Here is a 576716-nt window from a genome sequence, read left to right as displayed (position 1 = left end):
ACACAAAAATAAAACAAGCAGGGAAGAGAGGATGAGAGAACCAGAGAGAGAGTGAGAGAGAGAGAGAGAAAGAGAGAGAGAGACCGCCGTCTATGAGTGGAATAGTAGGAACACGTGTGGTTGCTCAAACACTCCTAGTGATTCCCCATAGATCCTGTGGGTTTTTAGGATGGTCTCCCTGATGGTTCCCTTCAAACCCCCCCTCAGACCCTTCCTCTCCTGTCCCACTCCCCTCCTCCCTGTACCCTGTTAGTTGTAGTGAGTTACGGCGTCCTTGAAACAAGGACCGTACCTTGTTAAGCCACGTCCCTCCAGGGGCGTGGCGGAAAGTACTTGTTTCTCGGGCTTTGGTCGACTCTGCAGGCTCCCTGCGGGCCCCGGTATTCTCTCTGCACACGGCCGCGTCGTCTCCTCCGGTTCTCCGTGCCTCGCTCTCCCGTTCGTGGTCGTCTTCTCGCTCTGAGGACGCTGAGGGAAACTCCTCCTCTCTCGCCCGGAGTCCGTCGTCCATTATCATGCCCGGGACCCGGAAATTCGAATCCCAGGCGTCTGTAGGCGTTCCCACGTTGCCGTGGGAAGGCGATACTCCTCCGACTGGGGCGCGGGGAAGACGCCAGTCGGAGTAGCTGATAGGTGAGGTGGAAGACACCCGCCTACACATTCTTTCTGGGATGTTAATGTGGTGTGGAGATTATTGAATAGATGACCTAATAAATGTGATTTATCTACAAACCAACTGCCTGCAAAATTGGCCATGTTAATTTCCTGCAGGAGAGTGGCTGACATTAGTGCAGGTAGAGTATTTTCTCCAACTGGAGTTTTATTTGCGACTACTAAACTAATGAAGACTAATTCGACATATATTTCATATCTGAAGTTTCAAAAGTCTCCTACACCATGTGTGGTTCAATATTTGAAAGTTTATGAATCAGCTAGTAGAAAGCTCAGACTGAATTTTGCAGGACAGTCATTGGCTGTGAAGCAGAAACCACGTAAAGCAGTGTAATTGGTGACTACAGCTAGATGGATTTGTTGGTTGTTGTCTGAAGCAGGGACCTATGTTTCCTCCTTTGGAGCCTACTCAGTGAGAGTGGCTATCATGTTCAATGTCTTTGCTTTGGGTTCTAGGTTGGAAGATATTATGAAAGTGGCTGACTGGTCAGTAAACAACTTTTTAAAAAAAAATCATAAATCAATTGTGAATGCTGCTTCTGTTGTTGTGCATCAGCTCTAAACAAGAATAATTGGAGCCTGAGGTCCTCATATAGAATAAAATGTTATCTAGCTTTTGCGTCACGAATATGCAATTCTATCAAAGACATGGAGGCAAAGACTATCCCGTCCTGCAATATTTTAAGCTGCAGTATTTCCTCATAACATAGGAATTGTTGTTATGACATGTTATTTTCCCTGCCCCTTGACATATATATGATGCTGATTTTTTAATTTTTGTTTTATTGTTTTCAGCATTATGCCATTAAAATGATTACTGTTCCACATTTAAAAACACATGATAAATCACAAATGCCAAGGTACATTAAATAGGGAAACCACTTATCAATATAGCCGGTTGCTCTCTGAAGTAAACAATCAATAAATGTTCCAATTTGGTTCTCAATACGCCTTTGTTCAATGCAGCAGACCTAATACAATTGTCAGCAGATATGGTCAAGACAACTACCAATATACACAGATTCTTTCTTTTCGCTGGGAGTATTATTTGTAGGCTTCTTTTTGCAAGTCATCTAGCTTTTTAAAACGCAATTATAAACAGAATAATAGCTGATCGACTCAATGTTAGCTACGCTTATTTTTTCTACTGTTTGCTGTCTATTTGGATACAAGTTGCAGATACTTTTGTAGACCCAGAGTCTTGGTACACAAAGAGGAGTAAAAAAACAGAGATCTTGGAAATAGCCAAACTAATAATTTCGTCTTTCTAATGCTACTCAACAAAGTGCAAGTGCTTTTGTTCAATGGAAAACTAAAAATGAAGGCTTAAAAAGTTAGAAAAAGAAGCTAATAAGCAGTGGAAAAAACACGTACAAATTAGTGCAAATGCTATCACACAACATAGTACATAAACGAGGGGAGCTATCCGATCTTATGCGAAAGCCCATTTATCTATCTTACCATCTTCGGATATTTACACTTTGAGTATAGCGGAAGTCCATTGTTTCATTTATCTACTGACTGATCAACGATGGCTGTTGAGTCAACATTCCTTACAACTGAGATTTTTATATTTTCAGTAATAGAACAGAAGCAGGAGTGAGTTCCTTAAGTGGACAACGGATTGGACAACCGTCGGTTGTCACAAGAGACTGCTGGAGTTGTAGTAACCCGGGACTTTGGGCATGTTTTTATTACAAGGACTTAAGTTCTTCATGTCTGTTGTTAATCTACGATATATGATTTGTTTAGCTGTATTTTGTCTACGAGATGTTTTGTAAAGAAAAAAGCAGAAACAGCGTGCCTCGTATTTAAGGACGGGAAGTTCCAGCTGTTAAGTGGAACGAGTTGTAGCGTTGTAAAAAGTATTGATTGGAAATGTACTTTGTATTTAAAACATTTGTTTTGGCTACTGTGTTTGCAGTAAAGGTTTGCGAAGCATAATCCTCACCTCCATCTCCTTGATACAATTGACAGTTCTTGATGTGATAGCTATAAAAATGTTTAGTCTTGTAATAAAACTAAAATAACATACTGTGAGGTAAAGAAAAGAAATGCTGGAAATAGTAAACTTTTAATGTGGACATTTGAACATCAAACTGCATTGCCTTTGGCACTCCTAGGAGCATGCAGCCAATCCACCGATGTTTTTTCCCAGTTTTATACATTTCGAACTCGACCCGAAGGCACTGGAGTGCTTTACATGAGCACTTGTTACAATTGTGTCACCTCTTCTTACCAGTTGCATTACAGGTGGTTATGTTCATTTTTTTGGCACAGGATGTTAACCCAAAGCCAAGACCAGATCCCAATTCCAAAATTGGTACCTCTGGCCGTTACGCCACATCACTCATCTTCACCAATGATCCTTTCAGTATGTCCCATGGACGTTGCAACAATGACATGAAACATTTGTCTCAAAATATGGGCTGCTGCGTATAAAAATTGATAGACTTATGTTTAGTTTGGGGGCATGGCTTTCCCTGCGAACACGTTGTAATTGAAATGTTGCCACTCTAGTTCTTTAATGATCATATCTCCAGACGGGCATCTTAATAAGCCAAAAGCTGTCACCTATGCAAGAGCTATTGGCTTTGCCAATGTATTTTAGCCACGCTGTACGTCAGCGTGACTGGTGTTCAGCATGTCTAAAAGTTAATGGCGCAAGGCGAGTGGAGTGGAGTGTCAAAGTGGAATGGCAAAGTGTAGAGTGTTGTAGAGTAGAGTGGCAGAGATGATTAGATTTTGGAGTGGCACAGTGTGGAGTCGCGTAGAGTGGCATACACTGGAGTGAGAGTAGAGTGGACTGGTGTAGAGTTCATTGGCACAGAGTGTTGCAGAGTATAGTTGCACAGAGTGCAGTGGCACTGAGTGGAATGGTGCAGAGTGGAGAAGAGTGGCGTAGAGTGCAGTAGCGTAGAGTAGATTGCTTCAGAGTAGAGTATAGCGGTGTTGTGCAAGATAGAGTGTAGCTGTGTAGAGCTGCATAGAGTGTAATGGCGGACAGTAAAGTGATGTAGAGTGCACTGGCATAGAGTGCAGTGGTGCAGCGTAGATTAGAGTGGCGTACAGTGGATTGGCATAGACCTCAGGGGAAAGTTGAGTGTTACAGAGTAAAGTGCATTGCTACAGAGTATACTGGCATAGAGTGCAGTGGCATAGGGTGCAGTGTTGTAGAGTGTTGTAGAATATAGTGGCGTAGAATAGGGTTGTGAAGACTAGATTGGTGTAGAGAGCAGTGGCAAAAAATGCAGTTGTGTAGAATAGTGGCAAAGAGTGCATTGGCATATAGTAGAGTGGTATAGGGTACAGTAGAGAGGCATAGCGTGAAATGGCATAGAGTGCAGCGGTGTAGAGTGCAGTGGCGTGGAGTGGTGTAAAGTGGAGTAGTACATGGTATTGATTAAAGGTGCAGAATAGAGCGGATTGGCATAGAGTGGAGTATTCATGGTGTGGTACCACACTGCCACTACAGAGAACACATTTTCATTTAAAATTACCATTACATTTGCACAGACATACAGTTTAAATAATAACTCTATACAGTGCATAGACAAAAATATGTGGAAATTGCATCATCAAGGCTAATGATATGTTTTGATCATATTGAAGTATTTGTTTCCAACACAGTGCAGAAATAACAAAAAATGTCTATGTAATGTGTTCCTTGGTGGAGTACCGGTAGTCGTCCGAGCCATCTGGAGTGAGGCCCGCTGGCGCCAGGAGCAGTGACATCTCAGAGTGGTGTGGTGCCCCAAGGACCAGGCGTCATACTCTCAGTCCCCACAACCTAGAGGGACATTGGGGAGGACTCACCTGTTGACAGTGATGTAGGAAGAAAAGGAATACATCACATACAAACAAACATAAGTTCCCAAATGCCAATACAAACATTTTAGGCTAGAGATAGTTGTAAACCAATGTAAGTAGTGAAAGGCTTAATTCATGACATGTTAAAAAAGACAGACTGTGGGTTCAATAGAAAAGGCAGGTCATATTTAGGACAAACAAACACTTATTACTTAGGACACTTATACACATGCTGCATTGTTAAGTTAGCTGTGCTGAAACACACAAGAGGCTGAAGCCACATTAGAATGAGAGTTTTTCTTCAAAGCTGCACCAACTGTTGCTTTCAAAATGTTCACTAAGCACGAACAGGGTGGAACAAAAGGGTGTATCTTGCCTTAGTGCAAGGATCCTAGAAACCAAAAGTCATTCATATCGTGATAAGAGGAACTGTGTAAGGGTCAGATAAGTATTTGCACAAGGCAGGGCTACTATGAGCAGCACGCAACATATAGGGGGTCATTCTGACCCCGGCGGTCTAAGACCGCCGGGGCCAGGGTCGGCGGGAGCACCGCCGACAGGCCGGCGGTGCCCCGCAGGGCATTCTAACCGCGGCGGTTCGGCCGCGGTCAGAAGAGGCAAACCGGCGGTCTCCCGCCGGTTTACCGCTGCCCTTAGAATCCCCCATGGCGGCGCAGCTGCGCCGCCATGGGGGATTCTGACACCCCCTACCGCCATCCTGTTCCTGGCGGTTCGCCCGCCAGGAACAGGATGGCGGTAGGGGGTGCCGCGGGGCCCCTGGGGGCCCCTGCCGTGCCCATGCCACTGGCATGGGCACGGCAGGGGCCCCCGTAAGAGGGCCCCACAAAGTATTTCAGTGTCTGCCTAGCAGACACTGAAATACGCGACGGGTGCAACTGCACCCGTCGCACCTTCCCACTCCGCCGGCTCAATTCTGAGCCGGCATCCTAGTGGGAAGGTTGATTTGCCCTGGGCTGGCGGGCGGCCTTTTGGCGGCCGCCCGCCAGCCCAGGGCAAATCTCAGAATCACCGCCGCGGTCTTTCGACCGCGGTGCGGTGTTCTGACGGCGGAACCTTGGCGGACGGCCTCCGCCGTCCGCCAAGGTTAGAATCAGCCCCATAATCTCTTGTTGTGCAGAAAGATAGATATGGTGAATGACGTCAGTGTAACTTACCCACCCATGAGGCCAACAAGTGCACATGCTTCTTTCCAGAGGCACCTCTCCCTTATTATCTCATCTGTACTGCTTGTAGTTGCTTACGTCAATGCTGAACTTTTGACCACAGTTTTTTGTGTTTTTTACAGTATAAATACTACTAGTGTTTGAACCAGAACTTTGAACTTCAGTCATGGCCTCTATGTTGAGACTGCCTGTTGTTCCCAGCTGGCAATCAATTAAATCTATATTGCTGTGTCAAATTGATTTGTCTTATTTTATTAACAAATTTCCCTCTAAAATATTGGCCAGCTAAGCCTGGAGCTCTACTTTGATCTCACCAACTGCTGGACTGGGGCCCTGCCTGTCTCCACGAGGTGATTTGCGCACTTTTTAAAGAGGTAAGGGAGATGCCAACATTTATGTAAAAATCTCTGCTTTTGTGGGGACAGATGGGACTCAGTTGAAGGTAGAGAGGTGGACAAAGTAAGAGGTCTGTTCCTTTTTTTTTTTATAAAGACATTTACAATTTTGAGACTGTAATGTATATAATTTTGGTGTTTGCATGCAAGATTATGTATGAAATGATTTAAAATTAAGAGATCCCAGTGGTAAGTCCGGAAGATACAGGGAGCTTGACTAAGTAAGTCAAAAGCGGTCAAGAGTTGTGTTGGACTTGAGGCTGAGCAATCAGTGTATGTTCTAAAGAACACTCAAGTCAACCTAAACCAGACCTTAAGTCTGGAAGTCGCAATTTGTGGTTGCAAATAGTGAAAAGTTGTCCCCTCTATGAATCCGGAGGGAAGTGGCCAGTAGTATTTTGTTTGCCCTAGTATGAAATAAAGAATTACTGTGTATGTATATGCATGTATAGATAGAAATGTGGCCACATAATAATGTCAATATATAAGATTATGTTATTTAGTGTATAATTTAGGAATAGGTATCAGACCTCCTATTCTTATGAAGGTTAAATTATAACAGTATACTCAAGTTAAAGTAATGTCCCAAGAAAGTTAACTAATTAATTCCACATCCCTGATTTAATTATTCATTTTTATAACGGTCAGGCTGTCGCCCTCTGCAACAGAACTCACCTTAGTAAATCAGCAATATCAATACCATAGAATCATTTTTTAGGTCAGAAGTTTATGAATGCCTAGGTATTTATAGTATATCACCTCTAGGCCTTAGAACAATCTACATTGACATAAGAGAAATGCCTGTTAGACAATTATAAATAATTATTCAAATAACTAATATAAGGACATTGTCCTCCAAGTTAAATGTAGTGTAGTAGCCTCATGAACCCCATAACAAATATTGACACTACTAACTATTATCCCCATTATGAAACTATAGAGCCTCAAGATTGGAGGCAAGATGAATTATCAAATAGTATAGACTGGGACATACACACATATATTGAAGGTATACAAATAGAAGGAGAATTATCAGCTACTATACATACAAATATATTTAACTACCTTTCAGATAGATGTGAACAGGATCTTCGCATAATTAGAATAAAATAGTTTATTTTGAAATCTACAAAACCTGTTGCAGTTGTCTTTATAAGAGTAAGGCACCCCTTTGAAGGCCTCTAAAAAAAAAAAAAAAAAAAAAAATTGTTTAATTTTTTCATGTGGCACACCTTGTGGCCAGAAAGTGAATATATTGAAGTTACTGCAATTTTTCACTGGAACCATGGGAAACAGTCATGTGAATTCCCTGCAATAATAACAGACTCATATTTAGTATTAGACCTCCTACTCTATGCATTTATTAGGGACCTCACAGTGTGGAATTTAGGATATGAGTAATTTATAAACATGCAAATATATCACAATAACATTATTGTTTGTTGTGTCAGGCAAACAAACCACTTAGGTCACACATAAATGCACCTACCCAATATATATAAATGAATAAAGTCTTTCAGAGATTAGTGATATATATATATATATATATATACATATATATATATATACATATACATATATATATATATACATATACATATATATATATATACATATATATATATATATATATATATATATATATATATATATATATATATATATATATATATATATAAAACACCTTCACAGCCTAATAATAGTTTATGTGAAGTCTGGAAATACTCTAGGAAGTAAATAGAAGTCTATTTAGAGTGTAAAACATATAGTACAAAAGATTAAGTTCACTAAACAGACACGGGGTCTCCTTTAGAACACATGGTTAAAGTGTTCTCTGGAGACAGGGACAGGATAGGAAAATACTGTAAGGAATGGCACAAAACAACATTAAAACTTGCACATGCGTGGCCCAAAGAGGGCACATTTGATAATACAATAATAGAACACAAGGCCACCTTCCTACAGAGTAAATACAAGGGAAATAAACTAGACAAAAGGAAGATCACACTGGACCAATGGAGGGTCTTTTGTGAATCAAATATGAATGAGTCAAATACAAAGTCTCAACCCCTCCCTTCAGCTCCTCCACCCCCCTATCAAGATGTGCAATTAAGGATGGGCAGTGCAAAGGTACAGAGCATGTATACATTGCAACCTGGTGCCCCACACTCACTACCCACCTCTTCACATCCCCCTGCTGTCGGATATACAGACCCAGAGTATAGCCCACCATTAAAATCTTTTTCTAAACATAGAGAATATGTTCACACATCTCCACGTACTCAAATGGCCAGTACACCACGGGAAATGTCAGGTGGGGACAGTACTAAATACATAGGGACAGTAGATGCCACATTTACACTTCATTTGGAGGGTGAGATGCCCCCCACTAGGAAGGATGAAGGTATACCTAATGAGGGATCAAGAGGGGTACGGAGAATGGAGGGGGCTAGAAAAAAGGAAGGTGTTTTGAAAAAAACGAGTACCAATATTAAAAATGAGACAAGAAGGTTAGCTTTCACACCAGAAAGTCCTCCCACAGAGTAGTGGAGGTTCATGCACTCAGGAGCAGAAGAGAACAGTGTAGGCAAGTGGGTCACAGAGCAGGAAGATGGACGGGAAGACCAAAGAGTGACTTGGAAAAAGGAGGAAGGGCCCCTGAGGCAGTCAAGGGCCCTCACTAAGCCACAATGATTGAACAAGAAGGACTAGATAACACAGTCTCCACATAGCAGCTTAGGTGAAGAAGATATGGATTTAGAAAAATCCTACAAAGGATCAGAGGGGGCATTAGATGACATCACTGAACATGTTAAAAGAATGTCCCTTTTTGAGGACCATAACAAGGAACAGTCACAATATGCCTGTGAGGGAGAAGAAAACAATAAAACAGGACAGACTTTACAAAAGAAGCCAAGAGAATTACAGAGATTAGTATTTGATGGGGTGCATGCACGCCCATATGACAGAAAGGGAACATTTGATATGGCAGGAAAAATGACAGTGAGGAAAGACATGGCACATGCATTCCCTGTATGTCCTGGCAATAATTTGACGCCCAATGAAATAGTAGCACAGTATGAAAATAGTTGGTATAATGTTGTCCCTTTTACTGACAACCTAGCAGGTTGGACAGAAGGATTGGCATCACAGATGACACCATGGCCGCAAGAGGGTTCCTTTGAACCCCGAGACATGGCTAATGCAGAAATGTGCATTTTTCAGGGTGCAGGGGATCCTTACTGGGATTATCCCTATATGCAGAAAAGTTTAAGGGTGTGGCAGAGATATGCTTGTAAGTATGACTCTCGTCACCCTACTGGCAATAGGACTACAGTCCTGTCACAACTGCCCTTCATATTCAAGGACCCAGGGGCACCTCAATATATACCATGGTCCCAGATGGACAAAGAAAATCTTTAAAAACAGTTGCCACAACTTGCTGAGGGTGCTGGGAAGTGGATAGCAGCTCTGGAGAAACATACTGCAGGGATTACTCTTGGAATAGGGGACATTAAGAGTTTACTAAGTTCCCTTATAGGAGATGAGACAGACACACTGTTCACAACGGCAGGGGTAAAGGATGTGACATTGACTAACCCAAAATGTGATGGGGCACCCTTTAATAGAGTAAGGGGAATTGTTTGGAAACAACTGAGGAAAATGTATCCAGACCGGCCAGACATTAGGTCCCTTATGGCACAAATAATGCAGCCAAATGAGGACACAGCCTAATTCCTTAGCAGAATGAAGAAAAAATGGACACAGGAAGTGGGGGAGAGTTGGGATGTAACTGGACCGAATGCAATACTATTTTTCAATATAGTGAAAAAAGGGTCTGCCAGTTGAAGTGCAGGATAAATTAGATAATATAGTGGCCTTGGAGGCCAAACCATGGACAGAGATACAAGCACACATAATACATTTTTGTAGGAAGAGACAAGAAAAGGAAAAGAGCGAGAAAGATAAAATAGAGAAAGTAGCATCTAAATTGGTCCAGCAGGAACTAGCCAAGAAAACAGAGGAAGGAATTGCCACTGCCACCACCCAGTTAGCTGCAGTGTCCCTGGGAAGGCCTCCTTCAGGCACCCCAATGCAACCCTACCAGTATGCCAGAGAAGCAATAACAGGAATAATGGAAGAGGAGGGTGAGGAAGGTTTGGGGGAAATAGAGTAAACACATTCCAGAGTGGACAGACATGCCACTATTGCAAAATGACAGGACATTTTATTAGAGACTGTACGTTTAAAAAGGAAGATGAACTTAGCAACCAGACAAGGGCAAATTATGGCCAACAAATGGTACCGTCTGGTGGCATTGTAGCACAACCTGCCACGAGTCCCCAAGTGATATATCTCCCACAGCCCCAAATACAACTGCAGCCTCAACCACAGATACAGCCTCAGCAGTTACAGCAATCAGTGCCCCAAATACAGTATGGGCCAAAGAAGTCAGTGCAGCCCACCTTGCAGCACCAGAACTTACAAGGAGGGGTAACTGTCAGGGGAGGGAACCCATTCCAGCAAAACTACATGGGAGGATATGCCCAATGAAGGTGCCCAAGGAGAAGTCTCATGTGTCCAGTCTTATCGGTAACCCACAGGCCAGATGAGGAACCCACTGTGATGGTAGCCATAAATGACAAGGAGTACACCTTTCTCATCGACACTGGGACCACTAGGTCCTGTATCTGTCAGAAGGGACTGTCATTGTCAAATTTATCAATGGACACACAGGGGTTCTCCGGGGCTGTAATGAGGGTTCCATTCATTAAACCTGTGGAGATGGAAATAGGGGGGAGGTATGTTGATGGATGTTTCTTATTCTCCCCAAATGCACCAGCTAATCTGCTAGGATGTGATCTCATGGCAAAATTAAACATGACTATTCACTTTGAAGTGGATGGAACTATGATCTGTTTAACACCTGGAGTATCTAGTACACACATCATGACAATAGTTACACCCCCCAGATGGTAACCAAGTTAGAGCCAGACCTGTAGACATTTTAGCCTTTACTAGAGCAGTGTACACCATCATAGCAGAAACACCGGAACTGACAGGGAAACTAGTTGAATTACCCAAAAACTTTTTCTTTAGACGAAAGGGACCCTATTTTGAAACATTAGACAAAACCCTCATTCTGGAAATAGAGGCTCTAGAAGTGTCCCCCACCTATGGGACACTGATGGCAAGTGACCACACTGGTGCGATGTGAGCATGTGTCATCTTTTATGATCCCAACATGCAGGTGGGCGACATATCAGATGACCAGTTGTTAGCTGATGACTTTAGAAGGACAGAGATTGTTTTTCAAAACAGTGTACCTTTACGCACAACACTGGAGACAAGGCCTGTGATACCAATAAATCTCTCCAGTCCTATCAAAGATAATGACCTTGTGCAGGTACTCTCTGATGTAGGCCTTGTCCACACAGCAGTACCATTCAGAATAACTTTGAAGGAAGGAGCAATACTGCCAAGAATGAGACAATACCCTCTATCCAAAGAACCAGAGGAGGGCATGGCACCTGTTATAAAGGCATTGGTGGAGCAGGGAGTCATATACCCAGGTGTATCCCCCTGCAACACCCAAATTTACCCTATAAAGAAGGCCAAGGAAAATTTGTGGCGCATGATTCAAGACCTGCGCCCCCTTAATAACATAGTGATACCAGAACTCCCTGTAGTACCTGACCCTTCCATCATCCTAACCAACATACCCCAAGATGCTAGATACTTTACAGTCATAGACTTGAAGAATGCATTTTTCAGCATTCCCCTGCACCAAGACAGTCATTATTTGACTGCATTTTCCTATCGCGGTTCACAGTACATGTATTCCAGATTACCTCAAGGGTACTGTGAGTCCCCTAGTGTCTTTAACAGGACGGTCAAAAATGACCTCACAAATTTTCAATGTGACAGCACAGTGTTGCAGTATGTTGATGACCTACTGATCTGTAGTCCAACAGAAGAGCAGTGTAGAAACAACACTGTGTCCCTGTTGCGTACCCTTGCTCAAAGAGGTTACAAGGTGGTCAGGGACAAATTACAGTACTGCCAGGAAGAAGTTCAATACTTGGGGCAACTACTGTCAGCATCAGGCTGCCGAGTTATGCCGGGAGAGCAGAATCCATTCAGCAGGTGACAGAACCTGAGACTGTGAAAGGAATGCAGAAGTTCCTAGGCTTATGTAATTATGTCAGACAATGGGTTTTTGACTACAGTACTTTAATATCCCCACTGCGTGCATCTATCAAACAGGCAAAAACACAGAAACACAGGATAACATGGACTACGGAGATGAAACAAACCTTCAGTAAGATAAAAACAGAGATAACAAATGCACCAGTGTTAGGAACACGAGGCTATAACAAAGAGTTTTTTCTTTTTTGCAACTGTAATGGCCAGGTGATGACGGCTGTCCTCACCCAAAAGTATCCTTTAGGCCACAAACCAATTGCATATTTTAGTGGCCTACTTGATTCTGTCATGAAAAGTCATTACCCTTGCGAACAAGCACTAGCCACAGCAGCCTTTGCAGTAGAGAAAAGTTCTCCCGTTGTCATGGGTGCACCTTTGACACTGTATGCTAAACATGCTGTGATTGCAATAATTAAAAAGCTAAAACAACACTAACAACACAGAGAGTATCGGGCTACGAGATAATATTATAATTACCATCCTTGAAGGTGGTTAAATGCCACATAGTCAATCCTGCTACCTTCTTTGCACACCCCATTTCAGACACTGACGATGATGCCCATGATTGTGCCACATATACTCCAGATGAGTGTAGCCAAGCAACAGAAGACCCTATTCCAGGTAGTGTTGTATATTTTGTGGATGGATCTTCCACAATAGATCAGGACACAGGGGTAAGACATACAGGTGCTGCAGTGGTCAGAGTGATGCAGCACAACTCTTCAGACACACTGCAGATAACCAAACTGATAACGTTGCCATCTCAATATTCAGCCCAAGCTGCTGAATTAGTAGCTTTAGTGGCAGCCCTCAAACAAGAGGAAGGAGAAACAATAACAGTATACTCTGATTCAGCCTATGTCTTTCGCGCCGCGGCCGCAAGCACGGGCCGCCTCGGCACTCGCTAAACACTGCGGCCCGCAGGCAAGCCGTGGGGTAAGCCGCGGCTTGCAGGCGGGCCGCGGGGGAAGCCGAGACTCAGGTCAGGGGTCGCAGCACTCGCCGCGCTCCCTTCTTTTGTTTATCACCTCAAGGGCAGACGCGGCAGGGGAAGAGACTCCGAGTCGGGTCTCGAACCTGCCGCGTATAGCGCATTTAGTGCGCTTAACATTCTAGCTGCATTTACATAATGTAGAAACCCTCTTGTCCCTTACTTACCGGTCACAAAGGCAAAAGCCGAATGCATACACATGATTTCTTTTTATGCATGCTTCCTCCTTTCCCAGCATGCTGTTCACATCCTCTCTTCCCTGCATGCATTGCTTTCCTTTTCGAGGCACATGTTCCCTATCATTAAACATGACCTTTTCCCCAATCCAAGATGGTGGTATTTCTACTTCCTGTTTTTCACTTCCTGTCTATGGGTATATAAGGGGAATTTAGCTTCTTTCTTATTGCGTTGCAACACTCCTTTGGTGGTAGTCACGCTCCGGCTGGTTTCCTCTTGTGGAGCCAGTTATTCTTGACCTGTCTTTCGTCTCCAGTATTCCTGTACTCTCGGATCTTTAGTTCTAACGTCCTTGTGTCCTCCTTCTGTTCCAGGGAGTTCCTGTTGAAGGTTTTTTACCCTTTTGGGTTTTTTTCCTCTGGGACTCTTTCTGGAGGGTACGGACTGTAGTGGCTTGCTATTGTCAAACAGCACCGTGGCTACCGGAAAGGGTCGCCCCTACCTCGGCCAGAGTAGAACCTGCCGGAACCAGGGTTGTTCCCCAACTCTCATCAACTTCGACGGTAAGCCCAGTGTAAACCGTGACAATGTCACTACAACAGTGCATTCCAGCATTATGCGGTAGAATAGACGTGGATTTCTCAAGTCTGATGGAAGCCCTCTCATGCACCACCCCCTTTTAGAGGACTTGATACAAGCTTTAACACTGCCACATGCAGTTGCAGTAGTGAAATGCGCAGCCCAAACTAATGCTCAGGATTTTGTGTCCCGTGGAAATGCCCTGGCTGATTGGGCAGCCAAAGATGCAGCAACACGCCCTTCTTAGTGATACACATACCACAGTTTTGTTAGTTAGTGAAACATTGACACCTTCAGACCCTTTGAATGCATCCAGACATTACACAGAGACAGCTCACCTGCATATAAGAGAGATACAAGAAAATGCACCAGAGCATGAGAAACAGTTGTGGGAAGCCAGATGATGCACACAAACAGGAACAGATTTAATATACAGACAAAAATCAACAGGGAAGCCTGCCATGCCCCAAGCATTGCTACTGATAGCTCTAAACCAGCTACACCTTCCTTCACATACTGCTAGAGACACTGTGTCCCTCCAAATACGTCAGGATTGGTTTGTCCATAACTTACATGAGATGATTACAATGTACATACACACCTGCACAGTGTGCCAGCAGTATTCACCAAATCCCACCTTTAAGGTAATAGCTTCTACAATACCGCGCCCACTAGGTCCCTTTAAGGAACTGCACATTGACTACATTGATATGATTGACAGATGCAATCATTAGCGCTATCTTATAGTTGTAGTCTGCCCATTCTCAAGGTGGATTGAAGCAGGACCTTGTGTTCACTGTGATGCCAAGTCTGCTGCTAATTTTTTGATCCATGAGGTAATACCACGGTGGGGTGTCCCTGAGGGGATCAGATCCGACAATGGCACCCATTTTGTCAATAATATCTTTTCTCACCTCACCACCTTGTTAGGAATAACACACAAATTGTCCTCAGCTTATCATCCACAAAGCAATGGAATTGTGGAGCGCCTTAATGGCCTCCTCAAGAACAGAATAAGTAAACTATGTATGACATTGAAAAAGAGATGGCTCTACCCTCTCCCACTAGCCCTCTTTGCTTTGAGAAATACCCCAGGATCAGATCATCATTTAACTCCCCATCAAATAGTGATAGGTAGACCAATAAGCACATTTGTGCCATCAACTAGACATAAGTTGGAGACTGAGAGTGCACCTGAAGTTCTACAAATTGAAATGAATGAATACATGTCTGAGCTAACCAAAGTTGCAAAGTTCTTCTCTAAACAGGTTACACGTGCAGCCAAAAAGCGCACCAATGCATCTCCTGTAAAGGATCAACAAACACCATTACCTTTGGGAACTTTAGTATATATTCGCAATTTTGTCAGAAAGTGGAAGGACTGCAAATTCAATGGACCCTTCCCAGTGACAAACAGCACGACTACAGCAGTGAAAGTCCAAGGCCACAAACCATGGTACCACCTCCAGGACGTCTGCCTAGCCCCAACCATGCCATCCATCCCTTTGGAAACCAAGCAGGAAAAAAGATGGGGGAGAACAGGAGAAGCAACCGGAGTAAAGCCTCCCTCTAAAGCTTCAATCTTAGACAATTCTTCTTTTAAGTTATGTATTTTATGTTTGTTTTCCCTCCTTGTTGCACTGATTTTGCTGCTTTTAGCCCTTGGATATTTAAAAATTTTTGATCCTATATAAATTATTACACGCATGCTTAGAACTGTTGATAATGATACTGACCATCACCCTCTCCATACTGCTTTGTTTGACAATGTGTGGTACCAGCACATGCACAGTATAGGCACATCCACGTCCAACACCAGTTGTTATGTATGCTCTCTCATACCTCATGCTGCTGGAGTAGATAAATTGCATCTCCCTAAAGAGGTATCCAATTGTCTCCTGCACCTATTTTTTTGCAGAATGAGAGCACAGCTACAGCCAACTCACGTTAGTCCTGCTACTGCACGAGTTAACACAACTAGATTTGACACCACCCCAGAAGTCCGACAAGTCCTGACAGAAAAACAAGAGATAGTGGAAGAGATGTCAAGAATGAAGGAAGCAGGGCAAACAAGGTTTCACCCAGATTGGGAAAAATGGGTATTACGTTGAGGTATTTTTGGAAGGTCTTACCCATTATCTGAATGTAGTAACTATTTAGCTAAACCCCTGCCCCCTGATTGCGCAGGCAGGCCAGTTCTTAGTGTCACAGGATCAGCATTTGCCCATGATAAATGGCATACCAAGGCCAAGTTCTCATGTAGAGCAATATCATTATGGAATGGTACAGAGACACAAGGTCCACTAAGCTTTAATAAGATAATAGGCCAATGTCAGGAAATATGGGATGCGAACATACAGAGATATACATGGACAGGGACTACCATACACCCTAGAATAGCAATGAAATGAACACAGTTTTCTCTATGTTTCAGAGGGAAAGGGACAGTGAAGGTAGGAATAACCTCAACTGCAACATCACCACCTACAACGCTGATATGCAGGGCGGCACCTCCAGCCTGATGGATCACTACTGGATGTGTAGGGCCCGGCTCCACATGCAACTACCCCTAAACTGGAATGGCCTCTGCTCCCTAGTGACTTTGCAAGCCCCCTCCCTTGTGATACCAGGTGTGGACATCTCTGTTACATGACCATTCCATGAGCCGTCCAACAACCTTGCTTCACCATTACCGGACAAAACGAGCTGCTGAGTTTCTTGGTACTGAAGTGTGGAAAGACGTTCCACAGGAACATAGACTATTTAATGATGCCCAAATCTTTTTTGGTAGCATCCTACCATTTATTCAGGCGAAAGCAACTGCACGCTGGCTGCAGATCACGCACTTTGAATTGATGAAGACCATAAATGCAACCGAAGATGGGTTCAATGCTATCAAGGAAGAACTCCGAGCCCTTAGGCTGATGGTAATGCAACACAGATATGTACTTGATTTAATGACACCCATGGAAGGAGGGGTGTGTAAGAAGATTGGATCGGCCTGTTGTACTTATGTGCCGGCCAATGATGCGGACAATGGGACATTAACTCAGGCCATTCAGACATTGCATGATCTACATAAGAAAATGATCGATGAGGGGGGGTGCCCCTGATGGGTGGTTCGAGGGCTGGTTCGAATGGGTGCCGTCCTGGATGTCGGGGTTGTTCAAGGCCTTGTTGCCTTTGATTGTGTTGTTGCTTTTGATGTGTCTTATTTTTCAGGTAATAATAGCATGTTGCAAAAGGATGACAGCTGAATTGGGAGGGACAGAGTAGTGGGTATGTGGTGATTCCCCTAGTCTCATTAGTAGAAGGGAAGGTAGGAAATGTAGCTGAATAATCAACTAGAGGGGGAAATGATGTAGGAAGAATAGGAATGCATCACATACAAACAAACATAAGTTGCCAAATCCCAATACAAACATTTTAGGCTAGAGATAGTTGTAAACCAATGTAAGTAGTGAAAGGCTTAATACATGACATGTTAAAAAAAAGACAGACTGTGGGTTCAATAGAAAAGGCAGGTCATATTTAGGACAAACAAACACTTATTACTTAGGAAACTTATACACATGCTGCATTGTTAATTTAGCTGTGCTGAAACACACAAGAGGGCTGCATTGTTAATTTAGCTGTGCTGAAACACACAAGAGGCCCAAGCCACATTAGAATGAGAGTTTTTCTTCAAAGCTGCACAAACTGTTGCTTTCAAAATGTTCACTTAGCACAAACAGGGTGGAACAAAAGGGTGTATCTTTCCTTAGTGCAAGGATCCTAAAAACCACAGGTCATTCATATTGTGGTAAGGGGGACTGTGTAAGGGTCAGATAAGTATTTGCACAAGGCAGGGATACCATGAGCAGCACGCAACATATAATCTCTTGTTGTGCAGAAAGACAGATATGGTGAATGACATCAGTGTAACTTACCCACCCATGAGGCCAACAAGTGCACATGCTTCTTTCCAGAGGCACCTCTCCCTTATTATCTTATCTGTACTGCTTGTAGTTGCTTACCTCAATGCTGAACTTTTGACCACAGTTTTTTGTGGTTTTACAGTATAAATGCTACTGGTGTTTGAACCAGAACTTTGAACTTCAGTCATGGCCTCTATGTTGAGACTGCCTGTTGTTCCCAGCTGTAAATCGATTAAACCTATATTGCTGTGTCAAATTGATTTGTCTTATTTTATTAACAGATTTCCCTCTAACAACAGTGGTCCCTGTGAGGCTGCGTTGGAGTCTCCCCGTCCACGGAGGCAGAGGCAGTCACAAGGGAACAGTGCTGTAACTCTGCTGGCGGGAGCACCTGTAGCTTTCTCTATCCCGTGCAACGGATTGAAGCATTGCTGGTGCCCGCTTAAGTGACCCCTCTGTGAGTGAAAATGTGATCATCGTGAACCACAAGGGAAGGTAAAAGCAGACTCTGCCTACTTACTTCGGACCTGAGAGGTCCCGTTGATTTTCCCAGATACTATTCTAAAGCATACCATCTAAATACCATAAATACCCTCGGATAAGTGCACAGGCTTCTGAATTCATCAAAAGCAATACATAATTGAATGTCCTTACATTTGAAAGCACTCTTGTGACAAAATGAATACAACATTTCCGGACGCCGACTAGAAAGAAGCAGCAGGGCCACTCAGTGAAGAAGCAAGGAGCCCGTCAGTGGGTGGAAGCTGGGACGTTCAGCAGGTACCTCTGCCATCAACCAGGATCCCGCTAGGACCCCCAGCCAGAACTGCTGCCTGCACCGGCCCGCAGAAGCCCGGACACCACAAAAGGAGCCGCGGCCATTCTCCGGGAGCCGCCTGGGACTGAGCCGTATTCACCCTAATAAACGCGGCCGAGAATTTGCTTTTCATTTCTTCTACCAGTAGCCTCGCTACACCAGGACACCGCGAGGTCCCCAAAGCGTGACAAAAGGACATTTTACATTTCTGCTTCCCTCGTGCGGAGGAGTTGAAGCGAGTACAATAAGTCTCTAGATCCCAGAATCATTGCCTAATGCCCTAGACCTTCACTCAGCACTTCAACATGGATTACCTTACCAAAGTATTGACATTTAGGCTGCAATGCTTCACAATAAAACTCAGAAATTCTGGTACAACCTCAAATGAGACAAACTCTTAACCGACTCAGCAACCCTTTAATAAACTCATCAACACTCTAGCTGTTGGGGTAGGGGGGGGAGCTGCGCATCACCCAGACTAAAGCTCCCAGGAGCCCTTGCTTCAGAGGCCACACACCAACAGTTCTTGTGGCAGGAGGCACTTTTCCGTGGACTAGTTGGCCCGCTGCGCAGAGATCGGCCGAAGAGTGGGCCCGTCTGCACCCATCCGTGACTAGCTGGGCCTACTCTCTTGGTCTTTTCTCCTGGGCCCCATTAGCACTGTAGGCTATTGTTTGCCCTCATTTTACCAGGTGATGAATCAAGGTGCATGAAGTAAGTGAAGTTGAAGCTTTTCATCACTCATACTAATATCTTCTTCACCTGGTGTGGAGGGTTCTGACGGTTCTTTTTTTTTTTTTTTAAACACATTTTATTGTTTTCATAAACATAAAAAACAGGGGGGAACACATAAGGCATACTTAGTTTTACATGTGCATATTTCACCAATTTATATGCTGTTACATCCTTTGCGTCTTTACATACCAATTATTTTGACCTTGAACTGTGTCGTTCTATATGTCTTATATTATGGACTTTATGCACTATCGTGGTGGTGCTTTCAAATTAGTATGACAACCTGTGTTCCCTACATCGAACGTTATTTTTAACTACCAACTATTGACCACTAATCAGACATCTTGGTGTTGAGGATGGAAATTTTCGACGATTTTATTATGTATTTGGTGATTATTATCCTATGGATATCATTGAGATATGTCCTCGCCATGTTCCTCTTTATCCAGTGATATGAACTTTTCTACTAATTCATCCCATTCCTGGGATATTGGGTATTTCCTACATCCGGCATTTTCTTCTCTTCTAAGGGGAGCTCCTTCTGCTTTACCACATTCTATTACTTCCACCTTCCATTGGCTCACTGTGGGTGCTGTTGTGGCTTTCCATCGCCTAGTCAGTAGGCGTTTAGCCAATAGGAGTGCTAGGTTTATCCATCTAGGGAGAACTTTCTTTTTTTTGGGACGCAGGAGCATTCCCAGTATACATGTCTCCATTTTACAGTATACAGTCTTCCCTGCTAGTGTATTTAGGGAGTTGGTTATATTTTCCCAGTATTCAGCGATGGCAGGGCATTTCCAGAGCATGTGTGTGAGTCCCACCTCCTCCTCCCTGCATCTAGGACACGTTGAGGGCAGTTCTGGGTACAAGATACGTAATCTGTGTGGGGTAAGATATGCTGGGTCCTGGCAGTTCTTTACAAGTATTCTACAGGTGACTACTGTCTTCTGTGTATTTTGTGACTGCACCTAACTGTGGATATGGAGAAGCGCAAGAAAGTTTATCAAAACCCAGCCCCTGAGCGAATATGCTCCACCATTGACTCCTTTCTAGTACGGGTAGTGGGGGTTATTTCTAAGGAGATAGACTTGGTGAAAAGGCATCTGTCACTGGGTAGCTGGGCTCAGTGAAGCCACAGGACCGCCAGCTGGCCCAGAGGATTTAACAACTGACTCTGTCTATGTCTTGGACAAAGGGGGGTGAGCGATGTGGTGAAGAGGCAATAGGCTCTTTGGATTCTGTTGTGATTTCCCCCACTTCAGTCACTCACTCACCTGTCACTAAACGGAAGAAACTCTGCAGAGAGGGGGCTACTAGTGACTCGGACACCCCTGTTTTAGCTAGGTCAAGGGATAACAATATTCACTGGGAAGGGTTTTCAAGAGGGTCATCCTGGAATAATCTTCTAACCGCTATCAGTGATTTGCTGAAACCCCTTAAAGGAAGACTGACACATTAAAAGGGGAGGTTGGGAAGGTTATTGCTTTATGTCAAAAACTCTCCTCCTCAACTCTGGTCTCTAATGGTCTAGCAGGCCTGCAACAAAATGAGCATGGTAATATAATATCTGAGCTGGTACCAGATAATACAGTAGATAACATAGAGGGGTCCTGTTTGAAGGGCCCACATACCAGGGAAACCATTGAGGGGTTCAGAGCACTGCATACCTTGGGAAGGATCATGCTTCCCTGCGGACAACCACGACCCCTGGAAGTGTGTAATTCAAGTTCTAGCCTTATCCCTAATGAGGGCACTCCGTCACAGTCCCACAACAGAGTGACAGATGACCATTTTGCCATTACCCCTGTGTGCAAGCCTACTAACATTGACCTGCCACCAGCCTGTTGCCTGTATGTCGCTGTTATAGTTAATGTCCCACCCCTGCAGCCAGGTCAGAACAAATCTACTGAGTCCCTGAAAAATACATTTATGCACTGGTTGGCTTAAAATTACTTATTTTCCCCTGACAGAGCTCAACAATTACTCCTAAGTAGGAGCATCGGTGGGTTGACCCTTTAGTGAAGAATTTTGGGGGTGATTGCGTTATTGTTAATTTTTAGGAGATCTGGACTTGTAGGGGAAATATTTTCTAGGGCAACCCCATACCCACCATAGGGCACACCCTGTGTACTTCTTCTACTCTTGGGCTTTTTTTACCGCCATCTGAAATCCTTGGTTCATCCACGCATTGAACCAATGTGGCTGTTGCCCAAGAGGAGATTAGTGCAGCATAATCATCCCACCCTCTTGTCTGTGCCTTTAAGCAATGGGTATCAGACTCTGAGCTTGTTATGTGCTAATGATTGACCAAGCCATTGTGACCTGGATGGCAATGACGTAGAGGGCCCTTACTTTGAGAAGCCCAAAAGGGGTATTATGAATTGTAGCACCAGAAGGGACTCTGAAGTTTTTATGGGGGCAGCTGAGGCTGCCAGCATGCAAACCATTAATATTATTGGTATGGAAGTTAAAGAGGGGAACTTGCCCACCCTCAGGTTGACCAGGGTGGAACCTGGGGCCACGAATTGTAAGCAGTGTAGGGACAGGAGATATAAATTTGCCACTTGGAATGTGGGAGGGGTCCGTAAAAAGATAGGGACAGAGCAGTGGATTAACATCATTAACGATCTTGATATCATTTGCACCCAAGAGATGTGGTGTATTACCCCTATACATGGACACAGGTTTTCTTCCCACTTCTTGGGTGCTATACCTTCTCAGGCAGGGAGGGCAAAGGGTGGGCTCCAGGTTCTTATTTTTAACAAGTTTCCTGTAATAGTTAAAAGGTTTTCTTGGGTGGGCCCCCACTGTCAACTGGTGTGGCTAACTTCCAAGGGCAGAAAGGATGTGGTATTAATCAATTTTTATAATAATGTCCTTGATTCCACTCGTAAGGGAGTAGCTCATGCATTGGATCATGGCCTGCAAAAATGTATATGTTCCATCCATTCAACTTACATCATTTTATGGGCCTATGATTTTAATATTCGGCCCTGTCTTGCCCAGGCATCTCAGGTTTGTGGGCTCAACAGTCAGAATGGGGTGGGGTATTATAATTTTTGCCACAATGATTATGGAGAGGTGTTGAATTCTATTGTAACTAAATACAATCTACTACTATTGAGATATAATCATGGCAAAAATGGGGAGGTGATCCCATCTTTCAGGAGTAGAAATTCCTCACGTTATTGACCAAATTATAGTATCCTCTGCCGCTAACAGCCCGTGTGGTACCCCTTGGATTACACAATTTCTATTGAGTGATCATGATCCCATAATTCTCTGATTTATATTTTGGGGCCCAAAGTGTGAGTCTTATACTATAATATAATGAACCAGGTGGATACATATAGGGGTGAGATTAAAATGGAGAGATGTTGACCCTGAAGTTGTATTACAGAATATTGTGCAGGGGAATCTGTATGAGCTTAATTACTGTGTACAAGATGGAGTAGAATCAAACAGGTTGTTAAGTTGTTTTGAACATATTAATTCCTTTATCAAGGCCCTCTTAACACACCAAACTAACTCAATTCAGACTGGGAACAATAGAGGATGATTTGACCATTCATGCACTAAAGCCTTGGGGGAACTTAAGCATGCCCTCCACAATTCTCCTAGAGATCCTGTGGTTATTAGGACTGTGTGCATCACATATAGGGAGGTCTTGCCATCAAGGAAGAAGGCATTGCAGGAGGAAGTGTGGTCAAAACGCGCTCAGAGACAAATTATAATAAGCTGTTTTGGGAAACAGTCAATGCACCTTTCTTGTCCACGGAGAAGCCTCCTGAGATGGATTCTAGTGTTCCCTGCTTGGCATGAGTGGCTCATTTTTCTGAAGTTTTCAAACATAATAGTGGGGCTGGTGACCCAGCTGGGTTTGTGGAGCTGAGGAAAGGGAACCCCACCTAGATAAATATTACTATTTATGAGGTACTTTCAGCACTTAACAATAGTGCAGGGGGTAGGGCCCCCATTCCTGGTTGGGTGCCCATAGATGTCTTCAAATCATCTGTACATTTTTTGGGCCCTATTCTTACTAGGGTGTTCAAAATGGTAGTGGCTGTAGAGAGATGCTAACATCATGGTCCTCTTCTATCACTGTACCAATATATAAATAGGGTGTTAAATCGGGTCCTAAAAGATTTAGGCCAATATCTTTGTTGGACTCATCTATGAAGATGTTATGTAAGATTTTACTGGTAAGACTTGAAGAGCAGGTACTGGATCATGACATTCTATCCCCTGCCCAATTTGGTTTTAGAAAGGGCCTCGAAACCACTGAGCAATGTATAAACCTAGATCTGCGTATCAGGAAGTAATCAAGGGCCAAATCAAAGGGCCCTATAGCTTTGTTTTGTTGATCACAGCAGTGCCTTTGATCTTGTTGCGCACGCTATTTTGGTGCCCCAAGGGAAATCATTGATTTCCTGTCCCATTTGTATGAACATTTATCATGCAAAGTTGCTTTGGCTTAATGGGGAGAATGTACCCCTTTATTTAAGTTTGAGAGAGGTATACAGCAAGGCTCCTAGCCCCGCTGCTATTCTCTTTATTTATTAATGGGGTGGACAGTTTTTTGTAAACACTTGAAGCGGACTCGCCATATGTGGCAGGTCGCCCTATACATGTTTTATTATGCGCAGATGATGCCGTCTTACTTTCTAGGACTCCAGTGGGCCTGCAGAAGCTAATGAATCCTTTCAAGGAATTCATGACTTTAAAGGGTATGGTGATTAACAAATCAACAACTTTTACGATGGTTTGTGGACAAACAGTACGGAAATGTAGAAGTTTCTGTATTCAGAATACACCAATTACCACTGTTAATTCCTTCAGTTATCTGGGGGTCCTATTTACAAGCAAAGGGCCCTGGGAATAGCATATTTCTACAGGCAGAAACAAAATGAGCAGAAACTGGTGTGGCATTTTTAGATTTGCCAGGATACTAGGAAGTCGAACCTATAAGGGAAATGGTGGCTATCTATAGGGCCAGAATTGTGCCTGTGGCTACCTATGAGGCTAGCCTCTGGGGGTACACTAAGAGCCTACCTTTGCAACTGAAGGAAAATAGCATTTTAAAATTGCTGTTATGTCTACCTTCCTCAGCGTCTAACTGGAGTATTCACCAGGATGTGGGCTTACAGTATCTGGTGGATGTGCTACTATTGAGACCCCTGTTATTATGGTACAACATCTGGGCCAAAGATAAAAAATGATTTTACTAAACAGATTATCCTAGACTGTCTAAAATTGGATAACTTCTCTTACATCCCTTGGCTAGTTAATATTGATTCTTCTTTTAATACTCTGTTCAATATTTCCATAAGGTCGGACCCCAATCGAGTGCTTTCTCTGTCTAAAAAAATTATTAAAGAAACCTTCCGGCAGCACAGATTGGACCGCAGGAGAGCTGCTGAAAAGTCAAAGATGACAGTTGGTATTTACATGTCTCTTTCCCTCGAGAAAGACCGCAAAGGTTACTTGACCAGTGTCATCAATTTACAGCATTGCTTTATTTTGATAAGATACAAATTGGGCATAGTGCATCACCTAGTTGCATTTCCTAAAACAAGATCTTGCTCAACAGACATGGGGGGTCATTACGACCTTGGCAGGCGGCTACCCCCGCGGTCCCAATTACGACATCCCCCCTGGGCCGGCGGGCACAAACCAAGTTTGCGCCCGCCGGCCCAGCGGGGATCAGGCCGCAACATAGGAGCCGGCTCCTAATGAAGCCAGCGGTGTTGCGGCCGTGCGACGGGTGCTATGCAGACAGTGAAAAGCTGGCCGGGGCCCTGTTAGGGGGCCCTTGCACTGCCCATGCCAGTGGCATGGGCAGTGCAGGGGTCCCCAGGGGCCCCAGGACACCCCTTACCGCCAGCCTCTTCCTGGTGGTGCAAACCGCCAGAAACAGGCTGGCAGTAGGGGTGTCATAATCCCCAGGGCTACCGCCGCCTGCCAAGCGGTAACCGCCGTGCGGCCGCCAATGCGGCCGCACTCCCGCGGTCCCAATTACGTCATCCCTGCTGGGCCGGCGGGCACAAACCAAGTTTGCGCCCGTCGGCCCAGCGGTGATGAGGCCGCAACATAGGAGCCGGCTCCTAATGGAGCCGGCGGTGTTGCGGCCGTGCGACGGGTGCAGTAGCACCCGTCACGCTTTTCACTGTCTGCTATGCAGACAGTGAAAAGCTGGCCGGGGCCCTGTTAGGGGGCCACTGCACTGCCCATGCCAGTGGCATGGGCAGTGCAGGGGCCCCAGGGGTCCCAGGACACCCCTTACCGCCAGCCTCTTCCTGGCGGTGCAAACCGCCAGAAACAGGCTGACGGTAGGGGTGTCATAATCCCCAAGCGCTGCCCTGGCGGATTATCACCGCCGGGGCTAAAACGGCGGAAAACCGCCGGCCCCGGCGGGGGGACGGCGGCGGTACCGCCGCGGTCGTAATGAGGGGCCTCCGTACCGCCAGCCTGTTGGCGGCACGGACGCTACATTACCCCTGGCGGTCTCCGACCTCCAGGGTCGTAATGCCCCCCTGGTCTGTTATCCTTTGGACGGGTTCAGCAAACATAGTACTTTGCACTTTATGTTGTTCTGTAAATTTTATGCACAATTTAGGATTATATATCTCAAACACTTTTTTATTGTCAAGAATATAAGAACGCACCAGGGGCCAGATGTAGCAAGATACGAATTTGCGAATCGGAAATTGCGAGTCAGTGCGACTCGCAATTTCCGATTCGCAAAATCACATGCAGAATGGTGTCTCAGACACCTTCTGCGAATCGCAATGGGGTCGCAAAGACCCACCTCATTAAAATTAATGATTCCTTAAAGGAAAACGAGTTGCAATACAAAATAAAAAATTAAACCATTTGGTTTCGTTTTTTCAGAGTAGGCAGTGGTCCATTGGACCACTGCCTGCTCTGAAAAAACAATTTGTGCGACATTCACAAAGGGGAAGGGGTCCCATGGGGACCCCTTCCCTTTTGCGAATGAGTTAGCCCCCACTTCAAGTGGCTGCTAACTGCGAATTGCTTTGCGACCGCTTTCGCAATCACAAAGGAATTCTGCATCGCGGAGCGAGTCGCAAATAGGAAGGGAACACCCCTTCCTATTTGTGAGTCGCATTCCCATTTTGCGAGTCGGTACCGACTCGCAAAATGGGAATGTGCATCGCGATGCTCGTTTTGCATGGCCCAAACTGCGAAAATCACAGTTTGCGCCATGCAAATGGTTTGTACATCTGGCCCCAGGCCTCAATTACATTTTTATTTGCTATAACCAATCCTCATTTGTGTTATAATGTGGCGCTTTATATTTTAAATGCTATTCATGTTAGGAAAAGTATTTATTTTTAATTTGCAGAGACTTGCAATTAATATTTGTAAGTGATATTGTGGTAGGCCGAGTGAAAGAATAACACATAGCTCTGAAGTCCGGTAGGTATGTGGTTTATTGACGAATATACTGAATTGTGAATATGGTTTTCTCTCTGTGTTTCTTGTCGTTCTCAGATGGATTGGTACTCAGTTCCCTTGATCTTTTACGTCTTCTTGGTTCTTTTCTTCTCTTAGGGCTCCCGGGAAGCGCATGCGTATATAAGAAGAAGAAAAGTATCGGTGAGTGGTTGGTTTCACTACCTGTTTTTTTTTTTGCTCCTTGTCTATCTGCCTCTAGGTTCCACTCTTCTTACTGACTTTCTGTCTTTCTTTTGTCTCTGTCCTTTCTTAGAATCTGCTCTTTCCTGGTCTGTTGGTCTACTCTTGACTTGCCCTTCCTGCCCGTAGCTTTCCTTAGTTTCTTCCTGTCTTTCTCTTTCTTCTTGCTTTACATATAGTGCTTCTGTGGTCCTTTAGGCTGTTGTTGTTATCGCATTTTCTCTTACTGTCTGAAGGTCTATAAATATGAGTGCCTTCTCCTATGCGAGTGTTTCTACGATGCCCCTTTTCCCAACCAGTGATAAAACAATAAAGAAAAACACATAGGGCCTGATTACAACTTTGGAGGAAGGTGTTAATCCGTCCCAAATGTGACGGATATACCACCAGCCGTATTACGAGTCCATTATATCCTATGGAACTCGTAATAGGGCTGGTGGTATATCCGTCGCATTTGGGACGGATTAACACCTCCTCCAAAGTTGTAATCAGGCCCATAGTGCCATGTTTCTATCCCCATTAGTTTACCTCCCACCGCCCACACACCCTTGTTTTACCGGACCCGCTCCTCCCTTCCTCCCTTCTCTTAATACGGTGTGGTAATGCACCTGGACAGGCCACGATTCTCCAGAAGCGTGGCGGGATTCTCGATTCCGCCTCCCAGGGCCACCTCGGGTTGCAGACCTCCGTCTGCCGCCTCTTTGTCCTCTTCTCCGCGGCTGGGGAGAAACCACTCTCCAAACTCCACGTTGCTCTTGCTCTCGTTCCTCCGTTCGATCCACCTCCTCGTCGCTCTCTTCTCCCGTTCTGCCCGCCGACGCCGACCTTTTCGCTACTCCTCCCTTCCGGGTTCCAGCTGGGAACCCCGACGTCATGACTGAAGATCGTCTCCCATTGGTGCTCGCCCCGTGGTGTTCTTGAACACCACAGGCAGCGTCAGCACAAGTCGGCTGTGTGCACGGGTCGGTTCCAGCCGGCCCGTCACAGATATGTTCTGTGTTTATCTGATTTTAAATATTTAGTATATGAATGCTGATATTATGTCTGGGTTTGTTTTAAAGAGTAATTTATGTATTTTTTTATATATGTACTTTCTTGGATATTTTGTATATGCCGAATAAAGTTTACAAACCGAAACCAAACAAAAATGTGCTTCATTACGTTCCTAATTCTGACATATTCTGGAATGCTTAGACAGTTCAATTAAATGTTGTCCTGTGCTAGAAAGAAAAGCTTTTCTACTCCAAGTATCTAGCAAGACTGTCACATACACCCTCTGACTTTGAAGTCAGAGAAAGAAAAGTAAACAAGCACCCTCAAAAGACAGTGCCTCATGTAGGAAAGTACCATCTTGCCTGGCATGTTACCCCCATTTTCACTGTATGTATGTTTGTTTTTGCCCATGTGTCAATGGGATCCTGCTAGGCAGGACCCCAGTGCACACAATGTATGCCCTGTATGTGTTCCCTGTGTGGTGCCTAACTGTATCACTGAGGCTCTGCTAACCAGAACCTCAGTGTATATGCTCTCTCTGCTTTCTAAAATTGTCACTGCAGGCTGGTGACTAATTTTACCAATTCTCATTGGCACACTGAAACACCCATATAATTCCCTTGGATATGGTACCTAGGTACCCAGGGTATTGGGGTTCCAGGAGATCCCTATGGGCTGCAGCATTTATTTTGCCACCCATAGGGAGCTCAGACAATTCTTACACAGGACTGCCACAGCAGCCTGAGTGAAATAACGTCCACGTTATTTCACAGCCATTTTTCACTGCACATAAGTAACTTATAAGTCACCTATATGTCTAACCCTCACTTGGTGAAGGTTACATGCCAAGTTACTAAGTGTGTGGGCACCCTGACGGGCACTAGCCAAGGTGCCCCCACATCGTTCAGGGCAAATTCCCCAAACTTTGTGAGTGCGGGACACCATTACACGCGAGCACTGCACATAGGTCACTACCTATGTTTAGCGTCACAATGGTAACTCCGAACATGGCCATGTAACATGTCTAAGATCATGGAATTGTCACCCAAATACCATTCTGGTATTGGGGGGATAATTCCATGACCCCCTGGGTCTCTAGCACAGAACCCGGGAACTGCCAAACTGCCTTTCCGGGGTTTCCACTGCAGCTGTTGTTGCTGCCAACCTCTCAGACAGGTTTCTGCCCTCCTGGGGTCTGGGCAGCCCAGTCCCAGGAAAGCAGAACAGAGACTTTCCTCTGAGAGAGGGCGTTACACCCTCTCCCTTTGGAAATAGGTGTGGAGGGCTGGGGGGAGTAGCCTCCCACAGCCTCTGGAAATGCTTTGATGGGCACAGATGGTGCCCATCTCTGCATAAGCCAGTCTACACCGGTTCAGGGATCCCCCAGCCCTGCTCTGGCGCGAAACTGGATAAAGGAAAGGGGAGTGACCACTCCCCTGACCTGCAGCTCCCAGGGGAGGTGCCCAGAGCTCCTCCAGTGTGTCCCAGACCTCTGCTATCTTGGATCCAGAGGTGTTGGGGCACAATGGACTGCTCTGAGTGGCCAGTGCCAGCAGGTGGCGTCAGAGACCCCTTCTGATAGGTGCTTACCTCTCTTGGTAGCCAAATCTCCTTTCTTGGTAGCCAAACCTCCTTTTCTGGCTATTTAGGGTTTCTCCTCTGGGCTATTCCTCAGATAACGAATGCAAGAGCTCACCAGAGTTCCTCTGCACTTCCCTCTTCAACTTCTGCCAAGGATCGACCGATGACTGCTCCAGGACGCCTGCAAAACCGCAACAAAGTAGCAAGACGACTACCAGCAACATTGTAGCGCCTCATCCTGCCGGCTTTCTCAACTGTTTCCTGGTGGTGCATGCTCTGAGGGCCCTCTGCCTTCACCCTGCACTGGAAGCCAAGAACAAATCTCCTGTGGGTTAACTGAATCTTCCCCCTGCCAGCGCAGGCACCAAACTTCTGCATCACCGATCCTCAGTGTCCCCTCTCATCCTGACGAGCATGGTCCCTGGAACACAGGAGCTGGGTCCAAGTGTCTCCCACAGTCCAGTGGCCCTTCTGTCCAAATTTGGTGGAGGTAAGTCCTTGCCTCCCCATGCCAGACAGCAAACCTGTGTACTGCGTGATTTGCAGCTGCTCCAGCTTCTATGCACTTCTCCAAGGATTCCTTTATGCACAGCCTAGCCTGGGTCCCCAGCACTCCGTCCTGCAGAGCTCAACCCTCTCAGTTGGACTCGGACATCATGGGACCCTCCTTTTATGACTCTGAGTTCACAGAACTTCTAAGTGCCTGCTCCGGTACTTCTGAGGGTGCTGCCTGCTTCTGCGGGGGCTCCCGGAGTTGCTGAGTGCCCCCTCTGTCTCCTCCTCCAAGGGGCGACATCCTGGTCCTTCCTGGTCCCCAGCAGCACCCAAACTCCTCAACCACGACTCTTGCAGCTAGCAAGTCTTGTTTGCACGATTTTTGCCTGGAAACACTTCTGCAACATCCAGTACGCCGTGGGACATCTCCAATCCAAAGGAGAAGTTCCTAGCCCTTTTCGCTGTTGCAGAATCTTTGGCTTCTTCCACCCGGAGGCAGCCCTTTTGCACCTTCATCCGGGGTTTAGGGGGCATCTGCCCCCCCTGGACACTTTCGCGACTCTTGGACTTGGTCCCCTTCCTTTACAGGTCCTCAGGTCCAGGAATCCATCTTCAGTGTTTTGCTGGTGCTTGTGGTTCTTGCAGAATCCGCTATCACGACTATTGTGTCTTTCTGGGGTAGTAGGGTAACTTTAGGTCTGGGGTCCATTTGTGATTTGCATTCCACTTTTGGAGTATATGGTTTGTGTTGGCCCTAGACCTATGTCTACCTATTGCATCCTATTGTGATTCTACATTGTTTGCACTACTTTATCTTACTGTTACTTACCTGTTTTGGGTTTGTGTACATATAACTTGTGTATATTACTTACCTCCTAGGTGAGGGTATTCTCTGAGATACTTTTGGCATATTGTCACTAAAATAAAGTACCTTTATTTTTAGTAACTCTGAGTATTGTGTTTTCTTATGATATTGTGCTATATGATATAAGTGGTATAGTAGGAGCTTTGCATGTCTCCTAGTTCAGCCTGAGCTGCTTTGCCATAGCTACCTTCTATCAGCCTAAGCTGCTAGAAACACCTCTATTCTACTAATAAGGGATAACTGGACCTGGCACAGGGTGTAAGTACCACAAGGTACCCACTATAAGCCAGGCCAGCCTCCTACACCTCACATTTGACCCTGGTCTTTGAGTGCACAGCAAATGTGATGAGATAAAAAAAAGATTTACAGACATGTTTACAGAAAGGGAGCAGTCTGAAGTGTACTGTAAATAAGCCTTTGGCAAGGGAAGTACTGAACTCAAGCTAGACAGCATAAAACAAATAAAGCCAGAATACAGAAAGCAAGAAAATATGAATTACAAACCACAAAGTCATTGACAAACAACAGGCAGAATGCATTCTTAAGTCAACCTTCTGAATGTCCTCAAAATGTCTTTAGCAAACCACACTGCATTGTAGGCTGCAACGTAAAAATGAAGTAGACCATAATTGCTACGTTATCACTGCACATGTATGACATTTTCATATTTTTAGTGCATTTATATGAGACATATCAGTGCCTTATGTGTGACATCATGAGTGACATTTTAAAGTGAATAAAGCAGTCAAGTTCATGTAATGAGGTAAATATCTGGAATGCCCCTCCTCTTCGGAATGTAAATAAAAATTCTATTTCTGCAGGAAGTGCTAAAAACTGAGGAGAGTCAACTAGTACTGCATCCGTTTCAGTACAATGACTATGTGAGGGAAATTCCACTGGCGAATTTACCTCCAGATTTAGAACTACTTTTAGAAATCCGAATATTCGGCATAAAAGCCAATTCTGAAATCAGACCCCATAGACAGCTGGCTTGCACGTGATCTGAGAAGGTGCTGCAGTCACAATATCCACACTTTCCTTATTGTTACAGGCCAGAAAGCTTCTGACCCACCCTTTTTCCTCCCTTCTCATACTCTTCTTAGCAGCTTGGTATTCTCTCTCTCTTCTTGGTTGCTTCCCTACACTACATTTTGCTGCCCCACCTGACTTTCTTTTATCTCTCGCTCTTTCTCAATCTTGACCCCTGCTACTACCTTTTCTTTCTTCATTATCTACCTCTCCCCTATACGTCCTCTCCCCCTCCATCTCTTTGATTCTCAGTCTCATTTCCTCCATCTGCTTTCTGTCCTTCTCTTTTTCCTACTACTTCCTCTCCTCTCGTCGTTCTTCTTTTTGTCTTTATTTACCTGTCTCCCCATCTTCATTTATCCCTATCACCTTTTATCTCTCTACACGCCAGTCTCCTCTTTGTCCCCAACTCATACCCAATAAAGGATCATCTTTAATAAACCAGGGGTGCAAAAAATGTTGCTAATCAAACCTGCTACTATATTATTAAACATACAGGCAAGTTTACAGCGTGTCACGAAAACTTTGACATTTCCAAGTGAAACACCAGTTTACTGTTTGTATACCACATTGTTACAAAGAGTATTATTTTTATGACACACCACAGAGGACTGTGTTTGTTTTTTCAGGAAAGGTCATAAATAATTAAACGTGAAAGAAGCTCATGGATTCCTCATGACAAGCATGTGTATGATAGAGACTCTACATTTCACCATCACTGTACCTTCCTGCACTCCCCAACAACAACACAACCTCTGGTCACAGTTGGCTCAAGGTCACCCAGCATCAATGGAAAGACACCCTCAACGTTGCCCAACCAATTGCCACGTCAGATCTAAACCAGGCAGTAGAGCACTTCAACTCCTGGATCTCCAGCGCCGCCACCTAGTCGCACCAACCAAACTGGCCAGAATGCAAAAATTGAACACACGAGTCGGCTGGTTCACCCCAGATCTCAGCAAGGCAAATGCAGATGCAAACAAATGGGAGAAAGCAGTGAACCAGTAGGAACAACACTAACCGGACCACCTTCAAGACAAATCTGAACAACTACCACTGCTAGCTCAAAGCCACAAAGAAGGAGGCCCTGACACACCGGATCGAGGTCAGCGTCAACCAAACCAAGGAACTCTTCACCATTGTTAAAGAGTTCACCTGCTTGTCAGCCACCAAAAAAGTGATCCCCCCTCACAGGAACTCAGCGACGCCCTTGCTGACTCCTTCCATAACAAGAAGACAAACATCTACATAAACTTTGATCCCTTAACCACCGACCCCCTCTGCATCTCTCCCACTCACAAGCCGCTCACTGCATGGGAACTCAGTACAGTGAACACAAAAACACTGATGAACGCCATCCACTGCAGCACACCCACCGACCCTTGCCCTCAAGGACTGTTCAACCTCAGAAGAGACGAGTTCAGCCACCAGCTTACCACCATCCTCAACACCTCCAGCGCCACAGCCATCTGGACGCCTGGAAACACACAGATGTCAGATCCCTTCTCAAGAAACCCTCGGCAGACCACAGTGAACTCCAAAACAGCCGCCCCATCACCCTGCTCTCGTTACCCTCAAAAGTCCTTGAGAAAGCCATCAATCTCCAACTCACCATACACCTGGAGAAAAACAACCTACTGGACCCCTCACAATCAGGCTCAGGGATGTGGAATTACTATTGCATGAAACATATTGTTTGGGGTTAAGGACAACAAGAGTTCATGTTTATATTGTCCTTGGGACAAGTAGGCCTAACCCCATGCAGCACCAACCCTTTGGCTGCCAGTTAACAAAAAAGGCAACCGTCTGCAGTTGAGGTAATGTGTTGAGGTAATATGTTAATGCAGTTCGAACTCGTATTTGTGGTTCATTAATTTAAAGGTTTAACAATATGGGGCTAAGTTTAATGCTCCCAGAATGCTCTCCGATTAAATGCAAATATTTGCAGAAGCTAAGATTGTAAGCAAGAGTGATGATTCTTTGCCTTCAAAATGCAAGCAGGAAAAAAAAATTGCTACTATGAAATTTTTGGTGCTATTTCTGTCATTTAGTAAAATGTGTTAACGCATGCTAGTAGTTCCAAAAAATATTCCTAATAGAAAATCAGTGTAACTATTTTCAACAAGATTATGGGAAGCATGAAGATACACAAGCACTGACAAAGCCAACCACTTCGATATTTTTGGGAGTTTTCTGATTTAGTCAATGTGTGTCTTGTTCTGACAAGGGTTTTGTAACACTTTATTGCTGTGGGAGCTGCCAGGCCTTCATCATTGTAACAAACACTGGCAAAAAAAAATGTTTTTTGTCTCAAAAAGCACACACTGCCGCCAGTGGCATAACAAAGGCCCCGCAGCCCCCCTCCAGGGGGCCTCCTTAGCACGGCATCTGCCCTGAGTGAGTCTAGAGTGGGGCCCTCCATGTTCTTTGCAGGTGCCTCCTCCAGTTTTGTTATGCCACTGATTGCCACAGTGGTTCCTGGCACTGAAAAAAGCTACTTTGTGTGCAACATGCTCTTGTGGAAGAGCAGAATGCAATTACTCACAGTAAAGCCAGCCGATAGATAGAGAAATAGAAGTTTAATAAAAACATGTCTTTGTAAATGCCAGCCCTGATTAGGGACCTACTTCTTAAAGAAAGTCACAAAAGGGCACCCTTTGTATATTTCTGTGAATTATTGGCTTTCATTAATTCACAAGAACTTACAGAAGTAGACCAGGAAATCGTACTTCTAGAAAATATTTGTGAACTGTATTTTAGCACGAGCAAATATGCATGTGTAGATTTGCTCATGTGAAAATCTATTGAGCCTTTCCAAGTTCACTTTCCCTCCAACCACTTTTTTCCCCAAACCTGGAAGAACTTCTACTTCTGCCATTGTCAAAAATATATTTCCAACCTTTCTTGTTATGGGAAAAGATTAGAGAAGAGCTGGTGAAAATCCTTAAAAAATGCAAGTTAGTAGGTTAGCCCTCACATAATCAGAGCGGCTATTATCAGAGCTCTTACACAATGAGATTGCTGCCTTAATTTGTCGCCGCATCACATGGCACCAAAGGGACAAGTAGATTTTTGTACCAGACAAGTAGATTTAAGAAGCAACCCGTCCCATGGACAAGTAGATATTTTATTAAAATTCCACACCCAAGCACGCTTCAGAGCCAACACAGCACCGAGACAGCTCTTATAGTTGCAACCGACAACACTGGTGCCCTACTTGACAGAGAGGAATCAGCCCCCCTAATCTTACTCACCCTCTCCGCAGCTTTCGACACGTCTCTCACTGTATTCTCATCAACTGACTGCAACAGATAACAGTCACCGATGGCGCGCTCAAATGGATCACCTCCTTCCTCTCAGGACGTACCCAGAGAATCCCCCTCCCTCCCTTCAACTCTCAACCCAAGCATACCATCTGTGGCGTCTTTCAAGGCTCCTCCCTCAGTCCCACCCTCTTCAATATCTACATGACACCGCTCGCGGACATCATTAGAAAACACAACCTCAACATAATCTCCACCGTTGACGACATCCAGCTCATCCTCTCACTCTAAGCGGACCCCACCACGACAAAGACCAACATCCACAACTGCATGAAGAATGTCTCAACCTGGATGAACAACTGCCTGAAGCTGAACCTGGGCAAAACGGAAGTACTGATTTTCAGCAGACACACCTTCCTCTGGAATGATTTCTGGTGACCATCAGAAGTAGGACCCACCCCAATTCCTAAAGACACTGCCCACAACCTAGGCATTATCCTGGACAGCAAACTCTCCTTAAAACACCAGGTCAATATGGTCACTTCATCATCTTCCCACACCCTCTGCATTCTCTACAAAATCATCAAGTGCCCCCCTCACCTCCTGGAAAACAGTGACGAAGGCACTCATCACCAGCAGACTGGGCTATGGCAACACACTATACGCTGGCACCACCATTGCACTAATAAAAAAACTCCAGAGGATCCAGAACGCAGCAGCCAGTCTCATACGAAACCTGGCCAGGAGGACCTGCATCATCTCAAAAACCTCCACTGGCTCCCCATCCAGAAAAGATATCACCAGCTTCATCAGGGTAGTATTCTAATTCAGCCTCCTAAGGCTCCCACTGTGCAATTCTTTTAACTAAAATAGCTTTTACAGCGAGATTAAGAGAGAAGAAGGGGGAGAGGGACCCTTGCCAGGCTAACAACTTTGTGCCTCATTGATGGCGTCCCAAAAATCGGCTGACTTTCAGAAAGAGAGCGGGAAAGAGCATCAGTAATGAGGATTTATTACCCAATACTGCAAACCCCTCAGTACTGTTGCTAACAGAAAGCGAGGCACCAATTATGTCTACCTCCCTGTCCTTGGCCCCCACGCCAGGTTCTGTTTTATGTGCAAACAATCCAGACTCCTCTATTGAGCAAGGCATTTTTGGCCTTGTCTAAAGATATTAAAAGGGGGCTTGCGATTTCTGAAAATAATCAAGGAGAAATAGGGGAGGCCTGTGGAGCCTTGGAAAAAAAGCTAGACCTCCTGGTATTAAGGACACAAGCGTTAGAAGAGTTGGTGGAAGTAATGAAGGATGAAATGAAGTAATGAAGTTCACAAAGAAGAAATCAACACATTAAAGGAAAAGGAGCAGACTTTGCTAAATAAGTTGGAACAGTTAGAAAATAATTCTAGGAGGAACAACTTGAGAGTGTTGAATGTTCCGGAAGGGGAAATTCTTAAAATGTTTTTGAGCTCTCTTCTAAAGGTTTTGCTTTCATTGGAGGAAAGTCCGAAAGAAATAGCAAACGATATTCAGAGGATTCATAGGGATCCCTTTAAGAAAAAAACAGATAGTCTCAAACCCCAGAACATTCTGATTAATTTTCAGACATATTTATTGAAAGAAAAAAATCCTGACTATGGTGCTTAGGTAGAAAACTTTAAAGGGAGATCATTTCACATTTGAGGTCAGATCAGATTTGTCTAGTGTGACTATAAATAAGCAGTGGGAGCTTGGGAGGTAGATGGATGGGTTTAAGAAATTGGGTGCATCTGTACAGTTGAGATTCCCAGCTACCCTCAGGATTATGAATAATAATAACACGTATAACATAAGAGAGGTTAAAGCAGCAGATGAGCTATCAAAGAAAGAGATATTGAGAAATAGCTGAGGGTACCTCGCCCGCTGAGGAAGACCCAAAGGTGTTTCAGAATTGGGCCAACATCGGTCGTTATGAAGGGAGGGTTCTCCAAGGGGGGAAGGGGGGCATGGTGGGGTTGGGAGGTTTGGGGAGCACTGGATGGGGAGCAGATGGGAGAAAAATTTGGGGAATAAAAGTCCTGTGCACCTCAGAAATCGTTAAACAAACCGCAAGAGATGGATAGTAAGCGAGTGGCCCATTGGACCAGTGGCAACCAAGGCATTCAAATTCTGTCTTGGAATGTGAACGGTTTGAGGATGAGAGGTAGAAGAGACAGGATATTACAGTATTTGAGGGAATCTCCCACTCAGGTTTTGATATTGCACGAAACTCATTTAACTGGAGAGAAATGTAAAGAGTTGTTTAAAAAACAGAAATGGGTTTGTCACTGTGTATGTACCGAACATGATTTTAATACTAAAGGGGTGGTAATATTGTTTAAATATCAGATTGATGTAGTCATTTTAAAGGTTAATATAGATAATACAGACAGATGGACAATAGTTAAAGTACGGTTATTAGAAAGACTCATTACGTTGGTTGGAAATTATGGCCCCAATTGTGATGATATAGAATCACTCAGGAAGCTGTTTTGCCAGCTTTTGGACGTTCCTAACCCAGTATTAATGGTAGGAGATTTCAATGTAGTTTTAGACAGTAAACTTGATAGATCAACAAAAAGTAGATCTGCAGTTAGCTTGAAACCTCAACAAGTTTTCAGAAGGATGATGAGGGAAAGGGCTTTGTGCGATTGGTGGAGGGACAGTGCTGGTCCGCAGCAGGTCTGTTCATATAATAATAAAAAATACAGCCATTCTTCACGTATTGATTATTTTTTGGTGGACCAGGAATGGTGTGCTGTGGTAGAAGATATAGGCCCTCATTACAACCTTGGCTGAGCAGTCACCAATGCAGCCGCACTCCAGCCGTAGCTATAATAAGATCCCCGCTGGGCCGGCAGGCAGAAACCTGGTTTCCGCCCGCCTGCCCAGCGGGGATCTTGGCCGCAACACAGGAGCCGGCTCCAAATGGAGCCGGCGGTGTTACGGCCGTGCGATGGGTGCAGTTGCACCCGTTGTGCTTTTCACTGTCTGCACAGCAGACAGTGAAAAGCTCCTTGGGGCCGGGGCAGGGGTCCCCTGCTTCCGCTGCAGTCGTAATGCCCCTGGAAGCACCACCAGCCTGTTAGCGGTGCTTCCTCCAAAACAGCCCTGGCGGTCGAAGACCGCCAGGGTTGTAATGAGGGCCATAGTGTACTTTCCTCCCCACCTATCAGGCCACAGAGCTTAGTATTAAAAAGGAATCTACCAAAGGAGAGAGAGGGGAACCGGTGGACGTTAGATCGTACTTTATTATTAGATAAGGAAGTTGTAACCAAGCTGCATGCAGAGACTGAGGATTATTTTAAGGAGAATCTAGGCTCAGTCACACTTAGGGGGTCATTACAACCTTGGCGGTAAAAGCCGCTTACTGCAGTCAGAAGACCGCCAACATCCCGCCGCGGTAAACCGCCACGGTCATTCTGACCCACAACAGGCAAACCGCCAAAATACAGACATCCACAAAAGTCCGCCACACGAAAGGTCAGCGAGAAACTGGCAATGACCAAACCTCCACCGTCACGCCAACAGAAATACGCCCACACTATCACGACACACGAATCCACGCAGGGGTCTTTCAACCGCGGTATTCCATTGGCGGTACACACCGCTGCACTCAAAATACACACACTCTTACTAAACACAGCCACATTGGACAATTCAAAATACACACACCTGAGACACATACACACACCACACCCACACACCCAATTAAATATAAAACACACACCCACATCACCCACAAACCTCCACTCCTAGAGAATCGGTACCACGCACAGAGAAATAGATATCCGAGCACCCAGACGCGCATATTACATTCACCCAGCAATATTACCACGCACTTCACACAACACACCAATACACATCACCACACTTAGCACCACACAATCCACCCCACACATCACCCACACTACCTCATGGCACAGCAAAGACACCCCAGGTTTTCTGAGGATGAACTCAGGGTCATGGTGGAGGAAATCGTACGGGTAGTGCCACAGCTCTTCGGAACACAGGTGCAGCACACCTCCATTGCCAGGAAGATGGAGCTATGGAGCAGAATAGTCGACAGGGTTAATGCTGTGGGACAGCACCCAAGAAATAGGGACGAAATCAGGAAGCGGTGGAACGACCTACGGGGGAAGGTGCGTTCAATGGTATCCAGGCACAACATCGCGGTTCAGCGGACTGGCGGCGGTCCACCACCTCCACCCCCAGAATTTACAACATGGGAGGAGCAGGTCTTGGCGATCCTGCATCCTGAGGGCCTCGCAGGAGTAGGTGGAGGAATGGTCTCTGGTAAGTCTCATCTTCACTACTTCATCCCCCCCCACCCCACCAGCATGCCAACTCATACCCCCACCCACACCCTCACCCCATCACACCTACTCCTTGCAAATGTCTCACCATCACAACCCACCCATCCCAACCCCAAGCCCTGCAGGCGACCACAAAGCATGGACACCCATCACCAAAGCATGCCCACTGCACATCCCCATCCCCCCCAAACCACCGTCACAAAAGCCCCCACACAGGAATGCAAGCACTGGGGTACATGGGCACCCACCCATTGCACGCTATGGCACACACAGATGCAATAACCATCCCTTTATACCCCTGCAGGACCCGAACGCCACGTCACCGCGCAGGAGGGTCCACAAATGTCCACTCCACCCCCAGAAGAGGCCCACAGTGATGACAGCAGCTCTGTCGACCTGGATCTAGATGACCAGCCCGGCCCATCGGGGACCTCGGGACAGTCGGTTCCCCTCAGACAGCCACAGGCCACAGCAGACCTTCCCCCCTCTGGGAACACCAGCACAGCACCCACCCAGCGGGCCCATTCCTCTGTCACCAGGACACGTCAATCAGCGGTGTGTTCATCACTACAGGGCACCCAGGTTAACCCACCACCCCAACAACAACAGGGACCTGGGGCAGTGGTAGTGGGCACACGGTCCAGGGGACAGAGGCCCAGGGAAACAGGGGAACTGGGAGGGCTGCTGTGCGACAGGGGGGGGACAGGCCCAGGGAACCCACTCTCCACAAGGCCCTCTCCTCCATCATGGGAGCCTACCATCATTCCCAGGAGACGATGGCGACGGTACTGGCCAGGTTTCAGGAGATCCAGCTCCTGCAGGAGGAACAGTATTTGGGGTTCAGGGAGGAACTACGAACCATCAGTTCCGCCCTGGGCACCATTGTAAGGGCTCTGAATCTGGTAGTCACCACATTGCGGGACACTGTGGCACCACAAAGGGCCCCTGACACTAGCATGGACCAAGAACTGCCTACCACCTCTGCCGGCGCTAGTGGACAGGAGGCCCCGCCACAGGACCAACAGGCCACCAGCACCCCACCCCCTGCAGAAGGAGAACCACCTCGCAAGCGGGCCCTGAGATCCAGGAAGAAGACAGAGTAAGATGCCAAGACCCCTGCCAGGAAAGGATACCTCCCTGATTGTCATCCCACTGTCCCACATTGTCACCCTGTCCATCCTTAAACTGCCCCTGCTCCACATTCCACAGGCATTTGGACAATGCACCTGTGATACAAATAGTCTGGACTCTGCCATGGACAATCCTCCACCATCACCCCTCACCGATTTGCAACCACCCACCAATATAGAGCACTGTAATAAACACAGTTATTGCACAAAACAATCAGGAGTCTGGCTGTGATTTTGAACAAATGTATTAGACATTAACGTGCCAAAATGCTTATTTACATTGTGATGCCAACATACCAATGTCACACAGCTGTAGTTCATGGGGAAACAAAGCAGATGTCACACAGTGTCTCTGAAATCGGAAGGGAAAGTCACAACTCAGTTACCATACACTGGGGGAAAAGGACAGACAGTAGAGAGGTAGTAGTGTTTAAGTATATGTAATATGCCGGTGTGTATTGCTACCTGTGTGTCATTGGAAATACTGCTGTATTACTGTGTTCCTGTTGTCTATGTCGTCTTCTTCGGCTTCCTCGTCTTCACTCTCCACAGGCTCCACAGCTGCTACAACACCACCATCTGGACCATCCTCCTGCAGAAAAGGCACCTGTCGTCGCAAAGCCAGGTTGTGAAGCATACAGCAGGCCACGATGATCTGACACACCTTCTTTGGTGAGTAGAATAGGGATCCACCTGTCATATGGAGGCACCTGAACCTGGCCTTCAGGAGCCCGAAGGTCCGCTCGATCACCCTCCTAGTTCTCCCATGGGCCTCATTGTAGCGTTCCTCTGCCCTTGTCCTGGGATTCCTCACTGGGGTCAGTAGCCATGACAGGTTTGGGTAACCAGAGTCACCAATTAGCCACACACGTTGCCTCTGGAGTTGACCCATCACCTAAGGGATGCTGCTATTCCGCATGATGTACGCGTCATGCACTGAGCCAGGGAACTTGGCAATAACATGGGAGATGTACTGGTCTGCCAAACATACTATCTGCACATTCATGGAATGATAACTCTTCCTGTTTCTGTACACCTGTTCACTCCTGTGGGGGGGAACCAAAGCCACATGGGTCCCATCAATGGCACCTATGATGTTGAGGATATGTCCAAGGGCATAGAAATCACCCTTCACTGTAGGCAAATCCCCCACCTCAGGGAAAACGATGTAGCTGCGCATGTGTTTCAGCAGGGCAGCAACACTCTGGACAACACCTTGGAAAACATAGGCTGGGACATCCCTGATGATATGGCCACTGTTGTTTGAAATGACCCACTTGCAAGGAAATGGAGCACTGACAGCACCTGCACTAGAGGGGGGATCCCTGTGGGTTGGCGGATTGGTGACATCAGGTCTGGCTCCAGCTGGGCACACAGTTCATGAATAGTGGCTCGGTCAAGCCTGTATGTCAGTATGACATGTCTTTCCTCCATTGTCGACAGGTCCACCAGCGGTCTGTACACAGGAAGATTCCGCCATCTCCTCGCATGTCCCAGCGGACGGTGCCTATGAAGGACAACAGCGAGCACAGAGTCAATCAACCCACAGGTACGTAACCACAGCTTGCACATAACACGATTCTCACTCCATTGAATGCTTTGTATGAGTGTTGATGCAAGGCCTAGGTATGTGTGACGCAGTAAAAAGTAAGCCATGTGGGCCCCTGAAATGGCGGCTGCCTGACCTGTGAAGTGCGACAATGGGATGTGAGGTAAATGCGCTGGCGTGGCACACCGTGGCGGTAGGCGGTCGAAGACCGCGGCGCAAAGCAGCATTGGTTAACATTGAACCCTATGGGTCTCATGAGCCAATGACGATGTGCGCCGGCGGTCGCTGTACGCACAGCCGCGGTACGCACCGCCGTGGGCGTGACTGCCATTTTCGATCTGCTTAATCACTCAATACCTGATCTTCGACAGGAGAGGACCTACACTGCAAGTGCTGCTGTGACCTCGGTCTGGAAGAGACAATGGCTCATGCGACTGGGGAAAGGGCCCCTGCCTTCACAGCTCAGGAGTTGGAGAAACTTGTGGATGGGGTCCTCCCCCAGTATGCGCTACTCTACGGTCCTCCAGACCAACAGGTTAGTACTGAGGGAGCATGCTTTATGGGCAATGCCTGTGTTGAGTGGGGTGGATGAAAGATGGTGGGGAGGGGAGCGATTGAGGCATGCATCAAACGACAGTGAGAGCATGTGCCACATGGCAAGGGTAGGGATGGGGGGCCACTCACATTGAATATGCAGAAGGTGATGACTATTTTTCTCCCCCTGTACATTTCACATAGGTCAGCGCCCACCAGAAGATCGATATTTGGCGTGCCATCACCAAGGACGTCCGGACCCTGGGGGTCCACCACAGACGGGGCACCCACTGCCGGAAGAGATGGGAGGACATCTGCCGGAAGACGGCGGAGGCTCAGCTGGGGATGGCCTCCCAACGTGGGAGGGGTGCCAGTGGGACTTTGACCCCCCTGATGTCCCGGATCCTGGCGGTGGCCTACCCCGATTTGGATGGGCGCGTGAGGACATCACAGTAGACACAAGGGTGTGAGTACACTCTCATTCTGTTGACTTTGCGCGCAGTGGAGGTGTCTGGGTGGGGGAGGAGGGCTGTGGGTATCCCTAGGCCAGGGCGATTTCTGTAGGCTAGGCCCCTCCGTAAGGCATGGCCCTGTGCCCCCGCACCCCACCTCTGTAGGGTGCCTAGTACAGCTATTCATGGCCCTGTGTCATCTATGTGTGCAGATGTCGTCCATAGGCTTGTAGGCCATGTCCCAAGGATTGAATAGTCGACCCCAGGTGCGCGGCGTAGTGCAGGGGGCTTCTGAGTCTGTCCTGTCCGCCAACGGTGTCGCCAATGCATGCACTCAACATGTCTTTATTTTCTCCCCCCCCCTTTTTTGTGGTCTTCCTGTTCATGTGTGCATTAGCATCATCAGGCGGAGGAGAAGTGGCATCGGAGCACGAGGGAGCTGCATCCCACATGGCCATGGAGGGCCATGCAACGGACTCCGAATTCACCAGTGGGACAGAGGGCGAGGGGAGCTCCACAGCGAGGACTCGGGCAGACATCAGTGACACCGACTCGTCCTCTGAAGGGAGCTCCCTTGTGGTGGCAGCAACATCTGTGCCCCCGCAACAACAGGTACAGCCGCCACCCACCGCACCAGCACCGCCCTCCCAGCAGCCCCTCAGCGTTTGCCCCATGCCCGCTCACCCAGGAAGGTGGGCATCTCCTTCGCCCCAGGAACCTCAGGCCCTGCCCCAGTCACCCCTGCTGCCCTCAGTGAGGAGGTCATTGACCTCCTGAGGACGCTCACTGTTGGGCAGTCTACCATTTTGAATGCCATCCAGGGTGTAGAAAGGGAGGTGCACCAGAGCAATGCATACCTGGAGGGCATTCATTCTGGCCAGGCTGCCCTTCAGCGATCGTTCCAGACTCTGGCCTCAGCACTGATGACAGCCATTGTCCCTGTCTCTAGCCTCCCCCCTCCAACTTCCTCCACCCATACCCCATCACCTGTACCTCTGCCTATCCCAGACACACCATCAGACCAGCCTGCACACACCTCAACACCCAAGGGAAGCTCAGGCAAACATAAGCACCACACATCACACAGGCATTCACCCAAGCAACATCCACATACAGACATACCAACACCCACTGCCTCCACTGTGTCCCCCTCCTCCTCGTCTCCCTCCTCCCTCCCTGTCACGTCTCCACTCACACCTGCATGCACAACATCTTCAGCCACTACGTCCCTCAGCAGCACACACACCAAAACACCCCGCACACGTGCAGTCACCACCCCCACTGCCATTTACACGTCCCCTGTGTCCTCTCCCAGTGTGTCTGTGACCCCCTCTTCCAAGATACCCATAGCAGGCAGCCACCCACCCAACAGCCATCCACCTCTTGACAGCCTCCAGCCCAAGCACCTGCACCCAAAGACACCAAACTTACAACTCCTACAACCACAACCTCTTCCTCCACTCCCATACCCACTACACCTACCCGTCCCACTGCTCCTAAAAAGCTTTTCCTGTCCAAACTCAACCTCTTTCCCCCAACTCCCCCACCCCGTCCATGTCGTAGGACTACAGTCAGCACCTCAGCCACGACAAAACCGGCCCCTGTCATCACAGTCTGCCATGGACTGTGGAGTGCCCCACCTTCGAGGGCAGCCAGTTCGGTACGAAGCCAAGGCACGGGCAGCCCACCCCCGGAGAAACATCCCAAGATAGGCAGTGGCCGGCGCGAGAGGGTGAAAACACCAGGGACTAAAACCCCTACCATGGCTCCGGCAGAAAGTGTGGAGACAGCTGGCACACCGCCCAAGGTGGGGAAGGGCCACAGGCGATCAGGGGAGGCTGGGAAGGGCAGCACGCCCGACAACACCGCCATCAGCCCAGCTGGCCAGGAGGGCCCCGCCAGCCCCATCCCAGGTGGGCAGGAGGCCACCAACAGGCCCGGCACAGCTGCCCAGGAGGGCCCCGCCAGCCGTAGGACAGATGGACAGGAGGGCCCCGCCAGCCACATGACAGGTGGCAAATGACCTCCCCGCCATGGCCGGATCCGCTGAACTGGGCCCTTCATCTCAATCACCGCTGAACTGGGCCCTTCATCTCAAGCACTGCTGAACTGGGCACCGCCGTCTCAAGTACCGCTGCACTGGGCACCGCCGTCTCAAGTACCGCTGCACTGGGCCCTTCATCTCAAGCACCGCTGCACTGGGCCCTTCATCTCAAGCACCGCTGAACTGTACACCGCCGTCTCAAGTACCGCTGCACTGGGCACCGCTGTCTCAAGTACCGCTGCACTGGGCCCTTCATCTCAAGCACCGCTGAACTGGGCCCTTCATCTCAAGCACCGCTGAACTGGGCCCTTCATCTCAAGCACCGCTGCACTGGGCCCTTCATCTCAAGCACCGCTGAACTGGGCACCGCCGTCTTAAGTACCGCTGCACTGGGCACCGCCGTCTCAAGCACCGCTGAACTGGGCACCGCCGTCTCAAGTACCGCTGCACTGGGCACCGCCGTCTCAAGTACTGCTGCACTGGGCCCTTCATCTCAAGCACCGCTGCACTGGGCCCTTCATCTCAAGCACCGCTGAACAGGGCACCGCCGTCTCAAGTACCGCTGCACTGGGCCCTTCATCTCAAGCACCGCTGAACTGGGCCCTTCATCTCAAGTACCGCTGGCCCATGAGCGGCAGGGGCAGGCCCGCATCTGTGTCGGGCAGGGCTGCACAAAGCACTCTGGGCACCAGGCCCCCTCCAGAACCAGTGGAGACTGTTATCCACTTGTGAGACTGTGGCTTTGCACTCCCCAGGATGTAACAGTGGGCAGCCCACCCACTGTCTGGACTTGTGAGACTGTGGCTTTGCACTCCCCAGGATGTAACAGTGGGCAGCCCACCCACTGTCTGGACTTGTGAGACTGTGGCTTTGCACTTCCCAGGATTGAACAGTGGGCATGGAGGCCCCTCGTGGATCTGGCGTCGTGCACTCATCTGGCTGAGGTGCCCCCCCTTCCCTTCCACCTGAGGTGCCTGTAGTTTTGCTATCTGATGCCGCTGCAGTGTTCTCTCCGTTGGAGTCAGGTATCCTGTGTGGGCTTTGCCCATGTGATTTGGGCCCAGTGGTCCACGAACAATGCCTGCTACAATGCTTGGACTTGTACATTTATGTATATAAGAGTTTTTGATGTGTATATATATTTTTTGGGCAGTAATACAATATATTCCAATGTTTAGAATCATTTCCTTTTGTCTTTGCATTCTTCCGGGGGGTTTGGGGGGTGTCACTCTGATGTGTTGCTATGCATTGATGTGTGTGTTGTAGTGGGTGAGGGTGAGGGTGGGTGTGTCGCGTATGTGTGTACCCGTAATAAGTTCCCCTCCCCCCTCCCCCTCCCCTGTGTCGTAGGCGCAGTACTCACCGTTGTCTTCTGCGCCGGCGTTCGTGCTCCTGGTAGAGGAGCGGGAACACTATCGCTGGGAGTATGTGGAGTTCGGGTTCCATGCTGTCCTGACTCCTCGTGGGCTGTTGGAGGTGAGCGTTTTCCCTTCGAAAAGGCTGTTTCCGCCGTGTTTTTATCGGCGGGGCTACCGCCCCGGAAAAGTTGGCAGATTGGTAGGTTGTGATACAGTGGGCGGTACATTGTCTCCCGCCTGTCTGTTGGCGGTGACCGCCGCGCTGTTTGTTTGTACCGCCGTGGCGGGCGGTGTGTTGATGTGGCGGTCGCTGTTGGGGGTTTCCGCCAGGGTCGGAATTCCATTTTTTTTCCCGCCAGCCTGTTTGCGGTTTGGCCGCCGCTTTAACACCGACCGCCAGGGTTGTAATGACCCCCTTAATGTTTTTCGGGATGCTTATAAAGCAGTGATACGAGGGGTAATTATGAATATTGCTAGTTACAAGAATAAGCAGTATAGGGCTGAACTAAAGTATTTGGAAACAGAGATGGGGGGATGTAGAGAGTAGTTATTGAACAGCACAGATGAAAGGGAGAAGGTGGTGGGGCAACAAAAGCTGGACACTATAAAACAGCAATTTGAAGGCCTTTTACAATCAAGAGTTGCAAAGCGATGGGAAGTACTCAAGTTGGCCCATTTTGAATATGGGGAAAGTCCAGGGAAGTTATTAGCGTGGAAAGTAAAAAAGGATCAAGTGAGGAATTACATCAAGGAAGTTGAGTCAGATCAAGGAGAAAAGACCACAGAAAGTGAAAAAATAAATAGTGCTTTTTGGCAATTTTTCTCCCAACTTTATACTGAAGAGGCAAGGGTTGGGGAAATTGAGTCTCGAACTTGGCTAGGGAAGGATACACTTCCTACCTTATCACCAGAGGAGCAGCTATGGTTGAATAGACCTATTACATTAGGTAAATTAACAGTGTGGCACAATGGTTAGAGCGGCAGACCCTGATGCAACGATCTGGCCCGGGACCAGGGTTCAATTCCCACCTTGGTGGGTCTTGGGCTGAATTCCCTTGGACCAGATAATTCTCGCCTTGATGCCTAATCTAATTAATGGGTCCCTCTCTGGGCAATAGCTTGCTTAATCTCCACAACAGCCTTCACAGCGCTTGGATGCCTGGCTTCACCCTGGGGCTGTCTAGGAGTGGGTGCCTCACAGGGAAAAGCTAGGAGGGGATCCACAGTGGTATGTGTACAGTGCCTTGAGACCCTAATGGGTGAGTAGTGTGCTGTACAAGTGTGAAGTTTACAGTTAAGGGGTAGTCAGGGAGGGAAAGCCCCAAGCCCAGATGGTCTCCTGGGGGAAATGTAGAAGGTATTGGAGGAAGCACTAACACCATTCTTGTTAAAATTATTCTCTGAGGTTTTTGGGAATGACTCTCTCATTCCAGCTTCCTGGAATGAGGCAATTATTTCACTGATTTTTAAACCCGGTAAAAATCCGGCTAGGTGCGACTCGTATAGACCCATATCATTGCTGAACTGTGATTTTGAGATATTATAATTTAGGCAATAGCTTTTGAAGGGGCATAAGACAGATTTATTATGTTCCTTCAGCTAGAATTTTGATTAACAGGAAACTAACAAAGCCCTTTAAGATATCTAGGGGTACCAGGCAGGGTTGTCCTCCATCTCCACTGCTGTTTGATTTGTACATGGAACCTCTTGCTAGGAAAATAAGACAGGATCCTGAAATAGTTCCTTTCAAGTGGGAGCATCGGGAGAGGAAAGTAGCACTTTATGCGGACGATTTAATGGTGTATACCACAATTCTGTCTACCGCACGTCCAGCTTTATTGAGGTTAGTTGAGGATTTTGGCTCTGTTTCTGGCTACCAGGTGAACTCAGACAAGACTGAAATAATGGCATGGAATCAAGAAGGGGAGGCACGGCAGGGGAAGGCGGGGATGAGGTACTTAGGTTTAGTTACAACACAAGACATTGAGAAACTTGTAGTGAATAATCAGCAAAAGCTTCTAGAGGATTGTACTGATTTAATTAAGGGATGGGCTCATCTTCCACTGAAGATATTGGGGAGGGTAAACTTGGTCAAGATGATTATTTTGCTCAAAATAAATTTTATTCAGAACGCTATTCTGTTACAAATAAAAGGCAGGTATCTCAATAAGCTTCAACAAGTTATTAATTCATGCATTTGGGCATGCAAGGCCACCAGAATTGTATGGAAAAAGCTGTGAAAGAGGAGAGAGAAGGGAAGCCTATAGTTGCCGGATCTACAACTATATGCATGGGCCTTCCTATTGAGGAATTCAAGGATGTTATTTGCTTCACCAGATGATACAGTGACGAGCATTATGTTTAAGGCTATGACACAAAATATTCCTGGAGCTGCAAATTATTTTCTTTTTAAGTTTTCCGACCCAAAATTGGACTAAAAGTATTGAGGGATGCAGCAAAGTGCTAGCACCAGGTTAAAATGATCACTAAGATAGCTTACTACAACCAGTGGACTCTGATTTGGGACTCTCCGGGTACACCAGAATGTTTGAAAGATGTATTGGCCAAACCAATAAGGGAAGCCGGTTTGGAACTTTGGGACAAACTTTTAAGAGAAACAGTGTTACTCTCCTGGGAAGAATTAAGGGATAAAACTGGGGGTGCTTTGACCAGGTTTAAATACATTCAAATGGGAGCTTGGACACAGTCTATTTGATTAAGTCGGCAGGGGAAAAATCCTTTAGCAGAAGATCTTTTTAATGGCTCTTCTAATAGTAAGAAGGTTTCAATTTGGTATTTTTGGTATTGGGAGATTTTGGAGCTAATTGATGGTGACTTCAAATTGCCTGAGCAGCTATGGGAAGGCACCATGACGAGGGAATTGATACAGATAGGATGGCAAGAATCAATGAGAATGTGTTTTGAGGTAGTAAAAGCTGCCCCGCTGAGGAAAAATAATTTGTACTTGATACATAGAGCCTATATCACCCCGGCAAAGCTCATTAAAAAAAAAGAAAGGGGAAGTGGTGAACTGTGCTAAATGTGGGGCCCCAAATGCTACTGACATCCATATGTTTATGGAGTGTTGAATAATTTACTCTTTCTGGACTGAGGTGGTGGGAACACTGTCGGAGATGTTGGGTAGGGAAATAGTTGTAAATATCCCCCATTATTTTTGGGAAACCACAAGATTTGAAGGGTTGGTCAAGAGAAGAGGTTGTTGTTTTATGCTATTCTTTTGGCAAGATGGAAGATTTGCTTGAAATGGGTTACGGTGCCCCCCCCCCATGCATAGGAGTTCGTTTGAAGCTCTTCTGTACACGGCCAAATTAAATATAAAGATGGGTGGCCCGGAGCAGAGTCTGGAAAAGAAGAAGCTATGGGCTCCCCTTTTGGAGTGGGCCCTTCCCTCCTCCTCCCACCCACCCCCCACATTTCCCCCATTCCTTATCTTTCCTTAAACCAGAATGTTATGACACAGTTACTACGATGAGCCGTTAAAGGAAGATAACGGTTGGGGTTACAGTCCAATTATTAAAAACCTTTTTCGTCTGTGCCAGCCACGAGGGGTGATCCCAGAAAGACTAAGTGGGTGGGATGGGTCTCTTTGGGCTGATTATCCACCTTTACTGGAAGTGAGAAACTTGCGAATGAAGGTGTGATTGAAGTTCGGAGGTGTATGAGGACAAAAAAAAAAAATTCCATCTGTTAGGCCAGAGACAGGACTGACTTCTGCGAATTGATTAAAAATCCTAAACTCTGCAAGAGTTGGATGGTCCAAGATAAGTGAGTCCTGTGTCATCGGATCTCGAGTGATCAAAAGGAGATCGTCCAGGTAAACAATTAGATGGATCCCTCGAGCTCTCACGGACTTCACTACTAGTCTCATCAGCTTAGTGAAGCACCAAGGAGCTGATGACAGGCCGAAGGGAAGGGACATGAATTATAGACATTGCCCTCGCCAAAAGGAATTTAAGGAATCGTCTGTGAGGTGGAAAAATTGGTACTGACAGGTATGCATCCTTTAAGTCCAAGCAGACCATCCAGTCGCTTCCTGGAGAATATCTCTTAGCAAATGAATGCCCTCCATTTTTAAATGTCTGTACAAAATCCAGACGTTGAACTCTTTCAGGTTTAAAACCAGTCAGAAGCCTCCCCCTTTCTTTTGAACCAGAAAAATAGGCTTATGAGCACCTTTGGGGTGGAGAGTCAATGTGGTTATTGCTCCTTTGTCCAATAGCGTTTGAATTTCTGAGTCTATAAAAGACTGTACTGTTTGGGAAAAATACATTCGTTTTTGGAGGGGCTGACTGGACTGGTATGTTGTAAAACTCTAGTTTGAATCCCAAGATGGTGTCTAAGACCTGCAATTGTCTGGGAATAAGCCCAGTCTTCCCCCCCAAAGAGTACTTTGGAAAAAGGAATAATGTTTAACAAAATATCCTGGGTCTTGAGTTGTCCCCGTCGACTGCTGCAGAGGTACAGGAATCGACCACCTCTAGCACATGTAGGGCAGAACGTGGGTTCCGATTGTTCTCCATACCAACCCCCTCTACCATGGGGGGGAGTATCCGTGCTGAGAGCCTTAGGGATATCCTCGGCCTGACGCCCACCCTCCATAGCACCCGGCCCTGCCAAAAAGGCCCCCGCTGAATACTTTTTTGAGCGACATTTGGGCCTTTGTTGATAGTAGCATAAGTTGAGTAGAATCTGGAGAGTTCCTTAACAAAGGAACCTACGAAGAGCAGGCCAGGCCTTCTGCCACTGGGCCGGCCTCAGAAGTGGCTAGGTCATTGAGTTAGGGTCTCATAAGAATAGATCTTTGACGTTCCGTTGAAATGGCACAGTTGGTGTTTCCCAACAGATAAATGGCTCTCTGTGCCCAACCAATTATGTCCTCTAGATCTACTGGAGAGTTGGATACTTTACCTTGGAATGCCAGCTCCAGTATCTTTGTTAGTGGTCCAGCCATGTTCAAGAGCTTGTCCTGGCAGTTTCGCCACGCTCTGTCAAGGCCCTTTTTTGGGGTCCTTGGCACAATTTTTCATAAAGGTGACCATGGTCGGTCTACCTCTGGAGTATCTGCAACTTTGCCTGCCACATCTGGTCTGGGGCATTCATTGTACAGCTGCACACGGACCTTGTTATCAAAGCTCTGTCAGAGGTGGGCATGAACATACTCCGCCACCTCCATAGGCGGCATCCATTTGGATGCTCTGTGGTGGCTTATTTCTACCGGGTCAAAAGTCAGTACCCGTGGATTTTGGAATGGATTCTTTCCTTTTTTACTAGGGCCTGGATTGTCATCCTCATCACTGTCCTCAGCATGTGAGGAGTCTGACCCCTGAGTAGCCGCAACTGGCAAAGTGTGAGAATGAGAGGGTCCTCCAGAGTGGGGGGGGCACTAAAATCATGCTCTGAGTATCTTTACACCTCAGGTGCTCAAATGAATGTCTAGCTGGGACTTAGTTTTAGATTTTCCCTTTTTTGAAGGGGCAGCTTCATCTCAATTGGAGGGAGCACAGGTTGCCAGCCCACTTGGTGCACATAATAGCACAAATGCAGTGTAAAAGGGCCTAACGCTCAAACAAGGGCCTTATTCTCTGATTACTGGACACTGCAATCAAGAGCCTCCCCAAAGCCAAGTTAAAACTGGTCACCAACTTCATCAGGGTAGTACTCTACCTTAGCCTCCTAAGGCTCCCACTGTGCCATTCTTTTAACTAAAATAGCTTTCACAGCGAAATTAAGAGAGAAAAAGGGGGAGAGGGACCCTTGCCAGGCTAACAACTTTGTGCCTCAATTAAAGTGTGGCGGGAGCTCCCTGGTTATACTCTAGGCCAAACCTTTGTCAATTATTACAACCCTGCAATCTTCAGGAAGGGCGTCAGGGGAGCAATAAATCAGGCCTGATCACCATGGTAACAGAAAGGGGCTTAGCGGTGTGCAGAGAAACCGGCATGCGCTTTGTCTGTCAATTTCAACGCTTGTCGGCAATTCTGCACATGCGGTGTGGTGCAGACAACTTTCCTAGAAATAAGCCTACGCACGTCTTCAAGGCGTGCCTAATCGGCTCCCTGCTCCCTCTCCACAGAGGCAAGAGCATCAGAGCCCGACTGTTCGAAGCACTGTCATGCGCATAGCCGTGTATTGCACATCACAACGTCGGCCTGTCAAAGTCATTAATAACACCTGATCCTCAGGGAGAAAAAGCATGAGTAATACCCAATGGTATAGCGGATTAATAATAGGAAGTTCTTATCTGGCTGCGAAGCAGCAAAGAAAAAGGGCACAAAGTAGTGGCATCTATATCTATGTGGGGTGATTACATACTATTAGAGTATGTGATATGAGATGTTATGGGGGACATGGGTAATGTAGGTTTTGTTTTGCTTAATTTGATTGGCTGCTGAAATGTAAGTAAAGAAAGAGAAGCATAATAAAAAAAAATCTAGCTTTCGCGTTAAGAATTTTTCAATTCTTTTAAGGACACGGAGGCGAGGATTATGCTTCTCTTTCCATGCTTTATTTTAACAGCAGCCAATGAAAATCATGGAAAACGAAAAACTACATGCCCCAACACTAGCAATATCACGTGATGACCATCGAGGAGGAAGCCTATAAAGTGTTGCACCACACCCAGCCACTCCTCTTTCTTTGTCCAAACTCGCAACAGATAAGTCAAAGTCTTAACATGAAACTTGCAAACGAAATCCTGAAAAAAACAGAAGAACTGGAATCCAACTTGACTGGAAGAAGAGCGAAACTGGAACGAGCCGAACTACTTCTCATCATTTCCTAGGAAAAAGGAAAAAATTCAGGCCATAAAAACTGCATACCATACAGATATACTTATATTACTATTAAGTAGGGTGGGTTAGCACTGAAATACCGTAACTTGTACATGAACTTAAATAAATGATATGTATCACAATAAAACATGTACAACAGTGCGGTGGGATAATCCTCGCCTCCGTGTCCTAGAATTGAAAAATTCTTAACGCGAAAGCTAGAAAAAATGTTATTCTATGTCAGGACCGGAGGCTCAGATTATGCTTGTTCAAAGCTGATTCACAACCACTGATGCAATATCTACAATAGGTTTACAATAAAAGGTTTTAAAAGTCGACGGGGAAGACCAGTCTGCCGCCTTTAAAATGTCCTCTAAACGAGAACCCAAAGCTAAAGTTTTTGAAGGAATAGCGCCTCTGGCAGAATGAGCACCAAAAACAGAAATATCAATGCCTGCTTCACTCAGTAACCAACGCATCCACCTTGCAAGGGTGGCTGAGGAAACAGGATGATACGGCTTAACTAACGAAATGAGTAACTGACCCTCCATATCAGAACGAAATTCTTCTGTACTCACCTCATAAGGTCTAAGGCACTGCACCACACAAAGTTTGGGATTGTCCACAAAACAGGGATAAGAAACAGTCTTCAGATTGCATTTAGTTCTACGTGAAATAGAAAAAGAAACCCCCTCAGGGAAAAAAACTCTCCCAGCCAGATCCAAAGCCCTAACGTCCGAAACTCTCTTACAAGAAATTAAACATAACAACATAGTTAGTTTAGCTGACAGCTGTTTCCTAGACAAAAATCTATTGGAAGGCCAAGCTTCTAAAAAAACGAAGAACAATATTCACATCCCAAAGGGACGAACAACGAGGGCGAGGGGGATTAGACAATCTGATACCCCTCATTAATTGACACACAATTGAAGACTCCCCAATGGGTTTACCCTCCACTGGTAAATGACCTGCCGAAATGGCAGACCGATAATTATTGATAGAGCGATATGCTAGACCTGACGCTGCAAGTGAGGATAAGAAATTTAGGACCAGACAGCAACCTGCTGAAGAAGGATCCGCACTCCTAGAACTACACCAAGAACTCCATCGCTTCCAGGCCGAAGCGTATCTCTTGTGAGTACTGGAGGACCAGGAACTTGCAATGAACTCGGAAGACTCTTGCGAAAGCCCTGGGATGCTCCATCTTTCCCTGAAAGACGCCAAGCCACCAGGGATAGCTGACCCGACAGAATCAAAGGATGTAACCAGTGGCGTAGCGTGGAGGGTGCAGGGGGGGGCCGGCCGCACCGGGCGCAACATCTGGGGGGGGGGAGCGCGCTCGCACTCGCGAGTGCTAAAATCCACGGGTTAGGGGGCGCAAATTACTTGCCTTGCCCCGGGTGCTGACAACCCACGCTACGCCACTGGATGTAACAACCCCAGAGGGTCCTGGAGAAGATTCTCCCGGAAGGGAAGAAGGATCGGATGATCGCAGCTCAATTCCATTGCCAACGGGAACCAAGCCTGAGATCTCCAAAGAGGAGTCACCAGGACGAACTCCGCTTGTTGACGCCTGATCTGAGCCAAGACCCTGGGTATCATCAAGAAAGGAGGAAAGGCGTAACTCCGTTCCTGCGACCAGTCCTGAAGAAAGGCATCCGTCTTTGACGCTTCCGGATCTGGTCTCCAACTGAAAAAACGTTTTATCTGCCGGTTGAGGCGAGACGCAAACAAGTCGATTGAAAAGGGGCCCCACCGTGCAGGCAGATGTAACCTCCAATCGCTGAAGTCTCTCAGATGGCGAGAGTTCCAGTCCGCTACCAAGTTGTTGGTCCCAGGAAGGTACTCCGCCACAACTGAAATCCTGTGCTGAAGGCAAGAGTGCCAAAACTCCTTGGATATCTCCGCTAGAATGCTGGAGCGAGTTCCTCCCAACTTGTTGACATATCTCACCGCCGAGATATTGTCCATGCGAAGGAGGATACAACAGTTCGCTCTGATGGGAGAGAGACTCTTGATTGCAAAAGAGCCGGCTAGGAGTTCCAAACAATTGATGTGGAGGCTCAACTCCGTGCTGAACCATCTGCCTCCCGTGGACACTGATCCGCACCGGGCTCCCCAGCCCCAACGACTGGCGTCGGATTCTATCACTACATCTGGGTAAGAGCTGAAGATGGCTCTGCCGTTCCAGGCTTCCATATGATCTAACCACCAATTCATCTCTGCACGAGACTCCTCTGATAGGGGAACCTGATCCGCATAACGGAGGCCTTTCTGAAGATGAGATATCTTCAAACGTTGAAGGGCTCGGTAATGCAAGGGACCCGGAAATATTGACTGAATCGAAGAAGAAAGTAGGCCCACCATGCGGGCAATCGCCCTCAGTGATACAGTCTGTTTGGATAATAGAGACCTCAACTCTCTCTTGATCGAATGAATCTTCCCGGGGGGAAGAATCAATAGAGACTGCATCGAATCTGTCTGGAAACACAGAAAGTCTATCCGTTGAGATGGGACCAGAATGGATTTTTGGGCATTGATTATGAAACCCAGACTCTGAAGCAGAGACACTGAACATTCCAGATGAGACTAAAGAAGGCCTCGATCCTGGGCCATGATCAGAATGTTGTCTAGATAAATAATTAACCTGACCCCTTGGGACTGAAGGAATTCCACGACTGGACGCAATACCTTTGTGAAACACCAAGGGGCAGAAGACAGACCAAAGGGGAGAACTTTGTACTCGTAATATTTGTTCTCCCAACAGAACTGGAGAAATCTCTGATGCGGAGGAAAAATAGGAATGGTCAGGTAAGCGTCCTTTAGATCTAAGCGGACCAACCAGTCTCCCTCCTGGAGAACGTCTCTCAGAAAATGGATGCCCTCCATCTTGAAATGACGATATAGCAAAAAAACGTTGAAGTCTTTTAAGTTTAACACCAGGCGAGAACCGCCACCTTTCTTGTCTACTAGAAACACTGGGCTGACAAAGCCCGAAGGGTGACGAGGCACCCTGACAACGGCGCCTTTCTTTACCACAGCTGAAATTTCTGCGGAAATGAGACTGAGTTCTTGACAGGAAAAATATACCTGCCTGGGAAGGCACTGTTGATACGGGGATTCGTAAAATTCTAGCTTGAACCCCTGCACGGTCTCTAAGACCCAAGCATCTGAGGAAATCAGGCGCCAAGCCTCCAAGAAATTCTGAGTTCTGCCCCCCAACATTACCCCTGAACTTACAATCAAGCTCACCTGTGGCTCCTGAATCCTGGGAGAAAGATTGCTGGCCTTTGGCTCTCCCCCTGCGGAATCTGCCCCGACCATATCTTGGTCTCGACGGGTAGAAGGTGGAAGAGGAGGAATCGTACTCCTGGAAACCTCCTCTTCCTTGCTGGTAGAAGCCACGTTGAGGGCCTTGTTGATTGAAGCGGCCGAAGGCACGCCCTCTGTAGCGTCCGGCCCCTCTAAAAAGTGGACGTAGCACTCTCCGGATGGATCCTTGTGCCTTGTCCAAACTGGCGTAAGTGGAAACAAACTTGGAAAGTTCTTTCATAAAGGGTGACCCAAACAGCAAACCTTGGGCCACGGGGCCGGATTCAGATGCAGCGAGGTCCGCCAATTTGGGGTCTAGCTTCATCAACACAGATCTGCGACGTTCTGAAGAAATGGCGCAATTGGCATTGCCTAAGAAGCAAAGAGCTCTTTGAGCCCAACCAACTAGAATGTCCGGATTGATAGGATCTCCTGACTCCGTGGCCTGAAAAGCCAATTCTAAAATCTTAGTTAAAGGACCGGAAATATCCAAAAGCTTATCTTGGGTTCCGCGCCAGGCACGATCTATACCCTTCTTAGGGTCTTTTGCGGATTTCTTGAGGAAAGTGACCAGAGTAGGATCTAATTCGGGTGTCTCAGTAACTTTGGAGGGAAAATCTGGCCTGGGGCAGTCAGACCTCAGCCTGGAGCGAATATCCTTATCGAAGCTGTGTCTAATGTGGGCCTCCACATAATCCGCTACCTCAGGGGGTGGTAACCACAGTGAAGATCTGGGGTGCACTATGTCCTCTGGTTCGAAAGTCAGAACCTTAGGGGTAGGAGCCTCCTGATGATGAGCTTTCTTCTTGCGCTTACGAGGGGGGGGCATCACCCTGCTCGGAGGAGTGCTCGGAGGAAGAAGAAGAAGCTGAGTCACTAACAGCTTTCTTTTGCGATCCCGAATTATAGTAATGCTCCCTTGCCATGTTTCTTATAAGGGATTCAAAGTCCGCAGCATGCAGGTTAGTAACCTGTTTAGAAGCCTGAGTGCTTGTTGAAAGGGAAGATTCCCCAATAGGTTGGGCGCTCGCCGGGGCTACCCAGCCTTGCTGCTCCACCAAACCCAATAGATGGTGTTTGATGGGTTGAATGGCTCGAGCTAAAGCCTGATTGACTGAGTGAGGCACTCCTGCATCAAGAGCATACACCAAATCTTGGTAAAACGACCCAGTTGTATCATCCAGATGGTACAATTCTTCGGCCTGGTCATCGTAGCCAGCCATACTGTGTAACAGCAGAATGGGCTCCAAAGGAGCAGTAAATTAGTCTTAAGAAGCAGGGCAGAAAAACAAAATAATCAGATAAGATGTGGAGGGAGCTGCCCTGTGAAGAGGTTTAATAACCCTTGGAAGCAGGCCCAGCCTGAATAATAATTAATTCAACCCCAGTGTCCAGGCACTGGGGTGTAGGTGGGGAGCTGAGCCGGTGGCAAAAAAGGACAAGCAGTTAATAGCGCAGCTGCGCTAGCTCTTGAAGAGGCAGTACCTCCGTAGCAGCGCTCACACGAGCGTGAAGAAAATCGGCCTAAAAGGCTTAATGAAGTGAAACCACGCACTCCGGTACGAGCGCCAGCTGAAAGGGGGACTACCTGGGGGAAAACAAACAAAAACTCTGCTCGGCTGCCAAGCGCGAGTAATTGAAATGCCCCCCGGGGCAGAATAAACAATACGCGGCTGTTCACAGGAGCCCAATGATTAGAATGGGTTCCGGAGACGCGTGCACAAGAACAGCACTGCTCCGGCTAACGCGCTCACGTAGCGCGCATGCAATAAAATTGTCTGGGCAATAAAACTTTTAACACCGGCAAAAAGAGAGGACTGCGCGGGAACGCGCAAGCCCCCGCTCCCACTCCACAGTTACAAAAAGCGATCCAATAGACGCTTTAGAAAGGAGGGAAATGCTGCTCCATACATTTTAACAATCGATAAACAGATAAGAAAACTGGAAAAATCACTTAACTGGCTGCGAAGCAGCAAAGAAAGAGGAGTGGCTGGGTGTGGTGTAACACTTAATAGGCTTCCTCCTCTATGGTCATCACGTGATATTGCTAGTGTTGGGGCATGTAGTTTTTTGTTTTCCATGATTTTCATTGGCTGCTGTTAAAATAAAGCATGGAAAGAGAAACATAATCTGAGCCTCCAGTCCTGACATAGAATCAGATCCTCCATTCCTGAAATAGAATCTCATACTCTCTCCACGCCTGGCACGGGATGGCCTGGGATAGCGGGGAGACCAATATTGTGTGGCACTTGACAGGGCTGGTAGACATCTTAGAAACCGTGTCTCTATTATTACGTTCTAAGATTCTGACTTGATCAACTAGTAGCCCATCTAAGAAAAGTCATTTCACACGTGCGTACAAGAGGCACCACGAAGCTATTTTACAATATTATTTTACAATAATGCGACACAATATGATTTTATTAAGCACAGTTAAGGATGACTCCCTTTACTATGAAGGTGCTTTATAGTTTTGCTTCTTAGTATTGGATGCATGACATAGTCTTAACATTTTACTTATCCCACAAGCCACCCCTTTCTGTCCGAGAGGCTTATGAAGGAACTCCAAGATGGCCGCTAAGCTGTCGCCCAACGAGGCATATCTGGGTGGGGATAGGAGAAGGGTAACTTGGAGTGCGCGATTTTTCGTTTAGTCCTTCTTGTAGTTACAGTTAGTAACTGTACATGATACAATCACGATTTCCCAACTAGCAGGTTAAGACAAGAGTTTTATTTGAGGCAACCAAACCACGTTTCATTGCGGATGTGGCGTCATCGCGTCAAGTCACGTATTGGAGCAGCGCGCTGGAGGTCACCGGAAGGAAGGAAGGAGCCGGTCCTTGGTGCAGCATGGAATGTGAGAGAGAGGAGGTTTGCGGTGCTCGGTGAGCTAGCTACTTTAGAAGGACGAGAATAATGTGGCGGACGAGTCAGGTATACCGAATTGAAAGGGACATGCGTGGCTATAGAGTGCGGTAGGCAGAACGGTGAGATTGAATTGGTAGGACAACGTGGCTCCAATAAATTGGTGAGGGTAATAGGTTTTCGTGGGGGATTAGGGTGTTTAATTAAAGGGGAGGGGAGTGCGTGATCTCCCGTTGCGGGTGGGGACAGAGTAGTCTGGGGTTTGTAGGATGATAGTTGGGTTTCAAGATTCTGACCAAGAGGAGCACATAATCAGATCTTGCAGAGGTCGTTTAATTTTCTCGCAAAATCACAGTGGTTTGATTTAGTGAACGTAAACAGAATGGTCGGGAACTGTTTTGTAGTGAACCAGTTTAATGCCCTTTAATAGGCCTCGTCTACTAAACCAACCAACCACGCACGCACAGCCTGTTGCGAGACACGTTGTTCGCAGTTCTCTTACAGCGGGCTTAGAAGTACCCCCTTGGTTACTATTGGCTGTCTTCGTTGTCGCTCTCGTTTGTTTGCTTCTTAATTAACAGCTGTGTGGGACTTTCTTCCCTTTCTGTTTATCCCACCCGGGAGTTTGGACGGATTACTATAAATCTCCACTGCTCGCATTTTCAGACACTACTTGTTTTCTTTTGCTTAAGCAGTTCATAAGACTTAATGTGTTTTATCTTCTGTCTCCCTTGCGAGCTTCTCTCCCTCTGCCACATTCCGTGTTCCCCACACTCGCTCATGTTTTTCCCACCCCACGTTGCCTTCTTGTCCACGTTCCTCCCTCCCACCAGCTACACGCTTCTGTTTTGCCCATTTGACAACCCAAACTATTGCTTCCGCTAATTGTTTCCCTGTTGCTTCCAACCCGCGCTGCTTCCCATCACTTGCTTTAAAAAAAAAAAAAAAAAAACCTGGTCGCTTTTTTGCTTTGTAGTTACCGATCCTACTCAGGTCTATAATTAAAAAGAAAACTATCAACTGCAAAAAAAATTAGGCGAGTGTATGCATTTTAGATGATGTGCCACAGGCTAAAAGCAAAGTGGCCCCAAGTGTGACTTCTGTTGACTTTGCCTATGCTTGTGTGTTATGACATGGCTAAGAGTAGGAGTAAAAGGGCATTCAGATAAACCCCTAGCAGCTCACTCTTTCACATCTAATAAAAGAATCACAGTGTGTACATTTTTGACGTGATAGATCTGCTACCATCATTTTGGGAAGCATGTATTTAAGTGTGTTTTCCTTTTCAAAAGGGGGTGCGACAATGTTTGACGTGTTAAATATGTTAGTAGGTGTCAAGTGATCTCGTCCTCTTCAGCCAGTCATGTTATTTTATCCAACAGTGTGTTAAGTATTGGAATTTGTAATTTATCTTTAAACATTGTTAGCAAGGGCTCAAATATGGTCATAATGATGAGGTTGAACTGGTACCATATGGTGGGTCTAGTAGATTGGTGAAGCAGGTATATTTTCTTGGTGGGTTATGTCAAGGGGTCAATCATTAGAAAGCTGTGGCCCAGCTAGGTGAGGTGTTGGGCATCGTTTGTTTATGCAGAGGTGTTTTAGCCTCGGATTGTGCTAATGGGGTTGTATGTAGATTGGCCGGCCTTCTGTGTGGTGGACATCTATGGTGTTTGCACCTTATACCAGGAGCAGGCAACCCCTTTTTAGTTAGTGAGACAGTGTCTAGGAACCCAGGGCTCTCTAGGGGTAGCTGTGGTGAGAAGCCAAGACCTATCTAGGAGATATGCAAAGCACTTACATTACCACATTAGTCATGTAGTAAGTTATCTCACAAGATAGGAACCACACAGTGTTGGAAAGATAAAAGTAGTTAATCACAGTACCGCTGACTAGATTGCTATAGGCAGTCCCTCACCTGGAGGTAAGTATACACACAGTAAAAATTAGGAATTAGCACATAGAAACAACAAGCATTGACAGGGAATAGTAAAACAAAAAAATGGTTAGGGCCCTATGGGGGACCAAATCATATACTAAAATTGTGGAATGGCAAGGGCGGTCCCCTACCCAAGGATGTGGAGTGGTTAGAAGGGAGTACTCAGGACCCTAACAGGTGAGTACCTAGGTGACCCCCAGCGACCAGGAGAACATGGGTAAGTTAGCACAATGTGAGCCCCCCCCCCCCTTTATAACTTTTTTACTTCTCAAAGTTTCCAAATCAAGTGAGTCAAAACTCAAGTGAGTAAAATTCAAATGAACGCAACCTTAAATATCACGCCAGTCTATTATAAAGTCCAATCATATCCAGGATTTATTTGAGCACATCTTCAGATTAACAGCATCCTTCATGAACAAACACTTCGAGCCAACACGTGTTTCGTCACGGGAGAGTCCTTTAGTTCCCAACGACTTCTTCGGGGCTCTACATTGTAAATAAATGATTTATATTAGAAACCAAAATGCTCAAACTACATGATACTAAAATATGATGAATATGGGTACCCTTTAACCCAGAGAGAGCAAGCACCCAGTGGTGTGAGAGGAGAAGTGACTAACCAAATTTAATTCATAAAGGGTACCCTTATTCATCATATTTTAGTATCATGTAGTTTGAGCATTTTGGTTTCTAATATTTGATATTTGATCTGCTCGCATGTAGTGCAACGTGCTTCACATTGGATGTGTGCCTCTCAGTGGAATGAATTGAAGATAAAGAGAAGAGTTTGGGAGTCCCTAGTTGACATAATAGTTTGGGATGTGTCGGCGATTGAAGTTAAAAAGGAAAAGATGGATTTTCTTTTTTTAATTGTATGTGTGTATATATAATCATGATAGTTATATTTGGTAAAAGAAAGCAGAATAACCAGGAGCCACTCTGTGCTGGGATGATATAATCTCTTTTGCATGTTGTCTCCTGGCTGAGAGTGGGTGCCATTTTAGTGTGCCGATAGTATGTTGGCAGCCTTGTATTGAAGTTTTTTTATATATATATATATATATATATATGCTGGTAACTGCAATGTTACAAATGATGCATTTGCTAGTAGCTTCATAATGTCCTGTCGGACCTATTGCTATTGGTGGGATTTTGCGTGCTGCAAGTTAAAATGGATAGCTGATGGAGAGAACTGTATGATTTGAATCGTGACTTTCATTGTGCAGTGGAGCCTGGCGGCTTTGGAGAGGAGTTAATTGGGATATTCTTGAGGCTGCATTGTTTGGGACAGGCTCGGTGGGTCCGTATGATGGCTTTTTGGGGTGCCAATGCAGGTTATTATTGCCCCTCATTGCGCAGCCGCTCACAAGAATCTGCATCTTTTGTAGTTTATAACACCGGTCACACATTATGTGATTATGCAACCTAGTCAAATTCAGTTCCGTCTTGCCTGTGGTGGAATCTGGCCAAAAAGGTTGCTACAGCAAATCTGTGTCTCATGGGCCCCACATCTTTGTAGATGCACGCTAGGGGATAGTATGTGCCACAGACAAACATATGCATGATGTCATTAGATGAACTAATCAATGACCAATTAACTGGCATAGATCACACCGTCTATTGCACGTTAATGTACTTTCTATAATTCTGAATAGTATGTTTTTTTCTCCCATCAGCAGCTGTATGGTGCAGAGCTGACTTTAGTTTCCAGTAACTGAAGAATCTCAATGGCTGCCCGACTGGCGCATCGTTGCTCCCGCCTGCTAGGAGCCTCTCTGCAAGTGCAGATAGCTGCACCAACTTGTGCTCTAACCAGCAGACCTAGCCCACTTAAAACACTACCTCTTTCAGCCGTGCACACCTCTAGCTTCTGCCAGCATGCAGACTCTTTCCAGGTCAAGGAGCAGGTGTACACAAAGCTGCCAGACCGGACTGAGGTTGAAGGACTCATTGAGACTGCATCCAGCCTAGATGACTTGCTTCAGATAGGCAGGGCTCAGATTATGACCGGGAACCAGGCAGCTCTTATTCTCATTGCCATCTCTCGAAATGCCACTGAGACGAAGGTGGAGGCTGGCAGCATCCTGCAAGATGATCGATGTCAACATTTGCTGCAGATTATAGAGAAGCAGGTAATTTGGGACTTCAGTTCATCTTGGTTTTGGGCTGTTGCTTGATTCTGATTGAAAGTAATTGCATAATGAGTAGATTTGAAAGTATGGAGTGATTTCTTTAAAGGATTTTAGAATTCTGTGTGTTCGTTTGGCTATAAGATGCAGCCTCGTCAAATTCAGTCCTGTCTCCTTTGTGTCGGGATCTGGCCCAAATGGTTGCTACATTAAATCCCTGTAGCTCATGGGCCCCAATTATCCCATACAGGATATTGGGGATAAAACGTGCTACAGACAAATTCTTTAACTGGTTTATGTAACTTTTCCTCTGGGACGAAATGAGGCCTACTACGAGAAAGGAGTTTTTTTCATTGTTTCATTGGTGTCTTCGGTATTTGAAGATGGTCCTTCTCCACGTTTTCAAGCCAGGGATGTGCAATTTGCCACTGATAATGGAATGTATAATGCAACCTCTGTATTGATGGATCCTGTCGCAAATTGTTTATTTACAGTGAGTTGTAAAATGCTATACTGCATGCAAATCAATTAGGAAAGTCGAACAAAGTTTTGAAAGCTTGTGAAGCAGGGACGGTGGCCTACTAAGAACAGAATACCCCGTCCCTGGATTTGCATTCCCAGTGATAACCCTTTTTTAAATTTATTTTTAAGCAACCGGTGTCCACTAAAGGGACGTGCACTGTTTAAAAAAAAAAAAAAAAAAAAATGGTTCCTGTTTCTGAAGACATCACAGAAAGCCATCTCCCTTCAAGCTGTCAGACATGTTTGCCACGGGGGAAGCTTACTGTTTTTTAATCAGTTACCACCTAACATGGTGGTTGGTAACTGATCATTGGTTTGCAAATACAGTTTTAACAAACATTGATATTGATACTTACATTTTCTTATGGCAAAAATGAGTGTAACTTAACCCGTTTCATTCCCTCTTCTGCTTGCGGGTAATGTTTTATGTCTCCTCTTCTATTTGTAAGACAAATTGTTTTGCAGTGCACAATGCAAGTGACTCCATGCTTCACGTCATGCGACTCTGTATCATTGCTATTTGTTTTAGAGTTTGGGTACTTGCTTGATACTGATTCATCATCGTTTGGCTGTGGGCTGAGTGCAGGACCCCTGCTGTAAGCAGTAACCAAGTTTTTTGTTTTTGCAAAGGCTTGGCTTTTTTGTCTGAAACCTGGTATGAATGTGGCAAGAAGTCACAGTTTGCTGTCCCAGCTTGCCCAAATGCTTGGTTGAGTTCATTGATTCTGAATTATGTTCTTACAAGTGCAGCATAATACAGATTGCAGAGGGTGGTCTATTTTTTTTCTTTGCATATTCCGTATCTTGCTTCCTGTTGTGTAAAGTAAAAACCTGATAAAATAGTATGTAGCATTAAGTAGATTTAACAGCATTCATTCCAGTACATCGCGCAGAAGATTGCAGAGGGGAATATTTTAATATTGGCATTGATTCACTAAGGTTTGCTTTGAGTTTTACAACAGCCCCTGAAAATAGTTTGTGAATTCTAAGACAAAGAAAACGTAGTGCTTAAATTACTGCTGTTGGTGTATGCAGTAGGAACTATATACAGGAAGAAATTTCTTTAGAGTGGATTGGGCATTTCTTCTATAATACCTGCCTCGTAAATTGGAACCTGTTGCATTACACTCTTGTTTTCTCCAAATAACTTTTGATATTCTTAATTGACAAATGTTTCCAAAAACAGATTCTATGGCAATCCTTTTTTTTTTTTTTATATATATATATTTTTTTATGGTTGTTACATACATTACGAAGTTAAGATTAAAATCATTTGTTTTTTCTTCTAGATTTCACACGTCTGGAATGGAAACTTGGTTAATTTGCTGAAAAGCCTGTACCTTCTGGGGCTGGACGATGGCAAGCTCCTGAGATCTGTGGAGAATGAGGTGCGCTGGCGGCTTCGACGGCTGTCCTTTAAGCAGTTAGTGGGTCTAGCTGATTTTTGTGTGCCTTTTGCCCACACCCCAGAACAGAAGAGTCTGGTTAGTGACTTAGTGAAGCATCTTGAGCTGCGCTGGACTGAGATAGACGATCCTAAATCAGTAGTGATTCTTATGACCAAGGTTGGCTACATCTCTCACTCCCTGATGGAGAAGCTAGAAGATAAGGTACTGTGTAACGTTTTCTTGATATTGTGATATATTAGTCTAAATCTTTTAGCAAGTGGGTCAGGTGTGATTTTTATTTTTGTAAATTGTTACAACCTATCATGTTTAGAAAATGTCAGTATACTTTGTAGATTTTATGAAGCCGTTAATGGCCCCATGATAGGAGTGATTGCTTTGACTGCAACCTCTTGCATGTCCAGTTGCCTAGAATGCTCTCTTTTCAGTAATTGTACTTCGTTTGCTTACATACTGCTTCTGCCTGCCATGACTTCCTCGCATCACTTGTTTGAGAAGAAAGAAGAAACCACCTTCTCTCTACTCCACGCGCAAAACAAGGACAGTTTCTCTTAACTCAAAACTTTGAATAGGCTGCTGAACGACTCCTGCAGTTTCTTCGTACTTCAGCAGCTTAATGACAGGAGTATCCAAGCCTTTCCTGATAATGTTTGGCTGTTGCGTTTTGGTGGAGGAATCGCATGTAGGGAATTTGTTGACAGATTTGAAAGATGAGGAGCCTAGTGGTTGTTGGGTGGATAATCTCAATCCATATTGTAGAGCACATGAAAGCGATTTAAAAATATTTGGCAAGCGAGACAATGCCAGCTTTTTTTAACCTTGTTTTTGTTTAGTTTATTTAGCCCCATATTGTTAATAGACCTATTTATAGATTGAACTTGAATATGTAGTGAATGAGTGCTCCGGTTGGCAGGTGACTCACCTGGTGCCATTTTTTGATTGAGAATCTAGTGGGAAAAGTCATTAATCAGTAGAGTGCTGGTCTGTACTACTGGTAGAGTGCTTTCCTGAAGGCAAAGCAGGCCCTTCCTCGTCTATTTTTTTAATTTTTATTAAGCCTCAGAAATGAATAAAGCTTATCCATTTTAAAGGCACCCTGGACTGATGACTAGTCCTTAAATTAGGCCACGTTATTAATATCTGTGCCTTTCCATAGTCCATTCCAAACAATACACGTCTTTTGATCCAAATGTGAGCTGCTCTGAAGTGAAGCAGATACTCTGCAGCTCTGATTCTACAAAGGGCAAGATCAGGATTGATTTATTTTTTTTGTTTAATTTTGTTTCTAATTGGGATCTATCCTCAAATTGTTAAATTTACTTTTATCCCTTCTCTTTATTGGCACTCTGACTTTTCAAAATGACAAATCTGTTTGGTGTGTTTTTAGGTCTCTTGCCAGGCCGTATAAAAAAGCTCTATTGTGGGCTTACCAAGATCTTAAATTGAGCTTGGAGGCCTCCAGTGCTTACCATTGGCTGGCTTGTCCCTCATATACTTTTTATTTCCTCTTCGTGTGTTTTTTTTTTCCCCCTCATTCTGAGCATTGCCTCTTCACTATCCTCTTTTTTGATGAGCGTTGTGGTCTGCACCCCACTCTTGCTTTTATTCCTTCCCACCAAACTCTGGCATAACCCCACGCTGTGCTTTCCATATTGTCAGGCCTACTGGAATTATGCAGCAGGGCAGCACCAAATTATTTGGCAAGAAAGGCAAATGATGCAGCATAATCCAGCACATTTAGGCAGTGTTACTTCCTTATATTGTTACGTTTAGGTCTTGCTGGCAAGCAGCGCACAAATGCAGTTGCTGTGGCGACAGTCTATTGCGTTTTAAAAACAAACACTCTAAAAAGAGGCGTTTAGTCCACCCATTACTTACCATTTGTTGGCATCATCATCTATTTTTTTTTTTTTTCCTTGCTGACTTTAAAAAAAAAAAAAAAAAAAAAAATATATATATATATAATTTTTTGCATTTTATTATGTTATATAGAAGGTGTTTTCTGCTTTTATTACAAGGGCCAGCACCACTTAGCCTGCCACATACAGCTCTCCACCCCAGCTCGTTTTTTGAGTCACCGTAAAGAAGTATATGTATGAGACAGTTCTGTGTACACTTCCAGTGAGCTGTCATAGGCATCAAAGAAGCAAACTACTATTTTTTTTTTTTTACAGCATTTAACACTGAGGCGCTGCCGTCTGTAAGACAGTGTGGAGGCCCACTGAGTTGAATGCTCACCACTGAAACGTGCAGTGATTTGCTACTCGAAAATATTCAGCACTAACTAAAAACAAGTTGTTATTGTACAGATAGCCGATTACTTTGTAACCCAGACTGGTCAAGCCATTTCCATTCTCTGTTCTGGGTGAAAGAACACCCTGTCCTCCGCACATCCATAACTAGCGACTAAACCTACCCATAACACTGTATAAACTTAACACGCTCCGTTTCAGCTTCGTATAGCCTTTTATTCTACATCTTCAATGTCCTCAGACTCGTGCCTTTACAGGCTTCAGTGCTTAAATCATTTTTAGAATGGGGGTGCTGGGCATTAAAAACAGCCGATTTTAAGTGCCTTGATTGTACTTTCCATTTTGCGAACATATATTCTGAGATATTTGCATACAACTTTCTAAAGCAGGCACTTTGTATGGATGTTATAAAACCTCCGGAATCCTGTGGACTACTTCTTCCATCTGAAGCCCAGCAAGAAGATTGTTCACTATTTAAAATTGCAAAATATCCTAACCAAATGTTCAAAGAAAGGGATAGTAAACACAGTTGTCCATGTGGAACAAGCATTGGCAAAGCCAATAGGCCTCACCTGTGGACATTTTTTTTAGTCAGGTTGGACATCAGCAGAGCTGCTAGGCAGCATGGCTAAATGCATAGAGGGAAAAAACTCCAGAAACTCAGTCAAAGAAGGCCATGTCAGCACTTTTTTTTTTCTTCATCATTGTGTATTTTTTTTTTTTTTTACTTTCAGCCGTGCTGCATGACAGCCACACAGTTATATACATGGCTTAAAAACATTGAAAAGCCAAACAGTGTTTCACTTTGTCAATGTTTTCTTTCCCATGTTGTATTGCTGTATGGCTGCTGTGAGGCATGGTTGAAAGTAAAAGAAATAGAGCCAAAAAGCTGGCAGCGTGACCGCGTCATAGCTTTGTTTTTTTCCCAGCCATTCTGCACAACCGCTGTGCTGCTATACAACATTACTTAAATATAAGTCTCGTATAGGTGAGATCTATTGGCTTTGCCAGTGGTTGTTATATTGATGGTTTTACTTTTGCATTGCCGGTGTTACAGATTTTAGTACTCCATTTAATATATTTAGTTTGTATGTTGGCAAGCAGGAAAGGGAGAGAGGCTTCTGGAATGCAGGGTTGTCGATGACGTGACTGTTGGTGATATAGGTTGGTAATGGAGATTCTTCCTCTGCAGGGTTCCTGTTTAAATGTGCTTAGGTTCTCAGGCAGGTCGCTCCCCTCACCGCCTCACAGCCTCCAGTGTGACCGCTCTCGCTCCTGTGCTCCTGTGCCCTGACTGCCTTTTCCCGCCTCCAGTGACCTAGCGCCAGCGCCCTCTTCGTTGTGCCAGAGTGCCTGTGTCCGCTCTTTCTTCTGTACCCTGAGTGCCTGTGCCCCTGGTATTGTTCCACTGTATTGTATTGTTTTTACCTTGTTTGCCCTTACCGTGTTCTTCTCTCTTCCAGCCTCGTCGCGTCACCCCATCGCCGCCCGTTCGTTTCCCGCCGCTACACTCCGGTAGCTCCGCCCCCTTGCTCCCCATTGGCCGCCCCGCTCCCACCTGCTCCTCCCTCCCTCTTCCCCTCATATGGAGGCCGCGCGCAGCTGGCGCGCCGAAGGCAAGCCCGTCTGCGCCCGTCCGCGCCTGGACCGCACCCAGCTCCAGACCCCCTGACCCCCACCGCTGCGAGCCTACACGCCGGACCTACGAAGCCGCCACCCTCATCGCACTCAACACCGGCCGGATCCCCGGGTGCTGCCGTGCCGCCCCAAGACGCACCCACGGACCCTTCACCTGCCCATCCTGCAAGTTCTCCTGCATCCAGACCCGCACCGCGCCCGCCAAACCAAGCACCAACAGCAACCACCTGAAGTGCATCCTGCTTAACACCCGCTCCATCCACAGACACGCCGTGGAACTCTGGAACCTGCTCGACACCACATCTCCAGACGTCGCCTTCCTCACAGAAACCTGGATGAACGCCTCCTCAGCGCCCGCCATCGCCATCCCGGACGGATACAAGATCACCCGGAGGGACCGCATCAACCAGACAGGAGGAGGCATCGCCATTGTCCACAAGAACACCATCCGCATCACGACCAACTCCGACGACACCCTCACAGCTGCCGAACATCTCCACTTCCAGATTCACACCGACCCCAAGACCACACTCAGAGGCACCCTCATCTATAGACCCCCAGGACCCCGCACACAATTCAGCGAAGACATCGCAGACTTCATCAGCCCTCACGCCCTCTCCTCCGCCGACTACATCCTCCTAGGGGACCTCAACTTCCACCTGGAGAACAACAACGACAACAACACCACCACCCTGCTGGACAACCTCGCCAACCTCGGACTCAAGCAACTGGTGAACACCCCCACCCACTACGCCGGACACACGCTTGACCCAGTCTTCTCCTCCAGCAAGTACATCTCCTTCAGCCACTGGGGACTCCACTCCGACGACACCCAGCTGATCCTCTCCCTCACCAACGACCCAGCCACCGCCAGAACCAACCTGCACGAAGGGATGAAAGACTTAGCCGAGTGGATGATGAACAGCCGCCTGAAACTAAACTCAGACAAGACGGAAGTCCTCATCCTTGGATCATCACCATCTGCCTGGGACGACTCCTGGTGGCCCCCTGCCCTGGGCAGCGCACCCAAACCAACGGACCACGCACGCAACCTGGGCTTCATCCTGGACTCCTCCCTCTCGATGACCAGACAAGTCAACGCCGTCTCTTCATCATGCTTCAACATCTTACGCATGCTCCGAAAGATCTTCCGATGGATCCCCACCGAAACCAGGAAGACGGTCACCCAGGCACTCGTCACCAGCCGACTGGACTACGGTAACACCCTCTACACCGGAACCACGGTCAAACTACAGAAAAGACTCCAACGCATCCTGAACGCCTCCGCACGCCTCATCCTTGACATCCCCCGACACAGCCACATCTCCGGACACCTGAGAGACTTGCACTGGCTCCCCGTCAGCAAGAGAATCACGTTCTGCCTCCTCACCCACGCACACAAGGCCCTCCACGACCTGGGCCCCAGGTACCTCAACAACCGCCTGACCTTCTACACTCCCACCCGCCAGCTACGATCGACCAGCCACGCCCTCGCCGCCGTGCCACGCATTAGAAAAACCACCATGGGAGGAAGATCCTTCTCCTACCTGGCAGCCAAGACTTGGAACTCCCTCCCCATCCACCTCCGTCTGACCCACGACCACCTCTCCTTCAGGAAGCAACTCAAGACCTGGCTGTTTGAGCAGTAGCGGTCCCCCCTCCCCCCCAGCGCCTTGAGACCCTCCGGGTGAGTAGCTCGCTATACTAATTTTTTGATTGATTGATATGTCACACATGCAGCCTCGTCAAATTCAGTCCCTCCGCTTCCGTGGTGGGCACTGGCCCAAAGGGCTGCCACAGTAAATGTCTGAAACTCATGGGCCCCACGTGCCTGCAGTGGACAGTGGGGATAAAAATGTGTTTCGGACAACTTTTGCTTTTACTTGCCTGAACTTTGAGTGACACTGCCTTGTTCCAGTATGAATGTCAGATTGACTCAGTTGAATGAATGCGACTTCAGATAGATTATTTAACTCGAGTGCCTGATGGTCCTCTGTCCTTCCTTCCGCTTTTCCACTTTATGAACATAACTTCACAAATATGTGAAGGATAACAGCACCCTCCTGGTGCAACGCCGTTCCCACACTACCTTCTGGATTGTGTCCTGCCCGAGGGTCTTAACCTCAACACACACAGGTTAAGTCAGCCAATCCTTCAGTAGCAGCCTAAAGAGCTGGTTATCTCCCGCTTTCATAACTCACAATATTATAACTAGCTATCCAGCCCCAATTATCTCTTAGCTCTAAAACCTGCTCTGCTGGAAGAATAACTGCCGCACATGAACTGACCCATGACAGCACCCTCAAACTGCAAAAGAATTAAGTGCAGTTAAAGGTTTTGTAAAACAGTTACTGGTTGCTCTTAGATGTTTACCTCCTTCAATTTTTTTTTAAACTTTACTATTACTATCTGGGACATAGCAAACATTCAGTATAGTAGAAATGTACATTCTTAATTTGTCTTTAATTTGGTGCTTTCATCCTAAATTAAGTTCCTGATAAGTGATCGAACTCTGGTGTGAATTAGGGTGTGTGAATTACGTCAAAATTATGCATAAATAGATGAAATGTAAATCTTCCATTTTACGCCATATTTTAGTGCAAAATGGTTCTACATCAATTTTTGGTGCGGGAGGCATTTAAACAAACCCACCACAAGAAACAGTCCCTTGCAGTGTGGTGTGCCTGTGCGTTTTCACAATTTGCTGTGAATTTGTTTGCAGAAATATTGTGTGTAAATTGCAGGAAATTGAGTAATTTCAGGACTTCTGCATAACGCAAAACTACCTGAATTATGCTAGCGTAGTTTCGGTTTTGCTCATGCCTAGTCAGATTTTGTTTAGTGAATGCAGGCTGTTGAAGTTTGTGATACCTGGGGGTGGAGCTTGCCAAGTAAGAAAATGAACTCTTGGGCAGAGAGCTTCGCTGGCCGAGGAAACGTTCCCCATGATCTGGGCATCTTAAGCGATCCAACAAAGGTCAAAAAGCACACAAAGGAGTTGCTAGCCCAAACGCCACCTGCAGCTGTTCTGGATGCCGCTGATATGAACTATGGGAGCTCAGTGTAGGAGACTGGCCCTCTATGTAGTGTGCAAAGCTAGGCACACTGTGCAGTGGGTCCAGACAACAACAAATTGGTTTACAGGAGTAAAACTAAATCACCTAATGTTCTAATTTTTGGAGGTAGCTTGGCTGAGCAGTAAGCACTTGGAGAAGTGCAATGCATTTGTTGTACTTGCAGCATCAATCTTGCAACTTGCACACTCAAACTCAAGACCAATATGTGCGTAATCAGGCACCGTAGGAATCAATGGAGGATCACCTGTAAAAATACATATAAAATCATACAGTTGGTTTACCAAGTTCTTCTTTTGCAGGTTGGTTGAGGTAATCAGTGGGCATGCTGTGCCAGCTGGAGGAGTTCAGGCGGCTTGCCGTTCCAGAGGGAGAAAGTCTCTGGAGCTGGTGCAGGGGCGCAGCTAGGGGCCACTTGGAAAAGTACTGCACAGGTAAGTTTAAAAATGAATGCTTGTGGTCCGCTTGGAGTGTCGAGGAAGCAAGGGGCGGGGGGAAACTTAGGGCACAGCAGGTACTTCAGTACAGGGCAGAGGGCGGCTGGGTGCAGAGTGACTCAGTGAGTCAGAAGCTGTATGCAAAGGTGCCCTCTGGAGCAGGAGGTAGGCTGGTTCAGGGTTGTTTACAGGACAATGGGGGCACTCTGGCGGGAGGTCCGGGTTGCTTCTGAAGTCCCTCGACTGGGGCCTCCTCTTGGTCCTTTTGCAGCCCAGGGCAGGCTGTTTTTCTTAGTGTCCGATGTTAGCTGACCGATGCCCGGGGTATTGGCACGGTTTGACCACTGGAGGGTGCTGTGTCACCAAATTTGGTACACTGGCGGGGGTTGTCCCCACGGTCGTCAGAATGGAGTTTGTCCAGCTGCGGCGTCCGGTTCGGGAGTTAGCGGCTGGTCAGTAAGAGGACCCTCATTGGCTTACTGGTTCTTCTTTGGTTTTGCAGTGGTACGTCCAATCTGAAGGGAGTTCACTGGTGATTTGCAAAGCCTGGAGGTACTCTGGGGCTTTTGTAGAGTTGTCCAGGTGCTCCTCAGCATGATTGTCGGTCCTGGGTGCAGCAGGCAGGGTCTGGCTCCTTTTCTTTGATACAGCATGTCCTCAGTTCTCGTGCTTCGGTTCTTTTTGGTGCTGGTCTTCTTTTGTCCATCTGATCTGATTTACTGGTCTAGGGATGCCCACTAAATACTGTATTTAGTGGGCATTTTATGGGGAGCCTGGTAGTGACCAATTTGTCATCTACCTTAGGGTGGCTACACCCACTAAGTGACTACTTCCTGTGAGCAGAGGTCACTTCCCTAATCCTGACTGGCTATTTTTCCTTCCACCCAAGATGGAGGAAAATTAAATGGAGTGGCCACCTCGCGGACAACGTCTTAGGGGTGGTGCATGCCAGATGGGGCCACCACTCCTATCCTTTGTGTGGTTTCCCACTGTTGCTTCCGCCAGTAGTGGGGGTTTGTTGTGGGGACGGCCATCTGCTGCTAGCAACAGGCTTGGGGGTCGAGTTTCAAGGGCGTTAAACCCTTAGCAGCTCTTAGGCAGGGCTGTGCACATTCCTGGGGCCAAGAGAACAAAGCCCTTCCTCTCTCCCAAGGGGTCCAGATTCCCATCTGGTGGTGACGGGCTGAATGGGACCAGGCAGCAACCATGCCAGGGTAGTTAGCTTTTGCAGGGGGCACCTCTAAGGTGACCCCTGGGTACATTTTATAATAAATCCAACACTGATACCAGTTTGGATTTATCATTCTGAGTTGTTTGTTACAAAACAACCCAGGGTTCAGAGTGGCCATCAGGTCGCTGTGAAACTCGTACTGGCCAGTGTCCAGCACATGCATTTAGAGGTTTGGCAAAGACACATGGGGGCATATTGCTCATGCAGCTATGCCCTCACACACAGTATAGTGCACCCTACGTTAGGGCTGGAAGGCCTGCCCAAAGGGTGACTTATCTAATTGTATGCTGTGTGTAGTGGACAGGGCAGATAGGCAGTATGCCATGTCAAGCTTGCATTTTACGATTGCACCAGGGCACTCAGCCTGCAGTGGCAGTGCTGGGTGCATCTAGATGCATGGCCCTAGAGGGTGGCACAATCAGGGCTGCTGCCCTCAGGGGTCTACCCATAGTAATCCTACCATTTACTAGGAACATATGGTGGCAGTTAACAGAGCTTCCCGCATAGCACGCTTGATAAAATGCAGACTAAGCTTCAGTTTGAACAGTGAAAAAACCCCATAAGCCGGCTGAGAGAGACCAACCGCTCTGGACCTTGCTCCTGAAATGGTTGTCCAGGAAACTAAGGCCGATCTAAATTGGTATCCATGCAGCACAGTTTAATGAAAATTGGTGGGAAAATTGATGCCTTAACCTATCGGGTCGACTGAAAGTCAGAGCGGATTGATACACACTGAGTGCCTTGACCTGGGGGAGCGGTGCGTATCGGAGGCAGAAGATGAGCATACCACACCGGCCTCTTGACAGAAAAAGATGGTTAAACTGTTACAATGCAAGCCAAAACTGGAGATTTAGAAGCTAGATCCTAAAGAAACTATATTCAGATTGTGTGAAAGCATTGTCTACACGTATAGACAATATGGACCGATATGTAGAACAGCTGCTCATTGATCTGCTTGGACGCAAAACATTTTCCACTACTTTTGTACATTGGGGCTGCGGGCAGTACCTGATGCTCCACCACGTCCAATTGTAGAGGCTTCTCAAGGTATGGGGGCAGGGATGCAGCTCTTCGAAAGGCTTGTGAGTTGGGAGTACTATGTCGAGAGGGCGCGGAGATAGCACTCTACCCAGACTTTACTCAGCAGGTAGATAAGGTGAGTTTCTTCAAGGTACGCAGCGGCTAAGAGAGAGCTCCTTATGGACTATAATCTGCTTTACCCTGCAAGACTCCAAATGATGGTGGGTGGGAAGGTACACCTTTTTACAGACCCCAAGAAATTGCAGCAAGTTATTGCACCGAAGGAAGCCACAGCAGAAAGAAGAAAATTGCAGAGAGCTGACATCCGGGACTCCGATGGAGTGATGGGCATTGTGGAATGATCTGAGACGAGGTGAGCGGCGAGGGGAATGAGCAAGATGATGGTGCTCTTCTCCTCTGTGGTTGGTTGGAATAGCTGACCCTGCTGGGCACGAGGCCTAGTGGTTAACTTGTTGTTTTATCTGCTTGCTCTTGGCTCCCTGACTGTTCTGGGAGACAGAAGGGGATAGCTGGGGATGAACTGTGGCAGGAGCCCTTCAGGAAGTACTACGGGAGCTGTATAGATATAAGGTGCGGTACAGACTATTCTTGACCATATTGAAGATCTTGGATATTTTTATAAAATGGTTGCTCATTGTAAAGGACAAAAGTATTTTTGCTTTAGATACATGACATTGTGAAGTAGAACTCTTGGCCTCTATTGTTAAGGTCGGTATTTAGGGTGCCTTGGCACTATCTGTCCCCCCTGTGTGCACCACACAATGGTTGTTTTATTGTTTTGGGGGGAGGGATCCGGTGGTATTTCAGGAATTATGCTTGTGGGGCTGGAATGCAAGTTAAGTGGGTTTTCCTATGTTTGATGGCAGATGTGAGAGCATATTGCACAGAATAGATGCACATTTTTTATGTTGTGATGTTCTACACAAAAAGGGATGATTGATGGGAGTCCTAGATGCAGGGCACGTCCCACTGGGTCCAAAGTGCTGTGGCTGATCACATAGAACATCCATGGACTCAAGGAAAATACATAAGGTAGTGGTCTACTTACAAAGACATAAGGTGGATATTGCTATATTGCAGGAAACACACCTGCTACAGAGAAGTGGTCTCCTTACGCAACGCAGAATGCGTGGGCAGGTCAGCACAGCGGGTTTTACATCGCACTCAAGCAGTGTACTTACCTGAGTTAGGTAGGGAACGGGGTTCAACCTACAGGAGGTCTGTGTTGATACAGAAGGTAGATATGTCATAGTGAAATGTTACATAGAGGATCTGGAGGTACTGTTAGTCAGAGTGTATGGCCAGAATCATGCCTGTCTGAATTTGTATCACATGCTTGCCTCTAGACTGCAGCAATGGGGGTGACCTACTACAGATATGAGGTGGTGACTTCAATTGTGTTGGGATAGATCAGTTGCGGTGTTTCTTGACATCGAGGAAGCTTTTGATTCAGTCAGGTGGGAGGTTATTCAGGCTGTCTTATGTTGTGTCCGGGTGAGGGACGTCTTTCTCCAGTTGATTAAGGTCCTATAAAGGCAGCCAGTAGCACTCTGAGTGAATGGAATTGTGACTGAATCTATTGATAGAGAGGGGGACCAGGCAGGGTTAGCCTGTATTCCCCTTGCTGTATGCCCTGGTGGTGGAGCTGTTGGCCCTCGCACTGTGAAAATACTATTCTCATAGAGAGATGTTTTCTGCATTATACCCTTATAATATCAGCGTACGCAGATGATACCCTACTGTATATTCGAGATCCTGACCATAATCTGATGCCAGTCCTGAGGGAGGTGGCACTATTCGGAAGGCATGCCAGACTGTGTATCAACTGGGGAAAATCTATGATATTCCCGCTCACATCCTTTGTGAAACCAATACCCATAGAATACCCAGTGCATTGGACTGAGGATACAGTACCTGGGTATTCAGATGTATATGAATCCAACTGTAATTCTACAAGAGAACTGTGGTAGGGCAATACGTTTGTCAGACAAAGTGGAAGACTGGATTTGGCTACCAGTTTCGATCGCTGGGCATATGGGCATCCTGAAGATGGTGGTTCTGACACATTTTTTATTTTTATTTGATGAATATACTGATAATACTCACCCTCTCGGTGTTCGATAAGATAAGGGCTCTGCTGACATGTCTGGCATGGGGAGATAAACTTCCCCGGGTGGGGTGGAAGATCCTGAACTACCATATGACATTGGAGGTTTAAATGCCCCGGATTTGGAGGCATACTGTTGGGCAGCGCAGTCATAATTTGCTCATTACTGTATGCATAGCCTGCAAGACTTGCCATATGTCCGGCTAGAACTGGGGGCAGTGACCCAGAGCACATTTCTGTGGCTTCTGTTTGAGCACCCACCTAGAAGTTATGGCGTTTTGGACACCTTGAATGAGACTCTCTACGCACGGCATAAACATTTTGAACAGCAGATGGGTCCGCTGTTGTTTTCATTCCACCCCACCCAATGCCTATAGCATGGTGCAAAGGGCTCCCATGGTCGCAGGAGTAGCGTGCTGTAAAGGTACAGAAGTAATTGGGGGTTATTCAGTAATATGTGTGACTGGGAGGCATTGCGCGAACGTGGGACTCAAGACACCCTGACTAGTGTGTTTTCATTATTCTAGGGCGTGACGCTGATTGCAAAAGCTGTTAGGAGAGGAAATGCCTTACCCACCTGCAGTTCTGACACTGCCTTCACTTTTACAAATACCCGTGCCCCAACATATAATAACTAGACAAAATGCGTATGCCCAGGAAGTGGCCTGACAGCGCGATCTAGGAACGCTCATGGACGATAAACAATGGACGTACTGCTGCTTGATGACAGTCAATATCATTGAGTAACAGGCACAAACTAGTGCATTTCAAATATGTCAACCAAGTATACTACATGCCAGCAGGGTTGTACAGATATGAAATCTGTGATTGGGCCTCATTTTCCAGGTGTTCAGAGATGGACGCAGGGTTTCTACATGAGGCCTGGTGCTGCCAAAAGACATATATAGTTTTTGGCAGGACGTATTAATGGAATTGAGCAATATTGTGGGATAATGGCTAGATCCAGTCATTCGTAGCCCTACAGGGGTACGACAAGGGATTACAAAAAGTAATTTGACTACTGACTGCCATATCTCTCTTATTAGCGAAGCGCAGAGTAGCAATGCGCTGGATGAAGGGGCCCTTACTGACTTTACAGGAGTGGTTGTGAGGTATGGCGTACTGTAATACGCAGTATATGTACAGTGAGCTCCTCCCAAGCTGTAGTCTCCTCCAGGATATTTTGGGGCCGGTCCAGGCATACCTGGCCGGAGCAAGTCAAGGCCCTAGCTTGAAGGGGGGCAGTTCTGATGCAGGCAAAAGTGGGAAGGAAGGAAGGATACTTACCAGATGGTCCTTGCTGGGAGGTGATTCGCTGAGAAGTATGTGGTCTTAATTCCCGGAAGCATAAAATAGTCACCAGTGGTATGATATATCGTGTTATGTAAGCTGACCACATTATATTGTTATGATCACTAAATATGCCTACAGGGAATAGATGGGACATGTCTGTTGTAATGATTGATGCTGTCTGTGTAAGATGATGAGATATGTAGTATATTGCTAAAATATGCAGTTGGTGCCATCACGTGTAATCTGTAATCTGTGATATGTGCTATGTAATGAAATTGGTGTCTAGCCAATCTCTACCAAACAACAAAGAATTGTATGGTTGTAATTTAATACAGTGAAAATAAAGTCCCCGCCCAAAAAAAAAAAAAAAACTGTGCTGCATCAACATTCACTGGGATCTCTTTCCACTTCATTTTTTAGGTTTTGCCTGCATGGCGCGTGCTTGCTTTCTTGTCATTTCAGAATCTTTTTTTTTTGTTTAGAAAAAAAAATAAAAAATCTTAAAAGGGCTTAGAACTTGCCCAATACTTACCTGAACTTTCCATTACTGCATTCCATTGTAGCTCAAATTTACTTTCCCCTCATTGTTCAGCATGTCGTCTTCTGCTTTCACTTCCTGCCTTTCCAGCTTTGCTTTTGCTGTTGCATGGAGCCTGGGCCAAGTACTTCTTCTGGTCACTCAGTTTGGGTGCTCATGGTGTCCTTACACTTAACTACTCACTGGTTCATCCTCATTGTTGTGGGTTTTTTCTAATTGGCGTGGCTTTGCTATGCTGGGAGACAAACTAAAGTTTTATTTTCTTTCAGTTTGAGATGTGTTTGTTGTGAATTAGTAGACCGCCGTGTGAGTTCCTGGATGAATGTGGTGTGTGTTTTTTTTCCGTTTTTTTTTGGGGTGGATGCTAGGGAAGGGCTTTCCTATGTGCCACGTTGAAGGCAACTTGTGGAGGAAAGCTTAGCCTCAGGTGGGTGACCAAGGACATGTTGGCTGTTCTTGCTTCTGTGATAGGTACGCTAATTGCCTAGTATTATTTCTTTGCACCCTCTTTAAGCTTTCACAATACCTTGTGGCACCTTACTGTTACATTTCTATGTGGTCCCAGAAGAGCCCTGAAAATGTGTGACAACAGTTGGGGCGTTTTGTATGTACATGCAATATTTTAGCATATCCTACAATACCTCTTTTGTGCATTCTTGTCCGACTGTTTAATGGTGATTTGATTCTTTGCATCCCCTGTCCCAATCAAATTATTAAAGCAACCAACGTTGTCTGCATTACCCAGGGCAAATGGAGTACACAGTGCGCAACTAAAGTAAACACCGTTGTAATGCAGCTACCTCAAAATACAACTATGCACTTGGAGCCAGACCCTCAACCAGGGCGGCTCTACCCTGTCCTTTGCTCAGTGTTTGCTACTCTGCCTCCCCCTGGAGAGGATCTAAGCCTAGGTTACATCTCAAATGAAATTACAAACATCTGGTTGCATAACGTGAGCTAATTTTCTCCACATTCCTGTTTACTTTTGCGGTGACCTATTTAAAGGTTTATGGATCTCCAAAGAAGAGTGTTTACAACAGCCCAGCAGCCGGGCTACCCAGTTCTTAATTGCTCTGTGTTGTGAAACGGAAGATCCTTGTTTGATTTCTGACTCTGAAGCAGAAAATACTGTCTCTGTGCAGATGGTCAGCGTGACAGTGTTGCAGCAGTGGCTATAACCAAGCTGGCTGTAGGAAAGTGCCCTATTTCTTGGCGTGGTTACCACATTTTCTGCCTGTCAGTATGTTTGACTGTGTTCACTGGGATCCTGCTAACCAGGATTCCACTGATTATGCTCTCTCTCTTCTAGCTGTACCTTTTTCTTCCCACAATTGGCACACTGGTCCCCCAGTGTAAGTCCCTAGTATATGGTACCCAGGGCATTGGTGTTCCAGGGGATCCCTATGGGCTGCACAGTTACTCTGTCACCCATAGGGAGCCCATGCAAAAGGTTCTGCAGGCCTGTCATTGCAGTCTGCATGAAACAGATGCATGCACCTGTTTTCACTACAGGTCACTGCACCAGGTCACCCCTATGGTAGGCCTTATCAGCCCAGAAGGCAGGGTGCAGGTACCTGTGTGTGAGGGCACTCCTGCACTAGCAGAGGTGCCCCCACAAACTCCCAATCCGTTTTTCTGGATTTTGTGAGTGCAAGGATGCCATTTTACGCATGTACTGGACATAGATGGCGACCTATGTCTAGCTACATAATGGTAACTCAGAACCTGGGCATGTTTGGCATCAAATATGTCGGAATCATACCCCAATACTGTTGCAAGTATCGGAAGTATAATTCCATGCACTCTGGGGGCTCTTTAGAGGACCCCCAGCATTGCTACCACCAGTGTTACGGGGTTTTCCAGGCAGCCCAAGCTGCTGCCACTCGTCAGACAGATTTCTGCCCTCCTGCTGCTTGATCTGATCAGGCTCAGGAAGGCAGAACAAAGGATTTCGTTTAGGAAATAGGTGTGAGTGGCTTGGGAAGGGTAGCCTCCCCATGCCACTGGTATGCTTTGAAGTGCACAACTTGCCTTGCTCTGGCGCGAAACTGGACCATGGAAAGGGGAGTGACCACAGGGTACCTGCGTTCTGCCATCTTGTTTCCAACTCTGGGAGCATCTGAGTGGCCAGGCCATGCAGGTGATGTCAGAGCCCCCTCCTGACAGGTGCTTACCTTGCTAGGTTACCAATACCATACCCCTTTCAGGGCTACTTAGGGTTGCTTTCTTGGGTGGGTCCTCCAGATTCAGCTTTCAAGACTCCAGCAGGATTCCTCTGCAACCTCCACTTCGAATTCTGGCCACTGGAATTTCGACTGGACCCTCCAGGAACTGACAACGGTGTAACCCATGAAGAAGACTTATGCAACTTATTTTTCCGGGCTCCTGCCAGCTTTGCAACATTTCACCAGCTGTGCATCCTCAGAAGACAGCAACTCTTCAGCCTGCACAAGAAGAAGGAAGAATCTCCCTTGGAGTGAAGGAGTCAATCCCCTGCATCCGCAGGCACCTGCTGCAACGACAACCAGCTGCATGGATCCCCCTCATCTTGAGCTGCATAAATCCTGCATCGCGGGTGGTGGTCCGGAATAGTCCTCTTGGTCCTCCCTGCCAGCTGGCAAACATTGGTGGAGGTAAGTGTAGGAAGTCGGCTCTGTATGCACTATTTCAAAGTAAAGAATAGTATGCACAGAGTCCAAGGGTTCCCCTTAGAGATAAGATAGTGGCAAAAAGAGATCATTCTAATGCTCTATTTTGGGGTAGTGTGGTCGAGCAGTAGGCTTATCAAAGGAGTAGTGTTAAGCATTTGTTGTACACACACAGGCAATACATGAGGAACACACACTCAGACAATTCCAGGCCAATAGGTTTTTGTATAGAAAAATATATTTTCTTAGTTTATTTTAAGAACCACAGGTTCAAGATTTACATGTAATACTTCAAATGAAAGGTATTGCAGGTAGGTACTTTAGGAACTTTGAATTAGCAAAATAGCATATACAGTTTTCACATAAATCACATATAGCTACTTTAAAACTAGACAGTGCAATTTTCAACAGTTCCTGGGGGGAGTAAGTGTTTGTTAGTTTTTGCAGGTAAGTAAACCACCTACAGGGTTCAAGTTTGGGTCCAAGGTAGCCCACCATTGGGGGTTCAGAGCAACCCCAAAGTTACCACACCAGCAGCTTAGGGCCGGTCAGGTGCAGAGGTCAAAGTGGTGCCCAAAACACATAGGCTTCAATGGAGAAGGGGGTTCTCCGGTTCCAGTCTGCCAGCAGGTAAGTACCCGTGTTTTCAGAGGGCAGACCAGGGGGGTTTTGTAAGGGGGGGGGGTGGTACACCCTCAGCGGCCGGGTGCAGTGTGCAAACAAGCGTCGGGTTTCCAATGGAAATCAATGGGAGACCAAGGGGTCTCTTCAGTGATGCAGGTAGGCTTGGGGGGGGGGGGGGGGGCTCCTCGGGGTAGGCACCACCTGGGTAAGGGAGAGGGCCATCAGGGGGTCGCTCCTGCACTGGAGGTCAGATCCTACAGGTCCTGGGGGCTGCGGGTGCAGTGTCCCTACCAGGTGTCGGGTTCTTAGAAGCAGGCAGTCGCGGTCAGGTGGAGCCTCGGGATTCCCTCTACAGGCGTTGCTGTGGGGGCTCAGGGGGGTCAACTCTGGCTACTCACGGTCTCGTAGTCGCCGGGGAGTCCTCCCTGAAGTGATTGTTCTCCACAAGTCGAGCCGGGGGCGTCTGGTGCAGAGTGCCAAGTCTCACGCTTCCGGCGGGAAACACGAGTTGTTGCAAAGTTGCAGTCTTTGGTGATCAGAGCCACTGTCCTCAGGAGTTCTTGGTCCTTCTAGATGCAGGGCAGTCCTCTGAGGCTTCAGAGGTCGCTGGTCTCTGTGAAAAGCGTCGCTGGAGCAGTGTCTTTAGAAGTGGGGAGACAGGCCGGTAGAGCTGGGGCCAAAGCAGTTGGTGTCTCCGTCTTCTCTGCAGGGTTTTTCAGCTTAGCCGTCCTCTTCTTCTTAGGTTGCAGGAATCTGATTTCCTAGGTTCTGGGAGCCCTTAAATACTGAATTTAGAGGTGTGTTTAGGTCTGGGAGGGCAGTAGCCAATGGCTACTAGCCCTGAGGGTGGCTACACCCTCTTTGTGCCTCCTCCCTGAGGGGAGGGGGGCACATCCCTAATCCTATTGGGGGAATCCTCCATCTGCAAGATGGAGGATTTCTAAAAGTCAGTCACCTCAGCTCAGGACACCTTAGGGGCTGTCCTGACTGGCCAGTGACTCCTCCTTGTTTTTCTCATTATCTCTCCTGGACTTGCCGCCAAAAGTGGGGGCTGTGTCCAGGGGGGGCGGGCATCTCCACTAGCTGGAGTGCCCTGGGGCATTGTAACACGAAGCCTGAGCCTTTGAGGCTCACTGCTAGGTGTTACAGTTCCTGCAGGGGGAGGTGTGAAGCATCCCCACCCAGAGCAGGCTTTTGTTTCTGTCCTCAGAGAGCACAAAGGCCCTCACCACATAGGGTCAGAAACTCGTCTCTCCGCATCAGGCTGGCACATACCAGTCAGTCCTGCACTGAACAATTGGGTAATATACAGGGGGTATCTCTAAGATGCCCTCTGTGTGCATTTTTTTATAAATCCAACACTGGCATCAGTGTGGGTTTATTATTCTGAGAAGTTTGATACCAAACTTCCCAGTATTCAGTGTAGCCATTATGGTGCTGTGGAGCTCGTGCATGACAGACTCCCAGACCATATAATCTTATGGCTACCCTGCTCTTACAATGTCTAAGGTTTCGCTTAGACACTGTCGGGGCATAGTGCTTATGCACCTATGCCCTCACTTGTGGTATAGTGCACCCTGCCTTAGGGCTGTAAGGCCTGTTAGAGGGGTGACTTACCTATGCTATAGGCAGTGTGAGGTTGGCATGGCACCCTGAGGGGAGTGCCATGTCGACTTAGTCATTTTCTCCCCACCAGCACACACCAGCTGGCAAGCAGTGTCTGTGCTGAGAGAGTGGTCCCTAGGGTGGCATAAGACATGCTGCAGCCCTTAGAGACCTTCCCTGGCATCAGGGCCCTTGGTACCAGGGATACCAGTTACAAGGGACTTGCCTGGGTGCCAGGGTTGTGCCAATTGTGGAAACAATAGTACATTTTAGGTGAAAGAACACTCCGGTGTCCTGAGCTGAAGTGACTCTAACTTTTAGAAATCCCCCATCTTGCAGATGGAGGATTCCCCCAATAGGATTAGGGATGTGACCCCCTCCCCTTGGGAGGAGGCACAAAGAGGGTGTACCCACCCTCAGGGCTAGTAGCCATTGGCTACTAACCCCCCAGACCTAAACACGCCCTTAAATTTAGTATTTAAGGGCTTCCCTGAACCTAAGAATTTAGATTCCTGCTACTAACAAGAAGAAGAGGACTGCTGAGCTGAAAAACCCCTACAGAGGAAGAACAGAAGACACCAACTGCTTTGGCCCCAGACTTACCGGCCTGTCTCCTGCCTTCCAAAGAAACCTGCTCCAGCGACGCTTTCCAAGGGACCAGCGACCTCTGAATCCTCTGAGGACTGCCCTGCTTCAAGAAAGACAAGAAACTCCCGAGGACAGCGGCACTGCTCCACAAGAACTGAAACTTTGTTTCAAGGAGCAGATTTAAAGACCCCTGCAACTCCCCGCAAGAAGCGTGAGACTTGCAACACTGCACCCGGCGACCCAGACTCGACTGGTGGAGAACCAACACCTCAGGGAGGACCCTCCGGCGACTCCAAGACTGTGAGTAACCAAAGTTGTCCCCCTTGAGCCCCCACAGCGACGCCTGCAGAGGAAATCCCGAGGCTCCCCCTGACCGCGACTGGAAAAGACCCTGCACCCGCAGCCCCCAGCACCTAAAGGAACGGAACTCCTGTGCAGGAGTGACCCCCAGGAGGCCCTCTCCCTTGCCCAGGTGGTGGCTACCCCGAGGAGCCCCCCCCCCCCTTGCCTGCCTGCAACGCTGAAGAGATCCCTTGATCTCTCATAGGAAACCATTGAAAACCCTACGCGTGTTTGCACACTGCACCCGGCCGCCCCCGCGCTGCTGAGGGTGTGCTTTTTGTGCGGACTTGTGTCTCCCCCCCCCCCCCCCCCCCCCCCCGGTGCCCTACAAAACCCCCCTGGTCTGCCCTCCGAAGACGCGGGTACTTACCTGCTGGCAGACTGGAACCGGGGCACCCCCTTCTCTCCATTGAAGCCTATGTGTTTTGGGCACCTCTTTGACCTCTGCACCTGACCGGCCCTGAGCTGCTGGTGTGGTGACTTTGGGGTTGCTCTGAACCCCCAACGGTGGGCTACCTTGGACCAAGAACTGAAACCTGTAAGTGACTTACTTACCTGTGAAACCTAACAATACTTTACCTCCCCCAGGAACTGTGAAAATTGCACTAAGTGTCCACTTTTAAAACAGCTTATTGTGTTTTATGTAAAAAGTATACATGCTAATGTAATGATTCAAAGTTCCTAAAGTACTTATCTGCAATACCTTTCAAATGAGATATTACATGTAGAATTTGAACCTGTGGTTCTTAAAATAAACTAAGAAAATATATTTTTCTATAACAAAACCTATTGGCTGGATTTGTCTCTGAGTGTGTGTTCCTCATTTATTGCCTGTGTGTATGTACAACAAATGCTTAACACTACTCCTTTGATAAGCCTACTGCTCGACCACACTACCACAAAATAGAGCATTAGTATTATCTCTTTTTGCCACTATCTTACCTCTAAGGGGAACCCTTGGACTCTGTGCATGCTATTCCTTACTTTGAAATAGCACATACAGAGCCAACTTCCTACAACATACAACTCTGCTAATGCACCTACTGCTGTTCTGCAGTGTCCCCTACTGTTCCACACTCTGACTTCTGTTTTAGGACGTAGGGAAGCCCATTAACTCTAATCTTAGCTGCCATCTTTATTGAAGAGGGTCTGTTTCGCCTATCTCACTCCATTCTTTCCTTTCCTGTTTACTCCCAATATTTTCTATCTCCCTCACTTTTCTCTATCCAGCTCTTTAAAATCCACACGTTAACAGTTTTGCTCTTTCTATCAACTTTTTATTTCTACTCCTCACCCTCTTTTATTTATTTCCGTCTTGCTACCTTCTCTTTCAAACTCGCAAAAACGTGGGCGTTTCTTTCCTTGGTTAGTTCCTCTTTGTTTTTTCTTCATCAGGCGTACCTATCTTTCACCATTTTTTCTCTTCCCTTCATTCTTTTTCTTTCTTGATTTGCTCTCTCCTTTCACTCGGTATGCGTCCTCTCCCTTTTTTTTTTTTTTTTGTTTTTTTTTAATACCTTTCTTCCTTTCTTTGATGTTTTTCTTAACTTTCTGTCAATTCACCCCCCCATCTGTATGTGGAAGCCACATGTTACCTGTCAGGACCCAAATTGTCAGTGGTTTTCCTATTCTGTGTCTCTGGGAAATGTCAGTACATACATGCCCTGGTTCTTTCACTGCTTGTTTCTCTCACCATCTTTTTTCCCCTAATGTTCGTTTTTCTCTTTCTTTTCACACTTTCATTATTGTTTGTTCTCTTTCTTTCGCTGGCTTCCTTCCCTTTTTTTTCGTCTTACGTGTTTGCTCTATTTCTTCCTAGTTGTGTTTTCATTTTCCTTCTTTCCCTTCCTTTTTGTTTTTTGCAACGCCTTTTCTTTCTTCATTATGTCTGCTGTATTCCTTTCTTATCTTTTTCTGCCCCATCCGCTTTCTCTCCTGAGGCCTAGTTATCAATGGAGCAACAGGTGCAGTGGCACCGGGGCCCAGAGAGCTATGGACGTCACTCAACTCTAATTACTGCTGTATTTTCCTACCGAAATTGCAGTCAACCATTTTCTTTTCTTACTTCAGGGCCCATGACTCCTTTACTATGCCACTTATCCCCTACATCTTTACTCCCGACTCCCTATTTCCTTTCACCCTTTAATCCATCCATGGAGTTTTGTGGATTAAATTCTGCCAAAAGTTTATTTCTGATAAAGGTTTATATGATAACTGTATATGTTGTAAGGGAGGAGCCAAGATGGCGGCAGGGACGGTCGCTTGACCCGAGCGCTCCGTCCCCGGCCACTCCGAGATATCCTAATAGGCGCCCCCCCAGCGGCCTGGCAGTGACGGCCGGGACGGCGGCATGGCTGGGGGAGACCGGGGCATGCAACTCGCACTGTGAGCGCTCCCCGGACCACGAGCGAGGCGAGTCTGGGACTCGTCGGGTGCGGCGCGGAGCGGGGGGAGCTGCGGCTGCAGCCCCGGTCGTGCTCTCACCGGGCGCGGCCGCCTCCTGCCTGCCTGCGACTGGGAGAGCGGGGGAGGCGCGCCCGGAGGAGGACCGTGCAGTTTGTCCAGCTGGGCGCCCAGAGACGCCGACTCGAGGTGCCGGGGCGCCATTTTAGATCTCGGCGGCCGGCGGGGATGAAGGCGGCGGAGGAGCAGTGAGGAGGCCCGGTGAGGCAGACGCGAGGCGGCGGCGGCCCAGCAGGCAGCGGGGATTCCAGGCTCAGAAATATTTTAATTTAAAAAATAAATAAATAAAAGAAAAATTAAAGAACAAGGTGAGGAGGGCGCCTACGAGGAGGGGAACACCAAAATTACTCGGAGGAGGTAAACCTTGGGAACGGCAAGCGCCCCCCCCCCCCCCCTTCACTCCGCCGCTCCATCCTCGCAACTGGGCAAGACAGATGCGGATTGCGTGCTCCTGGGAGCACAGTTTATTCAACAAATGCAGAATGGATGGCTGGGTTGGACTGTGGATGCGTGGACTGCCCTGGACTTACTAGCAGTGGGTCCCTGCCGCAAATGCTCCTAGCTGCACGAGGTATATTCGCAGCACCCCGCGAGCGCCTCAACCCGTGATCTCTCCCGCGCCTCACCCGACCGTCCAGCAACTCTCCCCTCCAACTGAGGGAAACCTCTGGCACCAAGCCCAGCCGCCACACAAGAAGAAGCAAGTGTTCTCCCCTAATGACTGCACCCTCTACGCATTTCAACGAGCCCGGTGGACAGCTCCGCGGGAACGTGGAGTTAGACCATTGAATTCATCAATGTCTGTAGTATCTGTCACTGAACACACAGGCCATAATAAACCAAATTAGGACTGGATGCTCCTTTGCTTCACTGCCTAACCTCAAGCCCACCAGTGCGAAGTCTCTGCAGATTGGGAGGCAACCTCATAATAGCCAAAATGGCCGGAAGAGCCAAGTCAACCAAGAACCCAGATCGAACTACCCAAGGGATAACGCCTACAGATCAACAATTTGGCCCATCCCTACAATCTCTGGAAAACACACTTCTAGCGCATTCTGCTCAGTTCGAGAAAGTATTGCAGGCAATACTGGACACTAAGTCATCACTGGAGGGTAGAATTGATGCAGTCGCGCAAGACCTGAATCTCCTACGAGTGGATCATCGTAGCCTAGCCGAAAAAGTAAAAACAACTGAAGCTGAAATAGCGGAACTAACTCCAATAGCGCAAGGGAACCAAAAACAAATTCAGCGCATGGATGAAGAGCTGAAGATCCGAGGAAATGGAGAGCAGGGCGCGCCGAAATAATGTGAGATTTCTGGGCTTTCCGGAAAGCATGCGTCAACCGGAATCAGAAATTTCCCTATAGCAGTGGCTAATTAAAGAGGTGTTAAGCGGGGCTCCATCCAAGTTTTTCTCAGTTGAAAGGGCTTATAGAGTCCCGGGCAGGCCTCCAGCCCCCGGCCAGTCCCCCAGACCATTGATTGCCAGGTTCTTAAATTACAGAGATCGAGACGCAATACTGCAACAATTTCGCAATAAGGGCCCGTTCAAGTATGAAGACTCGAACATCAATGCCTACCCAGACTTCACGCAAGAGGTGCAAAATCAGCGTAATTCTTTTGTTAAAATCAAGCAACGCTTACGAGAACAGAACATAAAATATGCCCTGCTCTTTCCAGCCAAGTTAAGAGTAGTGATGGAGGACCGTACCCATATATTCACCAGCACCGAGGACGCCTGGACATGGCTCCACGCCAAGGGCCTTGCATACCCCCAGGAAGACGCAGAGGAGGACGAGAAACGGGGGAGATCCACTGCAGGGAAGCGATTCTATCGGCGCACCAGAGGCCAGCCCAATGTCTGGCAAGCAGCAGAGGCCAGAGCAAAAGTGCTTAAAGAAATGCCGCTACACATGCAAAGCAGCAGTATAACTCCCGACGGGCCTGTGGAGCTGGAACAGGACTCAGACACAGCCAGCTCCGTATCCACGGTAACAGGAGAACTAGGTGGGCCGAAGGTCACCCCGAGATCTGCCGATGACCTATAAATTATTGGCTCAGATCCAGAGTGAACACTAGAGATGGCGATTGCAACTGGAAAACTTAGAGACTCCACGACACTACCAAGCTGTGGGGATAGAGTGCTTCCAACAATATACATCTTTGATATAAACACTAAGCTAAGTGATTTGGGGCACAAACAGGTGGCGGGTGGGTGGGGCCAGAGGGAATGGAAATATGCCAAGGGGGGGCTCCTGAAGATATTGGCAGACTTAGTCTGCGGCATGATGTGAGCCCCTTACAAGAGCCACATCTGTAAGATATGAGAATCCCACTAAGCAAATCCAACTGGATAAAAGTTATGTTACACATTTTTAAGTTCTGTGGTTTCACTGTAGTTGTAAGTAGTATAGGGGGTTTAATTAGGGGGGTGGGGATCAGTAGTTTAGTAGAAATGCAGCGATCGGAATAACTTAATGCACTAAGGATGGACCTGCACACGCTATATCTAAATATTAGCAGCAGAAAGGCAGAGACCAGGTGGCCCAATATTAAAACCCAGGCCCACAACACAGCAACATACCCCCTGCACCCTACAAGATGTCTTCTAGAAGCAACATGGGGAGCCAGTATATCATATTAACATGGAATGTCAGGGGCCTTGGGACGCCGAGCAAACGGGCTAGAGTGCATGCTCGACTTAAGAGACTAGGAGTGCATATCGCTATTTTGCAAGAGACACATATGCTAGAGGGGGATTTACGAGACATGCGCGTGAAGTGGGGGGGCCAGTTGATAGGCACAACATATTCGACCTTTGCGAGAGGGGTGCTGATTTGGATAGCAGCGGGAGTTCCATTCCTCATGTCAACACACAAGATAGACCAGGGGGGGAGGTACGCAGTAATGGAGGGCAGATTGGATGGTAGACAAATGGCAGTGGTTGGGGTATACGCCCCCAACAGTGGCATCACAGGCTTTCTTACCACTCTCACCCCAACGCTGCTGACCCACCCCATGCCCCTTGTCATCTGGGGAGGTGATTTTAACAGCATCCCAGTAGCAGCATTAGACAGAACCAGCGCCCACCAGAGCGCATCAACTGACAGGAAGCTCGTAAGTCCCCTGCAAGAATGGGCAAATGTTATGGGCCTATATGATGTATGGCGGTTAGGCCATCCAGAGCAAAAAGAATATTCATTTTATTCGGTCCCACACAACACCCACACTAGAATTGACATAATATGGGGCACTCGCGAAATAGGGGCGCTGATCACTGAATCCGAATACTTGGAAAAGACAGTCTCGGATCATGCGCCTCTGCGGGTAACCCTGAACTGGGGCAGGGCACGTCAGGTAATTCCCACTTGGAGATTCCAGGCGGAGGCTCTACAGGATCAAGCATTCGCTGCAACATTGGGGAAATCTATAGGCCAATATTGGGAAATAAACGCTATGTCTGCAACAACCCGGGCGATAGAATGGGATGCCCACAAAGTAGTGGCCCGTGGAGTATGTATGTCCACTACGTGGGGAGTGAGACGCTCCTTACAGGCGGAAATTAGCAAACTCGAGAAGGAGCTGAGGATTGCGGAAAAGGCGGTAGCACGGGGGGAAATTACCAGCACTGTCCTTCAAGAAAAGCGCTTAAAATACAATGAGGCAGATAGCAGGCTCCGCTGCCACGACTATAAATATTACTTAACCAGGTTGCAAACAGAAGGAGATAGATCAAGCAGAATGCTAGCGTGGCTACTCCGCGAGGATAGACAGCAGGCTCCGATAGGGGCCATCCGGGTGGGCGCGCAAGAGATGGCTACTACACAAGCAGAAATAAACGAGGTGTTTAGGAATTACTACTCTAACCTATACACTAAACGTACTTCGTGTACAGCTACACAACTAAAGGCCTTTCTAGCGGACTCCTTCCTACCCCAACTACCACAAATAGATAGAGATGGAATTGAAACCCCCATAACAACAGCAGAAATAGAACTAGCCCTTGCACAGCTGCCCAGGAACAAAGCGCCCGGCGCGGATGGCCTCCCTTCGGAGTATTATAAAGCCTATTTACCCAGCCTGAAATCCCATCTGCTGGGAGTGTTCCAGGAGGCGTGGGCTAAAGAAAGCTTACCCACGTCTCAAAGGGAAGCTATGATAGTGGTACTCCCTAAACAGGGTCGAGTCCACACGGATGTGAAATCTTATAGACCACTATCGCTGTTCAATACAGACTGCAAAATATTAGGCAAAATATTGGCCAACAGGTTAGCCCCCCTCATGCACTTATTGATACATGCAGATCAAAGTGGCTTCATCCCCAAGCGTAACACCTTCCTAAATATTCGAAGATTGCTGGGCATAATAGGAGATACCCCCAAGAATGCACAGGAGGAAATGGTGCTCTCATTAGACATAGAAAAGGCCTTTGATACGCTCGAGTGGGACTTTCTGTTGGCCACGATGGCCCGTATGGGAATAGGCCCCAATTACATCCGCTGGGTTCGGACATTGTACTCTAGCCCGAACGCGAGGGTGAAATCAGGCGGGGTGATTTCTGATAGTTTCCCGATTTCTAGGGGGACACGGCAGGGATGCCCCTTATCCCCGCTATTGATTGCCATAGCAATGGAACCGTTAGCGGCAAAAGTTCGCCTCATGGAGCACGAATGGGGAATTATTAGGAATGGGTTATATCACACGATTTCACTATATGCAGATGATGCGTTGATATATATCAGGAACGGTTGTGCAGCTATCCCACCTGTAATATCTTTATTGGCCGAATTCGGAGGCCTGTCTGGCCTTGTGGTAAACTGGGAGAAATCGTGTGTCTTTCCCCTGGTAAAAAGGGCTCCCAGCAATCCTGATTCCCCAGAGGTAGGACACCTTAAATGGTGCCCTACAACATTTAAATACCTAGGGATAAACATATACCATGCCACGGAAGACTTAAGAGATGGGAACCTGGGGAAGGCGCTAACATCTATAAAAGGCTCTCTACAATTCTGGAACAAGCTCCCTCTCTCGCCACCCGGCAAGGTGGCGATCGCTAATATGTTGATTCTACCTAGGCTTTTATATTACTTTGCGGCCCTGCCGATAATCATTCCCAAAAGCTTCTTTAGCAATTTAAACACAGCATTGCTGCAGCTCATCTGGGGAGGTGGCAGAGCGCGAGTGGCGCTATCCACACTACAACGCCCGCTGGATAACGGTGGCCTAGGAACTCCGAATTTTGAAAAATACTACGCAGCCGCACAACTTCAATGGGTCCAATATTGGATCCACAGACCAGAGCAAGCGGAACCTACGAGCCTAGAGCCTCGGCGGAACGGGACTCCCCTTTTAAATTGGCTGTCGACAAAGCCCCCCAAAGTGGCACTGGTCAACCCATTGCTTGCAGCTGCGTACGCGTGCTGGGCCAGATAGGTGCAAAAAAGAGCGGATAAGCTCCCATACTCTCCACACGTACTGCTAAATTACCTATTGGTGGGAAATGCAGCTAGAATGCAAGCTGTAAAGCTGTGGAATGAAGCAGGAATACTGACCGTAGGGGATTGCTATGAAGACGGTAAATTAATGACGTTCGAGGCCCTCCAGGCCCTCACGGAGATAAATCCGGGACAGTTCCTGACATATCATGCCGTATGTCACGAAATCAGAAAAATATGGGGAACGGGCGCCTCGGAACCAGAGATCTCCCCTGTGCTTCACCAGCTTCTACAACATAGTGATCAAACAAAAACAATATCCAATCTATATAGAATCCTCAACAAGACCCCCTGATACACAGACAGGGAAAGCATGGGATAGATGGAATGCAGTACTTCCCACCCCGATCCCACTGGAAGACTGGCTCAGGGCCCTGTCCCACATCAGAGGTGTGTCAAGGAATCCCAAATTTAGATATACCCAATTCAATTACACGCATCAAACATATCTTTCCCCAGCCAGAATAAAGCGCATGTTCCCTGATGCAGTTTCAATATGCCCCAGATGCAGATTGCCGTCAGCACCCTTCTTCCACATGGTATGGGATTGCCCGAATATACAAACTGCCTGGGCGGAGGTGGTAGAGGAGGTATCTGGACTTACAGGACTTGCACTGGTAGCAGACCCCGGGTCCTGCCTGCTGGGACTTAGGAAGAGACCAAAAAAAGACATTTACACAAATTTATAGACCTGGCCTTTTTAATGTATAAAAGGTTAATAGCAATGCATTGGAAAGCCTCTAAGGCTCCCGATCTGAAATCCTGGCACTCTCTAATAATACGCTGGGCTCGCACTGAATATCCGGTACTAAAAAGAATGGTGCGCGAAGGGCGACAACACACAGGATGCTCTACCTGGGAGGATATGGTAACAAAGCTGGAGGCCAAAAACGATGAGAAGCCTCATTGAATTGGGGCGCGCGTATCCGCAACAACCACAGCATAAATTCCCCTGCACCCCCCATCACGGAAACAGAATTCATAGGACATCCAGACAACACAGTGCACACACATCATCTCCTCCCATCTCTCTAGTAATAATCGCCCACTAAATCTGTCACCACAGTGTTAGCGTGGCGCGGGGAGCAGGAAACCAGGGGAGGCACCTGCATACACTAATCTAGTTGATGCCCCCCTCAGACATTTAGGGAATCCATGCACGCAAAGCAAGGTCCGCACTGGCCTCAAACGAATGCCTATATAAAATAAACAATGAAGGATAAACCTATGGAGGGTGCAGCCAGAAAAGATACTGCAAGATTAGAAGTGTTCCGTGAAGTGCATATTGGGGGGGTGTGTAACTGTTTCATGACTTAGATAATTAGCCACTGTTTTGGTTTATCCTGTGGTTGCAAATTGAACAATTTGTATCATATTTTGAAAAATAAAGCAATAAATATATTTAAAAAAAAAAAAAAAACTGTATATGTTGTAAGAGAGGAAGAAGGTAAATGGAAGTACTCTAGTTAAATGCTGGCCCCCTGGAATTATATGGCAGGCAAAGATGAAATTGTGAGGCAGGGTTGACCGATTTATGTGGCAAGAAAAGTCCAGTTATGAACTTACAAAGCCAATCGCTCTAAAGCAAGAAAATGCAAGACCTATTGCATTGCAAATGCTTGTTTTCTGATATAGTGAAAGTAGCATTTATACTTAGACATTGTTTGGAACGTAGTTAAAATACGTAAACAGTTTGTTTTGTATTGTGGTGAGACGCATTAAAGGTTTGCATGATTCTGTATCAAAAGGTTTGCGTAAATCTGTAGCGCCATATTTGTCTATGTAGAAAGTGCATTTCATCCAAATTGGAAAATATATAATCTGAAGCTGTTCACAAACTTGAGTAGTTAATGGATAGCAGTAGCCAATGTTTGTTTCCCTCACACGGGTAATTGTGTTCTGCTGTTCCACGTATTCCTGTTCTGTGTGTAAGGAATCTTACGTTGCCCCATTCACTAAGCCAACAGATTTTGCATAGGCAAAACCTATTGGCTTTGCCAATGTTTTTTGTTGTTTCTCTAGCTCCTCATTTCTATTGGATGGGGCATGATTAAAAGTAAAGTACAAAAACTATTGATTGCTTTAAAGGAAACAGAAGGTTATATATAGTAAACCTGCACTTTTTGGAAGTTAGAAGGGAACTAAACTAAAAATAAAATCAATGTAAGGAACAATTAAATTGAGGTTAATGTTAAAACATTTTTCGTTTTGTGCCTGGAATCATAAAATGGACTTGAGCATGTTCACATTATGATGTGCGATGCTAAAGTCCATAGAGCCATCATGTCTGTGCAAGGAGCAGTTGACCCACATGATATACCGTGGGATTGGGTGATGAGCTTCCCTTGCCAAAATGTTTGAATTTTGAGGTTGTTAGTTTGCAGTTTTATTTACAGATGCTATTGCCAATCTGTTGTTGCATAGTTAAATTGTGATTTGTATTTAATTTGGTGACAATTTGTAATAACCATAGTAATGTGTTCAATGGTTAACATTTTAATTTTATAGCGCTTACTACCTCTGAAGAAGTGTTGAAACGATTTACGGCAAGTAGCACTGTATTCTGGAACCCAAGGTTAGCAGTTAATGTAGTGGTTGAGATTAGTCATGGACTCTTAAAAAAAAAAAAAAAAAAAAATTGCATGTTATTTACTTCTGTTGTCATTAGTGGGGGCTATGCGGTTTCAGGTGAATGGCTAGTAGAGATTAGGTAAAGTTGGGTTACAAGGATATGGTGTTAAGAGTAGAGGTTGTGATCTATGAAATTAGTTATCAGCCAATTGCAGAATTAAGAGACTAAGGCAGACTGACGAGACTATACTCAGAAATAGAAGGGATGCAGATTAAGGAAGTTAAGAAGAGGATCACTCTGGAAAAAGAAAGGAGCAGTCGAGTAGAAGTAAATAAAGGTCAATTTTTTCATGCATGGTTTTAAGAATATAATAGGAGAAGGTTTTCTGAGATATCAAGCAATCAGAGGATGTAAGCTGTAGAAATAATTGTAGAGATTTAATATGTTACTATGATCACACCTCTCCTTTTAGGGTCGAGCCTGCGTTAGCATGCACTAGCGCATGCGTATTGCTTGTGAGGCGCTCTTGTAAACAGAGAAGGGCTTAGAGCCTGCCTTTTCCTTACCATTTGTTGGCTTGCATGGCACTCTGCTTTACTGCCTCGTAATTGGTCACTGCAGGCATATCATCATTTCCTTTCCTATGCGTGGGGCAGGAGCTAAGCACTGATTGGTTCAACGTAATCAGTGTCTACCCGCTGCTCCCGAATTGATTTAGATACTAGGTTTTTCTTTTTAATTTTTTAGTATGCTGCAAACTAAAGGAGTGTGACTGGCAAAAACGTCCCAAGCGGGACAAACACAAATGTAAAGCTTTTTTTTTTTTTTTAATTTTCTAAAATTAACTTTTTTTTTTTCTTTTAATTTGCCAAGTCTTCTTCTTTTCTCGCTTGCCCTCATATTTTATTTTGCCTTTCCTTGTGGGAGTCGTACTCAAGAGGACAGTTGTCTTGTTCTAAATATCACAAAGTGACATTGTTTCTTTCTTATGTGCAATTTCCAAAATTCTGCTTTAGCACAATTGTGAGGTACACTCCAATCTACCCTATCTCACCCTGCTCAATCCAGTCCACTCCAGGCCAATCCAGTGCACGCCAGACCAATCCAATCCACCCCACACAAGTCCAGGCCACTCCATGCAAAACCAATCACTTTAATCTGAGCCACCACATTACAATCTGCCTCGCTCCAATGTAGAACAATCTGCTCCGCCTCCATCTAAAACAATCTGCTCCACTCCAATCCAAAACAATCTGACAAACTCCACTTTGACCCACTCTAATCTGCCCCGCTCCAGTCCAAAACAGGCTGCCCCGCTCCAGTCCACCATACCCCACTCCATCCCAATTAACCCTATTCTGCCTGCTCCATTCTGCCCCACGTATATATCCAAAACAATCTGCCCTACTCACATCCAAAACAGCCTTCCCCGCACCAATTTGCCCCCACCACCCCGCCTCAATCCATTCTCATCCGCTTCAATCCACCCCACCCAACTCCAGTCCATGCCACCACAATCCACCCAATTCAGGTCCAATCCAATACCATCCCAATCCTAATCCACTCCAACCCACCTGACTCCAATCCATTCCACCTCACCCCAATCCACCCCACTCTATCCCACTTCAGTCCGATCTACCCTGCTCCAGTCCACCCCACGCTATCTAATACACCCCACTCCAGTCCACCCAATCTCACCCCCCCACTCACTCAGCACACTCATTCCAATTTACCTTCCTCAATCCCACCTCAGTGCAGTCTACCCCACACCAACCCATCCCAATCAAACCCACACCACTCCAACCAGTCTGTTCAGCCCACTGCACTCCAATCCAGCCCACGTTTACAGTCCACCCCCTCTCCAGTTCGATCCACCTCAGTCTACCCCAATCCAGTCCAACCCACCTCAGTCCAATCCACTCTATCCACCCCAACCCACTCCACTCCAGTCCAACTCACTCCAGTACAGTCCACCCCCTCTCCTGTCCAATCTAACTCACTCCCATACAGTCACCTGTCTCTTGTCCAATCCAACTCACTCCCATACAGTCCACCCCACTACAGGCCAACCTAATCCACCCCACTCCAGTTCACCCATTCCAGTTCGCCCCACCACAAACCAATCCAGTCCACCCCACTCTCCTCCAGTCCACCACACTCCACCCTATTTCACTGCACAAAACTGAACTCTGAAACCCTCTGCCACTGAACTCTACGTCCTCTACTCAACTCTTTGTCCCCTTTCCACTGTACAACACTCTACTCCAAGAAATCCACTCTAGACACTCTACTCTCCCACACTTCACTCTGCGACACTCCACACCACTAACTTTTAGCCTGCTGAACAGCAGCCATTCTGGTGTACAACATGGCAAAAAGACATTGCCAAAGCCAATATCTTTTGTATAGGTGAGACCTATTGGCTTTGGCAATGCTTGTTGTCCTTACCTATGAAGAATGTCTTTAACCGGAGATGCGAACACTGCATTATAAGGGTGATCCCTCATGATAGCCCGTTGGTGGTATTGCAGCTCATACCTCCGTTTTTAAAGTGTCTTCTGTCTTCTGTTTTATTGCAGGCATTGGAATATGCAGAGCACTTCACCCCGGAAGAAACACGAAAAGTGTTGTTGGCTTTAGCTGCCCAGAAACGACGCTCTGTCTCCCTCCTGCGTGCCCTTTCATACCATCTTGTACAGCGACACTTCGGGCTGAGCACTGGTGTTCTTCTGGATGTCGCTTTTGCATTTGGTAATAGCCAATAACCGAAGGCAAGGAATGGCATAAACACCACCATATAGTTCATATTTCTGTTTCAGTAATTGGTTTGTGTTCTTGCTCCGAAACAGACTAATGAGCACTGATCCACCGAGGCACAGTCTGCTAGCTAATGTACTATTTAGGGTATGCAGTCCAGCCTTGAGTGAGCATCAATACAGCCTATGCTGTGTATCAAAAGCCTATGGCTGTACTAAAAATCATGTAGTTAATTTGTGTCTGCATAGAAGCATGTTTGTTGTACACCTTGCTGTGTGGCTGTGCTCCTCCTCATCGCTGGTTAACTTGTAAATTACATCAGCAATGCCTAGTTGGGAATGGGTTGTGAATTTATTTTGATGTAGGCAGATGTGAGGCTCAGGCAGCTCATTTGTCTGATGTGGCATTAGTTCTACATCTAGACGGTGTGAAGTTATTAGCATAATCGGTTAAAATGAATGATTTTAGAACTTTTCTGTGTCTCCCTTATGAATATGTGGGCCTGACAAATTAAAATCATTTAGTGCCCTTCTAAACCCTTAAAGCCATAAACCATAACTTAATAAATGTAATTTTTATTTCAATTTTGAGTGTTCTTGCCTTTCCCGATGGGAGGCTGTGTCTTTTACCTAGCCTGTGCTTTGCTGAAGTTGTAGGGCCTCCCGGTTTAAAAGTTGGCCAGTTAAGTGAAAGAAGTTCCTGATTTCTACCGTTTTAAAGGAAAGCTGAATTTCCATCAGGCCCAGTTGCTCCAGAAAATGGCATCCGATATGTTACCGAAGGTTTCGGAGATGACCCCAAGTGAAGTGACTCGCTGTGTAAAGTCGATGGCTTATCTGAAGTGGCTCAGCCTGCCGCTTTTTGAAGCATTCACAGAGGTGAGCTGTGTGCATCTGATGATGTTGAAGAAACCTGTGATGTGAAGAGAATCGGAGTAATTGTGTTTCCTTTCTTAATTACCCTAAGTAGCCCACTATAGTGCTAACGTGTGTGTAGAGCGCGCAAAAGTCTAAAGCATTTGAACTAAATGTAAGCGTCCTCATGCTCTTCAATTGTAAACATTGCCAGAGGGATGAGAGTAGTACTCCAGTCTTGTGCACAGAACTTGATGAGGTCTGCTCAAACTGAGAGACCAGAGTTATGATGTTAGCTTTGAGATTTTTAAGTCGCTATCCCTTCCTCCCCATAACTTAGCTGAGACCATCCTCTTGGTTTCACATTTACATAATAAATATTTTTGGATAGTGTTCAAACCAAAAACTGCAGCATGAGGCTTGGCTGACTGGTCGTAAACCAATTTTAATCAAATGCAGTTTTAAGGAAATACAAAACCATCAAAAATTAAAGGAAACGTCGTAAAGGAAATATAATTTTAAGGGAAATTCCAAAATTACTTTAAACTTGGGTAGCGTTAAGAACTATTGTGAGGTATTTGGGTTCAAGGAAGGGTAATTGTAGGAAGTTGGCTCTGTATGTGCTATTTCAAAGTAAGGAATAGCATGCACAGAGTCCAAGGGTTCCCCTTAGAGGTAAAATAGTGGTAAAAATAGATAATACTAATGCTCTATTTTGTGGTAGTGTGGTCGAGCAGTAGGCTTATCCAAGGAGTAGTGTTAAGCATCTGTTGTACATACACATAGACAATAAATGAGGTACACACACTCAGAGACAAATCCAGCCAATAGGTTTTGTATAGAAAAATATCTTTTCTTAGTTTATTTTAAGAACCACAGGTTCAAATCTAACATGTAATATCTTGTTTGAAAGGTATTGCAGGTAAGTACATTAGGAACTTTGAATCATTTCAATTGCATGTATACTTTTCAAGTTATTCACAAATAGCTATTTTAAAAGTGGACACAGTGCAATTTTCACAGTTCCTGGGGGAGGTAAGTTTTTGTTAGTTTTATCAGGTAAGTACGACACTTACAGGGTTCAGTTCTTGGTCCAAGGTAGCCCACCGTTGGGGGTTCAGAGCAACCCCAAAGTTACCACACCAGCAGCTCAGGGCCGGTCAGGTGCAGAGTTCAAAGTGGTGCCCAAAACGCATAGGCTTCAATGGAGAGAAGGGGGTGCCCCAGTTCCAGTCTGCCAGCAGGTAAGTACCCGCGTCTTCGGAGGGCAGACCAGGGGGGTTTTGTAGGGCACCGGGGGGGACACAAGCCCACACAGAAATTTCACCCTCAGCGGCGCGGGGCGGCCGGGTGCAGTGTTAGAACAAGCGTCGGGTTCGCAATGGAAGTCAATGAGAGATCAAGGGATCTCTTCAGCGCTGCAGGCAGGCAAGGGGGGGCTTCCTCGGGGAAACCTCCACTTGGGCAAGGGAGAGGGACTCCTGGGGGTCACTTCTGCAGTGAAAGTCTGGTCCTTCAGGTCCTGGGGGCTGCGGGTGCAGGGTCTTTCCCAGGCGTCGGGACTTAGGTTTCAGAGAGTCGCGGTCAGAGGAAGCCTCGGGATTCCCTCTGCAGGCGGCGCTGTGGGGGCTCAGGGGGACAGGTTTTGGTACTCACATTCGTAGAGTAGTCCGGGGGTCCTCCCTGAGGTGTTGGTTCTCCACCAGCCGAGTCGGGGTCGCCGGGTGCAGTGTTGCAAGTCTCACGCTTCTTGCGGGGAGTTGCAGGGTTCTTTAAAGCTGCTTCTTGAAACAAAGTTGCAGTCTTTTTGGAGCAGGTCCGCTGTCCTCGGGAGTTACTTGTCGTCGTCGAAGCAGGGCAGTCCTCAGAGGATTCAGAGGTCGCTGGTCCCTTTGGAAGGCGTCGCTGGAGCAGAGTTCTTTGGAAGGCAGGAGACAGGCCGGTGAGTTTCTGGAGCCAAGGCAGTTGTTGTCTTCTGATCTTCCTCTGCAGGGGTTTTCAGCTGGGCAGTCCTTCTTGTTGTTGTTGCAGGAATCTAATTTTCTAGGGTTCAGGGTAGCCCTTAAATACTAAACTTAAGGGCGTGTTTAGGTCTGGGGGGTTAGTAGCCAATGGCTACTAGCCCTGAGGGTGGGTACACCCTCTTTGTGCCTCCTCCCAAGGGGAGGGGGTCACAATCCTAACCCTATTGGGGGAATCCTCCATCTGCAAGATGGAGGATTTCTAAAAGTTAGTCACCTCAGCTCAGGACACCTTAGGGGCTGTCCTGACTGGCCAGTGACTCCTCCTTGTTGCTTTCTTTGTTCCCTTCAGCCTTGCCGCCAAAAGTGGGGGCCGTGGCCGGAGGGGGCGGGCAACTCCACTAAGCTGGAGTGCCCTGCTGGGCTGTGACAAAGGGGTGAGCCTTTGAGGCTCACCGCCAGGTGTCACAGCTCCTGCCTGGGGGAGGTGTTAGCATCTCCACCCAGTGCAGGCTTTGTTACTGGCCTCAGAGTGACAAAGGCACTCTCCCCATGGGGCCAGCAACATGTCTCTAGTGTGGCAGGCTGCTGGAACTAGTCAGCCTACACAGACAGTCGGTTAAGTTTCAGGGGGCACCTCTAAGGTGCCCTCTGGGGTGTATTTTGCAATAAAATGTACACTGGCATCAGTGTGCATTTATTGTGCTGAGAAGTTTGATACCAAACTTCCCAGTTTTCAGTGTAGCCATTATGGTGCTGTGGAGTTCGTGTTTGACAAACTCCCAGACCATATACTCTTATGGCTACCCTGCACTTACAATGTCTAAGGTTTTGTTTAGACACTGTAGGGGTACCATGCTCATGCACTGGTACCCTCACCTATGGTATAGTGCACCCTGCCTTAGGGCTGTAAGGCCTGCTAGAGGGGTGTCTTACCTATACTGCATAGGCAGTGAGAGGCTGGCATGGCACCCTGAGGGGAGTGCCATGTCGACTTACTTGTTTTGTCCTCACTAGCACACACAAGCTGGCAAGCAGTGTGTCTGTGCTGAGTGAGAGGTCTCCAGGGTGGCATAAGACATGCTGCAGCCCTTAGAGACCTTCCTTGGCATCAGGGCCCTTGGTACTAGAAGTACCAGTTACAAGGGACTTATCTGGATGCCAGGGTCTGCCAATTGTGGATACAAAAGTACAGGTTAGGGAAAGAACACTGGTGCTGGGGCCTGGTTAGCAGGCCTCAGCACACTTTCAATTGTAAACATAGCATCAGCAAAGGCAAAAAGTCAGGGGGCAACCATGCCAAGGAGGCATTTCCTTACAGTAATGTTTAGAGCTAGGAAGGATTTTTAGGGGTCAAGAGTAATTGGGATTCAGGCATAGAAAGGTGTTTTTAGGGTTCGTAGATGGCTGCAGTGTAGGGATGGTGAGGGGCTTCTAAAGTTCATGGATGAGTGGTGTTTAGGTGTGTGAGGTATTCGTTTTCAGGCATGGGTGGAGTGTAAGTCTATTGAGGGGGGTTCGGGTTCATAGATAGGGGAGGTTAGGGCTTGTGAGGGGCTTTTAAGGTTCAAGTATGGTAGTGGCTGAGGTGGTGAAGAGTTTTTGGGTTTCAGGATGTTGGTGAAGGGTTTTAAGGATTAAGAAAGGGTTGAGAGGAGGTTTTAGGGTTCAGGGTTGAGTAGTTTAATGTAATAAGTTCTTATAGGTCATGGATGGCTAGTGTTTAAGGGCGGTAAGGGTTTTTATGGCTCAGGGGAGGGGTGACGTGTGGGTGTGCTGAGGTGTTTTAAGGGTATAGGATGGGTGGGGTTTAGGCATAGAAAAGGGTTTTTATGGTTTAGCACTTTGTGGAGTTTGGGGTAGTGGGTGATATTATGTTTCAGGGTTGGGATGATTTTCAGGGAGGAATGTAGTTTGTGTTGTGAGTGATTTTAGGGGACAGGGATTGATGTGTTTAGGGATTTGGTGGGGTCAGCAATGGCTCTTGTTTGTGTGGTGAGGGGTCAGCAAATTGAAAGTCCTTGTTTGACAGCGTAAAAGATATAAATATGAAATTTTCCCCTGAAGTAAAGCACTGAAATAAACATCTCAGGCAAAACTGTTTACGTAAATGAGCTCTGTAACCATTGCATTCATAATTTAAAAAATAAGCTTGCAAAATGCAATTTCAACCAAAAAGACATTCTATGAATCGCTTTCTACGAGAAGGAAAATGCCATTCATTCTAAAAATGTCCATTAAACAGTTTAGATGAAAAGGTTTCTCATTAATTGTATTCTATGAAATAGCTTTTCTGTAAATCACATAAAACCCCATCTCATTGCACACTGGCTTTCTGTTGTTGGCTTCCACTTGTTTGAGGTGTCTATCGTACACTGAGTTTCAATAGCCTTGTGATGTTACATACATTTTAAAAACAGTAATAATGATTATACATCCAAATTTATTGTCCGGTTCTTGATGAATAGTCCGTACTTGAACCAGAAACTTTTCAGAACAAAGCAGTGCACAGTCCACTGATAAGTAGTAAATATTACAACAATGTTTTATCCAGTTACGAAAGTCTTCTCAGCCCACACCTGTTTTGCAGACCCTCTGCTTTTCCAAGCTAATGAAAACACAAAGCAAAGATATAAAAATTGTCTAAATTAATTCATATGATACTTCAACACAATAACACGTTCTGATCAATTAATTTCTGTCCTGGCATGGGTATTAAATCCAGTTAAATGATACACACCATCCTAGCATTGAATATATAAATATGCATCGGTTAAAATACTCATGTCTGGTTATAGGTCCTTTACTTCCTACCTATGAATTTGGATGTATAATCATTAGTAATAAATCTTCATCTGAATACCCCCGATTTGTTTTAATTGTATTATGTAACTGATCACCCTAGTGGGTAACTAGGGCTCAAGGGAGAGACGCGCTGGGCACTAATCTGTTATTCTTATTGCTATTTTATTACATTTCATGTATTGTTTTCTGTTCCATCTGCTTAGTAACCCCACCCTTGCCAGGCGGTTGTACTACAGAGCAAATGTTCTTTCACCCTGACTTATTGCTCTACCGCTTCAAAAAGGTTTCACAGATTAGTTCATTCTTTGCCCTCCTTAGAGGGCGTTGTTACTCACTGGCTATAGTTATGGGGTGAGAGCAGGTAGCGCCTACAGCACCTCATAGATCAACATGTTAGTGTACATTTATATGAAACAAATTACTGTACTCTCTCTGCTGCACTGGAGTGCATTTCAATGGCAGGACTTTTTTTTAGGGAGAGGGGCTACAGGTGGAGGAAAGATCTAGATTCATCTCGGAAGGACGAAATACAGTTATGGGTTTACAGTAGAAAGGTAGACTGCAATTCCGAGCTCTAGACTTTCAAGCACTGTGTTGTTGTCTCTCGGGCCAGTGCTGATTGATGACCGCATTACTTCTAGCCAGAACAAGTCATACTTATTGTGTTGAGCAGCTGTCTGCTACCATTACAAGATGGCAAGATAGAGGTTTGCATAAAGTGGATGAGTGCACTACCACTTCACCAAATTAACACTTTGTCAAAGGACTGCCTATTTTCTATTGTATAGAAAGCAGTGTTTGGTAGAGCTTGCTACTTCCTGCCCAGTAGGACATTTTATCAGACATGCACTCCAGTAGTCGTAGTGGTATTAAATCACAACTATAACAAAATATACAAAAGATATCCGTTATTACTGGCCGGTCAGTCTCCCTTTGGTCTACTGTTTATACAAGTTTATATTTCTTTACAGTTAGCTAAAGGCAGGCTTAACCATAACCACGTTCACTAGTTGGTGGGTTGTGATGAGTGATCAATTACATTTATGGACATATGACATTTTGAGCAGCCATAAAATTAACCTATTTATTTACACTTCTTTGTACTAAAGTTTCCCTCTTCCTATGTGATTCTGTTAAGGTTTCCTTCAGATCTTTCGTTCTGTTTGTCACTTTTGGGTATTCAACATTTTTTCCCACCCTGAGCCCATTATTATCAGACGTCTGATGTATCTATATGGGCAGGTTTAAAATGTACTTTCTTGTTGCTAGGTGTGAAATTTCACCCAATACAGAATAAGACCCGAAAACTCTCATTACACTCATCACTCGTGCTATCCAAATATTACTAGGTTTTTTGTCAACTTTTCTTAGGAGGGCAGGAAAAGTACTGTAGCTTGCAGTCGATCATGCTTTACATTGAGAAATGATTTGTGAATTCTAATACTTCTCTGCTATGTTTGATTGATAGTTTATATTGGACAATGCTGAGAAGTTCACAGCACTTCAAATATGTAATCTCGTCTTGGCATTTGGTCGACTTAATTACCAGCCCAGCAAAGGAGACCAATTCTTTGACATGGTAAGCGCTTCTTTGCTTGTTCTCCTTGGCCGTTGCACACTTCAGCATTACTTACTTTGTTTTATAGATTTTTTTTTTTAAGTATATCCTTTAAAAGTTGCATTATTCTTTTGTTCTACATGCTTCCTTTTTTAGAGTTAATGGTATTGGGGCAAAATTAAGTTTGCACGGAAGCATACGATTTAGTTAAGTATAGAAGGTGGAGTTAGAACTGTGATCAACTGGTCCCAAGCTGACAATTTAACTCCAGTACCACAGCCTAGCATCCATCTTGCTCTCACGTTACCATCCTCTTTCCATCTGCCTTGCACAACATTTGATTGCAAACTCCTGCAAGCATTCCAGAGACGGATTGGCCTGTTTTTTACTGCATCAGCTGGGAGAAAGCAGTTTTTTCCCAGCTTGTCTATTGCTACTAGCACCTGTCTCCCTCTAATCATTGATGAGCTGATTTTGCTTCTCACCTCCCCCTACAGGAACTGTAACACCTGGTGGTGAGCCTCAAAGGCTCAGTCCTTTTGTTACAGCGCCGCAGGGCATCCCAGCTAGTGAAGATGCCCGCCCCTCTGGCTACTGCCCCCACTTTTGGCGGCAAGGCTGAAGGAGAACAATGAGAAAAACAAGGAGGAGTCACCCACCAGTCAGGACAGACCCTAAGGTGTCCTGAGCTGAGGTGACCCCTGCCTAGCGAAATCCTCCATCTTTAGTTTGGAGGATTCCCCCAATAGGATTAGGGATGTGCCCTCCACCCCACAGGGTTAGCCATTGGCTACTGCCCTCCCAGGCCCAAACACACCCCTATCTAGTATTTAGGGGCACCCCAGAACCTAGGAAACTAGACTTCCTGCAACCTTAACAAGAAGGACTGCTGACCTGAGGCCCTGCAGAGAAGACTGAGACGACAACTGCTTTGGCCCCAGCCCTACCGGCCTGTCTCCCAACTTCGAAGAAAACTGCAACAGCGACGCATCCAACAGGGACCAGCGACATCTGAAGCCTCAGAGGACTGCCCTGCACCCAAGGACCAAGAAACTCCTGTGAACAGCGTCCCTGTTCAAAAACCTGCAACCTGCTTGCAACAAAGAAACAACTTTAAAGACTTCACGTTTCCCGCTGGAAGCGTGAGACTTTCCACTCTGCACCCGACGCCCCTGGCTCGACCTACGAAAAACTAACACTTCAGGGAGGACTCCCCAGTGACTGTGAGCCAGTGAGTAGCCAGAGACAACCCCCTAAGCCCCCACAGCGACGCCTGCAGAGGAAATTCAGAGGCTCCCCCTGACCGCGACTACCTGTAACAAGGAACCCGATGACTGGAACCAACACTGGAGCACCCGCAGCCTCCAGGACCTGAAGGAACCGAACTCCAGTGCAGGAGCAACCCTCTGCCTAGCCCAGGTGGTGGCTACCCCAAGGAGCCCCCCTGTGCCTGCCTGCATCGTTGAAGTGACCCCCGAGTCCCTCCATTACTTCCTATCTAAAATCCGACAACTGTTTGCACACTGCACCCGGCCGCCCCTGTGCCACTGAGGGTGTACTTTCTGTGCCTGCTTGATATTGTGTTCATTCAAAGTTCCTAAAGTATCTAAGTGAAGTACCTTACATTTAAAGTGTTTAATTTAAATCTGGAACCTGTGGTTCTTAAAATAAACTAAGAAAATATATTTTTCAATATAAAAACCTATTGGCCTGGAAGTAAGTCTTTGAGTGTGTGTTCCTCATTTATTGCCTGTGTGTACAACAAATGCTTAACACTACCCTCTGATAAGCCTACTGCTCGACCACACTACCACAAAATAGAGCATTAGAATTATCTTTTTGCCACTATCTTACCTCTAAGGGGAACCCTTGGACTCTGTGCACACTATTTCTTACTTTGAAATAGTATATACAGAGCCAACTTGCTACATATATCAGTGTAATTACTGTCATTTGTTACTTCATCTTGTTTTATGTGAACCTCGTTTTAGGTTACGAATAAAAAAAAAATATTGAATTGATTTTGTACTATGCCTGTTATAACGTATCAGATTTTGTATTCCTAGTTGCCTGGTCACATTGTTCCTTCTAAGATGATTGGATTGTGTGATTTATTGTACTGAAGTTGAATACAAATGTGTCATAAGGTGCTTCACAGCTTTGATTTAGCCTGCCATTTAACTTTGTCCTTTTCAGGTGCACGAGAGACTACCTGCCGAAATGGATGCTTTAGATCCACAGTTCCAGGTGGACTTGGTATGGTCCCTGTGCGTGCTGCAGCAAGCAAAGGACTTGTACTTGCAGAGGGTGCTACGACCAGATTTTTACATGCAAATCCTAGGTAAATACTCAAAATGTGATAATGGTCTTAAGTCCCTTTCTTGCTACACAAGCTGGCAATGCTAGTTATGTTTCCACACGCCGTTATTTAAGATTTGTAAACTGTTGTCAAACATTGTCATTTTCATTCTGTAGTTACTTGGGTAAAATATTATATGCTTGATTCTGTTGTGTCCAACTGATTCTGGTTTCTAATGTCTCCTGATTTTAAATTGTAAAAGTATACGTTGTAGATAACACTTGAATGTTTCAGACTGGCGTAGTGAGCATGATATATTCTGTATCATATTGGTTTATCAGGAAGCCTACAAATGATTTTTTGAAAAGTGGTTGTTTGAAGCTGTTTAGAGGCGGCAAAACATAAAGATCCAGCTGTCTATTTATGGGTTCAAAAGTCAAGTCGAACGAAAACAGAAAATTATTTCCTATGTCATAATTCATTTCAAAGTATCAAGTCCTATCTGCCCGTGGGATGGTTTGGAGAAAAGCGTGGCTTTATATCGGCAGATCTTTGCATGCATAGTCTATCCCAAGACATAATCTAGATCAAGCCCTGTACTTTTGTTTTTGTTTTTTTCATTTTATCGTTTACCTAGTCGAGTGTGCTTTTGAAACACTAATTTAGAGGCAAGTCTGATCAGTCCATTTAACTGTGCCCTCCATTGAAGGAATTTGGTTTTAACAGCTTGCAAAAATGTAAGTATACTTTAGTGCTTTGTTGCTTATCAAGGTAGTACGATTCAGGCTTGTGTAAAATGTGTCCATTTTTGGGCAGCTGGCGATAGCACAGGTAAATGACAGTGTAGCATGGCTTCACAACACTGATGGATTACAGAACATTGCATATGTGCACTTTCCTGTATCTCTGACCTTAATGAGAGGTCTTCATTGATTATGGCATCAAATAATTAATCATAAGTGCGTATTGGTAACGTTTCTAGCATGCACTGGTTGTCCAACTCCGTATGTATGACGGCAGAACCATCTTGCAGCTTCAAAGCATTCCACATTATAAGCACACAGAAATGGCTTGATGATCCCACTGCAGTCTTGTCAAATTCAGTTCTGTCATCTCAGTGGCGGACACTGGCCCAAAAGACTGCTACAGGAAAGCACTGCAGCCCATGGGCCTCGGTTTCCATCAGTGGAAACTGAGAATAAAAGGTTCTGCTGACAGATGAGATCAGTGCGCTTTAAATATCTCCTCGAAGTCGTTTTGTGTACATCTTTAATGTTGTACAAAGTTGTATTTGTTTACATTTAGTGTTCAGTGAAACTGACTATGCTTTTGTCATCCAGGTGACCAATCTGCCAAGACCCGTAACTATAGACTGAAGGTGGTGTGCATCAACTCTAGTGCTAGGTTTGACGGCTCCGATTACCAAGGTCCCTACATTCCCTCCGACGTTCTGCACACCGAAGTGTCTCTGCATGGTCACCGAAAGCCGACCCCCCTGCAGACCGGCCTGGTTGAGGCATTGAAGGCGATTGCTGGAGAGTCTTGCTTTCGTCATGGTGTGATTACTGTACACGGCTGGCAGATAGGTATTGATATTTCCCTAAAACTGCACATTTTGTAAGATGCCCGATGTTTACTTGCCTCCTCACTGATGATATTCTATAGACAACTGCAGACAAGGCATTTCCGTATTCCCTGTTTGGCTTCTGTTTTAACGGTCACAACATTTGTGAATTAATCTTAATCTAGTAAACTGGCATCGTTTTCCCAGTATGGAACAGAGCGCGATTGTTTTGCCAATTGTTTTTTTTTTTTTTTTTGTTTAGGTTGACAAAGTGAATGTATTTGAGTGCTGCAAAGTAATCCTCTGTCTCATGAATGGAAAACGTGCCATTTCGAGTATTGTCCATTTTTGATGACTCCAACCTTAGTAATCACAATTTATGTTGCAGCCTCGTCAAATTCAGATCCGCCTCTGTTGTGGCGAGGTCTGGCCCAAGAAGCTGCCACAGTGAATGCTTGTTGCTCATGGGCCCCATGTCGCTGCCACTAGACACTGGGGATAAGATGTGCAACAGACACCCCAAAGTCATGAGCCGGCTATTCTACGCAGTTCTTCGATGCTAGTGCGTTTTTGCTAGTTTACAAGGACAGCTTTGAAGTGTAGTGCATAAAGCCTGCACTGCAGATGCTTCCAGTGAGAACACCTTGTAATATAATATCTGTTTTTTTTTTGCTCCTTGTGTTAAGTTTGACTTTTAGTGGATTATCAAATTGCTCCTAATTTGCAGCTGTTTTTTTTTTTTAATTATGAATGTAATAATGTTCCCTAAAAGGCTTCCGTATGGAGGCCACGGCATCTGCTTTAAATGGCAGCGCACGGCCTTTTCAGTTGCCTCCTTCCCAGTCCCTGCTGTTCATACTTTGGACTCCTTTGTCTCACCAGACTGCAGAAAAAGAAGGCAATCTTTGTTTGTTTGTTTGTTTATTTATTTTTTTGTGTGTGTAAATCGGTGATTTCTTTTTGTGCTTTGCAGACGGTCTTAAGCTTCATGACAGTTGTTCAAAATTAAATAAACTAGGGCAATTGTACTGACTCGTATGGTTATCTTGCTTGCTGCACGAATTCCACAAAACCATCCGCTCTTAAAAATCCCAACATAGGCAACAAGTGACGTTGCTCAGTTTAAAAAAAAAAAAAAAAAAGCGATGTACTAAAAACATTACCTCCTTGCTATTTATAATGCTCTGATACAACTCTTTCTGAGAGTCCCTCTTTAAACAATATTTTCTCACCTCTGGAAATCTGTGCCGCCACAAACCTGCCCGTAAGTCAGGAAACATAAAGGCTTTCCTGTTCTCTGCAACCCAGCAGCACAAACTCAAAGCCTGCAGGCTGAGAAGCTCTCTGCCACTACCTCCCAGTCTCCAACCGATGTCGGATGTTGCAGTCTGTTCCTGAGTGTAAAGGTATTCACTCTGTCCGTATAAAGTAATAATTATCTTCCTCACACCAAACTGAGTGCTCATAATGACAAGGCTGCGTAAAACAAATAATTGGGTGGTGCAGGTTTTTTTAATTTTTTTTATTTACCTTTTAAAAGTTCAAGATTTCCCAACTCCTCCCTATTGAACTCCTCCAAACACATGCACCACTCCGATATGATGCAAATGCTGTGTTCAGATCCTGGGTTTTAAATTGCCTAAATAAAATGCAGATTCATTTTTTAATTCTGCCCTTTGTTTTGTTGTTGTAAAAAGGAGGTTACGGTACATTGTAGTGATTATGCATGTTGAAGGCTTGCTGCAATCAGTATCAATTACTATTTCAGATGGCGAGGTGGTTCTGGACACAGAGAACAACCCCCTTCCCCTGAATGAACTGGTAGCTCCGCATTTGCCTAAGTCCCCTGGTGCAAACCCTTTGCCCACAGGTGCAAAAAGGTAAGGGAACTTCAAACTTGCATTAAAGCCTATTTGTTGTCAATTAAACGTAACACATAACGAGTTAGCAGACTATCTAGGTGCCAATCTGGGCAGTAAAACTAGGAAATCAGTGATAATTTAGACATTATCACATTGTGTGAGCCTTGGGAAATCTCTTACCTTCCTAAGGCTCATTTGACTCGTTCCAAAATAGAAACCCTGAAGGAAAATAAATGAATAAACATTAATTACTATGAAACATAGGTCTTTACATTTGGGTTTGACGATGAATAGTAACTTTTTTTATTTTTTATTACGAAAAATTTTCTGTATGAATTGTTTCTTGTTGAATGCTTGTATAGTTAAGTTGTCCTTTGTGAACAGACCCCAAACAAAGGAGGACATTTACTCAATAAATATTCTGAAACAGATTTGTCTGTTTGTTATGTTAGGAACTGAAATAGACTGTTGCTGTCACCCTCTTCGCTTCTTGTTCCTTAATCTGTTGGTATTTCCATTCCCCAATTATACGCCAGAAAGGCTATTTAGATGGACATGCCTCCTAGAAATAATCCTAACCTTCTGAGTCCTGCAGCCTTGTCAAATTCAGTCCTACCTTCCATGGTAGGCGCTGGCCCAAATGGCTGCCACAGCAACTGTAGCTCATGGGCCTTACACCCGTCATTGGGTGATGGGGATAAAGAACCTGCTTCAGACAAGTCTTGAATACATTAACTGTAGCTTCTATAATCTTCAATCTGTTGATCTGTTTCAGTTATAGCAGAATGAAGATGGGTGAGGCCTAGTCTTCTGCAGTTGTATAATGTTGGCATGAATGGCACATGCCAGGTGTGTGAAACTCGTAAGTGCTAACTGTTTTATGAAGATTTTACTGACAGCCTACAGATCTTATTGGAAGCGAAACATATTGCCTATTAGTAGTTTTGCAGGCCTACTGTTAGAAGGAATTGAATTGGATAAACTGTTAACACATTTACCTACTTGTTCATAAAGGTCATGTGGTCTTTTGGAAATCCTACGTTCATAAGGTCACTTTAAGTACTGGGCAGGTAATGGTTTACAGCAATTTTGTTTCAGCATGGGATAGCAATGAAATTGTACAAAAGTCTTGCCAGGATGGGTGCACAGCTAAGGAAAATGTCAGCATAAAATTAAAGTGGAAAGGCAAATTTCTAAGGTTCAGTTATAAAATAAATGAGAAGTGCTTCTTAGTGAGAAATAATATGCATTAGCTAACACTTTTTTTTATTTGCACAAGGGCATATTAGATTGTAAAGTTTGTCTGAATTAGTGTACGGCCTAATTTCCTTTTTTTCAGCTGCCATAAATAAAATGGGGATTCCTGGCAGGTGGCTATCTATGCATTTACTAATACAGGTTTCTTCATCACAAGTGCATAGAAATCCGAAGTAGTAAATGTCAGTCGGGGGCGTTTAAGTGAGCATTCCAAAGCGTTGGTTGGCTTGAATTTCAAATAATTCCTCTTTCGAAATGGTATTTGGTATAGGGTGTGTAGGACGTGCTTTCTTCAGTTATGTTTTCATGTCAGGAACAAAAAGTGTGGTTGCATAGAGCCTTCACAAAAAAGTGATGACTGGCCCAGAAGTATGCCTGAAAACCTGCTCTTGGCACAGCTTTCTAGACCCACTTTTGTGAATGTTAGGCAATAGAGGAAAACTACACCCAGGTAAAGACACGAATCGTGGCCTTAATTATTTTTTATTTCTCAAGTACGAACATTTTAGGGTGTTACTATTTTTTTTATTTTTTTTAACACTATGTATGTTCTGGAGGACTTCATCAAACGTGCAAGATTACCACCATTCATTTGGAAGATGTCAACTGTCCTCCCTTCTACAACTGAATACTCCAAGGAAACAATCGCTTTTTAATGTTTGAAACAGAGAAATTTGAAACTAGAGAACATCTGTTCCTACGGGTTTGCAACAAATAGTCAAAGTAAGACTGTTAGTAACTTAAGAATATGTGAAGAGATGTTTTCACACATCTCAGACGTACCCTCAATGTTAGTCCTGGCATCTGAATGTCTCAGGCCTTCATTTGTAACTCAGTTGGTGAAAGAGGCCAAAGACTACCTTAAGCAGGATTGGGTGGGCGTCTTCCAGGTGTTAAAAAGAAATTTAGATTGAGCATCATGGGAAATTTATTTTTAAAACCCAGACATCCATTGGTGAACCTGCCCATGCCATGAAGACCTTACTACTGAATAAAATTTTAGGTTTCTTGCTCAGTTCTGGATTTTAAAACTCTACTCGCAATCCTAATTCTACGGTGAATTTGATAAGCAATAGGTTCTTAATCTTCTCAAAACTCTAGATGTTTCGAGTCTTGGAGGGTGTTCACCAGTTCCTATATGTTTGTGTTAAGCAGGTTCCGATGTTCTGGACCAGCTGCTGGTTTTGAATTTTCTCATATGTCATTTTTTTCATTTTCTGATTTCTGGATATTGACAAGTGAATCGTTCCTCGATTATATTCCATCTATGATAGCTGAAAGTCACTTGAAGGGGGTAATCTAGTTTAAACACTAACCCTTCTAAGATTACCCGTGATAAATGCAGCTCAGTCAATTATTACACATTTTGTTGTAGATTTATTTTCCTTCTCTACCTTAGCCTTTGGCTTACTGTCTTTCCACTGTAAATGTACATTGTCATTTTTCTTAAAGTTCCACACCCCTTTAAATTCAATCTCTGCTAATCTGCACTACAGTGACATTTATGTAAACTTCATAATTCATGAAAAAGTACTTCTGCATATGCCTTTTATTAATTACGCATGTTCTCTCGCCATTTCCCAAGTGCTTACTTAGCAAAACGGTACTGAGTACGTCAAATAACATTTAGAGTTACAAGCAGTTATTGAACTGACCCAAGAATGAAAGATTAGTTGTAATCCGTTGTGTGAGAAACATTTTTCTATACCTTATTAAGACAGTACCAACTTTGTTTACCATTGAAACTGACCTAATGTGGGGAAGAAAATTAGTTGCATTAATCAACCAGTTGGTGCTAGTGACTGCACTAGTTCCTGTCTTTGTGTGATGCTATAAAACTATTACTGATCACCTAAAGAGGTGCCTACAGCAGTCGCACAGTATACTATGGATAGGTAAATCTGACCCTAATTAGTCCCAAACTCTTATGCAGATTCTTTGAATCCTCAATTTTAGTGAATGCTGACATTTACGGTTTTAGCAGATGCCATCAAGGGAAACTAAACTTTAAATCCTGAACACAGTAACGTACTGGTGCATTATCTCATGTCTTGCACTTGGTTTCTACTCAGATTCTCAGTGTGCTGCATTCTAATGCATTTCTCTGAACTTTATAGCTGGTCACTGTAAAATTAGTCAACCTCAAAATAATCTGTCCAGATCCTGGCATCGGCCCCCGTGAACCCACTTCCATTGAAACGCCATGATCCTAACATAAAAACACCAAGTCCTACCTCCTATTCCACATTTTCTAATTGTAGAATTCCATACACGCGTTTTGCCCGTGAGCATTAGTGCTTCACAGATACCTGACATCTATGGTCCCTGCTGAGCATGAACTTGCTTTTAACCTGAAGTTTGCAGCCTTTATTTTACTCTACTGATCAATGTCAAAAGGAACATGGCAGTGTGTGAAAAGGAAGTCAGTCACCCTCATCAGTACAAAAATAGAGACCCTGTAGTTTAATCACAGAAAGAAGCAACAATGTGTGACTTTTATGGAGTATGTTTACTCAAAATTAGGGTGAGTCAGGTTAAGAGCTGGTTATGCTGCATAGAGAAAAGAGGGACACACTATCACAGTGTGGTAGCGGGTTAATATACACTGCTTTCTCAGTCTTCTCTTTCGTGTCTTCTCTCCCTTTACAGGTTATGGGTAAGCAGAAGTAGCTTTGCCCTTAGCTAACTCGCAAGTATTTTCACTCAGTAGTGGAAATCGCGATGCGCCTCTTCAGATTAGTGGAGTTAAAACTGGCTCTTTCCCTGACTTGAGTTTGCAACTTCATTCATAACATATCTTTGACGTCATCTTGACAAACCCAATAAGGACGTACTATATCTGAATAAAAGCCCACTTAAGTTACTTACTCTACCCTGTTTCTGGTGTATGATCAAACACAATTTCCATACTTGCCTCTGTTAGAACGAGTCATTATATTTGTTTTTCTAGGATAACATTCAACAGCTTCCTGTGGTCAAAAAGATGTGATGTTGTATTTGCTTTTGTCACCTAGGAGTCAGTAGGCTGATGGAAATTTTACCCCGAAATATCATCAGAATGGGCCACCATATTGGCTGACAGGCAAAACCTTGCACACCAAGTATTTGAAAATATTCATCATTTTGAAATCAAAACTTTGAAGTATGTCATAGAGAATGGGCAGTTGTCACCGACTGCTTCCTTTTTCAGCAGTAGAGGTGGAATCCATGTTCGACTGATCCTGAGGCCAAGGTATCTTGTCCTTTCAGTAGAGGACAAGGTAGGTAGAATGTGTATTGTTAGCTGCATGCTTACACACAAAGTTGTGCCTGGCCATTTACTGTGAGCTAAATATAATTGCATTTTGTAATTTCAATATATGGCAGTTTATTGCCTGATTTCAAGTAGTTCTTTCTTACCTCACTCCAACCTACTCTTTTCCACATCAAACACAGGTTAGCTTTCCTTTGCTGGGACTTTTCAAGCTTCAGTGGAAAAAGTAAGGATCTTCTGGGAAGGTATGCTGTGTGCCGAAGGCATCTGCAAGCTGCTGGCTTCTTGATTGTGGACGTAAGTGATGGGCATGGATTAATGAGTTGGATGCGTGGATGAATGTTCCTTTTCAGCTGTGGCCTTGGTTTCATGGCTAGCTGTTGGAAAAAAAATAATAATAATCCACCATGGGCCTCTTTCAGAAGCCTTTTTGTAGCATCTAAAAATTAATATTACAGCAGTACTACTCTTGTACAAAAAATGTAATTCACAGATCGAAGATGAGACTGGCCCCTCTCATCTGTCCTGTGCAGAGTTCTCGGCCATGGTGGAAAAGATCTCCCTACACATAGGTTTATGTTTTAATAGCAAATGTTGGAGGGACTAGGAGGAGGGGTTGGAAAATGGAGAATAATTACTAAAAAAAAAAAAAAGGGAAATTTAAGGAGGGACTTGGGTGGGACATGCTAATACAAATCTAACACCCACAACATAGTAAGATAACTGCAAAATACATTTTTAAGGTTACTACAGTAGTTAAGGTGTCAAAACGATAAATTTACTCAGCCCAGCCGCGAAGAAAATTTGAGAACCACACATGGTCAACTACAGATTACTGGAGTACGCTACCATGGAAAATATTGAAGGCAAAGAATTAAAATGAATTTCCATAGGAATTCTTAAATAAATTAAATTAGTTTCGGTATGGTTGGCCGATGGTTCAATTTTAAATATGACAAAAGAAACTCTCTGAAAATTCCAAGGTTAAAATTACATAGTTGAGTGTTGGAATGAGATAGGGGTGAACGTTAAAGTGGGAAAAAACCCTGAAAAAACAGTTATAGCTCAGTTAAAAACACTTTCACCGCAACACATGTAATCCAGTTCATATTACACGTCGTTGCATAATTTGTATGTTGGAATAAATGTCTTTTTGCATTGCTTTGAAATACTCCACCTTGCCCTTTCTGACTTGCCCTGGGCATTTTTTGTTTTTGTCTGGCACTTCTGTTCCTTTCATTGAGACTTCATTTACAAGTAGTTTAGTAAAATTGAGGGGAGACCAAGTTAGTTGAGCGCTCACAAACACTCCCTTATATAATATTTGGGGACAAAGTATGCAAGACCTAGAACATACACACTATGAAATAGTTTTGGTGTTATCTGCTCCTAGATGCTGCTTAAAGCAATGACTCTTCCTAACCAACATCTTGCCAACTTTTTATTGCTTACTTGTGAAATGCACATTCATCTATAAACACATGGCACTGACTGAATATGTAGCGAGTTTGTTTGCGGAGCCCTGTCTTTTCAATGTTCTGCTATATCTAAGTTTCTGCCCTTAACCGCTTACTGCAGTAAACTTTTACTGCTCTTTGAAAGGTTTATGTCCAAAGGGAGTAACTTGGTTATCCAGTTGGAATGTATTGGTGTTCTGGATCTGTGATGTTAGTGGCTGTAGGAAGTTGGCTCTGTATGCACTATTTCAAAGTAAGGAATAGTATGTACAGAGTCCAAGGGTTCCCCTTACAGGTAAGATAGTGGCAAAAAGAGATAATACTAATGCTCTATTTTGTGGTAGTGTGGTCGAGCAGTAGGCTTATCAAAGGAGTAGTGTTAAGCATTTGTTGTACATACACACAGGCAATAAATGAGGAACACACACTCGGAGACAAATCCAGCCAATAGGTTTTGTTATAGAAAAATATATTTTCTTAGTTTATTTTAAGAACCACAGGTTCAAATTCTACATGTAATATCTCATTTGAAAGGTATTGCAGGTAAGTACTTTAGGAACTTTGAATCATTACATTAGCATGTATACTTTTGACATAAAACACAATAAGTTGTTTTAAAAGTGGACACTTAGTGCAATTTTCACAATTTTTCACAGTTCCTGGGGGAGGTACGTTTTTGTTAGTTTTCACAGGTAAGTAAGTCACTTACACGTTTCAGTTTTTGGTCCAAGGTAGCCCACAGTTGGGGGTTCAGAGCAACCCCAGAGTCACCACACCAGCAGCTCAGGGCCGGTCAGGTGCAGAGGTCAAAGAGGTGCCCAAAACGCATAGGCTTCAATGGAGAGAAGGGGGTGCCCCTGTTCCGGTCTGCCAGCAGGTAGGAACCCGCGTCTTCGGAGGGCAGACCAGGGGGGGTTTTGTAGGGCACCGGGGGGGACACAAGTCCACACAAAAAGTACACCCTCAGCGGCACTGGGGCGGCCGGGTGCAGTGTAGAAACAAGCGTCGGGTTTTCAATGGAAATCAAGGAGAGATCAAGGGATCTCTTCAGCGTTGCAGGCAGGCAAGGGGGGGGGCTCCTCGGGGTAGCCACCACCTGGGCAAGGGAGAGGGCTTCCTGGAGGTCACTCCTGCACAGGAGTTCGGTTCCTTTAGGTGCTGGGGGCTGCGGGTGCAGGGTCTTTTCCAGCCGTCGGGAAATGGAGTTCAGGCAGTCGCGGTCAGGGGGAGCCTCGGGATTCCCTCTGCAGGCGTCGCTGTGGGGGTTCAGGGGGGACAACTTTGGTTACTCACGGACTCGGAGTCGCCGGAGGGTCCTCCCTGAGGTGTTGGTTCTCCACCAGTCGAGTCAGGGTCGCCGGGTGCAGTGTTGCAAGTCTCACGCTTCTTGCAGGGAGTTGCAGGGGTCTTTAAATCTGCTCCTTGAAACAAAGTCGCAGTTCTTTTGGAGCAGTGCCGCTGTCCTCAGGAGTTTCTTGGTCTCTTGGAAGTAGGGCAGTCCTATGAGGATTCAGAGGTCGCTGGTCCTGGAGAAAGCGTCGCTGGAGCAGGGTTCTTTAGAAGGCAGGAGACAGGCCGGTAGGACTGGGGCCAAAGCAGTTGGTGTCTTCTTTCTTCTTCTGCAGGGGTTTTCAGCTCGGCAGTCTTCTTCTTCGGTAAGTTGCAGGAATCTAAATTCTTAGGTTCAGGGAAGCCCTTAAATACTAAATTTAAGGGCGTGTTTAGGTCTGTGGGGTTAGTAGCCAATGGCTACTAGCCCTGAGGGTGGGTACACCCTCTTTGTGCCTCCTCCCAAGGGGAGGGGGTCACATCCCTAATCCTATTGGGGAATCCTCCATCTGCAAGATGGAGGATTTCTAAAAGTTAGAGTCACTTCAGCTCAGGACACCTTAGGGGCTGTCCTGACTGGCCAGTGACTCCTCCTTGTTATTCTCATTATTTCTCCTGGACTTGCCGCCAAAAGTGGGGGCTGTGTCCAGGGGGCGGGCATCTCCACTAGCTGGAGTGCCCTGGGGCATTGTAACACGAAGCTTGAGCCTTTGAAGCTCACTGCTAGGTGTTACAGTTCCTGCAGGGGGGAGGTGTGAAGCACCTCCACCCAGAGCAGGCTTTGTTTCTGTCCTCAGAGCCCAAAGGCTCTCACCGCATGAGGTCAGACACTCGTCTCTCAGCAGCAGGCTGGCACGGACCAGTCAGTCCTGCACTGAACAATTGGGTAAAATACAGGGGGTATCTATAAGATGCCCTCTGTGTGCATTTTTTAATAAATCCAACACTGGCATCAGTGTGGGTTTATTATTCTGAGAAGTTTGATACTAAACTTCCCAGTATTCAGTGTAGCCATTATGGAGCTGTTGAGTTCGTTTTTGACAGACTCCCAGCCCATATACTCTTATGGCTACCCTGCACTTACAATGTCTAAGGTTTTGCTTAGACACTGTAGGGGCATAGTGCTCATGCACATATGCCCTCACCTGTGGTATAGTGCACCCTGCCTTAGGGCTGTAAGGCCTACTAGAGGGGTGACTTACCTATGCCACAGGCAGTGGGAGGTTGCCATGTCGACTTAGTCATTTTCTCCCCATCAGCACACACAAGCTGGCAAGCAGTGTGTCTGTGCTGAGTGAGGGGTCCCTAGGGTGGCATAAGACATGCTGCAGCCCTTAGAGACCTTCCCTGGCATCAGGGCCCTTGGTACCAGGGGTACCAGTTACAAGGGACTTACCTAGGTGCCAGGGTTGTGCCAATTGTGGAAACAATGGTACATTTTAGGTGAAAGAACACTGGTGCTGGGGCCTGGTTAGCAGGGTCCCAGCACACTTCTCAGTCAAGTCAGCATCAGTATCAGGCAAAAAGTGGGGGGTAACTGCAACAGGGAGCCATTTCTTTACAGTGGCAAATTAATAAACCCACACAGTACTGTTAAGTAACTACTGACTTCCCAAGAAAAGACGTCAAGCTGCTCCTTTCTGCCTTGCTTAATGAGCATTTGCTCTGTTTTCCTACAGGTGCCCTACTATGAATGGTTCGATCTGAAGTCTGAATGGCAAAAGGTTGCTTACCTGAAAGATAAGATGGGCAAAGCTGTGGCAGAAGACCTGGCTAAATGAGTACATGGAAGTTGAGCCATAGACATTGAGCACTCTTGAGAGAAAGAGATGGAGGATGATGAACTGGAGCAGTTAATATGAGGAACTAAATTTCAGCCACTCCTGGTTGGCTCCAATTTTCTTTTTTTTGTATTAAGACTTACAGATATTTTATGGACACCAGCAAATGCAGAAGGGTTTGCTTAAATGTTGACTTCGACTACAGCGTCTTCATGTCCAAGTGCCAGAAGAAGAGTGGAGCAATTCCCAAAATGGAAGATAATATATAATGAGATGGCACAGTGATTGACAAGACCGCTACACGCTAGGAGAAATAGTTAATGGGTGCAATCTGTATTTTAAGATGAATGTTTATCGTATGAGCAGTAGTTTATTCTGATAAAGTACTTACTCTGGGGGAAAAACCAAAGCTGTTTTTGACTTCTGATTGTTTTTGGTGCGTGTTTTATCTTTTCTGTGCTTAACTAGAACATTAATTCTACCAAAGCATTGTGAAATATTTTGGTTCACTTAATCATTCTTTGGCACAAGTTTGCATGAGGTACTAAATTATGCCTACTACCCCTCCTGTGGCATAGGCTATCAACGACGTCTCTCCACCCATCTCTGTCCTGGACTTTTCTTTCAGTCTGACTCCAGGTGTAACCCAACTCCTTGCACTCAGCCTTGAGGCCTCGATGTCAGTTGTTTCTTGGCCTTCCTCTTTTACTTCTCTCTTGAGAGTTCCAGGTGAGGGCTTGCCTGATGGTGTTTGATGAGGGCTTGCAGAGGGAGTGACCTATCCAACCCTATCGTCTTAATTTCTTCATGAGCAGGGAGTTGAAAAGTCTGCTGCCACAAGTTGTTGCTGATAATGTTTGGCCAGCAGATTTGGAGCATTTTACTTAGACTGGTGTTGATGAAGGTCTGCACTTTTGTGGTGGTGGTCACTGTTTTCCTCCAAATTGCTGCTTCATAAAGAAGGACGGATTTTAAGTTGATGTTAAAAAGCCTGATTCCAGTTTAGGTCCTTGGAGCTCCAGATCTTTTTTTAGCTGAATGACGGCAGCCCTTGCTTTGCTGACTACTACGTTGATGTTGTCGTATGAGTATTCACAAACAAACATTGCCCCTGTTGAAGTGCTGAATCTTTTTACTGCCGCACTTCTTACCCCTCTAGCAGGTGCTGAAGCACATTAGTGGACATGTAGAACTCCTAGACTCTAGGAGATGCTGTGAAGAATGTTGAATTTAGTTTACTCCATGTGGGAAGTGATTTGATGTTGTGTGCACTGTCATCGTCCGCTGCTAGTAAGCATGCAATGGAGTGAAGATTGAGGGATAAAGCGTTGAGACGTATATTGCCTGGTTGAAAAGATGTAGGCTGTGACTATTGCTTGTGTGTGAAATGTTTTGGCGTTCTGTATGTTGAGTAGCCAATTTTACTTCTTTTGTTGCCTTGATCATGTAGCTGTTCTTGGCCTTGATTGGAAAGAATTAGAGTGAGGCATCGTGGCAAGTGCAGTTGTCAACAATCATTTGGAAGTGGGTTTTGTGCAGGGGAGAGCAGGTTCTGGTTTTTGAGTATGCATGGTACAAAGTCATCTGATGTCCATACGTTTCATGTGTGGGCAGTTGGATCTGTTTAATGGGAGCAATCCTCTTATCTTTAAGACTTGGCTAAACAATTCACTCATGAAAAGGTGCTTGCCATCAGCACCATAATCCCACCCAGTCTCTGTGCATTAATCCCCTCTTCCTCCAATAACCAACATCAACAATCATTTTAATGCTTGTCGGTGCCAGCTCCACATTTGGGGGTACACCAGATTTTGCAGGCTCGTTAAAAAAAATAACCTATAGATACCATTCATCACAGAAAACTGGTTCATACTTTCCTCTTTGTCTTTGACCAACTACCTCCTAAGGACTACATGGCAAAGCAAATACTTCAATCTGGTTCAACCATGTCACCATCCATAAAGTTGTTTGGCTATTTACTTGGCTTACTGTCTCATTAAGTAACTCATTTGAAAACCTCAGCGTCACACTTTGTTTCTCAGTCTTTTTCTTTTTCTTTATATCCATTTCCTCATTGCAACAAGGACATGACAGATATTTACTGGGCTTGGGTCAATGGGTCCACTGCATTTTCACCACTAACAAACACCTAACGTTTAGGTTTTGCTTAAACTGCGCATGCGCTTTCTCTTCGAGATATGTTGTTTACACTATGTTGGCTTACAGCCTACCCATTGCGTTTTGTTATTCAGAGCACCATTTGTAAATGCTTGCTTGTATGTTATTCTCGCGTAAATGTCCTTCTTTTTCATGTGGTGTTCCCTTCCACAGAGCTCGGCCCAATTAGTTGTACCCTTACACTTTTTGTGCTTGTAGGTTTGTATTTGGGCACTATTTTGTTTCTTTGATTTCTGCAAGTGTTTTTGGAAGCTACCCTTTGTTGTTATTGTCTCTTTGGTGAAGCTTTAACACCTTTTGTTTTTTATTTTCTTTCTGTCTGCAACTGCAAGGCTTGTTCATGTGCCTCAGTGAAGCTTTAAATAATTGTTATGTTCGATGGCATCTGTCGCTGGAGATACACATGTTGTGCATAGCCCGCCATCTGGTGTTGGGTCGGAGTGTTACAAGTTGTTTTTCTTCAGAGAAGTCTTTCGAGTCACGGGACCGAGTGACTCCTCCTCTTCGTCTCCATTGCGCATGGGCGTCGACTCCATCTTCGATTGTTTTCTTTCCGCCATCGGGTTCGGACGTGTTCCTGTCGCTCAGAGTTTCGGAACGGAAAGTTAGCTAACTATCGGAAGATTACGTCGGTATTGTTGCGTTCGGGATCGGCTTAGATTGAATCGACACCGCATTGAAGAGCTCCGGTGCTCTTCGGGGTAGCTTTCGATCCCCCGTCGGGGCCTGGTCGGCCCGACCGCGTGTACAACAACGCTGATGGAACGGACCCCGTTCCGTTTCTGTCCCAAATGCCACAACAAATACCCGTATACAGACCAACATTTGGTCTGTAACCTGTGCCTGTCGCCTGAGCACAGTGAAGAGACTTGCGAGGCCTGTCGTGCGTTCCGGTCCCGAAAGACACTTCGTGACCGTCGAGCCAGAAGACTTCAGATGGCGTCCACGCCGACAGCGCACCGAGAGTTCGAGGAGGAAGAAGAAGCCTTCTCGATCCACGAATTGGACTCTGAGGAATTTGACGATCCAAGAACTGTGAGTAAAACGTTGAAGAAACAAAAGAAAAGTGACAAGGCCCAGGGGACGCCACTGCCACCAGGCCATGGCTCGACCCATAAATTCGGTGACCGACCATCGGCACCGAAAAAGGCCGACACAGTGCCGAGATCGTCCGACTCCGGTCGAGACACCGGCACGCAGCCTTCTCGGGACCGATAAAGTGCTGCTGAAAAGGATCGACGCCGAGATAGCGGTGCCGAAACGGCTCGACGCCGAGACAGCGGCACCGAGGAAGATCGACGCCGAGAGGTTTCGACTCTAAAAAAGGTCACCTCGGAGCCGAAAAAGCATACAGACAGGGTTTCGGTGCCGAAACGACCCGCAACCGACCCAGTTACTGGTTCCTATTCAGAGGAGCAGTCCTTGTCCTCTCAGATGCGAAAGCATAGATTTGAGGAAGAGTTGCAATCCACCGAAGTGGACCATACGCAGAAACGTATTTTCATACAGGAAGGAACAGGGAAAATAAGCACCCTTCCCCTATTAGGAGAAAAAGGAGACTGGAGTTTCAGACAGACCAAGCACCACAAACAAAAATGGTGAAAAAGGTAACTCCGCCACCCTCTCCTCCACCTGTAACTAACGTTTCGCCAGCACAAACTCCATCACATTCCCCGGCTCACACCACCGTGAGCCAAGGTGACCAGGACCAAGACGCTTGGGACTTATACGACGCCCCAGTGTCGGACAACAGTCCAGAGGCGTATCCCACAAAGCCCTCACCACCAGAAGACAGCACAGCTTATTCACAAGTGGTGGCTAGAGCGGCAGAGTTCCACAACGTAAACCTCCACTCAGAACCAGTCGAGGATGACTTCTTATTCAACACCCTCTCATCCACCCACAGCTCCTACCAAAGCCTGCCTATGCTCCCAGGAATGCTTCGGCACGCAAAGGAAATCTTCAAGGAGCCGGTCAAGAGTAGGGCAATCACACCAAGGGTTGAAAAGAAATACAAAGCGCCTCCCACAGACCCTGTTTTCATCACCACACAGCTGCCACCAGATTCTGTCGTAGTAGGAGCAGCTCGCAAGAGAGCCAACTCCCACACATCTGGGTATGCACCACCCCCAGATAAAGAGAGCCGCAAGTTTGATGCAGCCGGAAAGAGAGTCGCAGTACAAGCTGCAAACCAGTGGCGCATCGCTAACTCTCAAGCACTACTTGTGCGCTATGACAGAGTCCATTGGGACGAGATGCAACACCTCATTGAGCATCTACCCAAGGAACTACAAAAGAGGGCGAAACAGGTGGTTGAGGAAGGACAGAACATATCTAATAATCAGATACGCTCCTCTATGGACGCAGCAGACACAGCTGCAAGGACAATTAACACATCTGTGACTATAAGAAGGCACGCATGGCTACGAACGTCTGGTTTTAAACCAGAAATACAGCAGGCAGTGCTCAATATGCCCTTCAATGAGAAACAACTGTTCGGACCAGAGGTGGACACGGCAATTGAGAAACTGAAAAAGGACACTGACACTGCTAAAGCCATGGGCGCACTCTACTCCCCGCAGAGCAGAGGCACTTACAGCACCTTCCGCAAGACAACCTTTAGAGGGGGGTTTCGGGGTCAGGCCACACAAGCCAGCACCTCACAGGCAACACCGTCCAGCTACCAGGGACAGTACAGGGGAGGTTTTCGGGGCCAATATAGAGGGGGACAATTCCCTAGGAATAGGGGAAAATTTCAAAGCCCCAAAACCCCTACAACCAAGCAGTGACTCACATGTCACTCATCCCCTCCACACAACACCAGTGGTGGGAAGAATAGGTCATTACTACCAAGCATGGAAAGAAATAACTACAGACACTTGGGTCTTAGCAATTATCCAACATGGTTATTGCATAGAATTTCTACAAATCCCTCCAAACATACCACCAAAAGCACAGAATTTATCGAAACAACATTCCGACCTTCTAGAAATAGAAGTCCAAGCATTATTGCAAAAGAATGCAATCGAACTTGTAACAAAGTCACAAATAAACACAGGAGTTTATTCACTCTACTTCTTAATACCAAAAAAGGACAAAACACTGAGACCAATCCTAGACCTCGGAATACTAAACACCTACATCAAATCAGATCACTTTCACATGGTCACGCTACAAGAAGTGTTACCATTGCTAAAACTACAGGACTACATGACAACCTTAGACCTCAAAGATGCGTATTTCCATATACCAATACATCAGTCGCTCAGGAAATACCTAAGGTTTGTATTCAAAGGAATACATTACCAATTCAAAGTATTGCCGTTTGTTTTAACAACCGCACCAAGAGTCTTTACAAAATGTCTAGCAGTAGTGGCTGCACACATCAGAAGGCAGCAAATACACGTATTCCCGTATCTAGACGACTGGCTAATCAAGACCAACTCACTGACAAGGTGCTCACACCACACAAATCAGGTCATACAAAACCTCTACAAACTTGGTTTCACCGTCAACTTTGCAAAATCACACATTCTGCCTTGCAAGGTACAACAATACCTAGGAGCCATAATAGACACAACAAAAGGACTAGCCACTCCAAGTCCACAAAGAATTCAAAATTTCAACAATATCATACGACGCGTGTACCCAACACAAAAAGTACAAGCAAAAATGATATTAAAACTCCTAGGCATGATGTCCTCATGCATAGCCATTGTCCCGAACGCAAGACTGCACATGAGGCCCTTACAACAGTGCCTAGCATCACAATGGTCACAAGCACAGGGTCACCTTTTAGATCTGGTGTTGCTAGACCGCCAAACATATCTTTCGCTTCTATGGTGGAACAGTATAAATTTAAACAAAGGGCGGCCTTTCCAAGACCCAGTGCCACATTACGTAATAACAACAGATGCTTCCATGACGGGGTGGGGAGCACACCTCGATCAACACAGCATACAAGGACAATGGAACGTTGTAGGAAGTTGGCTCTGTATGTGCTATTTCAAAGTAAGGAATAGCATGCACAGAGTCCAAGGGTTCCCCTTAGAGGTAAGATAGTGGCAAAAAGAGATAATACTAATGCTCTATTTTGTGGTAGTGTGGTCGAGCAGTAGGCTTATCCAAGGAGTAGTGTTAAGCATTTGTTGTACATACACATAGACAATAAATGAGGTACACACACTCAGAGACAAATCCAGCCAATAGGTTTTTATATAGAAAAATATCTTTTCTTAGTTTATTTTAAGAACCACAGGTTCAAATTCTACATGTAATATCTCATTCGAAAGGTATTGCAGGTAAGTACTTTAGGAACTTCAAATCATCAAAATTGCATGTATACTTTTCAAGTTATTCGCAAATAGCTGTTTTAAAAGTGGACACTTAGTGCAATTTTCACAGTTCCTAGGGGAGGTAAGTATTTGTTAGGTTAACCAGGTAAGAAAGACACTTACAGGGCTTAGTTCTTGGTCCAAGGTAGCCCACCGTTGGGGGTTCAGAGCAACCCCAAAGTCACCACACCAGCAGCTCAGGGCCGGTCAGGTGCAGAGTTCAAAGTGGTGCCCAAAACACATAGGCTAGAATGGAGAGAAGGGGGTGCCCCGGTTCCGGTCTGCTTGCAGGTAAGTACCCGCGTCTTCGGAGGGCAGACCAGGGGGGTTTTGTAGGGCACCGGGGGGGACACAAGTCCACACAGAAATTTCACCCTCAGCGGCGCGGGGGCGGCCGGGTGCAGTGTAGAAACAAGCGTCGGGTTCGTAATGTTAGTCTATGAGAGATCTCGGGATCTCTTCAGCGCTGCAGGCAGGCAAGGGGGGGATTCCTCGGGGAAACCTCCACTTGGGCGAGGGAGAGGGACTCCTGGGGGTCACTCCTCCAGTGAAAGTCCGGTCCTTCAGGTCCTGGGGGCTGCGGGTGCAGGGTCTCTCCCAGGCGTCGGGACTTTAGGTTCAAAGAGTCGCGGTCAGGGGAAGCCTCGGGATTCCCTCTGCAGGCGGCGCTGTGGGGGCTCAGGGGGGACAGGTTTTGGTACTCACAGTATCAGAGTAGTCCTGGGGTCCCTCCTGAGGTGTTGGATCGCCACCAGCCGAGTCGGGGTCGCCGGGTGCAGTGTTGCGAGTCTCACGCTTCTTGCGGGGAGCTTGCAGGGTTCTTTAAAGCTGCTGGAAACAAAGTTGCAGCTTTTCTTGGAGCAGGTCCGCTGTCCTCGGGAGTTTCTTGTCTTTTCGAAGCAGGGGCAGTCCTCAGAGGATGTCGAGGTCGCTGATCTTTGGAAGGCAGGAGACAGGCCGGTGAGTTTCTGGAGCCAAGGCAGTTGTCGTCTTCTGGTCTTCCGCTGCAGGGGTTTTCAGCTGGGCAGTCCTTCTTCTTGTAGTTGCAGGAATCTAATTTTCTAGGGTTCAGGGTAGCCCTTAAATACTAAATTTAAGGGCGTGTTTAGGTCTGGGGGGTTAGTAGCCAATGGCTACTAGCCCTGAGGGTGGGTACACCCTCTTTGTGCCTCCTCCCAAGGGGAGGGGGTCACAATCCTAACCCTATTGGGGGAATCCTCCATCTGCAAGATGGAGGATTTCTAAAAGTTAGAGTCACTTCAGCTCAGGACACCTTAGGGGCTGTCCTGACTGGCCAGTGACTCCTCCTTGTTTTTCTCATTATTTTCTCCGGCCTTGCCGCCAAAAGTGGGGCCTGGCCGGAGGGGGCGGGCAACTCCACTAGCTGGAGTGTCCTGCTGGGTTGGCACAAAGGAGGTGAGCCTTTGAGGCTCACCGCCAGGTGTGACAATTCCTGCCTGGGGGAGGTGTTAGCATCTCCACCCAGTGCAGGCTTTGTTACTGGCCTCAGAGTGACAAAGGCACTCTCCCCATGGGGCCAGCAACATGTCTCGGTTTGTGGCAGGCTGCTAAAACTAGTCAGCCTACACAGATAGTCGGTTAAGTTTCAGGGGGCACCTCTAAGGTGCCCTCTGTGGTGTATTTTACAATAAAATGTACACTGGCATCAGTGTGCATTTATTGTGCTGAGAAGTTTGATACCAAACTTCCCAGTTTTCAGTGTAGCCATTATGGTGCTGTGGAGTTCGTGTTTGACAAACTCCCAGACCATATACTCTTATGGCTACCCTGCACTTACAATGTCTAAGGTTTTGCTTAGACACTGTAGGGGCACAGTGCTCATGCACTGGTACCCTCACCTATGGTATAGTGCACCCTGCCTTAGGGCTGTAAGGCCTGCTAGAGGGGTGTCTTACCTATACTGCATAGGCAGTGAGAGGCTGGCATGGCACCCTGAGGGGAGTGCCATGTCGACTTACTCATTTTGTTCTCACCAGCACACACAGGCTTGTAAGCAGTGTGTCTGTGCTGAGTGAGGGGTCTCTAGGGTGGCATAATACATGCTACAGCCCTTAGAGACCTTCCCTGGCATCAGGGCCCTTGGTACCAGAGGTACCAGTTACAAGGGACTTATCTGGATGCCAGGGTGTGCCAATTGTGGAAACAATGGTACATTTTAGGTGAAAGAACACTGGTGCTGGGGCCTGGTTAGCAGGGTCCCAGCACACTTCTCAGTCAAGTCAGCATCAGTATCAGGCAAAAAGTGGGGGGTAACTGCAACAGGGAGCCATTTCTTTACAAACGTTCATCAAACAAAACTGCATATAAATCACCTAGAACTGCTAGCAGTTTTTCAAGCACTAAAGGCTTTCCAACCAATCATAACTCACAAATACATTCTTGTCAAAACAGACAACATGACAACAATGTATTATCTAAACAAACAGGAGGGGACACACTCAACGCAGTTGAACCTTCTAGCACAGAAGATATGGCGATGGGCAATTCACAACCACATTCGCCTAATAGCACAGTTTATTCCAGGGATCCAGAATCAACTTGCAGACAATCTCTCCCGAGATCACCAACAGGTCCACGAATGGGAAATTCACCCCCAAATTCTAAACACTTACTTCAGACTTTGGGGAACGCCTCAAATAGACTTGTTTGCAACAAAAGAGAACGCAAAATGCCAAAACTTCGCATCCAGATACCCACACAGGCAGTCCCAGGGCAATGCCCCATGGATGAACTGGTCAGGGATATTTGCATACGCTTTTCCCCCCCTCTCCCTCTCCTTCCTTATCTAGTAAACAAATTGAGTCAAAACAAACTCAAACTCATATTGATAGCACCAACTTGGGCAAGGCAACCCTGGTACACAACACTGCTAGACCTATCAGTAGTACCCCACATCAAATTGCCCAACAGGCCAGATCTGTTAACACAATACAACCAACAGATCAGGCATCCAGATCCAGCATCGCTGAATCTAGCAATCTGGCTCCTGAAATCCTAGAATTCGGACACTTAGAACTTACCCAAGAATGTATGGAAGTCATAAAGCAAGCCAGAAGGCCATCCACTAGGCACTGCTATGCAAGCAAATGGAAGAGGTTTGTTTGCTACTGCCATCATAATCAGATCCAACCATTACACGCATCTCCAAAGGATGTAGTGGGTTACTTGCTACACTTACAAAAATCTAACCTAGCTTTCTCTTCCATTAAAATACACCTTGCGGCAATATCTGCATACCTGCAGGTTACCTATTCAACTTCACTATATAGGATACCAGTCATTAAAGCATTTATGGAAGGCCTTAAAAGAATTATACCACCAAGGACACCACCCGTTCCTTCATGGAACCTCAATGTTGTCCTAACAAGACTCATGGGTCCACCTTTCGAACCCATGCACTCTTGCGAAATACAGTTCCTAACCTGGAAAGTTGCATTTCTCATCGCCATCACATCTCTACGAAGAGTAAGCGAAATTCAAGCGTTTACAATACAAGAACCTTTTATCCAACTACACAAAAATAAGGTAGTCCTAAGGACTAATCCTACATTTTTACCAAAGGTTATTTCACCGTTCCACCTAAATCAAACGGTAGAACTACCAGTGTTCTTCCCACAGCCAGATTCTGTAGCTGAGAGGGTACTACATACATTAGATGTCAAAAGAGCATTAATGTACTACATTGACAGAACAAAAAACATCAGGAAAACTAAACAACTATTTATTGCATTCCAAAAACCTCATGCAGGAAACCCAATATCAAAACAAGGTATAGCCAGATGGATAGATAAGTGCATCCAAATCTGCTACCTTAAAGCAAAACGACAGCTGCCCATTACACCAAGGGCACACTCAACCAGAAAGAAAGGTGCTACCATGGCCTTTCTAGGAAATATTCCAATGAACGAAATATATAAGGCAGCCACATGGTCTACGCCTCACACGTTCACCAAGCACTACTGTATAGACTTGCTATCCGCACAACAAGCCACAGTAGGTCAAGCCGTGTTAAGAACCTTATTTCAAACTACTTCCACTCCTACAGGCTGAGCCACCGCTTTTGGGGAGATAACTGCTTACTAGTCTATGCACAACATGTGTATCTCCAGCGACAGATGCCATCGAACTGAAAATGTCACTTACCCAGTGTACATCTGTTCGTGGCATCAGTCGCTGAAGATTCACATGTGCCCACCCGCCTCCCCGGGAGCCTGTAGCAGTTCGGAAGTTAGCTTAAGCTTTGTACATTTGTAAATATATTATTTAAACCTTTAATAGGTACATACTTAGTCACTCCATTGCATGAGCACTGTTACTACAACACAACTCCTACCTCACCCTCTGCGGGGAAAACAATCGAAGATGGAGTCGACGCCCATGCGCAATGGAGACGAAGAGGAGGAGTCACTCGGTCCCGTGACTCGAAAGACTTCTTCGAAGAAAAACAACTTGTAACACTCTGACCCAACACCAGATGGCGGGCTATGCACAACATGTGAATCTTCAGCGACTGATGGCACGAACAGATGTACACTGGGTAAGTGACATTTTCATTACCTGCTTACAAGGCTTGTTTAGTTAAACACTCCATGACAGTGCATGTAATTTCCAGCAGTCTGCCTTGAATGCTTCCACTTCTCCTCGCAATCCATGATGCTTTCTCACCCATATGGTTCAATGCCCATGCTCCTTCTTCCATGTCCATGTGCTGCTCCCTGCCCTGCTGTTGCTTCAGCTCTTCCCTCACCCACACTTACACAAAAGAAAAACCAGCATTGGCAAAGCCAGTGGGTCTCGCCTACGCAAGGGTAATTGGCTTTTTCAATGCTTTGTATAGCCACGTTGTACAGCTGTGCAGCATGGCTGAAAGTAAAATAGAAAAAAAACGGTATGATGTGGCCAACACTGACCGCATCATGACACCTTTTTCTCTTTCATCAAAGAAGCACAGCATCCGCACATTCGTACAACATGACTGAAACACATTGACAAAGCTAATAGCAGAGGCAAAGATCTCTTGTTTGGCTAAAAGCAATTGACAAGGTTTCTAGAGGATCTACTCTACACAGCATCTGTGATCTGAAACAAATCACAATTAGAAGCCGCCAGCTCCATTTTATAGGCATGCACACCTACAAATACTGGGCTCTTTTTTTTTACTGATCCGAGTTGGAACCATAACTGAAATGAAAAGTGTAAAACATAATTTTTTTTATTTTTTTTTAAGTTTGGGGGGGGGGGGGGGGGGGGGAAGAGGAGGAGAACACAACTGGGTTGAGGGATGTCAACACACACGGAGTGTGAGGGTTGAGGGGAGGAACGTGTAAGGCATAAGGATAAAAAGACTGGTGAGGGCAACAGGAAGGAAGGCAGGGAGAAGCATTTGGGCTACCGAGCAAGCAAGAGTGCTGCAGGAGAGAAGTACATGTGAGAGCCAACTCAAAAACTTGCACTTGAATGGCGTGCTTAATACAAAAGGAAATAGTAGTGCTTCAAAAGTAAGCAATGGAAACCGGTTCCAGCCACTAAAAGAGATTGTAAAGCAGCAGTGCTTCACAGGAAGGGCAGACACAAGATCATTAAGCTGGGATGCCCACAAGAAGCATAGACATGAGTGTCAGGAAACCATTGATAAGGAATCGGTGGGCTCCAAGCCCCTCTGTGTCCTTAGTAAGCTACAGTGTGCACTGTAACAGACAGTGCATGTGCTGTCTCATAGTTGCTGAGTTTCCCAGGTCCATGTGTGGTGTGCTTCTTAAGTCCAGGCTTTTTATTTCAATTCGGGGACTTTTAGTCCTGTTTTATAATGGAATAAACAAGACTACAAATCCTGCAGTTTAACCCCTTTGCTGTCAGGCCTCCCCACCAGGTCCCAAGCCTTTATTTTGGCTATTTGGGGGTAGTTCATGCTTAGGCCCTCATAACATTTTGTCCACATAAGCTATCCACACCAAATTTGCGTTTGTTTTTTTCACACATGCTAGGGATTCTAAAGATACCCAGAGTTTGTGGGTTGCCCTGAAGGAGACTAAGAAATTAACCAAAATACAGCTAAAATTCTGTTTTTGTGGCTGCTGCAGAAGAAAGCATGTGTTATTTTTTTTTTTCTCCCTGCAAATGGCATCAACAATGGGTTTGCGGTGCTAAAATCTGTCTTCCCAGCGTTCAGGAACAGGCACAATTTTGCCATTTCACTGGGACATACCCCATTGTTACTATATATATATATATATATATATTTTTTTTTTTTGCGAACAGCCTCCTTCCAGTTAGTGACAGAGATGGGTATGAAATAAATGGTGGAGCCTGGGCAGCTAAACATTTATGAAAAGTAGACAAAACTCTGAATTCTGCAAGGGGTCATTGTGTAAATCCTTCATTAGCTGAATACAAAATTTTTTAAATTAAGTTTGGAAAAACCCCAAAAACCATACATTTCTGTCCACGTTTTCGTCTAACTTTTTCCAGCTATGGCAGATTAAAAAAAAAAAAACAATATACAGTTATGTCTGCTGGTCTCTTCTGGTTGCAGGAATATATAGGGCTTGTAGGTTTATCGAGAATCCTAGGTGCCCAGAGCCAATAAATGAGCTGGACCTTGCAATGGGTTTTCATTGTATAGCGGGTATACATCAATTCATTTGGGAAAAATATAAGGAGTGAAAAATAAATGTCAAGGAAAGCTTTGTATTTCCAAAATAGGCACAAGATAAAGTGTTGAACAACAACGGTTATTTGCACATCTCTGAATTTGGGGGGCTCGCCGTACTAGCATGTGACTTACAGGGCATTTCTCAAATAGATTTCTTTCTTACACACTGTCTTAAATTTGGAAGGAAACAATATATAGAAAGACATGGGAAAATAACACTTATTCTTCTATTCTGTGTTCCCCCAAGTCTCCTGATAAAAATGGTACCTCACCTGTGTGGGTAGGCCTAGTGCCCACGACAGGAAACGTCCCAAAACGCAACATGTACACGTCACATTTTTACATTGCAGTCTGGCAGGATTTTGGGAAAGTGGATTTTGGCCTCTAGCTCAGCCGGCACCTAGGGAAACCTAGCAAACTTGTGCATTTGTGAAATCTAGACACCTAGCGGAATCCAAGATGGGATGACTTGTGGGGCTCTCACCAGGTTCTCTTACCCAGAATCCTTTGCAAACTTCAAAATTTGGCAAAAACAAAAAAACACTTTTTCCTCACATTTCGGTGTTGGAAAGTTCTGAATTCTGAGGGGAGCCACAGCCTTCCTTCTACCCAGCATTCCCCCCAAGTATCCCGATAAAAATGGAACCTCACTTGTTTGGGCAGGCCTAGTGCCTGCGACAAGAAACGCCCCACAATGCAACATGGACACATCACATTTTTCTAATGGAAACTGACCTGCTTTTTGCAAGGTGCCTAGCTGTTGATTTTGGCCTAAAGCTCAGCCAGCACCTAGGGAAGCCTAGCAAATCTATACATTTTTTTAAAACTAGACACCTAGGGGAATTCAGAATGGGGTGACTTGTGGGGCCATCACCAGGTTCTGGCACCCAGAATCCTTTGCAAACCTCACAATTTGGCAAAAAAAACAAACACCTTTCCCTCACATTTCGGTGATGGAAAGTTCTGGAATCTGAGAGGAGCCTCAAATTTCCTTCCACCCTGTATTCCCCCAAGTCTCCCGATAAAAATGGTATCCCACTTGTGTAGGTGGGCCAAGTGCCTGCGAGAAAGAAGGGTCCAAAACACAACATGGACACACTAACATTATCTATTACAAAACTACCTGTTTTTGCAAGGGGGGGGGGGGGGGGGGAGGGCGCCTACGTTTTTGGTCCTGGGCTCAGCAGCCATTTTGGGAAACCTACCAAACCCAGACATTTCAGAAAACTAGACACCTGAGGGAGTCCAGGGAGGTGTGACTTGTGTGGATCCCCCAGTGTTTTCTTACCCAGAATCCTCAGCAAACTTCAAATTTAGCTAACAAAGTCACACTTTCCTCACATTTCTGTGTGAGATCACTACACCAACACACATTGGATGGGGGTAATTGCCCCATCTGTCCAGCTGTGGACAGAACAACTTTGTCCCTATTTATGTGGGGTGGGGGTATTGCCATACCCTTCCCTGGTGTCTAGTGGGCTTTCTGCCTCCCCTTGGGGGCAGATGGCCCTTACAAAAATTGGCCATTCTGCCCCTGAGAGGGGCAGAAATGGCCAACAGTAATGTACCCCCATGGGGAGTGACCCTTATCCAGGTGGATGCAAAAAAAAACAATCATTCCATATGGTCACTCATCAGGATGTATTAGACTTGCTCAAATAAGGGGATCATATGACGGCGTTGGATTTTCATATCCCAATACACCCCAACCAGGGGAAGTTCTCATGCTTCAAGGTAGCTGGCACTCACTACCAGTTCACTGTATTACCGTTCGGTCTGAGATCAGCTCCTCGAGTGTTCACCAAAGTCTTGGCTCCTGTAGCAGCGTGTCGCAGACAAAGAGGAGTTCAAGTTTTTCCGTACTTGGATGATTGGCTCATAAAGCTGAACACTGCGTGCCAAGCAGCCAGGGACACAGCAACATGCCTATTTATTTTCCAAACCTCTCAGTCAACTACCAGAAGTTGCACCTAACTCCTACAACCAGCATCACATTTCTAGGAGGTGTACTGGATACAGAACAAGCAAAAGACTTCGACTCCCAAGAGAGACAGAAAAAGATTGGAAATGTAGCACTACGCATCACCAAAAGTAAGTCCACTTCTGTCTGAATCTACAAATCTTTCCTGGGGATGCTCTCTTGCATTCCCCTTTTTCCAAACTGGTATAAGTGGAATGCAAGAGGAACAACTGGGCAGTCAGTGGGTCCAAATAAACTGATATTTTGAGGATATTGTTAAATAAACAATACAAAACCACCACATCATCCACCACCACATCAAATGGTGGTCCAAGACATCCCAGATTGTCGAAGGTCTCTCCATCCTGAATCGAATCCCAGATTGTCATGATCACAGAGGCGTCACTGGAGGGATGGGGCGCTCATCTCCAAGACCTGACAGTGAGAGGAAAATGGACCACCCAACGCTTCATATCAATTTGTTAGAATTAAAAGTCATCTTCCTATCACTCAAATTCTTTCTAACCAAAATCGGGGATTCATTGGTTGCGATCCAAACTGACAAAACTACAAGCATGTACTACCTCAACAAGCAGGGCGGGACATGATCACCAGTGCATGCTCTCTTTTGCCAAAAGATATGGAATTGGGCACTTTGACACCACATAACTCTCAGGGCGGAGCATGTACCAAAAGTGTCCAACATCTTTGCAGACTCACTAAGCAGGACCAAAACAACCTTCCACGAGTGAGAGCTCAACCAGGAGACTCTCAGTCATCTTTTCCAGTGCTGAGGCAAGCCCTGCTTAGATGTCTTTGTGATGAAAGAGAACAGCAAATGCCAGTACCTCCCAAGTTGGCAACTGCAGAGAGGATAAAGGGGGAATGCATTTTTGATCGGATGGTCAGGAATTTATGCTTACACTTTTCCCCTGATTCCACTGATTCCCAAGAGTTCTAAACAAAATGAAGAGGGAATCTTGTTGGCTGCTACTCATGGCTCCCAAGTGGTCACGCCAGTTTTAGGTTATGGCGCTCCTACTTCTCTTGGTGCAACGTCATATTCCATTGGAACCAATACCAAACCTATTAACGATGAACTGAGACCAGGTCCGTCATCCCAACTTGACTTATTTTCAGTTGTCGGCCTGGTTCCTGAGTTCAATTAATTCGCTTACCTAAATATTCCGGCCGATTGCCGAGAGGTGCTAGAGCCCAGACTACAAATAAAACAAACCAACTCAAATGGAAAAAGATTCTGTATCTGGTGCAAGGATCCTGATGTCCACCCTTTCACATATGCTCCAGAACATATACTTTCCGCCATCGGGTTCGGACGTGTTCCTTTGCGCTCCGTGTTTCGGTTCGGAAAGTTAGTTAGATATCCGAAAAATTTGACGGTATTGTTTGCGTTCGGTATCGGGTTAGTTAGCACAGGTCGACACCAAATTTTGAAGAGCTCCGGTGGCCCTTTCTGGGTTTCGATTCCCCGGCGGGGCCTGGTCGGCCCGACAACGTGCGTCTACAAGACTAATGGAACGGACCCCATTCCGCTTCTGCCCCGAATGCCACAACAAGTATCCTTACACAGATCAACATTTGGTCTGTAATTTGTGTTTGTCTCCCGAACACAAAGAGGATACCTTTGAGGCCTGTCGAGCGTTTCGATCGAGGAAAACGCTGAGGGACCGGAGAGCGAGAAGACTTCAAATGGCGTCGGCGCCGTCAGGACACCACGACATCGAGGAAGAAGAAACCTTCTCCATTGCTGACTCGGTCGAGGCCAGAACAGACGCCGAAAACCGTGAGTAAAACAGCCCCGGCCAAAACTCACGTGAAAATCATCAGAGCCCAGGGGACGCCACCGCCGGCAGGCCATAGCTTAACCCAATAAATCGGTGACCGTCCATCGGCACCGAAAAAGAGCACACGTGTCGAAATCATCCGACTCCGGTCGAGATACCGGCACAGAAAAGACTCGGCCCGAGACACCGGGTCAGAACAATCTCGACATTGAGATACCGGCACCGAGAGATCGGAACACCGAAACACAAAAAAGTGGCTTCGGAGCCGAAAAAGACAGTGGAAAAGGTTTCAATCCTGAAACATCCGGCTTCAGAGCCGAAAGCAAGTTCCTACACCGAGGAGCAAGGGCTTTCCACTCAAATGCAAAGCCATAAATTCGGACAGGAGCTAGAAGCAGGGGAGCCAGATTATACACAGAGAAGGCTCCATATCCAAAAGGAGACAGGGGAAATAAGAACTCTCCCTCCTATAAGAATGAAAAGAAAACTGGCTTTCCAAGAAAAGGATAAACCACCGCAAGCAAAGGTGGCAAAACAAGTAACTCCGCCACCATCACCTCAGCGCTCACCGCAATCATCACCAGTCGCTAGCCCACCTATGGTGCAGTCTCCAACACACACAAGCATGAGCCAAGATGACCCAGATGCATGGGATCTTTATGATGCGTCTGTGTCAGATAACAGTCCTGACTGTTACCCAGCAAGACCATCACCACCTGAAGACAGTACGGCTTACACACAGGTGGTGTCCAGAGCAGCTGCTTTTCATAAGGTGACACTGCACGCTGAACCTATCGAAGATTACTTTTTATTTAATACTCTGTCGTCCACACATAGCCAGTACCAGAGTCTTCCAATGCTGCCGGGAATGTTGAAACACCACAGCAAATATTTCAAGAACCCGTTAAAGGCAGGGCCATTACTCCTAGGGTGGAGAAAAAGTACAAGCCTCCACCAACAGACCCTATGTACATTACGCAGCAGCTGACACTGGACTCAGTAGTAGTTGGCGCAGCACGCAAAAGGGCGAATTCACACACCTCCGGAGATGCACCACCACCCGACAAAGAAAGTCGCAAGTTCGACGCTGCAGGAAAAAGAGTTGCAGCCAATCAGTGGCGCATTGCGAATTCACAGGCTCTGCTGTCAAGATATTACAGAGCCCACTGGGATGAAATGCAACACTTTATTGAACATCTGCCCAAAGAATTCCAAAAACGTGCACAACAGGTGGCAGAAGAGGGTCAAAGTATCTCAAATAACCAGATACGTTCAGCAATGGACGCAGCAGACACAGCTGCAAGAACTGTAAATACAGCGGTGACAATTCGGAGACATGCATGGCTACGCACCTCAGGATTCAAGCCCGAAATCCAACAGGCTGTGCTTAATATGCCTTTCAATGGACAGCAGTTGTTTGGGCCAGAAGTGGACACTGCTATCGAGAAGTTAAAAAAAGATACAGATACGGCCAAGGCCATGGGCGCGCTCTACTCCCCACAGAGCAGAGGCACTTTTAGGAAGACACAATTTAGAGGGGGTGGGTTTCGGGCTCAAACCACAGAACTCTCCACTTCACAAACCAGGCCCACATACCAAAGCCAGTATCAGAGAGGAGGCTTTCGGGGACAATACAGAGGGGGACAGTTCCCTAAGACTAGAGGGAAGTTCCAAAGCCCCAAGACCCCTCAAAACAAACAGTGACTTCAGTGTCACAAATCCCCAACACGTAACACCAGTGGGGGGGAGACTAACAGATTTTTATCAAAAATGGGAGGAAATAACAACGGACTCGTGGGTCCTAGCCATCATCCAACATGGCTATTGCATAGAATTCCTACAATTACCACCAAATGTGCCGCCAATAACACACAACATGTCCAAACAACACATGGATCTATTACAGGTAGAAGTCCAAGCGTTGTTACAAAAAGATGCAATAGAACTAGTACCCAATCAGCAAAAAGGGACAGGTGTTTACTCCCTGTACTTTCTCATACCCAAAAAGGGCAAAACTCTAAATCTTATATTAGATCTCAGAACACTAAATCTTTACATCAAATCAGATCACTTTCACATGGTGACACTTCAAGACGTAATCCCCTTGCTCAAACAACAAGACTACATGACGACATTAGATCTCAAAGATGCGTACTTCCATATACCCATACATCCCTCACACAGGAAATACTTAAGGTTTGTAATCCAAGGAGTACATTACCAGTTCAAAGTGTTACCTTTCGGAATAACAACAGCACCAAGGGTATTTACAAAATGCCTTGCAGTAGTAGTGGCACATATCAGAAGACAGCACATACATGTATTCCCGTATCTAGACGATTGGTTAATCAAAACCAACACCCAGAAACAGTGTCTTCAACACACTAAAAACGTCATAGAAACCCTTTACAAACTAGGGGTCTCACTAAACTACCAAAAATCACACTTACGAGCAACAATCAACACAAAAAAGGGATTGCCACTCCAAGTCCACAAAGGGTACAAGCATTCCAAAACGTAATACAAAGCATGCACCCAAACCAAAAGTATCAGGTAAAACTAGTAATGAAACTACTAGGCATGATGTCCTCATGCATAGCCATTGTCCCAAACGCAAGATTACACATGCAGCCCTTACAACAGTGCCTAGCAACACAATGGACACAAGCACAGGGTCAACTTCAAGATCTAGTGTTGATAGACCGCCAAACACACACTTCGCTTCAACAGTGGAATCCTGTAAATTTAAACCAAGGGCGGCCTTTCCAAGACCCAGTGCCTCAATACGTAATCACAACAGATGCTTCTATGGTAGGGTGGGGAGCACATCTCAACCAACACAGCATCCAGGGACAATGGGACATTCAGCAGAAACAACTTCACATAAATCAGCTAGAACTACCAGCAGTGTTTCTAGCACTAAAAGCATTTCAACCGCTAATAACCCACAAACACATTCTTGTCAAACGGACAACATGACAACAATGTATTACTTAAACAAACAGGGAGGCACACACGCATCACAGCTGTGTCTCTTAGCACAGAAGATTTGGCATTGGGCGATTCACAATCGCCTAATAGCGCAATACATCCCAGGAATTCAAAACCAATTGGCCGACAATCTCAGTCGAGATCACCAACAGATCCACAAATGGGAGATTCATCCACAAATACTGCAAACCTACTTCCAAAAGTGGGGAACACCGCAAATAGACCTATTCGCAACAAAAGAAAATGCAAAATGCCAAAACTTCGCATCCAGGTACCCACAGCCTCACTCCAAAGGCAATGCGTTATGGATGAGTTTGTCAGGGATATTTGCTTACGCTTTTCCCCCTCTCCCACTCCTTCCGTATCTTGTAAACAAATTGAGTCAAAACAAACTCAAACTAATACTGATAGCACCAACTTGGGCACGACAACCTTGGTACACAACATTACTAGACCTGTCAGTAGTGCGTCATATCATACTACCAAACAGACCAGATCTGTTAACTCAACACAAACAGCAGATCAGACACCTGAATCCCCCAAACGGGAGGGGTCCTATCACTATGATCTCCTGGAATGTAGCAGGCTTAAAAAATAAGCTTACAGACCCGGAATAGCAGGACTATATTGATCAATACCATGTCTGTCTCTTCCAAGAGACTTGGCTTAAAGACCCGCCGTATAAGCTAGGATACAAAACCTACTTTATTAGTGCAATTTCAGCTGCTAGAGGGAGACCGTCTGGGGGACTGGTTGTTTGGGTGAAAATCTCACTAAATGTTGAGATACGTATGCAAGCCACAGAGTCAGATGACATTTTATGGTTGGTAATGGGGGGAAAAAATAAGATAATATCCCACTTGTTCAATGTATATATAAGACCTAGAAGGACAAACTTGGAGTCGCCTGAAATAACTATATTAGACGACCTGCTTAAAAAGATCCCAGGAGGAGAGACAATTATGATAGGGGGTGACCTTAATTGTAATTATGAACCCATAACTGGTTTTGAACATTTAGCAGAAGAAGAAGATCGAGCCAGAGCAATCCCTTACTTAACAATAGAAAAAACTGTCCCAGGCACAGTGGCAGCATTGCAACTTATGGGCCTTACATTAAAACATGGACTGAGGGCATGTAATGGTAGAGTGGGTGAAGGAGGCCTTAATTTGGATACCTTCCAGAGAGGTAACTCTACCTCGAAAATAGATTATATTCTACATAGTATAAGTACATGGGGAAGATTAATGACTTTTAAAATAGATAAAAGAAGGGAAAGCGACCACTTCCCGTTAATAATTGAACTTAGCGCCCACCTCCTAGATTTGGATTTGGAATATGTAGAACATAATAAGGTGGAGTTACAACCCTTCCTCAGTAACAACAGACGGGATATAAAATGGCCTGCAATAATAGGCAATCTGGAGACTATGACAAATATTTACCATACATATTCTAATCTCCTAGACCCTTATGTTGAAAATGAATTTACTGATATCCCCCATCACGGCCATCCACCAATCAATGAGTGTTGCACTAAGACCCTTCCTGACCAAACAGCCACGGTACAAGCCCAAAAAGGAGAAGGTGCAGATCATCCCAAGCAGCCCATGGTACACTACCAAATGTAGGGAGAGGAAAAGAGAGCTGATAGAGGCTCTAAAGCAAAAGAACCAATTGGCCATACAGCAGGCAAGGGCCAGTTATAAGAAAACACTGGCAACTGCCCAAAGTAACTGGGAGGATCAAAAATGGCAAGATCTCCTGGAAGCAGCAAAAACCAGTGATGCTAGGATCTTCTGGAAAATAGTTACCCATGGTAGCAAAGAGGGGAAAATTTCTACTGATCATCATATAGATCCCAATACATAGGTTAACTATTTTACACACCTTTATTCTGATCCCCCCAGCCTTGATTCCTATCCCTCAAGACATAAAACATTAGCCACCCAGGGCATCTTACCCGAGTTACAATTTAGCCTGGAGGAGACGGTGAACGCCATTGAAGCAATCAAGCTGGGGAAAGCCCCCGGTTTGGACAAGATCCCGGGGGACCTTTTTAAACCTAGTTTAGAAATTTGGGCACCTTATCTAAATCTTTTAAGTAACGCTATATCGAGGGGAGGTCTTGTGCCCGAGACATGGAAAGGGGCAGAAATAATCCCAGTCTTCAAAAAAGGTTCCAGGGATGAACCAGGGAACTATAGACCTATTAGCCTCATAGATGTCACGCAAAAAGTATATGCAAGACAGCTGCTGAATAGGATTAACAGCTGGATAGATGGAAACAGCATACTGACTATATACCAAGCTGGCTTTAGACAGCAGACGAGCACAGTCGATCAGGCCTTTAGGCTATTGACGTTAATGTGGAAATATACTAGACTAACGAAAGGCCATCTCTATATCGCATTTGTGGACCTGCGCGCAGCCTTTGATCTAGTGCCAAGAGACTCCTTATGGGCTGCTCTAGGGAAACAGGGTATGCCAGGGAACCTCTTGAGCCAGCTAGAGAGACTACATGAAAATACATTTGCAAAGGTTCGGTGGGGGCCAAAGGGTGAGTTGACAGACTCAATACCTATTAAGAGGGGGGTGAGACAGGGTTGTGTGCTTGCCCCAACCCTCTTCTCACTATACATTAATGATCTGGTTCAATATCTGAAGCAAAGCAACCATGACTCACCAAGATTGAACGGTGATCCTGTCCCCGCCCTCCTCTTTGCAGATGATACTATCCTATTATCTCAAACTCCCATGGGCTTGCAAACTCTATTAGATAAATTTAGCGAGTACTGCAGCCTGAAGGGATTAGAAATCAATACAAACAAGACCAAATACCTGACTGTTAACCCTCATAAAGCACTTAAGGGAAACATTCGGATTAGAGGGCAGGCATTGGAACGAGTAACAAATTTCAACTATCTAGGGATACTCCTTGATGCTAAATTGTCATGGGCACCGCATGTTAACAAAGCTGCTATTTCCTTAGCGCATAGCTCCATGGCAATTAGCAAAAATTATAAATGTTCAAGGTCTAGTATTGTTTCACCAGTATTTGAGATCTATAGGTGCAAAGCACAGGCTGCTGCCCTATATGGTGCTGAACTCTGGGGATTCATAAATCTAACCCCATTGGTTACCCAGGAAAATAATTTTATGAGGGGGGTACTGGGTCTCCCTCCATCTACTCCACTGATTCCTTTAACCTATGATATTAACATGAAACAAATAGGTAAATTGGCAGCCTTGAGGCCCTTGCTCTACTGGTGTAGACTCTGGTCTACCCCTGAATTAATCCATTATAGGCAAGCGCTAATTGAGATTATAGACTTGGACAAGGCAATTTCCCTCCCGTGGCTCCATTATATAAGACAATGCTTTTACACTCTTGGCCTAAAATTTTACTGGGAAGAACCACATACACTAACAAAACAATCTAAGATTCAACTAAAACAAGTATTTTGGGACCTTACCTTAAACAGCCCTCTCTACAGCAAGGATCTAGGCAGACTTACTTTAAGTTTCCTGGATATTAAACCATTACCGTATGCTGAGGAATGGATAGATACTATCCAACCTAGACGAGCAAAAGTTTTATTCATGAAGCTTCGATATGGGACTCTCCAGGTTAAGGCCTTTACTTCTAAATGGGGCCCCTTCAATGGGAGAAGACAAGAGGTGATTTGTGGGCTGTGTAATATGGAGACTCCTGAAACGACGGACCATGTCCTCTTAAACTGCAATGCCTATGATAAACCAAGGAGGAAATGGCTTCGACCTATTTGCAGGAACGTTGGAATCAGGAACTATAATGAAGCAGCAAGATTCTTGAGATCTAGAACGATACCATATGTTGTTTTTGGTTTAAGCCGGTTTTTACTAGCAATTTCATTTATTAGAGACAAGGCGGGCCTAAGGCTCTAGGATTCAGTTATTTATTTATTTTATTTTAAATAGTCCTCACCTACCAAAGCAAAATAAGTCCCTGATGGCATTGGAGGCAAATTCTAAGGGCTTTATAAAAATGTAATACTGTAATTGATTCTTATTTATAGCTTTTAAGATTAATATTTGCTTCTATCCAGACAGTTGGTTTTAGTAGCTAAATGAATATTAATTGTTGTTGGAATAATGTGTCTTTTGTAATACTTGATTGTTTGCCTCTTTTTGGCCTTCAGCCGAATATAGGCATGTATGGGAAAAAGAAATTGTTGGGCATTAGAGATTCTCACTCAGCTCTTAAAAACTAGCAAAACAAGACCACATGTGATGGTGGTAGGCACATTGCCAAGATTCTTAGAGGCACTTTGGTATGCTAGGGACAAATGTCTTACAAAAGAAGCACGAAATCCTATTTTGACAATGGTCATTATTTGTGCGTACTTATAGCTCTAGAGACCAAGTGAACTTTCTTGCCAGTACACAGCCATTCCTATTAACAGTCAGATATTAATCCCATTTGTTTTGTGCACACAGATTGTATTTATGGTGATTCTATAATATTCTTGGTGTTTTGTAAAGTGATGTGTACTGTGTATTTCTACAATGTTTTAATCGATCAATTGCTTATTCTTTTCTTTTATCTAATTGTATTGTATGACCTTGGGGGAGTCCTGGATTTTATTTTTTTAATCTTATGATGGGTCTGGTTTTACTGTTTTTATCAAATTGCTCTTGTTTTCTTTTAGAAATGTATGAACTGTGTCGGTATGCTTTTATGGTATTGTTTTACCGAAATAAAGCTGAAATTGAAATTGACACCTGAATCCAGCATCGCTCAATCTAGCGATCTGGCTCCTGAAGTCTTAGAATTCGGACACCTAGACCTTACACAAGAATGTATGGAGGTCATCAAACAGGCTAGAAAACCTACTACAAGACATTGCTACTCGAATAAATGGAAAAGATTTGTTTATTACTGTCAAAATAATCAAATTCAACCATTACACGCGTCCGCAAAAGACATTGTAAGCTACTTACTACACTTACAAAAATCTAACTTAGCCTTCTCGTCCATTAAAATACATCTCACAGAATTTCAGCATATCTGCAAATTACACATTCAACTTCACTATTTAGAATCCCAGTCATAAAAGCATTTATGGAGGGTCTAAAAAGGATCATTCCACCAAGAACACCACCAGTTCCTTCGTGGAACCTCAATATTGTATTAACGCGACTCATGGGTCCACCATTCGAACCCATGCACTCTTGTGAAATGCAATACTTAACTTGGAAAGTAGCCTTTCTAATAGCTATCACATCCCTCAGAAGAGTGAGTGAAATACAAGCCTTTACCATTCAAGAACCCTTTATACAAATACACAAACATAAAGTGGTTCTACGCACAAATTCTTGCCAAAAGTTATATCACTGTTCTACTTAAACCAAACTGTGGAACTCCCAGTGTTTTTTTCCACAACCAGACTCTGTAGCTGAAAGAGCATTACATACATTAGACATAAAAAGAGCTCTAATGTACTACATTGATAGGACCAAACAGTTTCGCAAAACAAAACAATTGTTTGTAGCTTACCAAAAACCTCATACAGGAAATCCAATATCCAAACAAGGCATTGCCAGATGGATAGTTAAATGTATTCAAACCTGTTATGTTAAAGCTAAGAGAGAACTGCCTATTACACCAAAGGCACACTCCACTAGAAAGAAAGGCGCCACAATGGCCTTTCTAGGAAATATACCAATGACAGAAATCTGTAAGGCAGCCACATGGTCTACGCCTCATACATTCACTAAACATTACTGCGTGGATGTGTTAACAACACAACAAGCCACAGTAGGACAAGCAGTACTAAGAACATTATTTCAAACAACTTCAACTCCTACAGGCTAAACCTCTGCTTTTGGGGAGATAACTGCTTACTAGTCTATGCACAGCATGTGTATCTGCAGCTACACATGCCATCGAACAGAAAATGTCACTTACCCAGTGTACATCTGTTCGTGGCATGAGACGCTGCAGATTCACATGCGCCCTCCCCGGGAGCCTGTAGCCGTTATAAGTTAATTAAAATTAAACTTGTACATTTGTAGATTTGTAAATATAATACTTTTAGTCACATTATGTACATACATACTTACTCCATTGCATGGGCACTATTACTATATACACAACTCCTACCTCACCCTCTGCGGGGAAAACAATCAAAGATGGAGTTGACGCCCATGCGCAATGGAGCCGAAATGGGAGGAGTCCCTCGATCTCGTGACTCGAAAAGACTTCTTCGAAGAAAAACAACTTGTAACACTCCGAGCCCAACACCAGATGGCGGGATATGCACAGCATGTGAATCTGCAGCGTCTCATGCCACGAACAGATGTACACTGGGTAAGTGACATTTTCCATCTACTTCATTTAGCAAAATCTGGTCTATCCAACTCATCTATCAAGGTACATCTGGTAGCCATTTCTAGATTTCGTCGTACCATAAATTCTCCATCTTTATGGACCTCTAGAATAATAAAACAATTCCTCAAAGGACTATTCAGATTGTTTCCTCCTGTAGAAAATAATCCTTCCCCTCCTTGGCATCTCAATGTTGTACTGTCGTAAATGATGAGACCATCATTTGAGCCAATACACAAGGCGGAGTTGAAATACATTTCCTGGAAGACAGCGCTTCTCCTAGCACTTACTTCAACAAAGCGGGTCAGTGACATCTATGCATTTATAATCAATCAACCTTTTCTCCAGTTTAAGACTGACGTTGTCATCCTCAGGACTAATCATAAATTTATCCCTAAGGTCCAGTCGGACTTTCATCTAAATGAACCTGTAATATTGAAAACCTTTTTCCCAAATCCTTAAACGCCAGCTCAAATTCTATATACAGAAGACTAGCAGCTTTTGAAAAAGCAGATCAATTGTTTTTTAGGCTATGGGGACCTTCAAAAAGAGATTTTCTCTTACTAAACAGACGATAGCAAGGTGGATTGCTTCCGCCATACAATTTTGTCATCAACAACGATTCACAAACAAAGTCAAGGCCCACTCCACCAGAGCTGGCTCCACTGCTGCAGCTCTCTTTGCAGGTGTGCCTATAGAACACACATATATATAGAGCAGCAAGTTGGTCTAGCAGGCACACTTTCACTCAGCATTACTGCCTCTATGCCCCAGACAGGATGGATGCAGCAGTAGGACAAGCAGTTCTATGGAATTTGTTTGGATAAGGTGAGACACGTATTCTTTTTCCCCCACCTTCCACTATTTAATTTGCCTTGCATTTGTTATGTATTATAATTTTAACTGCTAGCTATTCTGATTCAAGCATGTGAATCTATGAAAGATACCCCAGTACTGGAGAAAAAATAATAAGTTACTTACCTTTAACTGTGGTTCTCCAGTATTTGTATCTTTAATAGAGTCACATATGACCCTCCATCCTCCCCATAAAGGCTCACCTTCAGTCTTGGTGTCTCTACATCACTTTTGCTAGAAAATTTGAGAGACTGGAGCCTCTGTGGTGATGGTTCTAAAGAGTGCTGTTCCCTGACTGGCTGGACTTTGGTTCATTTCTAATAACTCTGATAAGCTATTCCAGTAAATGTCTTTTGCATTAATTTAAATGTAAAATTTGAATTACTGCTTTGTATGTACAGTGGGTCTCCCACTTTGATTGAAGCATGTGAGTCTATGAAAGATACCAATACTGGAGAGCCGCCGTTACAGGTAAGTAACTTATTTTCTTTTATTGCACTTTAAAAATGGTGAATAAACACTATAGCAAAACGATAGTAGTACCTGACTATTAGAGAAGTAACAAAAAGACTGGAAGGGTGTTGGTGTATGTGCAAGTAAGGAAATAATGTAAAGGCCCAAGGGAGCTCCAGTCATTCTGACATAACACATGTCTGACGGCATGTTGGAATGGTTGTCAGATTTTTTTTTTGTTTTGTTTATACATGCGGAAGTGCAGAAAAACCAAAACAAAACCGAGTTGCCTGAGAGCACTTAGCAGCTGCTGGGCCTGTGAAGAGAAGAAAGTAAGTTTTGGCATTTCCAAGAAGAGAGAGGAGCAAGCAGCAGCTGCATGATGAGCACTCTTAGATGTAAAAGCTCCTGGCCGTGAACATAAAAGCTGCAAAAATCTAAAAATGAAATACAATAACACAAGTGGGCAATAATTTAAAAATAAAAAAGGGTTATGGAGGGAGCAGAAGGCAGTGGAGGGGAGGGTGAAATAGTACCTTAATTATGTCGGGAGCAGAGGTTGCGCAACAATTATGTTAAATCAATCTGCTTGGTGCATGCTCCACAACAAGTATCGGAAGTGACGTTTCAGCTGCACTGGCCAATTAAGAGGGCTGCAAGGAAGAGTGATGCTGAAGCTGACAAATCGTATGCAATGGGCGGGCTCCAAACCATTTTTGAAACATACTGATTCACAGGGTTTTTTTTCCCTCCTAGAATATGTTTTAATTCAGGTCTCTTAAAGCTGAGTGGAATAAAAAAAGATCCTTTACATCGAATGTTCTACTCTGCTACTTCTTGTGAGCTTCCCCTCAATACAGAGATGCGTTATTGATAGTTTTATTGACGTGGTTGTGTCTCTTTCAGCAGCTTGGCCACTTCCCGGATTCCTCGTCTTGAAAAGCATCCGAAGAAGCAGCTGTGCTCACATTGTGCAATGGAGTTTGCTTTCTCTGGCTGTCTTGAGGATTCCCTTAACTGCAGCAGAATATTTCTTTTTTATGTTATGGTACACTGGTTATTTTAAGTGGTGGGGTGCTGCCAAACAGAGACGCATGACTGAGATCTGTGCATAGTCAGGCACCCATGTAACATGCTGAAAAACACACTGTCCCCAAGTCGATCACCTGTCACTTAGGATCTACAGTTTATAAGCCAGCGTACTTGTGAAAGGCTTGATTGTGGTTCCTATCCCTGTACTGTGAGGACTGGTGCAAACTGGATGTAGAATATCCTGTTCATGATGTGGCTTTAATATGAATGTTTCTTTTATCAGCTGCTTTTATTTTCTAATCTATGGTGTTTAAGGGCACATCCTTTATATCTTCTTTCTCTCTCATTTAAGTCCTGGCCGGCTCAGAGTAGATGCGTACGGGATCTACATGCAATTTTTTCGTTATTCTTTTATGGAGTGATTACTTCCTAGACTGTGGTGCAGCTGCCCTAGCTCTTGCTGGTGCAGCACGCTGGTTTCTCACAGATGTTGCACTAGACATCTCAGGCTAAATGCATCCGTGGTCACAGAGTTTTGAATCCTCATGCAAAATTGCTCTTTGCCACTTGGGTGCTCCCCCGAAACCCCCTCTGTCCCACCCCTCCAATTCCCTGGCAAACCCCTGCTCACCCCCTTTGGTAGCTTGGCATGGGCAGTCTGGCTTATCTCAGAGGCAATGTGTAAAAAAAAAAAAAAAAAAAACGCATACTAATGGCCTCCACACCAGTTTAGAAAAATAGCCAATATTTATTCGAGTAAAACAACACAAATATAACATGCACAAGTCAAGATATTACTTTTAAAAGATTACGCAAGATTAGTCCATAGAAATCAATAGGTTTGTTTGATTTTTGTTGCATCTAAAGTACTTTGCTCTAATACAAAGACGAGAACAGGTGTAGGGAAGGTGAAGTGCCGAAAAAGCTAATGATGCTTCGGTTCCTTACTGCTGGGGGAGGTGATGCATTGTTTCCTTACTGTCGCAAGGAGAAGATGCATCAGTGTTTCTGGACACATGGCCTTGGTTCCTTTCTGCAGTGCCGTGTCGATGAAGAAAGTGGTGCCCAGGGACGAGGCGTCAGAAAATCCAGACACACTGTCATTTTACCACGGCCAAGCAGGTGCTGCATCGATTCTGCTGCAGTGATGCAGGCGCGTCGGATCTTTACAGTGGTGTGTCGATTCCACAGTGGCGAAGAAGGCGCTATGTCAGATCTTTCCAGCAATGCGTCAGTTTACACAGGTGCTGGGAGCCGATGTGTCAATTCTCTTAAGAACACCAGAGCTCACTTCCAAGGGCAGAGGGGACTGTATTCGGCAATATTTGGCAAGTTGGGACTTTCAGTAAGAGAGCCAACGTGCTGGCATGTGAAGTCTTTGGCCCTGAGATTTCTGAATAGGGGACAAGCTCAACTCAAGCCCTTAGAGAACCTTGAAAGCAGGATGTAGAAAGCAAGTTCTAGTCCTTTTCACTCCCAGGACAGAAGCAGCAGGCCTGCACAACAAAGCAACAAACCGAGTGGCAGTCCCTCCTACCACACCCAGCTCTACTTCGTGGCAGAACATCCTCAATCCAGAAGTCTTCTAACTTTGTGGTGTCATAGGTCCAGTACTTATACCCATTTCTGTCTTGAGGTAGGCAAACCTCAAAGAGAAGTCTTTGAATTGCACAAGACCCTGCCTTTCTCTGCCCTGGCCCCAGATACACTCCAGGGGGTTGGAGACTGCTTTATGAGAGGACAGTCACAGCCCTATCCAGGTGCAGGTGTCGGCTCCTCCCAGCACTCTAGCTCAGGAAGATCCATCAGCCTGGTTATATGCCATCAGGATATGCAGGACACACCTCAGCTCCCTTTGTGTGTGTGTTGTCTAGAGTGAATGCACAAACAGCACAACTGTCATCCTGACCCAGACCTGTATTCAGCAGGCAGGCAGAGCCACAGAATAGTTAAGCATGACAATTTGCAATTTCTAAAAGTGGAATTTTCAAATGTAGAGTTCAAAATCCAACTTCACCAAAAGATGTATTTTTAAATTGTGAGTTCAGAGACCCCCTCCCACCCCCGAGAGAGAGAGAGAGAGAGAGAGAGAGAGAGAGAGAGAGAGAGAGAGAGAGAGAGAGAGAGAGAGAGAGAGAGAGTGTGTGTGTGTGTGTGTGTGTGTGTGTGTGTGTGTGTGTGTGTGTGTGTGTGTGTGTGTGTGTGTGTGTGTTTGAGTCAGACAATGGTGTATTTTATTTAGGCAAGATAAATACTATGTAAAGTAATAACTTGCTATGATTACTGTTAATATTGAATGTAAACTAACGGTAATGAGTTGAAACTGGTCAGTACTTGTGGTCTATAGCATATGCAGTGGATTCATTGCTATTTATTTTATTTATGTGTTTTTATGTAGCGTGAACATTACCCAAAGGTGTCAGAGTGCTTTATAATAGAACACAAGAAAGAATGTTACATGAGAAATGTAGAGTAATATGGTAGAGGATGACAATACATAGATCTACTGCAGTTACCCACGTTAAGAGTTACATATTTACAAAATGCATAATCATTACAAATTGCTTATTGGAAAAGTTAAAGCAGTTAGGGTTACATAAATATATAAGGTGAATTTCCGGCGTCCTCCTTCTGCTACATTTCAAATGGCATACCCTGTCTCCCTATGTGCGCATACCATCTAAGAAAGGACCCATAGGACGGGTATCAGAAAGTCTCTGTGACCGCCGCAACTACGTGTTGAAATCCAACAGGATTTCCGTTATAAGACGATGTCTGAGGATGGAGCCTATCATGAGAGGGTTTGTGGAGCTCTACGAGTTCCTCTCTCAGCAGAATAGAGTTCATGATCACTATAGCCTCTCCTGGGATGACCCTACGTATATGAATGCTGTGTGTCCTGAAGAAGGTGAATGACCCTTTGTGGCCACTTGTCACCAAAACGCGCGTCGGCACCGTTGCTAAGGACAAAGACGCTGCACTGGACTTATTTCTCCCTTCAATCACACTTTGTGTGATCTGTGACCTATGGAAAGTATTTTCATCAACAAACAAGAAATCTCTATGAAGTAAAAACATTGAAACAGGAATAGAGGACTCTTTAAAACAGTGCAATTTTTGAACATTGAAGATTTGTAATTAAGTTGGATTAATATATTGGGACTAGTTTGTCTCATTGATCTTGAAGGAGCAGCTGGTTTGTTTTTCTGTCTCCTCCCGGGGGGAATCTCCTATGTTTATACCTTAGAGTGCCATCTATATACATGTTTTGTCCTTTTTGCGTTTTAAACTGTATGATTGAGCTGGTGTGATTGTGAGCGATTTATTTGTTTCTTTGCTTCCCAGGAGGTATTGGACTTTTTGTATTATACACTTTAATTCAACAATTACATTAATAAAAATATAAATTGTAAAATACAAATTTGGGGGGGATATTCATGCATTTCGATACTTTTGGCTTGATGAATCATCATTTCTATGGTTGGGGATTTTGTTATTCTGGATACAATTTTTGAAGGTGGATTCTTTTCAGTCTTCATAAATATATATTCAATACATTTACAGAGTTTTGAGCGAAAGGTCATTATAGCTCGAAGGTGTCATGGAATAATCATGGTCACGCTAATAAATGATATGTGATGTGCCTGGTAGGGAGCATTGGCGAGGAGTGCTAGTGAGAAAAATGTCTTTGGGAGAGAAAAGTGTTAAGGTCTGTTTTGTAAATCCGAAAAGAAGTCGTGGTGCGAATGTTTGGAGGCAGTAAATTCAAAATTCTAGTCTTGTTACCTGAGAAAGCTTGCTCCATGAGTCTTCCCCTTTTGAAGGATGGATGTTCGAGCAGCAGAATTTCAGCTTTTCAGGTTGGTCTATAGTCACCTGATAACTTGAGTTTGTTGACTAGGTAGCGAGGGGTGGAATTGTGAATGGCTTTATGGATGATACAAGCAGTCTTGAATATAGTCCTGCCTATTGTAGGAAGCCAGCGAAGTGTTAGCAGCAGAGAGGAGTGATGTGGTTTCTTCTGGCACAGTAGACAAAATGTGCAGTAGAGTGAAGGATGAATTTTAAAGGAGATAGGAGGGTCTTCGGTAGGCTTTAGGTAAGGAGAGAATTGCAGTAGTCCAATCTTGTGAGTACCAAAGATTGGACAAGAGTTTTGAGGTCTTGCTCAGGTATGTAATGTCAGATCCACTAGAGAAGGCGCAGATGGAAGCATGCATTTTTGGCTAAGGTGCTGATTTAGGACTGAGGTTGTCTTTTGGCACTGGCAGTGGTGGTAGGTTTATTGTTAAGAATGTTTCTATTTTGCATCCATGATTGAACCGAAGGTGGAGCATTTGAGGTAGAGACAAGTAATTCAGTTTTAGAGGGATTCAGTTTTAGGTGATGAGACGTCATACATTCTTAGATAGAGTTGGTAGTGGTGGAGAGAAGTGAGATGTAATCAGAGGACACCTTGAGGTAGATTTGGGTGTCTTCAGCATAGAGGTGATAGAGGATCCCAGGCTCTTTTAAAAGGGCTCCTGGTGATTAATTGTAAAGATTTAATAGGATAGGGGCAAGGATGGAGCCTTGAGGGACACCACCTTTTGGAGTTGAGAGACCGTTTTCAATTTTAATCATCTGATATCGCATCATGTGGTAAGATTCAAACCATTTAAATACTACTCCTTCAATTCCCATTCTTTGTTTAAGTGTGTTAATAAGTGTGTGACGGTTTATAGTGTCAAAGGCTGCAGAAGGGTCAAGAAGTATCGGGAGGCAGGAACTTCCCTAGTCTAGGACTCTAACGGCATATCTGATAATCTGTAGCAGTGCTGTTTCGGTGCTGCTTCCTTGACAGAATCTGAATTGAAATTTGTCTAGAAGGTTGTCCTGGTTGATGTGTTTGAGTTGCTCCGCACCACATCTTTTAGTGGTTTTGTCGAGGAAGGGAGGCTGATGATAGGGTGATAGTTGTGAAGGTCATTCACATCAGCAGAGGGTTTATTAAGTACTGGGGTCACCTGACCAGTTTTGAGGGCATCAGGAAAGGATCCTTGGCTGAGAGAAAGGTTAACCAGATTTGTTCAGTAGAAGGAGAGTGAGGGTGCAGAGGTCTATTGCAATGTGGCTTGGGATAGGGTCTAGAGAGTTGTTTGAAGGTTTGGATTTCAGGATGTTCTTGAGAAGGGTATCCTCAGTGGTGACGTCAAAACTGCCATGAGCATTTGGATTTGCATACCTCATGTGAGGTAGGATGTGTATCATGATCAAGGAGCGATTTAACTTTTGCATCAAAGAATTGTACAAATTCTTCTGGTTTGTTGGGTGGGTCGTCAAATTTGATGGTGCATATGAGGGAGAGTTGCTGGTGGTTTTAATTAGGTCAAATAGTTTCTTTTGTTTGTTCTTGGCAGAGTCTAGGAGGGTTTTAAAGTAATTAGATTTTTCACTAAAGATATGTTTGTGATAACGAGAGGCATGCAAGATTGACAGATGCTGGCTGTCTCCAGTTCTTTTCCAAGATTCTTAGTTCTTTCATTTTCATTATAGAAGGACTTAATGAACCATTGTGCAGAAGGTATGGCTGTTCATCTTCTTGCTTTGTAGTGGAGCTGCATTATCAGGACAGATAAACTGGTGTAGCAGTGAGTAGTCAAGTCATTGACGTTAGAGTTGGGGCTGATGTCTGGTAGTACTTTCTTAGCAGTGTTGCTGAGAGTGTTGAGGTTGAGGTTCTTTGTGTTGTGAAACTAGGTAGTTGCTCTTTTTGGTTGGCCCAGGATTGCAGCATACCAGAGGTGAAGTGAAAAAGGGATAAGGAAGTGATCGGACCAGTCTACTGACACAGGATCATCTGCTGTGAGCAGGTTATCTTTGGAAATAATAAGGTCAAGTGTGGAACCCCTAGAGTGTGCTGGTTTAGAGTTGTGTTGTAAAAGATCGTTTCCAGAGAGAAATGTGGCAAGCTGGTTGGTAGCTGAGTCTTCCAAGGTGCCCCAGTGAAGGTTAAAGTCTCCTATGAAGGTCAGTATAGTTTATCGCTTTGTGAAGATAGGTCACTTGCAAAGTCAATGAATTCCTCATTAAATTCAGAGTTGTCACCTGGTAGGTGGTAAATGGTGTTAAACTTGATAGGAGAGCTGTGCTGCCCAAGAAGGTCCAGAGTAAGGCATTCAAATGTAGCAAAGGAACTAACTGGGTATTTCCCAGCATTGAAGGGAGTTTCTGAAGATGGCAGCGACACCTTCCCCCACTCTACCTAGCCTATCATTCCTGAAAATTGAATAATTGATGGGGAACATATCAAGAATGAAGTGATAAGTGCCATTGAACCAGGTCATAGTGAGGATTAGTAGGTCAAGGCTGTAGTTAGGGATGGTGTCTGAGATTTCCAGCTTGACTTTTGTTGCAGATCTGCAGTTGTGGAGCATACAAAGCAGCTTTGAGGTGACAGTTTTGATGTAAGGGATGTCAGGGCATTGTTGATGATAGGAATGCTGTTCCTGTAGGTCGGAGCCTGGGTTGTAATTGGCTGCCGTTTGGTTCTGACCAGGGAGATAGTGCATATGGTGCATTGCTTTGTGTTGTCTAAAGTGGAGATAGTGATGGAGGTAGGGGTATTATAGCTAGCAAGTAAATTAGCAAAATGTCAGTTTGGGAGAGATTGGTGCAAGTTCCAGTGGTGTTGGTGTTGGTGTTGGAGGTGAGTGTGGGTGCTGCTGTGGTGTTGTTTGGGGTGAGGATGGGTGATAGGTGTTGTGGTACAGAGGCATGTGTGTTGGGAGGGGGTGTGATGGGAGAAGGTGGGGGCAAAAGGTCTGAGTAATTGGAAGTGGAGAGAGGGGAACAGGGTGGCGGCACATGAGTTGGGTTGTATGAGTAAGTTGGGGCCGGATAGGTGGACAGTGTGAAAAATTGTCCAGGAGGATAGATGTAGAATGTGAATAGTTATTCTTGATTGGAGAAGAGGGGAGAGGTAAAAAGGTTGGTATGGGAGAGCATCAGGTCGAGTGGGCACACAGGAATGAAGGGTGGGGTATTGGAGTATGGGGAATGGGCTAGAATCATGGTAAGTGGAGATGGAGCAGGGGAAGGCAGGATGTGTGGATAATGAGGAAGAACATACGGGGGAGGGCCATGTGAGTTAGGTTCTCTGTTGATAGTATGTTCTGATTTGGGGGGGGGGGTATTTATTCTGGTTCGGGGGTGGTTTCTTTAAATTCCCTGGATGGTGCATGAGTGGGGGGGTAGAGTACTGGCTGATGTTTCGGAAGAAGTATTGAGGGCTAAGTTCCGTCTGGAGACTTTGGGATGAGAGGAGGATAGGGGGTAGAAGGAAGCGGGGGGAATCATGTACCTCCTGGAGGATCAGCCTTATGGTACTCGGGTAGTTTGTTGAGTGTGAGGTGAGGAAGGAGTCCATTGGCGAGTGGAGGAGGGTTGGCGTGTCGGGGGAGTGGGCTGTGATGGAAAAAATCTGGGCATACAGAGATAGATGGGTGTCTAGTTTTATACATGACCTTCCCTTTGTTGTATAAGGAGGTAGTGGTTGATCCATTGAAGTAGGCCAAAGGAGAGACCTTAAGCTGGCAGCCATGTGGGATTCTAGAGGAGGATGTCACCTTAAGTGAGTTATGGAAGATGGTAATCCAAGATGAGATGTTATGGGTAAAGAAAATGAGATACGTATGATCCTCCCATACAGCAGCTATAGTACTGATCGATAAAAAAGGTGTGAGGGAATTGTTCGAGTGTTGTTTTTGAACTTTTTTTCAGTGGCTTTGGAAAGGTTGGGTGGGTAAATAATCTTGTAGCAGTTAGCTCCAGCTTTTACCTGCTTGGTAGACATTGTAGTAAGGTAGTAGTGGTGGTGAGTATGTGGGAGGGGAGAGAGCTCCTCTTGCAGTGGCAGCATGGAGAAATAAAAGGATGCAAATACGCATAATGTAGAGGTGAAAATAGTCAAAAATTGAGAACAGTACGCAGAATTGTTCTCTAGCTGAGGATTTGAAGTGCTAAGCAATAGGCTGTGGAGAGCAACACAAGTAACCGCCTTAACAGCATGTGAACCAAGGAGGAAGAAGTGCGAGAGAAATGCACCCGGCTGTGCCTCTTCTTTTTGTGAGAACAGCCCTGTGTGGGCAGCACACTGACGTCACACTAGAGCTGTAGGAAGAAAGGCATCTAAGACATGTTAGGTCTTTAGTGGCCAACTTGTGATCAGGCCAAGATTAATACAAAAGGGGTTTGCATTACAAAACAGTTATCTACTCAATGAGTTTCAGTTCACATAAGATTAAAAGAAAAAACGTGCCACTAAACACCCCTAAATATTAAAAGGCCCTTCGAACCTACCACTAGGTCTGCCTGATTCCACCTTCATAAACTCAAGATAAAACAATTTCCCAGGGTGGAATTTGAAACTAGCATTTGAAGCCATGGTAATTCCTCAATGTGACCACAGCTTACCCTTCCACAATGACCTCTTCCTCCCCCCCCCCCCCCCCCAAAAAAAAAAAAATACACATCCCCATTAACATCTCCATTTAAACGTTCTTCATGCTGCTTCTCTTTCAGTGTATGAGACAGAGCTGCACACTACATCGACCTCACTACTGCTACAAAAAAGGAATAGCTGAAAAAACTATTTTCTGTACTCAAGGGTGTAATAGCAATTCTTTGGTTATTACCATCCCTTTTGTTATTGATCCATGTATTTTAATCCTTCACTTGGTTCAAAGAAAGAGCACTTTGTCCACGATATTTGAGTGTCCATCGATTACCATTAGCTTTGTGGTTTGTATCCCACATTTGCTGGCTGGCTCTATTTGTTTTTTAGCTGTCCAGCTTGAGTTTGTCCCTTCATTTACCCAAATACTATTAACTGTATCCTTCCAATAGTAGTGGATTTCAGTAAAAAAAAAAAGGCCATTAAATCTTGTTACCTTGTCACATTTGCTGTGCATTTCGAGACCGAAGTCAAATGTCAGGCTTTGTCTTCCAGGGAGCTTGGTGTCTACTTTTCTTTCTCTGACTTAAACGTGAGAGGATTTGTGACAATCATGCTGGCTACTAAGGGAGTGCTTGAGGAAGGCTGTACGATGTTCTTGTTTTCTTTTCATTTTTTGCACGCAACAAAATTTAAATGTATGTAAATGAACTATGCAGATATTTAAAAATATATCAGAATTAGAAAAGCACAAATGAAGCACATTTTCGGTAATTCTGAAGTGTGATAGAAACATGTTTTAATACAATCAAAACAAATCAGTACACAAGGTGATGACATTTCCACACATTGTGGTTTGTGCGTTGTATGCTTTTATAAGTAAAACTATATGTCTGTACAAATGTAATAGTCATTTCATTTGAAGATGTGTTGTCTGTAGCGACAGTGTGCTACCACACCATGCATATGCCACTCTACCCTGCACCACTCCACACTATGCCACTTCACGCCTCACTGTACTCTACTTTGTACCACTCCACGCCACTTCATTCTAATCCTCTCTATTCTACACCAGTGTAATTTATGCCATCTCACTGTATTGTACACTACCCCATGTACCACTGCACTCTTTGCCATTGCACTTTACACAAGCCCTTTGCCTCACTGCACTCTACACCAATGCGCTTTACTCTGTACAACTCCTTTCTACACCGGTGCACTTTGCCAATCCACTCTATGCCGCTCTAATCTACTCTGCACTGTAGTTCTACTTTACCGAACTGTACTCTACTGTGCATCACTCCATCCTGAAACAATCTACTCTACATCACTGCACTCAGTGCCAATGTACTCAGCGCCACTTCACGCTGCATCGTTGCACTGTACACCACTTTACTGAAAACCAATGCAGTCCACCCCACTCTATGCCAATCTACTCTGCACCACTGCACTATATGACACTATACTCTACTCTGCAATACTTTACGCCACTGCACTCTACGCCATTGTACTCTACATCACTGCACTCTATGCCACTTTACTCTGCACCACTTTACACCTCTCCACACCACTGCTCTCTAAGCTGTTCCACTCTACGCCACTCTAAACCTCTGCACTGCACCCCAGTGCACTAAACACCCCATTACTCAAAACCAGTCCACTCTATGCCACTGCACTCTATGCCAACTACTCTACGCAACTGCACTTTACTCCACTATGTAACACTCTACACCACTGCATGCTAAGCTATGCTATTCTTCTATGCACCATGCTACTCTACGCCACTGCTCTCTGTGCCTCTCTACTCTGCATGACTACACTCTGCAAGCTATGCCCCCTTCACCATTGTGCGACATCACTGCACTGTATGCCACTCTATTTTATGCTGCACTACATGCCACTCTAGTCTATTTTGCACCACTGCAATCATGGCCACTGCAATTTACACCACTCTACGGCACTGCACTCTATGCCACTCTACTCTACACTATACCCTGCACCACTCCACTCTACCTTGACCCACCCCATGCCAGTTCTCTATTCTGAAACTAGCCACTCTGTGCCATGCTACGCCACTCTACATCACTGCTCTCTATGCCAATGCTCTCGGCAGGACTTCACTCAAAACCAGTGCACTATATGCCATTGCACTCTATGCCAATCTGCTTTGTACCACTGCACTTTTCGCCACTTCAATCTAGGCTACTGTACTCCACTTTAACACCACAAATTAAAATGATGGACGGAGTGTTGAAACTTTTCAAACACTCTCCCCAGTAAAAGATCTAGGTTCCATCCATCACTATTTTGCTCACCACGTCACCCCAGTTTGGACCAAGCCATATGCAAATTAGTCTTGACCCTGCTCAACATGGGAACAGTCAAGCCTAAACTGCCAAGCCAGGTCTTCCCTGGACGGGAAACAAGCATTCTGGGGTTTGGTTCGGGGTATCACTTCTCATCAGCCAGGCTTTTTTGTGTTGCTAAAGTCACCCCAAGTGGCCAGGGTATGCTCAGACCTGGGTCGCTTGCTCACTGCCAGGGGATGACTGGGGGTGACAATTTGAAAAGTTTCAGGCATCTGTCTATCATTCTTTTGTGTCACTATACTCAACTCTACCACACTACACTCTATGATACTCTAATCTGACGCTGTACTCTATTAAAATCTACTGCACTCTGACACTCTATTCCAATGTGTTACTCTACAACACTACTCCACTCTGATGCTCTAAGCAACTTCCTCTATGCCACTCCATATCACTTTACTCCACTCTGTTCTATCACACACTACCCCACTCAGCTCTACAACACTCTTCTCTACTCTATGCCATTCTGCTCTCCTACACTATTCCACTCTGACAATCGATCTGCTCTACAACACCCTACTCCACTCTACACAACACCCTCTGTGCCACTGCACAACACGTTATGCCACTCCACACCACTCTATTCCCTCCAGGACAATTTACAACAGTCCACACAACTCCATGACAATTTATTCAACTCTACACCACACTATGCCACTCCTTAACACAACACTCATCTCATCAAATAGTCTTTATTTGGTTATATTATAACCATAAGAGTATACAAACCAATATATAACAATTCATAAATAGACAATGTGCAAATCAGTTAAAATACACACTGCAAAATTAGTAGAAAAAATCTAAAATAAAATACTATAAAAACAACCCTCAGATTCTAAGAGAGCAGAAGCCAACAGCAAAGTTAAACAATCATGGAATCCCTTACTCCCAGTACAGCTACTGAAAAGCAGCACACTTTAAAAATATGATCATCATCAGATAATATCTGGATAAACTTCAGGGCCGGTCGTGCTTGACTAAATTTAAGGGACTTCAGTAAAGTTGTAATAAACATTTTCCTATGCCTGGTAAAATTACTACAGAACAACATGAAGTGAAGGTTATCCTGCAGCTCCAGCCCCTCAGCAAGGCCAGAAGATGATGATGTATCATGTTGAATCTATATCTGGTCAGTAAAAATCTGTCCCTATCACTCCTTGCACTGAGCAGGTATGGTTCCATAGTCTATACGTTTTTTAATAGCATATACCCCCTACCCTGGGTTTCAATAATTCAGTCTTTTCTCTGTATTGTATCTTCCATTCTAAATATGTATCTCTGATCCATTTTGCCTCTGCAGTGCTCACGGTCTGAGGGCTACAGAATAAATCCTCCCTCCCCAGGCTACTAAGGACATCCTTGATATAGGCAAACCTTGAAATCTTCCCTTCTAATCCAGACCTTGATAGGGCATATAAATGGCCTAAGAGCAATCTTATCAGTTATATATTGGACTCCTAGTGCATCATGCACGGATAGTGCCAGTGCACTTTGGCGAACTTGCAACACCCACCTTAAAAACAAGTTTTCCACGGACTGAATACTGTCGACTCCTGTTTCCCCACACCTCACTGCCATTTAGTAACTTGGAGGCACACTTGACCTCATACACCTTAATTAAGATACTGGGTGTTTGAGAACCCAATCTCTGAGCAAATCTATGAACAGTGGCAGTTGCCTTAATAAGCTTCTTTTTCTTACTTTCCACCAGGGGCTTCCAGTTACTATGGCAGTCAAACAGAAAGCAAGATATGAAAAATAGGAAATTTGGCTAATGTGTGCGGGCCCACCTTGAATGCTTTCGATTGAGTACTTTTTGGGCCCAAAACCATCATGTAATATTTAATAAAATTAACCACAAGATCCCAGCTAGCCATAAAATCAACAAACTTGTTCAGTAATAACTGTAGACCCACTGTGGCCCTTGCTATCAGGAGTGCATTGTCTGCATACAGTAGAACCGGTAGCAATCACGACTCCGCCCTTGAGCAATTGGCTCCAACAGACAAAAGGGCTTACTCCAGTCCATTAACATAAAGGGTAAACCGAAAGGGGGCAAGAATTCATCACCGACGCACCCTTCTGCTCATGCCAAAGGGCCAAGTGCACAGCCCTCCCTGAGAAAATTGAACAGATGCTGTCGTATGGGCATGTAGATCACTCGACAAGTGAACAATATTAGGGTCTACTCCTAAAGCAAATAGCAAGCACCCGCGATTTCTGTTATTGACCCTGTCAAACGCAAATGTGAACTCCATGAAGGCAAGATGGATAAATTAAGACCAAGCAGCAGTATACTTATTAATTAAGAAATATTAAATAAGGCATTGATCCGTTGTTGATCTGCCCTGCGTGAGACCAAATTGGGCATCTGAAATTATGTTGTACTCATCTGCCCATCCCATCAGCCTGTCAAGCAACACCCTCCCCATAACCTTTACCACTGCATCCATCAGGGAGCTAGGCCGATAACACTGTGCGTTGTCTTTGTACCCTTCTTAAAAATTGGAACGAATATAGCAGTAGCCCAGGTTGACAGCGGACCCAATTCAACCGCATCATTTAAAACCATTGTCAAAAGGGGGGCCCAGAGTTCAATATCATCAAGACACAAATCCGAAGGAATGCCACCCGGTCCTGTGGCCCCATTACATAAAAGGGCCGTAGTACCCTTGGACACCTACTCAAGGGTAAAAACAATATTTGGTCATCCTCCAAAAGATGCTCCCAGGGAGGCATCTACTTTCACCAGCTCGCCATTGTAGATCCTCTCAAAATGTGCCACCACTGGCCCTTAGTTATATGATGGCATAAAGTGAGATCATTGTTTCGAACAAGACCGGAATGATTTAAAACCTGTCAAAACAGAGCTGTATCCCTCATTTCACAGGCTTGGGTTAAGTCGCCCCAGACCTGGCCTTACAGTTAGCAAGTTCCATTTTGTTTGATGGCATGTGTAGCTGCAGATACACATGCTATGTATTGCTTCCGCCATCTAGTGTTGGTCTCGAAGTGTTACAAGTTGTTTTTCTTCGAAGAAGTCTTTTCGGAGTCACGGGATCGAGTGACTCTTCCTCCCGGTCATACTGCGCATGGGCATCGACTCCTTTGTTAGATTGTTTTCTTTCCGCTGTCTGGTTCGGACGTGTTTCCTCTCACTCCGAGATTTTGAATCGGAAACTCTAGATAACTTTCTTTCACCATCGGTATTGTTTCGACAGTGCTTTTCATCTATAGTCGAGCCGATAGTACAGTCGAAAACCAATTTTCAACCTTTTGGGTGCGAGTGCCCATCTCAGGCCTGTTCGGGCCTACCACGTCGAAGCTTGATGGATCGGATTCCATTCCAATTCTGTCCTAGCTGCCACATAAAAATTTCCATACACAGATCAACACCTGGTATGTAATCTGTGTCTCTCTCCCGATCACCGAGAAGAGGATTGTGAAGCCTGTCAATCCTTCCCATCCAAGAAGACACTACATGACCGGAGAGCCAGGAGATTAGAGATGGCGGCGAAAAGTACAGAGTATATCAACACCCGTGAGGAAGAACAGGCGCAGACGCAGTTTCCATTCAGGACACCGACTCGGAAGAAGACTCGGAGGAAGATAGCCTACTCATCACTGCTGGCAAGCACATGAATATGACTGACCCTACGCCCTCTCCAAAAAAGTCCTCGAAGGCCTTGGGTGCACCACTGCCAGAGAGCCATGATTCGACCCGTAAGAAAATACACATCGACCGACCTTAGGGTTCAGCGCCAAAAAAGGCCACACCTACTTTGATACTGGAGTTGAGCAAAACCACCAAAAGCTCAACTTTCGAACCGAGTCGGCATCCACACTCTTCGGAGTCGAAACCTCGACGTCCTGTCTCAGAGCCGAAACAACAGGCTGTATTTTTGGGCCCGAAAAAACTGCAAACTTCGGAGCCGAAAAAGTATTCTTACACAGAGGAACAACGACTTTCGAGCCATCTAAAGCAGAGCTCCAAGCCATATGATTAACAGTCCTCTAAATCATCAAAACCATCAGAATATATTTCTGAGGACACTGAAATTCCAACCCATTCTCGAAATCATGGATGAAAGACAATCAAGGATCCATATCCATAAAGAGATTGGCAGAATCATTACTGCACCTCCTCCACTGACTAAAAGAAAGTTGGCTTTTCAGGAACATCTAGATACTGCTCCACCACCAACAAAGATTTTTAAACGGAAGGAGAAGCCATTACCTCTGCATACTTCTCCCCCTCATTCACCACAACTTTCTTTTTCACCACCCCCCACTAGCCCACCACCTTTGCCTTCACCAACTCACCCCACAGACTTATTCTCATGGTGATACGGTTGATCCTTGGGATCTGTATGACCCAGATCCCATACCTGCAAATGACCCTGACTTATATCCTTCCAAACCTTCCCCACCAGAAGACACAACTGCATACACGCAAGTCATATCTAGGGCAGCTTCGTACCACAGAGTACTTATGCACAGTGAGCCTTTAGAAGAGGATTTCCTTTTTAAGACCTTATCTTCCATGCACTCACGTTACCAGTGCCTCCCAATGCTACCTGGCATGATCAAACATGCAGATGAGGTATTTAATGAGCTGGTTAAATCTAGGGTTTTAACACCATGCATAGGTAAGAAATATAAGCCTGCACCTACAGACCCTGCACATTACACATCAGGTACCTCCAGACCCAGTGGTTGTCAGTGCTGCCAGAAAAAAGGGCCAATAGTCGGTCATCAGGGGATGCCCCTCCCCCTGACAAAGAAGGCAGGAAATTCGATGCTGCTGGCAAGACGGTAGCTACACAAGCACCTAACCAATGGCGAATTGCAAACTCACAAGCCTTGCTAGCAAGGTATGATAGAGCTCACTGGGACGAGGTGCAGGAGCTATTACAACACCTGCCAAAAGAGCATCAGAAAAGGGCTCAACAAATTGTTGAGGAAGGTCAGGCCATAAGTAATAACCAGATAAGGTCTGCCCTTGATGCTGCAGATACAGCAGCTAGAAGTGTGAATACTGCTGTAACCATACGCAAACACGCATGGTTATGTTCTTCTGGATTCAAACCAGAAATACAACAGGCAGTACTGAATATGCCCTTCGATAAAAAACACCTGTTTGTTCCTGAGTTTGACACCACAATAGAAAAACTCAGGAAGGACTCAGACACAGCTAAAGCAATGGGAGCCTTATACACAACACCTTACAGAGGCTCCTTTAGGAAGCAGCAATTTGGAGGAGGAGGCTTCTACCTCCCAGCCTAAACAAGATCATCATCAGCAGCAGTACCAGAGAGGGGGATTTAGAAGCTCTTATAGAGGACAACACTTCAGAGCCAGAAGCAAATTCCAGGCCTCAAAAAATGTCACTACCCCATCAAAACAGTGACTTCATCAGCATGCCACAACCCCACACATCTCCTGTGGGGGTAGACTGCAGCAATTCCACTCCCAATGGCAAAATATCACCACAGACCAATGGGTACTCTCAATTATCCGCAATGGTTATTGCCTAGAATTGATTTCTACCCCTCCAAATATTCCTCCTCATAATCACAGGTTGTCCCCAGAACACAACGTTCTATTACAAGAAGTACAATCACTACTACTAAAAGAGGCAATAGAATTAGTTCCAAAATCTCAACACGGAACAGGGGTATATTCACTATACTTCCTCATTCCCAAAAAGGATGGCACTCTCAGACCCATTCTAGATCTCAGACCACTAAATCTGTATATCCTATCAGAACACTTTCACATGGTAACTCTACAGGTCGTCATTCCACTACTACAAAAACAGGATTACATGACTGCATTAGATCTCACCTCTTCACGTCTTGCCCTATCCAACTTACCCTTCTCACCATATTGATAGTCCAATATCTGCATCCCCAAGTTTGAGCTATTGTTTATCCAATGCACCACCTTGTTTGTATGCTCATCTAAGGATTTTATAGCTCTTGCACAGGGGAGACATTTTGGCTTTGCCAATACCTATTTACATTCTAGGGGACACTCCCAGTCATTCACTGTGGCCTGTACCGCAGTTTCCACAAATGGTGTTAAGATAGGGCAGACCATGGATAACCAGCGGCTACTGGATTTATGTTGCATGTTCTTCTAGTGCTCGACAAAAGAGTAGGTCACAATGCAGAACAGGTGGAATTCATCTATTATTTTCCTAATTTACATGGGGGAAAGAACCGGAATCTCTTCACTAAAATATTCTTTGTCATAAAATGTCTGTTTTTAAGGTCGAGCCAGTGAGAGCCGGAGCTATGTATGCATCCCGCTTGCACAACACTTTTGTTTACAATATGGGCTTCGAGCCCGCCCGTTGTTTACCATTTGTTGGCTTGCCTCTTCTTTACTGTCTTGTAATTAGCCACGGCAAGCCTAGCTCTCTGCGGAGCAAGGGTTAAGCACTGATTGAATCCGCTTAATCAGTGTCTGTTCGTTGCTCTCTACATGATTGAGGTACTATTGTGTTCTTTTTCACTTTTAGTGCCATGCAAACAGAAGGCTTATGACTGGCAAACATGTGCCCAGCATGACAAACAAAATTGCTAAGATTTATTTTCAATAGTTAACTTTCTTTCATTTTGCCAAGTAGTCTTTTCTCACTTTGCGCTCATGTTGTTTTTGCTCATTGGCTGTTTTCTTTTGTTTTTGCTTGTGGCCGCCATCCTTAAAAGATGAGGGTTATCTTGTTCTAAATATGCAAAGCGACTTTGTTTCCTATATGTAATTTCTGAAATAATGCTTTAACACATAATCGTGCAGTGCACTCAAATCCACCCCACTCCAATCCATGCCAATCCACCCACACCAATCCACCTTATTCACTCCAATCCATCCCACCACAATCCAATCCACCACACTGCATTCCAATCCACCCCACTTAATCCAATCCACCTCACTCCATTCCAATTCACCCCACTGCAATCCAGTCCACCCCACTCCATTTCATTCTACCTCTTTCCATTCCATGCCACCCCACTCCAGTCTGCCCCACTTCAATCCACTCCAGTCTAGTCCATTCCACTCGATCCATTTCACCCCACTGCAATCCACCACACCTCAATGCAATTCACCCCACTTCAATCCACTCCATTCCACCCCAGTCCAATCCAACCTACCCCACTCCAGTCCACCCCAAGCCATTCAAATCCACCCCACTCCATTCCACCCACTCCAATCCAGTCAAATCCACCCAACTCCAGTCCACCCTGCCCAATCCAATCTACCCACTGTTTCAATCCACCTCAATCCATCCCACTCCAGTTCACCCCACCCAATGCAATCCACCCCACTCCAGTCACCCCACTTCAGTCCAGTCCTCCCCACTTCAATCCAGTCCATTCCACCCCCTCCAGTCCAGTGTAATCTCAGCTACTCCACTCTAATTCACCCCACTCTAATCCAGTGGACCCTACCCTAACCCAATCCACCCCACCCTAGTCCTATTATTCCATCCACCCCAAACCAATCCAGTCCACCCCAATCTAAACCACTGCACCCTAATTCATTCCACCCACCCCATTCCACTCAGTCCAACCTACTCTACCCCAATCCAGTACACCCCAATCTACACAACTCCACTCTGTCACTCTGCAACACTCCACTCTGTGAGACTGCACTCTATGATATTGCAGTCTATGGCACTGCACTCTGCCACTGAACTCTACTTCCCTTTAGTCTCCTCTACTCTACAACACTCTACTCCCCCAACTCCACTCTTTGACACTGTACTCCAACAAATCCAATCTACGACACTTGTATACAACAAGGCAAAAACATATTGCCAAAGCCAATAGCTGTTGGGTAGGGAAGACCTATTGGCTTTGCCAATACTTGTTTGGACAGTTGTTTATTCCATCTGACATTATTTATGCAATCTCAAAGTGGAGTCCTTATGATTGGAAGCATTTTTGCTGGGACTTGATGTTTAGGGTCCTAAAGTGGTATCAAATCACAGTTAGACTTTGTATTTTTTTTTAGGTATCTATGAAAATGATGGCGACCTATTTGAATGCATTTAACGGGTGGGGTAGGTGATTAAGTAAAAATGCACACAAAGCAACTGAATCATTTTGTAGGTGCACACACGCCTCAGGTGCGCACAAACAAAATGATGCAGGTGAATAAGTATTGCCTTTTCTGGGTTTTTTTAAGACAGCCGGCACGAATCAGGGATAGGGGCAAAGCACAGAACCGTGCAGACCCTGCAGGCCCCTAAAGGGCCACCGTTCATCACAAAGCCCATGAATATCTGAGATATGGGACACTCAGATGCATAATAACACATTCTGCATGGAATGGGCTAGTTACTTGGTGTTACACCACTGATTGGATCTCCTGTACTGCATGACTAGAACCATTGCAAAGGCAATAGGTCCCAAAGGCGAGACCTACTGGCTTTGCCAATGCTTGTTTCAGGTAGCATGTTCACCAAAGTCGAAATTAAACACATCGTCACTTCTCTGAAGCTCCTCTTCCACCTCACCTCACACATCCAATCATCACCAGATCCCACAAATAACCATCCAAATTAACAGCCTTCCTCAAGCAATGATTACACTCCCTACTCGGGTGCTCTAGCAACACAAGGACTCCATCCTTCACGCTTCAACAATGCCCTCTGAATCACTAAGGAATCTGTTCCATGCTTCATGCTGGAGCTTTGGCAGCAAGTGTCACACACTGAGTATAAAAAGCTGGTGTGCATCCTCCCACCCAAATTGAGTGCCATGATGTACTCAGACACAGCAAAGCCAAACCAGCTATCCATCTCACTGTTGTACTGTTCCATCAAGAGGAAGGCTCCCCCACTTGGCGTGCATCAACTGTCCATCCACTCTTGCACTCAACACCATCTTCACCCACCACCGCTCAGAACAAAAATTGAGGCATCAGTCACTATCTCCACAGAACTAACACAAGTTAATATGACAACCTCATGTAAGCAGTTCCTGTACGCTTCACCAAGACATTCCCACTTGGTGCCTATTGAAGCAGCTGACACTTGATGACTGTGTAATCTCACTTGAGACCACTGTGTATGTTAGAAACTGGGTCTCTAGTTGGCAGAAGTACGCACCCTGTCCAAGTAGGGACCATAATCCTAGTCTGGGTAAATCAGATACACACTTTGCATTAACCTGTGCTCACCCTATGATAGCTTGGCACAGAGCAGACAGACAGGCTTAATTTAAGAGGCGATGTGTAAAATATTGCAACACACACACAGTAACACAATGAAAATACCACAAAAAGACTCTTCACAGGTTTAGTAAAATAGATAATATTTATCTGAGTAAAACAGGAACAAAATGACAAAGAAGCCAATCAGTAGAAGTTGAGATATGAATTTTTATAGTTTAATCTAAAAATAGTGCTTAGAAGTCACTAGCAGTCAAGAGATTACTTGAGGTTGCAAGGGACTGGTGCAAGTCCAAAGTTCAGGCTGACTGCAATGGAGGGTTGGCCAGCTACAGAACCCACGCAGGGTCCGCTGGAAACGTACCTGATGGAGCAAAGCGTTGACATCGATGGTGCATATGTTTCAATCCATGCAATCGGGTAGATATGTCTAATGCCGTTGAAGTTGTCGTCAAGATGCGCAGAGTATCATCGTCGGGGCACGCAGACTATGAATCTGCTGTCAAACAGCCTCTGTGTCGCCCTCCGGTTCTGACTGGTGCAGTGGTCATGATGCATTGTTTTTTTGCAGAGATCAGCTGCAGAATCCACTTCTGAGGCCCAGGTCTGGAGGGGGCACCTCAGGCAAGTGTAGGACTTACAGATGGTAGAGTCCAGCAGCACCAGGAGAGTTGCAGGCCTTCTTTGAAGTCTCTGAGACTAAAGAAGAATAGGGGGTAAGTCAGCAAGCCCTTGGAGTCACTCGGTGTTCAGCAAGATTGGTCCAGTCCTTGCCCTCAGCAGGGCAGCTCAGCAAAGCTAAGAAATAGTTCCTTGGAACAGTCAGTCTAGGCAAAGTGGCAGTCCTTACAGCAGAGCAGTCTTTTCTCCAGCAGAATTCTTCCTAAGTCCAGAAGTGTTCTGATTTGGTGGGGTCAGACACCCAGTACTTATACCCAAATGTGCCTTTAAAGTGGGGGTGATTTCAAAGCAGCTTCTTGAACTGCACATAGATTCTTTCTTCCTAGTCCTGTCTCCAGAGTACCAGTTGGGAGTAATCAGCCCTTTATGTGGGGAGAGGCTCTTCCCTACTGAAGTGTAAGTGTTAGCTCCCCTCCACCCTGCTAGCCCAGAAAGGCCCATCAGAATGTAGATGAGTCCTTTCTCACACCCACCCTTCCTGTGTTTGTGGCTGTCTAGAGGGAGTGTACAAAGCGTAGCTGTCACCTGGCCCTGGCATGTATTAGAGAGAGGCTGCACGACAGACAGAGCAGTAACACCAGAGGAATACCCACGTTCTAAAAGTGGCATTTCTAAAATAGTAATGTTAAATCCAACTCTACTAGTAAAGAGGATTATATGAAACATGATATAGCTACTCCCCTCTGATCAGGAATTACAGCTTAAAAGTATATTAAAGAATTCCTAATGCTGGTCTATGAGAGGAAAAGGCCTCACAGTAGTGAAAAATGACTTTGGGGTTTTTTTCACTACCAGGACATGTAAAACTAAAAAGTACATGTCCTGCCTTTTATTTACATGACACCATTCCCTGTGGGCTACCTAGGGCCTAACTTAGGGGTGACTGCCAAGCACTAACTTGTTTGCCCCATGAAGATACAATGTTGACCAACTTGCTTATTCCCAATTCCTCCTAGATGTTTCGTGCCTCCAACTTAAATGCACATGATCGGCATTGGAACGCTCGGGGTGAAAGAGGATGGATGAAAGAGAGAGACACTGGAGCCACAGGTCCGGATCCAAACAACTGGTGATGGTCCTTGAAGAGCTGGGATTTCCTATGATAAATTACATATCATTCAAACAGCTCATAACTTGTAACCATGTATATACTAGTCTCTGACTACTATGTGCAAGCTAGGTGTACCTGTTAAGTTCCCCTTTCCCGCTTCAGATGGCTCTCCCTCTCTCTAGGAATTTTCGGGAAACAATGTGGATTCCCTGCAATTCAATAAGAACCTCCTATAATATCTATGACTACTCCCACTGTGACCCCAGATTGATCCCACATCACCTTAATTACTGCCTACTTAAATGTACTTGAAGTTCTATGGATATCTTGTTTGATGACCTTGCTGAGATGTCCTAAGATGCTGACTCACTCAACTCCATGGACATTTAAATAGGCAACAAATAATTACAACAAATTCTCAGGCAATTAGGTTTGCAGACATTCATGAGTTAATTTACGCACTGTATTTAGAATTCCAAGGAACACACATTTGGTGTCTTTTGATCACAATGAAAACATAGAGTTAGTATCAAAAGATTATGGTGCAAACCTTCATCACTCTGGAAACATAGGATTAATACCAAAAGATCAACGTGCAATGTTTGCACTGCTCCAGGAACATAGGGTTAATATAAAAAGATCACAGTACATTGTTTGTAACACTCTGGGAACATAGGGTTGATATCAGAAGAACACAGTGCAATGTTTGTAACACTCTGGGAACATCAGGTGAATATCAATAACACAAGCAATCGGTTTATCACTGTCACATCACAGCGTAAATTGAGCATAGCAATGAAACTTTCAGGCCATTCACAGAATGTTCCATATCACCAGCACCAGTTATGCAAATGTCGTATTAAACTTAGCGATAACAAACATATTCACAATACATCATTTTAATGAAAATTGAGCAAAAGAATGTCCTTTCTGCGAGATATAGCAAGCGACAACCGTAAACGTTATCACGTGACTAGCATCCCAGTGACCTTAGGCGCATCGCGCTCCAAAACATCCCACTTTCTAATATCAAGTCAGCAAGTGTCAAATTTTCACAAATAAATGCTTTTTGAGCACCTTCAGTACATTTCCGCCTTTTTAGTAGTCAATTCTCTTGATCTCTTCAACTCCCCAGAAGCGGCGTCCCGGATACAGAACTGAACACAAAGATCAACTGACATACAAAAACACTGGGGAAGACCACCCTAAGTCCTCCAGGTCTAACTGTACAAGGAGGAAACCCACATTCCTCTCACCAAACATTCCTGTCTCCTAAAAAAAGACACCTGCACCTTGTCCACTCCTCTCTCCAGACTGGCAATTTATCATCTCTAACACCCAATCAGATCATCTTCCCTCTTAAAGAAACCAACTTTACATTCAGGTGATCCCTCTAGCCACTATCTCAGTTCACACCACTCCCTTCATGGACATGATACTGCAGAGCAGTTGCCATCCAGATGGTAGAAAACATACATCATCACCATGTAACTGTGAGCAAGACAGCCTAGGTTCTGCCCCTGCTGCTCCAAGTAAGCTGGAGTGTTCTGGCTTGTTAAGACTGCTTCAAATTCACAGATGTTGTAGACCCTTCTGTCGGTTCCTCATGGCTACTTAGTGGTGTTTGACATTGTAAACTGCCATATGCTTCCCTATGCCAGCCTAGAGGACTGCTTGAAGTAAACAAGCATTTGCAATGCAATGAATCTCATTTTTGCTTGAGTTAGAGCTATTAGCGTTTAAATTCCTAACTGGACTTTTCTTGCAACATAAATTGAAAATGAAAAGTAAAACAGTTGACATAAGCAAGTCAATTCAAAGTACCACAGCTGCCGTGAGCGTGAAGGAGACCCACACAAGGAAAAAGATGTTTGCTTGCAGTGAAAAATATTGGTAAAAGTGTAATTATCCATGTAACAGGGTCGATGTCCAAGGTGGTAACAAAACCGCCCCAAGGCGGGACAAACGTAAAGTATTTACTAATGATAACAAAGCATTTTTAAAAGGCAAGCCCATGGACGAGTGATATTGATGGGCGTGCGGTGGGCGTGGTTAACAGCCCACATAGATACCAACAAGTCCGCTTGCATGCTGCCATGCTCGACCTAAAAAGTGGACTGATTCCATTCTTTATAACATTTTAATTATATCAGTGCTCGCGTTATTCGACTGTGGTACTGTTAACGCTGAAATTGTACTAATAAATATTCATATATTCTGAATGTTAAATCTGCATAGAAAATGAGTTAATATAGAGAAATAATACACAACTTTGAAAATGTCCCTACTTGAGTGACCCCCAATAATCACGAAGTGTCCTTATTAACTGCTTATTAATGTAAAATGTCATGCTCATGTTTGGATTAATGTAGTAGTATGTCATATTAATGGTCATGTATTTTGTATTTGCTGTTTTAATCATAGGCCTTAAATTAGCGAGGTCTTGGGCCTAGTTGCACGGCCTAATGTCAAGTTGCATTGCTTAGACGATTCATAAAATGGCTGCTTAGAGAATTAGATTGTAATTTACCATGACTGATCGAATGCTTGTAGCAAAAAGTCTCTCCCATGAGAACTGCTTGCTAGAAAAATGTTGTACTAGCTATTGATACTTTGCAAAACTTATTGTGCGCAAAGGCGATGTTCCCAGGAACTAACAATGGTTGCACTGATTGGAGTATAAGCCGATACAAATTTGTTACTTGACAAGCCCAACAACAGGAACAAGAGAAGAGGAGCCAATCATCGACATGTGAAAGACAGTTTAGTGATATCTTAGATTTGAGGTTCTACTTTCATTGGACTAAACGTAAATTTATGATTCTTTGACCAATAGCAATGTGGGAAGGGGTTTTAGGGAGTCAAACTTAGCCAGACTGCACCGAGAGGACAGACTCTATTAGCCATATTCTTTCCAAACTGCACAGAGAGAGAGACACACTTTTCCTGATCATCCCGAGAGCAGAGGGGCTTAGCTTTTCCTACCTTTGTTGCCGAGAAGTGACATTCTTTTTATGTCCGTTCCTGAAACTTTCTATCTTGAACTTTATTGCTAAGTCCTGATGCCATGCTGACCAGGCGAGTCCTATGAGCACCAGGGCAGACCCACTGATCAGTTAAGAGTAAAATTTGTGGGTCGAATTTAGTTTGCAAGTCAGGGAAACTGAGAAAGAAAGAGTAGTTGCTAGAGCGAAAGGCCGTCAGTGAAAAATCTGTAAGGTTTCTGAAACAATTGTGTTACCCTACCTGTATTAAAAGGCCAAATTGAGGTTTTGATTTTGTTTAGTGCTTGCCAAAATTTTGCATTAGTTTGGTGTGAATGTGAGTTTAGACGGACAAGCCGCAAGACTTTGTCAGCCACTGTACTTGTGAGTGTGACGTCATTGGAGCCGCCGCTGGGACAGGTTGGTTAGTGAGAAGGGTCGCACACAGATTTGCAGACAACCGTGAAGCGCAATTGGTTAAGAAAGTCAGTGAAAAGAATTCTGGGATTAAAAGTCACTTCCTTATTTGATTTAGAATAACATAAAGGTCGCAGAAATTAAAATGTTCAAAGCTTTAAAGAGTGCCCTAAGGGGAGATACATATATTACAATGATCATAGGAGACATTGCACCACCAGATAGTACACCTGCTTACGTTATATTTAAAGAGAAGGGTGCTGCACCTTGTCTTTGGCTGAAACAATGGTGCAAAGTGAGAGAGATAGAGGGGAGTTTAGAGTTTCCTGCCCATGTAACATTTAATTTGAGAAGCTTAGAGAATTTGAGGAGGGTACTATATGATTTGAAACTCCCTCCGAGACCAGCACAGTTCGAGGCACTAGCAATCTGGGAATAAGAAGCCAGACTGCAACAGCAACAGAAGTTTGAGAGGAGAATAAAAAAGGCAGAAAGGATACCAGTGAAGACTAGAAGGGACAGCGATCAGAAATTTTGGAGAACCAACACTTTACAGGGAATTAAGTTGTTTCCTGCAATTACACAGGACAGTGAGAGAGAAGAAAGGAAAGCTACCAAAAAGACAAACAGATGTCCTTCCTAGAGTAGGGGGCGGAAATCATAAGAGCTTAGGAGATCTTTAACACTTGATGAAGAGTCATATGATGATGAGTTCATTTTACAGTTACTGTGAAATCATCCCCACCATATGCAGCGCAAGAGAGCAGTCTGAGTACTAGCGTAAACCCCTCTGCACCAACATCAGTTAACCTGACCACGAGTCCAGTACAGGTTAATCCTAACCTGACACAAAACCCAATGCAGAGCAGTCCTATGCAGCCTACTACGTCGGAAGCTCAGAACCCATTGCCACAGCTGAATATCCCGAGAATTTACCCTGATGTACCCTTTGTGGAAACTGCAACAAACTTAATAGTGTAAACAGGACAGGTTTTCCCCAAACTAACATCGGTTCAGACAGAGCCAACTCCACTCTTACTGCCTCAAGTGCAGACACAAACAATGCCGAAGTACACTTCTATAACGGGAACGCAGACAGATATGTCCGTACTGATGAGTCAGAATGTTAGGCCAAGCCCAGATGTAGTGTCCGTACCTGTCACCATTGGTCCAGTCATACCATTGTTTGCCCAGGGAAACAGCACAAATGTACAGGGAGTCCTTACTCAGAATTCAATGAGAGGAGGACTCAATGAGAATACAAGAGTGTTCTCTCCTGTGGGACAGACCTATGATGGAACAGGATCATTGCTAGACCTTAGTGCTTTCGGAGTTCCTCCAAATACTGGAATAGTGTCAAACATCAGTCCTACCCTGAAGTTACTGACACCGTAGTCTCCAAAACTAACTGTACAACCGCTGCCAAATACTCAGCCCAACAACAATTCACTGCAAGGTTTGACAGTCCAGCAACTGATCAAATGTTTAGATAAGCTGAATGGTCTACAAAATACTATTAGGGGAGAAGAGTATTTGAACTATACTAGACTAGGGGTGGAAGCGGGTGAACTTGGGTGTGAACAGACTTGAATCCTACACAGAAGCAAAATTGAGATAGCTGTGCCTGAAAATTACAACGAAGTGAGCGAGGTGCACTAAAGGTTTGCAGACTTGGCAGAGAAATACGGCATAGAAATTGAGAAAACAAAACACTTTGAGAGGAGTTACAGGTTAGATTTTGACTCAAAAGATAAAGGAGATCCGCAGGAATGAAAGCACACCTTAGGGAGTTACTCCAAAGCATCTAAACATGGGGAGCATTAGTCAAATAGGAAGGCAGATGGGTAAAGAAAAGAGATAAGAAGAAAGGGGATTATGCAAATCTTACTGCAAATGTGCAGCAGGTCGAGGACCAAGTAAAATTTTTACCATTGAGAGAAATTCCAGGAGGGCATTTTGTCCATGTCCCTTGCAGCAGAAGTGACATTCTGTCATTTACTAATGATTATCCCAGGTTGAGGGAGAAGCCAGTAGAATGGTACCAGCAGACAGACAGGTTTGTGAAACTTGCAAAATGCCTGTGGGAAGATTTGAACACCCTGTTTGGGATAGTACCAGCAGATTAATGGATTGAATGTAAAAGGATCGTAGATTGGCCAACAAAGGTACCAGAGAGAGACCCAATTATAGGTGCACGATCTCCTAAGGTAATGAAATATTACTAAAAAGTGATTGAATTTTTGAAAACGTAAATTTCACCTAAAAACATTGACTGGCAGAGAATCGACAGCCCAGGAAGCAAAAGAGTCAATACATGCATATTATGAGGGATTGTTGCAGGTGTTTAAAAATTACAGTGGTACAGAAACAATTGAGCCAAAAGACATGATTCATTTTGTGTTCAAATTTGTGGAAGGATTAAGACCTGAAATTAGCCAGATGATTAAGAGTCATTTGATTTGCTGGCAAGCAAAGCAAATTGATGAGGTATTGCAGTATGCAAAGTACTCTAGTTACAAGATTAAATTGAAGCAGAGAAAGTTGAAAGAAAAGGCGATGGTTATGCAGATTAAAGCAGCACAAACAGGGATGCAGGGAAAGTTTCTGCAGCAGTAAGGAAATGTGGTATTTGAAAACCAGGCGAGAGGTAGAGGTTGTGGAGGAATGGGAAACGGAAACCATAGTCCCAATTTGGGTACTGTAGTGGTTCAGAATGATGTGCAGAGAATGAAGAGATTGTTGCCATGTCACACTTGCAGAGGAATCAGACATTGGAAGTGGGAGTGTCCGATAGTGGTACAGGAAGGTGTTGTTCAGCAAACAAGTGACATCATTCGGGGCAAAACATGAGAGTACCGAGAATGAGAGGCCATAATCAAAAATTTCAAAGCAATGGGAATCAGATGCAAATTTTTCAACCCATGCAACAAGTGCAAATGCCATGCATGTAGATGGCACAGTCACAGCCAATGCAACAGCAGGTTCAAATGGTACCTAGACAGCAAATCCAAATGCCTTAAGCCCCAGTGGAGCAGCAGCAGGTCATACTTCCTCAACAGGTCAAAGGTTTAACCAGAGTAATAACACAGTACACAAATTCCCATTACACAGTGAGAATGGAATAAACGATGATTGGGTGAGTGAGAGTTTGGATGAAGAGGAATGTGTGCTTGCAGTTTCCTTAGAAGTAGATCAGAAAGATCCATATGTGAAGGGGAAAGTAATGGGTCAAAAGTAATGGGTCACAAAGTTTCATTCTTGGTTGACACAGGGGCTACATGCTCTACAGTGAGAACTGCAGAAGTTCCAAATTTTCCCCTTTCAGGAAAAACAGTCCAAATTGTAGGAGTAGTGAATCAGTATATGACCATCCCAATTACAGAACCAGTTCTGGTTAAAATTGGCAACTTTAAGGGATTACACAAGTTTATAGTTTGTGACTCAAGTCCTATATCCTTCTTGGGAAAGGGACTTATTGTGTAGAACAAGGTGTTCGATTACTTGCTCAAATGATGCAATTGAGATACAGACAAACAGTGACAATGAAGATGACCCAGCTCTAGAGATGGATGGAGGAGTACCCTCTGATTAGCTTCTTTCCAGTTTTTACAGTAAAGGATCTTCCGATTTACAAGGAACAGTTAGAGAAAGTGTGGGATTTGACAGGGAAAGACATTGGTCTGATAAAAGGAGTTGAACCAGTTAGGGTTCCATTAAAGCCAAACGCAATTTTTCCCCAGATTCCCTAGTATCACACGACACAGGATATCATTGAGAAGGTTGCTCCCATAATTGCAGAATTTGTGAATCAAGGGGTTTTGAAAGAAGTGTTAAGCAGTCCATGTAATTCACCGATAATGGGATTGAGAAACCCTGTGGGAAAGTTCAAATTGTTCAATATTTGAGAAAAATAAATTACATTGTGATTAAATGTTGTCCCGTAGTGCCAAATCCAGCAGTGATTTTGTTTCAGATTCCATGTGATGCTGAATGGTTCACCGTAATAGACTTGTCACAAGCATTCTTTTCTGTGCCTCTTCTTGAGGATAGTCAATTTCTCTTCTGTTTCACATTTTTAGATCGAGTTTATTGTTGGTGTAGAATTCCTCAAGAGTTTTCAGAATCACCTTCCATTTTCAACCAGATCTTGAAAAATAACCTGGAGTCGTTGGAAATGCCTTTCCAATCCACATTGGTGCTATACATTGATGATTTGTTGATTGCATCCAAAACAAAGGAAGAGTGCAAATATGATACAATTGCCTTGCTGAACCATTTAGGAAAGAATGGCCACAAAGTGTCCCCAACTAAATTGCAATACTGTCAGAAAGAAGTGAAATATTTGTGTCACCAGACTGAGAAGGGAATTAGGAAAATATCCAGAGAAAAGGTCACAGCCATATTGCAGATGAGTCCCCCAGCCACCCAGAGAGATGTCAGGATGTTTTTGGGAATGGTAGGCTATTGTCGCCAATGGATTCCCAACTTTTCAGTCATTTTGAAGCCAATGCAGAAGCTGACTCACAAAGAAGTCACTCATCCCTTAGTGTTAGATCAGGCCTGTATGAAAGCATTTTCTGAATTGAGATAGTTTGTGCAAAGCCCCAGCTTTGGGAATGCCTGACTATACAAAACCCTTTACGTTGTTCTCTCATGAGCGTGATGCATGTTCTTTGTCTGTCTTGGCTCAAGTCCATGGTGGTGTAAACCGCCCAGTAGCATATTTGTCAGCTACTTTGGACAAAGTTATAGCTGCTTTACCAGGCAGTTTGCGTTTAGTCACTGCAGTTGGACAGAGCCTCACTCAGTGTGAAGGCATTGTGATGGGACATTCTCTGACTATTATGGTCCCTCACTCCATTGAGGTTTTGCTTACCCGAACTAAGACGCAATACCTAACAGGTGCCAGCCTGACTTGCTATGAGACAAGCATCCTGTGGTCCCCAAATGTGTCACTGAAAAGGTGTACAGTGCTTAACCCGACAACCGTACTCCCAAATGAAAATGTTGAAATTGAAAAATTGGAAGATATTGGGCATGATTGTCTTGAAGCAACTGAACTGTGCACAAAACTGAGACCCGATATCAGAGACAATCGATTGGAAGAAAATGACCAAATTATCTTTGTTGATGGTTCATGTCTAAGGGACAATACAGGAATACTGAGAGCAGGATATGCTGTGTGCACAATTTCTGGTATACTTTAAGCATCCTGGTTTTGAGGAGTATACTCCGCACAAGTAGCAGAACTGGTAGCCCTTACTAGAGCATGCCATGTTTCTGCACAGCTTAAAGTTACCGTCTATACGGATAGCTAGTATGGATTTGGAATAGTGCATGATTTTGGCCAAGTTGTGGTCACGGAGAGTGTTTTCCTGACCTCTTATGGTTCACCAGTAAGAAATGGAGAGAGAATTCAGGAGTTATTGCAAGCTATTCAAATGCCTGAGAAGATTGCCATGGTGAAATGCAGTGCACATCTGAAATAACAAGATTATGTGTCAATGAGAAATGCATATGCCGATCAAATCGCAAGGTTTTGTGCATTGAATTGTATATTGTTCAAAGATAAGTGCGAATTGTTACTTGAGGAAGATGAGACATGTCCAAGTTATGCATTACATGTTATAGATACCTTGGAAAAACTGAAGACATTGCTGAATAATGTTGGGAGGGAGGAGAAAAGGTCATGGGTCAAAATGAAATGTGTACAGCGTCAGAATGAACTGTGGATTTCAGAAGGTCAATTGGTATTGCTGAACAGTTTGTTAACACAGATGGCTAGATATTATCATGGCAAAGCACATGTTGGGAGGGATGCCATGATACAATTGTTTAAGCAGAATTGGTTCAATCCAAAGTTCAGACAGGTTGCTAAAGCCGTTTGCCATTGTTGCGTCAGTTGTCAACAAATGAATGCAGGAAAAGGGACAGTGGTCAATTTGAGCCACATTGGAAGAGCAGGAGGTCGATTCAGCAGAATGCAGGTGGATTTTGTTGGGATGCCCGTGTGTGGAGAATTTAGATATGTGTTGGTGATTGTCTGCATCTTTAGTCATTGGACTGAAGCTTATCCTACGAACAAATGACAGCCTTACAGTAGCGAAATTACTGCTTAGGGAACTGAAACCACGTTTTGGGTTTCTGATCTCTTTAGAATCAGATAGAGGAAGTCACTTCAACAATGAAGTAATTAAATTACTATGTTCAGCCTTAAACATTGAGCAGAAGTTGCATTTTAGCTACCGTCCTGAAGCATCAGGACTTGCGGAACAGATGAATAGTACCTTAAAATCAAGGATGGCGAAAATGTATGCGTCCACAAATCTGAATTGGCCCAATGCATTACTGTTAGTTCTGATGACAATGAGAAACACACCCGACAGGACTGTCACTGCATGAGATCCTCATGGGCAGAGCAATGAGGTTTCCAGTGGTTCCTGCAAATGTTCTTGTGAACGTGACCGATGATATGGTGATGGAAAACTTCAAAGGTCTGGCTGATGTGGCTCGCTCTTTCTTTCATCAGGTGGAAGCCACCACACTGCATCCTTCTCAAGATCAAGGATACAACCTGAGAGCAGGTGACTGGGTTGTGATCAGAAAGCACATGAGGAAGACGAGTTTGGAGCCTCGGTGAAAAGGCCCTTACCAGGTAGTGTAGATCACTAGCACAGCTGTGAAGTGCGCTGGAGTTCCGAACTGGATCCATGCAAGCCATACAAGAAAAGTGGCATGTCCTTTGGACAATGAAGAAGAGTTGTTTAGAGTACCAACAACAACCCTCCCAACCTCAGAGCTGGAAATGGGAGACAGAGGAACTGAGACTGGATCTGAGCAAACCGAAAACGGCTCAGCCACTCCTGGAAGAGACGAAGGAGAAGACCTACAGGAAGGTGAAAGTGACCCAATCTCAACTGAGGCAGTAGGAGAGTCTAGTCAGAGGAGAGCTGTCCCAGAAGCAGACGATCTTGAGAGACAAACAGAACAAACGACAGACCCCCAGGGGGAAGGAGTTGAGGCGGATCAAAGCCACTGTGGTCTGACTCCTCCTGAACCAGTTGCAGGTCCGTCAAGAGAAAGTCCTGCAGAGCAAGAAGAAGTTACAAGCTCGATACTGAAAAGAGCCCTAACAAAAGGTCCACTGAAATGAGAAAAGTGGGCAGTCACAAGCAAAGAGAAAAGAAGCAATTACAGTGACAAGTATCGAAGAGGAAGTAGTTATGACAAGGAGAGAAGATTTGAGTGAAAGAGAATTAAATGGAGATCTAAAGCTGAAAAGAAAAAGAATTGCAAGTCAAAGGTACGCTGGTCCTGAATGGGTGTATGCAACAACAAATGAATAGCAAAGAGAATTTTTGTCTTTTTGTTTTGATCGATAAATTCCAGGTCAATATTTTGGCACTTGAAGTAAACCAATGCACTGAACTGTTGAAACTATTCTTTGAGGGAAGTACCAAGAAAAAGAGACTATTGAAAGTAACCGGAAAAGGCTGTTTGAAAACCTGATTTGACAAGATAACCTAATTTTGACAAACTTACCGATTTTGACAAAAGGATCCTGGAAATAAGACTGAAAGCTGTAAATAACTGCTGAAGAAGATTGAAGATTTTAGTTTTTGATCTTTGCTGGATAGTTTATTATTTTTCTCTTCTACTTTCTGATTCTTTACAGATCATGAGTAACTTTAGCCAGCAGGGTAGGAAGAATAGGTGCTGTAAATACTTGAGTATTGGTTTGGCGATTGTATGCATGATATTGTGTCTGGTATTGATTGTGGGAATGACCGTTCTTCACAAGAGTAAAGCCAGCCATACTTCAGCTTCCGATACAACTACTGCACTCACAGAAATAGATAAGTTTAGGTTAGACGAGAAATATCTGCATGTAGATAATGCTCAAGGAGAACTTTCTTCTAATGTTTTCTATTGCTTATTGAGCGAGTATGTTGAGACCATGGATGTGAGAGATTGTTATGTCTGCATGTAGATTCCTTCATCAGTTGGGGAAGCAGTTACCTATCCTAGTTTACCCCTCACTTATGGGATAAATGGTAGTCTGTTACTAACAAGATCCTTTATCCAGAAGTACATCCATTATTTCTATTCCAATTATGACGTTGTGGTTGCGTTTGTCCCAATAATTAAATACCTGAGTAGAGTAGCTAAGCGGAACACTATAGAATTAGTGAGAGAATTCTTTGAACCTGCATTAACCTTTGGCACTTTATATGCACATAGAAACAATCTGACATGCTTGCTTACACCACTAGAAAAGAGCTTCTTAGATCAGACAGATGACAGGAGAAAGACAATAAAGGAGAAATTAGATTTACGGAAAAGGACTTTTAGAAATGATTATTCTTTTAGTGAAATAAAAACACAAGGAAGGTTAGCTTTAGATGCGCAACACATAGGAAAGCTTTGTATATATAGGCCTAAATCTAGTACTGATACAGTGTTAGTGGAAACTAGTGTATGTAGCCGTGTTTTTGTTTCAGAGTAAATGGACGTTCATTTTGAATGGACACGATCCAGCGATTCCTGGAATTTATTACATGTGTCGGCCAAATGCCTATTACCGTCTTCCAAGAGGATGGTATGGCACATGTTACTTAGGGGTAGTTTTCCCCAAGATATTCCAACTTGAGGACTTGAAAAGACTACCAACAATTACGAGTTACATCACATTAAACAAAAGAGAGAGTCTCCTTCTAGTATAGTAGAAATCATATTTGGAGCAATAATTCCTTCAGTAGGAGTTGTTCTGAATTCTATAAATATTTGAAAGTTGTCTACTATTGTGGATAACATGTTGACAAATTCTTCAGAAATGGCTGCGGTAAGATCTATGACTCTTCAGAACTGCCTTGTGTTAGACATATTTTTAGGAAAAGATGGTGGAGTTTGTAAAATGCTGAATTCAAAGCAATGTTGTTCATATTCTCCTGATAATAGCGAAGGAATTAGAAGCTTTCTTACTACTCTGACTAATGACAGTGCTGATTTGAAAGAGCTAAAAGAACCAGGTGTTTGGGAGAAAGTTGACAAAGGATTTGTTTCAGTTGGAAATTGGCTTCAGCAACATTGGGAAAGGGATAATATTGAAAATAATACAAGAAATATTGATTATTGTGATTTGTACAATTAGAGCATGGGGAATATGTAAAATGTATCATGATTAAATCAAAGAAAATGAAAACGGATCAGAGGAGGGAAGAGATAAAAATTGTTTTGAGAAAATTCAAAGAGCGAATGAAAAATTAAAAGGGATAGGGTTGGCAAATTTTAGCTGAAGCAAAAATTTGCGTTGGAAGATGTAAGTGTGATGACATATTCAGTCATCAGAGGAGGGATTGTTAACGCAGAAATGTTACTAATAAATATTCATGTATTCTGAATGTTAAATCTTCATAGAAAATGAGTTGATATAGAGAAATAATACACAACTTTGAAAATGTGCCTACTTGAGTGACCACTAATAATCTCAAAGTATCCTTATTAACTGCTTATTAATGTAAAATGTCATGCTCATGTTTGGATTAATATAGTAGTATGTCATATTAATGGTCATGTATTTTGTATTTTCTGTTTTAATCATAGGCCTTAAATTAACGAGGTCTTAGGCCTAGTTGTACAGCTTCATGTCAATTTGCATTACTTAGACGAATCATAAAATGGCTGGTTAGAGAATTAGATTGCAATTTTCCATGGCTGACCGAATGCTAGTAGCAAAAATTATTTCCCATGAGAACTGCTTGCTAGAATATGTTGTACTAGATATTGATACTTTGTAAAACTTAGTGTGTGTAAAGGAGATGTTCCCAGGAACTAATAATGGATGCACTGACTGGAGTATAAGCCGATACAAATTTGTTACTTGACAAGCCCAAAGATGGGAACAAGAGAAGAGGAGCCAATCATCAACATGTGAAAGACAGTTTAGTGATATCTTAGATTTGAGGTTCTACTTTCATTGGACTAAACATAAACATACGATTCTTTGACCAATAGCAATAAGGGAAGAGGTTTTAGGGAATTTAACTTAGCCAGACTGCACCGAGAGGAGAGACACCATTAGCCATATTCTTTCCAAACTGCACAGAGGGAGCGACACACTTTTCATGACCGTCCCGAGAGGATACGGGCTTAGCTTTTTCTAACTTTGTTGCAGAGAAGCGACATTCCAATATGTCCGTCCCTGAGACATTTCTATCTTGAACTTTATTGCTGAGTCCCGATGCCAGGCTGACCGAACAGATGTTCAATTGATGAAGACTGTTGCAGCTTGCTGAACCATACTGAGGCAAGGTATAAGACTATGTTACTGATTGCCATGTCTATTTGCTTTTGTCTTTAGGTACCAACTGCTAATTTTGATAGAGTTATAGATAGATGTTTTTCTACATTTGTGTTGAATAAATCATTTTACGTGAAGCCCAAGCATGCCATTCTATTCAGAAGGTCAGTTAGGAAACTCACTGATGATGCTTGCTAAATCTTAACAGTTGATGTATTTTCTTTGCTGAATCTAAATGTAGGCCATTTCTATTGCACAGTTATTCTTACTATTGATTTGTAGTGTAACTCTAGAATGTGTAGTGATTCACGCTTTGATTAAATTGAGATTCTTTAGAAGATTCGGTCAACCAGTATTGTTTCTGTATGTTTGTCATTTGATTTTGAGACTAAGTTACGTGATATTAGCATTGTTAATATAGGGAAATAAACATTCTAACTTTTACATAAAGGTGTGGTTATTCATGGCCAAGGGGTCATGGTGCGTGGAAATTATTGACTCCCAAGATTATTGATGTTATTGATTGGTATTGAAACTGAGTATTATGGTGGGAACTACTCTAAGCGCCGTCATAAGGTCCATCGAGCCTCTAACGTGTCCCCTTATAAATCAATGAGAAGAAACCAAATAAAGTCAGACGTGCTAACAGTACTTCTCTCCTGAATCCACTCTGGTGTCTCGGAAGGCAGTCCTTTACCTAACCACTAACAGCGAATGTATAACCACATAACCCCAGCTCTAATAGAATTCTACTTGTTCCACATCTCAAACCGCTTCAGATTCAAGGCCTTTTGCGCAATGTTCAGCACCATTCTAACTAAAAGTGACATGTCTCTCAGGCATTTCCTTCAATAGCCATTTGCCTCAATACTACTTGAAGTGCTGCTCTTAGGAGGATGGAAATGCTGAAAACATATGCATTAAGGTATACAAAAAAGTGATGGGTGGCATGCTGGAATGAATTTCAACCAATGGTAATTACTTGGGACAGCATTCCAGTACAATCTTATTTTGCACACAAAGCCACCTCAGAAAATATACACAGGTCAAGGAAGTAAGTGTGCTAAATCTACACTCTGGATTATAAACCAGGTCTCCTCGAATAAGAAGTCCCATCCGCCCACCCATTAAAAAAATTTAAAAAGCAACTTCTGACCAATCTCTTCAGACAGTGTGCCTGCTACCTATTTGTGCCATACTTTCACCCATTTTGTTTCTCAGATTTTGCTGTTGACGTATGACATGCCAAGTTCCCTTTATTGTAAATCATGGTATTTTCATGCCATTCTTCTGTACACTCTCCCTTCGGAGGACCATAGTTAATCACTACTGCCTTCCAGCCCTGGTGTAAACATTCCTCCATCGAGCTTTTTTGGCATCTGTCCAAAGCTTTGCTGCCCAGTTTTTGCACTTGATATTTCTCAGCTCTGTGGCTGGTTCCATTTGGTCATCGATGAAGCTCTCACCTTAAAACGATCACATCTCTCTGTCCCCTGGCTTTCTTCATCCTTTGCTGCTGAGGAGTCCGTCTCCAGAGACTGAGCGCTCATTGGACAAAACCTCACTCTTACTAAACGTGTATATCGCTGAACTGTCCGCTTACCAGAAGCCCACTTCCTGTGCTGGCCCCTGCTCTTCTAAAGCCATCTTCAAGGTAGCCCGAGAGCTGAGTGACTTCACTTCTAAGGAAACGGTCGACTTTCCCCTGAACTCTTCCATTCTAAATTAGGAACCATCGGGATCTCTGTGCCAGCTGCTTTTGATTTCATTAAACCTGTCTGTGTGTGTCTCTGCCATTCAGGTGCTGATAGATGTTTTGATCACTTCCGATCACAAATCTTAATTTTATTAGATCTGGATTTTGGGTTTCCGGACCCTCTTCCATGCATGTGCGGTCAGCATAACCTTTTTATTCTTCTTCACAACACTGAAGTATGCGTCCCTGTGAATGTTCAATCCATGGAGTTCTAAAAAAGGTCAGTGGTTGGAGCCCCGGTGGGTCAAGGGTTGCTTTCTTGGTCCACTATCAGTGGCCCCATCATCAAGATCTAAATGGATGTTGAGAAGAGAAGGCCATATTGCTCTATCATGATGAGTTATAAGGAAATCATTTTTTGCAATGGCCTGATGCCAATCATGTTTAAAACCCGTGCCTGCCCTTTGTTGTTGACTGAACGACGATGAACACCCTTAAACTGGATGCTTATAACACAAACTCTTGTCTTGGACTGTCTCTCCTATATCTGGAGCCCCTCGTTTTTGTTTCCATTGCCTATCCTTGTCACCAGTGACTGCAAACTAGGAGTACTGTTTGACTCGTTTTCCGTTTCTATGCAGGTCAACAAGATCACTTCACCATGTTTCCTCTTCTAGAAAATCTTGCTGAAAATCGTCTCCTTCCTCCATTTTGAAGCATGCTGCCTACTCGTTCAGGTGGACATTTCCTTTTGGCATTATTATTACCTGTATCTCTTAAACAGGCTTCAAGTTTTCCAAAACTAGATGCATGCATCTTTAGTGTGAAGATGCGCAACCTTATCTGGACCCATCTTGCCAAGCTGCATTGGCTTCCCTGGTTAAAATAATTACTTTGAAGGCACTTTGTATAGTGCATTGTGCCATCTTCCTGTTGGCACAAACACTGGCACAGGGCACCTGCTCTTTTTACTCCTGTGTGCACTCTGAATAAACGATAATAAATCGCACCACCTTCCTGAACCAGGGTGTCCTTGTACTACAGAATAAATGTCTTCGTGGGGATGGCAAACTGATGCAGTCTTCTGACACTTGTCACAGTCTGAACCTTGGTGACCTTGGAGACTAGGAAAGTTGTGCATATGCGCTATGCTCCTTTTTAAAGAATTTTCCATTTGACCGAAGTTGGACATTTTCAGCTTTGTGCTACCCTAGGTCAAGTAAACAAAGAAACCAGTGATTTGTCTCTGGATGTTTTGGGTTGCAAGGAATTACTAGATTCTTGTGTTTTCGTTGGATAAAATGATGACCTATCTTGATCTCTTTTTATTGTAATTTTATTTGTCCCTTGTAAATACTATCAGGCCAGTTTCTGGGCAGTGGCATTCATAGTGGAGTGCCTCAAAGGTTCTACCTATGGTAACTTTCCCTCAGGCTAGGTAGGTCTCTCTTGCCCAGTCAGTGTATTGCCTTCTCTAGTAAGAAGATTCAATGTGAAGTTGGGTCATGTTCTTTCAATACACTTTTCATCTGTGTCGTTTCTGCAGTGGTCATTTTAGTTTTGTATGAATTTCTTTTTCCTTCCATGTTTTGCCTTAATTGACAGGGCCACATTTTTGCATTTCGGACTTCTGTTGAGGTGTGCTGTGATTTACACACCACTGAGTATTCAAGGTGATGGTTTATTTTATTTGTGTCAGGTGGCTCTCCTTTTTCAGTGACCTCATTGTGTGGGTCGTCATGTAGAAGTACTTAGAGAAATTAGGAAAGGTCCATATTGAGGTCCGGCTTGGACCTTTTTGCCCTGTTGTACGGATCGGGCCTTTTCACTCGCGGCCTTCCTTCTTGCATCTTCAAGCACCTCTGTTTATGTTCAGGGACCCCAGATATTTTCTCTTCGGAGTGGGGACATATGCTTGGCATAACTGCCTCTCTATCAGGTTGTTGGTTTGAATTTTGAGGGTGTATGTCTTTGGTACGTTTCTCTTTTCCCCATTATGTTGGCCTCTAGCAACATTTAGGACTTTCTACCATACTCGTAGTTTTGGCGTGTTCCGTTCTTTCTACGGGTTTCCTCTTGTGGTATCTCACTTAGAGATAGGGACACTTTCATCTTTAGTGGTGCTCGTGTCTACCTTGGAGTCTGTAGGGGATACTTTATCATCTTCCCATACATATAGAGGCATTAGGATAGGGTGCAACAGTGAGTAGAAGCTATTGACTTTAGTGACTCTTGTACATTTTAGTATGGCACTACTCCCAGGCGGCCAAGGCTATCGTGTTAATATCTAATTGAAGCTTGTCTGCCCCCTGCTCTAGGTTGAGGACTGGGCGATTGTTACAGTGGGTGTGATGGAATGGAGGGGTGGGTAAAAGGATATGGTCCTAAGCTTTGCGGTCCAACTTCATGGCACTACGCAAGAATAATCTGTACTCCAGTTGGCTCGTCTGGATATCCCATGGTTATTGATAAGGTGGTGAACTACTGGCTATTGGTGACGGTCATGAGTACCCAAAAGCACCAGTATATATTTTGTCACTTTCTCATTCTTTGGTGCTGTGGTAAAAATAATTATAATAATAATAATTCTGTATGCTGTGATAACCTTTTGCCTCCTGGGATGCATGCCCGTCTACTTTGTGAAATACTCCTTTGCCTGGTCTATACAATACAAGTATCACAATTATATAATATGGTGTAACTTAAGTCACCTGCACTGCATTGCATCCTTCCCAATGGCATGTCTCCCCACCATCCCTAAAACATTAATATACGACTGAGACAGCGTGTGATGCTTAGGTCTTTTCTGCCAAGTTCCCTGACAATTTTAGTTCTGCAACAAACTGAAGTATTTGCCCAATTGAGGATTAGGAGTCTTGCACATATTTTGCATATGAAGAGCCTTGTGAGATTAGTGGGGGAAAACATGTAGCATAATGATTTTTTTCAGCTGCAAATGGGGAAAGAATATACACTTTACAAAAGGTAGTAATATCTGCATGTTAGCCCTATTCTGACATGTGAATCTCTGAAAAGGGTGATAATTTCGGTCTGGGGAAATGCCAAACCATGTGGCATCTGCAGGTTTCCAGGACAAAATTACCAACCACAGCAACCAGGAAATTTTTTAGCTCCTTAGAAGGCAGAGATTATAATATGTTTATTAAGGTTGAATTGACAGGGCAAATATTTGCAAGACCAGCTTTTAAAATGGAAAGGGGCAAATTTAAGAGCCCCTAGCACCTCCTTGCGCAACATTAGTGTCATTTGTTTTAAATACAAATGTGGCCCAACAATGTCAAAATTCGCTGTGCCGAATTTACAAAGTGGTGCAATGTAAATGATGTGTGTCAATTTATAGGGACTTCGACTCCTGCCCTACCTATGAGAACAAAGTCAATATCTCCATCTCCTAAAATTAACATCATGTCCTGGAATGTAGCTGGAATCAAGCAAAAACTGGATGACCCGGAATGGGTAAGCCTTGTAAACAAACAAGATATCTGTCTCTTCCAGGAGACATGGACTAAAGAACAGTTATCCTTGCAAGGCTTTACAACCTATTTCTCTGCTGCCCAACCTGCCTCTGGTGGATTCGGAAGACAGATAGGAGGTTTAATGATTTTACTGAACAATAAGTTAGAATGTGATCACTCTGTGATAAAGTTTAACTCCTTTGATCTGCTGGGTGTGCAACTTACATTCCGTCCTGGCTTCAAAATTATAGTTTTGAATATTTATGCTAGATCTGTTCCCCGTGGGTCTGATTCAATTGTTCTTTCTCAGTTGACGGACTACATAGACGCTTTGGACCCTTCAGTTTTTTTGATTATAGCAGGTGATTTTAATTGTTCTTTTGTGTTGGACAACTCCATTAGCAATCTGACTACTGAGGAGGACGAACATTGGGGTATTCCCCAATCTAAAGAAATGGTACTTTCGCCTGTTTCCTGTGTTGCATTCCAGATGTCTTCCCTTTGCCTGAACTATGGCCTGAGAGAATGCAATGGCCGCACTAAATCTGACTCAGAGCGAGCCATTACTTTCAAGCGAGGGCTTTCCTTTAGTACTATTGATTACATTCTTTTGGACATTAGGCTATGGTCAAGTTCACTTGATATGGAAATTCTACCTCGCTTGGATAGTGATCATAATCCTTTGTGTCTTGTATTGACTAATCAGGCATTTTTAAGAGTCCAGCACTTAAGGATTACTAATGTTCCATTCCCTCATTTGAACCATAGACGCTCTAGGGTCTGCTGGCCAAAGGTTGAATGTAACCCGTACTTAATTGGGGAAATTTATTCATCTTTTTTAAAACTCTTTGTAGATTATGAAGATCAAGAATCCTTGGACATTCCTATTATGGCGATCCACACTAAGATGGTCGATTCCCTTCAGGGTATCTTCTATAAGGAAACTTCCATTAAATTGAGACCCGCTGACACCCTTCGCAGGGACTGGTATAATCAGGACTGTGCGCAAGCAAGATCCACCTTAAAAGAGGCTGTTAAAAATTCTACGCATGCGGCTATTAAAGAGGCTCGTTGTAGGTATGCCAATGCCCTGAAGCGAGCCAAAAGAGACTGGGAGAATGAGACATGGCAGAAACTGCTTGCAGCAGCCCAAAGTAAAGATGATAGCTCTTTTTGGCGGTTGTTGACCTCCAGTTCGAAAAGGGGTAAGGACGATATTGGGTTGCATATACAGCCCGAAAGATGGGTGTCCTACTTTTCTGAAATCTATGCCTTGCCTGTACAGCAAGCTCTGGAGGACCCTGCACATGTCGAGTGTTGGGCTGCTAATAAGATCTCAACTGAGAGAATTGTTTTTACCTTAGCTGAAACCACAGCTGCTATTGATTCTCTGAGGCCAGCAAAAGCCCCTGGCCCGGATAAGATTCCAGGGGATTTGTTCAAATCAGAACCTAAGATATGGGCATGGTATATCAATTTGTTGTCTAATGCCATAGCAGCTGGCAGCCCTATTCCAGAGTCTTGGCACGGTGCTGAAATAATACCGATCTATAAAAAGGGTGATACAGGGTTGCCTGTAAATTATCGACCTATTAGCCTTATTGATATCCTTCAGAAGACGTTTGCCAAACAAGTCCTAGTGAGGCTTACTGACTGGATTCAAGACCAGCAAATTTTATCTCCTTTACAGGCTGGGTTTCGGCCCAAAACTAATACTATGGACCAAGTTTTCAGGGTGTCATTACTGTTCTGGAAGTATGTCACCTTATCTAAGCAAAAACTCTATGTGGCTTTCGTAGACTTAAGATCTGCATTTGATCTTGTCCCAAGAGAGAAACTGTGGGAAGTATTGTACAAAATTGGTATCCCAGGGAACTTAGTGCATTTAATCCAAAGATTACATGAAAAAACATTTGCACAAGTAAGATGGGGCAATCAGGGGGAACTCACAGACAAAATAGACATCAAGAGAGGAGTGCGCCAGGGTTGCGTTCTTGCCCCAACGCTATTTACACTGTTCATCAATGAGGTGGTGCAAGTCGTGTCCAATTGTCAAAATGACGCCCCATCTTTGAATCACCATAAAATTCCAATTTTGTTATTTGCCGATGATTCTCTCTTGATCTCCAGAACCCCTATGGGCCTCCAGGTACTCATGGACAAGTTCAGTTCGTTTTGCGGTGACTACGGTCTGGAACTTAACCATAGCAAAACTAAACTCATGACTTTGGGTTGTGGCCCCACCAAGAGATATTCAATATTTTACAATGGAACGCCCCTAGGTTTGGTAAAATCTATAGATTACTTGGGGGTGAGAATCAGCAACAATCTGCATTGGGGGGCCCAAATCGACAAAAGTTTGGCTCGCCTGGTACAGTCATCTGGAGCCATTCTTCGTTTTCATAAGTCTACTTCTGAGAGAGTGATTACTCCAATTATTAAAATTTATAGAGCAAAGGCACAAAGTGCTGCGGTCTATGGGGCAGAAATTTGGGGGTCCTCAAACACTGGCAGGCTTGCAGTGGGGGAAAACAATTTCGTGAGGTCTACTTTGGCCTGCCCTCGCAGTACCCCACTGCTGCCATTGTTTTGGGACCTTGACCTTCCACGCATCACAGATGTAGTTGCCCTACGACCTCTGCTTTTTTGGGTCCGTGTTTGGTCCACCCCTGAGTTATCTACATACAAGGAGTCTATCCAAGACATCTTGGATAGACCTAATGTACTCACCATTCCCTGGTTTAATCACATCTCTAAATGGTTTCACAAATTGGGTCTTAGTGAGCTATGGAGTCATCCAGAAAGTATAAGGAAGGAGCAGAAGAATCATTTGAAAACGGTATACTGGACTTACGTCAGGGAAAACTATCTGCTGTGCCTTACTCACGGCAGATTGACCTCACAATTTTTTGATTTTAAATGGTATCCGTCTTTTGAATCTTTTATGGATATAATTCTTGACCCATTAAGTAAGAGTTTATATATCCAGTTCAGATATGGTTGTCTGCCTCTCAAATCATATGGCAGTAAGTGGAGTGCAACTACAAGATCTGATTTATGTCCGAGCTGTACTCTTAATCCAGAATCCATTGTACATTTTATGTTTTTATGTCCTGCCTATTTGATTGCGCGTCGAAAGTGGTTACGGCCAGTGTGTAGGAATGTGGGGGTAAGACATTGTATTGTTGCCTTAAGAATTCTGATGAGGGAAAGTTCCCCCCCCTTGCCCTGTGCGGTTAGTAGGTACATTACAGCTGCCTGGCATGTACGTACTTATCACTTGGGGAAAGTTGCTGATGCGGAACTTACTTCCAAATAAGGACAACATGAAAAACTGACAATGGAATGTTTTAGTCATCAAATTTTAACCACACACCTAGACTGGAACAATACCCCATGATTGATTTAAATGACAGTCAGTAGGAGATTAGGTGTTTGGTTTTTATGTGTTTTAAGGCCGTAAAGGATGTTCTTTTTTATTCCTCTTATTTCCTTTTTAACATAATTTTTACTTATCTTTTATCTTTCTACCGGTGGTTGTTTTGCTTTTAGGGTTGAAAGTAACCAATAAAGCTATGTATGTACAAATATAACTGTGGGAGAAAACAATTTTGCGAGGGCTTTGATAGTGTGCCCCCGAAGTACACCACTGATCCCAATGTTTCTTGATTTGGGGCTAAACCAAGTAGCTGATTTAATTTCCCTATGACCTCTATTATATTGGATAAGGATTTGGACCACCCTGAATTGGATTTATACAAAGCATCATTGCTTGACCTGCTAAAGAGACCAAATGCAGCTATTATTCCTTGGATTAAATATGTGTCCAATTGGTTTTGTATCTTGGGGTTTGGAGATTATTGGGAGAATCCCCAAAAATTAGTGAAATCCCATAAAACTGCTTTGAAATCAGCTTACTGGTCCAATGTATGGAACAATTATATTTGTTGTAAAACTCATGGTCGATTATCTAATCTTTTTACTGATTTTAAGTGGTTTCCGCAGTATGAATCCTATTAAGATATTATACTAGATCTACAGGGCAAAGGTTTATGTGCTAGATTCCGTTTTGGGTCCTTACCAATGTTGTCTTTAACTTGCAACTGGGGGCCAATCACTACTTCAGATATATGTCCGGCTTCTGGCGGTGCCCCGGAAACAGTTGAATATTTTATGTTTTTTTGCCCAACATATTTTTTTTCCACAGTCAATATGGATTCGAAAAACCTGTAGGGAAATGGGGCTGGAAAACTGCAGTATAGCAATAAGGGTTTTAAAAAAGCCATAGATCAAATTAATTAATTTTAGCAGTCAGCAAGTTTTTAGTGGCAGCATGGCATATACGTGATCACCATTTCAATCAAGGACCCACGAAGCGTGCCCAGGCAGGATTTTAGATGAATACTCTGATATCACATGTATGTATTTATTTATGTGTTTTTTTTTTATAAAATTATTAAATCATTGTACAGATTATAAAATGAGATGAAATTTTTCTTTTAATGTATGTGATGCTTTCATGGTTAATTGACCGAATAAAGCTTGACTTGACTTGAAGTGGTGCAATGCATGCATTGCGCCACTTTGTAGCCTTTGGCGCTACATTATGCCTGCGCCAGGCATAATGTATGCAAAGGGGGCGTTCCCCCATTAGAGGAGGTGAAAAAATGGCGCAAAGAAATCTAAAAGATTTCTTTGCTTCATTTTTTTAGACACTTTTAACACCTGCTCAGAACAGGAGTTAAAAAGGAGGCACACCGTTGTTTTCAGTAGACCTCAATGGGCTTTGCAGGATTACCGTCAACATTTTTGATGTTAATCCTGCAAAACTCTGAACTAGCGTAAAAAATATTGACGCTAGATCCCATAACTACCATCATGGTGCGGCGTATCACACGTGGTGGCATTAGGAGGGGCACTAAGGGGCTCAAGGAAAGTGGAGCTCCACCCAGTGCAGCACCACTTTTCTTAACTCAGGCCCAGAGAGACTTCAGGTTGGCCCCTTTATTTGGATCAGGTTCATTTAGCTATTGGTTTGAGACATTGTCAATCATATCTGGAGTATTTCTCATAGTAATACTATTGGATGTTTGGGCTCTGCCTTTCAATGGGTACTTTAATTACAATCCGAGAGGCACCATTTCCATCTAATAAGTGCACTAAATTAACAATCACACGTTTGTCTCACTTAAAGCCTACATGGATTATATACAGAAAGCAAAGCATTTTTGAATGCTTGTGTCATGACTTCAGTGCGAGGCTGACCCTAACATGGCCTCTTAATTATTATTATTTTTTTATATCAGAGAGCCATATTGCAGTGATGGTGTCCGATGATTATGACAAAATAGCAATTGGGTGTGTCTACGAGATGGACACATGATAATATATAGGTACTTTGTCTGAACCACCAATTCTACGCCATAACCAATACCAACCACATTACCACCAACAACAATATGAGATCGAATACTATTAGCACTTGGAAACCACCATTTATATCAGTATTGCCACAACCAGTATCAAAAATCGACTTACAAGCGTTGGTAAAGCTAAAACTGGTCTATATTTATTATCCTTTTGCATTAAAACATAATTTATTCTTGCCTATCTTTGTCAAATAAAACCCAGACCTTTTGGCTTTGTCAATATTTACTGATTTTTGTTGTTTTTGACTGCAGTTTGTCGATCACTCCTCAGTTCTTGTTAACATGGTTCTAAGTGTTAAGTACTCGTTAGATGGTGTGTTGTGCGCATTTGTGACCCTGAGCATATTTCTTTGTAGATGTAATGTGTATATGCCATTTTGATGGTGTAATTAGTCCCGTCTGTCTTGGAGCAACCTTCCATATTCATTGCCTTAAACAGCTAGTTCAGTTATGTTCCGTGACCTGGCCTGCGTTTCATTTTGGCTGTTGGCTCTGGCAGCAGGCATTGTGATCTCAGATCTCGACTGTATTGACTTATAATAATCAAGTTCTGATGTATTTTCTATAAATAGACAACTGCATGCATCACTGGTCGCGAAAATATAGAAATTAGAGATGTGCATTTTCACAGGGTTACCGAATCCCATGTATTATGACAGGCTCATTGACACAGATTGCAGTCTGATAATTAAGCATTGAGAATGACATTTTATTCTTCTCCTTCTTTGGTGAGTTTGTGTTCTTAAAATGAGAAATCTATTGTTACTACTGAAACCAGCTTTTCTAAGCCTGCTTTATCACAGTCGCTGACTTCCACAGTCATGGTTGCCCATGAATTGCTATCTCTGGGAGTGCCTCAACCTTTTAGTCTAGCTGATACTAATGTTAACGCGTCCGTCTATGTCAATTTATACACATCAGGACTCGTTTTAGGTCGATGAACCTTTGGACCCAGTGGTGAGTCTCCGTAAGACGAGATTACCAAGCATCAAAATATATTTCACAATAACCATTAATGAATCTTCGGCGCATTCATTAATGCTCAGATTCAAATAACCACACCTTGAAGGAAGATTTGTGAATTTATTCCCTATTGATTACAATCTAATAATAAACGTATTAATCTCAAACCAAGAAGCATTAGAGCATAATCACAAATTGGCAACTACAATGAACATTCAACAATGCGATGACCAGAATCATAGGATAGATACGTTAGCAGAGAATAGGTCATAGTGCATGATAAACAATAGACTATCAGTTCAGCATAGCTACATGTCAGTCACGTCAGTTCCTTCAGTCAAATGAATACCTCATCTAACCTCGAATTAGCATTAGCATGTTGGGCTTCATGCAAAACAATTTAGAACATCAATTTGGAAAACATGTAACTAAGATACCTAATTAAACATACAGCAGTTGGTACCTAGAAAGAAAGGCATATAGATTCCGTTAGCATTAATAATTACCCTCCTCGAGATAGGTCAGCATACAGGATCAGTCTTCGTCTTCAGGACATCAGACAGTTCACCGTCAATCTATCTAAATTAGAAACAAGGGACTCTCTCCTCATAAGGAGGAAAGTGTAATAGGGCAGTCTATGGGCTAGGATAATTTTGTCTAAGTCTCAAATCACCAAATAGAGTGACAGAGTTTCTGGATGCAATCGGTATCATTCCCTACCTAAATGCGCCTCGTCTCTTGTGTCATGAGTTTTTATCCCCTTTTCTTAATACATTCCCCCAAAATTCTATTGGTTAGTAACTACACCCCATTATTGGTAACCAATCAAATTATACATTAAGTAATGCATTTGTCATTTCTCGATATTTGCTCGTCTTCCAATTGGTCTTCATAATCAGCATTTTCGTAGGTGGTACGTCCGGGGTTACTTCACCATCTTGGCACACATCTCAGGTCAAAAGTTCTCTTCCCCTCGTCTCATTGTCCTTGAAAGTGTCCATGTTTATTTCTAATCACATAATTTTGAGCTAGAAGCTACTAGCATACGAATGTGAAAATTCCTTCATGTTTCAAACTAGTACAGAAAGAACAATAGCTGGGTCATGGTCATTTGCAAGTCTGCATACTGGAGAAACAGAAAAATACGCTTTTAAATGAGAGTTACACAGCTAGTTCGCGACTCATGCTAACTTAAGACATACGAGTTCTAATGAATACAGTTTTGATTGTGATAATGCGTATAACTGAAAGTTTATTGTTATTCAACATTAGTATTCATAAATGAATAAATCTTTACGTTATTAATACATTTTAACTATTAATTATTAAGGTTGCTTTGTCAATGTAAGCATTTCACGTCTATAATATATGATATTTAAACTACGCTCTCTCAGTCCCTCCTCTGATGACGAACGTCATCACACAATTCTTGATCTTTAATTTTTCACCTTGCGCATAATGCGCATTTCAACATCTTGCCCTTTATGTGAACTTTCCCATATTTCATTGAACATTTTCTCTCTTTCACTTTCTTCATTCCGTTTGGCTCTTTTTGACAAGTTTCTTTTAATTTTGTCATTAATTTTGCATGCTCCCCATAATCCTAATAGACAAATCAATACAATTAGTAGGCCCAGCATAATTTTTGCAAGGACTCCATTCCAAATGTTGGTAAACCAGTTTCCTACCCGGGCAATTCCTTTTCCAAATTTTTCCCACACTCCAGGTTCTTTTAGACCCTTCAAATCTATACTATCTCTAGTCAGGTTAGTAAGCATGTTTCTAATTTTCTTACTGTTATCAGGTATATATGAGCAGCAGTGACGTTCATTAAGCATTTTGCGCACACCTCCATTCTTTGCTAAAAGAATGTCTAAAGCAAGCCGATTTTGAAGAGTCATAGCTCTTTCTGCCGCAAGTTCAGTATCCATTAATAATATTGCTCCTGTAAAATTTGACAGCATGTTATCCACAATAGTAGACAACTTTTGAATTTTCATAGAATTTAAGATAACCCCCACTGATGGGATTATTGCTCCAAATATGTCACCAATGACAGCAGCCACTGATTCTCGTTTTTGTCTAGAATGTTGTATTTCAGAAGATTTAGGTATTTGTTTTAAGTCATCAATCTGGTATATTTTTGGGAAAACTATTCCCAAATAACATGTCCCATACCATCCCTTTGGGAGACGGTAATATGCATTTAACCCACAGATGTAATAGATTCCAGGAATCGCTGGGTCTTGTCCATTTAACATGAAGGTCCATTTACTCTGAAACAAAAACACATGCCTACATTCACTCGTACCCACAAACAAATTGTCTTGATCGGATTTTGGTCTGTATATACATAGCCTACCTACGTGTAATGCATCTATAGCTAGTTTGCCTTGTGTTTTAATTGCAGTATAGGCGTAATCATTTGCATAAGTACGTTTTTCTAAGCCTTTTTCTAACTTCTCTTTTAATGCTTTGCGTCTATCATCTGTGTGATCTAAAAAGCTTTTCTCCACAGGAGATAGTAAGCATGTTAAATTGTTGCGGTGTGCATAAGCAGTTCCAAATGTTAGTGTTGGCTCAAAGAATCCTCTAACTAATTTTATATCATGCTCTTTAGCTAGCTTATTTAAGAATTCAATTACAGGCACAAAAGAAAACACAACATCCAAATTTGAATAAAAGTATTGTACATGCTCTTGATTATAAAATCTTGTTAGTAGCAAACTGCAGCTAATCCCATAAGTAAGAGGGAGGCTATGATAAGTAACCCCCTCCTGCACAGATGAAGGAATTTTAGTACACACATAACAATCTTTCGTATCCATAGTTTCCACATACTCATTTAATAAGCGATAGAAGACATTAGTAGAAAGTTCCCCTTTTACATTAGTTCCCTCATGTAGATGTCTAGCATCCTGCTCAAATTTCTCCCATGGTGATAGTTTATTAGTTGTAGTGATAGTCTCAGGTTTTAAAGTTGCATTAATAGTTTCACTCTCTCTCCACGGCATTCCTACAATCACTCCCACAATCATTATTGCGCATACAACACCTATCATAAGTCCTAACCAACCACACACCTTACTTCCTTTGTTGCTATAAGCCATGTTTGTATAGAATCAGAATAGTAGATCAACAATCAACTTAAGATGGCAAACTCTTTCTGCGTATTTACAGCGTCTTCTCTCACTCCAGGACCCTTATTGTCAGCTTAGGTTAGCAGCTTGTCGCAATCAGGTTTCTATAAGTCAAATCCAGGTTTAATTGTCTCTTTTCGGTAGGTTTATAAAGTTTCTTTCCTTTTAATATATTTTTCCAAGGTTTCCTGTTGTTGTTTTTCTTCAGGTACCGTAGTATTGGCCTGGCACTTCTCGATCAAAACAGAATGCTAAGAATTCTTGTTGCCATTCAGAGGTTGTAGCATATGCCCATTCAGGACCTGTGTACCTTCGGTTTGCTATTCTTTTTCTTTTTAATCTTCGTTCGCCTTGCTGTTCCCCTTCACTCAGATCATCTGCTTGTGAGGTATCGCTTTCTTCTATTATTGTCTCGTTTGTTAATTCTCTTATTCTAAAAGGCGACTTTTCTGGCCATGTATCACCTCTATGTGTCTTGTTTCGGTGTTTTCCTTCAGGACGCTGGACAGCACCCTCCTCTTGTGATATGGTGTTTTCTCTTGATAGGCTTGGAACTCGATCAGAAGATTCTGATTCGTTCTGATTTAAATTTACTGCTTCTCCGTCTCTCTCTCCTTCCTGTTCGATACTGTATTCAGATTCTGAATTGTATTCGTCTGCTTCTGGGAGAACCTCTCCTTGTCTTTGTTCTCCTGCTGCCTCCACTGAGATTGGCACTCCGTCACCTCTCTCGAACTCTCTGATAGTGTGAGGGACTCGGCTGTTCTCAGCGGGCTCTCCTGTAGTCTCAGATCTTTCTTGACTGATCTCTGACTCTGAGACTTCTCCTCTTGAAGTTGCTGTACCGGAATTTTCAAGTTCCTCTTCAACAGGACACGTTACCTTTTTTGTATGGCTGGCATGTATCCAGTTGGGAACCCCGGCACACTTCACAGCAGTAGTGGTCGTCAATATCACTTGATATGGCCCTTTCCAACGCGGCTCAAGACACAATTTTCTTACGTGCTTCTTGACAACCACCCAATCTCCAGCTTGCAGAGAGTGTCCTGGTTCGCCGATTGGTGGTAACGTGTTAGCTTCCACCTGGTGAGAGAAAGAGCGTATCACGACAGCTAAACTTTTGCAGTAATCCAACACCATATCATCTGTAATATTCACTAGTGCATTTGCAGGTACCGCTGGTAACCTCATTGCTCTACCCATGAGGATTTCATGGGGGGACAATCCTGTCTTCTTATCTGGTGTGTTTCTCATGGACATCAATACTAGCGGTAATGCATCTGGCCACTTCATGTTTGTTGCTGCACACATTTTCGCTATTCTTGATTTTAAGGTACCATTCATCTGTTCAACTAGTCCTGATGCTTCAGGGCGATAGCTACAGTGTAACTTCTGCTCGATGTTGAGTGCTGCACACAGAAGCTTGATCACCTCATTGTCGAAGGTCTTCCCCTATCTGATTCTATAGAAACCGGGAACCCGAATCGTGGTATTAATTCCCTCAGTAATAATTTTGCAACTGTGAGACTGTCATTTCTACGTGTAGGGTATGCCTCAATCCAATGACTGAAAACACACACAATCACCAACACGTACTTCAATCCTCCACAAACAGGCATTTCAATGAAATCCATTTGTATTCTATTAAATGGACCTCCAGCTCTTCCAATGTGGCTCAAATTTACCACTGTTCCTTTTCCAGCATTCATCTGTTGACAGATAATGCACCTGTGACAAGTAATTTCTGCGGCATGTCTGAATTTTGGATTAAACCAATCAACTTTAAAAGATCTGATCATGGCATCTCTTCCTAAATGTGCTTGCCCATTATATAATCGGGCAAATTGTGACAGAAGACTATTAGGTAAGACCAACTTTCCATCATCTGAGACCCATATATCATCTGCTCTTTGTGTGCATTGCATTTTCTGCCAAGAACATTTTTCTTCTTTGTTAGCACGGCTTTGTAGTGTCTTTAACTCATCTAAAGTATCGACCACTTGTAATGCTAGATTCAGAGTTGTGTCATTTTCAGGCTGAGGTAGCAATTCCCACTGCTCTTTGAATGATATACAATTTAATGCACAAAATCTTGCTACCTGATCTGCATAATCATTCCCCATTGACACAAAGTCTTGTGATCTGGTGTGAGCACTGCACTTTACCACGGCAATTTCAAGAGGTAACTGAATTGCATGTAACAAATCTCTTATTTGTTCTCCATTTTTCACAGGTGATCCGGAGGAGGTCATGAAACCCCTTTGTGACCAGATCTGACCAAAATCATGTACAATTCCAAATCCGTACCTGCTGTCAGTATAGATTGTAACTTTCAAATTCACAGCAGCATGGCAGGCCTTTGTAAGAGCTATTAATTCTGCCACTTGTGCTGAAAATACCTTTTCAAGCCAAGAGGCCTGGACTATGCCAGACATTGTATATACTGCATAGCCAGCTCTCAATGTCCCTGTTGAATCTCTTAAACAGGACCCATCCACGAACATAATGCAATCGTTTTCTTTTAATTGGGTGTCCTGTATGTCTGGGCGAGGTTTGGTACAGAGGTCAGTCACCTCGAGATAGTCATGCTCAAATTCTTCCCCCTCTTTGATTTCTGTATTTTCATTGGGAAGCAGAGTTGCCGGGTTCAGTACTGTGCATCTTTTCAGTGTAACATTTGGTGATCCCAAAATAATCGTCTCATATTTGGTAAGTCGTGCATTTGTCATGTGTTGTGTTTTCGTTCTTTTCAACAGGATTTCAACAGAATGTGGAACCAAAACTGTCAAAGGGTATGCCATGACTATGCCCTCACATTGGGAAAGGCTTTAACCAACTGCTGCAACTGCTCGCAAACAACCCGGTAGGGCTGCTGCGACAGGGTCCAAAGTAGCTGAAAAATATGCTACAGGGCGATTTGCATCTCCGTGGACCTGTGTTAAAACAGACAAAGAACAAGCATCACGTTCATGACAAAACAACAGAAAAGGTTTCTCATAATCAGGCATTCCTAATGCTGGGGCCCTGCACATGCATTCCTTCAGCTCTAAGAATGACTCAAGTTCTTCTTTTGTCAAAGTGATTGTATACGGTTCATCTTTGACATCTTTCCCTGTCAATTTTATTAGGGGCTTTGCAATGATTGAGAAATTGGGTATCCATTGGCGGCAATAACCCACCATTCCCAAAAACATACTGACATCTCTTTTTGTTGTTGGGGGATTCATTTGTATGACAGCTGTTATTCTCTCCTTTGATATTCTTCGGGATCCTTTCTCAATTAGATGCCCCAAATATTTTACTTCTTTCTGACAGTATTGCAGTTTCTTAGGTGACACCTTATGCCCATTCCTTCCCAAATGATTCAACAATGCAATGGTATCATATTTGCAACTGTCTCTGGTTTTGGATGCAATCAACAAGTCATCAATGTACTGCACACGAGTTGAATTAAAAGGCAGCACAAGAGGTTCCAAATCCTTCTTTAATATCTGATTAAAGATGGATGGTGACTCAGAAAACCCTTGAGGGATTCTGCACCAACTGTACACCTTATCCAGGAATTTGAAACTGAACAAAAATTGGCTATCCTCATGCAGCGATATTGAGAAGAATGCCTGTGATAGGTCTACTACGGTAAACCATTCAGCATCGCAAGGAACTTGGAACATTATTACCGCTGGGTTAGGAACCACAGGGCAGCATTTTATCACAATTTTGTTTATTTTTCTCAAGTCTTGCACAATTCGAACTTTCCCACAGGGCTTTCTCAAACCCATAATAGGAGAGTTACATGGACTGCTCAAAACTTCTTTCAAAACTCCTTGCCTGAGAAAATCTGCAACTATCTGTGTCACTTCAATGAGTACGTCTTGAGTCATGTGATATTGTGGTACTTGTGGGAACACTGCATTTGGTCTTATCTGCACCTTGACTGGTTTGACTCCTTTAATTAATCCAACCTCTTTTCCTGTCAAGTCCCACACTCTCTCTGTTACGGACCCTTGTAGGTCAGCAGGTAAGTCGATTAGAGTGAACACTGGGAATAAAGTAATTAGAGGGTAATCTTCGCTCGTCTCCCCTCCTTCTATGAGCTGGCCCTCATCTCCTTCATCATCACTGTTTGTCTGAACTTCTATTCCATCGTTGGAACAGGTAATTGAACATTTAGTTTTACATAGTAAGTCCCTTCCCAGTAGGGATATTGGACTTGAGTCGCATACGACAAACCTATTCAGGCCTTGGAAATTTCCAATTTCAACCTGTACTGGGTCAGTAATTGGATTTGTCAAATACTGATTAGCCACACCAACCACTCGTATAGTGCGTCCCGATAAAGGTAACCTTGGTACTTCCACACTGCGGACTGTAGAGCGTGTAGCTCCAGTGTCAACCAAAAATGAAACTTTATAGCCCATTACTTTTCCCTCTACATATGGGCCTCTCTGATCTACTTCTAATGAGGCTGCAAGCCTGCACTCTTCACTGTCTGAACTGTCATCTGACCATTCGTCATTCATCTCATTTTCACCTCGTAATGGGAATTGTTGTACAGTATTGTTTTGACTCGTCACCTGACCTGTGACCTGCTGAGGAAGCATCATCTGTTGCTGACCCATCGGGGCTAGGGGTAACTGCATTTGCTGTCTAGGCACCATAAGAATCTGCTGTTGCATTGGTTGTACTGACACAGTTTGGAAACGTGCCATTTGCATTTGCTGCATGGGTTGCACCCCTGACATCTGCACCAAATTATTCTGTAAGTTCGGGTTCTGTTGTCTCATTCTTGGACCTTGCGGATTCTGCTGTGCACCGACACTCATGCTCTGCTGAACTGTACCATCATGCACCATATTTGGACAATCCCGCTTCCAATGTCCCATGCCCCGCATGCGTGACATGGTGACATCCTCTTCACTACTTGCCCATCATTTTGAACGACAACATTATTCATGTCCAAACTACGATTCACAAAACCTTGGCCTCTACCTCTCGGCTGTACCTGAAACCCACCGTTCATTTGCGGTTGCTAGTGCATCATCTGCTGAACACAATTTCCCTGAATTCCAGCTTGTGCAGCTCTTATCTGCATCACCATCACTTTCTCTTTCAGCTTTTTCTGTTTTAACTCAATTTCATCACTACAGTATTTCGCATACTGCAACACCTCATCAATCGGTTTAGCTTGCCAACAAATCAAATGGTTCTTAATCATCTGACCAACCTCTGGTCTCAGCCCTTCGACAAATCTGAACACAAGATGATTCATGTCTTTCGGCTCGATTGTCTCAGTACCACTGTAATGTTTAAATGCTTTTAACAATCTCTCATAATAGGCATGTATTGATTCCTTAACCTCTTGCGAAGTCCGGTCGATTTTCTGCCAATCGGTCACCTTCGGTGACACCTTTTGTTTCAAAAATTCAATGACTTTATGATAATATTTCATCACCTCTTCAGAAGGTGCTCCCGTCGCCTTATCCCTTGCCGGTTCCTTTGTGGGCCAATCTAACCCTCTTTTGCACTCAAGCCACAAATCCGGTGGAACAATAATCTCAAACAAAGTATTTAAGTCCTCCCAAAGACATTTTGCAAGCTTCACAAATCTATCTGTCTGTTGGTACCACTCGATCGGTTTTTCTCTCAGCCTTGGGTAATCATTCGTAAAGGACAAAATATCTCCCCTGGACCATGGCACATGGACTAAAACACCACCAGCTGTTTCTCTCATGGGCAGGATTTTTACTGAATCCACATTGGGTGTGGTCGCTGTTTCAATATACCCTGGGCTATCCCTCTTCCCTTTGTCTTTTTTCTTTGCCCATCGGTTTTCCCATTTCTCTAATGCTCCCCAGATTTGTGCACTCTGCAGCAATTCTTTCAGGTGTGTCTTCATGCCTGCGGATCTCATGTGTTCAAAATCTTTAGTGTTGAAGTCTAATCTGTAGCTTTGTTTCAAATGCTTTGTGTTACCAATATCAATATTGTATCTGTCTGCCAAGTTTGTTAATCTCTGGCGTATTTTCCCTACTTCTTTGGTAATCTTAGGGCATAAGTATCTCAGTTCTGCCTCAGTGTAGGATTCCAACCTGTTCACCCCCATTGTTCCTTCCACTAACTCAGCAGCTTCTGCTCCTAGCCGTACAAGATTCAGATATTCATCTTGTTTTTCCTTTTCAGGATTGGCTTCAATTACTGTAGTCGCTGTAGTCTTTTGTGATGTGCAAGTTTTCTCTAACCACTCATTTAACCTTTGTACTGTAAAACCCTGCAGTGAAATGTTCCCTGCATGTATCATTGGAGTATATGAGGTATTTGTACTCATAGTTTGGGGGGTCAGGACTCCCAACCCTGCTTGTCGCATTGCCTAAAGAGGTGCCCCTATTGGACTGAGGTCCATTAAGGGTCTTGATTGTTCGGAAACCTGTCCTCCCTGGGCCATTATTTGTGGAGTTCTAATAGGCCCTCCTCTTATCATTTCATTAGTCATAACTCCCTGTTCACATGTCCTTGCTCTCTCTTGGGCATATAACGGTACTGGAGGACCAACAGTGATAGGTAGTGATATTGCGGCAGGTGTCTGACCTGATCCCAGGCTTCTAGGAGCTGCAACACCATAGGTCTTCTCTAATAATCCTGGTGCAGGTTCTTTCAAAGGACCCGCTACTGGGTTATACCCCAGTATCAGTTGTGGTGGTTGTGACACTAACTGTAGGGTTGACTCAATCTGAACCAATCTTGGTTTTGTATATATCGGGTCTGGCGGCACCACCAAGTTCGTAGTAGTCTCAAGCACTGGAACATCAGGGTAAATTCTTTTTACCTGCGGTGGAGGCTGTAACTGTATCGGTACGTCTGGTGCAGTAGGTACACTGTCACCATTCTGTGTCAAAGCTGTATCGCTAGTCTGTACCGTATCAGTAACTCCCTTCTCCTGTGTCTGGTTCCCAGGATCCAAGCTGGTGCTCGGAACATCGTCACTCACCGCATAAGGTGGTGGTCGATCATGCAGCAATCTATCCATAAACTCCTCATCCTCTGAATCATCCTCTTCTTCCCAGGACCTTTTTTGTTCTTTAACTTTGCCTGAGTCTTTGTTAGTTTTGCAAGAAGCTTTCTTTCCCTTTGTCTCTTCTCCCTGTGTTATCGCTGGAAACAGCTTTAACCCATCTACTATTCCCCGTCTCCACATCTTATTCTCGTTATCCCATCTTGCTTCAGCATAAGATTTTTCTGCCCTTGTCAACCTCCTGTGAAACCTTTCCTGCCTATGTTTAAGAGCCATCAGATCCCAGATCGCTAGAGCCTCATATTGTGCCGGTCTCGGAGGTGGTTTCTGTGTACTTAACATCCACCTCAAGTTTTCTAATACCTTTTGATTGAACGTCCCATGTTCCGGGAACGCTAGACACCCTTCTTTTTCTGTCAACTTGCGCCATTGTTTTATCCATAAACAAGGTGCAACACCCTTTTCCTCCATAACTGTATAAGCTGGAGTACCCTCGGGTGTTGTAGGTTCCCCGTCGGTTGCAACAATGTACACATCTCCCCTCAATGCGCTTTTGAATGCCTTTACAAAATTCATTTTATTTATATTTAATCAAGAAACGGCTTAGTTCCCAGGACACTCTTCACCTGTCCTTTGCTCACCCTATTGTCTCTCACGAACGGCAGCCAATCCGTGCGCGACCCGTCTTAACATCTGACCTATCCCAGTGCGGCACCACTGACGTCACACCCACACACTCTGCAGCTGACAAAGTCTTGCGGCTTGTCCACGCCTCACTAACTCATACAATTCATACAACTAATGCGATTTATTGCAGACACTTTAATATGACAATACAAATCTGCCGGTTTACTACAGGAAGGGTAACACATTCGCTTCAGAACTTTACGGAGATTTCACTTGAAGCCTCGGCCGCTACTCTCTCCTTCTCAGATCCAACATGCGCAAGCAGAATTCGACCCGCAAATCCTACTCTCGACTTGTCAATGACTCCCTCTAGTGCACTTTAGAGCTTGTCAAATCTCCATCGAAGGTTTCATACATACATTGTGACTCAAACTTGACTTGTCAACCACGCCCGATTGACCTATTAAACCGCACAGATTACAACATAAACCATAATTTTCATCCTACTCCGGAGTCTTAGACCTCAAAAAGTCCGTATACCTTAACCAACCACGTGGATAATTTTGAACAATAAGCGCTGCATTCACATGAAGTATGCCGACTTCCCTACTCTCATACTGTGGAGTACGCCAACTCCTGCTAAACGACACTTATTTTGGCCTAAATACACACAATCTTCACAATCTCCTGCAAGATGCATAAGCTTTGAGCAAGCGCAAAGACCCTAACCACACATACTATGGCTCCGAGAACATTCCCAACTCATCTAGGCAGGCTCCGAGATCCCAGGAAAGCCCATGGTGAACCTAGCCACTCATTGTTTTGCCAAATTTCATTATCACAGAAAACTAAATTAACAATGAAAACTCCGTCCTAGAGCCCCCAAGGGCCAAACCGTCGTTCTGCTACCAGAACTGTTAACGCGTCCGTCTATGTCAATTTATACACATCAGGACTCGTTTTAGGTCGATGAACCTTTGGACCCAGTGGTGAGTCTCCGTAAGACGAGATTACCAAGCATCAAAATATATTTCACAATAACCATTAATGAATCTTCGGCGCATTCATTCATTCTCAGACTCAAATAACCACACCTTGAAGGAAGATTTGTGAATTTATTCCCTATTGATTACAATCTAATAATAAACGTATTAATCTCAAACCAAGAAGCATTAGAGCATAATCACAAATTGGCAACTACAATGAACATTCAACAATGCGATGACCAGAATCATAGGATAGATACGTTAGCAGAGAATAGGTCATAGTGCATGATAAACAATAGACTATCAGTTCAGCATAGCTACATGTCAGTCACGTCAGTTCCGTCAGTCAAATGAATACCTCATCTAACCTTGAATTAGCATTAGCATGTTGGGCTTCATGCAAAACAATTTAGAACATCAATTTGGAAAACATCTAACTAAGATACCTAATTAAACATACAGCAGTTGGTACCTAGAAAGAAAGGCATATAGATTCCGTTAGCATTAATAATTACCCTCCTCGAGATAGGTCAGCATACAGGATCAGTCTTCGTCTTCAGGACATCAGACAGTTCACCGTCAATCTATCTAAATTAGAAACAAGGGACTCTCTCCTCATAAGGAGGAAAGTGTAATAGGGCAGTCTATGGGCTAGGATAATTTTGTCTAAGTCTCAAATCACCAAATAGAGTGACAGAGTTTCTGGATGCAATCGGTATCATTCCCTACCTAAATGCGCCTCGTCTCTTGTGTCATGAGTTTTTATCCCCTTTTCGTAATACATTCCTCCAAAATTCTATTGGTTAGTAACTACACCCCATTATTGGTAACCAATCAAATTATACATTAAGTAATGCATTTGTCATTTCTCGATATTTGCTCGTCTTCCAATTGGTCTTCATAATCAGCATTTTCGTAGGTGGTACGTCCGGGGTTACTTCACCATCTTGGCACACATCTCAGGTCAAAAGTTCTCTTCCCCTCGTCTCGTTGTCCTTGAAAGTGTCCATGTTTATTTCTAATCACATAATTTTGAGCTAGAAGCTACTAGCATACGAATGTGAAAATTCCTTCATGTTTCAAACTAGTACAGAAAGAACAATAGCTGGGTCATGGTCATTTGCAAGTCCGCATACTGGAGAAACAGAAAAATACGCTTTTAAATGAGAGTTACACAGCTAGTTCGCGACTCATGCTAACTTAAGACATACGAGTTCTAATGAATACAGTTTTGATCGTAATAATGCGTATAACTGAAAGTTTATTGTTATTCAACATTAGTGTTCAGAAATGAATAAATCTTTACGTTATTAATACATTTTAACTATTAATTATTAAGGTTGCTTTGTCAATGTAAGCATTTCACGTCTATAATATATGATATTTAAACTACGCTCTCTCACTAACAAACTTATCCCCAGATGGCATCACTGGATTAAAGGCGGATATTTACAAAGGCACTCTTGAAATCGAGAATATAAATCGTCTCATCTGTCTTCTGTCTTTTTTGACACAAGACTGAAAGAGAATGAACATTGCGACAACAGCGAGGATTATCTCAGATCACAAATAATATCTGGATGTGAATCCACTGCCTTTAGATGGCCTTCGAGACGTGGACATCCTTGCCATTGACTGAATGTCCGGCACTGGAATATCAAGCCGAAGTTATAAATTGACATAAACTCAAAAATGAAGTAAAAGAATCTATGCTTCACATCGAAAACACATATTTAAGAAAGTGCCTTTTTTGTATGATTGCCCCCTTGCAAATCTTTGGACTGATGATGGTGTTTCTTTTTACACTGTAACCTGCTGACCAGACCTGCGTGCATGTGCTCTGACCCTAAAAGTGTGTGAACGATTGGGCAGTTCCTGATTGGCATTTTTTACTTACTTATAAGATGCTAGTGCTAACGCGTCCCATTATGATAATTTATTAAACATCAGGACTCGTTTCAGGCCAATGAATCTTTTGACCCAGTTGAGAGACACCTTAGAACGAGATAGCTAATTAATATGTCAATCAATACGTCTATGATGTCATCAATATTTATCACAACAATGCATTTCACTTTAGTCAAAGTCATTAATCAATTCAAAACACTACCATGACCTTGCAGTCATGAATAACCACACCAGTTTAGTAGAATTTTATGAGTTTTATTCCCTATTGGTTACAGTTCTAAAAGCAGATGCGTTAATCTCAAAACCAAGAAACATAATAGCATAGTCACGATATGGCAACTTTGATAAGATTTCATTAAGGTGAAAATCACAAACATCAGAACATAACACGGCATAAACATAGATCAATTTAGCAGAGTGTCAATAACGCGTCAGTTCAACAAAGCATAGAATCGGTCGTTTGTCCATTTGCGTCAGTTTAATGAACACCTGTTCTATCCACTGATTAGCATTAGCATGTTGGGCTTCATGCAAAACAATTTAGAACACCAATTTGGAAAACATCTAACTATGGTCTCTGTCAAAAGTAAGCAGTTGGTACCTAGAAAGGAAAAGCAAACAGACAAATCACAAATGCATTGTCATAATTACCCTCCAAGGTTTAGGTCAGCACACAGGTTCAGTCTTTGTCTTCAGGACATCAGTCAAAACGCCATCAGTCAGAACTCAGCTCCGGGGCAAAAGGGGCACTTCCCTCATAAGGAGGTAAAGTGTAAAATGGGCAATCTAAGGAAAAGGATGGTTTAAGTAAACCAAAGTAAGTCACCAAACAGAGTGACAAAGTTTCTGGATAAAATCAATAGCATTCCCTACCTAATTCTAAATGGCTCCCCGTGTCATGGGTTTTTATCCCTTTTTCGTTGTACATTCCCCTAAAATTCTATTGGACATTTATTATACCCCACTATCTTCATCCTATGAGAAAACAGATTATGGGGGTCATTCTGACCTCGGCGGTAAAAGGCGCCTACCGCCGGTCAGAAATCCTCCATAATCCCGCCGCGGTCGCGGAAACCCGCCACGGTCATTCTGACCCGCAGAAGGCAAACCTCCGAAAATCCGACCGCCACAACAGACCGCCAGACCAGCGGTCGGCGGAAAAGTGGAGGTGACAAAACCTCCACCGCCACGCCAACAGAAATACGCCCATGCCATTACGACCCACGAATCCACGCGGCGGTCATTCAAACGCGGTATTCCATTGGCGGGACACACCGCCGCGGTCAGAATACACACAAACAAACAAAACTCAGCCACATTGGACGATTTGAATCCCACACACCTGATACACATACACACACCACTCCCACACACACAATACAATATAAAACACACACCCACATCACCCACAAACCCCTACGCTAAAAAATTTGTAAAGAAGGCCAGAGCGAGACACCAGCATCCACAAACTAACAGCCACAGCCACTCAACACCATCACCCACACACTATCCACACACAAAACAACACACACCACCACACTCAACTCACTTAAATACACATACTCCACCCCACACATCATACACACCACCCCATGGCACCCCAAAGACAACCCCGCTTCACAGACGAAGAACTCAGGGTCATGGTGGAGGAAATCGTTCGGGTAGAGCCCCAGCTGTTCGGCACACAGATACAATACACCAGCATTGCCCGGAGGACGGAGCTATGGCAGAGGATTGTCGACAGGGTGAACGCAGTGGGACAGCACCCCAGAAATCGGGAAGACATCAGGAAGCGATGGAACGACCTACGGGGGAAGGTGCGTTCCATGGTATCCAGGCACAACATCGCCGTGCAGAAGACTGGCGGAGGACCCCCACCTCAACCCCCACAATTCACATCATGGGAGGAGGAAGTCTTGAACATCCTGCATCCTGACGGCCTCGCAGGAGTCGGCGGAGGAATGGATACTGGTAAGTTGAAGCTTCAATACTGCTTCCCCCCCACCTGCATGCCAAATCAGACCCCAACCCTCACCCCCATCCTCGAACCCCACCCTCACCCCCACCCCCATCCTCACCCCCACCCTCATCCTCACCCCCACCACCATCCTCACCCCCACCCCCAGCACACCTATTCCCCGCCAATGTCTCACCATCACAACCCACACATCCCAAAACCTAGGCCTGCATGCGTCCACTAAGCATGGACACCCATCACCAAAGCATGCCCAATGCATATACACATCCCCCCCACAAGCCACCCTCACCAAAGCCCCCACACACGAATGCCAGCACTTGGGGACACGAGAACCCATAGATACACCCATATGCCACTCATTGAAACTATAACCATACCTCTATACCCCTGCAGGACCCGACCGTCAACACACCGCGGCGGAGGGGCCAGAATTCTCCACACCCCCCACCCAAGAGGCCGTCAGCGATGACAGCAGCTCTGTCGACCTGGACACCGATGACCAGCCCGGACCATCGGGGACCTCTGGACAGTCGGTTCCCCTCACACAGGCCCAGGCCACTACAGACCCAAACCCCTCTGGGAACACCAGCACAGCTCCCACCCAGCGGGCCCATGCCTCTGTCTCCAGGGCGCGTCAATCTGCGGTGTGTCTACCACTACAGGGCACCCAGGATAACCCACCACCCCAACAACAACAGGGACCTGGGGGCAGTGGTAGTGGGCACACCGGCCAGGGGGCAGAGGCCCAGGGAAACAGGGGAACTCGGAGGGCAGCTGTGCGACAGGGGGGGGAGGAGAGGCCCAGGGAACCCACTCTCCACGAGGTCCTCACCACCATCATGGGAGCATACAACCGCTCCCAGGAGACGATGGCGACGGTACTGGCCCGGTTCCAGGAGATCCAGGCACTGCAGGAGGAACACTATCGGGGGTACAGGGAGGACATCAGAGCCATCAACACCACCCTGGTTACCATGGTAGGGCTGCTGCAGGACCTCGTCAACACCAGGGCGGACACTGAACAACACCCAAGGGCCCCTGCCACTAGCCTGGACCAAGAACAGCCAACCACCTCCGCCGGCGCTAGTGGACAGGAGGCCCCCGCACAGCAGCAGCCCACCAGACCCCCACCTCCTGCAGGAGAAGAACCACCCCGCAAGAGGGCCCTGAGATCTCGCAAGACAGAGTAGGATGTCAAGACCCCCGCCAGCAATGGATACCACCTGATGTCATCCCACTGTCCCACATTGTCACCCTGTCCATCCTTGAACTGCCCATGCTCCATCTCTCCACAGGCCTCTGGACAATGCACCTGTGTGACTGTTACTCTGGACTCTGCCATGGACATTCCTTCACCATAGCCCCCACCCACTTGAAACCACCCATCCCATTTTGAGCACTTAAATAAACACCTATTTTGCACCAAAATATCTGGAGTCTGGCTGTGATTTCAATATATTGTAATTGACATGACAGTGCAAATATGTCCTTGTACATGGTGAAGTCAACAAACAGCTGCCACAAAGCTGTAGTCCATGGGGAAACGAAGCACAGGACTCGTAGTGGGGACCCCAGATCTGAAATAGGGAGGGAAAAGCCAAAACTCAGTCATCATACACTGGGGCAAATAGACAGGCAGCAGAGATGCAGGAGAGTAGTTAACATTTACTAAATTATCTTTGAAATGTTACCTGTGTCCTATTGGAAGTACTGTTCAATGATTCTGTCCCTGTTGTCTGTTTCAGCCCCGTCGTCTTCCTCCTCGTCACTCTCCTCAGGTTCCACCGCTGCCACAACACCACCGTCTCGACCATCCTCCTGCAGGAAAGGCACCTGGCGGCGCAAAGCCAGGTTGTGAAGCATGCAGCAGGCCACGATGATGTGACACACCTTCTTAGGTGAGTACATTAGGGATCCACCTGTCATATGCAGGCACCTAAACCTGGCCTTTAGGAGGCCAAAGGTGCGTTCGATCACCCTCCTAGTACGCCCATGGGCCTCATTGTACCGTTCCTCTGCCCTGGTCCGGGGATTCCTTACTGGGGTCAGTAGCCACAACAGGTTGGGGTACCCAGAGTCCCCCACTAGCCATACACGGTGTCTCTGTAGCTGTTCCATCACGTAAGGGATGCTGCTATTCCTGAGGATGTAGGCGTCATGCACTGACCCTGGGAATTTGGCATTTACATGCGAGATGTACTGGTCAGCCAAACACACCACCTGGATGTTCATTGAATGGTAATTTTTTCTGTTCCTGTACACCTGCTCCCTGTCTCTTGGGGGAACCAAAGCCACATGGGTCCCATCAATGGCACCAATTACGTTGGGAATATGTCCAAGGGCGTAGAAATCACCCTTCACTGTAGCCAATTCGCCCACCTCAGGGAAAATGATGTAGCTCCTCACGGATTTCATCAGGGCAGACAACACTCTGGATAACACCTTCGAAAACATGGGCTGAGACATCCCAGAAGCAATTCCCACGGTTGCCTGAAATGACCCACTTGCCAAGAAATGGAGTACTGACATGACCTGCACCAGAGGGGGAATCCCTGTGGGTTGGCGGATGGGGGACATCAGGTCGGGCTCCAGCTGGGCACACAGTTCATGGATAGTGGCACGGTTAAGACGGTAGGTCAGGATAATGTGGCGTTCTTCCATTGTCGACAGGTCCACCAGCGGTCGGTACACGGGAGGATTCATCCGTCTCCTCGCCCAACCCAGCGGACGGTGCCTAGGAAGGACAACATGGAGCACACAGTCAAGCAACCCACAGGTACGTACTCACAGCTAGCACAGTAAACGATTCTCTATGCAGTGAATGGCGTGTCTGAGTGGCTATGCAAGGCCTAGGCCTGTGTGACGCAGTTGAAATTGAGCCATGTGGGCCCTGGAAATGGCGGCTGCCTGACCTGTGAAGTGTGACAATGGGATGTGAGGTCAATGCGCTGGCGTGGCACACCGCGGCGGGCGGCGGGCCAAGACCGCGGCGCCAAGCCGCATTGGTTAACATTGAAGCCTATGGGTTTCAGGAGCCAATGGCGAAGGGCGCCGGCGGTGGCGGGACGCACCGCCGCGGTACGCACCGCCGCGGACGTGACCGCCATTTTCTATCTACTTATCCACTTGCGACTTGAACTTTCACAGGAGAGGACCTATACTGCAAGTGTTGCTGTGACCTCGGTCTGGAAGGGACAATGGCTGCTGCGCCTGGGGAAAGGGCCCCTGCCTTCACTGGAGAGGAGTTGGAGAAACTTGTGGATGGGGTCCTCCCCCAGTATGCGCTACTCTACGGTCCTCCAGACCAACAAGTGAGTTTAATTCAATATGGATTTGGGGCCACTGGCTGGCTTGGGGGCCTGGCGGGGGGCCTGGCGGGGATGGGGGGCATGTTGGGCATGGCGGGGGCATGGCGGGGGGCCTGGCGGGGATGGGGGGCATGTTGGGCCTGGCGGGGGGCATGGCGGGGGGCCTGGCGGGGATGGGGGGCATGTTGGGCATGGCGGGGGGCATGGCGGGGGGCCTGGCGGGGATGGGGGGCATGTTGGGCCTGGCGGGGGTCATGGCGGGGGGCCTGGCGGGGATGGGGGGCATGTTGGGCCTGGCGGGGGGCATGGCGGGGGGCCTGGCGGGGGGCCTGGCGGGGATGGGGGGCATGTTGGGCCTGGCGGGGGCATGGCGGGGGGCCTGGCGGGGATGGGGGGCATGTTGGGCTTGGCGGGGGGCCTGGCGGGGATGGGGGGCATGTTGGGCCTGGCGGGGGGCATGGCGGGGGGCCTGGCGGGGATGGGGGGCATGTTGGGCCTGGCGGGGGGCCTGGCGGGGATGGGGGGCATGTTGGGCCTGGCGGGGGCATGGCGGGGGGCCTGGCGGGGGTGGGGGGCATGTTGGGCCTGGCGGGGGGCATGGCGGGGGGCCTGGCGGGGATGGGGGGCATGTTGGGCCTGGCGGGGATGGGGGGCATGTTGGGCCTGGCGGGGGGCATGGCGGGGGGCCTGGCGGGGATGGGGGGCATGTTGGGCCTGGCGGGGGGCATGGCGGGGGGCCTGGCGGGGATGGGGGGCATGTTGGGCATGGCGGGGGGCCTGGCGGGGATGGGGGGCATGTTGGGCATGGCGGGGGGCATGGCGGGGGGCCTGGCGGGGATGGGGGGCGTTGGGCCACTGGCAAGGAAAATGCTGACAAACTTGAACGTGGTATTTCTCCCTCCCTGTACGTGTCACATAGGTCCGCGCCCATGAGAAGATCGGGATTTGGCGTGCCATCGCCAAGGAAGTCCGGACCCTGGGGGTCCACCATCGACGGGGCACCCACTGCCGCAAGAGGTGGGAGGACATCCGCCGCGGGACCAAGAAGACCGCCGAGTCTCTGCTGGGGATGGCCTCCCAACGTAGGCGGGGTGCCTGCCGTCAACTGAGCCCCCTGATGTTCCGGATCCTGGCGGTGGCCTACCCTGATTTGGATGGGCGCGTGAGGGCAGCACAGCAGACACAAGGGGGTGAGTCCAAGCATTATCTACTCTGTTGTCGCGCAGTGGAGGTGTCTGGGTGGGGGAGGAGGGCTGTGGGTCCCCCTAGGCCAGGGCGATATCTGTAGGCTGGGCACCCCCGTAAGCCCCTGTGTCCCCAGCCACCACCCTCAGTAGTTTGTCAGTACAGCCATCCCTGGGCCGTGTCATCCATGGGTGCAGTTGTCAACTCTAGGCGTGTAGGGCATGTTCCACGGAATGCGTAGCGGACCCCAAGTGCGCAACTTAGTGCAGGGGGCATCTGTGTCTGTCATGTCCGCTAACTGTACCGGAGATCCATGTAATCAATATCCCTTTATTTCTCTCTCCCCCCCCCTTTTTGTTTGTCTTTCTGTGCTTGTGTGCATCAGCATCATCAGGCGGAGGAGAAGTGGCATCGGGGCAGGAGGGAGTTGCAACTCACATGGCCCAGGAGGGCCATGCCACAGAGTCAGACTGGACCAGTGAGACGGAGGGCGAGGGGAGCTCCACGACGGGGACGACTGGACCCTGCAGCGACACGGACACGTCCTCGGAAGGGGGCTCCCTTGCGGGGGTGGCACCATCCGTGCCCCCCGCCATTACAGGTACAGCCGCCACCCAGCGCACCATCTCCGCCCTCCCAGCAGCCCCTCAGCGTTCGCCCCGTGCCCGCTCTGCCAGGAAGCCGGGCATCTCCTTCGCCCCAGGCACCTCAGGCCCTGCCCCTGTTACCCCCGCTGCCCTCAGTGCGGAGCTCATTGACCTCGTGAGGACGCTCATTGTTGGGCAGACTACCCTTTTGAATGCCATCCAGGGGGTGGAGAGGGAGGTTCATCGCAGCAATGCGTACCTGGAGGGCATTCATTCGGGTCAGGCTGCCCATCAGCGATCGTTCCAGGCTCTGGCCTCAGCACTGACGGCAGCCATTGTCCCTGTCTCCTGCCTGCCTCTACTAACTCCCTCCTCCCAGTCTCCTGTTCCTCTGCCTGTCCCACCCACACCATCAGACCAGCCTGCACACACCTCAACACCCAAGAGAAGCTCATCCAAACATAAGCACCACAGATCACGCAGACATTCACACACGCAACATTCCGATGCAGACATGCCAACAGTCACTACCACCTCTGTGACCCCCACCTCCTCGTCTCCCTCCTCCCTCCCTGTGACGTCTACACTCACACCTCCATTCACCTCACCATCAGCCAGTGTTTCCATCACCAGCACACCCTCCACTCCAGTCCGCACACGTGCAGTCACCACCCCCACTGCCATTTACACGTCCCCTGTGTCCTCTCCCACTGTGTCTGTCACCCCCTCTTCCACACCACACAAACGCAGCCACCCACCCACCCAACAGCCATCCACCTCACGACAGCCTATCCCTCCTGCACCTGCACCCAAAGACAGCAAACGTGACTCACCTACAACCACATCCTCTCCCTCCACTCCCATTCCCACTGTACCTACCACTCTCCATTGTCCCAAGAAGCTCTTCCTCGCCACTACTAACTTCTTTCCTGACCCTGAGCCCCCCCCTCCTTCTCGTCGGGGTAAGAAGAGCACCTCAGCCACCACCAGCCCTGCAGCCCCCTTGACAAGGGTGCAGGGGTATTGGAGCCCGCCAGCCCGCATGTCTGGATCTTCGCCCAGCAGCAAGGGGACAGCCAGCCCACCCCCTGGGAAGAGGAGCAGAAGGCGGAAGGGGCGCCGCAGGAGCCCGCCTTCTACATCCCCCCCGGACACCACCCAGAGACAGTCACCAGCCACAGCTCCAAAGGGAGGAAAGGGACACAGGCCCACGACTAAGGAGGGCAAGGGCAGCAAGTCGGAGAGGTCAGGCAGCAGGCCTGCTGCCCAGGAGGAGCCCACAACCCCCATAGCCGCTGCCCCGGGAGGAACCGGCACAGCTGCCCCGGGAGAGCCCACCACCCCCATAGCCGCTGCCCAGGGAGGACCCAGCCCAGCTGGCCAGGAGGGCCCCACCACCCACAGCCCAGGTGGGCATTGAAGGAGCACCATCCCCGCTGCCCAGGAGGGCACCACCAGGCAATGAACAGTTGGCCATAGACCGGCCGCCGTCTCCAGAACCGCTGAACTGGGCCCCGCCGTCTCAAGAACCGCTGAACTGGGCCCTTCAAGGCAAGAACCGCTGAACTGGGCCCCGCCGTCTCAAGCACCGCTCTGCTGGGCCCCGCCGTCTCAAGAACCGCTGAACTGGGCCCCGCCGTCTCAAGAACCGCTGAACTGGGCCCCGCCGTCTCAAGCACCGCTCCGCTGGGCCCCGCCGTCTCCAGAACCGCTGAACTGGGCCCCGCCGTCTCAAGAACCGCTGAACTGGGCCCCGCCGTCTCAAGCACCGCTCCGCTGGGCCCCGCCGTCTCCAGAACCGCTGAACTGGGCCCCGCCGTCTCAAGCACCGCTGAACTGGGCCCCGCCGTCTCAAGAACCGCTGAACTGGGCCCCGCCGTCTCAAGCACCGCTCCGCTGGGCCCCGCCGTCTCCAGAACCGCTGAACTGGGCCCCGCCGTCTCAAGAACCGCTGAACTGGGCCCCGCCGTCTCAAGAACCGCTGAACTGGGCCCCGCCGTCTCAAGCACCGCTCCGCTGGGCCCCGCCGTCTCCAGAACCGCTGAACTGGGCCCCGCCGTCTCAAGCACCGCTGAACTGGGCCCCGCCGTCTCAAGAACCGCTGAACTGGGCCCCGCCGTCTCAAGCACCGCTCCGCTGGGCCCCGCCGTCTCCAGAACCGCTGAACTGGGCCCCGCCGTCTCAAGAACCGCTGAACTGGGCCCCGCCGTCTCAAGCACCGCTCCGCTGGGCCCCGCCGTCTCCAGAACCGCTGAACTGGGCCCCGCCGTCTCAAGAACCGCTGAACTGGGCCCCGCCGTCTCAAGCACCGCTGAACTGGGCCCCGCCGTCTCAAGAACCGCTGAACTGGGCCCCGCCGTCTCAAGCACCGCTCCGCTGGGCCCCGCCGTCTCCAGAACCGCTGAACTGGGCCCCGCCGTCTCAAGAACCGCTGAACTGGGCCCCGCCGTCTCAAGCACCGCTCCGCTGGGCCCCGCCGTCTCCAGAACTGCTGAACTGGGCCCCGCCGTCTCAAGAACCGCTGAACTGGGCCCCGCCGTCTCCAGCACCGCTCCGCTGGGGACCGCCGTCTCAAGAACCGCTGAACTGGGCCCTTCAAGGCAAGGAGCGCTGAACTGGGCCCTGCCGTCTCCAGCACCGCTCCGCTGGGGACCGCCGTCTCAAGAACCGCTGAACTGGGCCCTTCAAGGCAAGGAGCGCTGAACTGGGCCCTTCAAGGCAAGAACCGCTGGCCCTTTGGCAGACGTGGCAGGGCAGGATCTATCTCGGGCAGGGCTGCAGGATGTCCTCTGGCCAACTTGCCTCCTCCAGTGGCAGTGGGGTCTGTTATGGACTGTATGGACTGTGGCTTTGCTCTCCCCAGGATGGCCCAGTGGGCAGGCCACCCACTGTATGGACTGTGGCTTTGCTCTCCCCAGGATGGCCCAGTGGGCAGGCCACCCACTGTATGGACTGTATGGACTGTGGCTTTGCTCTCCCCAGGATGGCCCAGTGGGCAGGCCACCCACTGTATGGACTGTATGGACTGTGGCTTTGCTCTCCCCAGGATGGCCCAGTGGGCAGGCCACCCACTGTATGGACTGTATGGACTGTGGCTTTGCTCTCCCCAGGATGGCCCAGTGGGCAGGCCACCCACTGTATGGACTGTATGGACTGTGGCTTTGCTCTCCCCAGGATGGCCCAGTGGGCAGGCCACCCACTGTATGGACTGTTTGGACTGTGGCTTTGCTCTCCCCAGGATGGCCCAGTGGGCAGGCCACCCACTGTATGGACTGTATGGACTGTGGCTTTGCTCTCCCCAGGATGGCCCAGTGGGCAGGCCACCCACTGTATGGACTGTTTGGACTGTGGCTTTGCTCTCCCCAGGATGGCCCAGTGGGCAGGCCACCCACTGTATGGACTGTATGGACTGTGGCTTTGCTCTCCCCAGGATGGCCCAGTGGGCAGGCCACCCACTGTATGGACTGTTTGGACTGTGGCTTTGCTCTCCCCAGGATGGCCCAGTGGGCAGGCCACCCACTGTATGGACTGTATGGACTGTGGCTTTGCTGTCCCCAGGATGGGCCAGTGGTCATGGAGTCCCCTCGTGGATCTGGCGTCGTGTACTCAAGTGGCTGAGGTGCCCCCCCTTCCCTTCCCCCTGAGGTGCCTGTCCTATTTTCTTTCTGATGCCCCTGCAGTGTTCTCTCCGTGGAGTTCTTGTTGTGGGACTGGGCCTTGCCCCTTTGCACAGGACCCCTGTGATCCACGGACAGTGGTTGGACTACATTTAGTAGCTGTATATATTTTGTACATAGTTTATTTATTTATTGGGATTACTGGTGTCCATATTTCAATATATCTGCCCGTTTATGATCTCTTCTTTTGGTCTTTGCATTATTTCGGTGGGGGGTGGTTTGTGGGTTGTGACAGTGATCTGTGGGAATGCATTGATTTGTGTGTTGTAGTGGGTGTGGGTGGGTGGGTGTGTGCCAGTAATCTTTTCCCTCCCCTGTGTCGTAGGTGCAGTACTCACCGATGTCTTCCGCGCCGCCGGGCGTGCTCCTGGTATATGAGCAGGAATAGGAGTGCGGGGATGACCTGCAACTCTGGTTCCATACTGCCGGAATCTCGCGTGGAGTGCATAGAGGTGAGCGTTTTCCCGTTCGTAGTCTGTTTCCGCCGTGTTCTTATCGGCGGTGCTCCCGCCCCGGAAAAGGTGGCGGATTGGTGGGTCGTAATAGGGTGGGCGGTACATTGTCTGCCGCCTGGCTGTTGGCGGGAACCGCCGCGCTGTGTTTGTACCGCCGTGGCGGTCGGAGTGTTAAGTTGGCGGGCTGTGTTGGCGGTTCCCGCCAGGGTCAGAATTGCATATTTTAGACCGCCGGCCTGTTGGCGGCTTGGCCGCCGCTTTATCACCGACCGCCAGGGTCAGAATGAGGGCCTATGTCATTAATCTTTCACCCCATATTATTTTACAAGCTTCTCATTGGTCTTCATGTTCGATGTCTTCAGAGGTGGCACGTCCGGTATGATTTCATCTTTCTGTAATTTCTTTGCACATCTCTTGGTCAGTAGATCCATTGTCTTCACCGGTTTGAATGACCTTGTACATTACATTAATCTACACTGTTGCATTTCGTAATAATATTTTCTACAAACAATGTGGAATTCATGGGAAAGGGACTAGTATGGTTACATTTCAGCTTCTAGTTTGAAGAAAACAGCACACTGCAAGATAGGAAAAATACATTTAATATGAGAGCCAAGCAGCTAAGCTTTGGCTCATGCTAACTTAAGGCCTACAAGGATTTCAGCACAAATTCAATGACGCAATTATTAATAATTAGTATAAAACTTATTCAGTATAATATTTATAAACATTTTAGTCATCACTATTAGTCCGCGTATCAATTGGCGGCCACTCCCCGTGGTCACATTTCAGGTGCACGTTTGAACAAAATACATCAATACAATTACTTAAGTGGCATTACCACACACTAGTTCATAAGCATCTCATGTTAATATAGCTTATATAAGCTACGCTCTCTCACTAGTATATGGTACAAAGTGTACTCAGCGCTAGTAAGTTGAATGTCACTAATAGCCTGCAGCACTTAACTCCCCCCACTGGAGTGACAAAGTGAAAACATGGCTATTGGTCTGCCATTGCAGCCTAGTCAGGTAGCTTTTAAACAACTTGACACAGCAAAATTAACCATTTGGCAAGTCAAAATCTTCCTTTTAAACATTTAGAAGTCAACCCTAGGGAAGGCCGTAGTATTCATCAGGCAGGGAGCTAAATATTAAAAAGAAGCATATGTGCATTTTACATTTTACATATCATGACAGTGTAAACATTTTTGCTGTAGCAAGGCTCGTGGCCCCATTGGCTAACATGAAGTTACATTATCCTATGCCCTAAATGCTTAACTTCCATTTGAGACCACCAAGCTTAGTACTCCAAGGCACAAAGCCAAATGTTGCATAAAATCTGTTTTAATTCTGAAGTTAGATTTAAAGTAACCTTTAACGCAAAGGTAACTTCAGAAATTCACCACTTTTTTCCCCCAAAAGTTCTGGTAGCCGTGCTGATTGACAGCAGGGGGCGCTATTACTCACTCGGTGGGGCAAGGACTGCAAAGCCTAGAATCCTGAGGGACAAGGAGGAGCACACATCTGCCCCAAAGCACTGTTTTAGCCCGCCGTGTAGGACGCTATTAGTCACTTGGCGGCCCAGGACTGCAAGGCCCAGAACCCTAAGGGACAAGAAGGAGGAGGCAAGTGGCCCAAATCACTTATAGTGCCCTGTTGTAGCCTGCGGCGTGGGACGCTATCACTCACTTGGCAGGGTCAGAACTGCAACACCTAGAAGCCCCAGGGGCAAGGAGGAGAAGGCAAATACCCAAAGGGCTTGTAGTATGCAGTTGTAGCCTGCAGCACAGGACACTATCACTCTCTTGGCGGGGCCAGGACTGCAAGGTCTAGAATCCTAAGAGACAAGGAGGAGGAGACAAATGCCAAAAAGCCCATATCACGTGCTGTTGTAGCCCACGGCGCTGGACGTGCACGTGCGGAGACCCAGCCAAGAGCAGAGCCATCGGCGCCCAGAAGAGGCTGGGCAGGGCCACATTCCTTTTCACTAGCTTACTAGAGGCACCTGCAGTTGGTATGGTTAAGCAGAAGGCCCCAGTATCTCTGATCCCATGACCGTTAAAGGAACTCGTAAAGGGCCATCTGTAATCTCCTTCTTGACATCAAGAAACAAATCATAAAGAGCATGCAAAGCATAGCTAACTAACACAACTACAGCTACAGCTACAATATCCTGATAGATAGAAAATTGAAAGGGGAATATGACATCATGCTACTTAAGGTCTAATATGCTCTGCAGAATGTTCATCTTGCACTCTGTAAAATAAAGTGTCAGTTCGGAATGACCTCTCTAAAATTCTATGGTCACATTGTCTCATAAGAAGGCATGCGCCTTGACCCTGATAAAGTTTCTACCAGCACACCCTTTAGAAAATCTGCCAGCTTTCCATTCGTTTCTGGGACTAGCTAACTACTCATCCAGATACACATTCTACTTTAGGTCTGTAAGTGAACCCCTGAGAGATCTTATGAAAAAGGAGTCCACCTTCAAATGGTTTAGGAAGTGTCAGACTGCATTTCAAGACGTTTGCACAAAAATCACTATTGATGAAAGTCTTGAATATTTTAATTCAACCTTACACACACAACTGGTGGTGGATGCCAGCGCTGTGTGCTTGGGAGCCATTTTGGCATGAAGAAATGGTGATCCTGAAGCTCCACAATGCATAAACACACGTCAGCCGCAGCTCAGCTTCACAGAGCTGGAACTAACATACAAGCAGAAATGGAAAGCCTCAGATTAGTGTGGGTATGTGCACATTTCCATATATTAGTACATGGGAAAGCATTCAACATAATAACTGGCCGTTCAGCTTCCCTTTCCATTTTCGGGGGCCCACAGCCATAATGCCACCATAAATAGAAACACACTTACAAACTGAAGATACTCTATGGATCTTGCTTGGACAAAACATCCTCCTAATTTTGTCTCAAAATTGCACTTTGGAACATTTGCTATCTCTCCTCTCATCACTCACTGAATAACATTTCAGGTACATCATCAACCAATCATAACCATATGCAATAAAAAAAAGACATCTAATTCAAGCCTCTCTATTAGACCCAGCTCTGTGCGGTGGCAGACTGTATGGAAACACAAAGGTGGAGAACCTTAAAATAGGCCCACAAATACCTCCCACAGAGCAAAATGAAGGATCATAAAGTCTTTTGATTTGTCCAAGGTGAATTCTCCAATCAAGCTTATGGGTTGGTGGTCGTGGAACTCGTTTGATCATTGCTCGTGCATTGCACACAAAGGTCTTTGGGTGTAGTGGGCACTAAAAGACTGCTTAGAGAAAAAGTAGAGTTTTCTTTCTTAGATAAACAAGTGGAAAAGAAAGTAAAAAAGTGCAATGTGTGTCAAATTGTGAGGGGAGACTGCACCCCGGAACCTCTTCATATGTCACAACTCCCCATACATGCAATGAGCAAGATTAAGGTTGATTTCTTTGGGCCTTTCACAGCTTGGACGAATGCTCATGGTTTCTTGAAGACATGGCTGTGACGAGTAACTACCTCTAAGGTAATCATACCACACTCTTCACAAGTTCATTTCCACAGTTATAAACCCAAATAGTAAGTTGGGCAATGATCCACCTTTCTCAGGGAGGTGAATTTAAGGTTTTACTGTCCGACTAGGTTTTAGACACAGAAAATAATACTGTTGGGACCTCAAGCCAATAGGATCTTTGAATGCTTCAAAGCAATCATCAAAAAGACAATCTAAGTTACCAAGACTATCAATCTCTCCATCTCCCAGACACTATGTCAAACTATTAGTGACTTCTGGGACACTACACATAACATGACTGGTGTGTCTCTGACAGAACTTATGTTTGGAAGAAAGATTCGGAGGACCATCCCCCCTCTTGCTGAACAACCTTGCTTCAAAACAGAAATGTAAATCTGAAATGTCACTGTCAAGGAGATGTAGAAGACATATGCTGACAAGCAAAAGAGGGCTCAATCCTCACACTTATCCCGACGAAACCTTATACTTGTCAAATCTGGTATGTTCCAGTGTACACAACCAAGTCTCACTAAAATAATTAACAGTGATCTCTTAACAGGAGGGTGCTCAAAGAAGAAGTCACCGCCTGGACAGACCTCAATTGGAACAAGGTCCAAACATATCAGATTGCTTCCAAGCACTCCAAAATAGCCAAAGAAAGGTCAACGCCTTGGTTCCATCTTCTTATGATTTATTCATAGTTCCCTTCAATGCTCTAGTACTGCTCATGGATTTTTCAATGTTCTAGGGAAAAGTTTTTTGTTGTTGGATATATTTCCTATCGACTTCTGCAGAGCTATTTCTGTTGCTAAAATATTGAGTATGAAATCCTCAGTGTAAAGGATGGTAACAACCAGTCAACTTGCTATCCATAGTAAATTGCTATGTGTAGTAAAAATATGTTGCTCATGTTATCAATAATTAACTCATATTTGAATCAGAAGGCACATTAGGAGAGTACTCCACATGTCTGCATATCAGCACACGTTAATATCTAACGTTTGTTATGATCCAAGCTATAAACCTCAACCTGTTGATATGAAATTCATGATCACGTTCTGGTGAGATGGATACACAATCAATCACTTGAAATTCCTCATACTGCCAAACATTCCATGGAGACCCTTGTGAACTTTTATCTGAAGAAGAATCGCCCTTTTCTGATAGTGGCTTCAGGAAAGAAGATGGTGCAGGTTCTGAATTTCCAAATGAGACTTCAACCACCCCTGAATCTTTCACGCCTCATGTTGTCACTAGTTTCAAGTGCCTCCTGCTCTTATGTTTCTATTGGGGGTCAGGAGGACATCCATACGATGTCCCCCCCATCCCCCCAGGGTTCTTCAGGCAGGTGGTGCAGTCCAGGCCACTAGAGATCCCTAATGGTTAGTTAGCCTCGGGGTTGCGCCTTAGTGGGAGTTGGTGCCCCCTTTCCCCAGGGATTGGCCCAGTCAGTTGATGTCATCCTGGAGGTACACAGCATCAGGTTTTGATGACCCCAGTTTTAGGTCTTATTGTCAATTTTGGGGGTATTCGGGTTTATATAGGTTTCATTATGGCAGATAAAGCGCTTGCTGTGAGGGAAGCACTGAAACATAATGCGATGCAGGGTGGGAGGACTTTATTCGGCTGGTGGTACTGTCCCAAGCATGGGTGGGCCTCACATGTCCTAAAGTGGTGTTGTGGCGGCAGTACTGGCTTGTTTGCCACAGCAGACCAAAATTAAAATAATGAGTGTTGCTGTGATAAAGGTTGAGGCAGGAAGAGCAGAGCTTGAAAGGCATCACATGGCTGCCATAATTGAACCTATTAGTGAGATGCCTGAGGCAGTAGGACATCCGGGCGGAGGGTGCACTTGTGAACCTGGGACCTAAGGCAAGAGGACTGCCAGCAAGATGCAGGCAAAGGAGGAAGCAGACGGGGTAAGAGGGGAAGATGCATGCAGCATCTGCCCTACCCAGCATGGCGTGGTGGCTCCGTTGAGCCAACAGGGGGCAGTAGAGTGCTCATGCGGGAGGACCGGCGTGAACACTCATCAGTGCAGGGCAGTGGAAAGGGAAGAAGGGCTGTTCCAGGAACCGGCATGGAAAGGGGCATACGGTGTCTTGAAGCAGTAAACTTTATGTCTCAATTCTACAGAGGACAAATATGCCAGAAAGGAGAGTGAGGCGGGGGGTCTAAAGAAACTGAGGTATGTGGAGACAAGTTTCATGGCTCCCTGCCTGCCAGTGTAGATATCTAAACAGGCGTGTTACAAGGTGGACAGAGTATAGGAACAAGTGCTCATCACCCAAGGAGTCAGTTTGAGATACAGGTTATTAGGCAATCCAGTGTACCACAAGGTAGCTGGGTGTGGGTGAATGAAAACTTACCCCAAGATCAAGAAGGTTTATTTTTAGGTTGATCAGGTACTAGGAGCACAGATCCTGCAGGTTGGAGCCACCTTTAGGGCGTCAGAGGGAGAACACTGCAGAACACCAGCAGATGTGGTGAAAATGAACCGGGCAGGTTAATAGGGACATAGGACACCCGGTCCGAAGAGAGGGAGTGGTTCCGGCAAGCATCTCGACAACAAGGGAGAAAGCAACTGCACCAAATCAACCAATGACACAGATTCAATGGAAATGTTTTGATGGAGTTGTAGGTGATGGGAAGCATCCTTGTGTGAGTGGTTATGATGAGGAGAAAGAAATGTAATGTGGGCCGCACTTTGAGGAGGATGAGAAAGAGCTGGAAGAGGGTGATTCGGCACTGGCAAAAAGTCAGGATTACTCCTGTTGATACAGAAAGGGGCCTGGTGACCACTAATGTTTCTCAAACTAGTAATGTATTGCAGGAGGGTTTGGGATCAACTTCAGAGGTGAAGGAAGGAAAATGCTGAAAGCAGCCATAAGGGAGAGGTGAGTGTAGAAGATTGACATCATAAGGGATGAAATTGTGTAGTAGCTGCGAGTGGGGTAATGTTAAGGACTCTGTTCTAGTGGATGCAGAGTTCAACACAGCAGGTAAGGGGGTATTCATGGATTCCAGTGGGGTAGAGATAAGGACAAGAGAGGTTACAATTAAGGACAACAGTGGAAACAGAAGGAAGAGGGGAAGGAAACATACGGAAAAACAGAAGAAGTGGTGGAAGTCAAGCAAAAGAAAAACAAAACCTCCGGGACATTAAAGCAAAAAGTAAGACTGAAGGTTTGAGAAGATTACCTTAGATGGGGGCATTTATGCCGTTTGGGGCACATTTATAAAATGTGACAAAAGAACAAATTTGGAAAGGGGAGTTTGTGGACATATATAAGTTGCTCCACAGAGAACAGGGCCCGGTTTTGTGGTGGCTGAGGTGCTGACTGGAGTCCTATGAGATGGACGGGGTGGGGGAGTTGTAGGAAAGAGGTTAAGTTTGGACAGGAAAAGCTTTTTAGGAGCAGTGGGACGGGTAGGTGTAGTGGGTATGGGAGTGGATGAAGAGGTTGTGGTTGTAGGAGTCTTAAGTCTGGTGTCTTTGGGTGCAGGTGCTTGTGCTGGAGGCTGTCGTGAGGTGGATGGCTGTTGGGTGGGTGGCTGCCTGCGTTTGTGTATCTTGGAAGAGGGGGAGACAGACACACTGGGAGAGGACACAGGGGACGTGTAAATGGTAGTGGGGGTGGTGACTGCACGTGTGCGGGGGGTTCTGGTGTGTGTGCTGCTGAGGGACGTAGTGGGTGAAGATGTTGTGCATGCAAGTGTGAGTGGAGACGTGACAGGGAGGGAGGAGGGAGACGAGGAGGAGGGGGACACAGTGGAGGCAGTGAGTGTTGGTATGTGTGTATGTGGATGTTCCTTGTGCGAATGCTTGTGTGATGTGTGGTGCTTATGTCTGGCTGAGCTTCCCTTGGGTGTTGAGGTGTGTGCAGGCTGGTCTGATGGTGTGTCTGGGATAGGCAGAGGTACAGGTGATAGGGTATGGGTGGAGGAAGTTGGAGGGGGGAGGCTAGAGACAGGGACAATTGCTGCCATCAGTGCTGAGGCCAGAGTGTTGAACGATCGCTGAAGGGCAGCCTGACCAGAATGAATGCCCTCCAGGTATGCATTACTCTGGTGCACCTCTCTTTCGACACCCTGGATGGCATTCAAAATGGTAGACTGCCCAACAGTGAGCGTCCTCAGGAGGTCAATGATCTCCTCACTGAGGGCAGCAGGGGTGACTGGGGCAGGGCCTGAGGTGCCTGGGGCGAAGGAGATGCCCACCTTCCTGGGTGAGCGGGCACGGGCCAAACGCTGAGGGGCTGCTGGGAGGGCGGTGCTGGTGCGCTGGGTGGTGGCTGTACCTCCGCCGTCTTCCTGCTCCAGCGTCGGATGTCCTCCCATCTCTTCCGGCAGTTGGTGCCCCGTCTGTGGTGGACCCCCAAGGCCCGGACGTCCTTGGCGATGGCACGCCAAATGTCTATCTTCTGGTGGGCGCTGACCTATGTGAAATGTACAGGGGGAGAAAAAGAGTCATCACCTTCTGCACCCTCACTGTGAGTGGCCCCCCATCCCTACCCTTGCCATGTGGCACATCCTGTCATCCGTCGTTTGATGCATGCCTCATTCGCTCCCCTCCCAAACATCTATCATCCACCCGACTCAACACAGGCATTGGCCACAAAGCATGGTCCCAGTGTACTTACCTGTTGGTCTGGAGGACCGTAGAGTAGCGCATACTGGGGGAGGACCCCATCCACGAGTTTCTCCAATTCCTGAGCAGTGAAGGCAGGGGCCCTTTCCCCAGTCGCATGAGCCATTGTCTCTTCCAGACCGAGGTCACAGCAGCACTTGCAGTGTAGGTCCTCTCCTGTCGACGATCAGGTATCGAGTGAATAAGCAGATAGAAAATGGCGGTCACGCCCGCGGCGGTGCGTACCGCGACCGCCGGCGCACATCGTCATTGGCTCCTGAGACCCATAGGGTTCAATGTTAACCAATGCTGCTTTGCACCGCAGTATTCGACCGCCACGGTGTGCCACGCCAGCGCATTGACCTCACATCCCATTGTCACACTTCACAGGTCAAGCAGCCGCCATTTCAAGGGCCCACATGGCTTACTTTTAACTGCGTCACACATACCTAGGCCTTGCATCAACACTCATACAAACCATTCAATGCATTGGGAATCGTGTTTTGTGCAAACTGTGGTTACATACCTATGGCCTGATTGACTCTGTGCTCGCTGTTGTCCTTCATAGGCACCGTCCGCTGGGACATGCGAAGAGATGGAGGAATCTTCCCGTGTACAGACCGCTGGTAGACCTGTCGACAATGGAGGAAAGACATGTCATACTGACATACAGGCTTGACCGAGCCACTATTCAGGAACTGTGTGCCCAGCTGGAGCCAGACCTGATGTCACCCATCCGCCAACCCACAGGAATCCCCCCTCAAGTGCAGGTGCTGTCAGTGCTCCATTTCCTAGCAAGTGGGTCATTTCAAACAACAGTGGCCATATCATCAGGGATGTCCCAGCCTATGTTCTCCAAGGTGTTGTCCAGAGTGTTGTCTGCCCTTCTGAAACACATGCTGAGATATATCGTTTTCCCTGAGGTGGGGGATTTGCCTACAGTGAAAGGTGATTTCTATGCCCTTGGACATATCCCCAACATCATAGGTGCCATTGATGGGACCCATGTGGCTTTAGTACCCCCCCAGCAGGAGTGAACAAGTGCACAGAAACAGAAAGAGTTATCATTTGATGAATGTACAGATGGTGTGTTTGGCAGACCAGTACATCTCCCATGTTAATGCCAAGTTCCCTGGCTCTGTGCATGATGTGTACATCATGCGGAATAGCAGCATCCCTTACGTGATGGGTCAACTCCAGAGGCACTGTGTGTGGCTAATTGGTGACTCTGGTTACCCCAACCTGTCATGGCTACTGACCCCAGTGAGGAATCCCCGGACAAGGGCAGAGGAACGGTACAATGAGGCCCATGGGAGAACTAGGAGGGTGATCGAGCAGTCCTTCGGCCTTCTGAAGGCCAGGTTCCGCTGCCTCCATATGACAGGTGGATCCCTATTGTACTCACCAAAGAAGGTGTGCCAGATCATCGTGGCCTGCTGTATGCTTCACAACCTGGCTTTGCAACGCCAGGTGCCTTTTCTGCAGGAGGATGGTCCAGATGGTAGTGTTGTAGCAGCTGTGGAGCCTGTGGAGAGTGAAGAAGAGGAAGCCGAAGAGGACGACATAGACAACAGGAACACAGTAATACAACAGTATTTTCAATGACACACAGGTAAGATTCTAACCTGTCATATTACATATACTTAACCCCTACTACCTCTCTACTGTCTGACCTTTTCCCCCTGTGTATGGTAACTGAGTTGTGACTTTCCCTTCCAATTTCAGAGATGTGGGCCATACTGCGTGACATCTGCTTTGTTTCCCCATGGACTACAGCTGTGTGACAGTGGTTTGTTGGCATCACAATGTAAATATGCATTTTTGGCACGGTAATGTCTAATACATTAGTACAAAATCACAGACAGACTCCTGATTGTTTTGTGCAATAACTGTGTTTATTTCAGTGCTCTATATTGGTGGGTGGTTGCAAATCAGTGAGGGGTGATGGTGGAGGATTGTCCATGGCAGAGTCCAGACTATTAGTATCACAGGTGCAATGTCCAAATGCCTGTGGAAAGTGGAGCATGGGCAGTATAAGAATGGACAGGGTGTCAATGTGGGACAGTGGGATGACAATCAGGGGGGTATCCTTTCCTGGCGGGGGTCTTGGTATCTTACTCTGTCTTCTTCCTGGATCTCAGTGCCCGCTTGCGGGGTGGTTCTCCTTCTGCAGGGGGTGGGGTGCTGGTGGCCTGTTGGTCCTGTGGCGGGGCCTCCTGTCCACTAGCGCCGGCAGAGGTGGTAGGCAGTTCTTGGTCCATGCTAGTGTCAGGGGCCCTTTGTCCTGCCACAGTGTCCCGCAATGTGGTGACTACCTGATTCAGAGCCCCTACAATGGTGGCCAGGGTGGAACTGATGTTTCGTTGTTCATCCCTGAACCCCAAATACTGTTCCTCCTGCAGAAGCTGGATCTCCTGAAACCTGGCCAGGACCGTCGCCATCGTCTCCTGGGAGTGGTGGTATGCTCCCATGATGGAGGAGAGGGCCTCGTGGAGAGTGGGTTCCCTGGGCCTGTCCCCCCCTGTCGCACAGCAGCCCTACCCGTTCCCCTGTTTCCCTGGACCGTGTGCCCACTACCACTGCCCCCAGGTCCCTGTTGTTGTTGGGGTGGGGGGTTAACCTGGGTGCCCTGTAGTGGTGGACACACCGCTGATTGACGTGTCCTGGGGACAGAGGGATGGGCCCGCTGGGTGGGTGCTGTGCTGGTGTGCCCAGAGGGGGGAAGGTCTGCTATGTGCTGTGGCTGTCTGAGGGGAACCGACTGTCCCGAGGTCCCCGATGGGCCGGGCTGGTCATCTAGATCCAGGTCGACAGAGGTGCTGTCCTCACTGTGGGCCTCTTCTGGGGGTGGAGTGGACATTTGTGGACCCTCCTGTGCGGTGACGTGGCGTTCGGGTCCTGCAGGGGTATAAAAGTATGGTTATTGCATTTGTGTGTGCCATAGCGTGTAATAGGTGGGTGCCCTTGTACCCCAGTGCTGGCATTCCCGTGTGGGGGCTTTTGTGACGGTGATTTGTTGGGGGATGGGTATGTGCAGTGGGCATGCTTTGATGATGGGTGTCCATGCTTTGTGGTCGCATGCAGGGATTGGTGTTGGGATGGGTGGGCTGTGATGGTGAGACATTTGCAAGGAGCAGGATGTGATGGGGGTGAGGGTGAGGGTGGGGGTATGAGTTGGCATGCTGGTGGGGTGGGGGGGATGAAGTAGTGAAGATGAGACTTACCAGAGTCCATTCCTCCAGATACTCCTGCGAGGCCCTCAGGATGCAGGATCGCCAAGACCTGCTCCTCCCATATTGTAAATTCTGGGGGAGGAGGTGGGGGTCCGCCGCCAGTCCGCTGCACTGCGATGTTGTGCCTGGATACCATGGAACGCACCTTCCCCCGTAGGTCGTTCCACCGCTTCCTGATGTCGTCCCTATTTCTTGGGTGCTGTCCCACAGCGTTGACCCTATCGACTATTCTGCTCCATAGCTCCATCTTCCTGGCAATGGTGGTGTGCTGCACCTGTGTCCCGAAGAGCTGTGGCTCTACCCGTACGATTTCCTCCACCATGACCCTGAGTTCATCCTCGGAGAACCTGGGGTGTCTTTGCGGTGCCATGGGGTGGTGTGGGTGATGTGTGGGGTGGATTGTGTGGTGATGTGTATCGGTGTGTTGTGTGAAGTGCGTGGAAATATTGCTGGGTGAAAGGAAAATTCGCGTCTGGGTGCTCAGTTCTCTTTTTCTCAGTGCGTGGTCCCGAATATGTAGGAGTGGGGGTTTGTGGGTGATGTGGGTGTGTGTTTTATATTGTATTGGGTGTGTGGGAGTGGTGTGTGTATGTGTATCAGGTGTGTGTATTTCAAATTGTCCAATGTGGATGTGTTTTATAAGAGTGTGTGTATTTTGAGCGCGGCAGTGTGTACCGCCAATGGATTACCGCGGTTGAAAGACCGCCGCGTGGATTCGTGTGTCGTGATAGTGTGGACGTATTTCTGTTGGCGTGACGGTGGAGGTTTGGTCATCGCCAGTTTCTCGCTGCCCTTTGGTGTGGCGGACTTTTGTGGATGTCTGTATTTTGGCGGTTTGCGTGTTGTGGGTCAGAATGACCGTGGCAGTTTACCGCGGCCACGGCGGTATGTTGGCAGTCTTCTGACAGCGGTAAGCGGCTTTTACCGCCAAGGTTGGAATGACCCCCATAATCTCTTAGCCAACGCCCACACTTCCTCCCTGGACCCTTCTTTTAAGGCACTAAAATCCCTACCATGGCTCCGGCACGAAGTGTGGAGACAGGTGGCACACCGCCCAAGGTGGGGAAGGGCCACAGGCGAACAGGAAAGGCTGGGAAGGGCAGCACGCCCGAGGAGACCGCCATCAGCCCAGCTGGCCAGGAGGGCCCCGCCAGCCCCATCCCAGGTGGGCTGGAGGACACCGACAGGCCCGGTACTGCAGACCAGGAAGGCCCAACCAGCCACCCGACAGATGGGCAGGAACGCCCCGCCAGCCACAGGACAGATTGCAAATGACCTGCACGCCATGGCCGGATCCGTTGAACTGGGCCCTTTCACTCAAGCACCGCTGCACTGGGCACCGCCATCTCAAGCACCGCTGAACTGGGCACCGCCATCTCATGCACCGCTGAACTGGGCCTTTTATCTCAAGCACCGCTGCACTGGGCCCTTCATCTCAAGCACCGCTGAACTGGGCACCGCCGTCTCAAGCACCGCTGAACTGGGCACCGCCGTCTCAAGCACTGCTGAACTGGGCCCTTGATCTCAAGCACAGCTGAACTGGGCACTGCCGTCTCAAGCACAGCTGAACTGGGCACCGCCGTCTCAAGCACCGCCGAACTGGGCCTTTCATCTCAAGCACCGCTGAACTGGGCCTTTCATCTCAAGCACCGCTGAACTGGGCCTTTCATCTCAAGCACCGCTGCACTGGGACCTTCATCTCAAGCACCGCTGAACTGGGCACCGCCGTCTCAAGCACCGCTGAACTGGGCCCTTCATCTCAAGCACCACTGAACTGGGCACCGCCGTCTCAAGCACCGCTGAAGTGGGCACCGCCATCTCAAGCACCGCTGAACTGGGCACCGCCGTCTCAAGCACCACTGAACTGGGCCTTTCATCTCAAGCACCGCTGAACTGGGCCTTTCATCTCAAGCACCGCTGCACTGGGCCCTTCATCTCAAGCACCGCTGCACTGGGCCCTTCATCTCAAGCACCGCTGAACTGGGCACCGCCGTCTCAAGCACCGCTGAACTGGGCCCTTCATCTCAAGCACCGCTGAACTGGGCACCGCCGTCTCAAGCACCGCTGAACTGGGCACCGCCGTCTCAAGCACCGCTGCACTGGGCCCTTCATCTCAAGCACCGCTGAACTGGGCCCTTCATCTCAAGCACCGCTGAACTGGGCCCTTCATCTCAAGCACCGCTGAACTGGGCCCTTCATCTCAAGCACCGCTGAACTGGGCCCTTCATCTCAAGCACTGCTGAACTGGGCACCGCCGTCTCAAGCACCGCTGAACTGGGACCTTCATCTCAAGCACTGCTGAACTGGGCACCGCCGTCTCAAGCACCGCTGAACTGGGCACCGCCGTCTTAAGCACCGCTGAACTGGGCACCGCCATCTCAAGCACCGCTGAACTGGGCACCGCCGTCTCAAGCACCGCTGAACTGGGCACCGCCGTCTCAAGCACCGCTGAACTGGGCCTTTCATCTCAAGCACCGCTGAACTGTGCACCGCCGTCTCAAGCTCCGCTGAACTGGGCACCGCCGTCTCAAGCACCGCTGAACTGGGCACCGCCGTCTCAAGCACCGCTGAACTGGGCACCGCCGTCTCAAGCACCGCTGAACTGGGCACCGCCGTCTCAAGCACCGCTGAACTGGGCCCTTCATCTCAAGCACCGCTGAACTGGGCCCTTCATCTCAAGCACCGCTGAACTGGGCCCTTCATCTCAAGTACCGCTGAACTGGGCCCTTCATCTCAAGCACCGCTGAACTGGGCCCTTCATCTCAAGCACCGCTGAACTGGGCCCTTAATCTCAAGCACCGCTGAACTGGGCACCGCCGTCTCAAGCACCGCTGAACTGGGCCTTTCATCTCAAGCACCGCTAAACTGGGCACCGCTGAACTGGGCACCGCCGTCTCAAGCACCGCTGAACTGGGCACCGCTGTCTCAAGCACCGCTGAACTGGGCCTTTCATCTCAAGCACCGCTGAACTGGGCCTTTCATCTCAAGCACCGCTGCACTGGGCCCTTCATCTCAAGAGCCGCTGAACTGAGCACCGCCGTCTCAAGCACCGCTGAACTGGGCCTTTCATCTCAAGCACTGCTGAACTGGGCCTTTCACCTCAAGCACCGCTGAACTGGGCACCGCCGTCTCAAGCACAGCTGAACTGGGCCCTTCATCTCAAGCACCGCTGAACTGGGCACCGCCGTCTTAAGCACCGCTGAACTGGGCCCTTCATCTCAAGCACCGCTGAACTGGGCACCGCCGTCTCAAGCACCGCTGAACTGGGCCCTTCATCTCAAGCACCGCTGAACTGGGCCCTTCATCTCAAGCACCGCTGAACTGGGCACCGCCGTCTCAAGCACTGCTGAACTGGGCCTTTCATCTCAAGCACCGCTGAACTGGGCACCGCCGTCTCAAGCACCGCTGAACTGGGCACCGCCGTCTCAAGCACTGCTGAACTGGGCCCTTAATCTCAAGCACCGCTGAACTGGGCACCGCCGTCTCAAGCACCGCTGAACTGGGCCTTTCATCTCAAGCACCGCTAAACTGGGCACCGCTGAACTGGGCACCGCCGTCTCAAGCACCGCTGAACTGGGCACCGCTGTCTCAAGCACCGCTGAACTGGGCCTTTCATCTCAAGCACCGCTGAACTGGGCCTTTCATCTCAAGCACCGCTGCACTGGGCCCTTCATCTCAAGAGCCGCTGAACTGAGCACCGCCGTCTCAAGCACCGCTGAACTGGGCCTTTCATCTCAAGCACTGCTGAACTGGGCCTTTCACCTCAAGCACCGCTGAACTGGGCACCGCCGTCTCAAGCACAGCTGAACTGGGCCCTTCATCTCAAGCACCGCTGAACTGGGCACCGCCGTCTTAAGCACCGCTGAACTGGGCCCTTCATCTCAAGCACCGCTGAACTGGGCACCGCCGTCTCAAGCACCGCTGAACTGGGCCCTTCATCTCAAGCACCGCTGAACTGGGCCCTTCATCTCAAGCACCGCTGAACTGGGCACCGCCGTCTCAAGCACTGCTGAACTGGGCCTTTCATCTCAAGCACCGCTGAACTGGGCACCGCCGTCTCAAGCACCGCTGAACTGGGCACCGCCGTCTCAAGCACCGCTGGCCCATTAGCGGCAGGGGCAGGCCCGCATCTGTGTCGGGCAGGGCTGCACGAAGCACTCTGGGCACCAGTCCCCCTCCAGAACCAGTGGAGACTGTCATCCACTTGAGAGACTGTGGCTTTGCACTCCCCAGGATGGCACAGTGGGCAACCCACCCACTGTATAGACTTGAGAGAATGTGGCTTTGCACTCCCCAGGATTGAACAGTGGGCAACCCACCCACTGCAGAGACTTGTGAGACTGTGGCTTTGCACTCCCCAGGATTGAACAGTGGGCAACCCACCCAATGCAGAGACTTGAGAGACTGTGGCTTTGCACTCCCCAGGATGGCACAGTGGGAAACCCACCCACTGTATAGACTTGAGAGACTGTGGCTTTGCCCTCCCCAGGATTGAACAGTGGCCATGGAGGCCCCTTGTGGATCTGGCGTCGTGCACTCATCTGTCTGAGGTGCCCCCCCTTCCCTTCCCCCTGAGGTGCCTGTAGTTTTCCTATCTGATGCCCCTGCAGTGTTCTCTCCGTTGGAGTCAGGTATCCTGTGTGGGCTTTGCCCATGTGATTTGGGCCCAGTGGTCCACGGACAATGCCTGCTACAATGCTCGGACTTGTACATATATGTAAATAGTTGTTTTTGATGTGTAGATATATATATATATATAATTCAGCCAATAATACAATATATTCCAATGTTTGTAATCATTTCCTTTTGTCTTTGCATTCTTCTGGGGGATTTGGGGGGGTAACTGTGATGTATTACTGTGCATTGATGTGTGTGTTGTAGTGGGTGAGGGTGAGGGTGGGGGTGGGTGTGTCGCGTATGTGTGTCCCCGTAATATTTTCTCCTCCCCCTCCCCTGTGTCGTAGGTGCAGTACTCACTGTTGTCTTCTGCGCCGGCGTTCGTACTCCTGGTAGAGGAGCAGGAAGACAATCGCTGGGAGGATGTGAAGTTCGGGTTCCATGCTGTCCAGATTCCTCGTGGGGTGTATGGAGGTAAGCGTTTTCCATTTGAAATGGCTGATTCCGCCGTGTTTTTATCGGCGGGGCTACCGCCCCGGAAAAGGTGGCGGATTGGTGTGTTGTGATAGGGTGGGCGGTACATTGACTCCTGCCTGTCTGTTGGCGGTGTCTGCCGCGCTGTTTGTTTGTGCCGCCGTGGCGGGCGGTGTGTTGATGTGGCGGTCTCTGTTGGCGGTTTCCGCCAGGGTCGGAATTCCATTTTTTTTACCGCCAGCCTGTTGGCAGTTTAGCCGCAGGTTTAACACCGACCGCCAGGGTTGGAATGACCACCTATGTGTACCCACGATGATCGACAGATGGACATCGGCTTTTTTCATTTGTGCCAGCATCTACTGTGAAAAATTCACAGAGAGATCAGTATCAATTTTTGAATGCATGGATAGCATTAGGAAAGTCCATATGCAATTTGGGGTTTTTGCATGGTTACATTATGACTAGGAATTCAGGTTGAGGATTATTCTAAAGTCAGACAAGTCTTAGGGTGAGGTTAATAATGAGTTATGGGTACAATGGGTGTATCAACAAAGACCTCCTCCAATAATGCACACAGCAAGTGGCTAGAAGGTGCAGTTATTGGCCCTTTCAGTGGTCACCCACCTCGCGAGGGGTGGGCAACTGGGGCCGAGGTCAGAATAGAAACCCAGGGGCATGTTGAAGTTCTAATAGAGAATTTTGCCCAAAGGACCTATGCAAGTAGAAACACAAGTGCACAAAATATGGTAGCAAGCACGCAGCTTTGCAATGTTTTGAAGAGCATGTGAATTTCAGCAGCAGTGGACTTAGCAGGGGAAGGGGATCATACACATGTGGGAACAATGGCTTTTACTCCAGTTAGAATAAAGATCCTGAACACGTGACTAAGGTTCTATCCCAATGGAGAAAAAGCGTTGACTTTGAAATGGGGTTTTGAGATGGGTTTTCATCTTGGTTAACAGGGTCAGAACGTTTGTGGAAAACCTAAAATCTGCTAAGAAACATCCAAAGGTAGTGGGTGAGAAACTGTCAGAGTCACCAGATCCTCGGGGTCTGTGCATGTTCCCAATACTTCCATCAAAAGACAGCTCCAATACTCTGATTAGATTTGTCACAGAGTCTAAGAGAGTCCAAGTGAGGAAAAGGGGATTAGGAAGGGAACAGCTGGGAAGGAGACCTGTAGGAAGCAAAAAGCTTAAAACACACAACATCAAAATTACCTCTCATGAAATCAGTACTAGGCTATGACTCTAAGCATCATCATTCTGAAAACATGAACAACCTAAGAATAGGCTTAAAATGACTAGGCTTAAAGATGACTGAATACCTGTGAGGGAATAAAGAAAAGTTAAATGAAGCTTTCAAATTCAAGTACTTTCTTTTGCATGAGCATCAGGAAACAATCTGAATAAGTTCTGAACCATCATATGAATCTTTTTTAAGAATACATATCAGGAACACACAACATTCCATCTAGAACCCTGACCTTTTTGTTTTCTCTCAAAACGTTGGAACATGAATTGCGCACATTGCAGATTTTCACATAGGTAATAAACACCATAGAAGGATTGTGCACCATGAATAATACAACGTAAATTCAAGTAATAAATCACGCAACTTGTCAACTCGAGTACTACTAAGCAAATGCCTTAGGATGGTAGCGTACAATGAATAGCATGAATTAAGCACAAGGAAAGAATCGCGCATCTTGCCGATTCGAATGCCACCATGTAACCGCCAAGGAATGGTGGCGCACAATGAATATCAAGGGTTAAGTCACTAGAAAGAGAATCGCGCTTCTTGCCGATTCGAATGCCACCATATAACTGCCAAGGAATGGTAGCGCCTAATGAATAACATTAATTAAGCACGAGGAGAGAATCGCGCATCTTGCTGATTCGAATGCCACCATGTAACTTTCAAGGAATGGTAGCGCACAATGAATAACATGAATTAAACACGAGGAAAGAATTGCGCGTCTTCCCGATTCGAATGCCACCATGTAACTGCCAAGGAATGGTAGCGCACAATGAATATCAAGGGTTAAGTCACTAGAAAGCGAATCGCGCGTCTTACCGATTCGAATGCCACCATGTAACTGCCAAGGAATGGTAGCGCACAATGAATATCAAGGGTTAAATCACTAGAAAGTGAATTGCGCGTCTTGCCGATTCAGATGCCACCATGTAACTGCCAAGGAATGGTAGCGTACAATGAATATCAAGGGTTAAATCACTAGAAAGCGAATCGCGCATCTTGCCGATTCGAATGCCACCATGTAACTGCCAAGGAATGGCAGCGCACAATGAATAACATGAATTAAGCACGAGGAAAGAATTGCGCGTCTTGCCAATTCGAATGCCACCGTGTAACTGCCAAGGAATGGTAGCACACAATGAATATCATGAATTAAACACGGAAAAAGAATTGCGCATCTTGCCGATTCTAGTAACAACATGAAAATGCCACGAAAACGTCCAAGCGCACATTCACACGTGCAAGAGTAATTGTTTGTTATGTAAGAATAAGGCCCAAGAATTTGAGCGTACTCGATAACGGGGACGGGGGCCCAGCCCAACCTCTGTCTTACAGCCCTGCTTAAGAATCACCAATGTAGTATGAAGGGCAGAGGCCTGGAAGATCAAAGTAGGCCACCGGAACAGGAGCTCAGGAAGTTGCTTCTGCTCTGCACTGGGACCTCTGAATAGTGATCACGTGGAGCTGGGCTGGCTCCCTTTTATAGAGTCTTGGCCCAGCCCACAACCACACCCAGGCATGCTGCAGGAAAAGCTTCTAGAAGGCCATGGAAAGGGACCACACGCTGACACACTCTGAAAGCCTGAAGCAATACATTGCAAATGAACAGTTTTTATCAGCACCTTAAAAATAAGTCTTCAGGATTGAACTCTGCAATGCAAAAGGTTAAACAACACCATATCAGCACAATGTATAAATTACGTAGTCTTGAGAGAGCTGGGTTTTTGCATTCTAGTCGCACGTAGAGCGCGCACTGCCCTGGTGTTGACAGTACTCCCCTCTCCCAGACGCGCTCTAGGGCCTGGTTTGTCTGGATTGAGACGATGAAAGCGTCTCACAAGTACTGGAGCATGAATATCAGATGCGGAAACCCATGAGTTACTTTCAGGGCCATAACCTTTCCATGAGATTAAGTACCATAGATCAGTGGTTCCCAACCTTTTGATTTCTGTGGACCCCCACTTTAACATTAATGGAACTCAGGGACCCCCACTGAATCATCATGGGAATCCGGGGGACCCCCACATGAGTCATTACTGGAAGCTGGGGACCTAATTTGTCAATATTTAATTATATTTTTTAATTTTCTAGGCTCTCGCGGACCCCCCGAGAAGGCTTCACGGACCCCCAGGGGTCCCCGGACCACAGGTTGGGAACCACTGCCATAGATTACTCCCTCTCAGTTTAGAATCCAACACTTTCTTGACTTCGTATTCTTCTTCCCCCTGTCCTAGAACAGGAGCTGGATGAGGGCGGACCTTTTGGACTGCCTTTTTCAAGAGGGAAGTGTGGAACACTGGATGAATCCGTAATGATCTTGGCAATTGCATTTTATAGGTCACAGGATTGATTTGCTGAAGAACAGTGTAAGGACCTATGAATTTGGGGTTGAACATGTGCTTCTTCTTGAAGTCTATATGTTTTGTGGAAAGCCACACTGTGTCAACTGGTTGATACTGCGGTCCCTCACAATGTTTCTTGTCATAATGCTTTTTGTATTTTTGTTTGGCTTTTTCTAAATGCTGTTGAATCAATTTCTGGGTTTGATGCAAATATTGAATGGTTTCTGACACAGCTGGTGTAAGAGAACTTTCTTGAGGGATTGTGTTGGGCAGGGTGTCAGGATGATAACCAAACAAACCAAAAAAGGGTGTAACGCCAGTAGAAGTGTGGAATGAGTTATTGTAGGCTAACTCAGCTAACCAGAGCATTGATGTCCAAGAATGAAGTGTTTTTTCAGCGTAAGCAGGAGGGGGGGGGACAGACACAGTGGGAGAAGACACAGGGGACGTGTGCATGGCTGTTGTGGAGGTGTCTGCCAGCGAGGTGTGTGTTCTGCTTGGTGTGGTGATGATGCTGGTAGTGGATGATGATGTAGTCCAGGGAGGAGGAGGAAGACGGGGAGACAGAGGAAATAGTGGATGTTGGTGTGTCTGCATCTGGGTGGTGTTTGTGTGAGTGCCTGTGGGATGAAGTGTGGGGCTTGGGTTTGCTGTACCACTCAAGTGTGTTGTCCTGTGTGCATGCTCGTCTGGTTGTGTGCTTGGGATGGGTTAGGGTTGAGGAGAATGGGATGGGGAAGAGGAAGTTGGAGGGGGGGAGGGTAGAAACAGGGACAATGGCTGCCATCAGAGAGGAGGCCAGAGCCTGGATTGATCTCTGTTGGGCAGCCAATCCAATGTGAATACCCTCCAGGAATGCATTAGTCTGTTGCATCTAGGCTGCCAGCCCCTGGATGGCATTCACAATGATCGACTGCCCTACAGAGATGGATCTCAGGAGGTCAATAGCCTCCTCACTCAGGTTAGCAGGGCTAACTGGGGCTGGGCCTGAGGTACCTGGGGCGAAAGAGATGCCAACCCTCCTGGGTGAGTGGGCACGGGCAACACGATGAGGGGCTGCTGGGAGGGCGGTGCTGATACGGGGTGGCGGTGGTACCTGTAGCTGGGGTGGTCACAGAGGTGTCCGCACCCACCAGGGAGCTTCCATCGGAGGAGGTATCTGTGTCAGAACTGTCCCCTCCAGTCTTCGTCGTGGTGCTCCCGTCGCCCTCCGTCCCACTGGTGCCCTCAGGGTCGGTGGACTACGCCTCCTGGGTCCTGTGGGATGCAGCTTCCTCCGTCGCTGGTGCCTCTGCTCCTCTGCCAGATGATGCTGGTGCACATAAGGACAGGGTGTAAAAAAAAAAAGGGGGGTAGGCAAAGTATAAACTTGGTCAATGGCTGCACCAACACCATTGTTGGCGTACACAGCACCCTCACACACAGGGAACAGCCCTACGCAATATGCCATAGCACTAGCAGAGAAATCGTTAGAAGGCAAGCCATGGGGAGGCGCAAACACTGCCAAATGCAGCACACTTGGGACCCACCCACCCCTGAGCAGTTGTGGATGCCTACGAGCTAGGTACCTAAATTATCCTTTCTGAACCCTAGCCACCAGGGGACCTATGCTGCAATGTCAGGCCTGTCCTAGGGGCAGCCACTGACACACATCCCCCACCCGGATACCACCCTTCCATGCGTAAGTTGTAATGATGGGCACCGCATTCACCCCCTTGTGGCTGCTGTGATTCCCTCAAGCACCCATCCAGCTCAGGATAGGCCATCGCCAGTTTGTGGGCCATCGGGGGGGTCAGGGTTCGACGGGCACCCCTTCCTCGTTGGGAAGCCATCCCCAGCTGGGCCTCCGCCGTCTTCCGTGCCCAGCGTCTCAGGTCCTCCCACCGTTTCCAACAGTGGGTGCTCTGCCTGCCATAGACCCCCAGGGTCCGCACGTCCTTGGTGATGGCACGCCATATATCCTTCTTTTGATGGGTGCTGACCTGCAGAGGAAATACACACAGGAAATAGAATTAGTCAAACAGTCCTGCCTGTTACACTTATGGTGCCCACAGGGTCACCATACCCCTTCACATCACCATTTCCACACATATGGCCCAGCACACAACCAATATGCCGCCCAGAGGACATCCACCTACCCCCCTACACGAGGCCTTCACACACCACTCCATGCATTCATGCCACATGCATTGTGCCCACGGTGTACTCACCTGTTGGTCTGGTTGCCCATACAGCAGTCCATACTGGAGTAGGAGCCCATCCACCACTCTCTCCAACTCCACCGAAGTGAAGGCTGCGGCCCTTTCCTCAGTCACACGGGCCATGGTAGATTCCAGACACAGGTCACAGCAGTACATGTAGTGTCGGTCCTTTCCTGTTTTAGATCAGATAGCAAGTGAGGGATAAGATAGAAAATGGCAGTCACGTCCACGGCGGTGCATACCGTCACTGCCGGCGTAGATCACCATTGGCCACTATAACCCATAGGGCCCAATGTTAACCAATGAGGAGTTGCACGGTGGTTCCCAACCGCCTCCCGCAACGGCGCACAACGTCAGCGGAAATACCTCACTTTCACCTGTCCCTCCACACAGGAAAGGCGGATGCCATTTCGGGGGATGGGGGAGGGCAGGCCCTGGATAACTGCTGCATCACTGGTGAAATTAGGACATACTGTACAAATCACACTTACCCATTAAGAGTTAACAGCATGCAAAGTTCTGTTGTAGCCCCATTGTTCAGTTTGTGACCGGCTCCTCACTCTTTTGCCCCATAGGTTGCTACCGCTGCTGATGAATAGGAGATGGAGACATACCCCTGTGTACAGACCCCTGGTGGACTTGGCAACAATTGAGGGCAGGCACATTAATCCTCACCTATAGACTGGACAGGGCCACAATCACAGAGCTGTGTGCCCAATTGGAGCCTGACCTGATATCTGCTATCCGTCACCCCACTGGGATCCCCCTCTTGTGCAAGTTCTATCAGTGCTCCATTTCCTGGCAACTGGTTCGTTGCAAGTGACAGTGGGCTTGGCAGCAGGAATGTCACAGCCAATGTTCTCAAAGGGGCTGACAAGAGTGTTGTCTGCCCTGATTAAACACATGTGCAGCTACACTGTATTTCCCCAGGTTGAAGATTTGGCCACAGTGAAGGCCAGTTTCTGTGCAATGTGACATATACCCAACATAATTTGATTGATGGAACACATTTTTCAATTGCCCCCCCCCCGCAATGTCAATGAACAGGTGTTCAGAAATTAGAAGAATGTCCACTCTATGAATGTACAGATGGTGTGCTTGGCAGACAAGTATATCGCCCACGTCAATGCTGGGTCGGTGCATGATGCCTTTGTCCTGAGGAATAGCAGCATCCCAAATGTGATGGGCCAACTACAGAGGCACAGGGTGTGGCCAATAGGTGAGCCCTGGTTCCCCCCAGTATGTGTTGGTGTGTGGCTATTGTGTAGGCCATATAGGATAGTGTGTGGCTAAATGTCCCTCAATATTTGCAGGTGACGCTGGTTACCCCAACCTATTATGGCTGCTGACCCCTGTGAGGAATGCCAGGACAAGGGCAGGAGAAAGTTATGAGGCTCATGGGCGAACCAGAAGGATCATTGAAAGAACCTTTGGCCTCCTGAAAGCCTCCATCTGACAGGTGGATCCCTGTGCTACTCACCCAAGAAGGTCTGCCAGATAATAGTGGCATGCTGCATGTTGCATAACCTTGCCCTGAGATGCCATATGCTTTTTTCTGCAGGAGGAGGAGGCTGGAGATGCCTGTGTGCCAGCAGTGGACCCTGTGGACAGTGACGATGGGGAGGCAGAGGATGAGGATGAGGACAACAGAACATCAGTGATCAGACAATACTTCCAATGACACATAGGTACGACAGTGTTACTTCACTTTTCAATGACATTTGTTTGAATTTCTGTGGCACTAGCATGCTGTTTTTTCCCACTTCGATGCCCACTTACTGTACCCTTTGGCAATTAATTTTTCAGATGTTGGTGACCTCACATATGCTCCTGGTGTGATCACTGCAGCCAGCTACAGGTCATTAGTCTATGCTAATTTTCTGTACAGTTGAATTGCAATGTTTGTACCTGTTTAAATGAATACATACTTGAAAGAATTGACATACTCCAAACTTCTTTTTTTTCCAAGGATGTTTATTGAAGTGTTAAAATATTGAGAGGCAAGTGCAATGGGAGGGGGTGGTGATGGAGGAAAGTCCAGGGTATTGTTCCAGTCTGTAGCACAGGTGCATTGTCCAAAGGGGACATAGGAAGGGGAGCAATGACAGTTCAAGGTGGACAGGGTGACTGAGTGGGACACATGGGTGACAATAAGGAGAGTCTCATTTCCAGGCAGGGGTCTTGGCAAGTGTCTCTGGCTTCTGCCTGGGTCGCAGGGAATGTTTGCAGGGTGGTTCTCCTTCTGCAGGGGGAGGGGGTCTGGTGGCCTGTGAGCCCTGTGGCAAGGCCTCCTGTCCACTAGCGGCAGCAGAGGTGCAACGCTGTTCAGATGTCTGGCTAGTGGCAGTGGCCCGCTGTTGTGTGACTGTCTCCCTCATTATATTGGCCATGTCTGCCAGCACCCCTGCTATGGAGATCAGGGTGTTGGTGATGGCCTGCAAATCCTCCCTGATCCACTGGTACTGTCCCTCCTGCAGCCGCCTCTTCTCCTGCACATTGTCCAGGATCTCGCCCATCGTGTCCTGGGAATGTTGATATGTTCCCAGGATCTCTGCAAGTGCCTCCTGGGGAGTCGGTTCCCTGGGCCTGTCCTCCCCCTGACACACAGCACTCCTCCCAGTTTCCCTGTTGGCCTGTGCCTCTGTCCCCTGAACCGTGTGCCCACTGACCCCAGGTACTTGATTGTCATGGGTAGGAGGTGTGCCCTGGGGTCCCTGTACAGGTGGACACACTGCTGATTGAGGTGTCCTGGGGACAGAGTTATGGGTGCTGCAGTGGTGTTTCCTGATGGGGGAGGCTCTGTGGTGGTGTGTGACTAGGCCTGGGTAACCGGCTGTCCAGAGGTCCCTGATGGGCTAGGTTAGTCATCCAGATCCTGAAGACCAGAGTTGCTGTCATCACTGTGGGCCTCTTCAGTTGCGGGACTGGATATTGCTGGCACCTCCTCTCCGCTGACATTAACTGGGGTACCTGTGGGGATGGAAATGATGTGTTATAGCTTCTGTGTCTGACATATTGTGCATCCGTGGCTTGCCCTCTTTGGTTGTATTTGCCCTGGCAGCTTTCACTTGTGTACGTTGCTGTATAGTGGGATGATTAGTTCTCTATACTGTGCATGCTTTAGTAAAGAGTGCCCATGCAGGGCTGTGAGTGGTGTCCATACATTGGAGAAAATGTCCCTACGTAAGGATGTGTATTTTCTACGAATGTTGGAGACTAAACTTCTACCATGTTCACCAGCAATGTACCGAACTGTAGCCATGAATGAAGCACAGAGTGATCAAGAATGTCTTGTTTGAGAACAGAGTGCTAGGCTAGGCAAAAACAGTTAGATAGATGAAAACAAAACAAGACCGTAAAATGGTTATTGTAATAATAACAATGTGAAGCCGAATAAAATATATCTAGGTTAAAGCGCACAGCGGCCTAGTGTGTTAAAATAATGTGCATGGAGAATAACTAAAATGGCTACACAACACTACAAACGGACTGGAACAATACCCTGGACTTTCCTCCATCATCACCTCATTCCATTGCACTTTTCTCCCTGTTTCATAGCACTACAATAAACACCCTTGAACACAACTTGACTACTAGTATATTATGCTTTGAAAATGTGCATTTATGGAAAAAGTCACATCTATTACAAATGATCTGAACACTGTGAGAGCACAGAAATAAGGACCTGTAGCTGTCTGTAGTCATCACATCAGTACACAGTTGTTATATCACCAACATCTGTAAAATCACAAGCCACAGTTGACAGTAAGTTGAGATGTAAAGGAAGTTAATGCCATCATGCTAAAGCCACACAGAATACACCAATAGTCATAGGAATGGTCAGTAGCACTGTCTCACCTGTGTGTCATTGGAAGTATTGGATGGAGGCACTTGAACCTGGCCTTCAGGACGCCGAAGGTACTCTGAATGATCCTTCTGGTTCGTCCATGTGCCTCATTATAACATTCCTCTGCCACTGTCCTGGCACTCCTCGCAGGGGTCAGCAGCCACAATATGTTTGGGTAGCCAGGGTTACCTGCAAGTATTGAGGGACAACATTTAGCCTCACACAATGCTATAGGGATGACACCTGAAGGCATACACTAACATACAGTGGGTGAGGACCAAGGCTCACCTATTAGCCACACCCTGTGCCTCTGTTTTTGGGCCATCCCATTTGGGATGCTGCTATTCCTCAGAACAAATGCATCCTGCACCGACCCAGGATACTTAGCATTGATGTGGGAGATGTACTGGTCCGCCAGGCATACCATTTGCACATTCAGTGAGTGGCACTCTTACGATTCCTGAACACCTGTTCGTTCTGGCGGGGGGGGGACAAACGCAATATGTGTACCGTCAATCACCCCAATGATTTTGGGGATATGCCCCATTGCACTTGGAAAGAACCTGTTGCCATGAAATGGAGCACTGATAGCACTTACACAAGAGGGGGGAATCCCAGTAGGATGACAGATAGCAGATATCAGGTCTGGCACCAATTGGGCACACAGCTCTGTGATTGTGGCCCTGTCCAGTCTATAGGTGAGGATAATGTGCCTGTCCTCCAGTGTAGCCAAGTCCACAAGATGTCTGTACACGGGGTATGTCTCCACCTCCTGTTCATCTGCAGTGGTAGGTATCTAAGGGACACAGGAGTGAGTAGGCTGTCACAATCTGGACAATGGAACCACAATTGCAGTGTACATAGTGCATTTATTTTATGGGACAGTGGGAATGGCGAGGTATGTGCTAATGTAGGCTGTGACGCAGTTAATGTCGATATGACCGTTGTCCTCCCCCATGAAATGACGAATACCTGTCCTGTGAATACCTGTGGAAGTGAGGTAATTCCACCGACTTTGGGCGTCATGGCAGAAGGCGGTCTTGCACAGCCGTGCAATTCCTCATTGGATAATATGGGGCTCTATGGAGTACAGTGGCCAATGGGGATCTGACGGTGTACACCGCCGCAGACGTGACTGCCATTTTCTATCTGATTCCTCACTTGTTTCCTGACCTTCAACAGAACACCTACACTGCCTGTGCTGCTGTGACCTGGGTCTGGAACCTACCATGGTCCGTGTGACTGGGGAAAGGGCCCCTGCCTTCACTTTGGAGGAGTTGGAGTGACTGTTATGGGGTCCTACCCCAGTACGGACTGCTGTATGGGCCTCCAGACCAACAGGCGAGTACACTTTGGGCACGATGCATGTGGGAAGGATGCATGGAGATGTGTGTGCAAGCATTGTGTCATCGGGGGGAATGTCTTGTGGTGGTGTGCATGGTGTGCACCGGGCGGTGTGTACCAATGGTGATGGAAACGGGATTAGTGGGCCATATGTGTGACAGGCTGGATTGTATGGTTAATGTTGTTCTCCTGTCTGTATTACCTCTGCAGCTCAGTGCCCATCAAAAGAAGGGATTATGGCATGCCATCGCCAAGGACGTGTGGACCCTGGGGGTCTACGGCAGGCAGAGCACCCACTGTCAGAAATGGTGGGAGGACCTGAGACGCAGGGCACGGAAGATCGCGGAGGCCCAGCTGGGGATGGCCGAGGAATGAGGAAGGGGTGCCTGTCGGAACCTGACCCCCTCTGATGGCCCGCATACTGGCATACTGGCATACTGGCATACTGGCGGTGGCCTACCCAGAGCTGGATGGGCGCTTGAGGGAATCACAGCAGCCACAAGGGGGTGAGTACAGTGGCCATTATTAAAAAAGTTTGCAGGTGGGGTGGAATCCGGGTGGTGGATGTGAGTTAGTGGGTGCCCCTAAATCCAGCAGACATACTCCTCCTACAACCACTCCCTGAACCTCCACTCCCACCCCTCCTCGCTCCTCCTGCCCCACCGTCCCTAAGAAGCTTTTCCTTGCCCAGCCTGACCTCTTCCCTCTCCTCCCCCATCCTGCCTTTAAGAGCAGGATCCCAATGACCCAGCCCAGCACCTCAGCCAAACAGTCCACGCGGACAGTGGTGGCACCACCTAGTCGTGGTGGCAAGTCAGTGAAGGATCCCACTCCACCAGCCAAGAAGGGATATGATCCCACACCTCCTGCCATGAAGGGGAAGGAGCCTGCACCTCCTGCTTTGAAGGGGAAGAAGCCCTCGACTCCTGCCCGGAAGACTAAGGAACACATACAACCTGCCATGAAGGGGAAGAAGCCCTCAATCCCTGCAGGAAGGGTAAGTATTCCATGCCTCATGACATGAAAGAGAAGAAGCCCTTGCCTCCAGCGGAGGCGGTCAGGGTGACACCTCCACCAGCACCAGTGGTCACAGGGCCCCCACTGCAAGCTGAGGAAGTACATCCCTCACCACCAGCAAAGGCTGCCCAGGAGGCACCTCCACCTGCCACTATAGTTCAGCCCTTGCCATAAGCAGAGGCTGCCCAGGAGGCACCTCCATCTGCCACTACAGTTCAGCCCTCGCAACCAGCAGAGCCTGCCCAGGAGGCACCTCCATCTGCCACCACAATGCAGTCCACGCCACCAGCAGAAGCCATGTAGGCTACCCTCCAGGGGCTGCTGTATGAGGGCCCCCCTCCAGAAGCAGTGGGAACGTCACCACTACAGAGACTGTGGCCTTGCACTCCCCAGGACAGAGAACTGAGCATGGAGCCCCCTCCAGAGCTAGTGGGAAAGTCACCCACTAGAGAGGCTGTGGCCTTGCACACCCCAGGGCAGAGAAATGGGCATAGAGCCCCCTCCACAACCAGTGGACCTTTTCACATATTCGGCAGAGGTGACCCCACCCCCATCCCCCTGAGGTGTCTGCCCACTTGCAAACTGATGCTCCTGCAGAGTTCTATCCGGATGACGTCAGGATTCGAGTTGAGCATTGGACTGTGCCCGGTGGCTATGTGGGCCCTTAGTACATTGGACTGGGCAGTGGCCCTTAGTGTACATTTGTACATATCTGTTTCACGTACAATTGGATTATTTATTACCTGGTGATATCAATACATTCACCTTAGTGCATTCTTGTTGTCCTTGAATTATTCTGCCATGTATCGTGTGCCATTGTTTTTCGTGTGCAGATGGTTGTGTGTGTGGTGTGTGTGTGTCAGGTGTGTTTTGTGCGTGTGTGTCTCACTCTTGTTTTCCTCTCTCCCTCCCTTGTGTGCTAGGCAGCTGTACTCACCGTCTTCGTCGGTGGAGCATGACGTAGAAGAGTATCGGAAAGACTTGCAGTTCGGGTTCCATGGTGGCATTGTTCTTCCCTGTATCTCTAATGGTGAGTCTTTTCTCTTCTGGGATGCGTTTCCGCCAGGCTTTTGATGGTGTTTGAACCGCCCCGGAAAATGTGGCAGATTGATGTGTCTTAATATGGTGAGCGGTACTTTGTCTTCTGCCTGGCTGTTGACGGCTACCGCTGTGGTGAGAATTGTTTCCGCCCTGGCAGTTGGTGTGGTACATTGGCTGTCAAAGGGAGTTATCACCGCCATTGTCATAATTTGGCAGCAATTCCGCCAGCCTGTTGGCAGTATTACCGCCACTTTATCACTCACCACCAGGGTCATAATCAGTGCTTTTGTTATTTTCTAGCTGGATGTGGATGACTCTGTACTAATCATATGCTTAAAAACTTTTCTAGAAAAACAGACACTGGTGGTGAGCAAATCTAAAGTGTCACTGGTGTCATAGGGTGATCTATACTGGAGTTGCTCTCCACCTAAACTAGGGAACTACCCAGACTCCTCTCTTCTCTTTTGCACAATGTATACATCACTTTAACCCTGAAAGAGTTTTGTTTTGACTTATACTGGGTGCTCCCTTGTGTCTGGACAAAGCTATACCTCTCTGAAGAGCTATAATGATAGCAAAACATGTGTCAGGGGTTGCTTTTGCTCATTCTAGGTTGGCTTGGATGGTATTTTACCAAATTAAGGCTGTAATACTGTGCCTGGAGTGGTGAAAGACTTTCGTCATTTACAGCTGGTAAGGATAGCACTGTGCTAATTCTATAAACTTGATAACTACCCAGAATTCTCTCTTCTCTTTTGCATAATTTATGCGTCACTCTAACTCTGAAAGGGTTTTGTTTTGATATATATCTGTATATCTATATATCTTTATATATATTCACTGAAAGAAACAAAGGTTAGCCAGGACATGTTAGTTGCGTTGACATTTTACACATAAAAATCCATAGAAATTCAGCAGTTATAGTTCTACTTATAGTTAAACTTATGTTAACAAACTATAACTCCGAGCCTAGAGGTACTTAACAGCACAAGTTATAGTTTTTTCAGATACTGATGGGTGGGCACCCCAGGACATAGCAAGAGCCAACCCTGGGGGACGGGGGGGTGGCGGTCCCCAGGGTCATCAGCAGCTTTTCAAGAGGAGCTGCACGCCCCCCTCCAATGTAAAAGTAGCCCCGGGGAGGTGGTGTTCCCCAGGGGCTTGGAGGTCCTAAACAGTACCCTTTCTTTTTTTTACTATTTGCCCTGGGGAGGTGGTGGTCCCCGGGGCTGCAGGGGGCAACGTGCCTCTGCATAATATTTGTATACAGCCCCGGAGAGAGGTGGTGGTACCCGGGGCAGCGGGTGGGATGTGTGACCCCACATAATATTTATATACAGCTCCGGGGAGGTGGCATACACCGGAGCAGCGGGGGGTGTGGCCCCCGCACCATAGAAAATAAAAGCCCTGGAGAGTTGGTGGTCCCCGGGGCAGCGGGAGGGCGCGAGGCCTCCTCTGAACAATATAACATGAAAGCCTCAGGGAGGAAGTGCTCCCTGTCCACAAGATGATCTTATCCATAAACTTTTTATGTTTGTCCCCCATACCACTTCCAATTCCTACTATCCCAGGGTGAGATTTGCATAGCTGGGGGGAACGATATTCCCATCATAGTTTCACACGTTTGTTTAAACAATTGGTGATTAAATACGAATGTATTATTATTGAGACATGGATGAATCATTTCTAGTAACATTTTGTAATGTTCCAATTCATCAACAACTATTTGCTTGAGGAAATATGTGCACACTTTTAAACCCAATACATGCTTCATTGAAGTGTTTAAGGAAACCACATCAATTGTTACCAATTTATATTCCTATTTCCATGTTGTGTCTGTTAGCATTCTCAGTGGATCTCCAGTATCTCTGATATATGAAATCAGATCTTTACCATCAGTGCTAAATAATAGTTCACATACTGTGATACATTTTCCCATAGAGAACCACATGCAGAGACTATCAGTCTCCCTGATGGATTTACTAAACTCTTATGAATTTTTAGAAGAAAGTATATTGTTGGAATTCTAGTGTGCTCTGTTTTCATAAATCGATATCCATCATCATTAATTAACATCCTTGTCCTTTCTTTTCTTGATTTGGCTGTCAGATCATGTTGATTTTATTTCATACTTTTATTCTCTAGTTCTTTAATTTATATTATTATTTTATTGAGATTTTTCTTTATGCATTTCTGACCAAAATCCCTATCATGTTCTTGGAACATTCCATATTGTTTTATCCCAATTCCTCCAGCATGGTTAATATTCTTAAACCTTGAGGTATTATATCAATTTCAAAATATTTTTTATACATACTGACCTTCCAGCTTTTGTCAATTTCCTTTTTTTAACTCCTTCTCTAAACATTTAAGTAGCTGTTTCAAATCTACTTTTTCACTTCTACTGTTGTCGTCTGACCTCTCGACTTCTATATTGCTATTGTTTTTTTTTAACAAAGTTGCTGCTTCTTTTGGGCATTTCGTCGCTCTTGCCTCCATATTGTTTCTTGTTCTATTTCTCTTTAATAAACTTTAATGTTGATTAATGGCACAGTTACTTGTATTTATTCACATTATTTTCCAATGCTTAGATCCTTTTCTTTCCGACAGGTTAGCTCACATTAAGGTCTATATGTATGAAAAGGTGGTGCATCAGAGCTGATGCGCCACTTTGTCTGCACCCCCTCACCGGCACCTAACGACACCATGGTTGCGCTGACCATGGGGGTCATTGGCGCGTTGCTACACTAGCATAAAAAATGTTGACTCTACTGTAGTAAAGTGCAAGGAGGCCCATAGGTTCCTATAGGTGCGTAATTTTAACGCCTCTCCTGAGCAGGCATTAAAAGTGATGCAAAAATTGGCGCAATAAAATCTGTTACATTTGACTGCGCCATTTTTGCAGGTCCCCTAACGCCGGAACGCCCCCTTGCATACATTATGCCTGGCGAAGGCATAATATGGTGCAAGGGGTTGTAAAGTGGCGCAATATATGCATTGCGCACTTTGTAAATATGGTGCGGAGAAAAGGCCACCTTAGAGGCAAACAAATTACGCTAAGGTGGCGAAAAGGGGCTTTTAAATATGCCCTTTAGTTTTCAGTTAGATTGATCCTATAGAAAATGAGCCGCTGTGCTCAAACCTTCACTCTGTAGCAGTTATATAAAACACCATACAGCCACATTTAATTTATCTTTTCCTTACTAGGGGAGACTCTCATTCATGTGGCTTCCTCCGACACTGTCTGAGTATGGCTCGACTCAAGCAATAGCTCCCCCCAATGCACTGCAGTGTTTCAAAGAACTTCACGTGAGTTCCTAGCCAGGCACTGCTACTGTAAACTTTAATCCTGTAACGTGGGATGCACTTCATGCTCGTGCCCCCTTGAAGGTCAGACCTCCTTCTTGTACACAGATTCCAAACAGATTAGCAGCACTGCAAACGTTCAATTCGCAATTTCTTTCTTTATAAGTGAAAGTAACAGCTATACACAAGCCAGCCAACGTGTTTCAACCTCTTGGTCTCGTCATGGCTGGTGAGTCCATTTTTGGTGTCTATTTAAATACTCTCCCAGCTTGCCCATAATCAGGCATTCTGGGATTTGTACTTTTAAAGTGAGATGTGCAAAAGTACATTCTTAAAAATATAATACAGAGGCAAATTAAATAATCCCTTGTAATGTATCATAGGTTAATAATGCACTGTATTATATTTTAAGAATATATATGATATAAGAGGGTAGGGATACCATTGTGGGGCAGTCCCAGAGGGACCCACCTGGAGCCAAAATTATTTTTTTCTTTTTAAAAAGATTTGCTGGATTGTTATGTTTAAAAAAAAAAAAAAAAAAACGCCTGTGAGTGTTTTATAATTATTAATATTTGGGGAGGAAGGCATGTGGATCCCTCTAAGAGCCAAAGGTGGGCCCTCAGGACCCCATCCTCCGGGGCAAAGTCATTAAAATGGGGAGGGGGGATGCAGCCCCTCTCCCCGGGCCTTAGGAGGTCCCCAGGGCCCCTACCTCCAGGACTGAAAAGAATCAGGCATGTGGCCCCGTGTCCTTGAGCCCAAATGAACCCCAGGGGCCTCATCCATCTGGGCCAAAGATTTAGTTTTTGGTGGGGGACGTGTGACCCTCCTCCACAAGTCCAAATGGGCCCCAGAAAGCCCACCCGGGACACAGTACTTTTCACTGCCCGCTGGCATGGAAATAAGTGTGCTCCCACCCAGCAAGAGCTTTGAAGATGCTCACCCTAGGTGGCACACACTTCTGTTTTCACAGCCCCCCATCTTGTGGACAGGGAAACTGTGATTGCTCCGGCCCACCGGGAACAAGTAGAAGTAGCTGCTACTGCTGGATTGGAAGAGTGCCGACTCCAGTGCGGTAGCTGGTTTGGGCAGTGGGCTCCCCAATGTTATGTTTGGCACTGGGGATGGAGAACCCAGGACTCATTTGTGGAGGGGAGCACGCGTCCCCCTCCCCAACAGTGAAGTATTTGGCCCTAGGAGATTGGATCCCAAGGCCTCTTAATGCTCTGGGTGAGAGAACGCGCCCCCTCCCCTACAGTTAAAATATGGCCCCAGGTGCCCAATTAGGCTTGGGGAGGAAGGCCACCCACCCCCTCTCCCAATACTAAGGTATTTGGAGCCAGACAGTGGGTCCCTGGGGTCTCTTAAGGCTCTGGGAAGGGGGGCACTCTTCCACCTATAATTAAAGTATGGCCTAGGAGGATTGGGTCTCTGGCATCCATTAGATTTGGGGAGAGGCCCTGTGTCCCGTCCCCTAATGTTAATGTATTTGGCCCCAGAACATGAGGGCCTCAGGGCCTCCTAAGACTCAGGAAAGAGGCCACATGTCCCCCTCCCCTATATTTATAGTATGGCTACAAGGAATGGGGTCCCTGGAGCCCGTTTGGGCTCGGACAGAGGGGTGCATGCCTCCTTACCCTTAATATATATTTTTCACCAGGGGATGGTCTACCTGGGACCAATAGTGGCCAGAGAAAGGCATGCCCCGCCCCTTTTTTTTAAAAAAGGCCCCAAGCAATAGTGTCTCCAGGGACATTAGTGGATTGGAGAGGGTGGCCACGCACCATCCTCTCCCGTATTAAAATAGAAGGCAAAGAGGGTTGGGGTCCCCGGAACCACTAGAGGCTCGGGGAGGAGGAGCCACAGCCTCCCCTCTTTAAAAACAAAAAACCCAGGGTTGCCAGGTCAATAATGGCTTGGGAAAGGGGCCACATGATCCCTCCTCTTCCAGTGGGGGCTGTGGGAGGGGATTAGCTTCATGCAGGGGTTTGGATGACCTTCAGTGAATCCCACACTGCATATGACTCAAGGCCATGCGTGGCAGGGACTTGGCTTTACACATGGTAATAAAGTGTTATTTTACATTTAAAAAGCCCTAGGAATTCACTGGAAAAACAAAGATTAAAGTGACATTATATTTATGTGAAAATTTCAGTGCCAAACTAATGTTTTAAACTAAAAGAAAACACTGAATTCCACCATTTATACTTATCTCTAGTCACTGTAACTTGTGCCCTTATGTAACTAACTCGCACCCTTGCCATGCACTGCTAATTTCCCCACATATTACATTACTCATGACATGTTCTATGACATCATTGATAACATCCCTGTAACATGTGATTATTGATGGCAAGATTGTGCCAACATAGCTTTTTAAACAAAAAAACTGTGAAATTCACAAGTTATAATCATCTCAATTAACTATAACTTGTGCCCTAAAGTAATTATAACTAGCTCACCTGCCATGCACTGTGTTGTTATCAATGATGCTTTTTCAGATTTTGCAGTGATGTAACCAATGATGTCATAGAAAATGCCATGAGTGGTGTAATGTGAGAGGTAATTAAAAGTGAATGGTGAGGGTACAAATGTTAGTTAATGTAAATGTTTTAATTTGTGTAGATTTGTTAAGAAAGGTGCTTTTAAAAGTGGGGGTCAAAATGTTTTTATTTAGTAACAACCATGGCATATTTTGACAATCAGACATGAAACTTGGCAGCTATTTCACGTTTAATCTTCTCTTGGTATGGCAAGTTTTGTTTAGGTCCAGCATGGGGGTCAAAGTTGAAAGGGAAGCAAAACAGTTTTATGTGCTAATAACTTGGTGCTCTGTAATGACTGCATGACATTTTAGAGGCTCTTAACATGTTAAGCCAAATGGATGAATCTCAGGTTTCATGCAGAGCCAAGAGAGGGGGCAATGTTAAATGGGGGGAAGGAAGAACATTCATTTGTTAGTAACATTGGCACAGTTTTGCACATATGCACGCCACTTACCATATTTAGCTTATTGAGTTTCATGCAAACCCATCAGGTTCCTCTTAAAGGGGTGGCCAAAAAGAGAAGCTGTTCCCATTGTAACTCTCGTAGGAATATTTGCTCTCCACAACAGAATGAAACCCTGAAGAGAATTATGGCAAACTTTTAACAAAACTAAGACTTTATGGAGAAACGTGCCATTGCTTGGTTTGGAACAGTTACTAGGAAATTGACATTACAATAATGTCCTAGTAGACTTGAAAGGGTACAAATAAAGAGATCTAGAGATAGTAGGTCCAGTAATTTGTGGATAGTCTTCCAACCAAGTTGTGCAGATTTTTCATGGACCGACATTTAAAAATAAAATTCCCCACTGGGTAAAGAAGCCTTTAGCTCCTGTTGTCCATTTTGAGTCCGCGATACCAAAGTTTAGTCTGCCACCCCATTAAAACAGGGTCCACTATAAAATACCCTGCCAAGTTATAGGCTAGGCCCTATGGCCAACCCTTGCCACTGGTGCCTGAAATCCATACACATCGGGGTTGGCAGTATGTAGCAGGTTACCCAATTATTAGTAAATGAACACTCCCCTTCCCCACTAAAACGGTGCCCATTGTTGAAAGATTTGTATAAAATGCCATATAATAAGGTCGAGGTAAAAAAGCTAAAGGTTTGACAATTTTTATGCTGATTCATGAAAATGGATCAGTTATTAGTAAATAAATACTTTTTGGATTACCTCTGCAAATGTACCCCACTGTATGAACCACCACGCATTTTAGTAACCTAACAAGGAGCAGAACATGGTAAATGTCTGACAATCGTCATGCATGTTTGACAAATGGTACCAAAGTTATAAGCAAGTTAATATCCCTCTGCATATAAATATATATATCACAATGGTGGCATTAACGCCTGTATAGTTTTGATTGAGTCAGATTTTCCATAGGAAAGACACTTTTGCTCTCCTAATTACTTTGGAGCAATTGGAAGAATCTGCATGAAACTTTCCTAAAAAGCCCTTTCACTTTGGGTCCATCAAAGCAACTTTCTTGCTGATAAATCAAGCAGGGTTCAGGAAAATGGGGATCCCAAAAAGTGTGATTTCCCATTTTTATTCCCATAGGGTACTTTACCCTTCGATACAGAACAAAATGATAGAAAGTAAATACACCAACCTTAACACAAATATAGAACTTTACTCGTGAATTGTGCTTTTCGTGTAGGTTTTTGAGAAAATATTTTAAGAGGCACTCATGTTAGACATGAAGAGGTTACATTTAAGGTATATCTAGTCAGTTAAAGTATGGACATCCATGAATCTGGATCTGCAGACATCAGCCCATCAAGAATTAAAAAAAAAACAATCTGATTGGCAAAGGGAGCTTTTTCTCCCATTGGCTTCTTTAGATCCACAGATCCACTGGTCTGGAAAGACTTGTTTGGTTGTCCATAACAGTGAAAATGCATGGCCCCTTATTACATGCCTAAAAAAGTTAGGAAAGGGCACATGAGGTGACAGGGTGAGCATACTTTGACTTCCAGGCCTATGTGGTGAGCCTCCAAGTGGCCTCCTTGATCAAAATTGAAAAACTATTTTTTGTGGCATCCACTGAATAAACAAATCCAAAAATAAATATAAAGAAGAAAGAAGGGTATGACCAGAGGCTGGCTCCTGCCACCTAGTTTGGCTATGCACTGCTGAAGGCTTTGTGCAACAGAAGTTGTCAGCCTGTGCTAGGTGGCCATGTGGCCTGGCCAGAGGCCAGTTACTGCAGTCAACTACTGCTGTGCATGGCTATGCAGAGAGGCAGTTGGGCACCTACTGAATGAGGGAGCAGACCCTGCAGTAAACATGCTGCACATGGCCTTCAGCTCTGCACTTTGTCCTTAGGACACCAAAGAGAGTTGGGCGCAGAGCCTGGCTTCTGGTCGGGCCCTACTGCCAACCCCCACTGTATCTGGCCTGCAGCGGAGTTTGCAGCCCATGGGCTGTTGGGCACAGAACCAGGCCTTCAGCCAGGCCTTGCAGTTCAATCCCTCTGTGCATGGCCATGCTGTGTATACCAGGTGTTGACCAAAGATTAGTTAAACAGAACTTCTGGATGTAGTATATCATACAAAAATCCATTGAAAAAAAACAAAGATTAAAATGAAGATAAGGTTGTCTTTGTAACACTCAACTAAACCTCAGCAATTAACTAAAAACACAGTTAAAGTGCAGTGATAGTTTCAAGCTATATCTGAAAACCAGAGAAATTTGCAAGTTATGGTTAAAGATCTCAATCCATAACTTGCACAACAACCATGCAAAACATAACTTGCACACCAAATGCAGTGTTCATGAATTCACAATGTTTACATCACTAAATAACAAAAACTAAAAGAAAACGTCATTGTGCTCACACATCACTTCACTCACGACGTTACATGACATCATTGATGACATCACTGATGACATTGTACAATCAGTGTGACACTATCCCATAGGGTTTCTGGACTTTGAGTATTTCAACATGCTACACCCATGGACAATATTCTATTCACTTTAATGGGATTGTCCTCTTACAAACTTCACATGATCTGCAATTATAAGCCAAGAGTTTGATAGGTATACTTTTGCCACTGTAAAGACACCTTCTGTCAGGCCGTATGCACAATGCTCCCTAGTTTAGTAAAATACACTGCACATGTTGCCGAGATGGGCATATTAGCATACAACCTTCCAACCATGCACAAGTATGAGATAAACCAACTCTAAAATGGGACACCCCTACATTCTACATTATTAAATGATCTACAATACCTGAAAATCTTTAGTGAAGTTCTGGAAATAAACATGCATAGCTTAGAAATGTTGCCTGTACTACTGTTTTACAGACGTTTAACTTTAGCACATGCCTAGATATCCACTGGTGGTTAGTACATTGTCAACAGCAGCTTTGGCCTTTCTCAAAGAGTTTTTTTTAGAACATTCTTTGGCATTAAGCCACAACCTACTTTCAAGCATAGCTCTGCAAACCACGTCAGGTGCGGTCAGTCTTTAACATGGAGTACTTCTTCCATCCACACATTTTAGTGATTTGCAAATGGTGCACCATTTAACTTTTAAAATGCACAATTACACTTGTCTCCAGGGCTTATGCTATCTCCATGCTATCAACCCAAATGTGTTCACTTGTTAACTCTGTGCTGTATATGACTGTGGTGGTAACATCAATGCCATCAGTGATGTCATTGTAAGGTCAGTAAACTATCACTGGTGAATTACAAAAGTTATTTTTTGTTTTTAAATGCTAATTTTACCTTATTTCAACACCTAACTGCAACGTCACATTAACCTTTGTTTTTTTCAGAGAGTGTCTAGGGTTTTTTTTAAACATAAATTAAAATCTTATTAGCATGCCTAACATGCCTATCTATAACATTACCCTCTGGTTTCATGCCTGCAATAATATCTCAGTGTTCATTTACTTCAGCCTGTGCTTCAGGGAAGGCTTTAAGTTCAACTGCTCCTATTCCAAGAAAATGAAATTTGGAGTGCCTTACTTTTGTCTTACATACAACATATTAGTGCGTTAGTTGTTCATTAGAACTCTGTGGTGACCCTGTAGTAGATTACTAGGGAGTATATTGAAAGAGTGCTGCTGGTATTGGAAGTGTCTGTTTGACTCTTCATGTCAGAATGATTTACTGAAATGGATGAGGAGGATATTTGAGAAATTATAGAAAATGTGACATCAGTTTAGATTTATAGAGCACTAGCTATAATTTCTATAACAAAAATAAGCCCATCGTTTCTTCTTTTACTGCTGTATACTCTGTAAGAAATGCTTTCATCTTGACAACTTTAATTCCAGCAAGATGGTGTTCAGGTGTCTCACACGTTTCTCATAAATTCATAATGTTAGCACTCTAGTTGTTCATTGGAACTTTGTGGTAAAACTGGAGATGATCATTAGTGAGTTAACTAGCAGGCTGCTGCTGTTCTTGAAAGTACGCATTTCACTCTTCATGTCAGAATATTTCACTGAAATGGATGAGGAAGATATTTGAGATCTCATACAAAATGTGTCCTTTGGTTAGCTTTTAGGAGCACTAATTGTAATTATGGTAAAAAGACCCCTAATTTTGTTACTTTTTGAAGGAAATGCTTTTAGTTTTACATCTTTGATTCCATCAGGATGGCTTGAGGTGTGCCGCCCTTTTGTCATAAACTCAGAATTCTACCACTCTCGCTGTTCATTCGAATATTGTGGAAAGGGGCTTGGCTTGGGCAGTGAGGCAGATGATGAAGGTAATAAAGAAGAACATGTGAACATACCCTAGTCTTGATGTTCATCGAGCCCACGTTAAAAGAAATGACAGAAATAGTTTGGTGAGCACAAGCGGGCCAACTCCCAAAATGGACGCTGTGAGGTAAAAAGGTGCTCAGACAACCAAAATTATAGTTGGCATTGGACTATGATGGGGTCACAGCTAAGAAGGTATCTTGTCGCTCTGGCTCTCACGCTGCTGCTTACCTGAGTTTGATTGCCCCGACTAAGACCATTTTTCCTGTGCAATGTTGGACCGCTATGCCTGACTTCAAAATAGTGCCTAGACATGGCTTAAAGTGATACCGGACAGCATTGAAGCTAGCAGTGTATCATGATCCCTGTACAGTGAGTCAAGTGCCACTTTTCTCTATAAAACGTATGTGAAGTTTTTGTTGCTATCTCTTATCCCCACATCGGCGAGGGAGTTGCAAGTGCTTCATGTTTATTGGCAAATAGGAGCACAGAGGAAATGCTATGTCAGTAATTAGGTGAGCTGTATGTAATGGAGCTGAACTGCTGGTGGCCAGGGAACCTGTAGATCTTTACCTATACTGCTACAAGTAAATGAAATAGATTTGTGATGCACCCGACAAAGCATTCTGAGCAGAATCAAATTTGAGGACAAGAACCCTTCTTACCAACACTGTACGAATCTCACATAAATCTGCCCCTATCATGGCCACCGCTTCATGTGATCGCATTGTTAAGCGGGTGCAAAGTCTACACATAGAAAAGCATTACAAATCATTTCGTAAAGAGGACATTGGCTTCCACCACATGCTGTACACAATCTAAACAGTCGCCATCAACTATTACTCTGCTATAATCTAACACCCATCCTCTATCTCATCATATAGACAGATAAGCTCCACGAGCAACACCACTCACTGGTGACTTGATCATGGCCGAAAAACACACTAAAATAAACCTCAAACACTCCAAAGCCGAAATCTCATCACTGGACTCACTGATTAAAGGGAAAGCTGACATAAACATACTATGGACATTTTACTGAATAAATTGGCAGAAATTCACTATCTTGCAAAATCAACGAAGTCCAATGCAGATGCAATGCAACTCGAAATGACCGCAATAAGAGCAGACAAGAACTCAATCAGTAATAAACCATCAGACGCACAACAAAGTATAAGCACAGCTGAGGAGATGGCAAAAACAAATAAAGATCTTAGGGGCATATTTACAAGAAAGTGGTCCATCAGTCCCAATGTGCTACTTTTCTTGATCCGCCTGCCCCCCCCTTAAGACACCATGGTTGTGCCTCATTTACAATATGGCGCACCATGGCGGTCATTACCACAACAGTGTCAAAATTGTGGGCGCTTTTGTGGCCCTTTGCTGCACTAGCGCCATAAATGTTGGTGCTAGTGCAGCAAAGCACACGGAGGCCCATAGGCCAATACAGGAGCGTCACTTTAATGCCTGCCTAGGACAGGCGTTAAAAATGACAGAAAAAATACTGCAGTGAAATCTTGTAAACTTCACTGTGCCATTTTTTGGGCCACCCTGCGTGGGATCGTCTCCCTTGCATATCATATGCCTGGCACAGGCATAATGTGGTGCAAGGGGTTACAAAGTGGCGCAATGTATGCATTGCACCAGTTTGTAAATATGGCGCGGGGGAATGGCCCCCTTAATGCCGCCTTAGTGTAAAAAGAAAATGACACTATGGCAGCGCAAGGCGGCAGTAGGGGATTGTAAATATGCACCTTAGTGTGTTATAAGCAACCACAAAATCTCTTCACAGAGACATGTCAGACCTGAAAGCTAGAACCACAGAGGGAATCTCCATCTCTTTGCCATCCCTGAGGGAACAGAAGAGTCAGATAAATCCTGTATCTCCTTTCCGAAAAGATGGCTATCGCAGGTCACTGGTCTATCCTTTAATAAGGACTTTGAACTAGAACACGCACATCAAGTTTCATCATTCAAAGCTACAAATAATTTCACCACAAGACAGATTTTTTGTAAGCTCCTGCACTTCCAACACACAGAAATTATCCTGAACTATATGTGTAAAAACAAGCATATTTTATGAAAAGGCCATAAAATATATACCTCACAGGGCTATTCGACATCGACTGTGGACACTAGGAAAGGTTTCCTATCACTTTGCTCTGGACTCAAGAGCATGAGTCTCAGGTTCTCATTTGCTTGTCAGGCAAAGAGTAGGGTTTTTGCTGATGTCAAACAGCATATCTTTGTTGATTATAGGAAACTCTTATCCTTCTTTGATGGAAGGGAGGTTAAAGGCATGGGGACCCAGCATACCACTACAAACAAAAGAAAATGCTGACACCAAGCGACACATATTGCCTACATAATACCTGTTGTTCACCTACTACAGAGTTGTACTTGTCTTCTTGTTTGACACCGTTAAGTTGTTGTGATGACACTTAGGACCCTACGTTAATGTTTTGTCAAAATGTACCTAGAACTGATTTTCTCACTTACTATTCTAGCTATACTATTGTACCTCCTACAAGCAGTACCTTATTTCCCAAAGCTAGAGATCTTCCCACATAGATTTATAGCTCTGCCTCTCCAATGTTCTTAAAATTTCAGTCCCAAAATTGGTTGATGTTTATTGACAAGGAATTGTGCTTACACATAAGGTATAATACTTGCATTGTTTGCACTAGTTGGACTGTATCTATGTACGAGTACTATCTATTCAAACTCAAATCCAACATAATCTTATTACAAGAAACTAAAATAGGCTCAAGAGAGGTGGCTTCCTTAAGAATAATTGGACAAGTGAAGTCCTGCGCTCCCCTCAACAAACAAAAAAATGGGATGATGATCTCCAGAAGTTAGGACTTGAAAATAGAATTCAATGATGCTGACAGAGGGGGTAGGTGGATAATCACAAAACTATAAAAATGACAAGTGTATGCAGGTTGTCCATCTGTATGGCTCAAACTGTGATGACCTTGAGTTCTGGAACTCGATCTCTGAAATACTAAGCTGTACCCCTGGTGTCAATCTGACTGTAGGGGCAGTGACTTTAATCTTCCCTTCTAATTCTGGATAGGCAGTTAAAATTCTTGTATGATTCCACAAAGTCCCTAAAGATTTCCAAAATTATGCTCTAATTCTAATTATACTTTCTTTTCTAACCCGCATAATTTGTATTTGAAAATTGACTACCTCCTTATCCCAGGCTCCTACATACACCTCATTAACAAAACAGATATCCTTCCTAGGTTGATTCCCAACCATTCATGTATATCTTTGACACTCATGGGTACTAATGCCAAACCAAAATGCAAAGTATGGCATTTCAAAAACGAAACAAATAAAAATGACATATCCAGAAACACCATAAAAAACTATACTTAAATATATTATTGACAATAAATCTGCAACTGTCTCACTCCCCACTTTTTGGAACACACTAAAGGCAATAGTCAGAGGCACAAAAACATGATATTAAACTAACTGTGTTAGAAAATGAAATTGGGAAGCTTGAGGCGCCCCACATAGGTAACCCAGATGTCTCTACCCTTAACCTCCTAACAAAAAAATAAATATGAATTCAACAGAATACTAAGTAAGGACGTAGGGGTCCGGATTGAAAAATTCAAAAGCCTGAAACTTTGCAACGTGAACAAAGCAGGGAAAATGCTTGTGTCTTACCTCAAAAAACAAACAGAACAAAAAAGGTATTGCCGCAATCAAGGATTAAAACAAACATAACACAAACAAACCCTCAAAAGATTCTAGATGTACTCAGAGAGTTCTACGAGTCGTCATGCGAAGATGACTCACAGACTTCAAATGAAAACAGCAGGACTTGCCTAGACAAAATGCAACTACCTAAATTATCTGAGGTTGATAAGCAGGCTGTCAACTCACTGTTTAGAGCAGAAGAAATACATATAGCAATCAGATCACTCAAACTGAAAAAAGCCCCAGGACTGGATGATTTCACTGTAAATTTCTAAAAAACATTCTCATCCTCACTAACTCCATGCTAGTAAACTTGTACAGCCATTTTGCAGACTGTGGTTCTATTTCGGGAACCATAAGAGAAGCCATTATAGTGGTCCCCCAAAAGAAGGTAAGGACTCAACACTTGCAAGAAATTATAGACCAATCTCTTTAATTAATCTGGATGATAAAATGTATTGTAAGATTTTATTCAAGAGAATAGAACCCTGAGGGGCAGATTTACCTCATCACCTTAACGCTGCCTTAGCATAATTTCTATGACCCTACGGCGGCATTAAGGTGGCCATTCCCCCATTCCCATGACATATTTACAAAGTGGCGCAATGCATGCATTGCGTCACTTTGCAATCCCTTGTGCCACATTATGCCTGCATCAGGCATAATGTATGAAAGGGGAGGCATTCTCACACAAGGAGTACTGAAAAAAAGGTGCATTGAAATTTACAAGATTTGACTGCACCATTTTTTCTGTCATTTGTAACACCTGCTCAGGGCGGGGATAAAGTGATGCCCCCATGATAATCTATGAGTCTCTCCTGTGCTTTGCTGCACTAGCATCATCATTTTTTATGCTAATGTAGCAAAGCACCATAACAGTGTCAACAATTTACAGAGCAACCTTGGTGTCGTTAGTGGGGGCAAGGGCGACGCAGTACAGTGGACCTCAAATACAATTTATGAAGAATCATATGTCGAATGACAACACACAGCTCTTGTGCCATCTCCTAGAAAGAGCTATAAATACCACCTCTGACACTATAACAATGACACTAGACAATGAAAAGGCATTCAATAAAATATCATGGACATTCCTCAAAGGAACACTGATTAAATTCAATCTTGGTGAAGGTTGCACCTTACAGCAAACCCTGCATGAGGGTGAGGGCAAGTGGGCTCATTTTTTCCTCCTGTAAACTTGAAAAAGGAACAAGGCAGGGATCTTGACCTTGGAACCCCTACTCTACAACATCCAGACCAACAACTTGATTTCTGGCATCACCTTTAACAAGACTATTGTAAAGGTGGCAGTATATCCAGACAACATCCTAATTGTGACCGAGAATGTCCAATTATCTATAAAGGCACTCATAAATACAATTGACAGCTATGCCTTAGTAGCAGGCTATAAACTTAACAGAGATTAATTAGTAGCCAAAGGTCTGAACACTCTATGCTCTAGGCATTTGAAGACAGAGGTCTAGTTTGGCAAACACAACATCTGAAATACTTAGAATAGAATTTGGGTTGGATCTAATAGACACTTTAAAACATAATAAAAAAGACACCAAAGAAAATACAAGATTTACTGGATAGTTGGGATCTTGACGTCATCACCTGGTGGCGGTGTATGAAGAAAATTAAGATGATGGTAACACCCATATTCAATTACTTTATAAGTATGCTTCCACTAATTCAATCAGAGGACTCGCACCATAAATTAGACAAAATCCTAGGGAACTTCATCTGGCAAAACAAATGCCCTAGGATCTCAATTAAAAAACTATGATTATCCATCAATCTGGGTGAATTTAATCTGGCTAATTTTAAGAATGATCAAGCCGCTTTCCTAGTCAAACAGGGTTTCATGTGTTCTCCCCATTGCTAGACTATACCCCAGCCTGGTGCTTGGTTAAAATAGCGATCCTGGAGGAATAAATCCCATTATGCTATTATCCACTAAAATTAAGCCTTTACAACCCTCAAAATACATATTAAAAAACACCAAACAGGCTATATTGAGGTTAGTCAAGATACTAGAATCTCTGATAAAACACTCTAACCTATCTTCACTTTAGAACAACCCATTATTTAAAACGAATGGCAACCCCTTGTACTGGAAATCCTGGTCCATCAATGACATCCACTTACCAAAGCAACCAGGCATACAGAAGTCACCACTAACCTTCGAAGAGATCCAAAAACAATATAAACTAGAGGATATATTGTTTTCCAATTTTCTTCAACTTAATGCTTGTATAGCCAAATCAAATGCCCTTTAAAGAACCATACCTTGTTATAAGTATAAACTCAATTAACAAATCTGGCAACAAAGTATTCAAATTCTACAAACTTGTACAAACTAAATCCACATGCTTAAATCTTGAACTACAGAGGAAATGGGAAGAGAGAGACTAATATCATTTCATCAAACGACTGATGTGTGATGTGGAAATCAGTCATTTTTCACAAAATGATTCATTCCCTGTCCCAAACTAAATACTGGCTGCTTCACAGAACATACTGGACGCTCTCACATCTTCACAAACTGGCCCTCAAGAAAAACCTGACTTGCTGGAAATGCAATGAGGAGATCAATGACTTACCTCACCTTCTTTTTCATTGCTGCTCAGTCTCCCTATTTTGGGATAAAATATTTGATTTTATCTCAATATTATTAGGATTTTAGCAAAAACATGATTTTATCTCCCTCACCAATGGATTTTTGGATCCATGGGTAGATCTTTCTAATGACTGACAGGCTGCTGTTGGTGTTGAAAGTGCATGTTTCTCTCTTGATGTAGCGCTTTTCCTTTAATGTCAAATTTAAATGCTTCTGGCGAACCAGGAACGGTGTTAATCCCCTCCGGATTTTGTTCCTCCTATATGGATATGGTCATTCAAATCTATTCGATATCAAGTAACATTTCAGAATAAAATGTAAAACACATTATGCTTCACAATAAAGATTCCCTAAGTAATATAGTGAAACATAATGAAGGTTAATTGAAAAGTTAAAGGGAATTACAGAAAGCAGAACAGATGGCAACAAGTCAGTCAGTTAGTCAATTGTCATGTAAAAGCTTGATGTTCAGAATTAAATGCAATTAATAAGATAGTAGGACAAAGTATAGTTCAGCTCAAGAGAAATAAAACCTAAATCACTTAACACTTTCTGAAGATCAGGGGAGAGTGAGCCCACAGCTCTCAGGATGTGTCATCATCATCACTTTATTTCGGTAAAAACATACTGAGAGAGCGTAGTTTATATAAACCATATTAACATGAAACATTTATATATTAATGTATAACGAGGCTACATAGAAAACAATAATAATAGCGGTTTTGCTTAAACGTGCACTCGAATTGTGACCACGGTGAGTGGCCACCAATGTATACGCAAACTAATAATGATGAGTAAAATTGTTTATAATCAAGATTGTATTAACATTCATGTTACTGCATATATATATTGAAAATCTTATAGGCCTTAAGTTAGCGTAAGCTGTGGGTTTTTAGCTGCCTAGCTCTCATATTAAATGCATTTTCTGTTTTTCCAGTGTGCCGACTCACAAAGGGCCATGACCCTGCAAATGTTCTTTTCTTCAACTAGGAAGATGAATGTATCTATGTAATTCTGTTCCTAAGCGCATATTTGGTGCCTTAGTTTAAGTTTTGTATACAAATTGAAACAAATGTAGATTAATGTAATGTACAAGGACATTTAGATCAACAGACAATGGATCTGCTGACCCCAGAAGACGTGCCAAAAAATGAAGTAACACCAGATGAGCCACCTCCGAAGACGTCAATTATGAAGACCAATCAAAGTGTTATGAATAATTGTGGGGTGACAATTGGGATTACCTAATGTTAATTTGATAGGTTAAAGATAGTGGGGTATAGTAAATGTCCAATAGAATTTTGGGGGAATGTACTACGAAAAGGGATAAAAACCCATGTCACGGAAGGGTCATTAGAACTAGGTAGGGAATGCTATTGATTTTATCCAGAAACTCTGTCACTCTGTTTGGTGACTTTGAAACTTATTAAAACCATCCTTACCCATAGACTGCCCATTTTTACACTTCTCCTCCTTATGAGGGAAGTGTCTCCTATGCTTTTAATTGGGTTCAGAATGATGGCGTTTTAACTGATGTCCTGAAGACGAAGACTGATCCTGTGTGCTGACCTAATCCTTGGAGGGTAATTATGACAATACAATTTGTAATTTGTCTGTTTGCTTTTCCTTTCTAGGTACCAACTGCTCATTTTATTAGAGACCATAGTTAGATGTTTTCCAAATTGGTGTTCTAAATTGTTTTGCATGAAGCCCAACACGCTAATGCTAATCAGTGGCTAGGACAGGAGTTCACTTAAGACTGACGCAAATAGACAAATGACTGACATTACACTATGCTGAACTGACGCGTATATGACATCTGTAGTATTCTGATCTATGTTTACGCCGTGCTATGTTCTGATGTTTGTGATTCTTACGTTAATGAAATCTTATCACAGTTGCCATATCGTGACTATGTTATTATGCTTCTTGGTATTGAGATTAACCCATTTGCTTGTAGATTGTAACCAATAGGGAATAAAACACATAATATTCTATCATAAGGTGTGGTTATTCATGACTGAAAGGTCATGGTTGCGTTGTCTATTTGATTAATGTCTTTAACCAAAGTAAAGTGCATTGTTGTGATAAATATTGATGACATTATTGATATATTGCTTGATATATTGATTAGTTATCTCGTCCTACGGTGTCACACCACTGGGTCACAAGATTCATTGGCCTAAAACGAGTCCTAATGTGTAACAAAATAACATAAAGGGACGCTTTATCAATACCATAAAATAATAGTACAAAACAATCCAGGAAGTAAAATAGAAATAAAAATAAGTCAAATTAGACTCAAACTCTAAAATCAAGGACATTTTAGACAAGATAAAACAGTAGCTAAAAACATTTCCATGAATACAAAATATGAAGAAAACATGCAACTTCAGCTAGGTAATAAATACAATAAGCTGGTGACCATGCACTTATATATTACAGCTATGCTCTGCTGGTCTAATGTCTACTACTGAGTTTTATTCTTTAAAATCCCGAGTGTAAAGTGCCAAATAGATTTAAAGAATTTTGCCAAAGGGCACACAATTTGTGAGGATGAATCAGACTTTAGTACTCTCAAGGCAGGTAAACAGATCCTAAAGCCCAATTGTTTGCATAAAGGGATAATCCAGAGTGCCCTCTGTTTACGGTATGCAGGACACTGAAAAAGAACATGGGTAGCAGTTTCTTCATTCTCACAGCCCATTGGACATAGCTTGGACCGGTTGTTTGAGTTGGACCATTTATAAGTTAGGGTGCGCAGAGGAAGAGACCCTATTCTTAATCTGGTATAAAGGGCACGGGCAAGTGGAGAGAGTACTACATCCATGTAGAACTCAAACTCATAATGGCATTTGATTTGAAGAAAACTGTCAGTCATAGAAAAGGGCGAAACTTCAGCCAATTGCACAGTTTGGACATTAGGCCAGAATGCGTCCTTCAAAATCTGAGCAGCATTTTTGGGAATAGAGGAAGGATCCTTCCAATAAGACCCCAAACCAAGATGAGATAAAGAACGTTCAACATAGGCACACCACTTAATTCTAGTAATAAAGTTAGAGCCCACCAAATTGGTCAGCCCACATCTGAATGGAATAAGAGCGTCTAGTGACCATAAGCGGATCCAAAACAACAGAGGCCTTAGGGCGGCAATCTTGTTAATTGGGAGAAGATTTAGGTCCATTCGAATGGGCAAGGAATGGGTACTTGGAGGAACTCTTAACAACATCTTTAAAAACAAGTTTTCCACCCTTACCAAATCCTCCAGATTGCGATGGCCCCATAACTCAGCCCCATATAAAGTCCCCACCATCCCCCCACCCCCCCACCGGCTTGAGATTTGTATATTTCAAGAGCAGGAGTCAAAGCAAATCTGGGGGATCTAGCTGCAAATCTCACAATACCACCCGCCATTTGTTTCAGACACATTGTTGATTTCTGAAGGTGTGCTTGCCATTGGTGTGAATCTTCAAGTTTTAGGCCTAGATAATCAAAAGTGCCCACTCTTTCCAATGTGACACCCTCCAAACAAACAGATCTTATCATCTTATGCTTTCTGTCTCCAAACACCATGGATTTGTTTTTTAATTAATTGATTTCCACAATGTGATCTTTGCAGAAATCCATGAACCTCGCAAGCAGGTTTGAGAGGGCTATAGCTGTTTGGGATATTAACAGAGTGTCGTCAGCGAATAAAAGACATGGAATCTTCTGCCCTCCCAATTTTGGGGCATCGTTTGAACAATCCAAAAGGTAAGGAATACATGTGTTAATAAATAAGAGAAACAATGTAGGTGCAAGTACGCAGCCCTGTTTTACGCCACGATCTGTGGAAAATTCTGCAGTCAGTTCACCTTCCGGTCCCCATCGAATTCTGTCACGATTGCCAGTATAGAGATCTCTGATTATATTTAACATAGAGCAGGGAACCCCTGCTTTACTCATAACTTCCCACAGTTTGTGGCGTGGGACAAGGTCAAAAGCAGATTTCAGGACTACAAATGCCACAAAAAGATGGCATGAGTCCACATCTACAGTCTTCCACTTTATAGTGGTAAAACAGAAGACCTGGTCAATAGTGCTGACCTTATCTCTGAACCCTGCCTGAGGTGGCTTAGTGCCTGATTGTTCGCTATCCATTTCTTCAGCCTACTTAATAGCTGATAACAAAATATTTTTGTAAGTTATCTAATAGGCTGATGGGTCTATAGTTCCCTGGTAGACCTCTCTCCCCTTTCTTGAATATTGGCACAATGATTGCCTCCTTCCAAGAGTCAGGATAGGACCCGTTAGTCAAAACAACATTCGAGATCCTATTTACATACAAGGTCCAATTATTCAAGTCTGCTTTATACAAATCTGTGGGGATTCCATCAGGACCAGGAGCCTTCCCTGTTTTTTGAGTGATGATTGCCAACTCAGTTTCTTTTAATGTAAGGGGAGGCAGATGAGTCGCTGCTAAATGGAGTGAGGACGTCTCTCCAAAGCTAATGGCATTAGGGTCAGATTTCGGACCATACAGTTCCTTAAAGTGAGAGAGCCAGGTGTCAGGGGCTATGTGGCACTCTGGCTTGAGTGTTTGGTTTTGGTCACTGCGGGCAACCAGAAACCAAAAGCGTTTAGAATCATGGGCCCTTGCAGCCTCTGCCAGTTCACCCATAGTCTCTCCTCCTAGTTGAGTTTACGCGTCTTGCATATGGAGACATAATTTCATCTTGCCTTAGCAATGTCTTCCCTATCTTTAGATCTTAACACTTTGATCAGGGTACTTTTGGCCTCTCTGCACCTCTTATCAAACCACCACTTACTGCTAGATTGAAGAAAAGAGTTACTTGGATTCCTAACAGATTTAAAAAACAGCTCCTTGAGCACGGCAAAGAGGTCCGAATGGAAGGACATGACTTCCAACGGAGTTAATAGAAGATGGTTGTCAAAGAGCTGGTATCTGGTAACTAATACACGGAGTTTGTCCCGTAACTTATTAGACCTCTGGAAAGAATCCCATCTCACTGTGCGCCTATTGCTAGATAGCTTCAAGACGGCAGGAAATTCCGGAGCAGGGAAAGACACAGCTCCTGATAAAAAGACTCTATCATATACAATTTGAAGAGGCGCATATTCACTAGTATACGGATGGCCCACTTTCACATCTATTATATAATGCCATACCCTTAAATCTTGGAGAATATAGTCCAGAATACTACTATATGATCCCCTAAAGAAGGTTGGCCTAGCAGGGGTGTCAGCTGGAAAGCGGCCATTGCCGAGTTGAAGGCCATGAAGTATCATGAGATCTGTTATCTGCAAAACTCTGCTACAGACAGAATATAAAACTGGGTGGGTTAAAAGAGGAGGAATATTCCATGCTTCATCCTCAGTCTGTGTAGCCTCAATAAAAGCAGAGTTAAGTTCATTTGGCGTGTTAAAATCGCCCGCAATGATAATACGATATTTAGGGTAGAGATCTAAAATTATAGTGTTCAGAAGATCTATGGTGACAGACCGTTGGTTGAGAGGGCCTGGTCTATTATAAATGTTTATACACAAAACAGGGGGGCCTAGGTTTGGCTGTATTGCTATAGCTAAAATATCCGGATCTACATGTATCTCCTTTACTTCACCCACCTCTGTCATTTTTACCCAGGTGCATAATCCCCCTATTGCTCTGCCTGCAGAGGGCTGCAAAGCTTTTTTAATAGAAGAGCAGAATCCCTGTCTGTACACATTATGCATGACCCATGTTTCCTGAAACATACAAATGTTAAAATCATCAACATAAACCACCCATTCAGAGTCGGCTAATTTGCTGTTGATGCCAGCCACATTCCAGGACAGAAGCTTCCCAGTTGGATGTAAGGAAGGACAATTGGGTTCGCTAGATGTGACATCTGGGTGGTGGCTATAGGCGTGCTCATCATGAAGTGCAGAATTGAGGGTGGTAGTAAAAGCAGATTGACGTTCCCGTGACAGTACAGCTCCTGGACTTAATGAGATTTTTGAATATGAAGGGGCCAATGAGTCAAATCCAATGCTAGAGTTGCAAGATCTAAGGGAGCGTAGTCAGTCAACATCTGAGGTGGTCCCCTGGAGCTCAAGATCACATTCATTGATACCTTTGGGAACATAACCCATGTCAATCATAGTAGCTATGCCAGATGTTAGCCTATTGGAGGCATAGGTGGTCATTACAACCCTGGCGGTTGGTGTTAAAGCGGCGGTAAGACCGCCAACAGGCCGGCGGAAAAAAAATTGGAATTACGACCGTGGCGGAAACCGCCAACAAAGACAGCCACTTTAACACTCCGACCGCCACGGCGGTACAAACAAACAGCGTGGCGGTCACCGCCAACAGACAGGCGGAAGCCAATGTACCTCCCACACTATTATGACAGGCCAATCCGCCACCTTTTCCGGGGCGGATTCACCGCGGATAAAAACACAGCGGAAATAGGAATCCCGAAGGGAAAACGCTCACCTCTACACACTCCACGAGGACGCCATGGAACCAGAGCTCCACATTTTCCCAGCCTTTATCTTCTTGCTTCTCTACCAGGAGCACGAACGCCGGCGGTGAAGACCACGGTGAGTACTGCACCTACGACACAGGGGAGGGGGGAGGGGGGAGGCAAAAAACAGGGAGACACACACCCAACACCCCCACCCTCACCCACAACAACACACAAACAATGCATATCAATACATCACAGTTACACCCCCAAACCCCCCCGGAAGAATGCAAAGACAATAGAAAATGAGTGTAACCATTGTAATATATTAAAAGCAAGTAGGCAGAAATATATATATACACCATGTACATAATATATACCAAGAATAGTAGTCCAGGTAGTGTTCTAAGAAAGTCCGTGGAACACTGGTACCACACAGTATGGGCGAGGCCCACACAAGATCCCCGACCATGACAGAGAGAACACTGCAGGGGCATCAGACAGCAACTAAACAGGCACCTCAGGTGGAGGGAAAGGGGGGGCACCTCAGCCGGATGAGTGCACAACGCCAAATCCACAAGAGGGCCACATGCCCACTGTTCAATCCTGGGGAGTGCAAAGCCGCAGTCTCTCAAGTCTCTACAGTGGGTGGTTTGCCCACTGTTCCATCCTGGGGAGTGCAAAGCCACAGTCTCTCAAGTCTCTACAGTGGGTGGGTTGCCCACTGTTACATCCTGGGGAGTGCAAAGCCACAGTCTCTCAAGTCTCTACAGTGGGTGGGATGCCCACTGTTCAATCCTGGGGAGTGCAAAGTCACAGTCTCTCAAGTCTCTACAGTGGGTGGTTTGCCCACTGTTCCATCCTGGGGAGTGCAAAGCCACAGTCTCTCAAGTCTCTACAGTGGGTGGGTTGCCCCCTGTTCCATCCTGGGGAGTGCAAAGCCACAGTCTCTCGAATGGATGCCTTCTCCACTGGTTCTGGAGGGGGCTTTGTGCCCAGAGTGCTTCATCCTTCTAAGGACAGAGGGAGTGGATGTATCTCTCCACTGGTTCTGGAGGGGGCTTTGTGCCCAGAGTGCTTCATCCTGCTAAGGACAGAGGGAGTGGATGCCTTTCTCCACTGGTTCTGAAGGGGGCTTTGTGCCCAGAGTGCTTCATCCTGCTAAGGACAGAGGGAGTGGGCTTCATCCTGCTAAGGACAGAGGGAGTGGATGTATCTCTCCACTGGTTCTGGAGGGGGCTTTGTACCCAGAGTGCTTCATCCTGCTAAGGACAGAGGGAGTGGATGTATCTCTCCACTGGTTCTGGAGGGGGCTTTGTGCCCAGAGTGCTTCATTCACCCTGTGACGGACTCAGTTGCGTCAGTGTCCTTGCCGCTCATGGGCCAGCGGTGCTTGAGAGGGCGGTGCCCTGTGCAGCGGTGCTTGAGATGGCGGTCTCCATTGCAGGGTCTCAGCTGCTGGCGGTCCTTCATGGCCCAACGGGGCCTTTGCTGGAGGTCCTTCATGCCCCAACGGGGCCTTTCCTGGCGGTCCTTCATGGCCCAACGGGGCTTTTGCTGGCGGTCCTTCATGGCCCAACGGGGCCTGTGCGGGCGGTCCTTCATGGGCCAATGGGGCTTTTGCTGGCGGTCCTTCATGGCCCAACGGGGCTTTTGCTGGCGGTCCTTCATGGCCCAACTGGGCTTTTGCTGGCGGTACTTCATGGCCCAACGGGGCTTTTGCTGGCGGTCCTTCATGGCCCAACGGGGCTTGTGCTGGCGGTCTTGTCCTGGGCAACTGGGCTTGTGCTGGCGGTCTTGTCCTGGACAGCTGGGCTGGTGCTGGTGGTCTTGTCCTGGGCAGCTGGGCTTGTGCTGGCAGTCTTGTCCTGGGCAGCTGGGCTTGTGCTGGCGGTGTTGTCCTGGGCAACTGGGCTTGTACTGGCGGTCTTGTCCTGGGAAGCTGGGCTGGTGCTGGCGGTCTTGTCCTGGGCAGCTGGGCTTGTGCTGGCGGTCTTGTCCTGGGCAGCTGGGCTGGTGCTGGCCTCCTGGGCAGCGGGGATGATGGCGGTCTTCTCCGCTGTGCTGCTCTTCCCAGACTTGCCGGGTTTCTTGTGGTCCTTCATGCCCCACCGGGACCCCTGCGAGCGGCTTTGGTGGCTGGAGTCTTCTCCCTCTCCCGCCGGGAACTGGCCAACTTCTGATGCTTCACAGGTGGGGGGACTGTCTGTGCTGTGGCTTCGTGCCACACTGGCTGCCCTGGTGGCCGGTGCACTCCAGATTCCGGTGACTACTGGCACCACTGGTACCTGAGAGGTTGTGGCTGAGGTGCTAGTTCGGGACCTAAGAGACGGATGGGGTGGGGGAGGTGAGGGAAAGAGGTCAAGGCTGGCCAGGAAAAGTTTCTTAGGAACACTGGGACGGGTAGCTGGAGGGGGTTTGGGAGTGGAGGAAGACGTGGTGGTTGTAGGAGGTGTACGTTTGGTGACTTTGGGTGAAGGGGCATGCGCTGGAGGCTGTCGTGAGGTGGATGGCTGTTGGGTGGGTGTGTGCCTGCGTTTGTGTATCTTGGGAGGGGGCATCATAGACACACTGGGAGAGGACACAGGGGGCGTGTGAATGGTAGTGGGGGTGGTGACTGCACGTGAGCGGGGTGTGGTGGTGGGTGTGCTGGAGAGGGATGTAGTGGCTGTAGATGTAGTGCATGCAGGTGTGAGTGTAGACGTCACTGGGAGGGAGGAGGGAGACGAGGAGGAGGGGGACACAGTGGAGGCAGTGGATGTTGGTGTGTCTGCATGTGTGTGATGCTTGCGTGAATGCCTGTGGGATGTGTGGTGCTTATGTTTGCCTGAGCTACCCTTGGGTGTTGATGGTGTGTGCATGTTGGTCTGTAGGTGTGCTTGGGATAGGCTGAGGTACAGGGGATTGGGTCAGGGTGGAGGAAGTTGGAGGGGGGAGGCTAGAGACGGGGACAATGGCTGCCATCAGTGCTGAGGCCAGAGTCTGAAAAGCTCGGTGAAGGGCCGCCTGACCAGAATGAATGCCCTCCAGGAATGCATTTGTTTGTTGCAACTGCCTCTCTACACCCTGGATGGCATTCAAAATGGTAGACTGCCCAACAGTGAGGGACCTGAGGAGGTCCATGGCCTCCTCAATGAGGGCAGCAGGGGTGACTGGGGCAGGGCCTGAGGTGCCTGGGGCGAAGGTGATGCCCACCCTCCTGGGTGAGCGGGCATGGGGCAAAGGCTGAGGGGCTGCTGGGAGGGCGGTGCTGGTAGGGGGGGTGGCGGCTGTACCTGTAGATGTGGGGGGCACGGATGTTGCCGCCACCACAAGTGAGCTCCCATCAGAGGACGAGTCCGTGTCGCTGGTCTCAGCTCCTGTCCCCGCCGTGGAGCTCCCCTCGCCCTCCGTCCCACTGATGAATTCAGACTCCGTAGTGTCGCCCTCCAGGGCCATTTGGGATGCAGCTCCCTCGTGCTCCGGTGCCACTGTTCCTCCGCCTGATGATGCTAATGCACACAAGAACAGGGAGACCACAAAAAGGGGGTGGGAGAAGAGAGGAGAGAGACATGTTGAGTGCATGCTTTACCGCTACCGTTGGCGGACACGACAGACACAGAAGCCCCCTGCACTACGCCGCGCTCTTGGGCTCCACTGTTCAATTCCTGGGAAATGCCCTACAAGGCTATGGACGACATCTGCACACATAGATGACACAGGGGCATGACTAGGTGTACTTGGCACTCTACAGAGGTGGGCTGGGGTGCCACATGGCCTGCCTTACGGAGAGGCCTTGCCTACGGAACTCGCCCTGGCCTAGTGAAACCCACAGCCCACCTCCCCCACCCAGACACCTCCACTGCACGCAAAGTCAGCAGAATGAGAGTGTACTCACCCCCTTGTGGCTGCTGTGATGCCCTCAAGCGCCCATCTAACTCCGGGTAGGCCACCACCAGGATCCGGAACATCAGGGGGGTCATGGTGCGACGGGCACCCCTCCCACGTTGGGAGGCCATCCCCAGCTGAGCCTCCGCCGTCTTCTTGCTCCAGCTGCGAATGTCCTCCCATCTTTTCCGGCAGTGGGTGCTCCGTCTGTGGTAGACCCCGGGGTCCGGACGTCCTTGACGATGGCACGCCAAATATCTTTCTGGTGGGCGCTGACCTACATGAAATGTACAGGGGAAAAAGAGAAGTTATTACCAACAGCACCGTCAAAGTGATTGGCCCCCATCCCTACCCTTGCCATGTGGCACATGCATTCACCGTCTTTCATGCACGCAGCCCTTCCTTCTTACATCCAGCCCTCTCCACACAGGCATAGCCCATACAACATGCTCCCTATGTACATACCTGTTTGTCTGGAGGACCGTAGAGTAGCGTGTACTGGGGGAGGACCCCATCCACAAGCTTCTCCAACTCCTCTGATGTGAAGGCAGGGGCCCTTTCCCTAGACACTCGAGCCATTGTCTCTTCCAGACTGAGGTCACAGCAGCACTTGCAGTGTAGGTCCTCTCCTGTCGAAGATCAGGTATCGAGTGATTCAACAGATAGAAAATGGTGGTCACGTCCGCGGCGGTACGTACCGTCACCTCCGGCGCACATCGTCATTGGCTCCTGGGACCCATAGGGTCCCATGTTAACCATTGCAGCATTGCACCGCGGTCTTCGACCACCTACCGCGGCGGTGTACATCGCCAGCGCAGTTACCTCACATCCCATTGTCCCTCTTTGGAGGTCAGGAAGCCTCCATTTCAGGGGCCCAACTGCGTCACACATACCTAGGCCTACACTCAACACACATACAGGCCACCATTTGTGTATGATTGGTGTTCTGTGTAAACTGTGCGTACGTACCTCTGAGTTGTTTGACTCTGTGCTCGCTGTTGTCCTTCATAGGCACCGTCCGCTGGGACATGTGAGGCGATGGCGGCATCCTCCGGTGTACCGACCGTTGGTGGACCTGTCGACAATGGAGGAGCGACATATCATATTCACATACAGGCTTGACCGTGCCACAATCCAGGAACTGTGTAGACAGTTGGAGCCAGACCTGATGTCAGCAATCCGCCATCCCACAGGAATCCCCCTTCACGTGCAGGTGCTGTCAGTGCTCCATTTCCTTGCAAGTGGGTCATTTCAAACAGCAGTAGCCACAGCATCAGGGATGTCCCAGCCTATGTTTTCCAACGTATTGTCCAGAGTGTTGTCTGCCCTTCTGAAACACATGCAGAGCTACATCGTTTTCCCGCAGGTGGAGGATTTGCCTACAGTGAAAGGTGATTTCTATGCCCTGGGACATATCCCCAACATCATAGGTGCCATTGATGGGAGCCATGTGGCTTTGGTCCCCCCCGTAGGAGTGAACCGGTGTACAGAAACCGGAAGAGTTATCATTCGATGAATGTACAGATGGTATGTTTGGCAGACCAGTAAATCTCCCATGTGAATGCTAAGTTCCCTGGCTCAGTGCATGACGGCTACATCCTGTGGAATAGCAGCATCCCTTATGTGATGGGTCAACTCCAGAGGCACTGTGTGTGGCTATTAGGTGAGCACCTGGAAGCAAGACAGTTGGAATGGTTGTCTGGGTCTGGGGTTACCCTACAGGTTAGTGTGTGTCTAATACTTGTCCCTCACCATTTGCAGGTGACTCTGGTTACCCCAACCTGTCATGGCTACTGACCCCAGTGAGGAATCCCAGGACAAGGGCAGAGGAACGCTACAATGAGGCACATTGGCGAACTAGGAGGGTGATCGAGCGGACCTTCGGCCTCCTGAAATCCAGGTTCCGGTGCCTCCATATGACAGGTGGATCCCTATTCTACTCACCAAAGAAGGTGTGCCAGATCATCGTGGGCTGCTGTATGCTTCATAACTTGGCATTGCGACGACAGGTGCCCTTTCTGCTGGAGGATGGTCCAGATGGCTGTGTTGTTGCAGCTGTGGAGCCTGTGGATAGTGAAGACGAGGAAGCAGAAGAAGAAGACATGAACAACAGGGACTCAGTGATCCAGCAATATTTCCAGACACAGGTAAGAGTACAGACCTGCCTACTACATGTACTTAAACACTGCTACCTCTCTACTGTCTGTCCTTTTCACCCAGTGTATGGTCACTGAGTTGTCACTTTCCCTTACGATTTCAAAGGTGTGGGTCCCACTGTGTGACATCTGCTTTGATTCCTCATGGACTTGAGCTGTGTGACATAGGTATGTTGACATTACTATTGAAAGAGCATTTTGTCACTGTAATTGCTAATAGACTATTTCGAATTCACAGACAGACTGCAGATTGTTTTGTGTTTTAAGTGTATTTATTTAAGTGCTCAATATTGGAGGGGGTGGTGAAATGGTGAGGAGTGATGGCGGGGGAATGTCCATGGCAGAGTCCAGTCTATTAGTCTCACAGGTGCATTTCCCAAATGGGCACAGGAAGTGGAGCTGGGGCAGTTTCAGTATGGACAGGGTGACAACGTGCGACAGTAGGATGACAATCAGGGTGGTCTCATTTCTTGGCGGGGGTCTTGGCATCGTGCTCGGTCTTTGTCCTGGATCTTAGGGACCATTTGCGGGGTGGTTCTCCCTCTGCAGGAGGTGGGGTGCTGGTGTGGTGGTCCTGTGGTGGGCGTCCTGTCCACTAGCCCCGGTGGAGGTGGTGGGCAGTTCATCGTCCATGCTAGTGTCAGGGGCCCCTTGTAGTGCCACGGTGTCCCTCCTGGTGTTGAGTACTTCCTTCAGCACCCCTACAATGGTGCCCAGGGTGGAGCTGATGGTTCTGAGTTCCTCCCTGAAGCCCATATACTGTTCCTCCTGCAGGCGCTGGGTCTCCTGAAACTTGGCCAGTACCATTGCCATCATCTCCTGGGAGTGGTGGTAGGCTCCCATGAGGGAGGAGAGTGCCTCGTGGAGAGTGGGTTCCCTTGGCCTGTCCGCCCCCTGTCGCACAGCAGCCCTCCCAGTTCCCCTGTGTTCCTGGGCCTCCGTCCCCTGGACCGTGTACCCACTGCCACTGCCCCCAGGTCCCTGTTGTTGTTGGGGTGGTGGGTTATCCTGGGTTCCCTGTAGTGGTAGACACACAGCTAATTGACGTGTCCTGGGGACGGAGGTATGGGCCCGCTGGGTGGGGGGTGCTGTGATGGTGTTTCCAGAGGGGGAAGGTCTGTGATGGCCTGTGCCAGCGTGAGGGGAACCGAATGTCCCGAGGTCCCCGATGGGCCGGGCTGGTCATCACTGTGGGTCTCTTCTGTTGGTGGTGTGGACATGTGTGGACCCTCCTGTCCGGTGACGTTGGGTAGGAGTCCTGCAGGGGTATAAAAGGATGGTTATTACATCTGTGTGTGTCATGGTGTGCAATGGGTGGGTGAGCGTGTACCCCAGTGCTTGCGTTCCTGTGTGGGAGCTTGTGTGATGGTGGTTTAGGGGGTTGTATGGGTTTGTGCAGTGGGCATGCTTTAGTGATGGGTGTCCATGCTCTGTTGTTGCATGCAGGGCTTGGTGTTGGGATGGGTGTTTTGTGATGTTGGGACATTTGTGAGGAGTTGGGGTGCTGGGGGTGAGGGTGGGGGGGTGTGATAGCATGCAGGTAGGGTGGGGGATGTAATAGTTAAGATTTGACTTACCAGAATCCATTCCTCCGCCTACTCCTGCGAGGCCCCCGGATGCAGAATCGCCAAGACCTGCTCCTCCCATGTTGTTAGTTGTGAGTGAGGAGGTGGGGGTCCACCGCCAGTCCGCTGAACCGCCAGGTGGTGTCTTGAGACCACAGAACGCACCTTCCCCCTTAGGTCGGTCCACTTCTTCCTGATGTCCTCTCGATTTCTTAGGTGCTGTCCCACTGCGTTGACCCTGTCCACTATTCTTCGCCATAGCTCCATCTTCCTTGCAATGAGGTGTGCTGCACCTGTGCTCCGAATAGCTGTAGCTCTACCCGGACGATTTCCTCCACCATGACCCTGAGCTCCTCATCCGAGAACCTGGGCTGTCTTTGCCGTGCCATGGGGTGGTGTAGGTGATGTGTGGGGTGGATTGTGTGGTGATCAGTGTGCTGATATGTAGTGGTGTGTTGTGTGAGGTGCGTGGAAGTTGTGTGGGTGATGGTATTCTGTGCCTGTGGATGCTGTTGTTCTTGCTGGTGGTGTCTCTCTCTGGCCTTCTTTATGAATTTTTTGGTCGTAGGGGTTTGAGGGTGATGTGGGGGTGTGTTTTATATTGTAATGGGTGTGTGGGAGTGGTGTGTGTATGTATGTCAGGTGTGTGTATTTCGAATTGTCCAATGTGGTAGTGTTTTGTAAATGTGTGTGTATTTTGAGTGTGGCGGTGTGTACAGCCAATGGAATACCGCGGTTGAAAGACCGCCGCGTGGATTCGTGTGTTGTGATAGTGTGGGCGTATTTCTGTAGGCGTGACGGTGTCGGTTTTGTTTTCGCCAGTTTATCACTGACCTTTGGTGTGGCAGACTTGTGTGGGTGTCTGAATTTTTGCGGATTCCGAAATGTGGGTGATAATAGCTGTGGTGGTTTTCCGCGGCCACGGCGGTGTGTTGGCGGTCTTCTGCACGGCGGTAAGTGGCTTTTACCGCCAATGTTGTAATGACTGCCATAGTGTCCTGTATCGTTTTCCAGTTCCGGCATGGTCATGCACGATGGAAAATTCGGCCTCTTATTTCCCGGAACGGGGCAACTGTCGCTAAAAAAGATATCAAGTTACTTCCTCGTGTGATTACGAACATCCATATGCAATAGGCCCGTCACCTGATGGGAACTTGTAAGATTAAGTTTTATGGTGTCCCGCCCACCAGGTGTACCGCTTAGCCGTTCAGCCGATACAATGTCAGCATGGATAACTTAGCCAGAGCCTCTGTCATGGCGAATCCAATAAGAAACCTTGTTGATAAGTGAGAGTTTATCTTCCCGCGATTTTGTTGAAAGCGGAGGGACATTGCACATATAAATGCAGTTGCCATTGTTCATATGAAGGCTCCGGCCGGGTAATAGTGTGGTATCCCATTTTAAGTCAGCATGGAAAAGAGGAGCCATAATCTTTTCGGAAGGGGGCGCAGCAGGTCTACTATGATAGGACCTTTGTTTGGAACCTAGTAGGACCTAAGAGTTCAATGACAAACCAGTTTGCAGTGGCCCGGAAGCAGGAAGATGATTGGTTGGCAAGGGAATTAATTTGGGTTCACATGAAGGAGGTGGATCGTTCTTCTTAAGAAGCCTTAGAACTTCAGACAGCAGGAGCTTCAGCTCACCTACTTCACTCTTTAAGCTAAACACCAGTGCTAGTAGGTCTCTCTGGGGTGGGTCACATTCAGGAAGCAAAGGTACCGAGAGGGTCTGTTGAACATTATCAGAGTCTTGCGAGTCCAGTATGGAGAAGCGATTGAAACAAGAAATCCCATGAATGATTGCATCAGTTTTTGAAACTTCAGGATTGGGATTAGATACGGAATGTGTGGGGGGACTAGCATTACGAGGGGGATTTTGAGGAGCAAGTGCGCCTGAGAGGGGGCACTAGTAAGTTGGACAACAGAGGTGGAATATGATCCACCTGTTAAAAAGGGAATAAGGGTGCCCGATTTCGGCCCCTTCCGTACGTTTCTCTCTTTATTGTTAAGGATCAGTTCCACTTCTTCTATCAAATTGTCAATCTCTCTAGACACGCAGTTTGTGTGAGGTTGCGTGACTTTGTTGGATTTTGAAATTTTCGATTTAGCAGGGCCCAACTCAGGGCTGCCCCTCGCCTTACGCTTCCCCATTGAGAGTAAGGGCCTCTGTGCTAATAGCAATAATACTTTTAAAAGTCACAAATATAAAAAGAGCCCAAAACCATACCTTAGGGCCCAGAGGGGGAGCCCAGCCCAGCCCAGCCTCAGACAGTCTCTGACGGGCGCAGACGAGCCCGCCCTTGGCCTGGGCTTTGCCCGAGTGCAGCACGCGCGACACGATGCGCGGTACGCTAATAAAGCGTCTGCGTTGCTGGGGAGATGTCAGCCACAACAAGGAATCCTGGGGGTTAGAGTCCCCCTCAGCCCCAGGCGACCAGGAAGAGCAGCCATGCGATGCCTGGTACGCTAATAAAGCGTCCGCGTTGCTGTGGAGATGTCAGCCACAACAAGGAATCCTGGGGGTTGGAGTCCCCCTCAGCCCCAGGCGACCAGGAAGAGCAGCCACGCGATGCGCGGTACGCTAATAAAGCGTCCGCGTTGCTGGGGAGATGTCAGTCACAACAAGGAATCCTGGGGGTTGGAGTCCCCCTCAGCCCCAGACGAGCAGGATGTGTCCTCTTTTAAAGGAAATTACACAAACGTACCATATATTTGGTGTAGATGTGCAAAGGTCATACAATCCCATTCAATCATATTAAAGAAAGTGCCATACAGTTTGAAATCATATTTGTCAACACTATCCCACATATTCATATAACGTAGTTCACATCCCTGGTGCCCCCTAGGTACCCGTAGTTAGTACAAATATTATTAAAAATCAGGGGTTAAGTTCCTATAAGAATCACACAATGGTCCCAATAGGTGAGGACTTGGGGACCATTCACTATGCTAACGCAGCATCAAAAGTAAGGTTGAGAACTAACCACAATGTTTATATGGAAATGAATCATCACATTCAATATATAATTTGCCAAGTTCCCTAAGTGTACTGTGTGCACAGTAAGAAAGGACAGAGAGAAGACTGGGTGCTGAAAAAGATGGATGCAGACAGAAACAACCATTTTAAAAGGACTAACTTATACAATGTTAAATGTTAAAATAGACACAACTTTTCAACAGAAATTCATTATGTTTTAATCACAATGCGGTACTACAGTTATACATTTTATTAAAAACCCTTTATCACTCTGCATGTCACGTTGTTTTTCTGAAATGGATTAATAAGATATTTCAGAACTCATAGAAAATGTGTCCACATTTTAGCTGCCTAGGTAGGGAGGTAGAAACACGGGAGTGAATACAAGTTCACAACTCAAAATTTGTTTATTAGCACAATAAATGATTGTCCTGTCAAATACTTGCTTTTATGAAAAAGGAAGTGTTTATATATGAACACAAAGTGGAATATGAAATATACAAACAATATACACAGCCCCCTTCGGTCAGGACTCCAATGTTCAATAGGCAGGTCCCTGAATCCTACTTCCCTCTCACTAGCTGTAGTGCTTATTCCCTGTTCACTGTAGGCAACATTCATGTTAAGCACCGGTAGTAGTTCAAGTCTCAGGAGTCCCACTCCGACACTGATAAAATTCAAAAGTGTTCCATTGCCTAGAAGTGCTATCTGACAGACAATGTTCCCATGGAGCCTTCCAGCCCAGTGATCAGTCTTACCTGCTCCTGCAAGGATTGCATGACTGGAATTCTTGCGGAGAGCAGCAGTGGCTGCTGTTGGTGAGTAGCACTTGAAGCTCTGCTGGGGCAGTGACTGGGCGTTGCTGGCACTTTCTCTGGTGACGCAATAAGGCACATATTTAGGACCTCCTAGTGCCTCCTTGCGCCACATTCATGTCATTTTTTTACCGCAAACGTGGCCCAAGGCCAAAAATTCTGCGTCATATTTACAAAGTGGCGGCCAAAAATTCTGCGTCATATTTACAAAGTGGCGCAATGCTTGCATTGCACCACTTTGTAATCTCCTGCGCCACATTCTGCCTGGGCCAGGTGTAATGTATGCAAGGGGGGGCGTTCCTGGTGTTGGGGGTGAGGGGGCGTAAAAATGGTGCTAAGGAATCTATGAGATTCCTTTGCTCCATTCTTATTGTCATTTTTTAATGCCTGCTAAGTGTAGGCGTTAAACAGAGGCACCCATTGAATACAACGGGCCTCTGGGTGCTTTCCAGGATTAGTGTCATGATTTTTTACACAAGTTCTGCAAAGCACCGGACTAGCGTAAAAAATTATTACGCTAGTCACCCAAAATACCGCAATGGTGTGCCATATTTTAAATATGGGGCCACCATGGTGGTGTTAGGGGGCGCTAAGGGGCGCAAGCAAAGTGGGGCTGCACTATGTGTAGCACCACTTTTCATAAATCTTCCCCTAAGTTTCTCTTATCTTTTCCACATGTTGGGGGTAATTTGCTCTGGTTCCAATCCTCAGTCTGGATTCATGCCCACATGGATCACCAAGGCCTGCCTTTCCTTTTCATGATGGCTTGAACCAGGCAACGGTGCTTCTCTTCTCTAGTGGCCCTACCTGACATACAGGGTCACTGTTCTTACTTTGCACATGGGCAATGGCCTGATCGGTATGGCAGTAATCTTCACAGCGGCCACCTCAGGTATATGGGGTCGGTGAGTTCACTCTACACACGGGCTATGGCCCAATCAGCACAGCAGCGATGCGCACCATAGCTGACTTCACAGCAACCTCCTCTGGCATACGAGATTGCCAACTTGAACCTGAACACGGGCAATGACACAATCGATGCAGCAGCTGTCTCCTCACACCTCGCTACAGGGATCCATTAGCCAGGATCCCCAACTGGACCTCACTTCCTTCAGCACTCACCTCTTCTTCATAGGGTACACTGGTCTTGGCAAGCAGACAGGCACTGGTGCTCCACGCTCCAGGGGCAGATGGTATTGGATATCCCTGGGTGATGTACACTCACCTAACTGGGAGACTGGCAGGCCTTAACCCCCAGCAATGCCACACAGTCAGCAGTCTTGCAAAGCTTCTCCTTCTTGCATAGCCTAACAGGGTGCTTCGCAGTTGACAATTTGGGGGGCCTTAAGCTCCCCTCCTTAGACTCCATTTTCAGACACAAAATGTGATTTAGTGTCTGGGAGCCCGGGTTAGATCTTGGCGGAGAGGGAAGTCCATTTCCATGGCGACGGAGTTCCCTCTTCACCAAGACTAAGTTCTGCCTGCCCAATTTAATCATAGTTTGATGATGGAAGAGACTACTCTGTCTCCGCCATGGTCAAACTTCTCAGATGAAGTAAGGGCCATCATAGATTTGGCTATATGTCCACCCACGTATTTTAGATGGGTGGATATATCACCATTTTTGCAATGCCTGTTACACCAGGAAAAACCTTTTGCTGGTGGTAAGGGGCAATGAAAAGTGCTCAATGCCCTCCTTGCCATGGGAGAAAACTTCCATGGCAAGGGGAGCATTGTTTCTTTATTTGCAAAAAGAAAATCCTGCTTTGGGAACTTAATTTTAAAAATAAAAACAAAAATTGTAATTTTGGCATCCCGGTCCATCATGTTTGATGGAACGTCCGGCAAAGTTACAGTGCATTGGCAGGAGCTGCCTTGACGGCTGTTCCAGTCTATGCTTGAAATGTCCACCAGGTCAATGGACCTTTCAAAATTTGATGGTCGACATCTCCATCAAGACAATGGAGTAATTTACTCTGTCACCCTAGCAGAGGACATGCCAACAGCCAAAAAATAAATGAGGCCCTCAGTATTTGAAGTTTGTGTGGGGATATGCTTTCATTTGAAATATCCTCTTCTCTGCCTTGCCCCTCCTACAGTAATAGTCTGTCAAAGCTGGAGAGAATCCAAATAGGATAGCCCCAGAATACAGGCCATAGAAGTGACTAGAGATTTATACTTGGATATCAGCCACAATGATATGTGCATCAAAAGGTTAACCTGTGGCACAGCACTACCCTTTATTATTCTCTTATCAGCCCCATCACCTTCCTGATATTTGCTCAGACCCCTTTCCAGTGACTTCTATCTGAATTAAAGAGCACCCTATGAAGTGTATGGACAAGCCTTGCTCTTCTTCCTTCAATGTGTGTGTCCTACACAGCTCACAGGAGTGCAGCAATTCACAAATCTGTCTGGGGATTCCTCTAACTTCACATGCTCTTCCAGTCAACCCTGGGTCTTCTAGAATGGAACCAAGTGTCCTCAATGTATTGCAGCATTCACAGGCACACATGCATACAGCACATGCATGCAACCACACGTGTACTGCACAGCACTACATACCAACTTGATGTAGGATGAAGATGCGTTAAGCACACAGCAGTGAAACATTACAAGCATGAGCCTATAGTTCCCATTCCAATGGCACAGGTAAAAAGGTCTGTTGATCACTACAAGGTATGCTGCCACTACCTTCTTGTGAAACTTAACTCCTTGTAAAAGCGGTGTGTAGGAAGGTAGCCTCTTTCTAGCCTTGTTACTCCCACTTTTGGCCTGTTTGTGAGTGTGTCAGGGTGTTTTTACTGTCTCACTGGGATCCTGCTTGCCAGGGCCCAGTGCTCATAGTGAAAACCCTATGTTGTAAGTGTGTTTGATATGTGTCACTGGGATCTTGCTAGCCAGGACCCCAGTGCTCATACGTTTGTGGCCTATATGTGTTCCCTGTGTGGTGCCTAACTGTATCACTGAGGCTCTGCTAACCAGAACCTCAGTGTTTATGCTCTCTCTGCTTTTAAAATTGTCACTGCAGGCTAGTGACTAATTTTACCAATTCTCATTGGCAGACGGGAACACCCGTATAATTCCCTATCATATGGTACCTAGGTACCCAGGGTATTGGGGTTCCATGAGATCCCTATGTGCTGCAGCATTTCTTTTGTCACCCATAGGGAGCTCAGACAATTCTTACACCGGACTGCCACCGCAGCCTGCGTGAAATAACGTCCACGTTATTTCACAGCCATTTTTACTGCACTTAAGTAACTTTAAGTCACCTATATGTCTAACCCTCACCTGGTGAAGGTTAGGTGCAAAGTTACTAAGTGTGAGGGCACCCTGGCACTAGCCAAGGTACCCCCACATCGTTCAGGGCAATTTCCCCAAACTTTGTGAGTGCGGGGACACCATTACACGCGTGCACTATATATAGGTCAATACCTATATGTAGCGTCACAATGGTAACTCCGAACATGGCCATGTAACGTGTCTAGGATCATGGAATTGTCACCCCAATACCATTCTGGTATTGGGGGGACAATTCCATGCATCCCGGGGCTCTAGCATAGAACCTGGGTACTGCCAGACTAGCTCTCTGGGGTTTTCCTGCCAGCTGCAGCTGCTGCCAACCTTCAGACAGGTTTCTGCCCTCCTGGGATCTGGGCAGCCCAGTCCCAGGAAGGCAGAACAAAGGATTTCCTCTGAGAGAGGGTGTTACACCCTTTCCCTTTGGAAATAGGTGTGAAGGGCTGGGGAGGAGTAGCCTCCCCCAGCCTCTGGAAATGCTTTGAAGGGCACAGATGGTGCCCTCCTTGCATAAGCCAGTCTACACCGGTTCAGGGATCCCTCCAGCCCTGCTCTGGTGCGAAACTGGACAAAGGAAAGGGGAGTGACCACTCTCCTGACCTGCGCCTCCCTAGGGGAGGTGTCCAGAGCTCCTCCAGAGTGTCCCAGACCTCTGCCATCTTGGATGCAGAGGTGTGAGGGCACAATGGACAGCACTGAGTGGCCAGTACCAGCAGGTGACGTCAGAGACCCCTCCTGATAGGTGCTTACCTCTCTCTGTAGCCAATCCTCCTCTGAGGGCTATTTAGGGTCTCTCCTGTGAGTTTCTCTTCAGATAACGAATGCAAGAGCTCACCATAGTTCCTCTGCACTTCCCTCTTTGATTTCTGCCAAGGATCGACTGCTGACTGCTCCAGGGCGCCTGCAAAACCGCAACAAAGTAGCCATACGACTACCAGCAACATTGTAGCGCCTCATCCTGCCGGCTTTCTCGACTGTTTCCTGGTGGTGCATCCTCTGATGACTGTCTGCCTTCACCCTGCACTGGAAGCCAAGAAGAAATCTCCAGTGGGTTGACGGAATCTTCCTCCTGCTAACGCAGGCACCAAACTTCTGCATCACCGGTCCTCTGGGTCCCCTCTCATCCTGACAAGCCTGGTCCCTGGAACACAGGAGCTGGGTCCAAGTGTCTCCCACAGTCCAGTGGCCCTTCTGTCCAAATTTGGTGGAGGTAAGTCCTTGCCTCCCCACGCCAGACAGTAATCCTGTGTACTGCGTGATCTGCAGCTGTTCCAGCTTCTGTGCACTTTTCCAATGATTCCTTTCTTTCACAGCCTAGCCTGGGTCCCCAACACTCCGTTCTGCATTGCCCAATTCGCTGAGTTGGACTCCGACGTCGTGGGACCCTCCTTTGTGACTCTGAGTTGACCGCTGTCCTCAGATCTTCTAAGTGCCTGTTCCGGTACTTCTGCAGGTGCTGCCTGCTTCTGCAGGGGCTCTCTGAGTTGCTGAACGCCCTCTCTGTCTCCTCCTCCAATGGGCGACATCCTGGTCCTTCCTGGTCCCCAGCAACTTCCAAAATCCTCAACCGCGACTCTTGCAGCTAGCAAGGCTTGTTTGCTGTATTTCTGCGTGGAGATACTTCTGCATCCTCCAGCACAACGTGGGACATCTTCTGATCAAAGGAGAAGTTCTTGGAACCTTCCGCTGTTGCACAACCTTCGGCTTCTTCCACCCAGAGGCAGCCCTTTTGCACCTTCATCTGGGGTTTAGTGGGTTCCTGCTCCCCCTGGACACTTGCATGACTCTTGGACTTGGTCCCCTTACTTTACAGGTCCTCAGTTCCAGGAGTCTGTCTTCAGTGCTTTGGTAGCAGTTGTGGTTCTTGCAGAATCCCCTATCTCAACTATACCGTCTTTGTGGGGTAGTAGGGTAACTTTACTCCTACTTTTCAGGGTCTTGGGGTGGGGTATTTTGGACACCTTTACTGTTTTCTTACAGTCCCAGCGACCCTCTACAACCTACCATAAGCCTTGGGTCCATTTGTGATTCGCATTCCACTTTTGGAGTAAATGGTTTGTGTTGCCCCTTGGCCTATTTCTACGTATTGCATCCTATTGTGATTCCACATTGTTTGCACTACTGTTACTTACCTGATTTTGGTTTGTGTACATATAATTTGTGCCTATTTCCTACCTCCTAAGTGAGGGTATCCTCTGAGATACTTTTGGCATATTGTCACTAAAATAAAGTACCTTTATTTTTAGTAACTCTGAGTATTGTGTTTTCTTGGATAAAGTGCTATATGATATAAGTGGTATAGTAGGAGCTTTGCATGTCTCCTAGTTCAGCCTAAGCTGCTCAGCTATAGCTACCTCTATCAGCCGAAGCTGCTAGAAACACCTCTATTCTACTAAGAAGGGATAACCGGACCTGGCACAAGGTGTAAGTACCACAATGTACCCACTATAAGCCAGGCCAGCCTCCTACAGGCTAACCTTTCACAATCATGTATGTAGTGTTTGGGTGCCCCTCAGGGTCCAACAAGACCACAGCCTGTGAGACAGGCCTATGTCATGGCTTACATGCATGATCCATGCTTGCTCATAACAACAATAATCAGCACGAGGGATCCAGATATTATTATAGCTCAGGCACTCATGACAGGGGCACATATCCGTCACCATGCAAGGGACTTTTCTGTCCCAACAGACGCCCTCCGACATCGGACTACCCTGAATCAACTCCTAACCTGGAGAGGTTGAGTAATCAGATAGGTAAAATCGGCTGGATGGTCCATCAGCATTCCTGTGACTCAACCAGCTTTGTGCTCCACAACATAGTGTATCCCTCGCAAATAAATAGACCATCTCACAAATATGGGATTCTCTCCGTTCATAGCCATTATCCATTTCAATAGCTTATGATACGTTTGCACCGCAAACTTGATGCCTAACAAATACGGGAGGAACCGACACAAGGCTCACACTATGGCAAAGCAGTCTTTCTCAGTAGCCACCCACTTCAGCTCTCTGGGTTGTAACCTCCTACTAATAAAGGCTACTGAATGCTCTCTACCCTTGGCATCCAGCTGAAATAATACAGCTCCAACTCCCTTGTCAGAGACATCCATCTGTACAGGTGCAGTGCATAGTGCCTTCTTCAGCTCCTCAAATGCTTTCTGACATTTCTTAGTTCATATCACTTTTCTGGGATGCCTTTTGACGGTCAAAACAGTCAGGAGGGCAACTATACTTCCATAGTTTGACACAAAGTTCTTGTAATATCCAATTACTCCTAAAGATGTTCTCACTTCAGTCTGGGCAGTAGATACCTCTCACTACACCACAGACTGAATCTTGGGATCCAACAGGTGAATCTTCCCGTTCCTGATCTCATGCCCAAGGTAGACTACAGAGGACAGTCCCACAGGACACTTTCTCACCTTGATGGTCAGACTCGCCTTCAGTATCCATACGAAAACCTGCCCTAGGTGTCACAGGTGGTCCTGCCATGAATTACTGAACAGAGAGAGCAATGTCATCCCTGTAGGCCACACAGAACTCCTTCAGCTCTGTATGAACATGGTTCGGCAGGTGCAAAACAATGGCAGCAGCATTCTTTACCCCAAACAAAAGGCATCACCTTAAACTGATATAGTCAAACTGGCATAGAAAATGCTGTCTTCCCCATGGCACCTGGTGCTAGAGCAATCTGCCAGTACCCACTGGTCAAATCCAAGATGTTCATATAGTTTGCAGCACCTAACCGACCCACAAGTTCATCCGCTCTTGGGACTGGATGGGCATAAGTTTTGGTTACCTCACTGAGGGCTCCACAGTCCACACAGAACCGCAAGCCAGTAGATCCTTGCTTTGGTACTAGCACCATAGGACTAGACCACAAACTACAAGATTTCTCATTCACCCCCAGGCCTAACATTTTGGTAGCTTCCACCTGAATGCATTCCTAAACCCAGTCAGATATTCTGTACATCCTGCCCTTCACTGGAAGACTGCTTCATGTGTCTGTCATGCACACAGACAGGTGCCAACCCTAGAGCCAGTGAGAAAACGTTGACAAACTATCCTAACACCTCTCTACACATTCTCTCTCTGCTGCTCAGGTATTAACTCAGGGGCTAGCTGAGCCATCCATAATGTCGCTATGCAGTAAGTCAGGAAGAGGTTCACTGTCTTCCTCAACATCCTCTGCCATACCCACAACATTCACTTTGTAATTTCTTCACCGGTAAGGCTCCGCTGACTCACATGGAACACCCTTTTGGGTTCCCTTGCGGTACCTGTGCCCACCAAGTAGTTACCCTGAGAAACCTTCTGAACTACTTTGTGGCCCATACAATCTGTCTTCCAAAGCCCTGGCAAAATAGGCTTTAGCACCAACACCTGCTGATCTTCCTGACACCCAGTCAGCGTAGCTTTCTGTTCGTACCACTACTGCATTAACACTTGGCTAGACTGAAGGTATCCTTTTGCTTAACTCATGTATTGTCCCATCATCTCTCTGAGGCCAATCATGTAGTCTACCTCACCCTTCTGTGGAGACTCAGAGGTTCTTTCCCACCCTTCTCTAACTAAAGTGCATTGACCCCACACTAAGGGGGTCATTACAACATTGGCGGTAAAAGCCGCTTACCGCCGTGTAGAAGACTGCCAACACACCACGCGGCCGCGGAATTCTGCCACCGTCATTATGACCCACAGCTCGGAATCCACCAAAATCCAGACACCCACACAAGTCCGCCACACCAAAGGTCAGTGATAAACTGGCGATAACAAAACCTCCACCGTCACGCCAACAGGAATACGCCCACACTATCACGACCCACTAATCCACGCGGCGGTCTTTCAACCACGGTATTCCATTGGCGGTACACACCGCCGCGCTCAAAATACACACACATATACAAAACACAACCATATTGGACAATTCCAAATACACACACCTGATACACATACACACACCACTCCCACACATCCAATACAATATAAAACACACACCCACATCACCCACAAACCCTTACGACCACAATTGCGACTGAGGGCCAGAGAGAGACACCACCATCTACAAACTAGCATCCACAGCCACTCAACACCATCACTCACACAACATCCACGCACTTCACACAACACACCTTTAAATATCACCCCACACATCACAACACACACCACCCCACACATCACCCACACCACCCCATGGCACCGCAAAGACACCCCAGGTTCTCTGAGGAGGAGCTCAGGGTCATGGTGGAGGAAATCATACGGGTAGAACCACAGCTATTCAGATCACAGGTGCAGCACACCACCATAGCTAGGAACATGGAGCTATGGCGAAGAATCGTTGACAGGGTCAACGCAGTGGGACAGCACCCAAGAACTAGGGATGACATCAGGACGAGGTGGAACGACCTACGGGGGAAGGTGCGTTCCGTGGTCTGAAGACACCACATCGTAGTTCAGAGGACTGTCGGCGGACCCTCCACCTCCTCCCCCACAACTAACAACATGGGAGGAGCAAGTATTGGCTATGCTGCATCCTGAGGGCTTTGCAGGAGTAGCTGGAGGAATGGACTCTGGTAAGTCAAATCCTAACTATTACATCCCCCACCCACCTGCATGCTATCACACACCCCCACCCTTGCCCTCATCCCCATCACTCCAACTCCTCACATATGTCCCAATATAACAAACCACACATCCCAAACTCAAGCCCTGCATGTTACACCAAAGCATGGACACCCATCACCAATGCATGGCCACTACATATACCTTACATCCCCCTAAACCATTATCACACAAGGTTCCACACAGGAATGAAAGCACTGGGGTACACGGTCACCCACCCATTGCACACCATGGCACACACAGATGCAATAATCATGCCTTTACACCCCTGCAGGACCCCTCCCCAACGTCACCGGACAGGAGGGTCCAGATATGTCCACTCCACCCACAGAAGAGGCCCACAGTGATGACAGCAGCTCTGTCCAACTGGATCTAGATGACCAGCCCGGCCCATCTGGGACCTCGGGACAGTCGGTTCCCCTCACACTGGCACAGGCCACTACAGAGCTTGCCCCCTCTGGAAACACCAGCACAGCACCCACCCAGCGGGTCCATACCTTTGTCCCCAGGACACGTCAATCAGCAGTGTGTCCACCACTACAGGGAACCCAGGCTAACCCACCACCCCAACAACACCAGGGACCTGGGGGCAGCGGTAGTGGGCACACGGTTCAGGGGACAGAGGCCCAGGAACACAGGGGAACTGGGAGGGCTGCTGTGCGACAGGGGGAGGACAGGCCCAGGGAACCCACTCTCCACGAGGCCCTCTCCAACATCATGGGAGCCTACCACCATTCCCAGGAGACGATGGCAACGGTACTGGAATGGTTTCAGGAGACCCAGCGGCTGCAGGAGTAACAGTATTTGGGCTTCAGAGAGGAACTCAAATCCATCAATTCCACCCTGGGCACCATTGTAGGGGTGCTGAAGGAACTCGTCAACACCAGGAGGGACACTGTGGTACAACAAGGGGCCCCTGACACTAGCCTGGACGATGAACTGCCCACCCCCTCCACCGGCGCCAGTGGACAGGAGGCACCGCCACAGGACCACCACACCAGCACCCCACCCCCTGCAGATGGTCACCCACCCTGTAAACGGTCCCTGAGATCCAGGACAAAGACAGAGAACAATGCCAAGACCCCCGTCAAGAAATGAGACCACCCTGATTGTCATCCTTCTGTCCCACTTTGTCACCCTGTCCATACTTAAACTGCCCCGGCTCCACTTCCTATGCCCCTTTGGACAATGCACCTGTGAGACAAATAGACTGGACTCTGCCATGGACATTCCTCCACCATCACCCCTGAACATCTTACAACCCCCTCCACTATTGAGCACTTAAATAAACACCCTTAAATCAAAAAACAATCTGGAGTCAGTCTGTGCTTTCGAAAATGTGTATTTGCAATAACAGTGGCAAAATGCTATATCAAATGTAATGTCAACATACCTATGTCACACAGCACTAGTCCATGTGGAAACAAAGCAGATGTCACACAGTGGGACCCACATCTGTGAAATCGTAAGGGAAAGTGACCATACACTGGGTAAAAATGACAGACAGAGGTAGTAGAATTAAATCAGATGTAGCAGGCTGTGTTGTTTTCTTACCTGTGTCTCCCTGGAAGTATTGCAGGATCACTGTGTTCCTGTTGTCTATGTCCTCTTCTCCAGCTTCCTCGTCTTCACTGTCCACAGGCTCCAGGGCTGCCACAACACCTCCATCTGGACCATCCTCCTGCAGAAAAGGCACCTGTCATCGCAAAGCCAAGTTGTGAAGCATAAAGCAGGCCACGATGATCTGGCACACCTTCTTTGGTGAGTAGAATAGGGAACCACCTGTCATATGGAGGCACCGGAACCTGGCCTTCAGGAGGCCGAAGGTCCTCGCTACAACCCTCCTAGTTCGCCCATGGGCCTCATTGTAGTGTTCCTCTGCCCTTGTCTTGGGAATCCTCAGTGGGGTCAGTAGCCATGACAGGTTGGGGTAGCCAGAGTCACCCGCAAATGTCGAGGGACAACTGTTAGACACACACTAACCCTTACGGACAACCCCAGACACAGACACCTAGTCACACTGTATAGGGTTCATGTCCTCACCTAATAGCCACACACAGTGCCTCTGGAGTTGCCCCATCACATAAGGGATGCTGCTATTTCTCAAAATGTAAGCGTCATGCACTGAGCCAAGAAACTTGGCGTTCACATGGGAGATGTACTGGTCTGCCAAACACACCATCTGCACATTCATCGAATGGTAACTCTTCCTGTTTCTGTACACCTGTTCACTCCTGCGGGGGGAGGGACCAAGGCCACATGTGTCCCATCAATGGCACCTATGATGTTGGGGATATGTCCCAGGGCATAGAAATCACCTTTCACTGTAGGCAAATCCTTCACCTGAGGGAAAACGATGCAGCTCCGCATGTGTTTCAGCAGGGCAGACAACACTCTGGACAACACGTTGGAAAACATAGGCTGGGACATCCCTGATGCAATGGCCACTGTAATTTGAAATGACCCACTTGCTAGGAAATGGAGTACTGACAGCACCTGCACTTGAAGGGGGATTCCTGTGGGATGGCGGATAGCTGACATCAGGTCTGGCTCCAACTGGGCACACAGTTCCTGGATTGTGGCACGATCAAGTCTGTAGGTGATGATCACATGTCGCTCCTCCATTGTCGACAGGTCCACCAGCGTCTGTACACCGGAGGATGCGCCATCTCCTCACATGCCCCAGCGGACGGTGCCTATGGAGGAGAACAACGAGCAGAGAGTCAACCAACTCTGAGGTACGTAAACACAGCATATTCAGAAATATTAGCAAATCGACATATGCCTGTATGAGTGTTTAGGCAAGGCCTAGATATGTGTGACGCAGTCCAAAATAATGCCATGTGGGCCCATGAAATGGCGGCTGCCTGACCTGTAAAGTGGGACAATGGGATATGTGGTAACTGCGCTGGCGTTGTACACCGTCGAGGTTGGCGGTCGAAGACTGCGGCGCAATCCTGCAGTGGTTAACACTGGACCCTATGGATCCCAGGAGCCAATGACGATGTACGCCGGCGGTGACGGTACGCACCGCCGTGGACGTCACTGCCATTTTCTCTCTCAAACACTTGATACTTGATCTTCGACAGGAGAGGACCTACACTGCAAGTGCTGCTGTGACCTCAGTCTGGAAGAGACAATGGCTCGTGTGTCTGGGGAAAGGGCCCCTGCCTTCAGCACGGAGGAGTTGGAGAAACTCATGGATGGGGTCCTCCAGACAAACAGGTAAGGCCACTGTGAGCATGCTGTATGGGCAATGCCTGTGTGGAGTGGTGTGGATGAAAGATAGGGGGGTGAAAATGAGGCGTGCATGAAACGACGGTGAGTGCATGTGCGTCATGGCAAGGGTAGGGATGCGGGCCAATGACTGTGACGGTGCAGACGGTAATAACTTATCTTTTTCCCCTGTACTATTCCTGTAGGTCAGCGCCCACCAGAAGAAGGACATTTGGCGTGCCATCGCCAAGAAAGTCCGGACCCTGGAGGTCTTCCACAGACGGAGCACCCACTGCTGGAAAAGATGGGAGGACATTTGCCGCTGGAGCAAGAAGACGGCAGAGGCCCAGCTGGGGATGGCCTCCCAACATTGGAGGGGTGCCCGTCGCACCATGACCCCCCTGATGTTCAGGATCCTGGCGGTGGCGTATCCGGAGTTGGATGGGCGCTTGAGGGCATCATAGCAGCCACAAGTGAGTACACTATCATTCTGCTGATTCAGCCCGCATTGGAGGTGTCTGGGTGGGGGAGGTGGGCTGTGGGTTCCCCTAGGCCAGGGCGAGTTTAGTAGGCAAGGACCCTTCTTAAGGCAGGCCCTGTGGCACCCCACCTGTGTACAGTGCCAACTACACCTAGTCAGGCTCCTGTGACATCCATGTGTGCAGCAATCGGGCATAGCCTTGTAACCCATGTCCCTGGAATTGAATAGGGAACTCCAAGTGTGCGGCGTAGTGCAGGGGGCTTCTGTGTCTGTAGTGTCCGCCAACGGTAGTGGTATTGCATGCACTCAACATGTCTTTCTTCTGTCTTCCCCCCTTTTTGTGGTCTCCCTGTTCTTGTGTGCATTAGCATCATCAGGCAGAGGAGCAGTGGCACCGGAGCAGGAGGGAGCTGCATCCCACATGGCCCTGGAGGGCGACACTACAGAGTCCGAATTTACCAGTGGGACTGAGGGCGAGGGGAGCTCCACGGCTGGGACAGGAGCTGACACCAGCGATACAGACTCCTCCTCTGATGGGAGCTCCCTTGCAGTGGCGGGCCCATCTGTGCCCCCAGCATCTAGTTACAGCCGCCATCCCCCCCCCACCAGCACCGCCATCCCAGCAGCCCCTCAGCGTTTGCCCTGTGCCCGCTCCCCCAGGAGGGTGGGCATCTCCTTCGCCCCGGCACCTCAGCCCCTGCCCCTGTCACTCCTGCTGCCCTCAGTGAGGAGGCCATTGACCTCCTCAGGTCCCTCACTGTTGAGCAGTCTACCATTTTGAATGCCATCCAGGGTGAAGAGAGGCAGTTTCAACAAACCAATGCATACCTGGAGGGCATTCACTCTGGTCAGGCAGCCCATCAGCGAGCTTTTCAGACTCTGGCCCCAGCACTGATGGCAGACATTGTCCCTGTCTCTAGCTTCCCCTCTCCAACTTCCTCCACCCAGACCCAAACCCCTGTACCTCAGCCTATCCCAAGCACACCATCAGACCAGCATGCACACACCTCAACACACAAGGGAAGCTCTGGCAAACATAAGCACCACACATCCCACAGGCACTCACGCAAGCATCACACACATGCAGACACAACAACATCCACTGCCTCCACTGTGTCCCCCTCCTCTGCGTCTCCCTCCTCCCTCCCTGTCTCATCTCCACTCACACTTGCATGCACTACATCCTCAGCCACTACCTCCATCACCAGCACACCCACCACCACTCCCCGCTCACGTGCAGTCACCACCCCCACTACCATTCACACGTCCCCTGTGTCCTCTCCCAGTGTGTCTGTGAGGCCACCTCCCAGGGTACACAAACGCAGCCACACACCCACCCAACAGCCATCCACATCACAACAGCCTCCAGCCCATGCACCTTCACCCAAAGTCACCAAACGTACACCTCCTACAACCACTACCTCTTCCTCCACTCCCAAACCCCCTCCATCTACCCATCCCAGTGTTCCTAAGAAACTTTTCCTGTCCAACCTTGACCTTTTTACCTCACCTCCCCCACCCCTTTATTCTCCTAGGGCCCGACTCTCCAGGTCCCAACCCAGCACCTCAGCCACAACATCTGCAGGACCAGTGGTGCCAGTAGTAACTGGCTTCTGGAGTGCACCAGGCAGCAGGGCAGCCAGTGTGGCAAGGAGCCAGAGCACAGACAGTCCCCCACCTGTAAAGCATAAAAAGTTGGCCAATGCCCGGCGGGAGAGGGGAAAGAAATCAGCCACCAAAGCCGCTCCCAGGGGTACAGTTGGGGGTGTGGAGACAGCTGCGCCACCATCCAAGGTGGGGAAGCGGCACAGTAAAACCGGCAAGTCTGGGAAGATCTGCACGGAGGACAAGACTGCCACCCGCCCCACTGCCCAGGACACCGCCGCCAGCAGCACCGCTGCCCAGGACATGGCCACAAGCAGCACCGTTGCCCAGGACACCTCCGCCACCAGCCCCGCTGCCCAGGACACCGCCGCCAGCAGCACCGCTGCCCAGGACACCGCTGCCAGCAGGACCGCTGCCCAGGACACCGCCGCCACCAGCCCCGGTGCCCAGGACACCGGCACGAGCAGCACCCCTGCCCAGGACACGCCCGCCAGCAGGACCACTGCCCAGGACACCGCCACCAGCAGCACCGCTGCCCAGGACACCGGCGCCAGCAGCACCGCAGGCCAGTGAGCGCCAATGATTCCAACACTACTGAGGCCAGGATGAAGCACTCTTGCCACAAAGCCCCCTCCCGAACCAGTGGAGTATCACATCCACTACCCTAGTCCTTGGCAGGATGAAGCACTCTGGGCACAAAGCCCCCTCCAGAACCAGTGGAGTATCACATCCACTACCCCAGTCCTTGGCAGGATGAAGCACTCTGGGCACAAAGCCCCCTCCAGAACCAGTGGAGAACAGCATCCACTACCCCAGTCCTTGGCAGGATGAAGCACTCTGGGCACAAAGCCCCCTCCAACCAGTGGAGAATGTTATCCACTTGAGAGACTGTGGCTTTGCACTCCCCAGGATTGAACAGTGGGCAAACCACCCACTGTAGAGACTTGAGAGACTGTGGCTTTGCACTCCCCAGGATATAGCAGTGGGCAACCAACCCACTGTAGAGACTTGAGAGACTGTGGCTTTGCACTCCCCAGGATTGAACAGTGGGCATGGAGTCCCCTCGTGGATCTGGCGTCATGCACTCATCTGGCTAAGGTGCCCCCCCCTTCCCTTACCCCTGAGGTGCCTGTTTTATTTCTATCTGATGCCCCAGCAGTGTTCTCTCCGTCTTGTTCGGGTATTGAGTGTGGGCCTCGCCCATGCCTTTTGGGCCCAGTGGACAACGGACTATGATAGTGGAATACCTTGGACTTGTATTCTTGGTGTATATATTTGTTTATAGTGTGAATATCTTAATATATGTATATATTTTTTATTACTGTCTTCGTATATATTACAATCATTCGACTCATTTCCTTTTGTCCTTGCATTCTTCCAGGGGGGGTCGTGGGGGGTGTAACTGTGATGTATCATGATGTATTAGTGTGTGTGTTGTCGTGGGTGAGGGTGGGGGTTGGGGTTGTTGCGTGTGTGTGTGTCACTGTTTTTTCTCTCCCCTGTGTCGTAGGTGCAGTACTCACCGTGGTCTTTGCCGCCAGCGTTCGTGCTCCTGGTAGAGGAGCAGGAAGATAAGGGCTGGAAGAATCTGTCAACACCAGAGCAGTACACGCTCTATTGGCGACAAAAATGCAAAAAGCCAGCACTCTCAAAACAATGTAATTTATGTTGTGGTTTAACCTTTTGCATTGCAGAGTTCAATCTTGAAAACTTATTTTTAATATGCTTACAAATACTGTTCCTTTGCAATGTATTGCTGCAGGTTTTCAGAGTATGTTAGGGTGTGGCCCCTTTCCAGGGCCTTCCAGAGACTTTCCCTGCAACATGCCTGGGCGTGGTTCTGGGCTGTGCCAAGACTCTATAAAAGAGAGCCAGCCCAACTCCCAGTGCTCACTATTCAGAGGTCCCAGTGCAGCGCAGCAGCTTCTTCCTGAGCTCCTGTCCCGGCAGCCTATTTGGATTTTCCAGTCTTCTGCCCTTCATCCTTCATTGGTGATCATTGTTCCAGGTGGTAAGACGGTGGTTGGACTGTCCGACACCGTTATTGAGAATTTTCAAATTCTTGGTTTAATTCTTAAATGAGTAACAGATTACTTGCGCGCCACCATTTCTTGACATTTATATGGTAGTTTACAAATAGGCAAGACGTGCGATTTGTTTCATAAAGGTTTGACTTTGTTATTCATTGCGTGCTACCATTTCTTGACATTGGCATGGTGGCTTAAGAAACGTCAAGACGCGCAATTCGTTTTATGGTGTTTAAACATTTTTGTCCATTGCGCACTACTATTTCTTGACATTTACATGATGTTTTACGAATTGGCAAGACACGCAACTCGTTTCATGAGGATTTAACTTTGTTGTTCATTGCGCGCTACCATTTCTTGACATTTACATGGTGGCTTAAGAGTCGGCAAAAGAAGCGTGATTCGTTTCATTGTACTTTGATCTTGTTATTTATTGAGAGCTGTTATTTCTTGACATTTACATTCTGTTTTACGAATCGGCAAGACGCGCGATTTGATTAATGATGATTTGACTTTGATATTCATTGCGTGCTATCATTTCTTGGTATTTTACATGGTGACACTCGAATCAGCAAGACGCACGATTCTCTCCTCGAGTTTATTTCATGTTGTTTATTGTATGTCACTAAGATATTTATTATATAATAATCGATTTGACAAGTTATGTGATTTGTTTCCTGAATCCATTTTGTGTTATTCATATTGCACAAGCCTTTAATGGTGTTTACTATATATATATACATATATATATATACATATACACACACATCTGCAATATGCGCAATTTGTGTTGAAACATTTTAAGAGTACACAGAAGGCCAGAGTTTCTAGATGCAATATTGTATGGTCCTAGTATACAGTACATTCTCAAAACAGGATTCATATGACTGGTTTAAAATTTAGTCAGAATGTTTTTCTGATTCTCATGTAAAGGAAAGTACTTGAATAAGAAAGTTTTAATTTAATTCATCTCGATTCCCCTACAGGTATCCGGCCATCTTGAAACTTAGTCATTTTAACTCTTAGATTGTTCATGTTTTCAGAGCAACTAGGCTTCGAATCATAGTCTAGTATTGATTTCAGGAGATATAATTTTCATATTATGTGTTCTAACCTTTTTCTTACTACAGGTCTCCTTCCCAGCTGTTCCCTTCCTAATCCCCTCTTCCCCTCTTGAACTCTCTCAGTCTCTGTGATTTATCTATCAGAGTCTTGGAGCTGTTCAGTGGTGTTGGGAACGTGCACAGACCCTGAGGATCTGGTGACTCTGACAGAATCTGAAGGTCTGGTTCCAAGGCGTCCTGGTTCCTCGTGGGATGTGTGGAGGTGAGCGTTTTCCCTTCCAAGTCCTGTTTCCGCCGTGTTTTTGTTCGTGGTGTATCCGCCCGGTAAAGGTGGCGGATTGGTGGCTTGTAATAATGTGGGCGGTACATTGTCTTCCGCCTGTCTGTTGGCGGTTACCGCCGCGGTGTTTGTTTGTACCGCCGTGGTGGTCGGAGTGTTAAAGTGGCTGTCTATGTTGGCGGTTTCCGCCACGGTCGTAATTCAATTTTTGCCGCCGTCCTGTTGGCGGTTTTACAGCCGCTTTAACACCAACTGCCAGGGTTGTAATGACCACCTAAGTGTCCTTACAGAAGCTCAAAGGGACAGAACCATACCCCCTCCTGTAAAATCTCTCGATAAGCAAACAAGAGACATGGCAGAAGGAGATCCCACTTCCGCCTGAGGTTCTCTGGCAGAGCTCCCTCCATGCTCTTCAGTGTTTTGTCTAACCGCTCCACCGAACCATTGGTTTGTGGATGGTATGCAGTGTGGAAGTAGTGTGTCACACCAGCTTGTTCCCACATCTCTCTCATGTAAGAGGAGATGAAATTGGTTCCCCAGTCAAAAATGACTGTTCTCGGAAATCCCACCCTAGGAATATTCCCAGGAGAGCTCTTGCTACCACCCGTCCACTCACATTACTCAGAGGTACAGTTACTGGGTACCTGGTGGCATGATCCACCACAACCAAGATCTACTTTTTGCCTGACTATTTGGGAGGAGGGGGCATCAAATGTACCAACTATGTATAATCTAACCCACTCAAAAGGAACACCTACAACTGATAGAGGCACTAACAGTGTCTTTGTCCTCCCTTCTGACTTACCACTCATCTGGCAACAGGGCAGGTTCTACAGAACCTCTCTTTGTCCCTGGCCAGCAGAACAGGGGATCCAGCCTATCCTGGGTTTTTCTAATGTCCAGGTTTCCAGCCAAGGGCACTCTGTGGGCCAGTGAGAACAGGAAATTTATGTACACTAATGGAACCAATAAAATAGGCCACCCTGCCAGCCAACATAGTGTTTCCCACCCACTCCTTTGCTGTCCTGATCTTCCTTCCAAAATCCCTCAAGTGTAGGACACTCTTCCTGTGCCTTGTGGAAATCTGCCGTTTAGTCCCCCCCCCCCCACCCAGTAGCTGGCAAACCCTGCAGCTCTGGAAGCCACCCAAACACCAGCACCTGATCCACTTCAGAAGCCTCATCATCCTTTCCCTTCAGGCCAGAATCAATTACCTCCACGGCCACTGCCTGCACAAAGCCCGCCCTTTCCTGAAAACTACCTTGTCCTGGTCCCTGCAAATCATGAATGATCCCAGTCTCACTCTGAAACTGAAAGGCAGCCTCTGCTCTTGTCAACACAGCTGAGGCAGTCTAAGCCATAAAGGCTTCCGGTCCTGGCATCAAGCCAAGGGCAATCAAATCATTGCCCAAGAGACATCCAGCAACTAGCTTTCACCTCACTCCGACATCAACCATGTCTGTCTTGCCATTGAGCTCTGTCTCGATCCTAGCAAGCAGATACTTCATGCCCTCTCCACCAGCTACCAGAGCTGTAGCTGTGGTCCCATGGAGCACCTTCTCAGGCTTAAGGTACTTTCTCTCAACCATAGTACAAAGGGCAGACTCCAGCATCTCTCAAGGAAGGCACTTTCCTCTCATTTATACTAGCTTCATGGACAAAGCCCATCATGTTAGGATGAATGTGCTTCAGGGGATCTGGGTCCCTCTTCCAGATCTACATACCTACTAGTTTGAGTACAACCAGCCACTTCTGGTCCCTTCACCCACATGTAACATGTTTATATCATGCATGAATCCAGGTCTTAAAAATACGCTTATCTGCTTTCTCACAGTCCCAGAATCACTGAAACCTACTTTATTTGCTTGTAGACCATCTAGTCTGCCCCCCCCCCAATGATGCTGTCCCTTCTTACTGCATGCTCCCCATTAAGGTAGCTGCTTTAGACAATTTATTCAAGGCCTGTCCTGACCTTCCATATACACATGCACAAGATCTCTTGGAATCTTGGCCACAATCTAGCTTGATCTGGATATAGAGTCACTTATCCCAAACTGAGTTGCCATTGCTGCCTCCTAAACTTCTCTCTCTCATGGGCTGTCCTTTATCTCTCCAGCTCTTTTTCCCATTCCTTCTGTTTCCCCTCCTGCTCTCTGTTTTTCCTCCCTTTCTTTCGGTTTCTCTTCCCTCTCAAGCAATGCCTCTTCCCAGGCCCATTCCTTCTGTCTTTCCCGATTCTCCTCCTCTTATTCTTGGTGAGCTAGTCCTAGCTTTTCCTCTCCAACTCTCTGGCCTTCTCCTTTTTCTCAGCCTTCAATAGAAAGAACTGCAAGCTCATGGTCTCTATTAGACTCAATCCACCCAAGGGATTAATTCCTGGGATCAGTGACAGTGGTACCTTAGAAATTCAAAGTGGTGTACACACTTCGGGCATTCTAGAAATTAAGGCCCATGTTTATGGCAAAGTAGTGCAGAGCAGTGCCGCAAGTCACCTTTCTGCGCTGACCTGTGTCAATGGGAGAGGGCAGGAATCTGCCTTATTTAAGGCATACGGCGAATTCCTGTCCTTTTGCCCTGCGTTGGCACACAATGGGCTGCCTAGCGCCAACCCAGGCACCCTCGCACCATGGTGCAAGCGTGACTGCATTGCATGCAAGATTGCTTTTGTGCAGGAAGGAGCCCCTCGTGCATGAAAACAATCTGTAGAGGCATATTCCTGCAGAATGCAGCACACATAGAAAGAGGAAGTAGTGAGGAGAAATAAAGATATTGCTCCTCTTACACCTCTCCTGGGAAGGTTTGGTAAATCTGAGAATGCATCAAAACCCATAGGAGTTGCACCCCTGGAATGCCTCTATTGTGCAAAGTATTTCAACCCAGCTATTTGAGCTGCACTGCATTACTCCAGATTTCTGAAACCATTGAAAGCCATGCACAGTTGCTTTGCGTGGCTTCAAAAACCTGATTTAGAGGTTTGTGTCATTTATGTACCATGTTGCATAGTGCAAGTATGACACAAAGCTCTTCTAAATATGCCCCTAAAGGTGGTGAGTGTCTTGGGAAAACTCTGGAAAATGCATTAGGAGACACACTTTGCATGCGTCTGGAATTGATCTATTGTAAGGGGATCCTAGAGTCTGAATCCACAGCACTCTTAGCAAGGACCTCTTTGTCCGTAATCCTGGGATTCCTCCACCCTCTGCCTCTTCATACATTCTTCATCTGATTTATGGACATGGTATTGAGGTCTATTCCTCACCATGTATTTTCCTTTGTCTATGTGTGCTGACTTTGTGTGTAAAAACTGGACTTATTGTACTACTAGTGTAAATTGGAAATGGCTAGTGCCATACCTGCATCCAAGGCTCCTAAATATTAGGTACCCTATCGCTTGCTGCCAATTGTCATAACCCCTTTTAGAGGGCCATGGGGCAAGCAGGAGCTACCAAAGTCCAACCATGGGGGTTGAGGCCTTTTACTCCAGATGTGCTGGGGCCCAACCTACTACGGGTTTTGAGTAACTGAGCCAAGTACCCTTTCAGTGGTAGTACTGGTCAAGCAATCCAAGGCTTCCTGTGGGGACGTCGATATAAGAGAATTAACACAGCTCATACCTCAAAATGCATTCAATAGCAGAAATAAATGATTGTCCAGTTATATGCTTGCATGTATAAAAAAAAAAAATCAGTATTTAGTTACAAACATAAATGGAAATACAGCATTCACAAACAATACACAGCCCCCTGAGGTCAGGACTTTAGTGTTTCATAGAAGGGTCCCGAGTCCCTTGTACCTCTCACTAGTGGCAGTGGTTATTTCCCATTCATTATGGGCAGCATTCATGTTAAGCCCCACTAGTAGTTTCAGTCTCAGGAGTCCCACTCTGACACTGATAAAAGTAAAAAATGTTCCAGCGTCTGAAGTGCTATGTAGCAGAACAAGTTCCTCAAGGGCCTTCCAGCTCAGTGGTTAGTTTTACCCACTCCTGCAAGGATTGCATGACTGGAATCTTCATGGGGAGCTGTAGCAGGTGCTGTTGGTGAGTAGCACTTGCGGCTCTGCAGGGGCAGCGACTGGTCATCCACAGTGCTTCCTCTGGTGATATGGTAAGTTTATTTGATCCTTCCCAAAGGAAGAGGGTCAGTTATGCCAGTTCTGATCCTCAGTCAGGGCTTAGGCTCACACGGGTCACCACGGCAGTCTCTCTTCTCAACAACCACTTGATCTAGGCAACAATCCTTGTCCTTTTTGGTGGCCCCAACTAGCATATGGGGTCACCAATCTTACTCCGCACCTGGATGATGGTATGATAGTAAATGTAATAGTGGCCACCTCTGGCATATGGGGTTGCCAATTTCTATCCACACACGGGCTACGGCCTGATGGGCCTGGCAGTAATTTTCACAGTGGTCCCCACTGGCATAAAGGGTCACCAACTTCCCTCCACACACAGACTACGGCCCAATTGACACAACAATTATCTGCATGGTGGCCCCCTCTGGCATACAGGATCAGTGACCTCCTTCTGCACACGAGCTAAGGCCCAATGAGCACAGCAGTAATTTTAACGGTGGCCCCCTCTAGCATACAGGTTTGTCAACTTCCCTCCATACACAGGTTACGGCCTCATCAGCACAGCCGTAATTTTCATGGTGGGCTCCTCTGCAATATAGGGTCACCATCTTCACTCCGCACTTCACTCCGCACATGGGCTAAGGTCCGATGAGCACAGCAGTGACCTTAATGACAGCCCCCTCTACCATACAGGTTCATCGGGTTCAACCTGCAAACAGGCGACAACCTGATAAGTGCAGCAGCCGTCTCCTTAAAATTGCTACAAGGATCTACGTGCCAGGATCCCCAGCTGGGCCTTGCTCCGTCCAGCGCTGTCTTCTTCCTCCCTGAGTACACTGGTCTTGGCAAGCAGGCTCCAGGGCCAGGTGGTCTTGGATATCCAGTGGTGATGTACCCTCATCAAGCTGGGAGACTGGTAAGCCTGAGACCCTAGCCCTGTTCACAGGCAAAAATAGCTACAGGTTTATACTTGGATGTAGGGCACAGTGATATGTGCATCAAACAATTAGACTAGGGCCCATTCTACTCTTTGGGTTTCAGTTATCAGCCCCATCTCCTTCCTAAGATGTGCCCAATCCCTTTTTCCAGAGACCTCTCCCTGAATCAAAGAGCACCCTTTGAATTGTACTGAGGAACCTGGCTCTTTTTCTTCTAATGTGTGTGTTCCACAGGAATGCAGCAATCCACAAATTTGTCTGGGGGATCCCTTTACTTCCACATGCTCCTCTTATCAGCCCTGGGTCTCCGCAAATGGAACCCCGAGTCCTCCATATATCTCCGTTCACAGGCACACATATACACAACACATGCATGCAACCACATGCACTCTGCACAGCACTAAATACTAACTTGAGGCAGGCCAAGGGTGAGTTAAGCCCACAGCAGGGGAACTTTACACTTTAGGTGCCACTTGAGGTCAACAAGACCGCAGTCTGTGAGGCAAGCCTACGTTAGGGCATACATGCATGATCTGTGGTCACCCATGATAACAAAAATCAGCGCCAGGGATCCAGGTACGTTGCAGCTGGGGCACTCAGGGCAGGGGTACGCGTACACCATGTGAGGGACTTTTACATCCCAACAGTTGTGACCTATTAAAATCTTTGTTTCCATCACACTTCAAAATTACAAGGTAAGCGCTTTACTTGTGCTTTCCTAGCTGCTGAATAGGTGGAAATATTTGTACAGTTTAAAAAAAAATACATCCTGCAACCTTTCCTTTCACACCAGCAAGGCTGTCACAGAGTTTTTCTTACAAACTCCTACCACTTTCAGTCAGATAAACAAAAGGAAACACCCGTTTACAGCTTAAAACAATAAAAAGCAATGTGTCAGAAGACATAGTATGACAGTGGACCTATGTCTCTGGAGATACGCCAATCTGACAAGATAAAAAAATTTACAGGCATCTTTATTGCTTATTCACCTTCCGAACTCCAGCATGGTTATTTTGGGAGTGCTGCAGAACCCACCTTACCTCGGCTTCCAGTGTGACTATGCTTGTTAGATCTCGGCCACAAGAAAATACCCAGTATAAGTCCAAGCAATACCCTTGTGGGCTTTAAGTGTCTGTGTGATTGTCATCCTTTAGGTGAAGAGTATGGGAAGCCGTTCATGTCAAAATTACAGCTCCCCATATTGGACACCTCCTGAAATGCATAGCGTGCTGCAAAATGAATATGACACACACCAGAATGAATGTACTATGTGTCAAAATAATTATGATACCTGGCAGAGTGAATCTGAATTGAACCAAAACAAATATGAAACCTGGTAGAATGAATATGCTACTTAGTGATTAATATGAATAACACACACACCAAATTGAATAAGAAATATACTGAAATATATATAAATCATACTGAAATTAATATGGCCCTCACTGTAAACAACAAAGCAATCACTGAAACTAATACAATATTCACCAAAAAGAATGGGGCATTTCTTGATATGATTGACTTATGCCAAGAGAAATATGACATACATTGAAATTAATATGGCAGATTGAAAATAATATAAAGTATTGAAATGAATATATTATATTCTGAAAAGAAAACAGTGCACATTGAAACTAATACAATGTACATTGAAATGAACATTAAACATGTTGCAATGAATTTGAATTGTGTTGAAATGAATATAACCGAGATGGCAATGAATATGAGACACACAGAAATGAATAGGAGATGATTGAAAATGAATATGGCTTGTGCTGAAATTAATGCAACCCCATTGAATTGAAGTTGACATGTCTTCAAATGAGTATGACCACAGCTGAAATTCACATGAGATTTGTTAAAATGAATATGGCACACCTTGAAATTAATATGAGACATATTCAAACTAATATGATACATATTCAAATGAATATGATATATGTTAATATTGATAACTTGTATCTTAAAATTAATTTGACAAGTGTTAATATGAATATGACATCCATTTAAATAAACTTAACATTGATTGAAAAGAATATAACACATGTTAAAATGAATATGACCTACGTTGAAATGAATATGACCTACATTGAAATGAATTTGAAATGTTTTAAAATTAATATGAGTAATGTTAAAATGATCATGACATTTATCACAATGAATATGGCTTGCATTGAAAGTGATATGATATACATTGACATGATTACAATATATGTTGCAATGGATATGATTCATGTTAAAATTAATATGTGTTAATATGAATGAAGTATCCATTGAAAGAAATATGACACATGCTAAGATGAATATGACATGCATTGAAACAAATATGACCTCCACCGAAATGAATTCAACATGTCTTAAACAGAATATGACCAATGCTGAAATTAAAATGCACCTAGTCAAAATTAATATGTTGTGCTTTAAAATTGATATGATACACAGCAAAATAAATACTGCATATATTTAAATTAATAGGACCTATGTTGAAATGGATATGACCCGTGTTAAAATTATTATGACAGGTGTTAAGGTGAATATCACATCCATTGAAATGAATGACATTCATAGAAAGGAATATGACACATGTCAAAATCAATATGAGCCACTTTGAAATGAATATGACACCTGAGGAAATTAATATGGCCCACATCAAAAGTTATTTGGCATTCTGTAACATGAATATCAAACTTTTTTAAATGAAAGTGAAACTGTGAGATAAATGTAACATGCTTTGAAATGGATTAGGCAAATATTGAAATGAACACAAGCCATGTTTAAATGAATATGACTGTTGTTTAAATGAATATGGCATGCTCTGAACTTATGTGGATTTGCTTTAAAATGAATATTACATATTGAAATTAATGTTACATATTCTCAAAGGGTCGCATTACGAGTTTGGTGGTTTGTGCACCACCCTGGCGGTGGTGTAACCACCATCTGCTTGCCAGTCAGGCCACAGCATTACGATGCTAGCAGTCCCATAGGGAAAGACTGCCGCACTCCCGCCAGCACCACCAGGCAGCGCAGACCACCGCGGTGGCGAGGCAGGCCAAAAAGGCAGACGGAGCCGGTGATTCGTATGGAAACATTATGATGTTGCCTACCGCCAGCGTGACCGTGGCAGTCCAACCACCACATCCCAGCAGGTGGAAACAGAAAGCATAAAGGAAGCAACTCACCTGCAGGCAGTGTTACATGACCTGTGCCGCCATGGAGCCCATCACACACACGTCCTGCCGCATGTGCTGCTCATCGATGGACCCACACAGCACCCACATTGCAACAAAATGGAATGTCAATGGGATGCACAATAGGTTGTGAAACAAATATCCAAAGCTCAAAATGCAAACAATACCTGCATAATAGTGATGGCGACATCAGGAGCATTCATGGACACATTTCACTTTGCACATGCCCCTAAAACAGCATTTGTATAGGAACTGACCCTTCATGCATCTCAGGGACAACCAATATTTGAGCCAAGTGATATGCCTAGCTGCCAAATGTGTAAGTGCAAGTCAAGAAAGCACATACAACGGCAACAGCATGGTCCAGACATCTAGATGATGTAGCTGTAAGGTACACACATCAAAGTGGACACATGGTCAGTCAAATCCAAAGGAAGCTACCACAATTTAACACCCTCCATGTGTGGACAAACCCAACTCTAGGTCCCGCACAAGAGACGGCAGTACAATCTATATCAGGGGACGAATCTACACCATACATGCTGACATTGGCCAACACAAGATGAAATACTTACCCTAGCAAGCATAACACAATGCAATGACACCCCAATTTGATCAACACCCACATATCCATACAGTGAACATCTACCCTTGTCTTGGGTGACCAACACTTTCCACAAAGTCAGATATTAAAAAACAACAGCAAATGTGGTGGATGTGTCTGTGGGTGTTGTGGTGGTGTCTGGGGGGTATGGTGACTGGGGTGTGTGGCGCTGTGGGTTGTGAGCTGTTGTAGGAGGCTGGCCTGACTTGTAGTGGATACCATAGGTACTTACACCTTATATCAGGTCCAGTTATCCCTTATTAGTGAAATGTAGTAGTGTTCTAGCAGCTTAGGCTGATAGAGGTAGCTGTAGCAGAGCAGCTTAGGCTGAACTAGGAGACATGCAAAGCTCCTGCAATACCACTTATAGTTTCACAGTACTTATACACAATAAAAGACAATACTCAGTGTTTCCAAAAATAAAGGTACTTTAATGTAGTGACACAAGACCAAAATTATCTTAGAGCCAATACTCCTTCTGGTGGTAAGTATTATACACAATATATACACTAGACACCAAAATCAGGTAAGTAAATAGTCATAGGATAGTGCAAACAATAGAAAATACCATAGAATGCAATTGGAAGAAATAGGCCTTGGGGCAACACAAACCATATACTAAGAAAGTGGAATGCGAATCATGAATTCCCCCCTAGGCAAGTGTAGTGTGTAGAGGGGCACTGGGAGTGTACGAAAACCACAAAGGTTGGTAAAATACCCCACTCCAGAGCCCAGGAAAGTAGGAGTAAAGTACTGCAAGTTTCCTTAGGACACACTAAAAGTCGTGAATAGAGTTATTGCAAGAACCAAGCAAGACTGCAAGCAACAAATTGTGGATTCCTGGACCTGAAGACCTGTAAAGAGAGGAGACCAAGTCCAGAAGTCGCAGAAGATTCCAGAAAGGACAGGAGCCTCTGCCAACCTAGAAGATGGTGCAAAAGAGGATTCTCCGGTTGGAAGAAGTCTGCAGAAAAGCACCAGAGTACTGTCGCAAACGGGGAAGGCAACAGTCTGTGTCAAAGGGGTCCACCACCTGTGTTCCAAGGAGGATGCTCGTCATCAGGAGAGGAGTCCCAGAGAACCTGTTGGCATCTTAGAAGGTGCCTGCTGGAGCAGGGAAGTGACTCTGTCACTCCACTGGAGTTTTTTTTGGTCCTTCTGGTGCAGGGTGAAGACAGGGAGTCCCCAGAGTGTGCACACCATGGAAACTGTTGCAGTTGCTGGCTGGAGCTGAAGTTGTAGAGTCGCAGTAGCCTTTCTGGATACTTTGTTGCAGTTACAGCGGTTCCTGGAGCAGTCTGCGGTTGATCCGAGGTCAGAGGATGAAGCAGGAGTTGCAGAGGATTCCTGGTGGAAACTTAAAAGCCAAATCTGAAGAGGAACCCACAGGAGAGACCCTAAGTAGCCCTGAGAGGGGGATTGGCTACCTACCCAGGTATGTACCTATCATGAGGGGTCTCTGACATCACCTGTTGGCACTGGCCACTCAGAGATCTCCAGCGTGTCCCCAAACCTTGGAAAACAAGATGGCTAACGCAAGGGACACAATGCAGGAGCTCTGGGCACCACCCCTGGGGGGTGATTGACATGGGAGTGGTCACTCCCCTTCCCATTGTCCAGTTTCGTGCCAGAGCAGGGACAGGGGGTCCCTGAACCGGTGTAGACTGGCCTGTGCAAGGAGGGCACCATTTCCAGAGGCTCTGGAAGGCTACCCCTCCCAAGCCTGTAACACCTATTTCCAAAGGAAGAGGGCGTAACACCCTCCTCCCAAAGGAAATGCTCTGTTCTGACTTCCTGGGACTGGGCTTCTCAGGCCCCATGAGGACAGAACCCTGTCTGTGAGCTGGCAGCAGGTGTAGTTGCAGTGCAAGCCTCAGAGAGCTAGTTGGGCAGTGCTGGGGGTCCATCGTGGAACCAACAGGATGCATGGGATTGGCCCCCCCCAATACCAGATTTGGAATGGGGGGACAATTCCATGATCCTAGACACCTTAGATGGCCATATTCGGAGTTACCATTGTGAAGCTACATATAGGTATTGACCTATATGTAGTGCACATGTGTAATGGTCGCCCCGCACTCACAAAGTCTGGGGATTTGGCCCTGGACTGTGTGGGGGCACCTTTGCTAGTGCAAGGGTGCCCTCACACTTAGTAACTTTGCACCTAGCCTTCAGAAAATAAAGGTTAGATGTATAGGTGACTTATAAGTTACTTAAGTGCAGTGAAAATGGCTGTGAAATAGTGTGTGCACTATTTCATTCAGGCTGCAGTGGCAGTCCTGTGAAACGGTTTGTCTGAGCTCCTTGTGAGTGGCAAACTAAATGCTGCTGCCCATAAGGATCTCCTGGAACCCCAATGCCCTGGGGATCTAGGCACCATATACTAGGGACTTATAAGGGGGGGTCCAGTGTGCCAATTGGAATTGGCGTATGAAGTCACTAAACTATAGTGACTAATTTGGAAGCAGAGAGAGCATAAGCATTGAATTTCTGGTTAGAAGAACTTCAGTGACACAGTTAAGCACTACTGACAACACACACAGTAGGCCACAAACTATGGACACTGGGGTCCTGGCTAGCAGGATCCCAGTGAGACAGTAAAAACTCACTGACATACACTCACAAACAAGTCAAAAGTGGGGGTAACCATGCTACAAAGAGGCTACTTTCTCACAGGTGTTTTCTGGGTGTATGGTGGGTGTGATGGTTGTGTCACTGGGTGTTGTGGTGGTGTCTGTGGGAATGGTGGATGTGCTGTGTGGGTCAGTGGGAGTGTCTGCTGAAATGGTGGCTGATGTGGTGTCTGAGGATGAATGCTGAGTGCCTGCATGCCGGAGTGCCTGGTAGAGTTTGTGTCCCTGTGTGCTGCTTTTGTGTGTTGAGGTTGGTGCATGCAGATGTGTGTGTGCTTAGGACAAGTAGGGGAATAGGGAATCTGGATAGGGAAGAGAGAGGATGTGGGAGGGAGGATTGGGGATAGATTGCTGTCATCGTTGAGGAGGCGAGAGCCTGAAAAGATTTCTGTAGGCCAGACACCATCGAAATCATAAACACCATCCACTTCGGCACTCGATATGACCCCTGCACTCACCACATCCTCAACAAAGCAAGCTCGGTCATCGCACCCCAACTATGGAAGATCATCAACAGCTCCTTCGAGTCTGCCACCTTCCCGGAGAGCTGGAAACACGCCGAGATCAACGCCCTCCTCAAAAAATCCAATGCGGACCAAAAAGACCTCAAGAACTTCCGGCCTATTGCCTTGCTTCCCTTCCTGGCAAAATTCATAGAGAAGGTTGTCAACAGACAACTAACCCGCTTCCTTGAGGAAAACTGCACCCTTGACCCTTCCCAATCCGGATTCCGAAAGCAACCACAGTACCAAAATCACCCTCATCACTGCCACGGACGACATCAGAACCATACTGGACAAAGGCAAAACCGTGGCCCTCATACTCCTGGACCTCTTAGCTGCATTCAACACCATCTGCTCCACACCCTACTCTCACGCCTCAGCAATGCAGGAATTCGCGACAGAGCCCTGGAGTTGGCCACCTCCAGAACCCAGACTGTCCACCTCCCCCCCCTTCCGCTCGGAGGCCACCAAAATCATCTGCGCCGTACCCTCTGGTTCGTCCCTCAGCCTGACCCTCTTCAACGTCTACATGGCCATGCTTGCTAACATCACCCGATCCCACAACCTCAACATCATCTCAGACGCTGACGACACCCAGCTGATCCTATCCCTCACCAAGGACTCTGCCAAGACCAACCTCCACGAAGGAATGAAGGCCATCGCCGAATGAGTGCCTCAAACTCAATTCCGACAAGACGGAAGTCCTCATCTTAGGCTCCACCCCATCCGCATGGGATGACTCCTGGTGCCCTGCCACTCTTGGAGCCACTCCGACTCCCACAGACAAAGCACGCAACCCAGGATTCATCTTGGACTCTCCATTATCCATGACCCAACAAGTCTCCTCCTCCTGCTTCAACACCCTCCGCATGCTCCGAAAGATCTGCAAATGAATACCCACCGAAACCAGAAGAACAGCCACCCAAGCCCTCGTAAGCAGCAAACTGGACTACGGCAATGCCCTCTACGCAGGAGCCGCTGCCAAACTCCAGAAGAGGTTGCACTTTATCCAAAATGCCTCTGCACACCTCATCTTGGACATCCCCCGCCACTGCCACATCACAGACCTCCTGAGAAACCTGCACCGGCTCCCAGTCAACAAAAGAATCACCTTCAAACTCCTCACCCACGCTCACAAAGCAATGCACAACACCGGACCAGAATACCTCAACAGACTGCTCTCCTTCTACACCCCGACTCGGCATCTCCGCTCCGCCGACCTCGCCCTCGCAAGCGTCCCAAGCGTCTGCAGACCTAGAACCAGCGGTAGATCATTCTCGGACCTTGCCATTAAAACGTAGAACACTCTTCCAACACACCTGCGCCAGACCAAAGACCTCCTCATTACCTTCAGGAAACTTCTCAAGACCTGGCTGTTTGAGCAGTAGGAACACTCCCCCTTCCCCACCCTCAGCGCCTTGAGACCCTCCTGGGTGAGTAGTGCACTTTACAAATTCCTGATTGATTGATTGATTGACATGTCACTATGAATGTCTTCCAGGAAAGCATTTGTCTGAAGTTGGCTTACCAACCCCTGGATGGTATTCACAATGGCAGTCTGCCCCACAGAAGGCTATTGACCTCATGATACTCCTCAGGAGGTCAATAGCCTTCTCACTTAGGGCAGCAGGAGTAACAGGGGCTGGCACTGAGGTACCTAGGGCAAAGGAGTCACCCATCATCTTAGGTGAGTGGGCATGGCCAATTGGGTGGGGAGCAAAGAGGAAGGGTGGTGCTAGTATTGGGGGTGGTGGACAAGGATGTTACAGGAACAGGTCCTGATGGGTCCCCCACCACTAGGGAGTGGCCACTGGAGGTAGAATCTAAAGATGACGAGGTTAATCCTGTGTCCTCAGTGGCACTCCCCTCACCTTCCGGGAGACTGGGTCCCTCTGTGTCGGAGGTGTCATGACTGGGAGGTACCGTGGCCAGATGCTTCCCCACTTGGTTTTGCCCTGTCTCCTTCACTTGCCTCCGATGATGCTCCAAATACAAAGGGGAAAAGGGTCTCCACATGTTCCTGATCACACCTGAACAAATGTTGTGATTTACAAACAGTACCATGATGTCAAGTAGGCCCCAGCAACAAACTACTTCAAGGTGGCTCCTGCGTGAATCATACATATGCATGTATGTCATATGAACTGTCAACAGTTGCCCACAGGAAAATCAGGTCTCATATCTCCAATTGCATGGGTGAAGTTGTGCAATCATAATAACCATTGAACAAGTAGAACACCATATCACCATCAATACTTTGCCTCATGGAGCATACCTGTTACCTGTTGTCATAAAATAGTAGGCCAACGCCAAGTTCATTCCAACAGATCCCACGCAAAGTCATGCAGACATCTATTTGTCACATACTCAATAACACAACAATACGAAATGATGCTCCAAATCCTGCCATGTTGCTGACAGCAGTACAGTATCCTGAAGAAGGTGACATGGAAATACTCACGTCACACTGGAAACATGTCAACAATGCACACTTCACCATGTGTAAATTGTCCCAATTGAGTCATGGAGGTAGTACTAATGTTGCTCAGATATACTACATATTTGGCAAGGAAATGTACACTGTAGTCAAAATGCGCAAATTGACAGGGAGATATGTTGCTAAAATACATAACACAATGAAACAGCTAGCCCCCGGAAAATCACCACTACTATATGGCACCCCTTACAATGACAAACTCTGATTGCATTACTAGAAGCCATTAGTTCTTTGCATATTGGAGAGGCCCAGGGATTTACAAGAACTTGTAGAAGGCCCTGTACATGTTGCCCAATGGGAAGCTTCATCACTGTCTCCATTTTAGTCCTGCAAACCCAGATGTCCGTGGATGAATGGTTCTACCTAACCACATGTGATTCCAACAAAACTGCAAGTCACTCCATGATGTGTGCCAACAGTCAGGCAACAAATCTTTCCCATTTAACATGTGCAATGAACTTTGCCACTTGATGCCACATCAATGGCATGGAAATGGACATTGTGTGTAGAAACTCTAGTCCTACATGTCATATCTCTCATTGCTACTGAAGTTGTACATGCCAAATGACATGCAATGAGGGTTGAGAGTATGTGTGAGCCAACAATCAATGGTGACACACTCCTGTCTGTGACACCACATAAAATATAGCCCCATTGCATATGTCCAATTTCAAAGACAGGTTGGCATGCAACTATATGTGAGGGAATACAGAAATCTTCCTGTGAACAAAGGTAGATGAAGCATGAAACAGCAGTGTACACATTTTGTTAAAAGAGAATGGGACATATGCTAACATGTCAGCACAGGGAATTTTGGCAACAGTGAAACAGGGACATAAATCATGTCAATGGACATTCACCACTTACCAAGGGAAAGTTTTCATCTGTAGCTGCATCCAAAGAACAATGTATGCTCTGTCACATGTGTGATGCCACCTTCACATGTCAGACAGTAGTGAGGCACCAGCACTCATCACACACTGAAAACAAGTGGCCTCTTGGGAGAAGATGCCAATTTACTCACTTAACCAGACACATGGCTGAGGACAGTGATCCATCACTTCTTTTTCTTTGGACTTTAACACAGGAGTAGTGGTCTGTTGCGTAGAATTTAGACCCACTACAACAACAAACCTTCCTTGATTGATCATTGTACAAATCAATGTGTTGTCCTCTGAGAGCAATTGTTTTGTGGATTGTACTCAGTTGTGATCTAGGTCCCTGGGCTACTAGGCAAGGCACATTAATATGCACCAAATTACATATCTACACAAACAGTTACTCATCTTGTGTGTCACACATGGTCCATCCCCAGTCATCAGGAGGAGATGTCAGAACCTAACACATTAACCTGGCTGTGTGACAGGCAGTAATATGTCCTGTACTCATTGTGGCTGCTGTGCTCCCTGCAAATGCCCATCAAGGTCCGGGTATGCTACAGCCTGAATGCCGGCCCCTGGGGGGTCATGCTTTGAGGTGTGCCTGCCCACGTTGGTTGGACAGCCCTATCTGAATCTCTGAGATCTTCTGGCCCAGCACCTTAGGTCCTTCCACCTCTTGCAACAGTGGGCACTTTGCTGGCTATGGAACCCCAGGGTCTGCACCTCCTGGGTGATGGCTCTCCAGATCTCCTTCTTTTGAGGGGTGTTTACCTATATGGATGCAAGAGACAAATCAAGCGATTACAAACACAAGTTTTTGCTCAAATGGTTGTGTCACACACGTCAGAACCACCAAGCATAAAATGGGCAATTTGTCAACACACCACAAGTGTGAAGCACGTGCCAATAAGTACAGGGACATGACTACACACTTTTGGATTCATCTGCATACTAACCTACTACCCTGCTCAAGGCCTACAATGACTAAGCAAGCCTAATGACATCAGGTATTCGATGCTCCAGCAACATGTACTGTGATGTGAGCCACAATGAAACACCACATAGCAATGTGGTTTCTGAAGGGTAAACTCGTTAGGCCTGACTGGACGAACACATTTACACTCTGCAACACTGACTCAATGCATACAGTCCCTACAGGCAACTATCATAGTACAGACTTCACCCTTACACTTGAGTGACAATGAAAGGGCTGGCATGGTGGGCACGGAAAGTATCTTCCCTGTGCATGTGTGGACATGTGGCCTAACAAATGCAGACTTATGTCACTTCAGAGTAGGTTTCGGTGGTATGTACCTGTACCACAAAACACTCCTTTAAACAAATGTTTCTAACCTACAAAGAGAACAACTCAGCGAGTTGAGGGTCACAGGATGGAGTGCTGGGGACCTGGGCCAGGCTGTGCATGAAGGAATTCTGCAAATAGTGCACAGAGGCCTCAGGAGGTGAAGAAGACGCAGTACACAGGGGTACCATCGATCTCAGGGAAGGCAAGGTCTTACCTCCTCCAAACTGCATCAGCAGGACCTCAGGACAGCCTATGTCGATGGGATCCTCCCTATGTGTCCTTAGGAGTACACTTGTCGCTGTGGGAGGAGTCCAAGGGTACCAGTCGTCATCTTGGAAGGTGCCTGCATGAGTAGGGGTGTGACTCCGTCACCCCACGGGAGATTTCTTCGGTCCTTCTGGTGCAGGATGAAGACAGGGAGTTCCCAGAGCATGCAGACTGTGGAAACTGTTGCAGTTGCTGGCTGGAGCTGAAGTTGCAGAAGAAAAGTATCCCTTGTGGATACTTTGTTGCTGTTACAGCAGTTCCTGGAGCAGGCTGCGGTTGGCCTGAGGTCAGAGGATGAAGTAGTAGTTGCAGAGGATTCCTGAAGGAAACTTGCAAGCAGAATCTGAAGAGAACCCACAGGAGAGACACTAAATAGCCCTGAGAGGGGGATTGGCTACCTTATCAGGTAAGGACCTATCAGGAGGGGTCTCTGACGTCACCTGCTCGCACTGGCTACTCAGAGCCCTTCAGAGTGCCCCCACACCTTGCAAAGCAAGATGGCTGAAGTCTGGGACACACGGGAGGAGCTCTGGGCACCACCTCTGGGGTGGTGATGGACAGGGAAGTGGTCACTCCCCTTTCGTTTGTCCAGTTTCATGCCAGAGCAGGGGACAAGGGGTCCCTGAACTGGTGTAGACTGGTTTATGCAAGGAGGGCACCATCTGTGCCCTTCAAAGCATTTCCAGAGGCTGGGGGAGGCTACCCCTCCCCAGCCTGTAACATCTATTTCCAAAGGGAGAGGGTGTAACACCCTGCTCTCAGAGGAAATGCTTTGTTCTGCCTTCCTGGGACTGAGCTGCTCAGACCCCAGGAGGGCAGAACCCTGTCTGTGAGGTGGCAGCAGCTGTAGCTGTAGTGCAAGCCTCAGATAGCTGGTTTGGCAGTACTGGGGGTCCATGCTGCAGCCCCCCGTATGCATGGAATTGGCTCCCCAATACCAGATTTGGAATGGGGGGACAATTCCATGATCTTACACATGTTACATGGCCTTATTTTGTGTTACCATTGTGAAGCTACATATCGGTATTGACCTATATGTAGTGCAAGCGTGTAATGGCGTCCCCGCACTCACAAAGTCCCAGGAAATGGCCCTGAACTATGTGGTGGCACCTTTGCTAGTGCAAGAGTGCCCTCATACTTAGTAACTTTGCACCTAACCTTCAGCAAGTGAAGGTGAGACATATAGGTGACTTATAAGTTACTTAAGTGCAGTGAAAATGGCTGTGAAATAGTGTGTGCACTATTTCACGCAGGCTGCAATGGCAGGCCTGTGCAAGGGTTTGTCTGAGCTCCCTATGGGTGGCCAAAGAAATGCTGTAGCCCATATGGATCTCCGGGAACCCCAATGCCCTGGGTACCTAGGTACCATGTACTAGGGACTTATCAGGGGTGTCCAGTGTGCCAATTGAAATTGGTGAATGAAGTCACTAGCCTACAGTGACAAAGTTAAAAGCAGAAAGAGCATAAGCACTGAGGTTCTGATTAGCAGATCCTCAGTGACACAGTCAAGCACTATACAGATACACACATTAGGCCATAAATTATGAGCACTGGGGTCCTGACCAGCGGGATCCCAGTGAAACAGGCAAAAACATACTGACATACAGGTAAAAATGGGGGTAACATGCCAAGAAAGACGGTACTTTCCTACAGCAGTATTTCATTATCAGCACATGTAAAATACCCCAGTATATGTCCTACCTTTTAAATACACTGCAAAAGCCAGCAAAAACTAAATGTAGCACATAGTCGAAAACATATATTTATTTTAGTTAATTAATTTGTGTTCATATCATATCCTTTCAGAATATGTAATATTAATTTCAATATGTATTGTTAATTTTAAAGCAAATCAACATCGATTCAAGGCAAGCGATATTTAAACAGTGAGCATTTTAATTTGCACATAGCTTGTGTTCATTTCGATATGTGCTTTATTCGTTTCAAAGCATTCTATATTTATCTCATATAGTTTCATATCCATTTCAATAAGTGTCATATTAATTTTGATGTGAGTCATATCAACTTCATCAGATATCATATTAATTTGAAAATGGTTCATATAAAGCTTAACATGTGTAATATTGCTTTAAATGAATGGCATATTAATTTCAATGGATGTGATATTCATCTTAAGACCTGACATTATAATTTTAATATGGGTCATATCCATTTCAACATAGGTCAAATTCATTTCAATATATGCAATATTCATGTTGCTGTGTATCATATTGATTTCAAAGCATAATATTAATTTTGACAAGTTTCATTTTAATGTCAGCATGGGTTATATTCAGTTTAAGGCATGTTGAATTAATTTCAAAAGGGCTCATATTCATTTCATGTCATATTCATCTTAGCATGTGTCATATTCCTTTCAATAGATGTCTCATTCATATTAACGCATGATATTGATTTTAACATGACTCATACCAATTGCAACACATATTATAATCATGTCAATGTGTATCATATTACTTTCAATGAAAACCATATTCATTTTTTTATAAATGTAATGTTAATTGCACATTATATTCCTTTCAGAATAATGCATTTTAATTTCAGTACCTTATAGTCATTTCAAGCTGCCATATTCATTCCAATGTGTGTCATATTCCTCTCGGCATATGTCAGTCATTTCAAGTAATGTCTCATTCTTTTTGACAAATATTGTATGTGTTTCAGCTATTGCTTTATTATTTACAATGAGGGCCATATTTATTTCAGTATGATTGATATATATTTCAGTATATCTCTTATTCAATTCTGAGTGTGAGTTATTCATAATAATCACTAAGTAGCATATTCACTTTGCCTGGTTTCATATTTGTTTTGGTTCAAGTCAGATTCACTCTGCCAGGTATCATATTTATTTTGACACATAGTACATTCATTCTGGTGTATGTCGTATTCATTTTGCAACACGCTATGCATTCCAGGAGCTGTCCTATATAGGGAGCTGTAATTTTGACATGAACGGCTTCCCATAGAAGAGCTGCTCCTTTATAGGAAGTGGATAAACCACACCACTGACTTTCTAAATCACCTCAAATTTATGTTTTTCTAGCAGGCTTTTAATTTTTGAGGAGAATCCCAGTGTCATCCATGCTGAACTACAAAAATGACAAAACCTTTGGTTGCTGTGCTGTTATTTGTGAGATCTTAGTGACTTTGTCCCTATAGTTATAATTATAAAAGTGAAAATAAAAGTTATAGAATGCAATCTGATGTAGGTTAAAAAGTCAGGACATGCTTAAAGTATCCCACTTTTATACTGAGCCACTTGGAACCTATGAATAGTTGCACAATAGGAGCAGCAGTTCTATATATGTATATGAACAGTGCAGAAGATCACTGTGGGCATGCTGACAGAATCAGGTTTCATCTCTTTCAGAACGCAGGTGTTGAAATGAACCTGGTTTAACTCAGTAGTTTAAACGTTCCAGAAGGTACCATGTTTTTTGTATGGATGAACAAACCTACAACTTTTCTAATAGTTAATTAGGGTTAGTTGAACAATCCGCAACAGTGTCCAGGCATTGGTTTATTTAGCAATATTCGGATTTAACAACACACTGAGTCACTGATAGTCCTGTAAAGTACAGGGAGTTCCAAGGGAGAGACAGGTTACGAGACAAGGTGAGCATGTTCGAGAGAACGAGCGGTAAAGCCTGAGATTCAATGAGTGCGAGATGGACAGGCTGGGCCTGGCTGAGTGAGACAGCTAGATTCATGCAAAGCACAGTAAAAGCGTGCTCAGCTCTGTCCATCCCGCACAACACCAATAAGGAGACCACTCCTCGCCATACAACTTCCTTTGTTAATGATATTTCCATTGCAGTAAACACTGCAATGAAATCAACATTTTTGTAAGGGTAGAAAAGCAGGTTTGTATATTTCATTAGGGGGTCAGCTCACTAAACAGTGAATTCCAAACGTTATGAAAATATTGGACAAATATACACAGGAATCCTAAACACTGAAAATATGAAACTCCACACATAGAAACAGTATTGGTTGATTCCAGCCGACTGACTGCTCAGATTAGAGTAAAAATTGCTGCCAAACATATGAAAGGAAACACTCATTCGAACGTGCATTTCGTTCGCATGTGACACAGCTCCATGTCTACCTGTTACTAAGATTAACTTCCATGCTGGTTGTATAATTTGGTTTCAGATTACCTCTGTCCAATATGGATGTTTATTAGGTTCGGCCTCCTGGGCAGAACAGGACACAGGACATGGGAAGTTCATCACTTTCCCTAAATGTGCAGCACTGACAATGTCTTTGACCAAAGTCTTCTGTAGCCTGAGCATCTGGAAATGGTTTGCTTCAGGATACGCTAACACTGTTACTGTCAAGTACAAGTGAATTAAATCAAATTAAATATCATTTTAACGTGCACCAAACCCAAAGGCACCCATGTGCAATCCACGAACAATCACATAGAGTACAGAGAACCTTAATTAGAAATGTTTTCTGTGTGCTCTTGAAGAGTGGTAAAGATTAAAATGTTCAATTGTCCAAAGGAAGTCCTTTCAACCATCTGGCTCCAAAAAACTTGAAGGAGCTTACCCCCCCAAAGTGGCGGGCTTGAGTCTCTGGTCAACTGCAACCACCACAAGGTTAAGAACTCAAGGCCCAACTGAGAACATAAGGTCAACGCCTTATTTTTAAACCTGTGTTACTACCCTGATGGAAGACCTTAAACGTCTACCCTAAGGTTCGAAATTTAATGCAGTTGATCATCGGTAACTGTTACAAATGTGCTCTTTCAACATTGTAAAATTGATATACCCCCGATTGGCATATTTAACCTACCCTTAAGTACCCACTATGTGCTGCCAAGGTGAAGCCACAATCTGAAAGGTTTTTTTTGTTGTTATGTATATTTATTAAACACTACATTGGCTGACCGTTTAGCCAGACATTAGACCAAAGCATACTTGTACATAAGAAAGTAGCAAAGAATAAAATTCAACTTGTTGTACATCCTAGCATTCCGTATCAGCCGTGAATAAACAGGAAGCTTAACTGTAACTCCCTATTCCCACCCACGTAAATCCCCAAGCTTCCATGTGGGAACCATTTTCTTCAACTTAACAACATAAAAAGGAGTTGTTCTTACGATACATATCCCTGGAATGATAATGTTCATTCAATGGATAACAGGTCTACAGGTCTCCAGCAAACTAATATCATAGTGGTAGACAACTTCACCTCCCTGAGACTTAGTGTTATTCGGTGTATGTGCAGAGTATGCGAGTAATGATTTAGTCATTTCCGCCCAGACCAGTAAGATGTCCTGTGCTTTTTCATCTTTTCTGGGCCTCTGCAGGTGGAACTCCTCTGCTCCTGCCCACTCCACCATTTCCGAAACCCAAGAGAGTCTGGATGGGGCCTTGGGGCTTAGCCAATGGATGATAATGCACCGCTTTGTAACTACCAAGTCCAACATTGTGTAGCGTCTGCTCAGTTTTTTGGCTGGATGGATCGGAGAAGGTCAGAAAGTTAAATGGACTGCAGCATCCATTATGCCATCTACTATAGTGACAATGTAAACATGACTGCAGGCTGGCCACCAGTAGCTTGGCTGTGAAGGTATTACGTGCAAATTCAACCTGTCAAGATAATCCCTTTTGACAGACCTCAAACTTCCTTTTAAATATTTATGTCACCCTAAATAGGTCTTATTATGAATAAAGGTATGATGCATGGTATTCAAAAGCAGGACATGTAAACATGTAATGTTAAACATGCCCTTTCAATGACCAGCACCTGAAAACTATTTTCACTGTAGCAAGGCTGGCTGTTTCATAGGAAAACATTAGGATGTAATATTAAAAGCTAATACTGTATGTCAGGAATAGGACTAGCTTAGAAAAAAAATAAAAAACTATTTTTATTAGATGTTAAAAATACAATTGTGAAGTTGGATTTTTTTTTCTAAATCTTACAGAAAAGTAACTTTGAGAATGTTACTTTTGCCCCGTATAAAGTCCCTAGAAGTTAAAGCTGGATTCTGCTCTCTGACTTCTGTCAGTCAGTAATTAGCTATGAATATGTGTGAATGAGAAGTGAACCTGCTCCCAGGTGCAAACAATAGGCTGACCTGAATGGGCAGAGATGACCATCTAAAACTGGCAAAATATTCAGGGAAGGTTAGGAGGACCCTTTAAGACATTAAAGTGTCAAGTCCTGCCTGGATGTCACATCATGCTTGGCAGATCTGCTGGAGCTTTTGATGTGTCAGTTGGATCACATTGCCAAAAAGGCCTCCCCTGTCACAGGCAAAAGTTAACTGACACTTGGAAAGGTCCCTTCTGTTGTCTCCTGAGCCAGTCAGGCTCCAAACATAGTGGGTCTCTTTTGACATTATAGTGTCCCACCCTCTTTAACCAGTCTGTTGGGTTTGCATATAAAATTTGGTGTGTACTTCAAGAAGGGAAAACGAATTTCAAAACAATTTCTGTGTATCTACCGTCTGGAGCTGAAAGCTCAGCTTTGTTGTACCAGACTTCTGTCCCTGAGTTTATTCAGTGTACAGGGCTTAGCCAAAAACTGGATTCAAGGTGGAGGGAGGGGGCGGGGCCACGGGGATGCAGCAGCGTGGGTTTGCAGCAGTAGCCAAAAAAACGGGAAAAATTAAGAATGGCACCTAAGTGGAGGCGGCAGGGGCAGCGGTGTAAGGAGCGACCTGCTTGCCAGAAGCAGGGCCAAAAAACATACTTCCACCAGGGTGTTTTGGTCAGAAAGAAAGGATTCAGACTTGATGAAATTGGGGGTAACCCAAGCGACATGCTGGAAGTAACTAGTCAATGTTTTCTAGTAGATGGTGTCAAGTGTAGATTAGAGGTCCGGCAAATACCAAAATGGCTGCAGTCCCTGCATCTGCTGTCATTTTAACAGATCCATCCCAGACAAGCAGTAATGTAGTTTCTGTGCTCCGGTGAGGATAAAAACCTGACTGTCTTTTGCCCAGGAAACAATACCTCCTAAAAGTATAGATAGATGTTTGGCAACTACCTTTTCAAAGATCTTATTAAGGCAAGGGGTCAATGATATAGTCATGAAGCTGACTCGGTTTGCTGGACTTGGAAAAGGTTTTCAATAGCAGTGTAATCCCTTGTGTTTAAAACAATCCAGCGCATGTCTCTTCTTCAGAGAACTATTGCTAATGCATGTGATTGCCATGTGTCCGGAGAGGACATTCCTGTATAGCAGAGGTCTTCAAACTGGGGGACCACCGTCCTGGAGATCTGTTACAACATTCTCAGGGGGTGTCTACAAGTACTTATAAATGAAGGTTGCCTGGAAGCACAACCTTGTTTATTTGGCGCATTTCCAGGCTGTCTTAATTTGCATTCAGAGCTTTAAGCGTTTAAGAGCAATTGGGAACTGTAATCCTGAGTGCCCTGGGCTGGGTCAGTGAGTGGCTTGGTGAGTTTAAAGATGTGGCTAAAAAGATCAAAATATTAACTATTGTGTTGTATTTTCACCTGCAGGTAATTGCACATAGAAGACAGTACACACACCTTAGATGACAAATAAATGCAGGTTAAACTTTAAAGTTAAGAAACCTGTGCTGCTAATGCGATCAATGCATGTCTGTATGTGACCAGAGGTTCACAAAATTGAATCCCGGTTAGGGCATTAGAGAATGGTGACTTGTGTACTTATAATGTTCCAAGGTTTCAGTATGTGACAGAAAGCCCTGTGAATATGTAAGTCATTATTTACATATAATAGATATTTTAGTAAGTCATCAGGCTGTACCTAGAAACATTTTTAAAAGTGTCCATTAAAAGGACGAACTCCAAACCTCAGCAGGTAACACCAATACCTTGTCTGTCAAGAAGAATAAAACTTTGTCACAATGGATTCCAAGTGACTCCATCAAGTGAGAGGGTGCATATGGAGGCAGACGGTGGTCTCAATCAAATGGATTTTGCAGTGTACTGGGAGGCAAAGGCGTTAACAATAAGTTCACAATTTTAAGTTGATGTCATTTTGGCCACACAAAGAATACCAGAAATAAATATTGAAGTTTAGTAGGTTTATTACGAATTAGTAACCAATCCAATGTAGATGCATATCAGAATCAAGTTGGAAAGGCACAAAATCAGAACCTGCAAGCTGAAACACCGGAATCAATTCAGTCTTGATAGCATAATGCATACAGGATTACAGTCACAGCAATACAGATACTAAGAAATAACAAATATTTCTCTTTCTCACAAGTGCACTTGCAACATTGGACTAATCTCCCATCCCTCAGAGTTCCAACAACCAGGTTAACTTTGAGTCTCTCAGTTTCAGATATGGAATGAATAGGAAGCTTCTGCTCATTAAATCATCCAGTCTGTGACAAAAATGTCTCTTCTCAGGCCTCTCTATCTCTAATACACAATACTCCTTTCTCTAGCTAAAAAATCACAAATGTGCACCAGCAAAAGAAGAACATGCAGAGCATCGAAAAACACATTTTATGTTATTTGGCCTACGCATGGTAACTTGGCAAATCATTATCAATGTGCACTTTTAATACTAATTTATCACTGCAAGCACAATGTCAGAATAAATGCAAAATGGGAATAAATGAATTCATGAGTACAAATGCAATGTACTTTCAGTAAATGTGATATTTCCAAATACAAGTGTAAATGTGACTGAGAATTGCAAATCTTCATGTTCAAGGAAAGCATTAGAACTGACATATGTCAAACTTTAATTTCTTCAGTGAATTCACCTCCAATGTTATGGTTTGATGCTTCACTTTACATCAATAATGTTACGTACACAGAATATATGTGCCGATTACATGTGTGCTTTACTTCTGAAACTTGTAGGGATGAAGCCACAATTACGCTACTCCAATAGTAAAGCCCATACTAGATCGCAAGAAGCCTTTATTTTTAGTGACTAACCAGTTGCACACATTTACATTTCTTTCAGGTAGCGGGTGCTCTAGTGAGAAGGCTTGCTTCTGCTTTAGGTTTCAATACAGAAGCACTGCTGCAGTCCCCACCACATGCACCTCACTTCCAGGCAGAGGCATCTCTAGGTCAACCTTAATCTTTCAAGCATGGTTGTTTTTCAGTTTTTATGAAGGTTACGGGCATCGGGTAGGAGGCAAGCAGTGTTGCATTTGGATAGAGTCTTGATTCTCCGGACCCCTAGGGCCTGAAAGTAATGGTCCAGAAAAAAGAAGAAAGGAACCAGATTCATGGATATTGTCAAATAAAAGAAGCAAGATGGGGTCCATTTTTTTGTTTACAAATGAACAACGAAAGCTTCCTCAGAGAGAAGCTATCAGGGAAGTAGGGTAATATATGGACTTTAAAAAAAAAAAAAAAAAGGTCATCACTAACATTAGTTCAGCCCATGCTGTGGAACTGGGGCCAGGGTGTGAGTGGCCACGGCACCCCAATTATGTCTGTCTTACTATCAATAAGGTAAGTGGGGCCCCATTGTCCTTGCTAGTATTAGTGGGCCCAGGTAACCCTTGTTGTGGACGGACCCTAGCAACAGGGGATGAGATATGGGCTTTTTCGTGTTTTTTTCAAACAGAAAGCAGCAGAAAGATTTCTTTGGCCTTGGAATTATGGGCCAGTGGAAAAGGCAGAGTAGATAGCTTGCGTTGCAGAGCTGTAGATATCACTTGTGCTGCAGGTGCAGTGGCACCAAGTCCCAGCAGTGTGAGCAGACCAACGAAACCCTAGTTATGCCTGTTTTACTATCCTTGCTATGCCAGTGTTACTTTGGTCCTAGAAGCGATTGTCCAGGCGAGACATGGACAAAGCCAAGGTGCAGGTTGAAAGGCCTGTACCCACGATTATTAATCAGCTACCACCCACCAGGCGTCAGGTCATTGGTAATCACCCAGTGCTTAATTTGGAAATAAAAGGTGCTGGTGCCCAAAGCTCTCCTGTGAAACACGCGGCTGCTGGAATTAAATGTGTGAGCGCAGAATACTGAGGCAGTGTAATCCTAAAGCCACCTCAGGCCTCTTTAATCCATTTACAGCCACACCATGCCCCTTCAGATCACTCATGCAGTTTTTAGCTTTCTCCCTTGTGTCGCTTTTTCGTTTTTCTCTTCCTCCGTCTTTCCCATCTAAGTCTTTTGCTCGCAGGAAATGCTGAGGCAGAAAAATAAGTGCCGGCTCTCAAAGTGCCAGTGACCCGCAACGGAAACCACCGGATCAAATTAAGCACTGGAATCACCCCAGTATACCACTTTGGCCAATAGCGGCCTTCTAACTGTTGAGTCACAACATCCTAAACAAGCATAGCACCTGTCAGGGGACTCTTGATGCGAGTAACCACAGGAAACTATCCGGGTCAGTCAGAATGAGAAAATCAGGAGCCAGATACCAAAAGGCCACAGTGTCAGTGACTTTCGGCCTAAACTCCCTATGTTTCTGGGTGCAGCATTTGAAACGTGTGACCTTGCTGCTCCATCCATTTTGATTGCTGAAAGCCCACATACGCCTCAGTGCGTGTTCTATATACACACGTACTGAAACGTAGAACCTCATACTCATGTATAAGAATATTTATCTGCGTACACAAACACACATACACGTCTATAAATAGCTAATGCTTCCCTCCCGTCCTCCTCCTTGCTCCTCCTCCCCTTTCTGCAGTGCTTGGCACACACCCTCCTTTCCACTAGGAGGGGGACAAATCCTGCTGACATCATTCAGCATGACAGAGCTATTCAGGCAGGGGCTGTAGGAGCTTTCTCCATCCCTCGGAGGAGCTGGACCAATGCGGGCGGGACTCAGAGGCTGCACCGCGAGCATCCTCCAGCAGAACATGCTGCGGGCCGCGGCAGGAGGTACCAGGACATTTTAGAGGCGCACAGAGCAACGGAGGCACACACAACCACCCAGTCTGGGTGCAGACAAGGACCGGCTTCCCACGTGAGGCAGCAGAAGCCCCCGGGAGCGTGCGAGCCGCGCGCCCCATGCCCCGCGTGCTCACCCCATCTTTTTTGAGGGGCAGCTCTTCAGCAGGCGTGGGAGCGTTCTGAATGCAGGAGGCATGCCGGGGGAAGCAGTGAAAGACGGCGGGGTCGCCCCCGGGGAGGAGCCAGCCACTTTGTTGGACGAAGCAGGTGAGTGAATAGAGGGCAGGGCGTGATGGGGGAGGGGGCAGTGGTAGGAGTGAGGGGTATAATCTGACACCAGGGTAAAAACGAACCCCTATGTGGGTGTTTCAGAGAAACAGTTGTGTTGTTAGTTTTTGACTCCGCCCCCCTCCTCAATAAAGAAAGAGGAGGGGGTGGCGAGGACACCCCTTCCTTGTGCTCTCCCTCACTTGTGGGGGCGCAGCCGCAGGGTGCAGCAGCGCCGCCTCTCAGGCATTTGCCGCAGCGGCAGTGTAGGTGGACGTGGGAGATCCTCGTCCTAGACATGAACGATCCCCAATCTCCGGACTACGCACACCAAAATAGATTCGGTGCAGCAAAGAATCAGCGTCAAGTGGGCCAATCCAACGCATATAAGATAGGGGACAACTGAAAGAGGAAGAAGCGCCTTGATGAGGCTTGATAGTCACAAAATGGCAAGGGGAGCCAAAATTAACCACTTTAAAAATCGAATGCGACTTGTGCGCGTCTCCGATCCCCGTCCAGTTCCCTGTTTGCTCGTTATTTTTTCTTCCTCTCCCCGTTACTGTGGAATGGCCATCGGGACAGTGCCTTGTCTCCTGTCATCTACCTGCTAATTCGGGGCCTGGCGGGGTGGAAACCAGTAAGAGAGATATGCATGGACAGGCGGATTGACGGGTGTATGTAGTGAAAGATAGAGACAGTGAACAAGGATAATATGAACAGGGGCAACGAAAGACAGATAATTAAGCAGACAAAGGCCACGTGTATATATGTCTGCTGCCATACGGTAAACTTTATTTGGCCTTTGCTTTCACACCATGATTACCCCTCAGCAGCCCCGTCCCTGAAAATTACCCTTACCTTGGTGAAGTACTGAGACACCGGATTCTCGCGCACAGGCCCAGGTATCCCAGGCCCCGTGACCCCTACAGAGCACAAAGTCATCGTTCTCTTTGCGGACACCTGCGGCCGATGGGTCGCAACTCGTTTTTACAACTACTACAATTTACTGGCACTGATTATATCGACTTGCGAATGATAACACGTCATTCTCTAACTGACAAGTTCTTGTGTACTTAAAGCTACTTTACCGAAGAAATGGAGTCTCTCTCGGTCTTTTGATGAGCTTAGACGGGCGACGGGTGTCCTTTTGTTCCGTGCTGGTGAAGCAGAGACCCCACCCCCCTCTCTGGCGCAATGTTTTTGGGATTCCCAATTCCTTTAAGTGAACTCTCAACTCCTCCTTCTTCCACGCCCAAACAGCCAGCAGGCATGGAATGTCCCAAACATAAAGACCTCAGGCGGTCTACAGCTTTACCACTGTTTACACAGTAGCATTGCCCCCCTGTTTCAGGTACAGGCCTTTTCAGCCTGTGTCCCCTGGCTACCACATACCCACAGTCCTCCAAACGCGTCCCCTTGCGTTCCCCTTCCTTAGTTGTATTGTTTTGATGTTTCTGTCAAAGCACACGAAGTCCAGTCTTTTTGTGCCGGTTCCCTGCTCTATCTTCTACATGTTCTCCAACCAGTGCTTTAAATGGGAATATAGAAGTGCAGGTACTCAGTATTTAGAGGACCTCTTTGCGTCTGTTTAATTCTTTATTGAATAATTAATAAAAACCATTGCGGTCAGCAAAGTACATAAAAGCGCTATCAACTAAAAAAAAACGAAAAAAAAACCGACCAACTGGAATTTATAGTTCAGATATATTTGAAGCACTGATACCATGATAAGTTATTGGAACCTCACTTAAATAAGGTTGTGAGTTTCGTCTCGGGGGCAAGCATGAACTGTCCCCTCCAACTCCATGCCATCCTAAAAGTCCTGCATCTATGGTGAATGTGTAAACAGCACTAACAATCTTGCTTAGTCATAAGCTGAATAGCTCAATCAGCTTTCACAGTTATTTGGCACATGCTTTAAAAGGTGTTCTGCGTTTCATATGAATTTTGCCACGCCTGCCATGTGTTGTGGTGTCAGCCCTTTGAGGCAAAAGATAGCTTGGCATGATCTAATGCAAATGGAGATATACATGTACAGTTTCCGTCAGGGTAATAGTGCAGGGCATATGCACAGAAGGTGTAAGAAGTCTTCCTGATGGTATGCACAGCCAACATTTCCTGTTGTTTGAGCCATTTTGGAACTGCATCCAATGAAGGGAGTATACCAAACCTGGCGTGCACCACCTTTATTTTTAGAGATTTCTTTAGTATTTCTGCCCGGTATGGCTGTGTTGATGCAGCCTTGTACATGTTAATAGTTATCCATAAATGGGATTGAAGCCTGAACTTTTCTTCGTCCTTGCTCCTCGATAGCCGCTTGATTTGCTTGTTTATTAGCTGCTTAAATCATTTATGCGGTGAAGTCTTATGCCATAGCAATTCTCCCTGTAGTTGCTTGATTGCCTAGACAATTTGAGGGTAGCCCCGTTCTGTACCAAGGCTTGGTCTTGTAGCCCAAATTCGAATCTGACTTGTGCCGGTGAAGAATTGTATGGCGGGCGGAAAAGAAAGCGGAAAACTTTACTCTGGGCAATATTCAAGAAATCATTAAACTTGCCAGGATAAATTTCCAGACCATGTACCAGAGAGGGAAAAAACTCTGCCTGGATCACCATGAGGAGCGGGCTCCAGGTTGGGCTCTGCAGATTCGTAGATAGATTTTGAAGAGATGTGAGTTTGGCTTTCAAGGTGTTTAGATGCAAGTGGTGAGACAACCGCTCCTGCAGCCAGACCCTCAGGTATTTGTAGTTACAACTTCTGCTGGTTTCCACTGAGCCACCACTTTTGCTTAATTACACACTTGCCAAAGATGACTATTTTGCTTTTCTCCAGGTTTAACAGCAGCATGTTTGTCCTGCAATACAAGGGTATTTAGCAATTTTTGGAGCCCTGTGCTTAAAAGATTCAACAGGACGATGTTGTCTCCATATAATAGTGCTGTTAGGAGATGGTGGCCCAATTTGGGGTGATGGGAACTGGAAGCGTTAAGTTGTGTGCACAGATCTGTCAGATATAAATTGAATAGCATCAGGACTAGTACGCAGTCTTGCTTAATGCCTCTTTCTATCTGGACTTTAGCAGATGCTCTTCCATTGTTGCCAACTTTTACCCTAGCTCAGTTATCAGAATATAAAAGCTGTATTCCTCTTAGCAGATTCAGTGGAATATTGAGATCTACTAACTTCTTCCCCAGTCAGTGCCGTTCCACAGACTTGAAGGCTTTAGATAGGTCCACAAAGCAGGTGTACAAGGCCATTTTCTTTTTTGAGTATTTTTCAGCCAACATTGTTAGTGCTATCAGGTTGTCAGAGGTAGTCAATGAAGGACAGAAGCCTGTTTGGTTCAGAGAAATTAGATTCAGCTTGCTCGTCCAGTCTTTCAATTCCGCTAACAGGCAGTCTGCGAATATTTTTGCATCAGTGTCGAGCAGAGCGATCAAACAATAGTTGTCTGGGTTCCTACAGGGGCCTTTCTTGTAGATTGGATGAAGAAATGTCCCTTTCCAGGAACTGAGGATTTTGTTTTCTGTAACACAGGTAGTGAACATATTGCTGAGCTGGTTAGACCAAAAATCCGGATTGTGCTTTAAGAACCCCATGGGGAGGCCGTTTGGATCGGAGGCCCTGTTAGGTCTGCAGTGTCGGAGGAGTCCTTCGATCTTTTGTACTTCGAAAAATAGGGGATTTGGCTCGTAGTTTGAGCTAGAATTGAGTTCTGCCGCTTCCTGAAAGCTGTATAGTTTGGAGATCTACTTGATCCACTTCACGTCTGGCACGGTGTTGCTTAGGGCCCCTGCAGCCCCACGCTTGAGTTGATTGACAATGGACCACAAGGGGTGGCTGTTCTTTTGTCTGCATACCTCAAAAGCTTTGATCCATTCCTGGTCTTGGTGTTCCTGCTTTGCTTCCCAGACTGCCTTCTTGTATTTCTTTCTTAGTTCATGGAAGGCACCAAGTTGACTGGTGTCCATGTGTTGTTTCTTTAGGACTTTGCTGCTTTGTTGAGCTGTTGCGTTTGTTGCTTTAGGGATTGTGTGAACCATTGATTTTTGTTCAGGGTGGTTCCTGGACCGTTGTATGGGAGCTAGCTGGTTCCTTGGTGATGTTAACATTGCCATTTGATGATTGGGCCCTCCTTGCCCCTAAATTGGGTAATAAGCTTGTTTTCCATGCATCATATTTCCCCATACACAAGTTCGACCTCATACGATGTAGATGGCTTCCTTGGTCCTGTAACCCCATATTATGTACCTGTGCCGTATAATGGTTGTTGTTCATGATTTCCACAACTTGCGGATGATGGTCACTTTTGCATCTTAACCTCTATGCTAAAAACTTGAATGAATTTGAAGAATGCCATAGAAGCAAATGTGTAATCTAAGGTGCTTGCAGATTTCTTGATTTGTGCGTAGGGTTCATTGGGAAGTCTGTGCGGAATCAACCGTTCAGGGCCCTCATTCCAAATATCTCTAAGGATCTCACCAGAGGATGATCACATTTATCCATGTCCCTAATGCGTGATACTTGCTGCTGGATGCCCACACACTGATCCAAGGCTCCTTTTCTGGCACTTCTTTCCCCATGGTTGGCTATGTTTTGGTTGAAGTCGCCTTAATGAGCCTGGAGGCATTTCCGTATGAGGCGTTTAGAGATAGCAATTCATTTTCCGTGGTGTCTAATAGATGCTGTTTGTGAGTCGCATTGTGGTTGATGTAAATGTTTAATATTATGATCGATGTTGATGCCAGTTCCAATAGCCACTTTTCAATGATGGCAGCTAACCTGTGAGCTGGTAGCTGGTCAATGCTCCTTGCCTTTAAAGAGTTGCTTGTGGTTATGTAGGTCGATAGACCTCCCTTAGGGTGCCCTTTGGACTTTGGTTTTGCAGCTGGGCTAAAGAATTCTTGGAACCCTGCTGACGGATTTTCAGCCTCTCTCCATGTTTCTTGTAGACAGATGATATCAAAATCTCTCATAAAGGATTCCAAGTTTGGGTCTTTAGTGATTTTGGTAGACCCGCTATGTTCCAAGATATTTTTTTTGTATTACCCATCGCACATTTGGGCAGCGTTCTAGAATTTATATTTTTTGCCATTGTTGGATTCCAGCTCCATTCTTGGGGTACAAGGGTGCGTCAGGATCGAGGGGGGGGGGGATTAGCTCCAACTGGCTTCCTTTTTTTGAAGGTCTGCTTCATACAAGGTCTTGTCACTGGTTGTTCCTGTGCGATGGAGATTAGGAATTCTCTTGGCCCAGTGATGAGAGTGGAGGATGCTCCTTTGGCGTGATGCAGGATTGATCTCTGATTGGCAGCCTGGGGGTTTGCTGTATGTGTTCCGTTGCATTTTCCCATGGCTTCTTGAAGAATGTCAGATACTTTACTTTGTTCACTTCTTTAAGCTCTATACTCCAAAGTTTGAATACTTCTGACTTTAACAATAGCAGCTGCACTATTTCCGAGCTGCTAAAACAGAATTCTGTGCACTTGTTTGAATCGCCCTTACTTTGCGCTAAAAAGGCTATGTACTTAAGATCTTTACTGTTTAATTGTTCCATCCTTGGGATAACATTATTTAGGATGTCCCACGGGGGTATTGAGATTTATATGTGTGATGAAAAATTAGGGTATGGGTGCCCCTATGGTTTGAGTGTGAGGGATGATAGTCTGCTGTCATATCGCCCTTTGTGTAATGCAAAGCTGATGTAATTTCGGCATCTGTACTTATCCTTTGCTCTACCACGGTGGGTGCTTGATACGTGGGATGTGCACTGATGAGGTGGGATGCGGACTTTGCAATGGACCCAGGTGGTCTTTGGAACCAGAATGAGAATCCCATGGTGATGTGATTGTTCAATTGTTCTCTTGTTTCCTCAAGGATGACCCAAAGATGAGTAACCTGGATAGAGGTCTCATATCTATCCAATTTGACACAGTTCTTGTAGGACTCCAACACATTAGTTAATATGGGGTGTGCCCCATGTGAATTAATGCATCCTGGTTCCCCCACTGGACTGTCCAGGACCCGGGAGTTATGATCTGTATGATCGTTTCAGGGGGTGCCAACTGTGGGTGGGCGCTGACCTAGGTTAGTTTGGTTGCTCTGCCAGTTGCCACAGTATTACCAAGGACCCCCTTGTTCATACCTCCTGCTAAGACAGGTCCTTCCTGTTAGACATGACAGCCTTAGGGTGGTCATCCCCAACTTCTTGCCTGCCTCCCTCCACTTTTCCGGCACTGTTTTTGCTGGTTTTAGGACTCTGCACACTTTACCACTGCTAACCAGTGCTAAAGTGCATACGTTCTCTCCCTTAGACATGGTAACATTGGTTCATACCCAATTGTCATATTTGATTTACTGTAAGTCCCTAGTAAAGTGCACTACATGTGCCCAGGGCCTGTAGATTGAATGCTACTAGTGGGTATGCAGCACTGGTTGTGCCACCCACATACTTAGCCCCTTAACTATGTCTCAGGCCTGCCATTGCAAGGCCTGTGTGTGCAGTTTCACTGCCACTTTGACTTGGCATTTAAAAGTACTTGCCAAGCCCTAAACTCTCCTTTTTCTACATATAAGTCCCCCTTAAGGTAGGCCTTAGGTAACCCAAAGGGCATGGTGCTATGTAGTTAAAAGGCAGGCCATGTACTATATGTCCTGATTGTGGAAAACTCCTAAATTGATTTTCCACTACAGTGAGGCCTGCTCCTTTCGTAGGATAACATTAGGGCTACCCTCATATACTGTTTGAGTGGTAGATTCTGATCAGAAAAGGGTAACCAGGTCATATTTAGGATGGCCAGAATGGTAATACAAAATCCTGCTTATTGGTGAGGTTGGACTTTATATTACTATTTTAGAAATGCCACTTTTTGAAAGTGAGAATTTATCTGCACTTAACCATCTGTGCCTTACAGCCTCTTTCCAATCCACATCTGGGCTGGGCTGGATGACAGCTCCCTTGTGCATTTCTCCCAGACAACCACAAACACAGGATACAGAGTCACACCTGCACTTATCTGCATACTGAATGGGTCTTCCTGGGCTGGAAGGGTGGAGGGCCTGACACATTTCAAAGGCTAGTGGCCTACTCTCACACAGTGGACTGCCTAACCCCCTACTGGGTCCTTGGCAGACAGAACTGTACTAAAGGGGACCTTGTGCACTTCAAAACCACTCTTTGAAGTCTCCCCCACTTCAAAGGCATTTTTGGGTATATAAGCTGGATCCATGACATCGCCAAATCAGACACTTCTGAACCTGAACCTGCAAACTGTCAAGAGGAACTCCCTGGCTGCCCAAAGGACTCATTTGGACTGCTTTGCTGAGAAGGACTGCTGCCCTGTTGTTGCCCTGCTGCCCTCTGACTTTGCTGAGAAGTGCTGTCCGAGGGGGAGTGAGCTTGCCTCCTGTTTTCTGAAGACTAGGGGCCAAAAATAATTAATCTCTTCAAGGTACTCCTTGTGTGCTGAAAATTGACACAGACTGCCAAAAACCATGCACAGCCTGCCTTGCGACGAGAAAATGGCCGCACAGCCGAACCAGAATGACGCAACCCGACTTCCAGAGTGAAGATTCGACGCAGCACCTGCCTTGTGACCGTAAATTTGATGCACAGCCCTGCCGGATAGATATACAGCCGAACAGGAATGATGCAGCCCGACTTCTTGAGTGAAGAATCAACGCAGCGTCTGCCATACGACAGAAAGTTTGATGCAACACCTGTGACTTTGTCCAGCACACCCAGGATTTCCACGCATTGTCCCTGGGCGTAAAAAAGATCCCTGCATCGCAGCGAGGAACCAAGATTGCGTGCTGGAAATTGACATAAAGCCCCTTGCAGCGTGGAAAGAAATTACGCATCGTCTGTGCCGCGTTGGAAAATCAGACGCACACCCTAGTTTTCTCCACATCTCCTCTGTGGTATCTGTGCGTGTTACTTTTTACACAAACCAGGTACTTTATGCATACAAGAGACAAGTATTGATTTTTAAGATTTAAGACTCTTTTTAATCTGGCAAAAGTGATATCTCAACTTGTGCTTATTGAATTTTTATCAATTTGACCTTAATTTAACCAGATAAATATCCTATACTTTTCTAAACCTGTGTGGTGTATTTTTGTGGTGTTTTCACTATGTTACTGTATGATTTATTGCACAAATACTTTACACACTGCCTCCTAAGTTAAGCCTGACTGCTCAGTGCCAATCTACCAGACGGCGGGCACAGGATAATTTGGATTGTGTGTGATTTACCCTGACTAAGATTATGGCCCATACTTGGACAAGAGTGTATACCTCTGCCAACTAGAGGCCTCATTTCTAACACCGCCTCTTTCTGCCGCCCTTGAGGATTGTTACCACTCTGTGATCTCAGTGGCTGAACATTGGTGTCTGTCAATTGAGCCGGTGGTGTGCATCCTATCAATTCCACTTTGCTACTTAACTCTTTTTTTCGATTTCCCTCTCAATGGATTGTCGCTCCAGTTTCTGTGAAAATGGTGGGCTGTGTTTTCCTGACCATGGATGATTAGTTGTGCATTTTCCTTAGACGATTATTATTTTTCCTGGACAGCAAAGGAAAAAAAGGTCCTTCCTCTAGATTGTGCATTTTTTTGGGGGCGCTGTTACTACTAATGTCAGCTCTAGGCTTACGTCTGCCGGTGTTGCAATGTTTGACACTACCTTTTGTGGGCTGTTTGTTTTTACAGGGTTTTGTAGTCCCTTTGGCCATTGCCTGCCATTTCTCTACTGTTCTGCTTCCCGTATTAAAGTTTACCACTATTGTCGACATGATTGGTGGCAATTCTTGTAGTTTATCCGAGATTGGGCTGTAGTGGCAATGATGGGCCTGGGTAGTTGACTCCTTGTCAGCCTCCACATGTGCTTGGACTTTTTTGATTACTACATTTAGTCTGTCCAACTTCTTGTCATTTGTCAGGGTAGTGGTTGTCAAGCTTTGCAAGATTTTAATTTGAATGTCCAGTTTGTCTGTATTTTAAATAGTGACATTTGTTATTGCTGTGAGAGTTTTGTTTAAAGCGTCCCATCCTGTCAGGAGCAGGGCTCCGAGTCAATAAGTCCATGATTTTGTGTTGTTTCAGATGCATACAGCATGTTTGTGGTGGGCTGGTTAACGTTCCTTTTTATGGATGTGTGTTGGACACCCGCTCCTCCTGAGCGCAGCTCCTCTTTGTTGAAGATCTCCTCTAAATCCTCCTTCTAAGAGAGGCCTCCCAGAGGTGGTTGGGCTGGGTCTTTCTTGGGGTTGATAATTTTAAAGTCTGATTTTCCCAGCTACCTTTTTGGCTTTCTTCCCTGCTGTGTCCTTTGGTTAGGAAGTAGTCAGGGAATATGGTTCTCTCCTTTACCACTATAGTAGGGGATAGCAGGATTACCCACTTTTGTGGCTGGAAAGCGTGCTTGGTTTTGTTGGGTTGAATTTCCAAGCAAGGAAGAGTGCTTGGTGCTGAAAGTTCCGCCATTGACTCTTGTACTGCATTGCTTGCAGGAAAGTCTGCCCAGGAGTTGCCAAAGGTGATTGCACTGTCGCTGAAAGATCTCCAGCCAGGGTATGATCTTGGGACTGCTTCTCCAGAGAGTGTTATGTGACTGGTCATTTTCCCCAGTGGCATAAAGTACTCAATGATCCCTTTAGATCCTCCCTTCACCTTCTGGCGTCTCCTTTGTGACTGCTCCTGGGGCCCTGGGGAACATTCCTTTGAGGCCACTGCCCCCTTTGGTGCCACCTGTGTTTTGGGTTGGGGCCTTGCAGCATGCTTCATTTCCCAGCCCTTTGGCATGTCCCCTGTTTATTGGGGGCTGTCTTCTGTCTCCTCATTACATTTTGCACCCTGACATGTGCCATTAAGAGCAGGAAGCTACAGGTCCTCATGCTCTCCCCACACTCTGCTTCGGCCCCTCTGTAGGTGCCAATGTCTATGGGTTACTTCTCCTACTCCTTGGAGTGAAGTATGAAAATATGGCAGGAAGCTAGAGTTCCCTCAAGTTGAAAGTGCCTGTCTGCTGCTGTCTGCTGGATTACAGGATTTACAAGGGGGCCTGAGGCCAATGGTGAGAGGGTCTCACTAGCTGCCTCGCAAGCCGCACCCAGACCTGGCTGGGCCGCCTCTGCGGGGTACCAGGGCGTGCACTCAGCAGCAGTTGCCTACTTCTGCTGCGCTCGCTAGGCTTGATTGCGGCACTCATGCTCGCTTGCTGTGCTGGTACCTGCGGCTGTAGCTGTAGAGCCTATAGCTGTAGAGCCAGTGGCGCTGTAGAGCTGGGGCAGCCTGAAGACCTCGTGGGACAATCTAGAGTTCTGAGATCCTATGGTCCTGTGGAACTATGCTGGGATCCTATGGTCCTGTGTCTTGCCATCCTGAAGTTTGTCGACCCGCAATCTGCATCAATCCGCAGTGAACCGCTGCCCCCCTTGGGATGGCTATTAAGTTGCTGGGGTGGGGGATGGGTGGCTTGGTCAGTGGGCCAGGCTTGCGGCAGTCAGTCCAGGAGCCGTGCTGCCTGATTACCTGAGTGGATCAGCCGGGCAACCGTAGACAGGCATTCTGCAAATGGCTATGGCCTTGCTTAGCTCGGAGCCCGGAGCGTTCGTGGTTCCTCCTCTCTGCGTCAGCGTGGCGTCTTTGTGCCGTGTGGCCCCTGTTTGCTTCTGAGGAGTGCCGGTACTCTTCCATTATATGTACATCAGCAGTGCTCAGAAGTGTAGGTGTTGTCCCTTTCAAATTAAAGACGGGCAGGTACTCAATACTGGACAGTACCTGACCATTTAAAGCACTGCCTCCAACTCTACTCTTGCTACCACAGTCCTTTTAACATACCACTAGCTTTGCCTATCCTGAAACTGGCATTAAAAAAAGAGAACTGGCATAGTGACAAATGACAGCCAATGAGGATGATTCGGAGGGTTTCTTAAAACAACTACTCTTTGGGAAGTCTTCTGACAATGCTAATGCGCCTGTTGCAGAAATCTGTATATAACTTACAGGCCACATGTTATAATGGCTCTTAAGTTTACATACATGTGGCATGTGTAATGAGTACCATGCAGCTGGGCATTCACAACATCTGGTGCAGGGTATGGACACTATGCCGGTGACACCATAAGAAAAAAAAACATGAATGTCATCTTTTTGGACGGAAATGTCCACGGTTCGTCCAGGTAGGTAGGACCCACGCCAGATTTGCAAGGTACCCACTAATCTTCAAAATTAACTCGCATTTAGATGAATTAAACATGCCCTCAACTAAGGGGTCTGTTCTACATAGTTCGCTTACCATGTGCGGGGGTTTCTGGGTAGATGCCATACTTCCGGGTAGCAGGCTGCAGCACGCCCTGCAGCCTGCACAGTGTGAATCTTTCGAAAAACACTTGAATGCCTTGTAGAGTACAATTGATTGGGGGCAGAATCACAGACCAGAACTGCAATCAATGCCCTTGCTGCTATTTTTAGATGACTTTTGTTACATTGTGCATGGTTGCCAATGTGCACAGGTCCTGGAGACGAGGAGATTGCCTGACTTCCGGTTGGAGCGCCGAAGCCAGGTCCGCGCGTTCCGGAGCGGCGACACCCGTGGCACCCCCGGCCAGGGGACAACACACCCGCACCTGCAGCCCACGATCGCTGGGTACCACAGACTTCAAGACTCACCGTGAGCCGCGGGGCGGGGGCAGGAGGAGCCGCCACAGGACTAGGCTCTGCTCCCCGCAGCCGCCTTTCTCACGCCGGCGCGCGCAGACCCCGGGGCTGCAATCGAAGTACTGTCTTCCCGGTAAGGAACCAATCACCACTGGCCCCCGCCCCCACCCTGCGCTGCGAGCCAGATGCCACTCCCACCCCAGCCAGGGATTATTCTAAAGGCTGGGCTGTTTGGGGCTTCTTTCCTGAGGCACGCGGCTCCATTCTCACTGCGAGAGTCGGCAGTGTTGCTCAGCGCCTCTGCATGAATTGTGCTCAGAGCATGGACCGCCGAGCCTGCCTCTTCCTCCACACCCGGGGACCGATCGTGGGACAGGATCACAGAGGGGCAGGGCCACGAGGATCTGCTGGTTCTGCTGCATCCCTCTGTGGGGGACACGAAGCGCAGACCAAGAAATCCACAAACTTCTGCCTGCGAGGAGCAGAATCGCACAAGCTACCTGCTGCCCGAGGTCCCTTTCTCCCCCGGACTTTCCCACTAGTTAGGAGTTGCCTGACTCCACTTGGCTCTCTTTCTCGCCAAGCAAATTTGTGCAACCAGGATTGGATTGAAGTGGGGAAGGAGAGGATTTTTGCACAATTAGCACACACATAATCTAAACTCAATCACCAGTCGAAAGCACTCAGATATTGTCTGCCAACCCAGGGGTGGCAGCAAGGATGACATTAACACGTGGAAGGAAAAAAGCAGCAAAGAGACAAAGGCTAGGCTCACCAGGGGAAGGTCAGCACGAGCAAAAAAATGAATCTATCGAAAGGAAAGCATCCCCAAACCCGGCACAAACTAAGAAATCGCCCTGCAAATCTCCAAGCAAGAGAAAAAAAGCAGGATATAAGATCACAGATTTCTTGCTCACTAAGAAGGAATCAAATACCACCAGCACCTTAATGGATATAGCTCCTGCCGACGACTCCGTGACAACATGTGCAGCTGACGTGAAGACCGTGCAGGACATCGAAAGGACCTGCGCGGACCTGGGAAAAATCAACACACCAATTCCCCAGCCAAATAAAATCGGCTTAACGATCAGCGCAGAAATTCACAGATGTTATCTAGATTATACTTTTTCCACTTTAAACCTCAGTAACTGGAACAACTGGGGTGAGAGTCTGTGCTGCACTCATTTTTCCAAACAACCCTCTCAAGTAGAGAACGACACAGACTGCATCATAATTGAGGAATTTCCGCTGATAAACCTTTCAGATACCTGCTCAGATACACCTCAGGGCACTCAGTTTGTAAACAACAAACAACAAAACAAAACAAAAATGAGATCTACCTGTAGTACAAGCTCACCACGAAAAGATCTCCCATCTTGTAATACATCAACTACAACAACAACATTCGACACGCACGAATCCTCAGCTGTCATGACAATGGAGCAACTAGAGGAACTTGAAGACTCACTAGACCACACAACGGGGGCTAAAGCAAATGTAGAACCATCAACATCTGAAGACTCGTGGAAGGCCTTGCTAGCAACAATGGACGCGATATCAGCAGCCATCCAATTCCAAGCAGATAAGCAAGACACTCAGGTAGATTTACTCAACATCCTGGCCATCTACATTGTGAGCATCGACAACAAGCTACAATCTTTGAATGATCTGATAAAGAGGGCTCAAGCCCACACATACACTCAGCAGGTGACATGTCAGTGCTCCATCACAGGCGATAACTCACAAAGATCCCTGGATATCCAAAATGACATCTTGAAAGCGGTAAAAATCCAGACCCTTAGAACTGAAGAGCATCTTAGTAGTTGTGGCGAGAAGATCCCCAAAAACCAAACGAAGAAGGATAACCCCCAAAACGCAAAGATATCCCATGAGGAAAGCAATAATATCAAGGATATTCATTTATCCGAACAGGGAATGTCTCAGAGCAACATAGAGGGCAGATCATGCCTTAGCACACAGAAAATGGCACCCCTCAAGGGTGGATCGAAGGATTCAATTCCCAACAATTCAATAGTGGGGGAATCATCCCTTACGAAACGGGAAAAGAAACGAAAAAGGAAGGCACGGAAAAAGCAAAGGGGGTCCAGCAAAGCTGTATATGGAAATCGTTTGCTAAATCAAATGGCATGCAGTCCAAGGAATCAGAAAGCACTGAAAATAGAAGCAAGATCTGCCAATCTAGACAGATCAGTGCAGAACGGCCAGCCAGTGAGGACAATTCCACGGGCGAACCAAGCACTTTTGTTAATCAATCAACATCACAGCAACAGTCTCCGAAAATCCCCAGTTACAGCAACAAGCAGGGTAGCAGCCTTTTGCAAGGAGAGATGCCTTAAGAGAATTCCAGGGAAATGGAACTATCATCAGGCAGTGTCCAGAACAGGGAACTCAGCGGTCTACTGACAGGCAGGAAACTGGCAAAACCTGGTAACATAACCCTCAATGCACAAGCTCCTCCCACAACATGACTGTAATAAATCAACCTGCAGGCAACAACAAACAGATATTAGATCATGGTTACCATCCTTGGTCAGATGATTGCACAAACATCGTGGCACAAAAAAAGAATCCCAGGACACCAGACAACGCAGGGCAATACGTCCCCAGAGGAAAATAGATTACTTTTCATCCCTTGCTATAACTCGAAGGGGGCATTTGACATTCTAAATAGAGGCACCATACTAAAGTTAATAAATGCGATTTTGCCCCTGGCTCATATTTCAACAACAGAATTGATGACCGTGGTGTTTACTCCACATCCAAACAATAAAGATAAAGAGGCAACCTTGACATCTTGGCCCACTTCGGCCATTATTGATCAAATTCTAGCACATCAAGACACGTTTAGCGCATGGGGCATCACCCTGCAAAAACTAGAACCGCCCAGATACCCTAACCTTTTGGTACCGCAACAAAAGAAGGGCGATAAATCTTAAAAGGGGCCGTGGGAGTAGAAACCTCCCTAAGCAGTTGGGACCACATTACAATTGTAAAGCACCAAAGCACTTCCCATCCTGGCGTGCACCAACAGATCTTCATTGGTACTCCCTCAACAGTCAAACAGGCTGGAAGGCAAAATTTAAATGACAACAATTACAAATGGTCCTGACGAAAACCCAGAATATATCCATATTTGCTCCTGGAACACTCACAGTTTAAAAAATCTGGTTACCAACAGGGCGGCTCTGAGTTTCCTTCATCAGTTTGAAATCATCATGTTGTAGGAAACATGGTGCATGGAGCCGATACAAATTTTGGGTTATTCTGGGATAGACGTCTCTGCAAAACAACCTCAAAAACATGGACACCCCAAGGAGGGCCTCACAATGTATTGCTCCACAAAAATCAACTGCATCAGGCGCCATCAGGCAACAACAGAGCTTTACTATTGATCAACCTATACGTACACCCTAACAAAATCCAAAACAGTGGAAACATTGAAACATTGACCAATATTTAAAAAATGCTGAAGAAACAAAATAAGGACGCAATCCTCATTTTATCTGGCGATTTCAACCTTGATTTGAGAAAAGGCAGCACAAAACACCCTAACGGAACATGCACATATATAAAATTTGAAACCCTGGGATTGCGCTGCCTGACGCCTCTCCCTGAGGATGCCTCATCCGCGCAAGTAACCTTTTCGAGCTGTACAAAAAAATCCAACATCGACTTTACATTAATAAACGAAACCGCATTGCCACTGGTTTCAGCATATAGGATTCAACAACGCACAGAGAGCGATCACTTTCCACAACTTATTAAGATCCGGAATGAATGGAATCGGCTCCCCACTGCTAATATCATAATTTCAGCCCCAGTGACTTATGATACAAAAAAACTGAAATGGGAGGGGCCGGGCCTCGACAAAGTAATGGAAGTAGTGTACCACAGTGCAGGCGCAACTAAAGAGCTCAAAGAATCACTAAGAGTACAGGCACTAGAAGACCACCCCCAAGGAGAACGAGTGATCGCTTGAAAGCATTTGTGTGATTCTTTAATAAATACATTTTCCATCAAAAAACGTCTCCCAATTGCAGTCATAGAGTCAAAAAACAAAGTCAAGAGTCGCAAAGAAGGGCAACAGGACATTGCGCAATTTGAAAAATCAAGTCTCTAGAGAATCAAAAAAAGTCCTGAAGGACGTACACTGGGGGAGGAAATCTGATGATACAAGGCTTTCTGAATTAAGAGCCAAATATAAGAAAAACTGCTGGATGGCAAAACAGAGTTATCACGAGGATCTGTGGACCAAGCTGCTCATGTCCAACAAACGGAAAAATAACAAAAAGTTCTGGGAACTATTAAACGGACTAACTAAGGGACAGAATCGACACACGAATGCAGGTATCGATGCAGCCACATGGGAAGCCCACGTACAGACAATGTTCTCACTCCCAGAGCACCATGCGAAGGAGGAGGCCTCACAGATAGCCAATGACTCAAGTAAGATTAATTTTGGCTTCAGAGTGACAACGCAAACAGACTTAACTCTAAACGGAAATGAAGGAAAGCATGCACTAATGACCATTGAAATAGAAATGCTTACAAGCCTTATTAAGAAACTAAAAATGGAAGGGGCAGCTGGTCAAAACGGCATTCCAAACAGCTGGTTTAGAGGAGACCCTTCATTCTGGGCATATTATTTGGCGCTGCTTTTTAACGAGCTCCAAGGCGCTACGGGTCTCCCAGATGCATGGAAAAGCAGCATTATTCACCCTATATACAAAGCAGGTAACCCCGCAAATCCTTCAAACTACAGGCTAATAGCATTGATAGATGTGGAAGCAAAACTCTACGCAGCCTGCCTACTGCAACAACTAGCAGAATGGATTCATGATAGACAGTTAATTCCACAATGCCAGACAGGTTTCAGAGTTGGCATGGGTGCTTCCACCAACCTGGCAACCCTTGCCCTGCTGGGAAACAAAGCCAGGCTTAAGAAAAAAAGGCTACTAGCGTGCTTTATTGATCTAAAGGCAGCTTTTGATTGCATACCAAGAACCCGCCTATGGGAGAAATTGAAAGGGTGGGGCTTACCATGCAGCCTCCTTGGCGCAGTGATGGACTTGTACACAGGTACTTGGGCGCAAGTAAAAATTGGAGAGGGCAGCCACCTCACCAACAGAATATTAACAGCAAAAGGACTCAAGCAAGGGTGTGTATTGGCTCCCACGCTGTTTAACTTATATCTTGCAGACCTAGCCGAGGCTCTAGCTCCCGTAAATAGCCACCCACCAGTATTGGCCAAGAAAGGAATTGCATGGCTACAGTACGCAGACAACATAGTTCTACTCAGCCAAACACCTGTTGGGCTACAACATAGTATCGATGCATTTTACACATACATAACACTGCAAGGCCTAGAATTGAATTTGAGTAAAACTAAGGTTGTCCGCCTAGTTGACAGGACGTTTAAATCTGCTTCATGGTTCATAAACGGATCCCGGGTGGAGGTTGCACCCACATATAAGTACTTGGGATTCACTATGGACCGCCTCCTGACTTTCAAGCCGCAGCTTGCTGTCGCTAAAGCAAAAGCCCTCTCATTGACCTATGGTTTTAAAGTTCTAAAACAAAAACTGAGCTGCCCTTCATACTCCCACCTGCTTTCTGTCATGGCAGCGCAGCTAATGCCCACCATCACTTATGGCGCCAAAATTATGCTGGGGAAGGAGGCAGTTTTTTTCAATCAAGTCCAGACGAAGGCCTACAAAACAGTTTTTCGGATACCATGATCAGCATCTCCAGCTCAGATTCGTTTAGAATTGGGTCTGAAAAACTATGAATTTCGGAGTAGATGTGCCTTCATTAAACTATGCTGGAGGTTGCGTGCAGCTGAGACTGGTACTCTAAACAACCTATTTTGGATGGAAATTGAGGAGCAACAGCGACACAATGATAAAAGCACCCGGGGTCATCACTTGAATAACTGCATTAAAGCACTAGGTTTGCTAGAAGCCTTGGACCAGAACCCGGAAAAAATGAGTTATTTCGGAAGGCAAACGCTGTCACTAAGAAGAAATCTTTAAATTCTGATAAACAAAGACTGGCAAGCAGAGAGCACGCCTGGACTATAATAACATTGTACAAAACTTTACGGGCACAGAAGTACCTAGCAGCAACCTTCAACCAGTCGCTGAAACATCGGTTCATGGTTTTCCGCTTTGGGTTGATGGAAACGAAGGATATGGTTCCTTCATGGAGACAGCAGGATCTGACACATTCCTGTCGACTGTGTGAGTACAGACAAGAGTCACTAGAACACATTTTTTGTGCGTGCCCGGCTTTGCTAGGCCTCAGGATATTATATCTAAAAAACATTTTGAAGACACTGAACATACGCTCATGCAGACCCGCCATTATAAGCTGGCTCAGCAGACTTTCAATCCTGTTTTCCTGTTGAGGGACCAAATTCATGGTACAGGCTCAGAAAGAATTAGTGAATAAAGTTGAAGCCGAGTGTGCAAGGGCCATTATTTTATGATTAGTAAAGCTCCGAAAGTTTAATTCCAGCCAGGAAACAGCCCTAGGTACTACTTAGGATTCTCACTCAGCTTCACTCATTTACTATTATAGTGTTCGTAAGGGAGTAAGAAAGTCCTAAAGTTAAGTTCTAGACCAAGTTTGGAATTAAGTGGAGAACATTTTCGCTATGCACAACTCTTTAACATGATATGTTTTAGTTTCAAATAAGCTTTTATGTTTTTATTATGGGTTTTTATTAACATAATGAGTAGGCAAAGTATCTTTATTATTATTATGCATTTTGGAATTGCAATGGTTTTAATTAACCGAGTCAAAAAACTTAAACTTGAATGTGCACTTATGTTGTAGGCCACCGACTGAGGAAGGGATGCCCTCTCTTCATTCAGAAACGGCCTTTGACCTGGTTTTCGAATGAAAGGCCACTATTGTACTCCGGAACTAAACAGATTTTGAACAGCATGTGGCATAGCAAGGGTGCCATGGGCACTAATACAAGAACGGAAATTGGTCCCCTATCCCAAGGTTTGGTAGTTAAAAAACATCCACTAATTGGTGTGCAGTCGGCCCCTCAATCCCCAGTGCCACTGCACCAGCTGCACTATTGAAGCTATGCCACTCTGCCTCAAGAGAGTAACAAAGGCCCCTGCAGCCCGCGTGGTATGAGAGTGAAGGGATTGAGCCCCAGAGAGCCACCTCAGCACAGCACCTGGCCTGAATGAGTCCCGAGCGGGGCCCCTCCATGTTATGTGCCATGGGGCCCTTCCAGTTTCGTTACACCACAGCTTTGCATCCATGAAATGCATTCCCACCTCTCAGACTAACCCAGGGTTTTTTCGTGTTTTTAGGGATTTGCTTGAAAACCTGCCTTGCGATAATCACTGGGCAGTGGAGCGCTAGGCTGAGCTCATGGGTATTTCTTGACAGGTATCAGGTTTATGATAAACTCATGTGAGATGGCTACTCACCAGTGCTAGAACATTGTACTTTGGGCAAGGTTACCATAGAGGCCAAGAACTGAGGCCCAGATTTAGTAACGCTTTGCGCCGGGTTTTCACTACTGTTGTAACACAAGCTGGACACCAAAGTGTTATGTTGGGATTTACTGTCCAATGCAAATCAGTACTTATGTTGAATAGATTCCCAAAGTTCGGCAAAACGCTGCTTTACATTACTTTGCGTCAAGGGGTGGTGTTCCATGGGTGGTGCGGCATGAAACCACCCTTGAGTTTTGACACAAATCCCTAACTACAAACATTCCTGGACATAGATTTGCATCAACATCTTGTGCTCCTCGAGCCATAAATAATGAGGAATTTTTTTTGAATTTATCCTACATTGCATGCATGCTGCATTGTACAGCACTCATACAAAGCCAAACAAGTGTTAATTTATAGTTTTTGTACTGGAAGGGTCACTTGTCAGCATGAAAACTATTCCTTACACAATACACACATCCTTGCACAATGGTGAAAGGGTGTGTGTGCTGGCACCTGGCAGTCTAAAGTGCACAGCACAGGCAGAAAGGAAAATAGTGCCACATCTTAGTAGATACGGCACTGTTCTGATCTCTCCTTTCTCGCAATACAGCACAGCAACTTAAGCTGCTGCCTGCATTGCATTCATTTTTCTTAAAATTTGGCCTGAATGGGCATTTAGACTGCCATATGGCGCACAAGAATGCTGACATCTACACCAGCAGTGTGGGTTCCTCACACATTGCCCAGTGCAAGCTTCTCACGGCTACTGTTCATGGCTCCCCACAGCCCACCAGTGTCAACTTCTGACACTTAATACAAGTGTGAGCTTTTCACATGGTCAACAAGTTCCAGTTCTCCCCATTATTCACCAAAGCCTTCTTCATAAACTGCCTCTCTGGCTGCCCATTAGTGTCTGATTGGCACATTAACCATCAGTGCCAGGTCCTTATTGTGACAACATGTGCCAGCTTCTTGCACTGTCCATGAACAGAAACTGCTCAGGCTCAACACCAGTGCAAACATATCATACTGCCCATATGTGTGAGCTCAACTGTACTCCATAAGTGCCAATTTCTGGAACTGTCCATTAATGTGACATGTACACACTGCCCACATGTACCAGCATCTCAGTGCCCACACTTGCCAGCTCCACACCCTACCTTCAGCATTGCCTTGTAGTACCAGAGTATTCTACCAGAAGTTTGAGTATTAAATATTGTTAGACCTGACAGCCTTAGGGTGGTCATCCCCCAACTTATTGCCTGCCTCCCTCCATTTTTCTTAGAAAGGTTTTCCTGGTTTTAGGGTTATGTGCACTTTACCACTGCTAACCAGTGATAAAGTGCATGTGCTCTCTCCCCTAAACATGGTCACTTTGGTTCCTACCCAAATTGGCTTATTCAATTCACTTGTAAGTCCCTAGTAAAGTGCCCATGGCCTGTACATTGACATTAAATGCTACTAGTGGCCTGCAGCCCTTATTGTGCAACCCACATAAGTAGCCCATTAACCTTGTCTCAGGCCTGCCCTTGCAAGGACTGTGTGTGCAGTTTCACTGCCACTTTGACTTAGCATTTCAAACGATGTGCCTAGCCTTAAACTCCCCTTTCTCTACATATAAGTCACCCTTAAGGTAGGCCCCACATGTACCTATGTGTTTTAGATGTCTTGGTAGTAGAAAACTCACAAACTCGTTTTCCACTTCTGTGAGGCCTGCTCCTGTCATAGGCTAGAATTAGAACTGCCCTCATATACTTTTGAGTGGTAGACTCTGATCTGGAAGGACTAGCCAGGTCATATTTAGTATGGCAAGGATGGTAATAGAAATTCCTGCTTACTGGTGAAGTTGGATTTAATATTATTAGGTTGGAAATGCCAATTTTAGAAAGTGCACTTACTACCATCTGTGCCTTACAGCCTGTCTCCAATCTATGTCTAGTCTGTGCTGATTGACAGCTCCCCTTGTGCATTCCACCTAGACAACCACAAACACAGGAAACTCAGCCACATCTGCATTCAACTGCATACTAAATGGGTCTTTCTGGGCAAGAAGGGTGGAGGGACTCACACTTACGTTTCAAAGGCCAGTGTCCTGGCGTCACACAATGGACTGATAACTCCCCCACAGGGATCCTGGCAGACAGGACTGGACTCAAAAGGGGAACTTGTGCACTTCCAAACTACTCTTTGAAGTTTCCCCCACTTCAAAGGCATTTTGGGTATATAAACTGGGTCTCTGACCCCACCAATGCAGGAGCTTCTGGATCTACACCTGAACTCTCTCAGAAGACCTGCCTGGCTGCCCAAATGACTCATCAGAACTGCTTTGCTGAGAAGGACTGCTGCCCTGCTGACTATGTTGGAAGGACTCTGCCGTCCCCAAAAGTGCTCTCTGAGGGTTTGGATTGAGCTTGCCCTGTTCTGAAGTCTCAGGGACAGCAAAGACTTAATCTACTAACTTGAGTTAGCAGGTTTTCCAACTTCAGCAACGCCTGAAACGACTTCAGCAACACCAGTACTGACGCACCAGCCTGGACCTGCTCCATGGACACCACTGCATGCAATGCTGCAACCCCATTGGCGTCACTCACGGTCCCATTTCTAACATTGGTGATCAGTGGTGAGGACAGAACTTGTGTTTGTGCAGTGCTATACAATAGCTATGTGTACACTATCCACCCACAGTCAAAGATCAATCTGATTTGCTTTCTTTTTTCTGAAATTTTCCCTGCTTGACATTTCTTGATCAATCCTATACATCATGTCTCTGGCCGGGACCACAAGTGCCACCCTGTGAGACCAGGGAGCAGTTTTTCCAGTCACAGCCTGACCGCAGAGGAAAGGAGGGAAGAGAGAGAATTCAGGCTGCAGTTGGCAAGATTAAAGATGGAGGCAGAGGAGAGGAGGGCAGAAAGAGAGAGAGGCTGAGAGAGCCTTGGCAGAAAATAAATTACTTCTGGCTCATGAACTGAGTATAAAAGAGCTCAGGGCTAGGCAGTATGAGTCCAGCAGTGATGGTAGCCGTATACATAGAGGACTTGCTGAAGACAAGAAGGTTTGTATACACAAAGATATGGAGCCTAGTTATGTGGTGGGAGATGACATTGATAAGTGGTTTTCTGCTTATGAAGTTGCAATTAGGGCACATGGGGTGCCTGAAGAGCACTTGGGGGGGGGGGGGGGCTGTGGAAACACGTGCCAACACTTGGGAGGGACACATTTCTGACGGAGATTGGGGTCAGACCAAGTACACTCCTATGAAAGCCATTTTGACTGCTAAATTTGGACTGACCCCTGAGAAGTATTGCCAAAGATTCAGGGATAGTAGCAATCTCCCCAACCAATCCTGGGTAGACTTAATTGTTTATTCCAGTAAGGCACTGAATGGCTGGGTGCGGGCCGCGAAGTGAGTGATTATGTGGGTTGTATAATTTAATCCTGAGAGAGCACATGCTCAGTATTTGTTTCACAGAGTTGTGCCAGCACCTAGTTGACAGTAAGCTGACTGATACCAGGAAGCTTGTTGAGGATGTGGACCTATGGGCTAGCACTAGAGTGTCCAAAGAGGTATCTGGGGGGATGGACGCCCACAAAGGTGGTCAGGGTTCCCAACAGAAGAAAGAGCAGGGGGGACTTAAAAATAAGAAGTTCTCAAAAGGACCCCAAAGTTCCCATGGGAATAGTGGTAACCAGTCCCAGTCTGATCCTAAGAAGAAAAGGTCCTTTGATCATAATACCTGGAGGTTTGTACCCCAATTTTCAGAGTGCTGCAAATATGGTCCCTCCAAGGGTGACTCCAAATGTCCAAAGAGGGCACAGCCAGCACCGGCGGGCAGACACCTGGGTTGGCTACTGTAGCGCTTGGGGAAGAGGTAGTCCCAGTTAGCTTTGGGGAGCAGCCAGAGGTAACTCTAGTGTCCCTGGAGGATGCAGTAATGTGGCAAAATCCCACATGCCTGCCGGTACTTCTAAGTATGGGGGGGGTCACCGTTAATGGGCAGTGGGTGGAGGCTCTGCGTGACACAGGAGCTGGCATGACTACTGTCAAAAGTCAGCTGGTGTCAGCAGAGCAGGTCCTACTGAACATATTTGACCAAGTCATAGTTGCCAACAATTGCGAGAGCCATCTACTGGTGCCTTTGGTTCCCTTTGAGTTGGGGGGTTCTCTGGTACTCTGAAAGTATTTGTGAGTCCTGCCATGGCTGTAGATTGCCTGTTAGGCAATGACTTAGAGCACACTACCTGGAAAGAGGTAGAGCTCAGGTCTCACTTGGAGATGATGGGATTGCATGGGTGGGTCTGCATGACCACACAGCCCATAGCTGCCCGGGAAGGGAGTCAAGGGCGTCTGGAGCCTGGAAGAATCACCCAGACAGCTGCCAAGAAGAGGGGCAAGGGCACGGGAAACCAGCCCCTGAAGTTCCCACGGTGGAGGTTGACAGGTGTCCCTAAGGATGAGGCCCCTGAGCCAACCGGGGAGGACATTGCCATCTTAGGTGACCTGCCTGAGCTTGCTAGTTGGCAAGTTGAGGGCGGGCCCACCAGGAAGGAATTCTGCAAAGCACAGAAGGAGTGTCCCATTCTTAAGGGCTTGAGGCGACAGGCCTCAGCCCATGAAGCAGGTGAAGCCTCTGTGGACCACCTTATTACTCAGAAAATTATCTCCTATATGGTGAGCCTAAGGCTCTGGGTACTAGGGCAACATGTGTGCTGGTGGTCCTCCAGTGTTACCGGCCTTCCTATTGGGTTTGGCTTATGACATACCCCTGGCAGGACATTTAGGGCAAGACAAGACCTTTGCCAGGCTTGTCACCCACTTTTATTGGCAGCGAATGAAGACAGCTTCAGATACATTCTCTAGGTCCACCTGCCAGGCCAGTGGGAAGTCGGGGAAAAAGCTGAAGGCTCCCCTTATCCCACTTCCCGTCATTAGCACCCCCTTTCAAAGGGTGGGCATCAACGTCATTGGTCCATTGGACCCCAAGACAGCCCTAGGCAACAGGTGCATGCTGGTCTTGGTAGCCCATGCTACCCAGACAGTAATTCTTCTTAGGACGGTGACTGCACCTGTGGTGACTAGAGCTTTGGTGGGGATCTTTACCGGTGTATGGTTCACCAAAGAGATGGTGTCTGATAGAGGTACTAACTTCATGTCTGCATACATGAAGTCCATGTGGGATGCGTGTGTGCAAGTTCACCACACCCTATATCTCCCAATCCAGTAGTCTAGTTGAGAGATTCAACAAGACCTTAAAGGGCATGATTACTGGCTTTCCCGAGGGCATGAGGCATAAGTGGGATGTGGGACGTTCCCTTGCCATGCCTTCTTTTTGCTTACAGAGAAGTGCCCCAGAAAGGGGTGGCTTTCAGTCCCTTTGAACTTCTCTATGACTACCCTATTAGGGGGCTCCTAAGCATTGTCCGGGAGGGGTGGAAGAAAGTTCCCCGGAACCTCCCTAGGATGTGGTCAGCTACATGTTGGCCCTCCGCAACCAGATGCACCGCTTCTGGAAAAAGGCCAAAAGCAACCTTAAGGCCATTCAAGAGGTAAAGAAACGCTAGTATGACCAGAAGGACACTGTGGTGGAGTTTCAGTCTGGCAACAAAGTATGGTCATGAAACCAGTAGAACCCAGAGTTCTCCAGGATCGCTGGATAGGCCCATAAGCAGTAAATGAGCATAAGGGAGTGACCACTTACTTAGTGGACCTCCAGACCCCTAGGAAACCGTTAAGGGTACTTCATGTAAACAGACTAAAGCCTCACTCTGAGAGGTCTGAAATCAGCATGCTCCTTGTGACAGATGAGGGTGGGGAGGAGGAGAGTAAACCTCTCCCAGTCCTCCTCTCTGCACAAGAGAGTGATAGGTCAGTGGAGGGTGTCAACCTCTCTGACTCCCTGACCCTAGACCAGCAAGGCGACTGTTACCAGTTAATGGAAGAGCACTCCTCTCTGTTTTCTTTCACCCCTGGACTCACACATCTGTGTGTCCATGATATTGTCATGGGAGAGTCTCCCTGTAAAGAACACAGTTTACAGGTTGTCAGACAGGGTGAAGGCCAGCATCAAGGAAGAAGCTGCCATGATGTTAGCTTTAGGGGTGATTGAAACCTCTAATAGTCCTTGATCCAGCCCCATGGTTTTGGCACCTAAAGCTGCCCCACCGGGCGCCAAACCAGAACTTTGGTTCTGTGTGGACTTCTGAGGTCTCAACTCCATCACTAAAACTGATTCACACCCTACCCCCATTCCTGATGAGCTAATTGACAGACTAGGCGCTGACAAATTCCTCAGTACCTTTTATTTAACATCAGGGTACTGACAGATCGCCTTGACTAGGGGTGCAAAAGAGAGGTCAGCATTCTCAACCCCTGAGGGACATTACCAATTGTGGGTGATGCCCTTTGGCTTGAAGAATGCCCCTGATACCTTCCAACGGTTGGTCAATAGGGTCCTGGCTGGTAAGGAGGCACTCTGTGAAGGCAGGTATATTTAGGGAAGTATTGTTCTACTGTTCTTAGCTCCATGTGTACCTTGACAATATATACATTTTCAAAGTAGGTAGATGTAGAATTAAGAACAATAAATCTATACTTAACTTCAAGATATTTTGGCAATCGTTAGTCTGGCTACATTTTCGTAGGATGATATTTTTGCATACATTATTTTGGCACGTGACCCTAATTTTAGATCCTCACACTACTCATCCATGCAAGTCCTTACACTGTCTACTTGTGCCTACTTTAGACACTGAACATGTTAATAACAAATGGGAGCTTCCCTTAGTGCCACCAATGCCAGCTGCTTACGCTGTCCCTCAGCACCAGCTTCTCACATTGCCCATCAGTGTGAGATCTCACATTGCCCAATAGCAACAGTTGTTCACCCTGTCCAACAGTGCCAGTTCCTCATGCCGCCCACAAATGAAGCTGGCCTGCAGACACAGCGGACTACTACTTCCACTGCTGGAATCTGTGTTTGACCAAATGGTCACTTGTTGTGTGACTGGTCCACTCAACTTTTCATCCTTCTGAGGGTGATAAAATGAGTACCTTTGAGTTAGTACCTATAATCATCTGTTATTTGGCGCCAAGACATCTCCAGGTGAAATTGTGCTTGTAAAACATGTTATGTTAATAGCATCTGTTAGAAATGGGGTTTCTGGTGGGTAGGGTATGCACCTAAGCCAAGCAGAAGCCACCCACTCTAGTCAGGGTGAGGGAGTTACACACCCAGGATAACCCCTGCTCACCCCTTGGTAGCTTGGCATGAGCAGTCAGGCCTATCCCAGAGGCAATGTGTAAAGCCATTGCACAACACACACAACACAACATATGTCATGCACTATCTCCCCCCCCCACAAACGAAACACAATACCAAGTTATATTAAAACAAACTGTATTGTACACATCATCATTAGACCACACACAACATGTCAGTAATACCCTGCTACCCAAGCAGTTGTCAGATCATTACACAGTACTGTTAATCTGCAAAAGCCAGCAGTAGTCACATTAAACATGTAGGTTACTGGTTATCCTACAACATAAGCAGTAGTCAGGTAATCTTTACTAAAGGAATACACATGTCATACTAAGCATATGATTAGCATTGCCAATGCATTATCATGACTGCACATAGCATGATACAGCACAAAAGCTCATAGCATTGGCATACAGCAAAACAATATCATGACTGCAACAACAACGTCATGAATGCACATAAGGAGACATCACCAATAAGTGTGCCCATCAAATGAAATATTCCAAGAATGTACATGGCACAGTAAACATGTAATCATGAATGCCACAACAATGTCATGAAGTGCAACCTGTAGGAGGACCAAAAACATGTTGCATGCACAGTTTGCAGCACTTCTGCACTTCGTTTACAGGGTCTACGGTAGGCACAGACCCACCAGCAGGGCACAGGAGCCTCTGCACTCCTATTAGGGGATATGCAGTAATCAGGGACACCCTTGTTCCAATCTTTGTGCTCATATGCTCCAATTACCATAATGATAAAGGGGTGCGAGCGCAATAGGGACGGGGCCTCCGTCGAGGACTCCATTCCTGCCCTGCTGGTCAAGTCACACAGGCCCCTGAAAGTGCGCCCCCTCAATAGGAGGACACAATCGCTGAAGAGGGGAGGGGGGAAGAACAACAAGGAAAGCCCGCACCTCCTTCCCAGATGGAGAGACCTCTCGGGTTCTCTTCCTGCGGTGGGAGCGCAACCGGCAGCTGCCCGCTTCCTCACGGTGTGACTTATGTCTCCTGGGACCCTCTGGTGATTGTTGGTGGCGGGTCATGTGGTGGAAGCCCTCCAGGGCCTCTTACGTTGCCACATGCCTCCTCGTTGGGGTGGTCAGACCCAGGCAGTTCTATGGCCTCTGCACTGGGGAGCCGGCTCCCTCCTCTGCGGCTTGGCCGCAATAATCACAGGCTCCCAAAATGGGTCCTGCTTGTGCCCGGGGCACGACCCAGCGCTCCTCACCCCGAGGGCACTCCACAGAGCGCAATCGCTCCTGACTTTGTTCCTGACAGCCCACCTAGGCCATGGCAGTGAGTTCCCCTCTGGCCACACTGAGAAAAGTGCTCTTCACGCACTTTCAGAAAACATAGTGCCAAAGGCAAAGCGCTCTTCACGCGCTGGGGCACAGAATTAAAGTGTGCATCTTGCGCTGCAGCGAATACCACACAACGCTTCCCTCATAATGGGGAAGTAGAGGTTGCAGTACTCTAGTAGCGCTGTGAATCGGGGAACCTGGGCCTCAGCACCCAGCCCCTGGAGACAGTCACAGGGAGCACAGGGCTGTAGGGCCCAACAAGCAGGCCAGCAGAAGGGGTTGCAGTCAGTGGCAGTTCCTCCTTTTGACCTAGCAGGTCACAAGTCAGCACAACCACAGCAGTCCAAGGCAGTTCCTGGTGAGTCCCTCCAACAGCATTCTGTGTCCAGCTCAGTAGTCCATTATTGTCTCAAAGTGTCTCCTTTTCATGGGGGAAATCCCCCCATATTTATACTCAGTTTTGCACAACTTTTACAAAGAGGGGGAGAAGAGGTTCCAACCAGTTCCAACTGGTTCTAGTAGGGTCCCCTCTCCCCTGCAGCACAGGCTCCAGACATCAGTGGGGGGTAAAGAAGTCCTTTGTGAGAGGCCAGGGCACAGCCTTTATAAATGTAGGTGTGCCCCGCCTCCCCTTCTCTCAGCCCAGGAAGACCATTCACTATGCAGATGTACCTTTGTTATACCTTCATCCTCCCTATGTACGGGCTGTCTGAAATGTATGCACAAAGCCCAGCTGTCACTCTGCCCTAGACCTGGATTAGAGTCAAGCTGCAAAACACCAGAGTCATAAGCACAGAGAAATACTCACTTTTAGAAGTGGCATTTCTATAATGGTAATAAAAAATCCACCTACACCAGTAGTCAGCATTTCTTACTACCTTTACATCCATACCAAACATGCCTATGGTACACCTCATAGTTCAGACAATATCCCCTAGACATAAGGCAGGGCATTTCCAATGCAGTCCCATGAGCAAGGCAGCACTCACAGCAGTGAGAAACCAAATAGGCTGTTTGTCACTACCAGGACAGGCCACACAACCAGGCACATGTCCTGCCTTTCACATACAGAGCACCCTGTCCATAGGACTAGCTCGGTCCTACCTTAGGGGTGACTTACATGTTGTAAAAGGGGAGTTCAATGACTGGCAAGTAAATTTAGATGCCAGGTCCCTGTGGCAGTAAACTGTGCATGCAGGCCCTGCGCCAGCAGGGCCTGTGACAGGTTTGAAAGGCTACTTCTGTGGGTGGTGGAAGCAGCGCTGCAGGCCCACTAGTAGCATTTAATTTACAGGCCCTGGGTATAGGGATACCACTCTACAAGGGACTTACAGGTAAATTAAATGTGCCATTTAGGTGTAAGCCAAACATACCAACTTTAGAAGGGAGAGCACCTACAGCACAAGGTTAGAACAAATAGGAGGAAGGAGGGAAAAAGTTTGGGGATGACCCTGCAAAAAGGGCCAAGTCCAACAGCATCCATCATAAAAGCACAGCTGAGTTCCCTAATATTTTCTTAAGGGGGGCAGCGCTGCACACCTCAAGGCCAGCTTTGTTTCAGAGCCCATTTTGATGGCCAGCCCTAAAACTGTGCAGTAGGCTGATTAATGTTTAAACGTTCAGGGTAAAGAGGGCATCATGGAAATGTGTTGGCAGCACCAGGGGCTGGCTAGTGAAAATCAGGACAGATAGTCTCTGAGCCAATTTTGGATCCTCCAGGCACATTTGTGCAGTCATATTTTATCTTATTGAATGAATATAACACTGTTGGATCAGGTTTTACAGTGTATTGACCATCTAGCATCTCTATATATGCATTTATTTATATACGCATGTGATATTTCTATAGCATAGACCTAGCTAAAAGGCAGCAGATCATTGTATCAGTTCAAAGGCAAACATACAGTTAAGGAGTGTTTGGTGGGATAGCTGGGTTTTGAGGTGAAAGTGGACTGTAACTTTGTTGTTTGATATTTTTCTTTAAAAATGCCTGTCTTTAGCTCTTTCCTAAATATGAGTTTGGGTGGTGCAGTCCTGGTGTTACATGGACATTGTTGCATATCCTGGGTGCATCAAGAAAGGAGGCCAATTTCCTTGTTTTTTAGGTCGAGCACGCAAGGGCTCTGACGTGTTGTAATCTATCTGTGGGCTTTTAACCATGTCCACCGCACTCCCATCCCTAGCACTCATTTATGTACTTGCCTTTCCAAAATCCTTTGTTATCATTGGTAAATGCTTTACGTTTGTCCCTCCATGGGACAGTTTTGTTACCGCCATAGCCATTGACCCCGTTACATGGATAATTGCACGTTTGCCGATACGTTTATCTGCAAGTTAACTTCTTTTTCTTTTTGTCTGTCTTGCTCACGCTCATGGTGCTTTGAATTAGCTTGCTTATGTCAACCGTTTTACTTTTCATTTTCAAGGCTAATAGCAAACGCGAGACCCATTGCATTTAATTTGCTTGCCTTATTTCCATTTCTTTACTTCCAGCCTAATGGTGTCCTGGCTGCAGGTGTGCAGAGAGCCCCTGAAGGGATGTGATTTTCAGGCACATAGGCGAAGGTGCTGGTTGTGGGTTTTTTCATGTTTTTTTATGTATATAGTATTTCTATAGTGCGAACCTAGCGTAAAGGCAGTGAAGTGCTGTATGTACATGTTCAGTACTTTGTGCAAAGGAGGCACGTCAAGGCCTGCCTGGAAACAGTATGATGGAGTATTTCCATCGGCTGGTATCTCTTAAAGTCCCTCGCTGCAGTTTACTAGTCGTCCCAGCCTATTCCTAACGCTGGCTCAAGACCAGCAGTGAGCTAAGTAAAGTAAGTCCAGAAAAATTGCATTTATACCAGATTTTCTGGATAGCAACTGATTATTTAAATAAATGTACCTTCCTATGGAAATCTTGAAAACCTGCCATGGACCCTACCCTTCTGGTCTTATATTGGACTCCGCTGCCCTAAAATAAAAGGTCTATAGCTTTACCCCTGATTCCTCAGTATTGGCTTTAGGGCCTTCTCTCCCAGATAAACAACACCAGATCATTAGGTGTCTTCTCATGTTCTCTACTCAAGACTCAGACACCATGGGGGTCATTCTAACATTGGCGGGCGGCGGAGGCCGCCCGCCAATGTTCCCCAGTCAAAATACCGCTCCGCGGTCACAAGACCGCTGAGGGTATTTTGAGATTTGCCCTGGGCTGGCGGGCGGCCGCCAAAAGGCCGCCCGCCAGCCCAGGGCAAATCTACCTTCCCACGAGGACGCCGGCTCCGAATGGAGCCGGCGTAGTGGGAAGGTGCGACGGGTGCAGTTGCACCCGTCGCGTATTTCAGTGTCTGCTTTGCAGACACTGAAATACTTTGTGGGGCCCTCTTACGGGGGCCCCTGCAGTGCCCATGCCATTGGCATGGGCACTGCAGGGGCCCCCAGGGGCCCCGTGGCACCCCCTACCGCCATCCTGTTCCTGGCGGGTCTAGGATGGCGGTAGGGGGTGTCAGAATCCCCATGGCGGCGGAGCGCGCTCCGCCGCCATGGAGGATTCACAAGGGCAGTGGTAAACCGTCGGGAGACCGCCGGTTTACCCTTTCTGGCCGCGGCTGAACCGCCGCGGTCAGAATGCCCTTGGGAGCACCGCCAGCCTGTTGCCGGTGCTCCCGTGGTCGGTGACCACCAGGGTCAGAATGACCCCCATTGTTTCTAGCTCAAAAGGATCAAAAGTTGCTAAAAACTTTGCGCCATGCTCCTCTCTACCTGAAGGCCCTTAGCAAAAGGTGACTGGTCATATTTCATTTGCTTATTGTTGTATTTCGTTGTTAAATTGGTACTAATCAGGTGAAACCTTTTCATGGTCTAATGTAACATGAGTGAAAATAACAAAATAGTAATACTGGCACAGAATGCCTTGCATTGCACCACATACTTTGTCTTTTCCTGCCTCATCTGCCGCATAATTCCAGTAGCCCTGGCTGTGCAAAATATATTTTCGCTAAATGTCCCTATATCATTTCTGCTAGGCCCTTTCGAACTACCCCTTCACCGGCTCTACCAGTGAAACACTGCTCTTAAGTAGTCTCCATCTTTATCTGCATTTCTCAGTATCGCGCCTCTCCCGGACCTTTTTGTATTCATCTGATTTGTTTTTCTCACCCGCCTTTGCTGAGAGTCTCTTACATTCGTTGCTGCGTCAAGAACATAAAATGGCACAAATCTTGCCTTGTGGGGCCAACGTACAGGCAAAGTAGCAATGGACCATTGAGGCGGGGCGCGCTTGAGGATGCCAGGGGTATTAATAAATGAAGGAGATTCAAGTCCCAAGCTTTTCGATATGTCAGGTATGCGATTTTCAGCCAAATCACCAATTTAGGTGACATGACGTTGCATTCTGATATTTCTTGTCTTGCATTCCCTCAGTAAATAAAATAAGAACTACAAGTACCAGCATGCACAGTGGTCGACAGGGTGAACGTTTCCCAACTGACACGGGAGAATTTGGGCACTCTGGCATCGATGTAGGTGTTATAGCACCGATGTAGGTTTCAACGGCGGGGCTTCTGGGCGCTGCTTGTGGTCGGATAGCCGTAGAAGGCTTGGGGAAGCAGTCCTGGTGTCACCCAAGTCTTGTAAGGGCGCTAGTGGGAGCAACAACTACCAGCGTTGGGGCCTACGCATGTCCCTGTGGGTCTGAGGGACCGGCTGCCGCAGAGGCCCAAGTGCATGATGCAAGGGCGGGAAAGAAAGGGCTGCTCGGCTTGGCGAGGCCTGCATTAGAAGCAGAGTGCCAGAAATAGATGCTTGCTGCAAAAGAAGATATGCTGGAAAAGATGGGAGAATTTCATGTCCATGTACAAAAGATCCCCAGGCGATGTCAGACTGAATTACTTGAGGTGTTCACTGAGGCCTAAGGAAAGGGCTGCGCTGCATTGTTCCAGGGCTTGTCAGAGGCGATTACAATAGGGACCTTTGACTACTGCTCTTGCACAAAAAGCAGTTGCTTCAAAACCTTAATTCCACAGGAATTACGCCTTTCCCCATGAACTATTTTCTGTAATTCACAGCAATAACAGGTGTCATATTAAACTTGTCAAAACAGTTCTCCGGGATCCTTGTTACTCAAGGGGAGTTATGCAACAAGGGGTGCAATTAACATTGGTGTGTCTTATATCTAAGCTCAGAAAATCCTCCATGAACTGAGTTTTCTGCACAGACGCTTATTTTAAGGAGGGGGTAGGGGTGGAATACCCCTATTCCCTTTCAAATAATTTCATGCAGAAGGGTCATAGTTTCTTCTCAGCACAGTGGCTATGATTAGGTCATCAGCGTCACGTGACTTTTCTGCTGGTAGGGTGGGAACTCCCTAAGAGTGTGTATCAGGCATCAGGTGATTTTATTTGCCCATTGTGGTATTGGGTACCTGGGGAGTTGTCTCTGCATACAGGAGAGAAACAGAAGAGGCTCTGTCAAGTGGATGAACAAGCAACACCCATCCACCTTGGCAAACTCTTCTGGTGCAATGGTCTGCTGTTCGTGCTTGTGAAGAGTGAGCAGGGGCCAGACCCCTTGCAAGGTTGTGCAAGGCAGTGGCCCTCTTTGTCCATGTCTTTAAATGGTTTGGAAATTGAGCAAAGGCCAAACTAGTGATTTGGGTTATCCCTAAGTGTCAAGTACATATAGAATCTTCAAAATATTTGGGATGTAAATTGCACAAATAAAAAAAGGTAACATTTTTAAAATGTACTTAGTGTTTCTTTAACATATGTACATCACTCTAATCTACTCTGCACCTCTGCACTCTACACCACTTTACTCTATGCCATCACATTCTGTGCCACTCTACGCAGCTCCACTCTACCCTGCACCTCACCACTTTAAGCCACTTCACTCTACTGTGAAACAATCTACTTTACGCCACTGCATTCTGTGCCACTGCATTCTATGCCACTGCACCGTGCATCACTCCACTCTCCGCAACTGCACTCTACAGCACTATACTCTACACCACTCTACACTACTCCACTCTATGCCACTGCACTCTCTGCCACACGAGTCTACTCTGCACTCTATTTCACTGCACCACTCTACACTACTGCACTCTATTGTATGCCACTTTACTCCACTGCACTCTATGCCACTCTCCTCTGCCCAATGCCACTCTATGCCACTGCACTCTACAACACTATACTCTACTCTGCACTGCACCACTCTACACTTCTCCACTCTGTACCACTCTATGCCATGCGAGCCTACTCTGCACTTAATGCTAATTCACCACTCTACACTACTGCACTCTCTGGCACTATGCCACTCTACTCTGCCCAACGCCACTCCATGCCACTGCACTCTAAACCACTGCACTCTACACCAAGGCACCCTAAACAACTGCACTGTATGCCACTGCAGTGTACTCTGCACCACTGGGCTCTACGCCACTGCTCCTATGCCACTCTACTCCACTCCACACCTCTATGCCACTAACTTTAGCCATGCTCAACAGCAGCCACTCTGGTGTATAACATGGCTAAAACACATTGGCAAAGCCAATAACTTTTGGTTAGACGAATTATTGGCTTTGCAAATGCTTGTTAGTACTAGGAGGTACAGAGGTCCCTGAAAGAACTGTGAATGTGTAAGTCCTTATTTTAAACATGAATTTGACGTCTCCTCAGGGGTAGTGATCGCTATGTAAATATAATTACATCACTTCTAAAATACAGATTTGAATAATATACAGTTTATACCTAGTACTAACATTTTTTTATAACAGCCCATTAAAACCACACACTCCACAGCTCACCTTGGAACACCATTACAGTACCTCTCTAAAAGAAAATATCTTTGTCATCAGAAAGCTTCAAGGGACTCCTTTGATTAGTCAATGCAAGTTTCCAAGCCCTTTTGCATTTGCAGATTGCCCACATTTGCATTTTTTTAGGGAAGGAGACCCACTGGCAAGAAGTTATTTTCTTATCTGTCTGCCCCTGACTCCCTGCCTTTCAATCCAGCTGGGGAAACTCATCTGCCCGTAATTTTGCCTTGCCAGCTGTTGTGAAAGGCTAAAATTACGGACAAATGCCGTCCGTTAAGCCTTTCATCATGGACAACAGACGGCAGAGCAAAATTACGGGCAGTCTGTGAAATTTATGCTCGGGTGGTCACCCTATTCGTCGTGCAAGTGCGGGCATCAGATGTAGAGGCAAGGCAAGAAACAGGCTAAGTGTTAGAGCAAATTAGGGTGGGAATGCAACTGAACTTGCAACATATTGTATATTAGCCCATCTCACTAATATATTAATCAACCTATCCCTTACCACCCCTAACCTCCTACTAACCTTAACAAAAAAAAACAGCAAACCATCCAAGCATTCATCACCACATCCTTGTATTTCATTCACTGTTCTTCGATACCTGAACCAATTGTTGCTCCCCCATACCTCATCAGCCAACGTCACCCAGCAAGGCGCAAACCCCTCCAGCCTACTGTTTCCACTCTTTGGTGACTAAACGAAGTCAAGCACCATCCTGCTACTTGAAACCAAAAAAGTGTATCAACATGGACTGATCAACCATCAAAAACAATAAAAACGCTGTCTGCAGAAAAACACGAGGGGGAGAGGGTGGGATCAAAGAACCCCAACCTACACTGCCTAACAGGATCACAGCTGCTTGACAGTATGCCTAAACGCTTCTGCGGTGACTCAAACTGCCATCTATGCCCCACCCCTAAACCTAAAATGACCAATGAGAAGCTTGCAGCTCACACCCCCAGGAACCTCAAAGTGGAAAGGCAAAGCAAGATACAGGCCAAGTGTAGAAGCAAAAGGCTGCTTTGTCAGGAAGGGTATGCAGCTGAAATTCAATATAAAATACAATATATATTACTACACTGCTAATATATTAATCAACCTATCCTTAAAACCTCACACTAACCTAAAATAACCAATGCCAAGCTTCCCAGCTTGGGCCATTCCAACAGCCCGAAGTACTCCGGGTGTAGACACCCTCTGGGCTCCCCCTCCAAGAACACCCTCAAGTGGAAAGGCAAGGCAACATACAGGCCAAGTGTACGAGCAAAACACCGCTTTATTTGGAAGGGTATGCAGCTAAAATTCAATATAAAATGCAATATATATAATAACCCACCTCACTAATACATTAATCATGCGGTGCTGTCTCCTTACACACATAAACCTCCCCACAACATGGACAAAAAAAACCAAACCATCCAAGCATTATCACACCCCTTTCATTTCTTTCACCAACCTTCCATACTTGACCCAAGCGTTACTCCCCTGGACTCCATCGGCCAACATCCGCACTGCAAGGCCCCAACTCTTTGGTCTGGTGCCACCCAGGAAAATCCTAACCAAGAGTTATCCTGCCTCACGCCCCCTCATTCTTGTTTCACTGGTAAAGATGGCTGCCAACCCAACATTCCATAAAAACCTAAAGATGCTGTCCCAACAGCGGGCACTGTACCTTATACCAGTTGTATACGCAAACAGAGATCACAGCACACAGTATGCAAAGTAAAACAAAAAGGCGTTAGAGTATTTAGTCATTGCAAGGTGAAAAATGAATGAAGAAGTCGAGCAACAACGATGTTCAAATCTTGTCTCCAGAGAAGAGTTCATTTATTCTGAACGAAGTGATATTCCATAGAACAGAGAGCATTTTTCCAAAACAGCCAACACGTGTTTCGTCACATCAGTGACTTTTTCAAGGCTGTAAGTAAACATATACATATGTGCCCAATTTAAGCAAAAGAGATCAACATATTACATGATTAAATGTGACAAACAAATGATATTGTGTAGAAAAATCTGTACATGAGGGGTGACAAGATCAAGGAAGCTCAGCAAAGCTAACACATGTACCTAAGGACATGGCTGAAAGATTTGAAAGGAAACATAAACATCCGTGTATACCAAGGTGCCCAAGACTAAAAGCGTGCTAAGGAAACAGTGGAAACTGTCCCATTAACCCTAAATAGGATGGTGTGTGAGAAAAAGATGCCCAAATAAGGTGACAAAGAGGGGGTTGTCACAAAGGTAGAGGGTTAAGAGTCAAGAAAAGTGTAAAGAAAGATCAGGTCTCTAATCTTACCCGAAAATTACAAAAAAGTTCCAGGCAGGTTAAGTCAGATACGACTCAGAAGTAATAAATAGTCCAAACGGTACTCAGTAATCTATAGATAGGGAGGTAAGTATAAACGTATACCTAGGTAAGTCATGTTCAGTAAAGCAAAGAGTTCCAAATTTACAGAAAAGGAATATGACGTAACCAAGAAAAAAATGATAAGGGTTAAAGTACCTCTTCAGTATCTTCGTCAGTCTGTGACACAAATAGTCCAAAAGGCATGTGAAGCTGTCAATCAATGAGAACCCCGGTAGGTCCAAAAGTGTGTCTCTATAGGAATAGTAGAATAAGCCAAAAAAGGGGAATGCATAAATCTTACTGTCTATTTCAAATGTCCCAGTTAAGTACCAGTTTTAATAAGCCAGGGAAGTATGTACGGTAAGAAAAGAGGAAAAGAAAGTTTAATAAGAACGTAAAAGTGAAAGAAACCGGAGTTTAGCCTCCCTAGGAGGCAGTGAAAACAACAAACTAACCGTAAAGGGGCTTCTACGCCCCTACTTCTAAACGGAGCAGTCTTGAGACGTTATCAGTATTATTATATGTAATGGAATTAACAACGCGCCTGGCACCAAAAGCAAAGCGCACGCGTGTTTGGAAATCTGTGAGTTGTTGCCGATTTAAGTTAAGTGGCGTCCTCACACTACAAAAAGATACCTATCGATACGCATAGTCTAAGGTTCTAGCTCACCGTGAGTAAGTATGCTGCAGTCCGCGCGTGTGCCGGCGTATTCTCCTCTGTAGCTAGAGGTAGCAAAGTCAGTCTGTTTAAGTCATGTGCAGCTGTAGGCACATGACTAAAAACGGGTATCGAAGTAAAGAAAGGACCAAGGTCGTCACATCAGACAAAGGGATAAGCTCGAGATCGGTAAACTGGAGGAGCCATATTGTGTGTGGATACTAGGTCAGACAAAAGCAAGTCAAATGACTGATTAGAAGGGAGTAATTAAAGCATGTAAATGGAGTTATACGCATTAATAAAAAGTGAAAAAAGGACACGGTCCCGGGCGGGCCGATTGTTCTAAGTATTAATCGAATATTTGAGCTGGAAAAAGTGCAAGAAGCAAACAAAAAGGGGAGAGAGGCAAGGGATAGAAATCGGGGGAAGAACAGTAGCAAAAGTAAAGATACAAATAAATATTACACTTATGTGAAGAACGTACACGGTCCCAGACGGGCCGCTGTCCTAAGTATTTATCGATTGTTTAAGCTAAAAAGAAGTGCAACAGACAAGCAAGAGGGGAGAGAGCAAAAAGGAGAGGGATAGACAAAGAGCGAGGAACAGTAGTAAATAGAGTAAAAATACAAATACATAAGTGGAACATATACAAGGTAATACGTAATATGCTTTCGAGCGAAGTTAACAATCAAGTAAGAATCCATCTTTGTAGTAAAATCGGAACATGTACAAGGTAATCCGTGATATGCATTTGAGCAGAGTTAACAATCAAGTAAGAATCCATCTTAGTAGTAACAATTGTTATAAAAAGGATTTGAAAAGATTGGGGTAAACAACAGAGTATTGTTAACAGGTATCCAAGTCAACATGATATGAGAAGAATGAATGGACATAAACAACAGAGTATTGTTAACAGGTATCCAAGTCAACATGATATAAGAGGAATAAATGGACAGAAAAAGGGGGAGAGGCACAATAATGCATATGAAAGACAAATTGGATGTCATCGTGACTGTGTTAGTTGAGAAAAACTTATAATTCCTTGTCCACATTAACGCCCATCTCTACCGCTCTCAGTTTCAGGATCCATCTGGCCTCACATTTACGTAGGTCCAGGGTCCTTTTGCCAAACCTTGGTGCAGTAGTGACATGTGAGATGCCAAAAAATCTTATGTTGCGAATATCACACTCTCCGTGTTCTCGATTGAAATGTATAGCAAGAGGGTAATGTTGATTCTGGTTTCTGATGGCCCTGATGTGTTCCTGTATACGTTCTTTCAGGGGACGGATTGTACTGCCCACATATATTAAACCACAGACACAGATTATGCACTACACTGTGTATTTGGTGTTGCAGTTAATAAATTGTCTAATGGGATGAATGACCCCAGTGTTGTACGAAAAAGTCAAGGTTTTGTTGAGGGCCATTGCGCATGAGATGCAGCAACCACATTTGTAAAAGCCTATAGGTGCGTTGGGTAACCAGGTATGTTGAGCAGTTCTGATAGGCGGGGCCAGAAAGCTAGGGCATAAGCGATTTCTCAAAGTTTTCCCCCGACTATGTACAATGGATGGAGTCTTGTGAATTACAGTGGCTAGGTTGTCGTCCAAACGTAAAAGATGCCAGTGTTTTTTCAGGATCCGATAGATTGACATACTGGCAGGGCTAAATTTAGTGATAAAGGGGATAGCCTTCCTTTTGGTCACGTTAGTCTTCCTGTTATGACCTCTGATAAGCAATTGTTGTCGTTGTTTGGCAGTAATACGTTTGTTAGCCTTAGAAATCAATTCTGGAGAATAGCCCCTGGCAATAAATCGTTGTGTAAGGTCATCAAGTTCTTGTGTGAAGATAGTGTCATCGCTACAGTTACGACGTAGACGCACCATCTCCCCATATGGAATGGCTTGGATTTGGGATCTGGGGTGAGCACTATGTGCATGAAGAATTGAATTGCAAGCTGTGGGTTTTCTGTATAGTCGGGATGATATTTTGTTTCCAGTGACAGATAGTAACAGATCAAGGAATTCGATCTGAAATTTGTCACTCTTATGGGTGAACTCTAGGTTGAAGTCATTAGTATTAAGATGGTTTAGAAGTAGTTTAAGTTTATCAATGTCGCCTGTCCAGATTGTCAAAATGTCATCAATGTACCTGCCCCAGAAAAGGATATGTGAGGTAATGTGCGCGGGGCAGTGAGACTAAAGGTGTCGTTTTTCGAATTGTCCCATGTACAGGTTGGCAAATGAAGGCGAAAATTTAGCTCCCATGGCCACCCCCTGACATTGCTGGTACCATTGACCATTGTGTAAAAAAACTTTGTTGTCAAGAACCAGACGGGTGAAGTCCACGAGCATTTGGGTATGTTCGAACAAGGTGGCATCTCGGTCCGAGAGTGCCAATGAAAGCATTTCCAAGCCTTTTTCTAGAGGGATGGATGTATATAGGGAACTAACATCCAGTGTCACAAACATACACTCATCTGTCCAGTCTATATCCTCTAGTAAACACAGTAGATGTCTGGAATCCTGAATGTAAGAAGGTAAGTTGTGTACAAGTGGTTGTAGGTAAGAATCAATGTATTTCGAGATCTGCTCTGTAGGGGAACCTATGCCAGAGATGATGGGCCGACCCACAGGGAAGGGCCCCGGTTTATGAACTTTCGGCAGGATGTAGATGCAAGGGGCCCGGGGTGTGTTGTTGAACATAAATCTGAATTCTTGTTCTGAAATGAGACCCAAGTTTCTCCAATGTGTCAATTTGGACGACAACCTAGCCACTGTAATTCACAAGACTCCATCCATTGTACATAGTAGGGGGAAAACTTTGAGAAATCGCTTATGCCCTAGCTTTCTGGCCCCGCCTATCAGAAGTGCTCAACATACCTGGTTACCCAACGCACCTATAGGCTTTTACAAATGTGGTTGCTGCATCTCATGCGCAATGGCCCTCAACAAAACCTTGACTTTTTCGTACACCACTGGGGTCATTCATCCCATTAAACAATTTATTAACTGCAACACCAAATACACGGTGTACTGCATAATCTGTGTCTGTGGTTTAATATATGTGGGCAGTACAATCCGTCCCCTGAAAGAACGTATACAGGAACACATCAGGGCCATCAGAAACCAGAATCAACATTACCCTCTTGCTATACATTTCAATCGAGAACACGGAGAGGGTGATATTCGCAACATAAGATTTTTTGGCATCTCACATGTCACTACTGCACCAAGGTTTGGCAATAGGACTCTGGACCTACGTAAATGTGAGGCCAGATGGATCCTGAAACTGAGAGCGGTAGAGATGGGCCTTAATGTGGACAAGGAATTATATGTTTTTCTCAACTAACACAGTCACAATGACATCCAATTTGTCTTTCATATGCATTATTGTGCCTCTCCCCCTTTTTCTGTCCATTTATTCTTCTTATATCATGTTGACTTGGATACCTGTTAACAATACTCTGTTGTTTATGTCCATTCATTCTTCTCATATCATGTTGACTTGGATACCTGTTAACAATACTCTGTTGTTTACCCCAATCTTTTCAAATCCTTTTTATAACAATTGTTACTACTAAGATGGATTCTTACTTGATTGTTAACTCTGCTCAAATGCATATCACGGATTACCTTGTACATGTTCCGATTTTACTACAAAGATGGATTCTTACTTGATTGTTAACTTCGCTCGAAAGCATATTACGTATTACCTTGTATATGTTCCACTTATGTATTTGTATTTTTACTCTATTTACTACTGTTCCTCGCTCTTTGTCTATCCCTCTCCTTTTTGCTCTCTCCCCTCTTGCTTGTCTGTTGCACTTCTTTTTAGCTTAAACACTCGATAAATACTTAGGACAGCGGCCCGTCTGGGACCGTGTACGTTCTTCACATAAGTGTAATATTTATTTGTATCTTTACTTTTGCTACTGTTCTTCCCCCGATTTCTATCCCTTGCCTCTCTCCCCTTTTTGTTTGCTTCTTGCACTTTTTCCAGCTCAAATATTCGATTAATACTTAGAACAATCGGCCCGCCCGGGACCGCGTCCTTTTTTCACTTTTTATTAATGCGTATAACTCCATTTACGTGCTTTAATTACTCCCTTCTAATCAGTCATTTGACTTGCTTTTGTCTGACCTAGTATCCACACACAATATGGCTCCTCCAGTTTACCGATCTCGAGCCTATCCCTTTGTCTGATGTGACGACCTTGGTCCTTTCTTTACTTCGATACCCGTTTTTAGTCACGTGCCTACAGCTGCACATGACTTAAACAGATTGACTTTGCTACCTCTAGCTACAGAGGAGAATACGCCGGCACACGGGCGGACTGCAGCATACTTACTCACGGTGAGCTGGAACCTTAGACTATGCGTATCGATAGGTATCTTTTTGTAGTGTGAGGACGCCGCTTAACTTAAATCAGCAACAACTCACAGATTTCCAAACACGCGTGCGCTTTGCTTTTGGTGCCAGGCACGTTGTTAATTCCATTACATATAATAATACTGATAACGTCTCAAAACTGCTCCGTTTAGAAGCAGGGGCGTAGAAGCCCCTTTACGGTTAGTTTGTTGTTTTCACTGCCTCCTAGGGAGGCTAAACTCCGGTTTCTTTCACTTTTACGTTCTTATTAAACTTTCTTTTCCTCTTTTCTTACCGTACATACTTCCCTGGCTTATTAAAACTGGTACTTAACTGGGACATTTGAAATAGACAGTAAGATTTATGCATTCCCCTTTTTTGGCTTATTCTACTATTCCTATAGAGACACACTTTTGGACCTACCGGGGTTCTCATTGATTGACAGCTTCACATGCCTTTTGGACTATTTATGTCACAGACTGACGAAGATACTGAAGAGGTACTTTAACCCTTATAAATTTTTTCTTGGTTACGTCATATTCCTTTTCTGTAAATTTGGAACTCTTTGCTTTACTCAACATGACTTACCTAGGTATACGTTTATACTTACCTCCCTATCTATAGATTACTGAGTACCGTTTGGACTATTTATTACTTCTGAGTCGTATCTGACTTAACCTGCCTGGAACTTTTTTGTAATTTTCGGGTAAGATTAGAGACCTGATCTTTCTTTACACTTTTCTTGACTCTTAACCCTCTACCTTTGTGACAACCCCCTCTTTGTCACCTTATTTGGGCATCTTTTTCTCACACACCATCCTATTTAGGGTTAATGGGACAGTTTCCACTGTTTCCTTAGCACGCTTTTAGTCTTGGGCACCTTGGTATACACGGATGTTTATGTTTCCTTTCAAATCTTTCAGCCATGTCCTTAGGTACATGTGTTAGCTTTGCTGAGCTTCCTTGATCTTGTCACCCCTCATGTACAGATTTTTCTACACAATATCATTTGTTTGTCACATTTAATCATGTAATATGTTGATCTCTTTTGCTTAAATTGGACACATATGTATATGTTTACTTACAGCCTTGAAAAAGTCACTGATGTGACGAAACACGTGTTGGCTGTTTTGGAAAAATGCTCTCTGTTCTATGGAATATCACTTCGTTCAGAATAAATGAACTCTTCTCTGGAGACAAGATTTGAACATCGTTGTTGCTCGACTTCTTCATTCATTTTTCACCTTGCAATGACTAAATACTCTAACGCCTTTTTGTTTTACTTTGCATACTGTGTGCTGTGATCTCTGTTTACGTATATATTATTTGTGTATTCATATTACACATTATTGTTGCCTAAGGGTAGTAGGGCATATGATCACGTGCACCACTTTTTGTTCATCTGACTACACAACATTTATGTACTTTTCCCTTTGAGTGCGGTCAACTCTCACCCTTACTACCCGCTACAGCTTATACCAGTTGTGTACAGCCAACATCTTTTTCGAGTATTCCATTTTTTTTACAGTAGATAGCGCTTATTACCAATGAATGATACGTGTACTCCAGCTTACATGAACAGGATCTTATCTTCTTTATAAATGTCATAATACTCTAGCACCCGAACGTGTACTCCAGCTCACATGAACAGGATCTTATCTTCTTTATAAATGTCATAATACTCTAGCACCCGTATAACCCTATACCTCAATTCTGACAAAAAAGAGGCATCCCTCTCTGTTTAGCTGCGTCTCACTTTCTCAACTGCATTATATTTCACCGCGTCCATCCAAAACCGAATAGCAATAAGAACTGTCCACAAAATGTCCCTCCCTGGTCAAGATCATAACCTGCCATTCTGTGTTAAATCATTCTTTATGTCTTTAATCAAACTTAAACCCGAAAGCTGCACTAAATCGTTTTCACCCTGGTGTATCAACAAAACGTCTGGGCAATGCCTCACCCTTGCTAAATCAGCCAACCACTGTAACATTGCCATCACTTCCTGCCACCCCTCCCCCACCAACTTTGAACTTAGTTGCTCAAAATCCTGAGGGGCCAGATTTACAAGGCCCTAGCGCCTCCTTGCACCACACTAACCTCTTTTTTTTACGCTAACGTGGCAATTTACGCTGTGCCATATTTACAACGTTGCGCAAAGCATACATTGTGGCACTTTGTGACCCTTTGCCCCACATTATGCCTGCGCCAGGCATAATGTATGCAAGGGGAGTGTTCCGGCATTAGCAGGCCCGTAAAAATGGCACAGTGAAATCTACAAGATTTCACTGCACCATTTTTGGCCGCATTTTAAACGCCTGCCCAGAGCAGGTGTTAAAATGACTCCCCCATGTTAACCCATAGGCCTTCTAGCACTTTGCTCCACTAGCAATAGCGTAAAAAATTAGACGCTATTGACCTAATGACCACAATAGTGCACCGTATTAAACATATGGCGCACACATGGTGTTGTTAGGTGGGGCAGGGGCATGCAAGCAAACTGGCGCATCAGTACTGATGCACCTGTTTCTTGTGAATCTGGCCCTAAAATTCTTCCAAATGGCAGTGTCTCAGCTTGGTTCTCTGACCATTGACTGAATGACCAATTATCCAGATGGAAAAGAACACCACACCTGGTCTCGCTATACAACATAGGAAAAAAAGGAAACAGTATTAACATATAGCCACTACATGCCTTCAATATATCCTAAAGCAGTGGTTCCCAACCTGTGGTCCGGGGACCCCTGGGGGTCCGCGAAGCCTTTTCAGGGGGTCCGCGAGAGCCTAGAAAATTAAAACATATTAACAAATATTGACAGATTAGGTCCCCAGCTTCCAGTAATGACTCAGGCGGGGGTCCCCAGATTCTAAATATGATTCAGTGGGGGTCCCTGGGTTCCATTAATGTTAAAGTGGGGGTCCACAGAAATCAAAAGGTTGGGAACCACTGTCCTAAAATGTTGCCACCGCTGGGAGCCCTCGTTGGAGCTGCACACCTCAGGGAGCAATCTTTACAGTGGTACTTAGTTGAGCCTCTGGACACAGTGCCCCAGCCTCCACCGTCTATGAGAAAACAGACATAGGTCATCACTCTTTTTGTTTAAGTCAAGTATCAGCCAGGTTTTCTTGCGGCATGTGGACTATTTATTCCTGCATTATATGGCAGTGGACCACGGGCCTGGGTAGTGGTGCTAAAGCTGTGATCATCTCAGCATGGATTCTGATTTCTCCCATATAAAGGCGCCCGTTTAGCCAGAAGTAGGCATATAAGTGATTACTCTTTATAATAATATTTAATCATAGCTGCCAATTTTCCCAGAACCATACTTGACCTGGCCTGCCACAACCATTTGTGTGTGTTCCCTCGATTTCCTCTAAGTACCATGGCATGCACAGAGATGGGTAGGGGACCCTAACCGAACTGCCACTGCATTGAGACAAACCTGTCACATCTTCAGCCAATCATTGCTTGCATCAGCGATGTCAGAAATGATGTCATAGAACATGCTATGAGTGGTGTCATATATCAGGTCATAATCAGTACATGGCGGGGTGCAAGTTATAGTTAGTGCTGCTAACTATAACTGATGAATTTCTGTGTTTTTTTAGTTCCAAAAATTACCATATGTTGTCACTAACAAATTCACCTAACTATAACTTTACTTTAACCTTTGTTTTTTCAGTGCATATATATAAATAAATCTATCTATCTATCTATATATTTCTTTTCACATTCTCAAATAGCCACCTCCCAGACCCGTGGTACAGCAGCACACAGAGGAATCTTCCAAATTCAAAACCAGCATTGATGCAGGATTTATTATTATTTTTTTTATTGAACGTGCTCCCGCAAAATACACCTAAGATGCAAACAAAAAACAAACAAAATAAACTGCTGACGTATTTTGGCTTGACCACGCTTTCTACTGGGCTATATATATATATATATATATATATATATATATATATATATATATATATATATATATATATATATATATATATATATATATATTCCTTCCTCCTTCCTGAGATCGCTTGCCCCAGTCATCCATCCATTTGCTCGGGCAGAACCAGGAGACTACACAAACCAGTACGAGCTGAGTGCTTTTAATAAATATTTTTTTAATTTCATTTCATCGTGAAGTACTACAAGCAAACTAGCCGTACACAGGATGAAATTAAAGATAGAAAAATAGGAATTAAACACATTTCATCAAATATTCACCAAATCACCAAAATTATACTGGTAAAGTGATGGATGCATGTTGAGGATAAAAAGCAGTAAATCACTAAATACATCTTGATGACCAGAAGCTCAGAAAGGTGTGTGCAGTAAAATCCTAATGCCTCCTGACATACTGATGGACCCAAGAAACACTTAAAGGCCATGGTTACAATAAACCATTAAAGCTGAAACTCATCTGTCCCTTAGTGTCTCTTCAAGTCCACCCAGACGTCTCACATTCAAATAGTAAAGTACTGGTACACATAAGTACATCTTAATAATCATGACCAGGATAATGCAAAACCGGACACAATGATATACGCAGTGTAATAAAGTGCTCCATATTTACTACTAAACCTAAAAATACTTAATACATCTATATGGCCATAAACCATTGGAACACAAATTAATCTATTCCCGGGTGTCTCCTCATGCCTGCCAGTGTATACAAAGTCCCAAAAATGAGGTATTTGTACACATTATTCCTACAGAAGGCTATAAACAATAAAATGCAATAAGATATTTTATGCATTTCAATTACCTTGGTCTGGATTGGACACCAGAACTTAGAGGTGCAATCAACCACTAAAACTAAAGTGTATCTGTCCCTTGCCCATCTGTATATCCAAAAGTTCAAACAGCAAAGTACTAGTTCACCTGGATCCTTCAGGAGGCTGTCAACAATGAGATGCAGTTGAAGTGTTCAATGTATCATAATGACCATTATCTCAATTACACATCAGAACTAAAATCCAAGTTTAAGTAACCTCCAATGTAGTTAATGGCCCTTTCCACGAGCCACACCATAGAGTAAGCTATTAAAAAACAGATCCAACATCTCATTCTATCTGTGCCAAACCCATAAGGGAGTGTATAACACTGAGCAACATCCTATATGTGGCAGAGAATAGAAAAAAAGTGTGTGGGGGGGGGAGGTGGAGAGAGAGAAGAAGCAGATTGTAAGAGTTCATCTTGTTGCACTACAGACATCAGACTTCTAAATGCCAGCTTCTCCATATCCAAAAATCATAGAGTAGGAAACCTGTATTCAAAGATGTACATAAAGTTCAATGTCTGTATTCAACCCTCAAGGTATCTCTGTTCATAATCCATTTTGACTCTGATCTTCTCAGGGCCAATTCTTGATCTCCTTCTCTCACATTGGCCCTGACTTGATGGTTCCCATAATAACATGAACCATTGTATTCACCATCATGCTCTTCCCAAATATGTTTTGCAGTCACATAAGAATAGTCTCTATTTGTTACCGTTCTTAAGTGCTCCAGTACGCTTAGTTTCAATTTGTTTACAGTACTTCCAATGTACTTTTTACCACAATTTATATATATGTGTATATATATATATATATATATATATATATATATATGTATGTATGTATATATATATACAGGGAGTGCAGAATTATTAGGCAAGTTGTATTTTTGAGGATTAATTTTATTATTGAACAACAACCATGTTCTCAATGAACCCAAAAAACTCATTAATATCAAAGCTGATATTTTTGGAAGTAGTTTTTAGTTTGTTTTTAGTTTTAGCTATGTTAGGGGGATATCTGTGTGTGCAGGTGACTATTACTGTGCATAATTATTAGGCAACTTAACAAAAAAAAATATATACCCATTTCAATTATTTATTATTACCAGTGAAACCAATATAACATCTCAACATTCACAAATATACATTTCTGACATTCAAAAACAAAACAAAAACAAATCAGTGACCAATATAGCCACCTTTCTTTGCAAGGACACTCAAAAGCCTGCCATCCATGGATTCTGTCAGTGTTTTGATCTGTTCACCATCAACATTGCGTGCAGCAGCAACCACAGCCTCCCAGACACTGTTCAGAGAGGTGTACTGTTTTCCCTCCTTGTAAATCTCACATTTGATGATGGACCACAGGTTCTCAATGGGGTTCAGATCAGGTGAACAAGGAGGCCATGTCATTCGATTTCCTTCTTTTATACCCTTTCTTGCCAGCCACGCTGTGGAGTACTTGGACGCGTGTGATGGAGCATTGTCCTGCATGAAAATCATGTTTTTCTTGAAGGATGCAGACTTCTTCCTGTACCACTGCTTGAAGAAGGTGTCTTCCAGGAACTGGCAGTAGGACTGGGAGTTGAGCTTGACTCCATCCTCAACCCGAAAAGGCCCCACAAGCTCATCTTTGATGATACCAGCCCAAACCAGTACTCCACCTCCACCTTGCTGGCGTCTGAGTCGGACTGGAGCTCTCTGCCCTTTACCAATCCAGCCACGGGCCCATCCATCTGGCCCATCAAGACTCACTCTCATTTCATCAGTCCATAAAACCTTAGGAAAATCAGTCTTGAGATATTTCTTGGCCCAGTCTTGACGTTTCAGCTTGTGTGTCTTGTTCAGTGGTGGTCGTCTTTCAGCCTTTCTTACCTTGGCCATGTCTCTGAGTATTGCACACCTTGTGCTTTTGGGCACTCCAGTGATGTTGCAGCTCTGAAATATGGCCAAACTGGTGGCAAGTGGCATTGTGGCAGCTGCACGCTTGACTTTTCTCAGTTCATGGGCAGTTAATTTGCGCCTTGGTTTTTCCACACGCTTCTTGCGACCCTGTTGACTATTTTGAATGAAACGCTTGATTGTTCGATGATCACGCTTCAGAAGCTTTGCAATTTTAAGAGTGCTGCATCCCTCTGCAAGATATCTCACTATTTTTGACTTTTCTGAGCCTGTCAAGTCCTTCTTTTGACCCATTTTGCCAAAGGAAAGGAAGTTGCCTAATAATTATGCACACCTGATATAGGGTGTTGATGTCATTAGACCACACCCCTTCTCATTACAGAGATGCACATCACCTAATATGCTTAATTGGTAGTAGGCTTTCGAGCCTATACAGCTTGGAGTAAGACAACATGCATAAAGAGGATGATGTGGTCAAAATACTCATTTGCCTAATAATTCTGCACTCCCTGTATATATATATATGTATGTATATATATGTGTATATATACATGTATGTATATATATATATGTATATATATATAAATGTTACCTACTATTGACTTGTCTATATCTTTGGCACCGTTTGAAGAATCTTTACAAAATGTTCCAAAAAAGTACCCCAGTGATTCTTGCTGTGCACAGAAAGTTTGGGGGTGATCAGCCAAGTAGGGGCCAAGAAAAAGGAGCGGTCAAAAACATGCGTTTCCGATGTCAATTCCTATAGGAGTTTTGGACACAACTACAGCCCGAAACATTGGACAGAATTACACAAAATGTGACAGAAAGGTAGTTTTCGGTACGCAGATTACGCTTTTGCATATTTGGTGTAAATTTGTTCAGTAGTTTTCGAGAAATTAAAGGGAAATTTAATTTGTATATCTAGGGCTGCGGATTGTCGCGATGTTTTCGCGACGATCGCAGCATATTTGTGAATGCACGTGCCAACAGGAATACTGTGATCCTCTGGCCACAACCTCACCAGAAAGTTGCAGCTACCATTTTAGGTAACGGGACATGGTCCCCGGGGTTCAAAAATAAAACGAAAAGTAGCATAAGGGATCAGTGTGACTCCAGAACTGTGATAAAAGGGTCTGTGAGGATGAAATTATTTCCTTAAAAATATTTTTTCATGCCTACGATATTCACAGATACATCGTGACGCTCAGCACAGCCCCCCCGTTACGTCACAATGAATTTGTGAATATAGGTGACAACAAGAAAACATTCACAAAGTCATTCATACACTAATTCATTCACTCATAGCAGCACTCTCACGCCCATTCACAGACCCACTCAGACACTCACGCACCCACTCACAGGCTCACTCTGGCACAAATCACATGCCCAACCAGACCCTCACACACCCACTCAGACACTGAGGCACCCACTCACAAACACACTCAGACCATCACACATCCACTCCCAGAACCACTCGCACCCAGACACTTTCACACCCAGAGGCACCGTCTTACCCCTATTCTCACATCCAGAGAGACAGACCATTCGGCAGTGCATGGTGTGGGTTTAGATGGTTATGGGGGTTGGCTGTAGGGCCTGGCTGCAGGCCAAGCCCTGTGGCCAACCCCCACCAGTGCGGGGTTGGGTGGTTATTGGGGGTGGCCACAGGTCCTGGCCTGTGGCCAACCCCCGCCATGCACAGCCACAGGCCGTGGGCGGCAGTGGTTAGATTAAATGTATAGTAATTACAATTATGTTTAAAAAAATAGCAATTCACTGAAAAAAACAGGGATGTTATGGTTAGGTTCTAAATTTACTCATACAAAACCGTAGAAAATCAGCAGTTATAGTTAGAGTTATTTCAAGTAACTATAACTTGCACCCTAAGGTAGCTATAACTCTCGCCCTCGCCATGCACTGCTAATTACCCCAGATATTACAGCACTCATGACAACTTCTATAATGCCATTAAAAATATAAATGAAACATTAGCAGTCAAATTATTGAAGGAAAAAACTGTGCATAGGGAGGCCAAGTTATAGTTACCTTTCGGTGCAAGTTATAGTTACTTGAAATAACTCTAACTGCTGAATTTCTACAGTTTTGTATGAGTAAATTCAGAACCTAACTATAACGTCCCTCTAACCTTTGTTTTTTTTCAGTGAATATATATATTTTGCCTTCTTTGGCGTGGTTTGACATATCTTCACGACATTTCCAAAACTAGTTTGCCCCTCACTTCAGCTGCTGTCTGGAAAGTTTCTGGATGATTTGTCAAGTGGGGCCAAGCAAGAGGGGGGTTTTCCCCAATGCAATTTCTCATAGAGATTTTAGACACAACTACAGTCCTAACCGCTGAACGAAATTACACCAAATTTGTCAGAAAGCCAGATCTTGGTCCAGAAAGATCTTTTTTGTTATCTAATGTAAATCTGTTCAGTAGTTTTGGAGTTATTAAAGAAAAGAGATTTATACATAGCTAGAGAACTCTGATCCGCCGCAGATCCTGGTGGATTCGCCGATCAATGCGCCAGCAGCAATGCTGTGATTGGCTGGCCGCAACCTGACTGAGTGGAAAAGTTGCAGCTGCCATTTTGTTAATTGGGACTTGGTTCCCAGTGGGGAAACTAACATTTTAAAATGATACAAGGGGTCAGGGTAGAGGTACCCTGACCCCATGGGACTGATGGAAGGGTCTGTGAGGAGCCCATTGTGGGCCAGAAAGTGTCCACAAACTATATTTTAGGGTGTGAGGATCTGTGAATCCACCTGGATCCTCCTTGATCCTCCCAGATTTGAGTGGATTCAGGTGGATCCACAGATCCAAACCCCAATTATCAACAACACATAGACCCACTCACAGACTCACACACCTACGCACACACTTGCACACCCACACAACCACTCGCACACTCATACAGCCACTCACTCACCCACAAAACCACTCACACACCCACTCACAGACCAACACAGCACTCACACTCCCACTCACACACTTACACAACCACTTACACACTCACTCACACCCCCCTACAGCTACTTACACACCTACTCACACAGCCACTCATTGACCCACACAGCCACTCACACACCCATCTACACACCTACACAACCACCCACACTCCCCCTCTCAAACACCCATACAGCCACTCACACACCTACTCACAGATCCACACAGCACTCACACGCACACTCACATGCTCATACAACCACTTACACTGCCACACAACCACTCACACTCCCACACCCATGCAGCCGCTCACACACCCGCTCACAAAGCCACTTACACACCCATACACCCACTCGCACATCTATACAGCCACTCACACACCCACTCACAGATCCACAAAACCACTCACATCCTCACTCAGAAACCCACAACACCCACTCACACAGCCACTTACACACCCATACAGCCACTCACTCACCGACCCACATAATCACTCCCACACCCACTCTCAGACCCACACAACCACTCACACAGCCATGCAGCCACTTATATACCCACAAAACCACTCACACACCCACTCACAGACCCATGCAGCACTCATCCACCCACTCACACAGCCACTTACTCACCCACTCACACACCCATACAGCTGCTCACACACCCATTCCCGGACCCACAAAACCACTCACAAACCCACACATCCACTCACACATCCACTCACACACCTACTCACAAACCCACACAACCACTCATACACCAACTCAAACACCCAGGTTACAAGGATGTTCTGGATAGGAAATAGCATAAAAACATAGAAATTCACTGAAAAATAGGTTATAGAGAAGTTATAGTTAAGAAATAAAATGTTAAGAAACCTTAGAAATTCACTGAAAAAAACAAAGGTTACTGGGACGTTATAGTTAGGTTCAGATTTTACACACATAAAACCATAGAAATTCAACAGTTGTAGTTATCTCAAGTAACTATAACTCATGCCCTAAGGTCACTATAACTTGCACCCTTGCCATGCACTGCTAATTACCCCACATATTGCATCACTCTTGACATCTATGACATCATTGATATCATTGCAACAGTTGCAGTGAAATTATTGATGAGGAAACTGTGCATAGCTGGGGTGCAAGTTATAATTACCTTAGGGCACAAGTCAGATTCTTTTTCATAGTGGTAATCACTAGCAAGGTACACACTAGCTTGTTAAGGAGGGGAGTTACCCTGTATTGTTATGATGTATGGCAGCACCAACCCAGTGCTTAATTTGTGCCTGTGGTTGCCTGTGGTGGGTAGGGACATTTATTTTTGGGGGCCAGGCCTTATTTTGCACCCCGAGCAGGTGAGAGTGAGAGAGAAAGGCAGCAAAAATGAGAAAGGAGGAAGTGAAAGATGGCAAAACTGAGACAAAGAGAGAAAACAAAGATGAAAAGGGGACCCTCGAGTGAGATAAAGAAACAGGAAGGACGTGTAGGGTGGTAGAAGAAAGAGGTGTGAGGTGGAACCCAAACTAGGCCAGTCTTGTCTTGATATTCAGTAATCATCCCATTAAGTGGCGCAGGTGACAGGCTCCTAGGAAACGATGGGCGCCCGTGGGGGGGCAGGAGGGGGTGTTTGCCGCCCCCCCATTATTTAGGTAAAGCCTGGTGTGTAGGCTGATTGTGCTGCGTAACACCACAGCCGCTGTAGTGTTACGCTGACTGTGTAGTGTTACGCTGGCCGTGGCCCCTGACAAAAACAGTCAGGGACGCCACAAACTGCCTCCCCCCTGAAAAAAATCTGCGGGTGCCCATGTAGGAAACCCTTTGCACCCCTTCTTTTGTGTTTTTGCAGTTTAAGCACTGGTGACCTCTATTTTTTTAGGACATAGTCAACCCCGTGATAGGTTTGAGTCAGTCCCATTTCTGGCTGTTGAACTCTCTGTACGTTAGACTGTGACTGACATGTAGTGGCTTACTTTGCCCCAAATATATTATATGGGACTGGCCGAGCCGCCCCATCCCCATTCTGAAGCAACAACAGCCTGATGCGTGAGTGACTCTTTTTCACCCCTGGCGAGAGCCTCGGCTTTCGGAGCGCTTGTCGGGACTTAGGCCCTGACACCACAGTCGCACTCGCGGCATAAATGCACAATGCGGCGAAAGACGCTGCAGAGAAACCTGAGAAGACCGCGCTCCTGAAGGCCCCGTGCTTCACCAGCTGGTTTGTCTTAATCAGCGTTTTTTTCTACAGGGTGGCAAGAAATGAAGTGAGTGAGCACTGGTCGGTGGGTGGGCAGATGGCGCAGTCAGGTGAGCAGCACACAGACGTGTGTACCAATAGATCGTTCAGGTTAGAAAGTATTCATCGACATTTATGGCGATCAGGTGAGAGTGGTCTGAAATGTGTACACAGAGACGCCAAACTTACCGAAGAAGGAAAATGATGCAGCAAATGGGATTTACTTACAAAGCACGTGACCGTTCAAAATCTGTATTTGGTAGATTGCAGTTGGAATGTTATTTATAGTGAGAGGATAAACTGTGCCTCCAGGGAGTGAGGCAGCAGGTGTATCTGGCTGTGTGTGAAGTAAGCGGAGCTACTGTGTGAATTATTAGACTTGTACGACAGATACTAATATAGTCCATATTCGGTACATAGCACACTCCACAGACAGAGGTGTCTCTTGATGCTGTAATACATGGAAGTCCTGCAGTATTAACTTATGTCTTCTAATGTTACAGTTTGGCTGTGGAGTGCTCACCAGCACATAGGCCATGCCATCTTCGCAGTGGTGTAACGCAAAATTATGCCCCCACCTATAAAATGTGATGAGAGCCCCCCTGAGTCTCTCATATCTTTCACATATGGATTGTCCTTGGGTGAATGTCCCTCGAAGGGCTTCCGCTGAATGTCCCCCGCAGAGGCTTCTGGGGCTTGCGTTGGGTCCCTGCAGTTTGGGCCTGAATTTAAACATTAGCTAGCACAAGCGGAAGCTGTTTTCACCGAGGAAACACACTTTTTAACTTTGATGGTTTCAAGTGAAAGTTATTGCCTGCATAACCTGAGGTCATTTTCCCTGTAAGAGCGACTTCGACGTAGGAGCTTTTCGTGTGTGATTATATCGCTTCCATTAGCAGAATCTCTCCGTAGAAGCGATCACTCCGAGACGCACCTCAGGGTGGAGCACGTCAAAGCGGCCACTGTTCACATCCCACCGCCTCAGCCAAGAGCAGATGTCCCCCGGATTAGATTTCCTAACAACAGTGCACATCGAATCCGGTGGCGATTTGGATGATAGCTTGCTGTCATGGGGGCCGGTGGCGGGTTCCCTTAGGCCTAGAGAAGTGACCTTAGAGGCAGGCCTGGGAAATCCTGATGATAGAGCCTGTGAGTGAGACCTTGCAGAGTCTCCAGACCTTGCCACCCAATTTTCACACTTAAGATAACAATTTAAGCACCATAGAGAGCCATTCTCCTACTCAGAGGAAGAGGACTCCCACCGACCACAAGAATATCCCCTTGCTTCTTAGAAAACGTCCCTTACAATAGAAAACTCTTAACACAAAGAAAATCCCTCGCACCATAAACACATTTCCTTCTACCATGGAGAATGTCCCATCTGCAGCAGACAACATCCCTCCTGTCGCAATAAACTATGATAGGCAGCTTCGCTTCTGTTTTGCCACCTCAACTGGTTTTAAAAAGACAGCAATACTTTTTTTTGTGCTCCTTACCATTTATTTTGCATTCTTACCACAGACAATTTTACTTTTTTACTACAGACAACCAATTGACATTTTGGTCTTTTCACTCACATTGTTATTGATTTATTTCAAAATATTAATTATTCCAATATAACCACAAAACCTCTTTTTCCCTGAAAGTTGGCAGTCTGACGGACAGTAATATGTTATGCTTTCCAAGGCTCGGGCCTGAATACTCGAATGCAGTGTTTCTTAACCTGTTTTTCCTGCAGCCCAGGGGTGTCCGCTAAGTCTTTTCCGGGGTCGGTTTAAGCCTCTGGAGGCACAGCATTCTCAGTAGTAGAAAGTTCTCTGGGGTAGAAGGTACTCTGGGGTAGAACGTGATAACGCGCCCCACCTTTGATAATTTTCTTACAAGGGGCTCGTTTTAGGCCAGTGAACCTTTTGACCCTGATTGGAGACTCCTCAGGATGGGATATCTATTGAACATCCCAACTGTTAGATCAATAATCAAATCAATATTCACAATAATCAATCAATGACACTAATCATTAACATTTAATAAGAATGGAACACACCATGACCTTTCGGCCATTGAATAACCACACAAATCTAATAAGATTCTGGATATTTATTCCCTATTAGTTACAACCTACTAGCATATTCATTAGTCTCAATACCAATAAGCACACCAACAAAACTACAATATAGCAACTGGAATAATATTTTATCAATGCAAAGATCATGAAAATTAGAACAAAGCAGAAGTCAACATGAATCAAACTTTAGCAAAGTATTATTAGTACACTGTTCAACAAAGCAAAGATTCAGTCATTTGTCTATTTCATGGGTACTCACAAACATTTTCCCAGGGGCCGCACTGTTTGTTCTGTGATGTGACCAAGGGCCGCATTGACGCCAGCAGGGTGGCGGTCAGAGGGCTGGTGGTGGGGAGGGTTAGTGATAAAGTGGTTGTAGGATAAGTGAAGCATATACATCTGGTGTCTGAATTGCGCAATGTGAAGCCAGAAACTTCGGTATAAATCCCGGCTTCTTCACTTAACCAAATTGTGTGATCCTAGGCAAATGTTTGACTTCACTTTTCCTCCTTTTTCTTCATCATCCCATATAAGCACCTTGAAGTACATCTTCAGGATGTATGCTGCATAATACCTTCTGTGTCTGATTTAATAAAATATAATGTTGTTCATGTACAATAGAAACCCAGCCCTCCAAAGAGTTCACATAACAGCTAGCTTGCCTCTTAGTTCACAGTTCACATTGTTGTCAGGGTGTGGGGGAAAGGGGGATGAACGTTTCTTAATTTATGTTTTAAAACTATCACTCTAAAAATATATCTCAATGCAGTGATATCATAGTGTGTACTAAGGTGAAATGGTTGTGCAGGTTAATGAAATGCACTTTTTGAATTTCAAACAGATCATATTTTTTTATTTTTGCTGCACGATGTCTTTAATAATGAAGGTGTTTCTAAAGTTGATTTCCAGGACACCCTAGTTACTCCCTTTTCAATTAGCCTCCTTTGAAATACCTGCCCGTTTAGTTAGCATTGTTTAGTGCTGGTGCCAAGTCAGATAAACAGCAGCACAGTGCTGCTGTTGACCTGGGGGCGCATGTAAATGTCAGGAGGGCCGCGTGCGGCCCCCGGGCTGTACTTTGAGTATCACTGGTCTATTTCCACATTGTGAGAAGCTCCGGACAATCTCCATCATAGGAACTTGTGAGAAGGTCTGCCAATCTCCATCATAGGAACTTCTACCCGCTCTGCTTGTTTTCTACATACCAAAGGTTTGTAGGACTAACAGTTCTGTTTTTTAAGGACCTCCATAGCAGGTAGTGTTCTCTTCGTCAGGATGGCCTTTTTCATAGGAATTTCTGAATAGCTGGAATGTCTCTAATGTATTGTGGGCGGCTCCGTGATAAGCAGCATATTCTCTATAGCAGGAAGGCCTCTATGGTATTAAGATCTCTAACATACGATGTTCTATATGACAGAGAGTCTTCTTGCAGGAAGTTCTCTATGACCACAAGAAATGTGTGTATCAAGTTCTCTGGTGCAACATCTATACTACAGTGGGACGTTGTCTATGGAATGAAGTTATGTGTGAAACATAGAATCCTACGGCGGGGATCGCTTTAACAGCAGGTTCTGTATTCCGAACAGAAGGAAGGAAAACATCAAAGACACAAACCACCCGGGGAGGAACTCGTATTTTTTAGTATGGAATCATCTATGACAGGAAATTGTCTATGATAAGAAGTGTTCTATGGTAAGAAGTTCTCCATGGGCTGAAATTGTTTGTGATTTGATATTTTTTATCCTTGAGGGAAATTTTCTGTGGAAGGTGGGAGATTTCTGTGGTTAAAGATCACTGGGATAATATTTTCCCTATGACAAGAAGTTCTCTGTGCTAGGAGGTTCCCAGTAGATTAAAGTATCTCCTTCCAGTTTTTTTTAATTGCAGGGATTTCACTGTTGCAGGAATTTCTCTGTTGCAGGAAGTTCTCTACTGCTCCTGTAGGGCTAGTATTTCCGTTATTCTGGTACCCCAGAATGGGAGTCTCAGGACCTGAACAGAGTGCTAACTGAAAAAGATGGAATGCAGGGGATGCAAGCATAACCGAAAAGGATGGAAGGCAGGGGATGCAAGCATAAAGAAGAGTTATGTCAGAGGGAGCTATTCTTCTAATCATTCTGCGTTAAATGACGGTGTGGCTAGCCTCCCTTTTACTCCTACCCAAGATGGTTACCTTTTAAGTACTTGTTGTTTGAAGTTCCCTAATCAAGATGGTGCTAACCTATTTCCTGAGATGTCATCTCCTGCTTTGACCATACGTAAAGACGTTTTGCCCTGGGATGGATGCATCACAAACATCAGTTCCTTTTTATTTTATTGTCTTCTTCACCCATTTGTTGGTCTTTTGTCTTAGATTTTTTTGTTTTACTTTTTAAATGGATTTCAGCTTGGAATTCTGCATCTGGAATTATCTTGGCTTGGCTCTTTCTCAACACTTTCCAGGGTGATTTTTGTGCCTGGTTTATCAACTCGTGTAATCTTGATTATCTTGAATGAAGAATCATCCTGGATGTCTTTCCTGCCCCTTGTGGCTATTTAATCCTAACTGAAACGATCTCAAGGAGACACTTGACACCTTTCCAGTGCATACTAAGTGCGAGGTGGCGCCATGGCTATTGGAAGAAGACACCTTTTCCTCTGGTCATCAAAAAGAGCATCATGCAGCAAGAAGTTCTCCATGGTATAAAGTTAATTGTTATGCACATACCACTGTGCCTGGAAGTTCCCTGTGGGATAAGCTGTCTGCTGAAAAATGTTACATCTGTTTAATGTTGGAGAAGATTAACTATGGTAAGGAGTTCCCTGAGCTGGGAGTTCTCCAGAGCAGGAAGTGTTTTACTGTTGAACGTTCTCTGTCAAAAGAATTTCTCTGTGGCAGAAGGTGTGATGGCTCTCAAGCTGTTGTATGTCAAATGCCAGTAGATTAAGCTTCTTCCTTTCCATTCTGGTACACAGTGGTCTTTATTCTCCATTATAAATGCAGTGCTACAAGTAATAGACAGCAAATAAAAGCTAAACTTGGTGAAGTCATACTTGACAAAGTCCAGCGAGGGGAAATTTGAAGTGTTGTGTGACACAAAGTTTTCTACAACAGTAAGTGTTCAGTGGCAAGATATGAAGTGCTCTTCGGCAGGAAGTGCTTTACATATAGCAGGAAGTAGTTTATGGAAGGAAGTATTGTATGGTAGTGTCAGAAATGGGGTCTCTAGTTGGCAGTCGGTTTGCATCCTGTCCAAGTAGGGACCCCCACTTTAGTCATGATAAGGGAGACACTCACTCAGATAACTCCTGCTCACCCCCTTTGTAGTTTAGCACGAGCAGTCAGGCTTATCTAACACACAGTAATAAGTGAAAACACTACAAAAGGACACCATACAGTTTTTTAGAAAAATAGCCAATACTTACTATATAAAACAAGACCAAAACGAGAAAAATCCAACATCAAGTAATACAGGAATGAATTTTGCAAGAATTAACTTAAAAATACAGTTCCTTGAAGTCGATAGGTCCATCTGGGGCTATCATGGCATTGTGAACAACAAATCCAGTAGTTCAAGGCCAGCCGCGGCGTCGCAGCCAGCTACGGTGTCGGGAAGATCTGCAAACAGTATCTTGGAAATGCAGGGTGTTGTGATCCTCGCGGTGAGGTCCGGAGAGTGGTGTCGCTGGTGTCACGGTTTTGGTTCTGGAGGTCGGTGTAGTGGCCGTCAGGCCCTTGAAGTCACACACATTGCAGACCGAACTCCGGGCTGATGAAGTCAGGAGCGCTGGTGTGGATGGCATCGGGGCTGCGGTGTGAAGCGGGGCGATGCAACATGTGCTGCCCACAGGTCATGGTGCATGCAGCGGCTTGGTGATGCCGTCCACCAGTGAGAGTGAGACCGGGGCTGCGGTGTGAAGTGGGGTGGTGCGACATCACCAGGACACGGTGCAGGTAGCGTCGCCGTTGTTGCTGAAGCGATGTCATCGGTAGGCCAAAGTTGGCGGTGCAGTGCGGGACGGGGTCCCTGTGGCATCCACGGGGCATGGTGCAGACAGGGACTCCTTGTGACGACATTGGCGTCGATGGTGCTGACGTCGGTGGACTGGGGCTGCGGTGCGGGACGGTGCTCGGTGTACCTCATGAGCGGTGTCCACAGGCTACGGTGCAGGCAGTGGCGCCGGTGTCAGCAGGAGCGTCGTTGTTGGGGATGCCCAGGCTGTGGTGCGAGCAAGGCAATGCTGGAGTGCGGGGCCCACAGGTCACAGTGCAAGCAGTGGCTTGGTGGCGGCATCAGATGGCGGCGTCGGTGAGACCAGGGTTGTGGTGTGAAACACGCATTGGCAGGTCATGGTGCAGGTCAGCAGCGTCGTTTGAGGCATCGCAGTAGTTTTTCTTTTTGAACAGCACAGAACACACAGGACCTGATTTATGAAAAGTTAGCACCGCCTTTGTGTCATTTTTTGATGCAAAAGCGGAGCAAACTTACAAAAATATTATTATATTTTGTATGGTTGCTCTGCCTTTGCGTCAAAAAATGAAACAAAGGCGGCGCAAACTTATCATAAATCAGGCCCACAGTTCCCAGTGCTGCAAACAGATGAAACTGGAGTCCTTGGTATCCCTGAGACTTCCAACAGGAGACACGCTCTACTCCAAGCCCTTGGAGAACTCTCTCAAGCAGGAGGAGGAGTAGGGGGGGGGGGCAGTAGCCCCAGGTGCCTGGCACCCTTTGTCCACTCTCCCTTCCACCAGGTCAGGGATGACAGCCTCCACCTAGGAGCAGTACCCCCAGAATCCAGAATTGTCGGGGTGCTTAAGGAAGCAGTCCTGCACAATTCTCCCGCCAGTGCAAGGATGATAACCTGCAACTGGTCTTCCAACCTGGGGTCTGTACCCTCAGGTTGGACCTAGGCCAGGGGCGAGGCTTCCCTCCTCCTACCCCACCTTCTGGGGTCTTGCACCCCCATACTATGGAGAGTACCCCTAGAAGTCACACCAGGGGGTGATTGGGCAGTCTAGAGTCTGTACCCTCAGACTGGACCTCTGCCTGGCAATCCAGGAATTCCTGGGGAGCACACCTACCCCCCACAAGGGAAACACCTTCCCTAAGGGTTGCACTAAAGTGTGGCTGGCGCCGGTCTCCTGACCTCTGCCCATTTGGCAGAGACTTGATCCCCCAGCCCACAAATGGAGTCACCAAGGTCATCCCTGGGGGGCTCTGACCTCAGACCTGACCCTCCAGGGTCTCCACTAGGGCCCACAACCCCCTTTCAACCCTCTGTCTGGACTTCTGCACCCACTTACTTGGAGTGGTACTGCCTGACACCAGAACTGGTGGGACTCTGGCTACAGCCCCCCACCCCACCCACCCATGTTCTCCTGACACTATGGGGTTTCCCTCAGCAGATGGCCTTATGGTACAGGCTAGGCTCCCCCTCCTGATGTTCACTCATGGAACCCTCCAGCTTCTGGTACTGGATCCTGGACATCCTGGGACTCAGCCCACCCCATTCCCTCTCTTCTGAGGCAAGACATGGAATCCCTCACCCATCCCACTACACTGGAAATTGTCTGGAACACTGCAAGCCTTTCCTACCTCACCTGGTTGGGAAATACCTAGACCACTCCCCTCAGGAGCAACCCCAAATGCCTCTTCAGACCCTCTGGTACGCACCCAGAGGTCTGCCGCCAGTGCAAGTTCCCTGGGGTCAGAGAACTCACACTCCACCTGGTGTTGGTGTAGTTCTGCTAAAACAAGGACTTCACATATGCTCTCCAGCAATCACATGACACAGCCCCTCACATGAGCTAACCAAACTACCGTTTACTAAACAATCCAGTGCCCTGCAAAAGGAATCCACACATTCTAACCAGGTATGTGAATCAGTTTTCTTACTCCCTCTAAACTGATCTCTGTGCTTGTCAGGTGTGAGACCATATCTGGTGAGAAGGGCCTCCTTCATGTCAGCATGGGTGAGGTTGTACCCCTTACCATAAGCTAGGAAAGTGTCCCTCCCCTCCTCTGTGAAGTGGTTCCACAATCCCGCTCCCCAATGCTTCTCAGGGACCTCATTCATGTGGATAGATGCCTCATATCCCTGAAACCATCTCTGGATGTCATCTCCCTTCTTGTACTCTCTTCCTACATACTGTTGAAAGTATTGGAAGTATAATTCCATGCACTCTGGGGGCTTTCATAGGGGACCCCCAGCATTGCTACCACCAGTCTTACAGGGTTTTCCTGGCAGCCCAGCTGCTACCACCCCTCAGACAAGTTTCTGCCCTCCAGCTGCTTAGTCTGATCTAGGATTTCCTTTCGGAGAGGGAGGTAACACCCTCTCCCTTTGAAAATAGGTGTGACTGGCTTGGGAGGTGTAGCCTCCCCAAGCCACTGGTTTGCTTTAAAGGGCACATTTGGTGCCTTCTGTGCATAAACCTGTTCACACCAGTTCAGGGACCCCCGTCCCTGCTCTGGCGCAAAACTGGAAATGGGAAGGGGAGAGACCACTCCCCTGTCCATCACCACGCCACGGGTGGTGCCCAGACCTCCTCACGAGGGTCCCTGGGTTCTGCCATCTTGTTTCCAAGGTTGGCAGGGAACTCTGGGAGCATCTGAGTGGCCAGGCCAGGCAGGTGATGTCAGAGGCCCCTCCTGAGAGATGCTTACCTGGTAGGTGACCAATATTTAGGGTCCCTCTCTTGGGTGGGTCCTCACATTCGGCTTGCAAGATTCCAGCAGGACTCCTCTGCAACCTCCACTTTGACTTCTGGCCACAGAAACTAACAATGCTGCAATTAACGAACAAAGACTCTTCTGCAACTTTGTTTTCACATCTCCTGCCAGCTTTGCAAGATTTCCCCGGCCGTGCATCCTCAGAAGACAGCAACTCTTAAGCCTGTACAAGAAGAAGAAGGAATCCCCCTTGGAGTGAAGGACTCACTCCCCTGCAACCGCAGGCACCTATAATGAGTGCCGACCGGCTGTGTGGGTCTCTCGTCATCTTGAGCTGCGTTGATTCTGCATTGCAGGTGGTAGTCTGGAGTAGTCCTCTTGGTCCTCTCTGCCAGCTGTCCAACTTTGGTGGAGGTAAGCCTTTGAGTTCCCACGCAGGACAGTACCCCCATGCACTGCATCTCTTGCAGCTGCCAAGGCTTGTTTGCATGTCCTCTAAGGGATCTTCAGGCGATGTGTAGCTCCAACCCCCAGCACTCCATCCTGCAAAGCACAACCTCTTGCGCGGTTCTTCAGCAGCATAGTATCCTCTTTTCTAGTGCTGCGTGGGCCTCTTCTGCAACTCCTATGACCCTGCCCTCTGGGACTCCTGAGGGTGCCACCTCTGCTCCTGTGGACTCTGTGATGCTGAGGGTCCCTTTTGACTCCCCCTCCTGGGATGAGTCCTCCTGGGCCCTGCTGATCCTTGGCAGCACCACTTTTCCACTAACCGCAAGTTTGCCTTTGCCAAGGCTTGTTGGTGGAATTCCTGCACCGACACCCATCTGCAAAATTCACTCCAGTATGGGACATTATCTGCATCCATCAGGTACTCTTCCCTCAGTCCAGGGCTACAGTTCTGACCTGTTCTTCATCACCGTCGACCAACTCCTGCAAGTACAGCTGGGTGGGTAGTAGCTCCGACTCCTCCTGGACTCCACTGTGACTCTTGGACTTGGTCCCCTCTCTCCACAGGTCTTCTTTCTCCAGGACTCCACGAATGGCTTTCTTGCAGTCTTGCCTGGGTGTCTTCTTTTTCTTCTTTTCCTCCTTTTGGGTGGTTTGGGGAAAATCCAGTGATTTAGTCCTACATTCTTACTCACTGGGGGGAACTGTGTTACTTACCTCGGTTGTTTTCTAGTTGTCCCTACTCCCCTTTACACATTTTACTTATCTAGGTGGGGGTACTTTTTTCACATTCCATTTTTTTAGTATATGATTTGTGCTCCCCCTAGGGTCACTATGGGTTATTGCTATTTGCTCTGTTTCTAACCTTTTCTATGAACCTTTTCTATACCGGTTTATGATTAATAGTGTATATATTTAGTGTATTACTTACCTCCTAAGGGTGAGTTACCTTTCTAGTATTTTGTGGTGATTTGTTCGGAAAAAAAAAGTGCCTTTATTTTTGTACAACTGGGTGTTTTCTTTCATGTGTGACTACAGTGGTATTGCATGAGCTTTGCATGTGTCCTAGATAAGCTTTGGCTGCTCATCCACGGCTACCTCTAGAGAACTTGGCTTCTAGACACTGCCTACACTTCACTAAGAGGGGATACCTGGAGCTGGTATATGGTGTAAGTACCTCAGGTACCCACCCCACACCAGGCCAGCTTCCTACAGAAACTGCACTTTAAGGATAATTAAAGGCAGCCCCCATGTTAACCTATGAGAGGTAGGTTGAATTTGGCAGTATTTCACTGTTAGGACATGTAAAAAACATCAGTACATGTCCCACCTTTAACATACACTGCTCCTTGCCCTTGGGGCTACCCAGGACCTACCTTAGTGGTGCCTTACATGTAGAAACAGGGAAGGTTGGGGCCTGGCAAGTGGGTACACTTGCCATGTCAAATTGGCAGTGCAAGACTGCACACACAGACACTGCAGTGGCAGGTCTGAGACATGTTTACAGGGCTACTTGTGTTGGTGGCAAAATCAGTGCTGCAGGCCCACTAGTAGCATTTGATTTACAGGCCCTAAGCACCTCTGGTGCACTTTACTAGGGACTTGCAAAAGAAATCAAATATGCCACTCATGGAAAAACCAATCAACAGTACAATTTACTCAGAGAGAATATGCACTTTGGGCACTTTACCACTTCTAACCAGTGCTAGAGTCCTAAAGCCAACAAAAAACTGGTCAGAGAAAATAGGAGGAAGGAGGCAAAAAGTTTAGGGATGACCCTGCATAAAGCACCAGGTCCAACAGGTAGGAATGGAGTACAGCAGATAGTTCCTTGGATTTGGGCATTTTTTTAAGTCTTGGAGAAGTCCCCTGTTTTGGAAAAAGTTGTATCTGGCAAGAGGCAGTTTCCTTTGGCAGCATAAAAGTACTCTGGCAGGAAACACCTCTGTTTTCTTGCTCATGAACAAGCCATAGTTATCTATTGTTTATATATAGTGAGCCATGAATGAATCAATCAATCAACATCTATAAAGTGCAAATTATCACCCAGGGGAGTCTCAAGGAGCTAGCTGGGGGATGCAGGTCAGTCGAAGAGCCAGGTCTGGAGGCCATTCCTGAACTGTGCCAGCGAGTGGGACTGTCTGAGGGGGAGCGGTATTGTGTTCTAGGTCTGCGCAGTGAGGTAGGAGAAGGATCTTTCTCCAGCCGTGTTCCTCCGGATACTGGAGATGGTGGCAAGGGCCAGTTGAGCACAGCGGAGTTGCCTGGAGGGTGTGTAGAAGGAGAGGCTGTGGTTGAGGTGAGCAGGTCCGATGTTGTGAAGGGCTTTGTATGTGTGTGTTAGGAGCTTGACAGTGATGCTTTTGTTGACTGGGAGCCAGTGTAGGTCTCTCAGGTGGTTGATGTGGCGGGGGATATCCAGGATCAATCTGGCCGCTGCGTTCTGTATTGTCTGGAGCCTAGTTTGGACTTTCTTGTTCATTCTGGCATAGAGTGCCTTGCTGTAGTCAAATTTACTGCTGACGAGTGCCTGGGTGACTGTCCTTCTTGCGTCAATGGGTATCCACTTGAAGATCTTCTGGAGCAAGCAAAGTGTGTGGAAGCATGAGGATGAGATGGCATTGACTTGGCGGGTCATGGAGAGTGACGAGTCGAGAATGATGCAGAGGTTGCATGAGTAGTTGGTAGGAGATGGGGCAGTACAGAGGGCACTGGGCCACCAGGTGTCATCCCAAGCAGTAGTGGTGGGGCCCAGGATGAGGATCTCCATCTTGTCCGAGTTGAGCTTGAGACAGGTGTCTCTCATCCAGTCGGCCACTGCCTTCATTCCGTTGTGAAATTTATTTTTGGCTGCTGATGGTTTGTCCGTGAGGAAGAGAATGAAATGTGTGTCATCAGCATATGAGACGATGTTGAGCCTGTGGTGTCTGACGATCTCGGTGAATGAGGCCATGTAGACATTGAAGAGGGTGGGGCTCAGGGAGGAGCCCTGTGGAGCTCCGCATCTGGTTTCTGTTGGTTTCGAAGTGAAAGGTGGGAGTCTGAATGTCTGAGTTCGGCCAGTGAGGAAGGAGCGGATCCATTCCAGGCTTTTGCTGCGGATGTCTGCGTCGTGTATTCTTGTGCCCAAGGTGGTGTGGGAGATGGTGCTGAAGGCAGCGGAGAAGTCGCGGAGGATTAGGGCTGCTGTTTTGCCACCATCCAATAAAGTGCGGATTCCATCTGTTGCTGCTAGGAGTGCGGTTATGGTGCTGTGGTTGCTCCTCATTCCTGATTGGGAGGTATCTAGATTGTGAGTTGTCTCAATGAAGTTGGTGAGCTATGCGTTGATTGCTTTTTCAATTACCTTGGCTGGAAAAGGGAGCAGAGAGATTGGTCTGTAGTTTTTCAGGTCTGTTGAGTCTGCAGAGGCCTTCTTCACTAGGGGGTTTATCTCTGCGTGTTTCCACGCGTCTGGGAAGGTCTCTATGGAGCGGTTGATGGTGTGGCATAGTTCGGGTGCGATGGTGGTGCTAGCTTGATTGAAGATGTGGTGGGGCATGGGTACGAGGGTGCCCCAGAGTGGATGGTATTCATGAGCTTAAGGGTGTCTTCCTGTGTGAGGGGGGGGATCTGCTTGCAAATCCTTTATAGATGTCCTGTATTTTTCTGTGGAACATGGTGGCGAGGTTGTCGCAGAGATCTTGGGACAGCGGGATGTCTGTGGTGTCCATGCCGGGTTTCGTGAATTCCTTGACTATGGTGAAAAGTTCCTTGCTATTGTGTGCGTTGGTGTTGATTCGCTCCTGAATGGCCGATTTTCTATCTGATCTGATGAGCCGGTGGTGGGATGTGATGCATGGCCTGTTGGGCTTTTACTGCTTCTCCATGAGTGAACAAGGTCTAACCTTGATTTTGACAGGGCCTTGACTTGGGCTGATACCTGTGTTATATAAGTCTACACAAGTGGGAAGGAGCTTTCTGTGACAATAAGTTATAAGATTTAGGTGGACGTTTTCTGTGGCAGGAGAGGATTTTTCAGTAGCAGTAAATTATTTGTGGTTGGAAGAGTTTGTTGCCATGGGGCAATTATCTTTCCCTAGAAACTGTCTGTTGGCAGGCACTTTGTGTGGAAGGGGCGACGATTCTCTCAGGCAGGGTACATTTCCTGATGCGGGGCAGCTCCCTGAATTCAAAGGGAATTGTTTCTAGCGTAAACTCTCTTCAGACCCATCTCCCCTCGAGGGACGTCTCGTGCCGTCTGTCCGCCATTACTTTCAAATTAGAGTGAGATAATGGCCCGGCTGTCCCTGGGGAGACAGTGTTATAGAGGGGTTTGCGCCATTAGCCAGAATGAAGGATACAACCCCGGAGGAAAGATCACCCTTTCCCAACACTACCCCCTCCACCGGTTTCTGACAGCTGTTAAAAAATCCGCTCCGATCGAGCTGAGATAGCCAATCGTCCACTCTAAACCCCGGGTCAAGTGCACCCATCTACGCTAAATATACTGCCCTTCGCTGCCCCTTTCCGCCATTCCTTTCCCGCCCTCTCCCTCAAACACACCCTTGTTGACACCTACGGAAAGGTCACACTTGGGCAGATTTAGCTAAAGCTAATCGCATACATTAATGACAGATGGCTTCCTATCGACGTGTCGCACGTGAGTGGTCCATTCCTCAGGGCCGGCTTTAGCGTTGGTGGAGCCCGGTGCGACAGTCCTTTTGGATCATCCCCCACCCCAACTTAACCCCCTCCTCCTCTCTAACACTAATCATAGTTCTTTCACACCGAGTTTTATGATCTGCGTGGCGCACGTCCTTTGCGGCAGGCACCCATCCCTCTGCGCTATTGTGTGCTGAGTCAGAAGGCTACTAGACAAAATTCCGATTTTTCACCAGCAGTAAAATTAAACAGTTATCTTGGCATTCTAATTGTTGCCTGAAACTACTGGGCGCACAAGAAAGTTCCTGTGCTTTTAAACCCATAAGTTATTTTTCAATACAGCCACCCTTCCTCACAAAGTCAGCGCCAGGTGCAGGTGCATTTCGCCTCCTCCACAGACACATACACTAGAGCAAATGGTACAAAAACACTATGGCCCATATTTATACTTTTTTAGCGCCGCGTTTGCGCCGCTTTTTAACGCAAAGGCGGCGCTAAAAATGTATAAATATGGGTCTATACTTTGTATTAGTTTGATACTTTCTCTTCTTATGTTTACCTTTATGATATAGGCCTATATTTCACTGCTGCACATACTGCGGAAATCTGGGTGTAAACTGCAGGCCAAAAACTCTAATCGGGGCAGGGCTAACTCTGCCATTCATCATGCACGGGTTAACACACTGGGGTTCTTGGCGTTAGGTAACAATTATGCCAGTGGGGCCACTCCCACGGCATCCCTTCCTAACCATAAACTTTCCATTCTGTTAATTCTTTTGACTGCTATTGGGAGATATTTCCCAGTTCCTATCACTGACCTCTCAACAGAGTCTAACTATTGAATGAGCATGGGGTCTCACCTCTCCTTTCACCTCACTGTGAAGGGCTTGGCTCACAGTTAAGCAGTGTCATTCGCTTGCACAGGGAAGCTGCTTTCAAGGTCAGAAGACGCCAGTGGTGAAAAGTGTGAGGTATCAGCGTTAGAAGCCGCCACTAGGGGCAGTATGAGGTTTCAGCGTTAGAAGCTGCCACTGTAGGGCAGTGTAATGTTTCAGCATCAGAAGTCGCCACTAAAGGGCAGTATAAGGTTTCAGCGTTAGAAGCTGCCTCTGGGGGGCCCTGTGAGGTTGGAGCATCAGAAGCCGTCACTGTCGGGTAGTGTGAGGAGGCTCTCATGAGGGGCAATACAAGGGCCTTGAGCTGTTGATAGCATCTCCGAGGATCTAGGATGGTTGTGGAGCATTTCAGAATGAGACCTCAAAACTTTCAATGAGTCCCCAACTGCACGCACATTTCCTCATGATTTAGGAAACAGTGCTTATTCTTAGGAAATGAGGACAGATTGTCAACCTCTTTGAGCCCCACTTAGTTACTATTATTATTATTGTTGCTATTTTGCAAAAAAAAAATGGTTTAAATCCCCACATAAATTCTGACCACAGAAGAGGAACCCCACCATGAACGCTAGCCCTGTCTCATCGGAAAGGGACTGCGGAAAGCTGCTATGAGGGTCCTGGGTGGTGGACAATGATGATATGCAGAGGTGAGGTTTCAGGGGCCCTTCTGGTAAGTAATGAGGCGACGATAGGAGGGCCAAACAGTGGCTGCAGAGAGATAGTGCTACCAGAGCCCCAAAGAGAACCTGTTGGAAACAGAGATGACTGGCCAAAGATTATATGACTGAAGGACTGGCGGTCGTTCATTGTAGCCAGGGGCGTAGCTTGGTCAGTAAATCTGGGGGAGGGGGATGATGAGCTCCAGATTTCCCAACAATCACGCTGACACGTAAGGTTAAAACATATTACATAACAAGCAGGGTGCACGTGAAGGGCGTTAGGAGGACTGGAAATGGAAAGGAATGTGGATTGGTAGAGGTACTAAGTGAGAGAAAAGTCTTTCCAAAAGGAGAGAGGGAGAGAGTGTGTGTTCGTTTTTGTCTGTGTGACAAAAAAACCTGGTGAAATACGACACCATTTCCGAGTGAGAGCAACTGGACCCCACTATTTATCAAAAAAACATTTATTACGGGGGTTTAACACCCCCAATCCCCCCAAAGCTATGCTCCTGATTGTAGCAGCTGAGAGACCACTGAAGCTGTCAGGAAGCTTGGGCAGGAGTGTAAAACAGCAAGCATCATTTTAATGCAGTGATCACTCCAAACTTCTCATTTCACATAGTAACACGTTGACACTGTCAGGAGACCCGTTGATCAAGGCCCCCTTGGCACAGAAGAGGTCAAAGGAAAGCTCTTTCAGTCTTTGAAAGGTCAACAACAGCATGCTAGTTAGATGTACAGGTCCGCATGTACCGATAGTAGAAGAAGAATAAGGCAGCAAGGGGTTTGTGGGAAACAGGAATAGAGGAGTGAAAAAGACAGAAACCGCTATAATTCCAGCTAGGTCCTTTCATCCCTGGGAGCAATCGGGCTACTTCCCAACAGCACAAGTGTAGATCTCAGGCCTACAGAAGATGAAAGCGGGAACACAAGTTCCCTTTTTCCTTAGATTGTAAAAAGATTGCTCAGGCCCCTGATCTCAGCATGGTATATGCACACTCCTATCTCACAATGACTGTCAAGGTTATCAACCAATACCTAGAGACAGGCTGACTAGATTTCTAGAATGAAAAACCTGGACCAGCACCAACCCAGAAAAAGGACTACACATACATACAGAGAAAAAGACATGCAATTTAGGTTCAGCAACAGCACCACTTCAACCGAACCCACTGTTCACCAGAGGTAGAGGAAACAGGTACAGCTAATTTTCTTGCTGTGTGGAACCTGTCTCATTTTCTTATGTTGTTTGAAGCTTGATTGAATTACAAAAAGCCAGTTTTGAAGAATATTGGCCAGTTATGTTGCTGAACACGCTCAGGAGAATTCAAAGGTATCTTTACAAGCGATCCATCCCTACCCAAGAAGGGTGTGTGGAAGTAGTCTTAAATTATGCATTTTAAAACATAGCGTGTGTTAGGATGGAAATGCCACCCTGCATGGTAAAGGGGCATATGGCTGCTTGAGTGCCCGACTGTGTGTGTCTGGTATCCTGACTTTTTATGGTGGGCCTGTTGTCACGCTAATGTAAGTGCAAGAGCAGAGGCCTCAGCCTGTTCCTGGCTATGACAGGAGCAAGACTTGTCCAGTGACCTGGAGAGGCACACCAAGTATTCCCTCATTTGTGATTCAGGACAGATGTCCCTGTCATAGGTTATGTAGATTGAGCGGTGTTGGCAGCATGCCGTGCTTTAAGGTTCAACAGCGTAACCAGACCACTTTATATGGGTCACCGGAATGGAGGCCTAGCAACCCACCCATATAAAGTTCAGCTTCTATGTACTTGCCCTGTACCTTGTGCTAACATCCAGATTGCAGGCTAAGTGTGTTGTGTGTGTATTTATTCTAGCACATTCATGTTGTTTTTGAGTGAGCCAGGGTAATGGAGACTAGTGGGATCCATTTTGATGCTCCCGGACTGGTCTTACTCAAGATGGAGGGAGAGGATTGTACTCCCAGTCAGTGGAAATATATGGTCTACTTTCCTGCAGATAGAGGAAGAAGACTTGGACTCCGCAGTTGGGGTGGGGAAGTGGAGACAGGGCTTCTTTACATATTCTATGAGGCTGTTTTGTTAGGAAGGAACTGCTACTAGTCTTCTTGAACACTATTCAGTGGATGGTCAGGGGGAGGTGGTGGGACTGCAGCCTATGTTGTGAACAGTGAGGATGCCTTTAGGTAAGCCCTACTCTTTTGTTTTTCCCTAATAAATTCTTTAGTTGGGCTAATTACAGCTAGATGCAATCCCTCACACCTATTTGTGCCTCTGTTTTGGGTGCTCCAGATGGAGTAGCATCATACTATACAAAGACCGGGTGTGGAGAACAGTCTGGAAATGTTACATGAATGAAGAACCATCTCAAATCAGTTCTACTGTTTGAGACAGTGTATCCACATCTCCTGTCAGAAAGTAGTGCATAAAAATGCTGTTGTGCAACAAGGACTGTTTTTTGTCTGACAGCCAGTCTTCATGTGTTGGGGGGATATCACCTGGAGTTTGGGACTCCTTATGTAAGAGTTGTCTACCTGCTCTGAAGTACCTTGAATCCTGTCATCTTGCTGAGAGAGGGAATGAGACTGCCTGGCCCTCAAAGTGGAGAGACTATCCAGAAAGGAGTGAAATCTAGTGTGTCTCCAGTGATTGTGCAGTACCTAGAAGAAGCAGATTAGGCTAGGGCAATCCAGGAGGATCCTGATGCCTGAGGGCCTAGGTTTTCCTGGCTCTGGTCTATGTCCACATGGCTCTAGTTCTCAATTGTCCATGTGCTTCAGATACTGGTCCCCTTCCCTCTAATTATGGTGCCCCTGCTCTTCTTTGTCTTGCTGCTCTGGCTGCTGGACCTGGTCCTCAAAGTCTTGTTGGTCCTGGACTTCCAGGCCCTGTTGCTCCTGTTCATGTTCACCTAATCCTCCTTCTGCTGGTCCCAGTCAACCTTGGGCCTCCTGCTCCTCTTCTGGTCCACTTGATTTTAGGTGTCTTTGTTGTATTTGTTCTGGTCCTTCTGGTCCTCCCATTTCCTCTGGTCCTTCTTTTCACCCCGACCTTCGCAGTGCACATAACCCCAATCCTCCTTATCCAGGTCCTTTTTTTGGTCCTTCAGGTCTAGGGTGGTGTGCTCCAGGCCTGGTCTTCATGGTTGTTCCTGTCATCCTGGTGTTGGTGCTTCTAGCCCTGTCATCTTTGGTTTAGTCTTCTGGTTCAAGCCCTTCTTCTGCTTATCATCCTTGTGCTGTTCCTCCTGCTCCTTGCCCCTCTGGTTTGCCTACTCCTAGTCTGTTTAGTGTTGTTCCTCCTGGTTCTAGTCTTCCTAGTCCTTTTGTTCTTCAATGTCCTCCTATTGTCTCTTATTCTTGTCACCTGGACCTGTTCCCCCTTTTCCTCTATGTGTCCCAGGCCCTGGTGTTTCTGGATCTGGTCATCCTTATCAAGATCTTTTTGCTGCAGGTTCTGGTGGTCGAGGTCTTTATGGGTGTTCTCCACTTGGGAGTGTCCTCTGTGCCTTGTCTTTGACCTCCTCTTGTACCTTTTTATGGCAGACAGGAAGGGCAAGGGCCATTGATGGAGAACAGGGCTCCCTATCTATGGCTATTCCAAATCCTGTATTTTGAACAAGGCATATGGAAGTGGTTTTAAGTCTTGACCGTAGTTAAATGCCAGTTTGGCTGGCCACCTATAATGCACAAACAATTTTCTCAGAAAAGATTTGAAAAGTAGATGTTTTCCTGTAATCACAGAATACCTGAGCGTACCCTGTGAATGGAGTCTGTCATCACAAAACGTTTTTCAACTGGATGGTGCTAGTAACAGAAAATTCACGCAAACCTAATCCATAACCTATGCTTTGCAGATGCTGCTTCTCTGCATGTTTGCTGTGATTGTTCTCCCAGGCGACGCAGCTTGCAGCGTTTTCAGTGTCTGTACAGATAGATGGGAAGTTGCCTCCAGTACAGACTTCTTATGACCAGGTTGATGGTTTTACCTATTCCAGATGTTCATTGTCATCATAGAGTGGCATATGCACACATTCTCTGTATACCAGAGGCAATACCAGCCTTTGTTAAGTGGGGACAGAAGAATCTGTTTTTATGTGCAATATTCCCTCTGTACAAATAGCTTGTTCCAGTCTCTGGGAGCCAGGAGGAAGGGGTGATGCTAGGATCTACTTGAGTGTAGTTGACGAATGCCTTAGGATCCCCCATCTTTTTGCCATTCAGAACCACTTAGATGAAGCAGCCCCTAATCTCTGCTGCTTGGATTTCTTCCCAATGCCACCACAGTAGTAAAGACAGATCCAAGCATAAGCAATTGAGCTGACAGGGTACCAGATATTTTGTCCGTATTTCAGTGGCTCTCCAGCGTCTGCAGCTGCCTTTAATCCTTTAGCTAACATTTCCACCTGAATTGCCTCCAGTCTTTGGGATGCATGCACCATAACATGGTGTCAACATTAATCTTGAAAGATCAGCTAATCCCCAACTTGTCAACCCAGAACGTGTCTAGTGTTCCAGTCCTCAGCTTCAAGATCTTCAGTAATCCTATCTACTGGACATCTTGACTTTTTGAAATTATTCTTTGGCAGCCTGAAATCAAGACCTTGGGCATTGAGTGGGACACTGTTCATCGTGGGTGCTCGATTTCTGTGTGAATTTACTTTCTTACTAATTGTTTTACCAGGTTCTTTTGCATCTGATCTGAAACCCACCTGGGCCCTCATTACAAGTGGCTATTTAATTATGATGTGGCCAGTTAGAGGATTTTCTAGCACCTTCTCTCTGGAATCTTTTCTCTATTAATGGAAACTTTGTAATTCAAACTTGTGCTTTAAGTGTTCCTGATGATAGTCGAAGACAGTCTCTTGTGTCCCCAAATGAGAACATAAAGCCATAGTCCCCATATCCTTTCAGGTGTGGCACCTATTGAGTTTATTCTATTTTCAGCTCTAGATAATAAAGGTGCTAGAACCTAGTCGGGTGCAGAGCTGTAAGGCAAGATGATGGGGCACCCCTGCAAAATATGGTGAGGGTTCCATGAAACTCCCACATATCACAGATATTTAGAGGTATTACGTGAAAAGAGGACCCCGTGAATGGTGCCCCCGCACTGCATTGCTTTAAATGGAAATATAGAAGGGCAGCTACTCACTATTTAGGAGCGAACAGATTCCTGCACTCAGTGTTTTATAAGTTCATGAAGTAAAGGTTACATAAGAAATATTTTGAAATATATGCCTAATACCCAAGGATCTTTTCTGATCACAGAAGTTAAAAGGACATTTTGATTTTCTGTCTGATTTCTGTTTTTTTAGCAGCTGTAATTTACCCGCACATATATAAAAGTTCCATTCTTTTTTAAGGCCCTAGCTGTGATTGGACATTGATTTTACTAAATGTAATTTCTTGCCTTTTATGTAATTTTGGTTCTCAGTCCTCTACCACCTTCTGGATTAAGTCTTGACTATGCTTCTTTCTCAGGTGTACAAACGGAGAAACTTGGTTACACAATTGGATTCCTGTTGCGGCTGAGATTATGGGATAGGAGTGTTAAATAACAGTACTCCTGACAGATACTACAGATAATGATCATCAGAATTCACTGACGGCCCCCGGGCCCAGAGGGAAGATCCTATCTATCATTTATTGAGATGTGTCTGAAAAGCTGACTGGGCTTCAGAAACTTGAAGTTGTCCCAATCCAGCATGGGCACATTCTCCTGGAGCCTTCTCAGCATTGCTCCCATCCAGCCATTTGTGATTTTGTCCCACTGATGGGGCATATGTCATCACCGATATAACTCGCCCTTCGAAACATACACAGGGTCTAATAGGTGACCATCTGAAAACCGTCTTAGTAGATAATAGTCAAACCTTAGTCCTTTGAATTTTTGCTTTTTCTGCTGTTTTATATAGTGTGAACTTGGCCCAAGACCTTTTTCCAAGGGATTTAGAAGATGTTACACACTGTTTTTTTGCGGGTGGGGGAAGGAGAGAATAAAGGCCATATGAAAAAATATCTGGTTGCAAAATACTGGTACAAATTGCAACCAGTTTTGTTTTACGAAAAGAGTTTTATTAACCAACCTATGTACTTATTGGTCAGTGCTTGAAAATCTGAATTGTAGTGGGTTGCAATCCAGCCTACCACATAAATATTAACTAGGTAGTTCGCAAATTGTGATTTCCTATGTTTGGAGGGATGGAGGCTTGCTGGGGTCAGCGGACCACCATGTCTGTGATTGCCTGTCATTAAGATAAACTTCTTTAAAGGAAATAGGACCTCATTTAAAAAGAAAAGTTTACTTTTTTGTTTGTTTAAGGGTTGGCAATGGGCCCTGGACTACTACCTACTCTTCAACAAACCTGTTACTTACATTCACATATGGGAGCTTTCCCTTTTGTAAATGCATTATCACCTGCTTTGAGGGGCTGGTAAAAAATCAGTACTTTGCAACTGAATTTTGATACTGATTCGGTATTGGGATGCATTTGGTTGTATCTTAATCATTCGTGAAATTCATGTTAGGATCCCTCTGAACCCTACCTAATAAAAACAATATCAGCTATGTATCGTGTAGAGAGTAACATCTTACCTTGGAATGATCTTGTAATAGGCAAAATTGTATTTTGTTCTGCGTTGTCCATAAACAGTATGGCAAAATTAGGCAGAAAGACAGCCCCCATAGATGTCCCTTTGCATATAGAACTCATTCTAAAAGGAGAAGACATTTCTTGTAAGAGCCAGTTTCAAGAGGTTAATAACAGAAGAGGTTGAGACGTTATGAGGTCTGTTTCTTGTATCAAGTATGTTCTGGACAACTTCTACCCCTTTCTTTTGTAGAATATTTGTATATAATGACTCAATATTCAAAGTAACCAACAAGGGTGTGTCGGGATCAAAAGACCGATCTTCAATTATAGTAATGAAGTCTTCGCTATCTCAAATGTAGCACATGGTAAGTGAGATAAACTATTTTTTTTAAATTCACCTATTGTCCAGTGGGGTCCATAATGGAACCACAACCAGACACCATTGGTCTTCTTGGAAAGGTTCCATATTTTGTGCGCCTAAGGCTAAGCTATATATTACAGGTGGGCGTGGGTTATTGACACTGAGATACAGAAATTAATTCTGAGTCAAGAACTCCCCCTCCTTACCCATGGATGTCAATTGAAAGATTTTCTTTGGTATTTATGTGGTAGGATCTGAAGAAAGTTTCAAGTAATAATCCACCTTAGAAAGTAGTTTCATATTTTTATTCTGATAGTGGTCTCTAGTTTGAAGCACAATTCCCCCAACCTTATCGGATGGCTTAATTACCAGAGTGCTATTTACATTGCTTAACGGGCCATTTGGGAGACACTGGTTTTAGCTGCATAACACCCTATCCACTTATTGTTACAGTTTTTGTAAGTCGAATTGGTCTCTATAATCTCACTCCCAGATTGGATATGTTCCCTTCCTTAACACCACCTCAGTAGTTTTATGGGCACTTGTAAAGTATCTATAGGTCCCTGAAATGGGATATCAACATTGTGATCTTACCTTATCTTCCCTTTCTGGTTTTAATGTGTTGTGTTAGTTATGGGCAGTATTTCTGATTTCATATTCATTTGTCATTTTTGTGTTTGTTTCATTTAATTTAGCTCTGTTTTGGGTCACCATTACCCACAGTCCTGATGATGATCCCTTGATCGTTATGGGATCAACACATCGTCAACATTTGGCACTCAACCCTGTTGATTATATTACAATTGTGTGTATGGGCACATTAATGATGATAAATGTATTATGCACCATTGTATCACTGAATGAGCACCGAGCATCTCTCAGCCTCGCTAAATTGTATTGATTGTATTACTTAATTTACGATTTGAAATAATATACACAACGTTTGTGAAATAAGAATGAAGTCTGTGCTTTACTACTTTCCATAGGGGGCAGTGTTACTTTTAATACTAGTACATTCCTGGCCACAAGCTGTGGTTATGCGTGTGAAATGCCCTCAAGTTGGACAACTGACATAATTATGGTCGGAGTTGTGGTTGTTGCCCGGGGTTTGGAAACGTACGCCAGTACTTGAACTCCTGGTGCTCCCTTCCACGCCTTGATTTTGAGCAAATCATTTAAACAGTGAAAACATTTGTTTTCATGGTCTTGTGTCTTACTTGGGACTAAAAGGTGGGACATTGCCTTGTTCTGGATACTTATTCATGCTAAATGTTATAGGCATTTGAGAATGTAATTAAAAGTTGTAACGGTCAGTCAGTTCATAACTTATACAATCAACATAAATTGTGACTTCATTTAATTTATTGAACACAGTGTTATTTGTATGACATTATTCCTACATCTTACTAACATTTCACTTTCTTTTGCTTATCTGCAGGGTTTTCTGCAAATGCCTCATGTGCATCAACCCCCAGCAGTGATGGTTTCACCCCCAAAACCTTAACTCCAGTGCAAGACTCCCCAGCTGTCAGCCCCAACAGTGAACCAGAGTTTGCTAAGGATCCAGGAAGCACTCTGCCCTTTCTGGAAACAAAGACCGGCGATAGGCCTCAGCCAGAAGGGGCTAGTTGTGATGTGGCAGCCAGGGGCTCTCTCACTGGGGCCCTGGTGACCTCCACACTAGAGGATTGTAGTCCATCAGAGGAGATGGTGCCAAGTCTCCTTGTCTATGCAGATCCCAAGGAACTTAGGGTGCCCCTGAACCCAGACATGCTCGACACCCGGATTGTAATGGGTGAGGAAACGAAATGTAGCAATGAGGAGTTGGGAGTGGGTGACAGTCTGTTTCATGAAGGCAAAGCACCTCAGGAGGACACCCCAAATGCACCACTGCTGTGCTCAACTCTCAAACTTGCCACTTCAGATTTCAGCTCTGTTGCAGAAAGAGGCAACCAGGAAGACAACTTTGTGCAAAACATTGCAGAAGTAGGCACATCTCTTGTGTACTCAACTCAAAAAGCTGAAGCTGTGGAGAACACGCACCACCAGGTGACTCCACCAGAGAACAATTTGCACTTGGCATTTGAAAGGTCAGCCAGGGAGTATATTTTACAAGGGGATGTTATTTCTCAAGGGCAAGCCCTGGATGCTGACGTGCCTTCACCATCCTCAGAAACCACCAAAGATTTCCCTTTCGAGGCAATACAGGCAGTGGGCCAGTCATTCCCAAACAAGCATTTGTACAATATTGACCATGACCTCTACTTCACAGCTCCATCGACTCCCATTAAAACAGTGTACTCCCACCTCAAATATCACATCTCCTCAAAGGAGAATCTAAATGAAGAGCAGGTTGACATGGAGAATGATAGCCTCTGCTCTCCACCAACATCTCCGTCAGGTTCATACATCACAGCTGAAGGAGGGAGCTGGGGTTCTTCAGTAACGTCCAGCACATCTCCTTCGTGCTCCCCAAACCTCATGGCTGAATCAGAGATGGAAGCTCCTGCCGCCTACATAGAATCACTTTCAGAACTGGCAGATGAAGTTGAAGGCCCACTGGATGTATCAAGGAGCCTGTTTCTAGACCCTGATCTGACTGAGAAGGGTCTGGATGTAGCTTCTGAAATAATGAAGACAAGGTTTAACCATGCTGTTGGTAGGGCTCCTTCCAAAATGCAGGATAGCAAAAACTTGGTTGGTGACCAGTCTAGTGAAGATGAGAAAGAAGAAGACTGGGATTTAGATTTTGCTACCTCTTTTTCAAGAATCCACTATGGAAATATAGGTGAATGCACATCAACTCATGAAAAGTTCACTGACATAAATTATTGTAATTCAGAAGACATTGACACACCCCTTTCTTCCCATGGTGTCTCTTCTACTTTTCCTCAAACTGCATTTTTAGATACAACATGTCAGCTTTCTGTAGCAAGTACTTCTGAAGTGGGACAGGCCATTGGAGGGCCAAGAGCTGAGAGTGTGTCCTCTTCTGAACTCCCGGATGCTTTTTTTGGAGGCAGTGTTGAAGGAGGTGACAATGACCAGATGATCCCTGCAGTGTTGCTTCCATTCCATGGGAGCTTGCTTTTTGAGGCTGAGTCAGTGGAGATCACACTGTTTCCCCAAGAAGAATTGGCAGAAAATGATGTGATTCACGGGGTTGATGATGAAGACTTGTTTCTCCATTCCTTGTCAGAGACCTCCATGAATGAAGGAGTGGATGAGTCTTTTGCATATCAAGATGACACATCTGAATCTTCAGAGTCTGCCTCCTATGATGGAGAAGAGGAGGCAAAGCGTTACACTACTGAGCAGTATGCTGTTGTGACAGACTCTGTAGAGGGCATTGGAGGAAGTGGTGAGGATCTCAAACCAGAGTCTTCGGGAAGTGAGAGTGAAATGGAGACCTCGTCTGATGACTCTGACATGGGTGAGGAAGGTGCAGTATTTGCAGTAGTGGATGTGGATGCAGACCCAGATGACCTTTCAAGTGCAGATGAGGATGTGCTGGAGATAAGTTCACATTCTGATGGTCACAGCAAGATACATCTGGCTCTGGAGAAAGCATGTGAGGGAAGTGTGGCAAAAGAAGGTCAGGAAGACAAAGTGGAAAGAATGCACCCCTTTGTAGAATGTTCCCTCCCAGCACTACAAGATGATAAAGCAACATCTACGTTAATGAAAAAGCCAGTCCTTCAAGAGAGCTCGTGTGAGACAGAGGAAATTTCAGATGTTGAATCTATTGGCAACATGGCTGGCAACGTTGCTGAAATAGAGAAAGACGCAAGCTCCCCCCCAGAGCCTAGAGAGGAACCGCAAAGTGAAGCAAGCGCCTCAAAATCTTCCCCTTCACCAACAGACTGTGTCACGATATTGAAATCTGAAAAGGTAGAGCAAATGCAGGAGGAAAGGAGATCAACGCCTGACATCTCCGATGAGCCACAGTCTTCACTGTCAGAAATGGACGAGGCACTAGAAGGCAATGTTCTCAATGCAGGAGAGTGCTTGATTGCCTGCTTTGATACAGATGAAGAACTGGAGACATTCTCCACACAAGAGGTTGCCTCCAGTGACAGGACAAAATTTGATCAGTTTGCCATGGCGGTTCTTGGAACAAGTGAGAGCAAAGACTTAAAAAAACAAACTGGGTCAAACCCCCTAATTCCATTTGACAAAAAACAGATTTCTATGATAACCAACCAGCTTGTGGTTGAGAATAGAATGGAATTGGGTGATTCACAAGAAGAAGAGCAACTAGTGGAATCAACAGGCAGAATAAGTGTCATGACCATGAGCAGCACAGAAGGCTTAGAAAATGCAGACAAACTCAGTGATTATACACGAGATCTGCAAATCACAAAACTCGAAAGGAGAGAGGAAGACCCAGAGACTGTTACAGAGATGACCTTTGAGGAGTACTTACAGCAGCCAGGAGAAGCACAATTTGAAGTCATGTCTGCAGGCGAATGTTTGATAGCCTGTTTTGACTCTGATCAAGAACTTGAAGAACACTCCTCCTTTGATCGAGCAAACAATAATGACAGCCATGTGCATGATCTGACAGAAAGGCACTTAGGCTCATCGTCTCCTCCAAACAACAAGAGCAAAGAGCTAGAAGTGTCCCACCAAGTCCGTGATACAGAACAACAATCAGGGTTCACAGAAATGCCACCAGTGCCAGCATCCTGTACATACTCAATTGCATCTTCAGATATGTTGCAGGGAATACCATATTGTGAATGCGAAGAAGGCCTCAGGGCACTGAAAGCGAGATTTCCCGATGCACATGTCGTCGAGCGGTGTCAGCTAAATAACCCTGACCAAATTTCCAAGCCATTTGAGCCAGAAAAACAGACCTGTGTTTCAGAGGATTATTACTCATCACTTGCCCCATCATCCTTGTTGCATACTGTGGCTGTGAACAATAGCAAACCACAAGAGATGTTAGGATCCAGGCTGAAGAATCCGACAGAAACTGATAGCACTTTAAGGCACTTTTCTATAATGACCCAAGAGGGGAACAGGATCAAAGATCCAAACTTAATTGAACCCAAAACTGAAGCAAAGCCTAGCAGTGTTGTCCATAATCTCAGTATGATGCAAGAAACAAGCAGAAATGTGCAAACATTTGCAATTCAGATTGCTCATGGCATAGTTCTGGAAGAAATCCAACATGTATCTTGCAAAGATGACTTGCAGACAAAACCATGCCTGGATAAATCATCTCTGCTGACAATTACTGCGACCCAGGCAATGGAACATGTTTTCAGTCATCCACTGTCAATCCTAGCAGACAAACAAACAGACCAGCACCCATCCAGATCCACACTCATTCAGCCTGACTTCAAATGTGACCCAAAAGAAAATAATGTAGAACAGATGTCATCAGATGAAAAGATTTCGAAGACTCTGGAATCAAAGCATCCAGAAGAAAGACATGGTGCCTCCTTGTTGCAGTCCTGCTTGACACTGGACAGGGAAGATTTCTGTTGCCAGAGTAAAGATGGCAAGTCAGGAATGGATAACCCACTAACAACTAGTTCTGGGAGTATCAGTGATAATTCCAAAGATCTGAAGGGAACCAGATGCCCTGCACTGCTAAACCCCTCAGAACTCAATGGTAGCCAAGAAGATCCCTACAAATGTGAACATACTTCTGAAATTGCAGCACTGGCCGCCGCAACATGCATTGTGAGAGATATGTCAGAAAATGCATCCTTGGGATTCTCACCCCCAAAAAACATGGAGCCCATTCTTCAAAAGAGCTCTTCCGAGTTTGACAGCAATCTCATGTGTGGAGTACTATGCATTGAGAAAGAGGTACAGGACAAGCATCCCTTTGCTGATATCTTGCATTCAGACATTACAGTTTGTGGAAACCTCCTGGGTTCATCACCGACTAAAGAACTAGAAGAGGTTTCCCAGCTAGAAGTCTCATCCCACGAGACCCACCAAGCATCGCTGTTGCCCATTCATACTGAGTCTTGGTCAGAGGATCATAAGGACACACTTCCTGAGTTCGAATATGATACCATGAACATTTCTATTTTATCATCTGATTCAGTTTCTTACAACCCTGCAGCAATAAAAAAAAGCACTTTACCCACAAGACGGAAGGCAGAAGAAGAGGCTGACAACAAAGAGAAGTGCCAGTTATCTGTTCCTTCTACTCAGGTGGAGGAAAAACATTTGGAAACAAAATGTGCGTATGAAATGCAAAGTCTCACACAGCACCCAAACGTGTCGTCTCTGTTGCTACACAATGACATACAGCCAGCTAGCCAAGGTCAAGAAGAGTCATTGACGACTTCAGAGAAAGAGCAACCTGCTTCAAATACAAATTTAATAGACTCTGGTAAGGACCATTCAACACAAAAAGAAAGGGATGTTGAAAAGGATGAAGGGGTGATATGCAGTGACCACCCTGCAAATAAAGGGGAAGTTGGGTCGGCCAAAGGTGTCTTATCGAGCATTGCTGTCGATGTGGGCTCCTCTGAACCCCTTTCAGAATTCCAAAAAAATGAAGGGGAAGCCTCTCAAATGCAACAAATAAACCATGAGCAGGAAATCACCAGTCTGTTGCAAGGCTCCTTTGGTCACCTGGGGGCTTTGGATCTAGGGCTAAGACCATCCTGTCTCAAAGCTGGTAAGCCCACCCAGGCGCATCCCACTCAGTTGTCTATTTCAAACACCAGAGACCTTACTGAGGTGGAATCCAGTGTGGGTTTAAGGGAGTCATTGGAGATCAATAAAGCAAAAGGGAAGGATTCTGAAATCAAGGAGGGACGCACAACGTCAAATCTCTGTGCTGGGAATGTCCAAAACCAGGAAGCACAAGAAAGAGCATCACCCCAGTGTAGCAAAGAGTCGGTAGGTGGAAAATCTGCTCTTGAGGTGAGTGACACCAACATTAAGGTTACGAATGAGGGCTGGTTGTTTTCTAAGATCGGCGAAAATGTCCTTGCAAATACACCAGGAGAGTCACAATTAAGTAAATCTGGAGAAGAACAAGGATGGAAGACTAGCCCACAAGCAATTAACGATAGCAGAGGGACTTATAAACAGGCTGAGGTAGAACAACATGTCCTACCATGCGGAACTGCAATCCAAACTCATGGAGCCCAAAACCAAAGCACATCAGAGGGTGTGACGGGGAGCACAGAGCATGCAAGTTCCTTGTCTGAAGAAGGCAGGCCTTCCGATTCACCGCACACAGAATCAGACCTTCCCTCGTCTCCAAAGCTAGATCCTCTGCAGGCAGGTGATGTAAAATGGCATGATCCATGTCAAGAGACTTGCACTGATCCAGCTACCCTTCAGGACACAACTGAGACTTCTGCCCCTAGTAGCCCTGGTGTTTCTGTTCCTCAGGGCTCGGATCTTGTACAAGTGCCTCCTCATGTACTATCCTTTGGGTCACACAGATCGCTGGACATTATACAAGAGAAAAAGGCCTCCATTGAAGGTACTCCTCCTGAAGCAAGGGTAACCCAGAAGGACATTTACAAAGAAAAACAGGCATCTCTCCGAAAGGATCCCAAAAAGTATTCAGGTAATTTCATTCCTTCACTACACAGTATGTAATGTTTAATGTATTTCTAATGCATTGGTGCTCTGATGCTTCATGCCAGTATTTAATGTTACATGACATTAGTTAAAAAGCAGACAGTGCTAAGTAAGCAAAAGTGGAGTAAGGAAAGAACGAGAAGCCATGTTGTAACGGACTTCCTGAATTTAGGGAGATCCATGACTTAGATGTAGCTACAAAAAACAATGGAACTTATTTACAAGCCGCTTGCGCCGCCCGTGCGTCACTTTTTCCCCATATAAAAAGTGACGCACCGGCAGCGCAAAGAGGCTTGTAAATAAGCCCCAGTGTCTTTCAAAGGAATATGAAGGAGTGGAATGGGCCGGGTTTTTAGCAGATTGGCAGCAGTGCTTACAGTATTTGCCCAGTTTGTTTTTTGCAGGCTGTCTCATCATGGAGCACTTGACAGTGAACAGCGCCAGTGACGGAGCTTGTTACATTTTAGGTTCTAATCTGAGGCCCAAACGAGAGACCCAAGAAATGGAGGAAAATCCTGGTAAAAAAATGTCTGCAATCCTCATTGAGAGGCATGTTTACAAAGAGTTTAAATAAACAACAAAGCGCAGTAAGTCAAGTTGCTGTGCTGTGTTGTGTGAACAAGAGAGAGTGTAACTGCACCAGATCTACTTAGAAGTGGCGCAGGACGGCTCTGTCCTTGCGCTGGCACACTTGTGGCTCCCATGCGCAAACGCAGGCACCCTTGCATCACAGTGCAAGGGTGTCGATGTTGTACTCAGCATAGTTTTTGTGCAGGAAGGGATCCCTTTAGGCACAAAAATGATGCTTCAAGGCGTTATATTCTTTGTACGTGTGCTGCAGAATGCAGTTCACATGCAAAGAGGAACAAGCATTGGCAAAACCAGTAGGTCTCACCTATGCAAGAGCTATAGGCTTTGCCAATGTGTTTTAGCTATGTTGTACACCAGCGTGGCTGCTCTTCAGCATGGCTAAAAGTTAGTGGCATGGAGGAGAGTGGTGTATAGTGTTGTAGAGTTGAGTGGCAGAGAGTGTTGTGTATTGGAGTGGGTTAGTGAGGAGTCGCGTAATGTGACATACACTGGAGTGGCATAGAGTAGATTAACTGGTGTAGAGTGTTGCAGAGTATAGTGGCGTAGAGTGTGGTGGTATTGAATTCAGTGGTGTACAATGCAGCACGGAATGATGCAGTGCCATAGATTAGAGTGCTGCATTGTAGAGTGCAATGGCACAGAGTGGAGTGGTGCAGAGTAGAGTGGCTCAGAGTAGTGTGGCATAAAGTGCCATGGCATAGAGTAGCGTGGCGTGAGTTGAGTGATGCAGAGGGCAGTGGTGCAGAGTAAGTCGAATGGCATAGAGTGCAGTGGCATAGAATGCAGAGTAGGGTCGAATGGCATAGAATGCAGTAGCATAGAGTGGTGCAGAGAGGAGTAGCATAGAGTGGTGAAGAGTAGAATATAGTGCTATAAAATGCAGGGGCACAGAGTGCAGTGGCGTACAGTGGAGTAGCGTAGAGTAGTGCAGAGTAAAATGGTGTAGAGTTCACTGGCAGAGAGTGCAGTGTTGTAAAGTAGCAGAATACAGTGGTGTAGAGTGCGTAGAGAGCAGAGGCATAGTGTACCGTGATGCAGAGTAGAATGCAGTGGCACATAGTGCAGTTGTGTACAATGCATTGGCCCATAGTGCAGTGGTTAGGAGTAAAATGGGGTAGCACGGACTGTTATTGAGTAGAGTGGCTTAGAGTGGAGTGGAGTGAGTAGATTGTTTCAGAGTAGAGTGAAGTGGCATAGAGTGGGCCGGTGTAGGGTAGGGTAGAGTCGCATAGAGTGTAATGGCGTAGAGTAAAGTGGTGTAGAGGATAGCGGCAGAGAGGGCAGTGGTGCAGAGTGGATTAGAGTAGCATACAGTGGATTGGCGTAGAGTGCAGGCCAAAGAGTTGAGTGTTACAGAGTAAAGTGCATTGGCATAGAGTATATTGCGTAGAGTGCAGTGTTGCAGAGTAGCGTAGAGTAAAATGCCTTAGAGTGAAGTTGTGGAGAGTAGATTGGTGCTGCCTAGACTGAAGTGGTATAGAGTACAGTGGTGGAGAGTGCAGTGGTGTAGAGTAATGAAGAGTGTATTGGCATAGAGTTGAGAGGTACAGGTTAGAGTAGAGAGGCATAGCGTGAAGTGGCATAGAGTGGAGTGGTGCAGAGTGCAGTGGAGTGGTGCAGAGTAGAGTGGAGTGAGGTAGAGTGGAGTATTCATGGTGTGGTAGGTCACTGCCGTTACAGACCACACATTTTCAATTGAAATTACCATTACATTTGCACAGACATACAGGTTTACCAATAAAACTATGCAGTGCACAGATGAATATGTGTGGAAATTGCATCACCTAGTGTAATGATTTGCTTTGGTCATTTAAAAGTATTTGTTTAGAAAATACTTAAAAAATAGCAAAAACATGTGCTTCATAGTGTTCCTAATTCTGATATATTCTGAAATACTTCAGTTCATTTAAATGTTGTCATGTGCTAGAAAAAAACTCTTTCCTACACCCAGTGTCCAGCAAGATTGCCACATAAATTCTCTCACTTTAAGGTCAGAGAAAGTAAAAGGCACAAGCACCCTCAGAAGAAAGTGCCTGACATTTGACCTCCGTCTTTGAAAGCACAGCAAATGTGATTAGATAAGAACAAGATTTACAGGCTTGTTTACAGAAAGAGAGCTCTTGGAAGGATACTGTAATGACGGTTTTGGCAAGGGAAGGTACGAACCCGAGCTCGACAGCCTAAAACAAATAAAACCTGCAAATGGGAAGCAAGAAAATGTTAGTTACAAACAACAAAGCCAGTGGTCAGCTTTCTGAATGTCCCCAAGATGTCTTTAGCAAACAAGACAACTGTGCTTTCTGGTAGGCTGCAACCAAAAAATGAGGAGTTATTAAAACATTCCTTCTCATTACGCCTGCCTCACGGAGACTCAGGATTTTGGAGCAAATCCATTCTACAATTCTTTGTAGATGGGAATTTGCGTCAAAAACATTTATACATGTGCAAGAAAATGTAAGTTACAAACCACAAAGCCAATGGCAAGCAGTGTGTAAAATGCATTCCTAGGCCAACTTTCTGAATGTCCCCAAGATGTCTTCAGCAAACCAGACAGCTTGGCTATCTGGTAGGCTGCAACCTAAAAATGAGGAGAAAATTAAAACATTTTTTCTCATTACGCCTGCCTCAGGGAGGCGCAGGATTTTGGAGCAAATCCCTGTCTACAATTCTTTGGAGATAGGGATTTGTGTCAGAAACCTCTATACTTGTGCTACATTTTACTTTTTTCCCAATAGTTTTGAATGATGTTTTGATACATTTTATTAGTGACAAGACATTTCTAGGGTGTTTGTTTTCTTTTCAGTGGCGTGTGGCATATTCCATAGTGATGGCAGGTGTGTTCAGTTGATTTGCTTGTGCATTTTTATCACTGTGAGATCTAAAAAAACTCAAAAGATGGCTTTGTAGCACTGTGCTCTGTGTCAGGATGCATGTCACAATATCGGTTCAATATTATCTACCTGCACATATCTCATCTCCACAACATCAACGCTAACATATCGTCGGGGTAAGCATGCATAGGTAATGCGGGAAATGGCCATTGGTGGATGGCCCCACTCATAAATAGAGCTTGTTATATTTCACGCTTGTTGTACGTTAGCAACAAGTTTAGTTTAAAAAATAAAGGAAAGAAACAAAAAAGTGGACACATTATAAAATGCAAGTGTCCTGGCACCCAATGTGTGTTTTTCCCACAAGAACATAATACATTTTCAAAAATACATTTGTACGTATGTTTAGATTTACCATTCTTAATTACTCACCCAAGTACCTTGACAATATGCTGGCAGTTTATGTTGCAGCGTCAATATAAGGACAGGCCTAGATTAGAGCTTCAATATTGTGGTACATCATACCCTTGACCTATACAGTGATAAGTAGAGACTCTGAAATGCTACTTTTGGTGATGTACCTAGTGAGAACCCCCCGTCTTGGAGTGTGTTGAGGAGGTGGCTTCGACACTAGTGGCATAAAATGTCTGGCCACTGGGACCAAGGGATGGTGTCAGGCCAGGTAAATAATAAGCAAGGGCAGAAACATACATTAGATAGAGTATAGAGTAACAGATGGAAGACTTGAGTAAGGTTTGCACTATGGAGTTTACTCGCTCCTCAAAAAAGGCCATAGGGGATAAGTGCCACTAACATGGAACATTTGCCTTGCAGGCCACCGTTCACAGCCCACTCATGTAGGGTCAATAATCAGGGTAACACAAAAAGAGTACATCTGCTCTGTCAAAAATAAATGGTATAAAACCTCGTGAAACACCCACCACAAACCTACCACTATCATCATGAACACAATTTAACATAATAGAAAAATTTCCAAACTCAAAGACACAAAATACTAATTACATTTAAGTAACAGGTTATTTTTCAAACTATCCCAAGAACCACAGTATGCTGCACAGTCAGTTTGCTACTGAATTTCAGTTCAGATGATTATTTTGTTAAACCAAAAAGCTTCAGAGTCCTTTCTATATCTCTCTTACAGACAGCCTTAGCTGTTTGGCAAGAGTTATTTTCATCCGACAATACATAACACACAACATGCACATGCATAGAGGTACATAGTTAGAAAGAGGCTTTTGGACTATCCATTTCAGCGATTGGCTACTATGGTCCACTTGGCTTTAGACATTGACAAACAGAGTGGTCCATCAGTGTTGAAATCAAGCCCTGGCTATTTGTGGATGTAAACACCCTAAACAAACATTGGGAAAGCGAATAGGCCTTGTCAATAGAAGAGCTATTGGCTTAGAAACGTGTTTTGCCATGTTGTACACCAGTGTGACTGCTGTTCACCATGGCTAAAAGCTAGTGGTGTGGAATGTCAGAGTGGAGTGGGGGAATAGGGTGTTGTAGAGTGGATTTGTTGGAGTGCCGTAAGGTAGCTTAGGGGGAGTAGAGAGTTGTAGAGTTGAGTAGATGGGAGTAGAATTCAGTGGTTCAGTGGCAAAGAGTGTTGTAGAGTGGAGTGGGGTGGAATAGGGTGTAGCGGGTTTGAGTGGACTGAAGTAACATGGTGAATTAAATTGGAGTAGAGTGGGCTGGATTGGATTGAGGTAGAGTAGGGTGGAGTGGGGTGGATTGGATTGGAGCGGGGTGGATTGGATTGGAGCGGGGTGGATTGAAATGGGGTGAGGTGGATTGGATTGGGGTGGATTCGAGTGAAGTGGATTAGATTGGATTGGGGTGGGTGGTTTGGATTGAAGTGATATACTTGGGTGGATTGGATTGGGTTGGGGTGGATTGGAGTGGGATGCATTATACTGAACTTTATTGGATTGAAGGGGGTAGACTGGATGTACTGGATTGGAGTGAGGTGGATTGAACTGGAGTGGGATGGATTGGATCGGGGTGGGGGTGGGGGTGGATTGGAGTATGGTGGGGTGGATTGTGTTGGAATGGGATGGACTGGATTGGAATGAGGTAGATTGGAGTGGGGTGAGCTGGATGGATTGTATTGGAGTGGAATGGACTGAACTGAGATGGGATAGGGTGGATTGATTGGGGTAGGGTGGGGTGGATTGGAGTGAGTGGGCAGGATTGGAGTTCGATGTTGTGGAGTGCATTGGAATAGAGCTGGGTGGATTGAAATGGGGTGGGGTTGATTGGATTGGGTTGTGCTGGGATGGACTGTATTGGGGTGAGGTGGGTTGGATTGGATTGGAGTGGGGCATGTTGCATTAGTTAGGGGTGTATGGGATTGGGTGGTTTGGAGTGAGGTGAATTGGAGTAGGGTGGATTGCATTGAGGTGGGATGGACTAGAGTGGGGTGAACTGAACTGGGATGGGGTGGGGTGGATTGGATTGAGGCAGTGTGGATTGTAGTGGGGTGGATTGGATTAACATGGGGTGTACTGGATTAGCGTGTGTAGATTGGATTAGGGTAGGGTGGATTAGATTGGAGTGGGGTGGATTGGAGTGCAGTGGATTGTATTGGATTGAGGTGGGGTGGGCTGGAATGAGGTGGGGTGGGGTGGACTGGATGCAGTGGATTTGAGAGGGGTGGGATGGATTGGAGTGGGGTGAATAGGATTGGAGTGTGGTGGACGAGTGAGATGGACCAGAGTGGGGTGGATCGGATTGGATTGGATTGGGGTGGGATAGAGTGCGGGAGGAGTGAGGAGGATTGGATTGAGTGGGGTAAATTAAATGGGGGTGGATTGGATTGAGAGGGATGGATTTAGATGGGTGGATTGAATTGTATTAGGGTGCATTGGATTGGGATGGGTTGCATTGAACTGTAGTGGGGTGGATTGGACTGGTGTGGAGTGAATTGGATTGTAGTGGGGTGAATTGGGATGGAGTAGGGTGGATTGGGTAAAATGGGTTGGATTGGAGTGGGGCAGGTTTTTTTGGATTGGAGAAGGTTGTTTGGGATTGAAGTGGGGCAGGTTGGAGTGAGGCAGATTGGAGTGGGGCAGATTGTTTTGGATTAAAGTGGGGCAGATTAGAATGGGGCAGGTTGTTTTGGATTGAAGTGGGGCAGGTTGGTTTGGATTGAAGTGAGGCAGGTTGGTTTGGATTGAAGTGAGGCAGATTGTTTTGTATTGGAGTGGGGCAGACTGGAGTGTGGCGGATTGGAGTGGGACAGGGTGTTTTAGATTGGAGTGGTGCAGATTGCTTTGGATTGATTTTTAGTGCTGCCCTAATACTCCCTGGCAGATAACCAAAATAAAAACACAAATGCCATGGTAAAAATGAATAAAATTGTATATAAAGTTGTAGCTCAGAAGCCCTCGGCTGGTGCAATTAAATGTCAACGAGCTGTACACCACGGCTGGTAGTGTTAAATCCACCACCACATACGTCCTACTCCTTTATCTCACTCTTGCTGATTTCCTGCTTTTTCACTGTGACATGTTTTCATCTTTCTCTTCCACCGTCTTTCTGAATTGTGCATTGCTCCCTCCCATGCCCTCGATAGTTTTCTAACTGATGCGGAAAAATTAGTGCTGGTCCCCAAAAATAAGTCCCAGTGGCAACCACATGCAACCATTTGCTCAAATTAAGCACTTCATGGGGCTAAATAGCCACAGGGATTGATAGAAACATCCCCTAAGCAAATCAAAATGGACTAGAAGATCCCAGTTTTTATTTTGGACTAATGGATCTACATCCATATCTGAATTAAGTGTTTGTTTTAGACCACTGGATAACCACAGTAGACTCCACGCACCCAGCCGAGCCTCTCTAAAATGTTAATTTAGGCTTCCCCATGCCAGCATCTCCACAATGTGTGAACAGGCCTCAGTATCTTTTCTCATCCTGCTATGGGAGTTTGAATGTTTTCCCCCAACCAGTTGTTGGTTTGAAGCCCAGGTAATCCTGTCCACGGGCATGGTCACAGCCACTCCCTCAGTGACATTATCACTCCGATGTCTGAGGTTTCCCACTGCTTCCCACGTAGACAATGACTTTAAACATTTCTGTGCACTGGTCTTGCTCTGTAGTCAGCAGCCACACAAGCAGAGGTTCTGTGCACAGTGGTTATGAAGACTAGACAAATAATAGATGCTAGTGCTGGCCATGCCACTTTTCTCTGATGAAGGACTCCAGTGCTACCACATATGTCTATGGAGAGAGACAGAGCTCACTAATCTGATGCCAGCAGGAAGTGCCCGTCTCCCCAATATCCTCAGATGTGAACAAAAATGAGGACAGCTGAGGTATGCGGACATCTTTCGCCCTGCACACTCGCCTGGTTCCACTTGCACGTGAAACATTCCATGCCAAGTACAGAACTCTCCACTCAGCATGCGAGCTGGTCAGGCCTTCATGTATGTGGGTTGCCAAGGATAACATACCTATTGGCCTCTCCCTTCTGGGGTACATTTGATAATGGATGGACCGCTGGTAATATAATTGACTGCCATACTAAAGTGACATGAGGGGCAGAAGCCAGTATCCACCCAAGACTATGATATGGGGTACAGTTCGGTTCGACTCCCTAGGCAGTAGGGCCTAACCACAGCTGATCAATGTCTCATTAAAAATATTGAACCCCTTGAGCTCACTCACAGGTTGTCCAGCCCACTAGAGAAAAAAACACAGGGCTGGCCAGAAAAAAAGTTAAATATGTGCGGATTTCTAAAATTTTCCTGCAAATATGAGAACTTTTACCCTGTAATGAACGGGCAACAATCCACTTTAAAATGGTTGTAAAGCAGAAGCTGTCTCCATAAAAAGTAACTAGCAAATTCAAATGTAATGAATCGAGCAATGATTGGCAGGACTTCCATCAAAAATGTGCACCTAGTTATAACACAGGGTGGTTATTCTTACTTCCTGTGCTGCTTCTAGTGAGTGGCAATTTCAGGTCAGATACCAAATAGCATGACCCCAAGAAGCCACTTGGTTATAAGTTTTGACAATCCAATGCTGTAAACACACATGTCCTGGGTGAGGTACTACAGCAGGTAAACAGAGGTTTTTTTTTTTCATTTTTCTAAGGCTGAAGAGGTTCCCTCCACCCAGCAATAACATCATATATAATGTGGATCAACAGTCTACGAGGTTTTGCCAGGAATGTCATGTCACGTGTCTGTCAGTATCTTGATATTGCTACAGAATGACTGCCGATGGTGCCAAAACCATACGCAATTGCAAGCCATCCTCTAATTTTGAAAGATCAATGTAGGATTTCTGCCAAGGCTGCTAATTTCTCATTGTTACTCTTGTCTAAAGTGGGCCTGACAGCCCAACAAGGAGACTTCCTTGGAGATGAAATGGTTTCTGTTTGATTCACCAAAGCTGCAGATGTCTCATCTGTCCTGTGAATATTGCCCGTCTTCTTAAAGGAATCTGCTGGATGAGATGCTTCTAAATACACCATTGGCTTGTCAGGAACAAGATCTCAGAGTAAGTTGAGAAAACCCACTCAGGCCCCGCATATTTATGGAATTCAGAAACATACCCACTTGTAGCAGAAGTTGGTTCTTTTGAAGTCTTTCTATTTAGAAACTGCAGGGTGATCAGACAACTACTGTAAAAAGAGGACTACTAGGAAGACTTGCCCCAAAGATAGCTCCAAACTACTAGAAATTCACACTCCAGCCACAACTCCTGTTATGTATTGCTCCTCTTAATCCTTGAAATGTAAACTCTCACACAGAATAGATGAAGGGCTGACAAAAGTCCTCGTGGCACTGACACACCTGAGTTAATTGCATGAAAACAAACACCGCTGTATAGATTCTATGCTATGTGCAGAACACTCTTTCAACAGATCTAGTAAAAGCAATTTCTTCCATCTCCAAAACTATGATGTAGCCTGCATCACAAGATATTATGCCAAAATCGGTAATGATGGACAGATTAATGAGTTGCACCTCTACATTGAGACTCAAGCATCCATGGGGTGCTCTCATGGTGCTCCGTTGTCTTTGAGTCACTTGTGGGGGAGAGACAATTTATCAGTGTTCACATGTTTATGTCATGGATAATGAACCAAAATCACACCAAATCCTTGACCCAAGACAGAATACCTAAGTAACTTCTTTCTCCCCATTTAGGCCCGTATTTATACTTTTTTCGCGCCGCATTTGCGTCGGTTTTTGACGCAAAATCGGCGCAAACTTACAAAATACAATTGTATTTTGTAAGTTTGCGCCGATTTTGCGTTAAAAAACTACGCAAATGCGGCGCTAAAACAGTATAAATATGGGCCCTAGTGTCTTCAGCCTTCATTCAGGTCATCCACCTCAACCAATAACCCAGTTTCCTACAATGTTCAAAAGAGGACCTGAAATATAAGTCTGAATTTGTTGTGTGCCCAGTGATGTGCCTCACACCTGGGCTTTTGTATTGAAGTATTCCTAAAGTGCAATGGAGTATTCATGGATGTGTGCTAAACCTAACACTTTTCGTACAGCATATTTCATGAATACCTTTAACCTATGCTTTTGAGTATTGCATGTCCAGTAAGGGCCCATAAACCCTGGTTACTGTGTTGATGTGGGTACCTACTGAGTAGCCCAAAATGTGGGATAATGTGCTTTGTTGCGTACCCACACGCCTGAGGAGTTCTGCTGTCTATACTGTAGTGACCCGAAGGTGTGCCATGTGATTGACACCAAACCTAGCCTGTGGGCAGGGCATACTGTATATCCTGAGAGGGTCTCAATCTTGGTGTGCTGCGCTCTCCTCGCTACCCAGTAGAGACTCAAACCCTGGCATGCTGTGCTCTGCTACCACCTCAGTGAGGGGTAAAAGCATGGCATACCATGTTCTGCTACGTACTTTACTCAGTGACTGGCACAAACCTGGCATGATATGCTGTGTACTCCGCTCTGGGCTGAAGCCTAGGGTGCCGTGGTGTTTGACTATGTTTGGATGGTGTTCATCTGATCTCTTGAGTGTCCTTTCATGCGTACAAGAAATCTTGAACGGTTTGAATAATTTACCCTTCCATTGACAGCCCATCTCATCTTTCCCTGTCTCATTTAACCTGCCTAAATTATTTACTTTTCAATCTTGCCCTGAATGAAGGGCAGAGTTCGCCTGGACCATTAGAAAACTGGGAAACTACTCGTAATATCTTTGCCAGTGATGTGTTATTTTGCTGCTCCCCTGACCACTTTTTCACAAAATGGCTGTCCACCCACACAATGCTGACTATCTCTGTTGCACGAGTAACCATGTGGATCTTCTGCTGCCTACCTGAGGAATGACGGCTTAGCTGATTAAATGAAATGTGCTAGAAAACAAGGACACGCTGTTTTCTTTACTGTCAAATGAAGCGACAAAATGGTAATGCCACTGACGTTCCAGGGTTCACAGTGACTGAACAGTGTTTGTTTAATGTGTATTACGCAGTCACTGACTGCAGATTCACATCTGGTACATCTAGCACTCGCTGCAACAAAACCACCGGCTCTAAAGAAACCTATGAAAGGCAGTGTTCATGTAGGTCTAGTCAATCCTTCCCCTCCAACATTCAGTTTGCTTCTTTTGGTGGGCATTAGAATCCTCCACCTGATGCTTTTCACTCATTGGATTTACCTTTTATTAGTTCGACCCCCCCCCCCCCCCCCGACACACACACTCAGGATGTTGTGGCACAAAAATATTACTTTTGCCTCACACATCTACATTTTTGTCAAGGTTTTTGCAGCACTTTATTTTGAGAATTTACTTTAATTTACATGACTGGCAATTGTATTATAGCAAACATTATATTACTCCTGGACAAGAGAGAATTTTCAATCAACATCACAGCATCAATGTTTTTTGACAAAGTAATTCAGCCCTATGCAAGAGCTTGCTCACTCTACCACATGGATGACACATAAAAGATGTATTTCATCTTCAGAAGCCTTCTCCCTTTTCATTCACGTCACTGGGTTCGCTTGTATTTGAACCGGGCCACTTTAGGTGCAGCCCCACTGACTTTGGTGGGCGAGGGAGGGCGGGTTGGGGGGCTGTGCTGTGTTTAAAAATAACTTATGGGTTTAAAAACAGTGAACGTCTTTGTAAGTTCACCAGTTTTCAGGCAAGAATAAAAATGTCAACATAACTGGTGATTAATGTTTCAGCTGGTGAGAGATAGGATTTTTTTTGTTTTTTTGGCTCAACATAGTAGCGCAGAGGGGTAGGTGCCTGCTGAAAAGAACATGTACTATGCAGATCACTGAACCGACTGTGAGTGAACTATGAGTAGCGCTATACAAAATGAAATGTATATCAATGTAATAAATGTATATCAAAGGGGGGCTGTGGAGAGATGAGAAGCACTGCTGGAGTGTGGTCAGGGAGGTCATGGAGAGTGTGGGGGGGCACCAATAGGACTGCTGCACATGGCACCACCAGCGCTAAAGTTGGCCTTGGTTTGAACCTTTTTAACAATGTTACAAAAAGGTGATTTCGAACTACTTTGTCCTTCACTGCTTCACAAATGTAATTGAAAACAGTAACAACCACAGTATCTTTACTTTGTGTCCTATGTTATGCGTATTTCTATTTTACTTTGCAAATAGGCCAGCGACAAAATCCAAACACCAACTGTGTATAATGTTCATTATGGTGTGCAGATAATAAACACAAACTAGATGGTTGTTTTTTTGTGCAGAACATCCTGGAAAAATACCGAAATATCACAGTGATCCACGGTACATCATACTAGATTGAACCCTGAGGTAGACCGCTTGAGTTACAGGAGGCAGAGCCCCAGAGCCTCTTGGACAAAAACCCAAGTGCATCTGAAATGATTGGAGTTAAAGTAATTTTTTGGATGCATGAAAACACCTTGCGTCAATGAGATGCAAGGTAGGCGTTCCCGCACAAAACATGACTCTAAGGCCCTAGTGCCTTATGTATCCTCCCATGCAAAAATGGTGCACGGGGGAGGCGGGCCTCAATAATGGCGCTAAGCCTGCTTAGCGCCATTATTTAACACCTGGTCGGAGCAGGCTTTAGGGGACCATGGAAGGAGCTCACATGTGCCCACATCAAGCCCCAGGAACACCCCCACCCACACCAGAGGGACACCAGAGGAGGGAGGACCCCATCCGAGGTAAGTAGTGGTAAGCATTTTACATTTTTTTAAACTGCCACTCAGGGTCCTGAAACGGGCCCCCCTCCATGGCACTGGATGCAGTGGCCATGCCAGCTGACCCTTGTCCCCTGTGCTGGCCATTGGGGTGGTGGGCATGACTGCTGTTTTTTCTAAGACAGGAGTTATGTGGTATGGATGTTTTTTTGTCAGGAAATGACGCTAGGCTGGTTAGAGCCATTTTTTTTTTTGCCTCTAACCAACCTAACGTCATTTGTTGATGCAAAACTCCCTTCCCCCATACCGCCACCTCCACCCGGCTAACACATTTTCCCAGACGTCAGCCCACCCTTTGCGCTGGCTTGCGGGATTCCATAAATTTGGCGCATGGCTGGTGCTCTGGAATGATGCATGCCGGTGCTGTACTTTGTAACGCAAAAATGCGTTTGTGCAGTTTTGCGTAAAAAACTATAAATATAGGCCCAAGTGCTTGGGTAAGGATGCCTGCATTGTGGTAATTATCGTGTTTGTGTAGGAAGGGACACCTTCCTGCACAAAAACAATCAAGAGAGTTGTTTTCCTCTTTCTATGTGTGCTGCAGAATGCAGCACACAAAGAGGAAAAAACAGGGAGAAATAAAGATATTTCTCCCGGCTGCGTCCCTTTTACTCCACCTTTGAGGTGGCGTAGGAATCGGACTTATTCCCAGACTTGTAAATCTGGGAATGCATCAGATTCCTTAGCGTTCCATGAATGTTGCATGGGAACACCACAGCAACCCATGGAATTTCCTTTTCACACAGTTTTGGGGCCTATATTTACAAGGCTTTGAAAAGCCACACAAGGTGGCCATGTAAATATGGGATGAGACACTGCTCCACTGGAGCGTCAAAAAAATTGACGCTCCGGTGGCGCAGTGTGCCGATAGGGCCTCGGACTTGAGGCCCTCAGTGTTTGAGCCTCTCAAGGACAAAAAGGCAAAGTGGCTACTCTTAATCCGATCTATGTATCTTGGCCTTCTGCTGGTTGCAGGTACGGGCAGTTGGTTGCACAGAGATTAAGGGAGAATCCGTTCCCTGTGAAAAATAAATGGATAATTAAAATAATCTTGTTTATACAACTAGGAGAGTGGGGATCAATGTGATGAATTACATTTGTTCTTAGCTTTAGGTTATACCTTAAAAATGGCACAAAGGGCACTTAGATTATGTTAATTACTACCTTTTAAAGTGTCAACTCGCTTTTCATTTGCAAATGCAGCACGCGCAGGCCACAATTGATGCTTCCCGTGTCCAGACGATAAAACATATTTTTAACAGGAAGGTCCTCCTATAATTGGAGACACTGGGGGTCATTTTGACCTTGGTGGACGGCGGAGGCCGTCCGCCAAGGTACCGCCGCTGAATGACCGCACCGCGGTCAAAAGACCGCGGCGGCCATTCAGACATTTCCTCTGGGCCGGCGGGCGCTCTCCAAAAGAGCGCCCGCCGGCCCAGAGGAAATGCCCCTGCAACGAGGACGCCGGCTCAGAATTGAGCCGGCGTAGTTGCAGGGGTGCGACGGGTGCAGTTGCACCCGTCGCCTATTTCAGTGTCTGCTTAGCAGACACTGAAATACTTTGCGGGGCCCTCTTACGGGGGCCCCTGCAGTGCCCATGCCATGGGCATGGGCACTGCAGGGGCCCCCAGGTGCCCCGCGGCACCCCCTACCGCCATCCTGTTCCTGGCGGGAGACCCGCCAGGAACAGGATGGCGGTAGGGGGTGTCAGAATCCCCATGGCTGCGGAGCGCGCTCCGCAGCCATGGAGGATTCACAAGGGCAGTGGTAAACCGGCGGGAGACCGCCGGTTTACCCTTTCTGGCCGCGGCTGAACCGCCGCGGTCAGAATGCCCTCGGGAGCACCGCCAGCCTGTTGGCGGTGCTCCCGTGGTCGGTGACCCTGGCGGTCACCGGCCGCCAGGGTCAGAATGACCCCCACTGTCTATACAATGAACAGCCTAAACAGTAGATCCTCTCCACACCAGCCTGTAAAGTGTTTTAAACACAATATGTGAAGAATTTTTATAATTTCGTTTCAGTTAACACAGGATTACGAAAACAAAGTTAAAACACCTATTTTTGGGCAGTTTATATATAGGGTGAGTTTGGCTTAAAACCATTAGAGCGCTAGATTGTATCACATTTGGGCAGATTTATTTATTTAGGCATGGGGGATTAAGTGATTTGCCCAGAATCAGAGAACGCTGAATTGATGCTCGGATTCGAACTTCCTTCGCCCTTCCAAAGCTGATTTGCCTGGCTGTTAGGCCACATGTCCTATTCCCATGCATGCTGTTGCACAAAATTCTAAGGGTGCTTTCATAGTAAGCAGTCAAAATCAAGGAGGTGAAATAATTTACTAAACATTTGAAAACCGTTTCCAATAATTAAATCAATACGTGTAGACTTGAAAACATTTACTGTTGTAACTTGTTTCCATCGACCTTTCACTGGGAGTATGGTGACATTTTTAATTTACAGGTACTGAACAAGAAGCAAAAATTAGACCGCTCTCCTGTCTGCACCGTGTCTAGCAGTGGCAGTAGGCATACGCACGTCATAATGTGAAGCAAATAGGAACGCCCGCAGTGACAATCCCTACAAAATGGAGGCTCTTTTGTGGCACATATCTTAGAAGTCGTAGTCATTGCATAGTCGTTCCCATTAAGGCATACATTTAATTCTGTTTTGATTTATTTTACAGTCGATATTTTTTTTTAATTAAATACATTTGGTAATTGCCATCTGTGATGTTTTAGAGTACCATATCTTGGTACGAATAACGTTGGTAAGAATTCTGCAGCACACATAGAAAGAGGAAAACACCTCCCAGGATTGTTTTTGTGCAGGACATTTCTCTTCCTGCACAAAAACATTCCTACCGACATCACAGACAACCTTGCACCATGGTGCAAGGGTGCCTGCATTGGCACTAGGCAGCCAAAAACGGTGCCAGCGCAGTTCGAAGGGACAGGAATGTGCTGTATTGTATAGATACAGCGCATTCCTGCCCTTTCCTTTTGATGCAGGCAGTCACAGCTGGCAACTCGACAAATAGGTGGGGGCAGGGGGAAGCAAAAAAAAAAAAAAAATCTCTATATAAAAAAAAATGAACTTACCTTGTTGCCCTGCTGCTGCCGCGTGGCAGCAGCCGCTGCCGCACTCAAGACACACGCTCCTAGCCTGCCCTGCACCAATCATGACGCTGCTCAGAGCAGCATTATGATTGGCTGGAGAACCCTTGCTGGGTGCTCCAATGCAGACTGGGAGCCTGTGCAGGCTTTCTCCAACTCAGTTACACAGTGCCGGGTTGGAGAGAGCCCTTGTGCGCATGTGTGTTTGGCCGGCCTGAGACAGCCAGTCAAACATACATGTGCACTGAGGGGAGTGCACAGTGCACTCCCCTCACTGCTTGTCACCTCTATGGCCCCGTCCCTTTAGAAACAAAACAACAATAAACAGTTTATTGTTGTTTTGTTTCTAAAGGTGTGCAGCTCCTGCTGCCGGAGGGGGGGGTTGGTGGGGGGGAGGGGTCGGCGACGCTCCTCCGCCCTAATGGAGGAGCTGCCCCTGGATACAGAGCAGCGCAGCAAGATGACCTAAATTTTGTAAACCTGGGCCCGAGTTTTGTAAGATTCCCATTTACTTTCTCAGAAATAGTTTTGCTCTCCCAAGCCACCCTCAGGTCTACATTAAAGATCTGAGTCTTATTGGGCCACGGCTGCAGGCCAACTTGGAGATGCACAATATTCTGGGAGACGTCTAGTCAGGCTTTTGTTCAAATAGACTGAAGCAACCCTGCTGGAGGTCTCTACTATAAAACACTGTAGCTAAGGAGGGCATGGTAATGATGCTGCTGTTTAACCTCTCTGTTACTTTTAATACCCCACCATTCATGTATTTCGTTCCGGCATCGGTAGTTAGTGGGGATGTCTGTCAGGATAGCAGAGGTGTTTGACGTCTTTTGAGAGGAAGGAAGTGCAGGGTAAGGGTGGAAACGTTTTTTCTGTCTCTTCTTTGATTCATGGTAGGAACTGCAAGGTTCTTGCCTCTTTCAGGTAGTTTGTAACATCCATGTTCGCCTCTTCCATCTGTTGCTCATGGCGTTGATTTTTGTAGTTAGGGAGGTGACACCCGGGGTGTGAATTTCAGTGAATTGTAATCAACTAGTTTTTCTAGGCCTCGAAAATCAGTTAAGCCTGAAAGAAAGAAAAATAAAACGCTTCCAAACAGGTGACTTAGAAGTTAATTCCCAATTCCCAGTTGGTTATGGTAAGTCAAACTTACATACCAGTCTCTCCCTAGACCAGGACTTAAGGGGTGCTGTTCTGTTGGGATGTAATATTTCTTGCGATGCCAAAGTAAACGCAACAGAGTCTTCACCATACTATTTTTTGAATCTTCTGTGCATATTCGTCCCCTTTTGGATGAAGCCCATTGTGTTTCGATTGCACCAATATTATTGAGGCAACCTTTGATTATAACAATGTTCTTTTTCTTGGCTGTACAAAATATATTTTTCAAAACCTTTTGATAATTCAAATTGTTCCAGCCCAAATAATAGTTATTCGTCCTTGGAATCAACATGTGGGAACGTTCTCCTATTGAGGCCACAATTTAATTTCTGTTTGGTCAAGCAAACGCCACATACACATGCTTTCCAGAAAATGTATCAGTTATGTTCACTGGTTATTTGTGTCTGACTGAATAGAATATGAAATCTCCTACTAACTTCACAAGAGTATTATTAACTATTTCCCAATCTTCTACAGGAGCAAATTTGTTCTCATGCCCCTTCCAGTTCAACAAGATCACCTTCCCAAAGAGTCCTGGTCATCCTGTTGCTAGCACGTTTCTTGATGCACATTCGAAAACCATAAAGCTCTTCCTTCAATGGAGTGGGGGGGCAGTAATAATCCCCTAAGGATTTTGATGCTCAATACCTGAGCCTGATAAACAAATCAATGCATTCAATATTATCTGAAGTACATTAGGCACCACAAAGAGGACAGAGACTATTTAATTATCAAACCATGAAGGCTTATTACAAGTTATTGTTTTTCAGAAATCAAATATTAGACAAAACAAGACTAACATGAATAAATATAATTTCTCAATACAAATATCATTAGCGTATTTATGAGTCACTTTCATGTTAGCACACAACATTTAATATAGAACAATTCACCCTTATCTTACAGATGAAGTGCATATGTACACGCTTTTAGAGATTAGGCTTACAAAAGCTAGAATGCTTTTCCATTAAATAAGCTGCAAAGCAGCATAACCATCTTTGGCAAGTCCATCAAAACCATCTTCTTCCTAACAAGCCTTCTTCTGCTTGGGTAGTCCAGCATTGAATGAGTCTCACCAAGAGGTATTTCTTACTTTATGATGATCTGGCTAAAATGTGTTGCTGAATACTGGGGCAAAAAAGCAAATATTCTGGTGCTTGAATTAATGTTTTGCAACTGAAGAGCTAACAACATCCAAGTAACAAGCATTGGCAAAGCCAATAGGTCTCACCTATGCAAGAGGTATTGGCTTTGCAAATGTGTTTTTGCCATGTTGTACACCAGCCTGGCTGCTGTTCAGCATTGCTTAAAGTTAGTGGCATGAAAAAGAGTGGCATGGAGTGTCCTAGAGTGGAATGGTGAAGAGTAGAATAGAGTATTGTGGAGTGGCAGACAGTGTTGTGCATTGGAGTGGCATTGTGTGGAGTCACGTAGAGTGGTATACACTGGAGTGGCATAGATTAGAGTGGTCTGGGGTAGATTGCATTGGCGTAGAGTGTTGCAGAGTATAGTGGTGTAGATTGCAATGGCATTGAAATTAGTGGCTTACAATGCAGCGTCGTACAGTGGAGTGGCGCAGAGTGGAGGGGCGCAGTGTAGAGTGGTGTAGAGTAGAGTGGTGCAGATTAGAGTGACACAGATTAGAATAGAGTGGTGTAGAATGCTGTGGCATAGAGTGCAGTATCGCAGAGTAGAGTGGCATAGAGTGGGGCAGAGAGGAGTGACATAGAGTTGAGTGATGCAGAGGGCAGAGGCTCAGAGTAGAGTCAAGTGGCATAGAGTGCAGTGGTGTAGAGTGGTGCAGAGTACAGTATAGTGCCATACAGTGCAATGGCAAAGAGTGCAGGGGAGTAGTGCAGAGTACAGTGGTGTAGAGTTTTTGGGCAGAAAGTGCAGTGTTGCAGAGTAGAGTAGAGTGTCAGATTGCAGAAGACAAGAGTGCAGGAGAGTGACGTAGAGAGCACTGGTTGTAGAGTACATTGATGCAGAGTAGAGTGTAGAGGCCTAGAGTACAGTGGCATAGAGTGCAGTTGTGGAGCGTGCATTGATGAAAAGTGCAGTGGTTAAGAGTAGAGTGGCATAAAGTGCAGTGGCATTGGGTGAAGTGGTACTGAGTAGCATGGAGTGACATAGAGATCAGTGGCATAGAGAAGATTGTTTCAGAGTAGAGTGAAGTGGTGTAGAGTTGAGCAGTGCAGGATTGAGTGCAGTTGCATAGAGTGGCATAGAGTAAAGTAGTGTAAAGTCCATTGGCATAGAGTGCAGTAGTGCAGAGTAGATTAGAATGGCATACAGTGGATTGGCGTGGAGTGCAGGGGCATAGAGTTGAGTGTTACAGAGTACAGTGCATTGGCATAGAAGGTATTGGCCTGGAGTGCAGTGGCATAGAGTGTAGGGTTACAGAGTGTTGTAGAGTACAGCAACATAAAGTGGAGTTCTGCAGACGAGATTGGTGTGGCCTAGACTGGTGTGCATTGGTGAAAAGTGCAGTGGTGTAGAGTGGCGAAGAGTGCAATGCCATAGAGTAGAGTGCCATGGGGTAGAGTAGAGAGGCATAGCATGAAGTGGAGTAGAAGAAGAACCGGGAAAAGCGGCCTCACCTCTCCCAGCGGTGGAGGGGACACCCTAAGTCTTCAGGGTCCTTTACCAGCAGAGAACACAACAGACGGAGTCACAACTGATGAAGAAGAGAAGAGTTTTATTAACAAACAGATAATAGCTCGAGCTAAGCACAGAGTCCCAGGACAGTCTGATGGACTTTCCTACGGAGGCTGGCTGCTTCATTCCGCAGCGTACAATCTTATATAGTTAAGCTGCCCCCAGTCAGGAAGCCACTCCTTCCCATCTTGTGAGCGCAAAAGCTTCAGTCAGCTCTCCCTTTGACCCGGGAGCATCCTGCTGACGTACACATGTTAGATTTAGTTTTTCCTGCCTGCACACCCACTGTCTCGGGAGTATCTTGCTGATGCACAGACAAAGTGACAGTTCATCTATCAAAAGTTAGTCTTTCAAGGCATGTCTGATAATTTACGAGGATATCTCGTGTGAAAGGCTCCTTGAATGTGGTGGTACGAGGTACAGTTTTGTTTTTGCACAGAGATAAGCAGGATGCAGCTGTGGCTCGGTATTTCTAAGAGTCAGCTTAATTAGATAGAGCGGAGAGGCCTGGATCACAAAAAGGTTTAGTAAAAGCAGAGTTCACAGAAAAGTCAACTTGCACGGTTCGATGAAGAGTCAGCTTTGTCGAACACATGGCAATAGTAAATGAATATCCAAAATGGTGACTGAGGGAGACCATTTTGGATTTCTATTTAACAATCCCTCCTTTTGCCATAGTGAGGCAAATCACTGTTCAGTCTAATAAAATTTTCAGAAACTCATTAATTTGTTGTTGAAGCATTAGCTGCTCAGTGTGCTGTTTGACATTGGCAGGTCTGGGTGTTAACACCGCAGCACAAACCCCGCACAATGCCGGACCGCATTGTACGCACAGACAGCAAGTGAAGAATGCAGCAGCTACAATGGCCAGAAATATCAGAATCTTCCAACCCCAAGAGACCAGCACTTGCCACAGGCCTGAGGTCCAGGAGCAAGAGGTACCGTTGTCCTCATATATGAAGGAGGAGATCTTGTGTAATCTTGAAATGGCTGCAAACTCTGAAGGTGAATTATCCGGTATATACACGCAACAGCTGGCCCCTATGATGCGACAAGCTCCACCCCTATCTGCCAGTATGACGTCAAGCACCATTCTGTTCTGAAGAGCTACCATCCTGGTAGCTTGGAGTTCGCCAGTGTTGTTGGAAAGTGCTCTGGCTGTTTCATTTATTGTAGCCCCCAAGACCCGTGTTAGTCGTCGTATTTGCAAACTGTTCACCGCAGGGCCCCAGAAGGGTAGTAGTCCCTTTGCTGCACCCATGAACAGTTGTCCAGAGGTGTCTGTCTGGTTTACTGCACTTCTTCTTTGTCGGTGATACGTAGGTGGCCTGTTGAATGTTGGTGGGAGAAGGAAGGCGATGTTTCAAGTGCCGCTCCAGCCAGGTGGCAGCCAGGTGTAGGCCTTGCTCCCACATACAAAATACAGTCTGGTAGGTGCACTGAGGTAGGGTGTGGAGGTGTTGTACATGATAGTGGCGTTACAGAAACTGACCCCGACAGGGACTCGTCACTGTCCGCGGATACAGAGCGGGGCCTGCTGAGGTCGAACGGATATTGTCTTTGGTCTAATGGAGACCGGACCAAACGTGTATTCCATGAGCGTATAGCGGGGGAGGGTCATGATACTCCGCATTGTTGGGGAGTCCGTACAGTTGCATGCAGTGTTGGTCTTGGCTTGAAACTGGAGGATGAACTCCTCGAACAGTGTATAGTTCGTTATGATATTGGCTCTTTTCATAGGCTTGGAACCCGGTAAGGCAGACTGCAGCGAAACATTGGACATTAAGGAACAGGTGTAGGCAGCCGTTACGGGAAAGACAGGGAACTGAAATGCGTGAGCGGCCGTGTGAGGGAAATGACCACAAACCCAACAGTCTGTCAAGTTCGTGACGAGTTGGTGTTGATGTAGCATCTGAATGAATGTATTATTGTCATATTCCGGTCTCCTGGCATGTACCTCAGGTGGTAGGGAGACATGTTTATCCATGGGTGCAGACGTTGATGCAGGAGGTGGTCCTTTCTCTGAAGCAGCATGTATGGTCCAGCCAATGCATGCTAGTAATATGAGAAGCAATACTATTACCGCCAGGCACGTTGTGCAGGGGCCGAACAATTTTATTATATGTTTCGTTTTTCTTAATTTATGTCTTTGTACACTCTTCTCGTAGTCTGGATACATAGTCATTTTTCTTTCTCAAGTCCGTCCTTCTTACTGGCAGTGACCGGTGTCAAGTTCAGTAATGCAGTACCTGTGTGCAACCCAGCCTTCCCTAGGTGCTGCCCGTGACTGGTGATTTCTTCACCGGTGGGTGATTCCAGCGGTCCTATTGACACTCTCTTGTCCATCACACCGGACAAAATCACGGCCCTGCAGCGAATGTCAGGCTGGATGCAACAGGTATGCAATGAGTCATATCTCGCAGAACTGGGCTCAGTCTGATCTGGAAACAAGGGGACAGTTGGAATACCCTCAGGTGTGGCACCCCGAAGGACCAAGTCACTCTCTTCCTGGGTGGCTGTCCACTCTATCTGCGCATCACTGAAGGGGACGAAAGTGGGTACTTTCTCACATTCTTCGTCACCTCGACCCTCCTTCACCCACTGATCGTATGGTAAGGGCAAAGGCACCCTTTTGCAGTGCGAAGCGTGGATCCAGTTCTTGGCTCCCTCGACTTTCACCGCAGTCCTGGTGGCAAGGAGTACTTGACGGGGACCTTTCCACCGGGGCTCAAGGCTCTTTTTGCGTTGAAAGTTCTTGGTGAGGACCCAGTCGCCGGGCTCGATGCAGTGGCCTGGAGTGAGAGGTAATGGCGGCAGAATATCCTTCACCTGCTGATGAATGATACGTAAATAATTAGTGAGTTCATTGAGGTAATCCATTAATACAGGGTATGGGAGATCTGAGTACTTCTTTTGCCTCGGGACTCCCCACACGTTAGCCAGTCTCCCCACGACCACTTCATATGGAGAGAGACCTGACTTGGAGTGTGGTGTAGCCCGAAGTGACAACAGGGCCAGAGGGAGTGCATCTGGCCACGATATGCCTTTGTCAGCGCATATTTTGGACAATTTGAATTAGAGTGAACCATTATATTTCTCAACCAGTCCTGCAGCTTGAGGGTGGTTGGCAGCATGGAATTTCTGTCTAATTCCCAATCCTTCACACACCTTTGTCATCACTTAACCTGTAAAATGGCTGCCGTTGTCCGACCACGCAATTCGAGGCATTCCAAACCGGGGGAAGAACTCTTTCAAGAGTACCTTAGCTGTCGTGAGGGCTGTGTTGTCCCTAGTGGGATACGCTTCTACCCATTTGCTAAACATGTAGACAACCACCAGTATGTATTTCAAATTGTACATCTTTCCATTTCAATGTAATCCATCTGTATAGCCTCAAATGGGTAGTCAGGGGGCGCAAAATGGCCAGGGGGTACTTTAACGCCCTTGCCTGGATTATGTTGCATGCAAATCATACAATGTTTAACCAATTTCTCAGCTGCCTTTGGAATATTTTTATTGTACCAGACAGGGGCAAGAAGTTTGCATATCCATGCTGGGTTGATGTGCGCTGGACCATGGGCCATTGTTACTACAGGAAGGACATACCCATCAGGAAGCATCCATCTCCGGGCCTCTGACAAGTCTGTCCAACACCCTTTCTCTTCCTCAAACCTTGCGTGTGTCTCCGTCCATAATGCCAATTCAACCTCAGTCGCTTCTGCCTGTATACTTTTTACACTTTGTACGGTATACTCAAACATCCCGTTATCTGGGACCCATCTAGCTAGTCCTGCTACATACATCTTGATTTTCTTCTGACGTGCTGTTTCCTTCGCCACCTGATCTGCAAAGGCGTTCTCTTTCCCTACATCATCAGTAATTTTTCTGTGTGCACTACATTTCACAATGGCCATGGTCCGTGGCAGGGCTAGAACGGAGAGCAGTCTCTGTATTAATCCCCCATGTTGTATGTGGGTGCCGTGTGATGTGAGAAAACCTCTTTCTGCCCACAATCTACCAAAATTGTGTGCCACTCCAAATGCGTATTGACTGTCAGTGTAGATATTGACATTCAGGTCTGTGCTTATTTCACAGGCTCTAATCAGTGCCACTAACTCAGCTGCTTGTGCAGAATTATGTGGTATCCGACGTGCTTCAACTACTGCTGTTAGTGTCGTGATAGCATATGCAGCTGATGTAGTGCCATCAGGTAGTTTGAGACATGAACCATCAATGTACAGTGTACCTTGGGGGTTGCTTAGAGGCGTGTCTTGCAGATCTACTCTATCTTTTGATTCCTCCTCTGTCCTGATAATGCAGTCGTATATGTCAGTATGTGTATCTTCAGAACTATCAGTCAGGGGCAGTAACGTTGCAGGATTAAGGGTGGTACATCTCTTGATGGTAATGTGACTGGCAAGAAGTGTTAACTCATAACTGGTCAAACGGGCATTTGTAAGGTGTTGTGTCTTTGTCTTGTTAAGTAGGGCATCGACAGCATGTGGGACCAATAATATCAGTGAAGTGTTTATGACTATTCCAGCTGACTGGCGCACTGCTGCTGCGGCTGCAGCTACAGCTCGCAGGCAGCTTGGAAAAGCTCTGTCAACAGGGTCCAGAAGAGCTGAAAAATAGGCACATGGTCGCTGTTTGCCACCGTGTTCTTGTGTCAGGACCGAGAGAGAACAACCGTCATGCTCACAGACAAACAGTGTAAAGGGCTTATGATAGTCAGGTGTGCCTAACACGGGGCTGAACAAAGAGCTTCATACAGGTCTTCAAAGTTGGATTGGCATTCAGCGTTCCAGACAACGGTGTTGGGGCAATCTTTGTGAGTGAGTGCTAAGAGGGGCTTAATAAGGAGGGAAAACTTAGGTATCAATTGGCGGCAAAAGGATGTAATGCCAATGAATCCCCTGACCTCCCTTTGTGTTGTGGGGACAGGTAAGTACGTATAGCTTGTACCCGGGCAGGGGTGAGTGTACGTCCCTCTTTCTACAGTAGGTGACCAAGGTAGGTAACCTGCTGTTGACAATACTGTAATTTAGTGAGGAATACTTTGTGATTGTGTTGTGACAGATGAGTGAGAAGGGCAACCGTGTCTTTTTTACAATGTTCTTGGGAGTCAGAAGCGACAAGGAGATCATCAACATATTGTACCAGGGTGGAACCAGCGGGGAATTGAAATTAATCGAACTGACTCTTGAGCACCTGGCTAAAAACACTGGGCGATTCAGTATACCCCTGAGGTGAGCGACAAAAACAGAAACTGCGACTGCCCAGGGAAAACCCGAAAATGTGTCTGCTGTCTGGATGGATAGGTATACTGAAGAAGGCATTCTTGAGGTCTACGACGGAGAACCAGGTGGCAGTAGCGGGTATCATGGTGAGAAGAGTGCAATGTCAAGTACAACTGGGAATTGGGGCTCCACTATTTTATTGACTGCTCGGAGGTCAATGACAAAGCGTAGGCCAGGCTGGTGAGAAGAGTCTGCAGACTTTTTGAGCACAGGGAGTATGGGGCTGTTACATGTATTACCTCTGGTCTCCTCAACCACCCCCTTGTCAATCAGCTGTGTAATAATGTCCTTAAGGGCCTGTGTGATGTGGTAGTTTGTACTGGGGCAGGCGGGGAAGTCGCGCATGTTCTTTTAACGTAATGGAGAATGGGGGAATGTCAAGACAACCCACGTCTTCATTGTCCAAAGCCCAAAGCGTAGCAGGGAGTATTTGTAGCTCAGGCAAGAGTGGTAACGCTATGAACTGGGTGGGGGCCACGTTGGGGCCCATAGTGATCTACACGCCATCAGGGGAACAATATATAGTGGCGTGCAATCTTTTCAGCAAATCAAGACCTAGCAAATTTTCACTGCAGCCAGAGGTAAGTATTAGAGGAGAATCAATAGTGTAGGGGCCAATTGTGAGAGCCAGTGGCTTGGATAGGGGGTTAACCACTGGGACGCCTGAGAATCCTACAGACACATTGGTATTGCTGGACAAGGGGACCCCAGGGACCGCATCCTTCATAACAGAACTCTTAGTGGCTCCAGTGTCAATCAAAAAATTCTTGGAGGTACCATCAAGTTGCACTTCCACATGTGGGCCATTCTGTTTAACTGGAATGAGGACGGGTCCTATCCTCCCTTGTCCTACGCTGTCCTAGCAGAAATGGAAACCCTGACCTTCTTCTGGATCATAATTGTCATTATAATACTGGTGTTGAGCAGAGCTGTTGTCAAAAGAATTCTCTGCGGTGGCAGTGTTCTGCTGCTGAGAGGCTCTGTTAGGTCCCTGCTGTGGGGGACCTCCACGTCCTCTACCTCGGGGTGCTCCGCGGGGCGCTCCTTTACCTCTTGTCGGGGTGCAGGACCATTTTTGTTTGGGCAATCGTTCTTCCAATGACCATCCTCTTTACAATAAGCACACTGATTGTAGCCCAGGGAAGGGCGGGGTGGTAAGTGTTTGGTGTGTTATTTTGATACTGGGGTCCACGGGGAGTTGACCTATTTTGCAGATACGCCTGTTGTATAAGTATCTTTGTTTTCAAGTCCTTGGTCTGTCTGTCCTTTTTATCTTTCTCTTCCTGTACTCTATTTTCATAATACTGGGCCATAGTGAGAATTCGGGAAGGGGTGCTGGTGGACCAAGTGCTTTCTGCTAATCTAATTTTCAGTGCTACCTCGGGTGACATGGAATTTACAAATATGTCCACAAAGAGGCGCATACTGCCATCTGTGGAGGTATCCTGACCACTATAATCTGTATAAGTCTTTTCAAACCAGGTATAGAAGTCAGATATTTGTTCATCCTTCTTCTGTTTGCACGTGTCTATTTTATCCCAATTAATAAAGCGAGGTGGTAATGTTGCCTGCATAAGCGTTAGCAATTTATTAGGGAGTTCTAATATTAGGGGCTTTGGCTTTTCCCCAGGCTTCCTATCTTTGTCTGCCTCCTCTATCTGTGGCCAAGTGCCACCTAAAACCTCAGCATGGTTCTGCCGGGTAATATTTTTCCCAAATGTCCTGGGGGAACTAAAGTGCCGAACAACATTTTAATGTCTGTGAGAGTGAGTATCTGAGGGGCCAGAATTTGAGTAAATTCTTTATAAAATCCAGCAGGATTTTTCCGGGGGTCGGGCAAGTGTGCCTTTAATGCAAGGATGTCAGTCCTACTCCACTGCTGATAAACCCACTGTTCTTTAAAGTAACCATCTATCACTGGATTGGTGCCCTGAGCTGGCATAGGCGGAAACCAGGTGAGGGGGACCTCCCTCAAGGGGTGCATATCTTTTGCTCCTGACTTTGGTGTCCCCTGATTAAGTTTGTGGAAGTAGTTCTTTCTATGCCGAAGTGTCTTAGCTATACAGGCTCTTAGGTCATCCCCTTGCGTATATCCAAGGTGCACTGTCTGTTAAGATTGAGCAAATCTTTGGGTGGCTGGTCGTCCAAATTCTCCTCTAATCTTTCCATCAATATCTCACACATTCGCTCCACCATATTGATCTGATCAATCGTCTCAAACGGGTCAATAGTTGCCCAAATGTGTTCTATACCAGTACTGGTCAGAACCCACTTGTGCAACATGGTCTCTATTTTCCCCTTTTCAGTGATAGGATATCCGCGCTTGGATCTTTCCTTGGGTGGAGTAACAGGACAGGGGAAGTCTGTCAAGGGGGTCGCATGCAGTCCTGAGGCAGGGGTACTGGAGTTAAGAGGGTTGGGTGCTGAAGCTGGGGGCCTCTGATATTCGGTGGGGGGCGGTGTTCCTGATGTTGTAGAGTTGGGGAAGGGTGGAACCACCGGGTCAAAGCCGGGTACATGGCGGGGGTATATGTGGTAGGGCGGTCCATTATATCCTGCATGAGGGGGTCCTTCTCGGGGTCCTGTTTCTTCTGTTCGGGGGGTTGTTGAGCCACATATACCTTGTCTATGTCTAATTGGTCTATCCTGTCTATTTGAGCCCATCCCTGCTCCACATTCTGCCGGTCATATTCTTGGACTTTGTCAGCATCTGATTTTGCAGCATGTCTTTTAGCATCTTTTGCAGCTTTAATTCGCCTTTGTCTACCCTCCTTCTGCCATAGCCTGAGTGAATCAAACATACTGGGCCTACTTTTAGTGGCAAATAGTCTTTCCTCTAAAAAATCAAGTTTCTGTTCATCAAAAGTCCCATGCAGTGGCCACTGTAAGTCAGCACTATGCCTAGTCTTTTTACGCCATATGTCAGTCCAAATTATACTTCCCACCCCGTGTTTCACATACATTTCATGGCAGGGAGTTCCAATTGGAGGAGCTGGACAAGACTCCTCCAAGCGGGAGTCCGCTTGGCAGCAACAGCAACACCATTTCCTCAACTTACTGTGCCGGCATTATTTTAACAGACAATTATAACTGATATCAGTGGATGGACAACAGAAACAACAGGAGCAAATATGCAATCTATATATATATTATATATATATATATACTATGACAATTAATTTTTTAACAAAACATCCACTGACTTCGGTCTTTGCAAAGATCCTATTATACCTACCAGACAGACACAGAAAAGACACGGCTCAATCCTGTCCTTACCTTACTCTTGTCTTCTCCCTCAGTCAGGACTCCGAATTCACGGCCAGATATGTCAGGAACTCCAGTCAGGGCAGATCCGCCGGTGCCCGTTGAGGTGAAAGGGGAAGCACCGCTGGAGGACCGCAGGTCTACGAGGAAAAAGATACTTCCCAGATCAGTTGTGGGGCCCCCCTTTGGTAGTCCTGCAGCGGAAAAAGATACTTCCCAGATCAGTTGTGGGGCGCCCCCTTTGGTAGTCCTGCAGCTAACCTCCTCCTCCTTCCAAGCAGACGGCGGGTGCCACTGATGGAGTCCCTGTTCGGGCGCCAACTGACGAACCGGGAAAGGCGGCCTCAACTCTCCCAGCGGTGGAGGGGACACCCTAAGTCTTCAGGGTCCTTTACCAGCAGAGAACACAACAGACGGAGTCACAACTGATGAAGAAGAGAAGAGTTTTATTAACAAACAGATAATAGCTTGAGCTAAGCACAGAGTCCCAGGACAGTCTGATGGACTATCCTATAGAGGCTGGCTGCTTCATTCTGCAGCGTACAATCATATATAGTTAAGCTGCCCCCAGTCAGGAAGCCACTCCTCCCCATCTTGTGAGCGCAAAAGCTTCAGTCAGCTCTCCCTTTGACCCAGGAGCATCCTGCTGACGTACACATGTTAGATTTAGTTTTTCCTGCCTGCACTCCCACTGTCTCTGGAGTATCCTGCTGATACACATGCAAAGTGACAGTTCATCTATCAAAAGTTAGTCTTTCAAGGCCTGTCTGATAATTTACGAGGATATCTCATGTAAAAGCCTGCTGGAATGTGGTGGTACGAGGTACAGTTTTGTTTTTGCACAGAGATAAGCAGGATGCTGCTGTGGCTCGGTATTTCTAAGAGTCATCTTAATTAGATAGAGTGGAGAGGCCTGGATCATGAGAAGGTTTAGTAAAACCAGAGTTCACAGAAAAGTCAACTTGCACGGTTCGATGAAGAGTCTCCTTTGTCGAGCACATGGCAATAGTAAATGAATATCCAAAATGGTGACTGATGGAGACCATTTTGGATTACTATTTAACAGTAGAGTGCTGTGGCGTAGGGTGCAGTGGTGCAGAGTGCAGTGGCGTGGAGTGGTGCAGAGTACAGTGCAGTGGTGCAAAGTAGAATGCAGCGGCGTAGAGTGAAGTATTCATGGTGTGGTAGCACACTGCCATTCCAGACAACACATTTTCAATTAAAATGACAATGACATGTGCACAAACATGCAGTTTTACTAACAAAATTATACAGTGCACAGACGAAAATGTGTGAAAATTGCATCACCTAGTTTAATGATTCATTTTGATCATATTAAAGTGTTTGTTTCCACTGCGCTTCAGAAATAACAAAAAATGTGCATCCTTTGTGCATTAATAATTCTGATATATTCTGAAATACTTACACACTTCATTTAAAAATAGCTGTGTGCCCCCACTATCCAGCAAGATTGTCACATACAAACTCTCACTTTGAAGTCAGAGAAAGAAGGGTAAACAAGAGCCCTTGGAATAAATACAGTGCCTGGCATTTGACCTTGTCTTTGAATGCACAGCAAATGTGACAAGATATGAACAAGATTTACAGCCCTGTTTACAGAAAAGGACCACTTGGAAGGATTCTGTGGATAAGGTTTTAGCAAGGGATGGGCCAAACCCAAGCTAGCCAACCTAAAACGAATACAGCCAGCAAATGGAAGGCAAGAAACAGTGAGTTACAAAGCGCAGAGCCAATGGCAAGCAACAGGCCAAAGGCATTCCTAGGTCAACTTTCTGAATGTCCGCAAGATGTTTTTAGCAAACCAGACAGCTTTGCTTTCTGGTAGACTGCGACCTAAAAATCAATAATCATAACCACCACTCTGAAAATGTAGAAAGTTTGGATACATTATGTTAAAAACTCTCAAATGTCCTCTATCTTTACATCAGGACCTGCACTGTCCATATGCACATTCACAAGACCCTGAAACATGTCTCATAAGTAGGCAATAGAACTTGCATCATATGAATAGCATAGATAATTACCCAATACAAATATAACCATAACTCCATTACCAAGAAAACCATAAACACTTGAGGGATTAGTGATGATACTCAAGATTATCATATAGATCCAACCAAACTAGCAGATATTTATCAATACATACAAGTATTTAGAAGTGATTTACTACATAGGATGTGCTTCAACAAATGGAGCCCATATTTACTAACACTTTGTGCTGGATTTGAGTCACGAAAGTGACACAAACCAAAGCAAAAAGTAGTAGTGGAGTTTACTTTCCAGTCCAAAACTTCTTTTCCACCAAAAAGAAGTCCTAATGTAACGCAAAGCAACATGGGTAGTACACAGGTGTTCCCATAGAACCATTGATGGTTTTTTAATGCATAAATTCTATCTACCAACATTGGAAGACAGGGATTTGTGTTGAAAATTACTCATCCTTAAAGCAGGTGAAACTATGTAGTAGTAGTAGTAGTAGTGGTAGTAGTACTTTTCTTCTCTCCAAACATTTTCAGCTTTGCATGTGTGGTGTACTGAACAGCTCACATACACACTTGAAGAGGAATTCAATTACATCTAGCAACAATGTTTTGCACTAGAAGGGTATACTTCCAGTACTAAATCTAAACTAGATATCACACACACACACACCCTTGTACTAAGGTTAAGTCTGAGGTTAATGACTGTGTTAAAATGTTTTCCTTTTTAGGTTGAGCATACCTGACAGCCAACCTGTTTGGTTACAAAAGACTTAGGGGGTGATTCTGACCCCGGCGGTACAAGACCGCCGGGGCCAGGGTCGGCGGGAGCACCGCCGACAGGCCGGCGGTGCCCCGCAGGGCATTCTGACCGCGGCGGTTCGGCCGCGGTCAGAAGAGGCAAACCGGCGGTCTCCCGCCGGTTTACCGCTGCCCTTAGAATCCCCCATGGCGGCGCAGCTTGCTGCGCCGCCATGGGGGATTCTGACACCCCCTACCGCCATCCTGTTCCTGGCGGTTCGCCCGCCAGGAACAGGATGGCGGTAGGGGGTGCCGCGGGGCCCCTGGGGGCCCCTGCCATGCCCATGCCAATGGCATGGGCACGGCAGGGGCCCCCGTAAGAGGGCCCCGCAAAGTATTTCAGTGTCTGCTAAGCAGACACTGAAATACGCGACGGGTGCAACTGCACCCGTCGCACCCCTGCAACTCCGCCGGCTCAATTCTGAGCCGGCGTCCTCGTTGCAGGGGCATTTCCTCTGGGCAGGGGCATATCCTTTTGGAGAGCGCCCGCCGGCCCAGAGGAAATGTCTAAATGGCCGCCGCGGTCTTTTGACCGCGGTGCGGTCATTCAGCGGCGGTACCTTGGCGGACGGCCTCCGCCGTCCGCCAGGGTCATAATCAGGCCCTTATTGTCTATTTACAAAGCAATTAACAAGATCATACAGCAGACTTTAGGTCCGCCCATGGCTTATCATTGGTTAGCTTTATTGTCACTCTCTTTTGCTTGCTTCTTATTCGATGGCTTGCCTTGTCTACTGCATGTTTGTACTTCCCCTTGAGCATATCCTCTTTACTTCTCTCCTTCCACTACTCACTTTTAGAGAACTACTTTTTTTTTTGCCTAAGCACTCTTTGAAAGTGCGTGTATTTTCCACTTGTCTTCCTCATGTACTTCACTCCCCACACGTTCTGTTTTGTTCTCTCTTGCTCATGTGCATCTCTTCCTCACACTTTGTGTAGCTTCCTCTCACCCATATGCTTCCTTCCTACGCTCGGTGATGCTTTAAATGGGTACTTCTCCCTCTGCCCCTTTGTTGTTCTCTTCCTCAAGTATTTCTCCTCTCTCCCTACTTGTTGCTCCCTTCCCTTGCCCGTGTGCTTCTTTTATTTTTATGGTTTACAATCTCTTTTATTGATATTTGGATATAGCCATCAAATACAACATTCTCCCACCTACTTCCAGAGGCCGGTGGAGTGATGGCATGAGCAATCAACAAAGGAGAAATAGAGAAACAAGGGAATGTATTAAACAGGATACAACATCCAGTGATGGCTAAAAGTAAGCATGAGACATCTAGTAATTGGAATAAAAGGGGACCGTGAGCAATAACAGGGAAGATGTCAGAATCCATACAATTAGCCCTGGCCCAATTACATCTGAGCAGTGACATTATGTGTTAAGCAGAGAATACTCAAATATACTGAGCACGTCAATTTCCAGAACTCGTCCAAGAGATAACGAATACAAGGCCCTCAGGTCTTATCAAAGAGTGGCAGCATTTGTGTTACTGCTGCTGTCAGCTTCTCCAACCACTATAAGTGCCACAGTTTATGGAGCCAATCTTCAAAAACTGGGAATGAGTCAGATCCCGATTGAGAAAACAAAAGCTGTTTAGCCGCCCCCAAAGCCAATGTAATGGCGCAGCCTTTAGAAGACTTAAGGGGATATGTTTGTGTGTTAAGAAGCCCCAATAGAACTTAGCTAGGGAATCGGGGAATAAATCTCATCTATCACTCGTATGATGTCTCGACAAAAACTTCTGATTTTGGGACACAGCCACAATATATGTGTAAGGGTACCGGCCTGTCCACAGCATCGCCAGCAAGCACTGTCACTTACCGTCTTCCAGCCGGCAATCCTTGCTGGGGTAGAATACTAGTAGTGGGCTATTTTTAAGGAACAACTCCTTAGTGGTTGTGTTGCTTGCCGAAACGTGGGTGCAATGCAACACATCACGCCACTCGCAATCTGTTCACATTCTGTCTCCCACCTACGTCGTGCGGAGGTTGTGGTCAGGGGTGTTGGTGTAAACAGAAGGGCATATATATCAGGCAGGAGTCGTTTATCGAAGATGCGAGTGAACAGCCACCTCTCAAACTGTGTAAGGGGTCTACTGGTGTGAGGGTGAACTAAGGGCTGGGACACCCAATTTCGAACAGCCAAGTATTGCCAATAGATCGTAGCGGGAACGCCATAACCTGACTGGAGCTGGGTGAAATCCATGATGCCCTCAACGTCAAAAAGGTTGCCTATTCTTTTGTAGTTGGCCTACTGCCACGCATGATATGAAGGGTCAGTCAAGGGACATTGAAAGTCTGGGTTCCCTATAATTGGTGATGGGGAGAGAAGGGTGCGGACAGGCCATCCATGTTTGTACCTGATCCCACACCCCCATCATGTCACGCAGGACAGGGGAGATGTAAACTCCGGGTGCGTGATGCGTTTTTGGCAGAAATGGCACCCTCCAAATGTGTACACCTGCCACTGCCTGATCAATAAAGTGTTTTTCATCATATTTCTACCATGTATCACTACTGAGCAGTTTGATAGTAGCTCATGAGATGGGGGAACCCCATCGTCCCTCCACCTGTGACAGGTTTCTTTTCTTTTTATCTTTTTTCTGCTACCTTGGCACGCTCCCTGTTGCTCAGCTCTCCCACGAAGCAGTCCTAATTTTATTTTTATTGTTATTTTTTTTGAGGGCCAGTCAGCAAATTGCTGCCTACCCTTCTGTAATATAAATAGAATATATTTTTTCCATGCTTCATTTTCATTTTTTTTATTTATCAATTGATCTCGTAAAGTACAGTGGAGTGCTGTGTCGTAATGTCTCGTAGAGTGGAAAAGATGTGGAGTGTACGTGGATAGAGTGGAGTAGAGGCTCATAGAGTGGCACAGAGTGTAGTATAGTTTTGTAGAGTGGAGTTGCATAGAGTGGAAGAGAGTATCGTACAGTGCGATAGTGTAGATTGGAGTGTGGAACAGTGGGATTGAGAGGAGTAAAGTATTGTATAGTCAATTTGGTGAAGTGGAGTCGAGTGGAGTCATGTAGGATAGAGTGGATTAAAGTGTCATAGAATGGAGTGTTATGTGATAGAGTTCAGGATGGAGGAAAACTCCCTATGGCACACCAGTTTAAAATAGAGGTCCTACTACTTCAGGTGTCAAGTACAAGGAAATACCATTGGTGTGAGCCTTAAATCTGTGATGATCTGCAAACCTGGGAACAGCCCAAGCCACCTGACAAACAAACCATCAGTTCTCCCCCTTGAGCCCTATTTGCTCTGCTAATGCCCTATGTTCAAAGTATATAGCATCAGCAAAAATGTGGATGCTGTGTAGCATAAACAAAAGGGAAAAAAGGTGTAATGACGCAGCTGAATTATGATGAAGGTGCACACATACGTGTGACATGAGTGCTGTGTTTTTTACTGATCCATTGTGGTTAGAGAGCTGAAAACAGTGTATGTGGAGTGTAGTGTTATAATAATGTGAAGATTGTCCATACATTTTAATTTAATTTAATGTATAACTGTAACTTTAGAATTTCTAATGTTTGTGTAGTTTAAGTTTAGTTTGTATCGAAAGAAGAAATAAAGTTAAAGTAATTTAAGGGTAGTATGTAAATTATAAATTGAACAGTTAAAGGTGTAACTATAACTTTAGATTTTAAAGTGTTTGTGTAGTTTAGCTTTGGTTTGATTGAAATACTAAATAAAGGTTTCCTAACTATCACTAAGTTGGAAGTTTTTTTTGTGTGAAAAACACTATATATATATATATATATATCTCTTACGGAGAGGTTGTAGTTATAGTTATGATTCTCAGAGCTAGGGATTCCTCAGATTTTTGCTTACAAATAACATTGTCACAGTTTACTGAGTCTCCAAGAAACTTTGCATACCTATTCTTTTTTTTCTACATTGGCTAAGGATGCAAAGTTTCATGGTGAAAGTGCAAAGAAGAAAGGGGGAATCCCAAAACACAGTTTACCCCCAATGAATTTTCCACAGACCTTTGGAATTTTCATAAAATTTGCCAGGAATATAGATTATGGTCTCTAAAGAATCCTTTTTGGAATTTCATGAAAATCTGTTCAGTGGTTTTTTTGATCAATAATGGTCAAAAACTAAGTTATATATTGGGCCGCAGTAAAATGCAGTACTTTCGCTGTATACCCCAGTACATAGCGATGACAAAAATGACAAAACACTAAATTGTTGGGTAATCAAAAACCCTTACAAAATAAAAAGGCACCATATTGTTTAGACCACACTTTGGCTAGGTTGTGGGTTTGAACCCGAGATGTAGGTTAATAGTATGTTTTAAAGATGTAAAACATGAGGACGTTCAACATAGTTTGTGCAGGTAGATGAAATTATTTATATTGCTTTTATATATTTTTTAAAAAGCTTAAGAAGTACAGCCGTACTAACTTGAAAGTACAGTGGTACATAGAAATGTTAAAAAAATAGGTAACAAATGCAGGTGGGGGGGTTATATAACACGCTACACTACTTTACTGTATGCCACTGCACTGTATGCCACTCTACTGTACTCTCAGCCACTTTACTCTCCGCCAGCCACTCCATTCCATGGAACTGCACTCTATGCCATTGCACACTGTGCCACTCTACTCTGCACCACTCTACTCTATACCACTGCACTCTGCGCTATTGCATTGCACTCTAGGCCACTTCACTCTACGTCACTCTATTGTACTATGCACCACTCTACTCTAGGCCACTGAACTCCATGCCGCTGCACACTAAGCCACTCTTCTGTAGGCCAAGCTGTTCTACTCCACACAGTGAAACTATACGCCACTCTACCTCACTCCACTCCACGTAGTGCCACTCTACTGTACGCCACTGTACTCTGCGCCACTCTATCTACCCGACTTTACTCTAGCCCACTTGACTGTAAAGCACTTCACTCTATACCATTCTACTCTACTGAACTCTACTGGTACCCTTTTCTCTGTACCTCACTTCACTCTAACCCACTTCACAGTACCCCACTGTACTGTACTCAACTCTACTGTATGCCAAACTACACTGCCCCACTTCCCTATACCCACTCTACTCTATGCCACTCTACTGTGCGCCTCTCTACTGTGTGCCACTCTACTCTACGCCACTCCAAGCCACTGTACTTCACTCTACGCCACTACACTCTACTGTACCCTACTCTACTCTACACCAATGCTCTTTACGCCAATGCACTCTACACTGCACCACTGCACTCTGTGTGACTCTACACCACTCTACTCTACGCTGCTCTGCTTTACCCCCTTTACTCTATAACACTCTGTACGAAGGTGTTTAAATTATAGAAAGTTTCAGTTGGGCAGAAATTATAACTTTAAGTTATAACTTCAACTTTTTAACTTCTAAGGTTTGTGTAGTTTACCTTGGTTTTGTTTAGACATAACAAAATTACATTTTCCTAACCTTAATTTATCTTCAATCTTTGTTTTTTTCGTAGAATATGTGTATATATACTACAGAATGGCAGTAGTTTATAATTATGATTCTCAGAGATAGGAAGTCCTCAGGTTTTTGCTTAATAATAAGGTTGCCACCATTTGACGTATCTCCACTAAACTTTGCAGAGCTACTGCTTTTTCTACATTGGCATACGATGCAAAGTTTTGCAGTGATTCATCAGTGGGGTGCAAAGAAAAAAGGGGGTTCCCAAAATGTATTTTCCACCAATGCATTTTCAATGGACTTTTTTTAAAACTTTTTAGACAGACATATCAACAAAATGGCTGAAAGGTCTTTTATGAAATTTGGCAGGAATATAGATTATGGCATGGAAAGAATCCTTTTTACCATTTCATGAAAATCTGTTCCGTAGTTTTATTGTTTTAAGGCATAAAAACTTTGTGAAATCTTAGGCAACAGTATTTTGTGGTAATTTTGCAGTACTTATCGATGTTAAGGCAGTATATGATTGGCTGTTGGCTACCATTACAAAAGTGAAAGGTAGTCATCTTGTTTTTAGCACACTAAGGCTATGTTCTGGGTTAGGGCCTTAGATATAAGTAAGTAATACATTTTATATTTTTTCCTAGCTATCGCAACTTTATTAAAATGGTAATGGGTAGGGGGAAGTATTTATACGTTTCTATGTATTTAATACAATTTTACAGAATACTACAGTACTACCTAGGAAGTACAGCGGTACTTAAAAAAAATATGCTTAAAAATAAAAAATACACTGTACTACACTATATTTTACAAATATAGTGTACTATAGTGTAATTTTAGCTCTTTACATATTTAATTTCTTTAAGAAAGGTTACAAAGTATTGTGGTGTTACATTCAATGTTCTGCTCTACTTAAAAAAAAAATATTTAAAAAAGTAAATTTGTAACAAATTACAAACAGTACTACATTAAACTATAAAAGACAATGCTACATTATATTTAAGAGGAAATATACTGTAGTACTTTTTTTAAAATGTTTTACATATTTATTTTTCTGATTTTACAGTAAGTCTGCATTCTTGGTTTTAAGAGGAAATGTAGTGTAGCAGAGTGTGCTTAACATTTAAAAAAAACAAATATGCAAAAAATGTGAAAACCACCATACTACACTATGGGGGGTCACTATGGGCCGGCAGTAGGTGGTAATGTGGCGGTAGTACCGCTAACAGGCTGGCGGTACACCCTGCAACATTATGACATTGGCGGGTTGGCTGCAGCCAACCCGCCAATTTACCATTCCTACCGCCATGGCGGTAGCAGCCGTTGGGCCGGAAATAACAATCTCCAGCCCGGCTGCCGCTATTGTACCTCCCGCAGCATTTTGAGCCTGCCTGCTGCCATGGTTTTTGTGGCGTTAGCAATGGCACGAAAACCATGGCGGTAGGCCCTACCAGTGACAGGGAATTCCTTCCCTGTCGCTGGTAGGAGGCCCACCCATTCCCCCAAACATTCCCCAGATGCCCCCCCTTCCATCCACGCTCCCCCCTTCTGATCCCCCAACCCCCCATACTCGCAGACACGCACTACGCATACACCCACTCACTCACATTGGTATACAAGCCTTCATACACGCATACATCCATTCATGCTTGCACACATCCGTACACACATTCACACTGACATGCAGACATGCATTCACATTTCCATTCTTAAACCATTCACACACAGGCATATACCCACGCAAACAACACTACACACACAGTCGCATTCCTGCACACACTCACACATTCATGCACATAACTCCACACACGGACACACACAAAACACCCCCCCTCCCCTGTCGGAAGCCCAACTTACTTGCATCCAGATGGTCTTCCAGCAGGGAACGGGATGGGGCATTGCTTCCACCAGCAGAGCCCGCCAGCAGAACACCGTCAGGCGGTATCATGTGTCATGATACTGCTGGCGGCGGTCTACTGGTGTGGCGGTGCTGGTGCTCGCAGCACAACCATACCACCATCCGCCAGTATGGCCACGGCCGGATTTCCACCCTTCTTGTGGCGGAAGTCCAGGTGTGGTCATAATCTGGCAAACAGATGGTAGCCGCAGTGACGGTCTTTTGGCGCCCGTCACCTTGGTGGTAGGCGGTTTATACCACCAATGTCTTAATGTGGGCCAGTATCTCCCCTTACATCCCTGAATGCACACTAAGCGTGGTCTTAGCTGTATTTCACACCTTCAATTTTGGAAGTGTGAAATACTGTTTAGCAACACTTCCTCTGCAGTCTGGGTTTTAAAGGGAAATATAGTGCAGTACAGTGTAATTTTTTAATATGAAATATGAAAATATTTTAAAAAAATGTGCTATACAATATTTACCATTAAAATCCCGAGCACACACTAAGGGGCCGATTACGAGTCTGACGGTCACAAGACCACCAGACTCACAGTGGTGTTCGGACTGCCGTGGCTGTGGTGGTCCAACAGCCACATTATGAGGTTGGCGGGCAGACCCACCAACCCACCGTCGTTCCCACCAGGATCCAAGATCCCCACTGGCTGACAGCAGTCCTGGTTGTAATCAGCCAGGGCAGCGCTGAACTCAACACAACCTTGTTCTCCAACAACCTTTTCATGGCAGTTTCACCACCATGAAAAGGCTGGCGGAGAACAAGTGCAGAGGGCTGTGCAGAAACTGCACATTTTAAGGGTGCTGCTGCACCCTGTGTGCGGCAGCATTGCTGACATCTAAATTATGAGCCAGGAACAATGCTGCCACACAATGTCAGCCCAGTGCGAAAGTTGTAATGGGGCTGGTGGGAAGACCGCCAGCACCGCAGCAGTCTCCTCGTTGGGAGTTTGATGGACGGATGTTTCTGTCGCCAAACTCCTAATGGCCTCCTAAATGCGGTCTAAACAACATGGTAGCACTGCACAAACTTTGTTGACAGTATATAAAGTAAAAAACATTTACTTACCTTTTCACACATATATAAACTGACTCATCCCTTCCAATAACACTTATAAAACCATAGGACACTATATTTACACTTAAAGCCAGAACACAGCCAAAATGTGGCCTAAACAATATGGCTGCATGTCACTTTTGTAAGGGTAGTCATTAGCCAATCATATACTCTTTTGTCATCAGCACAATAGATCAGGACATTTTGTGCGTTGTGAGCATTACTCACAATCGTAAACTTACACTTTTGTGTAGATTTACCAATGTTTGTTATTTACAAAGACATTTTAATGGTAGAATCTTTACAACTGTGGAGCCTCCGCACATAAAAAGATAGGACTGGCCTATCTTTTTATATGCAGAGAATATGCAATTGTAATGATAATCCTTGTAAAATAGCCTTCTAAATACTAAACAATCATACACTTACACAAAAGTGTAAGTTTACCTCTGTCCTATAACTTTAAAACTACTGAAACAATTTAGGTATATTACCAAAAAGGACCTTTTACACCACAAAATCTATCTTTCTAAAACATTTCATCGACATCCGTTCAGCCATTTTACACTACATTTCCTTACACAATACTCTGCAACATGACACACCGTCCACTGTAGGACACCCCACTCCACTCTATGATATATCACTCCATTCTACTACACACTACTCCACTCTATGACAGTCCAGTCTATACCAGTGTACAACACTGCACTCCACTCGATTGCACTGTACAACACTCTACTCCACTCTATGGCACTTTACGCAACTCTCTCTCTATGTCACTTCACCCCAGTTTAGTGCGCTCTACTGTATGACATATTACTACATTCTAAACCACTGCACTCCACTTTTCCACACTACACTACGCCACTCTACAGTACTCTACCACACCCTACTCTATTGCACTTCACTCCACTATACAACACTGTAATCCACTCTTTGGCACTCACTCTACAACACTTTCCAGCACTGTATGACATGCCACCCGAGTCCAGAATACAACATGCCACTCTACTGTATGACACTCTTCTACATGATATGCCACTCCACTTTACTCCACGCCACACTACTCTATCACACTAATCCACCTAATTATACTTTACTCCACTCCACTCTAATCCGCTGTACACCACTTTACCTCAATCTACGGCAACCTATTCCACTGTATGACATTAAATCCTATGGAACTTGTAACATGGTGGGTGGGATATCCGTCACGTTTGTGATGGAGTATCTCATTCACCAAGGTCGTATTTGGGCCCTTAGTTTTTACTAAGCACTGAAAATTTATAAAAACTGTTGTATGTAAACAACATATATACTACCTTCTTATAAGCATGTTATGGAAGTTTCAGATTGAATGTCTTTATGACCTTGTTTATCATTTTTTATCGAAAGACCTAGGCCCATATTTATACTTTTTTTAGCGCCGCATTTGCGCCACTTTTTGATGCACAAGCGGTGCAAACCTATTGTATTTTGTAAGTTTGCACCGCTTTTGCATCAAAAAGCGCCGCAAATGCGGCGCTAAAAAAGTATAAATATGGGCCCTTGTGTTTTTTGACACATATATTTTGTATGTAGAGTTTTCCGTATGGTGATCCATGGATGCTTCATGGTGCTCTTGCTCTAGGTAAGAAGCGTTGTAACACATATCAGGCCATGCACACGCTGTATAAAAAGACAACATTAAAAAATATATAAACCTGCCCTGAAAGCAGTGCTGTATAGTAGAGATGAGAGAATTTTCACCTGGAAGTACATGAGAGAGAACCAGTACAAAACACAACAGAACTGACTGACAGAGTGACCAGCAGATGCCCTGTCTTATTAGGATTATCACTTCTTAATCGGGTTAGAGAGAATGCCAAGGAGAACCGCGATTCTTATTGGTCCATTGTCACCTGGATCCTCAAGCAGAAGACTCGAGGGAAAAACGTACACTGCAGAAAACTGACTTTAGGGTTGTAAGAAGACACATAGGGTTAGATTAACAGAGCAATTTTTATTGTGTTTAAACACAAAAATGGCTCCATTTATCCCCGCTAACTAGCCACAAAAAGTTTCCAAAAAAGTATACCTAGCAGATGTAAATTATGTTATTGCTGTGAAACAGAGCATCAAGGCTGTGTACAATTACTCAGAGGTAAACTCCACACATAGGGTGAGGAGTGGGCGGATCAAGGCACGATTTGTTTTCAGAGCTTGTGATCACACAGAAACGAGTGTTTTTTTTGGTATTCAGTCATTTCTCCTACATTTACCCACCCTGGGAATTTTCAGTGCGTGCTGCAGCACAGGGCAGGGCATTAATGACCTGCAAACCGCTGCGGGACTGCATCAAATAAACGGCTCTGGCCCTCAATCTGAAAGAAACAGCAAACCTGCCGTCCAAAGGTTTCCCCCTCTCATGGGTGTAGATTCATTCAATTAAGAAATTCCCAAAAATCTCCCATGCTGTACCTGAAAACCAGCGCCAATTGCAGCTTCCCAAATGTAAAAGTTGCAATTGAATATAAAATGCTTCCGTATTAATATTTTTGAAGAAGGTGTCAAAACATTTTGTGACGTTTTGTTTTTATTTGCTCTAACATTTCCCTTTGGAGAAACCTCTCGCCTTCCACCCTTGTCAGTTTTGAGGGGTATTTCCTCCCCCTCCCTTACTTCTTCGCAGGGGTAAATCTCCTAAACATTCAGGTTAAGAAGGTGTCTAAAATTGTTTTATGAATGCCCACAAGTGCATACATTCACAAGTGTGCACAGAGACCAGGGTATTCCCGCTCTGGGGTGCCCATTCCTCACTCACAGTAAAAGAGTGACTCACACTGAAACCTGTGTGAGTAAATATCACTACCCACCCCGGGTGTTTCCTTATTCCCCAATTCCTTGTGATAACCGGCTTCGCAGTAAGTAAACAAATGTTGATATGTTTTCATATCCCTGGCTGTTCCAACAGACCATGCACTGCAATCTGTCTACGTCCGTGTCAAAGTTCATTGCAGTACCGCTGACAAAAAGTAGCAACCTCTCCCTAGAATGACTGAATAACCGTGCATCCCAAAATCTTACGGAGAGAGTCGCCCCTTTCAATGAGGCGCCTCAGCCAGTTGGGTGAGAGGCCTCTCTTCTGCCCCTATCACCGCATATAGAATATAAATTGACAGCAGAGCTGAGAGGGAGGTGGGCGAGGTGCAACTGCGCCCACTGGAGACCTTCACGGGTTTCCGGTTCGCCGGGGCTCGTGCATGAAGCTGTGCAGCAGGCAGCTAGGATCAGGTCTGGCTTAGAACAGGCATTTGAAACAAGCATTTACAATGCAACGGGTCTCGTGTTTGCTCATGTTAGAGCTGATCGCGTTGTAAACTCCTAACCCGACTTTTCACCTATCGGGCAAAAGTGCATTTATGTACATATCCCGAAAAAGTGAAAGTAACTATGTAAAGCGCTCGACTTCTGCCAAGCGAGATCACGCTCGTAAATTAGAGAAAAAGAAGTCCACGAGCCCGATGGAAAACAGCGAGCCTCGCTTGTTTTCTGTACTTGGTTGCTGCGCTGCAGAAGGGCTAGCTACCGGAAAAGGCATGACCTATGCGTGCCTTCGACTAATGAAAGCAAGCAGATTTTATTAGGCAAGCCCACAAACCAATAAAAAACACTGACGTGAAGTTGACAGGGCTCCAAGCCCTTTTCTAAATACTAAAGCGTCTCGCTGCGATACGCATGCACGAGCGCATGCAACGCAGGCTCGACCCTAAAAAGGGCCTTATTCTGCCAATAAAGTGGTATTCTTCACTACGATAACAGAGGGCGCCGGGAGTGGCACGAGATGGGCGCTGACTGGAATGTACAATGTACGAACAAAGACAGAGAGAAAAGATAAAAGCCAAAGGGCACAATGTGTGCACAGGAACAATGAGAAGATTTTCAACGTTCCAAGCAAAACAGTATTTTTCCTGATGAAGATGCAATATTAAAAAGGCAATATTTCAGGCTTTATGCTTTCATTTGGCACCACCACTAAGTCTGATTTTTTTTTACCCTGCCTTATCAGAGATGAATCAATAACGGCCCACTTTAAAAGCCCACACTGGCTCACACTATAACCAGAACCATCTTCAGATACTCTGCCTCGCAGACTAATCCATCAAAGGCACTTGCCCTCAAAAACCTGCAAGATTAAATTGTAAAATACACCCAATCCACTAACTACCTTCCACAGAAAAAGGCCCTTATGGTGTACCTGGAACTGATGCAGACACAGGGCGTCTGAAGCTTCTCAATGGCAACTCCACACCTCTGGAACAGCCTGCCCAAACAAATCACCTACGCCAAATCAAAGATGCAGTTCAGGACAAAATGAAAAATCATATTAAATTTAACCTCCATTTCTTCCATTGTCAACCTCCATAAGCAAAATCCATAAACCGTACCCCAGCCATTCTGCCTATGCCCGTTGCACCACCAGCCCTAGTGGCCAAGGCCAATTTATCTAAGAACGTTCCTAGGGAGACCACCTGTCAAGAAGTTAAATTCTGTACAGTGAGTGTAAAAATTCAGATCAAGAGGCCATTTTTATGGGTACATCTGAGGAGGTCGTGCATTTCTAAAATTGGGGGCATATTTATGAGGGGTTTCCGCCATGCTTGCACCATGCAACGTGGAACATGCGTGACACAAACCACTAAGTCATATTTTTGAAGCTATGCAAAGCCATTTTGCGTGGCTTTGAATGGTTAAAAAAATATTGTGTAAGACAACGGAGCTCAAATCACTGCATTGCCTTATTCTGCGCTAGGGTATTCCCACACACCTCGCATGTTTTTTACGCATTCACAGATTTACCAACCCTGGTAAACCTGGAAATGTGCTAAAATCCTACGCCTTCCCAGGGGAGGCATAACCAGGAGAAATATTTTTATTTCTCCTCGTTTTTTTTCTCTTTCTTTGTGTGCTGCATTCTGCAGTATAAACAGAAAGAGGAAAAGCCTCATGGAATTGTTTTTGTGCAAGCTGGTGCCCCTTCCTGCACAAAAACAATCCTACATGCAAAGTAGGCACCCTTGCACCATGTGCAAGCGTACCTGCATTGGTGCTAGGCTGCCAAAAGGGCCCCACTGCAGAGGTAAAGGACGGGAATGTGCCGTATTGGTTAAATACGGTGCATTCCTGCCCTTTCCCTGTGACGAAGTGTGCACTGCCGTGAGCCACAATTTTCATAAATCTGGCCCTAAGTGGCCAAGAGAAGTGCAAGTCAAACTAGTTTATAGTGCCATGATTTGTATAAAACGTAGGTGTATTGAGCAAACATCCACATATAGCTGGACTCATTTAAAGATGAAAAACTAGTAAACATATTCACCCCAAGCAGAATCTGACAGCTGACAAGAGGGACAGGTGTCACAATTATACCCCCACGCCATGAATGATAGTGGCAGAAGCAGCACTCTGTTGCTGGACCTAGACTGAGTTCATAGGCAGTAGCACTACTCATTTTAATTTTATTTTTTCTATCCAAAACCAAAAGTTTACTGTTTTTCAGAGTTGGCAGATTTAACAAGTTCTTTGTTTGCAGGAGAAGGTGGGTGCCGGAGAGTTCGGATGCTGAGAGAGTGAGTAGTCAGCGCAATAGAGCGATATCATTGCACAGGTGGTGGGTGGTGGTTTGAAGGTGTTGTGTCCGAGAAAGCACAGGTGCTGGACAGTGATGGAGTGGCAAGAGTGCTGGATGCCTGAGTGTTCTGATCTTGTGAGGGTGTCGATGCCTGAAAATACTTTTGCTGTACGCAATGCAACACCTACGACTCTCACACCAAGACTGTCTCTCACCACCACAGCGTGTGATAGTGTTTTGGGTGTGATAGTCCTGGTTTGAGTGTGTACTCTCGAGCTGGCTGTGAGACAGACCCCTTGCCTCCCCACACACACACTGAAATTATTGCCCATCGCCTGCTCGGGTAGAAGATTGTAATTTCGTATTTACAGAAGAGTGCCCCTTTTTTAGCTGAAATATAGGTCTGTCTAAACACAGATGTGAGCAGACGAGAGTGGGAGGTGAGAGGCTGATAGACCAGAGGACCACAAGGGCACATTTGCATAACCAGCAGGTGTGCCTCCCACCACCTAGGATTGGGGGTGAGGAGACACAGACTCGCGAATAAAAGTCTGGGAAAGTACAGAAAGAGCGTGTAAAACACAGGGGAGAGAAAAAAGAGGGGGGTAAGACGGGGAGGAAGAAGAGAGTGTGAAAGAGAGAGCTAAGCTATGGTGAGAAAGAAGGAGAGAGTGATATATACAGGGATAAAAAACATACGGCTGGAAAGGTGAGAGTGATCAGTGAGAGAAGAGTCTGCTTGATGGGAGAGGGCGAACAGATTGTGAAGGAGAGAAATGAGGATCACAGAGGAAGATGGTGGGAGCAAAAAAGAAATCCAGCAATGTTGAAGGTGACGGAACAAAAAGAGAAAATCGGTCGGGGAATATACGGAATGTGGAGTGGGGAGCGTGTGAGAGGGAGAAGGGAAGGGTGGGAGAGAGGAGGGAATAGATAAAGGGAAAGTGAGAGAAGAAGAGGTTGAAAATGGAGTCAACAGACACATTATGTGAGGGTTTGATTTGTAACTTGCCTGTCAGAGCTTTGAATCCCAGCAGTATTCTTTGGCAAGAGAGCGCAGAGAGGTAGTGCACGCTGCCGGTGTCTGTGCGGAATGTTTCTTGAAGGTCCTGCACTTAGGTCGAAGTGGATAGGATCTACCGGAAATGGGGTCCCCAAGTTTTCTTAATTTTACCAAAACTGTTCCCATACCTTTAAAAAAAAAAAAGCAACAACTCCTGAGTGGATAACGCTTATTTTGAGATGCTCTAGGCTGAATGGGAAAGAGAGGGTCTCCTATGTAATATTCTGTGTCCCCTGCTGCACCGAGCCATGCGTTGTAATTACAGACTCGGACACGGTATGCTCTCACAATGGAGTCGCGGGTAAAAATAAAAATTCCCGCGCTTTGCTTTATTTAAATATATCGCGCTTCCCCTGGAACCTCTCCCGTACATCCGGGTTAGTGTTCTGTGATCAGTCTTCCAACAACTAGACCGTCACAGAACACTACATTCCTCCCCAACTGGTTCAATGAGTTATCATGCACACAAAGGTGGTCATTACAACCCTGGCGGTCGGTGTTGAAGCAGCGGTAAAAAAATTGGAATTTAGACCGTGGCGGAAACCGCCAACATAGACAGCCACTTTAACACTCCGACCGCCACGGCGGTACAAACAAACACAGCTGCGGTCACCGCCAACAGACAGGCGGAAGACAATGTACCATCCACAGAATTACAACCCACCAATCTGTCACCTTTTCCGGGGCGGATTCACTGCGAACAAAAACACGGCAGAAACATGACTTCGAAGGGAAAACGCTCACCTCTGCACACCCCTCTAGGAATCAGGACGCCATGGAACCAGAGCTCCAGATTTTTCCAGCCTTTATCTTCCTGCTCCTCTACCAGGAGCACGAACGCCGGCGGCGAAGACCACGTGAGTACTGCACCTACGACACAGGGGAGGGAAAAAACAGTGACACACACACGCAACACGCAACACCCCCACCCCCACCCTCACCCACGACAACACACACACTAATACATCATGATACATTACAGTTACACCCCCCCAACCCCTCCCCCAAAAGAATGCAAAGACAAAAGGAAATGAGGTGAACGATTGTAATATATTAAAATTCAGTATTCAAAAAATATATATACACTATTAACAAATATATACACCAATAATATAAGTCCAAGGTATTCCACCATAAAAGTCCGTGGACCACTTGGCCCAAAATGAATGGGTAAGGACCACACAAGATACCCGAACAAGACGGAGAGAACACTGCAGGGGCATCAGATAGAAATAAAACAGGCACCTCAGGGGGAAGGGAAAGGATGGGCACCTCAGCCGGTTGAGTGCACGACGCCAAATCCACGAGGGGGCCCCATGCCCACTGTTCAATCCTGGGGAGTGCAAAGCCACAGTCTCTCAAGTCTCTACAGTGGGTGGTTTGCCCACTGTGCAATCCTGGGGAGTGCAAAGCCACAGTCTCTCAAGTCTCTACAGTGGGTGGGTTGCCCACTGCTATATCCTGGGGAGTGCAAAGCCACAGTCTCTCAAGTCTCTACAGTGGGCGGTTTGCCCATTGCTATATCCTAGGGAGTGCAAAGCCACAGTCTCTCAAGTGGATGTCAATCTCCACTGGTTTTGGACGGGGCCTTGTGCCCAGAGTGCTTCATCCTGCCAAGGACTGAGGTAGTGGATAACAGTCTTCACTGGTTCTGGAGGGGGCTTTGTGCCCAGAGTGCTTCACCCTGCCAAGGACTGAGGTAGTGGATGTCAATCTCCACTGGTTCTGGAGGGGGCTTTGTGCCCAGAGTGCTTCATCCTGCCAAGGACAGAGGTAGTGGATAACAGTGGCGGCGGTGTCCTTGGCAGCGGTGCTTGTGGCGGCGGTGTCCTTAGCTGCGGTGCTTTTGGCGGCGGTGTCCTTGGCAGCGGTTCAGCTGCTGGCGGTCCTGTCTGTGGCAGTGGGGCTGCTGGCGGTCACCTCCTGGGCAGCGGGGCTGCTGCTGGCGGTCCTGTCTGTGGCAGTGGGGCTGCTGGCGGTCGCCTCCTGGGCAGCGGTTCAGCTGCTGGCTGTCCTGTCTGTGGCAGTAGGGCTGCTGGCGGTCGCCTCCTGGGCAGTGGGGCTGCTGCTGGCGGTCCTGTCTGTGGCAGTGGGACTGCTGGCGGTCGCCTCCTGGGCAGTGATTCAGCTGTTGGCGGTCCTGTCTGTGGCAGTGGGGCTGCTGGCGGTCGCCTCCTGGGCAGCAGGGCTGCTGCTGGCTGTCCTGTCTGGTGCAGTGTGGCTTCTGGCGGTCGCCTCCTGGGCAGCGGGGCTGCTGCTGGCGGTTCTGTCTGGGGCAGTGTGGCTGCTGGCGGTCACCTCCTGGGCAGCGGGGCTGCTGCTGGCGGTCTTCTCCGCTGTACTGATGTTCCCAGACTAGCCGGCTTTCTTGTGCCCCTTCCCCACCTTGGAAGGTGTCGCAGCTGACTCCACAATCCCAACTGTGCCCCTGTGAGCGGCTTTGGTGGCTGGTGTCTTCCCCCTCTCCCGCCGGGCACTGGCCAACTTTTGATGCTTGACAGGTGGTGGACTGTCCTTGCTGTGGTTCCTTGCCACACTGCCTGCCCTGCTGCCTGGTGCACTCCATAATCCGGTGACTACTGGCACCACTGGTCCCGCCGATGTTGTGGCTGAGGTGCTAGGTTGGGACCTGGAGAGTCGGGCCCTAGGAGACTGACGGGGTGGGGGAGGTGAGGGAAAGAGGTCAAGGGTGGCCAGGAAAAGTTTCTTAGGAACACTGGGACGGGTAGATGGAGGGGGTTTGGGAGTGGAGGAAGAGGTAGTGGTTGTAGGAGGTGTACGTTTGCTGACTTTGGGTGAAGATGCATGGGCTGGAGGCTGTTGTGAGGTGGATGGCTGTTGGGTGGGTGTGTGGCTGCGTTTGTGTACCTTGGGAGGTGGCCTCCCAGACACACTGGGAGAGGACACAGGGGATGTGTGAATGGTTGTGGGGGTGGTGACTGCACGTGAGCGGGGTGTGGTGGTGGGTGTGCTGGTGATGGACGTAGTGGCTGAAGATGCAGTGCATGCAGGTGTGAGTGAAGATGAGACAGGGAGGGATGAGGGAGATGAGGAGGAGGGGGACACAGTGGAGGCAGTGGATGTTCGTATGTCTGCATGTGTCTGATGCTTTCGTGAGTGCCTGTGGGATGTGTGGTGCTTATGTTTGCCTGAGCTTCCTTTGTGTGTTGAGGTGTGTGCATGCTGGTCTGATGGTGTGCTTGGGATAGGCTGAGGTACAGGCATGTGGGTCTGGGTGGAGGAAGTTGGAGGGGGAGGCTAGAGACAGGGACAATGGCTGCCATCAGTGCTGAGGCCAGAGTCTGAAAAGCTCACTGAAGGGCTGCCTGACCAGAATGAATGCCCTCCAGGAATGCATTGGTTTGTTGCAACTGCCTCTCTACACCCTGGATGGCATTCAAAATGGTAGACTGCCCAACAGTGAGGGACCTGAGGAGGTCAATGGCCTCCTCACTGAGGGCAGCAGGGGTGGCAGGGGCTGAGGTGCCTGGGGCGAAGGTGATGCCCACCCTCCTGGGTGAGCGGGCACGGGGCAAAGGCTGAGGGGCTCCTGGGAGGGTGGTGCTGGAGGGGGGGTGGCGGCTGTACCTGTAGATGCGGGGGGCACAGATGGACCCGCCACTGCAAGGGAGCTCCCATCAGAGGAGGAGTCCGTATCGCTGGTGTCAGCTCCTGTCCCCGCCGTGGAGCTCCCCTCGCCCTCTGTCCCACTGGTGAATTCGGAGTCCGTAGTCTCGCCCTCCAGGGCCATGTGGGATGCAGCTCTCTCCTGCTCCGGTGCCACTGCTCCTCCGCCTGATGATGCTAATGCACACAAGTACAGGGAGACCACAAAAAGGGGGAGGGGGGGAGACAGAAGAAAGACATGTTGAGTGCATGCAATACCGCTACTGTTGGCGGACACGACAGACACAGAAGCAGGCACTACGCCGTGCACTTGGGGTCCCACTATTCAATCCCTGGGACATGGCTTACAAGCTATGGCCGATTTCTGCACACATGGATGTCAAAGGAGCCTGACTAGATGTAGTTGGCACTGTACCCAGGTGGGGTGGGGTGCCACAGGGTCTGCCTGAAAAAGGGGACTTAACTAGCAAACTCGCCCTGGCCTAGGGGAACCCACAGCCCACCTCCCCCACCCAGACACCTACAATGCACGCTGAATCAGCTGAATGAGAGTGTACTCACCCCCTTGTTGCTGCTGTGATGCCCTCAAGCGCCCATCCAACTCCGGGTACGCCACCGCCAGGATCCTGAACATCAGGGGGGTCATGGTGCGACGGGCACCCCTCCCACATTGGGAGGCCATCCCCAGCTGGGCCTCCGCCGTCTTCTTGCTCCAGCGGCGAATGTCCTCCCATCTTTTCCGGCAGTGGGTGCTCCATCTGTGGTAGACCCCCAGGGTCCGGACGTCCTTGGCGATGGCATGCCAAATATCCTTCTTCTGGTGGGCGCTGACCTACAGGAATTGTACAGGGGAAAAAGAGAAGTTATTAACAACTGCACCGTCACAGTCATTTGCCCGCATCCCTACCCTTGCCATGTGGCACATGCACTCACTGTCATTTCATGCACACCTCATTCTCCCCCCCCATCTTTCATCCACACCACTCCACACAGGCATGGCCCATACAGCATGCTCCCAGTGTACTTACCTGTTTTGTCTGGAGGACCGTAGAGTAGCGTGTACTGGGGGAGGACCCTATCCACGAGTTTCTCCAACTCCTCCATGCTGAAGGCAGGGGCCCTTTTCCCTGACGCAAGAGCCATTGTCTCTTCCAGACTGAGGTCACAGCAGCACTTGCAGTGTAGGTCCTCTCCTGTCGAAGATCAGGTATTGAGTAATTGAACAGATAGAAAATGGTGGTCACATCTGCGGCGGTGTGTAACGTCACCGCCGGCGTACATCGTCATTGGCTCCTGGGACCCATAGGGTCCAATGTTAACCAATGCAGAATTGCGCAGCGGTCTTCGACCGCCACGCTGTACAACGCCAGCGCAGTTACCTCATATCCCATTGTCCCACTTTACAGGTCAGGCAGCCGCCATTTCAGAGGCCCACATGGCTTTATTTTTAACTGCGTCACACATTCCTAGGCCTTGGCTTAACACTCATACAGGCAAATTGCAGTTTATGAATAGTTTTCTGAGTAAGCTGTGTTTACGTACCTCAGAGTTGGTTGACTCTGTGCTCGCTGTTCTCCATAGGCACCGTCCACTGGGGCATGTGAGGAGATGGCGGCATCCTCCGATGTACAGACCGCTGGTGGACCTGTCGACAATGGAGGAAAGACATGTGATCATCACCTACAGGCTTGATCGTGCCACAATCCTGGAACTGTGTGCCCAGTTGGAGCTAGACCTTATGTCAGCTATCCGCCATCCCACAGGAATCCCCCCTCAAGTTCAGGTGCTGTCAGTACTCCATTTCCTTGCAAGTGGTTCCTTCCGAACAACAGTGGCCGTAGCATCAGGGATGTCCCAGCCTATGTTTTCCAACATGTTGTCCAGAGTGTTGTCTGCCCTGCTGAAACACATGCGGAGCTACATTGTTTTCCCTCAGGTGGAGGATTTGCCTACAGTGAAAGGTGACTTCTATGCCTGGGACATATCCTCAACATCATAGGTGCCATTGATGGGACACATGTGGCTTTGGTCCCCCCTGCAGGAGTGAACAGGTGTACAGAAACCGGAAGAGTTACCATTCGATGAATGTGCAGATGGTGTGTTTGGCAGACCAGTACATCTCCCATGTTAATGCCAAATTCCCTGGCTCAGTGCATGACGCTTACATCCTGCGGAATAGCAGCATCCCTTATGTGATGGGGCAACTCCAGAGGCACCGTGTGTGGCTATTAGGTGAGCACCTGGAACCAAATCAGTGGGAATAGTTGTCTGGGTCTGGGGATATCCCTAAGAGTTAGTGTGTGTCTAACAGTTGTCCCTTGCCATTTGCAGGTGACTCTGGTTACCCCAACCTGTCATGGCTACTGACCCCAGTGAGGAATCCCAGGACCAGGGCAAAGGAACACTACAATGAGGCCCATGGGCGAACTAGGAGGATTATAGAGCGGACCTTCGGCCTCCTGAAGGCCATGTCCCGGTGCCTACATATGACAGGTGGTTCCCTATTCTACTCACCAAAGAAGGTGTGCCAGATCATCGTGGCCTGCTGTATGCTTCACAACTTGGCTTTGCGATGACAGGTGCCTTTTCTGCAGGAGGATGGTCCAGATGGAGGTGTTGTGGCAGCTGTGGAGCCTGTGGACAGTGAAGACGAGGAAGCAGAAGAAGAGGACATCGACAAAAGGAACTCGGTGATCCTGCAATACTTCCAGTGAGACACAGGTAAGAAGACAAAGCAGCCTGCTACATGTACTTTAACACTACTACCTCTCTACTGTCTGTCCTTTTCACCCAGTGTATGGTCACTGAGTTTTCACTTTCCCTTACGATTTCACAGATGTGGGTCCCACTGTGCGACATCTGCTTTGTTTCCTCAGGGACTAGAGCTGTGTGACATAGGTATGTTGACATTACATTTGAAAGAACATTTTGTCACTGTAATTGCTAATACACTAATTCGAAATCACAGACAGACTCCAGATTATTTTGTGCTTTAGGGGTGTTTATTTAAGTGCTCAATATTGGAGGAGGTTGTAAAATGGTGAGAGGTGATGGTGGAGGAATGTCCATGGCAAAGTCCAAGTCTCACAGGTGCATTGTCCAAAGGGGCATAGGAAGTGGAGCTGGGGCAGTTTGAGGATGGACGGGGTGACAAGGTGGGACAAAAGGATGACAATCAGGGTGGTCTCATTTCTTGGTGGGGGTCTTGGCATCATTCTCTGTCTTTGTCCTGGATCTCAGGGACCGTTTACGGGGTGGTTCTCCCTCTGCAGGGGGTGGGGTGCTGGTGTGGTGGTTCTGAGGCGGTGCCTCCTGTGCACTAGCGCCGGCGAAGGTGGTGGGCAGTTCATCGTCCAGGCTAGTGTCAGGGGCCCCTTGCTGTGCCACAGTGTCCCTCCTGGTGTTGAGGACTTCCTTCAGCACCCCTACGATGGTGCCCAGAGTGGAATTGATGGATTTGAGTTCCTCCCTGAAGCCCAAATACTGTTCCTCCTGCAGCCGCTGGGTCTCCTGAAACTTGACCAGTACTGTTGCCATCGTCTCCTGGGAATTATGGTAGGCTCCCATGATGTTGGAGAGGGCCTTGTGGAGAGTGGGTTCCCTGGGCCTGTCCTCCCCCTGTCGCACAGCAGCCCTCCCAGTTCTCCTGTTTCCCTGGGCCTCTGTCCCCTGAACCGTGTGCCCACTGCCACTGCTCCCGGGTCCCTGTTGTTGTTGGGGTGGTGGGTTAGCCTGGGTTCCCTGTAGTGGTTGACACACTGCTGATTGACGTGTCCTGGGGACAGAGGTATGGGCCCGCTGGGTGGGTGCTGTGCTGGTGTTTCCAGAGGGGGGAAGCTCTGTAGTGGCCTGTGACTGTGTCAGGGGAACCAACTGTCCAGAGGTCCCAGATGGGCCGGGCTGGTCATCTAGATCCAGTTGGACAGAGCTGCTGTCATCACTGTGGGCCTCTTCTGTTGGTGGTGTGGACATGTCTGGACCCTCCTGTCCGGTGATGTTGGGTAGGGGTCCTACAGGGGTGTAAAAGCATGATTATTGCATCTGTGTGTGCCATGGTGTGCAATGGGTGGTTGACCGTGTACCCCAGTGCTTGCATTCCTGTGTGGGACCTTGTGTGATGATGGTTTAGGGGGGTGTATGGGTATGTGCAGTGGCCATGATTTGGTGATGGGTGTCCATACTTTGTTGTTGCATGCAGGGCTTGGTGTTGGGGTGGGTGGTTTGTGATATTGGGACATTTGTGAGGAGTTGGCGTGATGGGGGTGAGGGCGAGGGTGGAGGTATGCAGATTCATCCCAAGACTAGCCACGCTGTCCGAGCCGCTCCGAGCCCTCACGAAAGCGGATGCCCCATGGGAATGGGGGAGCCGAGAAGAAGAAGCATTCCAAGAACTCAAGAAAGCGCTCCTGTGTGACACTACGATGGCATATTTCGACCCGCTGAGAAAGACTGAACAGACTGTTGACGCAAGCCCGGTAGGCCTCGGCGCACTGCTGGCACAAGAAAGTGAGCCAGGTCGATGGGCTCCGTTAGCATATGCTAGTAACGCCTTAACACCAACTGAGCAAAGCTACTCCCAGACTGAGAGGGAGGCCCTGGCGATCAAGTGGGTGTGCGAGCATTTCCACCTCTATCTCCAAGGAAGACCCTTCAGGGTGGTCACGGGCCATCAACCACTTGTTCCTTTGTTCAAGGGGAACGCACCACATCTGCCTCCCCGGATCGAAAGATGGGCAATTCAGCTGCAACATAATGGCATGGAGGTAGTGTACCAACCAGGGGCCAAGAACCCAGCAGACTTCCTATCTCGACACCCTCCCGACCAGACCCAAGTTCCCAGTCAAGATGAGATTGACACTAAGGTGCATGTGCGCGTGCTCGCCCACAGAAGCTGTCCCAAAACAATTGACACAAAAGAGATCTCCGAAGCGATCCTTGAAGGCGTGGTGCTGCTGCGAGTGAAGTAAGCGCTGGAAGGCGGGTCATGGCACCATTTCCTGTGGAATACAAGCAACTGGACCACAGAGGAACAAGAGTGCTTGAAGAAACTATGGAGAGTCCGGAATGAGCTAAGCTCTACGGCAGATGGTCTTCTTCTCCGAGGACAAAGGCTAATAATACCACAACAGCTACAAGATTGTGTAATCCTGCTGGCACACAGAAGACATCAGGGAGTGACAAAAATGAAAGAGCGCATGAGGGCAAAGGTGTAGTTCCCTGGACTTGAAGAGGGAGTGGACCAGTGTGTGCGGCAATGCCCATCGTGTCAGTTAACAGCTAGCCTGGAAGCGCCAGCTCAGATGCTAACAGATGAAGCAAGCACAAAGCCATGGGCGCAAGTCAGCCTGGATTTTGGGAGTTTTCCGGACGGCCAGATCACCCTGGCGCTCATAGATGGATAATCCAAATATCCTATCATCGGGGTCATCGCGTCCACCGCTTTCACGCAGGTGGGTCCAGCTCTGGAAAGGATATTTGAAATGTTTGGTCTCCCGGAGGAAATCAAAACAGACAATGGACCGCATTTCACAGCAATGAGTTTCAGGACATGATGGGGCATTTGGGCATCAGGCATAGGAGGATCGCGCCGCTATGGCCCCAAGCCAACGGAGAGGTGGAGTGTTTTATGCGCACGCTTAACAAGACTCTTATAATTGCTGTATTGGAAACCACAGATCCGGAACTCAGCCTTCACTGGTTCTTACAAGAATACCGAGGAACCTCACACTGCACAACTGGCCAGACTTTGTGGTCGCTAATGCTTGCTGGAATGAGACACCGTCCCCACTGCCCCCGGGTGGGAACCCCCCCCCCCCCACTGCCCCCGGGTGGGAACCCACCCCCTATCGCCCAAAACAAACACAAAATAAGAGAAGAGAAGTCAACGATAAAGCGAGCAGGATGAGGCGGGCCAAGATAAGAGACATTCGCATCGGTGACCAGGTGATCGTCAAGGATCGGAAACCCAGATGGAAATTCCGAACACCCTATGAACCCGGAGAGTGGACAGTGACTGGGGTATCTGGGACCATGGTGACCGCCGAGAAAGGGAGTGAGCGGGTGAAACGAAACGTTTCATGGTTCAAAAAGGCAACGTTTGCGGAGCATTCAGGAAATCATGGCATGGCATGCAGGTAGGGTGGGAGATATAGTATTAAAGATTTGACTTACCAGAGTCCATTCCTCCAGCTACTCCTGCGAGGCCCTCAGGATGCAGAATAGCCAAGACTTGCTCCTCCCATGTTGTTAATTGTGGGGGAGGAGGTGGGGGTCCGCCACCAGTCCTCTGAACCGCAAGGTGGTGTCTTGAGACCACGGAACGCACCTTCCCCCGTAGGTCGTTCCACCTCTTCCTGATGTCATCCTTATTTCTTGGGTGCTGTCCCACTGCGTTGACCCTGTCCACTTTTCTTCGCCATAGCTCCATCTTCCTAGCTATGGAGGTATGCTGCACCTGTGCTCCGAATAGCTGTGGCTCTACCCGGATGATTTCCTCCACCATGATCCTGAGCTCCTCCTCAGAAAACCTGGGATGTCTTTGCCGTGCCATGGGGTGGTGTGGGTGATGTGTGGGTTGGTTTGTGTTGTGATGTGTGGGGTGATATTTAGTGGTGTGTTGTGTGAGCTGCATGGATGTTATGTGGGTGATGGTGTTGAGTGCCTGTGGATGCTTGTTTGTAGATTGTGGTGTCTCTCTCTGGCCTTCTTTCTGAATTTTTAGTAGTAGGGTTTTGTGGGTGATGTGGGTGTGTGTTTTATATTGTATTGGGTGTGTGGGTGTGGTGTGTGTACGTGTATCAGGTCTGTGTATTTTTTCGAATTGTCCAATGTGGATGTGTTTTGTAAGAGTGTGTGTATTTTGAGCGCGGCTGTGTGTACCGCCAATGGAATACCGCAGTTGAAAGACCGCCGCGTGGATTCGTGGGTCGTGATAGTGTGGGCGTATTTGTGTTGGCGTGACGGTGGAGGTTTTGTTTTCGCCAGTTTATCACTGACCTTTGGTGTGTCAGATTTGTGTGGGTGTCCGAGCTGTGGGTTATGACCGTGGCGGAATTCCGCAGCTGTGGCGGTGTGTTGGCGGTCTTCTGCACAGCGGTAAGCGGCTTTTACCGCCAATGTTGTAATGACCCCCAAAGTCTTTTAGTTTTTGGCTGGGTGGCGGATTGGGTTTCAGATTGTATCTCCCTATCTGAGACCTGGACTCCCTGCACTGAGTTGCTGGGGTTGTGCTCGCCGGTTGTCTTAAACAGCCTGGTCCAGCCACCGATGGTGGTTCACCCTCACGCTCTTGTTCAGGGTCTTCAGTGGTTGGCCAATCAAAGGATTGATCCTCTGCTTCCTGATTTCCTGAATGCTCCGCAAACGTTGCCTTTTTGAACCATGAAACGTTTCGTTTCACCCGCTCACTCCCTTTCTCGGCGGTCACCATGGTCCCAGATACCCCAGTCACTGTCCACTCTCCGGGTTCATAGGGTGTTCGGAATTTCCATCTGGGTTTCCGATCCTTGACGATCACCTGGTCACCGATGCGAATGTCTCTTATCTTGGCCCGCCTCATCCTGCTCGCTTTATCGTTGACTTCTCTTCTCTTATTTTGTGTTTGTTTTGGGCGATAGGGGGTGGGTTCCCACCCGGGGGCAGTGGGGGGGGTGGGTTCCCACCCGGGGGCAGTGGGGACGGTGTCTCATTCCAGCAAGCATTAGCGACCACAAAGTCTGGCCAGTTGTGCAGTGTGAGGTTCCTCGGTATTCTTGTAAGAACCAGTGAAGGCTGAGTTCCGGATCTGTGGTTTCCAATACAGCAATTATAAGAGTCTTGTTAAGCGTGCGCATAAAACACTCCACCTCTCCGTTGGCTTGGGGCCATAGCGGCGCGATCCTCCTATGCCTGATGCCCAAATGCCCCATCATGTCCTGAAACTCATTGCTGTGAAATGCGGTCCATTGTCTGTTTTGATTTCCTCCGGGAGACCAAACATTTCAAATATCCTTTCCAGAGCTGGACCCACCTGCGTGAAAGCGGTGGACGCGATGACCCCGATGATAGGATATTTGGATTATCCATCTATGAGCGCCAGGGTGATCTGGCCGTCCGGAAAACTCCCAAAATCCAGGCTGACTTGCGCCCATGGCTTTGTGCTTGCTTCATCTGTTAGCATCTGAGCTGGCGCTTCCAGGCTAGCTGTTAACTGACACGATGGGCATTGCCGCACACACTGGTCCACTCCCTCTTCAAGTCCAGGGAACTACACCTTTGCCCTCATGCGCTCTTTCATTTTTGTCACTCCCTGATGTCTTCTGTGTGCCAGCAGGATTACACAATCTTGTAGCTGTTGTGGTATTATTAGCCTTTGTCCTCGGAGAAGAAGACCATCTGCCGTAGAGCTTAGCTCATTCCGGACTCTCCATAGTTTCTTCAAGCACTCTTGTTCCTCTGTGGTCCAGTTGCTTGTATTCCACAGGAAATGGTGCCATGACCCGCCTTCCAGCGCTTACTTCACTCGCAGCAGCACCACGCCTTCAAGGATCGCTTCGGAGATCTCTTTTGTGTCAATTGTTTTGGGACAGCTTCTGTGGGCGAGCACGCGCACATGCACCTTAGTGTCAATCTCATCTTGACTGGGAACTTGGGTCTGGTCGGGAGGGTGTCGAGATAGGAAGTCTGCTGGGTTCTTGGCCCCTGGTTGGTACACTACCTCCATGCCATTATGTTGCAGCTGAATTGCCCATCTTTCGATCCGGGGAGGCAGATGTGGTGCGTTCCCCTTGAACAAAGGAACAAGTGGTTGATGGCCCGTGACCACCCTGAAGGGTCTTCCTTGGAGATAGAGGTGGAAATGCTCGCACACCCACTTGATCGCCAGGGCCTCCCTCTCAGTCTGGGAGTAGCTTTGCTCAGTTGGTGTTAAGGCGTTACTAGCATATGCTAACGGAGCCCATCGACCTGGCTCACTTTCTTGTGCCAGCAGTGCGCCGAGGCCTACCGGGCTTGCGTCAACAGTCTGTTCAGTCTTTCTCAGCGGGTCGAAATATGCCATCGTAGTGTCACACAGGAGCGCTTTCTTGAGTTCTTGGAATGCTTCTTCTTCTCGGCTCCCCCATTCCCATGGGGCATCCGCTTTCGTGAGGGCTCGGAGCGGCTCGGACAGCGTGGCTAGTCTTGGGATGAATCTGCCACAATAGGTTGTCATCCCCAAGAAACTCCTCACTTCAGTCACCGTTTTCAGAGCAGGGGCTTGTCTGATGGCACTCAACTTTCGGGGATCTACTTGGATGCCTTCCTGATTGAAGACTTATCCTAAGAATTCGATTTCTGTCTGAAAGAAGACACACTTGTTTCTGTGGAGGGTGAGGCCATGTTCCAACAACCTTTTGAGGGTGTTTCTCACTTGCCTATGGTGATCTTCGGCCGTCGTGGAGTAGATTAATATGTCATCACTGACGTTCATCACGCCTTGTAGGTCTGACTGTGTCTGTCGAATGGCGTCCTGGAATACCTCCGCCGCCTATGACACGCTGAAATTCAGCCGCTTGTATCTTCTTAGGCCACGATGTGTCAAGAAGGTGGTGATGTACCTGCTTTCCTCCGCTAGTCTAAGTTGGTGGTACCCCGCGCTTAAGTCTAATTTGGAAAACCACTTGGATCCATTTAGGTCGGCTATGATGTCGTCTATGGTTGGTGTGATGTACCTTTCTCGCTTTATGGCCTGGTTGGGCAACCTCATGCCAATGGAGAGTCGGATTTTTCCTGGTTGCTTCGGCTTCTCCGCAATAACCATGGGCAATACCCAGGGAGTGGGGCCAGATACTCTCTCAATGACTCCCTGCTCTTCGAGGCTGGCTAGTTCCCGCTCTACTAGCGGCCTTAGGTGAAATGGTATTCACCGGTGTCGTAAGGCGACCGGCTTCACAGCCTTGTCGATGTGTAGCTTGATCGGGGGGAGTTTTTAGGCAGCCCAAGCCTGTGAACAGTTCCGGGAATTTTCCTAGCAGCTCATCGGTTTGGCAGGATCTTACACTTCTTGCAAACATCACCAGCCCTAGCTCCTCAGCCGCTTGACTACCAAGTAGCGTGTCTGCCTCCCAGTCGACCACATGGAACGTGGTGTTTATCGTTTTCCCCTCCACCTGCACCATCACTGCCATGCGTCCCTTTAGCGATAAGGGCGTGCGACTCCCTTAGGTGAATATTTTGGTGTTTGAGGGGATCAACGTTGGCGAGGCTGGAGGCAGTGATATTGTTGTACTCCCATCACATTTACTGAGGCTCCAGTGTCTATGAGGGCCCTGACAGGTGACCCTGCTATTTCAATCATGCAGGTGGGCTGAGGCCGCCGGTGTCTCTTTAGGTCATTGGTGAACGATATTAAGAACACTTCTTCCTGTTTGTCTTCTCCTGGGGAGGAGTCCTCTATGGTGTGACGTGACAATGCGTCATTGTCCCCCGTGTCACCTGGTCATCTAGGGATAGTTGCTTTACCGCTCTGGTGGGTGGGTACCTCCCTCTTGCTCCTCTTCCTATCATTCCTCCTTTACATACGGCTGCGAAGTGGTTCCATTTTCCGCAGTTGGAACATGTCCTCCCTTGTGCCGGACAGTCTCTTGGGCTGTGTTCGTCTCTCCCACAGTATTCACACCTCCCCCCTGGTTTGGCGGGGGCATACGATCTAGGTTTCCTCCTCTTTTGTGACAATTGGATCGCATCTGCACGTTCTACTTTGACCACTGGGGTCTTCTCTGGCGTGTGAGACATCGCCATGTCCATTTCAGCTGCCCTAGCCGCCGATAAATCATGGGATCGCGCCATGATTAATATTTTGTTGAGAGTGATGTTTGGTTGTCTCAATATTAGTCCTCTTAGTGTCTTATTTCGGCATCCCTGTATGATTTGTGCTCGTACCTCTTTCTGTTGGTCATCGTCGGTGCACGTACTTGCCAGTTCCCGGTGACGGGTAGAGAATTGATCAATGGACTCTCCTTCTCTCTGTCTTCCCTGTCGTAGTTTGAACCTTTCAAAATCCGGGTTCAGTTGCGGATCAAAATGTGCATTCAAAGCTCTCACCGCCGCGTCGTAGTCATCATGGGCGCCTGTGTTTGATAGGTGTCTGAACAGTTTGTATATTTCATCACCCACAAAATGGAGGAGCAATGACCTCTTGACTTCCCCATCCTTTTCGTGGGTGGCCACAAAGTAGTTCTCCAGGCGCCCTACCCATATTTACCATCTCGGTGACGCTGTGGCGGGATCTGCAAGCTCACTGAATGGTGGTAGTGCACTTGTCATGGTATGTTGTGGTAGTTGATGGCTGGCTGGCACTGGTTCATCTGCCGTACTGATAGTATTGTTCGTGCCCGTTGGCTCTGGCTCACCTCTTGCTGTCTGTTGTGTCGTGATGCACCCTGTTGCACTCACGTTGTGGTCCATCACGACCTATTTGCTTGTCCTGCTGGCGCAATGTGACTTCCAGGCGTGCAGGAATCCGATGTTTGCTGTATCTCTCCCTTCTGGGTGTAGTGTTGTGGTGTCATGCCGTGGTGGAGCTCACCATTCTGTCTGTGTCTTCCTGGACCTTCTGCTGGCTCACAGTCACACCCTGGGGGGTCCCAAACACCGGCGTTGTTAATGGCATGTGGTATAGAGACCACCCTCGTCGCCAGTGTAATATTCTGTGTCCCCTGCTTGACCGCGTCATGTGTTGTAATTACAGACTCGGACACGATGTGCTCTCACAATGGAGCGGCAGCTTAAAAACTAAAAACTCCTGCGCTCCGCTTTATTTAAATATATTGCGCTTCCCCCGGAACCTCTCCCGTACATCCAGGTTAGTGTTCTGTGATCGGTCTTCCAACAACTAGACCGTCACCGAATCCTACATCCTATACTGTGCGTCACCTTCTCTCCCGCCCTCTGTGTTCTTCGCTTCACGTGCGCTGCTCCCCGTGTTTCTCTCTCCCTGTGCAATGCTTCCCCTCCTTAACCTCACCCCATCCCCATTTGCTGCTCCATTATCCTCACCCCCGCATTTTTTATTTACTAATTCAAGTGGCGTCCTCCATCTGTTATACGTAAATAAAAAACACAAAGCAAATGGCACCTGTGTCATTCCGCTTGTGTGCACATTCATTTTGATGAATGTGCACACGTTCATCACCACGCATGCGCATGCCAGTGGGCTGACCAAACAGACAGCAGAGGTTGAGTCATTGCACCTTTTTTATTTATCCAGTTAGTTTGACGATGTTGCACAGCATTGTGAAAAAAGCCTCATACTATAGAACATGGCCAAATGGCACTGGCAATGCCAATAGGTCCCAAAGATGCTACTTATTGGCTTTGCCAATGCTTGTTTCAAACTGCCGCTGACTAACATATACTGTTTGCAATATTTTTTTAAATATTGACTTACATATTCACAGTGCTTTGCTCTTCTGACAGATTAACTTGAGTTTACTGTTCACCTAAGGTGTATGCATTATATTAAGCTGACAGTTACAAAATATCTTGTTTTTTGTGGCGTCTCTCTACCCCCACTGCACTCACAGGGCCTGCTGTCCTAGGGGGCAGCTGCAGATGGGCCTGCCAATGTTCCTCTTTTCCTGTAAGCAGTGGACATTGCGTGGCTGTTTCTAGGTCTGGCTGATCCCAGGCCTGCCACTCTCAGTGCAATTACCATAATTAAGAACACGTCTGTAAAACAGATGTGGACGGGCAAGGACTTGGGAAAGGAAGAATGGACAGTCCATGAAATGTATGGATTTGTGGTCACACTAATCGTCCCCCATTATTTCAATGAGTGGACATAAATTACACTGCAATCACAGTAATGAGACCCATGCAAAATATATGTCTTTAACCCTAAGAAAAACGAAGGTCCAAGTTTCCTTCCTGTGTAAATGCCCTTTAGCTTATGACAAATTTGTTGGTGGGTACTCAAAATTCCCCCTTTTTTTTGGAAAATGGAAATCATGAACTGGTTGAGAATGAGAACCCAGAGAGGTTGGAGAGAAAAATTCTCAATACAGTCTCCTCAGTGTTAAAAAAGTAGTCTTTATTCATCAATTCCAGAGTTGTCAGGAAATTGGATTTAAAATTTGCGAAACTAAGAAACAGCCGACACGTGCTTCGCCCTCTATGGTCAGTCCACCTAGGGCTTTCTCAAGGCCTTATAAAGTAAAACGGCACATCATGTCGTAAGGTTGTCAAATATAGCACAACATCATATTGTCTATGTCCAAGTGAGGGAAACCGAGCGCCCACCCCCAGCGAGGAGTGGAGATGGCAGAAAACCTGAGGAGGCGCTGACGCAAGCACTGGAGACAGCACCAGAGACCAGCGTGCCCTGAACATCGAGACAACGCCTCTGCGAGTGTAGCGCCCAAGCCTCAGTGAACCGGGTAAGTCCAAACCGAAACGTATGGAGGCAGAGAGCGCTGATGGTGTTGCGGAAGGCCCGTGCCTACTGAGACCTTGCCGGTAAGAAGGGGACATGACGGTGGGGCTCCGAACTGCACGCACCGCTGGAGACCCACGACCCTGAGTGGGGGAGATATCCTTGACAGGCCCACACAGAGACTGACACCCGGTGCGCCGCTGGCACCCTAGCGAGGAGGGGCATGGAACTCAGAAGGGGGTGAGGACACCCTGAAAGGTTCTCATAGACAGAGGAGGTGCACAGGAGCAATGCTAGAACCATAAATGGGTGCATATTACCGGCCCATTGCCAAAACCAGCTGATGAGCATACGGAGCAGGGACCAGTGTACTACGACAGGCCCCCAAGTTTCCCGGGAGTGGTGACACGACTGCTAGAGTTGGTTGCAAAGTTCTCTGACAGAGGACAGGAGATTTGGTGTAGAGAGGATATTAGCTGTACGGAGAGGTAATTACAGAGGCCCCGGGGCACTACTGGGGCCACAGGGAGGAGTTCTCCCCAGCTATGAAAATAGGAGTGCAAGTTAATCGGAAACAGCACAGATAGAACATATATTCAAATTTGAGACACACAGCGCCTTGAAAGACCTGCTCAGACTAGGTGAACAATCTGCCTCAAGAGAATGCTGATCACCACAGCGCAGCCCCAGAGCACGAACCAGGACTAAGAGAATCACCCCTGGAAATCAGTCCCACCTGCAGTGGGGAACTCCGAATGGGGAAGGCCCTCAAAAAAGAGACTGCGACATGAGGGGCCCCTTACGACCAAGACCACGCACGGAGGCAGTGGACCCGGTCGCGCACCTTGCCCCAGAGACAGCGTCTGCCACGCCGACGCTTCAGGACGTGCTTCAAGCCATCGCGGCCTCCCAGACAGCATTGGAAGTCAAGATAGAAACGCTGAGTATAGATCAGGGCCTCCTACGAGATCACCACAAGCGTCTGATGGATAGAGTCACTGCGACTGAACGAGACTTGGCAAATGGGTACTCCATTAAATCTAAAATTCCTCATGTGGAATGTTAGGGGGATATGTTCCAATGCTAAACGCCATAAGGTACTCTCCTTCCTCAATAGACGGGGAATCCAAATAGCAATGCTCCAAGAGACACATCTAGATATTATTGAGGGCCGCGCGCTTCAGAAGCATTGACTGGGTCAGGTATACTATACCACCTATATCGCCTTTGCCAGAGGGACCTTGATATAGGTCAAGCCCGGGGTACCATATCAACACACGACGACCATCAGTGACCCACTAGGCCGCTACACTATCATTACCGTAAAATTGGACGGGAGAGAGATAACTCTAGGTAGCGTCTATGGCCCCAACACAGATCAGGGGGGATTTCTGGCCTCCATGTCGGCATGGCTAGCAATGCATTTAACAGGACCGATACTGTTGGGAGGGGACTTTAATTGTATAGCAGACATGACTTTGGATAGGTCGCACCCCCTACCTTTGTCCCCAACTACTAGAACAACCCAAATGTACCGAGCATGGCAACAACACTGGGGACTAGTAGATACTTGGTGCATCCAACACATAGATGACAGAGACTATTCATTCTATTCACCTATCCATGATCTACATGTCAGGTTGGACACCTTCCTCTGTACACCACAGATACATGAGCTAGCACATATGAGCGAATACCTGACCCGTACAATTTCTGACCATAACCCCTCTACTCCTTACACTAGGGTGGTCCCGAATACGAACGCCAAGCCCTACATGGCGACTCCAACCATCTTTACTAGAAGATGAGGCCTTTAAACACACCATTGTTACAGCAATAGACACTTACTTCGAGAATAATGAGGGATCGGCGACCTCAAAACTAGTAGAGAGGAACGCGTTGAAAGTAGTTATTAGAGGGAATTGTCTCTCAGCCACGGCCGGCGTACGTCGGGACCTGCTCGGAGATATAGAAGTAGCTAAACAGGAGCAGCGGAAAATAGAACAGAAATGCCCCAATGCTCCGGAGCTCCACGCGTCACTCCTGACTGCGCGAGAGACAACGTCAGTGGCAATGGACCGTTTGCACTGTTATGATTATAAGGCCTTTTTGGCACGAACACACGCAGAGGGAGACTGTGCAAGTTCCTTGTTGGTATGGTTGGGGAACCCAGCGAAAAGAGGCTCTGTTATAGTTGAACTCACTCATCCTGAGGGATATAGCATTAGCTCCCAGTCTGCAATTAATGACGAGTTTCGCAAATACTATGCTGACCTATACACCAGTAAGGTACACCCAACAGACGACGAGATACATGTCTTTCTGCAACATCTTTCCCTCCCTACTGTGTCGGACCAGGATGCAACAGAACTGGGGGCACCGATCACTGTAGCAGAGGTGAAAGAGGCCATAGCCAGTATTGCGCGTAATAAAACACCTGGTCCAGATAGGTTGCCAATAGAACCAATAGAATTCTATTCAACATATCTGTCCAAATTGGGGCCACGACTAGTTGCTGTCTATGAGGAGGCTACTGTATGTCAGACCCTCCCTGCATCTGCCCGAGAAGCCCTGATCATCCCATTGCTGAAACCTGGAAAAATCCACACAAATGTGGCTTCCTACTGTCCTCTCACGATGTTGTCAGTAGATTATAAGATATTAAGTAAGATATTGGCGCTGCGCCTCATGCACCATATGCCGCAACTGATACACATTGACCAGGCTTGGTTTATCCCAGGACGCCAAACGGCGATGAACATACAACGCTTTTTTGCTTTACTTCATAAAGATGGCTATGACAGGCAAGAGGCGATGATCTTTGCCGTTGACTTTGAAAAAGCCTTCAATAGCCTGGAATGGTGCCATTTATATGAAGTACTTCGCAAATTTGAGCTGGGAGACAGGTTCATAGCCTGGACGAGACTGTTGTACAGTGAACCAACAGCCAGAGTTTGCACAGGCAACACTATCACGGAAAGCTACAGGGTGGCTAGGGGAACTAGGCAGGGCTGTCCTCTCTCCCCTCTACTCTTTGCATTAGCAATAGAACCATTAGCTTGTATAGCCAGAGCAGGAAGAGCCTACGAGGGTATCACCCTTGCAGGGCAAACCCACCATATTGCACTGTACCCAGATGACCTCCTACTCTTTTTGAGGGATGCGGGGGATGGTCTGCAGAGAGCTCACAAATTGTTAAAGAAGTTTGGCGATCTATCTGGGCTGAAAGTAAATTGGCAAAAACCCAGCTTATTTCCAACAATGTAGGGAAGGACTGCCCCCCCCCCCCAGGCCTTGGAGACCTTCAGTGGGAACCTAGACACCTGACATAGCTGGGAGTTCAAGTCTATCACAATGCCCGAGACCTGTTTAAGGGCAAAATACAGCAAGCTTTGAGGAGCATTCGGGGATCCATGGCATTCTGGGCTACCCTGATATTTCAGTCGCAGGCAGGGTGGCACTTCTGAAGATGATTGTGCTGCCCCTTCTGCTGTATCTTTTTACGACCTTACCAGTATGGATCACGAATGCCTTCTTTAAAGAATTGAACTCTATGATTATGAGATTTATATGGGGAACAGGCAGACGAAGACTGGCACTCACGGTACTGCAACGCCCACTCGAGGAGGGAAGACTGGCCGCCCCTGATTTTGAAGCTTATTATCTAGCAAGTCAGATCCAATGGCTGACCAGATGGATGACGAGCCGCACGGTGCAAGATCACGAGGTTATGGCTTTCACCCCTGACCTACTCTCTCTGACCAGGGTCATCTTTCACCTCGGCTCCCCATCAGCCTCTGGACCCCATGAATTAAAAGTGATCCATAAATGTTGGCAGCGTCAACTCCATAAAACCTGGTGTCTTAGGCCTTATGCACCGGAGACACCACTAAGGTGTCTACTGACACTGCCATATAGAGGGGACTGGGGAAGACGTCTGAGGTGGGAGGTGACAGGAGCAACTACCTTGGGCACCCTGTACGAAGCCGACTACCTGCTACCCTTCAAAGACTTCTGAGTCCGATATCAAATTCCTGCAGGGCATTTCCTGCTCAACAGGGCAATCACTGATACGATGGACCGAAACTGGCAGACTGGGAGAACGGAATCATCCATATCAGAGGTGTCTCAATACCTGGTGAGCTTCACGGGGACACATAGGGCAGTGACCTGCCTTTACAGAAAAATAAGGACTACGATGTGTCAACCGCTGACTGTTCTTAAGCAAAAGTGGGAAGCAGCCTTGGGGTCTTCCATCGAGGACACGGACTGGGAGGAAATCCTGACTTGGACCCCGCGAGCCTCTAGGAATGCCCAATTCAAATTGATCAGCATCTATGTTTTACACAGAGCATATTTGACCCTGGGTAGGATTAGGAGACACTATGGGGCGACAGAGGCCAGGTGTCCACGAAGTGGGGAGGAAGGGGCTGAATTCATTCACATGTTTTGGCACTGTCCAACATTGCGCGAGTACTGGCACACGATCACGGAGCAACTTACTGAAACTATTGAGCAGGAGATACCTAATGATCCCAGACATTGGGCCTGATTACAACTTTGGAGGAGGTGTTAATCCGTCCCAAAAGTGACTGTAAAGTGACGGATATACCACCAGCCGTATTACGAGTTCCATAGGATATAATGGACTCGTAATACGGCTGGTGGCATATCCGTCACTTTACCGTCACTTTTGGGACGGATTAACACCTCCTCCAAAGTTGTAATCAGGCCCATTGTCTGTTAGGAGGATATCACCGACAGGCCAAACATAAAAACACAAATCAATTCTAAGATCTGGCTTTGGTCTTAGCCAAACGAGAAATTGCAATGACATGGAAAGCAAGAGCGGGGCCCCGGGTACACACATTGGACATACCAAAATAACTAGGCACACAAGTGACAAGCGTGGAGGGAGGGGGAAGGGGAGGAGTTTGATCCTCTCAAGGGGAGGCTCGTATCATAGACTGGTCGAGAATTTCTCCTTTGTCATTCTATAAAACTTGGTCCATTGAGTCTTTAATGGATGCTTATGCGCATGCTGTGATCCAGTAGAATGTGTTAATGGCATGTCAAGCACCGATAACTGTAGAACAAGAGATACGAACTGCCGACAAAGATCGACAAGGCACATTATTATTGAGCTCCATGGCCCTCCTTGGGGGGAATACATTGTGTTACATGTGTTGTATTGAAAACCAATAAAATACGTTTAAAAAATATATATATATTCAAGAGCAGAGCTCTTGAGTTGGAGTGGGTGACACCTGAATAAACTGTTCTTTCCTGGTTTTATTCTTTGCATTCTACTAGTTCTTGTTCTGATTTCCAAGTAGAACTTGAGTGGAACAACTTGTGATTCCTTCCATAGTCATATAACACACCAGCTCAGAGTTGGATTGACCTAGAAGGTAGCAGGGGTGTTATCTTGATTTGTTTGCAGGCGCAGCTCCTCCACTAGGGCACTGCGTTCCCGGGCTGGAGAGAGCAAGCACAGGCTCCCATTCTGCCTGGGCGCTCCCAGCCAATCCTAAGGCTGCTCGGAGCAGCGTCAGGATTGGCTGCAGAGCAGGCTGGGAGCCTGTCCCTAAAGCCGAGGAGCGACGTGGTGGTGGAGGCGGCGAGTGAAGGTAAGTGTATTTTTTAAAAAAAATGTATTCCCTCCAGAGTGCCGCCCTGCCCCTGCAATGCACCGCGAGCCGCTCATGTTGGTTTGCGCCTTTGAAAAGGCTATAGGGCTGGAGCAGAGTCAATAACGTCAGACCGTCTCTTACGAGTACCTGAAGGGCTGGTGCAGTGTCATCCAAATTTACTGTCAACACGTGCTCCATTGCTATTGGTTCCTCCTCTATTTTACTAGTAATTCACTCCCTTCATCCTACAGTCTCCTTGATCTCTCAGTCATTTGAATGTTCTAACTCTCCCCTTTCTCCGCCCTACAGTTTGATGTTCCAGTTTTTAAGTCTTGTGACTCGCTGGAATAAATTCTTTCCTAGTGTCCGACCCAAGAACTATTTCAGACTTTCAACTCAAACGAGACTCGCCGACAATTCTTTCAGTTTCATATCATGTTAACAGAAAATCATAATTAACCATTTAACACACTCTTGCCAGAGATTGTATGTCACAATATTGACCTCTGAAATATCGTTCTACCTGTATATCGTAACCATAAATTTAATTCCTGAAATATCACCAAAGTACGTGTAGATCTGCTCTTATTAACTGCACCTTGGCACTGTTTCTGAAGGTGATATTATGGTCTTGATTTTGTGGTAAAACACCGTTCCGAGAACCTAACACCACTTGTCCTACTAGTTTAGCAACTTCCTTAAGAAGAATGGCTGTAGTTACATCCTTTGCTCCCTGAACCCTGACCCCTTCCTGCCACCTTCCTTCAATAACCAAAGGTACAGCAAAAGTTGTTGCAACATGTACCACTGCCCCGAACACTGGGGCGGAAGAGCTCACAGCTTCTACTGCTCCCCTTGTATAAGAATAAAAGACCACAATAAAAAAAAACATACCGAGATAAAAAAAAAAACATCTGGCAGGGACACCAGGGTTTCTTTGGAGTGGTCTTTCTCTACTAATATTATTGCGGATTCAGCACCATAAGTATAAAGACAGTTTGTGTACCTCATACCTTGTATACCTGTTGCATCTGTATACCTTATAGGCATATCCGTATCGCAATATCCCTGTCCTCTTTAGTATAAACTAAATGTTGGTTGCATGAGTAATAAACAAGAGTACAAAGCTTTGAAACAAACACCACAAATGTGAAGTAGATTCTTGTAATGTTAGTCGTTACTTAAACCCGAAGGCATGCGTTTACAGCAACACAGTGCTCCCTTCAGCAATGCCAGCCAGCAAAATGTGTGCCCCCTGATATTCCAGACTGGTTGGCCATTTGTGACCCAGATCAATAGGGATAAACCCTCTAACATTTTTAAGGCTCTCTAGATGCACTTAATTCCCTCCCAACTAACCTTTCGATGCTCTTAACTAGATGTGGCGATCGGCAGATGGATCTGTAGTTTCACAGTTTGCCTTGGCAGATTTGTCAAGATGGCGAACAGGGATCAACCTCAGAATTTCTTTGGGTGGTCTCTGGCTCAAAGCTAGCTCCATTAAGTTGGGAAATATCTCTGCCAGTGTCAGGGCCTAGTTTTTAATTATTAATTAATGCATCCACATGCAGATCGGAAACGACTATTATCGTGGCCTCACCCGCAGCGGTGGGAGTGCATTAAAAAAGGTATGGGAACTGTGATGCTGTATAAAATGGGGGTGGGGTCAGTGAGTGTGATGGCGGGGTCAAAGGTGTCGCTAAAGGAATTACCATATTCTGTACGTTTTTTTGGTCTTTCACCATCAGATAACTATACATAAATTAGTCCACAGCTTAAATGACCAATACATTAAAAAAAGTTAAGTTAATCAGTGGTAAATGCACTATAGTACATTATGAAATATGTATTAGTTAATGCACTGCAGAGGTCTGGATGTAACTAAATAGACCCAGAATTAAATCTTGGCTAGTACAGTGGAGAATAGTGACTTGTGTATTTTTAGTGCTGCAGATTTCCTGTCTATGACAGAAAGAACTGTGAATATGTAAGTCATTATTTTAAACTTGCATTACACACAGATAGCCTGCTACAAAATGCGAAAAAGTCTAAAATGGTGCTTACAAAATATAGATTTCAGTAATACCCAGAATGCACTTAATGCATTTTTTTGTATAGCTCACCCTTAAAAGCACACACTCCACAGCTCAGCTGGCAACTCCCTTGCACTACCAATCAAAAAGAGTGAATCTTTGTCATCCCAAAGATTGAAGTGATTTCATCAATTAAAGTCATTACGGTCTCTAAATCCCCCCCTTACATTTGCAGATTGACCCATTGTGCACAGTTGCATTTCTTTCAGACAAGCAGGCACCCTGGCAAGACGGCTTGTTTATTGCTTGGCTGTCTGCCTGACTGCGGTTTCACGGCACAAGAGATTCCCTGAATTATACTTCAGCTGAAGCATTTAATATCGGAACTGTCCCGGGGCGACTGTTGTTTCAAATAGAGTAGGGGGATGTTTTTTAAAATAAATTATCCGATCCTGCCCACTTCGACCTCTGTACTGCTCACCAGTCAAGTTAAAGTGAGGGATAATGTGAGTATGACCCCTTTAAAATTGTCCGTATGTTTTTTCCCTCCTTAATATTGATTTTGCTTTTATAGAGGATGACTGCATTTGTAAACATATTTAGCAAACACTTACCTTTTTGAGGTTTGTACTTGTAAGTGGACAGTTTCATAAAATGAAGTATGTTCTGCTATACCCTTGGATAAATGTTCTCCTATTTCTTTTGTCCCTGCAGCCTGCGAAAGCTCCCAGACCTTTTTAACCTGCATCAGCGGAAAAGAACCCGGTGTGAAATTGTTCTCATCCAATCAGAAGGAGCTGAGCAAGAAAACTCACCGGAGCCCCCTACAGTCTGAATCAAGTTCCTCCAGTGAAAGTGACACGCCTTACCACTGCCCCGAGCTCAACAGTCTGCGGGAGGCAACGGGGAGAGCCCTCCGCAGTGAGGCTAAGACCCCTCTTATGGGTTTGAAGGCCTGTGAGAGAATCAATCATAGAGGTAACTGGGTTTGGGATAGACAGGATTAGAAATGTTAGGGTAAGGTTTTTATGTCTCACCTAATATAGTTGTGAGACATTTTGTTACCTCACATTGGCTTAGAGCCCACACATTGCTTTCCCTTAGTTGACCTTATTGTCATTTTCATTTGTTTACTTCTAAATTGTTAGCACATGTAGGCTTCACTTCCTCTCCTTGGGTTTGTCCCTGTGCTACTTTTTTCATATTCTTTAAACACTCTATGAGAGTGCATGTCTTTTCCAGCTCTCTCCCTCCTGTATGTATCTTCCTCTGCTGTGCTCGCTCATGTTGCACTATGGCTATATCTCCTGTGAATTCCGGGAATGAGTAGGTGCTACCTCCCCCACCGCCTGGGTGACGCACTGGAACAGAAGCTACAGGAGTTACAGCAGCAGTGAGTGTGTTAGAGGGATAGAGAGAGGAGAGGGGAGAGTGTATGGCGGAGAGGTTCCTAAACCACCCCACAAAAAAAACCTCAGAAAATAGCACGCTTGCTCCTCATAGCAAAAATCAAGACTACTGCTTTGAACACTTCTAACCTGGTTGCCCTAACTAAAATTAATGACACTATCCACCATGTTTACAATTCAGGCATAGAGTAGGCCGTATGTGTGGTCTTCATTTCCTAAAAGTGCCCCGTGCTCAGCACCTCTCCAGGACACTCGGTGGATGGAAGTTCTTTCTGAAACATCTGCTTTGTTACATCTTCATCTCAACCCTGTGTGGTCGGCTCGTTCCTCCCCCACGCCCCACTCACCAGAAGCAGTATTGTGCAGGGCTGCCTCAAAGCAACATAGAGCCTCTCACGAGCCCCTCTTCCCCCAACACCATGGTCCACATCCAGTCACAGCACTGCCTGGCGCACTGCTCTGGCGCTGGCCACGGACACAGAGTGGGGTCTCTTTAGTGTGCGCCCATCCAAGACAGCCTGCGGGCTGCATGGAGGGGGTGTCATGCATTGTGTACCTGTTTTACCCATGCTTTTAAGCTTTACTTTTGAGCAATCCCTCTGCGTGGGCTGAGTTGTCTTGTGCGTGTGGAAGTAACATTTATCCTGCTTCCATTCTATTTGTCTCCAGAATGTGAATCCCACCCATTCACTACCCATGTGCTTCTTGAAGACTGGCTCTGGGCTTTCAGGCAGCCCCTGGGATGAAGCTCTGCTACCATCTCATAGGGAAATGCATGAGAGGAGTTTACCACTATCTGCTGTCCCCGGATCCGTGGCACTGCACAATATGTAAAGTGTCTCTTAGTGTGGGTTGTTTTCCTTTCCACCCAGCTATTGAACAGCACTGTAGAGGGATACAGTATCACCCAGTCTTTCGCTACAGTACTAAGTACTTCATTTGTGAAAAAAACATACATGCCAGGGCGCTTGTCAGGAGGCACCTCCCCATTGCCTGTGTCAGCGCTACTAATGACAAATCAAACTTTTATACATTAAAAATAACTAATACCAGCCACCCAAGCTATTCCTATAGCTTTGGATGGTAGGTATTAATCAATTTTAATCTACATAGGATTAGTAAACAACGGTTGTGCTGACCACAAAATTAGACAAGTAGCGCCAGCACTTAGCTGTCAGTCACAAGTCCCAGTGTTAAAAATGAAGTGCTGGTACCAAGCCCTGGAAACCACTGGCTCAAATGACGCACTGGCAGTACTTCATGCCACATGCCTGTGCTTCTAAGCACTGTAAGTAATGCATGTTTCTAACCTCATATTATTTGTCATATAAACTTCACGAGTCCTCGTGCCATCATTATCGTACAGGTTTCGGGAAGGATGTGGTAGGTTTTAGGGCTGTGCAAGTCAACCCTTGAAAGACTATAAAAATAGCATGAACAAAGCACAATTTTGTCACATAAAACAGTGTGTCCCGGAACAGACATCATACACATCACATGAATGAAAATATTCTATTTTACAGCTAAAGGTGGCTACAAACTTCGAGTGTGTAACTTGCATGTGTAGAAACCACAAATTAACAAGCAAAGGCAAAGCCAGTAGTTCTCACCCATGCAAGGTTAACAATTAACACAATCAGTTAACAATTCACACAGTGGACTCTGTGATGGTCTACTTGTTGATGCACAAATTACAAATATTAGTTGAAAACTGATTTCTGCATATTATTCTTTATGCGCTATAGGGTTTGTTTTGTCAGTAAAATTGTATGTCATTGAAAATGTAGCGGCCATTCAATGGAGAATGTGCTGTGTGTAAATGACAGACCGCTACAGCAGCATTCTTTATATCTGTGACAGTGTGCTCCAAAATACACCATCTGCTACATACCACACCCTTACCACAAATGGACACAACTCATTTGCTACACCTTTTCTTTGTATGATGCTTGGAGTTTTCAAAATCCCTATGAGTTCTGTCATGTAACATGATCAGAGCAGCCCCGCTCTGAAAATGATTCCAGCAACACTGACAGTGACCATCCGTGAAAGCTTGTCACACTGCTCACTAGTGTCAGTTCACAAATCTGCCATCTAATGTCAGCTTCTCAGAAGGCCCACAAATGTATTGCCAACTTTTTACTCGGCCAACCGGTGCTTGAGTCTTAACTACCAGCAGGCTTAGTTTCCAGTTCCCAGTGTTGCAGAAAAATGTGGTCTTATTAGAATGCAACCATTGTCCCCTGGGACTCACTTATCACAATACTTTTCATATGCTTACGAGGTACACAGCTCAGTTGAATCATTCATCTCTTATCAAATAATATTAAAAATCAATACATGACACGTTTCTCTTTGTTCCCACAAAAAATTGATTTGCTTTGTAGGAACACTGTGCAATTTATACAGTGTAATGATAGTGCAGACAACATAGTGCTCAAACAGTAAGCAGCTATACAACACAAGCATTTGCAATGCAATGGGTTTTGCATTTGCTTGAGTTAGAGCTATTGGCGTTGAAAATTCCTAACTAGACTTTTCTTGCCACATGTGAGGAAATGGCTCCCTGTTGCAGTTACCCCTCACTTTTTGCCTGATACTGATGCTGACTTGACTGAGAAGTGTGCTGGGACCCTGCTAACCAGGCCCCAGTACCAGTGTTCTTTCACCTGAAATGTACCATTGTTTCCACAATTGGAACACCCCTGGCACACAGATAAGTCCCTTGTAAAAGGTACCAGTGGTACCAAGGGCCCTGTGACCAGGGAAGGTCCATAAGGGCTGCAGCATATGTTGTGCCACCCTAAGGGACCCCTCACCTAACACATGCACACTGCCATTGCAGATTGTGTGTGTTGGTGGGGAGAAAAAGGCAAAGCCGACATGGCACCCCCCCTCAGGATGCCATGCACACAAAATACTGCCTGTGGCATAGGTAAGTCACCCCTCTAGCAGGCCTTACAGCCCTCAGGCAGGGTGCACTATACCACAGGTGAGGGCACAGCTGCATGAGCAATATGCCCCTACAGTGTCTAAGGCCCTCATTCTGACCTTGGCGGTCTTTTCGCAAGACCGCCGAGTTACCGCCGCGGTAAAGACCGCCGACCGCGGCGGTATGCCGCTGCGCGTATTCCGACCGCTGGGAGCGTTCCGCCGGAATACCGCCAGCAGCCACACTGGCGGTCGGCGGGAAAGTGGAGACTGGTCAACCTCCACCGCCACGCCAGCAGAACACCGCCCCCAGAATTACGACCCACATTTCTGTGTGGCGGTCTTCTGTTGGCGGTCTTCTGTTGGCGGTCACGTCCCTATGGCTCCCGTCGCCTCCCGGAGGACCAACGCACAAGGTAAGTTGATCGTCCGTGAGGGGAGGGGGTGGGGGGGTGTTGTGTGATGTGTGCGTGCATGGGGGTGTGTAGAGGGGGTGTGTGAGTGCGTGCATGCGGGCGGGGGGTGCTGCTGTGCCTTTGGGCAATGTGTGTAGTTCGGCGGGTGCGCATGTCGGCATGTATGTGTGCGGGTATGTGCCCCCGTTGTGTATGTGTGTGTGTAGGGGGTGTGCATATGTGCATGTTGGGGGTGCGTGCATGTCGGGGTGCGTGTATGTGCATGTCGGGGTGGGGGGGGCAGGGGGTTCGTACCACCTCTGGGGGGTGGCAGGGGGGTGGAGGGTGTGGGGGGAGGACTCGTGGGGGGCAGTGGGGGGTGGGGGAGACCCCTATCAGTGCCAGGGAAGGAATTCCCTGGCCCCGATAGTGCCTACCGCCATGGTTCGCATGGCGGTTCCCGACCGCCAAAAACCGCGGCGGTAAGCAGGGTCATGATACGGTTGGCGGTCTTGGGTCGACCGCCGGGCCGGAGTGTGCAAACTCCAGCCCGTCGGTCATGACCGCCGTGGCGGTCGGAGTGGGGAAGTGGCGGTCGATCGCGGCGGTGACCGCCGCGGTCAGAATGCCATTTTTTGGACCGCCGGTCTGTTCGCGGTCCGACCGCCGCCTCTCCGCCGACCGCCAAGTTAAGAATGAGGGCCTAAGTCTATTCTTAGACATTGTACGTAAAGTTGTGGCCATATTAAGTATATGGTCTGGGAATTTGTCAAAAACGAACTCCACAGCTCCATAATGGCTACACTGAATACTGGGAAGTTTGGTATCAAACTTCTCAGAATAATAAACCCACACTGATGCCAGTGTTGGATTTATAAAAAAATGCCCACAGAGGGCATCTTAGAGATGCCCCCTGTATTTTACCCAATTATTCAGTGCAGGACTGACTTGTCTGTGCCAGCCTGCTGCTGAGAGACGAGTTTCTGACCCCATGTGGTGAGGGCCTTTGTGCTCTCTGAGGACAGAAACAAAAGCCTGCTCTGGGTAGAGGTGCTTCACACCTCCCCCCTGCAGGAACTGTAACACCTAGCACTGAGCCTCAAAGGCTCAGGCTTCGTGTTCCAATGCCCCAGGGCACTCCAGCTAGTGGAGATGCCCGCCCCCTGGACAGAGCCCCCACTTTTGGCAGCAAGTACAGGGGAGATAATGAGAAAAACAAGGAGGAGTCACCCACCAGTCAGGACAGCCCCTAAGGTGTCCTGAGCTGAGGTGACCCCCGCCTTTAGAAATCCTCCATCTTGATTTTGGAGGATTCCCCCAATAGGATTAGGGATGTGCCCCCCTCCCCTCAGGGAGGAGGCACAAAGAGGGTGTAGCCACCCTCAAGGACAGAAGCCATTGGCTACTGCCCTCCCAGACCTAAACACACCCCTAAATTCAGTATTTAGGGGCTCCCCAGAACCTAGAAATCAGATTCCTGCAACCTGAAGACGAAGAAGGACTGCTGACCTGAAGCCCTGCAGAGAAGACGAAGACACCAACTGTTTTGGCCCCAGCCCTACCGGCCTGTCTCCCCACTTCGAGAAAAACTGCAACAGCGACGCGTCCCCCAGGGTCCAACGACCTCTGAAGCCTCAGAGGACTACCCTGCATCTAAAAGGACCAAGAACTCCTGGAGACAGCGGCCCTGTTCCACAAAGACTGAAACGTGTCTTGTCTTGTCTAAGAAACAACTTTTAAAGGACTGCACGTTTTCCCACCGGAAGCGTGAGACTTTCCACTCTGCACCCGACGCCCCCGGCTCGACCTGCGGAGAAACAACACTGCAGGGAGGACTCCCCGGCGACTGCGAGCCCGTGAGTAGCCAGAGTTGACCCCCCTGAGCCCCCACAGCGAGTCCTGCAGAGGGAATCCAGAGGCTCCCTCTGACCGTGACTGCCTGCTTCCAAGAACCCGATGCCTGGTAAAGACACTGCACCCGCAGCCCCCAGGACCTGAAGGATCCGACCTCCAGTGCAGAAGCGACCCCCAGGTGGCCCTCTCCCTTGCCCAGGTGGTGGCTACCCCGAGGAGCCCCCCCCTTGCCTGCCTGCTTCACTGAAGAAACCCCTGGGTCTCCCATTGAAATCTATTGCAAACCCGACGCCTGTTTGCACTCTACACCCGGCCGCCCCCGTGCCGCTGAGGGTGTACTTTTTGTGCTGACTTGTGTCGTCCCTGGTGCCCTACAAACCCCCCCTGGTCTGCCCTCCGAAGTCGCGGGTACTTACCTGCTGGCAGACTGGAACCGGGGCACCCCCTTCTCCATTGAAGCCTATGCGTTTTGGGCACCATTTTTGACCTCTGCACCTGACCGGCCCTGAGCTGCTGGTGTAGTAACTTTGGGGTTGCCCTGAACCCCCAACGGTGGGCTACCTTGGACCCAACTTTGAACCCTGTAGGTGGTTTACTCACCTGCAAAACTAACAAATACTTACCTCCCCCAGGAAATGTTGAAATTTGCAGTGTCTAGTTTTAAAATAGCTTATTGCCATTGTTGCCAAAACTGTACATGCTATTTTACTGATTCAAAGTTCCTATGATACCTGAGTGAAGTACCTTTCATTTAAAGTATTGATTCTAAATCTTAAACCTGTGGTTCTTAAAATAAACTAAGAAACAATATTTTTCTATATAAAATCCTATTGGCCTGGAATTGTCTTTGAGTGTGTGTTCCTCATTTATTGCCTGTGTGTGTACAACAAATGCTTAACACTACCCTCTGATAAGCCTACTGCTCGACCACACTACCACAAAATAGAGCATTAGAATGATCTCTTTTGTCACTATCTTACCTCTAAGGGGAACCCTTGGACTCTGTGCATTTTATTTCTTACTTTGAAATAGTACATATAGAGCCAACTTCCTACACCACATAAATTGATATTGAAGTGTAAACATGAGTTGACATAATTGAGCCGATTCAAAGTGCCATGGCCGCCATGAGCGCAAAGAAGAGACACAAAAAGAAAAGTTTGCTGATAGTCAAACGTATCAGCAATCGTGCAATTATCCATGTAACATGGGCAGTGTGCAAGGCGGTAACAAAACCACCCCAAGGAGGGACAAACGTAAAGCCTTTACCAATGATAACAAGTGATTTTTGAATGGCAAGCCCAGGAACGAGTGAAAGTGCTGGGAGTGGGCGTGGTTAAAAGCCCACAATTCTTACAACAGGTCAAAGCTATTGCGCGTTCGACCCAAACATACAAAAAAGACACTGCACAAAGCCCAAGGTTGGAAGATGACTTGAGACAATTAGGATTTGAGATAGTATCTGTGTGTGTACAAGAACTCCTTGCGAAATCAAACACTAAACAGCTAATGGAGGGGCTGCTAATGTTTTGACACATTGTCAGCTTGTTTGTTCTCATCGGGTCCTATGTCAGCTGACTAATGCACCTCTGTGTGAGCATAGGGGCACCCACTGTGGTCACCACCTGAAGGTTCAAAACTATCAAAGGTGTGTTTTCCGATACCCCATATGGCCACCACCTTACATCCGACTCACTTGTCTGAATCACTCAATTTATCAAAAATCCAAGCACAGATCCTGCCTACACTGCCACCATCACTGCATGAAAGGGAATATGTGGCCTTTTTTCACGGCCCAACAGTGCTGGCTTTGAAAGCTCCTGCTTTTCACACTGATCAGTTACACCAGGAATTATACCTGCTTTATGGCTGCTACTCATTCCGCAACCCAAACTCTACCTTTTACACTGCCCGTCAGTGTCAGCCTGTCACGCTGCCGGCCAATCCCCGCTTTTTATGCTGCTCACACTGGCCATAAGTGTTAAAACACATGCACAATGCGTTCTGCCAAGGTCACCAGTGTGCAACCACAGAGTTGGACTGGTGGATCTTGAAGGGGTGGGCCCAACCGTTTGGGAAATGTGGAGTCTCTAAAATAACAGCTGGTCAGAGATGGATTAGTTGCTTGTCAACTAGGGCCAGGAAATCTGAAACTTTTTTCTTTGGCTAATCAACCTGTGCCACACTACCTTTGATCATGCTGCCTGAAGTAAACATAAGATACAGAGTCAACTGGTTTGAGGAGGGGCACAGGTACTGTCTACCTTGGTTGTGCCTGAGTAGAAAGTCCTGTACTAATTTGCCCCACAATACAAATTGGTGCAATCAAACTTGTGTTTGTGCATGTGGTGACACAGTTGTCAGTGCAGGCCAGTCCACACATTTTCTGCTAAGCTGCATGTCTGCAGACCATCTTATTATGTTGTTTTCTGCAATATCCCTTCTATTGTCCCAAAGTCTTCATGATTTTGTAAAAAAAAAAAAAAAAGCACTGTAGCAACTGCCGCTAGAACTGTCTCACTATTTGGTCACCGCAGCCCGATCATGCAGGTAGAGCGCTGAGGTGATTTTGACGTAGCAACAAACATTTCGTTGATTGGGTGGTGAGGTGGAGAGAGACTGGGGTGGAGGGTTAGATGCACAGCAAAAAAATGCAGGTGAAAGCACATTGTACTTCCAGAAGTGATGGGAAATTCAGAGAAGTAATTGTGACAGTGGACTTAACTAGGGCAGGAGAATTATGGACGCGGTTTTGGCTGTAGCAACATAGGCACAAACAGAAAACCACAACGAGCTAATGCCCACTTCCTTTAAGCGCTTGGACACAAATCTCACAAATGAGGCACTATACAGTAACTAACTCATGTTCTTATCCCTAATGCAGGCATGTGCGCTAATACGACCTTAGTTATGGGTCCCATAATATAGGCAACATCCGTTCTCAGCATCCTCAAGAGGCAGTGGCTAGAACAGTGGTCTCCAAAATTTTTTATGCCACGTCCCCCCAGTTAAAAAATAAAAATCATTGGGCCCCCCCCCCACAGAATTTTTCACAATTATTTTATAAAGATGGCAATGTTTAAATATGTCTAGACCTATTTAAACATTGCAGTTAAGTACTGTTACCTTTTTAAAAATGCAAAAACCTGCTTCTGCATAAAAGAAAGGCCTGTTATCTGTATAATGGTGCTTTTGGCCAGAGTCTGACGCCTTCCTGTAGCTGCAGATACACATGATGTGCATTATCCTGCCATCTAGTGTTGGGCTCGGAGTGTTACAAGTTGTTTTTCTTTGAAGAAGTCTTTTCGAGTCACGAGAACGAGTGATTCCTCCCTTTCGGCTCCAATGCGCATGGGCATCAACTCCATCTTAGATTGTTTTCTTTCCGCCATCGGGTTCGGACGTGTTCCTCTTCGCTCCGTATTTCGAATCGGGAAAGTTAGCTAAATATCGAAAATTCAACGGTATTGTTCGCGCTCGGTACCGGTTTAGTGTTAGCGTATCAACACCGACAGTGTGTAGCTGCAGATTCACATGCTGTGCATTATCCTGCCATCTAGTGTTGGGCTCGGAGTGTTAAAAGTTGTTTTTCTTTGAAGAAGTCTTTTCGAGTCACGAGGCCGAGTGACTCATCCCTTTCGGCTCCATTGCGCATGGTCGTCGACTCCATCTTAGATTGTTTTCTTTCCGCCATCGGGTTCGGACGTGTTCCTCTTCGCTCCGTATTTCAAATCGGGAAAGTTAGCTAAATTATCGAAAATTTTACGGTATTGTTAACGTTCGGTACCGGGTTAGTGTTAGTGTGTCGGCACCGACATCAAGAGCGCTCCGGCGGCCCTTCGGGGCTTCCGTTCTTCACGGAAGCCTGGTCTGCCCGACCACACCCGTTGTCCCAGACTAATGGACTGGGCCCCCTTCCGCTTCTGTCCTAAGTGTCATTCGAACTATCCTTATACAGACCAGCCCTGGGTCTGTAATCTGTGTTTATCACCTGAACACAGGGAGGATACTTGCGAGTCTTGTCGAGCATTTCGATCGAAAAAGACCTTGAGAGATCGACGCGCAATAAGACTGCAAATGGCGTCAACACCGAAAGAGCAACTCAACGTCGGAGAGGAGGAAAGCATTTCCATCCAAGGGATGGACTCGGACGAATCCGAAAGTGACCGAACCTCGACGGTGCAGCGAACAGTGAGTAAACCTGCCCCGTCCAAAACTCACACAAAGACATTTAAGGCCATGGGGACGCCACCGCCAGCAGTCCATGGCTTAACGCACCGAAAAGAAGGTGTCCAAACATCGGCACCGAAAAAGGCCAGAGAATTGCCGAAGACGTCCGACGCCGGTCGAGATTACGGCACTGAATGATCTCGACACCGAGAGTTCGATTCACCCAAAGTGAGGAAAATATTTTCGGAACCGAAAAAGACTATACCTGAAACCTCGGTACCGAAAAAAATGGCTTCGGAGACAAAAAGAAGCTCTTATACAGAAGAGCAAGGACTTTCCAGCCAAATGAAGAAAAGACATAGATTTGAGCAAGAGTTAGGTATGGAGGAACCGGACCATATACAAAGGAGGTTACATACCCAGAAAGAGACTGGAAAAATACAAACCTTACCTCCACTCAAATCCATAAGGAAACTTGCATTTCAGGAGACAGAAATGCAACGTAAGGCAAAGGTGGGTAGAGACAAATCCCCAACACCAAGGGTATCACCACAACTGTCCCAACCGCACTCACCAAAACTGTCACCAGTGGGAACACCTACAATGCAGTCACCCACACATACTGGGATGACACAGGATGATGCTGATGTATGGGACTTATATGATGCACCAGTATCGGATAACAGTCCGGATTGTTATCCAACAAAGCCATCACCTCCAGAAGACAGTACTGCATATACGCAGGTACTGTCCAGGGCAGCTACGTTCCACAGCGTAGCAATGCACACAGAGCCAGTAGAGGATGATTTCCTGTTTAACACCTTGGCATCCACCCACGCTTCCTATCAGAGTCTGCCAATGCTCCCGGGCATGCTCAAACATGCGAAACAGGTCTTCGAGGAGCCTGTAAAGGGACGGGCTATCAAGCCTAGAGTTGAGAAGAAGTACAAACCTCCCCCAACAGATCCGGTGTTCATAACACAACAACTTACACCAGACTCAGTGGTTGTAGGAGCGGCAAGAAAGAGAGCAAACTCTCAATCGTCAGGAGACGCTCCACCACCTGACAAAGAAAGCAGAAAGTTTGACGCAGCGGGCAAACGAGTGGCAGCACAAGCAGCCAATCAATGGTGGATTGCAAATTCGCAAGCCCTACTTGCTTGCTACGAAAGGGCACACTGGGACGAGATGCAACACATCATACAGCACTTGCCCAAGGAACACCAGAAACGCGCCCAGCAGGTAGTGGAAGAAGGACAGGCCATATCTAACAACCAGATAAGGTCCGCACTAGACTCGGCAGACACGGCAGCATGAACGGTCAACACAGAGGTAACCTTTCGCAGGCATGCATGGTTAAGAAGTTCTGGATTCAAGCCAGAGATTCAACAAGCGGTGTTGAACATGCAATTTAATCAAGAACAGTTGTTTGGGCCAGTAGTTGACACAGCAATTGAGAACTTAAAAAGAGACACGGACACGGCCAAAGCCATGGGCGCGCTCTATTCCCCACAAGTCAGAGGCACCTTTAGGAAACCACAATTCAGAGGAGGATTTCGGCAACAAACATCAGAGCCTTCCACCTCTCAAACCAGACCCACCTATCAGGCACAGTACCAAAGGGGAGGGTTTTGTGGTTCCTATGGAGGACAATTTCCAAGAGGAAGGGGAAAGCTCCAAGCAACCAAACCAAGCCAGACCAAACAGTGACTTCAATGTCACAAAACCCCAACACTTGTCACCAGTGGGGGGGGAGTTAACCACATATTATCAAAACTGGACACACATTACCACAGACGCATGGGTCCTATCAATTATCCAACATGGTTATTGCATAGAATTCACAAAATTCCCGCCAGATGTACCACCAAGAACGCACAATCTGTCCCAACAACACTTAGACCTATTACAAATAGAGGTCCAAGCACTACTACAAAAACAAGCAATAGAGCTCGTACCCAATCATCAGAAAGGAACAGGCATCTACTCACTATATTTCCTAATTCCAAAAAAGGACAAAACGTTAAGACCTATTTTAGATCTCAGAAGACTGAATCTCTTAATCAAATCAGACCACTTCCACATGGTAACACTTCAAGATGTGGTTCCCTTATTAAAAAAGCAGGAATACATGACAACATTGGATCTCAAGGATGCGTATTTCCACATACCCATCCATCCTTCTCACAGAAAATACTTAAGGTTTGTAATGCACGGTGTACACTATCAATTCAAAGTGCTACCGTTCGGAATAACAACAGCCCCAAGGGTATTCACAAAATGCCTAGCAGTAGTAGCCGCTCACATAAGGAGACAGCACATGCATGTATTCCCATATTTGGACGACTGGCTAATAAAAACCAACACTCAACAACAGTGTCTTCTCCACACGCAATACGTTATAGAAACTCTACACAAACTGGGGTTTTCTATAAATTACCAGAAATCACATCTGCAACCATCCCAAATACAACAATATTTGGGAGCAATACTCAACACACAAAGGGCAATTGCCACTCCAAGTCCACAAAGAGTCCAAGCGTTCCAAAATGTAAGATCAAGCATACAGTCAAACCAACACTACCCAGTAAGGTTTGTAATGAAACTTCTAGGCATGATGTCTTCATGCATAGCCATTGTCCCAAATGCAAGATTACACATGCGGCCCTTACAACAGTGCCTAGCAAAACAATGGACACAAGCACAGGGTCAACTTCAAGATCTAGTGTTGATAGACCGCCAAACACACTCCTCGCTTCAATGGTGGAACCCTATAAACTTAAACAAAGGGCAGCCATTCCAAGACCCAGTGCCTCAAGCTGTTATCACAACAGATGCTTCCATGATGGGGTGGGGAGCACACCTCAACAAGCACATCATACAGGGTCAATGGGACAATCAACAAAAACAACTTCACATCAATCATTTGGAACTGCTAGCGGTGTTTCTAGCATTAAAAGCATTTCAACCACTGGTAGCCCACAAACACATCCTTGTCAAAACCGACAACATGACAACAATGTATTATCTCAACAAACAAGGGGGGACACACTTGTCACAACTGTGTCTCTTAGCACAAAAGATTTGGCATTGGGCAATTCACAATCATATTCGCCTAATAGCACAATACATACCAGGCATTCAGAATCAGTTAGCCGACAATCTCAGTCGAGATCACCAGCAAACTCACGAATGGGAAAGTCATCCCCAGATCCTACAGGATCACTTCCTCCGCTGGGGAACACCAAACATAGACCTATTTGCAACAAAAGAAAACGCAAAATGCCAAAACTTCGCGTCCAGGTACCCACAACCTCAATCCAAGGGCAATGCACTATGGATCAGCTGGTCAGGGATATTTGCTTACGCTTTTCCCCCTCTCCCACTCATTCCTTATCTGGTCAACAAACTAAGTCAAAACAAACTCAAACTAATACTCATAGCACCAACCTGGGCTCACCAACCGTGGTACACAACACTGTTGGACTTATCAGTAGTACCCCACATCAAATTACCAAACATACCAGATCTGTTAACACAACACAAACAACAGATCAGACACCCGAATCCAGCATCGCTCAATCCAGCAATCTGGCTCCTGAAGTCTTAGAATTCGGACATTTAAATCTTACACAAGAGTGTATGGAGGTCATTAAACAAGCAAGAAAAGCTACAACTAGACATTGATACGCAAACAAATGGAAAAGATTTGTTTGCTACTGTCACACTAATCAACTACTTATTACACTTACAAAAGTCTAATCTAGCATTCTCTTCCATTAAAATCCATCTTACTGCAACATCTGCCTATCTGCAGAGTACACATACAACATCACTTTTTAGAATCCCAGTCATTAAAGCATTTATGGAGGGGACTAAAAAGAATCATACCCCCAAGGACACCACCAGTACCTTTGTGGAACCTTAATATTGTATTAACACTACTCATGGGCCCACCATTCGAACCCTTGCATTCTTGTGAAATGCAATATCTGACTTAGAAAGTAGCCTTACTAATAGCTATCACATCACTTAGAAGAGTAAGTGAGATACAAGCATTTACTATTCAAGAACCCTTTATACAAATAGATAAACATAAAGTGGTTCTCCGTACAAATCCAAAATTCTTACCAAAGGTCATATCACCATTCCATCTAAACCAAACTGTGGAACTCCCAGTCTTCTTTCCGCAACCAGACTCAGTAGCCGAAAGAGCCTTGCATACATTAGACATAAAAAGAGCACTAATGTATTACATTGACAGAACGAAACAATTTTGTAAAACAAAACAATTATTTGTAGCCTTCCAAAAACCTCATGCAGGTAATCCTATATCCAAACAAGGCATCGCCAGATGGATAGTTAAATGTATTCAAACTTGCTATATTAAAGCAAAAAGAGAATTACCTATTACACCAAGAGCACATTCCACTAGGAAAAAAGCGCCACAATGGCTTTTGTTGGGAATATACCTATGACAGAAATTTGTAAGGCAGCCACCTGGTCTACGCCTCATACATTTACTAAGCATTACTGTGTAGATGTGTTAGCAACGCAACAAGCCACAGTAGGACAGGCTGTATTAAGAGCATTATTTCAGACAACTTCAACTCCTACAGGCTGAACCACCGCTTTTTGGGGAGATTACTGCTTGGTAGTCTATGCACAGCATGTGTATCTGCAGCTACACATGCCACCGAACGGAAAATGTCACTTACCCAGTGTACATCTGTTGGTGGCATGAGACGCTGCAGATTCACATGCGCCCTCCCATCTCCCCGGTAGCCTGTAGCCGTTTTTAGTTGAATGAAAATTGTAAATATGTAAATAAATATTCTTTTAATACACATTAAGTACATACATAACTACTCCATTGCATGGGCACCTCTAGTGTACTCACAACTCCTACCTCACCCTCTGCGGGGAAAACAGTCTAAGATGGAGTCGACGCCCATGTGCAATGGAGCTGAAAGGGAGGAGTCACTCGGTCTCGTGACTCGAAAAGACTTCTTCGAAGAAAAAAACAACTTGTAACACTCCGAGCCCAACACTAGATGGCAGGATAATGCACATCATGTGAATCTGCAGCATCTCATGCCACGAACAGATGTACACTGGGTAAGTGACATTTTCCATATAGATATAGATATAGATATATATATATATATATTTATATATATATATATATCGCTGGATGATGTGTCACCATTTTGTCCTATTTCTATGTTTATATGTTTGTAGCTATCCCGGTTTTTGGTTGTAAAAATCTGGTCACCCTAGCAGTGGCGCAACGCATAATGATGTCCCTTCCTGAAGAATGTAAGGAGGTGCCCCGAGTGTCCCATATTTCATAGGTATTCATTGACCTTGGCTTGAATGGGGTCACCCCAAAGCAGAGGTCTTCAAACTGGGGGGCGGGCCCCCCTAGGGGGGCTTCAAGTGATCACAGGGGGGGTGCCAGACTCTGGCCAAAAGAAGCATTACACACATAACAGGCCTTTGTTTTAAGCAGAAGCATGTTATTGCATCTTAAAAAGATAACAGTACTTAACAGCAATGTTTAAATAGGTCTAGATATATTTAAACATTGCCATCTTTATACAATAATTGTGCAAAATTCTGAGGAGGGGGCCCAATGAGTTTTATTTTTCAGCTGGGGGGGGCACGGCATTAAAAAGTTTGGAGACCTCTGCCCTAAAGAGTTAAGGAGGTCCCTGAAGGGGAGGGGGCTGCGCCGCAGGAGCTACATGGGCTTGTGTTACGTCCTGATAAGAGGCAAAGAGAGTACAGCTAAAGCACTTTAACACCAAATAACACAAAGTATAAACAGCTGAGTCATACCTGCCCCATCAATCTCAATGACTCAGCATATTCATGTTTGCTCCTAATTTATTGATGTAAAAATGCTTCAAGCGTGCATCTTGCCCACGAGGGACAACTGTAGAGCTTTTACCACGAGGCCTAACGCCATCTAATGCACTGTTTCATGCTCATTTCCTGTAATGGCTTTTACATCTTATAAAAAATGAATTATTGATCTACGGTCCATAACTAAGACAGTGATTGCCTCTAAGGTTCAGGTGAGGAGGCACTGAGGGTGTGCCAGGCGCTCTCTACAAGCATCCTGCCAAGAGGACAGCTCTATCAAGAGCGTCATTTTGTACTCTATCAATACCCAGCTATATATTTTTGAAGACCTATTTGTTTGCTGTGCAGTAAGTTAGTCTTAGGGAGGTCGTAAATCACACAAGGTGTGTTTGTTTGTTTTTTAAAACGTGAAGTTTTTCAACGTTTCTGTTTCTTTGGCCATTTGCAAAGTTTGCAGACTTTCATATTTTAGCTTCCTCTTTGTCAGTTACATATCATTTCACTCCCCAAACTCCCCAAAGTGAGTTACTTTTCATTGCAATAATACCCAAATTGCAAATGTATGCAGAATTTTCCTCTATGAGTTTACTTGCTACTTCGCGAAGTAGTACATTTTTCCAAAGAACTTCAATCAATCTGCAAGAAAAAACTTTGCAGCTTTGCACAATGTTTAATAACAACACAAGTTAATTCGTTTGAGGTGATAGGTACTGTTTATCCTTCTTCACAGTATTTTGTTTCCCACAGCTTCGGCGCTTTAGGGGATGAAGTAACTCCACAAAACAGAACTCTGGATGAATTAAAATATTTTTTGGGATCCCATTTGAAACAAAAACATTTTCACTCACCACATGAAACGTTGTTGCAGGTTCATTAGAGCATCTTCCCGACACGCCTGCACGGCTTGTGCCACGCTCAGGCCCAGATTTACTAGACTGTCATGCAGCGCATAGCAGCAGGCAAAAAGTCTGTGCGGCGCTGTGTGAGGAGAGAGCAGGAGAGCGCCATATTTACATGGCTCTCTCCGCCCCCCTCCCTAGCGCCGGTGCAGAAATCTGCTGCTGTGTGCCACGCACACACCTCTGTGCCATTGCGCACGGGTGTGTGTGCGTGAGGCTAGCATAGGTTTTGTATTGGAAGGGTACTCTTTCAGTACAAAATACTATGCTGAGACACGCTTTAAAACTTTTCCTAAGTTGTATGTGTGCTGCACATTGAATCACGCATGTAAAGTTGGGAAAGAGAGGGGAAGTGAAAACATTTCTCCTTTTAACACCTGCTTTCACATGGAGTTAACTTTTGGCGCAACACCCTGTCTACTACTGTTTGTAGATAGGATTTTGAATCAAAAGGCATGGGTGATTGCATGAGTAACGCCTTTGTACCACCCATGTAACACCCCCTTGACACTAAGCAACATAAAGCTTTATGCTGCTCTGCATTACTTTAGAGTACTTTTCAGTGCAAAATAAGGTTTGCACTGGAAGGAAACTAGATAAAAAAAAGGTTTGCATCGATTTTGGGATGTAAACAAGGCTTAAAATCATAGTAAATATACCCCTCAGTATCCACTCTTTCGTCCACTGGACACACCCATGTGCATGCAGGACACAAGACACAGTTTGTACCTTGGTGTTGGGCTCCAAAGATGCAGCGTAAGTCATGGATGTAAACAAGCAGGACATGCTGAGTACCTATAGTAAATTTACATGGCCTTGGTGGATGTTGTAGTGAGGCTGGAAGAGTGCCACTCAACAAGCCTCTGAGCTGGCCAACACTAAAAGAGTACTTGAAATTTGCAGCATCCTTAATCTTCACTGGGCAAGGGAAGTGCCATGAATGTAAACTCAGTAGCCCTGAGTATGAAAGGGAGGTGACAGATCATGGAAAATGAGGAGGGATAGATTACCTTTGTGTGGCACAGATGAAACATTGGCTGAGACCGCAATTATTATGGTCTTGGACGAAATCCAGTTTTGAGCTTATCGATGCATTTCAAAGGCTCTAGAAAGCTCTGTAGATGTTCCACGAACAAGTTTCCAAATCGTTGTACGATGATGGAAACCCTTCAGTCGGGTTAAAGCTGCTTAACACACTGGCATTAATGATGGGTTTCTTCAGAATTGGGGTCCAGGATGGTAGATTACACTGATAAATTCACTTGTTGACAAAAATGAGGGCCACTATATCTGAAAACGACTTTGCTCCTAATGGACCTACACTGACGAGTGGAATATACTTCCAGCCCCTAGATACCTTCAGCATAACACTTCTACAAGCATTGAATGGTACCTTGGCAGAGCCAGGCAAACCCTCTTTATCCGACGTCAACTGAGAGGCCAGTCTTTAACAGAAGTCCTGAAATCTGATCCTGAGGCACCCCTAGACTGCCGACAGCCCCATGAGGCCAAACGGATGTTAGACTGGACACTATACAAATGCCAGCGACATAACACAGCAGAACATAATCTATGGTCCTGTGGAAAAAAACTAGTTAGGAATTGCTAAAACATCATGTAAGAACCTGTACCAATTGAATCCCTCCATTTATTTACACCCAAAAGTATTACACACATCTGCCTAAGCCTATACATAATTATATATTTTTTCGCATGTTGGTTTGTCACTCTCCCGTGGTATAGAGTAAGCAGCACAAGAAAATTTTAAGGAATTAAATACTAATTCTGACTCTTTTTCAGGTTCATGTAATGAATCAGACAGTAATGATGACTCGCTTCCCGACCTGGAAGAACCTGATATTTCAGATCCACGGACAGCGCAGACACAGGTACAGCAAAAACAAGCATTGGCAAACCACCAGAGTTGGCTTGCATTTTGATTCCTGACTAAAATATTTTTAAAATGCTCATATGTTATAGCTTTGTGTATTTGTGACTTGTAATATAGAGTCTCATTCATTGCAAATGAGCACTATTTAGGCGGTGGAATAATTCACTAAGATCCATTAATTACCATGAGATGAGAGAGAAATACTCCTCTAGGTGGAGCCAAAGCCCACTTGATGAACAGGCTAAGCCACTGATAACAACAGATCATGCAGACAGCTGCGCTATCAAGCCAGACCTGAATACACATACACACACAATACATTATTTACTTGAAATTTAGTGCTGCTACTCAATGTTTCAAAGTTTACCTTTCATGCAGAGTTGTCTTTCCTATTCTGAGAAGCACAGTATCTAATTGTTCCACAAAAAAACACGTGCTGGTTATGCAGGCTACTGCAAAATAATTGAAACTTGAACAACTAAATCACATTTGTTTCAATTTCCTGGGTAATTTTATAATATCCAAACAATAATTTTATCTCTTTTGGCTAGTGCAGTTTAACTGTTGGATAAAGTGTTCAGAAATCCTTTTAGTGTGCAGGATAGTTTTTTTTTTTTCGGGGAATTATTTTTAAATAAGCGCACAATTATTTTAAAAGTGCACCATGCATCTAAAATGTGCATATTGCACACTATGCAAACACTGCTTTTAGAAATTACACACCGTTTATTACAAAATAATGCAGTTTTATTCTTAAAAGTGTCCAGAATTAATTGTAAATGCACACAAATATTTGTTCTAAGTGATAAGTGCTGAATTTTACTACACAAAGAACATTCAAAGAGGCTACTTACCACGGTTGCACCAGAGCCTGAGGCATCCTTGCTACGCCAATGCATTGATCGCGGCACACAAGCAAAATCTTGGGTTCCTCACTTGATATATCAGTCCACACCCTTATACATTTGGCTTTTTCACTGGCATGTCAAATAAGAGAATATACATCTATCCGTTGTTCCTTGCATTTTATAAGAGAGCCCTTAGCAACTAACAGTGTTCAATCCGTGTTGGTCTAGTTTAACTTTACAAAGTTAGGCAGGACCGAATAATCTTACAGAATTCAAGGATTCAAGGAACCGAAATACTCACTATGAACTACTCTGATGACTTTGGCCTCCCTTCATAAAAGTAATGTGAGTAAGCAGATTTTTTTGGTTTAGCCAAAAGTCACTGCATAGTGGAAAATAAAATAGTGTCTTCATGAGCAATAGTGCTTGTGTTAACATGCATTATTTTATATTGCAGTACCAATTTCAATTAAATTAATTTCATTTTATAGAGCAATCTAGTACAAATAGTTATCAATAAATGCAATCCAGTGTATGCTGTATCGATATAATCCAGGCTATTGCAGTTAATTCCTAACCAGATATAAAATATTTTTTCAATTTCTGTTATAAAAACATATTTAGTCTTTTTGCGACACAAGAACCCAGCCCCTTAGAGCGAATCCTGTGTCAGCTGTAGCGCAGAATAAGTGGATTTAAACCCAGGTTACACAAACCATAATAAAGAAGATGTTAATTCACACTAACAACACATGGTTGCCTTATGGAACAATTTAATTAGAGACAAAACATATTACTAAAATTAAGAACAGAAATGAATGATTTTCTTATCTAGGTAGTAAACGATCCGTCATGTACAACATTTTATTCATTCACTGAAATGCCTTCCTTCATAAATACCACTGGAATGGTTTGTAACATTGTTTCTAATGGAATAAGTACTCAAAATAAAATAATTCATTTTAATAAAGTCAACAATTGCTCATGCAGATATTATATCATATTTTACGCATTATTTTTTTGTTACCTGAGTGCACACTCCAGTCTAAACTCATCTCTACTTGGCCGAAAAGAGTATCCCAATGTCACTTAAGTAGTGCTGACCGAGCTGTTGTTAAATCATATCTGATCCAACAGATTTAACAAACTATTAGTGGATCTCTAATCTGTCATAACCTACAAAACTAATGCAATAGTTGAGTATAAACCAACTCAACAGTTCATGAAAGACTAAAACCTGCTTGAGTGAGTTCAGGAAGGCTTGTGTCATATTTGCTGAAGTTAATCGGTAATAGTGGAAATTCCAATTACCTACTCCTGAAAATAAACGTCAGCAGTCAGCGGTGCTTGTGTACTTGATCTCCTAGCAGACTTCCACCCTATCAGTCCTCAAGAGCTGACTTCATAGAACTGGAAGTGGTGGAACATGAGATAGGGTCAGCTCCTTCTCATTGGGTAACTTATCAATAGTGTTGATGCTTTTGTTCCAATGATCACACCTGATGATCTGCACGCTTCCTGAGTGCTCGGAGCTGCTTCCCTTTTTAAACAGTTATCTGCTGCCACCTAAAGATGTTATCCTGTGCTGTGGGATCAATTTTTTTTTAATTTATACAGCTGATCTGCAGCTCCTATCTTAAGCTCTCTCATCAAAGTGGAAAGATTGGTCTTTTCATCCTGTTTACATGCAAATGAACGATGAGGAACTTAGTAAAATAATGATCTGCCGGCTGGCGACATCCCTATAAATATCACAAGTGTTTTCCATCTAAAAACTCAGGACCAAAACAGGTTCGAATTTTAATTTGTCAATTATGTTTACCTGGGCTAGTTTGAAAGAGGGGGAGACTTTTCCAAGCAGTGAAAGCTGCATATTTAAAGCCCTTGATCACTGGATCAACTCAAGAAAAGAAAGTGAAGTCAACATCGAACGGGACTTCCACATTCCTCACCCTTCAGCTGGTGGACGGCTAAGTTGGGAAGCCATTTAAAGAGGACCAGTTCTTATCCTTTCAGTGCCACAATCTCAGTCTTGGCTTCATTCATACAAAGAAACCCCTCTTTTGTCCAAAGGAACACAAGGTTCAGGTGTGTTGTAATGTCTTGGTTCACAGGAACAATTTTCAGCTTGAAGTGTATTTGGGTGTCATCAGGGTACATCGCGAGTTTATCTGATATTGCAGTAGGAGCTGAGGTGAAGGGAATATGTACATATTGAAAAGCAGGTAGGTTGGGACGATCCTGAGGAACTCCTGAATCCATGTACCTTGAGTCCCGAAAAGGCCAGGGTTAAAATTGCATCACGTGCACTTTGACCCGAAAAACATCAGTGACCTATCCCCATGTCCCTCCTTTAGCCAATTAATACCTTCATATTTTTCTTTGAAGGGCTAGAGGAAGGTCAAAGGGTGCAAACTTTTGAAAGTACACACAGCTGTAGAAGCCCACTTTACTTTTTCTCCCTGCCCATAAAGTGTATCTGACCTCTGAGTACAGGAGTAAGATTTGCTGTGCCAAGGGTACCAAAGATCAAGCAACAGGTAACAGCTGCCACCCACAGCTGCCCCTATTTTATGCACATACGCATTAGGAAGATTCAGATTCTCTTATACAGACTTATTGACTCCAGTTTGACTGGAAGGATCGATCTAATCAGTGCTAGGACAGCCTCAGAGAATACAGACAAATACAGAGCCTTCTCAATAATATGTTGTGGTCAACAGCATTAAGGGTTGCTGAAATGTCGAGGATAGGGCAGCTGATTTTTTATTTTCTTCCAAAGCGTTCAAGAGTTTTGCCTGTCCAAGGGTCTTGCTGGGAGAGAAAAGGATGACATTGGATCAGAGATCTTTGGATAATTCCTTTAAAGAGGAAGATATCAATCGTGGATGTGACATCTTTGCATGGAGTTGCTTCAGACTTGCTACTGGACATGGCTTGGACCAAGATCAGTAACTCCTGCTTTATCATTGGGTAGAAAGTGGTGAATGCAGATTGAAGTGAAGGCCAAATGACAGGAGAGTAAGATAAGGGACCTGAGGCACTGGACTGGAGTTTCAGATTTTGGGATTAGAGAACAGCAGGAAACACAAATGGTGTTCTGGGTGCCTGGCTCGATGCGCTCCTGTAGATATTCACTATCTCCTGTGTTTGAGTTATGGCCTCGCCAGTGCCAGCTTTGAGAAGTGTTTCGGTGGTGGAGTGGTAGTATGATGGTAAGAGGCGCTGTACTGTGGTGTCAGGTGGGAGTGAGGTGGTGTGGAGGAATAGTCATGGTGGTAGTTACAGTGCAGCACTGCCATTGGCAGAGTGGTACTGAGGGTGGCAGTGCAGTGGTATGTGAATGGTAATATCACTCTGCAGGAGTGGTAGTATGGAAGTGTAGGTGCCCGTAAGGTGCCATCAGGTGGAGGTGCTATGGCGTGGGATGGTGCTATGGTGATGTGAGGTGACGCTGTGCTGCTGTGGAGTGATGGGATGGATGGGATGATAGTGCAGTGGTGGTGACAGGAATGTGCTAATGTGAGTTGGTAGTGCAGTCATGTCGGAATTTTAATGCAATGCTCAGAGTAGGGATGCAGCATTTGTGATAGTGTGTGCTGTTTATGGGGTGTAATATATTGCTAGGAAGCGGTGGTGAAGTGCTGGTTTGCCGTGCTATGGTGCCAGTGTTATTGGAGATGGTAGTCCTTTGTGGTGGTTAATAGAGCAGTGGTGGTTCTGGCAGTGCAGTGCCAGGTCGTAGTGTGCTGCTGTGAGTTTCAGGGGCCGTGGCTGAGGTAATATGCAGTACCATGGTGCAGTCGTACGATGTTTGGGGTTGTTGTGAGTTCGCATGGAGTGGTAGTCTATTGCTATTATCCAGAACGGCGCTGGAGTAGCAGTGCATGCTGGCATGCTAGCAAGGTACTAGAAGGGTCTATTTAGTTGTGCAGTGGTAGTAGAGCTGCAACATGGTGTGTCAGTGCATCAGCTTTAATGTGGTGGTTAAGAGTGGTAGTGCTGTGATGGGCAGCAGTGGGCTGGTGGTGCAGTGGCTTGTTACTGCTGTGCTGTGGGTGGAAAAGGGTTGAGCAGGGCTAGTGGTGCAAGTAGTAGTGTGGTCCTGAAGATCAGCGTGCCATGCTCGGGAGGATAGTGTAGTGCTGAGGTAATAGCGTGGGGCTGGAGTTGTGGTGTGGTTGTGAGTAGTGTGGTGCTTGGGATATTTAGTTCAGTTCTGGAGGGCGGTTTTTTGGGTAGTAATGTGCTGCCTGGAAGTGGTAATGTGATTCTGGAAAGTGATAGTGCTGTGGGGTGGGATTGTGGGTAAAGGCGTGGTTACAAACTGGATGTAGTAGTGCAATGGGTGTCAGTGTGGTGCGACAGTGTGACAATGCGTTTGGTGGTTTGGGTGCAGTGTGAATGTGCAGCAGGGTTGTGCAGTACATTTGGCGAAAGTGATGCTGAAGGGCATGTGCAGTGGACTTGGATGACAGAAGTATGGCACCTGGGAAATGCAGTGGTCCCTGTTCAGTGTGCTGGCCATATTGAGTTCAGGAATATATGCTAAATCCGAAATATTCACTCAACCCGTAAGAGGGACCATGTTTGACTGCAATTCTTTTCTGTTTGCTGGTTGCAAAAATAGTTCGATGCTCAGTCATACCAATCATAGTGCAGTGGACCAATGAAAAGCCTAATGCACTTCACCGGCCCACAGAGTCCTGGTAGGTTTCTTGCATATGCATTATGCCTGAAAGACAGCTAACGCTCTTTGCAGTCCGACCTAAGAACACAATGTCAGTCACATCAGTGGCAAAATAGGACTTTAAGTGAGAGACTCATAGGGCGAGGCTCTGGAAGGGACATAACTGGGAATGGGGAGTTGCAGTCATGAATTCCTCAAGAATGCACGATAAAGTGAAAGTCTTTATGTGAACTGGAGTTTTACTTATGCAGTTTTCTATAGCATACATATGACCCAAGACCATTAGAGTGCTTCATAAAGGAACACCAACAGGCTACATGTTATTGTAAATAAAACTAACCAAACATGCCAATGTCAAAGTAAAAACCATCCACATCCATTGAACGGGGCATATATAGAGAAGGAAGTAGGGGAAATAGGTAAAAATGGAAGAATATTATGCAATGAAAGAATTGGGAAGCGTCAAAAAAAGAAAAAAAGAAAAGTACCCTGAAAGAATAGAAAGAAGAGTGGAAATATTCAGAAGGCAGAAACAGCATGTTGGGAGGTATCAAAATTGGAACATCTGCTCATTACATGAAAGGGCTTCGATGTTAGAATAGTAGATAATGTTCTTAGTCTTAGTGCAAATGTCTCTTGAAAAGGATAGTTTTAGTCTTCTTTTTTAAAAGTTGCAAGACAGCGAGCTGTGGGAAATGTTGGTGGAAGTGATTTTCAAAGCTTTGTGGCACTGCAAGAGAAGAATTACTCACACTCTGTTCTTATTTGAATCTCGGAGGCCCAGGGAAACTGTATTCTACATTTAACAACCCCTGCTGACTGCCAGAAATCTTTTACTTTTCAGCTAAATTGGAAGACCCAACATGTGCAGAGTTTTGCAAGTGATGCAAGCAGGCATAAATTGCACTTTAAGGGCAGGAGTAAAGTGGTCAAATTGCTTGCAACCAGAAATAAAGTGAGCGGCTGCAAGTAGGAGATTTAGTTAACTTTAGGTAGGCCAGTGAGAAACAAATTCCAGTAATTCAGTCTGAAAACAACAGGTGCTTGAGCTAAAGTCTGTAGGTCTTGATAATTAATAATCTGTCTTATACCCCAAAGTACCCCAGGTTGGCAATGTACGGGCTTGGTAGAGGTTCTTCCTTGCAGGTTAAGTCTGTTGTTGAGGTTAAAACCCAGAGATTTGGCGCTATGCATATTAGCCAATTTACAGTGAAGGAGAGGCAGGAGTCAAAACAGTTAGGCAGATTTTTTTCTGGGAGACTCAAAGAAATTTAGTTTTCGAGGAGTTTACTTTTATTTGATGATTGGACATCCATCCTTGAAAGTTTTTCAGGGTGCTGGAGAGTAAAATAATGTAATTCAGAGACAAAATCTTCCAATACATTGGGGTGTTGTCTGCATGATGATCAATTAATCAATCAGTACATTTGTAAAGCTCGCTACTCACCCGCGAGGGTCTCAAGGCGCTGAGGGTGGGGGGTAGGGGAGCTGCTACTGCTCGAACAGCCAGGTCTTGAGATGTCTCCTGAAGGTCAGCAGGACCTGGGTCTGCCGCAGGTGGATGGGGAGGGTGTTCCAGGTCTTGGCGGCGAGGTGGGAAAATGATCTGCCACCAGCTGTTGTCCTGTGGATGCGTGGAACAGTGGCAAGGGCGAGGTTGGCGGAGAGGAGCTGTCGGTTTGGGGTGTAGAAGGTGAGTCGTTCATTGAGGTATGCTGGTCCGGCGTTGTGGAGTGCTTTGTGAGCGTGGGTGAGGAGCTTGAAGGTGATCCTCTTGTTGACGGGGAGCCAGTGCAGGTTTCTCAGGTGGGCGGTGATGTGGCTGAGGTGGGGGATGCCTGGGATAAGGCGTGCGGAGGCGTTATGTATGCGTTGCAGTCTTTTCTGGAGATTGGCGTGGTTCCCGCATAGAGAACGTTGCCGTAGTCCAGTCTGCTGCTGACGAGAGCCTGGATGACCGTCCTTCTGGATTCGGTGGGGATCCACCTGTAGATCTTGCGGAGCATGCTGAGAGTGTTGAAGTAGGAGGATGAGACGGCATTGACTTGCTGGGTCATGGAGAGCGAGGAGTCCAGGATGAACCCCAGGTTGCGTGCGTGGTCGTTAATCATCGATGTGGCTCCCAGTGTGGCCGGCCACCAGGAGTCGTACCAGGTGGAGGGGGTGGGGTCGAGGATAAGGACCTCCGTTTTGTAAGTTTTAGGCGACTGTTCTCCATCCAGTCGGCAACGGCCTTCATTCCTTCGTGGAGGTTGGTTTTGGCAGTGGCAGGGTCCTTGGTGAGGGAGAGGATCAGCTGGGTGTCGTTGGCTTATGAGACGATGTTGAGGTTGTGAGATCGGGTGATGTTGGCGAGCGTGCCATGTAGACGTTGGAAAGGGTCGGACTGAGGGAAGATCCTTGGGGTACGCCGAAGATGGTATTGGTGGTTTCAGATCGGAAAGGAGGGAGGCGGACTCTCTGGGTTCTGCCGGTGAGGAAGGAGGTGATCCAGTCTAGGCCTTTGTCACGGATCTCTGCATCGTGGAAGCGTGTGCATAGGGTGCGGTGGCAGACGGTGTCGAAGGCGGCCGAGAGGTCCAGGATTATGAGAGCTGCAGTTTCGCCTTTGTCCAGCAGGGTCCTGATGTCATCAGTGGTGGCGATGAGGGCAGTCTTGGTGCTGTGGTTGCTGCAGAAACCGGATTGGGACGGGTCCAGAGTTTTGTTTTCCTCAAGGAAGCGGGTCAGTTAACTGTTGACTATCTTCTCGATGACCTTCACCGGGAACGGGAGCAAGGAGATGGGCCGGTAGTTTTTGAGGTCCTTTGGGTCTGCCTTGGGTTTCTTGAGTAAGGCGTTGATCTCGGCGTGCTTCCAGCTTTCCAGGAAGGTGGCGGTCTCGAAGGAGCTGTTGACGATCATCCGGAGTTGGGGGGTGATGATGGAGCTAGCTTTGTTGAAGACGTGATGAGGGCAGGGGTCGGATGGTGAGCCGGAGTGAATGGTGTGAACCAGATGGCCTTTCTGTCAGTGCGGTTGTTGGAGGGTTTCATGACCGGGGCTCGGGCGAGGGCAGAGATCAGCTGGTCTTTGGTGGCCTTGTTCCAGCTGAGGCGTTCCGGGTGATGGTGCGTGGTGGGTTTCTCAAAGGTGAAGTGGATGCAGCGGTGGTCGGTCCAGTGGAGTTCGGTGGAGTGGCTGAAGGTGACGTGGCTGCTGGCGGAGAAGATGGGGTCGAGCATGTGTCCGGCGGAGGGGGCAGGTGTTGTGAGGGGCTGTTTGAGTCTGAGGTTGGCAAGGTTGTTGAGCAGGGTGGTGAAGTTGCTGTCATTGGTGTTCTCGAGGTGGAAGTTCAGGTCTCCGAGGAGGATGTAGTCTGTAGAAGCAAGGGCGTGCATGCTGACGACATTGGTAATGGAGTTACTGAACTGCTGCTGGGGTCCGGGGAGTCTGTAGACGAGGGTTCCTCTGAGGGTGGTCTTGGGATCGATGTGGATCTGGAAGTGCATTTGTTCGGCGGTGCTGAGGGTGTCTTCGGTGTTGGTCAAGATTCTGATGGTGTTCCTGTGGACGATCGAGATCCCTCCTCCCGGTCTGTTGGTGCGGTCTCTGCGGATGATCTTGTAGCTGTCCAGGATGGATACAACAATGTCAGGTGCTGAGGAGGCGTTCATCCACGTCTCTGTCAGGAAGGCAACATCCGGGGAGGATGAGTTGAGTAGGTCCCAGAGTTCGATGGCGTGCTTCTGGACAGAGCGGGTGTTGAGAAGGATGCATCTGAGGTGGTTGCGTCTGGCTCAGGCGGGCGGGGCGGCGGCTCAGGGGCTGGTGAAGCAGCAGCTCCGGCAGGAGAAGGGTCCATGGAAGAGCTTCAGGGTGGCCTGGAAGCAGGTGGCTCATCGGCTGGCGTTGGGGGCGTGGAGGGTGTTGGCGTCCTAGCAGCGTCGGGCAATGTGGCGGTCACGGAGGCCAGGGGGTCTGGCGCTGGACGCAGTTCAGGCGCGGACAGGCGAAGATTGGCTTGCCTCTGGTGCGCCAGTGGCGCACCCTCTGCACGGGGCCGCCAATAAGAAGGGGAGGTGGGAGGGAGGAGCAGCCGGGAGGCAGGAGCGAAGCACAAATGAGTGAGCGAGCGAGGGGGTTGGGGCAGCAGGTGACGCAGCAGCAGGAAAAATGAAGGGGGAGCTGGCGAAAGGCAGGGGAGGGCAAAAGGAGTCACAGAGAGAGAAGCAGAAACCTTGAAAAGGCTAAAAGCAGAGAACAGTGAAGAAGGCAGAAAAAGACAACAGCAGACCCAAAAATACTTACAGGCTCACCACTGGCCACCAGGGATGATGCACAGGCGGGAGCCTGGGGGTGAAGGAGGGCCTCGAACTCGCAGCAGCAGTGAGAGCGGGGAAGCAGACACAGGCACAGTCAGGTGGAGCTGCGCGGCATGGGGAGCGATCCGACCTCAAAAACAAATGATGATAGAAGATTCCAGATTTCTGAGGATAGCCCCAAGGGTACCAAATAAAGGTTATGTAGAATCAAAGACAGAATGTAAACCTGAGGAACTCCTTGTTGCAGACTAGCATTGCTAGATACAGGCGGTCATTCTGACCGTGGCGGTCGGCGGTCGCCGCCCGCCAAGCGGTTCCCGCCGAAAGACTGCTCTGCGGTCAAAAGACCGCGGCGGCCATTCCGGCTTTCCCGCTGGGCCGGCGGGCGACTGCCAGAAGACCGCCGGCCGGCCCAGCGGGAAAGCCCCTTCAACAATGAAGCCGGCTCCGAATGGAGCCGGCGGAGTTGCAGGGGTGCGACGGGTTCAGTGACACCCGTCGCGATTTTCACTGTCTGCAAAGCAGACAGTGAAAATCTTTGTGGGGCCCTGTTAGGGGGCCCCTGCACTGCCCATGCCAGTGGCATGGGCAGTGCAGGGGCCCCCAGGGGCCCCACGGCACCCGTTCCCGCCATCCTGGTTCTGGCGGTGGCTGGCGGGAAGGGGGTCGGAATCCCCATGGCGGTGCTGCAAGCAGCGCCGCCATGGCGGATTCCCTGGGCCAGCGGGAAACCGGCGGAAAACCGCCGGCTCCCCTTTTCTGACCGCGGCTTTACCGCTGCGGTCAGAATCGCCCAGGAAGCACCGCCAGTCTGTTGGCGGTGCTTCAGCTGCCCTCCGCCATGGCGGTCATGGTCATTCTGACCGCGGCGGTCGGCGGTTGCCGCCCGCCAAGCGGTTCCCGCCGAAAGACTGCTCTGCGGTCAAAAGACCGCGGCGGCCATTCCGGCTTTCCCGCTGGGCCGGCGGGCGAATGCCAGAAGACCACCGGCCGGCCCAGCGGGAAAGCCCCTTCAACAATGAAGCCGGCTCCGAATGGAGCCGGCGGAGTTGCAGGGGTGCGACGGGTTCAGTGGCACCCGTCGCGATTTTCACTGTCTGCAAAGCAGACAGTGAAAATCTTTGTGGGGCCCTGTTAGGGGGCCCCTGCACTGCCCATACCAGTGGCATGGGCAGTGCAGGGGCCCCCAGGGGCCCCACGGCACCCGTTCCCGCCATCCTGGTTCTGGCGGTGGACACCGCCAGAAACAGGCTGGCGGGAAGGGGGTCTGAATCCCCATGGCGGTGCTGCAAGCAGCGCCGCCATGGCGGATTCCCTGGGCCAGCGGGAAACCGGCGGAAAACCGCCGGCTCCCCTTTTCTGACCGCGGCTTTACCGCTGCGGTCAGAATCGCCCAGGAAGCACCGCCAGTCTGTTGGCGGTGCTTCCGCTGCCCTCCGCCATGGCGGTCATGGACCGCCAGGGTCAGAATGACCCCCACAATGTTACAAATTTTAACCACTTGGGTTTGGATCAACAAATAGGAAGTGAACCAGTTTAACACCACACCTTCAAAGCTTATTCATTCTTTCAGGATAATCAGAGAGACAGAATTGACCAGCGATGCGAGATAATGGGAAATGTGACATCCTGCTAGCTTGCTACTGCTTTGAATTTCAAAGTGGTTTTATATGATGCAAGTAAATTCCAAGGTTGCACAATGACCATTTACATTATAATTGTTCCATTATTACTCATTCTGGTACTTTCATTGCTTGCAGCTGTATTTACCAATCTAGGATTTGAACATGAGACCTGCAGATCACTTGGGACCTCAGCAGTAGGTGCTTAGACCACAGAGATTTACTAATCAATGGGGCATATTTACAAGTCCCTAGCACCACCAGAGTGACACTTCTTGTGACACTGTGGTGGCGCTGTACACTGTGTCGTATTAACAAGGTGGCGTTAAGCCACTTTTTGTGACTTAACGCCACCTTGTAAATACGGCCCCTTAACACGCAGCACTTTGCATATAAAGGGCGTGCAATGGGTGTTGCTGTGGGCGTTCCACAGCAGACCCCTTGCATTTTGAAGCTGCCCCAGATTTACGAGATTTCGTAAACCTGAGGCAGCCCCAAAATCTAATGCTACCCTTGGCGGGGCGCAACAAGGAGAAATGCTTTCATTTCTCCTCGTTTTTTTCTCTTTCTACGTGTGCTGCATTCTGCAGCACACGTGAAAGGAGATATTTGCCACTAAAGGTTGTTTTTGTGCAAGAAGATATCCCTTCCTGCACAAAAACAATCTAGCTCGCAACGCAGCCATCCTTGCACCATGGTGCAAGGGTGGGTGTGTCGGCGCACAACAGCTAATTTAGTGCCGGTGCAGGGAGACACACAGTGATGCGCCGTATTGTTTTAAATATGGCGCATCCCTACGTTTTCAAAGTGACACGGCGCTGCCAATTTTGGTGCAGCGGCCACGCTGTGCCACTTCTAGTAAGTATGCCCTAGTCCCTAGTGTGTGCAGTGGCTCAACATTAATACAAATGAGACATAGTGCTGCATAGGTGAAAATAAAAAATGCTGCCTTAAATCCATTTTTGAGGTTTTCCTAATGTGAAATTAAATGTAAAATGCCTCCTACTACGACACACACACATAATATATATTCAGGGCAACTGACATTATGTAATTTTGGGCCGAAGCATTTTCCGCTTAATAGTGCTTTTGCAAAATTTGCCACATAATGTCACCTGCTGCATAATTTTAAGATTTTAACAAGAAAATATTTCTAGCTTAAACAGAACAAAAGTTACTAAAAACGCAGTGCCATGTGTTGCTGCCCAGTGAAAGGTCCCTTGCAAGGGTGACTGGTCACCTTTCGTTTGCCTTTTGCTGTATTTGGCTGTCATATTGGTGCTAATGAGGTGAAACCTTTGCCCAATGTTACAAGGTGTAAAAAATATTAAATAATGAAGTAATACTATAAAAATGTCCATCATTTATATTTTCTTGCTGCAGAATTTTCTAAACCCTGCCACATAATACCAGCAGCCATGTATGTATTTAATTGTCATAAGGCAAAGAGATAGTTATTCATCCACATAAATGCCTGTCCCCTCCCCTGGCCTGGGGATCGAGGGTATCTTGTGTGGTCAGGGAGAGAGGCAAGAACTGGGCAAACACTTGCAAGCGCCACGGGAGTTGCATTGTGTCAGCATGTTGGTGATCACATGTCGGTGGACTGATGCATGCGTGGTCACATGCTTCATCATCACCGCACACCGGGACCCCCACGCTTTACATAGGATGTATACACATTTCACTGCATACCTCAATCCACATAATTTTCCCTGTTTACGAGGTTTTCTTAATCCCTCTTAGAATGTAAAGTTTTTTTCGTAACCCAATAACATAATATGTCATAGGTCCTTTGGAAGTCACAAAGTAATGCCTCCAGCAGCCCAATAATATGAACACAGAGAAAAACCCACTCCCATACTTGTCGATATTTGGGAATAGAGTAAAGGAGGATTTAGGCAGAAAGCTCATATTGTCTTAGAAACATGAGTCTCCCACCTACATCAGGCCGAGATATAGACGCAAGGCCCCTATGATGGTAGGGAGCCCAGGGCTCCTGGTGTTGGGGTGACCCTCTCAGCAATTTGTAATTGTCACCATAAAATTCTGTCTAGGTGTGGGGGGTGGCACTTCCAAATACTTCTCAGGGAAGCTCCTTCAGATTTCGTTCGGCCGTTGAGTGTTGGCATGCTTGCACTCATCAGTGTGTGGAGGGAGATTTGTGAGGGTGGTCTTTTACCAGATATAGAGGTGTAGGGGATGGAAGAATAGAAGGAAATGACAGGAGAAACTCAGGTGGGGCATTCTCACCATGTGCACAACCAACAGTGCTCCTTTTTTCAGTAAGACCCTTCCTCTTTAGTTAGAAATGTTGCTATTTCTCAAAATTTGTCTCACTTTGTCCCTCCTAAACCCTTACTCTTGATTCCTTTGTCTATCACCCGTGTAGTCCTCAGCCTGCAATTCTTAGTTTGATTAAAAAAATAAGTGCACTTGCCTAAGTTTTTTCCTAAGGAGCTGCTGCTGGTGCCACCAACTACTGGGGTTGCTGCAAGCCAGGCCTGATTAGTGTTGATTCCACCACTTGCCTCTTTCTTCCACACCCTGAACGTCCTGTCTCACTCTAGCAGATTCTTTTTCATCCCTGCTTTCTTCATTTGTTGCTGTTTTCCTATCACTCCTTCCCTCCTACTATCTCCTGTTTCTTTCTTTTTCTGTCTTGCTCTGGGTCAAAGTATGATGATGAAAAAGAAGTCCTGGACCAAAAAAAACGTAAGTTCCATTACCCACCACTTGCAAACACTGGCCCAAATTAAGCATTGATGCAACGTGTGTCCTCCAAATGGTCCCACTTAGAAACCAGTTGCATTTTTATTGAAGACTCAGTCACCTGGAAATAACACAATATCATGCTTCCTACTTTCTTCTGATGTCCACCCGCCCTCTTCTGATCCTCCATTGTAGCAGCCCAAGGTCACAGGACCAGACAGCAAGCATCACTGGCAACCAACCTCCCTAATAGCAGAATACTCGGAGAGGACCAGCAACTGAACCAGGAAATGAACTGGACAGGAAAGTGTTGGTGACTTCAAGCTAAGTTAGGATTAGGACAAAAGCTGATTCCACACATCTGTTATCCTGCACGTGTAACATACTTACTGGCCTAAGAGGATCCACTTCCTGAGCTAATGACATCACAGCTAGGTACTTAAAGCTAAGCAGCCGACCAAAGCGGTAGTCATTTCTAAGTCTGCCCATTCAAGTAATGAATGCCATAGGCTCACTGGCTGCGCTGGGAGATATAAGCAGCTCAGTGAAATGCCCCATATTGCATCAAGCAAGTGAGTGTAGTGAGCACGTCTGACACACTCCAGGCAGGCCAGGGAGCTGTTCTCTTACCAGGGCTCAGCCTATTCATCTGTGTGCAGATGAATGTAAGTAGTCGGCATCTGCACTCATGGTTTGGGGACCAGGGCTTATTTTACGTCATAAACCTTCAGGAGCGGCTCGCGTGGCTAGGTGGGGTGGGTGTCGGGGGGTAGTGGGGTGGTGGGGATTTGGCACGCAGGAGAAAATTAATTACAAAATAATTTTAAAAAAACACTTACCTGCTTTGCTCCTACACCGCTCCTCTCCCGTCGCTGCTGCAGGTACAGGCTTCCAGCGTGCCCTACGCCAATCCTGGTGCTGCTCAGAGCAGCATCAGGATTGGCTGGGAGCGCCCAACCAAGGCACTTCCACGCAGACTGGGAGCCTGGGCTGGAGCGAGCCCTGTGCGCATCTGTGTTTGACCGGCCCGATATGGCTGTGCCAAACACACATGCGCTCTGAGGGAATTGCAGCGTGCACTCCCCTCAGCTCGTCACCTCCAATGCCCCGCCCCTTTTACAGGGAAAGGATAATAAACAAAGTTTAAACTATTGGCGCTACTCCTGCAGAGTGCATAAGGACCCATTATAAATACTGGAAGCCCCCTTTTAACGCCTTCTCTGGGCAGGCGTTAAAAGTGCCTTAAAAAACGTTGCAAGGAAATCTCTTCCATTTTGTTGCGCCAGTTTTTCGGCCTCCATAATGGAGGAACGCCCCCTTTGCATACATTATGCCTGGCACAGGCATAAGGTAGTGCAAAGGTTTACAAAGTGACACAATGCATGCATTGCGCTACTTTGTAAATATGGCCTCATTGGGCTACATTAGTGGCAAAATAAATGACGCTAATGTGGCGCAAGTGGTCATAGTGGCTTATAAATATGCCCCTCAGTCTGTGGCAGAGTAATGCTTTTGGGTATGTAGTCAATGCAAATGAGACATAGCAGGGATGGAACACCACAAACACTCATAAGTTTTGACACAAAGCCAGATCTACTAAAATGGCATGACCTAGCTTATCGTGAAATCCTAACACCAAAGAAAAACAGGCGTAAATGAGGCAACCAGAATAAACAGTGATAATCCTACGCATAGGACATACAATTGCTGTAGAGTGACAGATCTTATATGGCTTACCCTTAAGTAGTTGTTTTCCTGATTAAATTTTGTACTGTAGGGCTTGCCTCAAGTACAAATCTCAAGCAATGCACAGCTAGGTTGCCTTTGCGCTGTAGATTCATGAATTGTGTCATAATATAAATGGTTATTTAGACTGAGCGCTGCAGATGAGCTCATTTACGCACAACTTTTTCCAACTTTGGTGCTGCACAATTTGTTTCCATTCACGCAACGCATTGCTGCTGATTGTCACGCGGTACTGCATGATTGTCACGCGGTACTGCGTGAATGTTAGCTAACTTGCGCCTCAATGTGCATGTCTATTTTCTGATTTCACCAAGTAGTTTATTTAATGTTGTATGCCCATGAACTATTTCCGTTGAGACACAAGTAGGTGTGGAGGAAGAGAGGAACAGTATCCAGTTGTGCTCTGTCACCTACCCTTTGACATAAGGCTTTAGCCATGGTTGGAATGGCAGAGACTTTTTAAAGCATGGGCAAGGTGGGTTCTTGGCCAAGGCTCGAGCCTCTCAGGGGCGCACCTGATACAGCCAGCTCTGTTCTGCAGAGAGTCTTGCCCTGATGACCTTGAATAATTCTTAAATAGCTTGTTTTAAATGTCGTTTTCCTGTAATTGATTTTTATGTGGGTGATGCATGAGAATCTATTACGGACGGACGGTTTGCAGAAAATGTGTTTGCTTTATGCAACATCCATAAAAAAAGTTTTTTTTAGATCAAAACTGAATCTCACATATAAGAAAGAGGAGGGTGTCGCAGAGATTATGTGCAGTAATATTAATTAGCTGCTGCTATGTTACAATATTAATAACACGTCACTATCCATGAATATTAGATGTAAACACATTAAGAATTTCGACAAATGTGCCAATGCACTGTCAGTGACTTGGCCATAGAGCAGTGGCATAACATTAGCTCCTACAGCCCCCATGGTGTGGAGGGGGGCCTCAGTACAGCGGGCACTGGCTTCAGAGGTCCTTAATGGGTCCTGGGGGGTCTTCGCCAAATACTCTGCAAGGGCTCTATCAAGTTTCACTATGCCACTGTCAAAGAGGGCATGAAAGAGCTGTAAGTGGATCATAAATTCAAAGCTTTTCTGAACAGAGGCCCCAAAAATATGTTTTGGCCCAGGTCCCCAAAATCATAAGATGTCTTAGTGAAATGGGAATATAGAAGTGCAGCCACTCAATATACCAGAGAACCTGTTTTCTACTGAGAAGTGCAGGTATTCTCTTAATACAAGTATTGCTTCTCTGCTGAAAACTGCAGGTACTCTTCCTTTCAAATTAAAGAAGTGCAGGTACTCTTTCCTTCAAATTAATGAAGTGCAGATACTTTTTCTTTCAAATTAAAGAAGTGCAGTGCTTAGCACCTGACAGTACCTGCCCATTCAAAGCACTGGAGTTAGCCCCTCCCTTGAACTGCGTCTGCCCTTCCTAAGCATCTGGGTATATCCTGGGGTGGTTCTAAAACCCAGAATGGGTCAAGTTAGAGCAGTACTTTCATGCACCAGGCTGGAGGCATTCATTCTCCCTCCCTGCAAATTGGTGAAGCTCACCCAACACTCTGTGCGAGGCAATGACTGTGCTGTGTGCCTGTGTGAAGAATACTGGTTCCATGTGATGCACACAGCATCATGTGAATTGACTTTCAGCACTAACGCAATAATACATAAAAAGTTTTGCCAAAATTGATGTCTTTTAATGTGCCCTCCGAGTAATTACCTTATTCCATCTCCCTGTGTGCTGTATCCAGAAACTATCACACTCACTCAAGCCTAGTCCTTAATTTGAAAAACGTAAGTGTGGGGTTCCAAAGTTTTTCTTAGATGCCCCCAAGGGGCATAGCTGAATGACCAGTTTGCTGACTACCATGGCTGCCTCGTCTTGATTCCACCATATGCCTGTTTTTTCCACCCTCATACACTGTTTTTATACAACTCTTCTGGGTTCTTTTTCATCCTTGCGTTCTCCCTTTGTCAGTTTTCCTACATTTCTTTTCTCTCTCCTATGGCTGTTTTCTGCCTTTCTTTCTCTTCCTCTGGACTAGTTTCTAAATATGAAAAGTAAGTCCTAGTTCCCAAACATTATTGCTGGTGCCCACCACCTGCAGCTACCCGCACACTTTAAGCACTGCTGTCTTAAAGTGTTTCCTCTCTTTCCATGAAAGAAAAACCGACGTGAAATGCGCTAAGGCCCTTTTGCAGCACTGTCACAGAAAGCAGTCACCTTGTATCAGTCAAGCAATCAACTAACAGCTAGCCGAAGGGTTTTCTAGGTGCAGACAATTACATTTAGTGTTCTGTTTGGATAGGCAGGACAATGGTGTGGTGTTTTTATGTGGTATGGTTGCGCATTCAGACTATGTCCTTGCCATCCAATCTATCTCAGTTCGGTAACTAAACACTCGATGTTGAAAACAAGTAGGAACAATTGATGCTCTCAATGAGACATGTTCACTGAAAACCACAAAACAATTTCACATCTGCGGTGTGTGCTTTCTGCTTCTATACTTTGAGGAGCACAAAGCGTAGGGATATTTTGGGGTCGCACTCCATTCCATTACATCCAGCTGAACATCTACCATTAAGCTGCTACCATACTAAGACCGGTGTGTCCACAAAAAGCAAGCATGTAGTCCAAATGGATGTCATGCGGATCTCTGTAATATAGCACACAAGCCAGTATGCAAAGGTTGAAACTTAAGACTCCACATTTTGTGGAAGCCTTAACTGTCAAAGGTTATTGGTGAAACATAAACAGTGGGTCCCATGGAGTCACTCAGTAAAACAATGAAGTGAGTTGCAAGTTACCAGGTAAATCTTGGCTGAATGGTTGACAAATCAAAATAATGATAGAAAGTTAACCAACATGAAATTAGTTACTAATAGTAAACCAAAAAACAGCTGTTGAATTGGGATAAAATACTGCCCATTTAAAAACCCTGTGTCAATTTCATTAGATCCATTCAAATTCGACGTTTTGACACATCAAGGTGTGTGTCTGTTTCTAAACCTAATTGTAATTTATGATTGACAGATGAATACATATGAATTGCTGCTACTAGTTTTGGGTCTATTGGGTCACTTTCTTTCATTACTTTGACTTGCTAACTACTCAGTCAACTTATTATGAAGTGTTGGACTTTGCACTTTCTGCAGGGTCATCACTCTTTTGTTGAACTCGTTTTATTGGTTTTTAGGACTTTGCCCCCTTTAACACTGCTAACCAGTGCTAAACTGCTTGTTCTCTCTCCATAAAACATGGTAGATTGGCATATAATGAATTGGCATTTTTAATTTACTTGTAAGTCCCTAATAAAGGGGCACTACTTGGTCCCAAAGCCTGTAAATTAAATGCTACTAGTGGACCTGCAGCACTGATTGGGCCACCCATTTAAGTAGCACTTTAAACATGTCTCAGGCCTTCCATTGCAGCCTGTGTGTGTGTGTGTGTGCAGTTTTAAGCTGCCATTTCAACCTGGCAAAGTAAACCTTTTGCTAGCCCCAAAACCTTCCTTTTTCGATACATATAAGTCGCCCCTAGGGTAGGCCCTGGCCAGTCCAGAGGGCAGGGTGCAATGTATTTAAAAAGTAGGACATGTACTTTAAAATTGTACATGTCCTAGTTTTACATTCTTACATTCGTTTTTCACTACTGCAAGGCCTACCTCTCCCATAGGATAACATTGGAGTTAACTTATTACACTTAAGTGTAATTTCCAAATGGGTACAGGTAACCAGTTCATGTTTGGTGGATTTGGAACTGTAACAAAAAACCCTAACTTATGGTGAAGACTGATTTTAAATTACAGTTTTGAAAAAGCCACTTTTAGAAAGTTGGTATTTTCCTGCCTTAGCCATTTGGTGCCTGCAGCCCGACTCTGGGTTACCTAATGGGGTCTAGTTGACATGTTTTGTATTTTCTTCCTAGACAGCCACACACATTGGGGAGCCTAGGTGTGACTGGATGGGTCATTTATCAGCTGGATGGGAGGGAGGAACTGGGCACAGCCCCACTTACACTTGAATAGGCTTGTCCTGTCTCCACACAAAGGGCTGCACACCCTCTTTAGTTGGTCTGGAGCCAGGGCCAGGATGGCAGGGCACCTGTGCACCTCAAAGGCCTGCATCTAGAAGCTTCTCCCCACTTCAAAGGTACAAGTGTGTATAAATACTGGACCTGAGAAACCAACTCTACAGTATACTTCAGGACCTGTGAATACTCTGCCAGGAAGAAGGACTGTTGTGCTGCTGAAAGGACTGCAACTCTTCTGGACTGCTGCTGTGAAGGACTGATGCATATCTGTGCTCACCCAATGCCTTTTTGTCTGGATTAGAAGGACTGAACCTACACCTCTTGAAGCCAGAAGCCAGAGTGACTCCAAGGGCTGTGTGGCTGGCCTCCTGTTCTGAAGCCTCAGGGGCGCAACAGGCTTGAACCTTGCACCTGGACTGTGCCATCAGTGAGTCTACCCTGCTAAGTGGTGCCACCCCAGCCCTGGACTCTCGAAAGTGAGCTTAAGGTGATGTGCCAGCCTCTGTGGATCCAGCGAAACCAACACATCTCTGCTGCATGGCACAAAATCAAGCAGAACCGCCGCATCGCCACTGCGCATCGATTGGACCTGTCAGAAAGACCCACAGCGCATTACAGCCCATCCGAACCGCCGCTGCATGACATACCCTCCACACAGGGCCTTGCATCCCTCGATGAAGGCAACCTTGACGATGATGCCAGACTCTGCATCGCAGCCTTGCAGCTCCTCAGAGCTGATGCATTGCCTCGACTGCATGACGCATCCTTGATGGCAGACTTTACATCACAAGGCCCTCATCAACGGGATTCTCCACAATGGCGCAGGACCTCACACCGCAGCCTTGCGCCATCTCAGGACCATTGCATGGCTTTGGCTGCACAATGCACCTTTGACGCTGATCCTCGGAACACTCCACAAACCAGGATTTAAGTTACTTTGTTCAGTGGGCCTAACTGGGTCCCTGTAGCCGGTTTGCGCTCCATTGCGCTTGACCTGAACTTGGGACATTGTCCCAGTCTGGCACAACCAGAAATCCACATTTCCTGCTTTGTGCTTTCTGGCGCTATTTTCACAAAAAAATTAATTTGTATCTCTAGTTCTACTAATTGGACTTTTGTTGTTTAGGTCGTGTTTTATTTATTAAAGAAAATTCTATTTTTTCTCACTTGGTGTGGGATCTTTTTTTTTTGTTGGTGTTTTCACTTTATTCCTGTTTGAAGTGTTGCACAAATACTCTACACATTGACTCTAAGTTAAGCCTGACTGCTTTGTGCCAAGCTACCAGAGGACTGAGCACATGTTAATTTAGAGTTGGAATGTGCCCCACTCTGACAAGCATTGTGGTTGCTGCTTTAAAAATATATATATATATATATTTTTTTTATTAACGTTTTGCTGTTGTACATATACATTATAATTTGTGATATCAGCTGGTTCTCTCTTCTGTATTTCAGGGTGTTACATGATCTAAGAGGTTATCATATAATGCTTTATACCATTACATCATGTCCAGATACTCTTAGTCCAGTTCTTTGGAGCCTCGTGCATATACCTGAGAGCCACATGAGAGCTATACCACCAGCCTAATTTCATTAATTCTAAAACAGTCTTTAACTAAGATTGAACAAACTAATAATGCGATGGTACCTGTGTGGACAGGCGGTTTCACTTTCCGGGGTTAGCCTCTTTTCCTTTTCCCTTCAGAGCAGGGTTAATTCCCTTCATGCTATCCGTCCCTATTAATCCTAAAACGGTATCTCCTTCATGCAATGCCCAATTCCATCTATCCCCTTCCGGTCATTTCTGTGTCCTTAACCGTTTTATCCCATGCCTACAGCCTTTTCCCTTCTATTGTCCGTTAGGATTTAGGTCCCAGGTTCGTCCTTCCTTGCCACAGGAATTGCGTCACTGCTTTCTTCTATTCCTCTCCCTCAATCTGTTTCTGTCAGTCCCTCTGTAGACGTGTCCACTCCCCTCAACATCCCCTCCGATTTCTTCAGTATCTCCTCCAACTCTGGTGGAATGGGTGTTTGGCAGAGTCCACGCTCCTCCTCTCTTCTCAGTATCTGTAATTCTGCTCTGGACCACTTCTCTACATCCCGCATCCATTCCATCAACGAGGGGCATCTGGGGGATTTCCATCCCATTGTGATCAGTCTCCGGTATAGAACCAGAGCCAGGTCCAAAAAGCAACCCTTCACCTTTCCACGTGGAAGTCCTGTTCTAAGACCCAGGAGACACACAGTAGGGGATAAGGTCAATTCCTTTTCGAGCAGTCTAGTTAGGTCTGCTAACACACTGCCCCAGCCCGTTGTAGTTCGGGGCAGTTCCACACCATGTGGTCAAAATCTGCATTCACGTTACTGCACCTGGGACATGTCCTGGGTTCTCCTCCATACATTAAGGATAAGCGGTGTGGGGTAAGGTACGTCCTGTGGGTATAATTATACTGGGTATATCTCAGTCTTGTATTTCTCGAAACCTCCTTTGAATACGCTAGCACCCTACTCCACTCTGAGTCTGTTATCTCGCTTTCCAAGGATCTTTCCCATCTCTCCCTTAGGGGTTGCATTGGATCAAGGGCCTCCTCCTGTTGGGCTCGGTACAATCTTGTGATACGGTGGGAGTCGTCCCCTAGTGTTAAGAGGAGGTGTAATATTGGGTGAGTGGTAGGCTCGGCATTCACTGTCTCCCAGAGTTCTCGTAGATTATGTGTTAACCTCTGGTATAGAAGAAATTGCCCGATGGGATTCCCTCTTTATTCACTAGGTCAGTAAAGGGCCTCAACACCCCGTCCCGGAATAGGTCACCCACCGTCTCCACTCCAGCTCTTTTCCAAATCCCAAGTCCTGTACCCATCAAGCCTTCCTCACCCAGATCTATTAATAGCGCGGTCAGCGGCAAAGCCGGAGAGTAAGGAGATCCCACCCCCACCCGTCATGTGCATCTCTTCCAGCATGATATGGCTACTTTCATCATCCTACTGTCCACTTGTCGGGTCACCTTTTTTTTGTTAATCATCTGTGCTATGACCTGATCCGTGCCCTTATCGCCAGCAGCAACCCATCTGTCCAGATATCCCTTCCCAGCGAGCCAGCTGGCGACCCATTGCAGTTGACATGACAGGTAATAAGTCTTGAAATCTGGGACTCCAGGCCTCCCGCCAGCGTTGGTTTACAGAGGGTCGGGAGTGCTGTACGTCTGCGGCCATCATGCGAGATAAGTTCCCTAAGTAGTGTGTTCAGCTCACTGAACCATGCCGAAGGGATCAATAATGGCAGGTTAGCAAAATAATAAAGGAGGTGGGGCAGCATGATAATTTTGGATAACGAAATTCTGGCCATTATGGATAATTTTAATGAGCGCCAGAACCCGACCGAAGCCCTCAAGGAACGGGGTGCCCTCCCAATGTTTCTGTCCCCGATCTCGTGGTATATTTGTATACCCAAATACTTAAAGGTACGTGGGGCCCAAACCACGTACTCTGGGCAGGAGGAGGGCCGCTCATAGTTCTGTGTTAGGGGGAAAACGAATGTCTTACTCCTATTGAGGCGTAATCCTGACAGTGCACCGAATTGGTCCAGCGTCAGCAGGGCCCAAGGTAGGCCCAACTCCCCGTCTCTGACGTATATGAGAATGTCGTATGCATACAGTTATATGATATGTACTGATTGACCCCATTTTATTCCCCTGCCAGCACCCCCGCTTCGCATCCCGGCCACCAGCGGCTCTATGGCCAGGGCAAATAGTAGTGGCGATAGCGGGCAACCTTGTCGCGTCCCCCGATAAATAGGGTAAGTATCCGATATCACTCTGCCCGTCCTCACCCTTGCCAGTGGTGCCATATACAGTAAGTCTAACCCATTTTATCCAGCCCTCTCCCATACCCATCCGCCGCATCACTGTTCTTAGATAGTCCCATCTAACTAAATCAAAAGCTTTCTCAAAGTCTACTGCAAGTAGCACTCCTGCCGTGGGTCTCTCCTCTTCGAACATGTGCAAAATAGCGAATAGGTGCCTCAGGTTCAGAGAAGTGCTGCGGTTCGGAACAAAGCCATTCTAATCTGCATGCACTAACCCAGTGATGTGACGTAACAGTCTGTTGGCCAAGGTTTTACTAAGGATTTTAAAATCGTTACTCAGCATCGATAATGGCTGAAAGTCAGCTACCGAGGCTTACTTCGACTTGGGCAGGGGGACTGTATACATCTCCACTAACTGGGGGGCCAATAGTGCAGAATATTTTTTGTAAAAGTCCATTGGAAGTCTATCCGTCCCCGGGGTCTTACCAGGGGCTAACTGCTTTATAGCCTCCTGTACCTCATCTACAGTCAGTGGGTCACCTAGACTATCTTGTTCCTCGGGTGGCAGCGTGTCAGAGGGAGTGGACTTATGAAATTATCTAGGTCATAAGCCCTAAGCTCGCCCGGGGCCCTGTAGAGGTAAGAGTAATAATCCTTGAAGGCATCATTTATGGGTCCCGGCCTACATAGACGTTCCCCCCCTCTGTCATGTACACTCGTAATGGGTGCACTGTCCCCTTCTGCCCTCACTAACCACGCCAGCATTCTACCCGAGCGGCCCTCCTCCGCTTGACGTAAGGCTAGGTATTTCCAAAGGCTGTGACAGCGAAGCTGTTCTTCCACTTGGGCATAGGACTTCGTGCTTGGACATACTTCTCCTGTTCGGTGCCCTCGTTCCCCCTACTACACTCCCCTTCATGCATTATCGTCTCCAAATTGTTCATTTCCCGTTCTAGAGTGCGCCTCACTCCAGCTGTTTGACTTAGACAAAAACCTCTAGTTGCCACTTTGAGGGCCTCCCACTCCAGGGATCTTGAGGAGGCAGATCCCTTGTTAACTTTAATGTGGTCAGAGAGGTATAGGCGAAGGGATTCTCTATATGCTTGGTCTTCTAGCGAGGCAGGGGTCAGTCTCCACGTTGGGACGGGGGGTCTGTCCATTGTCACCCTCCAAGTAACCAGTAGGGGGTTATGATCTGATAATGTACGAGCAAGATATTCTGAGCGGGTTATTCCCTGTGCCAAGTCTGCTGTACACTCCACCTTATCTATTCTGGTGTTTAGTCCCGAGTAGAATGAGTAGTCTCTGGCGGTGTGGTGCTGGCCCCGCCAGACGTCTATTAGGCCCCACGCATTCATCCATTCTCTTAGTTTTCTCGCTACCCTATGTGTCACTGCCCCTGTATTCGGTGGGGAGGAACGGTCCAGATCCACATCTAATACTCCGTTGAAATCTCCTCCTATTAGTATTCCCCCAAGTTGTTGGTGTGTGAGGTGGCTCCATAGTTGCGTTATAAAGGGGACTTGATCTTGGTTGGGGGAGTAAACACTGCCCAGGACAATTGGGGTTCCATTAAGCCTCCCCTCCACTATCACAAACCTTCCTTCCCGGTCTATGTCCTTGGATATTATTTCAAAGGGGACCCCCGCCCGTACCCAGATCAAAGCGCCCCTCGCATATGCTGAGTAGCCGGTGGCAAACACTTGCCCTCTCCACCTGCGTCTTAATTTCTCTACCTCTCGCGTGGTTAAGTGGGTTTCTTGTAGCATCGCCACTTGTACACCCCTTCTTTTAAAAAAGGACAGTATTCTATGTCGTTTGGATGGGAACCCATACCTCGTATATTCCATGTTAGTATATTATGTTCTGCCATGGAATTGTCTTTTTAGCGTTACAGTTTGCCTTTCCCCGCCCCGTGTGCAGACTCCCCTCGATTTCGAATGCATACCTAAGATCATCTCTCCAACCTGCCCAGTGTACCATCAAGATTAGTAACTGTAAAACCCAACTCCCTCTCCCCAGGGCGCCTCGCAAACAGTAGGTTGCCCAGAAAACTGTGCAACAGTGCAACATGTTCAACAAAGTGTCTAAGATTCTCGCCAGTCTTACTGGTTGGATGAGAATTCAGGTGGGGGGGCCATGTCCGGAGGGGCCTCATATTTATTCAATTCACCTCACCCCAGGACCAAAGTACCTCCTCTGTTATCCGAGCTCGTCTGATGTCTGGGGGGTCACCTTCGGAGCCCTCGCTGAAGACTCCGAACATCCTATTGAGGACACGTCCGTGTCGTCCGATTCCACCCCGGAACCTCCCGGGGGGGACGCCTATCTGCTCATGGTTGCCACCGCTTCCAAGGCCGCCTGCCTTCTAAGCTCTTTCTGTGTCTGCGTTGGTATCCCCCGAGAGCGGCCCCTGTTTCTCTGTCTCCCCAGGTCTGTGCGCTTTCCATTCTCCCCTGTGTTGACTCTTGCTCCCTGGGACGACTGGCCCCCTTGGGCCTCAAGCCATTCCCATGCCTCCTCGGGTCTTGGAGAAACAAAGATTTACCCTCATGCATCACTCTCAAGCGAGCTGGGAAGAGGAGCGAGTACTGGATCCCCTCCGCTTTTAAGGCCTTCTTGACTGCTATGTACGAATTTCGCCTGACCTGGACCTCAACCGTGAAATCCGGGAATAACGTCACCTATCCATTCGCAACTCTGAAGGGGCCCGCCTCTCTAGCCCTCTGGAGTAGGGCATCTCTGTCTCGGTAATGCAGTACTCTGGCAATCACCGCTCTGGGTGGTCTGCCCGGGGCGAGGGGTCTTGAGGGTACACGGTGTGCTCGCTCAAGTGTGAAGAACGGGGTCAGGTTATCTGGTGCCACCACCGTGCGCAACCAGCCTTCCAGAAATGCTACCATGTTCGTCCCTTCTGCTCCCTCCGGCAGGCCTACCACCCACACGTTATTCCTTCGGTTTCTCCCTTCCACGTCCTCTGCTCTCTGTTCCAGCCGCTTCACTCTGTCGTTGAGATTCTCTACCGTGGCTGTTAGGTCTCTTTGTTTGGGCGTGATGTCCGCCAGTGTTGTCTCCGCCTCTTTGAATGTGTCTGAAAGTTTCTGATGGTCTACTCTCAAGAGTCCCACCTCTACAGCCACTTGATTGATATTGTGCTGTAATGTAGCTATGGTGTCCTCAATTGCCCTTAGGATTTTGTCTAGGGTATCCTGAACTTTAGTCTGCGAAAAGTTCTGAGGGTCCCCCTCTTTGAGGTCAGTAGACATCAGACGATCCATAGCTTTGGTCTTGTGCCGTTTTTTTTACGACATCGGGTGTGCAGTAGTTTACCTCGGCAGTGATAGAAAAATGGACAGGTCCGTTACAGTTTGTTCATCAACGTGGGCCTAGAAATCTATCTCAGGCCGGTCCCTCCGATCCGGAAGATCGGATCAGCCCATATACCCAGCAATATCTTGGCTTCTTCGGAGCGTTCCCCCTCATTCACCTGGTTCTCTCTGGGGGTTCCGCAGACTTTCCCGTTTTCACTTTCAGCTCCAGGCCTTGGTCTCTGCGGCCATCTGCGTCCGGCGTTCCCTCAATCAGCCACGGTATAACTCCTGGAGCGATATCTGCAGTCCTAGGCCTTATTTGTTTCCTCCCCCACGTTGGTCGCAGTGCGCTCCCTCCTCTCATCATAGTAGGGTGTCTCACCCCACCGCTTCACCCACGTGGCCCTAGAGGGGATGGGGCTCCCATTGAGTTTCCACTGAGCGTGGACAATATGGCGTCGCTTTGCATGCTCAGAGTGCCTTACTTGCCTTGCTGGGCCACTGCCCCACCTCTCGATCGCTGGTGCCGCCGTCTGTGGAAGGGCCAGGCTCGCACCTCCACCGCGATCTGCCCGTGCACCTTGCCACTCTTATGCCATGCAGGGGGCGTCTTAAAATGCAATCACTGCAAGGTCACCCCGGTGGCCCGGGGCGCCTCCACAAATCCACTGGGGCGTTGCCCCGCACCTCGTTCCTCGGCGTCACTCCTTGTTGCGGGGCTGGGCTCACCTCACTGTGGTGGAGGGCCTGCACCCCCCGCCGTTCTACCAGCACGCGGGGGTGCTTCGTCTCGCTCGCCGCCGCGAGTCCTCTAGCCGGGGCGGGGCAGGATCACCCCTCAGCATCTTCTGCGGGCAGATGCCAGAGCCGCCGGCAGGCTCGCATCACCACGCTCGTTCCCGGCCTCAGCGCCGGCCGTGGGCCCCGTGAGGTCGGCCCTAGTGGCACTTCCGATGTTCCGGGGTCGGACTCCCCTGCATTCCTCCGGGTCACCGCCACCCCAGGCACCAACTATCCGTGTCGATGGCCTCGGGGAGGGTGAGTTATTTCAAAGGATCAATTACAGGCCCATCCGGAGCCGGGAGCTTAAGCGTGTGCCATCTTGGCTGCCTGGCCAGCCCCCCGTGGTTGCTGCTTGACCAAAGACTCACACTTCAGTAAACCAACAACCCAGTTTCTTACACGAAGTTACTGAACTCTCTGATAGCCTGGTAAATCAAGCCCACATGATAGTTTTACTGAATTACTCCTTTGGTTTATATTTTTCCCTGATGTTCCCTGGTTCCCTTAGGTACATGATGCAACCCTTATGCTTTTCGGAAGGTTATGGGTGGGCATAGTTGCAGATCTCACCTATACCAGCTTGCCAAAGCTTTTTTAAACACTTTAGAAGTTTTGCAAATTTTAACAAAAACGGGTGAAAATCCATCCATAGGTTTTTACTTATATCTACATTTTGTAAAAGGATTTCAATAAAAAAAGTTTATCAATAAAATCACCATGCAAAATCTTTTAGGTGAAATTTGTTACCTTCCAACGAAATATGGCAAAGTGTAGAATTACGTAATAGGCAAAAGTTGTTCACTTCATCCAATTCTGATAACAAAGGAAAAACTTTACTAGAATTAAATCTACCTCAATTCAGCGGTCTTTAGAGGGTCAGTGCAAAATCTCAAAGTTATTCCTGTCTAGATAATAGCGAAAATGACATGCAAGTGTCCTCCTTCTATGCTGCTGGTCTCAAAAGGCCAACAGGCGTTCTAAAGGCAAAAGCAAAAAAAATGGATGTCGAAACACGGTACGCAAATGGGTATCAAAAGTGATGGGAAATGACTTTGCGAGATGTGACATGTGACCAGAGAAACTCGGGCAGGATAACATGAACTTCACCAGTCATGGTCGAATTTTGCACCATATTTACAAATACATGACTTGCACTTCCATTGGTGCAATTTAGCTCACACATCTTTATTGCCTGACAAATGCAGAACTTAGATTTGCGCTGGTTCACCAGCGAAAATTACATTTTCTGCTGGTCGGGCCAGAAGTAGATGCGAAATTACACATGCATCAGTACAACATATGTAATCCAGAAATGTTGATGCAAAAGTACACCCTGACAAAGGCTGTCCTCTGCTGCACCCCATAGTTAATGGACCAGTCTCCAGTTTTGACAAATTCTGCTATTCGACCCTGCTTTAGTTCCCCAATCTTCCCATAAATTGAAAGTGCTTAAACACGGAGCAGTATCACGTTAATAAAAACTGTGCCTTTACTTCTAAAGGTGAGACATGCCCACTGCTGGACTGTTTCTGTTAGAGCAGGACCCAGGTGGATTTGCATATGGCTGGTCCCTGTCTAGAGTGGCATACTCAGCAAGAAAAATTATGGACTGGTCTTTAGCCTGACTAATTATCAGTGGATGACATTCATTTAAGCATTCGATCCATCACCTTTTTGTTTTCCTCATTAAAAACCAGGCACCTTCAGCGTAGCAGGAATTCTTTTTTAACAAACACTGCTCTGATTTCATCATTTGCACCAGAATACTAATGTGTTTTCTGTTTAATCTATAAAAGTTTCAAAATAAGTTGTTTGTGTTGTGGACACAAAATCTTACCTGAAAAATACATGTTAATAGATTGTTTGTGCGATTTTTCATGGGAAAAGACCTTTGTGCTCCCTCACCTTGTCCTTTCTGGCGCCTTCCTCATTCCAATCCTTCTTGCTTGTTTTTAGGTCTCACTACAAACAGCTGTTACCTGTCAGTTGGTGAAAGATCTCTTGTAGGTCATATCAAAAACTTACATCAGGCTTAGAGCCAGCACATTGCTTTAAACTGGTTGTCATTCTTTCCAATCACATTTGCTTGCTTCCTGTTTGATGGTTTTCCCTCCTCTTCTTGTGTCTTTCTGCTTCTGGAGCATAACTTCTTTACCATCCTTTTAATTAGATGGTTTGTATCCCTCCATGGCTCACATCAAGGAACTACTTTTTCCTTTTTCTTTGAGTACTCCATGGGAGTGCATGTGTCTCTTCTAGTCTCTCCCATGTGCTGCTTCCCCGCACATCCCTCTCCTGGGTCTTTCACCCTAGCAACACTATAAACCAATTGCCTAGGTGGGGGCCCATTCTATGACGTGTAAATCACAGCAACAGATGTCACTCCTCTTGTTTCTTTTTTACTGGGAACAGAAAGCATGTGTTCTAATTTTACATTCACAAACTAAGTTCGCTGGTACAAACTTTTATGCTTGGGGGACAGGTATCAGCCTGTGGAGGTCTTCATTTTCCTCCAACAACTCCAGTCATTTTTTGCACGTTTTAATTCAGTTGTCACTGGAGATAATGTAATTCTTTGATTGCACATTATCGGTAACCAGAGCCACTGGAACTATGTGATTCTGACCTCTTTTCCACATAATTCAGGAACAACTGTAAATGCTGCATAATCCACCATCTGCAACATAATTTGCATATTTCAAAATATGTGTTGTAAGCTCAAACTGATCAAAACTTACTTTTAAAAGTCCCGTATGTCGAGCATCCTGGTGGCAGAACCTTTGCAAATATTAACTAGTTACATTTAAGTTGCTGAGTGCTGCATTCAGGTGAAACTGGAACTGATGATGTGGAACCTGCCCAGACACATCTATGATAAAATGCACAATAGCAATGTAAATCTGCCACAGAAAGTGCAGAATGATGCCACATAAATTGTCGCTTCTTCCTACCTACTTTGACTCTCCATTGCTGCATAATACCAGTAGATCTACTGGTAGCATAAAGACTGGGGCACTGAATTATGCGTGTCATTTTCTGTACAATTATGGATTTTGCAGAAATTGTAACACAACCCATAATCTGCTGCATAATTTGCATATTTTAAAAAATAAAATTCATTTCTAGCTCAATTTCGTCAGAAGTTACTAAAACCTCTGCCAAATTCTGTCTCTCCGTCTCCACTGCTAATGCTTCCCTATCTAGAGCTAACTGTTGCTGCTGCCACCTCAGTTTGGCCTATGCTAGTCTCAGTCTACTGAATTCTCTGTCTAGGGCCCTCCCTGAGCTAGAGTGGTCAGTCTTATCAGAATCTGCTGAGACTTGGGTGTGGACAGATGAGGAGGATTTACCCCTCCTCCTTTGGACCCTTTGCACCAACCCCCTAGGACATGGGTACTCGCAAACATTTCCCCGGGGCCCACAAAGTACTCTCTGTGGCATGCCTCAAAGCCGCACCTATGCCAACAGGGAAGGGGTCGGGTGACGAAAGTTGGGAGTAGGGGGACGCGAAGTAGATGCGGACAACAAACCGAGCCTTTGCGTGACTTCTGTCTGCCACCAACGCTCTATTCTCACACACCAAGAATTAAAGTCAAAGCATTAACTTCTCATGTGAAACAAAAGAGGAAAAGAGAGACTCATCTGATGGCTGAATTGGAAAATGTGAAACCAGAAAACCTGGTATCTATCCTGGCTTCCCACTTGACCAGAGTGTGTGATCCTAGGCAATTGGTTCATTTCACTTTGCCTCCTTTTTCTTCATTACCACATATGAGAGGCCCTTGAAATACTTGAGTTCAGGATGTGTGCTGTACAGAACCTTCTCTTGAGTTTTATTTAATAAACTGTAATGTTCTTCCAGTTATTTAACAACCAAGACTACACACAAGGTACACCTGACAAATGAGTTGCCACTTCGTTCAATAATGCCATTGCTTTCCGCATGGGGAGGCATGAATTTTTCCAAGATTATGTTTGAAATCTATCACTGCTAATAAACGTCTCTCAATGCAGTGATATAATCTGATCTACTAAGGTAAAACGCTCATGCATTTTAATAAAACACACTTTTTGAAGTTTGTAGAGAGCATATCATGTCTCTACATGTTTAGAGCAAGATATCTTTAAAACTAAAGCTGTTCTTTAGGAAGCTTTGCTTCTTTCCTCTTACTTTAGTTAACTTGTAAATAAATGCATTTCACGGTTTTCTGAATGTTCCTGCTCTGTCAAGTGAACAGCAGCCCAGTGCTGGCGTTAACCCGGGGACCGCATTTAAAGGTCAAGAAGGCCGCATGTGGCCCCCTGGCCGTACTTTGAGTATCCCTGCCCTAGGAGAAAAAGGGGGCCTACTTATATGTCCCTCCTTTTCACTACAATGAGTGCTCCCAATAGGACTAAGGTGTTCCCAGAATCTTCCTAACCCTCCCCAGTAGGATCTAAGCCTATTGTGTCTAACACTGGAGGGTCAGTCTCTACTTCCTGTTCTACCTGGCTCTCTGAGTTTTAGAGATCAGATTGGATTAGCAATGCCAGGAGTAGAATTTGGGTGGGATTTCTCCCTGTCTTCAGCTTCCTAGAGTCACATAATTCACTCAGTTCCTGAAAGGTTTGGGCCTCATACTTAGATTCTGAGGCCTGGGTTGTGTCCTCAACTGAAGACTTGTTACCTAGAGTAGTGTGAGGACACCTACCTACTCTAGACTTCCTAAATGTTTAGAGGGAGGGTTAAGCTAGACCCTCAACTTACCTAAACTAAAAGTCTAGAAATCCCTACTACTACAGTATAATGTGTCCCCAAGGCTAGTAGTGACCTTTCTTGTGGAAAGTCGCTGGTGACCAAGTGGTAAAGCAATTGCAAGTGTCTTATCCTACCACTGCCACCAATGCAGGAAATTGGCCCAGTGTGCAGGGGACACCTATGGTGTTACACCTTATACTGGGCCCAAGCAAACCTCTATTAGTGAGTGTTACAGTGTCTAGACAATCAGGGCTCTCTGTGGTAGCTATGGTGAGCATCCAAGATTTATCTAGAAGGCATGTGAAGCACTTGCAATACCACTGTAGTCACGAAGTCACATCACACATGAAAGGAACCACACTGTGTTGCAAAAATAAAGGTACCTTATTATAGGCACACAAAACTAGACTACCATTGGTATACTTCCCTCTGGAAGTGTGAACACAACAAATATACACAGGTAAGGAATTAGGAATAGCATAAATTAGCAAGGGCCCAATGGGAGGGGCCAAACCATATACTAAAAAGGAATGTGAACGGGTGTCCCCCACCAGAGTGTATGGTGTAGTTAGACAATCCCTGGCAGTGAGTGGAACCCAAAACAGTAAGTATCTAGAAGATCCACAGCACCTGGGTGCAGAGAGGTAAGTTACCTGGTTTCCTGATAGGCTAACATTGGGATGTTGCGGTTGGAAATTGCAGAAGCAGGACGGGACCAGTGTAACCCAAGGGCTTATTCTGGGTGAAGAAGACTTGCAAAAGAAGGGGACAGAGTCCAGTCCAAGCAGGAGTGCCCAGGTGGGGCTGGAGCCAATGCCCACCCTTCTGTATACGAGTCAATGGTGATGGATGAATTTCAGTGGCGGGGTCCAGGAGCTGCAGAGGAGTCCCTGAAGTCACCTACGAGCTGTCCCTCGATGGTCGCCGGATTGCAGATGGGTTAGTGGTCAGGATGGCCAACAACAAGCAAATGCAGTAGGAGCCTATGGACGTTTTGCAGAGCTGTGGAGGACCAACAAAGTTCTGGGGACTCGACCCTTGGAGGGGAGCCAGGCTGACCCTCAGAAGACAGGAGAGCCACCAGAAGCAGTCGGAGCCCCCACAAGCAACCCACTGGCAGCAGACACATTAAGTCCCAGTGAGCCCCAGTCAGCTCACCTGAAGAGGAGTCCCATGTTGCCGGAGCAGCAGAGAGGAGACTGTCCTTGCAAGAGGTAGAGTGCTGGAGTCTGGGGCTACTTGGAGCCTGATGATCCCTTGGAGCAGGAGTCAACAAGCCTTGGTTGCTGCAATAGTCTTGGAGCACAGGGATTCTGTCCTGATGGAGGAGGCAAGGGCTCACCGGGGGATCTCTCAAAACCACCACCTGTGTTGGAGAATATTTGCAGATCTGGAGGACAGAATATCCCATCAGCCAGATGTCATTGCCTTAGGTGTCTGTGAATGCAGGGAGTAGCTCCTTCACTCCAAGGGAGATTCCTCCTTGCTTCTTGGTGCAGCTGAAGTCTTGCTGACCCCCGAGGGGATGCACAGCCATAGAAATGTTGCAGATTTCTGATAGGAATTGCGGAAACAACGTTGCAAGGAGAATTCTTCTCAGGCTTTGCAGTCTTGTTCGGTTCCTGTGTTGCCCAGCAGCGGTTCCGAGGCCAGGAGCAGGAGATGTCTTTGCAGAGGAGTCCTGATGGAATCTTGCATGACAAATCTGGGGACCCACCCTCAAGGGAATCTCTAAAGAACCTAAAAATGGGGTTTGGTTACTCTCTGGAGAGACCACCTATCAGGAGGGGGTCTCTGACATCAGGTACCTGGCCTACCCAGTTAGATGCTCCCAGAGACCTCTGCACAGTTTGTTTCCATCATGGCATAACCAAGTGGCAACCGGGACGAGCTCTGGGCACCACCCCAAGGGTGGTGCTGGACAGGGGAGTGGTCACTCCCCTTTCCATTGTGTGTTTCTTGCCAGAGCAGGGACCAATGGTCGGAGAGCACCAAATGTGTTCTTCAAAGCAATCCGGTGGCGTGGGGAGGCTACCCCTCCCCAGCCCTGTAACACCTATTTCCAAAGGAGAGGAGGCTTCACCCCTCTCCTAAAGTAAACCCTTTGTTCTGCTGTCCCTGCTGGAGGTGGTCAAGCAGCAGACGGGCAGGATCGTGTCGGAGAGGCTGCAGCAGTGCGGGCTGCCCACAGACCATGGAAGATTGGCAGGAGCAGAACTGGGGGATCCTCTAAGGAACCCCAGAGTGCATGGAATCATGCCACCAATACTGGAATCAGTATTGGGGTATGATTCCAACATGTTTGATACCAAACATGCCCAGATTTGGAGTTACCATTATGTAGCTGGACCACAGGTACCAGTGGCCAGTACATAGCTAAAATGGCTTCCCTGCACTTACAAACTCCAGGGAAGTGGACCTGGAGTTCGTAGGGGCACTACTGCTCATGCAGGGGTGCCCACACATGCAGGGACCTGCACCATGCCCTTTGGGCTTAAAGGGCCTACTATAGGGGTGACTTATAGTGACCTGGTGTAGTGACTTGAAGTGAAAGCGTGCATGCACCTTTTCATGCAGGCTGCAAATGGCAGGCCTGCAGACACAGTTTGCATGGGCACCAATGGGTGGCATAATACATGCTGCAGCCCATGGAGGACCACTGGTGTACCAATGCCCTGGGTACCTAAGTACCATAAACTAGGGATTTACAGAGGTACACCAGTATGCTAATTGTGGGGTGTAAGAAGTACCAAAGCAACTACATTTGGAGGAGAGAGCGCAATCACCGGGATCCTGGTTAGCAGGATCCCAGTGTAAACAGTCTAAGTACACTGACATCAGGCAAAAAGAGGGGGTAACCATGCCAGAAAGAGGGGACTTTCCTACAACCTGCTTCCTCAGGATAGCTTTTATGCTGGAGTAGGGGGCGTTTAGGGCTGTCAGCATTTCCAGGCTGTCATCTAGATCAAAAGCTGCCTTTCTGAGATATGTAGACCATGGGTTAGATGAGGCAGTAAAGATCACTTGAAGAGCCTTCTTTAGGGAGGCCAATTTAGCTAGTAGCGTGGTGTAGTAGTACTTGAGGAATGCAGCAAGCCAAAATTCCAAACGAAGTAACGAGGTATATTTTGTGAGGTGGAACAGCTTCCTAAAGGTGTTACACTGTGCCTTTTCCAGTGTTGAAGTAAATGCCCCTGGGTGGGCATGTGGACCATAGGAGAAGCCGGGTTACAACTTTGCTTGAGTAACTCGCAGTATGGCCTCAGCTGTTGGAGGGGGTAGCTGCTGGTTTAGCCTGCATAGAGCAAATGTAACTGCTTGAGCCTTCCTGTTGATATCTGGAGGCACAGTTTGCCTTTGTCCATAAACCAGACACCAAGATAGTTATACTTAGCAGTTTGAGAAATCCATGAGTTGCCAAGCCCCCATCTTAATTTTGTTTTGTCTTTGTACTTGCTGAAAATCATCACCTTTTGTTTTGTCTGGTTCATCACCAATTTGTTCGCTATATTGTAAACACTGAGCTCAATAACAGCACGCTGCAAACCAATTTTTGTATGATCTAATATAAGACGATCGCTGGTGTATTGAATAATGGATAGCCTGGTGAAACCAATCTTCTGTGATATTGAGTTTTCCCTAGCACGTGAACAGCCTATATCTGCATTGTAAAGCTCCAACAACTTAGGAGCCAGGACACAGCCTTACTTTAGGTCCTGTCTGGTAGAGATTTGTTTGGTCACAGAGTTGTCTGTCCCAATCTCGACGCGGACCCTGTGTCTGAATACAGTGCAATAATTGCGCTGCGCGAGCTGGCCAGTATACCGTGGTCAGTCAGCTTTGCCCAGTGTAGACTGCAATCAACACTGTCAAAAGCAGCGGAATAGTTCATAAAACACGAGAACAGCCGCAGCCTTGAGGGAACTGAGGTACAGTGTGCTAGGTATGACAGGGCAACGATATTGTCAGTGGTGGAAGAATGCTGTCTGAATCCTGTTTGGTAGAACGGTGTAGTATTTGCTTCAGCCACCAATGCCTCTAGTAGTCTAGTTCATAGAGAATAATTCTGACATAGGTTTTTGCCTCTACATCTAGCAACGCGATTAGCCTGTAGTTCTCTGGATTGTCGTTGCTTCCCTTGTAGTGCATTGGGTGAAGGATGGATCCCTTCCAGAATTCCGGAACCTTGGCTCTTTCAAAACAGTCAGCGAAAAGGGGAGTGAGGCATGTGGCCCAGAAGTGTACATCTGCTTTGAAAAGTGCACAATGTGTTTTTTTTTTTTTTTTTTTTTTAAAGGCTTGGATGAATGTAGGTTTGATGTTCAGGACTAAACTTTTGATGAACACTAGCTGAAGTTAGCCCATAGCATAACTGAATATTCGCCTAGTTACAAAAAAAAGCGATTAGTAACTATCTAACCAGCTGCAGTCTTTATTTGTATGTTGTCTCGGTTTTGCTCACGGACAATATTTACTGTCTGTTGCATGTGTTTCATTTATATTCCCCACACCCTCGCCTGAAAACATTTTCAGAATATTTTACTTATAAAATTATGAATTGCCAACAAATGAATTGTGAAGAGGTCACAGCGGAGCATTTCTCCCATTAAACAGTTACATTTCTGATTAGTAGCATGCCAAACCCTTGTCCAAGATATTAAAAAATAACCACTGAGAATTTTCTTAGGGGAGGGCGCCACCTGCTGTTCATGATCGGTATGTTTCTAAAGTAAACACATTGGACTTTAAATATTGATGTAGATGAATATGCATTTTCGTCTTTTAAAGATTCACGTTCGTGAAACAGTGTTACCGTTTTAGATAGTTGTGACGGAAAGGGTGAATAGTAATGTAGTTTTAAAATCCAATGGTAGGGTGACCAGATTTTGAAAAGAAAAAACCTGGGGCAGGTCAGACATGAAAGTAGACTTAAGCCTTTAGTCTCACTTTTATATCTGTCCTGTAACACACACACAACACACGCGTGTGCAGGCAGCAGTAGGTGGTCCGAAACCAATAAATCACTGCTTCAGTTATTTAAGACTCTAGAACTGCATGTGAAAGGAGAGCACACCTTTGACTTCTGACTTGCAGGTTGACCTGACCTTTGTCCCAAAAAACGGGACATTTATTTCAAAGCGAACAAAAGCGTCAGGACACTGGAAAAGTCACCTGAAAACTGTCACTGCCTGGGGCAACGATATTGTCAGTGGTGGAAGAATGCTGTCTGAATCCTGTTTGGTAGAACGGTGTAACATGGGATGTCTGGTCAGCCTATCCAATGGTCATCATTTGATCATAAAAAGCAATATCGCAATTTGAATGTTCGCCTTTTGTTGTGCCAAAACCCGTAGGTAGTGTTTATAACAGAGTGTTAATGTTTTCACATGGCATGGGGGGAGTCAAAAGCGCTGCTGTATTGACATATGTTATTAGTATCCAACGGCAAGCATTTTGAGTTATCCTCTCCACTGAGGGCGGGACCAGGTTCTGTGTCTTTTGCCACCTGGACAAGTTGTCATCTGCCGGCCTTTGTCTGGGTGGGTCATGGGTGTGCTTACAGGGCTTGACGGCTGGACGAGTGGTGACCGAGGGCTAGGATTTTCCCTGCAGAATCAGCTCTCCTTTTGGAGATACAGAAGCCAACTCTGAGCATTGGGAGATGGTACCCTACTGTCTCTGCACACCTCCCCCCCCCCGAAGACTCGAGGGCAGTGGCCGCAGTGCATTAAAAATGTATGGGAACTGTGATGCTGCTTGCAGTGGGGCAGGGGCAGTGAACTTGGGGGCAGGGTCAAAGGTGTGGCTAAAAAATATATTCTTAAAGTTTTTTTGGTCTTTCACGGTCAGGTAACTACATAAAAAATAACATGCAGCTTAAATGAAAAATACATTTTAAACAGTTGTTACTCATTGGGAAATGCACTATAACACATTATGAAACCTCTCTTAGTTAATGCACTGCAGAGGTCTGTGTGTAACCAGACAGCCACAAAAAGAAGTCTCGGGTGGGGCAGTGGAGAAAAGTGACTTGTGTATTAGTCGTGCTACGAGGTTACAACCTGTGAATATGTGATTCAGTATTTTAAACTTTAAATACACACAGTATAAATAGACTGTTACAAAATGTGCAAAATGTTTAAGATAAAAATGGTGCTTCCAAATATACATTTTAGTAATACTCAGAGTGTACGAAATGCATCAGTGTCCCTTCAACACCTCCAGGTGTAGTAAGCGCGATATACATACAATTCCGATTAAAAGCATACACTTCACAGCCCATTTGATCATTCTTTGCACTACCACTCCAAAGGAATAAGGCCCTCATTATGACTTCAGTGGTCTTTTCACAAGACCGCCAAAACCACAGGCGCCAGAAGACCGCCAGTGCTGGCGTTCCTCTGAACACCATATCACGAGTACTGAAGGATTTCTGCCACAACTTGGGTGGAAATCCTCCAGTAGTCGTGCTGGCAGTTGGTGTCACAGGGGCGGTTCTACCACCAGCCCTGCTCTGCAAAAAGGACTCTGCCAGCCGTAGTATGACCTGTAATACGGCCTGGCAGTGTCCTGATGGTGGGGCGCTGCCAGCGGTTGAAGCGCCTGTTCCCGTTCCCTGCCGGACGATCTCCTCGCCAGACAAGGTAAGTCGGTCATCTGACAGGGGAGGGGGGTGAGATTGGGGGGTGTTGTGTGTGAGTGGGTGTTGTCTGCGTGTGTGAATGTAAGTATAAATATGGAGTTAGCTATGCGCCGTTTTAGTGTCAAAATGTTTGACTCTAAAACTGTGCAAGCCAAGTATAAATATGCACCTAAGTATCTCCCGGTAAAATACCATTTTATGCGCCCCCTGATGGCAGCACTCTGGAGGGGACATCCCCTTGCAGACGGGTGCAGTTACTCATTGCACCCACCTGCACAGGGAGCTCTAATCCCCCTTAAAAATGCAGTCGGGTTTCCACCTGCACAGCGAAACATGGAGCAGCTTTAAACCAGCTGCTCTGTTTTTGACCTCAAAGTGCTGCCCCAGCACAGCACAAGTTTGTGGCTGCCATGGGGGCTGCACATTCAAGGTAATAGGGTGTACTTTATCTGTTTGCACCTGGCGCAACTGTTTTAAGGTGAGCCATGGTGCAAAAAGAGAAAGTGCGCCCTAACTGTAATAGAGCCCCTGGGCCTCTATATCCTTTTGGAATAAACCACTGTGTCAGTGAAGAGCAATATTGCCATTGCTAAAATGATATTGTAATGTTTCCTCTATTTATTAGCCACTTTCTCAATCTCCCCCTCAAAAAGTTTCTTAACTGAACTGGATATAGCTTTGAAAGAACTTACATGTGGTAACAGGAAACAGAAACTTGATCTCCTCAAAATGCAATGCCACATCACAGAGGATGGTTTTGACGTTCCAGATTTGAGAAATAATAGTCAGACACCCAGCTATGATGGGTGGCATAATCCCTTCTCCTGAGGCCGAACATATATAAGATAATACAAGAACCAACTCACTTCTGCCTGATGCTGTAATAACCCCAACCCATAATCTGAAAGGCAATATGCTACTGGATTTGGCAAACAGATGTTAGCACAAAGTCCTACAAAAACGATGACCAAGGCAGGATTTGCTACTCCCCTACTTCTGTGGTACACCCGAGAGCTTATACCTTTAGCCACCCACATAAATATACATGGCTGGTCGGATGCCGGGATTTCCAGTTTCGGAGATATATATATGATGGCCCTGTACGACACATTCCAAACATTACAATTCCTGATGTTCAGTTCTATGATGCACATGGTCAAGATGGCCTGTTCACATTGTCAGAATGTACCTACAAATTCCTGGTGAAATCTGGCAGACCTGTCACCATACCCAACTGAAAGCATCTGTGCCCAAATATCTATCAGCCAATTCATTTATGAGGGGGATGTAGCACCCCCACACACACCCTTAGGCTACTCCCCTGCCTGTCCACAGCAAACAGGAGCTCCACCCACACACAGAGTCCTGGTCTCATTATTGGACTTAAGAATTACCAGGAAAGTGATTACAAGATTATAAAATGCCTTAACACAAATGGGCAATCCTAATTTGCAGACACTGAAACTGGGAAGGGAACCCGAATAAAACATTATCCAGGAATACGAGGTTCGAGCTAATTCAGTGTAACATAATTCAGCAGACATGTCTAACAGCAGATCGACTACATAACGTTTTTAAAACCATCCCGACCAGTGTCCAAGATGTAAGTCTGACAATGCTCCCCTCCTCCATGTCTTTTACCTAAATAAGGTGTTTCTGGAAACAAATCACATAGTCACTAGTAAATACCAGCTACTTAGAGCTGGATGGAACCCCCGTTCTCTTACTCGATTATTCCCTTCTCCCAAGAAACATAAATTAAACTTAATTTCATAGACCTGACACTTATATTGACCAAAAGGCAATTGCCAGATATGGAAGCCAGCTAACCCTCAACATGGGCGCAGTGGAGCAGGGAACGTTCTGAGTTGGAAGAGGCAGAAGTATGTGCTATCAGTGCCAGAGAGAGAATAGAACCAGGTGCCCTGGAAAACAGGAGCAAGCAGCCCTGTCCCTGACCATCATACGATCCTGCCTTCTTCTGGGCCGCCTGCCCATTGGGTCACACAGCGTGTGGGGGGTTGGGTGATAGTTTCATAAGAAGTATTATGCCCCAGGTCCCACCCTCCTTGATCACAATTTATTACTCATAGATATTTAACTGAATGTAACCCTGCTTTCTTCATTCATAAAGAGGCAGGTTACTCAGCTTCATCGCCTGATGGCACAAATACCATCTTTTTCCCCCCCCCGGAGTATGTTTTATCTTTAATACTTAAAAACACATGCGTGTGGCACCCGACAAAACCAGAAGAAGTGCCCAGAGGCCATTGCATTAGTTTTTTGCCGCGGCCTCGTAAAACCTTCTAACAAGCCTACACTTTCCAGCTACCTTTCTTGTGTTGTACACAAATAGTTGGGTTGAATCTACTGTCCATTTTTCAACTTGTTACAAGACATTTTTTCATTTTGTTTTGGGAGATACCAATATGTCAGGAACAGAAACCTGAAGCACTGTAGCAGTAATTGGTGATCTTGCAATGCATTGTTGACGACATGTTCCACACCTGTCCTTTGTTTTCCAGTCTCAGCTGGCGCACTCCATCGGGGCAGGAGAGGAAATGATCAGCAAAGCCAAACAGAGCCGGAGCGAGAAGAAAGCAAGGAAGGTGAGTGCTAGAAAAGTGGGGTACAGTAAGAGCTCCCTAGTGAATTCTACTCCATCTTTAGGTCACTTCGGCGCTACAAAGTGAAAGATACGTTTGAGAAGATCTATGGCCATAAACCAAAGGATGAATGTGTGCAATGGTGTTTTTTCTGGATTTCAGCAGGTGTGGGTGAGGTCAGACATGGTACTTGGTGGGTCCTCCTTTCTTGTCCCCCTGACTCCTGGCTTACGTTATAGCACTTTTAAATATTCTACATCCTCCTGTCCAGAGAGAGACCACTAGCCTCATAAATATCCAGGAATAAATATATTCATATGCAATGTCATGGACTCTTTTCAGTCTTCAGCTCGGCCGTTGCACAGCCTGACAGACTTTTTTAATTCTGTCAGCAATTCATTCCCTAAAACACCCAATGAAGAGCGGCTCTGTACATTTACTACCCTTTTTTGAAGAGCTTCATTGTGTTACCTATGAGGCTCTCTTGACAAATATGTGTTCATAACCCCTTATTCTAGAAACAATCTATTGCAACCCTTAGGTAGTTAAATGTCTCATCATATCTTCCGTCTTCATCACATACAGATGAAGTCTTGTACCACGTCAGGGATAGAGGAAGTGACATCATCTATACTTTGATTTGATGTGTGATGGCACCACATTATTGACCCCCTACAACAGTTTCCTGTTTGCAGCTCAGGGGAAGAGCAAGTAGTGGAACCTACACTGCCTGTTCCTGCCAGTGCCCTCATCTCCTATGGCAGGGGTAGCAAAGGCAGCTCCACCTCTTTGTGAGGATGACAACCCACAGTACTCAGAGCTCCACATATTCCTCGCCCAAACCCAAGTATCTTCCTTAAACCCTGGCCATTCAGCCATTGGTGGGTGGTGTGTGCAGGGACAGGCCTGCCAGAAGAACCTGTCAACAGAAACATGTGTCTCCTGGTGTGGGAAGATCTTTAAAGAAACAAAGCAAAATATGCTGCAGATCTTTCCTCGGCATTCCAATACTAATGCGTCACTAGCTGAGTGGGACATATTGCCCCTTTCAACAGTAAATATGGCTTACTGTCACTGCAGTAGGGTGGCAACATATTATAAGGAGGATAGCAAAAATCAATTCATGGCCCAAAGTCACCCTCTTTGTGTATGTTGCAACCCAGAGATCCCCCGCAGCTGTCTGGAGTATGGTGAAGGCTCCTGTGACTCCCATCATGAATGTGTCACCTAATGTGGACATAAGACTTATTTGGCTTATGCAATAACTGTACTAAAATAAATCTGAGAGCAACCATCAGTAGTCAACTCTAAATTTTAATGTTGTAGCCAAGAAAACCCTAAGTACTACACTACTACCCCAGTTGCAATAAATCATTACCCATAATTCATAGTTTAAACTGTCAGCAGTGCTTCCTGTTCTTTGGGGTAACCCCACCTCCTCCAAAAGTCCTCCATTTGTCTCTCTGCATGCAATCCTCCTTCAGATCAAAGCTCGACACCCCACTTCCGCTCAATGACTGTCATAGTAGTAGAGTTGTGGTTATGGCTTTCTTGGTGAAAAATTCGAGATTTTTACATAGTGTCGTGAGTGCAGTCTATATACTGCGCGCAATATTAAGTGAAGTACATGGCGTGCTGTTTAGTTTGCAAGTCATTTGTAGACAATTGAATCCCAATGGTAATATAAATAAATGTGCTCAGACCTTGGAGATCAAGAAGAGCAAGTTTAGAGGTCTTCTCTGTAGGGTCTTTACTCTTTTTGTTTACTCTACTCACAGGGCTGGCTGTCTTTGTATAGAGAATACCATGTTCCCCACCACTAAAATGCTGCAGAAGGGAAAACGTGATACTTAGGGGCATATTTATACTCCGTTTGCGCCGGAATTGCGTCGTTTTTTTGACGCAATTTCGACGCAAAACTAACTCCATATTTATACTTTGGTGTTAGACGCGTCTAGCGCCAAAGTCCATGGAGTTAGCGTAATTTTTTAGCGTGGACACCTACTTTGCGGTAATGAGATGCAAGGTAGGCGTTCACGTCTAAAAAATCTACTCTGAGGCATGTGCGTCGGATTTATACTCCCGGGCAAAAATCACACCCGGGAGTGGGCGGGTCAAAAAAAATGACATACGGCCGCTTTTGCGCCGTTTTTTAGTGCCTGCAAAAGGCAGGCGTTAAGGGACCTGTGGGCTCTGAAGGAGCCCAGAGGTGCCCTCCCATGCCCCCAGGGACCCCCCCTGTCACCCTTGTCCACCCCAGGAGGACACCCAAGGCTGGAGGGACCCATCCCAGGGACATTAAGGTAAGTTCAGGTAAGTGGTTTTTTTTTTTTTTTTTTTTGTGGCATAGGGGGGCCTGATTTGTGCCCCCCTACATGCCACTATGCCCAATTGGGCAAGGGGGCATGACTCCTGTCTTTGCTAAGACAGGAGTCATTTCTATGGGGGTTGGGAGTGAAAAAAAAATGGCGCAAATCGGGTTGAGGCGCAAAAATTGCCTCAACCTGACTTGCCCCATTTCTTGACGCCCAAGCTCCATTTTCCCCTACGCCGGCGCTGCCTGGTGTACGTCGTTTTTTTTAACGCACACCAGACTGCGCCGGCGGCTAACGCCGGCTAACGTCATTCAATAAATACGGCGCCCGCATGGCGCTTCAGAATGGCGTTAGCCGGCGCTAATTTTTTTGACGCAAAACTGCGTTAGCGCAGTTTTGCGTCAAAAAGTATAAATATGGGCCACAATCCTTATTCCAGTGCTTTGGTTTTTCTAATTCACACATAAAAATGTAACTAGCTACAGTTTTGACCACTGAATACTTTTTTTTTTTTACCAGACAAAAGTATTGCAAAACAATCCCAAATTATTTAGCATGTCTAATAGTTATTTTAATGTTTTTAATAGACAATCTCGCCTTTATAAAAGTTATAGAGGTGTATTAAAAAGTTGAAATTTTAAGTTACAATATTGGTAATTTAGAAATATTTCCATTTGTATTCGTTATAGAATGTTTTTGGAATCACTGTCACTTTTGGTGAAAGAAAAGCCTTACTTGTCACTAGAATGGAATTATTCTTTGGAAGACAACTAAAAATTTAACCATTTGCACACAATTTCAAACCATTTTCAGCTATTAAACATATTGTTAATTTTGAGAAGTTTGAATATTTCATACATCTATGCCCTTTGGCATTACTACTTGCGATGTGCTCTGTTTATGCAGACATCTAATGACTGGCTTTTATTTTCCAGGCCATGTCGAAGCTGGGGCTGCGGCAGATACATGGTGTCACACGTATCACGATACGGAAGTCCAAGAATATTTTGTTTGTCATAACTAAGCCTGATGTCTTCAAAAGTCCAGCTTCAGATATCTATATTGTGTTTGGAGAGGCCAAGGTGAGCTGTTCTTGATAATTTGAGAGACTTTACTGAAATCAAAGTACTAGAGAATTCAGAGACTAATGGCCAGATGTACAATGGGCTTTTGCATTTCTAAATGGGTGGAATCACACTTTCAGCCCGTTAAGAAATGCAAAACAGCCTTTTCCTATGTACAAAGGCCTTTAGGGAATCGCGAATAGGGATTTCCTATTTGCGATTTCTTGGCACATGTACAAAGCATTTCCTAAATGCAAAATGAGCATTTAGGAAATGCAATGGACTTAAAGTCAATGGTAACCATGTGCAATTTAAAAAAAGCACCTAAAAATGCTTTCTTTAAAGTGCAATAAAGCGCACGCATGTCCCTAGGGCACGTGTGTGCTTTACATGTGCACCACTTTTTTTGGGGTGCAGCAAGGGGGGGGACCTTAGGCTGAACGTCACCCTTGATTTAGCATTTTTTAATTTGTGATTTCCTGTTAAGAAATTGCAAATGAGAAAATGATAAACCATTCTTACCTGTGGGCCTTTAGGCACATAGGAACACATAGTAACACATAGTTTGGTATTACTTAAATAGCGATTTCCTAAAATGGATTCCTACACTGTAGGAATCACTATTAGGGCAATCTCTATTTTTGTACCTACCATTTTGCATTTCCTAACTAGTGATTTCTAAGGAGTCGCTATTTAGGAAATGCAAAATACGTATTTTGTACATCTGGCCCTAAATTAAAATATCAAAGTGTTGTGATGACATAAGACTAAAGTTTAAATAGTTTATGAAACCTATTGAACCTTAAAGGGGAATTGAACCAATTATTTATTCCTCATAGTACATGGTATAATGTAGAAAAACACATTTTGTTTTACACAGGAAATGTTTATTGAAAGTAGCTTGTATAATAGCATACAAAACCGTAATCTGTGGTAAAATATATGTAAAAAACAACTATTTTATGCTTGCCTATGTCCTTAAAAGGCTTATTTTATATTATGAATTAGAACAAGTCTCTCACATTCTCGTTTTCTTGTTTTATATATCCTGGTACTCTCTATGGACTCTGCCATTTGTCCTCAGTCTTTGTTCTTTATGTCTCCCAAGTTCTCAAATTGTTCTCTGTGTACCTTTCCCTCAGATTGAAGATTTATCACAACAGGTCCACAAGGCTGCGGCTGAGAAGTTCAAGGTCCCAATGGAGCATTCACCTCTGATTACAGAGGCCGCCCCCACACTAACCATTAAGGAGGAGAGTGAGGAAGAGGAAGAGGTAAGGAGGCAGCCCAGATTAGTGGGCCAAGTCCCATCCATTGGGGAACTAAAGAAAGCCCACTAAAGACCTGGGGAGAAAGAGAGCATAGATTATACAGAAGGCCAGCTAGACACGGTCAGGGGATTTATAAAATCAGTTTCATAAAACAGATATAATGAAGTGAATGGGGACACAAACCAAATGTAAGATAAAATGCAATCGCCATTTAGAGAAGAAGTAGCAATAATCATAAAGAATAACCAGCAGGAATCACATCCAGATTTTGTTTTTACATATTAATATAGAATAAGTAGCAATAGAAAGAAAAACTACATTCAGGATAAGGAGCACAACTACACATAGATCAGAAACAACAATTTTACACAGAGTTAAGAGCATCACCCACAAGCAGAATATTATATGACACGAAAATTGTATAATGATTATGGAGCAAGAACTTAAAGGAAACACAAAAGGAAGATGGACAGAGTGCTGAAACTTTTCAACCACTCACCCCAAGTCACAGATCTGGATCTAATCCATCATTCTTTTGCTCACCATGCCACCACAGTTTGGACCCAGCCATGTGCAAATCAGTCTAGACTCTGTTCCCCATGAGTTTAGAAAGTGTGTTAGGCAAGTGCATCTCTGATTTAAATGGACTAGAATGTTGCTCCATGTTAGAATTGAGGCCCACTATGGAGTGCACTTTATAAACTGGCTTAAATCTCTAATGGCATTGTTGCCATAGCGAGTGGTGGCATAAATATTTTTAATTTTGTTTAAAACTGTCACTTTAATAAAAAACCTCTCAATGCAGTGATATCATCTGATGTACTAAGTTGAAACACTTCTGAATGTTAAAAAAAAATTTGGGGGGGAATTTTGAAGAGTTGATCATATTTTTATATGGTGTTGCATAGTTTATGTGCCAAACATTTTCAGAGTTCAGTTCCTGCATTGTCTCTTTGAGCCCAGCTAGACTATTGGCTTGGCTTGCTTACCTCTACAATTGGCTTTACTGATGCTATGCACCAGTAGCAAAAAGCTAAATGTTTTTTGCCCATGCTGTAAAGACACGATGTACTGCCCACATAAACATGCATGCTTTAAATTAGGTTGTGTTGTTTAGTAGGCATGCGCATCCGTGCTGACATTTGTGCACACACGTCACTACCTATCCACGTACCTTCTGAATGACAGTGGCCATTTAATATATATATTTTTATTTACTGATCCAAGATGGTGTATGCCAGTTGAAGAAGGAAATAAAAAAGAATGAATTTTAATTTTGTGCAAAAGAGCATTTCTTAAAGTGGGGTGGCCCCGCAGCAAGTGGGAGCTGCCAGGTCCTCTGAAAAAAAGAGTTTTTGTTTCATTTATGTATAATAATTTTACAGAGCAGGTGGTGGGAAGTAATGAGGAGTGAGTGCGATGGGTGAGCTCTATGCTGTGGTAGGGAGAAGGAAGCAACATAGAGCATATGGGATGGGGAGCAGGCATCAAAACGAACAAGAGGCACATGAGAAGAGAGGAAGTAGAAGTAGGGAGAAACAACAAAGAGCGCAGGGGTGAGTGTCCATGGGAGGGAAGCAGCATACAAGGAAGAGAGATAGAAAAAACATGCACTCTCATGGGGTGCCTTAATACAAAGAAAAACATATTTTCCAAACGTGAGCAGTGGGAGGGTAAAAAAACAGCCAATCAAAAGGATGGTAAAGAGACTATGGTGATACCTTAGTTGTGCAATGTTTCTTCATTCACTTCATATCCTGTAACGCTTCTCTTCTAGGTAGATTAAGGCCCATATTTATACTTTTTGACGCTAAACTGCGCTAACGCAGTTTAGCGTCAAAAAATTTAGCGCCGTCTAACGCCATTCTGAAGCGCCATGCGGGCGCCGTATTTATGGAATGGCGTTAGCCGGCGCTAGCAGACCGGCGCTGCCTGGTGTGCGTGGAAAAAAACCACGTACACCAGACAGCGCCGGCGTAGGGGGAAAATGGCGTATGGGCGTCTTAAAATGGGGCAAGTCAGGTTGCGTCGAAAAAATCGTCGTAACCCGACTTGCGCCATTTTTTTTCGACGCCCATCCCCCATCAACATGACTCCTATCATTGTAAAGATAGGAGTCATGCCCCCTTGCCCAATGGCCATGCCCAGGGGACTTATGTCCCCTGGGCATGGTCATTGGGCATAGTGGCATGTAGGGGGGCACAAATCAGGCCCCCCTATGCCACAAAAAATAAAAAATAAAATACTTACCTGAACTTACCTTAATGTCCATGGGATGGGTCCCTCCGTCCTTGGGTGTCCTCCTGGGGTGGGCAAGGGTGGCAGGGGGGGTCCCTGGGGGCAGGGGAGGGCACTCTGGGCTCATTTTGAGCCCACTTGTCCCTTAACGCCATCCCTGACCCAGGCGTTAAAAAGCGGCGCAAATGCGCCGTTTTTGGCCACGCCCACTCCCGGGCGTCTCTTTTGCCCGGGAGTATAAATACCACGTAAAGGCCTGGGAGTCATTTTTTAAGACGGGAACGCCTCCCTTGCATATCATTAACGCATGGAAGGGGTTCACGCTAAAAAATGACGCACACTCCGGGCACTTTGGCGCCCGAAGCGTCTAACGCCAGAGTATAAATATGGCGTTAGTTGGCGTTAGTTCTGCGTCGAATTTGCATCGAAAAAAACGACGCAAATTCGGCGCAAACGGAGTATAAATACGGGCCTAACTATTCTGTGGAATACATTTGTGAGGTTCTGCCTGGCATTTGGTGCTCTTTGCTCCAAACCTAAAAGCTGTTAAAAAAAAAAAAGTGGACTGTCGGGGGATCTCCCTATTGGTGCAAGGTCGGTCCACCACAGGACAGTAACATACAGAGTGGAGAGGCAGCCATGTTGGTCTTGTGAACAACATGTTTTCTTATTTGTATTACTGTGTGGGACAAGACATATTCATTATGCTGCATGTATTAAATACAGAGCTGCAGCAACATTTGGTACCCAATACCTCATTTACAAATTCTGGCTTTATAAACTTAATCAAAACTGGTACTTATGAACACTGGTCTAACATCTGTTGCTAAGGGATATGCTTGGTAGAATAGTTGGAATTACATATCTTTAAATGTATAGGTGTTAGGATCCATTTTTCCACTAGAAACAATGCACTGTTCAACTGCTCTCTCTTCTTACGTTGTTGCACTACCCAAAAGGCCATGGTTTGCGAGTCAGGGGTGACCCTGGCAGGATACGTGCAGAGATACCCTTTTGCACCTTCCATTGAGCCATCAGTCTTGTCTTCTGGCCCCCACAGGTGGATGAGACGGGCTTGGAGGTGAGGGACATCGAGCTGGTGATGGCTCAGGCCAACGTGTCACGCCCGAAGGCAGTGCGAGCTCTTCGGCACAACAACAATGATATTGTCAATGCTATTATGGTAAGTGCAAAGTTCTTAATGTTTAGAGGATGGTCATTCCGAGACAGAATGGGTGCCACGAGGTGTAAGGGCTCAAGCCATTCCATACAGGGCAGTGATTAATTTGAGCTAGTGGTTGCAGGTGGGCCCATCAGTCCCCTTTCTTGGGGACTGGCACTTATTTTCAATCATCAGACTTTGGCCCAGAACTCGAGAAAAAGAGCATAGGGGGATAGATGGAGAAAGAGAAAGATGTTAAACATTGACAAAGGTAGGAAGTAGGGATGAAAAGAAACTCACAAGAATGAGATAAAGGGCGGGGAAAGTACACTGGTGAATCAAAGATGCATGATGTGAAATTAAGACTAGGCAGCCTTAGTATTCGGCAACCCAAATATCAGCAGCCGGTAGACTTCTGAGAAACATTTGGGCCCTAGCACTTATTTTACAAATTAAGCTGATCCAGGATACAACAGTGCAGATCGCCCCCGCAGCATTCCACCCACAGTGGAGATATAACACACAGCACTCCATCCAGAGTACATACTAAATCCATACAGTATTTCGCCTACAGTACAGGACTAACACATCATTCAGTGCTCAATACCTGTATAAACATACACAGAACTCCACCCTCTGTACAAATACATACACAATATTCCACCCACTATACACCAAGGTGGTACACATAATTAGTTCTTTTGTGGCAGAAAGACACTATTGCATGGTCAAATCTAGTGTTCTCTAATATCATGATGACTGTTGCAGTCAGGAAACGTATTTATCGACTTCAGATGTTGCATAACTCTGCTGATAAAGCACAACTAATACTCCCAACTGAGAACATATTTGTTCAGCAGACCAGCACTGCACTGGCTTCTAGTCCCAGTTGATCTAAATTTTAAGGACCTTACTTTGGTACACATAGCTTTGAATGATCGGGTTCCATAAAATTTCCAATCTGGGGTTATGCGGTACACACTTCCTAGACCTCTATGATCCAGCAGAGCTTGCGGAACTTGCTGAGGGTGTGTAGAACCTGGTCTTGGTGAGACTCTTAACCGTGCGTGCTGCTGTATCTGCTAACGCCTACTAGCATTGTTTCCGAATATGGGTGACCTATAGTGAAAACGTAACTATTTACACAAGTGATCTAGTCTTTTCTTCTTCAGTGCACCCAGGTCTGTGAGTTAGTAGTGCTATAAATATAGGCTATGAGAATGATGCAAACATGTATACTACAGATTCAATGCATACACAAAAGTCCACACCACAGTACACAGCGGGAACATACACAGCTCTTCACACTCAGTACACCTCTAACACATACAGAGTAATCCAGCCTCAAGACACATCTAACGTGTACATATCAAAAACATACTAACCACAGAACAGATTTAACACATGCAGGGCAATCCATCCTCAAGCGAGATCCAACACACTGCAATCCACACCAGAGTACACAATGAAAACAAAAATAGCATTCCAGTTCACCCACACTACAAATTTAACACATAAAGACCAATCCACCCACAATACAGATGTAAGACATACACAGCACTCCTATCACAAGTGCAGAGATCGGACACAGTAATATAGCCTCAAGACCGATTTAACACATACTCAGAATTGAAATCACAGTACAGATCAAAAACAGATCTAACACTTTACCCATAGAACAAATCTAACCCACAAGTACAGATCAAACGTGTAGCTGCTCATCCGCAATTCTTATTGGATGCATGCACAGCTAGCCACACAGTATAGTTCTACTTCATACATACAGCTCCTTCTCTCAGTGCACACTGAACACAAACATCAGTTAACTCACAGCACACATCAAACAGAAACACGTTGTAAACCCTCAGCACAGATACAATAGGCACATGGAAGCTCAGCCGTGTTAAAAATAAATAAGATCAAATAGAGGATACATATAACCAGAATACACAACAGATCATTCATGTTAGTGTTCTAGCACATACACATCAATCAACCAGAATTTTAAACCAAACACCCAGCTCTGTATACACAGCCATCTGTCAGATATTACATGCACCAGACTCCTCCCAACAGTAGAGATGGTCCATGTGGAGAGCAGTCCATTCACTCTACAGCTCCGCCTTGTACAGAACACTCCTCGAACACGTCACCAAGAGGACAAGGCAACCAATATACAGTGCACTGCTGACAGGGCCACGGCCCCCTCTCGTATATTCCACACAAAACACTTGAAAAATAACATCATGCCATGCAGGTGCTGACAGTTTCATGCAATCATCACTCCATCCACATGACACGTCTCCCTACATAAACACAACTCTACCATATATACATGTGTGACCTCATACATATCACTACAATCAAGGAACAGCCCTTCCTCCCGGGATTACTATAAGTACAGGACAAATCTTCCATCCCAACTGACTCACTTAAGCAAGATGTTAAGTTTAAAAACTGCTAGTGTCGTTCGACAACAACTAAACATTGAGTAGGTTAGAAAAATTGTCATATTTATTGAACTGCAGAGGTAGCTGAAAAGTACACTGCAACATTTTTTATGGCTGTTTCATACACGTTTCTCCGGGTGATTTCTTGGTAAACTTGTAAACATAGGGCAGTGACACTTACAGCTGTAATTTGTGCGTTATGGTCATGAAAACGCAAGGCATAGTATTTTTGATTTGCCAAAGGCAGGGAAATTCCCCACAACCAGTATTTCCTAGAGCAGGAGCTCCTATGTTAAGAAGACCTACCATGCTGAGTGCACAATTAACTCTGCTCTTGCATTTCAACATTTTGAGGTGTGGCCAATTCTAGAATGCCACGCTTTATACGCTAGCCCCATTAGCCAGTGGAGCACCTTTATGTGTGTGGATTTAATTTAGTGCTACTGTAAGTACTTTTTCTGTTTGAAAACTCAAAAATGTTATGTTAAGGGTATTTATAGGATGCATTCCCACCCATGATTGTATCCAGGTGCTTGGGTCCTAGGACTGTGAGTTGGGCTAGTTGAAAAGCCAGCTGTTTCTTGGAACTTGAGAAGCAAGGAGGAAGCTCTGATTTGTAAATCAAGTCTGTTCCACGCTTTGGAGCAATGTACGAGAAGGCTCGATCCCCAGATCTGTACATTTGTGGGCGTGGGTCACGAGCTGGGCAATGTCTGGGGGAGCATAGGTATTTGACTGGCTGGGGAAGGTGATGCGACTGTTGAGGTAAATGGGGCCTAGGTTGTGGAGAGCCTTGAAAGTGTGTTTAAGGAACTTGAACTCTGCTCTTTTGTTTATAAGGAGCCAGTGAGCTCCTGAGGTGGGGTGTAAAATGGACTGTGCGTGGAAGACTGATGATGAGCTGCTGAGTTTTAGACAATTTGTAGTTTCCTGGTAAGGTGTTTGGTGATGCCGAGGTATGTGTTCCCATATCCAGTTTCCTGGTGAGAAGAGTGTGGATGGCGGTTTTCTCGGTGTGGCTGGGCAGCCAGTCAAACATCTTAAGGAGCTTCATAGTGTGGTAGAATAAGGCTGAGATAGAGTTGATTTGGTGGTTCATGTGAAGCTTGCTGTCGATGATTCCAAGGTTTTTAGTGTGCGTACTGGGCGTGAATCAGAGTACCACGGGCCACAAGGTGGAGTCCCATGGTCAGGTGTTGTTGCCAGAGATAACCACTTCTGTCATGGTAGTGTTCAGTTTAAGACAACTGGCGTTCATCCACTTTGCCACTTCCGTCACACAGGCTGTGAATCTGCTTCTTGTGTTTGGGTAGTTGTTAGAGAGTGTCAGTTGGGTGTCGTTGGCAGAGAGGATATTGATTCAGTGAGTGTAGACTACATTGGCCAGGGGGATCATGTAGGTTTTGAAAAGCATTGGGCTGAGTGAGAAGCCTTGAGATACTGATAGGGTTGTGTGACTTCGACATTAAAGAGTCAGTTTGACTGCTTGACTTCCACCAATAAAGAAAGAGCAGGTTCAGACTATTTGTGTTGCGATTAATAAGACTAAACTACAGCTATTAACCATCCTTTTTGTTTTTTAAGAGTATTTTTTTATGCCAGGTTACTCTATACATTGTTTTATCGTGTTGCATTATTCTGTTGGCTTCTAGTAAACCAAACACTTTTGATTCTGAGTCTTCATAAACTCAACTCCACTGACATAAGAAATCACCTAAATTACAGTACATCACACCCACAGGCTCATTCTGCCCTACTGTAGCATCACTCCACCTAAAGAACTGCTCCTTCCTCATACAGCAACTATAAATACTGGCCCCTACTCCAAGGACAACAATCTCCCCTCACATGCAGCACTTCACTATCATAGGGAGAATGTCCCTCCATACACATTGTTTACTCCACATATCTGCTAGCACTACACACAACTATCTACCACAAGCAAAATCACCTTTTGTACAGAGAGCTTCAAATAGTAAAATCAACCTCACATAGACAGCACTCCACAAAGACATATTCACTCATCACAGAACTCCTTTCATTGTACACCTCTTCCTTTTATAGCGCTCTACCCTGAGGTGAAAATCTCCCTCTAACACACCACTACTTCTAATGTAGAGCCCCATCACATACAACTTGTTCACATATATTAGAGAGCTGTTGACATTTTAAGATTTACATCCAAGAACATCCATCAACCCACGGAAAAGGTTTGTAGGAAATCTGGTGGCACCCATAGGCCCCACCATACAATTGTCTTGTTTCTCTCCTGATCCACGTACTTTCGTCTTCCACGGACCGTTACCTGTCCACACCCTGAGCCCATTTATTTTCTTGCTCTTTTAACATCTGTCTTTTTTCCTTGCAGGAGCTGACTATGTAGCTGACGAAGAGGAGCCTGGCGCCTCTTTATCTCTGTATAGATGCACAGTATTCGTATCACAGCCAGGGCTGCTCTTACTACATACTCTAGAATTGCAAATGTTCCTCCTAGTTTGCATCTATTATGCTGCTGAATAAAAACTTGCCGGATTTATCCCACTCTCTTGTCTGCTGACTCTTCGTTTCCTAGTCTTTATGGATGTAATAAGCAAAAAAGGTGTATTACATACACGCCGTTGTGCAACAGTTGGAAAATCCCAACAAGTCATGCTGGTCACCATACAGGGTTAGGGTTTGTGTATGTACAAGATGCATAGGAACACGGTAAAAAGAAACCTTATTTTGAAACATAAAATGTAAGTTATACATGCCCTGCTTGCACAGGGATCAGAATTCTGAGATCTGAGGTAAACATTACACCTCTGCAATTATACTCTGAAGGATTTTTGGCAGGACAAACCTATCGAAATTCACCTGGTGAAAAGCATGCAGTAGATTAAGAAACATGAGAGGAAATCGTGCAGAAAGCGCCAATTCTGCATGTAACTCCTCACTTTCCAAAGGAAAGATCAAACAAGGAGGTATTACCTGTATTGGGTGTCAATATTTTTCAAGGGCAGTAAATACCTTACCCTTTCCTGGCACGCTTGGACTCGGGGCCTTACGCTTTGCAATTATTCAGCAATCACAATATGCCCACTGCAAATCAATTGCTTAAATGGAAATTAAGTGAGAACACTTTGATGGGCTCATGCCCAATCCCTCCCACAAAACATCCCAAATAATGACCAACGAGAAAGCTCAGTTCGGCCAAAAATATTTTTACCTTTAACAAAAACTCCATTCGTAAGGCATACATGCAAGAACATACTCCAGGATTTGTAGACCAAAGGGTGTGACAATGCTGGACTTCAGTCCCCATTTGAAATGTTACATACCAATATCACCCCTGGGTGCAATCGTGAGATGCCACACAATCCACCAAAAGCTTTCAGGACAAGTGTAAAAATGCTATTCAGAAGATGGCTTCCCTGCAGATGAGGGGACAGCAATAAGGTGTGTTCTTCTGCACTGTGTTCAAAGTATTTCTTTAGCGCAACTTATCCAAGCTCTTTCCAGGTGCAGAATGTGAGAAATTACAAAGAAAAACACAAATATGAGGAAATACATGTACAACACAGAAACTCGCTCATCGGGTGGACAGCAAGCATGAAAAACACAAATATGAGGAAATATTTGAACACAGAAACTCGCTCAGCGGGTGGACAGCAAGCATGAAAAACACAAATATGAGGAAATACATGTACAACACAGAAACTTGCTCATCGGGTGGACAGCAAGCATGAAAAAATCAAATATGAGGAAATACTTGAACACAGAAACTCGCTCAGCGGGTGGACAGCGAGCATGAAAATCACAAATATGAGGAAATACTTGAACACATAAACTCGCTCATCGGGTGGACAGCGAGCATGAAAAACACAAATATGAGGAAGTACTTGAACATAGAAACTTGCTCAGCGGGTGGACAGGGAGCATGAAAAACACAAATATGAGGAAATACATGTACAACACAGAAACTTGCTCAGCGAGTGGCCGTCGAGCATTTCTCTGCAATACAGACATTTCTGGTTCTATGAGGGAAACAAAGGTCCTAAGAGTAGAAAGAAAGAAGACCATGTCAGGGGAGGAATTAAAAAGGGGAGACCATTGACCGATTGGTTGGACACTGGTCACTGTCTAGTTGTGTTTGCATTATTAGTGGGTTTTCGACATTTACATTTTGAATAAGTACACCAGTAGCATGATGAGAAAGGGCATACTCCCAGACTAATATTTACCAGTCCACCGACCTGACCTGTCTTTTTCTCCCTCTAGCTAACCTCCACACATTATCACCCTTCTCAGGAGATACCAGAACTAGTGAAAGGCCACTCCATCCACACATGTGGGTCCACTGTTCTCTCTCTCGTGGTCATTCTCTTTTAACTCTGCTCCTTCACTGGTCAGATTGAGCTGACCATACGTTGGCAAAAGACATTATACAAATAACCAATATAACATAAAACCGATAGTGTTGTAAATCCCAATCAATTTGTCCCCACGTATTCAACAGACATGACTGTTTTTCAATTTGGAACATAAGGACAGCCGTAAGAAATACAATAAAGTATTCATACAATTTCCATCCCGGCCCTCCCGATCTGGCCCATGGAGCTGATCCACGAAGTGTTTTTGGTGTTTCTTTACGTTTATTTTGTCCTTCTTTCCTGGATTCATACATTATAAATAGTACATAGGCAAACATTCCTTGTATTTTGCAATAAAGTGAAGACTGTTTGAGAAAAGAGAGTTGGCGCTGCTGGATGATGAACTAAAACACATTGAACAAAATGAACTTGATTAGCAAGTATTGTATGAAATCAGGTAGTAATACAAACATCAGTTGCTATCGTCAGGTAAGGCAAGGGGTTAAAAGGCACTTGACTCATTGCAGTCCTCCTACAACACTGAATAACAATGCAGATGTTGCAGAACTCTTAACTCTTAAAACAGTCCTACTTTACCAAAATAGCTTCACAAAAACCTGCTAGTCCAAGGGTTATTGCTGAACCTAACTTCTCAGTCCCCGAATGTCTCACTCCTAGTTTGCATCTGTACCAACTTCAAGCAGGTTTGATACGATGTTTAACAATCTCAGGTAGGCTGGAGGAGGGGGCGGGGGTGGTTGCAAGGCTAGTGTGATTGACATCTAAAAGGAAAGCTCGCTAGATATCAGGCTTTGTGGAGGCTTAAGAAAAATAACTCTTCTCTAAAGCAATGTCCAGTGTTCTTGGTTACCACAACCTTTACCTTTTTTGGGGGAAGGCTCATCCAGCACAAAATGTATGGGGCTTGCACTTAAGAGTAACCCTTTCAGAGTTCATATTCCACCCATTTCATAAGTATTACACCTCTGTGGGTGTACGTGTGCAGGGTGGAGGGGGAGGTTCTTTATGATGCAGGCATCCTGTGCTGCAGTCCCTACTTCTTTCCCCTTTAATAATGTGTCTGTCGCTAGAGCAGTCAGTAGAATGTGTTCACATTACCCAGTTCCGTGGTACTGCATTTATCAACCTCATAGTTCGAACTTGGTGCTTGGAAATCAACCAATGGCAGGCACCAGCAGCAAATGCTTAACTCACTCAGCCATCTTGCATTTACCTCCATTGCTGTTCAACTGTAATGCTTTGCACTAAAAATAAAAGTGCAATAAAACTAACACGATCGAAGGTTCTGACACAAATTCTTACTGGAAATTTGGAGGCTCTACGGCTAAGCTGAGTTTAATAAATACTCCAAATATTATCTTGATAGGGTTTCACCAAGGTCACCTTCACACAAAAAAAAGTATTCGTTCCTTCATACATTAATGATCACATAGGAGATGAGATTGTGTACATAAGTGGCAAAATCATAAATATCACAGTATATTAACACAACATTAAATGTACTGAGCGCACCCCTACCCCTCCACAAACACTTTAATAATGGACCTATTGGTGATACATCTTAAACGTCTACACTTGACAACATTCTCTGACCAAAAAAAGTTAGGATTTTCTGGTATCAAAATAGCTAATTAGCATACCAATAGCATCACAAATTAATTAAATCACAAGAAAAATTGTGCCAACAACACCACAAGTAATCAGACATGAAATAAAATCTAGATCAGAGGAAATATGTCATCTAATCCATTTTACATGACTAAACGTAAATGACATAAGTGAGTGAGCTTTGATTACTGTGGGCAGCCTCAGTTTAACTAAAGCTTGTTCACTCAGTAACTCCAGCAGCAAGTGCAAGACTGAGCTCTGTCATTGCATTCTTAATATGTGCACAATAAATCACAACCGTGACATCTATCCCGTCCGCCATATTATGGTCTCTATAGGCTATAGTGGGATCCTAATACAGCAGATGGGATATTCTTCACGTTTGTGACGGAGTAAACCTGTCCACCAAATTCCAAATCAAGACCCTGATTTTGAAAGCGGATACTTTTCCCTCATCTCTTTTTCAAACAATAGTAATGGGAAACTTTTAGTAGTACAACATAATACCTCTAATTGTAATATGGCATACAAGAAAACTGACTGGAAAAAAGGCATGTCTTTGTTGTTGAAAGTAGTTCATGCTCCGAAAACAAAGTTATTTGATCTAATCACAGGTCGGCAGCAGGCATTAAAAGGCTGTAGAAAAGTGTTGCAAAATTGGAAGTTATTAGAATTTGAAACAAAAACAGTAACCTGCTGCTTAAATCGGCAGGGCTGGCAAGTATGTACTCTGTTTAATAAAAAATTCTTTAACCCAGACGCCAAAATACATAAGCAACGAAAACCATCAAAAACGTTGACATGGTTTTTTTTTCACGGACTTAGAACGTTTACATTTAGAATTTGCTCAATGGGAAAAAGTGGTCTAGCGGCTAAGCAGTTCATTGTGGAAACAGAGGATCAGAATTCTGCTTGTCTCAAAACTCGATCAGATAATATATTCTGGGAATAACTATCAATTTATCTTCCTTTAGCAAACCTTACATTCTCCTCAAAGTGGGAAAGCTTAAAACAGTCTCCTGCTAAAGTAAACAGAAATATTTGCTCATAAAGGCAAAGTCTGACCTAAGTTAGAATACGTTTGAATATTCCACTAATCCTCTTTCATAACTGTTACAGAATTGCCCATATGGGAAATGTTTTTGGAGTATTTTATGCACGCATGTCTTTCCAAGCACATGAGCTCTAACCTTGCCCATGCATCACCTATGCCCGCACCATGTTTAAACATATTTTCTGACATGCAAGGTTGTAGTAGAGAATATTGTAAAATAGGGGACGAGTGGGTGTTGCCCAGAAAAGAGAGCTAGATCTACGTGTACAGGAATCAACCTGATGGTAATATTCTTTATTTCCTTGTAGTCAGGAGAATTCTAAATAAAACCATCTAGACTTTTTCTGAAAGGATTTTACATAACCTCTTGGCTGAAAACCACTTTTTTGTCCTAGAACGTGTTCAGCCTTTCATGCCTATAGAACACATGCAACGTTGTTTACGTGTTTTGCCTGCAACATGAACATGTCTTTGGAATGGTACCAGTGCTGCCTTGCACTAAGTGGAATAAGAATAAAGATTCTGAGGAGCCTTAACTCAAAAGGCATATGACTTAAATGCAAAACACCTAATTTGCAATAGCACCTTCGGGGAAACATAGTTTACAACAATGGCTTTACCATGCGGCTGTCTTTACCACGCAAGCCTTTTTCATGACTATACTTTTACCATGCATGTCTTTGCAACAAATGTCATTTAAAGGCATGGATGATAAATGTATACGTGTGGTAAAGGTTTTAAAGAGAAGTATTATTTTGTATTTTTTGTAAAGGCATGAATGGTAAAAGTGAATGCTTGATAAAGGTTTTGAAAGTAAGTATCGGTGAGTATTAAGTGGCTTAAGTGTTTCATATATATATATATATATATATATATATATATATATATATATATGTTCAATGGCATGTGTTGCTGCAGATACACATGCTGTGCACTGTTCCTGCCATCTAGTGTTGGGCTCAGAGTGTTACAAGTTATTTTTCTTCGAAGAAGTCTTTTCGAGTCACGGGACCGAGTGGCTCCTCCCTTTCGGCTCCATTGCTCATGGGCATCGCCTCCATCTTAGATTGTTTTCTTTCCGCCATCGGGTTCGGACGTGTTCCTCTTCGGTCTGTGATTCGAATCGGGAAATTTCAAGAAATCATCGAGAATACGTCTGTATTGTTGCGTTCGGGACCGGTTTCTATAGATAGATCGGCACCGAAAAGACAACTGCTTCGGCGGCCCTTCGGGGTTTCCGCAACCAACCAAAGCCTGATTGGCCCGACCACACCCGTCGTCGAAGACTCATGGACCGGCCCCCCTTCTGTTTCTGTCCGACGTGCTATGCCAAGTATCCTTATACAGACCAGCATCGGGTCTGTAATCTGTGTTTGTCATCAGAACACAGAGAGGATACCTGTGAGGCCTGCAAGGCTTTTCGGTCAAAGAAGACCTTGAGAGATTGACGAGCAAGGCGCTTGCAGATGGCATCGAAATCGACACAACACCTCGACGTCGAGGAGGAAGAGATGGCTATCTCGATCCAGGGTTCGGAATCGGACGACTCCGACGGATACCGACCACCGACAGCAGGACAAAAAGTGAGTACGCCTGCCCCGACCCAGCCCCAAAGTCAGTCGAAAAAACAGAAGGCCTCGGGGACGCCACTGCCGGAAGGCCATGGCTCAACCCACAAGAAAAGCAGTGACCAAATAACATCTTCGGCACCGAAAAAGGCCAAGATTTTGCCGAAGGCTTCCGACTCGGGTCGAGAAACCGGCATCGAAAAGAGACAACATTGACTGGTCGAATCGAATAAGCCTCGAAAGAGCCTCTCGGAGCCGAGACCAACTGGCTGTTTCAGTACCGAAAAAACGCCTTCGGAGCCGAAAAAGACTTCTTATACAGAAGAACATGGGCTCTCACAACAACTTAAAGAAAGGCACAGGTTTGAGCAGGAGCTGGATGTGGAGGAGTTTGACCAAAGTCAACAAAGGTTACAAATCCAGAAGAACACTGGAAAAATTCAAATCATCCCTCTGCTCAAGTTTAAAAGGAAATTGGCTTTTCACGCAGAGACTGAAACTGAGCAGCCAAGAGCAAAGGTGGTTAGAGAAAGGTCACCAACTCCACATTTCACAACAGAGATGTCGCCACCACACTCGCCACAAGAGACAAGATCACCAGTTGGCACATCAACGGCACAGTCACCCACACATACTGTGCAGACGCAGGACGATGCAGATCCCTGGGACCTCGCCGACCCACCAGTTTCAGACAACAGTCCTGAGTGTTATCCCTCAAAGCCATCTCCTCCAGAGGATAGCACATCCTACAACCAAGTACTAGCCAGGGCTGCGACATTCCATAATGTCACTATGCACTCAGAACCAGTGGAGGATGAGTTTCTTTTCAATACACTGGCGTCCACGCATGCGTCATATCAAAGCCTGCCAATGTTACCAGGCATGCTTAAGCATGCACAACAAGTCCTCCAAGAACCGGTCAAGGGAAGGGCCATTACACAGCGGGTGGAGAAAAAATATAAAACACCCCCATCGGACCCTGTGTTCATTACACAGCAGCTCCCTCCGGACTCTGTAGTAGTGGGAGCCGCAAGAAAACGGGCAAATTCACAATCATCAGGGGATGCTCCACCCCCTGATAAAGCCGCAAATTCGACGCAGCAGGGAAGAGAGTGGCGTCGCAAGTGGCCAACCAGTGTCGTATCGCCAATTCACAGACCCTCCTTGCCCGTTAGGACCGAGCCCATTGGGACGAAATGCATGATATTATTCAGCATTTACCAAAAGAACATCAAAAACGGGCTCAACAGGTGGTGGAGGAGGGACAGGCCATCTCCAACAACCAAATCCGTTCTGCACTGGACTCTGCCGATATAGCAGCAAGAACTGTAAACACAGCAGTTACCATCAGGAGGCATGCATGGCTACGCAGTTCTGGATTCAAACCAGAAATACAGCAAGCGGTGTTAAACATGCCGTTCAACTAGCAGCAACTATTTGGGCTGGAGGTGGACACTGCAATAGAAAAAACGAAGAAGGACACAGACATGGCCAAAGCCGTGGGCGCGCTCTACTCTTCCCAGTATAGGGGAACATTTAGGAAGCCACAGTATAAAGGAGGGTTTAGACAGCAATCCTCAGAGCCATCCACCTCCCAAACAAAACCCACCTACCAGTCACAATACCGGAGAGGGGGGTTTTGTGGTTCATTCAGGGGACAATACCCAAGGGCAAGGGGAATATTTCAGCCTGCCAAGCAGACCCCCAGTAACAAGCAGTGATTTCAATGTCACACTTCCCCAACACACATCACCAGTAGGGGGAAGATTAACAAAATACCACAGACATTGGTCAGACATAACCACGGACACATGGGTTCTATCAATTATCCAACATGGTTACTGCATAGAATTCACACATTTCCCTCCAGATGTTCCCCTAAGGACGCACAAACTGTCAGCACAACATATAGACCTACTTCAAATAGAGGTGCAAGCACTATTAACAAAACAAGCAATAGAAGTAGTACCACACCATCAAAAAGGAACAGGGATTTACTCCCTATATTTCCTTATTCCCAAAAAAGACAAAACACTAAGGGCCATATTTATACTTTTCGACGCACAACTGCGCCAACGCAGTTGTGCGTCAAAAAATCTAACGCCGGCTAACGCCATTCTGAAGCGCCATGCGGGCGCCATATTTATTCAACGACGTTAGCCGGCGGAGCTGCCTGGTGTGCGTGAAAAAAAATGACGTACACCAGGCAGCGCCGGCGTAGGGGAATATGGAGCTTGGGCGCCAAAAAATGGGGCAAGTCAGGCTGAGGCAAAATTTTCGCCTCAACCCGATTTGCGCCATTTTTTTTAACTCCCAACCCCCATTGAAATGACTCCTGTCTTAGCAAAGACAGGAGTCATGCCCCCTTGCCCAATGGCCATGCCCAGGGGACTTCTGTCCCCTGGGCATGGTCATTGGGCATAGTGGCATGTAGGGGGGCACAAATCAGGCCCCCCTATGCCACAAAAAAAAAAAAAAATTACTTACCTGAACTTACCTTATGTTCCCTGGGATGGGTCCCTCCATCCTTAGGCGTCCTCCTCGGGTGGGCAAGGGTGACAGGGGGGATCCCTGGGGGCATGGGAGGGCACCTCTGGGCTCCTTCCGAGCCCACAGGTCCCTTAACGCCTGCCCTGACCAGGCGCTAAAAAACGACGCAAAAGCGGCTGGACGTAATTTTTTTTGACCCGCCCACTCCCGGGCGTGATTTTTGCCCGGGAGTGTAAATACGGCGCACATGCCTCGGAGTCACTTTTTTAGACGGGAACGCCTACCTTGCATATCATTAACGCAAAGTAGGTGTCCACGCTAAAAAGTGACGCAAACTCCATGGACTTTGGCGCTAGACGCGTCTAACGCCAGAGTATAAATATGGAGTTAGTTTTGCGTCGAATTTGCGTAAAAAAATGACGCAAATCCGGCGCAAACGGAGTATAAATATGCCCCTAAGACTAATTTTAGATGTCAGGACGTTAAAACTCTTCATCAAATCAGATCATTTCCACATGGTCACACTACAAGATGTTGTTCCTTTGCTAACACAGGAAGAATACATGGCAACACTGGATTTAAAGGATGCGTATTTCCACATACCAATCCATCCATCTCACAGGAAATACCTCAGATTTGTCATACAGGGCAAACATTACCAATTCAAAGTATTGCCCTTCGGGATAACAACAGCACCCAGAGTATTTACAAAATGCCTCGCTGTAGTAGCAGCTCATATAAGGAGACATCACATGCACGTATTCCCATATCTCGACGATTGGCTAATAAAAGCCAACGCTCAACACCGGTGTCAAAGTCACACGCAATATGAAATAGAAACTCTACACAAACTAGGGTCTTCTATAAATTACCAAAAATCACACTTGCAACCATCCCAAATACAACAATACTTGGGAGCCACACTCAACATGCAAAGAGCAATTGCCACTCCAAGCACACAAAGCGTTTAATCGTTTCAAAATATAGTGTCAAGCATACAACCAAACCAACAGTACACAGTCAGGTTTGTAATGAAACTACTAGGCATGATGTCCTCATGCATCGCTATTGTCCCAAACGCACGGCTACACATGCGGCCCTTAAAACAGTGCCTAGCAAAACAATGGACGCAGGCACAGGGTCAACTTCAAGATCTAGTGTTGATAGACCGCCAAACACACTCTTCGCTTCAGTGGTGGAACCCTGTAAGTTTAAACAAAGGGTGGCCATTTCAAGACCCAGTGCCTCACGCCACTATTGCAACAGACGCTTCCATGATTGGGTGGGGAGCACACCTCAACAATCACAATATACAAGGTCAATGGGACACAAAAAAAACTAAACTTCACATAAATCACTTAGAACTACTAGCGGTCTCCCTAGCACTAAAAGCTTTTTTTCAACCCCTTCTAGTCCACAAACACATTCTTGTCAAAACAGACAATATGACAACAATGTACTATTAAAACAAACAGGGGGACACACACTTGTCACAACTATGCCTCCTAGCACAAAAGATTTGGCATTAGGCAATTCACAACAACATTCGTCTGATAGCACAATACATACCAGGCATTCACAATCAGTTAGCCGACAATCTCAGTCAGGATCAACAACAAACTCAGGAGTGGGAAATTCATCCCCAGATTCTACAGGATTACTTCCACCACTGGGGAACACCAGACATAGATCTGTTTGCAACACAACAAAATGCAAAATGCCAAAACTTCGCATCCAGATACCCACACCCTCAGTCCAAGGGCAATGCTCTATGGATCAATTGGTCAGGGATATTTGCTTACGCTTTTCCCCCTCTCCCACTCATTCCTTTCCTAGTCAACAAACTGAGTCAAAACAAACTCAAACAAATACTCATAGCACCAACGTGGGCTCGCCAACTGTGGTACACCACACTGTTGGACTTCTCAGTAGCACCTCACATCAAACTACCAAACAGACCAGATCTGTTAACACAACACAAACAGCAGATCAGACACCCCAATCCAGCATCGCTCAACCTAGCAATCTGGCTCCTGAGGTCTTAGAATTTGGCTATCTAAACCTTTCAAATTAGTGTATGGAAGTCATTAAACAAGCAAGAAAACCGACAATAAGGCATTGTTATGCTAATAAATGGAAAAGATTTGTTTTCTACTGCCAAGCAAATAAAATCACACCATTAGATGCCTCCATACAAAACATTGTGAGTTACTTACTACATCTACAAAAAGCAAATCTAGCTTTTTCTTCCATCAAAATTCATCTCACTGCAATCTCTGCTTATCTGCAGATCAAACATACAAAGTCACTTTTTAGAATCCTAGTTATTAAAGCCTTTATGGAAGGACTAAAAAGGATCATACCTCCACGAACCCCACCAGTACCCTCGTGGAATCTTAATATTGTACTTACACGACTCATGGGTTCACCTTTTGAATCCATGCATTCTTGCCAGATCCAATTCTTAACTTGGAAGGTAGCTTTTCTAATAGCCATTTCTTCACTACGAAGAGTTAGCGAAATACAGGCGTTTACTATTGAAGAACCTTTTATACAAGTACACAAACATAAAGTGGTTCTCCGTACAAATCCAAATTTTTTCAAAAAGTCATTTCACCGTTTCATCTAAACCAAACAGTAGAGCTCCCAGTCTTCTTCCCACAACTAGACTCGGTAGCAGAAAGAGCACGGCATACATTAGACATAAAAAGGGCGCTAATGTATTACATAGACAGAACAAAATCATTTCGGAAAACTAAGCAATTGTTTGTTGCTTTCCAAAAACCCCATGCTGGTAACCCTATATCCAAACAGGGCATAGCCAGATGGATAGTCAAATGCATTCAGACCTGTTACCTCAAAGCTAAAAGAGACTTACCCATTACACCAAAGGCACACTCCACTAGAAAGAAAGGAGCAAAAATGGCCTTTCTAGGTAATATACCAATGACAGAGATTTGTAAGGCAGCCACTTGGTCTACACCTCATACCATTACCAAACATTATTGTATAGATGTGTTAGCAACACAACAAGTCACAGTAGGGCAGGATGTACTAAGGACATTATTTCAAACAACTTCAACTCCTACAGGCTGACCACTGCTTTCGGGAGGATTACTTCTCTGTAGTCTATGCACAGCATGTGTATCTGCAGCTACACATGCCAACGAACAGAAAATGTCACTTACCCAGTGTACATCTGTTCGTGGCATGTTGCGCTGCTGATTCACATGCGCCCTCCCACCTCCCCGGGAGCCTGTAGCCATTTAAGTTGCATTTAAATTGTATATATGTAAATAAATATTCCTTTACCACAAATTATGTACATACATATCTATTCCATTGCATGGACATCTTTAGTATCCTCATTCTACCACTCCTACCTCACCCTATGCAGGGAAATCAATCTAAGATGGAGTCGATGCCCATGCACAATGGAGCCGAAAGGGAGGAGTCACTCGGTCCCGTGACTCGAAAAGACTTCTTCGAAGAAAAACAACTTGTAACACTCCGAGCCCAACACTAGATGACAGGAAAAGTGCACGGCATGTGAATCTGCAGCACAACATGCCACGAACAGATGTACACTGGGTAAGTGACATTTTCCCTATATATATATATATATATATATATATATATATATATATATAGGGTTTAGTGTGGGTAATGGTTATTGGGTGGTAATGGCGTTTTTAGGTTTTAGGATGGGTATGAGTTTTGGGGTGGCAAGGGCAGTGTTAGGTTTTGGGATGGGAGTGGGTTTTGGAGAGTTAAGAACATTTTTAATTTTTAGGGTGGGTATAGATTTTAGCGGGGTAAGGGCATGTTTAGGTTTTAGAGTGGGTATAGGTTTTGGGGTGGCAAGGGTATTTTTGGGTTTTAGGGTGAGTATGGGTTTTGGGGTGGTAAGGGCCTTTCAGGTGTTATAGTAGGTCTGGGTTTTAGGTGGTAAAGGCATATTTAAGTTTTAGGGTAGGTATGAGTTTTGTGGTGATAAGGGCACTTTTAGGTTTTAGGGTGGGTATGGGTTTTAGGGTGGTAAGGGCATTTGTTGGGTTTGAGTGACAATGTGTGTGTGTGTTAAATGCATACATAATAGGCATTTAAATATATACAGTGAAAGGCTTTTGTCATTTTACAGCTCGGCAAGGATGGCACTGAGCTAATTCTATGCTTAAAGATTTTGCTGTACAAATGTCAAAAGACTTTGTCATTTTCTAGCTCAGCGTGGATGGCACTGTGTCAATCCTATGCCTAAAAACTATGCTAGAAAAACAGACATTTGAGATGAGCAAATCCAGAGTGTCACTGGTGTTGCAGGGTGCTCTTTACTGGAGCTGCTCTCCACCTGAACTTGGGAACTACCCAGAGTTCCCTGTCTTGTTTTGCATAATTTATGCATCACTCTAACCCTGAAAGGGTTTTGTTTTGACTTATACTGGTTGCTCCTTTGTATCTGGACAAAGCTAAACCTCTCTGAACAGATGTAATTACATCGAAACACGTATCAGGGGTGGCTTTGCTTATTCCAATTTGGCTTGGATGGTATTTTATCAATCCAGAGCTGTAATACTGTGCCTGGAGTGGTGAAAGCTTTTTGTCATTTTACAGTTCGCCGAGGATGGCACCGAGCTAATCCTATGCTTAAAGATGTTGTTGTACAAATGGCAAAAGACTGTCATTTTCTAGCTCAGCGTGGATGGCACTGAGTCAATCCTATGCTTAAAAACTATGCTAGAAAAACAGACATTTGAGGTGAGCAAATCCAGAGTGTCACTGGTGTTGCAGGGTGCTCTTTACTGGAGCTGCTCTCCACCTGAACTTGGGAACTACCCAGAGTTCCCTGTCTTGTTTTGCATAACTTATGCATCACTCTAACCCTGAAAGGGTTTTGTTTTGACTTATACTGGTTGCTCCCTTGTGTCTGGACAAAGCTAAACCTCTCTGAACAGATGTAATGACATCGAAACACGTATCAGGGGTAGCTTTGCTTATTCCAATTTGGCTTGGATGGTATTTTATCAATCCAGAGCTGTAATACTGTGCCTGGAGTGGTGAAAGCTTTTTGTCATTTTACAGCTCGCCGAGGATGACACTGAGCTAATCCTATGCTTAACGATGTTGTTGTACAAATGGCAAAAGACTGTCATTTTCTAGCTCAGCGTGGATGGCACTGAGTCAATCCTATGCTTAAAAACTATGCTAGAAAAACAGACATTTGAGGTGAGCAAATCCAGAGTGTCTCTAGTGTTGCAGGGTGCTCTTTACTGGAGCTGCTCTCCACCTAAACTTGGGAACTACCCAGAATTCTCTGTCTTGTTTTGCATAATTCATGCGTCACTCTAACCCTGAAAGTGTTTTGTTTTGATATATATATATGTTCGATGGCATGTGTAGCTGCAGATACACATGCTGTGCATTATCCTGCCATCTAGTGTTGGGCTCGGAGTGTTACAAGTTGTTTTTCTTCAAAGAAGCCTTTTCGAGTCACGAGACCGAGGGGCTCCTCCCTTTCAGCTCCATTGCGCATGGGCGTCGACTCCATCTTAGATTGTTTTCTTTCCGCCATCGGGTTTGGACGTGTTCCTCTTCGCTCCGTATTTCGATTCGGAAAAGTTACTTAGTTCTCGGAAAATTTGACGGTATTGTTTGCGCTCGGTACCGGGTTAGTGTTAGCACATCGACACTGAAGAAAGAAGCGCTCCGGCGGCCCTTCGGGGCTTCCACTCTCCACCGGGGACTGGTCGGCCCGACCGCGTCCATCTTCAAACCTCATGGACCGGACCCCCTTCCGCTTCTGCCCCAACTGCCAACGCAAAGTATCCTTATACAGCCCAACACTTGGTCTGTAATCTGTGTTTGTCTCCTGAACACAGAGAGGATACTTGCGAGGCCTGTCGGGCATTTCGATCCAAGAAAACACTACGAGATCGAAGACTCCAGATGGCGTCAACACCGGCCGAGCACATCAACGTCGAGGAAGAGGAGAGATTCTCCATTCGAGATTCAGACTCGGATGAGTCCGAAAGTGAGCAGCCGAAGACGCAGCAAACCGTGAGTAAACCAGCCCCGGCAAAAACTCACTCAAAGATAATAAAGGCCAAGGGGACGCCACCACCAACAGGCCATGGCTTAACCTGAAAACACAGTGACCAAAAATCGGCACCGAAAAAGGCCTCCCAGCAGCCGAAGACATCCGACTCCGATCGAGATACCGGCTCTGAACAAACTCAGCACCGAGAGTTCGGCACCCCGAAAGTCAAGAAGGTTTCCACGGAGCCGAAAAAGACTGTACAAAAAGCTTCGGTGCCGAAACATGCAGCCTCGGAGTTGAAACCAGGCTCCTATACAGAAGAACAAGGCCTTTCAACTCAATTACAAGGGCACAGATTTGAACAAGAACTGGGCATGGGAGAGCCATACCATACCCAGAGGAGGTTGCACATACAAAAGAACACGGGGAGAATCCAAACTCTTCCTCCAATAAAGATCAAGCGCAAGCTCGCATTCCAGGAAACGGAAATGCAGCCAAAAACGAAAGTGGCTAAAGAGAAGACACCACCAAGGTTCTCGCCACAGCAAACTACATCACATTCGCGACATCTGTCCCCGGTAGCAATACCCCCAATGATGCAGTCACCGACACACACCGGGATGACCCAAGATGACCCGGATGCATGGGATTTGTATGATGCACTGGTCTCAGACAATAGTCCTGATTGCTACCCGGCAAGGCCTTCACCACCTGAGGACAGCACTGCATACATGCAGGTGGTTTCAAGGGCAGCTCCATTTCATAATGTAGAGATGCATGCAGAGCCCATAGAGGACGACTTTTTGTTTAACACCCTGTCATCTACTCACAGCTCATACCAAAGCTTGCCAATGCTCCCAGGCATGTTAAAACACGCCAAACAAGTGTTCCAGGACCCAGTAAAAGGCAGAGCCATCACGCCTAGGATGGAGAAGAAATATAAACCTCCCCCAACTGACCCTGTGTTTATCACACAACAATTAACTCCTGATTCGGTGGTAGTGGGAGCAGCCCGAAAAAGGGCAAACTCCCAATCCTCAGGAGACGCACCACCGCCCGGCAAGGAAAGTCGGAAATTCGATGCAGCAGGCAAGAGGGTGGCAGCACAGGCAGCCAATCAATGGCGGATAGTCAATTCTCAGGCTCTACTGGCTCGATACGACAGGGCACATTGGTATGAAATGCAACATCTCATTCAGCACCTTCCCAAAGAGTACCAAAAACGTGCCCAACAGGTTGTTGAGGAAGCTCAAACTATTTCTAACAACCAAATAAGGTCGGCTATGGACTCAGCAGACACGACGGCAAGGACAGTGAACACGGCGGTAACCATTCGTGGGCACGCATGGTTACGGAACTCCGGATTTAAGCCATAAATCCAGCAGGCTGTGCTGAATATGCTGTTCAACCAACAACAATTGTTTTGGCCGGAGGTGGATACGGCAATAGAAAAACTGAAAAAAGACACGGACACGGCCAAAGCCATGGGCGCGCTCTACTCCCCACAGAGCAGTGGCACTTTTAGGAAGCCTCACTTTAGAGGGGGGTTTCGTTCACAAACCACAGAGCCTTCCACATCACAAGTCAGACCCACATATCAGGGCCAGTATCAGAGAGGAGGTTTTCGAGGACAATATAGGGGTGGACAATTCCCTAAAGCAAGAGGGAAATTCCAGAGCCCAAAAAACCCACAAACCAAACAGTGACTTCAATGTCACAAACCCCCACCACGCAACACCAGTGGGGGGGAGACTTACCACACATTACCACAACTGGGAATACATAACTACGGACACACGGGTCCTAGCCATTATCCAACATGGTTATTGCATAGAATTCCTCCAATTTCCACAAGATGTGCCTCCAAGAGCACCTAATATATCCAAACAACACTTAGACCTGTTACAGCTAGAAGTCCAAGCATTGTTACAAAAACAAGCAATAGAACTAGTACCCAGCCATCAAAAAGGAACAGGTGTCTACTCCCTGTATTTCCTAATTCCAAAGAAGGACCAAACACTGAGACCCATATTAGACCTCAGAACACTGAATCTTTACATCAAATCAGATCACTTCCACATGGTAACACTTCAAGACGTGATTCCCCTGCTCAAACAACAGGATTACATGTCAACATTAGATCTCAAGGATGCTTATTTCCACATACCCATACATCCTTCCTACAGGAAATACTTAAGGTTTGTAATCCAAGGCGTGCATTACCAATTCAAAGTGTTACCATTCGGGATAACAACAGCCCCAAGGTGTAGGAAGTTGGCTCTGTATGCACTATTTCAAAGTAAGGAATAGTATGCACAGAGTCCAAGGGTTCCACTTAGAGGTAAGATAGTGGCAAAAAGAGATAATTCTAATTCTCTATTTTGTGGTAGTGTGGTCGAGCAGTAGGCTTGTCAGGGGAGTAGTGTTAAGCATTTGTTGTACACCCACAGGCAATAAATGAGGAACACACACTCAGAGACAATTCCAGGCCAATAGGTTTTTGTATAGAAAAATATATTTTCTTTGTTTATTTTAAGAACCACAGGTTCAAGATTTACAATTAATACTTCAAATGAAAGGTATTTCACTTAGGAACTTTAGGAACTTTGAATTAGCAAAATAGCATATACAGTTTTCACATAAATGACATATAGCTATTTTAAAACTAGACACAGTGTAATTTTCAACAGTTCCCGGGGGAGGTAAGTGTTTAGTAGTTTTTG

The 576716-nt window shown here is 46.0% G+C and overlaps 2 protein-coding genes and 6 non-coding genes across 13 annotated transcripts; all 8 read left to right on the top strand.

Moving 5' to 3' along the window:
• The first annotated feature begins 59645 nt into the window (after window positions 1–59645).
• Window positions 59646–120826, top strand: TBRG4 (transforming growth factor beta regulator 4). Of its 6 annotated transcripts, none has more exons than XM_069210911.1 (11): window positions 59646–59756; window positions 63352–63807; window positions 65616–65936; window positions 98260–98431; window positions 99158–99315; window positions 105526–105636; window positions 107812–107956; window positions 109255–109500; window positions 111247–111358; window positions 116033–116147; window positions 120316–120826. In XM_069210911.1, the coding sequence occupies exons 2-11, from the start codon at window positions 63403–63405 to the stop codon at window positions 120415–120417; spliced, it is 1887 nt and encodes a 628-aa protein (XP_069067012.1). In that variant the 5' UTR covers window positions 59646–59756; window positions 63352–63402; the 3' UTR covers window positions 120418–120826. The 6 variants fall into 6 exon arrangements, with proteins under 6 accessions (XP_069067012.1, XP_069067015.1, XP_069067011.1 ...); XM_069210914.1 differs by having other exon boundaries at window positions 59650–59756; window positions 63355–63807; XM_069210910.1 differs by having other exon boundaries at window positions 59676–59805; window positions 63355–63807.
• LOC138262509 (small nucleolar RNA SNORA5) lies at window positions 63095–63230 on the top strand. Its single transcript, XR_011199237.1, has one exon. It is a non-coding gene; the product is annotated as a small nucleolar RNA SNORA5 (small nucleolar RNA).
• LOC138262505 (small nucleolar RNA SNORA5) lies at window positions 63950–64086 on the top strand. The gene has a single exon (XR_011199234.1). It is a non-coding gene; the product is annotated as a small nucleolar RNA SNORA5 (small nucleolar RNA).
• On the top strand, window positions 71358–71494 carry LOC138262506 (small nucleolar RNA SNORA5). The gene has a single exon (XR_011199235.1). It is a non-coding gene; the product is annotated as a small nucleolar RNA SNORA5 (small nucleolar RNA).
• LOC138262510 (small nucleolar RNA SNORA5) lies at window positions 108999–109134 on the top strand. Its single transcript, XR_011199238.1, has one exon. It is a non-coding gene; the product is annotated as a small nucleolar RNA SNORA5 (small nucleolar RNA).
• On the top strand, window positions 109862–109998 carry LOC138262507 (small nucleolar RNA SNORA5). The gene has a single exon (XR_011199236.1). It is a non-coding gene; the product is annotated as a small nucleolar RNA SNORA5 (small nucleolar RNA).
• Window positions 111931–112061, top strand: LOC138262511 (small nucleolar RNA SNORA5). The gene has a single exon (XR_011199239.1). It is a non-coding gene; the product is annotated as a small nucleolar RNA SNORA5 (small nucleolar RNA).
• Window positions 120827–330356: 209530 nt separating the features above from the next.
• Window positions 330357–559407, top strand: LOC138261672 (uncharacterized). Its single transcript, XM_069210908.1, has 9 exons — window positions 330357–330796; window positions 408299–414415; window positions 485827–486090; window positions 504439–504527; window positions 546286–546369; window positions 549617–549763; window positions 550888–551019; window positions 554315–554437; window positions 559235–559407. The coding sequence occupies exons 1-9, from the start codon at window positions 330724–330726 to the stop codon at window positions 559247–559249; spliced, it is 7044 nt and encodes a 2347-aa protein (XP_069067009.1). The 5' UTR covers window positions 330357–330723; the 3' UTR covers window positions 559250–559407.
• The last annotated feature ends 17309 nt before the right edge of the window (window positions 559408–576716 follow it).

Source organism: Pleurodeles waltl, chromosome 10, assembly GCF_031143425.1.
Source record: "Pleurodeles waltl isolate 20211129_DDA chromosome 10, aPleWal1.hap1.20221129, whole genome shotgun sequence".
Lineage (NCBI taxonomy): Eukaryota > Metazoa > Chordata > Amphibia > Caudata > Salamandridae > Pleurodeles > Pleurodeles waltl.
Note: the sequence above shows the minus strand (reverse complement) of the source record. Positions and strands in the feature narration are given on the sequence as shown.

Bases quoted from the DNA above. Each gene is read 5' to 3' on its own strand.
- TBRG4 (XM_069210911.1), top strand. From the start codon at position 63,403: ATGGCTGCCCGACTGGCGCATCGTTGCTCCCGCCTGCTAGGAGCCTCT. The intron at 63,808-65,615 runs GTAATTTGGGAC...TTTTTCTTCTAG, and splicing joins TGCAGATTATAGAGAAGCAG to ATTTCACACGTCTGGAATGG. The intron at 105,637-107,811 runs GTAAGCGCTTCT...TGTCCTTTTCAG, and splicing joins GAGACCAATTCTTTGACATG to GTGCACGAGAGACTACCTGC.
- LOC138261672 (XM_069210908.1), top strand. From the start codon at position 330,724: ATGCCGGGGGAAGCAGTGAAAGACGGCGGGGTCGCCCCCGGGGAGGAG. The intron at 330,797-408,298 runs GTGAGTGAATAG...GCTTATCTGCAG, and splicing joins CACTTTGTTGGACGAAGCAG to GGTTTTCTGCAAATGCCTCA. The intron at 549,764-550,887 runs GTGAGCTGTTCT...CCTTTCCCTCAG, and splicing joins TTGTGTTTGGAGAGGCCAAG to ATTGAAGATTTATCACAACA.